Source organism: Diorhabda carinulata, chromosome 8, assembly GCF_026250575.1.
Source record: "Diorhabda carinulata isolate Delta chromosome 8, icDioCari1.1, whole genome shotgun sequence".
NCBI classification, from domain to species: Eukaryota; Metazoa; Arthropoda; class Insecta; order Coleoptera; family Chrysomelidae; genus Diorhabda; species Diorhabda carinulata.
This window is the reverse complement of record NC_079467.1, coordinates 6,468,921-6,939,987: the sequence shown is the minus strand read 5'-3', so window position 1 is coordinate 6,939,987 and position 471,067 is coordinate 6,468,921. Positions and strand designations below refer to the sequence as shown.

General features: G+C 32.5%; 8 protein-coding genes and 1 non-coding gene across 22 annotated transcripts; 5 read left to right on the top strand and 4 right to left on the bottom strand.

The window, feature by feature from the left end:
- Positions 1-5,706: 5,706 nt before the first annotated feature.
- Positions 5,707-39,722, bottom strand: LOC130897213 (zinc finger matrin-type protein CG9776). Of its 5 annotated transcripts, none has more exons than XM_057805959.1 (11): positions 39,431-39,722; positions 39,151-39,252; positions 35,108-35,201; positions 31,172-31,359; positions 20,138-20,555; positions 14,185-14,303; positions 13,426-13,911; positions 13,031-13,359; positions 9,681-9,915; positions 9,024-9,329; positions 5,707-6,007 (listed from the first exon to the last, which is right to left on the bottom strand). In XM_057805959.1, the coding sequence occupies exons 1-11, from the start codon at positions 39,443-39,445 to the stop codon at positions 5,765-5,767; spliced, it is 2,535 nt and encodes an 844-aa protein (XP_057661942.1). In that variant the 5' UTR covers positions 39,446-39,722; the 3' UTR covers positions 5,707-5,764. The 5 variants fall into 5 exon arrangements, with proteins under 5 accessions (XP_057661942.1, XP_057661941.1, XP_057661943.1 ...); XM_057805958.1 differs by having other exon boundaries at positions 35,108-35,225; positions 39,431-39,721; XM_057805960.1 differs by lacking the exons at positions 39,151-39,252; positions 39,431-39,722 and adding an exon at positions 31,463-31,506 and having other exon boundaries at positions 35,108-35,184.
- An 8,805-nt stretch (positions 39,723-48,527) lies between these two features.
- Positions 48,528-84,757, bottom strand: LOC130897289 (glycine receptor subunit alpha-2). The gene is made up of 10 exons (XM_057806062.1): positions 84,615-84,757; positions 79,598-79,678; positions 76,617-76,691; positions 71,001-71,145; positions 67,913-68,139; positions 66,693-66,775; positions 61,708-61,842; positions 59,133-59,233; positions 49,088-49,248; positions 48,528-49,034 (listed from the first exon to the last, which is right to left on the bottom strand). The coding sequence occupies exons 2-10, from the start codon at positions 79,660-79,662 to the stop codon at positions 48,755-48,757; spliced, it is 1,272 nt and encodes a 423-aa protein (XP_057662045.1). The 5' UTR covers positions 79,663-79,678; positions 84,615-84,757; the 3' UTR covers positions 48,528-48,754.
- Positions 84,758-107,598: 22,841 nt separating this feature from the next.
- LOC130897029 (head-specific guanylate cyclase) lies at positions 107,599-257,911 on the bottom strand. Of its 7 annotated transcripts, none has more exons than XM_057805509.1 (13): positions 257,736-257,911; positions 178,391-178,642; positions 174,518-174,594; positions 159,960-160,042; positions 150,676-151,036; positions 138,309-138,442; positions 130,686-130,897; positions 120,946-121,125; positions 120,640-120,778; positions 113,594-113,760; positions 113,351-113,494; positions 108,033-108,187; positions 107,599-107,975 (listed from the first exon to the last, which is right to left on the bottom strand). In XM_057805509.1, the coding sequence occupies exons 2-13, from the start codon at positions 178,574-178,576 to the stop codon at positions 107,774-107,776; spliced, it is 2,040 nt and encodes a 679-aa protein (XP_057661492.1). In that variant the 5' UTR covers positions 178,577-178,642; positions 257,736-257,911; the 3' UTR covers positions 107,599-107,773. The 7 variants fall into 7 exon arrangements, with proteins under 7 accessions (XP_057661492.1, XP_057661494.1, XP_057661491.1 ...); XM_057805511.1 differs by lacking the exon at positions 257,736-257,911 and adding an exon at positions 238,330-238,355; XM_057805508.1 differs by lacking the exon at positions 257,736-257,911 and adding an exon at positions 214,051-214,268.
- On the top strand, positions 144,330-144,401 carry Trnac-gca (transfer RNA cysteine (anticodon GCA)). Its single transcript has one exon. It is a non-coding gene; the product is annotated as a tRNA-Cys (tRNA).
- On the top strand, positions 169,342-170,991 carry LOC130897031 (uncharacterized). Its single transcript, XM_057805517.1, has 3 exons — positions 169,342-169,623; positions 169,805-170,057; positions 170,145-170,991. The coding sequence occupies exons 1-3, from the start codon at positions 169,429-169,431 to the stop codon at positions 170,678-170,680; spliced, it is 984 nt and encodes a 327-aa protein (XP_057661500.1). The 5' UTR covers positions 169,342-169,428; the 3' UTR covers positions 170,681-170,991.
- Positions 243,621-286,502, top strand: LOC130897030 (guanylate cyclase soluble subunit beta-1). 2 transcript variants are annotated; one of them, XM_057805514.1, is made up of 14 exons: positions 243,666-243,710; positions 250,878-250,975; positions 257,486-257,559; positions 259,864-259,964; positions 260,835-260,953; positions 261,015-261,170; positions 263,428-263,581; positions 265,039-265,193; positions 265,883-266,094; positions 276,096-276,266; positions 276,316-276,553; positions 284,394-284,531; positions 284,591-284,748; positions 284,803-286,502. In XM_057805514.1, the coding sequence occupies exons 2-14, from the start codon at positions 250,973-250,975 to the stop codon at positions 284,921-284,923; spliced, it is 1,800 nt and encodes a 599-aa protein (XP_057661497.1). In that variant the 5' UTR covers positions 243,666-243,710; positions 250,878-250,972; the 3' UTR covers positions 284,924-286,502. The 2 variants fall into 2 exon arrangements, with proteins under 2 accessions (XP_057661498.1, XP_057661497.1); XM_057805515.1 differs by lacking the exon at positions 250,878-250,975 and having other exon boundaries at positions 243,621-243,710; positions 284,803-286,442.
- Positions 286,503-288,930: 2,428 nt separating this feature from the next.
- Positions 288,931-293,505, bottom strand: LOC130897210 (tubulin polymerization-promoting protein homolog). Of its 3 annotated transcripts, XM_057805952.1 has the most exons (4): positions 293,330-293,500; positions 292,842-293,276; positions 289,151-289,553; positions 288,931-289,094 (listed from the first exon to the last, which is right to left on the bottom strand). In XM_057805952.1, the coding sequence occupies exons 2-4, from the start codon at positions 292,890-292,892 to the stop codon at positions 289,054-289,056; spliced, it is 495 nt and encodes a 164-aa protein (XP_057661935.1). In that variant the 5' UTR covers positions 292,893-293,276; positions 293,330-293,500; the 3' UTR covers positions 288,931-289,053. The 3 variants fall into 3 exon arrangements, with proteins under 3 accessions (XP_057661935.1, XP_057661937.1, XP_057661936.1); XM_057805954.1 differs by lacking the exon at positions 292,842-293,276 and having other exon boundaries at positions 293,330-293,505; XM_057805953.1 differs by lacking the exon at positions 292,842-293,276 and having other exon boundaries at positions 293,322-293,484.
- A 17,206-nt stretch (positions 293,506-310,711) lies between these two features.
- LOC130897136 (glutaredoxin domain-containing cysteine-rich protein CG31559-like) lies at positions 310,712-415,308 on the top strand. The gene is made up of 6 exons (XM_057805765.1): positions 310,712-310,940; positions 375,111-375,586; positions 403,659-404,131; positions 410,308-410,541; positions 414,272-414,337; positions 415,034-415,308. The coding sequence occupies exons 2-6, from the start codon at positions 375,124-375,126 to the stop codon at positions 415,208-415,210; spliced, it is 1,413 nt and encodes a 470-aa protein (XP_057661748.1). The 5' UTR covers positions 310,712-310,940; positions 375,111-375,123; the 3' UTR covers positions 415,211-415,308.
- Positions 415,309-424,432: 9,124 nt separating this feature from the next.
- LOC130897135 (synaptotagmin-C-like) lies at positions 424,433-451,828 on the top strand. Its single transcript, XM_057805764.1, has 8 exons — positions 424,433-424,639; positions 431,902-432,021; positions 435,084-435,203; positions 435,268-435,422; positions 437,410-437,578; positions 440,488-440,611; positions 449,943-450,114; positions 451,319-451,828. Exons 1-8 carry the CDS (start codon positions 424,568-424,570, stop codon positions 451,518-451,520), a joined length of 1,134 nt encoding a protein of 377 aa, XP_057661747.1. The 5' UTR covers positions 424,433-424,567; the 3' UTR covers positions 451,521-451,828.
- Positions 451,829-471,067: the final 19,239 nt, after the last annotated feature.

Genomic DNA, 471,067 nt, shown 5'->3' with positions numbered 1-471,067 from the left:
CAGAAGGGAGAAAGTGTTGGGTGATACCCTTATCTTTGTGTATAACTAATATAGAGAAAATAGAAAAACTATTTACTAGGATAGGAATCAAACTAAACATATAGAAATAGGATTAGAGCGATGAGCACATTTGAATACCTTGGAACAGAAATAAACTACGGGCAATTAAGGCGCAGAGATTGCCAAGAGAATTAAAAAAAGCCTTAAATACATATCACAGCATAAACAACTGCCTGATAAATAAAAGAGAACTTTCAAGAAATACAAAACTGAATGTCTATAAAGCAATTTAAGAGCCCATGATGACTTACGAATGTGAAACATGGATCCTAATGATAGACAAAAAAAGTATATTGCAAGCTGCATAGATGAAACGTCATAGGCATGTGAGAGGAGTCACAAAAAAGGATGGATTAACAAATAATCAAATACGACAAGATCATGTCACTCATGGAATTCATTGAGCAAAAACAGTTAAGTTGTTGTGGTAATTTACGAAGAATGGAGGATTCAAGACCAGTGAAGAGAATATGGGAAGCAAAATTAGGCAAAAAACGAGAGAGACCTAGGACAAAGTTATTGGTACGTGAGAAAAGAAACACTACATGGAGAGCATCAAAAATAACAGCACTTTCTAAACAAAATTTTTAAAGTAAGTGTAAATAGTGGTATAAACTTCGACCACACATCACTATACGGTAAATGTGGAGCCTATTATATATATGGCATCTTTAGAAGGTCAATAGGTGATCGACCTGAGCGCGAAGGATATTTATTCAAGTATCAAATCTCAATTTTTAAAACAATCAAACAACACTGTACCGTTTCCAATAATGTCTTAAGAATACGCGAATTTCATATTTATCACACTCCACACTATTTATATATACATATATAAAAACGTACTGCGACGCCAACAAGGAGAGAATAATTAAAAGACGGTAAAGCAATTTTAATCTTCATAGAAACAGAGATTAGATTTAGTGAATACGATATGTTTAAATTGTAGCGTAGGAATGGTCACTTTTGAGACACTCTGTAGAAAGTAACAGATTTCCTACGATTCTAGTTAATTTTTTCTTTAAGTTTCATTATTTTTGACACATTTGAATGATTCTGATAATTCATTATGAATTAGTAGACTGTATTATTCAATCGAATTAAGAATTGTGGCGATTGATTTCCGCTTTTATCAATGAAAAATCAGATAAAAGTTTGACAAAATTATTCCAATATCACCCTTCGTAATAGTCCCATATTTACACTACGATTCTAATATTGCTCTCACTATTTAAAGCACTAAACGTATTAAGTTAACCAGTTTAGAACAACGGTTACAATTCATTGACCTCCTCCACGCCACCATGATGAATTCCTTTAAGGTGTCACTTCATTCTACCAAATAACAAAAGATATGGAGGCAATATTGATATTTTAGGGTGAATGAGGTATTGTTGTAACATACTTTTAGCAAAATCCATAAAGATTGTGACTGTGCGTTATAGTGGTGAAAGATCCAGATTGTTTTAGCGTATATGAAAAAAGGGTTCCTTCGGCCGCTTTAAGACGCAAACTGATTAGTGGTATTGTTTGATCAAAAGGGAACAAATTTACAATAAAAAATACGGAAGATATCCAAACAAACATCAATATTCACTTGAATATCTTCGACTTTGTTGGTTCCCCACATATTTCTATCCACTACTGACTTTGTTGATGGGTTTCGAGGACATACTCAAATATCGAAGTTTAATCTCCCGTGATTCCTGAACACATCCAACATCTACAGTCGCTCCGTATGCGAATATTGAGAAACGCAGCAATGAATGTTGTTAGCTTAGTAATGATTGTAGCATAAGTCTTAAGTAATGCATATAATTCTAAAATGAAGAGAGAACAGTGTAAGTGATTGTAAATCACGCAACTATATCGTAATAAAGAAATATATAACGGGTCTAATTTGCTGACGAATCTTAAACTTCAAAAAGCCAATGGACATTTTCAAAATTTTTTTGCGTATGTCTTCTTCTTCTTATTCATATTTTTAAGATATCATGATATTTTAGTTTTGCAGGTTCCTCCGATCAGTTCCTGGGAGGTGGACTCCCAGCTGTCCATCCATCTCTTAAGTGGTCGTCCAGGTTCTCTCTTCTCTCCGGGTTTCCCCATTGGTTTCCCTCCAAGTACGATGCGTGGCAGTCTACTCTCTTCCATTCTTTTCATGTTGGCGTACCAGTATATTTTTCTTTGTCTCTCCCATCTTACGATGTTTTGCATCCCACATTGTTCCCTGATGTCAGTGTTCCTGATTCGATCTACTCTTGTTTTTCCCACTATAGTCCTGAGCGTTTTGTTGGTTTCCTCTCTTGTTTCTATTCCGTATGTCATGATTGGCCCAATACAAGTCATATAGATCCTAGCCTTGCTATCCATTCGCATGTATTCGTTCGCCCATATTATCTGCCTTAAGCAACCCGATATGGCAATCGCTTTGTTGATCTGGCTTCTTAGGCTCTTCACTGGGCTGTGAAAACTCGACAGGTCCATACCAAGGGATTTAAATTGTGAGACTTGTTCGATGATTTTGTTCTGAACTACCAGCTTACATCGTACGGGCAAAGGTTATACTTTTCGTTTTTTCTGTGGATATAGTCATGTTCATCACTTGGTTGACTTGGCAGAATTTGTGTTGTTGTCTCTGTAGGTCGTCCTGCGTTTCCGCGAAAATGGCTGCATTGTCGGAGTAGCATACCATGCTGATTCTTTTATTCTGACCCATTCGGTAACACATATTTAGTGATGATACTTCCTCTATAATGTATGTCATGCTTATGTCATCAACTAATTTTGTTCTGCTCCTCCATAAAATTAACAACAAAATAGACACCAAATTTAGAAATGCTATTCCTGTGAAAGAACAATTATCCATAACGTTACATTTTCTTGCTACTGGTGATTCCTATCCAAGAATGCATCTTTGTCAAGAAGAGACCGCATCCTTTCAAAAGCAAACAATTTTGAAATATAAATGTCTTCTCGACACAATATGTGATTCTTTTCGTATTCATCGATATGCAATACTAGCTCGTTGTTTTTCGATTTCATTTTTCCTCGCACAACTGTTTGCTTGAATAAACACTATACTAGTATACTATACTTGGCGTATAAGCACTTAGATGTTTGGAAAAAAAACCAACAAATCACGGATAAGGTTCGTGAACGCAAAAGCTTATAGGCACGAAACTTTCTCTTGGTACTCACTTGATCAATTTTACGTGCACAGCGTTCGTGTGCCTACGAATGTTCAGATCAGTGCGCAGCTGTACAGATCTCTATTCGCATTTTTTATTCATGGGTAAGAGCTTTTGGCGGCATATTTGTACAAATGATTTGCGTGTTCAAATCCTTGTGTAACATTTTGCGGACGATTTCGTGTTGATATTCGGTTCAAAAGACATTGCAAAAGTGGTTAGAAGTCGATCATATATCATCAGAGTACAAAAACAGTCGATAATCGTATCGGTGTGAGATTGAATCACGACACATTGTTTATTGTCAGTCATCATTTCAAAGATACTATTAAAACATTTTCATTAGAAAAATACGCACAAAACACAAACCAAAAGTGCTATTAACATCAAGCTTGAAGTAGAACTGAAAGAGGAAGAGATAGCCCCTTTGCTAGGTAGATAACATGATGTTTCCAGTTACCAAGTTATAACTAAGTTCCCGGAAAGTAATCACCTCACCTCGAATAATTACTAAGGTACTAGTTATGTTATGGAAAGGAAAGTAGAAGCTAATCGCACTTGTAATTCATGGTAATGGGTTGCGGAATTAACTACTAAGTCTTTAACAACTTCGAAACGAAATAACCAAATTAATGAAACATCTTTATGCGCAGATTGAGACTATTATCCCTTATGAATATCTTATAAGGATCGCAGTTCTCTTTCTGGATACATCAAGTGATGTTATACAATGCGGTCCATATGTATGAAATAAATTCAATTTTAGCATTATTATGCTGAAAATAACACGAGACAGGTCGATTTTTATTCTTGAATTGACAATTTACAGTTGAAAATATCATCCTCATCCCGTACTCCTTCTGAATTATAAGCACCCATTTAAAAATTTTGAATAAGAAAAAGGATCGTGTGGCACATGGTTGGAAAGGTATTTAAGTCCTCTGTTCAGCAATATGAAGTTTTTTGAATATGGTGCAATCTTTACTGAGAAAATTAATTTCTAAGATGTAAAAACTTGATAATGTCTCTATCACTAAACTTTACGTAGAATCATAATGATGTCGCATAATATTTATAATGTATTTTTCAATGTACCTTACAATTAAATTGAATGTTCAAAATGACCAACATTAACTTCTTGACCGAGGCGATTTTGGAATTCTCGTACATTTTGTATGATCTCAGGCATTACTTTGTTAATTTCTTCCGTTATCCCAACTTTTAAATCAGCAATATTGTCTGGTCTATTAAAATATAATTCAGATTTCAAACAGCCCCATAAGAAGTAATCGAGAGGATTCAAATCGGTGGATCTAGCCGGCCATTCGATCGTTCCACGTTTTTCAATCCACCTATCGAAAAATAACCTCGTTTAAATAGTTTCTAACTGTACGTGCAGAATGCGGTAGAGCTTCGTCTTGTTGGTAGTAAATGTATCTCATTTGGATGATTAACATCAGAAAAAGTCTTTGAAATGTAGGCACTAAGAAGGTAATAAAAAAATCTAGATAAACATCACCCTTAATTGTACCCTCGAAGAAATAAGTGCTAATAATTTTTGTTAATGATACCAGCCCAAACATTTACTTTTTTATGATATTGATTATGAGCCTCACACATCCAGTGAGGATTTTCTCTGCTCCAATATCTACGAGTACAGTTCTATTTGTTAACCGTTCCGTTTAAATGAAAGGTCGCTTCATCAGAAAAAACTATTTTGTTTATTATATACGAGGATATATTGAAAAATTCTTAGCCTACTATAGAACCAAACAGAACAATGTCAAAATATTTTATTATTCAACATATTCTCCTCTTAATTGATACATTTATTACAGCGAACCTGCAACGTCTCTAGACCTTTCAGAAAAAAATGTTTCTTCTTTCTCTGCAAACCAGACCTCCACAGCTTTTATTACCTCCTCGTTGGAAGAAAATTCACGACCTTTCCAACTTTTTTTCAGTTGAGGAAAGAGAATGATAGTCGAACGGAGTCAAATCTGGTGAAAAAGGGGTAGTAATTCAAACCCTAAATCACGAATTTTTTGCATGGCAACATGAGATTTGTGTGCAGGGGAGTTGCTCTGCAAAAACAAAACACCTTTGGATAGCTTTCCGCGTCTTTTCGCTTAAATTTTTTCCAGTAGAGTGGCCTATTTGATAGGTCACTGAAGCTTGCGTTTTCCATACTTATCAGTTACATAAAAAAAACAAATTGATATTAAACTAACTCAATAACCGCCAAATAGCCTAATAGGACTGTAGCAATATTTTATTTTGTCAAACTCGTAAACACTTTTTTCTAATAATTTTGTTACTTGATACGAGATAGATAGAGCTCGCCCTGAGTTTTAAAGTCTATTCCTGTAAATGCTTTTGAAAATTATTCATCACATTTAACATTATTTTTAAAAGCTATACAAGACATTTTTTATCGAAAATAAAACTACTTGGGTTTCCAAATATTACTTTTAATTAATTCGATACTTAATAGATATAAAAATAATTAAAATTTAAAACGATTGCGCTGCCATGTCATCAGCGCAAATTCCTAAAAGAGCAAGATCATCATCAGGTGGTAGAGGAGGAGGTTGCAAAGGCATCGAGTGAGAATGTGGCTCTGGTGGTGGTGGTGCCATTTCAGAAACAGGCATTTCATAAGAATACGAATTCATCGATTGGTAAGCGGTAGTTTCGAACTGTTGATAGTACTGACCCATCATACTTGGATTCACTCCTTCTGATCCATACAATACCTGAAAAAAATATTTTCGATATGCGGAGAGTGTTTCAAATTATAAAGACAAACGCGATTTTCACTGTAGTATTTGTTGGTCAATAGAATATAGAATAAAAAATTCTTGAGTTCCGAATAAATGGACGTGATTTCTATTGGTACTAACATTTTTAAATAAAATTTTGATATCAATCAATTTATTCATACATGTTAGTTTATGAACAAAATGTATATTGAAATAAAACTGTATCTTCCGAAAACTAAATTTTACAGATAATATATAAGACTAATTAGACAGCTCTAAATGTTGAGCATATGTTTCAATCTAAGTTCAAAATTCTAAATATTGAGTATTTCACAACATTTTGTTTATGTCAGACAGTTCTAACAAACATATTCCTATTCAGCTTTCATGAAGTTTAACAATATCTCCATATCAGTAGGTCAAAAAGATAGAGCACCACCCTGCATATAAAAAATTTTATACAGATGACTCAATGAAAATAGCTGTTTCTGAAATATTTTTTTATGCTTATTCTATACATATTTGTTTTCTAGATTTCGTACAATTTCATAATCTAATTTTTCCCGACCATATGTATTTTTTGAAGAAAAACAAAACACGTTTTTTCACACATCTACAATATAAATTTTGTTTGCAATATTAGAGATGTACATGAATTTTAAATTAATTAAAAAAAATCATGGAGGCCTTTTGAAGTATGTAAAATTAGATAAAATAGTAACGTAAAATTATTTTATTTGAGCTTTTGAACTTTCGTTTTTTTGATTTCCTGCACAACTCTTGGGTGCTTGGCAATCCCTCTTCCTCTGAGATTCCAGCAGTAGTCAGCCACCTACCTTGGTACCCTCTTCCCATTCTTTTTATGTCCTGGTAGAACCGTTCACCTTGCTCTGTAATCCTCTATGTTCTCAGGGAAATAGTCAAGGTGGGAATGTAGGAAGTGCACTTTCACGCTCATGTTGCATTCAAGATTTTTATAATGGCATTGTTCCTACTATAGTCTATTTCAGAAAGGTATAGAGTAATACGGGAGATTACCACGAGGACATGGATTCGGATGTTTTTGACGACTATTTTGGTGAAATGTTGAATATCTTCCAGCTGATTCAGTAGTAGTTATGGATAACGCAAGTTATCATTCTCGACGAATAGAGAAAACTCCAACTTGATCTTGGAGAAAACAAGAAATTATTGACTGGTTAATCACAAAAAGTATTGAATTTGAAGATAATTTGATAAAAAAAGAACTATTAGCTGTAGCAAATTTACACAAACATCGTTTTATGAAATATGCCGTGGAAGATATAGCAGAAAAACATAGTGTAAGTGTGCCGCTCACACCGCCATATCACTGCGAACTAAATCCTATAGAACTTATATGAGCACAAGTGAAAGGATTTGTAGCAAGACACAACACGACATTCAAAATGAAAGACGTTAACCTACTGTTTGATCAAGCCATTAAGGATGTGACACCAGAGAACTGGCAAAAAGCAGTCCAGCATGTCATTAAAGAAGAGGAGAAAATGTGGGATCTTGACTACTTGATTGTCTACCAGTTAATTATAACGTCAAGAGGATATGACAGTTTCTCAGATGACGAAGAATATTATGATTTTTTATTATTTAATTTCTGTACAATGTATTTTTTATAATGTTCAATAAAAAATAAGTGTACCTAATACTATGTACATAATGCCTAATTTTTATTCTGTTAAAATAAAATTCTTTCCTTTTTACAAGTATCCTACCGGCACGCCTTTGGAACATTATTTTCAGTGTTTGTGAATGGATAACAATAAGCTAAATGCATATATTGACCCCAACCCGGGTGGTTTAAATATTCGATAGGTCACTCTGTGGTCCCTTTGCATACCTTATGAAGTTTTCTTACTCTATACATTTCTGAAATAAACTATAGATATCTGTACTCGAGATCTTTCATTTTTTTTTCTAATTCGTACTTGTTTCGAAATTTGAATCTTCCATCAAAATTCAGATTTATAGACCTACGAAAATTCCCACCTTGATTTTTCTAAGGTAATGCGCGGAAATTTTTCTGAAAGAAACTAGAAGCAGGCGCCTTCTTTTAATAAAGAGGTCACAAATCGCTTCATCAATCAAGCTTTAGGTCAATCAACCGTTCATGCAGGATTTTTTTTCAAACCAGGTACAAAATTTTGTCGTTTAGGCCACAATTTTTGTTTTTTGTCATGAGCCCTACTGTCCCATTTATGGGTAAAAAGCATGACAATTTCAGATTCCTCTTTTGATAGGTTTAAATCTCTAACCTAATCATTTCATTCTGCTTGGGTAAGCAGCTGTGGTTCATTGCGTCTTACTGGCGTAAATTTATCCTCTGATGAATTGGCGTCACTTTCAGATTTAGTTGATACATGTATCAAAACGTCAGGTGGAATCGGTAGATCTGGCCCATGTGGTTCAGGTCGTATTGCTGACGAAATGTTGTAGTAAACAATACTCTTTTTATTTTTAGAACTGTATCCTCTGATCTTGGCCATTCAAAAATAGCACTCATATACATTATTCCACGGTTCTCGCCATACCATAGGATGCCAAACAGCATTTGCTTTTATCCTACCCTTCAAAGACGCACATTACACATGTGTGACACATTTTATGGGGAGCCCATGATTTGTCTTGATCTCCACGTATGTTGAAATAGGCCAAATACAGTTTCTCTACTAACCCATTTCTAAAATCCGCGTGAAAAACTGCTTAAAGAAGATCTATTTTTATTTCGTCACAAATTTTAATACAGGGTGGTGTAATTGGAATGTTGATTTTTAAATCATTATTAAATTGATCTTGCTCGAAGAACAACATATATAGTTTGTTCTGATAACTTCCGGGTGAAGAATCGGACTGTTTTTTTTTCAATTAATTTCAGCGCAGACAGCTTTTTCTCGAAATTTATCTTAGCAAATCGCAAATGGGAAATTTACCTATTATCTGTAGAGGATTACAAATAGATATTTGAAATTACTACCTCATCATCACTCAAATTGTGATTGTTTTCTTCCATTGCTTGATTACAGTCCAATTTTGGTGGTGGTGGTGCCTGAAGTTTTTCACTAAAATCACTAATTTTGGGTGGTTCTGGAATGGAAACTCTAGTTGTAATTGTTGGCGGAGGAGGTGGTATTGTTAAAGGTGGAATTGAAGAAAGTTTTGGGAAACATACAACATCCGGTTTTGGAATGAATGCTTTGGGGAGATTTCCAGGTTCGAATCGGGTTCTCCTCGCTGGTTCATAAGCTTGTTTCTTAATTTCTTTGGGTTGATCTTTTTCTTCCTGTGAAATAAAATTGTTGCATCATGAAAATATCACTATAGAAATTTGCTAAGACTTTATTTGACTTTATATAATTAGGCGCGCCACCAACAGTAGGTTCTATTGAATTTTACCAACTAAAAAGTTTTTTGTATTTCGGAAATAATATTTTTTGTAATATTTTAAAATATTAGATTATACTCAGTGAAGAGCTGAGCAATCGAAAATATTTCAAAGCACAATTTGGACCTATTTTATAAGAATATGTAAGTGAAGGGAATGTCGACCTATTAAATGATTAACCTTTAACTTATAAAAAGATCGTCAGTTTCAAAAATTTGTCAAGACTTTATTTAAAAAAATAATAATTACCTGTTGAGATTGCTTGGTTTTATTCTTGAATAACGGCATTCTACCTATAAAAGGTAATTTTTTGTAACTAGGTGGTCCTGGAGTTTTCTTTTTAGAAGATTCTGAGTCGTTTTCCTCACGAATTTGATCTGGACTTCGTTTATCTTGATTGTAATTACGTCTGTCATGGTCGTGACTTTTACTACGACTTCTTGAATTTCGATTTTTGTAGGATCCCTCTCGCTCGGAATTTCTCCTAAAATTTTAATTAACGTTATAATGGTTATTTTTTTATTGAATGATTTCGTCTTCCTTTCTAAGCTAGTAACCAGCAGTAAAATTGTAATTTATACAGGGTGCGTCATGAGGAACTTAACATACTTACTTATTATATATTCCTTCAGTGAGGATATCATGTGGCTTCTAAGAAGTGTCAACTCTTTATTAATTTATAAGTTTATTTGTAAAATTGACCATAAATTTCAATAGGCTATATTGTTTACACAGCTCATTTGAATTTTTTAAATTTTTTTCATGATGCTATCAAGCATTCGGCTGGTATTGGCTAAACTGAGAAATTTCATGAGCGTCTTTATATATATCAAACCTCAATTACTGGCTAATAACCCTACGTGGTTGATGCGTCAAAAGAAACAGCTTATTATCTGATACCTCATTATGGTTGTTCTATGTTTGTTAAGATTCGATTATTCACTAGAAATTGAATGAAAATGCGACAACCCTGTCGCATATGTCAGTTCCATTGGTTATTTATTCAGTTTTAAAATCACTTATTGTATTTAAAAATATATAATAAAGGTTGCAATAATCAATACGAATCGCTTAATTGATTTTTCCAAAGTCCTGGAACGTCTAAGTTTTATGTGTTTATACTACCCCTACATCAACATTCACTGCCTACAATAAAGAGATCAGAAAAGGAAAGTGGCCAAGTTTCAGAAAATTCTACTAGGATATTGACTCTACATCTGCAGCTGCAAAAGTTCAGAAGGTCTTGGCAAAGGATAAACTCTATACAACCATGGCACTGAAGAAGCCAGATGACAGGTTCACTGAAAGCGAGGACGACAAAGCAAGGCTCTTGCTGAAGACACACTTTCAGGGGAGCGGCAGTTTGGTCTCAGAAAAGAAAATTGGAAAACATAGCAAAACTTCGAGAGAAACTGTAGCAATGGCTAAGCACGTATACAGCAGTGAACGATAAAATGGGCTATAAACACCTTTCAACAGTTCAAGTCACCTGGAGTGGACGGAATCTTCTCAGCCCTTAAACAAAGAGGATCCTACCACATATGATTCGTCTCGGTAGAAGTAATGTAGAGCCTTGGAGAAGGAAAAAGTTACCTTCATACCATAAGTAGAAAAGAAAGACACCACAGATACAAAATCCTTCACACCAATCAGCCTCACATAATTTTTCTTCAAAGCGATAGATAAAGTTTTTGACAACTACATTAGAACATAGATACTGAAGTGGGAAGCCTTCCATTTTTGTTAATATGTATACTAAACAGGTACATCGACGAGGACTGCACTGCTATATTTGACAAACGGAATTCAGAATGCTCTGACGAATAAAGAAAACAAAGTATTTGCTTTCTTAGACATAGAAGGTGTTTCACATGAGGCTGTCAAAAGAGAGTTAGATGCGAGAGGAGTAGATAGGACAAACTCCAGATAGATGGGTTAACTACTATCTACTGAAACAGCAGAAATAAAAGTAGGGCAAGAGACCACTACTATTACTGCTAACAGGGGATGTCCATAGGTGAATCACCACGTATGTGGAACGTAGTAGTAGATGAACTTCAAGTGTCCATTGAGGCGACAGTGCACCGAAAGGACTGTTAATTAAGTTGAAATTTTCGGGACCGTTGGTGATATTCATACAACCACTACATCAACACTAACACTGACAAGGTAATCATACAGTCTCTAAAGACGATAACTTGGTTATTGGTTGTTTTACCGAAGACAATATCTGAGCATCTCATACGTGGTCTCTGTATTATCAAATACAAGAAATCCTGTAATCCGTAACGTCTTATCTAAACGCTTTAAAAATAAATTGGACGAAAGGACTGTTAATTAAGTTGAAATTTTCGGGACCGTTGGTGATATTCATACAACCACTACACCAACACTCACACTGACAAGGTAAACATACAGTCTAAAGACGATAACTTGGTTATCGAAAAGCGCGTCTGACAGTGTAATTGTGAGTGTTGGTGGAGTAATAGTGTAAAAAGTGTGTTTTCAGCATATCTATCACCAACAGTTCCAGAAATTCCAACTTAACTGTAATGTATAGATAATATAATATTTGATTTCTTAGGGTCTTCAGTTTTGTTTTTTAGTGTAGTGAATAGAGGTGATAATGTGTTGTGTGACTTATGACTTATTATATTGATGTTATGTTTCGATAAAATGTATTTCAATTTTTCTCATAGTTGGTTTGTATAGGGGAGTGCTAAATATGTATCTTCTTCTTTACTTGAATTTATTTGTGTAGTCGGATTTACATTGTTCTTATTTCCTGTAATTTATAGGTGCGTTATCAGATGATTCTATTAATTCGATTTTCTTTGACTTTGGAAAATCGATAGACCTGAGGTTTTTCTTAAATCAATTAGTATACTTTGAAGTACTTATAAAAAAATTAACCTTTTTGCTTATAATTTATTGTTATGGTGAAATATTGCCTCCACCGACTGGTCTAACCAACAGACCACTGGCAATGACCATAGAATAATCAGATATAAAGGAGTCTGGAAAATAACAAATTATACAAATTACGGGTAATGTAAAAACTAGAACCGGAAAAGTTCACAAAAGAGATCGAACTATAAAAAGAAATGCTGGCTTAAACTACTACCACTACGCTAGATATAGAGAAATCAGAGATTAGCATAGAACTAGATTACGGAAAGGCATGAAAGTATTGGTAGATCAAAATTAACATCTCACTAGGAGATGAAAAAAGTGCTGGCCCAAACTAGTACTAGATAGAATGAAACGGTGAGAAATAAAAGAAACATATTGATTTGCAGCATTCATCATTCCAACATATTTATGTACCAAACAATAACAGAAAAGTAGTCATAATGAATGCGGCATAAAATCATTATTGAAGAATAGAATCAATATTGGCTCAAGTGAAAAATGTAAGTGAAATAGAATTTTAATCACCCCCCCCCCACATAAAGCTGTAAAAATGATTGTTCCATGGATAATTGATGCAGTTCCTTTTTATCTATTCTCTTTGTCTCTACCAACGATTTTTTCTGATATTTTTTGTTTACTCCAATTTTGTGATTTTATGATTAAAATAATATTATTTTGATATTTACCTATTGTATTTTCCTATTTTATCCTCATCGTTATCCTCATTATCACTCTCAGAATGTGACCTTTTACTCCTACCATGACTATTAGTTTTAAATTTAATCTGATTTCGTTCTCTATCCTTCAGTTTTTGTATTTCTTCCATTTCTCTCTGTTTCTTCAGTCGATCCGCTTCTTCGACTCTATATTTTTCTTCACGTCTTTTTCGCTCTACGTGATCCTGTTCTTCCCGTTCCTTTTCTCGTTTTTTTTTGTCGATTTCCGCCATACGGGTACGTTCTATATCCAATTTATGACGCATTCGATTTCTCAGTGTGTCCAACATCAACTTTTCCTAGGAAATAATAATAAAAGTAATATTAAAACTTTCTCAAACTGCAAACATGATGCACAAGCTTACCTTTGCAGGTGGTTGTGGCACAGACATCCATTGGTTAATTAACGGATCATTTGAAGTTTCTGCTTCATTATTTGCTTTCAAAGTGTCTTCTTTATCTCGCACTTCTTTCTTTTTATGCTCCTCCACTAGCTTTTCTAAAACACTCCATTTTGCTGACAAATCTTCATCCATTATAGATTGTACTTTCTTCATATTTCTCATAGCTACTCTAATACTACGAGATTTGTCCTCATTATCATCAGAAGAACTATCAGATGACGAAGAACTTGAACTAGAATCTGAAGATTGCTTCTTTTTTCTTTTGGATTTCTTTTTCTTCTTTTTGTCTTTAAGGAGAAACGCATCACTGAGATGCTTATCTCTGCGTCTACGTTTTTTTTTGTCATCTTCAGAATCCGAGGAAGCTTGAGTTCCCTTTCTACTCATCGCTTTTTCACGGTCCTTAACCCATTCCGTTTCCCAACCCGGGTTTTGACCGATAAAATTCTATAAAAAAATCATGGAAAATGTTTCTAAATCCTCTTGATTTTATGTCTCTTCTGTTTCAAAATTATTTTTTTTTTATAATTTTTAATATTATTTGATGTTTTAGTCTTTATTAAAATATTAAATAAATAAAAGAAGTCGAAACGTCAAATTTTCATCTGTCTTTAAAAAATTAAAGAAACTAATTTTAAATCAGAAGAGACCTAAAATCAAGAACATTTACAAGCATAAACATAAAGACCTAAGAAATTGAAAAAAATATAGTTTATTTACCTCATAATTTTGATAATGAGTTTTTGATTTTAAATGTTGTGAAGCACAGTGCAAGTCACCTATCCAAACGTCGCATAGTTTGCAATACCAAGATGGAGCCGGAATGAAAAACTGCAAACCTACATAAAATAAACAGATATCAAAAATTGAGTTTTTTTTATAGTTTTAGTTATATAAAAATTTGTAAGAATAATTCTAACAGTAATTCTTATAGAGTATTTGTTTTCAAATAAATAATAGTAAATTTATACTTTAGTTGGCAAAATGACGTCGAATATAATGTAGAGCATTATTTTCTAATAATGTAGCATTTATCGCAAATTCTAGATGGATTGGGATCTCGATAACAGTAAAATGTAGAGTGTAACATGTCATCCTACGTTTCTGATTCCCATATTCATCATTTATATAAATACAAACCAGGATTTACTCCTACCTTTACAAATCACTTATTTTATTGTGGCTAACAGGACATATACTAAGTTAGGTTTAAATATTTGATTCATAACTATACTGTTATTATCTAATATAATCATAACTCCAATAGAGCCTTCCATTTTTTACAGAATCGGTGAAGATTTTTATTGTAATGTTCATAACAGTTACTGAAAACACGCATATTCAGGATATCTAGGAAAGGTAGACAATAAAAGTATTAAAAACCAGAACTTGGTATAGAATTTTTCACGATATAAGAAAGTTACTAGTTTCCAGTTAATATATGAGATGCAATAGAATAGACTCTACCTTTAAATTTATAGCTGACCCCAAAAGGGTAGGATTATGTATGGCCCCAACACATTTGTCTGTATCAGTTCATTTCGAGCCATGAAACAGTGTATATTATAAATGTATTATATTAAAATGGCTACTAAACAGCGCAAATATTTGCCCGTTGAGGCGAAAATGATAGTTAAAAGTGTTTACTTAGTAGAGCGGGGCCATAAAAAATACTTTTCTTTGAAAGAGACTTCAGCTTTAACGAACATCCTTTAAAGTACATTTTGAAAAATTTTGATTAATTCAATAGCTCCTAAAAGAAAGCACGAAAAGAGAATAGTGTACCAAAGTGCATTGTTTTCTTTCATAAAGACTTAATTCGCCGCAATCTTTATGGAATTTATGCAGAACAAAAAGTGCCTACGTTATTGTCACTTTAATAGAAACTGTTCCAGGAAACTGATAGTGAGATCAATTGTCCCACTACAACTTTTTGTGGCGTACTCTATGTCTATTGGGATTTTTATTTAAAAGAATGGACAAAAGTCCAGTTTAGTGGAGTCACAGCGCTTGTAAAATCTCGAAAAAATCAATACAGCTAGATCAGAAAATCGAACAATAATCTACCTAGCTGAGACTTGGTACAACACCCAGTAAAGGATGGGTTGATGCTACAAAAAAATATTACACGAAAGCCCCGTCTAATAAAAGTAAAAGAATAACTATTCTACATGTGAGGTCAGAAGAAGGATGGATACCAGATCTGTTTTCAACAGCCAAGAATATTTCGGATTCCAGCCTGGATTATCACCCCGATCAAACTGCGGTAGTTTTTGAAGATTGGTTTTATGATAAATTAATGCCGAATATACCACATAATAGCGGTGATGGATAATGTATCGTACTATAGTCGTCAAAAGAATAAGATACAAAGATCCAGTAATAGAAAATGTGAAATACAAGACTTTTTATGCGAACATGACATATATTTCCACCAAAGTTATAATTCATGTATTCACACGAGAAAAAAACAAATATAAATTGTTTAGAGCCTGTAAAAAACATAATGGTTTGCAAGAAAGTAAAGATAATATCTAGTAATAAATAAAATGTTATTTGTGTATTTATATATTGATATATTGTATATCATTTATAATCAATTGAAATTTTACAATTTAAGGACCGAATATTGCATTTTTTAGAGCACGTAATTTTATTTGTGGTACATGTGTGGGATGTGTGTCAACCTCAAGTTTGTGGGGTTGCCACCTTTGTCCCCCGGCCGCCATCTTACAAAAACACCTTTTTTGAGATATTTAGGAACTATGCGTCTTATAAAAAATTCATAGACATAATTTGTTACAAATTGTTTTGCCTACAAATATGTTGATATAACTTTTTGCTCCAAATTTAAAATCAAAAAAGTTGTAAGAAAATATTTTATAAATATTTTCTTTTATGTTCTATAACTTTTTTTATACATTTTACAAAATTACCAATATTGTAAATGATCTTTTGAGAAAAATTATTCTCTATAATTTTTTTAAATTTCAAAATTATCAATTTCAAAAGAAATACAATAGAAAGAAACTATCAGGAATAAGACGGAGACAGTAAAGTACCAAACTCCCCATGTCATTGACATAAGTGATATGAGAGTATAAAAAACAATGGATGAAATAGGGAAGAATTCTAAAGTTTTTTTAATCTGGGTTCTTATAATCAAAGTAAATAAAGAGACCAGCCTAGAAAAGAGAAAACTGAAAACCACCTTCCCAGACTGGTTAACTCCAAAACGTTCCTTTGACACTCTACTACCTACTGCATCCAAAAGGTTTTCAGATTTTGTTAAAAACAATCTACACCTTCTCATTAATTCCTTACGAGGCATGGTCGCCTCAGAAAGCACTTGATGACAATAGGTCTAGCAGAAACTTTCTACTGTTTAAATTTGACGGTAATAGTATTCACATACTTTATACAATTGTTTTATTGCTACCATTTTCAGATATGAGAATTTTATGAATGCACTTTACTCAAATTTTTCCATTGTACAAACTTACTAAGACGCTTTGACTTTAAACAACTGAGAATATACGAATGAGTTAACTGACCTACCTGAAAATTCACACGTATTTATAAGAAATTAGGAAAATTATAACGACTAATCTCTTATTGAACGAAAGAAGAAAAGCTTAAGTGGTAATCTTATATAGAAAGTAGTTTATTAGCAGCCTTTTCGGAAACTATGGTCTTGGAATAGATATATCATATTTTTTATCACAATTTCCGACCGTTGATTACAATTTTTGGTGGAAATTTTGACTTGGTATACAAAAACGTTTAATTTTCATTACTACTTTCGTGAATTCATCATTTCTTGATATTTATTAAGTTGAGTAATAGATTCTAAATGTTTAATATTTGTTACTGAGCAGTTATCAAAGTCATACTCAGTTTATGCTTAACATCAATAAGCTATTTTTATGTTGAAACGCCAAAAGATATAAAAAACAAAGCAATCTGTCAAATTGTTTTTCACTCACTTATATACTGGGATAGAAGGGATCCTAAATATATCCTAAATAACATCAGTGAACGTGTTCCCGATTATGTTCTCAACAACAGTGAATTTTGCTTAACCCGATCATAGTTTCCGATAAGGTCTTAAAATTTTGTTGTGAATTATTTTACTCGCGAAGTCACTCAAATAATTGTGTATTTTGTTTGAACATCTACAGCTTTCAGATAAAAAGCGACGTGACTTGGTCCTCAAAATATTTAAACTTCAATTCGTGTCATCCTATGTCACAAAAAAGATCAGTGATAATAAGTTTGGCTGATAGATCTATCCAACTATCAGATCCTGAATTTAGATGCTTAGCTATTTAAAAAAGCAAAAACTGCATTGAAAAAAAATAATTATCCGGAAAAAATGATAAACAACATATTCAAGAAAAGGATAAACAGATACTACAATCAATTTAAAAACAAAACTGAAACGAAACATCAAAACATAAAACATTTTTCCTTACCATATTTACAAGGACTTTCCTAACAATTATCGAATTATTTCAATAAATATGATATTGGTATAAGTCATAGAGGACATAATACATTATCCAAATATTTCACTAAATTAAAATCTAAAACACCAAAAAACAAAAAAAGTAATATTATATATCAAGTGCCTTGTACTAATTGTGACGCTGTCTACATAGGGCAAACATCTCAGTATTTAGAAAATAGACTAAGAGGTCATCAATACGATAAAAAAATAGAACTGCATTAACGAACCATGAAATATCAGAAAAACATAAATTCAAAATCAAATAAAGATTCAAAAATTCTTTAAACGGAATCTAATACATGAAAAAGAGAATTTTTAGAAATTAGAAAAAGCTATAAATGATAAAAAAGATCTAAACAATTTAAGTAAAATTTATAGCTCTATTTTGTAAATTCTAATAAGAAAGGAGATGTGGAAACCAAGGAAAAATGAATTTTTCTTATTGGAACAAAGTTCTAAGTTGATTTTATATTATATAAAGACTTAAAGAAAAGTCAGAACGTCAAAATTTATCTTTCTTTTAAAAACTATCAAAAAAAAAAACTAAGCAAGGATCTAGGGAAATGTTTTTATTTATCTCATTAGATATTTTAGATCAATTAATAAAAGATCTCATAAAAGCAGTCTATTTCCACAGCTCTTCCTGTGTGTAAGCTACAGAATATATCTAAATTTTAATGAAGAGTATTTTTTGCTAAAAGCTATAAGCAACTTTTACTGTGGTTGACATTTTTTTCTAAACGGAAACTTTCGATAATAATCTATTATCTATCTAATTTTGCTGTACGGAAAATGCATGCTAATCCACATTATGGATTTCATAAAGGGGTGCTCTTTGAACTCTCAGATATTTTAAATGATATGGGAGGAAAAGGGATCACCAGCATTTATTGTATCATTCCGATATTTAATGGTTATGTTGCAGAAGTATTTTAGCTATATTCAAGAAATGGAAAAATACTGTTCATAAAATGTCCATATGAAATACATCTAGGTAAGAAATTTATCTGAAGTAGATGTAATGGTGGTTGCAAATATTGAAGTAGAATTATTTGAAAAGCTTATTTAGAGCAACGAAGTTGAGAAGGTTCTGATGATATGCCTAAAATTCCAGCATGAAGTTAGTAACTAGTGGCTGATTTTTTGGTAAATTGTTTAGTTCATGTTTAAAACGTACTTAAATTTACTCCGATGGAATATCACCAATCATATTGAAGCGATGCGCAGATGAACTAACAATCCGTCATGCAAAATATTTTCTCTATCATACAAAAGAGGTCCGTTCCCTGTAGACTGCAAAGTTCTTCGAGTTCAAACTATACAAAAAAAAAAAGAAAAAAGACAAAAAATTTATCGTCCGATTGATTCAGTCCCAGCCATTGTCAAGGTCATGGAGAAAGTCGTTAACCAGCAAATCTCGAGTATGCTACCATCATCAGTGATCATCAATACGACTTTCTTAAACATAGATCAAGCGGGGATCTCCTCGTATGTCATCAACATATGGACAGAAGCTACAGAGAAATATGGGGAATCCACAGTATCGCACTGGACATATCGAAGGCTTTTGACAGGGTTTGACACGCCAAACTTTGCATAAGTTAACATGGTACAGTTTGTTTTCCTCACTAATTAAATGACTTAGTGGCTTTTACAAAGAAGACTGACACTGCAGCTTAGGATTTGATCCTTTAGGATGCTCGACTCAATACAGAAGAGAGCAAATCGACTTATAGACTATCGATAAGAAACCTAGAGAGCTTATAGCATAGAAGAAAGTTTGCCGATCACGACAGATGCCTTTCCGAGCTGTCCAACATAATCCCACCTAGAGCAGTATTTGACTCGACAGGCAGACGTAGCTCATTAACACAGAGTTCGCTTGCAGACGCCCAGAACGTCACTTTATCGGGACTCCTTTCTTTGGAGAAGTGCTAGCCTGTGGAATCATCTACCAAGGTACGTCTTCTCCAAACACAACCACCTACAAAACCTCAAGATCAATATCCACACATATATTTTGGATCGTCAGTCAAAAAGGTTAAGAATGAAATAATTTTAGAAGAAACCCAAATTATATATGGGCCAATAACATAATTCACATTCAGAAAAAAAAATGTTCACTATATAAAACTAAAATATAATCAAACATAGAACTAATACCTTTAATGGGAATTCTTTTTGTAGGTGCGTTTTCAGTAGTCGGCATTAATTGTTCTGGTGGCAATTTATGCCACGGTGTACTATCTATGTCATTATACTTCATCGTCTCTCGATGCTTCTTATCCTGCAGATGCAAAAGAAAATCTTTAGCAGTTTCCGGAAACTCGTCACACATTCTACACCAATGTAAACCAGTGTCGTAATGAACGTAATTATAATTCTCAGAAACGTTCTTCTTAGAATGGTCGGGCGTAGAAGATGTTTTCCAGTTAGTTGATGTTGGGGACTTCGATATTGATTGAGTTTCGTTTTTTGACAATGAAGCTTCTAAATCACTTATAGATTGACCGTCTTTTATAATACCAGAAAGCATTTCAATTACATTATGAATAGCTTTCATTTTTCCTTGAATTTCTTCCTGAAATAAAAAATACGAGTTTTAAAAAAATTATTCGTGGCATATATAGTACACAAAAGAAAATACATACTGGACATTGAGATAAAAGAAATGTGCGTCTTGATTGCTCCTTTCTAAAATGTAAATACTAGTAATTCGATTGTTTACTTATACTTCACTACACTTACATGGTTTATAATTTGTTTTTAAAAAAAATATTATAATAGACTCAATTCTTCTGTTAAGTTGAAAGAACAACTCCATTTAAATCCTGTTAAGGCATTCTGATGCCTAGAAAACACCATGGACAAAATTAAAAGAATAACTAGTTTCACAAAAGATATTGCTAAGACTAAAAAATATTTGGACTTTTTAACGTTAGTGTGAGACTTGATTCGATTTTTTTGCTCACGATGTAATTTCTTATGATATATTTTAATTATTAACTATGACTTTGATGGTTATAAACAATTCTTTCTTGTCGTTTGAAATACCAAAAATTATTGAAACATGTGTTTCAATGAAGAGAAAGTAAATAGAGAAATACTGTATTGATTCGTGGGTAGACATTTACACAAATTCAAACAAACCACCATGTACAAAACCTTCATCATTATTCATGATTATTAAAAAACAACCTTTCCCAATTGGAGGTAAATAAAAACCCATTCTAAAAAAGCTTGCGTAGTATTTTTAACCAAATGGACTTAACAGACTTTTTTAAAATTTTCAATTTATCCACTTTTTCTCAATTTTCTTATTTTCCTCATATTTTCATCTCAAGTAAATTATCTTCTCTCTACTAATGCTAATCCATGATACTGTTTTTTAACAAATCCTTTTTTATTTTCAATCTGTGAAATTTACAATTAGCAAATGGTTCAAAGTAATATATAAGTTGTCTTGGAGGAACATTGCTGTGGCAATTTCCTTTCACTTATAGTTTGATGGAGGGATAACTACACAACAAATCACTATGACACTAAAATCTATCAAACATATCACACGGAAGATACTTTCTAAGCTTTCGCTGGATGAGAGGTCTCATTAGAGGTTTAATGTGTTGGGATGGGAAACAATGCCTGAGAAACAATTCTGAGTAATTTTGACTGAAATATTTCTAGAATTGCTATATTTGAGTTGAAAGCAGTGCTCCATAATTGAATACCATAACACCAGATGGGCTTTAGTGACTTTGTATATTAGCAGTTTGTTGTTGATTGTTAGTTAGAATCTTCGACCTATTAACTAATACAGTTTACTGAGTTTTGAGTCGTCGGTCCAAGTGAATTCCACGGTATTTTGCACTCTCTTTTTGCTGCAGATGATGCCCGTTTAATATCACAGTTGGACAGGTCCCTCCCCGTTGGTTGTAAGTAACATGAATGGATTTATTTTCATTCACGTTTATTCTCCAAGTTTTTAACTACAAGGAAAAGTTTGTCTACAATATATGAGAGGCAATAACTGGACACTGATGAGATGCTAGCGCTGCAGTGTCAACTGCATATGTTGCAGTAGTTACGTTATTGTGTGGGAATATCAGATGTGTACATAAGATAAAGCATAGAGCTGAGTGCACTCTCCTGTGGAACGCCTGACATAATTTGGTGTAAAGTTGTGATGTGGTCTTGGATCTTTACTTGAAAGTGTCTGTCTAGTAGGTAGGATTGTAGGATTAGTAAAAGGTTCTGTAGGAGTTTAGATTATCTGTCGAATGCCTGGGCTATATCTAAAAAAGGCAGCTAAACATTATTCTTTATCGTCAAAATATTGTTGCACTTTTTTGTGACTCTTTGCACCTGTTCTATGATTAGGTCTACCCTGCAGGCTTTTAGAATCGGTTATCTTTTCTCTATCAGTATTTTTTCTAGAAGTTTTAAGATGACAGGTCTCAGGTTTCCCTGGCTTAAGGATTAGTATAATTTGGACTCCATTCCATAAAATTGGGAAATAAGCCGTTTTTAATAATGCATTATACAATTGTGTTAAGATGCTTTAACTCCTTATTCTATGGTTCCTTGAAAATTTTGACACTAATTAGGTTATATCTGGAAGATTTTTTGACCTGGTTTACGGTAAATTTTTGAAGGGAAGTTCAAGTTGATATGGTGATTCCAGAAAATCTTTTACTTCCGCCTCAATGTTTAAGTTGTTGTTGAGTTGGGCTTGAAGAATTGTTCTGTTTAGTAAAGTTTTTTGCCCATACACCTTCAGAAATGCGGATAAGATTGGTTTGTTGCTAGCTATTTAGTTTTTTCGTTGTTTTCCATAAGTCATAATCAGTTGCTTCTGTTGCTGTTAAGTTCCTGAGGTAATTCTGTATTAAATTTTTTTAAAGTAAATTATCTTTTCTTTATCATTGCTAATCCATGATACTGTTTCTCCCAAAAGAAATTTAATTTATTTAAAATTTTTCAAAATTGTTACATACTTTCAATTGTTGATATTTATTTAGTAGATAAAATTAATGTTGGTTTATATAAGTTTTCCCTAGTAGCTTCTTTGCCAGTTTGAATATTAAAACATATTTTATGTTACAAGTTTATAATTGTATTTTATTGAATTTTTGTCATATTAGCACATTTTAAAATTTTACTGCGAATGGTACTTGTTGGATTTTTATGCTCGAGTGCATGATACACATTTAATACAACTATTTTTATATATGTAGTTATAGTGGTACTTTCAAATTGAACTTGATTAAAACTTGTGGTTGATTCTATTACTACGTATTTTCGAAATCAATGGCTTCATTGTTTTTCAAAATATTCTACATGGAGATCAATACACTTTTCCATGCATTTGAGTATTAAAGTACCTCCAAAATATGTGTATAGAAAAACGTTGACCTGGAAATTTATTTTTTATCTGCGGGAATAAGAAGAAATCATTGGGTACCAAACAAGGACTGTACGAGGGATGGCCTATCAATTCGATGTTCTGACTGTTAAAAAAAGGTTTTTGTTTGAACTGATGTTTGAGAGCCCGCATTGCCGTGGTGGAGAATGATTCATGTTCTTCGATTGGTTTTTCTGATTTTTTCGAACACTTCTGGTAAACAAATACTGATGTACCATTCAGAATTGACCGTTCTACGTTGCTCTAATGGAAAGGTGGTGACATGTCAGGTTATTCCGGAAAAACAGGCTACCATTTGTTTCGAAGTACGAAGAATTTTTTTTTAGCATTTCTCTGCGCTAATGGACACGATCTTTTTTAATCGATTGTCCAATACGCGGTATCCAACGAGAACAAATATTTTTAACGGCCAAATGTTCATGTAATATTGAATGTATGCAAGTGGAACTAATTCCCAAGTATGTTTCAATCTCACGGTATGTCACATGATGATATTGCAATATTATTCTGTAGCGAAAAGCGATTACGATGGAATTCGGAAAACCGGCGAAACACCGTGGCTCGAGATGATGCTTCATCGTCCAAAGTCGAAGCGAGTTGATCGGCACACTGCTGTTGGTTTTATCATTTTATCATCATCATCGCACGAAAATGTTTGAGATTCATTTCCATTTTTTGACCAAGATGAATGTTTCAAGTATCTATAAACAACTCAAATAGCACTCCTATAACAACAAGTTCTGATTACGTTCACCAATAAAAATGTCAAATTTTATTATGACATTGTCAGATTTGGCATATTCAGATCAGTGCTGTCATATTTCGAAACTTAATTAGCAACCCTCGTACAGTAAAAGAATTATTTATTAATAATGTGCCCCACCTGACCATCACTGACACGTGGAAACTTATATTTAACATTTAATCAAAATTATAAATAATGCAGATAGAGTTTTTTATAATGGATCTTATACAGGGTGCTCCCGGACTTGTTTAAAAAAATTCTGAAGTGAGTAGATGACGTGAAAATAATGCAGTGACATAAAAAAATTCTCATAGGTTATAGGACTTAAAAGTTGAAAAATCAGAATTTACATTAAAGTATATTTTCCAAATTATACATTCGAATATTATGAATTTTTAAAGGATGATTACGTATGTCCATGTAGTGTGTTTGGCGGAATAGATAATTCTACACTATTATACGAAGGCCAGGGGCGGCTCAGTCAACAATCCGTAACTTTTACAGGGACAACCTGTACAATCTAAAGAAAGCAAAAAAGGTACTCATTGTTCACTCTATAAAATTTAAGATCTAGAAGATATGTAGATTTTTAGATCGTTGTACATGCCAAGGAAACAGTTCACCTTAAACAGACATTCTGAAGGAAATTATCCTAAATGGTAATTATTTATTGAAAATAACTATAGGAGGTATTAAAATGGAATCAAATCAAATTTCTTCAAGAGCTAATGATTAAATAAATAAACTTTTGTACTACAAACTAGAAGTAGAAAACATCCAACGATACTGACCTACGCTCGTTGGTTTCTATATAAACGAATTGATAATACATTTATTGGAAAAGTACTGTTTACTGATGAAGCTGGTACACACGAGAGGCTTTTATTAATTCCCATAATTTACACTTATGGACAGATGAAAATCCTCACGGTACAATGCAAACAAAGAATCCACATCGATATTGTGTTAAAGTGTGGGCAGGAGTAATGCGTAATAGTTTAGTACATCCATATTTTTTCACAATAACTCAGTGATACTTGGGGTCAAGGGCAGTAAAGCGCAAAACATAGCCTCTTCTGTCAATTCCTACTCGCTTGCTCCGCGCGCAGACCCTGGTAACTTAGTAGGATGATTCAACCGAGATCGGGTACCCAACCCCGGTGGAGGGAGATCGCTACTAAGGCTGAAGCGAGAGGGATATGTCTTAAGGCAAAGTAGCATGGGAAGTAAAACGGAAGAAATAGTACCCCAGGTGAGTACCGGCAACGGCAGTCTCACCACCGATTCCGATCGGGTAAAAGCCCCGGTGGTCGGTGCAGGCCCCACGGATTCTGGGGGGGGCCAGTCACATGCGAAAACGACAGGAGATGATAAGAAGTCCGGTGGATACGGCTGGAAGGAGAATACAGACCCTTCGGTGAGGAGATCGTCACTTGCGAGAACTCCACCCGCACGCAGAAAAGGATCCATAGGTGTTAACACTGGTGTCGTCTTAAATGAAGCTGCTACTGAAACAGTAACGAAAGGAGGCTCGTCGCCCACAACGAAGACAAAAGAGCCAGAGGTCTTCGAAGAGTTACCTCCCTGGATGACAGGATGGCAGGCTATGATGGCACTTTTGGAGGAACAGCAAAGAATACTTCTAACTCTGGACAAGGCAATCCAAACAATGAGTAACGCACTACCGAAGAATGCACCGATGGCAATCAAGGATTCCATGGCAAAGGCACTGGAATACATGGGTGGTCTAAAGTACAACGGAGGAGCCTTGAGAAAGTCTCAAGAAATTTTCAAGAAAGAGTTGTCCAAAGTAAACCAGCCGACGATGAGGACTCGACTGATGAGCAGTGAGTCACAGCAACGAACGCCGCAGAAAAAGAGGGGTGCCTCGGAGACTCCTGAAGGCGGTGCCTTTAAGCGAGGAAAGAGGAGAAGTGTTGCGCACGTTACGGACTCGGCGTTACCTGCGGGCGAAGCAACAGCCGACGAAGACTGGACTCTCGTCACAAGCAAAAGAAAGAAGACTCCACATAACGCAAAAGTGCAGGCAAAGGGCCCAAATAGAAGAAATACCGCAGTACTGATCAAGCCAACCGAAAGCATCACATACTCGGATGTGCTAAAAGCCCTCCGGACTACAGTCAAACAAGAAGAGAACGCAACGGAGGTCAAATGTATAAGAAAGACAGCAGATGGGCATGTACTGGTTGAACTGAGCCAAGGTACACAAGGCAGAAGCACGTTCCGAGAGAGAATCCAGGAAGTAATAGGAAAAGATCTCTCTGTTAGAGACCTGGTTCCGAAAACAACCGTTGAAGTCAGAGACCTCGATTCACTCACCACGATGGACGAAGTCAAAGATGCTGTAATTCGAGCAGTGGGGCAGACAGGCGAACTTAGAATACGTATATCCAAACCGAATCATAGAGAAATACGTACAGCCACAGTGGAATTGGACGAGGGAGCCGCTAATGCTCTACTTCACAAAGGAAGGTTGCTGGTGGGATGTGTATACTGCCAAGTAAAGCTGCACACGACCGTTGCACGGTGTTATAAATGCCAAGGGTATGGTCACACATCCAAAAACTGCAACGGCCCTGACAGAAGTGCTCTATGCTGGAGGTGCGGCAAGCCCGGGCACAAAGCAGCTAACTGTAAGGACCAGCTGGAATGCTGTCTTTGTAAAGAGTTAGGTACGACGGCCGATGGCTTAAGACACTCAACTGGATCCTACAAATGTAAAGTGTACCGAGATGCAGCAAAAAAGGCGAAAGAGAAGAAATCCCGGAATGCTTAAAGTAGTCCAAGGTAATTTGAACAGGAGCCGGCTAGCCCACGAACTGCTGCCACAAATAGTATCCGAACTACAAGCCAACGTCGTCATCATCAGCGAACCATTTCGCCGCAGGGAAAACTCCTTCTGGTTCCAGAACGATACCAATACAGCTGCCTTATGGGTACCGAACTCGAACGGCCTAAAAGTTGAACAACATGGTGAAGGCGAGGACCAAGTATGGGCAACTATAAATGATGTGACATATGTTAGTGTGTATTTGTCCCCCAACGTCGACGCACAAGAACTCCGTCAAAAACTGCAAAACCTCGAGGACGAACTCATAGCACTTCCGAACAAGGTCATAATGGCAGGAGACTTCAATGCCCGAGCAACCGAATGGGGAATGCCGCACACCAATACAAGGGGAAGGCTCATACTTGAGATGGCAGCGAGACTCAATCTCCTGGTGGTCAACACAGGATCTACAACCACATACAGAAGGCCCGGGTGGGGTGAATCCATTCCAGACATTACCTTTGCATCAGAGATGGTAGCTGGCAGAGTCCACGAATGGAAAGTCACGGAGGAACTTACGGGAAGCGATCACCAGTATATCGTCTTCGACGTAATGGCTAGTATAAGACGGAGGGTACTCACAGAAGAAAGCCCACGATGGAACGCCAGAAAATTAGATCGAGCCAAATTTGAGACAGCCCTAAGAAATGCCAATGCTCAGCCTGCCGATGTCCCAGCCGTCCAAAGCGAGAGAAAGAGAACAGAGGCCGTGGTTCATAGAACTATGAACATCATACAGACAGCATGCAATGCCTCAATGCCCCGAGTCAAAAGAAGACCCCCACGAAGATCTGTTTACTGGTGGAACGAGGAAATTGCCGAGCTACGAACAGCCTGTATCCGATCGAGACGAATCGCCCAGAGATCCCGCAATAGGGCAGACGCAGAAGCACTAACGGAGGAGTACAAAGCAGCAAAAAAGGACCTGCGAAAGGCCATCAGCAGCAGCAAACACAAATGCTGGAAAGAGCTTTGTCAAGAAGTGAACAATGACCCCTGGGGTACTGGTTACAAGATTGTAACAAAAAGACTGGGAACGGCGACCACAGCTCCAACCGACACGCACCTGATGGAGCGAATAGTAGAAGGCCTATTCCCAACACATCCACCAAGGGAAAAGCTAGAATACGCCATTGACCCAACAGAAGTAATCCCATTCAGCCAAGATGATCTAAAGAAAGCAGTAGCCCTTCTAAAACCAAACAAGGCTCCGGGACCAGACGGGATCCCCACCGAAGCTCTTAAAGCCGTCGCAAACTGCGAACCAGAAATGCTACTTCGCATGTACAATGAATGTCTAAGAACAGGAACATTCAGTGCCCGATGGAAGAAAGCAAAGCTGGTCCTGATCAGCAAAGGTAAAGGCGACCCTAACTCACCTTCAGCTTATAGACCCCTGAGTATGCTGGATACCGCAGGCAAGCTTATGGAGATGCTGATCAAGCCGAGAATCACCGAAGCCATAGAAGAAGCAGGTAACCTCTCCGATAGACAGTACGGCTTTAGACCCAAAAGATCGACTGTGGGGGCCATACAAGAGGTTATAAAAGCAGTAGAGGAGACAAGGATACCGTGTCACGCAGCCCGACCCCTTGCCTTGCTAGTTACCCTAGACGTGAAGAATGCTTTCAACTCAGCCAGATGGGAGGACATACTAAGCACACTGCGAAACACGTTTCAGATACCGAGGTACCTTTTGCGTTTGCTAGATGACTACTTTCAGGACAGACTCCTACTGTACACGACGGAAGAAGGGCAGAGAACAAAACGGCTGTCTGCTGGTGTGGCTCAAGGTTCGATATTGGGTCCTGATCTCTGGAACGCCCTTTACGACAGTCTTTTGAAGATTCAGATGCCGCAGAAGTCATTCCTGGTGGGGTACGCTGACGACATCGCCGCCGTCATCACTGCTCGCAACTTAGAGCTCGCCGAAATCAAGTTGAACGAGTTGATGCGACGAGTTAATGGGTGGATGCACGAACATGGCTTGGAGCTGGCACTGCCAAAGACGGAGATTGTCCTTCTAACGAGAAAGAGGATTCCCACATTAGTGACCATCCACGTCAACCAGGAGGAAATACAAACAAAAAGTACCGCCAAGTACCTCGGAGTTACCCTGGACACGAAGCTGTGTTACTGGGAACATATAAGAAGAGTCACCGACAAGGCAGCCGAAAGGACTAACTCGCTCGGTAGGTTGATGAGTAACTTGGGAGGACCCTCGTATGAAAGGCGAAAGTTGCTGATGGCCACGACCCACTCCATCCTCCTGTACGGAGCAGAGATATGGGCAGATGCACTCCTGGTGAAGAAGTACAGAAAGCGGATGGCCAGCGTCCAACGCAGGGGTGCCCTAAGGATATGTTCCTCATATTGCACGGTGTCAGAGGCAGCAGTGCTCGCAGTAGCTGGAGTAATCCCAATCGACCTTCTCGCTATCGAACGTAAGCGAGTGTACGAGAGGAGCGGCGAGGTGGGAAGAACACAGGCCGCCAAGGAGGAGAGAATCCGCACCATGGCAGCATGGCAGGAACGCTGGGACAATGAGCGAAATGGGAGGTGGACCCACAGGCTGATAGGGCAGGTCGCTCCCTGGATCGAACGAGCCCATGGTAATGTCGATTTCTACCTGACACAGTTTCTCACAGGGCACGGCTACTTCAGACGATACCTGTACCGAATGGGGAAGCTGGAGACGCCGAACTGCAAGTACTGCGGAGTTCCAGATGATGCAGAGCACACCTTCTTTGCTTGTGGGCGATTTGAGGAGGAAAGAGTGGCAGTAGTCAGGACACTGGGTCCAGTCACACCAGAAAACGTGATCCGGCTCATGCTCATGGGCACACAACAGTGGGGTGTCGTTGCTGCGTACACCACATCAGTACTGCAGCAAAAGAAGTCGGACGGCTGCCTGGAAAACGACTAACAACTGAATATCCGAACTCCTAATCTCTGTCTCAACAGAGGAAGGGAGAGGTAGGAAACAAGAAAAACGAGATGAAGAAAAGACGAAGATTATGTGTTAAACGGTTCCACGGTGGCAATAGGGCGGTTCAGGGGGGCCTCTTGTCCTAGTGCGTGCACTGGCTACGCCCCCGAGAAAAAAAAAAAAAAAAACTCAGTGATACTTAGAATTTTTCCAAAATTACTTCCCACCCATGTTATGTGACTCACATGTGGTATATGCACGATGGAGCCTTTCCCCATTTTCTAAATCTTGAATATCTTAAAAGCTTGGTATATGCAACAATGGTAAACACAAGGAACAAAATGATCAATATAATAAACTTCCATTGTGATGCTATAAGGCAGAATTTTCCAAGTTCACAGAAATATCCTCTGTAGACTCTGGAAGTGCAAAGTGTCCACTTCGAACATTTATTATAGTTTTTTATTTTATTTGATAAGTTGTATGCTAATCTACATTTTTCTACATTTAATTTTTAACCCTTATGTAAGTAACATGATGTTCGACAGCATTCAGTTCAATTAGAAATGTTTGATTGTTGTTATACCACCAAACACACATGGACATAAGTAATCATCCATTAAAAATTCATAACTCAAAAATAAGTAGTCGTATGAGAAATTTTTTTTTATACCACAGCTTTATTTTTACGTCATCTACTCACTCTCGAATTTGTTGCATTAAGTCCCGGATCACCCTGCATATTGAAAATTTCTACATCTTTAAAACCTTTTTGGAAAATCGGTTTCTATATATTAACCATCACTTTACAGGTTAATAAAGCTTTAGAATACTGTAAGGTAAAGAATTATTTTCACCAATTCAATAACACTATTCACTTAAAGAGTCACTGAAAGAAATATTTCAGAAATGGAGTTTTACGCAAATAAATTTATATACCAATTCTACATTTTTTTTTTCAAAGTATTTTCAATTGAAAGTTATCCATAAATACGAGTAAGTGCTTCAATAACATATTAACTAACACTAAGTATTTCACAAAATCCGGGGATCCCCCCAAATCATTCAGGATGAGAAGTTTATCACTACATTTGAAAATTGTCTGGTCTATTTATACTTCCAGATTTGAAATTAAATTTATCTGGTTCTAAAGTCAAAATTTCACCTAAAAAGCAATATTTTCTTCAAAAAAATATAATCCAACGGTGTTTGATTAGAACCACTAATTCATAAAGATTTTTTAAACAAACCTGCAATTTTGAATTCTGCTGTAAGATGCGGGAGAGATCCGAATCTGCCATTGGTTTGCTGCCCATCAGATCCTGTTTCTGTCCTTGTAATTGCTCCAATTCATGTTTCAATACAGTCGCCTTTCTAACATAATCTTCACGCTGTCTGACAAGTTGAGCTTTTTGTTGTTGCATCTCTTGCACTACAGCTACAAAATAAATATTTTAGTTGATATGTTTAAAGCGAATGCCTAAAAATAACAAACTGAATATTTGGAAAAAAAACTTATTCTGTGATTCGATTTCTTTAACCTTTTAAGTGGCTGAACTTCTCTCCTTTATTGAAGACCGTAACCCTACGAAAAAAGTTTATTAAAATGATAGAATTGAATATAATATCCATATAACACAGATACATTTTTTTCTAGGGTACAGTTATTAACTTATAAATTATTTGCATTCAGGATTGGCAATGTGTGTTAAAGAAAATCATGATCTATTTTTTCGTTGTCATATACTTCAAGTTTACTTTTAGTTCATTATTCAAACTATTGAAAGAGACAGATTTTATGACAACATTATTTGAGCAACAACTAAAAAACAAGTTGATCATTATATTTATGACAAAACAAATTGAGAAATAATAATAAAAATGTAAAAACTTTACTCAAATGTGCACTAAAAACTAAAAAAAAAATGGAAACTTAGGTCCTAGTAATGCTGATTGGTATTGGCGATAAAATTGAAGAAGAGCCAGAAAAAAAATTAAAAAGTACTGCAGTCTTGGTAACTCAAATCACTGCACAAGCTAAACCATTTCAACTCCAATGTAAAAGCTGCAACATTAAGAAGTGTAAAGACAACAGAAATCTTGTATGTATCACAACAGAAATATATTGTAACGAAAATGTAGTAGTAAATCAAAATTAAAACTTTAAGTGGATGTTATTTTCGACAATATATTGAGATTAAAATAAATCTTGGCTAAAGCAATATTAATAATTTTAAGTTACATACTTAATCCAGAGTAATTCACCGTCAATGAACATATAATTATTAAACCCTCTGAATATGTCAAGTTTTAAGAGATTTAAAAAGGCTATAAATTAAAATTGAAGTACTTACTGTACATTGTACATGAAAAAAAAATTATAACCAAAACAAACACAACACACAAAATACTTTAAAACCCTAACATATAGAAACAAGGGAATTTGGATTGAAAATATAAAAAAAAATTATTGTCATCAATTTTTTTCTTACTTCTTTCATTTACCTAATATATTTAGGTTTAGAAAAATAAATATTCTTGTAAGAAAACATCATGAAAATTATATCCCTATATACAAAGCTTGAAAGATATCTTTAGAAAACCATTTCTATCTACACAGTAGGCCAAAAGTTTAAGATCACCTTAATTGAAGCGGGAAAGTACTCAATAAAATATTGTTTAATTAAAATGTTGAATCATCCAAATGAATAACTTCAAAAGCAAAAAGAAATATAAACAATACATCTAAAAAAAGGCTATAGTAATCTAATCTGATTTTTCATAAAAAAATCCTCCTTTACATTCTAGGACTTTTTTCACACGTTTCGGCATACTGAACAGACTGTTTACACTATCACTACACTAACACTCACAACACCAAATTGACTTACCTATTTTATACTGAATTTTTCCACCAATAAACCTTATCCCGCGAAAAATTCCAGAGGGAAAACCACCTTGGCAGAAATCTTCACTTTTATTTCTTGACTATTCAACTATAGAGAGGGCTGTGAGGAATTGGCCCTAATTTAACCTAACCAATAATAAATTGTTGGATGCATTTTGAAACATTGAAATTGCTAAATGTGAGAAAAGCTTAAATAAGGACAAAATAGTACTGGGAAAATTCAGTATAAAACAGGTAAGTCAAGTTATTAGGTTTTAGTTTACCTTCAGTCTCAAACGATAACTTGGTTATTGAAACGCACGTCAGACAGTGTAATTGTGAGTGTTAGTGTAGTGGTGGTGTAAACAGTGTATTCAGTATGAATATCAACAACGGTTCCAGAACTTCCAACTTAGTTAAGTCTCGGCATACCGGTAATGAATTTGTTGATAGTGTATTGTGATATATTGCTCCAACCTTCGCATAAAGAATTCCACATTTATTCTCGCGAGAATAGACCACAATTATGGACGTTCAATGGGATTGAAATCTAAGGAATTAATGGCAAACCCGAAGTAAAAGCATTTAATGTTCTAACACAGTCTGGCATCATATTTTCTCGTGCACAGCGTCGTTTTGAACTGAATTGCTTAAACTTGGATCCAAAGAACTTCTTCAGTTTTCAGTCCAATCTCAAAAGACAAGGTCACCCTACATCCTTTTTCTCTTGTTTTGTGGTATTATCAAGGGTTTTCGAACAGTGACACAACCATACAACTTCGCATCTCTCAGTCGCCGTTTTACTGTAGTCATTGATAAAGGTTTAACTAGGGTTTTGTTCACTTCCACGCGGATTCCTGTTGCTGTTAAGCGTCTATTCGCTCACTGATAATAACAATGAAATTATCTTCATTTGACACAGGTATTCGATAATTGTAAAGAAATCTCACGTTAGGATTTGCCTTCAATATGTGAAACAACGATGGCAGAACGCACTTCACTGCTGATTTCGCACGCTTTTCCTATTTTATGAAGTCTTCTCTGCAGAAACCACAAGCTTAAACTAATTGAGATTATGAGTGAACAATTACATGTGACCTCAGGTAATAATAAGTCGGAAGCATGTGTTTTTAAAAGCTAAATAATCGTTATTATTGATGGATGGGAAACAAAAGCAAAGCAATTACTTATTAGCACATCATAATATTATTACGACTCTACCACCTGGCTTTAACGCAAAATGACTTCTTTAGATATACGATATTAACAATAGAACATGCAGTTTAGCAGTTCTTTTATTTATCTTTTGGAGTTTTGTTACAATTGATAGATAATTGTTGTCATAACATTTGGCCGGCAGTGTTTATATATCTTTGAAATTGAACACCAATATTTCAAGAGCCTTGTTATGTTTTTAAAGTTTCAACTTAGCTTTCATAAACTTCCCACCAGCCACCAGCTTAACTAGGGGTTTGCTTGAATTTTTTCCTTTTTGCTGCACATTTTAAGTAGTTTTAAAGTTTTTTTATAAAATATTTCAATTACAAACTTATTCATATTTGAGAAAAAAACTTTTGAAAAATTATAAGTCAAATTGTGTTTTGACTTATTGACTCTGAACAATTATATGCAAAATAATTCTTGAATATTGTGAATGAAATTCACAGAATTGCACGGTTGTTTTATAAAATTTAATGGTTCAAAATTAAATAATTGATCCATTTATTGTTAACCTATTGTGAAATTTCATCATGACAATCAAGTTGAGTTAACCAAAGTATTTGTAAATATCTGATTTGTGGAGGATTATGCCATTTATTTTTTATAACGAAAAAATAATTGGTAATAATGACTGATTTTTTTTGTTGCAAATCCTGATAACATCACAGTATAGTCTTAATATATATCATTAACAATTGAATATTAAATGAAAATATTTTATACAATGATATGGAGCAATTAACTACATTTAACATAATACATACAAAGATACAATATAATTATAAAATCCGATAAAGATATTGTCAATTGCAATACCTTCAAGTTACTGTAAAAAATTCCAAAATCTAATTATATCTTATACCATAAAGACCAATAATTAACATATTTTCAATAATATAAATTAAAGAATAAAGGTCCGCATCCTATTAATCAATATTTCTGCAACCTATTGGACAGAACAGTAAATAATAAATCTAATCATACAAATAATCCATGAAATTTATCTTAATTTATTACACTATAAAAAAACTGCAATTTTTTCCCTTGTATGGATCTTTAACAAATAAATAAGACTTACCATCATTTTGGTTAGGTTCCTGACTCATCCAATTAGTTACTGCAAAATTTCCCGATGTTCCAGATTGTGGTTGAGCAGGTTGAGACTGAATGGCCTGAGAATATAATAATATTTTGCCCTGTTTTACAAATATAAATTTTGTTATATTTCTTAATAAATATACAGGGTATTTCTCAGGTAATCTAAAATATTGTAGTGGACAATTCACTACTCCATTTTAAAACGAAAAGTTCCTATAAACATGTGTGATAAGTTTTGTAGTTGATAAGATACAGGGTATCGAATTATATTATTATAAGCAGCAGCAGATGTTAAACATAAAGGGAAAATAGTACATTACAGAGCATATGTTGAAATTGTGCACCAACATCCAAAATGATACCAGACTTGTATGATATAAGTATGAAGATCTCCTAAGTTTAATATCGGAGTTGTTTAAATGAGCACTTTTAGATATCCCCACACACAAAATCCAGAGGGTTGTGTCCAGGTGAGCTAGAGGAAGAGTGTGGAGATTTTCGTCCGATCGAATGGTCTGGGAAAAGGTTATTTAAAAACTCGCGTACAATCGCTGCACAATTTGGAGGAGCGCCGTCATACATTAACCACATGCGCCTTCTAATAATAAGAGGTACATCTTCTAAAAGCACTGGAAGTTAATTTTCCAGAAAATGAGGTTATGTCTGACCAATCAAATCTGCAACTATCTCTTTTAACATTGTCTCTATTAAATATCTTCTTTTGAATTGTTTATGAATTTTCCTTACTCCTTTAGGTGTTAGTATGCTGACTCTTGTTGCGCTCATAGTCATCTTGATTGATCTTTGTAATTTTGCATATATACCTTGTTCTTTTAGTGCTGCCAATTAATTGTTTCTTTTTATTGGGACAAAGGGCTGCTGAAAATCGATTTGATGCTCATCTGCTTTTTCAGATGACACTTGATAATCATGATAATCAGTTAACTTGTTAGTCCGACACACTCAGTAATCTGAAATCACGCCAATTGTGTCAAAATTCGGGAGTTTTTGTTTTTTCTTGGTTTTTATGTGTTTCTTTATTCTAGCTGTAAGTATATCAAATGATATTTTAACTCGACAAATAATTCAAATAAACGGAACGAAATAGGCGACATATCGACAGGTGTTAGTCTGTTATACCTAATTTCTTGTTATGTACTTCCAATAGCAAACATTTGCGTTTATTTAGTTTTGAGAAGTGTTTCACCTTGGTGGCAAACATAAAACCTAACTCTTCCTGAATAATAGGAAATAATTTAGAGATATGATATTGGTAAATACCTTACAACCATATATGAAATGTATTGCATTGGAAGAGCTACGGTTTACATTTTGAAAAATAGAGAAAACATCTGTTGAAAGCAAAAAAGATTGCCTCTATACATGGCTTCAACAACAGAAAATGAGACATGTCCCAATTTCTGGAGACATTCTAAAAGAAAAAGCCAAGTTTTTTTAACAACAAATTAAGAAAACAGATGATTTTTGCACAAGTTTTAGGTGGTTTGAAAATTTTTAGAAGAGCCATGGTATTCATTTCATACAGATGAGCGGTGAGAAATTATCTGATGATGAGTCAGATATTTTAAAATTTATTGCAAATCTAACAACAAAAATCACTGAACTGGGCCTTACACCTGAAAAAGGTACAATGCTGATGAAACTGGCTTGTATTGGCGTCAACTTCCAGGAAATACATTTGTAACATCAGATCAACAAAAGGTTTCTGGTCGAAAAATGCAAAAAGAAGCAAACACGTTAATGGTGTGCACAAATAGTGCTGGAAATTATATGCTAAAGCTGCTAGTTGTAAAAGCCCTTTTACTTCTTTATAACACTCCTGGACATTCAGATATGAATGACTTCAAAATTAAAACAAAAAATGGCTAAATAGAGGTAATTTTTTCTGAATGACAAGACTTTTTTTAATGGGATTATGTATTTACCGAAAAACCCAACGGCTCTGATCCAACCAATGGATCAGAATGTCATCAAGACATTGAAGGCACATTATAAAAAGGGTCTACTGATGGATATTATGTGCCAACTAGATGCAGACATCACGTCACTTTTTACGAAATTTAACATTAAAGAAGTTGTAAATGACACGCTCACACTTTGCGATTAAATTAACGCTCCTTCAGAACCTTTAGAAGATCTTCTGAGATGGATTGTAGAAGATAACTTGAACGCCAACTTTACAGACGAAGAGATAGTAAAAGAAGGGGCATAATGAAGATGAAACATTAGAGGAACTTCCGAACGCTAAGCATTCTGTCAGCTGTGACAAAGCTATATTGGCTGAAAATATTTTAATACACTGGTGCAACGAGTGGGAGCTAGATTGCAACAACGTGACTAGCATTCACCACAAAAAACAAAATTACAGACTTTTTTAATGCTTGAAATAAATGATAACTTTTATGTTAAAATTAATGCCTAAACTAATTAAGTGTGATGTCAATTTTTTATAGGCTAGGTTTTGATAATGAAAAGATTTTTCTTAAGTATGTATATGTGTGTACACTGATAAATTGGTCAAAGAAATATAATATTTGATAATCTGACGCTTTTGGTAATCCAACAACCAATCGGTCCCATAACTGTCAGATTATCGAGTGCCAACTGTATTTGTTTTTTTGGATGTATTGCATCTTTTGTTGACCTACCCTGCCTGAAGCTGAATTGATATTATCCCACTATTTCTTGAGATCTACTAGCTAGTCGTTTTTGGATTACTGTTGGAATCTTATATGCAATATCTAATATGGTAACCCCTTTCTAGTTACTGCACTGGTTTTGATCACTTTTCTCGTGTATAGTGATAATGTGTCCTATTTCCCATTATTTTGGCATCCTTTCCTCAAACTATATTTTCCTAATTAGTTGGTTTATTCTTTCTACACTTTATCAGCTACATGCCTATTTCATCTTTACCAAGTGCGTTTCCATTTCTCATTTATGTTTTCTTTAAGGAAGAGAAAATGGTCCTATTCAATAATATTTGATGATACCAGTCCAAACATTGACCGAAAAGGAGTGTTAAAACATGCTACAACTGTTGCATGTAGATTTACATCTACCTATGTGTGGTTTTTATGAAAATTCATAATGCCATTTCTTTAAAAGTTGGCTTTATCTGTAAAACGAATTATTGGCAGCAGAATTGGGATTGTTCATGATTTTATTTAATATTCATTAAGAGCAGATAGTCAATAGGTGCAAATGTTGAACACGTTCAATGTAACATGGATACAATAAATTATATTTTAGAATATTCCACAGTGTTGTTACTAACATTTACTTCATCAGAAATCTTTCTGATACTTGTTTTTGGATATTGGTCAATAACTTGTAGAATCTGGTTTTCCATTCGTAAAGTTCTCAAATTTCTGGGTCGTCCAATGATATTCCTATATTTAGCAAAAGTTTCAGTCTCTTATAAATCAATATATATCTTAGTAAACGTATCAGAACATAATAAATGATCACTTCGATAAAGCTAGACATACATACATCTAGCTTCTAAGGCATTACCATTCGATAATCCATACAAAAAGTGCATATTAGCCATTCTGTATCAGTAAATGCTGACATCCTTGTTCCAGCTTAATACAAGAAATCTGTATGACAAAAATTTCTCATTAATTTTTTGTTAATTTTTAGGTGTGACACAGTATTTGAGAATATTATGTCAAAGACCACTTAGAATAAGCAAGTTCTTTCATATTAGTTCTAGTAGTGTCACCAGGAAAAATAAATTTCATTCAATCAGAAATCATTTATAAGAAACAATTCAACTGTATCTCATCAACGACAAGACTTATCATACATGTTTATAGGAACGTTTTGTCTTAAAATGAAGTGACGAAGCACCCACTACAATAGTTTAGATTACTTAGAAAACATCCTGTATATGTTAGTTATTAGTATATATCAGTATCTATGGGTTTAAAAAAAATAACGCCTTTTTGTTACAAAATAAAAATAAATTCAGATTCAAATGAGTAAAAATCAAATTACCTGATTTCCATAACCAGTATATCCTTGGTAGTTATAATTCCCAGAATATTCTTGAGGATATGGAGGTTGAGCATATAAGAATTCTGAAGGAGGGTATTGAGGCTTAAATAAAATAATACATGTCAGTAAAAAAGTAATTGGAGCTGAACTTTCAATTAAAAAGCAGTATAGAATTGAACTACAAATAAACAATTATTTCATCACATTTCTAATACTTCTTATATTAATAATTTGTCTGAACAATTGGTACTTATTGTAAAAAATTGATGAAAATACCTACATTATTATTGTACATGGTGTCCTGTAAACGGTTTAAACAGAACCACTAGGGAAATCCTAAAACAAACTTTAATACCTTGATTCAAAGTTATTAATGAAAATTTATCAAAATGATAAAGAACAAAAATCCTAAATTCACAAAATTTGCAGTTCGAATAATAGAGAATATGTTATACTCATTCAAGTAATTATTGAATCACTAATTATGAAATGCGTCCCTCATAAATTTATATAGAACAAGATCGAACTTGACGCCATTTTTGATAGCTTGTGTCCACATTGTCACGTCAACTGTCATCATCAAGGAGGATATACATAGACAAAATATAATTATAGAGGTTCATTGGAAAGCCTAAGGGCAAATCGGAAACTAAGAGTACTTTTCTAAGACAATTCGCATGCGAGTTGGAAATACCACTCATACTTAGTATACGAGAAACAATGTTAGCTAAAAACCGTGCTGATCTGGTCCACAGAGACTGCAAGCTTCAAGACTTTGCATTTCGTGGCGTCCATAAACGACTTTTTAATTCCAAATAATCTGAAATAGTCTCTTTAGAGAAGAGATTCATTATTTATTTTCGTATAAATATTCAATCAAAAAACAGCTTAACAGAACTTGATCTTAAAAAACAAACAACTGGTGCAAAAGAGCATATGCAAGCACTGTTCGCAAAATGGTTGGTAAAGTTGATTATAAACGGGCCCATTTTACGTAGAAATACGCATATATGTAATATTCCTATATGGGCATTTGGTGTGGGAAAGAAAGGTCCCTACGTTACAGTGCCGACAATATTCATCTTCACTCTCGTTCGAGACACTTTATCTATACTGCGCATGGTTGAGAATGCACAGAACCGAGCTGAAACCTCAGAGGATCGTGAAATCGTTGTCATTCTGTCTTCCGTAGTCGGAACAGCTTCCACTGTCCATATAGAAGTATTACATATATGGTACTTTGAGTTCCTGGATAGATAGATCACCTATCAGCTGATTGGAGATCTTAATCCAGAACGAGATTTAAGTCACAGTTTCGGAACGTCGTATTCAATTTTCGGTGAAAATTTTCAATTTAAAACAGGAACAACAACTTTAATTCTTCCACGATATGCATTTTGATGTATAATAAACTCTAGGTCTAGATGTTCAACAGCTTTTATTATGCAGTTATCAACGATTAACATTTTCTACGGATTTTGCTCTAAGTTCAATATCAATGAATGAAAAAGAATGTCTGGTACACAAGCTCTATTTATTTTTATCAACTTTCGTTAATAATTCACTTTATAATACATATTACATTCGCAAACTTCAGCAACATTGCAAAAATATTGTCAAAAAGTCGCTTGCTCTTCGCTTATTTTTGAGTGTTTGAGCGTTCAATGCGACTGATAAAAGAAGGTTAGCGTGTCTTCATCGGTTTGTCACTTATTTCATAACACGAATTTATTCCGGACATTTTTATTGAATCATCACTTCAGAACATTTGGATTTACATGCACTTAGGTTCAAACGTATATGAAAAAGACGAAAACAGCGCAGCCAATAGGTTATTTCGTGCAATGAATTCTAACGGGTAAGCATAGAAAGCAATCCAGGACAACATATTAAAATTTAATTGTAATGTATTTACAATTCAAAATTGTAATTTTAACTTTTGTTTTATTCTCAGGTGCCGTGTTGAAGTACCTCAAGTATTTTATTTTGTATTTGATTTCAAATCAAATTTGATTCACAGTTTAATTTCCTTCAATTTACGCTCTATACATTTTTTCATTAGAGTTTTCGTCATGCAAGAATTTAACATTTTTTTTTCTAATTCTTCTAAAAGTTCTATCTACTATTCATGTAAGTCTTGCCTGTACCGGTTTTAAATTACATTAGGAAGGAGAATCTAATGAACTGGACGAAGTCAAAAAATGGGCTGGATAAGTTTCGAAAAATCCGAACTGAGAAGATGAAATTCACGGAGAATTTTGATGAATCCTTCAAAATCTTAGATTTAAATAAAAGAAGCCGTCGGCACACATTGTTGAGGCTGAAGCAGCGGTATGAGCAATCAATCCCCATCACCTCCTTGAAACACCAGGGATCTGGTTTCCTTGTTCTCGCTAAAGCTGCCAGTACTCGGAGATAGGTACAAACAATTTTATCTAGGTCTGCCTCGTGAAGGAGATGTCGGCGAGCCCGAATGCGATTTTGATAATTCTGACAACGAAAATCTATAATTTTTTTTATTATTTTGCTTCTGCTAATTTTTTATTTTTAACTTTGTAAATTTAATTAAATAATATCGTTTGATTTTATCGATTTTGATTTGTTGCTCGTAAAAAAATTGGTGTTTACTTTTGTAAGATATATTCGATTTACATCCATTGAAGCCGATTGAGGTCGATTGTCATTTTATGTTGATTGAAAATTTCCAAAATCTATTGACGCCGACTGAAGTCAAATCACATCAAATCTTATATTTTTGGGGGTATATTGGCGCTTAGTTTTGTCAGATATATTCGATTTACATCCATTCAAGCCGATTGTCACTGTATGTTGATTGAAAGTTTCTGATGTCTATTGAAGCCGATTGAAGTCGTAACACATAAATTCTTATATATTTGAGTGTATTGTCGTTTATTTTTGTTAGATATATTCGATTTACATACATATATTTGGGTGTATTTATATTAATATAAATTATTAACATTGTCAATAAAAACTTATAAATACTAAATAAACTATTCGTTTACTACCCTGCTTGCTAAATGTGTTTGAATTATTTAGTTTGTCTCTAACATTGTGCTATAAAGGCTTCCTAAATTAGATATGAAAAATCATTTATTAAAAACGACTTTGATCATTTGGTATGTAAGTACTCAATATTGAAAATATCCTTATTTCTAAAACTAGGTAATTGATCATTTTTAGGATACATTAAATTTCAAGGACCGTTTTTCGTCAATTCGCACAAAATTGTGGTCAAAACGAGACATAAATACTTCTAATTAAATATAATCCAGAAATGGTAGTAAAATAACTTTTAGTTTAGTCTCTACAATTTTCCAAAATCTTTGTAAAAGTTTAATTTTAGTAACCTAGTTGTAGTATGTATGTTTTGATTCAAGGATAAGTTCAACAAAATGATTGGTATTCCTCTGAAACTCGCAAGTTTTATGTTAAATTGTCGAAAAGCATAAAAACTGAAAACTTAAGAAGCCTATCAATAACACCGTTCATAAAAATTCATCGTACACAGCAATTTAATGTTGAAAAAAACATAAACAAATGAAACAAACCGTCAGATGTTTGCATTTATTCGCGGTCTAAGATCGAGTCGATCTTAATTTATTTTTTTTTGCTCTTCCCCACGTCTCTTGCCGTTACAAAGTCTTCATATTCGCGTTGGAACTCTTACGTATCTACTTGATTAAATAGAATTATTTTTACGAAAACATTCAGTTTTTAGTAAATAATAATAAATTACCACAAGTGTTTCGTTTTCTAGCTCTTTCAATCTGGACTCTAATCTGGACCTGTTCAACCTGCTGCTTGTTGCTGTCGGACTCTTCTTCTCTGTTTCTCTCCCTGAATGGCTGCCAACTTTCGTACGTAAGCTTTGAGAATAGCATTAGAGTTGATAGAGAAAACTGAAATTTTCCGGTTTCGATAGGGGTACAAATGAGGAATTTGTAGTTTACGAATAGAATTAAATAGAAGCCATTCGCTTGATTTTTTCCGTAAAAATCGAATATTTTCGTGCTAGAAACAAGATTTTCCACCACTCATGGGCAGAAGGTACGAAAGTATGAACGACTGAGTTGATCTGTGAAGATTTATTTTCTCCTAAATTTTACGAAGGGTCAATCTAATTTTTTCCTGCTAGGAGCGTAGATTTTACGTAGTACAAATTAGTACAAATTATTTGAATTTTATTTTCGGATAGTACCAATCAAATCAAAGCCTAACCATGTGCCGTTTATTTAGGAAATACTTTATTCACTTGCCAGGCTGGCTCCATCGGTCTACCAAATTAGAAACCACTTAGACCAGGAAAGAAGAATGGACGCGCACTATTATATTCTGCTACCAACTGGCTTTATTGATACTATGACTTCAATCATCTACTACCAGTAGTGGAATACAGGATAAATTGGAAGCTGCTCACTTTTAATTTTGATCAAAAATTGTCACATATAAATAAATGAATTTGAAAAATATTGCTAGAAATAATATTACTTAAGTTGTTGTAAGAGATAATTGTGGTGTTGGTGTCATTTTGGTGTTCGTCCTTTTTTTGTCAGATTCGAAAATACAGTTGAACGATAAATTCACTACAGACTACAGTTACGTAGTGCGGTTAATGAATTCTTAGTTCAACATCGATTTCCACACAATTTTCTGAACGTCCGATTAAAGATTCAATGCCATTGTAAAAATATTATGCACCTTAGAGTCGAAATGTTCGTACACCGTCTGTTTTTTTACACCGGGAAGAAAGTGGATAGAGGAAATAGTGGAGATAGGTGAAGGAAAAATTAAGAAGAAGGAAAGCAGAGTTGTGGATGCAGAATATAATATCAAAATAATAAAAATAAGACCGAGAAGGAGCTGATAGACGCAATAGGGAAGACAAGAAAAGGAGAAAATCTTAGATCAAACAGAAATATCAGCAAGAGACAGGACGAAATAGAAATATTGGGTACCAGAGGAGCCAGAATCCTCGTTAGTTGAAGAAGAATTCTTCGTTGATGTTCAACTTGGCTCCTAAGCAGTAATAGGCTTAAGTTCTCTTGAATTTCCTCTCTTCTATTTGTTTTTTTTTATATCCTTTTGAATTATCACTCCTGAATTCATGTGAATGACACCCTCAAATCTGTGAATCTTTATTTCTCTTTTTTCGTTTCTACACACATACGTAGTGCGGTCCATGAATACGCATAATAACAAAGAAAGAAAGGTCATAAGTAAAAAAACTGATTATTTTTCAGAATATTTCCCTTTATTTGCACATACTTTTTAAAACGTTTGACTGAAGCTTCAATGCCAATATAAATTTTTTACCACTTAACTCGGTTTTCAGCTTTGCGAACAAAAAATAGTCGGGCGGGTGGGTGTTCAATCTCTGTGAAGTCGTTCGTACACATTCGCGTAGAGTAGCCTTGAAAATGGAAGCAGTTTGGGCTGGAGCATTTTCATGAAGCAAGCATAACTGCCCTAGTAAGTCTAAGTGATATGGCGTGATCAAGATTGAACTTGATTCCTTAAAGTTCATCCCTCTAAATTCCAATATATTGTAACCATCATTTTTCTGGTGCTTTTCGTGACCTTTGCTCCTTTTGGCACAGGCTTTTGTTCCCAACGCCACTCCATGGAATCTCTTGTCGGATCAAAGTAAAAGACCTTCTCCTACAAAAAATAACTTCAGCGAGAAAACCTCTTCGGCGGGAATCTTCACATTTATTCGTTAACTACCAAACTAAAGAGTGGGGTGTAAGGAATAGACCCTCTGTCCCTATTTAAACTGTTTTTACATTTAACAATTTTAAGGCCTTCAAATGCATCGAACAATTTCTTATTGGATACATTTTTCAACAATTTTACTTTATTCATATTTATTTCATGATTATGACTGAGCGACAAAGTCAAAACTCGGTTTAGACATGAACAATTTAGCGCCGAGGCGACAGTCTACAAAAACTAAGCCCGAGCACATCAAGACAAGATCCAAGTAAAAGAAAAGAGAAGTTGTTTTTACGTTAAACTTCATCAATAGAATACTGGGCATGAAAGACTTTTTCGATCAATTGGAAAAGAGACCATTATGCTAACGAAAAGCGCAAAGGACTTAAAGCTTCCATACAACTACAGGCTTATCCATCTCCCCCATTTGATGGCAGTATAAGTGATCATGTTAGAAGAATAGTTCGGATTTAGGAAGCAACGAAGCGGCGAAGACCAAATCCTCGATATAGTAGAATACGCCACCTAAGTACCCAACAGACACCTGCACAGGGAGATTGGATGTCGGCAAAGTCTTTCATTCTATTTGGCACGGACACCTAGTATTCAGAATGCTGGACAGCTATCTGTATAACAGAATATTCTGCATAAACCTCAAGGGGACTGATATGTGTTATTGGTATATACTTTTCTCACGACTTAAAAAATAAAAATGATTACCCGCAAAATTCAGTTGTCGACTGTCAATATTGAAGTCGTGAACTGAAAAGTACACAGAGCCGCCGGGTTATCAAAAATGATAAGGAAGAGGGACAGTGTCATGACATCTCCTTACTACCTATTGATGAAAAAGGCGATGAAAGTAAGAGAATGATTGGAATTATTCATTGGAAGAAGATCCGAGCTAAAGCTGAAAACCAGTCTCTGCATCATCATTCTTCTCAAGCTCTGTACTGAAGGATAAAATGAAAAGTGCCGTAAAAGCCATAAGTCCAGCAGAACATCAGTCGCAGGCAAGCTGTGATCTTCTTTTGGTACATCAGGAATCACCATATTTGCGGTGTGTTGCACCAAAACAAGGTTAAAGAGATAATTGTCGTCTCCGCTAGTAGAACATTTGAAAAGCCGAGGACGTACCTCAATATCCGTATGAGAAAATTGGCGCATCACCCATGAAAAGAATACAAAAGGAATCCAAGGACAAGTAAACATATGGGTCATGGCCACCACGGAAGGACCAATGAAAAATTAAGCCAAATAAAGAAGAGGGGCCACCTAACGGAAAGTTTGTCAAATGAGCGAGATTTCCAAAAGCTTCAGAAATTGGTCGTCTTAAGCCAAGGCAGAACCCTAAAGAAAAGATTAGCAGGATACTTTTAACATTCTCATATAATGAGAAGGAGAATGAGCAACAGAAAACTGACGGCGTGATAGGGGTGGTGGAAATTCTTCCTAGAGTGTATGGTTCTTTGGGGAATTGATTTTTGAAGAGATATATTTGGTCTGTTGTAATCAATAAAATTCTAGGTCTGTTTTTTTTATTCTCAATATTAGGATCGCAAGACCAAGATTCATAAGTTCCAAACGTATGCACGACCAAGACCTAGTATTGCAATACTCACGCAAGTGTGTCTTGTGTGTTTGTTTCTGAAATATTTTTTTTTTCCAAATATTATTCTTAATTCTAAAGTTGAAATTTTCGAGTCGAAATATAAATTAAACGTTTGTGAAAAATTCATAGAAGAAAACATTATCCTGGGTTCTTCACATAGAAGACGTTCGAAAATAATAGGAATGTAGGTACCTATTTGGTATCTAAAAAAATGGTTAAATGGAAAAGGTATTCATTTGCCATTTTAATTCTATTTTAAGAATGAATTAAGAATAAATGTATAATTCACAATTTTTGACAATAATAAAATAAAAAAAAGTATTTGTAAACACTGTTGGTGTAACAGTTGTCCTTGTATTGTCCTACGCACCCACGCATTTCATTGATTTGAAAAAGTGTAGCTTCTTTCTCTTCTTTGCATAGCCCTGATGGAAGTTGATATAATTCGAGAAGGTGATTTGAAACTTGACAAATAAACTTACAAGCACATAAAGTAATTATGGTCACTACCTTACTATACTTAAAATCTAAAAAGTGGCCTATAATATTTTTATATTTTATATATCCAAAAACTCTGAAAATCAACTTATATGAGATGGTTTATTTGCATTTGCCTCTATTTAGGGTACTTTATATTTCTAGAATCTTTTCACTACACTTATACCAGCTAGTTATTTACTTTGGAAGCCCTTTACTTTCAAATTTTCTTTCAAAAATTGCCTTCTATGAAAATCTGATACCAATATTCTTGTTCTAGAGAGTCAGATAGATCCTTCTAGACCAAAACTACTCATTAGACTGCAAGACCAAGACCACATTATGCAATACTAGTTACCCTGGTGTTAGTCTTGTATTTACTCCTCATTCATTTCGAAGTAGTGTCCAGATATTCGAAAATTTTTAAAATAACAGTCCACAATGATATGCGATTCATAAATAAATTATATCTTCGTTGCGATGTTTCTGGTTCTGGAGAAAAAAATGTAGCTTACAAAAATGTTTTAGTGACAAATTTCATTCAATATATTAACGTCAATAATATTAAATACTCTAAGCAAGATTAAGAACATAGTGATCAAGAGAGAACAGAAAAAATAGAATGACCCCAAAAATCCTTGCTTGATGATATTAAGAAAGTAACAAGCCAACAATGGATGCAAACGATACAATAATGTGGAAAACATCAAGAGAGACCCTTGTCTAGGAGTGGATGAATAACGGTTGATGAAGAATTATAAGAAAAAATGGCAGCGATTGAGAGAAATATAAACCTGGGTGGTCGAACGATGAGTGAAACAACCAAATATGAACAAGTTAGAATCAATATGTAATTATATAAAAAAATTGTTTGTTTATCCAGTTTTTTGTGATTATAATAGCATTTTATTTTGGAGATGTAATGGATATCATATATGTTAACTTTCCACATGTAGCGGACGTCGGACAGAAGACTTGATACCTTACCCTAGTATTCGCACTATGGTCCTTGAATAACCTTGGCCTACCAAATAACTGCCCTCCATTCTTCTAGATGTTGTACTTTTCTCCGCTAGTTTCGGACGCCTAGTTCTTTTAGGTCTTGTTCTACGTCATTCTGGTAGTTTACGACCTTCCGGTTTTTGTCGTTTTGCAAGTTTGACCTCCTCGACCTTCCTGCATCCGTTCGACGAGACCAAGCCATTTTAGTGTAGCACTCTTGATCTCTGCTACCGAGCTGGGCTCTCCATACAGGGCGTAAGTCTCAGCGTTAGTACGGATGCGTCATTCTCCTTGATCTTGGATTGAGCCATAGATGCGCCGAAGCACTTTCCTCTCTGACGAGTTGAGTTTCAGTTCGTCTCTAGCACTCATTGCCTAGGTTTCAGAAGCATACATGACAACTGATCTTAGTACTTGGCAAATTTATATAAAATTTTGCCAAACTACATCAGAAACATTGTGAAAACTAACATATGGTCAGATTCTGAGAAATCACACTTTCATCAATTCACTCTCGGCAAGTATGGTGTTTTGCAATTAAAACAAATGGTTTTGTTATCATTTTTATTAATAAATACATATAAAAAAATCAAATACATTGCTTATACGAGTATAAAACAGAAAATAAAGGTTCTGAAGGTTTTGGGACAATGCAATGACTGAAACTGTACAAATATCACACTGTATGTACTACTTTGCAAAATTTTGTATGAATATTCTCAACAAGCAGAATGAGTGGAAACAACGATATTTGTTTTTATATTCGACCCTTATACATTAGATATACTCAGCAAATAATATCCAATACGTACAGTTCAGAATAGTAAATAATAATGGAAAGAAAACCCTAGAAAATCTATCGATATTTATAGCTCTATTTCTTTGTCTTTCGGCAATGTTGACAGTCGACTTTGTTTTACTTCCAGCAAAAGAATTCTCGCTAGTAGGTTTGTCTGAGACACCAGGAGGATTTTTTGGAGCCGGTTTCTTAGGAGCATCTGAATCTCCCAAGACGATATTCACTAGACAGTATTCCATAAGAGCCATAAACACAAATCTAAAATCAAAAATACAGAATTTTTTTACTTATAATTTTATCATAGTACTTACATAGTACAAACGGACATGAATCCATCTACAGCTTTTAAATAGGAAACTGGAGGAAGAGCTGCTTGACTTTTAGCATGTTGGGTCGACAATGTTAATAATGAAGTTACTCCTAAAGTAACTCTTGCTGGAGCTGCCTCTGGTTTTATCCAAAAGGATACCCACTACAAAACACATTGATTTTTTCTACCAACACATTATGGGAAAACCTTGGAATTCTAACAACAAGAATATTTTTCGAGAAATAAATTATTAATATTTAGTCAATAAAAGCACAAAGTTAGGTTAGGTTAAGTTAACAATATTACTGATTAATTGGTAGAGGTGGTGAAAAACGTCTTGAACGATGACCTTGAAAATAGATGCAGAACTAAATGGCAACGATACACAGAATTATTCAAGTGAGAGCTCACTTTTTGACAGTCACAATTCTTACTACAATCCGTCTTGCATTTACAAAAAATAGTATTAAGCAGTTTTTCTGGAGCAGGCGGGAGTGAAGTTTGAATCGGCTCCAAATTTCTGTCAATTTCCAACCCTATCTTTCTGGGTTCAACTCATTACCTAGCCACATTTGAACTAGATAATACACACGATAAAAGTGTAGAAAGGTTAGAAGATATATATATATATATATATATATATATATATATATATATATCCCCTTTTATAGCGTTATACGCCTTTGGGTTCCTAATCTCCAGGCCTGTCTATCTTGCCAGTCGTCGACTGCTAGGTTCCTTTCGGACATTGCTCTAGTGATTCCTTGTAGCCATGTTCTAGGTGGTCTTCCCCTCTTTCTTTTTTCTGTGGGGGTCCATTCTAATATTATTCTTGGTAGTCGTTCTCTTCCCATTCTCTTAACGTGTCCGTACCAAATCAACTGTTTCTTTTCTATATCTTCTACTAAAGTTCTTTCTACTTTCAATTGTCTTCTTATTTCCTCGTTTCTTATATGTTCCGTTCTAGATATTCTTGCTGCTCTCCTCCAGAAATCCATTTCCACTGCATTTAAGTTATTTTTTTGCTTTTCTGTAAGTTGCCAAACCTCGGAGCTATATGTAATTATTGGTTGTAAAATGGCGTTGTATATTCTCTTTTTTGTTTCTGGTCTAATATTCTTTTGCCACAGCACTGAGTTCAGGGCTCTTATTACTTTTCTTCCTTTGGTTATTCTGTCCCTAATTGTTTCCTCGTTTCGTCCTGTTGTTGTTAGTTTTACACCTAGGTATATGCATTCCTTACAGTTTTTAATTATTTTTCCCTCTAGATCTAAATCCCCAGGTGAATCTTCTGATCCTATACATATGTATTGTGTCTTCTCCGTGCTAACCTGTAGACCCCATTTTTGGTATTCTTCTATAAGTTTTCTAGACATGTACTCCAGATCTTCTTTTTCCTGTGCTACCACTACCTGGTCATCGGCATAGTGCAGTGTATACAAGGTGCTCTCCCCAATAGTTAGTCCCATTCCTTTACATTTTTTCTTCCAAACTCTTAGGGCTTCATCTATGTATATGTTGAACAGAGTTGGGGATAAACAACACCCTTGTCGCAAGCCTTTGGTTGTTTTGAAGCCGTCTGTCACCTTGTTACCTATTTTTATTTTTGCTGTTGTGTCTCTGTATAGTTCTTTTATAGCCTTTATTAGAGTGGTATTTATGCTCGTTCTTTCCAGAACCTCCCATAATTTTGAGACAGGTACTGTGTCATACGCTTTCTTCAAGTCTACCAATAGTAGGTGCACTTCTTGTGATCTTACGGTTCTCTTTTCGATTATTTGTGATAGACAGAAAATACTATCTATCGTCGATCGACCTGCTCTGAAGCCGTTTTGTTCCTCGGATTCGTATGGGTGATATTCTTCACAAATGATCTCCTTTATTATTTTTCCGTATAACCTACTGAGCGTACTAGTCACTGTAATGCCCCTATAATTATTGCAGTCTTCCTTATTTCCTTTCTTGTATATGGACGTGATCCATCCTTCTTTCCACGTTTGCGGTATTGGTTCTCCATTTAGATGTCTATTGATAATTTCTGTTAGGATATTAAACAGCCTATTTGTTCCTGCTTTTATTAATTCTGCAGGTATTCCCTCTGGACCAGGAGCGCGCCCATTTTTAAGTAGTGTTATAGCTTTCTTTGTTTTTTCTACGTTGATTTTTATTGGTTCACCTGTAATCCGTATGTCTTCAGCCGGCATGTTACTATATTCAGATCTCTGTTCTCTGAGTAATGAGCGGTAATAGTCTTGCCATTTATTTGGTGATATGGTGCCTATTGGGATATTTTCTTTTCTGCCAGATCTAACATTATCTATAAATCTCCACGATTCCCTGGATTGGCGTCCTCCTAAATAGGTATCCAATTCCTTGCATTTATTTTCCCAGCTGAGGTTTTTGGCCTCTATCGCAGCGGTTTTAAATTTTGATACAGCTTCCCTATATTGTTCCCTATGTTCTGCTTTTTTAGTGCTTAGCCAGGTATGATACAATCGTTGTTTTTGTTCTTTTAAATTTTGCAGTTGTTCAGTCCACCAATAATTTCGTGTTCTCTTTCTCATTTCTTTATATCCTAAGGCTTCTTTGGCTGCTTTGTGTATGCTGTCAATTACTACTTTGGTAAGATTGTCTGTTGGTTCTTGTTCGTACTCCTGTGGGAGGTTTTGGTCCAGTCTTTGTTGGTATAATAATTTTGTGCTCTCGTTCATAAGGCTTTCTATATTATAGTTTGGTATATCTATATCTGTTAAATCTTTACTGTTTTGCAGTTGATTCTTTTGTTTGTTGTCTTTGATTATTGGCATTATTAACTTAGCTTTTATCAGATGATGGTCACTTCCACATTCTGCGGATCGATATACTCTGACATTGTGCACTTTTATCTTCGTTTTTTGTTTCATTATAAGATAGTCGATTATTGATCTTAGATTTCTAGTTATTTGCGTCCATGTATATGTGTGTATTTCCTTATGTTTAAAATACCCATTCATTATTCTTAGTAAGTTATGTTGACAGACATCTATCAACCTGGAGCCATTATCATTCCTGGTATTTTCACCGTAGGGCCCTATTATCTCATGCTTCGTTTCTTTGCCAGTTCTAGCATTTAGGTCTCCCAGTATTATGATTTCTCGATCGTTACCTGTCTGAGATATTAGCTCATTTAGCGTTTCATAATACTTTTCTTTTTCATCTACCCGTGCGTCTTCATTAGGTCCATAAGTAGCAATTATTGTTATTTTGCAGCCTTTTAAATTGACATTAACTTTTATTGTTCTATCGCTTATTGCTTCCCAGCTGGAGACGTTCTTCTTATACTTCTCATGTATAAGGAGCGATATACCCCTTTTTGCATGTTCTTCTTTGTTAACGCCGCTGTATATGTGGATATATTCCCCGAGTGTTTGTGTACCTTGTCCTTTTTTCTTTGTTTCAGAGAGAGCAATAAAGTCCAGTTTATGTTTTTTAATTTCTTGTAAAATGTCATCTACCTTCGTTCTAATTCCCTGTATATTCCATGTTCCACAAATCATAGTCCGTTTTCGTTGCCATTGTCGTTTTCCATTTTGATCATCCATATTCCGAGGCCTAGTTTTCGGATTTTTAGCCAAAAGAAGTTTTTTCCAAGTGATAGGGGGCTGGCCTATCGACTTGACCCTCCTCCTTTACCCGGGCTTGGGACCGGCAGTTGTGTCCAGTGGGCTACCCAATCCACCACACCGAAACACACCAGGTTAGAAGATACTTGCACTTAAAAAAGGGAGTACTCTATCAGCGCGTTTTGATTTAATATTATTAAACGTTTGGCCAGTAATTTTGCTTATAGAAGCAAGTCCAACTGCACAAGCATTATGACAATTAATTTTATCATCGCCGACGACTCCGCTGGCAATAATTTTTAGAATTATAGGGAACGGACCATGAATAAGAGCCACTCCATAAGTTTATTAATATCTTCAATATATGTCTTTACACGAGAATCTCTCGCACCCACATGCTGGTCTGTTGTGTCCATTATAACATTAGCGAGATCTGCCTATCATTCACACACAAAATTCATCGTATGCCTGCCATAAACCCATTTACTAATGACACTTTCTTGCGGACTTAGCCCGCGAGCAACACCTCCATCCATAGACTTCGTCATTGATTGTTCAATCACCATATCCATCGAAGTTCCACAATTTAATTCATCACAACGTCTAATAATGAAAAATCCAATAAATCTTTAATAAATACTAGGATCCATCAAGTTATCTAATTGCATCATATCTTGTACATATAAAAGCGCAGATCTCCTGATGAATGAAGATAAGGAAGTTTTTCTTTAACGCAATTTAAATGAGCTCGCCAATCTCCCAATGAAAATTTTGTATCCCTAGTTTTGCTTAATGTCCTCGTTCTCTGTGCTCCTGTCATTAAACTGACAAAAAATGCTTCAGCTATTTAATCGCCTTGTTCAATATTATTATATGAAACAGTTTTTTTTGTTACAAGTTCAATTATATTTGTAAGGTTTTCCTTCACTATCGAGAACAAGTTCTTTGTATATTATTGAAGCTAGAGTAAGATGAAGCGAGGTATGGGCTCGAACAGCTCTCGCGTAAGCATGACCATTTTTTCTAATTAATTAGGGAAAATACTTCTTTAATACCACTTCCTTCCATAATATAACCAATCGCTCTAAAAAAAGACATAAGTAAATGAAAACCTCCAAGTCTTACTATGATCTTCGATAATTCAGATCCTTCAGGTGCTTCGGATACAAGCGCGGATCCAGGAGGGTCATGACCCTCCCCCCCCTAAATTCTAATCCTAATTCTGTCATGCTGTCAAAAACAACGTAATTAACTTATATTTTGAGGGTAAAACGCTTAAAATGCCATTTCTTTGGGAGAGGACTCGTTCTAATACTAATGACTCCCCATTTGTCAAGACCCTGGATCGGCCCTTGTGCGGATATGATTTCTCGAGCGTTTGCATACAATGGTAGATCAAAAGTAATAATACAATAATCGTGGCCATAACGTTTTACACCTTCTAAAGTAAAGTTGTGTATATGGTATTGTAGTTACTCGCTAGTTGATGAATGAATGGTGAAAATAAAATTAAAGATTCCGAAAAATTTATAATATCACTTGTTAAATATAACCATACCAACCAGGCAGTAATAAATTTTTCCATTTCCCATATAAACTTTTTCAAGTGAAAATGTATTATTTTCATAATCAAAATACTGCTAAAACTTTTTTGCTATATCCCACTACAAATCTGTTTGATAGACTTGTATTGGCACATGAGTTTTTTCTTCAAAATGTTGCGCTGAGGGAAGTATGTATGTTCATAATATGGGATGTTCTGCTGTAACTGAACTTTTTCGAGTAATAATTTTAATGATTCCCATGATGTGAAGCGTATTATGACCGTCTAAAGTAAGTACATTTATATCAGCGTTGTTTGCTACATACTGAATAACTGTACCAGTTTTTTGGTGGCAAAATATGCGGTAGACGATGCAGAACTGCTGCTGTCTCATACATTATAGTATCATTATATGAGGCATACAATACGAAAGACGAAAAAATCTGTATAAGACGTTTTGATCCAAATCGTCGATGAAAAAAAACTGATAAACTCAATTGCAATCTTAATTTGAAATACCTAGGCCGATCAGCAGTTATTATTAAGTGGCTGATAGTTGTACATATTAATTTCAAATGATCTTAATTTTAATCGTACGATTTTTTAAAATTACTTGTTTCAAAAAATAAGTCAAGGACTCCGGAATATCGCTGTCAATATTTTCAAACATTCGATTCGGCAGGGGAATATTATCATTATCCATCACTAGATTGAATATCCCCTCGAATAATTGCCGCGGCAGCTTTCAGTATTCTGAATCGTTCTTCGTTCATATTTTGTTTTTTTATTTTGATACCAAGCTTTATTAAGAATATATATATATATATATATATATATATATATATATATATATATATAAGAATTTTATCACCATACTCTAACTTTAATTTTCTTTTAATAGTTTTATTATCTATAGTTGGATTTTTGCCCATATTATTTTCAATTATTTTCAACCGACTTTATATCCGGTAAAAGGTCTCAGAAATAAATTATAACAATTGTGGTACTTAGTTTCACCAGCAACTAACTTAAATTCATGAAGTCTGAAGTCTGCTGATATATTAAAAAAAAGATTTAGTTCTAAAACTTCCAACACCAGTGTGTCTTAGTAAACGTAATTTGATTAGGTTTGATGTAGATTTTCCACATTAAGTGTTAAATGATATAGAAATCTGATAGTTTTCAACTATTTCCGATTTTAAGAATTTATGTTTTGATAAAATTACAAACTACAGTTTCCACACACCCTACTATACATACAATGTCTCCCCGGTTAGGTGAAACGACTCTTAAACGATAAAAAATCTTCGATTCCAATTTCCATTTATTCAGGTTTAGATCTGATTCATGAAGACTAATTCTTAACATAATTCAAGATTGGAAAAATCAAGTATGCGTCGGAAAAGACTTGTTTTTCCAAAGTAAAGTATCTTTTATGTACCAAAAATAAAAACAATGTTCAGGATTAACATCTAGGCGCAATTTATTTTGTTGGAAAATTCACTCTTGCCTCATTACCATTGGCTTGGCAGTGATTAGTGATAATTAAATAAAGTTAAAATCCTCATCTACTTCACCGCCTATATCTGGGCATATTTTATACGTTTTCAAAATTTTCCAAAACCTGCCTGTACTTGTTCTCAAATAATCAATCAAACTACTCAAGTTATTCGGTTTTGTGATATTTCACTGTCACAAAATATTTATTTCGCCTTTCCATATACACAAAAATCCATTTTTGTAAGGTCTGGGGATCTTGCAGGATAGCATGCTACACTCTCCAAAACCATTTATCATTAAACAGATTGTTTAGCCAATCAGTAATATTTTTTTGTATAATGATCAAAGCAAGTATCGTGTTGATTTAATGTTCGTTCATTAGAGGAAGGTTTCTAGCTTCTAGTTTCTAGTTTCAGCACATCGAACATGCACTTTCGCTCCAATTTCGATAGTTTTCTGATGACCTTTAATTTTTCCAGAAAAATATGTTAATTTATGATTTGTTTTTCTAATTATTTGCTTCCCTGAAGACAAACAGAACTGCAATCACCTCCTTGGTTAGTTTCTTCTGAATATTTACTTTGTATTGTTAAATTTTGTTTGCTTCATAAATTCTCTGAGTGATATTTTGGATCTGCATCTATTGAATGTAAGTCAAATAAAATACTTGCATCAGTTTCATGTCAAGGTTTTGTATCTTCCTCCTCATAATGAATATTTTCGGTTAAAAAAATTTATTCATCAATCGTCAAGCAGTACTTTTGTTTATTACAGCATACATATATTTCATTGAACAAAGCAATAACCTCATTTATCGATCTTTGGCCGGCTCCATTGAACCATTGAATTAAATAAATTTCCTTTATGACGTTATCATATTTAACAATAATTTGAGTTTAATAAAATTGTTTTGACATTTCATTCCAGCAGATTAATAATGTTATGAATTATGGTCTATATTACAAATATTAGTCTTAAATTTGGGGAATAAACTTAAAAAAATGATTTTGAAGTATACTTATACCAATAACTTTTTGTCAAATGTGCCACTTAATAGGCAATTTACTGTAGAGAAAATAGGTTTTTTAAAATTTTTAAATACTTCATTTCTTAAAACCAATATTATGCTAGAAATTAGTTTGTTACCAAGCAGGGCTGGATTCTAAGAAATGAAAACTTTAATGGGGAATTCCGCATCTTTTACAAGAGTCGTTTTACCCATTCGTGGACACAATGTAGAGTAATCCAATATTATGTAGAGGTAAGTGTTACAAGGGTTGAAAAATGAAAATGAAAATACTGACATTTAATTAAAAAAATGTAAAAAGGTAACAATTTGAAGCAATCTCCTCCAAAGTGCTGCTCTTGTTTAACAAATATTTTTGCTTTATCGTGGTCTTCTCGATGTCAACCGTGGCCCCCAAACGTTTTTCTTTTTATTGGTCCTCAATTTTTGGGAAGTGCTGTAAGTAACAAAGTGGTGAGTAATGCGCGTGTGGACAGATGAGACCTCTTTTCGCACATTATTCCGCAAACGTTCCAATACGCTAGCCACTTATTTGAATATTTTTTCCACCTTTGCACATTTCCAACTGTTTATGAGGTTAAAGGGTGTTCCGATTATCTATTGTCCTTAAATGACTCATTTTCACTTTCACATAGGTCAAGCGTCTTATAAATAGTCTTGAAAGTTACTATATCATTGTCATAATCACTTATTTAAGTTGAAATAAAAATTAATGTTTATCGCTCTTTAAAACCATGTTTCATGATGGACACTGTGAAAAGAATCTTAGTGAAGTTGTTATAGTAGCTCAATGACCACCGGAAACTGATTCAAATTCATCACTGATCATATAACTTATGAGGGTTCTAGTCATACCTAATAATTAAAATAGATGCAACACGATAGATTGCTGGTATAAATGTTATACCAACATCGTTCACAAGGATACTTGAAACTACGGATTCCTTGGATTTTGCCTCGTGTTGCTGGAAATAACCTGCTGTGTACGGCCGTTCAGAGCAGCGGTCAGTTTTTCGGTGACCACAGTAGTAGGAGACAATGTTATGATACTGAGTCGGTGCTGCCCTCCTGAGGTCGACCTCTTCTAGTTTTCCTTGTGACTGGGATGGGTTAATCGGAGCGTCCTCTGCATATCATAGTCGCGTAGGCTATCAACGAATTCCTAGATGCCCAAACATTCTATAATGTTCTCTGGTGCTGATAGATCAGCAAATCGGACAAGTCGGACAATATATACCTCGAACTCTTAAAAAGCTTCGTCACACTTTTGCCTTCAGCTGAGATTGGTTGAGGTGTTCTAAGAGTTCATGACCATATCACATATCCAACCTCTTCTTTTGCTGTTCGAAGTAATCGGTTTCTTCAAGAGGTATTATTTGGAGTATATCTAAAGCATCTCCTCGTAGTGCGATAGTTGAGTTCACTGCATGTTTTTATTGGACCAATTATTCACTCAAGCGGCTGCCTGAAACTGTTTAACGTATTTGGTCTGATACATTAAACGGTGGGGCTTTGACTCGAGAAAAACTGCCAATGTCTTTTGTCTTGAATTGTGCTTGTGAATTTTATGATAATACATGTTCACTCTCCTTTTTTCTGCTGGAGTGTCTGTTCTTAAATTTGCAATCTTTTTCTCTAACTCGTTTATCTGACTTGTTGTCATTTCATTCTCGAAATCTGATTCAATGGATGAGATTGTTTTCAATGTCAGCGGCAAAGTCAATATCGTTTTCAAATGTCGAAATCTTCTCGCCCATTTTAGTAGAAATATCATTCTTCATTTCAGAAATTGAAGAGATTAATTCACTCATCACTCTTCTTACTAGACATTTCAAGCTCGCGATTCTTTAGTTCTGCCTTTAATTCCATCACTTTCAGGTCACCAAGTCTCTTAGCCATGTTTATATCACTATTTATTCACAATATCCCACTTCTGACACCAATCTAATGTTTTTCTTATTTATTTGAGCTATTTCTAATGGTGAAGTGAGTTTATTACACTGTCTTTTACTTATTAAATTTATTTAAACGTCCACTTTAGATATTACAAAAATTAAATCTTTATGTTTACTTTAGACTATTTCGTTCCGTTGACTATGAGTTTGAATTAAATACTGACTCTCGCTGCTTAACAACTTATACTAGAGAGTAATTTTTAGCATTCCAGGAAGTAAACGAACAAACAAATAAATATAGAGGCCTTCCTAGAAATTGGTTCTAAAGACAATAAAAACCCGAAGAAAAATAATATCACACGATTTACGAGAAACGGCGTATTTGCCAAATTTTATACTCTTTCATCATAACCGGATAGGACCGGCATCACTGTCCATGTCGTGGCACTGCACTTGATGTTTAATCAATTATTACTTACCGACATGATAACTATCAAGCATGTAGGAATGTATGTATGAAACAGATAATATCCCAGTCGTCTTTTCAGAAGGAATACTACTTCTAGGCATGTGAAATTTCCTACAAATGAGTACAGTAAGTACAAGTAAGTTATACTATGAATATAGTGCGCAAACCGAACAGTTCTCTTCTCCCTCCTATATTTTGAACAGTAATGATAATTGGAGAGGGAAAATAAGTGATCGTAAAGTTCTATATCAATGATATAACAGATATAGATGTCGTCACATTGTTATTTTGATCATGAATTTAAGGCAATCTCTCCTTTGACTTCAACTCAATTACTATACAAAGAGGGCGATAGAAATAATTCTACTCCTATACTATACCTATACCAATATTTTGAGAAAATGATGAAACTGAATCCAAGGTAAGGACATTCAATTAAGGATCCCCTTCTCATCCATTACCCATTACCCAAGAATTCGATCAATCAGATGTTACCTTACAGGGATTATTTTCTAAGTACAATATCATTTTTGATGTTATCTGTGAGACGGGGATCAACAGTTTCCTCCAAAAGAAGATGGAGCTCCACCGCTCTATTTTCCAGTTGGATCAGTTGAAAAGAAGCTAAATAATTGATTTTTTGGCATATTAGTTAGTCAAAGAGGAGCAATGAAATATATATTTTATGTTTGTGAAGGTGATTACACAACCTTTAAAATAAGGTACTACTCAACCCTAATTTCTATATTAGAGGTTACTTCTGCTACCGCTACAGGGTTGAAGTAATTTAATTGAAAATAAGCCTACAAACGGTTCTCCTTAATAATAAAAGTTATGCGACTTTATATACTCGAAGATTTTTATGGGGCGACTCGTTTTCAAATTGACATAATATATTTTGGTATAATAGGAAGAAATTTCAATATAATAAAAAATACAGCCTGTGCTAGCTAGATTGATACCTTTTAATTCGAAATTTCATCATTTGTATTTCATGATAACCACAGAGACGAATAGAATTGAGAAATCAGGCATATTACGAAGTATACTGCAAATATAGATTAGATGACTTATACCTATTCAAGTGAATTAATATTTTATGCATCTAGTGTAACCCCAACTTAGGAATTGAAGGATGTTATCAAATCAACATAATAATTCTATTTCCCATTTGGATTCCCAAAATACTATGGTCTACATAGAGCAGATATCTCAGAAAATAGACTAAAAGGTTATCAATTCGATAAAAAAATAAAACTGCATTAACGAACCATGAAATATCAAAAAAATAGGATTCTAAAATTCTTAGAATGAAAAAGAGAATTTTTAGAAATGGTTCACATTCATGAGAACGAAAAAGCTATAAATGATAAAAAATATCTAAATAATTTAAGTAAAATTTATAGCACTATTTTGTAAATTCTCATAAAACTACAAATAAATTAATTGACTACTGCTACATATTTGAAATGTAAGAACTAAAGAACAAATTTCATAATATATCAATCGATCATCTACAACACGAATATAAAAGTGAAAATTATTTTCAATCATTCCATATAATTTTTCATTTTAAGATCCGGCCCTCATTGCAGGAAAATTCACTCGTGAGAAATATCTTCAAATATACCATAATATTTGAAACTTGGGTACACCATTACACACCAGAAATGAAAATAGGTCAAGGCCACAATGAGAATCCAAATGAGAAATAGGAATATTATGTTGATTTGATGAAATCTTTCGATTGCGAAAAAACTAGCGTAGTTTTTGAAGAAAAGTAGCCAATCTGCAATACGATTCTTTGGCTCTTCTAGCTTCCTCCAATCACCTTCTGTTCCCCATCTTAAAAAAATGGCTTGGTAGAAAGCGATATGAAACAAATGGAAAGATGATGGTAAAAATAAATGTAATGTAATAAACGTATTTTGTAGAACTTTCCAAAGATTATTTGAGGTGCATAGAATTAAAAGGAGATTATGTTAAGAAATTTGTTTGAGTAAAGTACCTTTTTACAAAAAAGCTAATTTTTCGTAAAACTGCCATCTTATATATTAAAAAAATTGACGATTTCCATTCCGAGTCCGTTCAGGCGTCCTACCCAATCGATTTGCTTAATTTTTTTAAATGAAAGGTATTGATGCACAGATCAGCCATCAACTATCGGATTTCATCTAATTTTCACCCTTCTCAAGTTATACTCAAATGCGATTTCCCCCTGTACATTACTTATGGGAGTTTTTCACATACACACGTTCTATCCCCAATATCTCAGGTTCTATTCAATATAGTTTTGGTTTAAGAACACTCGCTGAAACACTTTCTTTCTTTTGAGTTTTTGAACACTTAAATCGGTTGAGTTGGAGAGGAGCTAGGCGCGGGCATTCAATGCGGAGTTATGGATTTTTGTAGGTTTTTGGCAATTTTTCTACATTCAAAGATCTATATCTCAGGTTCTACTATAGCTACAGAGTTCGTTCTTTTCTATTATAATGATTTCTGATACTTATTTAATGGATTCGATGCGAGCGAAGCCGCGGGTAAAAGCTGGTTATATATTACTATCAATAATTTCGAAATCTTACCCGTTGAATATACCTGAGTACAATCAGCAGTATTATTTTTAACTAACGCTAATTGAGGAAGTTCGATGTTTTCATCCACTACCAAAGGAACATCAGGGTCCCATTCAAAAATCATATCGTCCGTTGTGTGAGATACTGAAAAAGGCATTGAAATATCAAAATTTGCGTATAATTTTTGTTAATAGATTTTTTTTCAAGCGTATAATAATATCTATATTATTTTCGGCAGCACAGTTCGTAGAAATAACCTATTCTTTAACTAGTACAGAATAATGAGAAACGATAGCAACATCTTATTATAGGTGTTGTAACAAAGTAGTCAGGAACTGTCATTTAATTTTTGATTATTTGAAATAGCTAATTCTACTATTGAAACACTAATTCCAAAGAAGTCATGAAAAGTGTATGATTTTGCTTATGAAAATTTATAAAATGGCGCAAAGAAAATATTGTACGAAGATACAAACATAACACAGGCCAACAAAAAAGTTTTTATTTTAATAGCTGATCTGTATAGATTTTTATGTGCTGAATCCAAATCTGGCCTTAATTTTTTTGTATCACCCATAGTTTCCAAGCAATATGTATTTTATTATAATCTAATACCCCTGTACGGTATATAGGGATATCAATGAAACACTATGTTACATCATAAAAATGGTTTATATTTACAGTATAGTAATGAAGTGTGATAATACAGGGTTTACTTGTCAACTGGAATTTGTCTATATTTTCCTTCCCTTTTTTCTTTGAAACTTATTGTGTAACTTTTTCTGCGATGATTCGCTTGCTGAACTTCCCGGTGAAGTGACCCAGTAATCCCCCATTATGTTGGTGTTCCAGCGGCCCTGGTAACGTTTTTCCATCACTTTAAAATCCCGGTGAAAACGCTCACCTTGCTCCTCACTAACATTTCCTAAATTGTTCGGGAAGTAATTCAGGCTCATCAAACATCCTAACTCTTCAAACTTTTTTAGCAAGTGGACAACAATAATAGACTTATATTCTGGGTCTTTTTCATTTCCCAAAAAACAACTTACTTGAAAGATACCCATGCTTCTTTTTCATTTGAGGTCATTGTGGATTCGAAGTTAACGTCAAACATAATTTTTCTAATATCAGGTCCGGTAAAGATGCCTTCTTTCAATTTAACTTCTGAAAGGTGTGGAAATTTCTGACAGAGATATTTGAACCAAGGTTCGTCTTTAGGCAAAGCCTTTACAAACTGTTTCATGAGGCCTAACTTAATATGTAGTGGTGGTAGGAGCACGTTTTCTGGGTCTACAAGGCTTTTGCGTAGAATGTTCTTTTCGTCAGGCTTTAAAGACTGTGTAGAAGGTGAGTTGTGTTGATTCCTAACTCTACTGTCCCATTCACACAGGAAACATTACTTTATGTTACTTTCAAATCACCACAAAACATCCAACTATGTGCAGAATAACCTATTTTATTTAACACTATTTCTAGATTTTCGTAGCTCTCTTTCATATGTTCAGAATGACCGACAGGTACAGAAGCATACACGTTACCGTTGTGTAGTAAAACAGTCTTCAAACTATTTTTGGATGAATCAATAAACAACCTTCAGTCTTCTTTTTTGTACTCAATTCCAAACTCACTCATTAGACCAAGAATGTCTGAGCAGTACACCAAATCACTCTCTTGTTCAAAATACTGTTCTCTCTTCCTATACAAATGGATGCTAGTTCCAGCCGCTAACAATTTCTTTTCTTGTAGCCTAGAGCCAAGCAGTTCAGCTTTCTTTCGTTAAGCCCAGATACCCAACTCGTTAAGCTCGACCTGAGTAAACAATTTAGGCTCTATATTTTCTGTAACACATTGAAATTCTTCATCGTGTTTGTCTAACTCCGACTGTACATCAGGTAATTCTTCTGTTACAATAGAATTTATGTCCTCTGGTGGTTTAGGGACCGGCAAATTTATACCGTGCCCTACTAGTCTGATAGCGAACGGAAGGTTAGGGTAGCTTATTACCTTCTTGTTTTTAGAATTATGACCAGTAATATCTACACTGCAAAAGTAAGAGTCATCCCTCCATATAATAGAAACAGCAAATTGGAAGTATTTTCATTCTTTTTTTGACCATTTTCTAAGATCTTCAACACATACTTAACAAATCTTATGCGACGCCCAAGATTTATCCTGATCTCCAAGTTCCAAAGTATGCTAGATAAACCTTTTTTACAAAGTCTGTAATATTTCTTTAGTGTTTTTTGAAAACAGACTCACCACAAATATAACAAAAACTGTCAGTAGAGTTTCTGAGCATATGTACATACAGGAAACGGAAACGTGAAACTGAGGTTTTCATTAAATACCCCTAGATAGGTATGGAATCCGTGTTGGTTCATTAGTCGTATTTTTTCGATTTTATTTTAACTTTAAAAAAGCTTGATTTCATAAATGTAACTATAAAATGTGAATAAATGGTGAGTGATACTGCTTTTTAAGCATCACATTAGGAATCAGCAGCCTAAAAAACATAAGAATAAAGTATTTTTTTCAGTAAAAAAGTTTTTTCATCGTTGGCCTGTGTAATGTAAAAATGGAAAATTATACCAAATTAGCTGCATTTTTATAGCGACAAGGAGAACATTTTACTCCGAAAAAATGAAAGACCAATTTGATAAATTGCTGCAGGATACACCGAATAGTGTTTATTTAGCAACAAAGGTGGGTTCTTTCTTTTTTTATTATTATTACCTTTATTAAATCGTTGATAATTATATCCTTTAGAAGATTAATTTTCAAATTGACAAAAATTAACGTATTTCGAACTTTAAACGTTTATACCACAATAGCTCATTTTTGGCTTTTGTGTTCTGTCTTGGAGGTCTGCGGTTCGATTCTCAGCGCCGACCGATTCTTTTATTACTTATTTCAACGTTTGTTTTTAGGTTATTTTAATTATATTAATATTTGAAGTCACAGGAGCCTTTAGATGCGATGAACTCGTTCGTTTGAAGAACAGCGAAATCCAAGATATAGGAAATTTAATTTTAGTAAATATCACAAACATATGAAACAACGGTAGTTTATTATACTTGACGATTATTATTTGAACTTGGTCAGACAGTATACGGCACTTCGTCCGTATGATATGGATCTGCATAAAAGTTTTTATTAAATATCAAAACAGTGAATGAAACCGTGTGGTAATCAGTATACATAAAATATCAAACGTTCCAAAGACATTGCAATGTTTTTTAAATTAACAAATCCTCAAGAATATACGGGACATTGCCTTCGTAGGACTTCAGCAACTATTTTAGTTGACAACGGAGGGGATATTACAGCTTTAAAACGACATCAGTGTTGTTGAAGGGTAGGTACTTACGAGGATGTATTGATATCTAGTTAGCCTAGACCAGTTCCATGCATAAACAAAATATTGCGTTACCATAGCAACGAACAATAACTTATTAGAAGTGTAAGTGTAACGTTTGATGTCAAAAAAGTGAACCAGAGTTACGCAATAAATTAAAAGAAAAAAGGTGTCCACTAAATTGTGAAAATAGAAAAATTGAAGTATCGAGCCATCATCAAGTACCTGTATTTAAAAGGATTAAGAGGTAAGCAGATTTACGAAGATATGCTTAATAGCCTTGGTGATCAATGTCCTTCCTATGCGACGTGAAAAATTGGACTGCAAGCTTCAAAAGAGGTAAATTTTCCATTGAAGATGATGATCGATTGGGAAGACCAGTTTCTGTGTCAGTCCCCGAAAATATCGATGCAGCTCATGACATGACTTTATCAGATCGTCGAATTGGGCTAAAACGGACATCTCAAGCACTGAATATCTCATACGAACGCGTTCATTATATAGTTCACGTCAATTTGTACATGAGAAAAATTGCTGCAAAATGGATCCCCAAATGTTTGAATGTTGACCAAAAGCGTGCAAGTGTAGAAGCATCGCGTTCGATTTGAAAACGATGTAGAGTTTTTAAACCGAATTGTTACTATTGATGATGAGGCTTGGGTACATTTCTACGAACCAGAAACAAAGCAGCAATCGATGGAATAGCGACACTCTAGTTCTCCAAGACCTAAGAAGTTTCGTGTTCAAAAAGGGTAGAACAATAACTGGAAATTACTATTTGACATTACTGACCATTTTACGATAAAAAATAAAGATAAAAGACGCGGAAAGCTATCCAAAGGAGTTTTCTTTTTGCAGGACAACGCCCCTGCACACAAATCTCATGTTGCCATGCAAAAAATTCGTGATTTAGGTTTGAATTTCTAGAACACCCCCTTATTCACCTGCTTTGGCTCTGTCCGACTATCATCTCTTTCCTCAACTAAAAAAAAGTTTAAAAGGTCATAAATTTTCTTCCAACGAGGAGGTAATAAAAGCTGTGGAGGTCTGGTTTGCAGAGCAAGAATAAACATTTTTTTTTAAAGGTCTAGAGACGTTGCAGATTCGCTGTAATAAATGTATCCAATTAAGAGGAGAAAATGTTGAGTAATAAAATATTTTGACATTGAAATTTTGTTTGGGTCTGTAGTAGGCTAAGAATTTTTCAATATATCCTAGTAGAAGATAAAAGAAGTACGAGTTTTGGAATCAAAAGAGATTTACATTCAGGAAACCTTTCAAATCAAAATATTTCTAGCATAATGAGTACAGACAAACATCTTACTAATTATAACATGTATACCAATGACAAGATTGTCAATGCCGAAGCCGAAAGTGGTGGCAGTGGTCTAAATTTAAATAACTGCATTGTACAAAACTGCACCTTTAATATTACAATTAATAAATAGGTAATGCTTATGCAATGTATTCAATTTTTTTCTACTTATAAATTGCATTATTGTTACGCTTGAAGAAAAAATATTATATCTTACTCTGACCAGGAGACATATTATATGTTTCGTACAGTTCAAGAATTTGGGCTCAGCAATAATGTTAGCCTTCTACAAATGGTAACATAATATACTATTATATAACTTACAACTTTCCATTTGCAGTTTACATTCTTGAGTATCATGCGGGTAAATCATAAAGTTCATAGCACAAGAGAGCCTCAATGTTAACCTAAAATTGATAAAGAAGATTTTTCAGTAATCAGCATTCATTCAATCATCAATCAATAACATCATGTTTGAGCTAGAATATTACGAATTAGAAAAAACTAACGACCCACTTCTGGTTTTCAAGTAATCCCATGGACATTCGTTTGCGTATAATATTCACTCAACTTCAATTGATTGGTCTTAATTTTAGAAAATTTACTACACAGCAAAGTTTATAATAGACTTTTTAACGGAGAGGAAGATTTAATTTGTTATTTGATTTTCAGTTGTACTTGAAATTATGAGCTGTTTCTAATGAAAAGAATATTTAAAAGTTTTTGTAGGTAAAGAAGCATATACAATCGTTTTAGTAGTTCGATAATAATTAATATAATCAAAGTTACGTACATCAAATACAGTATAATACGAGCTTACAATTACAAGTGTGTTTTCCACCTAGAAATTTTCTTAACATATTCAATATTTTAGTTCAGATAATGAAAAGTACAGTGCTTTTATTAGAAACTTTTTCCACGAGTGATGCCACTTTCGGATGAGGTCACTTTCAGAACTGACGGATCCATTATTTTCCATGATATGCTTTGAGTCGTTGCTGTCTTACTATAGGATATGACATCGCGGAACTTTTATGTGTCTTTATTTGATTAAAATCTGAGGGATGACGTTATTTTCCCATTTCGGGTTAAATCTATTGCCTATTAGAAGATTATTGCCCTTGCAATAACGGAAAAAGATTTCCTCACAACTAGACTGATATTCAGTATAATTTTAAATAAATGTGTGGAAATAATTGAATTCGAAACATTAGCAAAGGTGAATTAAACTAGGAAAATCATTTTCTTGCCAATCCCGACACCCAGAACTGGTCGGTATTTCATGGAGGATGATGATGGTAAACCTGTTACTGTTACCCAGAATGTTATAAGACCATGGTGGTGACACCATTTATACGGAATCTCAAGAGGATTTGTCATGTAAGGAATATTCGGATCAAAAACCAGTGGTTTCAAATGGATGGGGCGACTACTCACACAGCTCAACAATCGATAGGCAGTCACTTGTGCAATTGAGATTATCTTTATTGATTGACAAAATTAGAACCAAGATTGATTGACCAAAAATGTGAATACCTACTTACTTTACCATATAAAGTATGGTCTTGTCTTTATAGAGCCACATATAGTGATTCGGAATTGTCATTGTTTGGAAAGTAACAGATTTGGCATTTTTAAAAAACGAATCCGGCCTCCACATTTTTTTCAACCATTCCACTTCGAGTAGTCTATATTCCGTTGTCATGTTTTCGGGAAGTCTCAATCTGTGATCTTTCCAAGTTTGTGCAAAAAATATATCCGCTGCATATGTCTAAAATATAAAATTATGAATTACAAAAACAGAAAATGAGAAAATTATTACTCAGAATGCCACATACATACTGAGAATTATCGAATATGTTTTCTTTTATGCTGAAAATGAAAAGATTGGTATTTTTTTTTATTTATCAACAATAGGTATTGAATGATAATATGCCACTATCTTATTAATTTACAGATAACTGATTCATAATATAGATGTGTACAAAACCTTATGAAACAAACGTGAATAGTGTCAGCCAAATAACCTTAGGAAAAAAACTTTCAAAAATCATGCACTGCATTTATTCTATCATTCAAAGTATGAACTGCGTGAAATATTCAGTCTCCAAGATCATCCATTCAAGAATGTGACGGTAATTTGCAAATAGATCTGAAAAGGTCGTCGTGGAAAGTATCTGTACTACTAACCACGAATATTATTTTTCTTTTGTTTGTTAATTAATTATAACTATTGTTTTTCTGTAATTTGGATATGTTATTTAACACTTTTTCTATAATCACAATTTCATATTTTAACTTGGGTTTGTAAATAAATCATTCTGCATATATAAATATGAATAATAAATAAAAAAGTTCTTCAGATCAAAATAACATATTTCAAATCAAATTTAGAAATTTTCATTTTAAATTAACAACAACAAAAAACAGTTTTTATGCCTTTATAATAATTAAATAGAGAGGCAAGAATGGAATAATAAATTGAACAAATCCACAAAATAATCCTCTTTAAAAATAAATTAATTTTATAAAAAAGTATATTGGATTTATCTACGCTACACTACTGTCATTATTTTTGGTATTTTATGAAACAAAATTGGAACAAACAACTTTATTTGTCACTAAAGGTAGTAAACGTATGATTTGGCACCTTCAGTCCTAAAAAGGAGAGGCCTTTTGGACCGATGGTTCGTAATGCGGCCATTTTTTTTTCAGTATTTTTTTCATACCAGTTCATTTTGAATAATAATTTGGTTTCTTTATTTTATCTTGATTAGAATGTTTAATGTGTCGAAATCAAAAATAGTACAAGACGTTGAGTTTTCGATGAAAATACGCGAAATTTTCTACCGAGAAAATTCAGAGACTTATGCGACAAACAAGATCAATTTTTTCAAGTGAGTAGATGCTGTAGCAAACATTAATGGAATTTTCCTCCTAGCCTAAATATTTGAAGAAAAAAAAAATAAATATCAAAAGCAAAAGTTGAAAGGATACTTACCAAAAAGATTTACTGTTTTATTTAGAAAAAATGTTCAAACATTTATCATGCGGCAGAACTAAATTTATTACCACATATGTAGAAAATCATATTTTGTTGTAATGGTGCCTTGTTAGAAATTAGAGCTGACAAAAAAACAAATTTTCGGCATTGTTGATTTAGACGAAATTAAGAGGTTGAAACGTATAAGAGATTATATTTCTTTGCGGCCACATAGCTGCTCAGATAAAGTTTATTTTTAGCCTATAGATACTGTACTTTACAATCTATTGGAAAAACATATTTGGGAGAATTCCCTGTATTATTTCAATCTAGTTAGGTTTGAATAACTACGAAAAGTGCACTTGTCATTGTTAACGTCGAAAGTCAGAAACCGTTTCACCAGAAGCTGAAGCAAGTATATCTAAGCTTAAGCTCCATGGTGTATGGTTGCTGAAAGATATGGGACGAAATTATAATATCAGAAAATGAAGTTTCAAGGATGCTGGCAGACCTATCGTGTAGATTTCGCTTTGTCTTACAAAAATCATAATTTGATATTGTGTTAAAAATGCTAATTTGATCAAAAACTGTTTTTTGCCTTTTGCTCGCAGGGGGGCATAAACTAACCCATTGTGTTAATGGTATCTAGGTTATAAAAATACAAAAATTCTAGTATGAAATTCTTCAGTTAGATTTAAAGTGGTGAACTAAACCTTTAAGAAATGGATAAGCTAATAATTAAATTGTTAACATTGAATGTAAAGGATGCTTGTCTATTCGAAGTATATGGATTTTCTATCTCAAACTCAAACATAATATCCAATTTTATTCCAACTCAACTCCTTCTCTATTTGAAGAAAGGAATAAATTACGTTACAACGAAAACAATTAATAATATATCACAATCCAATTGCATTAAAAATATCAAAAAAGAACTTTTTAAATAAAAAACGTTAATCTTAGTACTGCAGAAATTTTTAATGCATTGGTGGCGTTGCTGTTAATTCTTAAAATTGTTACTTTCAACTCAGAAAGTGAGTACGCTTGAAAAACGTAAAATTATATTTTGAACTTCATATAAAAAAAAGGAGCGCGATAAAAAATTATATTTATTGACAAAACGGGGAGATGTATTGCATCTTCCAAGAGCTAAAGAACGTTCAAAAATGAATATTATGTTTTCCCACCGCATAGAGTATTAAAGAAAGAGCGGCATGTTAATTTAATTGTAATATTGGAAGAGAAAAAGAAGAATTTCTTCCAATCAGAATAGAGTAGAGAAAGATAGATAGTAGTATATCGATGTTCTTTCTCTCTATAACAGCAGCTCCCTCTATCTTTATTATTAACTCTATGCCCTAGCATCGGAAAATGAAATGCTACGTTTATTACAGCCATGAATTTAAATAGAATTGTATATTATTGAACAATATTAAATTGAGTTATGAAGTTTAGCTCTTTTGTAGATAAATTATCAAAGGCGAATATCGTTTGGTGAGTTGTGAACTAACTAAAGAAATAGCTCCAAACGTACATTTATCTATCTTTCGCCATATTTACTAATGCTTAAACCGATAGAAAAGGATTTTTGAGATAAAAAATTATTGTTTTGACCTGAAAAACCGGTAGTGACAATAATAATGTTATACCATCGAATTTTCGTCGATGCTGTCCAAACCCATGACAGTAACATGAAAATGAACTATGGTTGGATTACCATCACGTTTTGGTGGCCTCATTTTATCATATTTACTTGGATCGGTCGGGAGGATATCACGAATTGTCAAACCAGTACTAAAACATTATTAAAGAGGAAACTTTTAATACAAAATATCAGCACAAAACGTGTTTACGACCATTATTAGAAACTGCATCATCTTTTTAGTCTAATGCGAAATATTCTACTCACGTTCGTTCGCTGTTCTACCAATTTGTTGAGTAGATGTTGTTTTCATTGTGATTTTAAATATTTTGCCATTCGATTTTGAAACAACAAATTTATAGCTGTCATTTTAAGCCAATCAGCTGCCTTAACTATAACGGTTGCTATAAAAACAATTGTTTTCCATTATCATCGTTCTCAAAATCACTTAAAATAATATATCCTGTTAATCCTACTATATAAACAGTTCCTATACGTGGAAGGTGTTCCGATTAAGTGAAACAAATAGTATATCGCTCTCTCTCTTCTCCGAGCGCTTCAGTTAGTTCTGCGCATCTTGAAGCATGCGTAGTATAGATAAAGTGTCTCGAGGGAGAGAGAAAAAGAAAATTGTCGGCTCTGTAACGTAGGGACGTTTTTTCCCATACCAACTGTCAATATAGGAGTACTGGGACTAGTATTCTGAAAATTTGCTTGCATGGGTTTTTTGAAATGCTCGTCTCTGCTAAAATAATTTCAGTTTCCTGAAACTTCCAGTTATACTGGAAGTGGACACAAACTTCGTTATTTTAAACGAAATTCTATGGCTTTTATTAAATTTTTGGAATTTACGCGAAATTTCAAAATAACTTCATATAAGGCATCGTATGCCTAAAGTCCACCATTTTTTAATCATTTCACATTGTCGAAATTTTTGGACACATACAGCCCTACACTAAAAAAATTATATTTCTAAGTTTAAGCGAGGTCTAATATTTTTGGGATTTGGACAAATAACAATTACAGCTTTCAAAATCTGTGAAGACCTTGACAAAAATTTATAGAGAGTGTTCAAAAAATGGTGCCGAATTGCGCTATCTAAAAACTTCAAAAACTTAATTTTTTCAAATGACAATCTCCATTTTTCTCTTTATCATTGGATTTTACTCTTCAAATTAAGGGGATTCGTTAGTAAATTCATATATCTCAAATTAACAGTTTTGATAGAAACTGAAATGTTTATGGTTTTTAATTGTCGGTTGTCTGGAGAGACCAAGAAAAAACAAAAAAAAAGCTAACATACCAACAAACAAACAATGAAAATAGCTTGACGCTTAAGTGTTGCAAAAGTGTCCCGTTTAGGATTTATCAATTAAGATTATTTCAATTTGCTGGTAATATACGGGGAATGTGATAGGGTTATTAAACGAGCCTGCGATACTTTCCGTTTGCGGCAAAAACATTGAAATTCCAGTACCCTTGAAACTGTCTTTCACGCAATATGTGAGGATTACTTTCACTCCAATAATGGGAGTTACGCCGGTTAAATATCCCGTTCTTCTGAATTTCTTATCTGTCCAAATTAAGTTTTGTAAAAAATTTTCGTCTTCTTGAGTTTTAATTAATATAAATTCACAAAAAGCAATTTTTCTTTGATCGTCACCTGGCTTTAAATTTTCTACCAACGAGACTCAATACAGATGGAACTTTTGTTTTTTAAGGATCCTGTGGATACTTATCTCTGATATTCCCAAATCTCTTTCCGCATCGGTTAATGAATTTTCAGGATACGTACGCTCTGAAGTATCTCAAGACTATAATTTCATGGGCTTCATTGTCTACGACAGGTTTCAATTTGCAGCACGGTGCAACAAACTGACCGTGGGTTTTACGATTATGAATGAGCCGCGTAAGTGTATCAGGGGTGGGTCGTGGTCTATCCGGATATCGCAAACGGAAAGTATCGCAGGCTCCTTTAATAACCCTATCACATTCCCCGTATATTACCAGCAAACTGAAATAATCTTAGTTGATAAATCCTAAAATGGACACTTTTGCAACACTTAAACGTCAAGCTATTTTCATTTTTTCTCTGTTGGTGTGTCAGCTTTTTTTGTTTTTTGTTTGGTCTCTCCAGACAACCGATAATTAAAAACCATAAGCATTTCAGTTTTTTCAAGTTTCTATCAAAACCGTTAATTTGAGATATATGAATTTACTAACGAATCCCCTTAATTTAAAGAGTGAAATCCAATTGAAAAAATTAAGTTTTTGGAGTTTTTAGATAGCGAAATTCGGCATCATTTTCTAAACACCCGATATGAATTTTTGTCAAGGTTCTCACATATTTTGAAAGCAGTAAGTGTTATTTGTCCAAATCTCAAAAATATTAGACCTGACTCACATAAACTTAGAAATATAATTTTTTCAGTGGATGGTTGCATGTGTCCAAAAATTTAGGAAATGTGAAATAATTTCAAAAATGGTGAACTTTAGACATACAATGCCTTATATTAAGCTATATTGAAATTTTGCGTAAGTTCCAGAAATTTAATAAATAACGAGGATTGGAAGTTTCAGAAAACCGAAATTATTTTAGCTGAAACGAGCATTTCGGAAAACCCATGCAAGCAAATTTTTAGAACACCAATCCCAGTACTTTCCCTGAAATTTGGTGGTGATTATTGTTGATTCTCCCAAGAAATTTCAGAAAGTGTTAATCTGTCAGATATTACAGAAGTTTATGGTAAGGAATACTCGATGTTTAAATCAACACTGAATTTAAAAAATTACATATATACCGAAGAAGTCAAAAAACAAAGAGCATGTACAAGTTATTTCACAAACTTCTGACAACCTGTTTTTAGTAACAAAGATAAATTTAAAAAAGTTAACATTCTAATAAATCATTTTGTAGGTTGCCTTGATTTTCGGGGTATCTGAAGCATTGAGAGAAATGAATTATTAAAATTACGGACGGATCAAAATTTAGAATCGAAATGTCTTAAATAGTTGAATATCTAAAAAACGCACAAACAAGATATTTACCATAATACTTAATTACGAAGAAAACCTCATTTTAATTAAACGCCATACCTCATTGAGGCCAGTACATACCAAACACTAACGCTTTTATATTTCCTATAAGAATGGCAGCCAATTGGTGTAAAAACATTTTCGCATTTTGAAATTGAAGCAGCCGCATTTTTGTAAAACTGCAACGCAAGCTTGTCATACCATTCATTCTACCGACGTTGAAATACATTATGTGACAAATATCCAAAATAGGGAAGTAAACACTCACAAAACCATACAAACAAGATTCAATGTGTCTCCATCCAGTTTTAATAATTGTAATATTTCGTTTCAAATATTTTTCTCCACTTTAGAAAAATGGGCGGTCGATGGAAAAGTTGTATAACAACTCTTACATTAAAATGCAATTAATTATCTAGAACATTAGAGGTTGAAACCCAGTAGCGTCACGTCACGCTACGCCACGCCACCCCAGGCCATGTGACGTCAGCTCACATGGTACATTGTTGTGTATACATTTGTAACACTCCCCGTGACAAACTCATATTTTATTCTATAATATTCTGATCTCCATATTGTACAGAATGTATATTATATAAGAAATAATATTGCCGCACTTTTTCTATTAACAACACTTATTGCATTTCGAGTAAATATCTACTATAAACTCAATGTAATAGAACTTTTCCTCAGACTGGCATACAAAGGCAAGAGATGGGCACTCATACGTATAACACTCGTCGGCTACATCTGTGAATTTTAAATCGTCCCACGTGGGATGGTATGGTGTGAGGTGGTTGAATGTGTACGCAAACAATTCAATTAAATTGAAAAACATATCCACACATATTCGACATGTTTCTATCATTAATCACCTTCATTAATGTACTTGTTGGTTTAATTATACATCATTATATAAAACCTGCCAATATTCAAGAATTAAAAGATAGGATTATCACAGAGATTGGAGCAGTCAGGGATGTTGCAAAATGTGGATCTACTTCTAACATGACAAAATCGTAGCCATATAATTTACAATATTTATTGTAGCTTTGGTAACTACTATAACTCCAAAATTATGGCATTTGGATATAAAGAATATGAGGTGAAAAATTATTAGTATTTCTTAAGGATTTCTGAGGGCACTAAATTTAAAGGGTGATCCTTTGAAACAGCAAGGATCATTATTTTTCCGTTAAAAGGAAAGATCTGACAACAATGTAGATACCTTCATAATACCTGTATCACAAGACCCTTGTGCACAAAAATTTTAAAAAATTGCTCAAGCTGCTTCTGAGATAATTGAGGCATCCATACATAAAACTCTGTATAAATTTCTGTTACGTTTCTTTCAAATAATTCTGACCATTTGCATAAGAAAACTAGAATTACTTGTACATGATGCACCGTTACTTGAAAATAAATGGATAAACCTCCAAAAAGATGAAGTCTCTGAAATAGTTTGCAAAACTTATCCTTGATTAGAGAAGATAGTCCTTAAATCCTGTTTTACCGACAAAGCTACGTTTACCCACAGCCACCTTAACTTTCTAACAATTTTACGAAATATCTTCGAAAGTATTGATTTTAGAGAAAAAATTTTCAAGCAAAAACTGAAGCTCTTAAAATCTCTACAAAAAAGGCTTTATTCATTTCCCGCGTAAACCTACGTCTTAGCAGTTATGTGTAAATATATCAGCAGAAGAATTAACCTCAACTTACTTAACTCAACCTAACCTAATTTCCTCCTGTTATGATGATCTTTAGATAATTCTTGTATTATCTTTACTTTGCGACACAGATGAGTCTTACATAAAATCATGTTGTGAAAGATGTAGAGGTTTTCCTACAGAATGCTCTTTTGGTAGCCAGTTTCAGGGTAGTTAAGATCACAATCCTCCAAACTGGAATTTTGGTATATATATAAGAAATATATATTGTCTCTCATCACAAAAATTGGTTTTCTTTCTTGCTCCGTGAAGTTAGTTAAATTTTAGTATTCAATTACAATAAATACCTTTCTATAATGAAAATGAGAAACACTTATTGACACTTAGAGACAACCAATGACAGACAAACCTACTAATTTTTTAGTATGTAACTAGAAGATTATTATCTGGTGTTGACAGTTTTACTGGTAATTTAAAATATTATGAAACACCGTATAAAGGTTACTGTTTGAAGAAGACGCAATCGTATTTTGGAATAGCTAACTATATACTTCTAATCGACTTAAACCGATGGCAAGAATTATTTGTTATAACAAATATTCAACATTTTCTTTATAAAAAAATCGATAAATTATCAACTACCATTACTTTATAAAAATATTTCACATCATTTCTGTTCACTCTGGAAATATTATGTAAGTAAGAAGGGCTTGTAAATCAGAATAAAGATGTCGGGCAAAAATATGGTCATTGGATGATAATGTTACTTATATATAAAGCCCATCCAAATCGATATTTTACTAGAATTTGGAATTCTAAGATTCTTATTTGGTGGTGTAAAATGACAAACGACGTGCCTAAACTCTTGACGCAGTTGCTAATGATGGCTTAAATTTGCTCACTCCCAATATACTTACGCTAACTCTTCTTTGTCCTGTTCCATCCTCTCTCTATCCGGTATTTTTTGCGGATAAATATCAAGAGGACACAATCTAAAAAAAAGTAATAAATATGAATTCTGTACATTAGAACTATAGGAACGTAAGCCACAAATATTTCCAAAACCCTCAAAACTCCTTTTATTTCTGGAGCCATATCACAAATATACAACAATGTGAACAGGGTTTTTTTAATGGTTATTTCACTCACACTCATAGTCACACAATAACAACCTTGATATTGACTCAAAACTTTTTTTTCAGAACGTTTTTTTTTTAAATAATGAGAATTGAGGTTCTATTATCATAAATGGAGAAAATATTGATTTTCTTTCAAACCCTGAATACTTTCTACTGAAAAAGTCATGTGCATTATCAACATGCGGAATTAATTGAAACAGATTATCCCATCGGAGTAATATTCTGAAATATTTTTATTTATTACTACCAATTTCCTTCATTGCTGTTTGTGCGATAGGAATGTCCTTGGCATGGAAACGAACCCTTTTTGTGATTGTGATTGACATCCTCCGAATCCAAGTTGTCAGCCATCGTGGCCATGGTTGAGGGTCAGCACAGTAATTGCTGTCTCGAACGATTCCCCTGGTAGCGCAATGTGGCATTACATTGCATTCAAACCTTGATACAGCATGCAGGGCTTATCTGGAATGGACCAATGCTTCCCTCGCTACTCGTAGGAACAAGCAGTATTACAGGCAAAAAACTTAAGAAAAACGAAAAGCAGCGGGGGCGCAAAGCCTTAGAAGCTATCCACCTCTTTAGTGAGAATACCTCAAGAGAAAGAGAGAGATAAGCAATCTATCTCTTCCACAATGCGTAAGAAGAAGAAGAAGGCGTGGACTCAGTGGAGCAGGATGCTGATTGTATCGCTACCCCAGCAGAGGACGTACACCGGAAGAGACAAGAGCCAAGGGGCGAATTGGAGCTTAAATTCAAGTGTGGTGTAAACGAGCAGTCTGGGTCAAAGATAATCAACCTCTGAGGCCCCAATGGAAATTGAATGTACAAGTAATGAGGATGCCGCTAAAGAACAACACGTGAAACACACGTGTTGAATTTACGTTCCCTGACAAAAATTTCATCGTAGTTTTGATGCACGAACTACCGTTCTACAGGGAACAGGTCAGAGAACTCACCTGTAAAAACACCAATGTATAACACAAGATGATGTATCATGGTAGGAAACGACATAAATTATCTTTGTCTCTCGGAATTTCTGAAATAGTCTACTGCTACTTGGATGGAAACGAGCCTGTAGCGCTACCAAAACGAAAAGCAATGGTGCACTGTCAGAGGAGGAAGCTGCCAATACTCTAAAGAGAAAGCAATGAAATGGTAGAGGTGAGAAACTCTTAGAATATATATTCTAAATAATAAGTTTTACATACATAATGTAGGGAACACAGCAACATTCGTAACTAGGGTGAGGGAGGAAGTTTTATGCATAACATTGAGTACATCGAACCTTCAAGATCGCGTAAAAAACTAGAGGTTATCGAATGAGCCGTATCTCTCTGATCAAAGAATAATCATGTGCAGACTAGAGACCAATTACACTGATCCAGAACTCAGTAGAAATCCAAAGACAACTGATTGGGAAGCATACAACACCAATCTATAGTATAACTTGATGGCCATCCAGACCAGAACACCTATACACCAACTGAATCTGGAGTGAGATCTCAAAGAAGTAAGTGAAGCAATACTCTATGCATACAAATAGAGTTGCTCTATACAAAATCGCAAAAGAAACAGCAATGCTCTCTGGTGGAATGATCATCTATACACGTTAAGATCTGAGATACGGCACCTCTTCTACAAGTGTTTTGAGGACTGGCAGAGCTGCACCAGGAAACTCACTGCCTGCAATGGAGAAATCAAAAAAGCAAAGCGATCAAGTTTGATAAGATTCTGCAAGGCAAGATTTCACAAGGTCTTGGCAAAGGGTAAACTCTATAAAACCATGGCACAGATAGCTTCAAGGAAGGCGGGGAGAACAAAGCATGGCTCTTGTTAAGAACACAGTTTCAGGGGAGCAGCAGTTTGGCCGCAGAAAAAAAATGAGAAACAGCAAAAATACGAGAGAAACCTCTTTAAAGAGGACCGGAAGGAATCCACATATTAATCGCTTCAGTAGAAGCAATCTAGAGCCTTGGAGAAGGGCAAAGTACCTTCGTACCAAAAGTAGAAAAGAAAGATGTCTCACATAACAAATCTTTCACAACAATGAGCCTCACATCGTTTTTCTTCAAAGCAATGGATAAAGCTTTTGACAACTACTTTAAAACAGAGATTCTGAAGTGGAAACCCCTCCATCTTTGTCAATATGTACACTAAACAAGTAAATCGACGGAAACTGAACTGGTAAAATTGACGAACGGAATTCAGAATACTCTAACTAATAAATAAAACACAGTATTTGCTTTCTTAGAATTAGAAGGCGCCTTTGACAGTACTCCACATGAGCCTGTTAAGACGCGAGAGGAGTAAGTAGGACAACCTCCAGATATATGGCTTAACTACTATCTACTAGAACAGCAAAAATGAAAGTAGGGCAAGACAACATTTCTATTACTGGTAACAGGGGATGTCCATAATGGCGTGTTGCATCCCAACTTATGTGGAACTTAGTAGTAGATGAACTTCAAGTGTCTATTAAGGCGACAGTAAACCGACAGGACTGTTACTTAAGTTGAAATTTCTGGACCATTGTTGATATCCATACTAAACACACTGTTGAAACAACCACTACACGAACACTCACAATTACACTGTCTGACGCATTTTTCGATAACCAAGTTATCGTCTCCAAGGACTGAAGGTAAACATAAAAGCTTCTACGCGTTTCAATTATTTTCATTTGACGGAAACGGTTAACGCACTTGATAACAGCGATGACGAGTGGGCTGTTAGGTTTTTAAATGGGCCGTTATACTTACGATATATCAGCGTCGATGGAGTCGTGCATACTGAGAAGAAAAATAATTGCCGACAGACTTTTCATATTAGAATAAAGATTCCTGAAAAAAAAAACATTAACTGACACATTGTTTTTAAATGATTTTTTTTATTCTGAAAAACAAAGTTGAAATTGATGACTTTAATTGCAGTTACTATTTATTTATCAAAATTAATTTTCAATTCAATTTTTTATTCAATGAGTTTTATATCAGACATTCCGGAAATTCCTATATTTCACTTACTTAGGACTTGAAAATCTACAATGTTGAACCTCTCTATTACAAACGGTAAATAGTATATTATTCACTAGTGTATAAATTAGGTTATGATTCACGTGGTGAAGTACACATTTTGTTACATTATTAAAGAAATTATTATTTTATTCTAAAAAATATTCTATTCAATATATTATTTGATAATAATCAACACAAAAGTCTAAGTATTAGTTGTTTGATCAGACAACTTCAGCAGCTGGTAGTGTGTCATAAAATTTGACATGAAATATTAAAATACTGAGAATTCTAAGCATACAATAATACTAACAAGTTTGAGTGAAAAGGTTTTTCAAAGAATTTATAAAGACATTGTTTTAAAAACCATAGTTCGTTGAGAAAGACATATACGACAATCATTCTATATGTCTCTGATAGCTCAATATTAATGCTCTGTACATTATAACTGCAGAAAACTAGGGTTCAAGGCTGGTCTAGGAAAATTTACTTCTGATTTTTGTCTACAGAACTAAATTGAAAATATTTAGCAGCGTTTTAGATGTGAAAATTTAAAAAAATCAATTTTTGTAGCAAAACATTATACTCGTGATACAGCTAAATCAAGAAAGCATCTGACAGCAGTGATTGATGATTCATTAATCACGGCAGTGATTAATGAGTATTATTAAGGTCGAGCAAACCGACGTATAATGGGTACATTATACAATATTCGTTGATTAAATATATAATCCATCTGCCAAAGTCTTGATTCGAAATAGTTGAGTTTTCAGTAACTTAGTTGGAATATTGGAATGAGTGTAGGTAAGCTATTGCCCCATCACATGCTTTTGTCTACATGACACGCTGCCATTGAATATTTTGAGCGGTTCGTCAAAACCTACGAAGATATTGAAATTAAAGTAGCGCACGCCAATAGAGACAATGAAACTGGCCAAGTAGTAATTAAAACGTCAAATCTGTACAACATTTTTGATTTTTGTATCATGAAATAAATAACTGAACCCCAATGTGTTACTAATTGTATCAGGCATGAGTTTGTTTTTAAGAAAAAAGCAAGGTTGTCAAACAAGAAATGAACGTTTTTTAGGAAAAATACCTGCGAATATTCTATTAGGAAGTGAGATCAAGCTATGGAGACCTAGGTGTTTAACTAGTGTTCGGAAAAGTTTATGTCAAACACCTGTTGTGGTCCTGTTATGTTCTAATATAACGTTATAGTGGACTATGTGTTTGAAATTAATCATTTTTCTGGACTAGCAGATCAAAAGAGGTCTACTAGATCCATTTTTGCTGATTGAATTTCAATCGGTCAATCCATCGTGATTGTCTAGTACCAATGATTTCAAGATTGAAATTAAGCGGTAATCGGAATCCTGTTAGTAGTATACACTCAATACAGAGGAGCAAACTTTGCTTCGACGTTAGAGAGCTAATAATTTTTCCCTATATCTTGGTATTTGCCTATATGACTCAGCAGCTATTTGTTTAGAGTTTCCAATACATTGATATTTTTATAGTTCAAGTAGTGCGTATTATGGGATTTGAAATTCCTTCAATCTATGAAATTCAAAATTTTGGGAGGTTCATAATTTTCAAATCACTAGCTCATTTTCATATTTCAAATTTGTTTTAATAAACACAAAAAACAGAACGTATTGGATGAAGCAAAATACAATAAACGCGATGAAAGAGGTTACTATCAGACCAGATTGCAAAATATATAGTTAAGGGAAAGTCAACAGATTTTAGTACCTAAGGGTTACAATAGATGTCAAGAATGATAACTGCAGTTACAGGATTTTTTAATTGAAGTCGAAAGCAATTTATTGAAATCGAAAGTGCTTTTTATATAATAATAGTTAGACCAAAAGTCCTTTCTCGGTTACTAATCCTGATAAGTCACATAAAAAACTAAAAATATAATTGAAATATTGAAAAGGACGATATTTTGTAGAAAAAACATGGATATATATATGGGTCATGAGAAACTAACTAATAAAAAGTGAAAGCTTGAGTATGTTCAGATGTAATCTACCACCATATAAAGACACTAAGAAAAGAATAGGCGCTACAATCATAATGACAGTAGAGAGACATGTCCGTAGAACTCTTTTTAAACAGAAAAGAGGAAGGAGATAACTGATTAAAAGTTGCACTCACAACGAAAAAAAGCAGTAAAAGAACCTAGAAAGACAGTTACAGTGTGTCAAAGATTCGTAAATAATGAAAAAGAAACGCAAAAAAGTTTTGCCAAATTTTTACAGTAAAAATGATTATGAATAGTTTTTATGTAGATGTGTAATAATATAAATTAATATTACAAAGAAACAAAAAGTTTCACAATGTCATAGTGCCGACGACTGCTACGATCTGATATATCGTTGAAAGATTAGAAAAAGTTCTTTTTTTTATTATTTGCAACAATACAACCTTTGTTTACTTTTCGTTCATTTTTCATTACAGACCAGATTTATTTACAGAGAAGTTTAGACGGGCAAAAGCCCCAAATTAATCATATTTAATATTTCAAATCTACTTTATGTAAAAACGTCGGATATACCTAGCTTTATCTGGCTTAAAACTATAGATATTACATGGGAGCAAATAAAAAAAATATATATTAGTTGCACGAAATTCTACATACAATTCTTGGAAAAGGCAATAATACAGGGAAAACGGGAGGAAAATTATTGATAAATATCAACCCATATTAATTTCAGTCATACTAATAAAAAAAGAGAGAACATTGATTCCAAAAAAACCCATGTTCGTTGGAAAGTTGTGAATCTGAATAGTACCGTAAAAAGATGAACTATAAAAATATTTAAAAATAATTCCAAGTTTACGTGCAAGAAGTATTCTTGAGTAGACACTCAACCAAAACAAACTTCTTAAACTTATCTAGTCAAAAAGACACATACAGGGATCACTAAGAAAACTTCGTTCCATTGAGAATAATTTGCTGAAACAGCAATTATATGCTGCTATAAAAAATGTGGGTGAAAATGTGAGTCTAGTTTGACAGAAGAGTATATTTCAGATAAGAGTACGAAACTTATACGATAATTTTCTCAATGCTTTTCATCGTTCAATTCCCAACTCACTCAGGTCGTTTTTTACATCCCTAACCACATAGATCTAGGCATTTCCTTTCTTTTTCTTCTTTCTTGATCCCTCTGTAGAATCGATAAGGCTACTCTGTCCCTCACTCTTTCAAATTCATTTTTAACCGCAGTTCTTCTCCTTCTGCTCACATTTTTTTCAATTTACTTTCCATTATGTTTCTCCGTTGGTCCTTTATAGCCCTCGTCACCATTTTCCTATTGTTTGAATCGATTTAATCGACCATCTGCCTAATTGGCATTAATTATATTTTAACCATGCAAGAAACCTCACCAATTATCTAATTGATTGTTTCCTCTGTTAGTTCCTTCTCATTCTCTTCAGCTTCATTATTTTTAACTGTATATTCTATATCTTCCGTTTACTATTATTGGAAATGTTCTTTTCAGATATCTTCAACTTGGTTCTGTTCCTACATTGTTTTTACCGTCTTTGTTTTCACTTCTTCTTGGTATTCCTCATTATATAACTATGTTTTGGGTCACCTCTCGTCCTTTCCTTATTTTTTCTCGGCTTTCAGTAGATGGTCTTTAATATTTTCCAATTCTTTTTTCACACATCTATTTTCTTTATATCTATTCGCTTCCCTTATTCTTTCTTTTTGCTTTTATTTGATAGCTTTAATTTATATCATTTCATACGTTTTTTGCTTTGTGATATTATAATAAGAATCAGCGTTATCTCTCTTCTAATGTTAATACATCTTTTATCGTTGATTTTTCGCTCGTTTTGTGTTTTATTGTGTAAATCTCGTGCGGCTGCCAGGTTGTATAAATGTCCATTGTTATTAGTTTTATCATTGATAACGTGTTTACCTCTCAATTTGTGCGTTAGAGTTGTTCATCAACATTATTCTATCATTTTTTGCAATTAATATCAGCGCTCCTTCAATTTTTTTTCCTTTGACGGGACGGACTATGAGTATGAAAATGATCGATTTTGCTTAAATCCTTAGATAAGATAGTCTCTCTTTTATTGAATTAAATTATTCTATACTGTCCTTTTATTTGCATATTACTATAAATTTTATTCCATACTTTTCCCATCTCCAGCACCAGAGTAGTAGAAATGTAGAATTTTCTATTCAATTAAACCTTATTCCTTATCCCAATGGCTACATTATATTTTTTTGTTCATAGTATAATATATAAGTAGTTTTTCCTGGTATTTTATACACTGACTTATTTTATTTTGCCTGCCTTATTTAAGTGAGATAACGCAGAATGTTGTTTCTTTGATCAATTTATATATTTCATGTTTTATGAAATTCTATAGAAATGGATAATGGTCTGTAACTGAAAATTAGACTTTATTTTCATTCAATCACTTGAGTAGAGTATTTAGCCTTGTTGATTAGATCGATGCAACAAGAAAATTGGCACATCTCTCAATATAGAAGTTGACAATATAAAATGGATATTCAGATGTTACATATGTCTACAGAAAATTATGCGAAATTTCGAAAGTCCAATTCATTAATATGATATTAAAATCTTTTACAATAGATAATAAGACAAATGAATTTATTTGTCTAATTCAACTAACAGCATTTTCTTAATCTATACATGACTCAAGTTTATTAGAAAATTTTGGGAACACATCTTACTTCGTTAAAGTTTTATTAAAAACAATAACTTACCAAATCGTCCTTTTCCTTCACCAACGAACTCAATATAATATTTTTCGAACATTCAATTTTTAACGAGTATTGTTAAGGGTGCCAATAGTGCGCACTCTAGCGGATTATTCCTTTAACGAATATGTATGAACTGAATATTTGACATGCTTTAGGTCTACTTATACTTTTTTGTACCCAGAAGCTGAGAGTGGCGTGAATTGTACCTATATTAGCGCGCGCTCGTTTGTAAGAATTTTCTGAATTATGGGGATGATACAAAATAGGGATAAGGACTTTCTAGAGTTAAATTCATTAGAGAACTTACCATTATCATAAATTAAGCACGTTTCAAGATGCTCTATTTTTAAAATTTCATGTAATGTTCTTCAGATTTATGACTCATTTCAACATAATTGAAATTTTTGCAAACACAGGAAGCTATATTACTTTTTGTTTAAAACATTTGACATTCTTGTTTACATTTTTAATATATTAATGATTTCTTTATATTCTCGTATTTTGTATTCAGCTCTCAATCTAGACTGTATTTATCTAATAGGGAATGGAAAAATGGAAATGGAAAAAAATCATATTGCATGGTTTATATACATCTTTTATTATATATTTTTTCAATTTTTTGTTCGATATTTATAAAGAAAAAAAATATCGAAAAATTCTAAAAGGAGCGTTTTTATTAAGCTTTGATTAATCTCAAAAATGGTATATAAATCGTGTTTTGTACCTTCTTCTTAGCGTGCCGTATCAAGTTCCCTTAACATTGGCGATCAGCATGATAAAACTCACTCTATCTTGAGCTAGTCTAGAAAACTGTTCTTTTTCTCTGATCTCAGTCCATTCTCTAATATTATTCAACCAAGAGGTTTGTTTCCTTCCAATTCCTCTAAGACCTTCAACTTTACCCATCATAATCAATATTAAGGTGGCTCACACGCATTATATGTCTCAAATAAGCTATTTTCCTGCATTTAATGTTATCCAGCAACCGCATTTGCTCGGTTGAAGACTTGGAATGCATCTTTTGTTTACATAGCTGTCCACGGTATCTTTAGGATATGTAATATTTGATCATCCGTTTCCGGAGTTGAAATTTTAAGAGAGAGAGTGACCTCATTTTAAAAAATGTTGTACGAGCTACCTCAATCCTACATTTTATTTCCTTATCGGGATCCAGCTGCTCAGTAATGTAGCAATCAAGATATTTGAAACTGGACACTCTTTGAATCGTTTATCCTTTTACCTGTAGCTGTGTGCTATGGTACGGCAAGCTACTAAATCCCATTTATTTTGTTTTAGAACAGATAATGTTTAGATCCATCTCTCTTCTCACTCTGTCAATGGTGTCTAAAAGGCATTGCAGTCCATTCAAGCCGTCACACAAAACAATTGTATCATCTGATTGTATTTATAAATTTACTGTTAATTTTTACTCCACATGATAAGTTATGTCTAGCTTGCTTGAAGATGTTTTGTACCAGGATGTAAAAATATCACGACCAAAACACCTGATAAAGATTTTTTTATGATGTCAAGAAATTCGAATATATAACAAAAATGGTTTGAAAGTTTCGGTCGTTTTGACGATCCTACGAGATATAATTATTTTTGTGGCCAGGATCATTTTAATATAAGTCAGATTCAAATTCATTTAACTCCACTACGTGTGTACATAGAGAAGAAAGAAAACAATTGTTGTATAAAAGGGTAAATTTGTTAATTAATGAAAAGAATATACATATATAAATATATATTTATTCAATTTATTCATTTCATATACATTTATTATAACTAATCGACGAAATATTTTACATTAAACTTTTTACAATAGTCAATTTCAGATGTGCATAAATATATCATTAGGAATGTTGATAAATTATGTAATTATTATTATCAGACTATTATCATTTTTTTTAAATATTAATTAAATCAACATTGTCTGCATTATTAATTACAGTGACAAGTGGTTTATGGTAACTAAAATAAGATACATGGACGTTCGTAGATACGCGGTTCACGAATCTTGAAAATACCGCATCAATGGTTGTACCATACCTCGTTGTCCCCATTGCTCTATCAGAAACAATATCTAAATTCAGTTCAGATTTTAAAAATTTTATTAATGTCAATCCATCATCTTTGTTAAAATCGACATTAAAATCGCCACTCAGTACAGTTGTTAATATTTAAAAATTATTTATAAAATAAATCATAATAACGTGGAAGAATTTGTAAACATCGACAAAAAAATTAATTTTTGGTTAGGTTAGAAATTTTCTATTTTATGTGGATGCGCTCGATAATTCATATTGGGTTGATTATCTAATTTTATGTGTTGTTTTCAAATATATATTTATATGAACTACATCGATGATTATTAAAATATTTAATAAATACAAATTGCACATGCTCATACATATAATACATGAATTATAACGTACCTTGCAACCTCGTGTTTGTTAGATGTTCCTGCAATATCATCTACACCTCTTTCTGCCATAGTTATTTGAAAATATTTTCAGTTCACTTTAGCGGAACACAATGATAAAAATTGAAACTTCACAATAACAATATTAATTATTGACATTTATAATAAAAACAGCAATGACACTGACAAATTAGAAAGTTGCGCATTATAGGGTGCGCGCCAAAAACGTAACGAGGTCATTCATCGATAGATTTTACTCCTCACATTTTTCTCATACCGGGCCCCTTATATATGCAAATCGATTCTTAAGGAGTAAACTCCAAAAAAACAAAGATTCACATGAATTCAGAAGTGATAATTCACGTAGATATAATAGAACAAATAGAAATTAGGAAATTCAAGAGGAATTGAGTCTATTGCTGAACAAACCATGTTAAGTAGAACATCAACAAAGATGTTCTCTTCGACTTTTTTATACCAACAAAGATTCCGGCTCCTCTGGTACCCAATATTTCTATTTCGTCTTGTGCCTTGCTAATATTCCTGTTTGATCTAAGGTTTTCTCCTATCTTAATCTTCCTTATTGCGTCTTTGTACTTCCTTCTCGGTCTACCTTATGATATTATATTCTATTTCCACAACTCTCCTTTTCTGCTTCTTAATTTTTCTTGTCTTTATCCCTGCCTTGGTTCACATCTTCTTCTCTTTATAATACTTGTAAGTCTGTCTCTTTCTATTTTTTAAATGTGTCAATTCAATATTTTGTTTTTTTCCACTATATTTTCAAGGTGTATAATCTTAATTGTATTAATCTTGGCCTCATTCTTATTTCTCAATTCTCATTTGCAAGATTTTTTTATTTTCATATCCATATCTACATATCCTAATATCCTAGTAGGGTCTTATTCAACGTGTATTATCACAATTTCGTTGATTCATTCTTCTCATTTCTTATTTCTGTTTTCATTTTTTCATCTTCTGTCATTATAATTTCTAGATATCCATACAACTGTATTCACTTCCATTTTCATGTTTTCTAGTTCTGTAGTCCCCTAACTTCTGCATCTTATTTCTAATGTTTGCTAGCAATACAACATAATCTGAATATAGTATTAAAGCATAACTATCACATTGCGCCTGGTAGCTTTCTAATTTCACTAATAATTGGTATTATTATTTCCACAATCAATCAATATTCTTTATTTTTTCGCCTCTTTGCATATTTCATAAATCCATTTTTTCCTTATTGTACCAGCAATTCCATCATTTCTGAAGCCTACTAATTTCTTTCTACTTCTTCTCTGCTAATTTTAAGCTGTTCTAATTTTATGATCACCTTTTTACCTTGTGTTTGGGAATTAAATTAATCTAAGTTTTTATTTCTACCTTCCCTCTTCGTGATTGATTACTCATAGTTCCCACTGCTTCAATTTTTTTTCTCTCACTTTCTTTTAATATCTTCATTCATCATCTTAAGAACTTATATACATTACTTCAACTGCTATTCAAATATCATGATTCTTTTTCTCTTGTCTCATAGTATTTCAAACCTCAAGCTTCTCTTTCTATCATAATCATCTTTAGCTTCTTTTTCTTTATTTGGATGGGCTTATACCGCCATATTTTTATCATTTGGTTTCACCAGCTTATTCTTTTTAGGTATTTCCGAATGTTCTTTGTTCGTCTTTGCGGCTGTTAATATTTTTTCTTGCACTTAAACTTAAATAGAAAGTGAAATCATAATGAGATTAATTATAAAGCAGCGATGTGGAATATCTTCATGGGAATTATAAACTGGATCTCGATCGCACCTTTACAAATAGAAATATCCAGAAAAAGGTGAAAAGTTGCGACAGAAGACGATACAAAGAACTAACTGGAAATTAGAAATTAAAAACATAACAAACAGATAGAACACAGTACAATGTAAAGCATTAGCATTAGAATTAGTCATAATACGTCACGATTGAACGGCTTGATGGTGATCATGGAGATATCCGAAATATTTGTCCTTGGAAGTGGATGTCTACAATGAAGATATTGGAAGAGTCCTTGGAAACCGTGTGAAGATATTTAATGCGCAATTGGATCCATCTTCTTCTTCTTCCTGCTGTGTATAGGCATCATTGCCTGTTTTTCTTCACTTCATTGCCTCTGCTCAGTCAGCTGGGAGGCTGTCACTCCATCCTGTCCTAGGTCTTCCAAGGCTTCTTTGTCCTGCTGGTGATTTGTCCCTTGATATTTTCACAATTCGTTCTTCCGTCATGCGGTGCGGTCATGTGCTCATTCCATTTTATCTTTCTATCCAGTACCCAGTCATTGATGTTATCTATCCCGCATGTTCGTCTTATGTTTTCACTCCTTTCTCTATCCATTAGTGTTCTTCCCGCTATTCTTCGAACTATTTTCATTTCTGTAGTCTCCAATATCCGTTTCGTTTTAGAGGTCTCAGGTCGGGTCTCTGCTGCGTAGGATAATATAGGTCTGATTGCGGTCTTGTATATGCGGGCTTTTGCTTCAGCTCGAATGTATTTATTTCGCCAGATTGTGTCATTTAGGTATGCTGCTGCTCTTGAGGCTCTTGTAGCTTGGTTTCTTACTTCCGTCTTCACGTCCCTGTGTCCAGATAATTCGATCCATCTGAATTATATAAAAATATTTTGTAAACGTTTGCTAAAAGAAAAACATCCTTCATATGCCATGTATATATTACTAAACTAAAGGAATTTTAAGTCATAAAGAGATGGTAAGAAGGGATGTAATAGGAGCCAGAACCTTCCTGCGAAAACTGAGAATGTAAAAGCTGAGCTGTGGATGTCAGCTTACGTATATATTTACATATCAATTTCCTCATTAGTCAACATTTACTTCAATGTCTACTTCATAGAGAAATAATGTTTTAAAGAAAATAACTCCATTCCAAGCATTTATCTAACGTGAGTAATAGATATATGAAAAATTATTGATTCATTTTCTTGAAAACATGGAATTTGAATGCACTCATCTCAATATTGGATTCATAACTGGAAACATTTCTGGGAAGCTTTTTTCGGAATGATTTTCGTTTGTCGTGGGTAACCTTATCAATACCAGAAGATTCTCCTCGCTACATCTGGAAATAAACTTTTTCAATTGGACTAACCAAGCGATAGAAGGACTCAACAGTAAGACATTGGTAGCATGTATTTATTCCATATCTGTACCCCACAAGGAGGTTCGTCATTGTGTAGTAAGTGTGCCAATCGGAAGCAAATAACGTTTCTTTGATTCCTTCAAATGTATGCTGTGTTCTCTATTGGGGCCTTATTTAATGATATAAGGAATGTATTCCAATATTTGCTGAAGTTTTCCCATATGGTTCAAGTGATCGTATTACAATTGATACTATTCCAACTTTGACATTTTGATCATTTCTATATAGAAATGTTCTTTGAGACACTTTTAACTTTTTTAAAAAGTACTTTTATTTACAATAAACGATACAGAAAATAACTTTACAGACAAATCAATATTTTAACAATGAACCGTAACAAAACAATGAATGAATTCAATTTAATGCAATGAACTTATATTTATTTGATACGTATTTTGGAATCCGCTGACTATGTGAATATTGTTTATTGCACTTTGGAATCCGCTGGTCGTGTGGCAGTGTCGGGGACCTTACACATTTCTATATAGGTTCAGTTTCTCTGAATCCATTGTTATAAGAATACAATATTGGTTCTTTTGTACTTTATTACAACGTCTTGTTTTTTAGCACCGATAGTCTGTGTTAGTCTTCCTTCTTCTGATCGTGCTATTGTTATGATTTCTATTTACGAGTTTGGTTGTAGGTACCGGTGTTCATAGAGCATAGTTCTCGTTAGTCTGTTAGGTTCATCCAGATGTGGGGTGTTTGAGCACTATGACTCTAAATGAAAATGAGATTTGCTATAGCGATAGTGGTCATTGCTTCAAATTTATTTAGAGAATTGAGTAACTTTCAAGTATTAGTTTGATTTTATTATATTTCTGCTCTCTTTTGGTATTTGTGTGGTTGATTGTTGCATTCCTTTGAATATACATTTTATGAATCTTCAGGTACCATTTTCTCCAGCATTTTGCATTATGGATTCTAAACTTCATTTTTGTGTCTATGTTCACTGTGAACTCCTCTATAATTTTTAGCAGCGCTGTGTTCTATTAGTATCGAGGATTTTGTTTGTTCTCTAACCCATACTATGTACTGAATGAAATTTCTTAGTGATTTGTTACTGTTATTATTATCATTATTGTAATATATGAAACCAAGTTCTTGACCGGACTTTATCCAACTAAAATTACGGTTCTTTGTAAAATTTGTGCTTGATTAGTGGTAAAAGATATCCTTAAAATGAAGTCATAATGCGGAGAAATATTGTAGGAAGATAAAATTCCGCCAGCATGCCGTTTTTCACTTATTAGAAGGTACTCGAACACGTTTCTCTTTCGATAGCATTTTTTGAGCACTTTCGATTTGTTCTTAACGTTCTACTTTGCTCTATGGTCTGAATTTATAATGTGAACGAACCGATTCAACCGAGAAACAAGAGAAGCTTATTATATCTGCTTTTTCCAGGTAGATAGGAGTGTAGGCATAATTAAAAATAAAACAAAAGTGAATCGAGATCCGTGATCGTTACCCAGAAAATATTTTCAATGATTAAAAATACGCATTGAGGAATATTGATTATAATGCTATATTTACTGTGTTTACACTATTTTCATTTTCTTTGAAACATTGACAATTTTGACAGTACTTTCTACTGTAGATGATTATACCGATAATTCAGACGCGCTGAAGAAATATCGCAGTTGGTTGGGAAAACTTAGTAGACGTTTTTGCAAAAATGTTCTACATAGAAATCAGTTTTCGTTTTTTTACTGATTATTGTCATTTGCCCAAACTCTATCAAGCTATAACAACTTGAGTAATTTCCAGACTATAGCCATGCTTATAAGAGCTTAGGTCCTTTTATCGGAGCGAGCCACAAAAATGTAACTTCACTTAATACCCAACTTGGCAAACTCATAAAATCTTCGGAAGCTTTGGACTTTGAATGATATCATCTATAGCAACCCTAATGTGTATGCTATGGACGTGGGGATGGGATGACATCTTGCTTTTACTCAATGGTAGTTCAGAAGTTAAAGGAGTAGGTATGGTTATTCAAATGCAGTGGATAAAAACCGGAACATTAATATGGTGTTGATGTAGATTTGGTTCCTAAAAACAATTCGGACAAAATTATAGAACAGGCAAAAATTAAAAAAAAGAGCCAGAAGCCGTATTCATTTTTCACATCTAGCAATAGGGTGAATTTTATAGCTAACTATAAGAAGAAGCACCCATTCATCGTTACAAAAATTAGAGAACACCAGTTTGGAAGAGAATTTCAAATGTGTTGATCTTAATCGCACTACCACGACAGACTCATTCCCAAACCGCCAGTCATTTGACTTTCTTTCATGAAAATTTCGCAATTTTTTTATGAAAAAAGCAAGCACAAGGGTTTAAACTCTATCACACTCGAGTAGTTCGAGTGGAGATTCCTGAGAATATTGATTTTGAACTTCTCCAAAAAAATGAGTTCCGATAGAATGAAGTGCTGGGCATCTGCAGGTGATCTCGGTGTCCATGAGCCACGTGTGCCTGTCGAGTAGGCTTTGCAAATACTGATCTGGGTGGAATGTTGTTGGACAGCTAGGAAAAGCATTTGTCGTGGTCAGCAAACTTTCTTTTGTGCTCTAAATTGTCTAAGTTCCTGGTTAACTCTCGATCGTCGAATTACTCTCTTTTGTATTGAGTCGAGCATCCACAACCAATCAGGGCCTTGTACAGGGTCCTTCACGATGGACTGAATCGATATGCCTATGGGAGAGTACTGGGTCTAGTGTTCTCAAAATATTTTTGCATGGGTTTTCCGAAGTGCTCGTTTCATCTAAAATAATTTCAGTTTTCTGAAACTTCCGGTTATACACCACAATAACGGCCACTATTTTCCAATTTAAAGGAATTGTGGCGAATGCGAACAATTTGAATGAAACCATTTGAAAAGACCACAGTTCGTATCGTTTTATGTTTTTATTATGATTTCTTGAAAAAAGTGAGTTTGATGAGTTTTGAAGTTTCCAGTTGCGAAATAACCGACTAGAATAAGTTATCCTCTCATTACCTTTCTCATATGACGCATCTGCTGGAATATTGTTTTGCCTAATTTCACATTATTAATAAAAAGTTCTCACTCTGGAGCCCCAATCTGCGCACTCCTTGGAATTTTACCGAATAAATGAAAAGCGGGATCAAAAATATACAAAAATATGAAATTATTACAATAGAAAATAAAAATAATATGCTTACCATCAAGAACACTGTTGACACTAACACACTGACTGTTGGTCTTGAGCAAACTTAGCTTATTATTTTTATTTTCTATTTTAATTTTTTATCTAATATTTTTGTTTCAATTTTTCATTTCCTCGGTGAACTTCCAAGGAGTAAGCAGATTGAGGCCTTGGAATCAATCAGGCAAAAGGGATGATTCGTTTCGTGGAGTAGGCAGATTCAGGCCACGGAATCGGATCACTTCTTACCAATGAACGAATAACCACCTTATCCCCACCCTTCTCTTAATAATGGCTCCAAAGTTAGAGCCGAAACGTCGAGAATTTTTAAAATTCCAACGTAGTTCAACCCATTCTTTTGTTAATAATCCTGACCGCGGATACCAGGTTGGCAATGCAATAGATACCAGTAGTTCACTGTTCCTATCGTAAAACCTTCTAATTAATGGAAACAAATCAGCTGTAACTTCCATTCGTGGTTATTTCTTGTTTCGTCGCAAAATGGCTGTAAATTTTTATCGTACGTTTTCATGTAAAAATAATATAGAAAAATCGGTAATATGAATAAATTTGCATGTGAGTTCATTGATACTATAGAAAATCCGTTCGGCAAATTGTACTTGACAATTTTAACATGTTTGCCAAATTAATGCCCAAAATTCTCGCTATTGAATAACAAATAGTTCATAAAGGAAAGGATAATACGAAACCTGTTTTTTACGATCTTTGAATGACTCTAAAACCAATACAATGGAAGAGTTCATCTTTAAGGAGAATAAAAAAGTTCTATCAGCAAGTCAAAATTCAAAGCACAGATAATTATTTTCTATTCATAATATTGTGTATTTCTAAGGATTCCTGAAGGTCGAATTATTGGACGTGTGGATGTTCAATTTGGATTATTCACTAAAAATTATCATTTTAGAGAGCAAATACGTTTACTTTGTTATCGAGAATTTCAATAATTTTTTTTTCATTATTCGGACAGATCTATTTCATTTTAAAATTGCATTTATGCACTTTATACAATTCTAAATAGTATTAGTGACCTGATTAAAATAAGTACTAGACATCATGTATCATATATATACTTCAAACAATGAAAACTGATCTCACTTCTCACTTTTAATATAGGAATGTACAAGAATTTGAGATGATTTCTGAAAAGACTAAATATATTATTCATATAGAGCCTGGAGATAATTTTTCAAAAAAGTTCATGTCGAAAGCAGTTATGCTCATGACATAACTTCAATCAAGTTTAGTATAATACAAAATGTGTCATAACTGATCGTGAAAAATATTTTCCAGTGTACATCGAGATATAGGTGCAGTTTTAAAAGTAGGTCGTTGCTATTAACGCATTTTTATCGAGAAGAATTATACTTTTAAGTATTTGAGAGAACCTTGACGTCAGCTTACGATAAGTAGTGAGAATACAGCCAAAGCGGAACAAAAAATTGAGATTAGACATTTGAACTTGAAATAAAAAACTTTCTGGAACATTAAATAGTAAAAGTCAAGTTATATGCAGTTGGTTGGAGATTTTAGAGCAAGTTTCATTAAAAATGCTTCTCTATGATTCGTTAGAACTTCATACACTACACAAACAAAAATATTATACATAATTTATGTAAAAAATAGTACTATTTCAAATTTGTAGTAAGTATAAGTATTTTTCATTTATAGTTTACTTGCAATGATTACGGACGTACAATACGCTTCTACCACATCCGGTTCAAAATAGTGACAGTGGTACTGATAACAAAAATAGTGGTCTGTACGATCATAGATATTAAAACCATTCAGTTACAATTCAAAACCAGCAAATGAAAAATTCAAATATGCACGAGAGATAGATATAAGTACACAAATACTGATACCGATTGTCCCAAAATTGACAATATTATGCCAATACGTCAATACACCGTCTATATTAAAACATATTTTAAATTTATGTGAAATTTTAGTACGTATACCTACTTTTGACTAAAAACTTTTTTCATAAAATGCGTACTTTTTGAGTATTTTTTCACGAGGATACCCTTAAAGATATGAAAATGGTTTCTATTCTGTTGCTTCTAGCAAGGTCAGACGTATTTGAATCTGTATTGAGAAATTTCTAATTGTATACAGGGTGTGTATAAAAAGTGTTCAAAGTTTAACTTCATAAATATCCAATTTCTTCATTTTATTAAATATTAATGCATTCAGGGGTACAAAATAAGGCAAATACTTTTTTTAGAGATGCAGATGCAGGTCAATAACTGGTTTAATTCGAACTTTTGCTTCAAATGAACCGTATAGCTTAAAATTTTTGAGGATTCTATGCGAGTTTGGTCGTGGTCTATCTGGATATCTTGCAGCAAATAAAGTACATGTTCGTGTCACAACTTTGACACATTCACCATGTTTTAAAAGCAAATTTACATAATCCTCGTTATTAAATTGAGAACGAACCATTTCAAAAATTTTCAATATATATCAACAATTGACTAATGACAGTTAAATAAGTGCCATTAATTACAAAGTCTACTAAAAGTATACGTAAAAAATTAAAACTTGTTGAAAAATACAATAATAATTTAAAACCTCAAATATCTCGGAAACGACTGAAAGTTGGAATAGGATTAGTAAATAAAATTTGATTTGATTTTTCTACAGACCTTGACAAGATAAAGAGAAATACTTTTTTATTTCTGAGTGTTTGTATCAACGGGTCAAACTAAAATTTAGACTACACCTGCATCTCTAAAAATTTACATTCAATACCTGGATAACGGTAAGGCTTAGGTATAGAAAAGTATGTATGAATTTTCCTTATTTTCAACCCCTGAATGCATTAAAATAGGAAATAGGTGCTTCTATTTGAAAAAATGAAGAAATTTGATATTTATTTATCAAGTTAAACTTTGAACACTTTTTATACACACCTTGTAAAGAATGAAAAATTTTTCAACATAGATTCATATACGTCTGACCTTGTTTAAAGCAGTTGAATAGAAATCTTTTCCATATCTTCAAAGGTATTCTCGTAAAAAACTAATTTATAAGGGTCTGTAACGTTCAAATTTTCTTCCAAAATATTAAAAGCTCAAAAATTATGCATTTTTCGAGAAAAGTTTTCAGACAAAAGTATCCCAAAATTTTACGTAGACTTCAAAAATGTATTAATATACAGGGTGTTCTATTCAAAATAACAAAGTCGACAGTCGACTTCCGGTAACTTTGAAAATAGTTTACTTAAAAAGATCCTATCCGAAAACCCAAACGTGGGAATTTTCATGATTTCACTATAAGTATTTTGCCATAACGCATACATGATTTGCTACAAACCATTATAGAAGGGAAGTAGACACTGAATATCATGCATTCAGAACAAAGAGCTAGAAAAATTTAGATTTGTCCTACGAAGACTACAGCATGGAAGAGATACCAAAACCCTGCGTTACGATTTCCTATAACATGACCATGACGTCGTAAATGTTTATAACATAAAACACAGAATCACAGAGAAACCAATGTTTCATATGAACATAGAGCACAAAGAAAACAACATAGAGATGTGTAAAATAGAAAAACTTGGCAAGAACATAGTTAAATGCGAACCACGAGACGTCAAAAGGTCAATACCACAATGCTCTAGGTGCCAGGCATATGAAAATACTATGAGCTACTATCGAAAATCATTCACGTGCGTTGAATGTGCAGGCTTGCACGAAACAAACGAATGCACACGGAAAACTGTGGGAAAAATCACCCTCCAAAATATAGGGTTTGTGAAATACATAAGCAGTTATAGCAAAAACTATATCCAACCTCACAACAGGATGGGCATGTACCCCAGCAGGCACAACCTAAAATAAGTCAGCAAACACAATCAGGTATATTATATTCACGAACTGACAACAATATACCAAATATACGAGGATATATTGAAAAATTCTTGGCCTAATATAGAACCAAACAAAATTTCAATGTTAAAATATTTTATTACTCAACATATTCTCCTCTTAATTGGATACATTTATTACAGCGAACCTGCAACGTCTCTAGACCTTTAAAAAAACGTTTCTTCTTGCTCTTCAAATCAGACCTCCACAGCTTTTATTACTTCCTCGTTGGAAGAAAATTTACGACTGTTTGAACTTTTTTTCAGTTGAGGGAAGAGATGATAGTCGAACGGAGTCAAAACTGGTGAATAAGGATGGTGCTCTAGTAACTCAAACCCAAAATCACGATTTTTTTGCAAGGCAACATGAGATTTGTGTGCAGGAGCGTTGTCCTTCGAAAATAAAATACCTTTGGATAGCTTTCCGCGTCTTATCTCTAAAATTTTTTCCCGGAGAGTAGTCAGTAATGTCGAATAGTAACCACCAATTATTGCTCTACCCTTATCCAAAAAATCAATCATGATTACTCCATGACAATCATGGACATGAAATTTCTTAGGTGTTGGAGATTCAGAGAGTCGCCCTTCCATCGATTGTTGCTTTGTTTCTGGATCGTAGAAATGTACCCAAGTCTCATCCATAGTAACAATTCGGTTCAAGAAGTCTACATCGTTTTCAAATCGAGCACATATCGAACGCGATGCTTCTACCCTTGCACGCTTTTGGTCAACATTCAAACATTTGGGGATCCATTTTGCAGCAATGTTTCTCGTGTCCAAATTGACGTGAACTATATGATGAATGCGTTCGTATGAAATATTCAGTGCTTCAGCTATCCGTTTTAACCCAATTGGACGGGCTGATAAAATCATATCATGAACTGAATGGATATTTTCGGGGACTGACACAGAAACTGGCCTTCCCGATCGTTTATCTTCTTCAATGGAAAATTTACCTCTTTTGAAGCTTGCAGTCCGGTCGCTTACGAAGGACATTAATCACCAAGGGTATTAAGCATATCCGCTTAATTTAAATACAAATAGTTGATGATGGCTCGATATTCCAATTTTTTGATTTTCACAATTTCGGTGGACATCTTCTTTCTTTTAATTTATTGCGTAACTCTGGTTTACTTTTTTGACGTCAAACTTTACACTGACACTTCTAATAAGTTATTGTTCGTTGTTATGGTAACGCAATATTTTGTTAAAGCATGGAACTGGTCTAGGCTAACTAGATATCAATACATCCTCGTATATAACAAATACAAACAAACTAAAAACATTTATTCATAAGCAAAACATTTACATTATGTTAATCTCTGAGGCACACTTCATGGATGAACATTACTTGAGGATTCCAAAATATAAGAATCCATTAAATAAGTATCAGAAATCACTATAATAGAAAAGAACGAACTCTGTAGCTATATTAGAACATGAGATATAGATCTTTGAATGTAGAAAAATTGCCAAAAACCTACAAAAATCCATAACTCCACATTGAATGTCCGCGTCTAGCTCATCTTCAACTCAACCGATTTAAGTGTTCAAAAACTCAAAAGAAAGAGGGTGTTTCAGCGAGTGTTCTTAAACCAAAACAAAGACTCTATCTAGAATAGAACCTGAGATATTGGGGATAGAACGTGTTTATGTGAAAAACTCTCATAAGTAATGTACAGGGGGAAATCGCATTTGTGTATAACTTGAGAATGGTGAAAATTAGATGAAATCCGATGGTTGATGGCTGATCTGTGCATCAATATCTTTCATTGAAAAAAAAAATTAAGCAAATCGGTTGGGTAGAACGCCTGAACGGACTCGGAATGGAAATCATCAATTTTTTTAATATATAAGATATTTTCTAGCTACTATCGTGACCACTGATGCAGAAAAAAGCCGAGTAACGTTATCTGCCTGCTATCCTTTGTCCTCCCATACATAAAAACCCAAAAGAGAATATTTGGAAGGATTATTTAGTACATTAGGAAATAAATTGATCGTAGAAGGAGATTATAATGCCAAACATCCCATATGGGGATCAAGATTAACAACAACAAAAGGTAGAGAACATTATAAAACTACGTTGGCAAATCACTATCAACAATTATCCACTGAGGAGCTCACGTATTTGCCTTAAGACATAAACAAAATTCCTGATGCTATAGACCTTTGTGTTACTTTACGTATCGATACCATCTGACCACTCGAAATTAATCTTAATTGTATATCTACAGATTGTACATAAAAGAGGAAACATTGCCTTGATAACAACAAAGCTAATTGGAATGCATTTAGAAAATATCCAGACACATTGATATCACTAAACCTTCCCTTAAAATTTGAATTCGAGATAAAATCAGCAGTTAAACTAATAACCAAGAATAAGCAACAAGCAGCTTGGACCGCTACACCTATGTACTCTTCTCCTCGGGGATAAATAGAAATGTCATCTTATTGAAGGAAAAAATCGCAGAAAAAAGGCAACTGGGGAAAACATGACAGCGGACTAGAACACAAGAAAGTAAGAGAAAATTAAACAGAACAATTAAGATCTTTTGACAGGGTTTGGCATGCCAAACTTCTAAATAAGTTGAGATCGTAAGGTTTGTCATCATCACTCATCGTGTGGCCTAGTAGCTTTATCAAACACCGATCTATCTAGGTCGCTATCAATGGATAAACCTCAGAGGGGTTGAGGTCGACGCTAGTGTTCTCCAGGAATGCATATTATCACTCTCTTTTTCCTGTGCATCAACGATCTACTCGACAGAGCTACAAACCCAATGTATAGCTTTGCCATCAGTTGTGTCGTCGTTCAAATTAGTCGTATCAATAAACTCAGCTAACATCCTAATCCTTAGGCAGCAACAGATCACCACCATCAATACCCACCTTGAAAACATTCCTCAGTGGGGTGGAAACAATCTGATTGAGTTGAGCAAAGACTCATGCTGCTTTTTTTAGGAGGTGGCATTGTACTTCAGGATTTGGTTCTGTATGGACATAAAATATCACCGTCACCCAAATTCGCTTGTTGTGTGATGAGGTTGGGAGCAATATGTCCTTGCTTAGTTACATGGTGGAATAGCTAATGCCGTTTCACAAAAACTTGGAGCATTCTCGTAAGACTCAAAACCTACATACCTCATAATAGCTTCTGAACCTTCAAAATTCCCAGATTTGCTCATCTTTGGAGAATTGCTCGCACATTTGGAGCTCGGTTCCCAACCATATTCTTAGAATGTTCGACTCAATAGAGAAGAGAGTAATTCGACTTACAGGCGACCTAGAGTTGACCAGAAAATTGAACAGTTTAGAGCATTGGAGAGAAGTCGTTGACCTGTTTTATCGATACTATCACGGCGGATGCTCTTCTGAGCTGTCCAACAAAATTCCACGATGGAGTATCTTAGGGCCAATTCTTCACCTGATGTACAGAGAAGCCTTACCTACTTCAAGATCCACCTTCATAGCAGCATATGCTGATGACACCGTTGTGTTATTATACACTGATCCAACAATGGCATCCAACATCCTACAAGCTACCCTAAAAGAACAAGAGTTCTGGCATAAAACAAGGCGTATTGAAACCAATGAAGTACAATCAATAGGTGTGGTAGGAATGCACGCAAAATTTATTTTTCCTAAAAATTTTGCAATACGTCGCAGTATTAAGGCCAGTGTTAACCATGAATACGTGTTATTTTTTTTTAACATTACTATTCGGGTTTTAATTTCATATATCTTTTTTACGTAAGGATTTTGTTTTCCAGAGTATGGATCCTAAAACGAAGTAGTAGTGAAGAAGCAGTGGATTTGGATATTGATAATGACGAAGCTTCTTCAAATCATGTAAATTAAAATACCGATAATGAACAGTCAATAATGATTATAAGATGGAATGGCTACAACATGGGAGATGAAATTAAAAATAGCACAAACAAATATTATAACAAAATTTCTAGGAGTTCGGCCAATTGCTAAAAATTCCACCACGATATTAGATTGCTCGAAATTATTTTTCACCGATGATCTTAATGTTGATATAGTGATACAAATCAGAACCAAAAAAAGATGTAGTCATCTTATGAACACGAACGGGATCACCTTACCACATAGTATGATGAAATTAATGCATTTATTGATGTTCTGCATATGACAGGTGTCCTCAGAAGTCATCATTTACATACGTTCAACTTTTGAAGTAGTGGTGGAACTGCTCCTGAATTTTTCGCTGCTGTAATTTTCGAAAGACGATTTCACACTCTATTGTGAGCAATAATGTTTGATGATAGTGACATCAGAGAAGAAAGGACAAAAATTGATAATCTGGTTCCAATACGTAAATTATTTGAACATATCAATCAGCGGTATTCTGCTTGTTACATTGTCGAAATTTTTACGACGATTGATGAGATTCTGGAGAGATTCAGAGGTTAATGCAAGTTCAGACAATATATCGCGAACAAAACGGCCAAATATGGTATCAAAAATTATATTTCAGCGGATGCAAACACATGGAAATTTATACTGGGAAACAGCTGAATGGGTCCTATAATTTGCTAAATTATGCCACTAGTGTTGTAATGCGTCTCATTGCTCTAAAAAGCAGATCTGGTCACAATGGACAATTATTTCACTCCTGTGCCCCTTATAAGTTAACAGTAGCTAGAAGCGTGCGCAAAAACAAACTAAACATACTATCAGAACTACTTTCTGTCAAAAATCGACCAGTTTATAGTAGTTTCTTTCGTTTATGGAAAAGGGGAAAATAAATGTGTTTTGGTTTCATTCGTTCTCCTCATTCTCCTACTTATACTACAAAGGGAGGAGGTAACGTAGTAAATAGGATGAAATCAGAATATTGTGCTACCAGAAAGAATAACAGATGGCTTTTCACAATCTTTCGTGCATTATTTAACGTTACTATTATCAATTCACAGATAATCTATGCATTATATACCCAAACAATTGTAAGAAGAAGACAAAATATCGCCTAATTAGTCAAGCAACTAGCTAGACCCCAACTACAGAAAAGAGCCACCATTCTAACATTTTACATTCCATTACGTTACATAACCAATGTAATTGGTCGTGAAAATGTACATTTCTTAGTTGCGCCAACTGTTCTAGCCCAATATGCCTCTATAGCAAAATATACACAAAACAAAAGTGTGTCAAATAAGCCATAACTCATTTTAGTGCCAAATATAGTGAAAGAGATATAGTGAAAGAGTGTCAGGTCATCATAATGTGCTAGCCAAACAGTTGAATGTACTCCACAATAGTGGAGTGCGATGGTTGAAACACCTGCTGCTACCGAAACTATGAACACAGATAAATTTATATAAGATATATGGGAACAAAAAAACGAAACCTTAAAATAAATAAAACTTGAATTGAGATTTAGAAGAGGTTACTCGCTGCAGTAATTCTCATCAAGTCATCCATCCACTCATATCAAACGTTTATTACCTTTTAGGCAGATTGCATTTACTCTGAAAGTTTAAAGAAAATAAATGTTTTTACTATATTATTTTTCAAATCTAAGCGAATCATATTAGATCAGTGACCAGTGACCAGACCTATATGTGATGATTAGAATTATTGGTGTATCTACAAGATAGCTACTGGAAACAGTCGTTTGCTCAAAAGTAGTTTTAATGAATCAGTATTTCGGAAATTACTTTCAATTCATTAGAAATTATAGCAAAGAAAATAGTAGGAAGAGAATAAAATTATAATAAAGTTTTTATAGCCCTTGCCTACTGTTCCACTGACAGAACTAAACTTAAATGGTCGAGATGTAATGTGTCGAGGTATTATATATAAAGTAGTGCAATGGTACATGAATATCTAGAGCTGATATTGCAACTACAAATAAAGGTACTGATACATATAAATTCACTAAACGGAATAATGAACTCGATTCGCAGTAAATCTGTTAAATACTTTTAACGATAGAATTCATATTTAGATATTAGTACAATTTATTTCATATCACAACTTTCTAATCGGTTAGAACTTTTATTAATTATTTTTCTTCGTCATGTTTACCTTTTTTGTTCTTTTTGATCCTGCAGTTCAGAAATTGACAGTTGCCGGCTAGGTCCCCACAGGAAAAAGATAAAATTGCCGCTATATTACTGCTAGGTAACCGCAATACCACCGCTGAAAGCTGCAGTAGCCAAGACTTCTTCAGATAATTTATCAATTTCTAGTCTATATAACTATTAAGTTGGTGTTTTTTTATTATATTAATTAAATTAATTAATTAGTACGTAGTATTAATTAAATTCTGAGAAAATATTGAAACAAGTCAATTCTTTCTAGACACATTTTGCCATATAGAGATCAGTCTACTTCCTCCATTCCACTTTCCGAACCCTTATTTCAAATAGTAATATATACCATGTGAGTCAAATCATTAGAATAACGTTTAGAAGAAGTATTCAAACATAACGATCATCCACGATTTCTTTATTCTTCTTCTTCCTTTCATAATAGCTCTATTGCCTGCTTCTCATCCTGGCTTTAGATTGTCACTCCACCTCTTTTTCGTGGTCGACCTCTACTCCGTATTCCAATTAGAGATTTATCCCTTGATATCTTTACCAGACCATCGTCTTCCATTTATACGCTGGTTCCATGGTTTCTTTCACTGTGATACCCATTTGTTAATGTTATCTACGTCATATTATTATCTAATGTTTTCGCTTCTTTGTCAGTCTAATTGTGCTTTTCCCGATATCTGCTCGAAAATTTTCATTTTGTGGCCTTCAATAGTTTCGTTTTTGATGTTTCGGATGTGTTGACAATTGACTCTGAAGGCAAGTTATCATGTACGAGGATGTATTGATATCTAGTTAGCCTAGACCAGTTCCGTGCTTTAACAAAATGTTCCGTTAACATAGCAACGAACAATAACTTATTAGAAGTGTCAGTGTAAAGTTTGACGTTAGAAAAGTAAACCAGAGTTACGCAATAAATTAAAAGAAAAAAGATGTCCTCCTGTATTTAAAACGGCATATTTACGAAGATACTTAATACCCTTGGTGATCAATCTCCTTCGTATGCGACCGTAAAAAATTGAACTGCAAACTTCAAAAGAGGTCAATTTTCCATTGAAGATGATGACCGATCGGGAAGGCCAGTTTCTGTGTCAGTCCCCGAAAATATCGATGCAGTTCACGACATGATTTTATCAGACTGTTGAATTGGGCTAAGACGGATATCTGAAGCACTGAATATTTCATACGAACGCGTTCATCATATAGTTCACGTCAATTTGGACACGAGAAACATTGCTGCAAAATGGATTACCACATGTTTGAATGATGACCAAAAACGTGCAAGGGTAGAAGCATCGCGTTCGATCTGTGCTCGATTTGAAAACAATGTAAACTTCTTGAACCGAATTGTTACTATGGATGAGACTTGGGTACATTTCTACACTCCTGAAACAAAGCAACAATCGATGGAATGCGACACTCTGGCTCTCCAAGACCTAAGAAGTTTCGTGTCCAAAAATCTACTGGAAAAGTTCTTGCTTCATTTTTTCGTGATTGCCATGGAGTAATCATGATTGATATTTTGGATAAGGATAGAACAATAACTGGAGATTACTATTCGACATTACTGACCACTCTACGTGAAAAAATTAAAGAGAAAAGACGTGGAAAACTATCCAAAGGTGTTTTGTTTTTGCAGGACAACGCCCCTGCACACAAATCTCATGTTGCCATGCTAAAAATTCGGGATTTAGGGTTTGAATTACTAGAATTACTAGAATAGGGGGGGACCTTATTCACCAGATTTCACTCCTTCCGACTATCACGTCTTTCTTCGACTGAAAAAAAGTTTAAAAGGTCGTAAATTTTATTCCAACGAGGAGGTAATAAAAGCTGTGGAGTCCTGGTTTGAAGAGCAAGAAGAAACATTGCAGATTCGCTGTAATAAATGTATCCAATTAAGAGGAGAATATGTTAAGTAATAAAATATTTTGATTTTGAAGAATTTTTCAATATATCCTCGTAATTTATACAAACATATATTGACATACCTACATGTCTTTTTACCCCCTTATTCAGCTATTTAGTGATATATATAAATTTCGTTTAATTGTGCTCTGTCTATCTACACTTAAACTATGTATTCAAGTGTTTCCGATAATAGTTTTCTAAAAATTGAGGATATTGAGTTGGTCTTATTTTCATACATTGGAATTGGCGGTCCAAATGTGTGGAACGAGTTTTAATAAATCATAAAGAAGCTCCCTGTAGATAATTGCCTGATTTATTATGATCCTGTAGAAGGTGCTTATAAGATGCGTATTGTGTATTCAAAAGTATTCTACTTATATCCTCATAAGAATTGTTTTGGAAGTATTGTGAATGTTTGAACAGGTTTTCTAGGCGAGCACATAAACCGCCAATTTTATTGATGGAAAATTGACTAGAAACATTTATATCTGGAATTATCTATTAACTCAAATAGTGGCATATGAAGTGAGTTTATTTTTCAATGAAATCGAATAACCGATTTATTTTTTAAATTTTTTGTGCTGCTACTTTAAATCTCATCTCAATGGTCTCAATGGTATAATACTTTTACAAAAAATAGTGACAAAATTCTATTAATTTACACCAAAAATATTGCGTAAAATTTTCTAATCTAATAACTACATTTACTTTACTAGTAAGTTACATGATAAATTATTTGCAAATGGAAAAAACGGAAGAAGAAAACTTAACTATGAAGCTAGTTGAAGCTGTCGAGAAATATCCATGTATATAAATCTGGCCTTGTCCAAGATAGTGAAATAAGTCAAAGACACAGGTAATCATATTTGTATTGTTGGGGAAAAAGGGACAATGAGAGTCAGGGGGCAATGGTGGTCAGCGTTCCAGTTCCTAGACGAAAGTGGCCAAACAAACGAATATGGTGAATAAAGACTAATTAACGAGCAGGTCGAGGCTCTCCGCATACCCGTTCAGTACGTCTCCATCATTTGTACAAAAAGACCGACGCACATTTTTGCGTGAATTTGATGTAATGTAACGGGTCCACAAAATTATATTCAAAAAAATATTTCTCAATAATTTCTTTTCCAGAAATGCCGATAATATGTTACAGACCCACAAACAAGGCTCAGTGGTCATCTGAAAGTATATGGGCGCTCTCATAATTCTATAAGATGTGCTACTGAAACCATGAATATACCTTTTACAACCTCTCAAAAGTGGTTAAAGAAGAACAATTCATGGGAACCACGCCTCGGAAGACTTTCTGTATTCATAGCATATGTAGAATGGTTTCGCCAGTCTGGGTAAAATACTAATCTCCTATTTTTTAGAGTCACAGCGATTCAAAAAAGGGAACCAGTATACCAGTACGCAGAAGAGCATAAAAAGCAATGGCATCTCTGTTTCGAAACCTTAGTACCAATTTCTTTTTGCTAAAAGTAACAGTATGATCTAAAATTACCTGTTAAATGTCTGACTACATAACCAAAATTTTATTTAGAATCTAAAGAGGAGACAAAAAGCAGTGACGGAGTAAAAAGTCATTCACCAATTGTCAGATGTCATAGTTACCTTTCGAATGATACGTCAAACGTCATTAACAATAAATATTTTAATCTTTTAGACTTATTTACAACGTCCTTTGTGTCAAGTTTTAGGATTTACTGTGTTTGTCTATATACATCTGATGACTCATGGATGTTCGGTATTATTTGACAAACCACTTTATTTCAGTCATTATTCAGGTCGCGTTAGATTATTTAATTTTTACTGAATAAGATCCTGTTGCACAGAATCTTGAAAGAGATCTCAGATTTGTTTTGACTTTTGGCGATGCTTATTGAATACTATGTTCTGGGTCTATTATTGTGTACATAAATAATGTAAAAAATCCCATACGTTGTCGTCACCTCCTCTTGCACTGATCGCATCAGGTTTTTTTTTCGATTGTCGATGTTCTACTTAAAGTACGTGTGCCAAATTTAATGTATGGTTGGATTCGAGCAGTTCATGATCAACAATACTATTCTAATCCCACCAAACACCCAGCATTACCTTCCTTCGTGTCAATACCGGCTTTACAACTTTACGTGAAACTTCAACCGCGATTTCTTCACGGATTCAATGAATGTCAATTCATCTAGAGCTAATTCTGGTATCCAGGTTCACGTGTCCAAGAATTTTCTTGTATTTCGAATTGATTTGACAAATTGTTTGCCTGCTTCTGTACACATTATCTATTTATTTCAATAAGGAGACTAAACTAAAAACAAATACTGTGTTTCGAGTGTATATTTTTTCTTGGAAATAAATTATTATTACATAGTATATAATACCAAAAAGTAGTGAGGTATAAGTAGGAGAAAAAGCTTAAAAATAATTTTTCATTATTATTATTTCCACACTGTAAAAATTTGCTATTGCAGTTTTTATTGCTAGTTCTTAACCAGTCTTAAGAAGTGTGATCCCATTTTAAACCGATATCCAGTAGTCCAGCTTCGATATGTTCAGCCATAGTGGCATTTTCGTCAACATCCTGATGCTTATAACCAGTAAGGAAGTGACAAGTACCGGGTATGTGAGAAGGAAACCCTTTAGGGAGACAAGTTACGTCACGTTCTTCAGTTATAAAACCACCAGCTCTAATCAATCGTCTGAAAAAGAAATTGAAAATATACAAAACAATATCGTAAAAAAATAGAATTCCATACACGAACGTTGTAGGACTGATATTAATCTTGAGAGGTTCGCTGGTCGATTCGAATTTATTTGCTATAGTAACATTATGTCCAAACATACAATAACGAGGCATTTTCACTCCTACAACACCAGCTAGAACTGGAGCTGTATGAATTCCAATCCGCATCTGAAAAGTTAGATGGGAATTAATACTTGAAAAAAAAATATTTCTCAATTTTCAGATGACTTAGATTTTATTTATTTTTCTCATGTTATTTATATCAGTATTTGCGTGAAAAGAATATAAAATTCAATGAAAATCCACTTCTTTGTGGAGTAATTAATGAATAAATGAGAGAGCTGGAGACAGGAATTTGCTTTTTATCATCGATATCGTTTATAGGCCAAGCAAATTAACTCTGCTTGGAAATAATTGGTGGAGTTCAGGAAACTATTTCAATAATCTATTTAGACCTTCAATATGAGTAGTTTGAGTTTTGGCTCAATTTCCCAGTGGAAATATAGCAAATATAGCAATTTTTTTTTACTATGAAACGTAACATATCTATGAACTTTAGAAGGAAATGTCATAGAACGAAAGTTGTTAATCATCAAATTGTCATAGAAACGTACTTTCCCACCAGAAATTAAATTCGTGCAGTAGCTCATTTTTCAGTTTTTCAAATATTGTCTAATTATTTTTCAATTATTTTTCTCCAACAGCGGTCGCCGATTACAGACTTTGACTTCAGAGGTAGCCATACATTTGAATGAAAAAATATAATTAAAAACCAGTCGCCAAACCAAGTTTGTGGAACTGACGAGCTGGATCTAAATTATGATGACTACCTGCATGAAGGAAATAGAGAAGACCTTAATCATGATTTGAATATAGAAGGGATAGAAGAATAAGACTAACAACTTCCTCGCGCGTAGTATTATTGTTTTATTGATAATAAATCAACCTAATAGATTTCCAACGTAAAGTTGCAGTGTTTGGACATTTGGGGGAAGTTGGTAGAGTTAGTCTTCTCTATTTGTTGTAACTGGCATGGTAAAAGCAGTGTCATCGTGAAATTAGAACAGTAGTAATAAGATGATACCGCGCCTGCGTGGTTTGTAGTGACTTTTTTATTATTTCACTTTTTTCTAGTTATTTAACCATGCGTCAGTTAACAAAAATCACTGTCAATAAAATCAGTGTTTATCCAATTTCACTATTGTGTTTGACAAGACCTTAATAGTGGCGACGAGATAAACATTGCGCCACGAATGCCGATCAACTCGCACAGTTTCTAGCAGCGTTAAAAGAGGAACAGAAGAAGCTACTGGACACAGTGATTCAACAATCTACTGCCGGTTCGACTACCACCGTTCAAGCTGCTATTTCTGGTGACGATTCTCGTCCTTCAGGTCAGTTCAATTTTACTCTAATTAAATCCTTCAAACATTTCGACTCAAAGAAGGAATCCTTCAAAATCTATCTCAAGAGATTCGAAAATAACACGAAAATGAAGAATATTTCAACCAAGCCTGAAATGTGTGCAAAGTTGCTTCTGAATTCTGAAGGTTCTTCGACTTATGACCTTTTCAACTCTCAAATTTCGCCAAAAAAATTTGCTGATCTTGACTATACGTCATTGGTCAAAGAATTCGAGAAATTTTTGTGCCCCAAGAAAAGTATGGTGGTTTCTCAACATGTTTTTGTCTCAACTTACCAGCGAGATGAGCCTATCGCTGAGTATGTAACCAAATTGCGCCGACTTGTAATTGACTGTCAATTTCAATCAACATGTGAATGCACCCACGTCACTCCAATATCTCCGTGCTCAATTTATCAGGGGAATCAAAGACAATTCCATTAGGGAGCTGCTTTTGCAGTCGGCAAATGTTTGATGATATTGTTGCTAAAGCACGGGCATTAGAAGCTTCAAAATTAGGTAGTCGAGAGATGTCAACCTCAAAGAACGGGTAAACTGAAGGAGTGCACAAGGTTTCTAACTACCACACTATCTCAGCGAAACCAGTCAAAATCACGCTTGTATCTGGCAAAATGAGTGATCGCTACTAGAGACAATCACTCTACCAGCGAATGTCGTACCGAAAAATCTAGCTCTAAATGTTCGGGATGTAGCCATAAAGGTCGCATTGTCAAAGTTTGCATTCAAACATTTCTCAAAAATTAGAAACATGATTCCAAATCCAAAGACTACAAATTTCGTTGAGGATTATGACTTCAATGACCCCCTCGAAGTTCAAGTAGAATACTAAGGGAAGTGTTCCACGGGAGAACTCTACGTGATTCCAGAGGAATCCGACGCTCTTCTCGGTCGAACCTGGATCCGTCATTTGCAAATCAACTTCAACGACCTTGACAAACACAAGTCTTGACTGGACTGGACAGTCGACCACGATTTTGATATAAAGTACCTTCGAATTTTCTATCAACGTATTGACTTGTTCCTGATATCAAGGTATCACTGCACTTACGGGAAAACGCCAAACCAACATTTTTCAAGTCACGAGATGTGGTGGATGCTTTAGAAGCTCAAGGTATAATATCGAAAGTTGACACAAGTGTTTGGGGTTCACCTTTGGTGGTGACACCAAAGCCAGATGGAAATGTACGACTTTGTGTTGATTACAAAATGGCCGTCAACCAACAACTTGTCAATTCGAATTACCCCATTCGCCGAGTTGAGCAAGTACCAGAAACTCAAAATATTTTTGCAGGCTAGACCTTCACAAAGCTTACTTGCATGTTCAAGTCGATGACAAATCAAATCGCATTCAAACGATTTCAGCCCATAGAGGAACCTATCTCATGAAACGTCTGAGTCTTGGGATCAAAGTCGCTCCTATTCAATTCAACCCCATGATTGATCAAATTCTACAAGGCCTAGCCAATACTATATCGTATTTTGACATTGTGTACCATGGCTCCACCAAAGAAGAGTGCATTAAAAATCTTGAACTCTCCCTCCAACGTTTACAAAAATTCGATCTGCATTTAAACAAACAAAAATGCATCCTATTCCAGGAAAAAATCGAATACCTTGGGTACGTTGTTGATCACAACAAGATTTCTAAAAGCCCTGAAAAGGTTCGGGCTATAGCTGATATGCCTAGACCTGCTTCCAAAGACGATGTTCAAACATTTCTAGGCATGATCACATATTATGTTCGTTTTATACCTAATCACTCGACTAACCTAACCTAACCTTCCCTCTACGTCACCTTTTGAAGAAAAATGTTAAATTCTTTTGGACTGCTGAATGCATTCATCAAGTTGAAAAACGAATTGGCTAGCGACCGAGTACAAAAAAACTTATTTTTTAATAAGTGTGAATATTTGCCATATTTCGGCGTATGATTTCTATAGAATTACATAATCCAAATATAATGTTATGGTATTTTTTAAAAGCAGAATTTAATACTGAACACATTCCAAAATAACAAAGCTTTCGATGCATACCTTAATAGGTATTAGAGAACAACCTAAAACGGTAACTTACGCCCCATTGCTTATGCCTCAAGGGCACTAACCCAGCAGCGCAGAATTACCCTCAAATACACAGAGAAGCTCTTGCTGTCGTTTTTGCAGTTGGCCATTATTTCAACTACTTATTTGGTAGAAATTTCAAAATCGAAACTGACAACAAACCATTGAGCAAAATCATCAAGCCTAATGCTAAACCTCCTAATATGACTTCCGATAGACTTTTGAGGTATGCAACATACCTTTCTGCGTTCAACTACAACGTACTATTCAAGAGCGGTCGTCTATATGCCGACGCAGATTGTTTTTCCAGATCTCCGGTTCAACAGGTGACAATTTCAGCCGACGCCGCCCTCAATCTTGAAATCTCTCACATTTGCATGGCTGACGTCAATCAATTTCATCTCAAATTTTGAATGCCGAAACCATCAAAATGCTTCATTTTCTGATAGTGAAATTCAAAAAATAATTGCTGAAAACGGAATCGTCCCAACCTTGACATGTTAATACACTGTTAAAGATGGTATATTGTTCAGAGGAAATCGAATTGTCGTTCCGAAATCTCTACAACAGGCAATCTTGGACGAAATTCATCGGACTCGTTTAGGCACAACTAAAATTGAACAATTAGCCCGTCGACATGTGTACTGACAAGGAACTGACAAGGTCATTGACCGTCTTTCACGAATTTGCGAGTCTTGCGCCAAGTTTGCAGAATTTCTCGTGATGACCAGAAACGGCATGAAACTGGTGGAACGATCTAGTAATATTTGTATTTTGTTTCTTAGTTTTTTACAAGCTTTTGTTTACAGTTTGTAAACAATTTTCTGACATTAAAGCATTCCCCTCTCTCTCTATGATGACACCAAGTAATGCTAAGTTACAAAGCAAAGCTGGATCACAAATTTGAGGTAATAATTTCTCTATTGTTTCCATAAAATCGTTTATTCCGAAGGAAGGTTAAGAATATTTCTTGCATTTTCCCTGTACTTAGCCATTTCACTTCACAATATTATGTCATATCATTATGTTTTGGAGAGAGTTCATCTATATATGCTTCAAACTGACATCCATAACATTCTTGAATCGATTGAATTATAGCAAAAGTTTTGTAGGTGGATGCAATGCAGACCGATCTTTAACTCTTAACATAACTACTACTTAATCATCACTCAGGTAAACCGTTAATCTTTAGTCTCTGAAGACGATGACACGTCAAACAGTATAATTGTTAGTGTGAACAATGTATTCAGTTTGAATATTACCAATGGCTCCAGAAATTCCAATCTAGATGCATTGCGGAATTAATAAATCACCTTTGTAGCGGCTGGAATTCTCTTCGGAATCCGCAGTGATAATCATAGACCTACTGTTCCTCATAATAGTCTAGAGTTCTCTCAATAAATGTGTAGAAAAAATTGTTTGTGCAGAGTAATTTATCTGTAATAGTATTGAGTTTTCTCTATACATTGATACAATAATGATTTTTGGGCATATTTTTCTTCTGTCATATTTTCATTCTCCATTATGGTTCGTAGATTACATAGTTTTTATCCATTCTTATTATTTTTCAGTTAATTGATTAATTCTGGTATTTCTTCTTTCACGGGTGTGGCTATATGCTAATTACTTTCTTCGAGTACATTCTCGATATGGTTAATAAAATTCTCATGTCGACTTATTTTAACTTGGCCGTTCAATGTACTTTCAAAATACAATTTCCGCCGATTTCCACATCCATTTCAATGCCTCTGAACTTCCTATTAGTGAAGAGTAAACTTGAGGAAAAATGATGATGTCAAGAAAACTGAAACAGACAAATTATTGGAAAGAGTATTGTGAATAATTTACCTTAATTGGTTGGCCCTGGTGAGTTTGATGCAAAGAACAAACCTCTATCATCTTTAGAGCCATCCAAGCAATCTGTTGAGCATGGGTGTTGGTTTCCTTGTGTAGCCCACCAGCAACACAATATGCGTCGCCAATAGTTTCTACCTAAAATAAGAAAAACTAACTTCGAAATGATTTCTAACAATGTTTATCTGATAGGTGACATTAAAACAAAACAATTATAGCTAAAAGATATATTTGTACCTTGTACACATCAATTTGTCCACAAAAAATGTCGAATTTATTATACAGGTTTTGGAGCATGTTGATAACCATCATCGGTGTCGCTGTGGAACAAATTGAAGTAAACCCAACTATATCGCTGAATAACATTGTGACATCTTCGTAAGTTTTCGCTTCAATTGTTTCACCTGTAACAGATACAGTAGAAGTGAATTGTGAGGAATAACTCAATAAGAGGTATGGCTATGAAGTGTCAAGACTAACGGTTCTATATAAATGAGGACAATTATTACAGTGCAGTGTCTCTGGTATAGCCGCAACCTTCATATGCGTCAGAGTTGTTCTTTGTTTAGTCGAAAAAATTTTTTACGTGAGGAACCGGTGTTGGAACTAATTCATTGAAAAACTTTTATAGTAATAGTAAATATTTATTTGTGTGCACATGTTTTAGAGTGTTTGGAAAAGTTCTATACGATTATTAGACCACCATTATACGCTATAAACGCAATACAATATCAATTAAAATCGGTAATTTGAATCTATCCGAGTATTCATGCTATTGAAGAAATTGTAGTAATTGATAAGGAATCCGTATAGCACATGCTGTGTATAACTTTACATTGCTAAAAGTGTGTGCCAAATTGCTACCCGAACGTCTCAGGCACCAAAATGTTTGTACTGACAGGCGTGTGATGAATTACGGCATTTCATTTATTATCCTGGAGCTAGGTGCCAATGAAGGAGCTGACCGTCATCGAGACCCAAAGCAACTTCAAAGAACAAATCAAAGACACACCAATTGAAATATTCTTGAGTGTACCTTCACTAGATTCGTGAAAAAAATGCATTGTTTTCCAAAAGGTTTCTATCTAAATGCAGCATCCCAGTGTTAGGCTGATCGTCTAATTCGCTTGATCTTCCGTTGTTTGATTTCTATCAGTTTCTTAAGAGATAATAATTTGATTCCATTGAAGCTGTCGAAGAGATAGTGACAGACGTTCTGGATGGGCTAAAGCGTATAGCGATTGAGAAGGGGTATGAATTTAAAAGCAATGATAATGTTTCTCGTAATTCAACAACTATATTTAAAATACTAATAGAAATACTCAGGCTTTTGCAAACTGTATTGTACGTATAGTTAAAAGCGGCCGCGTGTGAAAATTGATCGGAATCAAAGATAAAAGTTTTTGTTTCTTCTTAATACCTTTTGATGTTTTATAACTTCGTATGATCACGGAAAATTTTTTCTTTAATACTCTTGGTATCTATGTTCTTCTTTTTATTTTTCTTCATTACAATGTTCCCATTTCAAAAATGTAGATATTATGAATTTTTATAGTGTAATTTTTAAGGAAAAATTTTGCCTAAAGTTTCACCGTGAATATTTAAAAATGAAGATAATTGAAGAAATCCAATCAAAATATTATAAAAAGTACACGTTTTGTCTATTGAATGATGTCATAAAGACATCGATATCTTTTGGAGTATTGGATCTATTGAATTTTTTATTCAAGCATGTCAGAAAATTTTTTAAAATTTCAAAGTTGTCACTAGAAAATTAAAAATATGGGTATATAGTGAAGGTACATAAAAAGTCATATGATGTCATGTATTTTCCGTTGCAGATTTCGAAAATTATATCAGAATAAGAGGTATAGCTTTCCGGGTAATCCAATTTTCATGTATTTTACGTATTTTTCCTTGTTATAAACGTTTCTTCTGAAAACTGATATCTTTTTCGTAATACCTATATCAAAAAACCCCTGTGTGAAAGTTGGTAGAAATCGGAGAGAAAAGTTTTTTTCAATTCTCAAGCCTTTGAAACGTTGAATTTCGATCAAAACTTATTTAATCACGAAAAAGAAGTTGTAATTTTTGTATGATCCGATTTTCCCATATTACAACGTTTCCAAAACTGTAGATACTATGAATTCTTATAGTGTTATTTTTGAGAAAAAATTTTGCTCCAAGTTAATTTCTACAAACGATGTATTGAAGGAAACCAATATAGATAGTTATTTACATGTATCTCTTCTTTACTTGAAATCATTGGAATTACTTTCCTACCTCTTTTCAGTCACTCGTTATGTTTATTTGAAAACACCTATGCAATGAATTTTCATAATTGATTTTCAATAAAATATGAATTGTTATTATACTAAATTCATTTTTCAATTTTTTTTTTATTTTATTTTCAAATATATAATAGTAATGGCATATTTTTTTCAGTGGGTATCAACGTTCAGCTTTCGTATCCTGTACATTCTGACATCAATATTCCATAAATGTGCAACATATAATTTTTTAAGATATATTTACCAGAAAATTTATAAATCTAATTTAAATGAAATTTAAGTATTCCGCATATTAGATGGAAAAAAATGGAGAGATAAGAATTTTTATGAGAGAATATCCATTTTGAAGTTAGTTTGTCGGCATTTTCATAATTAGGAAGGGGATATTTTCTAACAATTCTCCAACGTTCTTTAGAAACCATGTTGGTAGAAAGCGACGATGATTTGCTCTCTCTGAAAAGACATGGAGCATGGCGTTATTTCAACGTAGCAGAAGGATACATAGAAGAATCTGTACAAAAAAATAGAAGTATCACAAAAATTGTTCAACCCTTTACACTTGGAAAATATCGAAATTCCATCAGGAAAATCCAAGCATCTGCGAGCCGTCTGCCTCAACATCTTTAGTACTAAAGGATGAAATACCGAAGAGACTAAACTTCTGCTATAATACAAATTGTACGATAAACGGTACTATTACTTCCAACGATTCCGAAATATATTAATCATGTTGTTGTTATTTTTAGAAAAATTCTATAAATAAATAATTGTTTTCTCTCATCAATAATTTCAATTGTATTTTTTTAATTCAACACGCGGGAAAAAATCGGAGATCGGAAAAATGTTCTGTGCGCTGTTATGAAAATTCCACCTTCAAGTCTCTCTAAAAACAGATTAAAGCAAAGTGTTTTTATGTAAGTATAATATAAACCATATTGCAAAATTTGAGGTGATGTTGTAACTTTCAGTATACCTGTCATTATCTAAAACATTTGTTCAATATTTCCAGTTATTTTTCATCCTATATTGAGAACCAGTGGCATTTATACGTCAAAATAGCATTAAGAATTTCATTCTTCTGCTCTGTTCTTCTTAATATAGGTGATGAATATTTTCTAGTATTCGGAAGCGATCAATCAATTTATAAAAAACTGTAGCAGTTAGATACTGCCTAACAGGATACTCGATCACAACGTTTCAAAATAATACATAAGTTGGAGGAAGAAAACATAATTAATTGCACTCAATTTCTTGTGAGGACATTATGCAAGATTCATGCCCTCACATCATTGCTAACCAAAGGTAACTTTCCTGTATAGATGCCAACGCTCCAAAAGTAAAAATAGAAAGCAAGAAAAATTACGAATCAACACAAGTTAGGCTTCCGTTTCAAAATATATACGACTACCCTAGCCGTACTGTGCGGACTATTACGCCGAGTAATGATTGTAAATATTCAAAATTTCTCTTTCACAACAAACGTGCAGCATCTCATCATCATTAGGACCTATAGATGAGTCAAGTTGAGTTTCAAAATAATATGACAAATTATTGTAATAAAATAACCATAATAAAATAAGTTGTTGTCCAGTAAGACTTCTACAGAAACTAATAATGAAAAAGAACATAAATATTAAAACCGGACTCATTGACCAAGGGTTCCGTATAAATTTGTGATTTTCCCCACAATTCAGTTTTCATAATCTAAAATTGTGGATATACTCGAAGTTAATACCTAAATTGGTATAGACCTATAGAAAGTTGCTTTTTTTTCTCTAATACATCAAAAATATCAATCAAGATTATGTGATTAGTAACTGAGAAAAAGAAAGTATATAATCGCATTGTAGATAAACGTTTTACATAAAGGTTTTATTTTTATCATTTGTTATAAATTGAAAAATATATATCATGAAAAAAATAAAAATTTGGGCCAATATAGCTATTTAATATTATATCCTACCGGAAACGGTTGACTCCAACAAAATTTAGAGAGCCTTTTCTTGTTTGAAGACTTGTTTGTGATTAAATTCACAATAAATTGGTATGGTGTGAATGCAAAACATCATTACCACTTACTAGGGGACTAGAATGAATTTTGGAAAAAAGAAAAATTTATAGCTAAAAATGGGGAAGTTGGTATCAGTGCCTCGATGGATCACCTAATTTAACTGATATTAGAAATGGAACCGAGCCGATGAAGTTAAATTTGTGGAACTTGTAGAAATAAATTAGTTGAGCTTGATTTTCGTATACTTGGGTTAGAAACATCACGATTTGCCTAGTTCCGTGCGTGTCAAATGACAATAGCAGAAAAATACGCAACGTTCTAATAATTATACTCTTAAACACACAAACACCTAATAGAATAGCTTGAAAACACAGAAACTTGACATTCCAACATTCAAACAATAAATTATTCATACTCTTGAATAAAAAAACCCTCAAAAATCTATACATACAAACACTCAAACTCTCAAAACTCAGTATCCAATTTTCAAACACTTAAACACTATAGCGATCAATCATTCAAATATCAAGTACTCATGAACTTAAAAACCTAAGCACTTGTTGTTTGTCAATTGTTGAGTATTTGAATATTTGCCTGTGATGAAATTTTGAGTGTATGATTTTGCCATGTTTTACACAGAAGTTGGGTGTTCGATTGTTTGTATTTTTAGGTATTGATGGGTAAGTGTTCAAGTGATAGATGTATTTTAGTGTGTTTGGAATTGAAACAATCAATATTTCACACCAGCATACCAACAATTGAACAATGAAACACTCAAAAAACCGAAAATATATAGTATTATATTATATTAAGTACACAAACAACGAAACAAATCAATACATAAGAAGAAAACCCTTCAAATATCATACCCAAAAACAGTCAAAAACTCGAGCACTCAATTCTTTGAAAATCCTCAAAAATCTATTAAATGAAACACTTCAATATAAAAAACAAACACTCAAACTTCTAAAAATATAAAACAGTTAAACCCTCCAATTGTCAAACGCCCAAACACTCAAATACATATATCTATTTAAGCATTCCAATCATCAAACACCCATATATACAAACACCAAAGACTCAACATTCAATACTCAGAGGTATAAAAACTGAAACAATGGTAGGCTCAAGCATAGAAACACCCAAACACCCTAACCAACTCTCAATCATTGAAATATACAATCACTAAAACGCCCGTACACCCACACAATTAAACATCCAACAACCAATATTTAACACTCCAAGAAAAACACCTAAACCCTTGATCACGTATAAAATTTTTTTCATTCCTTTATTTGAACAGTCAATTTCACATAAAATCAAACTTACAAACCCATACACATAAACACCCAAAATTCATCATTCAACAATTTCAATTTTTTAATTAAGTTTAATTTTCAAATAAAGTGAAAAAATGGAGTATGTAGCCAAAGAAGCGATAAATTACTGTAGAATTGAACTTCAAAATCTCTTTTAGGAATATCATTAACCATTGTAAGGAGAAATGAAGAAAAACTATTATTTGTATACTATTTGTATATATTTTTCATGGGTCGAAAGTATCCAAATTCGAGATTTTACGAACCTTTAAAAATTCATTTCTCTAAAAATATTAATTTTATCATGAAAAGTCATAGAAGATAAAAAATAAAAAAAAACTGTCCGGTTGAAAAATAACAATTCCTTCGAGGTGGAAAAGTTTTCGGTACTCATGCTTTGATACCTCTTAGACAAGTAAGGAACGATTAGATATTCGAAGTTCTCCCGATAGCTGCACAGCAGATTGGTTTGGTCATTCAACTAACGCCAGCGCCACTTTTTCCATATTTTCGTTAGTTGTTACAGATACCGGTCGTCCAGAACACATCGCGTTGGCAACAGAGCCCCGTTTTTAAGAATTTCTGGGAAATCTTCTACACTGTTGAACGATTCGGAAATTGTTGAAATTAGGTGAACATAGCTTCTTAATTTGCGTTTGTACGCAGATCCGACGTAACAAAAAAAACTCTTTCTTGAAGCGTTTACCTTGTGCCGATTATTCATTCTGAAAACGCGTCTACTCGACGAACACGTGCTATGACACATACACAACTGTCTGAAGTACGAACATGCTTCGTTTTAATATTTTCCAACAGCGTTGCAGGACTTATGAGCGTTGCCACACTCATGTCGATTTCTCGAGAGTGTTGCCTGACTTATGCAGACCTCTGTGTCTGTCTTTTAGCATTATATATGCAACTGCTGGAGTTAATCGAAACCAACTAATCGTTTACACATGACCCGTGACATTAGAAAATCGATAGTGAGAAAATAATAGATTTTTTTGAAGTCCGTATCCGTCCAGCGCTTAAGACGAGATTGAAGTTTGGTGAATTTTGCGGATAACAAATTGGAAATTGGAAAAAGTTTGTTTGCTTAGCTATTTCTGTCGCTATGTTTTCTATGAAACACATTTTGAAGCACTCTAATTCCGTAAAACCGAGTTATCCCTTGTAGGACCAGAATGTATATCATTGAAATTATGTATTTTGGGAGTTAACGGTTTTGTGTCCTTCCATTTATACTTGTTCCTTGTTACTCATTCAAAGTCTTCACCTATTTTATCAAATTCATGTAAATATTCACTTATAACATCTAGCTGAATCGATTTTGGTGATAACACGATCACTGATGTTTAACCTTAAATACTTAGGGAATATAGTCGTGTTGAAAAATAAACTAAATAAATACAAGACGCGAAAATACTCGGTTAGAGCGTAGGGAGAACATTTTTTTGGATGAACATATACATCCCGAGCAGTCAAAGGGATAGTTTGTAAAAAGAACGATAATTAGGATTCAATAATAACAAGTATATTGTAACTATTCCTAAAGATACATGATTGATTGGATTTTCAATCACTTTCACTAATATTTTATGTTTATGATTAATTAAAAAAAAAACATATAAGTATATTGAAATTATTGTGAATAATCTTTACCTAACCAAAGTCGCTTCGCAATATCTGGTGGAAATATTAAATGTAACAAACTGACGTTCTTTTCTCTCTCTTTATCAACAGCTCTATTGGCTTCTTCAATAGAGCTTTTCAGTTTATCCATTCTTCTTCTCAAACCATCCTAAAAATATGAGACAAGAAAATATATATAATGGATTTTTTTGTATCATATTACTTAAAAAAAATGGTTATTCGACAATAATTAGTTAGACAGGAAACAATCGGAACGAGAGTTTTCTTGAAAAACAATATTTTGTAAATCACTTATTGTCATTTGATTCATTTTACCTGCGCTCTTGCTTGCTCCCCTACTAAAATTACATCTCGAGTAGCATCGTGCAGTGGAATGTCGGAGATGAAAAGTCCACTTCCTGTAAGACCCTCAAGTCCATCGATGAAGGGAGAACCGATAAATAAAATTGAATTTGATTCCGGACAAAACACCATTTGCCCTTTAAGTTTTAGATCCTGAAACAATAAAAGCCGGTTTTTCTCTTTAATCAAATGGGTAATAAGATATTCAGGAAAAGCTTTATATATATATATATATATATATATATATATATATATATATATATATATATATATATATATATATATATATCAATGAACTCGAACGAAGACTTTGTCAATTTATATGAGCGAATTTCTTAGTGGGAATATGGCAAAATTGAAAATTACACAACAAGTGTAGTATCTACTACTATCTGTATATTTTCAAGCAACTGAAAAATTAAATATTCATCGTCGTCAAGAAATTATTAACGTGTGGATTGGTGTCGAATTTGCTTACTAACGCGAAATTTGTTATCCGAGAGATGCATTTTTAGCATAATGGGATATATCTCACTTTTAACTGCTGGACTTGAATAATGAGTGTGTTAGTGTCAATAGTGTTCTTGATGGTAAGCATATTATGTTTATTTTGATCCTGCTATTCAGATATTTCTGTTCCAGCTTTTCATTTCCTCGGTGAAATTCCAAGGAGTAGGCAGATTGAGGCATTAGAATCAACTAAGAAAATTATTATTTTATATTTTAAATTATATTTCTAAATGTTCTTAATTTTAGGTCTCTTCTGTTTTAAAATTAGTTTTTTCTGATAAATTTTGACGTTTCGACTTTTCTTTAAGTCTTTATCAAAATATGATATTGGCACTGACAATTTGCTTATTTATATTGATCAATAGATCACCTTAATCATGAATATCAAAATAAGAATAAAATCAAACTAGAACTTTGTTCTAATAAGAAAAATTAATTTTCCCTAGTCCTTATATCTCAAAATATAGCAGTAGCCATATGAATTATTTTTAATTTTATTAGAATTTACAAAATATATCTATAAATTTTACTTAAATTATTTTGGTGTTTTTTAGCATTTATAGCTTTTCGTTCTTATGAATGTGGACCATTTCTAAAAATTCTCTTTTTTGTGTATTAGATTCCGTTTCAAAAATTTTTGAATCTTTATAATTGAATTTATGATTTTTCAATATTACATGGTTCGTTAATGCAGTTTTTTTATCGTATTGATGACCTTTTAGTCTATTCTATAAATATTGAGATGTCTGCCCTATGCAGACAGCGTCACAATTAGTACAAGCTACTTGATATATAACTTCTTTTGTTTTTTGGTGTTTTATCATGTCCTTCATGACTTATACTAATAACATATTTATTGAAATAATTCGATAATTGTAGGGAAAGTCCTTGTACATATGATAAGGAAAAATGTTTTATGTTTTGTTTTTTAATTGATTGTAGTATTTGTTTATCGTTTTCTTGAATATGTTATTTATCATTTTTTTCCGGATAATTATTTTCTTTCAATGCAGTTTTTGCAGAAAAAAAATGGTAAGAAAATTGATAACCTAATATTAAAACAACAACCTATTGCTGAAAATACAAATGAAATAAAATCAAATGGGATCGAAAATTTTAACTGATATTGTCATACCAGATGAAGTGAAAGAAGTTTTATCCTCCTTGATTTTAGGTCCTAGTGACCTAAAATCAAGATTTCGAAACATAAACATATCAGAAGGTCTATATATAATTTTTCATACAAAGTAAACATGAAAGTGTTATTTGTTTTCCATCTATAAGTTTAAAACTGAACAGCCAAGCGTTATATATATATATATATATATATATATATATATATATATATATATATATATATATATATATATATATATATATATATAACACCTATCAATGCAATATATATATATATATATATATATATATATATATATATATATATATATATATATATATATATTGCATTGATAGGTGTTATATATATATATATATATATATATATATATATATATATATATATATATATATAACGCTTGGCTGTTCAGTTTTAAACTTATAGATGGAAAACAAATAACACTTTCATGTTTACTTTGTATGAAAAATTATATCGCATTCAATAAATAAACCTAAGTCACACTTTTTACACATAGTTGTTTATAATTCCTCTCAGGATCTTAATTCTTTAAAATAGCCATCTTCAATCTCGTTAATATTATCCTTGGCCCCAGTTTTATCTAGCAAGAATTATGGAGCTTTATTATATTTGTGTTAGTAGTTGTACTTTCTTAGAATTGCTGGGACCTGCCTAAATTGTGTCTTCATAATCATAGGAAGAAATGCGTTGTTCATTTAAAAACTTCATTTCAAGTTAAGATTGAAGTTGACGGCCACTCAGATTATACAATTTCCTACCTCGGTCCTCGGCAGTAAGGACGTTTGGATCTGGTTGCTGTATGAATATCAATGTACGCCATTTCGAAGACCTCTTTTAACGCTAGAGAGCCGCTAAAAAAGAGACAAAAAAATATGTTTTTAAAAATTTTTCTATCAACTATAGTTTCTAAGCCTAGCGTTACTTATATGTAACCCTCGAAAGAAGCCGTTTCAAGGTAATTTTCACTAATCTTTGTATTAGAAATAAGATTTACTAATAAAAGATAGATACTATAGAAAAAGACTACGGAAATAAATTTAAGTTAAGACGGAAATGTTTCGTAATACTTACAGAAAATGATTGCCCAGTTCTTCGTCAATGTTTATAATTATTTCAGCACTCTTTAGCAAACAAACAACCATATGAAATATCTGCGTTTGCAGAAAGAAACCGTTAACATAATAGTTCAAGATTACACTAGTAACACCATCTAGTCACAAAAAGCTGAAGTATAAAACTTATTTGATTTTAAACTGAAAGCTGTAAACGTTACTTATATGAACGCTAGGTGCTCATGGGTTAAATTATTTTTATTTTGTTGCAATTACTGTATCTTTTCAGTTTTTATTAATTCCTTTTAACTACATAATTTCAGTTATTGTTTTAAAATTGTTCCTTGTTATTGGCTACTGTTTATTTGTTATTTGGTGTTTGTAAGTATTGTAAATAACTAAAATACAGTTCATCATCTTAGTTAGAATACTCGATTATAGTTGCTCTATGTTTTTTAAAATCATAGAAAAATGCATGGAATTTTACAGAGTTAAAGCAAAGAAATTCAATGTTAAGTACCAGGTAGTACTTAAATATAAAAGGCTTTGGGTTCTAGCTAGAACTTTCCAACAGTGTTATTTTGGATTCTAGTACATATATGTGTTAAATTTTACGTCCGATATGGATATTTTTATGTATATATATATATATATATATATATTGCTCTGAGGAAGGTAATATATTTACCGAAACGTCGCTTTTCAAGCTGCTTAGGAATCTTCTATTCACGACCTATAGCCTATACATAGGAACGTTCTAATATGAATTAGTTCATAAAGTGTAATTTTACTTTAGTTAAGAGGTCACCCAGTTGGTAGACCAAGTACTACGTCACTTTTGTGAACTATATTAATATGTCAAACTGCAAAAAATCAGCTCTCCAGTAATAAACCAGCATGGCTAATATTAATTTTGGATTTTGTAACACATAGTATATTGATATTTTTATCAAAAGAGTTCTGCTAAATATGTCGATGTTTAGCATATAAATAAAATCCAAGCAATTGAAAAAGTTTAATTTCTTTTCTAATTACCAATTCGTAAAAGGCCGAACTTTGGAATATTAGTCATAATAATTATTTCTAGTGAGTTTTCAAAAATTTTGATTTAATTCAGATGAATATGGTGCTATTGGTACCACTATTTAACTAACTCGGAATTTCGGAATGAAACTAGTTAGTATACACGTATATATACTATTCCTCAATAACTTTTCATTTCACAAGTTAACTCTTTCTCTCGAATGAAAATTCATAATTTCAATAGACCCGGTAGTCTCGAACCCTCTTGTTCAATTCCAATTGACAACAAAGAAAAAATTGTCATAATGACAAGAAAGTAAAAAAAATCACCCTAGCAACGATCATACTCGTATTATTCATTAAATAAGAGGCGGTCCAGTTCAACAATTACAACGATCAAAATGATTTCGGGCGTTTTGTGCTAGAAGAACTGAAGAAGAAAACTTTGAACTTGAGAAAGACAATTCTTCAACATCACCTCTACTTGCATGCGAAGTTCGAACCCTCTAGTTAAACTTTTTCTGGTCAAAAAATAAGAAAATATAACAAAAATGACCATAAAATGGAGAGGAGTGGAGATGGAAAGTTTCGACCTTAGACAGGAAATCATCTCGCAACTAATTGAACCTACATATGAATTTTCATTTTTCAGTCGCTTTTCGTTTGACCTGCAGAGGTGACCAAAGGTCAAAAACCACTTTTTTTGCACTGCGACCCTCGAAATATTCATTTGTTTTCAACCAAACTCTAATAATATCAATCCGCCGCCAAAAAAGCCATGTATGCTAATTTTAAACCAAATCGGATCCGCAGTAATTGCTCGAGAGACGAAAATAAGAATTGTAGCTTAAACAGATATATATATATATATATATATATATATATATATATATATATATATATATATATATATATATATATATATATATATATATATATATGTAAACTACAGACATTTGAAAAACCATCATAATCGTGTTCAGGAAGTCTCAAAACATGGGAAAAATGATATGCTCCCCATTTTTCTTCTAGTCATGCCTACCGTAATAGTCTAATTTTTCCTTGAAAAATTCGACTAAAAAAATTTTGACAAAATAACAAATGTCTTTTGGCAGGTGCAGTACTGTCCGTTTATATGAGAATCGGGAAATTCATATAGTCACGAACTTATTGATCCGCCCTCGATATACTAGAACATGGGTTATTTGGAATAAATCCTGTAGGAGACAAGGGACCTCGTAAATTCTGTTCGAACAAGAAATAAAAATTTTATATAAAATTATGAAGTGTTATTGTATCTTTTGGAGATGCGTGTATAACACCAACTTTTTAATCGGAAAAACCATAGATTTTGGAATTTATAAAGTATAGCTATAAGTGTAAAATACGTGAAAAACTATCAGTATATTATCTATCTAATTATGGTTGAGTAGGATACTATATTCTTTCCCCGACCAGAAAGTATGACTCAAAATTCAATTGAATTAGAATAAAACAAGCTATATATTGATATATTTATATTAGACCAGTTGTTTGAAAATAAATCGCACTTTATAATATTAAAATAAAAAATTAGAGGAAAGTAAGTCAAACAGTTTCAATTATAAATTTACCAACGTTCAATACGTACAACGCAAAACTATACACCATATGCGAACTCTTGCCAAACGTTGATCAATGTCTCTCTAGTAGTTGTGGCAATATCTGCTTCAATCCTTTTTGCAGATTCGGGAATGTCAGCATATACTCGGTATAGTTTATGAGCCATCAAAACTAGAAATCGGAAGATAATTGAGTTGCCGTGGAGGTTATAGTAAACACTCCCTGTCATTAGACGGTTAACGCCCAATCCAGCAGTTGGATGCAGTGATGTTCAGACAATCGCGAACTTCGTTATATCAAAGAAGCGGCGCGCTATTACGCTAAAATGATGGTCTCTTGTTCATTTCGTTTCAATTAAGAGAGATCCATAGCTATAGAATATCAAAATTAACAGTACTTGTTACGCATTCTTCTCCAATGAAGAAAGGCCCACAAATTTTTCTCCGAAATATTGTACAAAAACTTGTATAATTCCGTGATGCCATGCGCTCCAGATTTTGGAGCCCAAAATAACTGCCAACTATAGAGGTGTAGCGGTGAACGTCGCCTTAAAACTCTCAAAAGAATCGTTACAGGAATTGTTAATTGCGAAGGAATTCCCTTAGGCTGTACGTGTTTTACTTTCGCTCAACGCTTCTTCTCATTTCTTATACAAAAGAAACAGCTTTCTGAACTTAGTGCAAAAGGACAGTTACCACATATTCCGTCTTTGCTAACAAGAATAAACGAGAATCTAAGTCTGGTCGCTTGTCGATGGTGTATGACGTGCAAATGCGCTTTCACGTTGTCGTTTGTGTAATGGATTGTAGCTATCGTAAGACTAACTGTCGTAACACGTAACAGCTCCCAACTTCTTCCGACCAGCAACAGTTATAAAAAGTTTTACAAACGTTTCCGGAACGAACACTTCTCAAATATGCATATAAGTGAAATAATTATTACTTTGGTACGTGAAAAGGAATATCTTTAAGTCAAAATCCAGATCATGAACATGTGGTGGGAAATCGATGTTTCTTACAGTCAATCAGTGAAAAATTGAGACCTGAGAGTGATATTTAAAGAGAGAACATGTTCATTATCCTTTGAAACAATCCAAAATACTGACGCACTGCGTTTACACAAACAAATATGTTTCTATTTCGTATGATGTATTATTAATAACCATAGTTTAATTAAATTGTATGTCTCATATTCATATCACAGCAAACAGTAATCCATTTTTCAAACTGTCTGAACTGAATATTCCAAGATATTTACCAAAAAGGAAGGACGAAGCAAATGTCGACTACAGGATTCACAGAATATTTTTCCATTGATTTAAGCAAGCTTGTGATACTCTCTTATCCAAAAATTAAGCAAGCTCGAATTTTCTTTCGACATTTTGCACTTTCACCGAAAAACTAAACGTTCACATTTATCGACTAACGGTCACCGATGAAGTTGTAAAGTCATGAATTAATGATTGAACAAAATCACAAACATGAACTCCACCACATCTATCGAGAAAATAATTAGAAATCCTTAATAAACTCCATGGAATACTCCACTCTGTAATCCGGAAAGGGACGCCAACTAAACCGTAATGAGTCGCATTAGGACAACCACATAGTATGAAGAATTGAGAAATGTAGGTTAACCTTCAGTAACAAATTTTAATGACCCAACACCAACACCAAGAAAAATCAAATAAATTTGTGTCTCTAGTAAATAATCGTCGAATCATCACATATTATTCAAGAGTCCGAATAAGAGGAAGCTATAATTTTCAGATTTCATTCCACGTATATTTTTGCAAGTATAGTAGCGACAAGAGAATGAATAAAATTTCATTAGACCACTCCATCATGGCATTATCCATTTCCATATTGAATAAACAGAACAGGCAAATAAGAGGAAACCATAATTTCCATGCTTATATAATACGTCGCTTATCTCTTGTTTTCTCAGCCATTAAATTGAAAGTGACTACCTCTTATATGGCATCATAAGCTTATAGTCTGGTGCTTCAAAATTGTATTTTGAAACGTTCACTGCCTAGATCAGTTTTAAGCTTTGTGATAATTGTAGGACATTACAAGTAATTGTTCAAAGAGGTACTTTACATCAATGTTGTCTGTGGACGCAGATTGAATAATTAGTTTCTTTTTGTAACATGTTCAAGGAACTTAACAAAATGCATTTTTCAATTTAAGAAAATCGCGAGAGAGAATATTAAGTTTTGAATCAAAAATGAACTATATATAGAGCTAGTCAAGAATTTTAAGAAATCCAATAGTTATTAACTACTCATTCGGTCGAATATCAAATTATTTTGTAAGTATTTCAGATGTAAGATCGAGATTTCAATGTCATAATACAATTTTATCCATTATAGTTCCTTTATAATTGAAATCAGAGTAAAAATGAATTTACAGATACTACGAGGATTGCTAATTAAGTTTGAGATATGGCAACACTGCGTTGGATATGTCGAATCTGACATTGCCATAATGAATTTCAACATTTTTAATGGTGAACGTACTCAGAACGAGTTGTCAAAAAATTAAATTAAATCACGAACTATTTTTATAAATTCTCAGGACAGCTCATCTATGCATATAAACCCGAAACTAAACAACAATCGACTATATAGATCTTTAAAGACGTGCACAAATCTAAAAGTTGCTTGAGCACCAAGCACTTCGAAGCAAATGGTCGCCTGTATTTTGGAATAATTTGCATGTTGCCATCGTTCCATTAGAGCAGCGTGGAATGGTTAATCCTGAATGATACATCAGCATTTGTTCGCTAGAAGTGTTCCAAAAAATGAAGGAAACCAATTGCAGAAGAAGAATTATTCTCCACCATGACAATACAAGCTCTCACACATCAATTCAAACAAGTAACAACTCTCGTAAGAAGCTTACGAAGAGATAACGTGGTGCTATATTTCTAATAATTTCCTTTTGACATTTCGACAAATTAGTTCATAATGGACACCAACATTGAGTGTTGGTATACTAAATCATGTTGTACTTGAAAATATGAAATATATGTTCATTTGATATAAAGCCATGATAATGGAATATAACCTATATCTTTATAATCAGAATAGTATAATTATCTGTTATCACCATCAGCTCGTTTCAGTTAAGTCAGAATAAGAAAGTTTTGAATACTTTAAGGACAGTGATGATTCTGTTCCAGAATTTCATACCAACCGACAAAGGACCAAAAAACGATTTTTACTTCCTAGAAGCTGCGTAGAAAAATATGTTGAAACTGGAAATAATTTTAAATATTTGCACATTTTGAATATGAAGGAGTATTTTGATTTTTCTTACAGGATCATTCTACCATGATTTCTGCGGAAGACAATTTGCAGCACAGTAAACGGAAAAGAAAATCAGAGACATGGAGAAGGATGGCATAATCCAAATAGAAGAAATATAAAAATTTTTGTTGCGAAACTTTTATGTAATAGAAAAGTGAGTTCCAAAGTTAGAGAAAAAATGCTAAATTGCATTTTTATGCTAAGAGCAGAGGATATGAAAACTACATAAACAAACCTGCGAGGAATTATCAGGCGAGAAGTATATATAAATATATTATTTTCACGTAGAAAATATAAAAATTCACGCATATAAAATATTCTTTTGGACCCTACTGGATATTAGTCAGTAACGAGTTAACTATTGTCATAAATAAAAGAAAGATAAAGTTACAGGAATTCCAAAACAATCGGCCTGGAAATACTGCTTCAAATTAATGATAAAAAGTTTATGCGATAAGCCAATTGCGACACTAATACTTCTAGCAAGAATATCAAAGATGGTACTCTATTGATTTTTCGAAAAATGATTATTCTATAACTTGATTACCTAAAGTCCCTGCCAGAACATCCACTTTTTCTGAGAAGTGAGACTTGTGTTTCATCATCATCTCAATATAAATTCACCTCACCATTCAACATAAACGTAGATTCATCAGAAAATGAAGCTCCTACAAGAATATTATTCGTGTTGATCCATAATTTGTTCATAAATCTGCTATCAATCCGAAAGACCGGTCAAATTCCATGTATATATGTAGCCAGGCTCAAAAAATTTATGATTAATCTTTTTGAGATAGAGAATTTCGACCGAAAACATAAAGAATTGACTAATGCTTTTGGTTTTATTTTAATTCCCGAAAGAATCGCTCTATGTTACCAATCGCTTAATATGTGTACACTCAGAAGCCATATTCTCAAATGAAACAAACATATATTACAAGCTTTGTTGGGTATTCAGTCGTAAATGCAAAAGTTAGTCCACAGTTGTCATAAATAAAAAACTTGAATTGTAATCAGATTTTTATTTAATAAGATATCTATAACTTTCATTACTTACCTCGGCCGTGAAATCCCCTTTGGTAGATAATTTCTTAATACTTAATAGGAACGGCGTATTTGCTCTTTTTACAATTTCGTTGAAAGACAAAGTAATATTACGAGGTCGTTGAAATTCGAAGTATGTAGATACCGACGCACCACAAGTGTTCAAAAACTGGCCAAAAAGACGCATGAATCCGCTACCCAATTGCACAAATTCCAGACGATGATCTGCAACAATTGAAAAACTTTAGAAATACAGTCTCTCATCTTATATTTGAATTTCAGAAAATATTTCTCTACTTTTTTATTTAATGTAGATACCACAACTAATGCCATATGTCCGTCAAGCGGACAGCACAAAAACAAAACACAAACCATCTATTTTAACAAAAATTCCGAACAGTTTTGTTTTGAAAATGTTTCATCACTGTTGCGTCTTCAACAGACTGTGTGTTTACAGCTACGAGTAGAAATTAATGAAAACTGTTTTGCTTAAGTTTTATTCAGTTTACATAGAGACACCGGACGTGAGAATGTGACGCGCAGCAAATTTAAGAAAACAAGGGGAAGAGGATTTAGTTTCCTAGGTGTTGCATATTTCATGATAAATAAGATGAAAACTGTCTGTTTTGTAGTATTTAAAGGTGCATCACGCCTTCTAGGCCCATAGCATGGGAGTGATTCCCTTCCACTCAATCCTATTTTTTCGTTTTTCAGTCCTAAATTCCTCTTTGTCTCTCTCTCTCTTAGATCTTCTATCACCCCTGCGTACCATGTTTTCCTTGGTCTTCCTTGTATCTTCTTGTTCTACGCTCATTTTTTTTGCTGCTCTAGAATCTGGCAATCTCTGTATGTGACCCAGCCACTCTATTTTTTTGGATCTTATTATTATGCTTATTTCTACTTCTCCAAATAGATTCCTTATTTCATTATTTGTTCTCCTTGGCCATATATCTCCCTCCTTTTTACCGCATAGTATCCTTCTAGGATAATTATTTTTCTTTCCCATATATCTAACTTCTCTTGCTCTGCTTTGTTAAGAATCCACGTTTCGCCTCCGTAGCTTACTGTAGCTTCGCTTTTCTGAAGATTTTTTGAAATCTTATTATCGCGTTCAGTGTTCCCAACTGTTTACTTCCCCTCATTATCCTCGCTTCCAGATTTTCTCCCTATTCACCTTCGTTCTTGATAACCACCCCAAGATATACATAACTTTGAACTTGTTCTAAGATCATTGCCTTTTCTTCGTTCAGTTGTATTGACAAATTCCTCAATGCTCTTTTCCTTTGTGGTGTTGTCATTATCATGAACTTCGATTTATCTTTGTTGACTTGTAGATTCACGGCTTCTGCCATTTCTATGAAGGCTCAACAGGTTGCCTTAAGCTGTTTGTAATAGGACTTCTTTAGGGCAAAATGTGATTCTGAACTATTGCAAGATCCTAGAGATGATATAAGAATTGGAGGTGAAATTCGATCAAGCTTCAAACACTTCTTAAGAAAGTCAAGTATAGATTTTGAAAATCTGATATTTTGAATTGGTCCTACCATAAGCAAGAACAACACTAACAACAGAGATTCTATACAACAACAGGAACGTTTTCCCATCATAATTGTTTTGTGCGAAAAGAAGAAGCTGCTCCAGACTTTTTATATTTTTTATAATTACGTTTCCTCGTCGGTACTGCAAATTTTTGTTTTTTTCCTTAATGTTGTTTTTGTAATCGGCGTGTTTGGCACCCCTTTAAGCATTCATAATTTCTATAGCTCTAATTTAGTTTTGAGGTATCTTCCATTGTCCATGATTTTTTAGAAGTACTTTTACCCCTTTGTTGATGTAATAAAATAAGTACTTACATCAGACATTGCGACTTGTTCCCTTCATGCACCAAATTTAAAGGACGTTTATACCAAACTAACAAACATCCCTAGAATACTTGGACCCATCGAAGTTACCTATATTCACCGGGACACTGTGTTCGTAAAAATCTTTTTGCAGACTAACAAGATTAGAAAATGATCCAAAAAATCGATAACAGTTTGGGGACTGTCACAAACGGACAGAGTTCGTGTTTTATTTTTGTCCTGTGTGCTTGGAGAAAGCCCGATATAATGATACATACGTTTTGAACGGCATGAGTTTTAGAAAAATTAATCGATAAAATTCATATCACAAAATTCAAAAACAAAATAAAGATATAAAAATAATAAGTAATACACTAGAAATTTACGAGTTGCCCTTCCACTTCCAACGCATGTGATGGTAATAAAAGTGAAGGTTTATACTGAATAATATATCACTATATTGCAATTGCATATTGAGTTTAAAATTCTTAAGCAGCGGTTTTTTTTTGAGATATAATTGAAGAACTGCAAAGAGCTCACTGAGAAGAAACTTTCGGATGAAAGAGATTTAGATTAGATGGCGACAAAACCACATCTAGCATTCAAACTTTGCTTTTGTCAGGATAATTTCTCACCATCTTGTATAACTTCTTATTAGTTCACAAAACAAAAATTTATACATACATATAAGTTATTTTGGGATGACGATGTTCATCTACTTCCAATCGATCTATGCAGATGGCTCGTATTATTCGAAAAAAATGTGGTTCTTACCTTTATTTTCATATAACCTGCCCTAGATCGATAATATAGAACTTAAATATCTGATTATTTTTTCATATTTTCTAGCTTTTGATGTAATTTTACACATCACTCATAAAATTTATTTTCAATATTTTCTCATTTCTGAAGTCTCTTGTTGCCTTCACTTTCACAATCTTTTGTTTCCCTAGTTTCTGTTAAGAATTAATTGCTCTTTTCTTTGCCCTCCCTTTTTTGATCTTCTTCAATTTTATTATAGCTTCTAACTTTTAATTCCACAATTCCTATCCCTTCCTCGTCTTTGTACCCAGCAGACCATGCTGTTGATCGAATATCATTTTCGAAATTCCATTACAATCTTCAATGCATAAAATTTTATCTATATTTCCATATATCTGTTTTCCTAATCAGAATTTGTGTATAGACCTCTTATCAATGTTTACAGGAATAAACTTTAATGCAACATATATTTTTATAAACCATTCCATTTGATTGATAACAGAATTATTGAGTGTCGATTAATTCATTGAATATTTTTGTTCCATTACGTGCTCCTAGTGGTTCTTCAAATATTTACTTTTGTTGTAATTGAAATTGAGTTACGAAATTGAAGAGAAATAATCTATAGAAATTTTAAATTTAAACAAATTTGTTATTTTAATATGGTGCAATTTCATGCTCAATGTTGGTTTCAAACGTCTAATTCGGTCACATAATACGATTAGGCTAGATGGAGTATGGAATAGAGAATAGCGTCAAATATCATAGTATATTATTCACGAGGATATAATGTCGGTTATTATTCACAAGGTGAATTTTACTACACTAGCAAGTGGCATAATCACTGAATGAATAATAACACATTATACGCGTGGCTAATACTACACTTTATCCACTTTTTTTATTTTATACAATATATTATTTTTCATTTGAACACAGTACATTATAAATTATAATAATCAATACAAAAATAGTTCAACAAATATTGGATATATAAGGTTTCGGGAGGATTTATTTATAGTTATTTTGTCACTTCAAAATTCATATGCCATATTATATACTTTCTTCGACTTTTCCGGCAATTAATTTGAGGCATCTTCAGCAGCTACTCTAGTTTCTGGTTTTATTAAAGAAAAGTCACTTTCATTTTCTATATTCTTTTTGGTTGGGTTTTTATTATAATTTGAAATAAAATATCGAAACACAGAGAAATCTAATCTTACAATGATGGTGACAGGCTTGAGTCAAATTTATATTGTTTCAAAATATACCTCAATTTATAAGTTGTTTCTAAAATCATGATACGTTAAGAAACACATATACGGCAATCACATTCAAAGGCTCTGATAGCTCAGTGTTAATGCTCCGTACATTAAAACAGCAGGTCACGTGCTCAAGTCTGGTCCAGGAAAATTCACCTTTAAAATGTTTTTCATGCATACAGAACTGAATTGAACATATTTGATAGTATTTTACATGCTAAAGATATAAAAACAGTTTTTTTTTGTAACAAAACAAAATGATGCAGCTAAATCAAGAAAACATCTGATAGCAGTGATTAATGAGTATTATTGAGGTCGACCAAGCAGACGTATTATGGATGCATTATACAAAAGTCGTCTATGAAGATTGTGTCTTTTGTAAAACTTTTTCTTTTTCTTAAGTTTGAATTTGGACCTTGATTTTGAATTCATAACCGCTACTTGACCATAAGTTCTTGAAGTGTTTTGAAAGTATCCCATATAAGTACATGAATTGGAACAACGTCTTTGCCAACTAGTTTATGAGTGTTTTAGTGTTTTATTTGCTGAAAATCACCTATAACTTTCAACTACAACTTCCGCGGTTTTTCAGGTCATTGAAACTGGAAATCCAACCTTATGGAAGTTGAAGTGAAACATACCCAATGTGTCCAGTGGCCATAAATCAGACGTAAACACAGATGAGAAAATGGAAGAATGAACTGTGAGTGCCCATTCAAAATTTCTCTGACGACATTGAGAACTGTCAATCCATCATTTTCTACCCCGGTTAGTGAGAATTTGGTGTTTTTTTTTTGAGCAGACCGCTTTTGTTATCTACATAATGGTGCAGTGAAAACTTGTCGAAAAAATAAGTCATTAGCTGCGAAAAGTCGATATTACTCTGTATTAACTAGATTTTATCTATTAAGATTTGCCGGGAACAATTTACAGAATATTTGGATTCAACAATCAGGTAAAACTAAAAACAATTGGGTTTGTTAAAGTAACAAAATTATCCCTTCTGTACATTTCTTAGAAGATTTCCTCAAGAGATTTAATGTACCATCATTAAACAATTATTGGGGATAATTCCTTTACAGATATTTCAATGAATGTTTCAGAAGTAACATCACATTATCTTCCTGTACTGCAGGTCCAAGTTTTCAAATGGCTGTTGAATTGCAGAAGCTAAAACGCAAACTTGAAAATCTAAATTGAAACGTTTGAAAAGTTTTATATTGAATTAACCCTAATTCCATTTTCCGTTATACAATAATTAGTGCTGAAAGCAATGGAAAAAAAGGAAGGAACGAAATCCAGATTATCAAGTCAATCCACAGAACACAAAAACTAATGATAATTTTTAATCATCAATAGACAGATGAAAGTAATTTTTAAAAATGTATCCATGAAAGTGTTTTCAATATGTGTAGTATTTCTTTCACTGTCACTGCTTCAAACCAAATATTCAAACAATTGAAATTTCTTAGCATATTACTATAAGCATTTCAATAACTCCTCATTTATAATTATAATTATCTTTATTTTAGTTACAAGAATTACTTTTCAATTAAATCCTTATTACATTTTTAAATAAATACAGTTTTCTTTTCAATAATTGTGATAGAAAGAGAGATTTGCGTGTTTTCTATGAAAAAATCATAAATTTAAAAGTTCCTAACCTCGCCTAAAGTTTTTATTTCGTTTTAAAAGTTCATTATGTGATACGTGAATTCTTATTACTTTTCGTTACTTTGTAAGTACTGATGATAATTTGTACGAAGTTGGTTTGAACATACTAAAATGACATTTCATGTTACTCTTATGAAAATGAATTATTCATTTCAATTAAATCAATTCATATGATCTAAGATTCTCAAGTTCCCAATATTTAGGAAATCATTTTGTTGAATGGTTAAATATGTTGAATGATTTTATACTTATTTTACTTTTTTATAGACATTCCATTCCTACGAATGAAAACGTTTGCAGAATTTGGTTGCAAAGAATAAATAACCCCAAGTTAATGCTTGCAGATACAGTATTATCATCACTTAAAATATGTGATATTTGATGTTCATTTTGAACCAATTTGTAGAAACCCCAATGGCAGGTTAAAAAAGTGTCACTGCCAACTCTACATTTACATGGTAAATACTTATATTTACTGTAACAATAAACCTCTTATGAATCCTAGTGAAAAGTTATGCAGAGAAAAAAATTGCTATTTTTGTTTGTAGGTTACGAAAAAGATGAAAACGATATTTTTGGGTACAGGAGCAGCCATCTTCATTTTCAACTCCAAAAAAGCTGATAGGTAGGTATGAATTGTAATATATTATTTCAACAAAAATCTGCCTGTTAATTCTTCTAGTCATGTAATCAAGATGCTAAATTGTTTGAATCATTGTACATTTTGGGTATAGGTATGACTCAACCATTTATGGCAGTTATAAGCAGGTGTTTTCAAAAACAGAGAGAAATGGATTGATGTGTTTAACATCTGGGGAACAGGCTTCATGTTTTTATTTCATATTAATAACCTAAAGGATTTTCAATAATAAATTAGGTGAAAGATAAATGTCATTATATATTTTCTGCTGCAAGATAGACAACAGTAAGCATTAATTATCCATGGTTATAAAATCAGTTTTTTATATACCATTGTATGTACCATGTACAAACAAAAACATTTTTATAACACGCCAACATCTCACTGTTGACAGTCCTAAGCCTGCTAAAGTGTGGAGGAAAATTTTTTCTTTGTGGATATAGTTATAAACCGTCAGAAACAAAATAAAAATTATAATAATCATCCCGTGTTTCAATATTCCATCTACCTATACCTTATATAAACTAAATTGTGAAATTTAGATGGTCGAACCTGGTTGTCACATAAATTGTAAATGAAACCAAAATATTTTACAAAATACTTCATTTAAACAGCATTTTAATTTCAGATATTGATATTTTCTTGTAAACAACACTATTTGAATTTACAATGTTAGCAAAATGAAAGTATTTTACATAATACTTTTGTTTCATTCACAATTTGATGCCACAACTAGCTTCGAGCATTTAAAATTTCTCGAGTTATTTTCAAATTTCCCGCGAAATTGTGAACCAATTTTCAAATATCCCGCGCAAGCCAATTTTCAAACTTTCGCGCATCTACAGCGTTAGCATGGATATGAACCTTAGATCAAATCTTTGATTATAGAAATCATTTTTTCTATCAATTGAATAACTGGTACGGACCAGTCGGAGAGATGTCGCTAGGATCGAACTTTGTCGTCAAATTTTTATACAGAGTGGCAGATTTATCCGTGTATATAATCTTTGGATTGTACTGAGTAGAAAAATACAAAGTAGCGACGGATATGTTTCCCAAACATTTGTTTATAATAGAGATCTGTGAGAGAAGTTATTTTAAAAGCAGGATTTTTTACACTCTACACCTAATATATAAAAGACGATATGGAACTACTTTATCGACGCAATAATTGTACCAAGGTGGCCTGTTGTTTGAACAAAGACAAATATTTTAACATGATTTTCCAAAATATGATAATTTCCTTTTGATAACAATATAAACTGGATGAATGGACAATGAATTGTCCAGTATGCTTAGGAACTATTTAACAGTATTGTGATATCATTACAACTGGCCAATGTATTGTTGTTTCTTTCAGACAATAGGACAAGAGTAGGGTAATGGGTAATTTCATTCAAAATTACGAGTATCACCTACTAACTACATCTAATCAATCTTTTATAGTTCGAACTCACCTAAAACGAAGTGCCACGGGAAAGCTTTGCAAAACGTACTCACGCCCATCTGCAATTTGCTGCTTGAATAATCTGGAGCAGGTTTATCCGAAATTAATGCTCTTGTTGCCGGTGATTTCAAACTGATTTTGAATCTGGAAATTTAAAAAATATAGTCATTTTCAAAAGTGTCCTTAATTTTGGAGCGATTATACATAAATTATTGAAAATATTAAGGATTTTAAGATAGATTACGTATTCGTCAATGAAGACGTTACTAGATCTTTATGACCGATAATTTCAAATGCCAAGTAGCACACCTCTTTTTAAAGGCATTGAACAAACCTATCCAATGATTTTTTCTTGTTTGTGTTTATTTACACTGATTGGAATTTATATTTTAATGTTTGAGAGTGAACTATCCTAATTTGAAAGTATACTATTCCAAATTTGTTTGTGGATAGCTATACATCCTGGGACAATACGTTGTTTCAAAACTTAAATATTTCCGTATACACACACAGAATAAAAATCAAAAGCGATGAAGCCAGGAGAACGATCTTTCCATTCCATTAAACCTCGTCTTCTAATGGATCATTCCTGTTCCAAACACCGTCTTACTAAACCGTGATAGTGTGAAATGGCACTATCCTGTTGGGATGCTATTTCCCAATTATCGATTCTGAAATTTCAAGGAATAACGGCTCTTTTGCATTCTGCGTCATTTTGCATATTATTATGACGTTTAAAAAGAGAAAAGTATTAGGGTGTAGTAAAATGAACAAGCTTTTCATTGATTACAGAAGATTATTTAGAGAAGGAACTTTTCTTATAAAGTTTCGTTGCCCCCCAGCCTCTTCCAAAAATATTGATCTTAGAGAAAGAAGTTTCAAACAAAAAATAAAGTTCGTAAAAAGCTCCACAAAATAAATTGTATACATTTGTTACATAAACCTATTCTTTTGGTTGTTATGATCCAAAATATTTCAGTAGGAGTGTAATTGATTTTTTTTTTGTGTGTAGAGCGGCGCTCTCGCTACCGCTCGCTTGGACACTTTGAGAATATAAGGTTAGATTAGGTAAATTCAGTCAATCTGACTTTTGAGCTATAACAGCCAAAAAAAAGGTTTAAATAAGTAATGTTTAGGTATAGATTTCTTTGTAGAGCTTTTTATGAACAATCTAGTACAATTGTTATAGCTTTGAAAGTGACTACGTGATAAAAGAAGGTTTGTAGGTAAAATCATTTGGAGGATTATCTTTTATAATAAAGGAGCGTTAAGAATAATTTTGGTAAAACTTCTACATATGTATTTTTTTAACGTGATGTGGCGAAGTTTTCGAAATTATTACAAAATATATGAACGAAGAAATTTCATGTGACTGCACCACGCCCACGTATTTAGTATTGTTGCAGCTGTTCGATCAGATTTCATATTCTGGCAGTAGAAAGCATTGAACGTTGGTATTTTCTTTTCAGATATCATTGAAAGATTCTTGAAATTATTTATTCATCAATTTTCCTGTCATATAAACAAGTTTTTTAATAATATTAATTCATTCTTCTTCCGTTTCCTATGATAAATTTACACCTTTTTGGTAGCTTCTTTCGAGCATCACTTCAAAGTTGTTTAACATATTTGTAAACAGAATAGTACATCAATATAAAAATTCGATTTTCCTAAAGGAATGATTTATTTATTCCTTCTTTTCATTTTCACTGTTTCGTTCACTTAAAAACCAATAACTGCCCCTACAAACTACTTCCTCAATGATCCACAAAATATTTTTTTATGACTTCATTATTTGTATATTTGATACAAATTTTCATTTCTTGTTATATGTGAGGATTTGCGTCATTCCTTCAGTTCACATTTTGTGTATTTAGATTTCCGTTCAAATAGTCATTTTGATTTAAGACAAATTGGTATGACATAGTCTGACTGTTGGTTGATTTTAGATGCTATATTTTCACGAAATTCCAATTTTTGATCATGGTCGTGGTCTGAGAGTTGACAAATTCTTCCTAATGTATAAGTGTCAACTTTATTTATCACTCTTTTACTGTGCTTCAAGTTCACAAATAGATGTAACTTAAGTTGTTGAAGAAGTATAATTTACTCTACAATTCTGCCAGTATATTAGGAATTTCTGGTCTGCCATATCGTTTTATATCATTTTTATCAACTGTTGTTGCCATGACGACCCTCGAATAAATCTTTGAAATGGTGCGATGGAGAAATCTCTCATTGGAAACACGTTCTGTTTTTTGTTCTAAAATCTCAGTAATGCTATAAACTAAAATTTTTTTTAATTTTTGTACACTCGCAAAGACCTAACCATGGGTATTTTTTCAATATTCCTGATACATTATATAACGATTAAATTAGCAGCCCTTGCTTTATTTCTTATCAAAATTTTTTTTCAAGATGAATTTTTATGGAATAAAATTATAACTTGAAGTCCTTGTTTTATTCCAAAATATTTTTTATTTTTAACTTTTCTTAAAACCAATAGCTGAAGAGGAAGTAAAAAGGAAAGACCGTAATTTATAATTTTCTGAATAAATTGAGTGGAATACAATAAATATATAAAATGTAATTCGATCGATAATAAATGCTGGAAATAACCACCTCTAGCCAAAATACATGAACGTAGCCTACGTGTCGTAGATTGGCGTACATGTTCAAATATTAGAGTTGACACATTTCTTATTGTGTCCAGGCTATTTGAATACGATTTTCCAAATCGTCTTTAACAAATATGGGTATGTTGTAGTCTAATATTCTAAGGTAGCCCCACAAGGATTTAACTCAGGAAATCGAGGAGGCCAATGTTGGGGCCCTCCTCGACCAATCCAACGGTAGGGATATGTTGCATCTAAATGCTGTCTAGCGGTCCTATTGAAGTGTACTGGAGCACCATAGTGCATGAACCGCATATTTTGTTTGATATTGAGTGCGATGCTTTCAAGTAGTTAGGGAAATCATTTTCGAGAAAAATGTAAAAAATTCCATTTATTCCAATTAATTTATCCAGTATAATCCATACGTTCACAGAAAAAACATGAAAATGTTGCCCTATAATCTCATGGGGATTCTCATCTGCCATACATGAATATTGTGAAAATTTATTTAAAATTAAAAAAAAAATAAAAACTCAAATCTAGTCACCATTTCTTAAGGGCCATATCTCGGAAAGAGGTGGGCTAAGGAAATCAACTTATGAATTTTGTCGAATGAATTCAGAAGCACCCTGAATGTAGAAAAGTTTCAGAATTATCAAATGCTACTAAAACAGTTAAATGTACGATAAGCATTGTAGAAGACACGTAACTTACGAAGATGGAGAATCACAAAAACGTCAAATCAGAGAAACGGAACTTTAGATAGTTTCCAGAGACGGTGCCCGAATTTTAGTACTAATTTAACTAATAACAGGTTTTCGCTTTTGCAGCTAGTTGCCAAAATAATCGTGAAATTTGTTACATTTAGTACTCTTTCCACGGTGCTCTGAGGTGAACTAAATTATTCACGAATAGTTATATAAAATAAATCGTTATACGAGTTTCTCATGGTTCACATTCTTTAATAACAGTGGTAGCTTAAATCAGTGTTATACTAAATCTATTATCAAAAAGAGGAATTGTCCGAGATCAATTATTCACTTTTCGTTTGATCTTGAAATTCAAATTGAGAATTGAACTGTGATTTTGTTTTATCATTTTTCGCTTGCTTAATCCTTGTCCTCTGAAAACTCTTACATAATTGAATAGGTTTCCTTGTCATAGGGTTTCATTTAAAATTATTTATCATAAGAAACTTATAACTTCATATTTGACTAGTAGACGTAATATTTAGTTCACATTTGAGTAGATTATATATGAGTACCACATAAAATAAGTACTCAAGCTGGGTAGGATTTAAAAACAATTTCTTCTCTAAACATAGAGATCCCAAATATCAAATAATGTGCGCTTGATCCAATTACTTTTAAATCGATGAGAAGAGGAATACAAAGTTGTATGGATGAGAAAGTTAAGACACAATGGACGCAGTAACTAATACCAGTAAGAGTTGAGTGGAAACTACACTTACCACTAATCATGGAAGTTTTATCAAAAATAAGAAGAGAAATAGAGAAAAAACGTAACAAATATACTACCAACAACCAACTTAGTGATGATACCGACAACACGTAACATATGATGATAGATTATACAAAATTTAACGAGATAATCGAAAGTGAAAGTCCGCAAAAACGCATCAACGGCACTGGGAACGTGTTACTGTTTTTTCTTCACATTTTCACATCCAATGAATAAAAAAATGTACACCTAAAACTTTCAAAAATAACTGTTAATTGTTCGGAATAAGTTGATTAACCATCTAGTAAAACGATGTGAAGTACAATTTTTTGTTTATATGAAAAAAAATTAGTGTATTTCTTAAAAAATTTCAAATAAAATTAATACTTATAGCATTAATTAAATGAAAAATACGGTGAAAAGTTTTATAAAATTATATTTATTTTGATTTACTTACTTTCTTAAAAATTCTTGTCGAATATGACTTCATGGCGAGTTCTTGGTATTAATGCCAATAAAGGAAATTGAATAAAATTATGCTATCTTGATTTAAAAATAGTAGTTTATGTAACAAGTCCCGAAAGTGGTCTTTTACTGGACGAGTGGGCAAATTGCCAGCCTGCGAGTCCAGTAAAAGAGCACTTTCGGGACGTATTATGTACAATATTTTTTTTAAATACAAATATAAACATTATTTTTGAATAGTTATATTAAACGTACAATTATTAGCATTATTTATCTGTATTTCAAAATTATTCGTTGACGTGAGATTTTTTCAATTGCTTACATTATAATGAGTTTCTGAGACAATTTCGTGTTTGAGTTACCTGCTTTTTGAATTTTGTTAGCTATATCAATCTTATTCTGAACTGGATCCTCAATGTAGCCTTCGACAACTTAAGATGAACTCCAACCACCATGTCGTTTTCAGTTTATGATGTCAGCACCTTCGTTAGCTAGCAAAGTCGCCGAACTACGCATAAAGCAATACCCTGTGTATTCCTTTGGGTTTGGCAATTTCAAAAATGTAGCTATTTTGGAGGATGCATTACCTTCAGTATGTATGCCTACAGGTTGTTTATTAAATTTTCCTTTATTGTAATTAATAAAGAGACGTTGATGAAGAACGTTGGTTGGGCGTAGCGCTACATACTTCCTGTACAAATTTAGCTCATTTTCCCCATTAAGAATAAAATGATGTTGATTTGTTTGTTTTGTTGTTTGAAATCTTAACCAAAAGTATAGTTTGTTTGTCTTTTATGTCGTCAATTAATATATTAGTGATTTTTTCCCGTCGACATGCACCAGTATAACCCATAATCAACAGCACGTTGGTCATTAGATATTGTTCGTCTGAAGCTTCTACCAAAAACTTATCGATATCCTCTTTATTAAGTAGTTTCTTTGCTTTATACCTTACGGATTTTTTCTTCATAAACGCTGTTAATTTAAAATATTTGCTTATGTCGATATTTCTTCTGGTACGTAGCCTTCAGCATCGAATATAAACTCCACAACGAAAAAGATTTCAGCGTTTCTGATTTTTCTGACAAATACGCCAATAACACATCCTCACAAATATTCATTACCTTCTATTCCAGGCACATCTTTTCAAAAATTTGGTATGTTTGTTCATATCGTGTCCGGGACTTCGACGGTAATAAATCAAACGTTGCTTGGGTGGCCGTCTTAACAATTTCATCTGGTATAATTTCAGCTTCCATTGATTCACAATCATCATCATCATTTTGAATATCCATTTTATAATAAATGTCAACTATTTTATGATTTTTTTCATTAAAGATAGGCCAGAAAATAAATAAAACTGAGTCCGGTAAAAGCTTTTATCGGACTATCAATAATTTTCTGGCTCGGTTCGACAAATTGAGATTTTCTGACCTAAAAATAAACCGGAAAGTACTAATTTCTAGCCCGTTTTAAAACAACCTATTTATGGGGATATAGCTCAGTGGTAGAGCATTCGACTGCAGATCGAGAGGTCCCCGGTTCAAACCCGGGTGTCCCCTTATTTTACATAAGGACGGAAATTTATTTTTAATTGGTATATACATTTTTTCCTTGTTTACTTATTGCTTATTTTGAGTAAAGTAATAAACAATCTAGCTACATTATTTTGATTTGAATTCTAGATTTGATTGAGTCAAACAACAGATTGCATGTTTTTAATCCTGATATTGATAATGAATATTTTTTATACAAATACATATAAGTACTTTGAAGCTTAAAATTGAGCCCTTCACACTTGACACTCATTATATATTATATATTTAGAATCAATTCAACCTTTTTTTTTCATAAATTCAATTAATTTCACTGGTGGAGAAAAAATTGTATTATCTCAAGAATGAATAGCATATCGTGATAAAATTGACCTATACAAATACGAAAATATGAGAAAAATAATTGTAACACGACAGGTTTTTATGTTACATTTATAAAACCATATTCATTGGTAAATTATTTAAATATTTATTAAAAAAATAATTTCACGTTTTTAAAATCGTATATATTGACAATATTGATAGTTTACATCTCATAAACATGCCTCACATTTATTAAAAACAAAAACCGTTAAATCACTTTAAATATCAAATAGCTCCACTTTTTCCTTGGATCCATATCGTTACCCAAAAATCCCCTCACTACATTAACAAATTCCTTCCATGCTCCAAGTTTCTGTCTGGTGAGCTTTTTTGCAAAATTGTCATCGTCCAACAATTTTCTTATTTGTGGCCCAATAAAAATACCTTCCTTTAATTTGGCAATACTCAACTGGGGAAAGACTTCCCTTGAATCCATCACCCTCTTTATCCATATCCTTTACAAAGTTTTTCATCAATCCAAGTTTAATGTGAAGAGGGGGAGAAGGACATTTTTGGGAACTACAAGGGATATAAACTCAACATTTTGAGCTACTGGTTGAAACTCACTTCTTGCTTGCCAATTTTTTTACATAGTGGCGAGCTACTGCCCGACTGTCCAATTGACAAAGAAAAGCAATGTTTCGTAAGCCCTCCCTGAAATCCCATTAAAATTCCAATCACCTTCAGGTCAACACATATCTGCCACTTATACTGGTAGATAATTTTGTCTGAAAGCAAGAAAATATTTCCATAAGTTTCTTTCATCTTCATCACAGAATGAGCAACTGGTATAGACGGTTTTAAATTTTCACTGTGTAATAACACTGCTTTTAAACTGTGTTTAGACGAGTCGATAAATAGGCGCCACTCACTGGGATTATGCTCAATATCGAGTTCCTTCATTAGACCATCAATATACGTACACACACACAACGAATTTTCCATACTGTAGAATTTTTCTAAAGGTCCTAATTTTTGTCTCTTCGGCTAACAAGTTGCATTCCTTAAGACGGGAAGCAAGAAGTTCAGATTGTTGCTTCGATTACTCCAAATCGCGAGCTAAATCATTCAACACACTTTAAAAAATCAAATGTGACTCGCCGGAACTGGTACTTGGAGTAAAAATAGGGTCGGTGCATTGTCCTGTTGATACTTTGACTCCAGTATCTTCTAAAACAATATTTTGCGGATCTAAAGGCACAATCAGTACTGGTAAATCTTCGTTATTGGGAACAGGTCGTCTAGCAGACGGCAAATTTGGATACTCGATCTTGTGCTTTTCTTTTTTAGAATAGCCTTCAGTCTTTGTTAGACAAAAATATCAGTCATCAAAATGGTTTAGTAGGCTCCCGCAATACCAATGGAATTGCAAAAGACATGCTTTTTTTCTTCCCATTCATCCACTGCACTAATGACACGCTATAACTAACACAGCACACGTGGGGGACCCAATGCTCCAATGAGAGTACAAAAATAATTGAAATAAACTTTTTTCACATTTTAGGAAAATGGCCTGGACTGCGATTTCACCATAAATTCTCCACAAATATAGTAAAATTTGTCAGGAGAAGTTTTGCAACTGCGGCGCGTCTGACTCGACATCTTCGTCTTTATAATAACTTTTTGCACTATAAACAAAGAACCGCTTACTATGAAACTCAACAGAGTACCAATTTTTAATGTTATTTTTATGTTTCTTATTCTGAATAATACAGTTGAGGTATTTTTTTGGTCATAAAATTTACCTACCTGTTAATGTAAACAAGGATAATTAACCTATTGAAAAATGGTACGTGTTAGGGCTTGATAAATATTTTCTCTATTATTGGACGGGTATTTCCATTTAAAAAATAAAGGTCTCGCATGTGTTACGAAAATCTTGTCGGCCAGTGTTTTCTTTTGGCTACAAAAAACTATTTCACAATAATCAAACAATGACTATCAAAAATGGTGTAAGTTTTTGCTGTCTTTTTAAATAACCTCCGGTCAATATCATTAAATTAAAATTCAGTTTATGAAGAAGAGAATAATTATTTTTATATGTACTGAGTCTGCAAGCACATAGCACTTGTATAACCAAAAATGATCCGTTCGAGAAACTTTGATTAGATACTGGCGTCAATAACCTCAATTCTATATAGAATGAGGAATTATGGTGTATGTAATAGAAACTTAATTTCTTCACAGTAATTTTATTTAACTATACAGAAAACTCAATATTTTTTTTAACAATATAAAAGGGAGAAATCAGTTTTATAAGGTGTTATTTTAATGCAATTTTATTCACACAAGTCAACTGCTAGATATGCTAACAGCCTATTCATGCCAAACTTTTCTGTTTAACAGGAAATACTCATGATATAGAAACACATACCGAGTGGTGACTCGATCTTAGAGCTATAGAATTCAAACTAAGGGAAATGGAAAAAATCTAAATATTCTTGCCCCAGCAAATGAGAAAATGATAATATTTTTGTATGAAAGTGGAGTATAGCATTTCGGACAATATCTAGAAGATAATCACTCTGTAAAAGAAAATAAAGCCGTGAGCAGCAGAGCTCCATCACGAAAGTCGAATTTTTCGTCGAATGAAGAATTTAACTAATACACAAACAAATCTTTCCATAAAATGAATTTCTTGGAAATGATATCAATTCTCAATCTTATTTCTTTATATGGAAAATTTGCTATTCCTCAATAACTTTTCATTTCACAAGTTAACTCTCTCTCTCTCTCTCGAATGAAAATTCATAATTTCAATAGACCCGATGGTCTCGAACCCTCTTGTCCTCTTCGAAAATGGGAAGTAAAAAAAATCACCCTAGCAACGATAATACTCGTATTATTCATTAAATAGGAGGTGGTCCAGTTCAACAATTACAACGATCAAAATGATTGCATGCTAAGTTCGAACCCTCTAGTTAAACTTTTTCTGACCAAAAAATAAGAAAATATAACAAAAATGACCATTAAATGGAGAGGGGTGGAGATGGAAAGTTTCGACCTTAGACAGGAAATCATCTCGCAACTAATTGAACCTACATGTGAAATTTCATTTTTCAGTCGCTTTTCGTTTGACCTGCAGAGGTGAGCAAAGGTCAAAAACCACTTTTTTGCACTGCGACCCCTCGAAATATTCATTTGTTCTCAACCAAACTCTAATAACATCAATCCGCCGCCAAAAAAGCCACGTATGCTAATTTTGAACCAAATCGGACCCATAGCAATTGCTCGAGAGACGAAAATAAGAATTGTAGCTTAAACAGATATATATATATATATATATATATATATATATATATATATATATATATATATATATATATACAGACATTTGAAAAACCATCATAATCGTGTTCAGGAGGTCTCAAAACAAAGGAAAAATGATGTGCCCCCCATTTTTCTTCTAGTCATGCCTACCGTAATAGTCTAATTTTTCCTTGAAAAATTCGACTAATAAGTTGGTAAAAAATAGCAGAGAATATTGAAAAAAATACAAAATAAAAATGTTTGTGTCGGTAGGTTATAGCGCAGTGAAGAATTTTTTATTAAAAGAATTTTTGTCCTTCACTTTTTTATGAGACAAATAATTTTTATAATTAATAGACTAAGGTCGATTATTTTTCAAACTAAAAAAATGAAGTGGGATGAAACCATTTCAGGAAGGAATAAAATATAACAAAAAAGAAAAAAGTACAGGTGGTGAGTTTTTGCACACAAAAATGGTTTATCTTGATTTGCGCTAAGCCTACAAGACCCACTGAAAAAAGTTGGATGACAAAGTTGCACCTGGTGAAAATTCTATAGCTACACTTGTTCCATATAACCTCAATATTAATGTGAAAAATTCAAATAACCAATTTGTTGGTTTTTCATTATTATCTCTGAAAAAAAAATTTTTGTACGAAATTCTGTATTTCTGTGGAAACTTACCTTTTTATGTCCTAATCATACATGTAATGTGTTTTATTTTGAATTTTTATTTTTTTATTTTATTTTGACTTAATATCGAAAAGGTACCCTAATTTTCAATTGAAAATTTTCATGTCCAAATATCGACTTTTTAGAAAAAAACCTGTAGGCTTGCTGTTGAAACCTATACTTTCTGATGGGGCAAAAAAAATATTTTCTTTTGGTAAATGTTTTCAGAAAATGCAGAAATCCTCGAATTCGAAAATTAGTCTTGAATTATTTTTAGCTAATTATTTATCAATATTTTACACTTTAGTTACTTATGTTTATCAATGTAACATGGAATCCCACTTTTCCTGACTAAAAAAAGTGCAAAATAATAATAAAATGCTGAGGAATTTGCATTTTTATTTCAGAAAAAATTTTTTGGATTCCAGATTTTTCGCATTTTCTGAGAAAATTTATCATAGTAATCATTTTTTACACCATCAGAAAGTAGAGATTCCAATCAACAAAATGTTCGCTGACTTTTTTTAAACAAATATAATATATTTATTTGAGAATTTTCAATTCAAAATTTTTCGAAAAAAAGATTTATAAGATGGAAATAAACAACCTACAGGTTATTTGAATTTTCCACATGAATTCTGAGGTTATGTGAGAAAAGTGTAAATGATAAATTTGAAGAATTTTTTATTACCTAAAATGTTGCCAAATAGTTTTTCTTGAGAATTGTAGTTTCCCCACAAATAGAGATATACCTTTTGTTACCCTAAAATACACTTCCGTAAATAATTTTTTTCCCCATTTTCACCACATTCTCTCCTTTCGCCAATAGGTTTCAAACAAATGAAAATAATTAAATATTCACTCAAAACCGAATAGTAAAGGATCAATAATTGATTAATTTTATTAATGCTACATAAGGAAGAAACTGAACATGTTCTTCCGAAATGCTAATGAAAACAAAAGCAGCTCTGACAGAGGTCCACAGAGTGTTTGCACCTCCTCTTCTTAGTCCCAGGGATCGATGTTACTTTATATGCAAATAAGGGATTCCTACCTCAGATTCAGGCTCTGCCAGCAGTTGAGTATCCTCTATGACGAGAGAATAAGAGCAACGCTACTGTCCTTCCGCTAACCATCTCATTGGTTGATGATTTGTAGCATTCCAGAAGAAGCTTGTTGTTGTCATTCCTTGCAATAACATCGGTGCCACTGCGCTGTATATGCGAATCTGTTTGAACCACTGTAGTTGTTTTTTAGCAGCAAGGTAATCATTAGCTACATTACAGCTACATTAGTCTACATAACAAAAGCGTACTTTCCTTGAGATAGAATGTCTCCTTCACCCCCTTTGCGCTTGTATACTCCTGATCTGTCAGATCGCCTCTTTTGGATTCATCCATGAATTAGATGTCATAATCTGAAGACAATCTAAGCTTTGCAGATGCTCTCAGCTTTAGGCTAGCTGTTGCGGTATTGACCTTGCCGCCTCTGTTCACTCCCTCAATCAGAATATTATAATAACTAACTCAGTCCTCAAGATAAGTAAACTTTCATTTATCCTAAATCAGTGTTTGTTAATTTAATAGATAAAAGTGTCCAACATATCAGTTCGTGAATTCAGATGGATACATAATAAAAAAATCAGAAACTTGATTGAGAGAGAATAATAATTATGATGATAATAAATTCAAAATTAGAATAAATGGATGTTATAATCAATTCTAAACCAAAACATCAAAAAGTTAATCAAATAAAGTAAAGTGGGGAGAGTGCAGACTGGTTTTTACAAAGTTTATTTTTTAATTAATGGAATTTTCATTTGTTTTTCAAATTTTAGCATTATTTCCATAAAACTTAGACTTGTTCATAAATTAATAAAGGGAATCACAAAAATTTTGTTGAAAGTGATAAGCTCAAGCTGCATGTAACTATTATTATTTTTTATACTCATATCATTCACCGTATTTCTTATTTCTTAGTATTTTAAAACTGTTACCTGAAATGTCGTTTATCTACTATGTCTTGGTTGAGTACAATCTCTATTTGAGTATTATATAGTATCCTTCCAATTGCTTTCAAACATCCTACAAAAAGGTAAGCTACTGCTGGTTTTTCCGTTGTGAAGTCCAATTGTAAATTGTCGGCATCGATAACTGTACAAACAAACGCTTCGGCTTCATGTCCGTTTTCGCGACCGTTTTCTTGATACTTCAAAACATCATAGACACCATCCAAAGTTGTGAGAAATTCTTTGAGATTACCACCAAGACACATAAAAGCCCGTTCAGTACGACCGGTGAGTGAAGACATTATTAATTCTTGTCCAAGAGAATCGAAAAATAAGCTTACATCTATATCTGAAAGAGAAAATATAGGCTAAAACATAAATAATGTTGGTTGCTCAATAACGTTTACCATTTAATTAGACTTATTATGTTTATCGTTTCTGTTTTCGACCAATTGTTTATGAATAGATGTCGTGTAGATCACTTAACTCATTCATATGTTCTTAATTGTTCAAAGCTAATCAGTCTCAGTCTTGTTGTACAATTCAAAAGTGGCCAACTGAATATTAAAGATGATCCTCGTGAATAACTTCCGAACAGTTTATCAATGCCAGAAAACAAAATACAAGAGATAATTATGCACAATCCTCGATTAACAGAAAATTTTTGTCACACACGCACGCTATCCAGCAGTTGTCGGTTTTTCAACGAACGTTAAAGGATTTACGGCACATAATGATGTGGACATACTAACTCCCGTCACGCTAATTCATGAAGAAAATTTATTATTTGTGTCGCATAGGATTTCCAAGTTTGGTCGTTCTTGCTCTGTATTGTATTTCTTTTTGTGTTTTCAGTACTACCTAAGTGCAGTTTTCATTATTATTAATCATCTCATTACCAAAAAGAAGGCCAAACAGAGGTTGAAGAATCTGTATGTAAATAGAAAGGAATAGCATTTACTAAATATATTATCCCTGGATGACAATACTTGGTCATTTTCGAAATTTTTTGCTCATGTCTTTTGCAGACTTTTAGACCCTAATATTTTTGATTGTACCACAAACAGCGAAGCAAGACACGTACGAGGATATATTGAAAAATTTTTTGCCTACTATAGAACCAAATAAAATTTCAATGTCAAAATATTTTATTGCTCAACATATTCTCCTTTTAATTGGATACATTTATTACAGCGAACCTGCAACGTCTCTAGACCTTTCAAAAAAATGTTTCTTCTTGCTCTGCAAACCAGACCTCCACAGCCTTTATTACCTCCTCGTTGAAAGAAAATTTACGACCTTTCTAATATCTTTCCAGTTGAGGAATGAGATGATAGTCGGACTGAGTCAAATCTGGTGAATAAGGAGGGTGTTCTAGTAATTCAAACCCTAAATCACGAATTTTTTGCATGGCAACATGAGATTTGTGAGCAGAAGCGTTGTCCTGCAATAACAAAATACCTTTGGATAGCTTTCCGCGTCTTTTCTCTGTAATTTTTTCCCGGAGAGTAATCAGTAATGTTGAATAGTAACCTCCAGTTATTGTTCCACCCTTATCCAAAAAATCAATCATGATTACTCCAGCACTGAATATTTCATACGAACGCATTCATCATACTGTTCACGTCAATTTGTACATGAGAAAAATTGCTGGTAAATAGATCCCCAAATGTTTGAATGTTGACCAAAAGCGTGCAAGGGTAGAAGCATCGCGTTCGATTTGTGCTCGATTTGAAAATGATGTAGACTTCTTAAGCCAAATTGTTAGTATGGATGAGACTTGGATACATTTCTACGATCCAGAAACAAAGCAACAATCGATGGAATGGCGACACTCTGGTTCTCCAAGACCTAAGAAGTTTCGTGTTCAAAAATCTGCTGGAAAAGTTCTTGCTTCAGTTTTTTGGGATTGCCATGAAGTAATCATGTTTGATTTTTTAGATAAGGGTATTCAAAGGTGTTTTGTTTTTGCAGGACAACGACCCTGCACACAAATCTCGTATTGCTCGTAAATACTGTAACTGGGAAGTGAGCTGAAGATGGTCTTCTACAGAAGCAGTTCTAATGGAGGGATACAATGTAATATTATTCCCTGCATAATTTTCAATATTCTTGATGTAAAATAAACAATAATATAAAATCAGATTTTCATAAAAACTAACTTCTTCCTCAAGATATTTAAACCTCAATTCATTTAGTTGGTATAAAGAAGAAACTCAAGAGAAAACAATAATTATTATATTCCTAAAAGTGTATGATGTATCATATTTTGGCTGAAGTAGTTTTGTTTCGGAAAGAACTCTGTAAAATAGATGCCGCATTCGTTAGCACAGGAATGGAACACACTCATATGCGAAAAAGTAATAGGCTAAGGAGAGGTACGAACTATTAGTTTTTTGACGAATAAAATTTTGTGAATTATTTCCTGGCTGGTAATACAATGAATATATATTATTATCCAATTTTTTGGATCAACTGGACTGTAAATTAGAGAACGCAAATTTTTACTTCAGAAACTTTATAAATTAGAACTTCTCTGAAATAAGAGGATTGAAGGGAAAGTATATTCAATAATCTTTCAAACAGCAAATCGTGTTTTATTTATCCAACGATGAAATTAATTAAACAGTTTTTTTATTGAATGTGAACAAATTCAGCCAAAAATAAGTTCGAATTAGTATTGCTAGCTTTCACTACTTTGTGTACCATTTGGATTAAAATTACAACGACATTCATATTTTTATGAGGCTATCAATAATGCTATAAACTAAGTTTATTAGATGTAAGGAAGATTAAAAGTTATAATTTGATAATGTTTGGTCTGCTATAATAAATGAATGAACTGACATTTATTCTCCTTTATTGCATAGTATCTATGGTATAGTTTTCAAATAGTAGGCATTAAACTCTTAGAAATTATGGTCACATTTTATCGTTGTTCGGGCTCTCCTTGTGTCGAATGTGAACTTTTATAAAAGTTTGAAACGGAACTTACTCCTATCGAAATAATTGAAAATAGTTATTTTTTCACTCGTTTATGTTATACAGAGTGTTGAACATATAGAAATATGATAACTAAAGCTCAGAGAAGTGCTCTACTTAGGGTAATAGATGCATATAGAACAACATCCATAAAATCGGCTCAAGTAATTGCCGGTTTCCCCCCAATAGACCTCATGATCGAGGAAAGATGTTTTCTATTAAAATAGGAGGCTGATTGGCGGGAAACAGAAGGATAACAAGGCAGAGAACCCTTAAAAGATGGCAGGAAAGATGGGAAAAACAAACAAACAAGGCCCAATGGACAAAAAGGCTTATACCAGATATTAAAAAATGGATGAATTTTAAACACAAAACAACCAACTATTTTGTCACGCATATTCTTATAGGACATGGGTCGTTCAGCACCTTTACTAAAAGAATTAAAAAAACAAACAGGAACATAAGTGATACCTGTGAGCAAAGGGACGACTCATGTCTTGTATGAATGTGCGAGATGGAATTAATAGAGAAGAGAAATAGAACAGAAGATTAACAAAACATTGTCGAGAGAAGATGAGTTAATCGAATTCATGATAAGCTCCGAAATAAATTGGAAAAATGTAACAGAATTCATTACGGCAATAACGATGAAGGAGGAAAAGGAAGACAGAGAGACGAAAGGGAGAAATAGAAAGTAGAAATATAGTGATTTAGGAAGGTGTACTGAAGTCTCTGCCCTACCGGTACACAGTTACTTCCAAGGACGTTCTAAAATGGAGAGTGGTTTAGTGAGGTGAAAGCCCCACACGAGCTCTCAGTATTGCACAGCCCGCTGAAAGGATGGCATTACCTTCCTATATTACCTACCCTACCACTAGGTCAAAATAAAAGTTTAGATTAGGTTATGTTATGTTAGGTACCGTCTTAATACCTGCAAATGTGCGCTCGATGCTCATATATAATCTGTGCGCTCGAACCACAGTACCCTCGATGCACGCATTCACGAAAAATTGCCTTCAGGCACATCTAAAGCCCTTTTTAAGCAAAAGTAGCAAGTACTAGGTTCACACATTTCTTCTTCTTCAATGAATCCATCCATCTTTTTGGAGGTTTTCCTAAGGGTCCCTAGTTTAGCGTCTCGTGCGATCATTGCTAATCTTTCTCTGGTCATTTTGTCCACGTGTTCGTTCCAAGCTCTTCTATGTTTACGTCCCCATCTGATTATGTCTTCCACCTCACATTCGTGTCTTATGTTTGTGTTTCTCTTTCTGTCTCTTTGTGTGTACCCGCATATGTTTCTGAGTATTTTCATTTCTGTTGTTCGAATTATGTTTTTAGCTCTTTTGTTGTCCGCTCTTGAATCGATAGCATATGTCAATATGGGTCTAGCGTATGTTTTAAATTTTACCCTTTTGTTCATACTGGTATTATTCCAGATAATGTCCCTGAGTACGCCTGATAAATGACTGGTTTTGTTTGATTGCCCTTTTACTTCATTTATTCTGATCTGGTCTGCGCTTATTTGTGTGTATAGGTAGTCAAATGACCTGTTTTATGGTTTTATTTTCTGGGGTGAGTTTGCACCTCATAGGTTCTTTGAAGATGACAAGGGTTTTAGTTTTTGCGGTGGATACTTGCATGTTAAAGGTTTTGGCTTTTACGTAGAATGAATATAGGAGCTGTTGTAAGCCTTTTTCGCTCTTTGCCACAATTACAGCGTCATCAGCATAACAGATTAATTTTATTGCGCCCGTTGTGAGTGAATATCCTCTTGCTGTATTCTTGGCATGATTTATTATTTCGTCCATTATCAGGTTGAACAGTTGCGGGCTTAAGGAGTCTCCCTGTCGGATAACAGTTGGTATTTTTATTTCCTCTGCAAGGTTTCGCATAGGTCATGTTCCATTTCGGAAGTAAAGTTTTCCCAGAAGCTTTGTTTTATGTTTCACACATATAAATTTAAGAAACTTAGTTGTTGACAAATACACAGATGTGTAGATATGTAACTAAAATAATATGTGAGGTTATAAATATATTGAAGGTTATATTATTATACATAATAGATTATGTATAAAAAATTGTCTACATATCGCGAGAAGTGGCAATTCCTGTTCTACAACTCAGAGACTGACGACTTCTCGGTAGATAATATACACACAATGACTCTTCGGAAACTATAACTTGCTAATACTAATCCAGAACGAGATTCAAATCATAATTTCTGAACGTTGATCAATTTTCGGTGGAAATTTCAAATTTACAACATGATAATCAAGAACTTTTGATTATTGGTACTTTTTGAGCGTTAATTATTCCATAATATTTATTTTGTTGTATAATAGATTCTAGATGTTTGATAATTGTTATTGAGCAGCTATTTTTATGCTGAAATGCCGAAAAGTATAAAATATTTTATTATTTTCAATACGAAGTATTCTGGTCATGAGAATTAATAGTAGTCAGCCATTTAGGAAGATAAATAATTTTTAATGTTCAAGAAACCATATGCAAATATAGCAACCTGCAGCTGATCTTATTTACCCACCGATCTACCAGAGTAGAAAGTATCCTAGCATATGCACTAGCACTTTAACTAACCTAAAGAAATGAAAACATGACAAAAAAGTGATAAACAGCATACAACAGATACGAATTCTTTCAATATAAACTGGATTATACTGGCAACTTTAATTTTTCATCCGAAACACGTAGCATTCACGCACAAAAGGACCAAAAATGTTAGTTCCAACTTAGTTCCAATGTCGGGTACTTTTTTGACGCGGTTCAATAAAACTGACTTTCCATGGCCAAAGTTTTAATGTCAAAAGGGGAAGCAAAACATTTGTCGAAAGACATGCGCACTACGACCACACGATATGTCCAATCAAACCAGCGTCCAGCGTTGGAAGCATTGAACGTATCTTGTGGTACCGGATTTAGTTCTCGAAAATTCATCATGATCGAATTAATTAACCAGATCATAGTTGTAGAAAAGTTCTCTATTGTATTATAATGTAGGTTAATGCGATCAGCTGACGGGTTGTTTCGTTTACTTTTGTTTTTTTTTTGAACCTAAAATAATATAATATATCTTCGATCTTGCGATTTTTCTACTGTTTGTATGATATTTTCATAAAATACATGTATGTCTGTGAATAGCTGATAACAATTCTAACATAAAATGTATTAGACACAGTGGCGAATTTACAGATTGGCAGCCTGTAAGTTATGATCTTCTACTGCCTGTACTGGGTTCAAGTAAGATTCTTGATTATTTTCACAGCAAAGAACTGTTAAAAGACATGATTTGAAGCTAAGATCAATCATATAATACTTTAATAAGGTAAGGTATGTTTTGAAAATATTCAAGTATTCAACACTTATATAATATAAATAAAGAGAAACGTTGATACATATTTTTTTTACTATACTCACAGTTCAACAACAAAATTATTAAATATATTGATGTACAAAAACTTGTTCATTAGTTCTAAGCTAAAGCGTTAGGCATTTCTTGGTTTTGAATCGATAGTAAATAGTTCTCTACTTTTTTCAAGCAATAAAAGCTTCTACAATTTTACAATGGTGTAAACAGAGCAATACGAAGTAAAAAGTGTACGTAGTCCTGAACTAATTCTATTTCTTGATCATTAGGATGAAAATTTTTCAGAAAACTACCATTTCTGTCAGAATCGATGATATCAACTCATTCTATTCTGTAAGAAAATTTCAAGCTAAATCCATTATAGTACTCTTGCCGTTTTGATATTACGGATATAACACAACTAGAAACATGTTAACTCCAAGTAATCACTTGCAGCCATTCCAATATCTTCATCAGGTGTTTCATCAAACATTCTTATTTGTTGCTTTCTCCATTTCTCTAGTATATTCTTTCTACACGCTTAGTTCCATCGCCATTTCTTTGAAAAACTTGAAACTCTCTTGTTCGCCTAATCAAAACTTCTTAGTGTGAATAATATTTTTATTTCCATTTTGTGAATGGAAATAAAAAATTGCTGGACAAATTCTGCCGCCCGACAATTGAATTGGAGTCTAAGAAAAACTATTAAAAAGTTATAAATTAGACCACTGAATAATCAAAATAAAAGGTTTTTGTAGGTTAAGTTGTAAATTTGAAATTGTCACTTAAAACAGAACGCAACCATCTGAACCTTTGATCAAAATCTCATTCTAGGTTAAAATCCACAATCAGCTGATAGGGAAGTTTCCTGATTCCAGATAATAGTTCGGTATAGCCCTTTTCTACCAACAATTACGACAGAAGGAACGTTGTCGTATAGAGGCAGAATATTGTAGAACTTATTTTCATTGCGAAAACCGCCGTCTATTTTACTATGACGTGTAAATGACTAAGCAATATATAATAGAATAAAATAATTTCATAATCTGACAACAATGTCATTTTTATGAAATTTATTGCACACTATTTAGATACAGAACACAAATATTTATAAAAATTTAGTTTCATTGTGTCGATTCCTGAAGATGTACATGAACTTGGTTGTGGAGATATCTGTTCAAAACACATTTCCATAAATTTCATTGGAATAGAAAAAAATTATCCAATAAAATATAAGTTAAAATAGATGGAGATATTGGAGAAGTTTATGAACACACTGAAAACGCTTTTAGAAAAATGGAATTTGAATCACTTCATGTTATAGAGTAGTTACTAGTACAGAAACCTATTGACTAGATAAAATTCAATTGATGTCAATGAACTAAATTAAAAATAGTACGTACAAAAATAGTAAGGAAGATAAACAATATAATTGCATCACCTCTCAAAATTTGCAAGAGTACTTGAGCCAGGGTTGTATACTTCCCAATGGTAGTTAAGCCAGAATCCCTGTCTACTTTGATAGTTATTACGGCTCAAGAAATAAGTTCCCCTTCTGTCGATCCTAAGACTAACAACTAAGAGAACACAAAGCCTACGTACAAGGGGTAAAATTTCTTTCTGTGAACATTTAAACGTGTTATAATAATTTATTTATAGTGGTCTCTAAGCGGAGGTACTTGTTGGATGGTATATATAGATTAAGCTTTTAGTGTAAAATAGTCGATTAAGGGATGGGACGTAAACCACAACGATAGAAACTCGTTAAGCATCGCCGCTTGCACTCGCAATAGTAGTCCAGTTGTAGTTCCTTCAAGTAGAAAGAAATACAATGTCAGAGTCCAACTCTACAAATACTACGTTACTTATATTCTTCTGACAGTTGTACTCTACATGTAGGATAGACTTATCACAACAAGATATTTTAAAACAAACTAGGAAGGTCACTATTTTCATTATTCATTACAGGAACACCTGCAGCGATCTCTGCAACTCAAATTTTTTCAATTCGCAATCCTCTTGCAACTGTAATCACCTCAGAGGTGCATTTGTAGCGCATAAATACAGCACGAGCTATAACTATGACTGAGAGGTTTCTCAATATATGCTTGGAACTACATCTGAGCCTAGTTCGCCACTTTTATGCCGGGTCCATGCAACTTTGCGTTGAGTATATTCGCTTCTGGAAATAACTTTATGTGTGATTACCATAGAAGATCCTGATACTCGTATTATGTAGACTACTTGATGTTCCTAACATGTTGTACATTGCAATAATATAATTGATCAGGTGGGCTCTAGCGTCAGCGACTCGTCCCTTGCAGATGTAAGGGAAGCCTTGCACTTGACTCTTCATAGCACTGCGTAGCGTTGAGCGATTTTCTCCTCCCCATCATGTTGACATTCCCTGTTAATTCATGAATATTCCCTCCGCAATAAAGGATTTACTAGTAGTATTTTGTTTTTCTTTGAATTTTGGGTAGCCTTCAGGGCGATGGTTGATAATATGATGGATCGTGTCAAAATATTCTGATAAATGTGTTTCTCACTGAATCGACCCTATGAATTAGACAATTCTTCGCGGGTGCCTTCACATGTGATTATCTCGTGACTTCCACTCTGTGTAGTAATCGTGCGAAAGCGGAATCACGAAATGGAAGATTGTGGCCAAAAAAAAACGAGAATTGAGGTCTCCATTTATAATATTATGTCGTTAGAATGTTCAAATGCATTTACTGGATGAATTTTACAATTTTATTTTACTTCTCAATACACTACGAGTGCACTTTTCAGTTGAGATTGGAAAATATTTTGTTTCATAGTGTTTTTTAAAAATATACCCAAACTATGTTACAAATGATGAACTTATCATAGTCATATATTCAGTGATTGAAATAATATTTCGACATTAAGCAAATAAACTTACCGTTTTCACATTTAACAACATCATAAAGATCATCTAAATAAGCGTAGTGAGAGCAAGTTTTCACATTTTGCGGTAACCTATCTCTGAAACAAAAAAGTCCATTGAAATACTTTGTGTGGATTCAACAACTAAAATACATCTAATATTGTCGTAAAAATTATCTATAGAAAATTCATCAAGACGTTCGTATACTTTGTTAAAAGTTAGTTGAAAAAAAGCGTTTCTGTACGAAAAGTCTTTATTTCTAGCATTTCCGTTTATTGTTTAATTGTTTAAAATACTATCAACATTAGTTAAATGAACAAATCCTTATGTTTCGTCGACATCAATGTATTATTCACTTTGCTTATTTTCGAACTTAATAAACATTCACTGGAGAGATTTGATGTGTAGGTGCCTAAATCATTTTGAAGAGTAAGATACCTGCGCCCTGTTTCTAAGGTGGCCCACATTAAAATTTCCCAAATTTTTAAGTTCGAAGGAACTTAAATTTGAGTTGATGCCTTATGGCCCCTCCACACTCTCGCGAGAATCTCGTGGAGAACGTAGTGAGAATTTCTGTTTGGTACACAGTTCTCCGCTGAAGTGACTGCGGCAAGTTTATTGTTATGCGCATTTGCATATTATACTATTTCTTATACCCTCTGTAGATTGCAAATAATAAGTTTTTTGTTTTTTAATTCATCAAGAGGTACTTCCATCAATCAATCAATAGACGATTCCACGCATCATGGGTTTTTAGTTTATTTGCAGTCTTTTTTATTCCATAAAACCGGTTCCGCTTGAAAATATTCTAAAAACTTCAAGTTAGTTTGTCAAAGTTACGCTCCATATTGATGCCTTGCGGTCCACAACACAATCATTCAAATCGACGCGGCAACTAACTCGTTACTTAGAAACATGCGAGTGTGGAGTCAATAAACCTTCTCCCCTGTTCTCACGTTCTCGCGCTGTTCTCCATCTTTGCGTGAAAACGCGGGAGAACAGCGCGAGAACTTGAGAAAAATACGCGAATCGCTTCCACATTCGCATTTCTCACATGTTTCTTGCGTTGGTGTGGAGGGGCCTTCAGAAAGAACTGTAACTTTACTTCGATACCAGTCCATTTTTATAGTGGTTGACAGTTTGTCGTCAGCTACGTAGGAGTTTATAACCTCTTAGTCATAACCTTATTAGTAATTTCAAGGGAAACCTTACCGTTCCCGTAGATTTTTGTTAAAATGAATATACTAAGAGAAAAGGATATTTCCAAAAAGTGAGTTTTGTTTTTATTTTTTGTTCATTTCCATTCAAAGAAGAAAGTTCTTGTTGTCAGTAAAAGTCCTTAAAAAGGCCCACTGCGTGAGTTCATGAGATGGTCCGGGCCTTGAGAGTATATTGGGCTAACCAAAAAAGATTTTTTCTATCCACAGGCCTCTTAAGAATTATTGCACTTTTGCAAGTTGCGTGTTGAAAGTAATTTATGTTAATACTTTAGTATTCATCATCTTTTTCTACATATACTACTAATAAGGCTTATCAATTTTGGGAAGAAAAAGAGATTTTATAAAGAGTTTTTCTAGTTTTTTTCTGAAATAATTGTTAATAATAATAATAATTATGCAGGAATATGTTTATTGTTTTAATAGCGTTCAGAAATTTAGAATTGAAAAAGGCCCACTTTTAGGTCTTTTTAAAATTATAATTAAAAAAAAATAATCAACACGTTGATTTATAGGTTAGTTTTATACATAAATAAATAAGAAAAATTATGATAACGTCTGTTTTCACAAAGTATATTTGACTTGACCTTATTTCTCTATAAACAACATTTGTGCTGGTGTCATGGTCAGTGTCATAAAGATCTCTATAGAATATTTTTATAGTCTTTTTCAGAAAGGTATAGAGCAATAACATGGGGAATTCCGTCCAGTTCGGCTCAATTTTGGTGTCGGCCATAGGTGTAGGTCTTGAAATATTGTGTACGGATTACTTAGGTAGTAAATTCTACAGTTACATTTTGCGTTTAACAGGTACCGTTTAACCTTCTATTAGTGCCTCTGGCTAATTTCAACCCTATTTCAGATTCGGCTTAATCATGCGTCGTAATGGCAATGGTGCCTTACCCAAAATTTTTGAACCTTTATAAGTATATTTGTTTAGTTAAATGCATCAGTAATTGCTGTTAAGCCGTAAATAGTGTTCACAGTATTATGAGATTAGTAATAAAATGGCAACATTTACACCAACGAAAAGATGTTCCAATAATTCTCCACTATCAGTTAATGAAAAACATTATTTTAAATGTACACGAAAGATAGCAGGCCATGTGGAACCTTCTAAAAAAAGTCCAGGCAGACCATTTTAAAAAAGAAATACCCACTCTAGATAAGATTTTAATGGAGCTTGGCCAGGATGACAGTATTCCGTTGATAACTAAAAAACTTTTATGGACCACTTTGAGAAATATGGATTTTGCCTGGGAAAAGCATAACCGTAAAGCACTTTTACTGAAAAGCGATGAAATTGTTTGCTGGCGACGAAAATACTTAAGAAGTATAAAGCAGTACAGAACAGAGCAGAAAAAAACCTTTTATTTTGATGAGACGTAGATTAATGTAGGTTATACAGTACCAAAAATGTGGCAAGACAAAAAAATAACCAGTGCTCGTCAAGCTTCATAGAAGGCCTGTCAACGGGTATTAAGGTGCCTTCAGGTATAGGGAAAAGACTAATAATCGTCCATATTGGAAGCGAAGAGGGATTTTTAAAAGAAGGTTTGCTAACCTTTCAGTCGTGCCATGGACATTACCCCGAGGACATGGAATCGGATGTTTTTGGAGAGTATTTTGGTGAAATGATAAAATATCATCCGGCTGATTCAGTAGTAGTTATGGATAACGCAAGTTATCATTCTCGACGCATAGAAAAGACTCCAACTTCATCTTGGAGAAAACAAGAAATTATTGACTGGTTAACCACCAAAAGTGTTGAATTTGGAAATAATTTTATAAAAAAAGAACTATTAGCTATAGCAAATTTAGACAAACATCGTTTTATTAAATACGTCGGGGAAGATATAGCAGAAAAACATAATGTAACTGTGCTGCGCACACCGCCATATCATTGCGAACTAAATCCTATAGAACTTATATGGGCGCAAGTGAAAGGATTTGTAGCAAGTCACAACACGACATTCAAAATGAAAGACGTTAAGCTACTGTTTGATCAAGCCATTAAGGAGGTGACACCAGTGAACTGGCGAAAAGCAGTCCAGCATGTCATTAGAGAAGAATAGGAAATGGTGGCATCTTGACTACTTGATTGATCGGACCGTCGACCCGTTAATTATAACGTCAAGAGGAGATGACAGTTCCTCAGATGACGAAGAATATTATGATTTTTTATAATTTAATTTCTGTATAATGTTCGATAAAAAATAAGCGTACCTAATAGTATGTACATAATGCCTAATTTTTATTCTGTTAAAATAAAATTCTTTCCTGTTTACGAGTATCCTACCGGCTCGCCTTTGGCACACTATTTTCAGTGTTTGTGAATGGATAACAATAGGCTAAACCCATATATTTACCGCAACCCGGGTAGTACTACCCGCACTTGATAAAAAATATGAAATAAATGCTAAATGTGGTCCCTTTGCATACCTAATGCACCTTTCTGAAATGAACTATAGTTGTTTCAATTCAACTAAATCAGTTTTTTTAATAGTAGATTGTCCATCTGGAGAAATTGAAGTTGCAAATAAAGAACAAGCACTCAACGAATAATGGACTCAGAATACTTGAAATAGCATTTCGTAACTTTCGCAAAGCCTACCGACAATAGGAAAGCTTTTTTACTACTATACACTAGTCAAAGAACTCTAGAAGCCATTACTTTTGTTCGCAAAAACAACATAATCACATCAGTCATCGTTTACAACTATTCCATTGTAGTATTTATACTTCATTAAAATGTTAGCTTGGCCGAGAGTGGGATTTATAGCTAACAAATCATCCCTATCAAAGGATTACAATCTAAGAGCCTTTAAAAGGATTGCAAATCTAGAGGAAGGCTATTAAGGGGTTCCACGTTACTGGGATTAGTCCGTTTGATCCAGATTTTTTTCTGAATAAAACTATATGCCTTTTCAAGTCACTGAAGTAGCTGAGCCTTCGACAAACTCACCATTTTGTTCCATAGCCCAATTATAAATAATTTGTTAGGTGAAATTGTTGAAGAAGAGAATATAGAGACCACAACAATAAATTCACAGTCAAATACATACACAAAAACAGAGTTTTTTACGATGACCCTCAACCTTCAATAAGTGTCAATCAATTTCACCAACACTTATCATCCGTCGTTCTCAAAAAACTACTAAACGAAAATAAAAAACTCAGCATTCAAAAGAATCATGGTGCTCATCTTTGAAGAAATTTGAAGAAAGCTGAAGAAGAAGAAGAAAAATGACGTAAAGAGTTACTAGTGGTCTACCTAATAAAAAAATTATGCAAGAATTTGACGAAAAATAGAAAAGGTGAAAAAAAATGAAGAGAGACAGGGCAAAAACAACATTTAAAACAAAAGAAGGAACATTGAGTAGAATATAATAGCAATGATTCTGAAAATATTACAGACAATAATTTTCATTGCATTCTCTGCGCAGAAACATTCTTCCAATCTAAATCTAACGAAGGATGGGTTCAGTGTAAAGTAAGTAAAAATTGTATACTATTATATTATATATAATATTGTTTTCATAAATTGGGAATAATTGAACTTCTCTTAAATTACAAAACTACTATTTTTTAATAAAAAAAAATTTTTTTTACACAAAATTACTTTTAAATTAATTTTTTTATGTAACTCTTCTAATAAATATGTTGTCTTTAAATTGAATTTATTTTAGATTGTATATTATTCCATAGCGACAAAGTCCCCTGTGCCCCAAAGACGGGTCACCGTATTTCGTTACATTAAATTTTATTTGAATAATACAAATTTGTAGTTATGCAACTAAATATTCGTACTTCGACTTCAAATGATCAGAGTATGGATAATATGAAATGAATATTCAATGAAGTCTATCAAGCTGCTTGAGGAAATTCGAATTTAATTTGTAAAAAAAGCGAATATTCAATACTTCCGAAAATATTCCCTGAAGTTGTTGATTTGTATTAATCTTCTTCCATCGTTTCTTTTTTCATACAACTCTCATATCACGTTTCAAGATTTGGAGCTAATTATTTTGATGAGTATGTGGGTGATTCCGTTCTAACTGTGATTTTTTGTATTCAAAATTTCAAGATTTTAAAATTTAACTTTTCTAACTTTTTTATGCATATTATTCATCTATTTTACTGTAAAAATAAAACTCTAAGAGGAATTTACTACAACTTCAAAGTATCACGAGCAAGACACAAATGTCGGATTTTGAGTTCCACGGTACTGACTCATTTATCCACGGTACTGACATGGTAACTTAAGATATTAAACAACAAGTGCATCAATTTTCCTCAGTTTGATCATAAACATTAGAATTTATAAGGTAATTAGTTTAAATCATTTGTTACGACAAAAAAAATTAATAATTTATCGGTAAATTCTAGGAATGGACATGACACGGTACTGACATGGTAACTTAAGATATTAAACAACAAGTGCATCAATTTTCCTCAGTTTGATCATAAACATTAGAATTTATAAGGTAATTAGTTTAAATCATTTGTTACGACAAAAAAAATTAATAATTTATCGGTAAATTCTAGGAATGGACATGACACGGTACTGACATTCAAGTGATGTAGTATAAGTTTTCTTTAAGTGGCAAGTTATATTGTATAAAAATAATGTTTAAATATCTTAAGAATTATTCAATTAACACAAAATTTTTATTAATTGATTATTAATTAATGACTAGTACAAAAAAACAATACAGGACATTGAATATCACAGTTATAATGGAATCACCCATGTTTTCATTTGTTTCTCTTTTTCACGTACATAATATTTTTAATTGGAATATGAATAAATTCTGAAAATTGGATAGGAAGAATTAATGAAAAATTTTTATTCAGTTGAATAACTTTTAATGTACTAACTTTTTGACATCTGAACTTAGCGAAAGAAATATGCTTTGATTTCTCTATTTAAATTTTAAAGTTTTGCCAACGACTTTGTTCTGTTAAAGAGATCCTAGAAAATCTAAAATACATTCGCACATTTGAGTACGTTACTGATCCACCCAGCACCTTACAATATAAAGGATTTTTTTATTCTTTCTTTTACTTTCTTCAACTAACTTTGAACCAGCTATACAACTTTTATACGAGTCAGAATTTATCTTATTTCCTATATATTAAAATAGAAAAGTTTTCCGATATCGCTCAGAAATTTCTACTTCCTTGGCGCAAGGTCGAACCCCAGAGCTCGCTATATATGAGAGATATTCGGAAGTGCGGAACATTTTTGTATGGAGTCAATAAGCGTACGTACGTACGAAACCTAAAATTTATGAGAATATATATAGAAGCAAAGTAATGAATGCAAGTTTCGATCAATAAAGTTGCATTCAGCTTAAAAATTGGCGGAAGAACGTTCAGTTTGGAGTGAAGAGATGGCACTCGAGCATTTTTACTGACGAACTGCTAGATAAGTTGATGAAAAAATTCGTTGAAACCGGTATTTAATAATAACAGAGCTTTCACTTAGTTTCATGAACTCGTAAATTGTCAGATGATAAAAAACTATTGAGTGAAAATTGCTTACACACCACCATAAATGAAAACGAATGGCGATAGATTTGACGTTTCTGGACACCAAATATGGTGATTTATCACAGAATCGAATCGTAACTTGTAACGAGGTGAGGGTTAGATACATGAATTGCGAATGTAAAGTCGTTGAAGTAGAGGCGCACAAATTATTCCCAAAAGAGTGAGAAAATATGTGCAAACTTCGTCAGAAAAATAAATTTTTCTATGGCTCTTTTCGTTTTAAACTTGGGGGAGTGGGGTAAAAGTCAAAAATAAAATTTATGAAATTTAAAAGCGTTTGTTTGCATGAACAAGGCCAAATAGAAATTTGGCCCTGTCCATGCATACTCTACATAAAACAAATTATTTTAACAGTGATCTGAGAGATTCTCCAATTGATTTGAACGCGGAAATATTCTATAAACATGTGTGATATGTTTAATGATTTGTTGACAATTCCTCATTATTCAGACGTAGATATTATAGTCATTTCTGCACCTACCTACCTAGAACATATTTTGTACAAGACTGTGTATTTACTCCCAAGCTCTTAACTCTACGCCTCCGAGTTATCTAAGCCTTTCCATGGGCAGGACATTCGCAAAGTAAATTTTCTGATCTCTCTATGGTATCTAACGATGCGGTGACCACCTGTCAGTTTAATATCATATCACGAGAAGTTCCTCAGGTGATATGTTTATCATATTTTTGACTTTGTCTTAAGCCTGGATTGTTTCTTTAGTCAAACTCCATCTGAATCTCCAGCAGAAGTGCACTGGTCCAAAATATAAGTGAATGCCCATGTTCGACAAGGCTATCTGCTTCCTTATGCCCAGTATACCCTAGTGGCACGGTAGCTGCATTTATGTTAGTTTGTTTGTGTTAATAAGTGCTTTAATACCTGTTTTGCACTTTCATGGTATTTTTATTCAAATACTCGTAAACACATATGTTTATCGCTAAGAACTCTACTTGAAAAATAGTAAGTGATTTTCCCAGCGTATGAAAAGCCTACATTTTGGTCGAGAAATGCCAACGCCACGCTTTTGCGCTACCATAAAGATGCATTTCGATCTTGCAGAGGCTCTTTATTGACCCATAATTGTATTAAGTGCAAATAAAGTAAAAAATAATCGGTGGTTTACAAATGATCAATATTTGTCTTCAATTATACATGTAAAAGAATCAAAGAACAAGATTACTTAGAAAACTCCTGAAGATTACCAGCAGCTGACAAAATACGATATCGTCAAAATTAGAACAAAAAAAAAACTAATAATACCGTGGGAAAACGAAGGTGACCCCATTATGCACTATGCTCATTTAGAAGAAACTTTTAAAATAATACACGAATGTCATATTAGCATTGGACATAGTGGTAGTCAGAATAATGAAAGTGTTAAAATTAAAATATAAAAATGGAACTACTGAACTCGTCACAGTTTATGTGAATCTCTATGAATCTTTTTTTAAAAAAAATTATCAGTAAAGATTATCAGTAAAGAGCTTGATTCAATACGCCAAGCTAATCTAATTTCCATACAGTCACAAGCTAATGGTGACTATAAATTCATTATAGTGTTCCAAGATCACTTAATAAAGTTTGTGCAGCTGCGGTCTTTAAATAGCTAGCGGACAGTAGAGGTAGCGTATCATTTACTAGACATTTTTACTACAATCGGAGCGCCTAGTATTTTGCAAAAATATCGTATATAGAAAGCCCCGACAGTCGCAATCACAAGTGTCTGCTGAAAAGGCCATCCAAGACGCAGAGACGTTGCTTTGTACTTAACTGGATGACGTTTTATTGAATTTATTGAAAATAGAGCTTATCCGAGGATAAATCGTAGACCTTACGAAACGGTGTTTGGCTGTATGGCTAAAGTTGGAATAAATAGTCTTCCTGAAGACGTGCCAGTTGAACTATCTACAGAAGTAGAGCTGGAATCTACATTAAATGAAGACGAAAACCAGTTAATTCAGGGTAGAGAAATTGCGCCCGATATTCCCGAATCTATGATCAATGGAGAGGCAAAAAGGAAGCGATATTAAAATTTCAAATACTGATTCGCAAAATTAAAGGCCAAATAAACTGACAACTACGGAAATACTGCAGATCCATGAAATATAACATGAAGTAATAAAAAATAGTAATTGTTTTCGATAAACAGAAAAAAGATATCGGAGACAACCGAAAATTAGTTGTCCAATATCTAAAAAAGTAAGCAGATAATGTAATAGTCAAGTTTCTTGATGTTCTTGAGTACCAAAGCCGATTATAGAAACATTGTTGGCTGTTGTAAGTACTCAGAAGATAGGAATAATGTATAAGATATGCACTAAGCATGGGATTTCTATATCAATTTTATGCAAGATATCAGTTCACTTTATGCAAAGAAACGTTATTACAGTTGATATAAGAGAATTTACAAGAAAAGTCATATTTTATAGGTCGAGAATAGGTTGACAAAATTTGGAAATTAAATTAAAACTATAGCTTAGCATCTATTTCACCCTAAAAATATATTATTTTGAGAAAAATAGGTCACCTTCTACAACTAGTAAAGAAGCTCACGATAGTTCCTTTTTTACGTTAGTATTATGAGATTTTAGAAATGAACTTGAAATTGATCGCGAAAAAGGACAAGACTGTCATTGCCCCTTGAATTGCGTCACACCTCGTGAAACAGCTGTGCTGGTTTATGACATTCAATCGTGTTTTTTAATAAATAATGAATTCCTCGTATTATAAATACTGTATAGTGCCCCAATGTAAAAGTACAACGATAAAAACGCCAGACAAATTATTCATATACGTTCCAAACAATAAAAAAATTCGAAGAATGTGGTTAAAAATGGCAAGGAGGAAAGATGCTCTTACCTTATCAACTAATTCCACAATTTATTTCTGTGAAGATCATTTTGATGTAAGTATTAAATACAACTTGATATATCTATTTATAATAGTATAGTAAAAGAAATGAATTTAGCAAATATAATATACCACACATAACCTATAAAATGTTATGACTTGAATAGGGTTTTATGAGTTAAAATATTATTTTCGTTTTATAAAATGTAATAATTCATACTCTTCTTATTTTTTAGTTGCCAAACGATATGATTAATTATACAGAGTATCATATTATGGGTAAAGTCTCTAAAGTGCGCATGAAACCAGGTTGTATACCAAGGAAGTTCGAATGCCAAGAAGATAGAAGGAAACGGACGTGCAGGTATAAGGAACGACCATATATGTTGAAAAAACAAAGAATGTCAATAATCGCAGAGTGTATGAATGAACCAGAACAAAGTAGTACCTTAAGTTCATCTGCCCGGGATACTTCTAAAACAAGTTCAGGTAGGTGACAAACAAAACAAACGGATTAGAGTTTGAAACGAGTATACAGTTATTATTATTATCAGCACAATACTGTTTATTTTTCAGATTTTAAATTAGTTGGAGAGAATGTACCCGAAACACATGAAACTTTATGTGAACTAACAGCGAATAAATCTGTTCAATCATTAATAACACACAAATTCAGAAGTAAACCTATCCAGACTACAATTAAATCAACAGAAAATGCACTATCACAGTTGAAACCACCAAAAATATCTACCTCCACATCCCCGTTCAAATCGGAAACTATTATAAATTCAAGTCCTTCTATGTCCGGTCTCAGCAAAACTACAAGAAATATGTCTAATGAAGCAGAACAGTCAGATAGTGACATTTCTTTATATGTACTATCTACATCTACCACCAGCTGCTCGCCTGTTCATTCTATGAAAGTAGAATCCTCTTATGACTGTAGTGAATTTATTGAAGAAGATGAAAAGGTAGAAACAAAAGAGGCCATATGGAATGTGATTGAAAAAATTGAGAAAAGGCCTCGACTGTACATTGATGTTCCAAGCAAGTGTTACTATTTGATTGATATAATAAAAGATGAAGTAAATATTCCTGAACATCATTTCTAATAGTTGACAATATAAGAATAATGATTATGACTCGGTTATTTTCAAATATTATTACTGTCTTCAATTTATGTTAGCTGATTTAAAATATTTTATTATATTAGTCTTTAAAGTCATACCAAATATTTATTTTAATCTTTTTTTATGGCTAGTGAGCTTTAAATTTACTTTATAAGGTTAAATTACTTTATACGACAATGTTAATTAAAGTGAAAATTTTGTCTAAAACAATGTTATATTGATTCTTATAAGAAACGTTATAATCATTAGAGCATAAAGGCAGATTGAATAAAATTTCATACTATTTACCTCCACCTATATGTTTATTAATTTTTGGTCCTACAATACTTTGTCTAAATTGAGTAGATATTATAAATAGTGGCTGGATATTTTGTACCATCTGATTTATTACTTTGGCTGTAACAATAAATGTATCTTAAAACAATGTCAGATTTATATTTTTCAATGATTGGTCATTTTGCAATTTTTAAAAGTGGAATATTTTTATTCCGACCTTGTTACTTCTTGCAACGCACCAATCACTTCAAGTAATTCACTTGTATACGTCATAACAGGATCGACATTACGATATTTTGTTTTAATACCATCCTATGTTGTCGTGTCATGGTTCATTATAAATATTGTCTTGCACCAAAATATACCAACACCACTATTACTACACCAAATAACGTATTTTTAAGTATCTCCAAGGAAGAAAAATTATGAAAATAAAGGTGTAATACAATAAAAAGGGAGAGTAAAAGAAATACTCTTTTACCCTGATACTCCAAAATTATATTGAAAAAAATAGATTTTTATAGCAAAATGAGCCATTTTTGATAACTTTCATCACTCTGTGATGAATACATGAATAATTTGATGTTTTTCATAAAGAATTTGGCTGTTTCTCATTATTTATAAAATAAAAAAAATATTTAATGGAAGTTTGAAGATTTAATCAGTAATTTAATGTAAAAATATCCTCTTTCGAGAAAAAAGGTACGTTCTGAATTCTATGAAAAGTTATTTATTTTGGTTTGTTTTATAATTGAAAAGCCAGAATACTGTAGAATTTCATAATTAATTTGGCATCATTTATGATATTTTTAACAACAAAATCAACCGAATTAGAAAAATGACTAAAAATCTACCCACTCCGAATGAATCTGCCCCTAATCTCCCCTTTCCAAATTTACCCGTTCCCCGCGGCCTGTGGCTTTTGGGCAGACCAGCGTCCAGAGGCGGAGCCCCTGGTGGTGTCGAGGGGCCGAAGCCTTCATAAGAAAAAAAATAATAAAATAAAACTAAAATAATCCTCATGCGAAAAAAATTTTTAGACAATTTTGGCTATAAAAAATTCACGAGTTTTGAACTTTTTGCACACAAAGTGCACCACGAGAAGGTTAGGTTGGATCAGGTTAGGTTGATATATACAAATATTAAATAAAAATAAATTTTTCCAAGTATCAATATCTCGAATATGAAGCGAGATATCGATAAATTTTATGCTTCATTTTCGACTTATTTTGGGTCGATTTACAAAATGGCATAGTCGAATTCAGGCGCCGCAGAAATCGTACTCGTGCCAACATTTTAGTTATGAAGAACATAGGTGGGTGAGTACTTTCATTTTTAAAACAGCCTATTTAACTTTAAACTTAAGGTACAGGGTAGCTTAACGTATTATTGTAACAATAATGTAGTTTTAAGTTTTTTGTTTTTATTTTGTTTTATTTTGTTTTTCATTGGCTTGGCGTTTGTACGGGATCTAACCTGAATAGTGTTAAAGAAAAAAGACGCACTGCAGGTTTTTCAGAACTAATAATTTTTCAAATTCGCGTTTAAAACGAAACAAAGTTAACCCCTAGAGTATTTTTTGAGTGAAATATAAAATCGGTCTGATTTTCATGACGAAATCGTTAAAATGGGGTACTGACATATTATTTTTTTATAACAACTTTTATAAAGCTACATTTTTCATGTGAGTTGGTTGACACCTTTTGTTAGTTATCAGGTATTAGTTGTCTTCTTCTTCTTCTTCTTCTTCTTCTTCTTATTTTAAGACTATGTCTTGTGTTTTCAAAGAGGCAGCCTAAGTTGTGACTCCGAGGACCAGCTTTCATACCAGCGCTTTGGTGGTCTTCCAGGCTGTCTACTTGTATTGGGTCTCTCTTCCTTTGCGATTTTCGCCAGTCGATCGTCGTCTATTCTATTGACATGATCTCTCCATGCTCTTCTTCTAGTTCTGGCCCATCTCACTATATCCGGAACGTCACACATTCTTCTAATTTCATTGCTCCTTATTCTGTCTCTTAGTGTTTTCCCTGTGATTGAGCGTAATGTCTTCATCTCGGTCGTTCTGAGAATCCGCTTAGTAGTTGCAGTTTCCGTCCTCGTTTCTATGGCGTATGTTATTACTGGTCTGACACAAGTTTTATATATCCGTGTTTAGCTTTCGATACTTAAAAATTTATTCCTCCATATCACGGTTCGAAGGAATCCCGATATCCTAGATGCTGCTGTTGTTTGCGTTTTGACTTCTTGTTTCAAGTTCCTATTGCTCGTGATGTTAACCCCTAAATATTTAAAGGACATAGCCTGCTCTACACTTTTATTATAAATTGCCAGTTTGCATCTTCTTGGTTCTCTCGCTATTGTCAAGGATTGTGTCTTTTGTGTCGATATGATCATATTGAATTTTCCTGCAACTGTTTCAAATCTGTGTAGCAGTTTTTGCAGATTATCCTCATCTTCGGATATCACAACAGGTATTAGTTGAATTGAATTAATAAAATCTAGGGGTACTATAACTTTTAGAAAACTATAGTATTTCCCTATTCTATTATTTTCCGATAAAAATAAGTAGAGAAATACTTTTTCACTCGAACTCCATAAGTCCAACAAAATCTTCAAATTAAATGTAATATATTTATTTAAACTTCAACTTTTGAAATCACAAAATTGAGAGGTTCTATGGACATAAAACTTTGTTGTTTTTGCATCATGAATAAATCATTCTATCGATCTGCCGGTTCATCTGGATCATGCCGTGAATTTTACAGTGAAAGAATCGTTATTTGTGGCAAAATAACAAGCAAATGCAAAGAAATCTATTTGGAGCAACTTGTCTGGAGAACCTCTAAAAAAGCCTTGCAATTTTTATCAACAAATCAACTTTTTGTCGTCAAAATAGTGACTAGTCACTCTAGCTAGTAGCATTTTGTCACACAAGCCTGCCGATCTCCTACAAAATCGGCGCTGATGGCGTAATATCTATTCGGATCGGATCTCTGGCAGTGTAAAATATATCTAGACTTCAGGTCGTTAATACTAATCCTATCGACCTAAAATAAGCACAACCATTTTTGTGAAATTAAGTTCTATTTATTTTTGTTGAAAAAGAAATAAACTTTTCTCAAATTTTCCAAGCCCATTTGTTCAGCCCGCATTTTGTTGCTATGAAGATGTACAATTCTATGTTTTCAGAAGTTGATTGTGACATAATTTTGTCAATAAGTTGATCTTCTATTTGTGAAGTGTTCGTTTTTGTTAGTTAGTTGATCTTGCAAAAGTACCCGTTTCTTATAAACAGAGTTATAGATTGGTATACGTCTCAGAACAAAATAAATAATTATTTGAACAACATTGTGCATACGTAGGCTTCAAAAGTATTACCATTCGTTAATCTATACAAAATATTAATTTCAACACACAATTAGAACAAAAGAATGGTCTAAACAACAAATATTTATAGAAGCTTTCTGTCGTAGAATTGACTATTAAACTAACAATTACTTTGGAAAAATGCTGTACTATATATTTACAGAAAAATATACTTACAGGCAGCGATACCTATAACGATTTGCCGGTGATTGTTTCACAATTAAAGAAGCAAGACCTTGTTGGACAGCTTCGTTCTGTAAAAAAAATCGATACCTTTATTCTGAATATCCAAACCTTTTATATAAATATATAAAAAACATGCCCTCACTGTTTTTCAATAACCACAAAGTTTTACTTCTAAGGGTATTATACACGGGATGGAAATTTGTATGAGTGGGTCAATTCTGAAGTAAGGATCTTCCAAAGTTGTGTTTAGGATACAAATTAGAAAATAATTAACACGTATATTAGTATTCTTGATTTAACCCCAATACTAAAACAGATTGTGGTTGGTAGAAAGGAGAACATAATGATCGAATCAAGAAAATATAGAAAATATAAGATAGGAAAAGTTCATGAATTCGAATACCTGGAAGCAACACTGTCAAATAAAAACGAAGAACGTACTGAAAAACATAAAAGACTAGTGAATAGGAGTAAAATCGTGGGAGGATCATTAAAATAATAAGATCACTGGAGTTATCTAGAGCAACAAAAATATGGGTTTTAGCATAGCAAAAGAAACAATACTTGATATAAGGGAAAGGAAGGTTTGAGGAAAATTATTTGGGAATAAAAAAGAAATGAAGGACTTTGGAAAAAAATAGCTAACCAAGAACTGAAGGATATGTAAAAATACCCCTCGATAACAATATAAAAGCTCAAAGAGTCTTTGGAATTCTAAGAGGTTTCCGGAAAAGAGATTTGCAAAATGGTCCAATGAAGAAGAAGGCGGTACAAGAACAAGAGTTCAAAAAAGAAATTGTTGGATGCAGAGTTGAGGATATTAGAGAAGTAGAATCTAATTAGGGTGCAAAAGTCTGTGGAGAAGAATTTTGAAATCAGTTGGAGAACAAAAGTCATGGACCATAAAGGCTTGTAGTACTGTGAATATATATAAGAGGTGAAGAGGACATGAAGTTGTGTATGAAAGGTCTTTCAATCTTAATTAAAAAATCACATAATTCATTAAATGGTCTTACCATTATTATTTACGTCTGTATTCTTTATGAGGTATGCAGAGCATCGACGGCTTACTTAAAAGCGTCATCACCACTACAATAAGGCCAGGGACCTGACTTAGCCTTGAAGGTCAAAAACTTGAGAAAGTAGTAAGAAATTTACAAAAACATTCTCTCAACACCATAAGTACATTCTTAGAAATGATTTAAAATAATTGAACCCCTATTTGTACAAAATGAGCGCTGAACATCATATGTTTTCCAAAAAATGACACGATCAAGGATGCAAACCTATCGAACAACAGGAACAGATATAAACCACAAAACACGAAGCTAACCTGACAAAAAAGAGCGATACAACATACGCAAATTTGGTAAAATCTGTTGAAGAATCATCCAAGCAAAATGGCTGTTGACATACATGGTGTCAGTCAAACAAGAATGGAGATCTTCTCGCAATTTCTCGCAGACAAGATTGGGTGGATACGGTGTTATGTAGTGGAGAGACAAGGAGACAATATTTGTCTAAGGTGTTGGCAGTACGCGCATCCAAAAGAAGAATAGAGAGCCAAATAGAGAAACTTAATGCATGAAGTGCACAAAAGATGGTCACAAAGCAGCTCAGTGTAAGAGCCCACTATAGTGTATTATCTGTACTAAATAAGGATAATCAAACTGGCAGTGCAAAATGTCTCAACCCAAGGAAACGACAAAATAAGAATTAAAATATTAAAAATTAATACGAATAGAAGCTATCCGGCACTCGGCATGGCTTATGTTACTGCAAATAATAAATAAATGCAGATATCTTCATTATATCCAGATCTAACCGTCAGGTAATACAAAACAGGGAAGATATAGGATACAAATTGATACAGACATTAGCGTCGTAAGCTATAACATAACGGTAGCGGTCGAGGTTTCTATCACATACAAACACAAGCCTATCCAATATATGGTTGCTATGCCTCACCAAATAAGGGGCCAGAGAACTTGAAGAAAATTCTCAAAAATATTGACGAACAGATTAGAAGCCAAAAAGACAAAAGTTATTCTAGGAGGTAACTTCATTGTGAAATCAACACAATGTGGATAGCTCAAAACGACCTAATCTGCCATAATAAGGGTACCACACAAACCTTTCGTAGAAATAAAAGCTCCTCTATAATAGATATCACATTATCGCATGATAGCGTTAAGGTAAATAACTGGGAAGTCAGCGAAATGTAAGATATGATAAGATAAGGAATATGGACAAACAAGAACTTTGTTCCGCAGCATCGAAAATAAAAGACAATAACGACTTAAGTGCCGAATGTATATCTAACAGAAAACCAGCCTATTGGTGGACAGAAGAAATATCACTAATGCACAGAGAATGCGTGAGAAGAAGAAGGCTATACACAAGAGGAATTGAAAAGGGGCGAACCGGAATCGAGCCATGTCCTTCTGGAAGAATATGAAACACTCAAAAAATCTCTAACAAGATCGACAAAAACCGCAAAAAGAAGGTAATGGACTGAAGTCTGTAAGGAACTAAATCAAGATATCTAGGGGGATGGCCATTGAATTGTCATGAGAAAAATGGACGGTTACCCCCCTCATACACATTTATCAATGACCACGGTGAAGAGCGTAGTAGCCAAACTGTTCCCACTCCATACAAAATTTGACTTTCGAATAAATAATGGAGGAAAGTTTAAAAGCATCACCTATAGAAGCATGCGATAGCAGCTGCGAAACTTAAGAAAATAAGGGTCTTCTTTAGCCTAGCAAACCGAATAAACTATCTCAAGACTCAACATCCTATACCCTAATCTGTCTTTTACGCGTAGAAGGTAAGCTCTACGAACACCTAGTCCTAATAAGGCTTGAGCAAGCCAAACAATACGGTTTTCCAGAACCTAGACACTATTAAATATGTCACGCAATTAGCTGATCGAACGTCAGATTTAAGAACACCACATAAAAAGCTCTGTGCAGTGGTAATAATTGATGTGAAAAACGCATTTAACTGCACATCATGGCAACTAATATTGGACAAGCTCAGAAAACGAAATTCTTATCACTCCAACAGAAAAATCATACTGAAAGCCGAAGGTATTTCAGAAGTAATAACGATAAGGACCGGAGTACCGCATGGTTCAATTTTTGGACCAACGCTTCTATACGACGATCTGCTACGGTGATAATTACTTAACAGAATAACATTGATATGCTTTGCCCATGATGTTGCGATGGTAGTCACAGAAAAATATGAAGCTATCTTAATGTAAAACGTCGATTTAGGCCTCTTAGTTATACTCATTAGATGGAGGAAAGCAACTGGTGTCTGTCACCTGAAAAGATGTGTGCAGTTGTCTTAACAAAAAGAAGGAGGATTGATCCCATACATTTTAATCCTCTAGGAGTAGTAATCAACGCAAATACAATCATTAAATACATTGGTGTCTGGATTGACAAGAAGGACTGCAGCTGAAGTAGAAACAACAATTACAGTTCTTTCGTGTTTAACGCCGAATCTCGAAGGACTAAGAGGTTCAAAAAGGAGAATCCTAGCCAGTGTAACGCATTCTCAATTTTTTTACGCTGCTCCGATCTAATACGCGATTACAGAAAATGGATCATTCGTAAAAGAATTGCACTAAACATAAATAATTGAGACCATGGATCACTTCTTACCAATAACCAACCACCCTTGCCCCACCCCTGGCTCCAAAGTGGAAGCCGAAAATCCCAACACGGTTCAACTCGTTAATTTAAATCGAAACGGTTATAATTGTAAGTGATGGTAGTAAACAGTATTTTTACTTAAGAAATTACAACTAAATTAGAATTGCGGGATAGTAGTTTGAATCGTATTGCCTACCGTTGGACAAGTAAGTATCAATATTGCTTCGTTTAAATGCTTTAAGTTGAGAGTATTTCTATCTTCTTCGAATTGGTCGTCATTTATTTGAATCGAGTTTTGTTTAGTAGTGAAGCTTCGTTTGAGAGCCGCACCACCATTTTGAACATTTGATGTTCCGAAGGGACGTTGAAAAGGACAGGACATGTTGATCCTATTGGTAAGGCTGTTAAGGGTGATGAGATGTCTGAGTTATGGTTGTTGTAGTTACATCTGAAACAAAAAATATGAAATTTTCGTTGTGTATAAAAATAGAGGGCGAAAGAAAATATGGAAGGGAGGTAAAATTTTCTTTTAATAACTCTATTTTGACTGGTAACAGTATTGAAAATAACTTTTTGTTTTTCGTTTAAACCTTTATTTACATTAAAACATTTAATTCTTCATGGTGAGCCTCCCGTGCGATATTATTGTTTACGTTTTTGAGATAATTAGAAATTTGAGTAATTAGCGCATTTGCTGTATCTTGAATCCATTATACCAGAACTGTGTCAACGAAAATGTGACTTTGACAGATTCACCGTCCTTTCGCAATGATGATTAGGCTGTTTCAAATATAGAAGAAAAATATAAAGTATTGATTAATCATAATTTTGTAAAAAATTGTTTGAAAGAACAGTTAAATTATTTAATGTAAAGTTACGTAAATATCCAGTTCTTTGTCGCATGGAATGATTTGTAAATTGTTTCTTTGCTTTTAAAAGTTGTCATATGAACTCTTATACTTAGCTTGAAAGTTCGTGAGATACCTAAAGAAGTAAATATTTCAATCGAATGAGTATGCAGGATTTCACATGAGACGTTACATATAAGAAATATAAATGCAAGTGCCGTGATTGATTACTTCTTATCAAAAGCTTGATCGCAAAAAAAAATAAAACAAATATCTGAACCGATAACTTTTTTTCATCGATATAACACAGTAGAAAATACTTGGTTATACCATTATATCTCAGGAATAAAAATATTTTCGAAACAATGGACTTCATCCAACAGTTTCCGAAGACAGCAAAAACTAATAAGATCATGATCTCAGTGTTTATGAATTCCAAAGTTGTAATATTTCTTGATTATTCATGATTAGAGAAAACAATGATTAAACAATATTATTCTGATTCACTTATACGTTTTCATGCCGAAATTTGTTGAAAAAAAAGTCATGCCATTGTCCAGTTTTGTTGCCGAATTATGTGTCAATTTTTGATTACTTTCTATCCGCAAACTTGAAAATATGGTTTGATGAATAACAATTCCAGATGAATGAAGATGTAACGGCATAAACAAACGTATATATTTTGTTAAATTGAGTTGTATAGCTGAAAGGTGATTATGTGAAAAGATAAAACTGAAAAATATTCTTCAATCCTCGTACATCGGTATACATTTTTCTGATACCCCCATTTTAATTAATAAAATAAAAATCGTGTCCGGATTCTGTTATATAAAGATTTCAAGTTAATATATGTATGAATGAAAATGGACCGAATTTTCTAATATTTTTTGTGACTAAAAATTAATTACTTTGAGAAGATTTAAGGATAATATTAAATCAATGAGAAATGTCCATGACTAATAAATGTGAAGTTGCTGTTGTACTGAGGACGTTTATCCGTCATATCTTTTCTTTTTGCATCATCTTTCATATCAATAGCTGAAGCAACTTCTGCCACAGTATTCGAATCCTCTAAGATTTTGTTCACTTTACAAGATGAAGACGGGTAAAGTATCTGGGCTTTTAATTGCAATCGGATAATCTACTTTCTTGTAGGTAGCTGGTAAACTTGGTCGAATCGACCTTTTATTTCATATTCTTCAATTTAGAACATCACGGCATTAGAACCAATTCATAATGAAATTCTAAATCAAAATTAATGAACATTGCATACTTTCCACTGAGACCTAATAAACAAAGCAATTCAAAATCGTTATTTTGGAAATATATCTTATTAATCGCTTAAACATTTAATGAACATTTCATGTAATTAATTTCAAGCCACCCACCGGCATTTCTCATGAAACATACGAGCGATGAGTATCTTGTGAAGGCAGTGAAAGCAGAGGAACAAGATTGTTTGAGGTCCTATCAATTCATTACCCTGTATTTTATTGCAAACACTAAAAACAAATCGATACTCATGATATTTGAACTATGTTAGTACGAATCACAAACTAACTTTCCAACCGACTGGATTGAATGGAAATATGGATGAGAAAATAGAAAACAATTGATTCGTGAAATTAATTAATTATTATATTCATCACATTCTTTGGACGGGAATATTTATCGCGTTGTCAGCTAAGAAAGTAGGTGTTTTTTCATTGGAAAAATGGCAGATCATATTTTAGAATGATTAAAAACTCTCAACAATATTTGAGGCAGTTAATATATTCTGATATATTTGACGCAACTCGAATAACAACTAATTTTTAGTATATTATTAATTATTAAGGCTTGATTTCACCTGATGATTCGGAATTAGAAATAAAATGTCTCCAGCAGACGTTTTGCTATACGAATAAAATAGCAGCGCTTGTTGGTATTGTCTTTTATTTGGAAAAGAACAGAGTATCACATTGCTTTTATGAAATGCGATAAAATACTAAAGTTCACTCTTTTTAATATATATTCCAAACTTTCGAATATGTACTCGTCTTCGGGGATTGAAATTACAATATCTCAAAACTTTTGAACGGCATTTCGTAATAAAGAGATAACTTAATAAGACTATTTATGTCAGTGATGAATTATGGAAGTTGAATTCTCTGTTTAATTCTCTTCCCAATTGTAAAAACAAATGAAAAAGTCGTCGCACTCTCAATGCGAGAGACTATAGTGCATATTTTAGAAATGAGTGTTGAATATGTTATATGATGCATTCAAAAAATTTCCAAATTCAATGGTCTTGAGAAATTTTTCATGAGAAAAATCACATTTTGGTTAGGTTAGGTTAGGTTTGCAAATAATAACCAAAATTTCTATCGTTTCAGCACATCTACAGGATACAGAAATTAAATGCAAAAAATCAGAGCTCTCTAATTGCTATCCCTGCTATAGACAGATGGATAGACGGACTGATGGTAAAAACACTAATTAAACCGTTAAATACGAGCATGTACCCGACCCGTTCCATACGATAATAAACACAATAACAAATTGAAGTTTACTCAATTTTACACTATTTTGTCATGTTTACGAAAATAGTTAGGATGGATAGCTTTTGGCAAGTTAAGTAATACCTTGAAATCAGACTTACCAATAAGCCTAAAGAGAAAAGTATATGAGCAGTGTGTTATACCTGTGATGTCCTATGGGGCAGAGACGCTTACCCTCACGAGACAAACTGCAGGAAAGATGAGAGTGGCGCAACGGGCAATGGAAAGGGCAATGTTGGGAATTACGAGAAGGGATAGAATTACAAATGAGGACATAAGAAGAAGAACAAACGTTAAGGACATTATTGAAATTATAGCCCAAAAGAAATGGAAATGGGCAGGCCATGTAGCCCGAATGACGGATAATAGATGGACGAAAAGAATATTGGAGTAGAGGCCAAGAATGGATAAGAGAAGTAGAGGCAGGCCGCCAAAAAGATGGAGTGACGATGTAAAGAAACTTGTAGGAAATTGGATACATACAGCTCAAGATAGAGATAGATGGTTTAAACTAGAGGAGGCCTATATCCAGCAGTGGATGGAAGATGGCTGATAGATGATGATGATGACGAAAATACTTGTTGAGATAATATTTTGTACGAATAGGTCCATTAGTATATTCGCTGCGCGGTTTCTTCTGAATAATTTAACATATCTAATTAAACAGTATTCATTCAAATTATTCTTTATTTATTAAATTATAAACTCAACCGTGTCGATCAAAATTAATTATAAAAAACTATTTAATAAATATTTACTGAACAGGAAATAATTTTTGGAGTGTTTGCGTTGATCGTAAAAGAACTTACGATGAGGTAATTCACAAAGTCAACGATACGAATCAAAACCTAACTCAAACTTACCAAAATGCACATTTTTGAGGTCTAAAAATCTAAACAACTAAAAATCACTCTAAAAAAAGTCGGCCGAAGAGGTTAGTCTAAGTATTGAAGACAATCCTGGTATATGGAAAAGTTTTATCCTTATAATGTAACGCTAATACCATGATAATTTTAAATAGTTCAGTCCATTACTGCAATTGTAGATATTATAATGACTAACCCTAAATGAATGTGGGAACATAAAACACAAAACTCTTCGAAAGTTAATGGGCAGGTATTACCGCTACCACTGTTATTGGAACATTCTTCATTGGCTATGCCTGAATTACGTAAGATAGTTTGGCGTAAGGGGTAATCACTAAGTAAGTCTGGTGTGCAGTATCAAGGCAGTTTTTTAAGCTACCATTATACTAGGATGCTAGCATCTGGGATGCTGGCATCCGGGATGCTAGCATCCCATTTTGAGTCGAATTTGTGTTGGGTTGCTAGCATCCCGGACTGCTATTTTATTTTAATTTTTTGCCAGTCGTCAATATGGCCTCAACGAATGAAGAAATGTTGTTGCTGATGTTACTAATCAAGAAAAGAAGGCGTCGTGCAAAAAGGAAGTTTAGTGTGGACCCCTTTTTAGCCGTTCGTCGTGTTAAAAGCCTGTATTTTACATTGTTTGATGAACTGTGTAATAGTGAAACAAGATTTCTTAATTACTCTAGAAAGTCACTTCAATCTTTCAAAGAGCTTCTAGGCTACATCCAAAGCGAGATACAAGATCCCTCAGACCAATTTCACCCGAAGAGAAAATAGTCATAACTCTTATCAAACTGCGTGCGCGCGCATATGTCAAATAGAGCGCCTGCTCGGATGCTAGCAGCCTAGTATAATGCGCCGCATTTGAACCAACGCCCACAACCGATTTTGTGCATCCCGGGATGCAAAAAGCGACCGGCTGCTCCCATTTCAGCATCCCAGCCGGGATGCACAAAATAGAGCTTCCGGAGGATATTTTAGCATCTGATGCTGGCATCTCAAGTCTAATCGCTCCCATTTGTTTTAATGCCCCGCCAATCTCCCAGATGCCAACATCCCGAATGCTAGCATCCTAGTATAATGGTAGCCTTACAAGTCCGTTAAAGTCATGAAATAGAGAGAAGGTGTATTGAAATAATAAGGAATGCCATGGAAATGCGTTGATGTATCAAAAGTTCTGAATCAGACTTCTCTCAAAGTTTGTTAATGTCTGTGAATGAATAACAGTATGCATATTGAGAGAGTATTTTGTATGTTTTAGCTGGTGATTTTATAATTGTCAAAGATAAAAATTGTTGAACGTAAGTGGATCCGCCTTAAGAATTATTTTTATTTTGTTTAATTAGTTAATTAAACATGACATTCACATTATTGAGAGTTACCAATTTTAGTAATAAATACATTTCACATAGAGTTGACAGAAAACAAATGAAAAATGATACAATTAATGAATTAAGTGACATATTTTCTAGAGAAGATGAAAAGAGCAAATGTTCTAACGGAGAAAAGAACGTGAGTCGAATGCATAATCTTCATAGAATATATAAAGGACTTCTTTGAAAGTATTACAAAAGATGTTCTTATACACTTCCTACTGCTTGTTATAACGTGAGAAACCGAAAAAAATTGAGAAGAACTTGAAAAGTTAATGGAATGGAATTTGAATTCCTCAATCAATTTGCCTTTCCTAAACGAAAAGGCTGATGTTTTTATCAGAAATTATGGGCTTGCTGATGATTCTGATGAAGATATTGATAATACTCTGCTTATTTTTAAAAAAGATATCAATGCTATATAAAATAATATAAATTTCCAAAAAACTTACAAAAAAGTTGAAGAACGGTGAAGTAAATAGTTGAATAAAATATTGGAGATAAACTTGTCCTAAAGGGACTCTCTAAAAATATCAGTATTAAAAGTGACGTTATGGAAAATCTTCTGTTAATAAAAAAAATACTTTGCTGACAAGGACATAAAAGAGTAGTCGAAATAAAAACAATCGTGAAACCCGTCGTATTATAAGAACTCGTTTAAGAAGAGCTTATTCAAGAAGATCAAAAAGGACTGTTTGCAACAAAAACCGACTCTTATTAAATATCCTTAGATAGAGTACTAAATTCTTGTAACATAGAACAAGAGAGGTCTAAGTCCGCCTTAGTGGTTCATTAGAACTATACCAAGAAGAAATCTGTACTTCGAATACAAGCAACAGATTGTACAGACTTGGAGAGCTAGATGACCAAATAAATAATTGCAAATATATAGAAGGCCAATGGATTTATATTATTACCAATAAGAAATATTAGTATACGTTTGTCAATTTTGTTGGAGTATTTCAATAAAAGTTAGTGACGATGAATGAACACCCAAGAAAAATGCAACTAACGTCTAATTCGTTCGTGAAATTAGTATTAACTGTTGTTGTGATAACTAGAAATGATAGTTGTTTGATAATTACTTCAAACACTGATCTTTCAGATCTTACAAATTTTTAAAAGCTTTTAGTTTAACAGTATCAATTTGTTTTTCATTTTTGATCTATCTTTATCAGAAAAATAGAGGAATGATTTTTTAAACCCATCATTACACTATTACTTCAGTTTACCAACTATTTGACTGACTAAATCTCTGACCGTTTAAATAAAATCAATCAATTTAAAGATTCTGTAGACCGTAAAACTTTATTACTATTAGCAAATTCTATTAACTCAAACAATATAGTTATTGGATATAATATATAATGTTAATAAAGTTTTGGACTTTAAAGAGAGAACCCTTTTACGGCAGAACCCCAGATGGGCCGGGCATATCGGAGATGCGAATCAATAAAGGCATAATAAACTGTTATAGAGGTGCTTAAAATCAGGAAACTCATCTTAGCGCAAAACAGAAAGTACTAAATTTTTTAGATAAAGCGGCAATATGTAACTTCAAAGAATTTTCTACAACAAGCCCTAAGAATTTGACAGATTCAACGACATAAATGATGGTATTGATAATACAAAAAACTGCAATACATTTTTATATGATGGAAGATTAGTTTTAAAGACAATGAGACACAAATTATAATCGCACCATGATTTGAGGGTTATTAGGTCAGTAGATATGGTCCTATGAAGTGCCGTGACATCAGGATTGCTTCAAGAGAAACTAGTATGGTTTGCCTTGAGGCACTCCACATTATATTGGCTTGCAAGAAGACATCGTTGTATCAACCCTTACAAGCTGTCTTCTGTTGGTAAGGTATGACTTAGTTTTCTGAACTGAATTCCTGATACTGTAGTACTGCAAATTGTTGATTAACACAATCGAAAGCCTTAGAAAAATCTCAAAAAGTTGTTGCACCGGAATTATGATTGCTTAGCATCATTTGTGCAGTTGATACTTAAAAACGCTAATTGATGGGTTGTACGTATTTTGAAGTGAAACAGGAATATTAGAATCCTCTTTTCAACTCTTTGTAGATAACGTGGAATAAAGTGTAGTTGGGTGATGGTTTGATCGTTATCTTCTTCCTTATGCAGTATAATTCTTGCTGTCTTAAGGCAATTTGGAAAAGTACCATTATGGAATGTTTATTAAAGTGATAAGGTGATTTAAGTGCATTCGGGCAGGAAAAGTCCATCAGTACCAGATAAGGATATATGTTTGATATCATTAATGGTACTACGAAGCTCTGTTAAACTACGGGCTTAAAGAAGAAACTGTGTGAATTCGCATTAGTAACAGGGATATACGAAAACGGATCGTGAGAAGGAGTTATAGAGTTATATTTGACTAAATCCACAAAGTAATTATTAAGGTAATCGGGTGCAGTAGAGATTATGCTCGACAAAGTATTTCTTAGATCATTTACAATAAACCATGTTTCTTTAGCAACATTAAGAAAATTGGCGAGACTCCTATTATAATAAATATCCTTGGCGGCTGTATGGTCCTACAATAAATTTTTCTATTCACTTTCACATAATTTTTGAAGAAGATACTAAACGAGAATTTCCTTGGGAGAGATAAAGATCGCATGTTCTTTGCAGATATACGTAAACCTTTAGTGGACCAGTCTTTAGATAAGTCTTAGTGAATAGTTTAGTATGATTAGTTTTAATGTATAAATTAGCTTTTACCCGCGGCTTCGCTCGCATCGAATCCATTGAATAAGTATCAGAAATCATTATAATAGAAAAGAAAGAACTCTGTAGCTATATTAGAACCTGAGATATAGATCTTTAATTGAATGTAGAAAAATTGCCAAAAACCTACAAAAATCCATAACTCCACATTGAATGTCCGCGCCTAGCTCCTCTCCAACTCAACCGATTTAAGTGGTCAAAAACTCAAAAGAAAGAGGGTGTTTCAGCAAGTGTTCTTAAACTAAAACGAAGTCTCTATCTTGAATAGAACCTGAGATATTGAGGATAGAACGTGTGTATGTGAAAAACTCCCATAAGTATTGTACAGGGAGAAATCGCATTTAAGTATAACTTGAGAATGGTGAAAATTAGATGAAATCCGATGGCTGATGGCTGATCTGTGCATCAATACCTTTCATTGAAAAAAAAAAAAAATAAACAAATCAGTTGGGTAGAACGCCTGAACGGACTCGGAATGGAAATCATCAATTTTTTTAATATATAAGATAAAGTAAGAAAGTAACGAGTGTGTATAAATCTATCCCACCTTATGAGAATAAATTAGAAGAAAAACATTACAGTAATTTAAGTACAGCAACTTGAACGTACCAGAGTATAAGATGTATTGAGAAATCAAATAGTTGAATGTTTTCACAGATACAATAATAAAAAATATATATTTACGAAAATATATTAAAAGTTAGTTTCAAGTAACTCCCTGTATACTTATAATTGAGTTATACATAAAACAATGAAAAAACTTTACATCAACTTTTTTTTAAAGCTAACAGAAATTGAAATATTAGCAAGTTACATTATTTTATGAGTACACTATATAGGGTGTCCCACGACGAGTTAAACATATCTGTATATGGCAAAATACTTATAGTAAAATCTTGAAAATTTGTACGTTTGGGTTTTCGGATACGATCTTTTCAACTTAAATATTTTCAAAAATGCTCGACTTCCGGTTCTACTGTAACTTTGTTATTTTAAACAGAACATGCAGTATATTAATATATTTTTGAAATCTTGAAAGCTTTTTTCGAAAATGTATACTTTTTGAGTTATTAAGTTTTTTGTAAAAAATTTGACCAGTTGCAGACCCTTATAAACTATTTTTTTACGAGAATACCCTTAAAGATATGAAAAGGTTTCTATTCGGTTGCTTTTAGCATGGTCTGACGTGTTTGAATCTATGTTGAAAAAATTTTTATGTTATACAGGGTGTGTATAAAAAGTATTCAAAATTTAACTTCTTAATTCTCAAATTTCTCCATTTTTTTGAATGGAACAACCCAGTTTTTTCTATTTTAAAGCATTCATGGGTAAAAAGTCAGGCAAATTTATGTATACTTTCCTATACCTAAACCTCACCGTTATCCAGATAAACTGCGTGATTCTATTTAAACACTTAAAGAAATTAGATATTTATGAAGTTAAACTTTGAACACTCTTTATACACACCCTATATAAAATGTGAAATTTTTCAGCTAAAAGAAACAGAATAAAAACCATTTTCATATCTTTAAGGGTATCCTTGTAAAAAAATAATTTACAAAAAAATTAATAACTCAAAAAGTACGCATTTTTTGAAAAAAGTTTCAAGAAAAAAATATACTAAAATTTCACGTAGATTTCAAAAATGTATTAATATATAGGGAGTTCTATTTAATACAACAAAGTTATAATCGACTGGTCGACCATCTGAAAATATTTTAGTTAAAAAGATCGTATCCGAAAATCCAAACATAGAAATTTTCATGATTTTACTATAAGTATTTTGCCATATACAGATAGTTTTAACTCGTCGAGAAACACGTATATTATTTCAAATTATTGGCATGTTTTAAATGAATGCTATTTGTTTCCAACAACACTCGTTGATTGTGTTTGTTTGTCTCCACGCTCATCAATCATTTTAAATAGCTACCGGCAGATATTAGTGATGTTATGTTTAATTTCGAATTTTGTATGTATGTGAAAATCCATCATTTCCATCAGTTCAGACTCTTTCACATAGATACGGAAATATTTCTCTCTGAAGATAAAATTTATGATTTTTAAAGTATGCAAATCATGTGAATCCATCATTTTAAATTCTCCCTATGTTCCCTATCTTCCCTATGTATAGATGAAGAATTGAACGATGATAAATTAAGCTTGTAGCCTATGAAACAATACGTGGGAAATGTGTTTTCCTTCTTAATATAATTTTCTTTGATATAAAGTTGTTTAATGGTAGAGGCACAATAGTCGATAAAGGTCTGACGAAAACCAGCATTTAAGGGAGGGGTAAGGTTCTAAAAGCGAAAAAAGTATATTTTTGTAATTTCTTTGCAAATTATTGATAATAAGCCGGTAACGATGAATCTTTGAAGGCGAAAGTGGTTTTGTGGTGAACATTATACCTCTTTTTTTATTTGGTTTTATTTGCACTTGGGAATGAAAAACGTAATTTGTACTCAAAAATGTTCGAATTCAAAAGAATCGGTTCAGTAAATTTTGAGTTGTAATGTTCACGAATTTCACATAAGACGTTTACGGAAAAATAGATTTTTATACGTGAAAATTCATGAATTTTCATACTTACATAGAGTCATCAATGCCACCAACACAGAGACAGAGAAAAGAATTTGGGAAAACAAAGGAAATTGCAGCTGCTTTCTACTAGGGGTAACGAGCGTCACGGGGCAGGTATAAAAATCAGGTATCAAGGTAGTTTAAAACGTTCTACCTCCTATAGCTCTACTCGGACTCACTTGTACACAATATTCTCGACATACTGTTCATTTAGAAACAAAAATAAAAAAATACAAAAAAAATTTTTGAAACTTTTAATAAAACCTTTAATAAAAGAGCATCATACTCAGACATACGAAGTTATTTAGTTGATGTAAATTATGGGAGGCAGATATCTAGAAATATTCGAAAATTGAGTTTATGCTATGCTCTAGTGGTATGTATCATACGTGGTACTAACAAGATTACGCTCCTCCACATTTTAACCGAGTAAGAATTTTAAATCGCACGTTTTCAAACCGTTTGGAAGAATATCCCTGTGTCCTACACTACATGATCTACTCCATTGACTTTTTGAGTCAATGCGAAATTGCAATACTAAAATATATTGTTTTGATTATTGTTATTTCTTTTTTCCATGTTTCTACCTCTTTCAAAATTTGTGTTCGAATGATAATGTAGCAAAGGCGTAATTAACATAAAATTGGTATATGTATTCTTGTTTTTATTTGTTCTAATCAATATCTATAATCCAAGTAATTACGGCTACGGTGCCCATTGATCTCTTAGCCCAGGAAAGAACATCCAAGTACAAATCGCTACAGAATAGCAACGAAGCTAGAGAAAGTTCCCTCACAACATGGCAAACTAGATGGGAAGGTGAGACAGTAAAGGCCCAATGGACCAAAAGGTTAATACCAGACATCAAGCCGTGGGTTAAGTGCGAGCACCGCCAGGTAGACTACTACCTGACACAGGTCCTAACAGGACATGGCGTCTTTCGATGCTATGCTAAACGGTTCAGAAAAGACACCACGGATAGATGTATATACTGTGCCGCCGTAGACACCGCCGAACATACCATCTTCGTATGCTACAAGTGGAGAGAGGTCAGAGACAGGACTTACAGACAGCTGGAATGCGAGCTCACTCCAGACAACATTGTAGAGAAGATGCTTGACAGCACAGAGAATTGGAAATTGGTGCAGAACTTGGCTAAGAGTATTCTCAGCAACAAGGAAAAAGATGAAAGGCAAAGACAGCAGAGAGAAAGGAACCCGAACTCCTAATCCCGAGAGGGGAAGGGAGACGTAGGGTAAAAGGAAACCACTGATAGCCCGTCACTCATGAAGTATGTTCCAGGAACGATGCCATAAGTGACAAAAGGGGCCGTAGACGACTAGAAGGACACTCCAACCGTCCGAGCCTCTCTGCAAAGCAGGACTCCGCAGAGGTGGTGAATGTTTCCCAGCAAATTGCTGAGGAAGTGTGACAAGTCGTTATAAAAAAAAAAAAAAAAAAATCAATATCTATAAAGAAAACAATTTTGATTAATCATTCCAAATAAATCAAAGTAATTATGATTTTACGAAAAAAAAAAAACGAAAAAGGAATAAAAAGTGTCTGAACATTTTATGACGGTAAGGCTGTTCGCACCAATTTCATTTAAATAAGAAAAGTTCTGCTTGAATTTTATATGTACTTCTATCTCAAAACATTAGAAACATATTTTATTAATATTCTGTTGTCGAATTTATTTCATACACTTTTCATAAACTAATGATTGTTTAGATTTCTATGAAGTTAACGAAACAAATGTTGAATTATAGTTTTCCTGAGCAATTCAGCCTATTTGTCAGGGTGCACCATATTCAAAAGATCGAGGGAAACCTTCATCTGCAAGAAACTAAAACGTCAACACAATGCAAAGTTCGGATTGTCGGATGATAATCAGAGATCAATTCCATTTATGTTACTCCACCGTTCATGGATTTTAATTAGCGAATGTCTCGTAGCACTTTCAATAGATGAGTTCTTGGCCAATAAATACATTCCCGTGGCTCCTCAAGTTATTCTAACTTTTTCCTCCTTTAAATTAAAATAAAATAAAATTTAAATAAGGGACGTTGTTTTGGGACATGAGAAAACGGTTGTTATCGAACAGCTAAAGGCTATCACTAGTTTTGGCACTGCTATAAGAAGTGGAAGAACCTTTTCCAATGATGCATCATTTTATCTTTATAACAATGACATTTAACTTTACTCATACTTAAATACTGATAGTAGCATGATTTACGCGAAAATTTCCATTTTGCAAAGTGTTTTATATAGAGTGTAGTTTTTAGAAAGAAGTTCTTTTTCTTGGAAATCACTTGAAAGCAGTTTTCCAAGATACGTGCATTGGAAGGAGAGATATAATAGAGAGGTGAGCCAGATCTTCTAATTTATAGTAATAATATGATAATTAGGATAAACTGAGTAAGATTCATTTTAGCCTCTGCCTGGTTCTTTGAGCTGTAGCCTAGACGACACTTGCTTTATCCATGTACTGTTTCAGTAACTTCCAATTGTTTTTCTTCAAAAACTGTCGCCTGGACAAATTCAGCTCCTTTGGCTTATTTGGCACTTCCTACAAACATAATGTCATATCTACCGATTGTCTTCCGTTCTTTCAGTTAATTGAACTCATTCTCACCGACCACCCAATAGTTCAAAACATATTTGATTTCTTTCAAACTTTCTTTGCTCGTGATTTGCAGTTGCTCTAATCTAACTTCATCGCAGACTGGGTCACTAGAAATACATATGCAGGTTATTATGGTACAGCAGCCGTTTACAACCCATCAAAAATCCCAGTTCAGAATACGATTGTTATCAAGCTCTATACAAGATTCTTGGCGTGAGCTATAGAGCAACAGTAAGACAGCACTCCACAATATCCATTCATCTACGTCCCACCACTCTTTAGATTTTTTAAGTAAGATGGAAGCTGTGACAATAAAGAGATGCCTTCAGAGAGTTGTTTTGTATAATTGTCACGTTATTTTGATAAAAAATTATATACTCACTTAATGCAGAAAAACCCAATAACATACCATACCTTAAGTAAACACTCAAATACCTCAAGAAAGTTTTAGTTTTTCAAAGACACCTACTTATACCACGAAATATAATTATGTATAGTGACACGTTTGTAATAGTTCTTTATTAAATTTATCAATTAATTTTCATATGTTTGTTTTTATGCCAATGACAAGCGTCGTCGAAGCAAGTAAGCAAAAAGTAAATGACTCTTGGCATAAAATTACTCATGAGAAAGTTAATGTGTATGACATTTTTAAACTAACGTTGTGTAACCAATCTAAGTGTTATTCCCAGTCCGTGAACTGTTGAATGATTTGAGTGAAATCACCCCACTCTTTTATAATAATGACTTTAATTCTCTTATCGGTAATTTTATTCTTATGCCAACTCTAAAAAAGTGTTACATAGTGTTTTAAAACTATTTTATTTAGTTTGATTATAGCTAGAAGCATGTTTCTGATGATATTTTTATACTGTATTTGATATTGTCTTCTATATTGTCACGTTATTCCAATTACTGTTACAAATTCAAATACTCTTAAATTACGATTTGAATATAACGACAAAATCTTCAATCAACCAAATTGATTATTCACAAGATACAACTTCATGTCCAATTGAGACTTTCTAGTTTTCAACTAACTTTTCGTTATGATCGCATCGCTTTATATCTCTGGCTATTTGTCTCGTTCTTTCCACTGACTTCTAAAATACTGAAAATAATACTTCGCTTTATTTTTGCGCGTAATTAACTTCGCTAATATTCGGTACACTGTCCTCCCGTCTGTTCGTCCCGAACAGGTTCAGTATTATTTTTCCCATAAGGACCTAGTCGCTGGACAACTTAAAATCATTCATTCTAGTTATCACTTTTCTTGATTATTTGTTTGTTGTCAGTTGGATTGAGTATACGCAGAGGTATTTTATTTTTGTTGGACTATACGAGCGTTTTTTCAACGACGATATCGTTTCTTGGACTACTTCAGTGTCCCATATTTGGTAAGGTTCGCAATCCCTATTCATTCTTGCCCATAGGATGGATTTCGAATTCGGTAGCAGAGTCTCCTGTTGTTCGGCAACTATTTCATCTATCTCGGTCTTCTCGCCTCAACCTAGGCTAAGTGGAAGTTCGACATTTGGGAACCTGAATATTCCCTTGTGTAGATCAAGTGTCAACCCATGTTTTCCTATGAAGTCAATTGTCAGGATTACTTCGTCTATAATATTAGCAACAATGATCTCATTCTAGAACGATGTCAAACCCAAGATTATTTTAAACTTCGTTTTGCCTTTTACCTTTACATTCTGGTCCGTTGCTGTACGAAGACTCACACCTGGCTTAGGTTCCGCTTTCTATCGCTCCAGTGTCCAATTACCATTACCAACAATTACCATCCACTATTCCATCTGTTGTAAGACTACTGTTTTTCTCCTCAATTCTAGAAATAGATATACTGGAGCTACTGGGTACAGAAGTCAGTTCACGCTGAACTGACACTTTTTAGTTTACCGACGAGTGATTTTCGGTCTTATTTCGATCAACAGGTGCTGATTTTTCTCTTCCTTATGTTGGTGAGGTAGATTTGGATCTTGACATTCACACGATTTCTACATTCGTGTGCCATGTGGCCAACTCTTCCGCATACAAAGCTTTTTCCATTATTTTTGTGTCTTCTCAAGTCAAAAGATGGTTTTGAGGGCTTCAAAAAGAGCAGTAAAATTATTTTTGCACCATCTCCAACTGCATCCGCTCGGCGCACTTTTAGATTAGGCCTATAAAGGGCTTTTGCGGCTTCATTTGTCAGGGCGAAACTAATTGTCTATGCTAAAGTTACTTTTGGAGATACCAATACAGTCATCTTCGTTTCCAGATATTGAATTCCACCGATAAAAGTACGTATTCTGAATAATTCTACTGCTTCCATTGATTCCTTCGGATTGGCCAATTGGACTAAGACTAACACATCCGCGGCAGATTCTTGCAAAGTTTCGTCGGGATTCGGGCTTCCAATTCAATGTAAAACATGTCTCTCTTATGACTGTGATCAATAATTAAATCCAACGCATTCATTAGTCAGCCATAATTTTGTCGATTATACTCCGGAACTAATTGTAAGATGTCCTCTGCGTCACTTTTTAAAGCCATAACTAGCGCAGCTCATTTATCGGTTTCACTCCAATTATTATTGGTTGCTCTAGTTTCAAATTGCAACTTGAAAATGTTTAGCACTATAATGCCGTAGTAAGTTGGTGGCTTTAATTTAATGACAATTGGTCCTGTAGCTATAGGACCCCTTTGCAGATTTTCGAGTGGGCTTTTAAAGTCATCGACTTCTTTTGAAATGTTTTTCACTTGTGTTTCAACATAGCTGAATATACTTTGTAAACTAACCCAAAAGCTTCTCTTCCTACTGCGCAATTAAACTTAACTGTTGTTCTTGTTTTCTAGAAAGCTCTGTTCTCCTTTGTCTATTTTGTTATTTTCTCGAACGCATTAGCCTGCTTGTTCTTTTTATCTTCCTTTCTTCCGAACATTTCTTTAATCAAATTTGATAGATTCGCATTGCTGATAGATTACTCGACTGTGCTTGGTGCATCTTTTTCCTTGAGTTCTCGCATAACAACCCAATCTCTATCACCAATTTGTTACGTTATTCCAATTAATGTTACGGAATTTTAAAATTAATGGTTAGGTCACTGGATTTTTGCACTACAAATCTGAATACTCTTTAATTCTTTAATTCTTTAATAAACCAAATTGACCATTTTCAAGATACACTTTTATATCGAAGTGACACTTGCATTTCTAGTTTTGAACTCACTGCTTGTTCTGATCGTATCGCCTTATATCTCTCGCTATTTCTTTCATTCTTTCTACAGACTTTTTGCGCGTAGTTAACTTGAATAATATTCGCTACAATATGTACAGATGTGCTCTCTCGGTAGCCGTCGAAAAAACTGGAAATATCAAGTATTGTCTATGCTGTATGTATTTTAAGAAAAATTAGTTAATATCAAATGAGTTTTCTATGAAACATTTTTTGAATCTCGATTAGATAAAAAACTATCGGGGTCACATCGTAGCGGAAAACCCGGTATATTTACATCCAATTTTCGAATTGTGGGTTTCCAAAAAATCTCACGAATAAATTAAACAATTATAACCAACTTATACAATTTGAAAATACGACTTAAAATGGGCAAGAAATCACCCTAGACATCAATCAGAATAAATCAATAACAAAAAGAAAACCATACAATGAAATTCCATTTCCTGTTGAATGGTGACCCACCTTTCCATTCAATGGAAGAACATATATCCAATTAATCCTCTTTTTTACGAGATTACATTTTTTATGGGTCATAAAACATTTTGATTTTGAGAATAACATTTTTTATGTTTTGATTTACTGGGGTTTCATTCGAGGTCCTAGATAGGTCAGTGGGCTTGACATGTATTAGCTTAAAAATATTTTGTGGACAATATGAGTTTATTTCTCACTTTAGTAGAGAAAGCAAATTAAATAAATACATCAAATAAATCATTAATAATAATGAAATTAACAATATGATATATAAAAGTATGAAAAAATCCAATTTAGATTGTAATTCATGAAATCGTTCGAAGTTAGTAATTTTCAGAACGTCAGCTCCTTAATAAATATCATTGAACATTAAAAGCTAAATATAATTTCATCTTATTTCATAAATACCAAATTAAGAAATGTAAAATAATGTTTACTCCCCATATAAAATTCAGTTAATATCTTATAAACTATCAGATCACATGGACTCTGTTTACCAATGAAAACATCGAATCGTAAACATAAGTGCATTTCTATTGACTAAAGCTGTATGTACACGATACAATTTCTTTGAATTCTATCCCCGCCAGACATTAGCGTCGCTTGATAAAATTTATTTAATTCATAAATTTCTTTAAATAAATAATAATATGGCGTTTTTTAGACCATGGGCGATGAAGACAATAAAATTGCACAGTGTAGTGAGAATAAAGACTTACCTATGAATTTAATAATAAAGATTTAGATTTACAAAGACAGCCAGTTATTTTAAATATATTCGAATGTTTAAAAAAGGAAAATATTTTGCAATCTGATAATGCAATCATAATGAGAATTGCTGAATTAACTAGAGTAAATAAATTTTCTATTTATCGAGTAGTCACGAAAGGGATTGCTGTGGATTATTCACAGAACCGAAAAGCATGTAAAGAAAAACAGAAATCAGTTAACAAAGCTACTCAAGATTTTATACGTGGTTTGTATAAGGAGAACAGGAAGTAATACAACAAAAGGTAGCAGATTATCCAGAATACAATTATACCAGCTTAGAAACATTGCGTCAAGTTTTGTCAGCATGTGGCTTTAAACACAAAACAATAACCGAATCGTCAAGGATAGTTCGGTGGCAACAAGATTACTTGCGACAGATTAAAGACTACCGAAGTTCTAATAGACACATAATTTATCTAGATGAAATATGGTTTGACAGTCACGGTTTAGAAAATTTTGGTAGGGTTGACAATAGTAAAAGAGCTTTATAACAATTGTGTTGAACATATTATGAAAGAAGAAGATGGGTATGTGGTATCACCCTCTTTACCACTTATCATAATTCAATTAAATGATGACTCTAGTTCAGACGATTCTGACTACCATTATTATTTATAAAGATACTTTGGAATTGATTTTTTTTGTTTTATTAGCAAAGAATTCATTTTCATTTATGGTTTTTGCTTTGAAATTTCGTCTTTCAGAAAAAAAGGAAGGGGTATAAAAAGGGTTCCTGTCTGGTACACTGTTTAAACCAAACTTCCTTACAGACAGGCACATTTTACTCGTCTGTTCACGTTTTATGATTTAATATTCAGTTATAGCTAGTTAACGAGGTATAATAATAATTTTTTTCCAAGTTTCAAGTAGGACTACAATTAAGTACATTTTTCTAAATAAGGGCGTATAACGCCTTCAAATTTATAATTATTCGATTGCCATTTAACGAATATTTTCTCGTATATTATATATATATATATATATATATATATATATATATATATATATATATATATATATTATATTTAAAAGTATTTAAAAAAATAATAAATTTAAAAAATGAGTTATCTACGCCCATGGTAGGTGAAACAAAATTGATGACAAGGGTTTCCATAATCTGCAACTGATATTGGCAGAAATATACTGCTCGTGAGACTATGGATAATATATGTTGAAACACCATAAAAACGTGCTACTTAATAAACTGGGTTCTTCAAAAAAGCAGACTTTGTCGACGTTAGACAATTTCTTTTATGCATACAAGATTATTATATCTTTGTTGCCATTATGAAAGATTTAAAATTTTATAAATCTGAAGTAGGAATTTGTAAAAACAAATATAGTCTAAATTTTTTGTAAGGTTTTTATAAATTGGTCTTACTCGTATAATTGAATCCTGAAGAGATACGATTCAAAAATAAACAAATCATTAAAATTAAAAATTTTGTATAGAAATTTGAATTTCGCAATGTGTTTTTCTGTTTAAACCTATGGATGTTTTGCTCTTTTTTGTAAATTGAAAATATATCGAAATACAAAAATCTTAGAGCACATAGAATAAATGAAATTCAAATGAAGAAAAGTAAGTTATTAAGGCGATGGAGAAATTTTCTGTGCATTTACATAGTATACAAAGAATACATTTTAGGTTAAAATGTCATGATGTGGATTCCATTTCCGAAAGTCCTGAATGTAAGACATAAAACCTTAACCGATTTAATAGCTTCAATTAGGATCTTATTGAAACGAGTTGTAACTCTTTAGGACATAACTACAGACTTGTTACGATTCTAACAAAGTCTATTAGATTGTAAGAATATCATATCTGAGTTACTCCAAGTGAAGCTCGTCCCATCAGTAATTTTTCATTTGATCTCTAATTCGATGATATCACTAATAAATACTTTATAAATACCATATAATTGATCCTTAAAGGATAACACAATTGATTAATAGGTAGATTCGTTGATGTATTTTCGTAAGATCTGACATGGTGCTGTGTAGTAACGAGGTGAGATTTAAACCTCCAAACAATACCATAAAACTGTAGGTTTTCATTTTTTGAATTATACAATCAGAAACTTCCGAATAATTATATGAGGTTTATTATTTATGGTTAAATGAAGAATATACTTCTTTATAAGTGACGTGATTAGTTATTCATTAGATAAGAAGCCAAATTATTATGTCATATTTTCATTAGACTCTTAACAAATTTTGATAAGGATGGTAGTAACGCAACTGGTCTATAATTGCAGGCTTATTTATCGCCATTCTTTTGAAGTGGAATTATTATGGCCTCTCTGAGCAAATTAATAAAGAGTGGTATCAAACGATTCATCAATTTTTAGTAATGCTGAATTGTTAATCACTAGATAGGCATTAGAATATTTTCATAGATAATTATTCCATAAAATTAAAGTTCAAATGTATCGACCGGAAAAAGGCTGTAAAAAAAGAGGAGATTTCTATATCAGAGGTATTTGCTTATGTTCACAAACTAATTATTTATTGAATCGTGATCAAGTGTAATATTCTCTTACTTTGATTTATTTTCACAATAATTTACAATAAAACAGGTTCATATAGAGGTGTTTTTTCCGTTTCAGATTAGTAGTAAGGCCAAAGTTGGTCAACTTGTTGAGCAATTGCAAATATAAAAAATCTATATTCCCAACAAGAAGGTTCTAGCCAACAATCAGACGAAAATTTGGAAAAGTTAATCAATGTTCTTTAGGAAATTTTTCTGAATTGATGATGCTTTCTTAGAGAGTTCTCTGGTATAGTATATTTGTCAAAACTTGCTCATGGGTTTATAAACCTCAAATAACCATCTATTACTTCGGTATAAGTCAGAGTATATATGATGTTTGCCAAATTCACCTGCATATTAAACCGGTCTTACACCAAAGTAACAATTGGCAATTATAGTCTATTTTTATGCCTAAGAGAGTAACAAAATGGTAAAACATTCGTAATTCTAACAGGTTAAAACTTTGTTCTATTGTCCTGTACAGCTACAAATAAAAGCTCGAACCTCAGGTTCAGGTACATTTATTTCTGTTTTGTACTAGTAAAAAGATTTTATTTCTCTTTCATACATAAAAATACACTATAGTGCATGCAGCAGTTTTCTGGAGAGTGGCAAGTCACACAAACAAGTTTATTAAGTAGCATGTGATGAATCATTTTATATCAACTAAATTGAATTGCCTGTAATTGTCCAAAAAGTAAAAAAAAAACGAAAAACGCTGTTGTGTTCACAGTGGAACTTATTTTTTTCCTTAAAGTTGCAATATTGCTTCTCAGTTTTAAAAATACTTTCTTGGTGTTATTTTTGAAATACAAAAATTACAGTTGTTTCGTTTGACCATTCCATTATTATATCAACAGTAGTCAAAAATATAAAGGGAAACGTTTGTGATGGCCCGAATAGTTCTGGATCGGCAGCAACAGTTTGGAACCGCCAAAATTCTATGGAGTGGTCGGATGCGTCAATAGAAATACTTGGTGGCATGTGGTACGCGATAAAGTCGTATGCTACATTTTATCGATTGTTTCCTTAGTGTAAGATCAGCTTTATGACCAGATGATTTGAAAATATTTACCAAAGACATTTGATTGGATAAACATTAGCAGAATCAACAGCGCAAGTAAGATTGAACTAATAATTTTTCCATTAATATAATATCATAATAGTTTCAATATATTCGATTTCTTTTAATTTTTAATGAGGTTACTATGGCAACAAACATTGTATTGTTTTTTAACCACATAGCCAAACTTATTGGCCATTACTATTTTCACCGAAATTATTTCCAAATTGTTTTTATATAACTCAAGCATAATGGAACCTTGAATATTTTATGAGCAAAATAAATAACCCAATTTCCGCTATGGCCCTATAGACTGTTCACCAGGAAATTGTGTTACTTAATAAAATTATTCCTGTTAACATAATTTTAGACGAGAAACAATAGAAAGTATTTGAAAATTATAGCAAATACTATTAAGAAGCAGTTTTGAATATTTTCAGGCAAAAAAGTCTGCCAGTTGTCTCTAATATAGCATTAGTTATCATGAGATCTGATAAACGAGAAGGACATTATTTCAATTAAATACTGACGATGTACTTGCTCTACAGTTCCCTGCTTTATCTTGTAATATTAATTCATACGTGTTACAGTTACAAATTCACAGCATTTAATTCGCACACTGATAATATGAAATACGACCTAACTGGAAAAAACCTCACAATAATTTTTCTTTTAAAATTACATATCTGTAATTTTGTGATTGCAGCTTGCTTAAAATCGAGAACACACAACGCATTTTTCAATTGCACTAACTTCCAAAGAACTAGTTCTTATAAAATATGATACATAAACCAAACCATTTTGCCAAGGGGACAAGTTTATAGCAGAGCTGTTCTAGGCATAGTTTAATTTGAAATTATAATTTTCCAAATAACTTAAGCACAGCAGCGTAACCAAAAGGATAAAAGCTTTTTTAACATAAGTTCAATTTTAAGTTTCGATTTTCCTATTAACTTGAGCGTAACCACTATCGTATTAGTGGTATCAATGATACGAGGTACCCAAACTACAGGATCCCCGAAAGTATGTGACCAAAAATTCTAAAATTTTATGCATAATATTTATAGATTGATTGTAGATTCAAGAACTGCCGAACCCACAATATTTAAATTCTTCAAGGGAACTGATATACAGTAATTCATCATTAAAGAACCTACGATGGTCGAACCCTTGAAACAACAGATAACTGTAACAAATTATCAGAAAAAATTTGAACAAAACACAAATTAACAAAAGAACTGAAGATAAGTTAACTAGATAGCTCTACTGAATTCTATATAAACCAAAAATTAATTCATGGTTTTATATTTAAACAGATCCGATAATTATATAAAAATAACTAGAAAGATTAAGTTAAAAAAACAAATCGAAAATAGAGTCCTAAAAATTCCGAATCCAATACTACATGAAAAAAACCTAAAAATATTGTACAGACTTTTGAAAACTCATATCTTTTGCAACGAATTCTACTTAATACTCCGGACAGTGGATTTGACATTCGACTAAGCTAAGAATCTACTGATACCAAGTCTAACAACAATATATTCTTTATGTATACTTCATTACCATATATAAAATCAGTTATTTGTATCTTTCCGGAATCTTCAAATAGCATAATATGAGAAAAGATATCTAAAAACAAATTGAAATCCATTCTATTTTCAGTAAAATCAAAAATAGAACACCAACTAATGAATGAATTGGCCAATATAGTTTATTAAATTCCATGGAACAAAAAATAGATTGGTCGATCTGAAAATTATACCATTATAGATGTACTCTAGCTGAGCACTTGTTTTATGAACACCATTATATATATTATAGATTTGCAAAAATATTAACAGCAAATAACTACGAAAAGTGCCTTTTTCTACAGACAACATATATTACTTAAGACGACCAGAATTTTATTCAACAAACCGTTCTATATAATCTGTGCATATCTTTTAGGTATTGAAAAAAAGAAATTCTATAAAAACTTAACGGCATTCGAAACAACCTAACCTCGACAAACCTCTAAAAATTAACTTCATTTCCAACGACCTAACCTAATCTAATTTGTAAATATTTAACGTAATTTATAACGACTGAACGTAACCCTAAATTGGACGCATTTTATCAACAATTACATTCATATATCTTTACATTCATTTAAAAGGAAGTTTGTGCCACAACATGGTTGCCCAAATTAGCAACATAACGATGCGCGACCAGAGATACTTATAGAGGCATTCCTTCCTCATCTGAGTAACAGTATTTAACTTCCAAATGCACCGTTTTGAGTCAAATCTAGTCAAATCTTAACCCTAACTATCTAACCTTACTTAGCTGAATCATTTTCATTATAATGCATCATTAAGGGTCGAAGTAATGTAAAGTGGTGTACATCTTTAAGTTATTTATCGAAATTGGAAAAAGAGGTTTGCAAAAGGAATTCTCATGAACGAGAATACTAGATTTCCAAGTTTATCATCAAATTGTAGATATAATGCCCTTGAGGGGCCTTTATAGATATTCTCGCTGTCCTCAACTATGCAGTTCGATAAAAACAAACATGAACATGCCGTAGTAACAAGGTATTTTAAAAAAATACGGCGAAAGAACTACACTCCCTTACACTGCATATAGTCCAACTAAATTTTAAGCCTAAATGTTCCAGTTTGTCAGTAGGTACTCCAATAACAGCTCTGTACGAACAATTGCACGTCAGAAAATTGATTTTCTCAAAAACTTATGGATCTGGTAGTGACAAAATTGAATAGCTTTTCATCCGGTTAATTAGTGCCAATTTTGTCATCATTGCTTATAGAGGTAGAAAATCTAGAGAAACTGAAACCATTTACTGCTATGGACGAATTGATGAACAAGTTATCCGAAAAAACTTAGCCCCTAGGCGTGTGTGTGAGTGTGTGTGTGTGAAAGAAAATGGCTTGGAAGTAAGTCCATCAGCGACAGAATTATTCGATGATACTATTTAAAGCTATCCACACTCAAAAGGTGTGTGAGATTCAGAAGTAGGAAGTAGTTTTGTTTAACAAGTAACTGCAACAAATTATTTGTTTTATGAATGTGATTGCTGCATCCGAAAAAAAATTTGATTGAGATCAGCACAAGAATTATCATCGCAGGTACAGACTGATGATTGTATAATACCTAGCATGGCAAGATGGGCGGGATATCTCCCATGACCAGTCATCATTCTAAGGATACTTGCTGAGTAAAATTTCGAATTTGTGTATTTAAATAGATAGTTCGGGGGTGAGGGTAAAATAGGATAAATTTGAAAATAGGTGTTATTTGAGGATCGTGAGGCAGTATCCCATTGTTTCTGCCAGGATACGTACATTTTATCTTTTATTGAATTGATCGCATCTCTTCCTGTATATACGTTACAAGAAACTCCATTTAGTACTGAATCTTTTGCTAATCTATCAGCTATTTTATTACCACGTATTCCAATATGTCCTTTAACCCAAATGAAGGTAATACTCAAATTTAATAATATTGTTTTGATGTCACATAAACTAGGACATTTCATTCTTTCAAGATAGGTTTCTTTTATAGCACACTGTGCTGATCTAGAGTCAGATAAAATCACACCCCCATCTTTTTTATTTGATTTCAACCAGGAAAGACCCTATAAGATAGCATAGAGCTCCGCAGTATATATGCTAGAAATATCGGGTAATTTGATTCGTATAAATTGTTTTGTTACGCCTAATACGCCTAGGGGCCTACATTTAAATCTGATTTCATAGGTGGTTCTACTCTTCTAGTGTATTGATCCTGGACTCTAGCTTTTGCCTTCTTATGTTGCTTGTTAAATCACCAGATATATGTAGTTTTCCCCGTCTTCCATTAACTGTACAATATCTCCCTTGGGTAGTTGCATATCTCCGTTCATAATAATGCGTTTCTCGGTGTGTTGGGTCTTGCAGTTAGACAGTCCAACCTTCATATGTATAAAAGTAGAGAATCGATGTGTTATATCAAAAAGCTTATCGATTTGAGGCTCATTTGGTGCTTATAGTTTTATATCATCCATGTAGAAAAGATGGTAGATGGTATATTTAGAGTTTCTGTTAGCTCTAATGTTAAAACCGTACTTTGTATCATTGAGCATGGTAGATAGGGGAATCCATGCAAAGCAGAATCACGGAGTCATCCTGGTATATACCCTGGGAATGGTAATACGTCTGAATAACTGATGGAGTTCGGACCGATTTGCAGATGTAGGTTTGTTCGCCATCCCTACATCGTTGTTGAAACGATCTTACAATAGTTGGGTGGAATTTATAAATCTGCAAGACCTCCACAAGCCAGGATTTGAGTACACTGTCAAACGCTTCTTTTTTGGATCTACGAAAGCCGTATATATAGTCGGTAATCTTTCTGTGCCTGCCGAAGTATCACAGAGTCTATAACAATTTGTTCTTTGTACCGTTGGTGATCTCTTCTGCAACCCTTCGGTTACTTAGCTAAGATGTTATTTTTTTCTAAGTGCCTATAAATTCTGTTAGTGATTCGAGCTAGGAGTAAGGATGTCATCTAGGTTGTATAGGAGATGGATCAATTATTTCGCCAACTCTTATGTACGCTTGGGAATTACTTATACCAGAAGCTTTGATTTCCTGTAGTGTGAAATAATCAATCTGCATCGGAACAATTCTTAACCGTATTTGTTCAGCGGTTATCCAGTCGGTGTTTCTCTTGTGGTTTTTGTGGGTATTAAACATATTGTTTGATCTGTTGCTTCTGCATGCACTCAATGTATCTCGATAAACGCTTATATTTCGTTTCAAACTTCTGTTGAAGCAGATGAATATACTCACGCAGAAGTTGTTGATGTTTTGGATGTTGTGTGTGAGTACCTATTTTAAATATTTTTTTATGCGTTTTCTCAAGTATTTTGAGGCTTGCGTACATTTCTTATACTCCGTTAGACGTCCGAGCTCGCTCTTAATAGTATTGATGGAACGTTTTAGGCGCCATTACCACTAGTGTTTTTTGTTTTTTATTGGTACTTGCCTTTGTTACGCATATATGCTGATCGTGTAGACAGAGTACTGCAACAGTTCCTTAATAAATTAGTGAATACAGTCGTTCAAGCGTATTGTATTCATTGGAGAGGCTTCCCATTAATCAGTCTACTCCTGCAATGATATTATTAGAATTTTTGTTGGTCTTCAATTTGGGTAATTTTAGACGACATATTGGGTTTGTACCCTCAAATTCTACTAATGCCTTTTGCATTTCGGGTGGCACAGCATCAATGCTATTTGGTTGTGTATACTTGTTAATATTAGTATTACTATTAAATCCAAATTGATATGGAAACTGCAACAGCAGCTTATATATTTATGGATACGTTAGTTGAAAGATAAATAAAGATAGAAAAATATGGTGGCAGCAAGAAGTCTATGTACAAAGAATTGCTTATGGCGGAAATCGATCAGTAGTGGATTCAAAATTCCCAAGTACTAGAGGATTGTATCAAAAATTTCGTGTTTTATTTATTGCATTATCTCAATCGACTTGGAAATAATTAGAAAGACACAAAGTAGAGAAAAAGTATTTTTGTCCATGAAAGACTAGAAGTTACAATCCGATTCGTGGCTAAGTTGTTTCATTCTACCAATTAATTTTATACTTATTCGCAAAATTTTTGCATTTCTCTTCTTAAATAAATCTTATGTACTCCTCAATACATTTGTTTCAAAGAGATATTAGTCCAAGTTGTAATATCACAATATAGTTATTTTGCATTACACAGTTCAATAAGTTGAATTAAACAAAAAAACAAAAGTGCCAAAACACTCAAATACTCGACTCCACTTGCAACAAATCAGCAACAATCAATTGAACGCCGTGATGTAGTGATGTTCGGTTCGCTGTTTTGATGCAAGAGATAACGCTTCTTTAGACTTCTCTGTTATAGCATATTTTCGGATATTTGTCTTATTTGTTTCACACCACTCTTCGAATTATTAAAACCCATTTTCTCCGCTACAAGATTCGAAATAATAGAATTATCTGTATCTATTAACCCTTTGCACTCAATTGTCGCTGTAGTTGCGATATTAGAATGCAGACATTAAATCTACTAGCGCGGCTTAGGCGACACAGTTGTTTTACTAATTCGGCGCTCTTAACAGTTAGCTAAGCATGTGTTTATATTATATTGTTTATGATAAGTTTATTATGTTTACCTTATAATAAGTGCTATATTTAATTTCTTCTCCTAATAATTATAACGTTGAATCCTTTCGTGTGGTGAAGATGGGAGGAGAAAATTTTGATGTTAGTGTTTTAAAATTAGTGTTGTGGAAGATGATCTTGATTTTGCATTACTTGGCGACTATTTAAGTGGAATAGTAGTTAGGATAGGAAGTTAGAAAAAAATGAAGAATTATAATCATTGAATCTGATTCAGAGAACAAAGATATACAACCTCTAAACTGCGTCGCATGGAGTGATATCACGAGAAGTGACATTCCCTAACAAAAAATCAATTTTTCACTAGGTAATAAAGTATTCAACATCAAGGAAGCACTACAATTTTTTAAGCTAAGTTCGGTCCTGACTGTTATTGGGTGACTACCTGATATCTATCAGCTCTCAAGTGTATAGCAAATTTTGCGAGTACAAAATTGAATAAATTCAATTGAAAGTCATAATCTACCTAAACTAATTACAACTAATACAATACGTAAGTACTATTAACATTACAACTGATTCTATATAGTATTTATAAGTAATAAGACGAAATTCCATCAACAAACGGGTACCATCGTGATCACTTATCAAAAGGAATCCACTTTTTATTTCTGACTTTGTCTCAGTAGACAAGGTCGGACCTACAAACGTTAGTGTTGAAGCAGAAAATTGTATCAACAGATACTTAATATCAAAAATTATTATGAATAACAGTAATTCACAACAAATAATGCAAACCCATGGAATATCATATTCGAGCCTACTAGTATAAAATCAACAACCAAATCACCCACCAAAAGAACAAGCTATTATTTTTCCGTCAGTTAATGGAATCAAAAACCAAGAGTATTTGTATAAAGTTGGTCTTATCTCACCAAGAAATATATTATATGCTTCACGCATGGCCAACGACAGAATTTGCATATATTTATCATCGAAACAGATGGTAACAAATTTTTGAAAGACCACGGAGCGGAATTAACTAATAACGGCCAAAAAATCAAAGCACCAAGAATGATCCTTCCAGCAGAAAGACTTATAATTTCAAATGATTACCTTTCAATCCCTAACGAAATTATCCAGGCAGCTTTAGAAAATATTTGAATAAACTAATTACTAATTCCTAAGAATTGGTGTTACTGATCCTGCTTACAGCCATATGCAAGCGTATATTAACCCACCAAATAAAGTTATTCTACCAGAAAGTCTCTTTATACAATTCGAAAAAACCAGTTTGGATGGTCAGGGTTGCTATAAATACAAACAAACAGGTCACACTGCATACAACTGTTCTTCCAATCTAATATAAGAAGCAGTACCACGTACAACTCAACTTAAATTGAAACAGACCAAAATATCGCAATAAATAATGATCACACAGAAACTCAAAAAGAAAAATCAACGAAATTGAAAGCCCCCAATACAAGATAAACTTACTGAATGAGAAACAACTTTTAAAACACACAAAGAGTTCAATGTAAAAAAACCAAGAAAATTGGACAAGAAGAAACAATGAAAATGTTGAAGCCCGAGAACAATTTTATTCAGGAGGACAAAGATGAGAAAATATTGAATTATGATTAACTGACAGATTTGATCACCAATATTCATCGTTCAAGTGATCCAATCAGTACAATTAGAAATTATACCGCAGATTTTGAGTCTCTTGTTGATATGCTGGAAAGAGTGTTTCCTCAAATCACGAACAAATCCCTGAAAATTCGCATAACCGAGATAAAAAAAACGATTAAGAGGATACATATCAGAAGGCCCCATTGATTCTAGTAGGAAGTCGTCAGAGCCATGATATTAGAAGTGTATCTACTGCAATGAAATTTGAATGGTTTATTTACATTATGAAATGTTTGTACAAACCAAACATTATGTGTTTACAGATTTTACAGGAAAGTAGTGTACATAACCGGAGAAACTATAACATATACTATAAAAATTGATCCACTGGAGAGAGGAGTTGGGGAGGTGTTGCCACATACTTCGGAAATAATATTCAATCGAATAAAATTGATATAAACACAGATCTAGAAGTTGTTGTGGTAACTGTTTTCTATCCATCTAAAATAAATATTTGTAATATTCATATACCCTCCAATATTTGTCTGAATAAAAATTATTTGGAGAATTTAATTCAACAAATACCTCAACATCGCATAATTATCGGAGATTTCAACTCATACAATGGGACATCGTCTGCTATAGACTTAGCAATATGTGATCCTCCTTTCTTTAACTGGGAAGTAGTATCATACTTCCATGATAGCGATCATTTCCCAATAATAATCTCTGACATTAGAACTAGCGCAAAAAATACTAAGCCTTTACCAAAATGGCGTCTCTAAAATGCAGAATGGAATCTGTTTTTCGAGAATTTGGAAACATTACGTACTCAATACAAAATAACAGATGATATCGATGAAACGGTTAACAAATTTACCAACATAATCAAACAAGCCGCAAATAACGGTATTGGAATGACGGAGACCATAAAAGGTCACAATCCAGTACCTTGGTGAAACAACGATGTCGACGAACCATAAAAGTCTACATCAACATCTAACAAGTTTCAAAAACCTAAGAGCTAATGCGAGGTACATAATTAAAAAGAGTACAAGGGAATTATGGACGGCATACGTACAAAATATAAATATCTCAACCAATATTAGTACTACTTGGAAAAAAATTAGGCAAATATCCAGTTACAAATCATATCAGAAAACTGCGACCTTAGAAGATGACGGACAAATTACTAGTAACCCTAAACACTTTCACAGAAAGTTTTCTGGAAAATAATAAAAACAGTCTTCATAACTTTCACATCAACAATATAGAGTGGGATATCAACAAACCCCTTCTAAAGACTGAGCTTGACGAAACCCTTATTTCTTTTGACGATTCTGGCCCAGTGACAGACGATATACATATACAGCTAAAGCTACACTGCTGGAATTATTTAATCAAATATGGACAAAACATACATTTCCAAAAAAATGGTTGAAAGGGACTCTTATACCCATACAGAAGATAGGAAAAAAGAAGTTATCAATTAATTCCTGCAGAACTATATCCTTGACCTATACAATGTGTGAATTATTAGAAAAAATAATGATTAACGGACTTGTTTGGCAACTAGACCGAAGAAAACTGTTAACACCAGAACAGAAGGTTTTAGAAAACATAAAAGCACAATCGAGGACATTAGAGATCTAGGCTTTAGCAAACAATCAGAAATCCATGCGAGTAGCTGTATTTTTTGACATAAACATAGTAGAAACCTTGAAAGAATGGAACATAGATAGACACATGCTGGCTTTCATTCACAATTTTCTGAATAATACAAGTTTTCAAGTTAGAATAAATGGTTCTATATCTCACCTCAAAACACTAAAGCATGGAACAACGCATGGTTCAGTAATTAGCCCAATCAATTTTACAATTACACATAGATATACTTATACATAAATGGTCTAGAGACTCCGATTTCCGCTTCTCTGCAGCGAAAACCAAATGCATAATGTCGTCAAATGTCAGAATAGACTAAACCTATTAAAAGTTCTCTAAAATAGAGAGTGGGAATATGACAAAGAAACTCCGAGCATGGACACAAGTTTCAATATGTTTAACTAGGCTGAAACACCAGCCTCCATAATATATCAGAACTTTCACTCGAAACTCTCCATGTATTCTAACTTCCATAAACTATACACTGCCGCATCCAACACCCCCAATGGAGTTGCGCCTGCTGTTATCACCTCTCATAAACCTCACTTGAAATATAAATTACCTCACGTAAGTAAGCTCTGTATATTCAGCAGAAATATATACTTTTCTACAAGCTTTGGTGGAAATTCAATCATCAAACCTACAAAAATGTTTAATTATAACAGAATCCTTGAATGCCTTTAGCTCCTTAAAAATATCTATACTAACAACCCAACTCAAATCAAGAAATAATTGCAACTAATACAAAAAAACAACTTAGATGTCGGATTTTTGTGGGTGCCTTCTCAACAATGAAAACAAGAAAATGAAGATGCTGACAAAAACGCAAAAGACTCTACGATTTGCAGTGATGTACATACAATGAATAGTGCGGTATATAATGACGTGAAAGCATATATCAAAATGAAAATTATTCTTAAGTGGAAATCTGAGTGGCAAAGATCATTTCAAAACCTAAAACAAATAAAGGAAAATGTTGAACAGTGGCCGCGAATATGCAGTAATCGCTCGAAACAAGTAATAGAACTATACTAAGAAATATGCACTTTAAAATTACGCATTAATATTTACTTTGTAAAAGTAACAAACCTATGTGAACAAATTGTAACAGAGAATTTACTGCAAGACATACTTTTAGAATGTACATTATACGTGTCGCCAAGAGAACAATTTGTTTAACAGTTAGTGTACAATTTCATTCTAATGTGTTCACTAGATGAAGATTGAACTAATTATATTGAATGTTATATTTGGAAACAGTAAATCAGCTAAAAAAAGATATCAGAACAAGGATTCAACAAATCAGTACGTCAAGAACAAACTGAGAAATAAAATTCTTTTCAATGATTCTATACGGCGTACATGGAGCGACACAGATAAGGAGGAATTTTGGAACTTTATCGGTGTAATTTTGAATATGGGAACTATGGTTTTGCCAAATACGCAGGATTATTGGTCTACTAGTGCAAATACCAAAATACCATTTTTTTGTTCACTAGAAGAAGATTCAACTAATTATTTTGGATGTTACATTTGAAAACAGTAAATCAACAACAAATATACTTCGGTAATAAAATTCAAAGGTAAAATTAGTTTCATAACCTCCAACCCGAATAAACCTACAGAATGTCGCATACGCATGTACGTTTTGGGTGACTCAGAAATTAGGTATGTGTAAAATATCCTCCCATATTATGTTAATATTACCTCCGATAATCTTATAAAGTCTAATTTACCTAGCGGTACAAGAATTCCATTGCGTCTATAACACAAATTATTGTCGAACGTACCAAATGCTCAAGGTTACCATAGCATTGTATTAACGGAGGAGTTACTATAAATGAAATACGCATCACCATAGTGTTTCCTAAGAAAATCTCTTGAGTGGGGGATGGAAATGTCTACATTAATTGCATTCATTTTATATATATGTGTAAAAAAAATCAAGAACGAAAAACTAGGGTCTTATTTGGATCAACTCATAGGTGAGTTCTCCAGAGATCGATTAAGACCTTCCACTCCAGCACATGAAACAAGACTGGACAAAAGATTGCACATAATAATAAATTAGAAATGAGATTTTCTTGTGTGTCTCTTAAACTTATGTTCTTCTTCTATAATATGAGTTAGAATATGTTTCTTCATAACATAGCTGAGAAATAAAGGTTTTGTTTCATTGCAACAACTCCAATTTTCTTCTACATCACAGGTAGGACTCGTAACTAATATGCTGGAGTTATTAATATCCTCTATTAGTAGGTTATTAGGCTGGAGTGCAAAGGTTTAAATTATGTGGGGTACTGCTTATTTCATCGCTGCTTGAAAGCTTTGATGTTTCACACATGAATAAATCAGGCAAACTTAATAAAAAAGTCATTGTTGACAGTACCATTTTATTTCCCTAGTTGTCGCAAATAGTAGAAGGATTTTGAGCCACTTTTAAAATAATCGTACATACCTTATTTGAATGTGTACAAAAAATTTTGTTTATCACTCGTGTGCGAAAAATTGTACCAACAAAACAACCAAAGAAGCAGTTCCCGATAATCAAAAATAACTATTCTAGTACACTACTTAGCACACGCAAACCATTTTTGTCTTATGTAAATTGACTGTGAAACTGCTAAAATTGAAATGAGTAACAAAATATTAATTAATTGATATTGAGCTTTTTAATTTCATGTATGGATTATTTCAAATACATTTATTTTTTGTTAATTAACTTGAAATTATTATTTGAAATATATCTGCTTTTTTGTTTACTGTTGTTTCTTTGATCCCCGTTTAAAACAATTTTGTATACGTTTTTAGATATGAGCACAAAATTAGTATGCAAATGATATTTATCGACTTTAAACAAGCATCGACAGTCTGAAAAAGAGGAAAATTATAAAGAGCATGGAAAAACTACAAATACCCTAAAAGTTTAAACGATTGGTGGAAATTACTATGCTAAATTCTATGGCAAAGGTAACAACAGGAAACGGACCATCTGAGAAATTTGAAATAAATGCAGCTGTGTTTTGACGATAAATTAGAAAAAATTTTCAAAAAGACAGGAATGAGAGGATTGAACATAAATCATAAAAAGACAAAATATATGGATATTGCAAGAAAGAAGTTCACAAACAAAAAACAGTAAAGATAAATGATCTCATCTTCTAAGTAGTTGACACCTTCAAGTACGTGGGAACAATGATAAGCAACAAAAATGACACAAAGAATGAGACAAGACAAGGAATTCATGCGGAATAAAGGGGACATAATTATAATTCAAAGCAATATGCCGAGCAACCAAAATAAGAGTGTACAAGACTGCGATAAAACCAGTAGTTACATCGCCGAAACTATGAGACTAACAAATATTGGCCAAGAACAACTAAGGATATATGAGAGGAGAATAACTAAGAAAGCTAGTGAAAGTTGGAAATAATGAGAGAAGAGGACTTCTGATCTATCAAATTAAGAATATATTAGAAAATGAAGATATAATAGATACAATTAAAGCAAAAAGAAGTATGTGACTGGAACAAACTGATGTAGGACAGAAGGAAGTGGAGAACAATAGTCGATGATGCTTAAAATCTGATAAGCTGTGGGCCACCTACAAAAATTCAGGGGTCGGCATGAATCTAAATGCTCTTGTTTTTAGGTCTCTTCTGTTTTGAAATTAGTTTTTGGAAAAAAGATAAAATTTGACGTTTCGACTCTCGAAATCTTTATCAAAATATGATATTGACACCGACAATTAGCGTATTTAAATTGATCAATAGATCACCTACATCATGAACATCAATAAGAAAAATTAATTTTTCCTTAGTCCTTACATTTCAAATATCCTTTTTTCCGGATAATTATTTTCTTTAAATGCAGTTTTTGCTTTTTGAATAGCTCTTATTGAAAAAAACTGATTTTAAAACAGAAGAGACGTAAAATCAAGACGATCCAGAAACATAAAAAACTCGTGTGCGAAATAATTTGGTAATATGTACTTATAAACGAAAAAGTACTAGTCACTTTTCATATTTCTTTTCGAATACAAAATATCTATATTAAACTATAAAAATGTAGATGAAAATGTGAAATATTCGAAGGAAGCTCTGAAGTAAATAAGATCAAATGATATTAATATAAATAAAGAGTATTTCTAAATTAATGCGGCAAAATATGCTCAGCCCATCTTTTCATAGACAATATTCCTACAATTGCTGGTTTTTTTCTCAAAATTTAGGAAAGATTAATAACTAATATTTCACAAATTCCTTACAATGGTAAAAACATCTAACCACCTGTATTTGTTTAACGTTATAAGAGTTAAATTAGTCTTTCTCCTATTTGTTATGTTCTGATAATCAGTTTTATAAAATAAAAATGCTACTTGAAATACCTGTTCATTAGAAAACATTTCTTAATCTTGATATTTTTGTTAGAACTCATAGATTCGGAGATAACAAGGTTGTAGTTATTTCAAATTTGATTCTCAATCGACAACTTTTAACAATCAAGGTAAAAATTGTTAAGAAACCGAAATTCTCATGAAGATAAAATGTGATTGTCGGAGATAATAAAATTGATGTTATTCGAAACGAGCTTGAGGTTTTTCAAATATAATCATTTAAATGCATTCCGACGAACATATTTTGGGAGACAACAAATGCCTGCCGTCACAATAATGAAATTATGCACATAAAAAACAACAATAACCAAATAATTTGTATTGTTAAATTGTATAAATACCTTTACAAAAGAGAATGTAACTTCTACGCCCCACAGGATCAATTAGTCGTCGTTATTACATAGACAAAGAGTGATTCAATTTTGAATAGCTAAACAGGAAAAATTATTGCGTTTTGTTATGAAAATTCGTATGATCCCGACAACTGACATCTAGAAATGAACAGTCAGTTTCACTGGTATGTTGCAACTAATATAGGCGTCGTTGAAACTCGACGTTCATTCTAACCAGCCGACGCTGGCGCAGTTTTAGGTCGTCGTGATCACACAGCGCGATAGAAAATACAATTTTTTCAGTTGATTCGTTTTATAATATTTAGGGTGATAGCGATGTGGTTTGTATATAAATTGATCGTTAATGTTAAAAGTGAAGAAAAAATAGTGTACAAAAATGTAGAAATTCTATTGCTTATGTTTGCTTCACAATAAACGCAGAATATGATGAAATTTCTTGCAAGCTTATACATTTGATGGATTTTGCTAATATCACGCAAAATTTTTGCTATCACTGCCTCTAATGAAAAACAGCCTTCTTTTCTGTGCTCCTGCTAAAATGTTATCACTTAAAAACTAAATAATATAATCAATAAATAATCGGCCGCTTAATTAGAGATGGCCCTATTAGATTCATCCTTTCAGCTTTCGCAAAGTTGCATTACGTCTTTATAAATAGTGTGAACTGAAGTGGATCTGTCAACTCATTCGTATATTCATAATCTGGAAGGTGTAGCATACAAGGTGGCCCATTAGTGTGTGGAAGTGCAATAACTTACTTAAGATGAAATTTACAAAAAAAATGTTCAAATAAAAGTTGTTATATTTGCACAGATACACATTTGTAAAATATTTTGAGGTATACAGGGTGTTCAGTCGAAGCGTTACAATATGAAGTAAAGTTTTTTTAAACAGAACACCCTGTATATTTGTTCACCATCGAATTTAGCGTAAAATTATGCATCTAGCCCTCTCTTATCTTTTCTCATAAATTGTGACGTTGCCAAGTTGGAGCGAAAAATAAGAAAATTTGCAATCTGTAAAATTTGAAATAATCAAACGGTTGATAGCAATAGATAAATAAAATTGCCCATCGACAATTCCCTTTCACTCAAATAATAAAGTATGATTGAGGGATAACTACACAACACATACACCATGAGACTAAAATCTGTCAGGCAAATGACACGAATTGCAACCATCGCTGGGTGGCAGATCTCATTAGAGGTTGAGCCAATGTGTTGGGGGGATTTTAGTGCGGAGACCATGTTTCTGGGAGAAGTGAGATATTTTTCTCACCCTCTCTTACTTACTACATTTGTAGGCCACCAATAATACTCTTCTTGGAGACACCTGGGAGCATTTATAAGAATTCTGAGTACTTTTGAATAAAATCATTCTAGAATTGCTGTGATTGACTAGGAAGAGTGCCCCATAGTTCAATACCATAACTACAGAGGAGTTTCAGTGTGGCTTTGTATAGTAGCAACCGGTTGTTAATTCTAAGTTGGGATTTTCTACCTATTAAAAATTTACTGAGTTTAAGACCCAATAATTTTTTTATTTTGGTAAGTATGAGTCAGGTAATTAAGGTGACTGAAAGTTATTTTGAATACACGAATAATTAGAATTGTTAACAACAAAAACAATAATGTGATAAAAGGAAAGAAGAGAAGAAGGTGATGGGATGGAATTTTAGTAGAAACTGAAATGTCTGTAAATGTCGACAAAAGAAAAAAAAGATTTACAGTCCCTGTTCCAATACATTTTAAGAATTCATCATTCATTTTGAAATAATTTAAGTGCACTATGAGAGTGCTATAAACTTTTTTTAATATGAGGGTCTCAAACCACATTATATTTTGATGATTGATATTCATTAACCTTTTGTCCACGTTTATTTTAGTATCACTCTTGAGTAGCTTAGGCCGTTATTCTGTTGAGCCACTCATTTAACAGGCACAGACATTTGATTTGAAGTGGTAATCAACAACCGCCAGTCATGGATCAATAAAATGGGTCAAGAGTAAAGCTTTAAATGCATCTCTATAAGTTTACAGATGGTTCTAATCTAGCGCAAGAAGCTGGAGTGGTTTTGTTTTAAACAATCCATACCCCTATGAAAATCAATATTTTTTTAGTTATGTTGCTAGCAATAATCATATATGCTCAGGAGTGTTTGGATAGAAATGTCTCTAGGAAGTACATTCACATTCTTTCCGATAGTTTAGTGGTATTGAAGGCGCTAACAACTATTGAGTATTCCCTAGTGTGCCCCATCAATATCTTATTGAACATAACTCTGTCAGCTAAAGAAGTTTCAGAAATTTCTCGTCGAAACAACATCAAACTGGTGGTCGGACTTGCCATAGGTAAGTGCCTCGTCAAATATCATCTTAAGACGATAGTTATGGCAGAGAACAGCAGATTCTGCTAGCAAGCTACAAAGACAGCAAAACATCTACTTTGCGAATGCCTTGCCCATTTCTTTATAACGCTAGAGTAACTAGAAACAAGGACATAAAAACCCCAGTCAGAAGTCCCCGTATTTTAGTAGCAAAGTATCTTCAAAGCTTAAGTTCAGGATAGCTGGAAATCAAGAGCAAACTCCCAAGCAATATACAATAATTTACCAAGAAGTAAAGGTCTTCACATACACTGGAACTTTTGTCCGCGCTGCTATCACATTCCAGCTACAACCAACTTTTTGATTACTTAGTGTTAAATGATTCAATATGTAAATTAATAATGCTACATCTGTAGAAACTCTGCTTCTGTATGAAAAACTGGAATGAATGAAAATGAATACCACATTTCCTCTACTTCACAGTATTGCTCACTCGGGTTCAGTGCTGATCAAATTACCTTCACCGTGGCGTCGTACCAAACAAACACAACAAAGAGGCATCAAAAACAGAAACGAATCGGTTACTTTGTCGTGTGCTTAAATAGCTTCACTATTCGAATATCTTATCTATGTCTCTAATAAGAAATACGTATGACATTTGGTATTATTTGAATTGAATGATTTTTTCAATAAGGTAATAGTGATGTACACGACGGTAGACTGTAACTAAATATTTAATGTACTTCTATACTAGTTAATCTCAAATGGATACTTAAGTTGAGGAATGAGTATATGAATTTAAAAGCGTATATAGTTATAAGGCTTCTTGCTGTTACAAAATTCAGATTAACACACATACTTCTTAGCAATACAACAAAAAGAATACAGTTGTACAATGTGTAGCTTTATAGCTAATCCAAATCGGGATCTGCTTTTCCACTTTTCCGACTTTAATTCTAACTTACGATCACTGTAATAGGAAATACTATATTCGATTTTGTCAAAAATTTCTTTTTAAATCGATTTGCCATGTTGTTTAAGTCGATCTAGCGGTCTAGCGTTCTCAAATAAACTGATAAAAACTTTTATGTACCTTAATTTCCATTGATAACTAAGGATCCGAACATATCAGCTATTCTATGAGAAAAAAAATATTATTTACACTTGAATGTTGATCTATATAGATGAAAAATTTATGTTAAGTCTATGGTATTTGAAGGAACAATTTTTTAAATTAATGAGGTCTATATTTGGTTCTACCCAGACCTTATTATTCTGTGGCAGAATTCTTCAATTCAAAAGTATTAGATTGAATATATATACAAATAAATAAATAAATAAATATTTATATATATATATATATATATATATATATATATATATATATATTCCTTCAATTTCTTTTAGACCTTTTGATATATTAATTAATATAGTCCCCATTAATTTAAAAAAATGTTTCAAATACCATAGATTTAACATAAATTTTTTATCGATATAGATCAAAATTCAAGTGTAAATAATCTTTTATATAAATATATATATATATATATATATATATATATATATATATATATTTCCATATGTTTATGTTTCTAAATGTTCTTGATTTTAAGTCTCTAGTTTTTTCAATAATTTTTAAAAGACAGATAAAAATTGACGTTTCGACTTTTTTTTAAGTTATTATCAATATAAATTCTATGAGTTTAAAAATATTTACAAGCATTAATAATATCAAAAATCACCGGAATTCTTAATTATTTCCCTGACGATGAATACATAATTATTCGAAAGCTCGTTTATATTTATGTTTCTAAATTTCTTGATTTTGGGACTCTGTTTCAAAATTAATTTTTTTAATAAATTTTAAAAGATAGATATATAGATAGATAAAAATATTTTAATAATAACTTGAAGAAAAGTAAAAACGTCAATTTTTATATATCTTTTACAAATATATATATATATATATATATATATATATATATATATATATATATATATATATTAACAAAATAACTAGGTTCGCGGGTTGAACCGCGTTGGAATTTTAAAAAAATCTGGACGTTTCTGCTCCCACTTTGGAGCCATTATCACGCAAGTTAGTTAGTTAGCTCAAGACCAGCAGTTAGTTTGTTAGTGTCAACAGTGTTCTTGATGGTAAGCATATTATTTTTTTTTTCTATTTTAATAATTTTATGTTTTTGTTTAAGCTTTTCATTTCCTCGGTGAAATTCCAAGAAGTAGGCAGGTTGGGGTAATTCGTTACGTGGAGTAGGCAGATTGAGACCACGGAATCGGATCACATCTCATAAATGATTGAATAACAACATTATCCCCACCCTTCTCTTGATAATGGCTCCAAAGTGGGAGCCGAAACGTCGGTGAGTCCTTTCCGAACACATATTTTATGATAATTGGTTTTTTTATTATTTAATAGTTTGTAAAAGGTAGATAAAAATTGACGTTTCCACTTTTCTTTAAGTCTTTATCAAAATATGATATTGACACTGACATATACATATACAGCGGTTTTTTATTGGGAACGTGGCAACGAAACTGTACTAACTTTAATATATTTTCAGAGCTTTCGAATACTCGTGAAATTAGCCTATTGAAATTTAATGTTATTCATAAATTTACCAATCAATATTGAACATCCTTCACTACAACTTATCCTTACCCAACCTATAAAAATTCAACGTCATTCATAATCTAACCAATTTAATTTTAATGAAAATTTCTATAGTAACCAGAATCAATATTTCAATTAATCGATATTTCTATCAACGTCAATTTGAATATTGAATTTTGAATTCTACGAGTTTAAAAAATTATAGCATTAATACTAGTCCACTTTGGTGTTTCGTTTCCACGTTCCCAATAAGAAACCGCTTATATATATACTCACAACTATAATCATATTTCACACACAAACGAAACAAGCTGCACAATTTATAATAAATGTTTTAACTAACGCATATAATTTGAATAATGATTATTTTGTAAAGGATTCCTTTGATATTTCAAATCAATTCAATAGCATAAAACTTCCAGAAAACTATGTGTTGGCTGGCCTAGATGTCGATTACTTTGAGTAATGTATATTTAGAAGCTTGCCTAAGATCTATTAACAAAAATTGGGAAAAAATCAGTACCCATTGCATTATAAATAAGAATTTATTTTTAGAATTTATATCATTTCATCTTAATGACAGATATTTTTCTTTTAATAATAAATTTTATAAAGAAACTTTTGGTACATCGGTGGGTGCCTCGATGTCACCTATTCTAGCATCCTATGTCATAGTCGATGTGTTGGACATGGTTATTCCTGTACTTTTCTTCAAACCCTTGTTAATTAGAAAATATGTTAATGATATTAACGTCTCTGAACCCAGTAATAGCGACATCTTGAATAATTTCAATAGCTAAGACCCACACATCCAATTGACAATAGAAATGGAACACACCAACCATTCCATACCATTTCTTGATACGAGATTTATTTGTAGATTGGATAATTCTATCGTAATAGATTGGTACAGGAAACCTTGTAGCCCAGGAAGATACTTGAATTACCACTCGTACCATAAACATTCTATAAAAGTGAATTTGGTAGAACAAATAAACATTTTTCATAACAAAAACCTGAATATCCTTCTAAACCTCTTCCTAGAAAACTCATACCTCGAATCTTTATTATTTAATACATCTTCATCCATAAACGAACATACCATTAATATCACAAATTCTAAAATCATAACAAATAACACGACTGTGGTCTCAATATCATATAATTCACACATATTTACCATGAGAAAGACCCTATATATGAGGATAGGGTAAACAACCTCCACTTATTCTAGATTACAAGAATTTTGTACACAAGTTTCGACTCAATCTCCTGAATTTTCTTAGCACTTATTTACTTCGATTGCGATACCTCTAAAACCCAAGTAAGTTTTGGTGCCGAAAATCGTTGGTTATGAGAAAATTTATGTAGTTTTTGTAGAATCCAACAAAAACAAATATTTTTTTGCAGTCAAATGTCGATTAAATATTTCAATAATGCTCAATATAGTATCATAACCTAATTAATCAGTTCGCTCATAACATCGATGTTCTGACACAATTCTAATTTGAGGTATTGAGTCATGATCGAACGAAAACTGTCAGTAAATTCATCATACCAGCTATTTACAGTGCTGCAAATTGGGACTTGTTAATTATATAATCACGTGTTGAACCGCGATAGAATTTTGAAAATTTTCGACGTTTCGGCTCCCACTATGAAGCCATTATCAAGAGAGAAATGAGTGTAAGGTGGTTATTCGTTAATTAGTAAGAAGTGATCCGATTTCGTAGTCTCATTCTGCCTACTCCACGCAGCAATTCACCTCCTTTCATTGGTTGATTCCAAAGTCTCAATCTGCCTTCTCCTTAGAATTTCACCGAGAAAGTGTGAAGCAGTAACAAAAAATATAGAATAATTAAAATAGAAATAAAAGTGATATACTCACCAACGAGGCTACTAACATTAACAAAACGCTCGAAGACAAGTTATTTCATATCAATGTTTAAGAAGCTGTAGAATTCCTTTGTAAATATTGATTCATGAGATTCATGATAGATGATATTTTTGATATCTATTGAAACAATGTTGAAAAGACTACTCCTTGAGACAAAAAGTGATACAACAAACAAAATAGTAACCAGAGTCATTAACATCAAACTAAAATGTTTTATAAAGGACATTGTTATAACTACATACTAGTAAGGGTGAAGACGTGCACCTAAATGGAAAAGAACTCAATTGTTCCGAATACATATTGTAAGTAAACTTAGAATTAAACATAAGTCGAATTGCTTTTGTATTCCTCATAATATTTGGTAAATTACTAGATAAAAATAAATTTGCATAAAATAAATTTGAAACAAACTACAAGCATGTTCGAATTATTTATAAACATGATTATTAATATGGATAATATAATGCTTTTAATGGCAATATAGTTTGAAGGATTAATTCTCATCAATTTGTCAGAAAATGGAGATACTAGGTGAAAAAAATAATATGTGTGAGAAATATTTTTCAAATCTTAAAACTTAGTTCACAGTGAACGTTTTCATTGGTAAGGGAACCAATATTCCATTTGCGAGTATATAATATTGCCTATACTATCAGAAATACGATTCGTTCTACAATTTAACTGTTATTAATTCTCCGTACAAGATGGCAATAGAAGCAAGTAAACTTGACATTAATGCATATAGGTAATTCGAATAAATCTATTACCTACGAACCTGAGTTTAGGACTTACACACAAAGATTTTTCATAAACTGACCTATCTTAAACTATAAGTAATATAATAACAAATATTATTGCCTTGTCACAAAATTAATAAAAAAGCTTTGAATACTATCAATCCTGTTTTTTCAGATATCTTGCTACATGTGTTTCGTTCAAAACGATTTTCTTCAGCTACCGGATGGGACACACAACTGTTCAGTCAATAGTGACCGAAATACATGTAGTGCAACAGTTTAAGGTTTGATGAGTGAAGTAATGCCTGAACCATCAGAAGACGATTGGAAAAGAATCTCACAGGATTTCGAAGACTATTCTAATTTCCCAAATTGTATCGGGGCTGTAGACAGCAAACATGTCAGCATACAGGCACAACCAAAAAGTGTATCCCAATTTTTTAATAACAAGAATATTTTTCAGTTGTGCTGCTTGGCGCAATCGAAGTAAGTATAGGAAATCACGATGTAAACGAAATATGGAAATCGTACTACGACATCTTAAGAGCACAAACATTGAGTTATAAAAACAAGAAACTACAAAAACGAAGGTCAAAATAACAGAAAAAAATATTTGAAAAATCAATTACTAAACATACGAGATATGTCTACAGAAAAGACGTGCTAGAGAAACGTGACTTAAACAATAAAGAAGGATAAAATTAAAGGAGAAATCAGGAAAAATAAATTCGAATAGAAAACACATAAAACAAAGATAGTAGGGTTTTTTGAATTATATAAACAATAAATGTTGATCCAATTGACATATAAATCAACGAAAATGAACGTGAAATGCAACAGATAATTGTTGCCATAAATTTTTTGCAAAAACGGTAAATCAGAAGGCAGAAATAAAACATCTTTTTCAACAATATTGTTCCATCTACTCCTCAATAGCATCTGGAATGGTGGAAGAATCCTAAAATATTGGAACGGAGTACCATTTATCAAATTTCCAAAAGAATATAACTATGGAATTGTAGGAAATAAGATCATATCTAGAAATATTCTGGAAAGAAGAAGACAACCAGTAAACGACAATCTATGCAAAAGCCAAGCAGGGTTCAGAAGAGGTAACTTTTGTATTGACCAAATTGTTTCAGTGAGAATGATACTGGGGTAAACAAAAGCATTTGACTCGAAAAACAGAGAAATAATGTGGAAAATCTCAGAAGCGTCCGGACTATTAGATAAATACATCAGAATGATACTACGTATTTATAATTATTACCCAGCCAGGATACAACACGATGGACAATTATTACAGCAAATCAAAATGAGTGAGACAGGGATGACATACAGCAGAAAACCACAATAAGTAACAAAATTATAGGTAATAGTAATAGGTAATAATTAATATATAGATCGATAGCAAACTTAAAACAGTATGCCCGGAATTAAATATTATTATTAGAATAGAAGTCGTTTATAGAGTGGAAGGCACAGATGATATCGATTTGATTTCAGTTGGCAAGTGATTGGGCTTTTTTTAGAATTGTAAAATATTGAGCCCTTAACTAATTCTGAACGTGGAGTAGGTAGGTAAAGGTCGTATCCCGCTTTCCTAAGTGGATAGCCGTGCAATGACCTTCTTGAAATTGGAGAAGCGTGAAGTCATGGTTGCTCCAAGAGAAACTAGTGTCATCTGCAAATAGATATATTTTACCTTTTCCTTGAAATCGTAGTACTGCAATTGATTAATTAAAATATTGTCATTAACATAATCGAGCTACTAAAAGAACGAGGCGTAAACCAAAGGACAATAGACATCATTCGGGACATTATCAACGGAAATAGCACATATGTAAGAGTAAACAACGAACTCTCCAGTAAAATGCCAGTATCAACAGGGATCAGACAAGGAGATAGTCACAGCCCAATACTCTTCAACATTATAATGGACGAAATCATAAAAGAAGTCAAAACGACAGGCAGAGAATACAGAATGGGAAAATATGAATTTAAGATAGTTTGCTACGCTGATAACGCGGTTGTAATATCCGAAGATGAGGATAATCTGCAAAAACTGCTACACAGATTTGAAACAGTTGCAGGAAAATTTAATATGATCATATCGACACAAAAGACACAATCCTTGACAATAGCGAGAGAACCAAGAAGATGCAAACTGGCAATTTATAATAAAAGTGTAGAGCAGGTTATGTCCTTTAAATATTTAGGGGTTAACATCACGAGCAATAGGAACTTGAAACAAGAAGTCAAAACGCAAACAACAGCAGCATCTAGGATATCGGGATTCCTTCGAACCGTGATATGGAGGAATAAATTTTTAAGTATCGAAAGCAAAACACTGATATATAAAACTTGTGTCAGACCAGTAATGACTTACGCCATAGAAACGAGGCAACGAAACCTGCAACTACTAAGCGGATTCTCAGAACGACCGAGATGAAGACATTACGCTCAATCACAGGGAAAACACTAAGAGACAGAATAAGGAGCAATGAAATTAGAAGAATGTGTGACGTTCCGGATATAGTGAGATGGGCCAGAACTAGAAGAAGAGCATGGAGAGATCATGTTAATAGAATGGACGACGATCGACTGGCGAAAATCGCAAAGGAAGAGAGACCCAATACAAGTAGACCGCCTGGAAGACCACCAACGCGCTGGTATGAAAGCTGGTCCTCGGAGTCACAACTTAGGCTGCCTCTTTGAAAACACAAGACACACAGTCTTAAAATAAGAAGAAGAAGAAGAAGACATAATCGAAAGCCTTAGAAAAATCACAAAAAGTTGTTGCAGTGGAGTAATGGCTGTTTAGGCTAGGGTAGACATTGTTTAGGAGGGAGAATACAGCATCATTTGTGCATTTGTTACTTAAAAATCCAAATTGATGGTAGTAAGTATTTTATGCAAATTCATAATTATAGCCGTCTTAAGGCAATTGGGAAAAGTGCCAGACGATAAAAGGTCTGGAATCAACTTGAACATATTCGATAACCCGGAAAACCATAAGTTCGAAGATGATATATGATTATTAACAACAAATAGAAATCACTTGCAAGAGAAATCAAACACACTAGATGAAAACTTAACGCCAGCTGGACTAAACATATATAGCAAAAAAACATAGATATAGAAAAACCAATACCAAATTTGCACTTATACTTAGGAGGAAAAGAAATAGAGCAATTCGAACAATTTTGCTATTTTGGCAGTATAATAAGTAGATAGGTTGGGACTGAAACTGAAATCCAAAGAAGAATAGGTGGCGCAAAATGCCGGACATATAAAATAGGGTCTCAAGAACAACAAAACTAACAATGTTTCAGACCAATGTAAAATCTGTTGGGTTATATGGAGCCGAAATTTGTATATTCAAAAGAAAGTTGATCTAGAAAATTAAAACGTTTATCAATAGGTGCCTACGAATGATCAGCAAAAATTTTTTACCAAATATGATAAATAATAAACACCTTTGGAACATAACGGAAGAAGATACAATATAGATAGATACGGAACCAGCATCAAGCATAACCAGATAAACATGTAATTTTAGTACAACACGCAAAAGGAAAAGTAACAGGTCTGTACAAACACGGAGAAGAATTATAGAGAAAGAACTAGATAAACTCATCATGGGATGGGAGAGAAATAGCCAAAAACAGAAGGAAATGGAGAGCACTCGTCATCGAAATTGGACGAAACACACAAAATAATGCATGAGAATAGAGACCTCATTTTAGCACACCAACTGGAACACCGACAGATGCCCTTTGCCTCCACTGGTATGACGATGATGATCACATCCCCAAAAGTCCTATTTATAGGCTGGTTTATTTTTGGTTATTGACTATTCTCTTTATTTTCTTGAAAATTTAGCTTTAAAAAACCTATCATTTAGATGTGAATATAAAAAATATGGACTTCACAGGATATTTTGGAAGAACGAATATTAAACGTATGTTGTGTTTCCCATCATATGAGACAACTGTATGAAATTTACATCTTGTGATCTTGCAATAAACATATAGGTACAGTGCCATATTGAGATAGTGTAGAGTAGAGTTTAAAAGTAAACTAGAAATGGACGACACTTCTAAATTTGAAATAAAAAATACTGTATATTTTATTGTTGCTGATAACAAAAATGTATAACCGTATATCAAAATGAAATGTTTCTAGCTCTCTAATTAATATCATGAGTTACACCTATAAACTTTGTATCCAAAACTTGATTGTTTTATTCACCTCTTAATTCTCACTAACACACAACTCGTACGCACAGTTCATATATTTTTTCTAAAAACTGTCTCTCTTTCACACACCACACAGACTGTAGTTTTTTATCTGCCTTGTTTGTTTGAGTTGGCTAAACGTTCAACATTATAAAATAATAATTTTTCTTTTTTGTGTATACTGAAATTCACTACATACTACTTTATAGATGTAGCTAGAGTCCTGAACGAACTTCATTAATTTCTGGCATTTTTACTAGTGAAAATTGTATTTACACATACCCTTCTTATTGAAGGGTATTGTTCAAGGTTCAATTTTCTCCAGCTGTCTAAATATTGATTCTATCAACTCTAGGTTATTAAAATTTCCATCAAACTGTGGACTCAAGAAATAACACATAATTAAGAGAAAAGACAATGTAATAAGTCAACGCCACAAGGGAATTTCAACTTACCTTAGACTCATTTTTAGATGTAATTGAGTCCTATCAAGTTCGCAAATAATGCAATTACTTTTTTTTCTCAAGAAATCGAATGGACTTACAATGTTCTAATCGTATACTGTGAAAAAGTTTCTGGAATTTTCTCAACATGTGAAATATGGGCATCAATCATTTTTATTTACAACCATTCTTCTTGTATTTAAAGTAGATGTGTATCAAATAGCTAAAAAAGTTGAACAATATCAAATTCAATTCAAACGCTAATATTTTTTTCAATATAACATTGATGTGGGTGTGATTTTTGAAATCAAGTAGCTTAGATGGGGCTATCGTACTATCTCAACCGAGGCTGCAAGAGTACTTGCACGAATAATACCTATAGATCTTCTAGTTGAAGAGAGATCGAGAGCGATAGGAATGACAGCAGGTGAGAAAAAGGCTCTTCGAAAAGAAACGGTACAGAAATGGAAAAATAGATGGAACGCCAGCGACAAGGACGTGTGGCCTCACAAACTGCTACCAGATATTACGCCGTGGTATGAGAGATCCTGTGGTGAAATTGGATACTATTTGACCCAAACAATGACAGCCCATGGCTCCTTCCAAAGTTATGTTAGGAGAATAGGTAAAGCTGAAAATGACCTCTGCCTATACTGTAGCTCGGAGATAGAGAGCACACAATTTTCAGATGTCCTGCGTAGGCGGATATTAGAAACTTGTCTGAAATAACAGTAAGAGCTGAGTTACGACCAGAAAATATAGTGCAGATCATGATGGAAGCAGATTTTAAATGAAAAGCTGTTGAGAGTATGGTGGAAAAAATTCTAAAAAGAAAGGAACAGGACAGTAGACAAAGAGGTCCAAACACACAGCAACATTAGAAGATAATAGATAGACCCGAACTCCTCATCCCTGCATGAAGCAGGGGAAGGGAGACGTAGGGAGCAAAACAGAAAAGAAGGAATCACAAGAAAGGCAGCTCATCACTATGAAGAAATATTTGTTAATGGTGCCATAATGACTAATGAGCGGAGTTCAGATAAAAGCGACTAACAGAGGACATACAATCCGTCCGAGCCCCACCGCGACGCAGGAACCCGCAGTGGAGGTGAAAGTTTCCCAGCAAAACTATTTGCTGTGGAAGTGCGATAAGTCGTTTTTTTTTAAAAAAAAAGTAGCTTTGATGATCTTGCTTTGTGGTCTCATAATTCTCTGTTTTCTTTTATGCATTTCGGTGAATAAATGTCAAATGTGCTACTTCCAAATTAGAACTTCAATATCATATACTAGCATTGCTAGTTCCATTTTTAAGCAACTTTAAGCACTTAGTATTCTCAAAATTTCTGACTCGTCCACTTTAATGTCCTCTAAGCAACCGCGTCCTTTGTAAGTATATATCTCTGTACCGTTCATATTGAACGATGAAACTGAAATAACTTGTCGTAATTCATTACACGAAAGACAGAGAAACTAATTTGATTCAGTGTTCTAGAAATGGACAGAGGCAGTGTAAACTACAAATAGGTCAATTTACGACGCCACGTTATTTTAGATGTTGTAAATAAATTTGTAATGAAATTGAAATATCGATTCTTATACTGAGAACACTGTTCACACTACCACTACACCAACATTCACAATTACATTGTATGACGCGCGTGTCAATAGCCAAGTTATGGTCTTCAGAGACTGAAGGTAAACAGTATAAATTAGTTATGAAAACGCCCGTCAGACAGTATAATTGTGAGTGTTGGTGTAGTGGTAGCTTAAATAGTGTGTTCAGCATGAATATCACCAACGGCACCAAAAATTCCAACCTAGATTGATTACTATATTAAGTACTGTTAATGACTCTATTGAAAACTGTGTGTATAATTTTTTAAATTACAATTACAGAAACTGTTTTTATAATGAGCAATTTAAAACTCGTTCAGCTTACACGACCCCATAAGTAAAGAAACAAAAAATGATGTTAACTACTCTTATACATTGAAAAGAAACAGTCGACGTGGACTGGATTTCCGTGCGTCAAAATGTAAAACCTTTAGTCAATCAATTGACACTTATTAATAAGTTCAAACGCATTGTCAAGTCAAGAGGCGTATCTAGCTTTTTTCCGTTAAAAACTTCTATTGTCACAGGTATAGACAGTGTATATATGCCGAATGATACACGAGGTTTGTCTGAAAAGTTTCCACCCAATAAAGAAACAAGTTTTTTTCGACAATCATTTTTTTTCAACATATTTTATACATTTTTTCATGCTCTAACTTATTCAACCCTTTCAAATAATAATAGACGTTTACGTTTGCGATACAATCCTCGTTTAATGAACATTTCTCTTCTGTCTGTGAAACTTTGAGGTTAGGACACAAAGGGTCAAATATAGTGAATGTGGATAGTGTTCCATCAATTTGAAGTTTAATAAGGGCATTTATCAATGGCGATCACCAAAATGTGAGGAGGTCTGTTCTCTTGATGACAAAGCACTCTAGTTTTGTTGATACCTTCTATAAGCAAAGGCAAAAATAGTCAGAAGTGCAAGAACTGTCGTAACACGCTAAAAATTGACACTTTATTGATAAGGATGCATTTGGACAAAAAATTGTTTGGTGAAATAGGGGTGGTGGAAGAGAAATTTTAAATTTAAATTGAAAAAATTAAATTTTACCAATAAAAATGATTTCTTGACTTTTTTACACACGACTAACCAGTCGCGATTGAAGCCGGGATGCCTTCTTATCTTCCCGCAACTGCGGAATTGTTGCAGTAGAGAAAAACAAACAATATTTTGTTGCAACTCATCGTAGAGGCAACCATCAAAATATGATGTTGTGTTTCTCAAGACATCCAGTCTTTTTTTTAAACGCCACCGAATAACTAATTTTTTGTGAAGAAAAAAAAGTAGGGGACCAGAAAAGAGCTCTAAAAGAATTGTATTCATCTTGTATCTAGTGAATCTTTCGACATAATCATGGATGAGAAATAAAAATTCATATTTCCGACAATGTCCTTGGAATTTTGAAAATACTCCAAGAAAAGACAAAATTTTGATTGAATTGCAAACAACGAAGAGTTGATCCATTTACTATTCATGTGAAATGCATGTTAAAGATTATTTTCTAATTTATCTGCGGAACTCCGGAAAATTCGTTCGAGTCAAAACATAGGGATCAGTCGCGGCAACACAAATAGTAACAGTAGGAAACCCAAAATGATTGCATAAATATCTAAACACTATGTACCTAATTCATATATTCATAATCGAGAAAGAGACCCAAAAGGAAAAAACTGGCTTAGTATTGAAAACATATCATTTTAACGAACCGACCAAAGAACAAGGTAACACCTATCTAAGACTACCTCCGTATTATTGTATATTCAGCCCTATGCAGTTAATATGTGCAAACTTTGAATCAAAATTATGAAAATATAATCAAACTCCAAAATTAAGTGGGAACGTTGTACAAAATGCACAAAAAGTTATGACAGGAGACCACCATAAGAGAAATATTGTGTCGTACTTGTTATTGAGAAGCCACATGATGATTCTATGGGGGACCAATAAGTAATATCGTTCCTGCACATGTCTATATTTCATTATCATACGTAAGCTCATTGTCGACTTTGAAGTCATTTTGAGGTTATTGTTCACTTCTAAATACATAAAATATCCGACATTATAATGCTTCTTGAGTTAAGTTGAGTGAGAGAAAGAGAGAAATGCTTTATTGTCAAAGAATTGTTACAATTTATAAACAAAAGCTTGTAAAAATTCAAAAACGAACATAAAAATAACTAAATAAAGAAACAAATGAAATAAAATTCCAATAAACAGATTAAAACCATAATGAGTAACTAATTTATAGGTAATAGTATTAAGTAATAATTAGTAAATAAGCCCATAGCAAAAATTAAAGCAGTATGCAGCATGTCCAGAATTAGACAACGACAGGCTTAAGGGCAGAAACAGGAGCGGATCTATGTTAGACAACTGAGGAGCACGTAAACACACTCAACGAGTCATTTAAGTAATGTACTGCGACGAAAAAATAAGCAGAGTAGGTATTTGCGCACCCCATAATCCCCCATAATCTTTCTTTAGAGAAAAAAGCCAACCTTTACATCAAATGCAACGTATTGCTTCACGACACTTTACAGAACCGTTTTGTGATTGTTTTACAATTTGTTACAACAAAAATAGGCCCTATATGATAATACAAAATGCAAAAAGCAGTGGTACTTTCCAAATGAATCAATATGAGGTACTCCGAAGTCAGGTTTACGATTCTTTGTGCTTGATAGAATATATGCGGAATTGTTCATTTTCGAGTGCTGAAACCTGGACAAAGTATTAATGCTTATCTTTATTTTAAACATTTAGAACGAATGAACCGAAAAGTATACAGCGATTGTCAACAGAAAAGTCGTTATTTTGCAAGACAACAATGCAATACCGCACGTTGCAAGACGATCTTGGAAAAAATTTATGAATGGTAGGTGGGAGGAAATGGCTTACCCTCCACACTCGCTCAATACCTAGCATAGCCCAATAAGACATTCTCCCATTTTCATTTACTCCAATGAAAACAAAATTTAATAATTTCCAAATTGCTATCTGGATATATGAGTTTTTCCATTTGTGCCAAGACTGTACAATCTTTTTATTGCGACAAGGAAAGGAGTCCATTATTATTAATATTAGTTCTTTTAGTAATTGATAAGATAATTGAAGGAATAAAGACGAAACTAAACAATTGGCTACAAAAATCTAAAACCTGTAAAAATAAATTCACTACTATATGTAGATAAAATGAAGCAAACAGGATGATTGATTGGTATAATGAAGTTCACAACCTCCTTTTCTTTTGAGGTATCAATTCAAGGGAGAATGGCTATCATTAGTATTAATATTTTAAAATTATTTACAATCTTACAGGATGTTTCAAAATTCTGTGCCATATCAAAGTTACATATTTATAGAAAAAACACCTTCAGTTCAATACCCTGTACAATGTAAGATAAGTTCAAAAATGTGGATCTGTTGCGTTCAAAGCATTCATAGTAGTGATAATTCTGGAAAATTATCTATTTCGTTGATATTAATCAAATTTAATACAGGTTGTAGTAAAATACTTATACATTATTTTCTTGATTTTTGAAATAAATCACCCTGTATTTTATGTGAGTATCGAAAAGTACCAACATACTTTTTTATCGAGTATTGCCTACGCGTAAAATTATATGTTGAGATATTTTAATTTTTCTGTGCAAAGCGATGATTATGTAGCATTTTTATAAAAACATTCCAAAATTCATTCCGTATTCTCTCATCATGTCATCCCTTGTTTTTGTAGGTATTGTATAGACTTCATACCTAATGTGACCCCAGAAAATTGAGTCCATTTTATAGAAATGTGGTGACCTCAGTGGCCACTGTACTGGACCATTTCTTCAGATCCATTTTCCAGGAAATAGTTTATTCAGTTCACTATTTATTAATGGAAAAGCGTAAGCCATCGTATCATCATAAAAAACCACATCCTTTGACGTGTACGAACTTTTAATCAGTTGAGGAAAGATATGATAGTTGGACGGAGACAAATCTGGTGAATAAGGGGGATGTTCTAGTAATTCAAACCCTAAATTACGAATTCTTTGCATGGCAACATGAGATTTGTGTGCAGGGGCGTTGTCCTGTAAAAACAAAACACCTTTGGATAGCTTTCCGCGTCTTTTCCCGTAGAGTGGTCAGTGACGTCGAATAATAATCTCCAGTCATTGTTCTACCCTTATCCAAAAAATCTATCATGATTATTCCATGGCAATCCCAAAAAACTGAGGCAAGAACTTTTCCAGAATATTTTTGGACATGAAACTTCTTAGGTCTTGGAGAATCAGAGTGTCGCCATTCCATCGATTGTTGCTTTGTTTCTGGATAGTAGAAATATACCCAAGTCTCATCCATAGTAACAATTCGGTTTAAGAAGTCTACATCGCTTTCAAATCGAGCACAGATTGAACGCGATGCTTCTACCCTCGCACGCTTATTGCTATGGTAACGCAATATTTTGTTTATGCATGGAACTGGTCTAGGCTAACTAGATATCAATACATCCTCGTATATTAGGTAATATAAATGCTTCGTAGTATTAAAATGTTACTCAAAAAACATGGTTCTAGTACATATTCACCAACAATACCTCCCACACATCTAACGACCTAGTTTGACGGTGAATCTCTATGGATTTGTTTATAAATAATAGAGAAAGTTTAGCCTGTTTACACAACCATTTTTGTTAAAAGTAGGTTTATTCTCAAATAGAAAATAGTTGAAAACATCTCTCTGTCGATTAACTTTTCGTAAAATCCACCTACGAAATGCTATTTTTTTTCAAAATCAACTTCAATTAATTCCTTTGCAAGTAAATGTAGTAAGGGTGCATTTTTTTTGGCAAGAATAATTTGGACACCGTAGTAGCTCAGTTATTGTTCGTTGGAAATACTCTTTACACTAAACTTGTGTGTGGGTTTTCAGTAGGCTGGCCAGCCAAATATTAATTTTCTTCTGTCACAGAAGTTTATAATCGATGATGCTCTTCATAATTAACTCAACTCGAGTTATTTAACTGCTGTATCTCTTCTAAGTTTGATTACAAAGGTTGCCGCTTTTTAAGAAAATATTCATGGTATACTCCTGCTAATACTAAGAGGTTATATTCTCCCAATATCAAACATATCACCAATAGGGAAATTCATTTTTGTCCAAATTCTCCAAAACACCAGAAAATGTACCAAACCGCTTAAACAAAAAACAATAATATACTTATTGTCATGTCATGTCGTTGTCAAATATGAGTTTTTGACAAATAAATTATAGCCAATCCAGAATCAATTATTAAATTATTAGGTATAGGCACAAAAAATATTTTTACTCCTATCAGAATACTTTGACCCAGATTTTCATTCTTAAATGTCTCTTACATTGTACAGGGTATGGCACTAATAATTTTTATAAAAAATTAGTTATAACTTTACCCCGTATATTAGTGTAATGGGAACGTCAAGTTAATTCTAAATATGTAATAAAATGTAGGGAGTTTATTAAAAAAAATGTGGCGCAGCATTCTGGAACACTGTGAAGATTAATGATGGCTATAATCCCTCAAATTATCAAATTGATGTCTCGAGGCACAAATGTACTAAGAGAATAAAAAACAAAAAAATAGAAGTAAAATCCGTAAAACCGAAGTGATAATAATGAATTATGAACAATAGGATAAAAGAAACTGGGACCCGGGAAGGAGTAACAATATTTGAATATCTAGGAACTACGTAGTTCCATGAGTTCTTGGCCCCACAAAAATATTTATGCACGTGTCAGTGACAATTCTCAAGTCCTACACAAAGTTTTTTGCTTGCTGCTACGATCAATTTTATTATGAGAGAGATGGAACAACCACTCAGTTAAGTTGTTTGGAAAAATATCTCAAATTGAGCTTCGCGCTGTTAAAAACATTTTTGACTAAAGAAAGATTAATACCAATACAAATCAAAAACTCAATGGGGGCTGTTTACGGTAACTTGTGTCCATCATTAAAAGATGACCTACGCACGGGAGGTCCTGTGACGGTGACTACACCAGAAAACATTAAATTAGACGAAGAAATTATTTTAAGCGACTGGAGCTTAAAAACAAAAGGAGTTGCATTCCCAAAACAAGTGTTCTAATCATTTTAGATGAACATTTAAATATGAAAAAAAACAAAAGCAGCGTCGAGTAAGGTTGTGATCGATCTTTAGAATTTTGTCGCGAAGACTAAAAAAGTGTAATCCAATCAATTGTGGTGGGTGATGAAATTATTGTCCGACATCTTAAAGAGATTCCATACAGTGGCAACGGTAAGGAGAGCCCGTGCCAAAATAACAAATGTCACGAAATGGATTAATACAATATTATGGGAGTACGAGGGGATTCTGTCAATTGAGTTCAAGGAATAAAATACAACTTTGACAGCAACATATCACTCTGATTTACTAAGGTAGTTGCGTCAAAAAATTATCGAAATCAGCCTAGGAGTGCTCTTCCTTCATAATAATGCTCTAGTCCACACTGCTTCGCGTTTGAAGGCTACTGTACACGAATATCACTTCACGGATTGAAAATTCACCATATAGCACTGATTTGGTCCCGTTTAAGATGCATCATATTTTTATAGTGGCATAGAAGTATTAGTCGGACACTGAAAAAGAAATTTGAAGCTGAGATCGATACATCTGAAATGGAACATATGAGAAATAGCGGAGGAAACGAAGTGGTAGAAACATATATAATGAAGAGATGGGGCAAATAACAAAACAAGAGTCAATAATTTGTAAAATAAAGATAAAACAGCTAAATTGGTATTGACAAATTCTTAGAAAAACAGTGATGGCAGTAGGGAATTCAAGAGAAATGGGGAAGTTAGATGGAGACAGAAAAGATGAATATTCAAAATATTCGATTTCTTTTATACTTACCTGTAGGACAAAGTTATATAATGGGAAAAATACAGAAGGTTTTGAAAGAAAATTTAATGTATAACGCTTTCTACACTGACTAAACTTGCTTGACGTATTTTCTCAAGTTTTAATGCTTGAATAAAATATATAATCTCCGTGCATGCTGATTTATGCAGGCTTTTAGCTTCTGCTATTGTGAAGAAGAAAACCATATATTATTATTATCAGTGCAAATAGACCAAATGGAGAGTGAATGATAAGATTAAACATTTGATCCATATAATTTAGTTATAAATTGAGAAAAAGATTTCCAAATCGCACTATGTACGTTCATCATTTTTCAACCTATTAATGCAGTATTTTGAATTTGGTAATGAAGAAAATTAGAAGATAATTAGAATAATATTAGGTAATTAGATAATTAGAATAATTAGAAAGAAAGAAAGACTTAACCAAGATTAAGGATCCAGGTATATAACAAGAAAAAAATTGCACTGGAGAATGAAGCTAAGAAATTGAACATACCCAATTAAGAGATGGAAATTGACAATACAAAAGATTCAAATAAATTTCCAACAATATACTGAAGAACAAATGTAAGCAGGATAGACAAGAAAAGAAAAGGCATGGATGACTGACGAGATTTTAGATCTCATAGATGCGCGACGAAAAAATAAAAATGTTAACGAACCCAAATATAAACAACTAAATGCAGAGATAGGACGTAAAATAAGACAAGCTAAATCTGACTGGTTTTCCAAGTGACTACACAGAGATTGAAGAATTGGATAAAAGGCACGACATATTCCATCTTCATCAAAGAAACCATAGACTAAGTACATGATCATCAGCAAAAATCCAGTAAACGATGGTGACCTTATTGTTGACAATGAAGCATTAAATAAATTGTCGCATTGAGAAAGTGAGAGCAGGATTCCTTAGACTAAAAAACATCATGGGTAGTCACGATCTAAGTTTACAGCTTCGCGTCAGGGTATTTTTTTTTGTATTCTTTTGTATGGTGTGGCAGCATGGACACTGACGGAAGCAGCTCTTAAAAAACTTGAAGCTTTTGAAATGTGGACATATAGGCGTATGCTCCGAATCAGTTGGTAGGATAGAGTGCGTAATGACGATGTTATCGTGCAAATGAGAAATGTGAGATTGTAAGATCTGTTAAGACCAGAAACTTTTCTTACTTCGCACATGTAATACGCAATCCTGACACGAATAGTATATTGCATCTTATCATCCAGGGAAAAATAGATGAAAAACGGAGTCGTAGAAGAAAAAGAACATCATGGCTGAAAAATTCACGTCAGTGGTTCGGTCAGATAACTAGTTCACTCTTCCGAGCTGCGGTGAGAAGAAGAATGAAGAAAAAGCCCAACTTACTATTTCTCCTATCCAAACCGAAAAAAAAAATGAATTGAATAACCGTTGGACTAAGTGTATAGAGACTACGTTGAGAAATAAAATGTCCAAAAATCTGTGTTTCATTCAGAAGTTATTTAATTATTACCTCGTAGTTCCAGCTTTCGTAATGGATCGTTCTAGATTTTGGCTTTTAACATGTATGTTTATGAAATGTATTACTATTTTTTTCTTGTTTGTCCAACTTTTTTTCTGTGTTAATTCTGTAATATATTTTCTCGGAATGAATGTTATTAGAATAAATATCCATTCTTAAACCAATAAAACGGTGAACCAGTAACTGCGTAACAACTATTTCGAAAATCAACTAGTTCATTTATAATTTAACGCAAGATAACCATATTATTGTTACATCAGTATCGTTATTTAAAATTTACAAAAAATAAACCACCGACAAATATATAATAACAGTTTATGGATTGATATATTATATGTAATTTTATATAATTATCCGAAATAACGGGTATTGTTATGTACAGGAAATATTGATTCTGTAAATAGTCTTTAGAAAATAATTGTGGAATGTTTCAACTGAATAAGACGGAACAAAAGATTGGAAACAATATTGTTTTGGTTAAATCAATAAAGCTAAGCTATATTACTACATAAATCTAGTTTAGAACTTTTTCTCCTTTCTCTTCTAGCTGTACTTCACAATCAACACACTATGGTTTCAATTACCTCCTGTTTCTTCTTAAATGGAAAATTTATGTATTCTTTTGTTTGATAATAGGGGTAGTAATAAGGTAAAGTGGGGTGAGATGGCTACTGTTTTGCGTAGTATGCCCCTCTATGTTTTCTTTAATAGTGGATCATGATATATTTTTTTATAGCAGCTCAACTATCATCTCATAAACTGGTGAAGAAATAGGATAAAAATATTATTGGATTTTTTTTTGTTATTCATAAAAATAAGTTGTATGTGTTAATCTATCCCAGTTTAGTGTAACTAGTTAGCTAATGTAATAGGGAAATATTACGAAAGTAAAAATAACATGAGTAGAGGTTGGGGCACTTGAGACGCCCCCCACCACTCCGCCGCTCACTGCTGATGCGTTAGCGATCCCTTGATAACCAAACGTTTATAAATTATGATATAAACTGAAATAATTTCTTTATCACAAAACTGCACACAATACTTTAAAATAGTATAGTAAAAATTAGTAAATTAAATAGTTAAAATTGTAAAACAAAAAAATTCCAATCATCATTTTAAATATAAAAGTTGATAAATTGTTGCAATTGAATGTATTAGTTCATCTAAGAAGATCGATAACAATATATAACATATATATAACAATAGTATAAGAGGATTCGGTTTTGTCAAACGTCAAAAACTACGCATAAAACGGTATATGTCACACGTCAAAAAAATAGTCACGTAATACGTAACACATCGTGAACGACGCATTAAACGTCAAAAATGACACACAAAACGTCAAAAACCACGCATCAATAATGCATTAAACTAATTGATTACAAACGAAAATTAAATGTTTTTTATTTAAATATAAATAATACGGTATAACGTACTAGTGATCCCCAGATTGATAACAATATTTAGTTATTATCAGGAATCTAGGGTGACGTAATCACTCAATTATTTGTTATTTCTTAATCTGTTTGGCTAATAAACCAAAGAATATTTTCATATCGGGCGCCTAACCGCAGCATCGTCTTAAAAATATGTGACTTGTGTCGACGTAAGGCGATAACGGCAAAATTGAAATACGGAGTTGAAAAAAATCGAGGTGATAACGGCCTATGTACGTGTTTCGTAAGACTATAACGGCGATGTGTAAAGTGATAACGGCGTATCGTAGGTCAGGGCAGGGCAGGGCATATGGTTTTGTTGATAAACGAACAAATGGCATGAGAGCATTGACATAAAGTTAATAACGGCCAACTACAGACGACAACATTGAAGTATCAGGGGTGTGTTAAAAAAAGTGAGGTATGGCGATATCGATGTCAAATCACGATCTCACGTAACCACTGGGAAGTAGAGGCATTTTAGAAGTTAGATGATATTGTTGTAAAGTAGATGATACATACCTTTATACACACACATTAGGGCGACACCGGAGCACAAATTAGAATTAAAACTTTAAACAACGACAACAAACCTTGACTCTAACCGCAAAAATCGATAATCGGAGCTGCTTACGTCATTTAATATTAATCGCGATACATATAAATTCACCAAAATCATAGCCATCATATACCAAACGTTCCAAAAATCATTTTCTCGTATATAATAATAAATCAAAGTGCTACGACTGGTCCAGGCCAACTGATATTGCGATCAAAACACACAAATATTTCTCTAGCGTTATGCAGATGCTGTATGCCAACCTGTCTGTCTTTTATACATTCCTGACGAGAGAAAACAATAAAATATGGAAAACATTTCTTACTTCATTATAAAAGCTTCATATTTTAGCTTGGAGGGTCTTAAAGGTGGGTCCAATTCACAAACAAAATGGGTCCTTTAACAAAAACCATAACCGCATTAGATGCATATTACCAAATTTATGTACTCGTACTCGAATTGGTTTGGTAGTATATTCCATCAACATACTCTTTGCGGTTTTTTTCATATTTCGGGTTGTTACTCCTCTCAATAATGAAGATGGTATTGAACCAGTTCTTTCTCTCACTCGTTTCTTTTCGTTTTACAATACTGGTCGAATAATGCAATTATATTTGCCTTTGATATCATCTGAAAAATTCTAATTGGAAGATCAGGGTTATTTTCACGACAATTTGCACTTGTCTTTTTGATAATATTCACGTAATTCATGACATCATCGTTTTTGAAGGATAAGGGCGATATTTTGAACAGTATCTCATACAAACCAGGTGTCCCAGGATAGGTAACCCCCTTAATATTGATGTTAGGACCAGCAACCTCCCCTCCATTTTGTTTTATAGGTTTGAAAGTAATTTGTTAATAACCAACATAAATTCTTTCTTCTGTTGGGTTGTGAAAAATATCTAAAACGTGATCGTAAACACCATCAGTATCTCTTATTATCCCTTCAATATACTCCCTAGGAAGCTATGACGCATATTGTTCAAAATACTCTTGTAGTACTTTCGGATCATTTAATGGTTTGTTGAAAATCACCTATTGTATCATCTATGTATTCATTCACTCTAGTACGATCCGGTAAGTCATCGCCATCATTTCTAGTTTTATAAGTATCTTCATTTCTTGAAAAACCAGGCCGCTCCATAAGTGTATTGCTAAGCTGCTCACCGGGACATATGCTAGTCTATAGGTTGAGCCTGGTGATGCAAACATATCTGGCTGTTTAGGAAATTGCGTTCTGATTTGACAGGTTCCTGCTTAATAGGCCTTTCTATTGTCGTGAGTAATTGCTTAAGAGGTTCAGTTATTGCTTGATAAGTTTTTTCTAGTTGTGTTTGTGACTGGGCAATATTGATTTTAAGACTCTTGTAATTTTTTGTAATAGCCTGCCTAGATTTAACTAACTGTGCAGTTAATTGATTATTCATTGTGACTGATGGATATGGAATATCTCTTCGTTATATATATTCATCAAATCCTTTTCGATATCTACCAGAATGTAGGTGGCAGTCTTTATCCATCGTCTATAGATTTGAAGATAAAAAACGTCATGATCAGGCGATTAGGGGCAAAGGAAGGGGATTATATTTGAGACTATACAGAGGATACGGTATACAACCAAAAAACTTAAGATGCCCAATCGAGCGTTAACTGACAAAAATTTGCGATAATATGTTGAACTATTAAGAATTCCAAATTTTAAAGGAGTATTTATGAGCGATACTTTACCCAAAAAAATCAACAGAAACGAGTGTGGGATATACTAAACACCGATTTACAAATAGGGCAGGACACTCACTGGACTGCTTATGTAAACACTGGAACTCAAATTAACTACATCGACAGTTATGGCAATGTACTGCCGCCAACTGAATAAATTATTTCAAAAATATCGTGATTGTACAGATATTATACAATTATGATAGAATCCAAAAAACTTACTATAAATGCGGATATCACTCACTAGATTTCTTATATAAATTTTACAACGAAGTGAATATTTTCATTCTTAGTCTTACCTTCATCACACAAATATGTCTTTCAGTTTCACTCTTTGCGGTAATTCATCAGAACAAAGCTACAAGCTACAAGCTTATCAATTCCAGTACGTACAATTCTATACCAAATATCGATGAAACGAATTGTGGGGAATACTAGGGAAACAATTTTTCCTCTATAATATACCTCTTGGCGCATATGAATTGAAAGATATAGCTAAAGTCTTGAACAATCACATGAAAAGCATATATTGAAATAAAACCGGATATGAATACTTCAAAATTATGAGGATGTATTGATATCTAGTAAGCCTAGACTAGTCCCATGCATAAACAAACTATTGCGTTACCATAGCAACGAACAATAACTTATTAGGAGTGTCAGTGCAAAGTTTGACGTCAAAAAAGTAAACCAGAGTTACGCCATAAATTAAAAGAAAAAAGATGTTCACCGAAATTGTGAAAATCAAAAAATTGGTGTATCGAGCCATCATCAAGTACCTCTATTTAAAAGGGTTGAGAGGTAAGCAGATTCACGAAGATATGCTTAATACCCTTGGTGATCAATTTCCTTCGTATGCGACCGTGAAAATTGGACTGCAAACTTCAAAAGAGGTAAATTTTCCATTGAAGATGATGACCGATCGGGAAGGCCAGTTTCTGTGTCAGTCCCCGAAAATATCGATGCAGCTCTTGACATGATTTTATCCGACCGTCGAATTGGGCTAAAACGGATATCTGAAGCACTGAATATTCTATACGAACGCGTTCATCATATAGTTCACGTCAGTTTGGACATGAGAAAAATTGCTGCAAAATGGATCCCCAAATGTTTGAATGTTGACCGAAAGCGTGCAAGGGTAGAAGCATCGCGTTCGATCTGTGCTCGATTTGAAAACGATATTGACTTCTTAAGCCAAATTGTTACTATGGATGAGACTTGGGTACATTTCTACGATCCAGAAACAAAGCAACAATCGATGGAATGGCGACACTCTGGTTCTCCAAGACCTAAGAAGTTTCGTGTCCAAAAATTTACTGGAAAAGTTTCAGTTTTTTGGGATAGCCATGGTGTAATTATGATTGATTTTTTTGATAAGGTTAGAACAATAACTGGAGATTACTATACGACATCACTGACCACTCTACGGGAAAAAATTAAAGAGAAAAGACGCGGAAAGTTATCCAAAGGTGTTTTTTTTGCAGTATAACGCCCCTGCACACAAACCTCATGTTGCCATGCAAAAAAGTTCGTGATTTAGGGTTTGAATTACTAGAACCCCCCCCCTTATTCACCATATTTGGCTCCGTCCGACTATTATCTCTTTCCTTAAGTGAAAAAAAATTTAAAGGGTCGTAAATTGTCTTCCAACGAGAAGGTAATAAAAGCTGTGGAGAAATGGTTTGCAGAGCAAGAATAAACATTTTTTTAAAGGTTGAGAGACGTTGCAGGTTCGCTGTAATAAATGTATCCAATTAAGAGGGGAATATGTTGAGTAATAAAATATTTTGACATTGAAAGTTTGTTTGGTTTTATAGTAGGCTAAGAATTTTTCAATATATCCTTGTGTCTGTGCAGAGCAATTACTACATATTATTTCAATCAGACAACACCATACGTTCTTTGCTTGGTTTCTCAAAAGTTACTCTTGAACCAAACGTTATAAAATAGTAGATTCACCGCAAAATATCTTGTATTACTCCGTCAGTGTTAAGACGATCAACAACGTCAAAGTAAAAATCATTGATCAATTGGGAAATCTCATCAATTTTCAAGGTGAAGAACTTGCTGTTACTGTACACATCAGAAAAGAATGGTCATAAAATTATTCACATTGCACTAAAAACTATAAGGGACCCTCCATTTCTGGTAGGGGCATCAGTTTGATCAAAGCAAATACACTTCTCACAACCAAAAATAAACAATTTTTAGATTTTCTTGGATTCAAAGTACTAATATAATGAAGATCCTAGAAGAAGATTGAGCAATTCCAGTTTCACACATATCAGCCCTTCATACCTGGTAAATCGAACTATAATGATGAGATTCGAATGCCCATGCCCGAAAGCTGCAAACTTCTACAGGCACTATACCAACTTAGTTGAAGTTTATCAATAACGATATCGCATTCTTATTTCGTGAGCTTAGATATGAGCCGATCGGACTCGTAATATATTCTACAACTACGTCTGAATAAGATAATACAAAGTAATAAAGATTTGCCGATCCAATTTCGCTCCTGGCAAATTGTGGAATATTCTTCACTAAATCATTCTACAAAGCATACTTAAGCTGTCATAATTAGAAAAGATATGAGTAAATTTGATCATTGCAAACTGAAAAACTTGCGTATATTTCTCAATATATCACGATCTCAATTTAGATTTAAATACAAATAGATTTGCGTCCTTGTATGAGATGTTTGCCAATTTTCAAGAGTCCTATTACCATCCTCAAATCAACTAACCTATTTTTACTCCACAAGAATTTGAGAATAATGCTCCTTTGGTGCACATTTATTGTTCAAAACGGAAAGAAGTTATCCAATCTGGTAGCATTGTTTTGAGAATAGAATTTGTGACGTGACTGATGAAGCAACATCAAGTGACGTTTCAGCTTACTGTCTTATATTACATGAAAAAGAATTTTTCTATAAACCTCTCTCGAAGACTGTAAGACAGTATTAATGCGCATTTTCAGACTGCATAAACTATTGCAACCAACCAAATTGTCATCGATTGGCGTAACTCAACCAAGATCGCGCGACACCTCTACGAGTACATAAATTTGGTAATATCTAATGCGGATATGGTTTATGTTAAAGGACGTGAAAACATTTGTGAAATGGACCTACCTTTAAGACATCAGAAAAACAATGTTTGTGTTTGTGCACCATCAAATGTATTATTTTTATATGATGCTATTATAAAGAAATAAAAAATATTTTCAATATTTTATTGTTTTCTTTCGTCAGGAATATATAGAAGGCAGACAGAATGGCAACTCCCTCGTTTGTGATTCCTTTAACACAGCATCCCCATAACGCTTGATAAGTATTTGTGTGTTTTGATCGCAATATCAGTTGGCATGGACCAATCGTAGCACTTTGATTTATTATTATATACGAGAAAATGATTTTTGGAACGTTTGGTATATGATGGCTATGATTTTGGTGGATTTATATTTTTTATCTCAATTAATATTGAATAACGTAAGCAGCTCCGATTATCGCTTTTTGCGGTTAGAGTCGTGACAAGTGTGTTGTCGTTGTTTTAAGTTTTAATTCCAATTTGTGCACCGTTGTCGCCCTGCTGCGTGTGAGTGTGTGTGTTTGTGTGTGAAGGTATGTATCATCTACTTTACAAAAATATCATTTAACTTCTCAAGTGTCTCTAATTCCCACGGGTTACGTGGGCTCGTGATTTGACATCTTTCTGACATCGATATCGCCATACCTCACTTTTTTTAACACATCCCTGATACTTCAATGTTGTCGTCTGCAGTTGGCGCTGTTATTATCTTTATGTCAATGCCCTTATGTCATTTGTTCGTTTATCAACAACACATAATATGCCCTGCTATTATTAACAAAACACATACGACTCACCCCGTATAGACGATACTTCGATGTTGTCGTTATCGCCTAATGTCATATCACTCGTTCGCTTATCAAAAAAACGATATGCCCTGCCCTGTCCTGACCTACGTTACACCGTTATCACCTTACACGTCGCTGTTATATCGCTGTTATAGTCTTACGAATCACGTACCGTTATCAACTCGATTTTTTTTAATGGAATAACGCATTTTTGTGTTTTTTTTTAATATGTGGCTCTAACTTATTTTCATTTGTCATTCTCACCATTTTACCAATCATGGAAACAATATTATTCATTTTCCTTTTAAGAGTCTTTTTAGGAATTAGCGATTACATAAAAAATCCGTTTCTAACTGTTTAGTTCATAAATACCTGTGTTGTGTCCACACTATGTCTATCGACATTGTCGATTGACTTTCGGCCTTTCCATATTGGCCAGTACATGTGGACGTGCCGACCGATATCCACCTCATAGTTTAGTAAAGGGATTTCAATTCTCTCATAATTAAAAAAATGAGTGATGAAGAAGATGCTGTGACTGCTGCTAGTGCAATTATCATGCCACAGCTGGTAACCAGCTGGATCGTCGCCGCTGCCCAAAAGGACCTAGCCTTGTTCGAGAAAGAAGAAGGTATAGCACTGAGGAGTTCATTGAATATTTATTACTGGATGATATAGACGAGCTCAATATGGAATACATATGTGATTCAGGACTCAAACGACACTGCTATTTCCAATTTCATAACTTTTATTTTTATAGTACAGATTACAATAGATATGAGGAAATGTAACAACTCCTTCGTCACTACCTTTTATCCAGATCGACCTGATTAGAGTTTGGTTCGTCTTGACAGGGTATAGTTCGATAAATTCGGACGACACGTCCACACTTGTTCGACATAGTCAATTAACAAAGTTGAATGGTAGCTATCGACCCAGCTTATATGTTAAAATTTCCGCTAAATTTATTTCTACACATTCACACTTGTGGGTATAATGAAAAGATTAATTAATTTTGCAATTATAACAAATACTTTATTTTCTGATTGCTTAAGTATCCTTGACGTGACAAAAAACAGGAACTTATACCAGGTATCCCAATAAGAATGGCTCTCGGCCATATCTCGGGAACCGTTTATAGTACAGCTTCCGGAAAAACAAATTTATAACAAAAGTGACCTCGAGAAAAACCTGAAAATTATTTACAGAGTTCAGTTACGCCAGAGGGCGTAATTAAATACCAAAAATTATAAAATTAATAATTTACAAATTTTGCCTAATTCAGTGTATATTTGATTTTACAAGTTTTAGTCTATCTCTTCAAATAAGAGGTGGAGGGAAGCGTGAACTTTATTATGAAAAAATGCCTGTAGTCCAGTTCTACTTAACCTATCTATGCAAACTTAGTCTTTTTGAAGAGAGATCCTTTCTTGTAAATTTTAAGCATTTTCCTTTAAACATAAATTACTCCGGGTTCACTGAACGGATTTCAACATTTTTTGACTCCTCAAAATTGTCTTTCCTTGCTCTATTTCTATGAATAATAGTTCCAATTATTATGTCAATATTATTTATGCTGTCATCGGGAAACTGCGTTATGGAAGTTAAAATGGAAATATAACTTAAGGTACCTCGCTAGTGACGACCTAAATGTTCAAATTGTCGCCATCATTTTCGATACAAGCGTTCATTCTTTGAAGAGTAGATTGAACAGCAGTCTCAATTTCTGCTCTCGAAATACTCTGAATGGCGTTTCGTATTCTCTCGATCATGTTATCTCTAGTAGTGGGTCTAATTGCACTAACAAGGTCTTTAATCCGGCCCCAGAGATAGAAATCTAGGACGGTTAAGTCTGGTGAAATGGCTGGCCAAAAAAATAGGCCTCCACGTCCTATCTACCTATCAGTCATTATCTAAAAATTCTCTAACTTGTCTGGAGAAATGCGCTGGACAGCCATCGTGCTGAAACAACATAGACCTACGAGTTGTTAGTGATATATCTTCTAGAAGAAGTGGTAATTCATCCCTTATAAAATTTAGGTAGCGTTCCCCGTTAATTACACAATACCACACCATACATTCACCGACCATCGCCCCTGATACTGAACTTCTTCCATCCAGAACAGATTATTCTGTGACCAATAGTGCATATTATGCCGGTTGACCATACCATCACTACTAAATGTAGCTTCGTCTGACCACAAAATACGTGACAGTGATTGAGGGTCGTCATATACCATATGTAGTAACCAGTTGCAATAATCCAACCTTCTGTCGTAATCACGATCAACCAATTGTTGATGCAGTACTATATGATATGGATGAAATCTAAAAGAAATATAATGTCCTATTAAATATATGGGTGATTCCGTTCTAACTGTGATTTTTTGTATTCAAAATTTCAAGATTTTAAAATTTAACTTTTCTAACTTTTTTATGCATATTATTCATCTATTTTACTGTAAAAATAAAACTCTAAGAGGAATTTACTACAACTTCAAAGTATCACGAGCAAGACACAAATGTCGGATTTTGAGTTCCACGGTACTGACTCATTTATCCACGGTACTGACATGGTAACTTAAGATATTAAACAACAAGTGCATCAATTTTCCTCAGTTTGATCATAAACATTAGAATTTATAAGGTAATTAGTTTAAATCATTTGTTACGACAAAAAAAATTAATAATTTATCGGTAAATTCTAGGAATGGACATGACACGGTACTGACATGGTAACTTAAGATATTAAACAACAAGTGCATCAATTTTCCTCAGTTTGATCATAAACATTAGAATTTATAAGGTAATTAGTTTAAATCATTTGTTACGACAAAAAAAAATTAATAATTTATCGGTAAATTCTAGGAATGGACATGACACGGTACTGACATTCAAGTGATGTAGTATAAGTTTTCTTTAAGTGGCAAGTTATATTGTATAAAAATAATGTTTAAATATCTTAAGAATTATTCAATTAACACAAAATTTTTATTAATTGATTATTAATTAATGACTAGTACAAAAAAACAATACAGGACATTGAATATCACAGTTATAATGGAATCACCCATATTTCCGAAATGATAAATAAATTATGTTAACATATAACCATGCCCACAAATAATATTATGCGGGTATATTTTGTTTAAGAAATATATCTTTTTACATCATAATTTACCTGTGTTCTGTCAAAATACGTTGAACGGTGGTTCTGCATATTCCCAAGTCTCTACTTATTGCTCTAATACTTAAATGCGGGTTAAATTGCAGATATGCCAAAACATTTATTGTGTTTTCCTCTGAACGACCTCTGCCGCGTCTTCTAAATACATGAAAATTTACATTTCCAGTCGTTCTTAAACGGTGTATGAGTCGACGAAAATCTCTGCTACCGGAATGACGTCTTTGGGGATATTGTATGGCATATACCCTAGCCGCATTTCTCATACATTCAAAGTAAATGCCTATCATATCACATGCTTCTTCGTTTGTAAGAATAATATAATATTATTTGAAGAGATAGACTAAAAGTTGTAAAATCAAATATACACTGAATTTCTTGAAGAATACGATAATCATAGTTTGAATGCATCTTAATTTGGCAAAATTTGTAAATTATTAATTTTATAATTTTTGGTATTTAATTACGCTCCTTTCGGAATATGAATATGCAATTTATTTCTAGAAATACGTCTTTATACGATGAATAATAATATCCCTTAACCGGTGTGGTCCGAAATTTTAACACTTAATGCGTTGCGGAGTCCGGGGGACTCCAAAATATAAATAGTGTATTTCCTATTGGATACTGAAACATTGTTTATTTTCAACCAATTTAGTAACAAAGCAGTTAAAAAAATCTAAAACTAAAGATATTAATATTTTAACAAAAATAAACATAGTATTCCTTTTATATTTATTTTGAAAGAAAAAACTGAAAAATAAAAACTTTTTGTATTGAAAACATATTTAGGAAGGTCCAAACTAAAAAAAACAAAAATATATTCACTTTTACAGTAAGCTGTAAAATATTGACAATGATCCTAACAAGTATATCAAAAAAAATATAATATTTCCTCCCAATTTTCAATTCATTAAACACACAATTTTCTCGAACATTGCAAGCAAATTGGTTTTATGCATTCAACACATAGAAAGACAGTTTTTCTTTTTAATTTTGGTTCCCATATAAAACAATACTTCCTCTGATTTCTAGGCAAAACATATTGATCATCAGCTGGGGTTTCAAGTGCCATCTTTCACGAAGAAGTGGGTCGTATAGTTGTTTGACCAGTAATTTCAAAAAATCTAGTCTCTCCAGCTGATCTGCGTTGGAGCAAGATTGATGAATGATATAAACATTCAATAAAGACATACGCACAATTCTGTGAAACAGAATACAAAATATTTAGTGGTTTAGTGCGTCTACAGCATCCACTCCAGATTATGTGTTATCATAATATGCATTAATTTCAGGCAAGTCGCATCATCCTGTTTGCAGTGATGCGTCGAAGAAATAAGGTTAAAAGCTTCATTTTTCTTTGTTACTCTGAAAATTAACGTTTTATTACTTGTAAAACCATATAATGTAGATCCCATCTGTCTTAGTTTGGAGGGTAGAAATTCTTTAGGTATTTCTCGTTTGTTTTTCTTCATAGTTCCAACGTAAGTAAGCTTATTTTGCAAAAGATAATCAGTGAGCTGTATTGAAGAGTACCAGTAATATTTCGGTTGCTTCCAAATAGTGGTTTGGAGAGGCGAACAATAGCTTGCGTTGGAATAGCAAACCGTTTTTCTTCATCTCTAATATCTTTTAGGGAGTCAGTACCCTTGCCACAATAAATATATGTATTGTATATATAGTGGGTCCGGGCATCAACAAGGCATTGGACATTCAGGCCATATTATACGGGTTTGTTAGGTAAATACATTTTAAATTTGCACCTACCTCTAAAGCCGACCAGCACTTCATTGACAGTTGCATTGGCTCCTAAAGCGTAACTTGATTGAGAGTTTTGGTTAAATTTTCCAAATATATGTAATATCGCTGCAGCCGGGTCAGTTTTTACTCTTAGGATTCTCTCTTCATAGTCTCAAACCTCAGATAAGCTAATAAAACAGCAAACCTTTTTGCTGACATTACCAGTCGAAAAATTTCACGACCAGTCCCGTCTGTTGAAAAGATTGATTCAATGGCTTCATCATTAGATGGCAGCAGTTAATAGCAGAAGTCCAAGAAAACCACTTATTTCAATGGAATTTGTTTCTAGGTACTCTGTGCGATTCTGATTGCTTGGTTTATTACGAAATTCCTGAATTTTTAAATTTGTGTATTGCACAACAATATCTAGGATATCTTGTGAGAATATTTGCCTCCATTCTTCCAGCGGTGCAATTTCTGATACAACATTTTTATTCCCTGCCAACTTGAATATGTTTTGCGCTGCTGTTCTCATTTTTCGGGTTGGTTCAGTGGCCGCCCATTTGTATCTGTTTTTTCTGTAAAAATATTTTTTTCTTGAAATACTTTCACTTTCGGTAACCTGTACCTATTCCATCTTCATCGTCAGAATCACTCTCTGTATCGTGATCGCTTGTAAGAGCATTTTCGATAGTAGTGTTGCTTTCGGGTTCGCAATCTTGGTCTGAACCTTCTGTATCACATTCCTCAAACCATCTTAGCACGCATTGCTCAAAGTTAGAGTCTGTAGGTTCAACTGTTTCTGGATTCCTTTTTTCTAATTAATTTTGGTAATTTAATTATTTAATTTGATGATGAATACAGTATCACAAGCTAATTATTCTAAAAAGAAGTTAGAAATTGACGTTTTGATTTTCTATCAGAAATTTGGTTCTGTAAAAATGAAATGATGATTTTAGTGTTTTAGTACTTCTTCTTTTCTCCTTATACTTTTACAGTTATCTGATGAGGCTTCTGGTCTTTTTTGTAATCATCCTGTGATTGCTCTCTTACTATCTTAATCTTATCAGTTCCTCCAAATTTTACCCCCTATTCTCTCTTGTTCCTTTATCTGTTACACTCATTTCTTTCTTAATCCCTCTTTTAGCCTATATTATTCCACTATTTACCTGTTTTCTTGCTTACGATTTGTCCATACCAAAGCAACTATTTGTATCTTATTCAATATATGTAGAATAATAATAATAATAATAATAATGTTACTTTTCTAAAATCTTCATTTTTATTGTATACTTAACAGTTTTACCGTTTTATTTTTTTTTAATTGTCAAATGCGTGCGAATTACATGGTTGTTATTTGTTTTCATTTTGACATTTTTCTGTCCTAGTACTTTTTTATTCAATTTTTCCTATTTGCTACCGTTTCATTTTTTGCCCATCTCCCCTCGGTGTACTTCCAAGATGACGATACTTTCTCTATATTATTGACATCTATTATCGTTTCGATTTTCATTTATTACTGTGACTTGTGCTTTATTTGTATTCATTATGATATCAAATTGTCTTCTTTCTGCTGAATAAATGCTCATTAACTCATCAAATTCTGCTTTCGTATGTCGCTACCAAAACCACATTTTCGGCATATATGTTGGATTATTTTTTGAAAAATTTCCTATTTCATTATCCAATAACTTTTTTTGTATTTTTTTGACTATTTTGGTCGGATAGGTTTAAGTGATAGTTATCCCTTGCTTATATTTTTTTGAAATCCTGTATTATAAGCGAGTGAAATAAATTTATAAATACTAATAACCCATGAATATTCTCAAAAAATACATCTGGATGAACAATAACAAAATTTTATGCAAGTACAAATATAAAATTGATAAAGTACAAAATTAGTTTGTCTAAAATGGTGAATTATGACCACGCGGCGCAGGACTGTTACATCGAATCGATCACGGTATCCTGAAAATAATGTTTTTCAGGATCTAGATGCCTGAGTTTCTTCAGAGTTTGTTTTACCGTTGGCAGCTCTGTATGTGTGTGACATTTTGCCGGATTAGTAAACAACTTCGGAAAAATGGTGAGTAAATATTTATCAAGGGTATCACGGAAGGTATATTAAGTATATTTGAAATATCGTGATTTGAAAAACTAAAAATAACACAAGCATATATCGAATTTATTTTATAAAAGAGTTGAATTTATAGAAACCTTACAAAGTATTATACAGTTTGTCATTCCGTAATTCCTTTTCCACGTGCTACAGTTTTCATAAGATATTGCGAGAGAATGTTTTTACATAGTGTGTCAAATTGTTGAGAGATTGCGTATTTTTATCTTTCGTTCCATATACATCGTCATGACATTCTTGAAAATGTTCTCAATAGTACAAAAGGTTCTAGTTCTCTATGTTTTGGAAATTATAAGGTCATAATTCGATCGAAATCAAGTCAATTTTTAATTATAATTGAATGTTGACAAATCTAGATAAATCTAACATTCACTAATGTTTTCCTTCTCCTCTCCTTTCCTTTAGATTCTTTTTATGAAATTGATGTTAGTTGTACCCAGAAAGTAGTTAAATCTTGAAGTTTCGTGTTATCAATTTTATGTAAAAATAAGATGTGTGTAATTCAGTTTCGGGAAATTAGCCATAATTTGGTAACTTATAGCACCACGTTACTTTATAGTAGAGAGATTCTTCCATTTAATTTTGCTTCAGCCTGCAATTATGTTAAAAATAAGCGTGTATGAATAGGCGAAGTTATTAAAAAAAAAGTGTGAATCAGTAGACAAGCCTGCACCTGTAGTTAGTAAAAGCGAAGAGCTTAGTTTTGAATTTATTTCATACACTTCGTATCGTTGGTATAGTCTCGACAAAAATTGAGAATATTTTAGTTTGCATGTTATTCAAAAGTGATTTGGCCAAACAATATTTTCGAAAGTAATCCAATCAAAATCAATTTATAAACAAAGTCCAAATTTTCTAATTAAATCAAAAAGCAGAAGCTGGAACTTCCATAATAAGCATATCTAAGGTATATTCTGTTTCCCAGTATAGTTTTAAGCCCTTTATTAACCTCATTAACGCCACTGGTGTGATTCATTCAGGAAATCAAAATTGAAATCAACAAGGGTAATATTGAAAATTTCATTTTGTCCTTGATGAATATGATTGTGCTCTTTTCGCAGAACAACCATAAGTTTTCAGGCTAAAGAAAAGTGCATACGTAAAGTCAATCCATAGGAAACATAGAGAAGAAATGGGCTATACGAGAAGTGAAGGGCCATCAAGAAAAGATATTAATAAGAAAGGGATCCGTTGGCATAAAATGAAAAATAATCGTCCAAACTCAATGCGCCGGTAACCCATTCGAAAAGTAAGAATATAATTTCTAAGACCAGTGTAGTTATATAGAGTAGAAAAGACTCCTATTGTTTAAGTGTATGAAACTGAAATTCATTTTTCTTACACCAATGCAAAACGATGGAGTGATTTAACCAATGATGGACAAAAAACTATTTCCAAAGGCGCTCGTCTTAAAATAGTTGATATTACAGCTCTGTACCCAATTTATATATTATGAATTTTGATTAGTTACAAAAAATAAGTGACTGAAAAATCGATACCTGATTAACCAACCGAAAGGATAGTTGTTATTGTTCATGTACCCTATCTCAACAAAATAAAGACATTACCAACCTTCGCTATAAGAAAAAAAATAATTGAATGATTAAGGTTCCGACACATTTCACGTGAAAAGATTAAAACACGCCCTCGTGAAAATACATATACCTAAGTACAGGGCTTATGAAATTAATGATCATTTCAGCTCTAAGAACTACAGCGTGTTAAAATTGATCCTGTACCATCCCGATTTGATTGATTCGAAAAAAAGTTATGAAAGCGGGAATTATCCACAAAAATTTATGGAAATTGGACTAATGATTGGGAATAATGCTAAAGAGTTGATTACAGAGTATAGAGCAATTTTCCGACGAAAATAAGAAAATGAACTATCTACAGGTAAAGGAAGAACTTAACTGAAATATGATTTTCTTGAACTTGTAGTTTGGTTCTATCACCTGTGGGCTCTGGTTAGTAAATAATTTTTCTCAACATTTTAAAATTAGCAAAATGCTCGGAAGAGAATTCAAATTGATAGTAAAATAAAAAGAGAATATTGAAATTAGTTATAATTTTTTTGGGTTGGGCCCTATTGATTGTTTGTTGCTTTTATATCACAGAATATTAGTTTACCTTACTATTACATCTACAAAAGAAATCATAAACTTATTCTACAAATAATGAAATTTGATATGAAAATTTAGATTAGCAACGGAATCGGTTTGATTACCTGATTAATTCCCTCATTCAATTGTTTAAAACTTTTTGAAACACACTGTATAGTTAGACTCATTTAAAATAACTGCTCTACAGTGTATTTATAAAGTAACTTGTTAATATTTGGATTTCAGCTGGGTTTAGATCAAAAACTGTTTAAAAAAATAAGTTGAATCCTTCGCATGTAGGTTAGAAGTATACAGTATGCATTGAATTTTCAAACAACTCGTCCAGTAGTTATCCGCAGTTTCTCATTATCTACTGAGTTATATTCTACATTCAATCATTCCGAAGTGACGTTTGAAAGTAAAATCATTAAAAAGTTGTGTATTTCTGTTACTTATTGTGTATGCATATAAAGAAATTTTTCTTCATCATCATTAGCAAAAGGAACTAAAATATATCTATATTTTTCGAACAGAATACAAATCTTAAGATGGAATGGACAGGTAACGGATATCTTAAAAGAATATATGTTGACGTGGCTTCCAATCAAAATTATTCAAAGAAATAGGTTCAGCTAAAAATCGGAGTAGCACTTGCCAACAACAACAAAGGCCGTAACTAATGATACGAAATCCATGGCCGTTATACAAAGTTTGGTTGAAAATCCTTTGACATACATCCCGATCCATCTATAACATGATTAAGAAGAATAAGTTTCATTCTTATAAAGTAACCATAGTACAAGAATTACCTAGAGATGATTTTACCGCAGAATGAATTTTTTAGAAACCAAAATATAAACTCTCATTTTCCATTGAAGACTTGTTTATGTTAAACGCTACAGTTAATCGCCACAATTGTGAATATTGGAGTGATTCTAATTCTAAATGGATGCTTAAAACGACTACGAAGGTTATTTTTTATAAAAGACAATTCGAGTTGACCAAATCATTTAAATATATGGACAAATAAAATTGTCTCTGGAATAATATATGCTGTTGAAAACAACTTATATTTGGTTTCCATTTGAATTTGCAGCCCTACACTTTGGTCCTGCTATTAGAAAATACTTAAAAGAAGTTTTTCATGACAGATGAATTGGAAGATGGAGCACAATAGACTGGCCAACCATAACTCCCGATTAGAAATAAATTACTAAAATCCGGTTAAATAACAATTAATCAAGAGCGTTCTTCTGTATTCGTTTTTTATAATAGACTTGGATACTGTGAAATAGAGAAAGAATAGAAAGAATTGAACAACATTAACATCAAGTTATTTGTTCCCATGAATGTCTTTCGTACGAATAACTGAATCATTAATAAAGTTATAGAGCGGTCTATAAATTAACTTTTCGAGTTTAATGGATTATGAAAACTTGAAAGTTTATAGAGCGATTATACACAGAAATATGTATATATATACTTACATTTTGTTAATTGATACAGTGAAGATGTAGTTTAGTATCTTGTGTATTATTATTATCATTTAAAGATAAATAATTGCATCCTACACTGATTTTCATATATATAATTCTCATATTTGGTGTAGCAAAATTGATCATTATATTATTTGTAATATAAATATTTAAAAAACATGGTACGTCTTAGCGAAGTACCAAATTTTTTCGTTGCCTGAGAACTCTCTTTCTTTGACTTACCTAAATTGTATAAAATTAACATGTATTTAAATACAAAGTGAACGCACGTGTAAATTCTCATACATTTGAATTTCTTAACAATGTTTTAAAAAGGTAACGAAGAGCTTAGAGGTTGAGACGTTATTATAATTGTAAATCTTATCTCGTGATCACTCTGTTATGTAGACGAAAGCGAAGATTCAATCGATATTTTTTTAAATACATGAGATCATTAAAGTATTACACTCAACTAAAATTTTTGGAGAGGAAAATTTGGAAATGACCTAATTGGATAATATTTTTCGGTCAAATTCATTTTTGTACATTCCTGATATATATTTCTTACAATAGTAGTCTCTGAAGTCTCGGAAAGGGGTGGCTAGAGGAAATTTTGTTATAGAAAAGACCCATTTCAATTTCATACCAGCAATCACCACCTGAATTTTGTCGCATGAAATTAAAAGCACATCAGTGACCATTCACCTTCAGCAAAATCAATGACAACTGTAGAGAAACGCTATAAACTAACCATTTGGTACCAAACATATAATGCTATCTCTATAATAAACATTAGGGTTGAAAAGTATGGAACTGTAATTGTCATTGCCGTGTAGATAATGGTAAAAGTAGGCTACTTGAAAATTTACTGTGTAATTCAGTAATTGTCTGAAAACATTTGCAAACATCATCATTAATGCAAAAGTTGTTTGCTCTTTATTTATTATTCAGTATTTAATGAGATTGCTGAAATTACATATTCAATTAAAATCCTATTTCTATCTGTGATCATTCTCTGAATTTGTTCGACGCAAGGTCTTGAATTTAATTCTCTATAAATTCCAATATTTATATTAATTGCATTTATATTTATATTCATTGCATTTTTTTCAAAAATATATATAATACAAAATCCATTAATGAATTTCGAGAATTTTTCAATTCATCGAGTTTTATTTTGTAGCAAGTATAAAGACATAAATTCATGTTGTTGTTAGAATAATACTTCAATATTTTCATCACCGTACCAGCGGGCCAGATAAGAATGCAAAATGCCCTATCTTCGAAACAATTAGTCGTAGAGAAGTAGAAAAAAATTCACTCAAAGCATACTGTGAGAAATTTTTTCAGAAAACTAAAATGTTTTGATATCGCCTCCTAAACTTTTACTTTTGTTAAATGTAACCCACTATGAAAATTTATATTTTAATGTTTTTTTATATATTTAAACAGTATCAACGATGGGTTGAATACACGGTGTAACTTACGTAATTTATACATACTAACACTAAATACGCTAAACAAGTAACTATTTATTAAACCATCTATAAACACTTATTATGCACTAAATTATGCACTAACTTATTACTAAACACGCATATGATTTATTTAAATTATTTGGTTGAATTTTTACTGTTCCAATTGGTTTGCTATGACATCCATTTATTTACTGACTATGGGTGCTAGCTCTTATTTACATACAACAGGTCTAGAATTTCAAAAAAAAGAGGCTTTGGTCTCTATAAAACCAGTCACCACCCGTTGTAAGTATCCTATAAAAACTATACAAAGAAATTGTATCCGTCGCGTCCACCAAACTTCATATTCTATTAACATAATCGAACAGGTTTTACGGTCTATATCAGTTGAGTTCGTGCCAAAATGCTCATTCCAGTAATTTTTACGCAATCGACGTATCTATTAAGATGAAGTGGTTTTAATAATTTGACATTTTTTTTTGGTAACACAACTGTAACTCTTAAACGACTGTAGCATTAAAGCAAACATCGTTCCATCGTGATATATCTAATTCTCATTGTTACATCGATTTGATAATAGAAAATTGAAGAAAAATTTAATGATGTAAATGAAAATACCCTACTGAAAAACTATTCATACATATCCAAGTATATATTTGTATCGATATGTCATAGTTGGTGAAACTACCTCAAAATAAAAACAGAGTCGAAACAGTGGATGGACATCACAACAAGCTTCCAAGAAAGAAAAAATGGTTTTTTCGGACAATAAAGTTATGGCGACACTATTTTAGTATTCCAAGGATGTAATTTTTACTGGTTATTTAGAATGGAAAAGGAAAATGATAACTAGTCAATATTGTGCTGTTTGCTGACACATTTCATTGCCAAAGTTAAGAAAAAAGGACTACATTTGCTTTGATCCCTCAGGACAATGCGCTTGCCATTTCGTCTACTACTGTTGCCGAAATATTAGCCATTACTATTTATTGTTATATTCTTTTGATCGAGCTCCTTCCGATTACTTTGTACTCAAACTTTAAAAACACCTTGGTGGGTAGAGATGTCCCAAAATTGCTTGATAGAAAGCGATTTTAGGAGAACAATGATGAGGGGAGGGCAGAGACAAATACGTATAACGAGAGTTTGAAAAAACTATAATTCCCTGGACTGCATTTGTAGATTTGGAAAGAAAAAGGTTTTATTGAAAAATGAAATATTTCTCGCTGTAATGTAAGTTGTTTGTAGCTCTCACATAAAACCGCTCTCGTTATGTAAGAAAAAGTAGTATAAATTTGATGCTTGTATAAAGATTAATATTGATAAATTTGTTTACAAATGATATATAGAACGAAATTTTAGTGTGGAATTGTCAAATAACTTGAATTAACTTTTGTTTTTTAGTATGGTTTTGTGAACTACGCTCTTGAAGTTTTAGTTGTGAAGAATTTTGGAGAAGAAATATGGGAAAGAATAAAGTGAGTGATTGTTTGGACATCACAATATATGAAAACCTCTCAATTTTTATTTGGTCGTTTTCTAAAAATGTACCTGTCATATTTCATTGTTTCGAAAATACTTGCAACAAAAGAGCTTTAATCATAATCTATTTATAACAGATGAGTAATAACCAACAATCATAAGTTGCACTTACGCAAAGGGTATAACAATTTTTTCTGTATATTGGAATAAATATATTATACTCAGTTCTAGATGAATTTTTTTACGTGTCTTCGTATTAATTTTGCACAAATACACATGACTTGAATTATATAATAACTAACTAACGAACTGATTGGAGATTCTGGAACCGTTAATAATATTCATACTAAACAAACTATTAACTATTTTCACTTAATACACCAACATATAAAATTTACCTTTGCACTCTAAATACGATACTTGGGTTATCATTGTGTGTGTAATTGATAGTAATAAGTAATGTTTTCAGTACTAACATTCAGAAGGCAATGCCATTAATTACATTTCCCTAAATAGAATTTCAACCGGAAATTAACAACAATCCAAGAGAATGTACTATACGAGGAAGTCCCACAAGAATCTGGTCTGACCTAGAGCTATACAGCGTATATTTCAAGTTTGAAGGTACCACGTTATTTAGTATTTGTTTGGCAGCCATCAATAGTGAACATTGTTAGTGAATTGGAAAAAATTGGTCATTGTTACAATACTTCTATTTGAAAGGCGGTAGCTCAACCAATTTAAACGCTGAGCTAGATGTTACTCTGGATGAGACTGCTCCTTTGTTATCAACAGTTAAATATTGGGTAGCAGAGTTTAAACGAGGCCGTATAAGCTGCAAAAACCAGCATCGCTGTGGTTGACCAAATGAAGTGACGACTCCAGAAATGTTGGAGAAAATCTACAACGTGGTACTGAATCATCGTCGACTAGAAGTGCGTGAGCTAGTAGACTTAGTAGGCCTTTCAAAAAGTGAGGTACGTATTAACTGAAAATTTGGACATAATAAAGCTGTGCGCAAGATAGGTGCCGTGTTTGCTCACAATGGAACAAAAACAGCGTCATGAAGATGTTTCCATTAAGTTATAGGCAATGAAATTAAGCCGCATTTTCGCGCCCTTTATAATCATGAATGAAACGTGATTTCATCACGAAACAAAATAACAATCAAAATAATGAGCTGAAAAGGATGATCTTTTCAAAAGAAGGCAAAGACCGTTCCATCTGCAGGCAAGGTCATACCGTCGGTTTTTTAGGATGCGCTTGAGATAGTTTTCATCGCCTATCTTAGAAAAAACTTTCAACGGCCAGTATTACATGAACTCATTGAAAAGTTTGAGCGGAAAACCAAGCAAAAATGGCCTCATTTGGCTAAGAAGAAACTGTTTCATCAATACATTGCACATCTTATACATCTGTTTTTACAATGGCCTAAAATAATGAACTAAAGTTTAAATTGCTACCTCAAGCGTCCTATTCGCCAGATTAAGTCCCCTCAGATTATTTTCTGTTCTCATACTTAAAAAACTGGCTCAGTGGTCAAAAATTTTCCAACAATGAAGAGCTGATCTTGGCAGTTAATGGCTATTTTGAGGAGCTTCACGATTTTTATTATAAAAAGGTTATCGAACTCATTGAACATTGCTGGAATTCTGTACTTATTGCATATCTTGATAATATTATGTCTAATAATTTTGTACAATACTTCAGTTAACATTGACTAATTGTCACAGTAATACATCGAATATAAATAATACCGAAATCACTGAAGAAAATAATATAAATAAAAAATAATCGTTGTGGCGATTTCAAATGAATGTGTATTCAATGCAAATAAATATTTGTTTCTCACCCTTACAAACTTGTTGATTAATTGGCTTCTATCATCGTTATCTTCTATTGCCTCGCTTTTTACTTCTTCAAATATATAATATCGTATTTTTTCGTTTCCTTTGTGAATTTCTCTCTTTATTGTCAGCTTCTTGAATGTACTTATCATTATGTTTCTCCTTTTTGTAATCAGAACTATTTCGTATGCGTATGTTATCATTTGAGCTCTGTTGCACTTTAGCAGCCAAGTTGCACAAACATTTTCTATGGTTATTACCCATGTGTTTTATCATTTATAAAAGAAACTACTTTAACAAACGGAAAAGAAATATTTTTTTACATATAATACCCATTCCATTCTTTTTGACTATGCTTTCAATTTATTTTGCCGATTTATCTTGATAATGAATAAACAAATTGTCTATCAAGTTATAAACGTACAATACACATTTGCAACTTCTTTTTCTCAGGAAAAAGGCGGACTTTCAGATGGAAGGACATTTTTTAGTTAGACAAATTTATGAAGATGAACTAACATATAATCTCATAGGAGCAGCAGTAGAAGTACTAGGTAAATAATGGTAGTAAACGCATTCTTATGTATACACATAATACTATATCAAATGAATATGTATATATTATTAGAAATACCATTTTTTGTCATTATCAGTTTCATGAGAAATATATCACTAAATCTTCTACATGAAATTATAAAGAGAACCTCAAACATTCTGTGCCGAACACGCGCAGCTGATATTTAGTATCATTATGTAAATATAATTACCTATTTACTCTTGGGCACTTTAGAAATGAATAATCTATAAAAAACGGATATAAATCCAATGTAATCAAAAATAGGCGATCTAAATTCAATATGAAAATTGGTTTCTTTAGACCTAACTCAATAAAAAATTGGTTCACTTTGGTTAAAATTGACTTGACTCAGACAGTTTTCTCCACTTTAATTTGGGATAGATCCACTTGAGTTGTGTTTGATTCAACATTGACTTTCCGTAGCTCAACTTGTTAAGTTTGCTAAACAGTGTGATGGAAAATTGGCTTTTCCATAATTAATGCTAATGTTATCATGAACAAAAATTGATAAAATAATCTTGATCGATTCCATGTAGGAACTCACTATTCTATAAATAACTTTCGCCGATAAAACAGGTTCCTAAAGTTGTCCTAAAATTATCCTACCTCATTTTAATTTGGTACAGTTGAGTTGAGTTCTCTTCTTCTTTTACTCTGAAAGTAAAAGGTCTTCAAATAGCGAGATTGAAGCACGAAATTCCGTTCAAATATTTATTTAAATATAAATACGTATGTATAGTAATACTTTTTATAACTGTATGCTATATTTTTTGTCCTACTAATAAATAACTAACGTCATATACCAGTTTGTACACGTTTGTTAGATCCATTTTATAATTTTTTGCAGAAATTCCAGCCAATGACATTTTAGAGCTATTTGGCAAAACTTTTTTTGAATTTTGTCAAGATTCGGGTTATGATAAAATATTGCAAGTATTGGGGGCTACGCCAAGGGACTTTTTAACGGTAAATAATAACAAAGAATTTTATTCCGAATTCTGAGAACTTGGTTATATGTATTTTGCAGAATTTAGACGCGCTACATGATCATTTGGGTACTCTATATCCTGGAATGAAAGCCCCTTCATTCCGTTGCACTGAAAGACCAGAAGATGGTGCTCTTATTCTACATTATTACTCAGATAGAGCAGGATTGGAACATATTGTTATCGGCATCGTTAAAGTACGTCTTATATTCGAATTTTGATAAAATAATTTACCAATTAGAAGGTTCTTTGTAATTAATATTTGAGGACTATACCGAAAATATGAAACTGATAAATATTATGTTAGGTTAGTACATTCAAACTCGTTCTAGATGGGACGTCGCTCACTTCTTGGAAACTTAGTTAACTAGCTAACTATCATTATATATTTGTCCCCTTCATAGATTTTTTCAAGCATTGGCAATCCAGATTGAGGCTTTTTATTTTTTCTATTTCCAATTCTGCTACATTTTCGAGGCAATTTTTTGTGTCGTTCGCAGCATTCGACATCGTTTCTTCATCAAAACCTTTTTACCATTTCTGTGTCGACAGTACCATTTTCAGTAATCACTGTAATGGTTTCAGGTTTGGATTTTTCGTGAATCTTATTTTCTATTATCCTCATTGATCCTTGGATAAAGCGCTCTAGATATTGTGTAGCTTCACCATATATCCCAGAATTTGCCCCTTCTTTTTGTTCCAATATCAGCTTTTGACAATTTCATCGGTAGTAGAATTGTTACTAGCTCTCTTCGGCATTCTTTCCTTTCGTCCTATCTTTAACAACTTATCTGTCCTAGAGTTCCCTACCACTTCATAGTGTCCAAATAGCCAGCACAGGCTTACTATAGTGTACCGAATCCAGGAGGGTGCCTCGGGATGATAAGTATTGAATATATTGTATTGAACTGAAATAGATCTTGGTATTATTGGTAAGTCGAAACAAAAAGTGTCTATTAATCTGTAAGAGGGTAAACAATCTTCCAAAATAAATTATTAGTTATTTTGACAAACTTTACTACACACTTGCATGGGTAAAACTGCTGTTGCATTGTTCTTTGCAGTGCGCCCCAGAAGATTTATAAAAAAAAACTCATATCACATTCAACTTAAAAAAAATTATAACTAGTAAAAAAGTATTCATGCTCTGAAAAACAATACTCAAGTAATACGAATCCAAAGCAATTTACAGGAAAAACAAAAAGGGATTACGTTGACTGAAAAGTAGAGTAGTTTGAATTTAGATACGAGGGTTGCTACTTAAGTTTTGTGATATGGAAGCTATATGAATATGACATTGCCAATGATGAACGTCTTGTCACATGAGTGCTATTTGAATTGTTTACAAATACTTGAAACATTCGTCTTGTACAAAAAATGTAATTAGTTCGCAAACATTTTCGGGCGATCATTTTCTATTACATTCTATGAGGATTAAACTAATGGCAGTGTGCTGATTCGCTGATTTTCCGAATTCAATCGTTGTGGCATAGAATGAATTTCGTGGAGGTCGTCCAAAATCGGCTGTTTTACAGAAAATATCGATGCTGTGCGGAAGCTGATATTGCAAAATCGTCATGTGACATACGGTGATATTGAAGCATGCTTGGGTTGATTGGTGCGAAGAAATGCTGAAAAAACTTAATCGTGGCACTTCAAAAGACTTCTATGGGATCGCGATAGGCCACGAAACATGAATCTATTCATTTGAACCCGAAACTAACCAATAGTTGACTGTGTAGATTTTGTTGTAAGTGCAGGAAGTCATTCGAAGTAAATGGTCGCCTGTTTTTAATTAGAAAAGTCGCCACCATTCTATTAGAGCAACGTAGAGAGGTCAATTCTGAATAGTATACAATCATCAGGCGATGTTTGCCACCCATAATTTCTTCTTAGTTTCGCAGATCGAAAATAAATTGCAAGGTAAATGTTTTTCTCCGCCCGAATAAGCGGTTAATGGGTTCAAATCACATGTTTTGGAGGAACCTCAATTGGATTGGAATAAATGTTTCGACAATTGATTCAAACGCATACAAAAGTGTGATCATCCTAATTGAGAATATTTTGAAAAATATCAAAGCCACGTCCAATTATAAATATTTGTTTTTATTTGTCTATGTTAAAACATAAGTACCAATCCTCGTACAGATCAAAGTGATAATCAACAATCAAATTGTTTCAGAAAACGATAAATTTCATAGTTTTTTTAAATGTGAAATGAGTCATTACCGTAGTCGACGTAAAGAAAAAAGTCATTGAAATTATTATCAGCTGGTTGAAAAAATGAAACGTAATTATGACAAACTCGATCTTAATGATGTTTTACTTCAGTTCTTGAAATTCCCAATTTATATTTAAATATGAAGAATAAGTTTGAAAATGCCAAATACAAAGAACGTACAAATCGAACAAATTTGAAATATAATCTAACAAACAATTTTATCATAATTTTAGACAGTGGCTAGTAGATTGCATAATACAGAGGTCGAAGTGGAAGTTATTCAAACCAAAGACGAAAGTGATCATGTACAGTTTTTAATAACGGAAAAGTTTGCACCCAAAAAATCACAATTGAAAGAAATCGACGAAATAGAAACACTTTCATTAGGTAAATTCATGTTTAAAACTAATTATAAATGTAGACTCGTCAAGAGATGAAACTTTGGGATAATTATTATATCGTTGTTGCTATTTGTAAGTCTGAGTGTAGTGTAGAACCAATTAATACCGATACCAGGCAACTTAGGTCCTTAATTAAATATAACAGAAACTGTTTGAAACGCGACGCGTGGGGGTGAAACAACTCGAGAGTAATTTAGCTAATGCAATAGCATGACATTGAGAAATAGACACTCCAAAATATTAAATTTACTTCAATATTATAAATATACTTCACATTTTTACGAATCCCACTCTCTAATTATTGCGAGGTTTGCAACTTAAGTTTTGAGATATGAGAACACTGATGTGAATATGTTAAATTTGACACTGCCATCATATAGATTGATATTTTTAATGGTGAACGTACTTAGAAAGTGTTGTCATACGAGTGATATATGAAGTGATCACAAATACTTGAAATTTTAATCCTGGTCAAAAAAGGAATTACATCGTAAACATTTGCCTACATTCAATATTGCATGAACATTATAAACATTTGGCTGTAAAAAAATATGTTCGCGTTGGATATCGCATAATTTGAACTCGTTTAAAAAAGTTCGTGTCGATTGGTGCAAAGAATGCTGGAAAAATTCAATCGCGGTGCTATAAAAGACGTCTATAACATAGGTCTTCCAAGACGAGCCAAATTCAACAGAAGTTGTACGCGCTCGAAGCACTTCAAAGAAAATGATCGCTTTTTTTTTCGAAATAACTGAACATATCGCTACCGTTTCATAGAGCACCGTAGAAAGATAAATGGTACACCAGTATTTGTTTCGAAAAAATCATGGAAACCAATCGCAGAAGACGAATCATTCTCCACGACAATGCAAGCTCTCACACATCAGTTAAAAAAAAAACGTTTTTGAACAGTCTAAACATCGAATTGATGGGTCATCCTCCGTAAAGTCCGTGTTTGGCACCCAATGATTTCTTCTTATTTCCGCAGACCAAAAATAAATTGCGAAGTCAACGTTTTTTTACACCTGAAGGAGCGTTCAAGTCATATGTTTTGGATGTACTTCAATCGACAAATGGTTCAAACGCATGCATGTATTGATCTCATTGGATAACGTTTTGAAAAACAATGGAGCCAAATCCAATTATAAATATTTGTCTATCTCAAAACTAAAGTAACAGCCCTCGTATATTATATCAACTAAGTGTATATGATGATTCTCAATTATTTTGAAAATGACTTGCACAATTTGAATTCGTGATTTGAGCTGTAACCAATAATATTTTATTTTCTTATAGAAAAAACAAAACTAATAGGATCCTCCCACCTTTTTTACTGCGTATTTTAGCAAGGTTATTTTTAAACAAATATTGAGGCGTGCAGATTCCCTCTATATATAGAAACATGAAATGAGCATATTTTCATAATGTGGTTCTTATTTTCAGAGCCTAAAGTGAGTCCTGCAACATTCTGTAGACTGTTTCCATTTCATATAATGTTTGATCCGGAAATGAAGATTGTGCAAACAGGGTTTTCTGTAGCTAGGATTATTCCAAAAGTGAATTCTGTTGGAAGTAAAATAACTGACATTTTAGATCCGGTAAGCTGAAATTGCAAGATTTTTATATAAAACTAATCAGGTGGTATATGTCCGTTACATTAAATAAATATTCCGGGATCATATACTTCATCATAACATGTAAAGCTATCCGCAAAGAGTTTCAACTTTTGTTTCCATTACTGTTCGGATGATGGGAAGGGCGCGTAGTCCTAGTACAAAAACGCAGTCCTTGAGAATGCCTCACTGGAAGAAATCACAGGGTGTCAGGACACATGACCGGGCAACTCAACGAATCCTCGTCAGCCCATCAACTTCCCAATAAGAACATTAAGGTACTCCCGCACATATAACGCGTAGTGCGGCGAGGCTCCATCCAATGATGGATGTTCGCGAGTGTAGGATCGTTGTCCACACATACACACACAAACACACACACACACACACACAGACACGTCTGGTCGTTCCAGTACACGGAGTTATGTGCATTGACCGTGCCGTTCAGCTTGTTTTATCCTCGTGAAGTGTGTGGATATAAATCTGGCGTATCCACCAAATTTGACATTTTACTTGTAGTTGAAATTTGTAAAATGTAAAACAAAGACCAGTCCCTGTTAACAGGATAAAAATTGAAATTCATCTTAGTTGCAAATTTAGATCGAGCTTTTTATATAAGTGAATGAATACTTTACAACGAAAGTATATATTATCACAGAATGTTTGATTTTTAGGTTAGGCCTCACTTGGATCTAACATTTGAAAATATTTTGTCTCACATTAATACAATTTACGTTCTGAAAACAAGAGCAGGTGTGATGAAAGTGAATGCTCCTCCAGAATATCGAAATCTCAGGCTGAAGGGACAAATGCTGTACGTACCGGAAACCGATCTCATAGTGTTTCTTTGTTATCCTAGTGTAGTCAGCTTAGATGACTTAACCAGGTAAATAGTTTTATTTTGCTTACTGTAGAATGACTATCAAAAAGTCTACTCAAATCGGAATCGTTATTTCAACCAATTATTTATTTCTTAGCAAACCAATACTAATAGTAAATTGTACAACCATATGAAAATGTGAGTAATTAATATAATATAATAGTACGATTTCTATTGAGTATGCATAAAAATAGTCTACTCTATTCATTTTCTTAATATAATATGATATTGTTCTTCTTATTTTTTCAAATAGTTTTTTGTCACAAAACGGTCAGGTGAACTTATACACACGGTATATCATATTTATGTAATTCATTTACATTCTAATTCTAAATTCACTAAACTATCCACTAACACTTATCACTAAACTATTCACTAATATTTATACGGTCAACTATCACTATTATCAATAGTTAACACAGTAATTTATTCAAATACACCGTCTGATTTACTTTTAACTATCCCACTATGACATCAAATCTTACAACTGCTCAATTGTATTATCACATTCCCGATTTCTCGATTACCTACTGAAAATCTCTAGTTCACCGCAAACAACCAAAAGGTCTTTCATAAATTGTCTTTATGAAAACGACCACAATATAATGTAAACAGGTTGCAAAAACAATACAAAGAAAATACTCACTATATAGAAAATATAATGTAAATAGGGAAAAAGAAGGCTTATTCTCCAAACTCTCCATTGACATAATAGAACAGAACCGGTTTATATCAGTGGAAAAATTTTTGACAACATACAGAAATTACGGAGAGCGTACAGAAAGTAGATAGGTAGGCAATGTTTCAGCTATTTTCACCATAGCCATCACAACAATTGAGACACTTGTATAGTGGCATCAACATTTTGATCACTCTATCGTAGAGCAAGAATACGCAAAATTAAGATCAGGAATATAAGGAGGATGATAGAATAGTTCCAGTGCATCGATCTGTATATGTACGGTACGCTCAATGTCGCGTGGGAGCAAACACCTACAGTAAGCATTCCAAGCTTCTTATTTGGAATGATTCATGGTAGTATTTCACGCAATGCGTAGTGTATATAAGAGCTTTATCACTAACCGAACCTCTCAGGTGGTGATAGAAGAAGTTAAAACTTCCATTTCAGATCACTCCTACTACGCTACTGGCACAAGGCGGGTCCTGTCCGTTGAGCATATCATTGATATCTCATTGGTACCACAACTAGTCTCATTTACGAAAGAATGAAGACGCACCCACACTAAATGTAGCTCAACTGATACTTTTGAATGAAATAAAGTATCCAAGAGTCACTCTGAATGAAATACCGACTTGGAACAATCATCTAGACCAGGGGTGCACAGACTTATCTAGAACAGGGGCTACTTGAAGGATTAAGATCCAAAGTGTGTGTTTTCTTTTCGTATTGTTTTTCTTCTGGGATCCCATTGGCTTGTAGCTGTAATGATCCCAGAATGATCTTTCTTTTTTTTGTATTAATAGAAATAATAATATTGCTGTCATAGGGTGTATAGTGAATAAAAACAGCTGGATAATATTTAATTTCAGATAATATAATTCCAAAACTAACTGAATATAAATTATATTAAAAATTAAATATAACTATATAATATCAAAAACAATCAATTAAACTTATAAAACTAAACTTAATTGTTATGTAACTAAAAGTTCACTTTGTTGCATGACACTGTATAGATTTCACATAAAATTACGTCCAAACTCTCATTGGCTAGGCGGTTCCTATTTTTCATTTTGTTGAGATTCATGAGAGAAAACGTTTGTTCACATATATAAGTTGAACCGAATAGGCTGCTGCATTTTAGTGCGTTTTATCGCAATTCTTTGTAATTGTTTTTATGAAGGCAACTGTAGAAGTTGAGTAAAATTCCTTCATTAAATTTTTTTTAAATTCGCATCATTTTGAATGTCTATTAATTCCAGCTGCATTGACTCGGGTGCATTCTCAGGGGAAATGTTAAAAGGGTTGCTGAAAATGTCTAACAGTGGTTCAACTTTTTTGAAATCAGTAAAACGATCTTCGAAAGTTCGCATCAAAATATCTATTTTCTCAACATAAAAGACGTTCATGTCCATTTTGTGAAATTTCTCTGCAAATTTTTTATAGGTTGAGAAATGGGCGTAATTAGCTGAATTTATTTGGGACCTGAAAAAACTCAACTTGCATTTGAAAGACGAAACATGAGCGTACAGTTCAGAAATCAGTTGATCCTTGCCCCGGAGACGCGTGTTTAAGACATTCAAATGACTTGTGTTATCGATTAGAAAAGCTACGTCACACAACCAGTCAGGATTGACGAGTTCAGGAACGTCCTTTTTCTTTTCCGCCAGAAATATTTTGATTTCTTCTATAAAATTGAAAAACCTCTCCAGTGTCAATCCAAGACTTACCCACCTTACTTCAGTATAAAAAAACTCACAGTTTTTAGATTTTATATCTTACTGCTGTTCTATATCAGTCGATAAAGCCGTGATCCTTCTTTGAACGGTCATCCGATTGAGTTGAATTTTCTCAAACTTTTTAGCCATTTCCGGACAAATTTTATATGCAGTGATATCTAAACAATCTTTAACAAATTCGCCATCTTTAAAGGACAATTTTTGCTATTAATCGAGAAATTTCAAAGCTCACTTCAGAAGCAGTCTCAGAATCTTGAACGGGTTTCGTAAACATAGCTTGCTGACCAATTAGTTCCCGTTTCAATGAAGAAATTTTTTGCATCCGTAACTCGCCGGTTAAGTTAGCAAAAGCAGTATGTTGTATCTCATAGTGTTGTTTCACGTTATATTCTTTTAAAATAGAAACCTAATTCTTGCATATTAAACAAACGATGTTGTTATGGGACAACAAAAAACTATTTCTCCCTCCAAATGTCTTGAAACTGTCGATTTTAATCCTTAACCTTGCGTTTTTCACTAGGTCCTGGCTTGTCCATATCGAATTTGATATAATACTCTGGAACGACGAGTGAGTTTCGTTGTATACTTGAACAAAAAAAAAACAGTAGGTACTTAATACGTTATTAAATTCTTAACTAATAATGACAAATGTAGAATGAAAAGTAATACATATTGATATTTACCACTATTTAGATTTCACTCAGTATACTATGAACAGTTTTTAGTCATGTTTATGAAAACTACGTAATAACATTGCACGCAAATTAGCAAATCCAATTATTCAACTACGCACTACTCAAACACCCGCGTCACTTCTTCACGACAGACACAAAACTTACACAAAACACCACTGAGACCTGAGAGGCGTGCGTGCACGTTGCTGTTTCGTCTACATCACCTCAACCACACCGATTTCGCCCGAATTCACTCTAGTACTAACCGAACAGTTCCGAGCGCAGTTAATACAATCTCTGGCAACCTCACACGCAGCGCATTAGGTTGATTCACATTAATTTGTCAATAATCTATGTTTTCGGTTTTTGTGTTGCATATTTTTGGCAAAAAACTTGAAAATATTTTTTTTTGTTTCGGAATTATTTATGCATCGTGCATCGCTGATCTAGATTGAGGAGCTTTGGACCGTAATGCAGGTTCTCCGTAACAGATATGACTCCTAGCAACTTTTTCCTGTATAAACCGTGGAATTTCAAAGGAAAATGAAGGAAAATCTAAATCGTGTGAATATTGACGGTCTAACAGCAAAAACATTTATGAATATTATCAATAATACATGCGATGAAGCTCTTAAGAAGAAATTTGCACTCGAGGAAAATAGGACGTCTGTATACAAACTACCATATTGCTGAAGACAGAAAGGAGTATCTTATGGCAAGAAGGACTATGACTTGCATCCATGGAAGCAGAACAGCAAGGAATAAAGAACTTGTAAAAACAAAATGCAAAAAAAAGTGGAATGTATTTATGAAAGAAATACACAAAGCAAAATTAGAAGCATGGAAGGAGGTCCTAGAACACGTTAAGGCAGATATTTGGGGTATGAGATATAAAATAGCAAAGAAGGCTCTCAACATGAAACTAACGAAACCAATACCGCAGGAAACTATAATGAGAGTGGCTACAAAGTTATTTCCACAATATCCAATTATATACTGGAATTTAATTGAAATGTATCAAAATTATATACCGTTTTATAGTCTAGGAGAGCAGTATATCATATCAGAGAGTGATGCTTAAGTAGAATGAAACCCCAAGACCAGACATGATTTCCCCGGAAATAATTCCTTGCGTTGAAAAAACCATACCGGAAATATGTCTAACAGTATTGAATCGTCAGCTACAACTAGGAGAGTTCCCGAGCATTTGGAAAAGAGGCAGACTAGTGCTTCTAGAAAAATCAAAAATGATATACAGGGAACGATTTCGTATCGATCCTTATGTATTCTAGATTATATGCGTAAGCAGCTTAAGCACTTTCTGAAAAGCAGATTATTGGGAGATAAAGAAAGCAATGGGGGACTTACTAATACCCAGTATAATTTTACCAAAGGAAAATCTACGATTGACACGATTCCTATGTCTACTAGTCACGTTGAACTTAAAAATTGCGTGCAACTCTGCACCCTAGCAGGGCGTCTTAAACGCTCTCTTGGTACAAAATACACCCCATTATCTAATTCGGATGCTCCCAAGCTATGAATCGGACAGAAAGATTATAATTGGAGATCAACAGGTTATGGATGGTAGGTGCGGGGTTCACATTTCGTATTGATATGCTAAAAAATATTTTCCTCCTGGGATAAGCAGATGACATTGCGGTAGTTATAGAGTTACAACATATCCATATTAGAACACAAGAAAAACTAAAATATCTCGGTGTAATTTTTGAGAAAGGAGCGAAAATGAGAAAACACATTCTATAATGATCTATGCAGCATCTATTTGGCATGAAACTTGAGCCTTTAAATACAAAGAGTGACGACAATTTGTGAGTACAGTATGCTTAGAACTTTATATATTAAAACTGTCAAGCATAATACCTATCGAAAAACAGGCTCAAGAAAGAGCTCGATGCATGTGAAGAAGGCAGAGAAGGAACAATTAAGTATGTAGTAAAGACGCTGGTCTGATATCAATGGATTAAAAGGTTCATCCCTAGCATGAATTTATTTATAACAAGAATACATGGCGAATTGAAATATCATTTGACACAAATGCTAAGCGGACATGGATGCTTTCAACAGTATTTTTTCGGTTTAATATTTCCGACACATCACATCGCACCATATGTAGCAGGCAAATAGAGGATGTTTACCACACCTTTTTTGGGTGTTCCCAGTGGGAGTCCGAAACAAGACGACGAAAGGCAGAAGGGAATTAGGAAATGCAGGAATGTTGAAGTAATAATAATAAGAATTATTTTATTTTGATACCTTCCTTCTCCATTGTATTTAGATATTTGCGAACACGCAACGAAGCTGACTGTTAATTTTCATACAGAATACATTTAGTTTGTATGTAATTGCATAGTTATCACCTAATATTTTAGTTTGGATAGGAGATTAATTCCTGGAATAGTAATTCTATTCATACTATATTCAGAATTATTGTGTTTAATGATACAGAATCATCAATAAATCTTCTATTAATGTAAAAGGCGGATTTAAATCATTTAACTGAAGTTTTAAAAAAAAATTATGTTGTTATTATGTTATATGAGCCGTATCTGTTCGAACAATTCATTATTAAATGGTTTGCAAGAATGTGAAAATTATTAAAAGAAATTTGGTAGTCAAATTGTTTTACGATTTATAGAATTCACTTTTTAATTTGGACATAAATGGGTTTTCTAGTAAATATCTTTAGAATACCTAAAAGTAGCTACATTCTAATCATTTTGTTGAGTGTTTCAAACGAAAGTTATACCACTATTGATTTATAATGATAAAACAATTTGTTAAGGCGTTTTGAACACAGAAATTGTTTAATGTACTATTAATTGACGCTATTTAATGAGAACACTGACTTGGTTCTTACTTTCGTGTTATCTAGACCTAAACGGAAAAGATTTGAGGATAATGTGGAGGATTATTTTCTCTCTAGTTTTGTCATTGAACGACACATGACAAACCTTTATGAACCGTTGAAAAAATGGTTGTACTTATCATTCCGACTAATCATCACATTAAAGGAAGGCAATTGATACGTTAAATTTCAGAATATCCTATAAAGTATAAGGTGACTGTATATGACATTGATTCACAACTTTTTTATCACTATTATTTAAATTCCGAAATATGCTGTAAATATAATGTGATGTTGTAAATTACCCCAAAAAGTTATCAACAAAAATAGAAGGCTACCACATACTTATATGGAAGATGTGCCGATTTCGACTAGGGTTCTAAGCTGTCTTTGCCAACTAAGTTTTAAATAAGATTGACGTGGGGTTGTGGCAATGAAATACCAAAATATAATATTTTCAATATATATTACGAGCTTTCAAATAATTATGTATTTATCATCAGGAAATTCATTGATCAAGAATTGTAATATTTTAATTTTGTAATGAAATATTGAATTATTGTTATTCAAAATAAACATACAAAATAGCAAAAGAGTTTTCAATAAATGTATATCAATAACTAGTGAATAAATGATTATTCATTTAGCATTGTTAGTAGACAGATATTGTCAGAGTATCGTTGATCATCTATATACAGAGAAAGCTGAAAAGTAAAAACACGATTTTGTTACATTTTTCAATGATTCTGCATACATTTTAAATTTTTCTATGAATGGAATTCAGTATATACTTTGATTGTTATGAAATATTTTCTTACCTATATTTATATTTTTAAGCTACCTCATGTTTTAGTAATATTTCGTCACAAACAAATATTATCATCTAATAAACATAAATCCTGAATTCTAAACTTATGATAGAAGAGGTTACCGAAGTAGGAGTAAGTAATATAAATATGAACCCTAAAAATTGTCAATGAAAACAACACTTTTAAAAAATTCCTTTATCGAGTCTTTTATTCCATTTGTTGTTGTGGCTGGCTTGTGGTACGCTTGTTATTCATACAGCCTCTTCCCATTATTTCATCTTAAATCTTGTTGATCTAGATTCTAGCTGGACACGAAGTAAATATACATTAAACAAAAACTAATATTGAAATAGTTGAGAATAAGAGACGTGTGATGGTATATAGCTTCGATCACTCAATAGTCAAATAAATATAGCCCAATTACCACCTATTTTTACTTTGAGCGGCTTTTACTATATTTCGATACGGGTTTGTTGTAAGGCCAGTCACAAAAAACTAGCATGCAAAGGTAATAATCACCTTGTCTCAATTTTTGTAGTAATTAATATGAATCAAGCGCATTCTATTTTTGTAGAAGCTGATTTTTGATTAATGCCGTGTTGGCGTAATATTTCACGAGCACTAATGTGGGACGGTTTTTGTTTCTTCTTGTTTTTTATATACTACAGATCAACACGATACATTTACTAGTTAATCACACAGAAAATGTTGGTTTTATAACGATTTTGATATAAACATGGTCATATCTGAATGTGCCAAATCCGACATGCCATCATAAAGTTTCACATTTTTAATGATGAACGTACTCGGAACGTGTTGTCACACTCGTAGTTGTTGTTTACTTCTTCTTCTTGGCATGCCTTATCAAGTCCCCTTGACGTTGGCGATCAGCATGGCAAAACTCTCACTATTTTGAGCTAGTCTAAATAACTGTCTTGCTTCTCTTATCCCAGTCAATTCTCTAATATTCTTCATACAAAAGGTTTGTTTTCTTCCAATTCCTCTACGACCTTCAACTTTACCCATCATAATAAACCGAAGGATATTAAACCGGCTGCCACGCATTATGTGTCCCAAATAAGTTAATTTCCTGCATTTAATGTTATCCACCAACTCACGGACCGCCTTTGATCTGTTAAGGACTGCTCCGTTCGTTTGCATAGCTGTCCACAGTATCTTGAGCATGCGTCTATATAATCACGTTTCAAAAGCCTCTAAACTATTGATAGGAGATATTTTTCAGGTCCGTGCTTCGACACCATATAATAGAACTGACCGTATGTAACATTTGATCATCCGTTTCCGTAGTTGCTTTAAAAAATGTTGTACGAGCTAACTCAATTCTAAATTTTATTTCCTTATCGGGATCCAGTTGCTCAGTAATGTAGCAACCAAGATATTTGAAACTGGACACCCTTTGAATCGTTTGTCCGTTTACCTGTAGCTGTGTGTTATGGTACAGCAAGCGACTGAATGCGATATATTTTGTTTTAGAACAGTTAAATTTTAGACCCATCTCATTCCCACTCTATCATTGGCGTTTAAAAGGCATTGCCCTCTATTCAAGTCGTCACACTGTATCGTCTTCGTATCTGATTGTATTTATAAGTTTACTTTTAATTTTTACACCATATGTTAAGTTGTGTCTAGCTTTCTTAAAGATCTTATATGAACACAAATTAAACAAAAGTGGGTTTGTCGTTGATTAGAACTCCCGCTCTTTGGCGCCAATATAATTTTTCGATGATTGTTACGTCGAAAATATCAACTCCTTTTTCCCTTAATATATTTATTAACTTGTCGTGTAGTACTCGATTGAATACCTTTTCGTAATCAATAAAGACTGCAAATATATATTTCCGTTGGTCCCGACATTTTTGTAGTAATGTATTCAGTGCAAAAAGTACTTCTTGTGTTCCCAACCCATTTCTGAAGCCGAATTGTGTTTCGTCTTGATTTTCTTCGCACTTATTTCTGATTCTAGCGTGGATGATTCTTAAGAATATTTTTATAGTGTGACTTATCAGTCTATAGTCGCTACAGTGCTTTGGAGTTGTTTTTTACAGAAACTTGAAACAATTATCTTGGTCAAAAAATGGAATTAAATCGGGAAAATCTTCGTGTGATAATTTTCTATGACTTTTGACGTGGATTAAACCAACAGCAGCTTGACGATCAACGCCCTTCGATTTTTGGTTATGAAGCTCCATCTCGAGCAACCGTGTTGGTTTTCCGATTTTAATCGTGGTTACACTTCACTACAGGGTGAATTTCGTGAAGGTCGCCCAAAATCGGCTATTGTACCAGAAAATATCGATGCTGTGCGTAAACTGATATTGCAAGATCGGCATGTGACATACCGTGAGATTGAGGCATACTTGGGCAATAGTTCCACTCCCATACATTCAATATTGCCTGACAATTTGGCTCTAAAAATAATTGTTCGCGTTGAATACCACATTATTTGACAATGGCTCAATCCAACAAAAGTTGTTCGCGAATGAAGAACTTGGAATCGAATGGTTGCCTGTTTTTTCGGAATAACTGGACATTTCGCAGCTATTTTATTGGAATAACGTAGAATGGTTAATTCTGAATAATATACTAGCATTTGTTTGCTAAAAGTAATAAAAAAAATCAGAAAAACCAATCGCAGAAGACGGATCATTCTACACCACGGCAATGCGATCTCCACATATCAGTTGAAATAAAAATGTTTTTGATTAGTAACATCAAGTTGATGGGTCTTTGTTTGGTACCCAACAATATCTTCTTATTCCCGCAAATCACAAGTAAATAACGAGGTCAACGTTCTTCTATACATGAAGGAGCGGTTGATGCGTTCAAATCACATGTTTTGGAGGTAGCTTAATCGGAATGGAGAAAATGCTGGGACAATTCATTCAAACTCAAAAACAATTTTGCTATCTCAAAACTTAAGTAGTAACTCTATAAATAGATATAAGCATATCTTTAAGATAAGGTGTATGTTGTTGCCTACAATTTTTTGGGTGATTTTTCGAGTAATTCGCTCTCAACATACAGTAAATGTATAAAGAGTTCATCCCATTCAAAGTTTCGACACTCATAGAAAAGGAAACAGTTCAAATATTCTACTGTTCTATCCACTGTATTAAATAAGTTGAGAACAAGGTTATAAATATAAAATATGACTTTTATTATTCCAATTGTACTGGAACTTATTTAGTCTTATAACAAACTTGTATTTTTCAGGCGAGGACTTTATATAAGCGACATCCCCTTACATGACGCTACCAGAGATCTAGTATTAATGTCAGAGCAATTCGAAGCAGACTACAAGTTAACCAGAAATTTAGAATTTTTGACAGACAAATTACAACAAACTTACAGAGAACTCGATACGGAAAAAATTAAAACTGATAGGTATTCGTAATGCTTTCTCATTCTTAATTAACAACAAATTCATTTTCAGATTATTATATTCAGTACTACCTATCACTGTCGCGAACGAATTAAGACATAAAAGACCAGTACCTGCTAAACGCTATGAATTCGCGACAATTTTATTTTCTGGAATCGTTGCATTTTCCGACTATTGTGCCAGAAATTCTGATTCGAAAGGTGCTATGAAAATAGTGAGACTGTTAAATGAGCTGTACACAAAATTTGATGACTTAACTGATCCTAAAGTGAATCCAAATATTTATAAGGTAACTTTATAAGGATATAGTTCAGGAAAAAGGTGCTTTGTTATATTAAGTGTTATTGTGAAATATTCCCATTTTTATTAGGCGATCAAAAATATATCACCGTAATCACTCATCATAAGAATAGTTATTCTTCCCTGTATAGAAATTTTTAAAAGTTCCTCATTTCAATAAACCTCTTTCAATGATCATAAATATATATATATATATATATATATATATATATATATATATATATATATAATTTTCCAGGATAGCTCTGTCTTTCACATTTTATACAATTCCTTCTTTCCAGGTCCTTAAGGTTCTTCTCGTCGCTTCTATTATGCGGTTGATACATCAATGATTTCTTCGGCCACCTGTTCTGCTCCATCCTAATCACTTGTCCGTACCAGAGCAGTTGCTTAGTTTGTATTTTCTCTGAAGTCGTGTATACTCGATTTGTTCTTCTTCGTATATCTTCATTCTGTATATGCTTTGTTCTAGATATCCTGCACACACATCCTCTATATTTTTCTCCTGTTTATCTGTTAGTTGCCAGCACTCACATCCATATATGTTAAAATAGGTTCCACAATGACTTTGTGTATTGTCATTTTTGTGCTTAGATCAATTTTTTCTGACCACAGCAATGAGTTGAGAATTAATGTAGCTTTTTTTTCTTGTTGCACTCTATTTCTTATATTGTCTTTTTTGTTTTCTCTTCCGAAATTAGGCTTCCTAGGTATTTGAATTTTTTACATCGTCTAACCCTATTTATTTGCAGGTCGGAGTCTCGCGTGCTTCCTACCGGAATATATTTTGTTTTTGACATAATCATATTCTAACTTTCTCAGCATATGACCTGCATCGTCCTCATCGCCAGCTATAACTAACAAAAATTAAAGTTGTTAAGTACTTATGTTCCATCTCAATTTCCATTTTAACAATTTTAGTCCTCCAACTACTCAGAGCTTCTTGAATGTGTATTTTAAATAATATTGGTGATAAACTGCACCTTTATCTCAAAGCTTTCAAATGCGAAAATGGTTTTGATATTTATCAGCTTGACTTTCTTTTATAACATTCTTAATGTTCTAATAGGATCCAGTTAACTTAATACTCACTGATATACCTGGTAGCACGTTTTATAAGCAACCAGCATAGCGACATACTTCTACCTTTCACATAATTTCATGACACCTTCTCCTAGTAAATGAACTCAAGCAAGACATTGGATCGAATCAAGTTCACTCTTTCTCGGGACAGCGAAACAAGCAGATATCGAAGTCCTAGAGCGGAGAGAAGAACGACTGTAACTTTGGAACAAAAATCTCAATTTTTTTGGTGTTTATATATGAATATCATAATAGATTATGAAAAATGAAATATTCATAGGGTGAACTCTTATGTATGCAGGGTCCACAATGTCCATAAAAACAATAAAAGCTTGCCCTTCAACTCCATTTGCCTTACTTATTGAAGTACGTTGTTTTAAGCTTTAAATAGAATATCATCGATTCTATTATATTTTCCGTTGTATTTTTTTGAGCCAAGTCTTTTGAAATTTGTATTCCTTACATCTAAATGGAACCACTTTTGAGATATTTCATTATCATAGCTGAAATAAACAACACTTAATTATTTCAACATTAGCCAAGAATAGACAAAGATTTACATTATTTAATGTGATATTTTCTGAATAGTGAAAATTAATCAATAGCATGGAAAGATTATTAATTTTGGATTGGCAAACCGTTTACCATCAAACATACCATAAAGATGCTGAACAAAACGCCCAAATTTATGAGGTGATACTCCATCTTGCTGACATGAAGCCAGTCGTATGGATTTTTCTAAAATGTGACAATATCTTTCACCAAAAAATTTAAAGCCCCATTATCTTGAAAATAACGTTCTCTGCTGTCATATCTGTCAATGGATTGAATAATCCATTTTTGCTAAACTTCACTTCATAATATTATTTGTGAAGTTTTCATATCCTTCTTCATTAAAACCATTAACAGAATTCTATCCTCCAAGGAAGATCATCTAATTTTAAGTGATATGAAGGTGGTTTCTTTTTGTGTCTGTTTTTTTTTAATTGCGGTTAATTGTTCTAGTTGACAAATTATAATCTCTCACAATCTATAGTGGAGGCTTTTGAAAAGGCCGTGAAATAACCAAAATATAACCAAACTTCGTTTACATCACTGTCCTCTAGTGGTTTAATTTTGTTGTTGTTTGTCTTGAATTGACCAAACTGACGGAAGTGATTGCACAATCTTCATAACCTGCATTTAGTCGACTAGGATATCTTTCTGCGAAAATATGGCAAGTTTCTCAACAATTCTATGACACTCGCCCTAAATTACAATAAGATTTCAAAAAACTTTACTAGTGAGTCCTACATTCATTAATATTCACTGTGAAATACAAACGGGTAGAGAAAACTGTCAAAATAATATGTATATATGGTTTTATTGTATCCTCCTTTCTTCCTGCGACACTGGAGAACCCAGTGTTTACATCTAATCCATAAATCCCACTCCTTTTAAAAAGTCTGTAAAATGGGGTGGCTTTAATTGCCAGAGATGTTAGTCTTCTATTTCCTACGCTTCCAGGTGCAGGGCTCCGGAGTTCCTTAGTGTTTCTCACGTCGAGGGAATGTGGATAGAGCTTTCGTCCTCTGTGCAACAATATCTGCACGCTGCATTATCTGCTAGGTCTAGCGTCTTCAGGTGTTTGTTGAGGCGACAGTGCTTCGATAGAACTCCTGTTAGTATTCGTAGATTGTTCTTACTTAGGTTGATACATTCAGCAGATCTACTCTAGTTAAAGTTTCCCAGAAGAGTCTCTATCTGACTCAGTCCCTGTAGGTTGTCCCAATAATTGGTTTTGCTTCTGGCAACCTTCTTTTCCAGTGTTTTCCATTGTTCTGTAGCTGATACCACAGACGACAGGAGGGTTCCATACAACGTCCTGATGTATGTCGCAGGATTGGTAATTATTTAGGAACGGTGTTTCTTTGATTATTTCATCTTTGAACATTCTGATGATGTGATGTTTTCTCTATTTGGTACTAGTTGGAGAGGTGGGAGATTTAGGATCACTTTTAGTGCAGCTATCTTTGTACTTTTGAGAGATTGTTGCTCGTGGTATTCAGACTAGTACTTGAAAGCTCTGCCCCATATGTGATGATGATGATTCTAACTATCAAATCTTTGATAGCTGGGGCTTATCCTTTACTAATGTCGAATAAATTATGTATTGTTTATTTTAAGATAATGAAATATCCAAAATTGGTTGGATTTAGTTATAAAGAATACTAATACTAAACGAGTTGGCTTAAAAAAATATAGCGGAAAATGTCATAAAATACAAGGTGTGAAGTAAGCATCTTATAAACGATATAAATTGTTAGTTGAAAAAAAAAAAGATAAAAACACCCTATATTGTAAACTTCTTTCTTGGATAGCCAGAATAAATTAAAAAAAAAAACTTTTTCTAAATGATCTTTATTTTTATTATGTTTACATCTGTCGGACCCAAGTCTCGATCAGTGTTACCAACCTAACCTCCAAATTCCTTTTCTAGAGCGCGAAATTCGAATTAAAATATAAAAATGCTTACAATATAAATTGGATATACGGAGAGAGGGAGAGAGAAAGAGAGATTCGTTGGATAGAGTTTGGTGAGATGAAAATTTTGAAAGGAGAAGGGTTTATTGGAGTGAGCCCTGATATAGCAATTTCAATAAGGATTTTTATGTCAGTTGAAAGGTCGTAGGGAGTTTGGGGTTTTTCCATGGTGTGGATACATGGAGTTAAGAGGCAAGCGCTTATTGTTCATTGGTTACAATTTCATATCACTAATTTCGTTCATAATGAAGATTATTTATTCTTTTTGTACTGGGATTTTTTCCAAATTTTGAAAAAAAAACAAAATATGTCAAATATACTTTCATGTAGAATCCGAGAATAAAATAAAAAATGTTAGATTCTATTCAAAGTAACAACGTTTACTTTCGATGTAACTGAAAGTACCACATTGTATTGTTTTTAAACATAATTTCAGTCCCAGACGATGGATACATAAGTATTCGAAAGCTCGGAAAATATATTGAAGTCAGTCCACTTTGGTTGATGGCACAACCATCAATTTGTTTGTATATTTCGTTTTCATATTTGAAATATGTTGTTGTGTGTGAGTTTTATAGTTTCGAAAAAGAGAATTTTTAGAAATGGTTCACATTCATAAGAACGAGGAAGCTATAAATGATAAAAAAGATCTAAATAATTTAAGTAAAATTTATAGGTCTACTTTGTAAATTCTAAAAAAACTACAAATAATTTTATTGATTACTGCTATATATTTGATATATATGGACCAAGGAAAAATTAATTTTTCTCATTTTGATATTCATTCATTATTTTGATACTCATGATGAAGGTGATCTATAAATCAATTTAAATTATTAATGAGTCAATATCATATTTTGATTAAGACTTGAGAAAAGGTCCAATATATATATATATATATATATATATATAGGGTGATTCATTAAGAATGTCCAATCTCTGAACTGTAGATTCTAGACCTCAAAACATGATGATTCTGCTCAACATGCCTTATGCAAATATTGCTAGTTTCCGAGATACGGGTTGTTCAAAGTTTAAATTTTGATTTTCGCAATAATTTTTTGTTTTCACAATTTCTCTTTGAAAATTGGCAATTTTACGTTTTTTGGCACGAGGAATCATAATTGCACTCTAATTTAACATTGCTAGTAGAGGGCGCTAGTTACACTTGTTTGTGTTGATTAAATCAAAGTAAACTTTTTAGGGCTAAACTTACAACTAAAATAATAAAAAAAAACATTAAAAAGCGTTAAATTCTACAAAAAAAAGTTACTCTTTTTTGATTCGTGTAACTCAATCGGTTATCGAGTTATTTGCTTATAAAACATTCAATAAATTTTAATTTTTTCATAAAAAAATTTTATTATTCCTTAAATATGTAACAATAACTAATTTGTAAACAAAAATAAAAAACTTCAAAGCAAATGCTCAAAATGCCCACCATTTACTGCAATACACTTTATGATCAGCTTTCGTAAAGATCTCTGAATATCAAATAATTCTTGTCTATTATTTTTAATTAAATCCGCGGCTTCTTCTATTTTCCGTCGTAGTTGTGGAAGAGAAGTAATTTTGCGACCAAACTGAAAAATCTAAAGGATTTAAATCAGGGACTCTTGGTGGCCAAGCAAACTCACTTCCATCGATGCGGAAACTATTCGTTTAAGTATTGACGAATTTGTAAAGAATAATGTGGTGGTGCTCCGTCGTGCAAAAACCACATATTTTATCTTAAAGCGAGAGGTATATCCTCTAGTAATTCGTGTAAATGTTCTTGAAGAAAATCTAAATAAAGAGGTCCATTTAAATTGGTTGGCAGTTCAAAAGGACCTATTAAATACCCACGTATTACACCACACCAAATGTTAACCTTAAACTCGTGCTGAAAATGTAATTCCCTCATAGCATGTGAATTTTCAGAATCCCACAAATGATTATTTTTATAATTAAATATTCCTCGTCTGGTAAATGTTACATCATCAGTAAAAAGAATTGTATCCAGAAAATCTGGGTTAACATTTTGTTTATCTTGCAAAAAATGGGCAAATTGTAGACGCTTATAGAAGCAAATAACTCGATATCGGATTGAGTTACACGAATCAAAGAAGTGTAACTTTTTTTGTAGAATTTAACGCTCTTTAATATTTTTTTATTACTTTAGTTGTAAGTTTAGCCCAAAAAAAGTTTACTTTGATTTAATTAACACAAACAAGTGTAACTAGCGCCCTCTATTAGCAATGTTAAATTAGAGTGCAAATTATGATTCCTCGTGTCAAAAAAAGTTAAAATTGCCATGTTATCGTTTTAGAGATCGTTTTCTAGATTGATAAAAATGTCTGTGTTTTGCAATTTTTAGAAGGATCACGAATTGTCAAGGTGCCGAACTTGTCATATCGTTAGTAAAAATAATAGTTTCACATCTCATCAAGAGATGGCGCCAGATACCTCAATCGTATATGTAATTTGTAATATCCACTTATCGTTAATATTTTATCCGAAACGTAGGCGTCCATCACTAAGACATTATCTGACTCGTCTACGAGCAAAATATTAGGTACATATCACGAAAGATATACCTGCTACCGATAAGAATAGTACCCATCTAAAAGGTACTTTGTTTGTATATTTTCAGTTGTTGTTCTAACCATAATTTTAATGTTTTGTTATTCAAATAAATTACTTTGCACAAAATCAGCTAGATTTGATTACCATAGCCGATAAATAAATAGTATTTCTAGACCCACTTATACTTTTGTGTTTAATGATAAAAGGTCAATATATTTTCCTCATTGGTCCAATATTCTCACGCAATTTAGTTATTTTCATAAAATATCTGTGATATTTTGGTAACCTCCACTTCTTCAACATTTGTTCTCAATTAAGAAAAACTCGTTTTTAACTTTCTCGACGATCAGCTAATAATTATAAACAGATATTTGTATTTTATCTATCGATAGAAGCATGAATGGTTTTATTTTTGTTTTGTTTTTTCTTATAAATGAAATATAATTAGTGAAACAATGTTATATGGGCCACTGTAAAAAAGTATGATAAGGGTGTGGGGACAAAACTCCATATATTTTTAAGCAGCTTAGCACGTAAAGTTGGTGTTGACTGAGAATGTGATTGTTTCTAATAATTTGACAGTTGTCAAATGTCCAAATGTAAACATTACGTTTCTGATAAAAGCTTAGTTTCAAGTATGGAAGATCTAATAAGACTAAACGAACGACGTAAAATAATAGTCAAGTTTCATTAACAAAATCAAAATTGAAGAAATCTTTAATGATTAAGGCTAGAGTTCAGTATTATGAGAATGGGCCTGAAATATTCATATTTTTAAGCGTATTTCGAAATTTGAAAGGGGGGTCCCACTTTACATATCATCTATCCGTTTAGTTGCATAGCGCTGCGAGAACTTTTTTAAATGCTTTTGTTTTCGCTTGATTAATTCGAATTTTTTAAAGATATTATCCATTTTCCGGTAACATTTTAACTCCTCCTGTGCAACTTTTAGACCAGAAGAAACAGCTCATTGATAGCGCTACGAGGCTGTATTTTTTGATTTTCCTATAATGTTTCAGAACTTATAAAAATCAGTTGTAGGCAACTAATGAGGCAATCCCAGTTTTAGGTAGAATTGGTACAATTATTTATGAGGGGTATGTTGATTCATCAATTTTGCGGCCCTTTTAATTGTATTAATTCATGCAATAAAATAATATATTGTCGTTTTGTTATATGAAATGTACCTTAAATTTTAAACATGTAATTGTGATTTGATTTTAATTCTCCAGAATCCTTGATTGTTAGATATTTTACATTATTTTCTATAGCTTCGTAATGTCCGGTGCAACAATACAAAACTTCACGAATCTTCTTCCTTGAATACATATGACTTTTTGGCTATGTCTTTCTTAATATGAATTAATTATTAAGCCCCTTTGTTCAACCTTAACATAATTTGCATTTCAAATGACTAGCCCATTTAGTAGAAGACTTGTACTGCTCCGATATATTCAAAAGTTCATCACTTTCTATTCTTCTATATTTTCGTATTCATAAAAACTAAAAGAAGGCGAAACCTCAAATTTTTATCTGTGCTCAAAAAATTATGAAAAAACAAATCTTAAATCAGTAGAGGCCTAAAATCAAGAACATTTAGAAGCATAACGTAAACGTTTCAATCTTTTATTTCCTGAACTCACTTACAGTTCTTTCAGGTAGAAACAGTTGGTGACAAATACATGGCTGTAAGTGGTATACCAGAGCCTTGTGGTACACATGCTAAAAATATAGCAAAACTAGCTTTAGATATGATGGATCGAAGTGAAACCGTCTTTTTTGACGATGAAGTGGTGGTAAATTTAAGATTTTGTTCAGAGCTCATAAACTCGAAAAAAATCACTTTTATTTTTAGCGAATTACAATTGGAATACATTGCGGTGAGGTTGTAACTGGTGTCATAGGTCAAAGAATGCCGAGATTTTGTCTATATGGAAATACGGTTAATCTAACGAGTCGAACCGAAACAACAGGAGAACCTGGAAAAATAAATGTGACCAAAGATGTTTATGAGTAAGTCATTATCAGAAATATTGAAAGTTTCATTTACATTTAAACGTATTTCAGTATTCTCTGCCAGGAAGAGAATTTTGATGAACAATTCCAATTTAAATATAGAGGACCTGTTACAATGAAAGGAAAGTCTGAACCAATGGATGTATATATTTTATCTCGAGCGAGCTCGTAAATAATTTAATTATTTGTGTTATCGAATATAACAATCTATTTAAGCAATAAATATGTCAGTCATCTCCAATTTCCATTAATTTGAACAAAAACAAGTGATAGATTCATTACAATTAGGGCGGGGATTGGATGGGAAGAGACTTTCTAAGTGGCCAGTATTTCAAAACTATCCGACGCGACGTATCCTTATCAGCAATTTTAATTTTTAGTATAAACTGTGAAAAAAAAGTACGAACTCACTTTTGGGTTTCTTATCGAATGAAAAATAAGAACAACCGCGGAAGTATATTCTCAAATTCTCCAAATTCTCACTTTAGGAATGAAATCTATATAACCCCACTGGAACAAGTACACTGAAGTTCAAATAAAGTTTATTTAACAATAAAATCTCGTACAACCCAAATCGTGCTTTTCTTATCGAAATAGGTACAGAAATTTTTTTGATTAAACGGCCCAGTCAAAAGATATTCACAAAAACACATAATACGAGGGTGGTACAAATATAAGCGGGAATTTTTGAATAAACGCGCGAGTCGTATAGAGACAATTACATAAGTCAATATAATTGAGTGATAACAGTGCAGTTCATACACTTTATTTTCTTATAACGAAACTTGATCATAATTTTCTAACGTTATCAGCAAACATGTGTAGAAACATCCTGTTAACAAATATCTACTATTTCTTTTATATTTAATTGTATTCAGTATTTCTAGTTTTCTCATAAAACCTGAGAATATTTCTAACGTTATCAGCAGACATATGTAGACATCCTGTAATTATAATACAATCATTTTGTTACACTTTACTGTATTCAGCATTTTTCAATTTTATTTAATGTTTGTTAATTCATTGATACAGTTAGTCTTCATTCTATCACCTATTGTTATAATCATAGAGTTAATAAAGTTTTTTTAAAAAAGTAAATCTTTACATTTAAAATATTACTCGCGAAAAATGTAATGTCGTAAGAGTGGATGATAAACTCATCTGTTACAAAGCATAAAGAACTTATAGCCATGAGTAAGAAGGATGTACCAATTTCTGTTGCGTACCGCATCATTATTCGTTTTTTTTGTCAGAGATAATGTTAAATCCGCGGAATTTTATTAAAATTTTTCGAAAAGACCAATAATTGGTGGCAAACTTGAGAGGTGAGAACTTCAACACTGTAGAAAAACTCATTTTAGGAGACCGACGCAGTACTGTACGCGATATGGCTAAAAAAAGTATTAAGCGTATAATTCATGAATGGTCACTGCAAAATTTCACCCAAATAGATGACAAGACTTCTGAATTTAGAGTAGAAATTCAACTCTGGGAAGTTTGGACACGTCTCCTGCAGTGGTATGAAGAGAAAGGATTTAATATTCGCCACACTATGTTCCGGAGAACAAACGCGTGTCTATAGAGTGGAGGAAGAAAGACGAAGGCGCGCCAGTTGAAGCGAAGGTAACATTGTCACTGGGGAAGGTGTTGTGTACCGTATTTTTGGACATGAGCGATATTCCAATTTGTAGTGCGACTATCTATAAAAAAATTTAGCTCTGTAACTTAAAAATAAATGTTTTATATCAAAATTTCTGTTTATATTTGACCCACCCTCGTAGTTAATACTCCTGATTGGATCCCGTTATATAAGGATCAGAATAGAGGAGCTGATCAAATGTAGCTTGATATCATAGAGTTGGTAATCGGGGTAAAAATTGTTAGACGTCAATTTATACATCAATTTTGAATGTCGTCTTAAGTAATACGTTGTTTTTTTATAAGCAATTCTCAGGTCCGGCAAGAAAACCGTTACCCATACTCTTTCACTGATGATTTATTGAAAGTACACACAACTATACAGTAACTGATTGTAATAGCTTTGTTTTGCTAGTCACTTATCAACATAAAAGCAAATAAAAATAGGTAAAATCTGAACATTCATAGAAGATGTTCTCTTGGAATTATCTTACCGATTTAATTTTTTTAATTGTGATTGGATTTCTCGAAATATGAACAGTATTGTTCATATGTAGTCCTCCGTCACTTCGTTTTTTATTGAATACATAGCTTGAAAGACTGATATTTTATTTAGAACACTGTGCAGTGAATCGTTGCTAGAAGAGGATGTTGAAGATTCAGATGTTACCACATCTTTTCGGATATCAGAATTTTTAAAGAAATTGCAATACTTTATATAGTTCCAGTATCTATTTAAACTAATATTGAGAGACATGTGATTCTCATTCAACTACAGTTAATACATAACAGTATTTGACAGATACTCGTTCTCTTATGACCCAATTCAATCGTTTTCTCATGCTCAAGATAACAATATCAGTAATCTGATGAGGAACATCATCTTCAATCTCGATAAGGGCAACTACCAACTGCAACGGATTTTTCATTGCATAGAACCTGTTCCTTGGCCTTTTACCAAATAAGTCCGAAATATTTTCAGTTGGATTTAGGTTTAAAGAAAATGCTCGTCAAAACATTGCATTTATGTGACATTCACGAAAGAATATTTAGACGTGAGGGCGAGCATGGTAGGAGATCATAACTGAACCTCCACCAAAAGAGACAGTGGGAATAAAGTTGATTTGCTTGCTCTGTTCTCCTCATGGACGATATATATATAAAAAATTAATAAAGTCGAATCTCATCTGTTTTCTTAAAGGCATTATTTCAGTTGACGAACTTCGCTATGATATTGAGAATCTTCTTTCTTTCAGTATTTTGCTAACGATTTCATTATTTATACGACTTAGTCTATGACCCTATCCCTAAAAGTTGCAACACAATATATCAATTATGCCGAGCCATGACAGATAAATTCTCTTCCTCCTCTTTTTATTATAAAGCTAACCGTTTGTCTCCAATGCTGCAACGTACGTGTTTCATTCCATTTTCAATAGGTTCTATATCAATCATTTTTGTAATGTCAACTTGACATAATTTCGTTATTGTCCCACTTAGACAGGATTACACGAATCCGTCTGCCGCAAACGATTGGATATGTTGAAGGTTACATGACTGGCCCCGTATTGCTGCCTGTTTCCTCCAAACAGTAATCTGAAAATCATGTCTCAATATGAACTGACTTCTAAGAAGATAGGTTAAACACGTTGATTTTGCGTTCTATTGAAAGTCTAAATAAATGATACAAGCTTGTCCACGACATGGACCCTGAAGCCGGTTATGTCCGGTTTTACTGGAAGTCTAACGTTTTGCGTATGCGGTGTCTTTCATACGTCTTTGTATGTTCAATTTTCGTATCCTTTGTTCTTGAATCTGTCATATTTTCCTTCATTTTCTATCGTTGTCATTTTATTCTCGATATCCGATTGTAACTTCTCATTCATCGTTGTCATCATGTCTTCGATATCCGATCAATGGATGAAATTCTATTCTCGACGTCAGCTACAATGTCACTTTTAGTGATAGAATATCCGCAGAAATATGGTTGAAACCTTCTTGTCCATATTGGTAGAAATATCGTTTTTCAAAATCGAAACATCGTCCTTCATGAACTTTGAATACTAGATCAAAGCCTTTCTTACCAGCGCCACTTTGAGTGTTTCTACTAATTCACTGTTCTTTTCGGACGTTTCATTTGCGATTCTTCAGTTCTGCTTGTAGTTCCGACACTTCAGAGTCATTTTTAGGAAGCGAACAAATAAATGCAAAGACCTTCCTGGAAATTATTCAAAATAATATAAATAATTCGCCGCTGTTTATAAAAAATATATGAAAGAAGCCGCATTCGTCAAACTTTAGATTTCCATTATAACCGGATACAACGGCCTTACGGTCCATATCGTGGACGAGTTCGTAACATAAACTTACATACATCTCAAATTTCCTTTTAAATTGTCAATAAATATGATTTCAATCAACATGTACCCTTTACTTTATGACCCATCGTATTTCCTAATAATATAGTGGTGGATGGTATCCAAAGTACACTTACATGATAATTCAAATCATAGTTTCCAGCGCTAATGAGGAAAAGAAAAGTAATCTAGAAACAGGCTACTTTATGAATTTGATATGAAAACCAATAAATATAAAAAAATTGTCACTACACATAAAAAATTTAGACAAAAATAGGTTGCTTTACGTTGAACAATCCTAGATTCTTTAAGCGTTAGTTGGTGTAGCTTTGGCAGTTTTCGAAATACCTGTGAATAATTCAAAAATATATTAGCATCGAAAAAACAAAAAGCAAAACAAATACCTGGTAAGCCGCACGATTGAAGTTTCATTTTCATATCATCCAATTCAATTTCCTTTGCCTTACACAAATCTTCTAACATATCTAAGAAATCCATATAACTTATCCCCTTCACTAGAAATTTGGAATATGCTAAACCCGTATCAGTCATTGTTATTTCTTTATTGAAAATACCGGCTTGCTTGAACCAAAAATCTATTTGCTTTAAATAAATAGTTTTTGTAAGTAAATCCATTCTATCAAACGGTTTCAAAGCTTCCGCTTTCGATTTGGCGTCACTTGGTGGTGGAGTACCAACTAAATCTGGTTGAAAGTTGCAGAAATTTACGAATTGCTGATCAAGACCTATGATTTCCAGTTGCGCATCAGGTCCAGCACTTGGACCTACTTGCGCCATATTTGTTACCTGAAGAAAAATGAGGTAAGTAAATTAGGTATAAGAGATTAAAGGGTTGTTGAACATGATCATTCTTATTTTTCAACATATTTTAGTCTATACACTTAATCCAACGATGCTCTAGCTTAACCTCTCCACATAGTAGTTGCCGTCTTTCAATGTGATAACGTCGTCTCTGATGAATATATCTCTTCTGAAAGTGAAACTTCAAGGATGGGAAACGGGATTGGAGGTCAGATCAAGGGAATACGGTGGGTAGGCAATCAATTCGAAGTGCAAGACGTGAATTTTAGTCATGGCGATCACCAAAAAGTGAGAAGTTACGTTGTTCTAATGGAAAAGCACTTCCTTTTTCCAAATGCAGTCGCTTTTTTGCAGGTTCTACCTTTACCCACTGTCTTAATTTTTTTTTGTTTTTTTTTAGTTTAAGAAGTGTAGTAGTGAATCCAGGTTTCATCTACAGTTATGATTCGACGCAAATATGTGACTCATTTTGCTTGAACCGCGTTAATAAAGCCTTGTAAATGTTCATTCGAATACGCTTTTGGTCCAAAGTAAATAGCCTTTTCTATCTATCCAATCTTAATCCGAGGATCGTACAGTTTCATTTCGTGAACTTTTTCGATGATATCACTAATTGGCTTTGTGATTTTTGACCACCCCAAACGTAGTTAGCAGTCAAGCTGATACGGATACGTTTGATTTAACGGCCCATAATTATACGGTCATAAATGATTGTCCGTAGACAGTATCTAACATCTCTTTCCATTGCTTGGGCTTACTACCTTCAAGAAGAAAATATTTAATGACAGTTCGATACTCAATTTTCTTCATTTTCAGAAAAATCCTCCCAAAGACTCACTTATACGGTTGTCAAACAGAAAATAAGCGTTCAAATGGCTAATATTTTAGTGAGAATCCCTCAATGAATACGCAAATATATATCACAACTTACATTGATCAGTGCTAACATCTACTGGTTGAGGTCGGAAATTTTTCAGACTTATTTTTAATTATTTTATGCGATTAACTAATTATCAATATTTTTTACTATAATCCATTTGTTACCTATATGACAAGAATATCAAGTGGTCTTATATATAATCTGGCAATTTCATATACCGTTACATGTCGCTCTGTTATTTTCATACAGTCAAGTTCTTCTTATACCGTTTCATGACTGTTTGCGAATAAATGCTACTATATAAGTTTATTCGCCAACATAAATTCGGGAGCTTATATAAGCGACAAATCAATTGTACAGCATTGCATATTGTGATTGTCGAGTCCCATCTCAAAATAACAACTTTTAATCGTTGAATGTTTGTATTAATTTCACTCCATCTTTCGGCAGTAAATATCAATTAAGTGAATACTTTATTTATGTCACCAGTATAGTAGACTGCTCTTAGACCGCGTCTCCAGAAGAAAATTGTGGATTCTGATGATCCTGATAATAAACTAAATTAGTGTTTTGTCAATTATCTATGAGTGGACTCAAGGACTCAGTTACATTATATATAAATATATATATATATATATATATATATATATATATATATTTCTTTAATTTCTTATTTCTTAGACCTTTTTATATATTAATGCATCTAAATGTTCTTGATTTCAGGTCTCTTCTGTTTTAAAATTAGTTTTTTTTTTGATAATTTTTATAAGAAAGATAAGTTTTGACATTTCGACTTTTCTTTGAGTCTTTATCAAAATATGATATTGACACTGACAATTTGCTTATTTATAATGATTTATAGATTACCTTCATCATGAATATCAAAATAAGGATGAAATCAACTTAGAACTTTGTTCTAATAAGAAATAGACTAAGAGGTCATCAATACGATAAAAAAAGTAGAACTGTATTAACGAACCATGAAATATCAAAAAAACATAAATTCAATTATAAAGATTCAAAAATTCTTGAAACGGAATCTAATACACTATACACTATACACAATAATAAAAAAGCTATAAATGATAAAAAAGATCTAAATAATTTGAGTAAAATTTATAGTTCTATTTTGTAAATTCTAATGAAAGTACAAATATTTCAATTGATTACTACTATATATTTAAGATATAGGGACCAAGGAAAAATTAATTTTTCTTGATAGAACAAAGTTCTAAGTTGATTTCATCCTTATTTTGATATTCATGATGAAGGTGATCTATATATGAATATAAATAAGCAAATTATCAATTATCAGTATCAATATCATATTTTGATAAAGACTTAAAGAAAAGTCGAAACGTCAAAATTTTTGTTTCTTTTAAAAATTATTCTGAAAAACTAATTTTAAGAAGAAAAGACCTAAAATCCAGAACATTTAGATGCATTAATATATCAAAAGGTCTAAGAAATAATTCAATACTCAATCATCAAGTGTTGAGACAAGCAGTGGCAAGTTTGATCCTGTCGTTTCAGTGAGATCCTGGAGATCCTGTTAAAAGTATCTGTCAATGAATCAAATGAAATATTAAAATCTTGCTATGGTGCTAGAGTAGCAATTTTGAAGATATTTACAAACGGTTTCAGCGACTTCAATCCGGAAATTAGTCAATTTCGACTTCATAAATAAGCAAACATGTATAAAAAAAACATCTTCCGAATAAGCGATTAGGATACTACATTGTTCGCATGTGATTTTTGAAAATAAAAATATGAGGCCAAATATTTCCAGTCGTGGATGAGATAATTATATTACTAGCTAAGAGCAGTACTTTCAAGGAAATTATTACACGTTTAATGTTACTTCTATCCTTGATAAAATACTTAACGTATTTATTTTGAAACTGCAACTTGGCAAAATATGGTCATCAATATTTATCATACTGTGACAATTATAAGAATAGCAAAATATCGATGATTTAAAGTGATTTAGCCTAACTAGATATCTTCATTCCAATATTTTATGAAAATGTCAATCTGAAATATTTATTAGTCTCCAATTATAAAAATATGAATTATCTCACTTCCGACAAAAAGGTTCAAGACAAGAATTGTTGAAAATTGTCGTAAAGAATTTGCTTACATGTCTTCTGTTCATAGTATGTATAATTACATGTATTGGGGTATCATATAAACCGCAATGCAGGATGTTATTTTCAAAATTCGATCTAAAAAAGGACGAATCACTTTGTTACAACAAAAGTGAATGAAGATGAAGATATAACTGATTTGTGAATTAACGTATAAGTATTTAGGCATTATTAACAAATTAATTAGATATTTTTTCATTTCAATGGATAGTAATAAATAGAATCAAAGTAAATGTTTTCTCTTACCATCTTTACCTTGCTCTTTCTAGCCAAGCTTTTTTTTGTCGCAGTATTCATAATAACTACCACTTAAGTATAGAAAATGTTCTTTCGCACTAATTTAATCAATTTTTCAAATTTTTAATTTTCGACATGGTATAGTTCAAAAGTTTTTTCGAATTCTGTAGCTTAACTACTATATATACTATAACTGGGAGTTTCTCTTATAATACTATACCGAACACTTTATGACTGCATAGACATCCAACGATATATCAAGCGAATTTTTCCAATAATGAAAAACTTTTCAAACTAGTGAATGCCATGTTTTTCTTCTTTTCGTTTTTCTAATCAAGTATTTGTTCTAAATTATTTCATTATCAATTATAAAATATTTCGACATTCTACGGTATCACTGTTTATCCAAATTTAGGACTAGCAGTAAGACAAACTGAACCTTATCTATAATTAAAGTATTTCATTCACAAAAAATTATGGTTAACTTACGTTCTTACTTTTTGAAAATATATTTTTTGATAAAATTTCTATCCTTTCATCGGAATATTGGTATTTGTGCTAGGACATGTAACTCCATAATATATTTGTGATTTTGCTTGATATAAAGGCAATGGTTTCGAATGTAAAATAAAACGACGAGAATCCCCTAATATATAATTGTCAAAATTTTGACGTATTTCGGAACAGATTAACATATAACAAGGAACAACTAGGAACGGGAGCGATAGCTTCTATACAGCCAATAGTATATAACAGAGGTGGGGAACCTTTTTACCATTAGAGGCCACATTTAATAATGTAGTAATAAGAGAGGCCGCATAAGCTGATTGACCTAAGAAAAGTGACTTTTGTGAAATTATTATAGTTTTTTTGTAGATTTTACAATTTATTGCATTATATAGAAAAAATAGAATATAATACTACAAAATTTTAAATATAATATATATGTATATATATCTAATATATAAAATTCTCGTGTCACAGTTTTCGTTGCCATACTCCTCCGAAACAGCTTGACCGATTTTGATGAAATTTTTTGTGCTTATCCGGTATCTATGAGAATCGGCCAACGTCTATTTTTCATCCCCCTAAATGTTAGGGGTAGTCCACCCCTAAATTATTATTTTTTATTTTTTAGACAAAATTTTTAATTTCTATTTTTTTATTATACAACATACAAAAATACATACAATCCTCAATTTTCACCCTTCTACGATCAACCCTTATTTTTTAATAGCCATTTTAGTAATTTAATCATTTTTCCTCTCCGGTCGAAAACTGATCAATCGTCATTTAATTAGTTATCCCCGCCAGATTCGCAAGATACTCTCATTGAACAAATATTTCCCGATGTACACACACAGTACATAAATCATGAGTGGCTTGCAGAAAGAGCGATTTTAGCGGCAAAAAATGTAGACGTTGATAATTTAAATCTGAAGATACAAATGTTGTTGCCAGGGAACTTGGTATCATATAAATCTATTGATACAGCGACAGCGAAGCAGTAAATTTTCCCACAGAGTTTTTGAACTCTCTGGATTTGCCAGGCATGCCATCGCATAATTTAGAATTAAAGGTTGGATCTCCAATTATCTTGCTTCGTAATTTGAACCCGCCCCGGCTGTGCAACGGTACGCGATTAGTCATTCAAAAATTAATGAAAAACGTGATCGAAGTCAGGATTTTAAATGACAAGTTCAGAGGTGAAAATATACTCATACCACGGATTCCTATTATACCTACATATGTGCCAATTTAATTCAAACGTATTCAGTTTCCGATTAGATTGGCATTTGCAATGACTATCAACAAATTCCAAGGTCAAACGATGTCTGTTTGTGGATTAGATTTGAGAACACCATGTTTTTCACGCGGACAATTATACGTGGCATGCTCTCGAGTGGGTAAACCATCCAGTTTGTTTGTGTTAGCTAAAGATGGACTAACAAAAAATATTGTTCACGCTATAGCATTAAGAGATTGATATTGTTTAATAGTGTTACTTGTCGTAATTGTTTAATTAATGATATATAATTTTAAGGAATAAATTAATTATAATAACTTAAAAATAATGTTTGCCTTTTGTTATTTTTATATTCCCTCATCGTTCACAGCGCTCCATGCTTATTTCACGCATATACCACATTCTTACATACATACAATATACACCAATATACACATTCTAACATACATACATACTTACAATAAGTAAGGTATTTTTTGTCTACACTATAAATTACTAGGAAATTATTTATATGGCAAAACAACGTTTGCCGGGTCATCTAGTATATATAAAAATATTATAAAAAATATAATAAAAAATATTTTTTTATTCACTCTATCTTCTTATCTCTTATCCTCTAAATGTGCATCTGTAATTTGCGCTCTTAAATTTGTTTTTATTTTTGACATGAAAGAAAATGTTGTCTCGCAACAGTAGGTACTTCCAAAGCAGGAAAGTAAACGGCGAGCATGTTCTCGAAGCCATGGATATTCAACAGCATTTTTCCAGATTTCTATGGGATCCTTTTTAGCGTTAAAACGGGATTTGATGATACTATCTTCCCCTAAATCAATTATTTGTAGTTATGCAGGAGCCTCGGATATATCTATTAAATGTGGTTCAAATGCCAGTTTCATAGCAGGAGTCGCTCGTCAAAATCAAAAAATCTATTAGTATATCTTTATTTTCACAGTTCTGTTCATTTAACATTTTAGCTAGCTCCGGAAAGTGTTGTGCAGATATTTCCGATCGACAAAGCAATGTTTTGAAAAATGTTAATTTTTTTCTAAACGCTTGGATCTTTTACCACATTTCATAAATATACCTCGTTTTACCTTGCAAGCAAATATTTAAATTGTTTTGTTTTGTCATCATATCAGACAAAAATGAAAGGTTTCTGAGAAATACTTCATCTGATAGATCACATTGTTTTCCTTGTTCTTGATAAAAGTTTAAAATTTGTCGTCGTAAAGACAAAACTTTTATCAAAACCTGACCTGTTGATAGCCAGCGAACCTTGCAGTAGTATGGTAGGTCAACACTAAACGTTTCCTCATCTAAAGAGAGCATCTGCCGAAATTCAAGATGACTAATTGCATTTAAGCGAATATAGTTGACAATGACAATGGTTCTATCCAGAGTGTCTTGCAAAATGGTAGATTTTGCGCAAAGATTTTGCTGATGCAAATGCAGTGAAATAATATAAATTTTTTCAAGTTTAAGTTTTCCTTTTTTAACAAAGTAACGAATCCTTCTTTTTTGCCTCTCATGAAAGGTGCTCCATCGATGCAGACACTGTCTAAATTACTGACATTCAATTGTAATTTATTACATACTTCTTTGAAGTTTTCGAAAATATCGGCTCCGCGAGTTCTTCCAGTTAATGTACCCAACGCAAGTAGTTCTTCGTAACATTGAAAATCTTTAGTTATAGCACGAATAAAATATAAAACTTGTGCCGAATCTGTTTTATCAGTGCTTTCATCTAAAGCAATTGAAAAATAACAATCTTCATTTTGTATAATTGTATGAAGCTGCTCTGTTACATTTTGCGCTAACTCTTGCTGTCGATCTGTTACAGTTCTTCTTGAAAGAGGTAATTGTTTGTATTTGTCGACATTTCTTGGATCTAGCATACTCACTGTTTCAATAATACATTCTTTAATTATTTCAATGGCACTAAATGGTTTGCTTCTTTTTCCAAGTATATGTACTATTTTATACGAAACAACAACTGCAGCGGAATTTTGATTTACAAAGGCACTAAAAGATGCCTGCTGATGATGCTTCTCATTTTTTAACTTTTGAAGTGCAGCTTTTCGTGATTCACCTTCTAAAGCGAAATATTTATGTTCTTTATGAGTCAAGTAGTGTTTATTTGCATTCGCTTTTTTAAAGTACTTAAAACTGCACAACAAACACTTTATCTTTTATCTTTCTCAGCAGTAAAGAGTAAAGAAAAAATCTCCCTTTCTACATTAAATGTTCTGTTTTTATCACCTAATTTTCTTCTCTTACTTTTTGACATGATGATGATATTCTCTAGTAATTGATCGAACTCCGAGAATTATTCTGTTTTTCAATATTTCACTGTCATTTGGAATTTGTCTTGCGAGACTATTTATTTTACCTTTCCCATTCGAAAAAATCATTATTTCTAGGGATCAAGCAGGCCAACATGTCACAATTATTCTCACACTCCAACCATTTTGCATAAAACCGAATTCTACCCTTGAACCCAGTCTAACAAAGCGGGGCTGTTTTAAGTTTAATCGTTGTGTGTTTTTCTTGAAATAATTTATAAAATTTAACAATGTAAAAATCTTTTTACATCTGAAAACTAATAGAAAATGGAAATGCTCTCTTTAACTGTCAATAAAAATTATACTACTTTTTATGTTTGAACGGCGACACCCTGGTCCTCTCGATGTTGCCAGCATTTGTGCGTTTTCTGTTGATTACTACAATTTCATAACAAGAACATTTATCGTATTGAAATTTCTTCCCCATTGTTCCGCGTGCTCTGAGATCTCAACTAGTGAGTGTTGTATTGCTAGCATTGAAAAGCCATGCCCTGTTATATTTCCATTGTTATTTATCTTTCTCTATGTAGTATTTTGTAAGCACACATAGTCACGTGAGAATTGAATTATTTTACATTAAGACGACACTCTGTTCCAGTACAGTTAACGGTATCATCTATTTATCGCATAAATGTTCAGTAGTTATGTAGATAGTTTTCATATCTTATCGTAGGCATGTTTAGCATTTCATTATATTTTTCCAAATATAATTTTTTTTCATTTTTTCCTTGTTACATTATTGGTATATTTCTTCCAATATCAATTGCAGATTATAAAAATCCTTACCGACAATTATATTTGATGTACCATACGCGTAGATACCTCATTTTATAAAGTTATTATTTTTATAAATACTTTACACTTAATTGTAGTCCTACTTGGAACTTAGAAAAAGTCATTATTATACCTCGTTAACTTGCTACAACTGAATTAATTACATTATAAAACGTGAATAGACGAGTAAAATCCACCTGCCTGTAAGGGATTTTGTTTAAATAGGGTACCAGACGTGAACTGAGCATTTTTTGAACCCCATTCGTTTTTGTTCTGGAGAACAAAATTTCAAAGCAGAAACCAGAAAAGAGAAATAAATTCATTGCAAATAAAACAAAAGAAAAAAAACACCTCCAATTCCTTCATAATTAATAATGATCGTCAGAATCGTCTGACTTAAAGTCATCATTTGAAGGGTTGTGAAGAGGGTAACACCACAGACTTATCTTCTTCTTTGATAACATGTTCAACACAGTTTTTCTAAAGCTCTTGGCGATCTGACTGTGGTGGAATGTTAGGTAAAAGCTATTCATTAAACCATTGTTCAAACAATTCTGGTTTCATATCTTCATGATAATTAGCTGCACAGTTTTTAATTTTTTAGCAGATATTAATAAAGTATTAGGCACGAAACCGACTTTTCTTCTAGCGTGTACTATTATAATGCGTTTTCCTTTAGAACATGGCCCATTCGAACAGCAATTTTTACTATTGTCGAACCAACCGAAATTTATTATATCGTGACTGTCAATCAATGTTTCATCTAGATAAATTAAGTGTCTATTAGAAGTTCGGTAGTCTTTCATCTGACGCGAATAATCTTGTTGCCATCAAACGATCCTTGACGCTTCGGTTATTGGCATCCGTTTATATTCATCATTTATAGTTTGGTTTTTTGTGTTTAAAACCACATGCTGACAAAATTTGACGTTATGTTTCTAAGCTGCTGGATAATCTGCTACCTTTTGCTGCAATAAAATAACTAGCTGTGTCTAAATCTTTATTATAAAATTCATACATGTCTTTATTTCCACTACACTGTTCAATTTCATTGTTTTCATGCGCCCATGGTCTAAAGAACGCCATATTTCTATTCATTTAAAGAAATTTATGGATTAAATGAATCTCACCAAGTGACGTGACTGCTTATCGCAGGCTGTCAGGCAGGAATATTTCAAAGAAATTGTGTACGAGTACACCTTCCGACAGCTTCGACTAATAGAAATGCATTTATGTTTACGATTCGATGTTTTCATTAGTAAACAGTGATGAGTCCACGTGGACTGACGGTTTGTTAGATGTTTACCGAATTTTATACTGGTAGTAAACGTTATTTTTCACTTCTTAATTTGGTATGAGTACCGTGCGTATACACTATATAAATAAACTCTATTATAAATATTTTAATACGATTCACATCGTTTTGCTGTTGATTTGGAATATTATTATATCGATAATTTTAAAGTTGTAGCTTTAATTTATCCTGCTCTTTTCCACCTATTCTTCCGTACTTTTTTGTTCTGGTGCACCGGCTAAATCCTTTGTGGAACTCTGGACAATAAAAAAAGTGTGTGCAACAGATAACTTTATTGAAAAAATAAAAATTCACATCAACTGCGTATCCAAAAGAGCACAATGAATAAAAGGCAGTTATAAATTACAATTAACTCATACTTATATTTATATTAGAAATGAGACTAGAACTTATCTATGGAAATCCAGGATGGTTGCAGTCCTCAACTGTAACTGGAAGGAACACAGATGGAAATTACTAGAGAAAGAACGAGTAGGTAGAACAGATTTGCATAAAAAGGAAAAAAGGAACTCATACTCATACAACAAAGTACAAAAAAATAAAAATTAATATATATATATATATATATATATATATATATATATATATATATATATATATATATATATATATATATATATATATATATATATATATATATATATATATAGCCAAACAGGAATCTGTCCTAGTTTATTCGTACGGTTCCCCAAATACATAGAAAATACGAAAACTATTATATAAACTTTGCTTGAAATAACAATAAAGTAATGAAGATAATTGAAATTTTGTGAGTACTTACATACAAGAAGCAAAATTGAAAATATATTTAAGAAACTTACCAGTGAATACAAAAGATAATATCACCGAAAGTTTTACTGAAGTATATTTGTTGTAGAATGTAGACAGGACGATTTTAAATACATACCGAGGTTTCATTGAATTCCTGGAGTGGAATAACAAATTACTTTCTTCAAAAACTCCAATGTTGAAATTCAAATAGAAGTAACTACAGAGCCACAATACGTGTAAAAAGGAATATTCAAAATAGTTGAAAAAAAACGTAAGAAGTGGAATGCTCTTGCTTTTTTGTCATTAGTTTATCAAGAAGTTTCATTGAACATCGACTCATTATAGTTGTGTTGAAAATGAAAATAGGTATATTGTATTCTACGAGTGGGTGTAGCATTATTTTCAGTTTCATTTTGAAAATAGTTAAGCATGTCACTCCTTTATTTCCATTTCAAGTCCTACAAAAGTAGGAGTAGAAAATTATTATTTGTAATCCGTGTATATTGATTTCATGTATTCTACTTTGTTCATAATTAGTTTAATAAACCCTCATGTACGAGGCGTTTATGTCTAGTATTTCCTCTCAATGTTTACAATATAATCAAAGTTACTGTAAAGAACAAAAATATTTTCGCTAATTCTTATACTTTTCGTCGATATTTAGCTATAAACTCAATTCATTTTTCATTCTTGTTATTGTGAAATCACCTTGAACACTTGTTTGAGCGATTGGAGATGTCGACACAAATAAATTTTTACTGGTATTTCCGTGTAAACAACACATATGTTTGTGTGAATAATAAAATGTCTAAAAATGTTTAATTATAATAATAGCATATTTAAGACCTTTTAAAAACACCTAAGTTTTGAAAAGAAAAGCTCAACGACTTGACGAAATTTTATAAATATAAATTTTGCATATTTTCCATTGTCTTTTTATATTACAACGGTCATAACGTGTTCCCAGATTTTGTGCTAATTAATAATAAAAAATATGACATTTTTGTCCATAAACCCATACCATCAGTGCTTTCCTGAAAATTTTTACAAAATACCAGAAAATGAGAAAACTATTGGAAAGCGGCGCTGATTCGCTTATTATGAAAAGACACGGAGTATGACGTTCTTTCAACGTAGCAGAAGAATCGATAAAAAGAAAAAGAAAATTATCCCAAAAATGGTTTGACCCCTCTCACTTGAAAAATACGAGCTCTGCGACATTCCATCAGGAAAATCAAAATATCTGCGAATCATATTCTCAGACATATTTAAATCCAAAGAATGAAACACCGAAGGGACTAAACTTCTTCAATAATACAATCTATCAATACCAACGATTTATAAATATACCAATTATGTTGTTACTTTCAAACAAGTGTTAAAAATAAATAGTTATTTTCCTTCTTAATTAATTTCAATTGAATTTTTTTGGAAAAAAATCCGAGATCTGGAAAAGCCTTCCGTAGAATGGTCTGGAAAGGGTACCTTTACGTCTTTGTTAAAACAGATGAAAACAAGGTGACGTCTTCAGGTTCAGGTCGCGGAAACTTTTTGGACAACCATCGTGGTATTTTCCATTTCAGCTGTTACTACAGATTTTATCCAAATCATACATCAATATGTACATCGAATATATTGTGATTAAATTTTCTTCACATTACAATTTTAACACTTTCTCATTACCATAGTTTGACATTTTACCATTTAAAGTGAACCCGTTTGTAGTTACTCAACTTTCATAACATCATTTTGGCTACTTTTTCTGACCAACAAAAAACAAATTTTTAATTTCAGTATACACCAATATTATTTCATAAACATTACAACATGATGTGTACGATTTTTATATACAGTTCAGTGGATGTCAGAATATTTTGAAATTATTTGTGGCTAAGCTCGAAGCAGTTTTCCACACATTTACCAAATCAATAAATAATTCAAGTATGTACCTGTTAATGATATGAAATACCCTAAGGGTACAGTTTCGTAACTATATTTAACCAATGTGCGATGCAGTTATGTAAGTTTGATTTAAAAGAAATTGATTTTAAATATAATAATGCGTGAGAATGTGCACTTACATAACAAGTAAACAGAAAGTTCGCACATTTCAGACATAGATATGACAAATTTTCTCCATTAGACTAATTGATTCATGCAATGGGCATGAATTTATTTTTATAAACTTGTCCTATAATTTTCAGAAACCTAAACATAAAAATATTGATAACGATGTATGTATGCATGTTCAAAGGAGTCATATAAAATATTTATTGTGTCCTCTTGTAGTGCAATGTACCTTCCTCATATGGTTATTTTATTGACATAATAAGTATTGACCTAGTAGTATTCATTTGTTTATAGAGGAATACTGCGTCAGCTCTATTGTACTTAAACAATCGAATTATAGTCGTTACCAATTAATAACAGGGACGATGACAAAGTGAAATTATGGGGAAAAGTAATCAAAATTCTTCGATAAAGGCCTGGAAAATTCGAATTGGGCTGGGCAGAAATCACTTGCAGTACCGCACAATGTCCAGGCCGCATTCCATTTTGCAGATGTAATTTTTGGAAAGCTAGCTAAAGAAGGTGCTCAGAGAATACCATTTCCAAAAGCATGGCTCTAAAAGCACACCTAGATGTTATTCAGCAATTATTTCTGCATTATGTGTATTCATTAACGAAAAATGTACCGCCTGTAAGCAGCTTGTAAATTAGCAGGGACTGTACCAATAGTGACTTCAGGGGCGCGTGAGACATAAAGATCCCGCAACACGCCTATGGAAAAAATTTCCGTCAATCTGATTTCATAATGGATATTCACATATTTTAGATTCCTTAACAAATGTCTCAATGGACGCAAAGCTCTAATACTCATCTCAGGTAGTAGAGCAAAAAGTATATTGCATTGGTACTGACTTCAACGGGCCTTATCTTGGGAGCTTTTGAGTTTGCTCAGGACCTCAAGTTAAATGTTCCTGTAGTCTTTCGTCTTTTTCTTCTCACTTACATTATGAAAAAAAAAGCTTCTCAAATTTTGAAAATGAAAAACATAAAATTATTTGTACATATTTCGTTTTTCCAAATTGGAAAAGGTGAATATTATTAAACAGTAATAGCTGATATTTAATATTTATTTAAGTCATCCAATTGGAGAAACTTTGTGATAAGCTTTTAAATCTGAAGCAAATAATTATAATTGAGGCAAAACAAATTTTAAAAACATATAGTACAGATTCAAAAGTAATTTATACAGGTTTCGAAAGGGCAGAAAATAGATGTAGAATCCTTTGTTGTACAAACAAAACAAATGAACAGTAATGGGCAATTGCCTCTAACTGTTTATGGCTGAACTGTTCATGAATCATTTTTGGAAGCAAATCAGTATTTTCGCAGGGTCATTTTGGAACTCAATTTACAATATTCGTCCATAAAATTCACTTCTGAAATTGAAAATAATGAACAGTTGTCATTTCTAGATACTTAAGTAATTAAGAATAGTTATAGGCTAGAATTTGATGTAAAATTCATAAAAAATGTATCCAAAAATGAATTTTTGGATGCATTTGAAAGCATTTAAATCGCAAAATGTAAGAACAGCTTTAATAGGGACAAAGGGCCAATACCTTACAGCCCACTCTATAGTTTAGTAGCTAAGAAATAAATGCAAAATTTCCCGCCGAGGAGGTTTTCCCGCTGGAATTGATTTTCGCGGGAGAAGGTGCATTGGTGGGAAAATTTAGTATAAAACAAGTAAGTCAAGATAATAGGTTTTAGTTTATCTTCAGTCTCTGAATACGATAGATTAATTTTTGAGATGTAGATAGAAGTCAAATATTACAACTTATGAAGAATTTTAGAATAGGAAGGCCAAAGTACTTTGAGATTGCCACCATTGCAATTTTAATCCCATTGAATTTTGAAATTTTAGCATTTCTCAAACAATGCTCTGCAAACTCGAATGGGATAAATATTTTCTCAAATTGATATCAGCTAGAGATGTAGCAATAGATCAAACTATTATTGTTTGTTTAAATGATGCTAAACGGTTTGAAGAAAACCTTTTTTTCATATAGTGGAGGATAAAGCATGACATGTGAAAAGGCTTTTCACATCTTGTACAATCTCAGCTACAAATATCAGATATTTTATAAAATAATGAGTAAATGTAAATCTGTTTCTTCATTACAAACAAAAAATTTTAACAACCACGTACTCTGAGACAAGGCTAGACTAATAGATACCAGGTCTTGCTTATCAAATTTTCAAAATATATGGTTAGAAAATAACTCTATTCATATATCTTATTTTAAAGGTTTTGTTTGGAACATATCGCATTAACTTATAGTCAGTTTCCGTTCTTTCTTTGTTCATCTCACAAATTGAAATTAGACAAATTGCACTAGCTTATTATTGAATTGAATGCCCTTTCTAACGCCTTTTCAGTATACATACAATTGTTGCGTCAAAAAGAAAATGAAACCCAAAAAAGATACGTAGATATTATCCTGTAAATTCCGTGTTATTAGTTAGTTATACTCTTCTTTCAAAATATATACATACAACTTATGTTGACTTTCTGGCACCGTGATTAAATGTAACTATTCTAGAAATTAAAAAGATTAAAATTCGTGCAGTTGTACTTAGCTATCTTCAAATAAAAGTAAGTAAGATAGCTGAGTAAATATTTAATCCGACAATATTTTTCAAAAATAATTATGCATATATTGTATTATATCCCAAAACCAAAAAAAAGTCGAACAAACGCATCCAAGAAATGTGCGCCCAATAGAGTTTTGGGTTTCTGAAAAGTTATTAATTATTTAAAATGGATAGATACATTTTGCTGGTTTTATGATAAATTTTGAAAAACGTTCGAAAAGAATTTTATTCCGTTACAATACTCTAAATTATCTGATATCTTAAAAAATAAAAAGTTACTTTTCTATTTAACCTCCTTCGTACATTCCTGGTTCAACTAATTTCACACATTATTTTTAGTGTTACTATACATAAAACTGAATATCATTCAATTTTATTGTTCTCATTCCACATATGTTTCATGTTTTGCATAGATTTCTCTAATATTCTTGCTTTTCATTGAGCCCAAACTGGGAGTAAGTATTTTCTGATGTAATATTGTCGTATTCTAGAGCTCCAAACATTTTGCTCCAATAAAAATAATGTGATTTACTCCGAATTACACATTTACTGGGGTTTTTACATTCTTTGTTTCTTTTTTGTTGTTTTTCTTTTTCATCCAATAGTTCAAAATGTTCGCACCAGCTCATAATAATTTGGTGGTCCTGTGTATTTTTCGTTAAACATTCTCTTCAAGATTATCATTCGCGGTAAACCATAAAACAGTATTTAACAATCATTATTATTATATTTTTAATTACAACTTTAATCATAGTAATTGTTTTAGTTACTCAACTTGATCAAAAGAAAGTACCTGTTTTCTTACAACTGTTATTTCTTCGAAAACAACAACTGACTTTATTGTGTATTTTAATCTGGTTACTTACTTCGCAATCTAAAAAACCTATTTTCATTGAAAGTAAATAGCGAAATTATCTATTAGTCATTAAAAAAGTGATTAATAACATTATTTTATTTGTAAAACAAACTTTCTATTGTTGTTACTAAAATAGCTGATAAAGTAACACTACAAAAACTGCGACTAAGTAAAATTCGAAAAAATTGATTATTCAAACTTGTTTCAATATCCATTAAGTAGACTCGGTTCATTAATTTCCTATTTTTCATTATCTCATTGTTAATTTTGTGTAATTTCTTCATTTTCACTGAAATTTGGGTTATAGTGGCCATCAGAGACTTAATACGATTAGAGAGTGTGTGAGACACCTGAATATATCTCTAGAAAGCCAACGAGACGTTTTCGTAGACCTACCTTCGACCACCAATAGTCCACTAGAACTATAATGCTTCTTCATATTAATAGTAACTACTTAACAAAGCTGGAAATATTGTCGTCTATTATACAAAATTATAAAAACGATTACAGTACAGTATGTGAAAAATATTTTAGATATTACTACCTGGTTTTAGTTTGCTTGGATATATGGAAGAATAATGTAATATTGTCCGACAGATACGCCAAAATCTGATATTCAAGACTGACAAAAATCAAATAGACCTATTTATCAACAGTATCAATAGCCCAAGGACATTGATAATTGTTCAAAAAAATTTTATATCCGATTTCAAAAGCTTGTTGCATGGAAATAAACGTCGTAGGCGGAGGTCTGCTGCCTATAAGCAAGAGACTTCAGAAAATTATTTTAAAATTTTTGAGCATAGTATCAATGTTTGAGGGTTATTCGGATAGATAATTTGTTACTAATTAAAGAAGAAATACGAGGCAAATACAATTTATTTAAAGGGGCAATTAACAAAGCAACAACTTGAAAAGTTTAATGAAGATCCAGACGTGTTAGTTTCTATAACTGATAAATATGTAATTCCAATACGTATGCTATTAATAATTTGATTATGAAGAGTTTTCTTAAGCTAAAATTGTTGTAATCCGTAATTTTTTTAAGCTCTTGCTGTTGTACACCACTTTTGGTCAATTGACTAGCCGGAGTCGATTGGAGTAATTAGTATTTTTTTCCTTGCACGCCAATCGCTCTGGCAGACAATTTTGTCCAATTTTGAATCGTATTTCTTCCAATGGGCATATTATCATATCAGTAATCATTGTCGGATTTCCAGTGACGATTTATTGTTAAGAATAATCTGTTGATTTTAATATTTGGGCCCCTTTCTAGCTTAATAATCTGACAGGACAAACGTTGCTGTCATTGCTTTCAGTACACATTCTTGAACCACCTTGGCAAGTCTTGCTGAATACTGGGCTATATTTAAGTTAATATGTTACAAAACCATTGTTGTTTGATTCGATACTACAAAAACCAGTCAAGCAAGCAGCAGCTTCCTCAAATACAACACTTTTGAATGGATTAATAACAACTTTAATTTCTTTATAATATTTTTCTTGTACCGACTTAGCTTACTTGTTAGATTCCAGATGATTTTGACCGTAGTTTCCTCAAACTCTGTACCATCTGTTCTTCTCACGTTCACAGCCAAATCCTTCAAAGTCAACTCCATCCGCCGATTTCCATCTAATTGATACTTTCTATCAAAAGTCCATAAATGCTTTCTATATAAATATTTTACTGTAACCGATATTTTTTTTATATGTTTGATTTTATTATTTCAATAATATTTTTGTCAGTATTATAACCAAATGGTAATATTTTACAATATCAAATCGAAATGAAACAATATGAAATGTTATAAAGTGAAAACAGCCTATGGGATTTGTTTTCAGTATAATGTTGTACTGATTGGTTGTTTTCAATCAGACGACTTCAAATTAACTAATTTCATTGGATTTCTACTGGAGAAAATCTTTTTCAATAAAATAATCACAACAATAAATTATAAGTGAAATAATAGTTCTTGATTTACTCCAAACACCAAACGATCTTTTAGCCTGAACTACGGTAGGTAAGAAAATATTGGTGAAGCAATACATATCTTACGAATAAAATTCGTCATATTAAGGACCACGAGGTTGTTGAGAAGTTTCATTAATTTTACCGGTATATGTGAGAAGTTTCATGTTTCCCAATATATAATTTACTTAATAAAATCTCTGATCCTATCTGATTCATACATCCAGAAAATCTCAACCAGCTGTCTGAGATATTGCTCTCGTCCATTTCAGTGATGGTTTTCTTTCAAAGCTATGCACCGTTAGGTTTACCACCAAAACATCAATTATTTTATAGAACACTTCTATTTTGTAACGTTCTTACATTTTGTGGGGGACAAATTCATCAATACATCTTCTGATGGTATTTCATTATGAAAATTCTTCACTTTACTTTCACGAGAAGCTAAAACTGATGGTTAAACGTCATATACATTCGCAGCATGCTTAACTGAAGCACTTATACATACTCAACCATCCCTCTGTGCGGTCCCACATGGAATGCCTTTTCATTAACTCTATGCAATGTAATAATCCCCTACACGTTTCCTTTCACAATTATGCAGTATGCCTTCTGGTAATATATAATTTCATAAATTAAATAATACCGTAAGCAAATTCACTAATGATGAAAGAACCCGGAAATTTTGACCCCCGGCTCCCCCTCTGTTTGGGCTAGCCAGTACAAATGTTAAAGCAAGTTTCGAAACGAAAATAATAGAGAATGTGAAGCAAAAACCAAGAACTCCTCATGTGACAAACGAATTAATGGATTAAATGGATGGTGAAAATACGGATTAAAGTTTTAAGAAATTATAACATAATAAAAAAAACTCAAAAACACGCTTCATAGTTATTCAAAATAGAAAAGAATTCTTAATAAAAGAATATGGTTGATAAGAAAATGAACGTAGAAAGCATCTCACACTTTTCGAACATTAATTTTCTTATATGGAGGATCATTTTTCACTATTTTGAGTTTGGATAACATTAAAAGGGTGTTTTTCGTCTCCCAATCTATTCATTTCATCTAAAACTTTATTGTTACATAGGACTTTTCCTTTAATTACAAGCAATCAATATTTCCTATTCGTCCAAGGACCGTACCTGGCTATGTTCGACCAGAGGCAAACAGCCGTAAAACTAAATAAACGACAACATGATCAACCATAGTGCCTTTAATCTAGTGGTCAGTCAATACCCAGATTAAATTGACGAATTCCTGTAAAATGGTACAAAAGGTAATTGCAATGAAACGTTAGTTGTATACTAGAACCTAGTAAGCATTGAAAGATAAAGGACAATATAAGGATACATTTACTAAATCAATCAAAGAAATATGCGGAAATAAATTCCTGGGTGATGTTCAAGTAGTGAAAGATCATCTAAAACTGCTACTTGGGTATTGGCCAATTTTTCAATAAAACATTCGAAACTAGAACGATACTATAAGACTAGATATTATTTATAATGTAGTAGGTACCCAAACAAGATCACAATCTAGACGTTTTAGAAGGAAATTATTCATGTACTACTTCGATTACAAAAAAGGTTTTGAATACACTTGATATGGAAAACTGAAATGAAATTTACACATAAATAATTATACAAAGAAGTAAGGTGAATTCAGGAAATTGGTAGAGTCACAATAACAGCTTAAAACAAAAGTGCTGAAATGGATTTAAACATTAACGATGCTAAAATAAAAATGATTTCCAACAAAAATCCATGAGATAATATAAATTTAAATAGTAAACCAACTAGAAACCAGACAACAGTACACAGCCCAGGCCACTTGCGGAATAGACAAATGTATCAAATTAGATAGGGCAGATTTTCTCATTGAACTAAAGCTTTTGTGTCACTGAAAATTTAACCAGGATATGGCACTCAAAAATTGCGTTTTGTTTCTACAGATGAAGAACAAATGGATGTAGCGTCGGTGCTTACGACCATTAATAGTGAAATATGAAAGCTCATGCACATATTATATGAACATAGAACATTATTTCCTCAATAAATAAACCTTTTTTTTAATAGATTATCACAGTCTCAAATACAGGGTACTTCCATGCCGCAAAATTCAGGAGGGAAGTGCTCGTATGAAATTAAGATGTGTTTTTTCTGACACAAAATTACCTCAGCCCTCCCCTTTACGAGATATCACCCTTAAAAGGTGGTGTCTAAAAGTGAGTTTCTATTTTTTTTTCTAAAATTTCTGCAAAGCTATAAACTTGAAATTCTGTAATTTTCGTGCTCTCGCAAAGAAGACGACTTTCATCTATTTTGAGTAGAGGCAGCATTTATTATGAATCGTCTTACATTTCACAATTTTACTATTTTCCACTCAATTTATTTAAAAATTATAAATTATGTTACTTTTTTTCTTGCAGCTAAAAATTGGAGAATACCAAATATTTTTAAATAAAACAGGGATATAGAATTATATTATTTTTCATCTTTAAAAAAAGTTTTGATATGAAATAAAGTAAGGGTTGTTAATTTCACCCCCATATAATGTAACAGGAATATTGAAAAGATATCCGTTGTTAGTCGTTTGCGAGTGCACTAATTTCAAGTTTCCAGCATTACTTACTGAAATTTTAGGGAAGAAAATGAGAACTTAATTCTAGTCATCACCTTTTAAGGGTAATATCACGGAAAAAGATGGGCTGACGAAATTTTTTTATAGAAGTCTCATCTCAATCTCATACGAGCAATCACTTCCTGAATTTTGTCATATGAATTTAAAAACACCCTGTATAATTCACTTATCAGTACTTAAACTGACTCATATGCTAAATGTTGAATAAATTAAATTGATTTGAGGTTTCCCTTTTGCACATGTATTCAATATCGGCAGAAAATAATGCAAACGAGACGTTTAATTTTTTCTGACAGATGACTTTGACTATATATACATCTACATCTATAAATGATTGGACTCATGGATGTCAGTTCATTAGAAATATGCTTCTTATGTATGGACCAATTTAAGTAATTATTAATTATTGAACCAGACAATTTAAACTTCGGTCAGAATAGATAGACAAAATCTATATTTTCTTTTACTGAAAGCCAGTTTAAATAAGTTCACATTGATGCATATTAACCAACTTTTTCCCTGCACAGGCTAAAACCGTGTCCCTTGTTAGCTAATAAATAACAACAAAAAAGGTTTCGAAGAGACAATATTTTGACATCGTACCTAAAACGTAATAATTTAAAAATATATAAAAAAATCATTGTTTCTTGTAGAACTGAACAATATAATTTTTTAGTTTCATACAAAATTAACTTCAGCTACTTTTAATTTAGTTCATAGATACAAGTCACAAAGTCTACTATAATTCTAGCGGACTACCATCTCGAAGTTGGTACGGCAAGTGGGACACCATCAACCAGCAAACGGACAGTTGCCAGTCAACCTTCAACTGCTCTGTCGGACATTATAATTTTTTCCCGTATCCATCGAGTATGTTAATCGAAGGAGTCGAAGAACAACTTTGGATTTTTAACGATATACCCGCTTAGCAGATGGTTTTAACGTGACTCTAGTGCTAGTGCTAATAATGTTTGACTTGTTATTGTGAAGTTATTTGAGTTTTATTGATATTAGTAGTGAATAAAAGTAAGTATTTCAAATGAATGTTGAAGAATTGAGTTTAATTTATGCTTTGAATGTCAATGTTTTTAATGATTTGGCGGTCAATGATAGGAATAATATTATACATTTGATAAAACTGTATTAAATCTAATACTATTTTTATTGGTTTTGGTTTTATATACAAATTATGATGAGAATAACGAGTATATTTAAAAATTATTGCAACTATGTTGAAAATGTATTTTGAGTTATTTGATTTAATATCATGATAACTTTATTGTTACCTATTTTATTTTTTTCTGTCACCTATTGTATTTTGAATGATCCAAAGCTTCAACAACAGTAATTTCTCATAATTATACTTATAACCTCTTCTGTGTAGTATCTCTTTAAAAATTTTGTATGGGATCTGTTTGTTGAAGCTGAAAAAATGTGTACTGCGCCATGAAAACAAATGGAATTGATACAATCCCAGATGTTATTAATCAAAATAAAATTATATTATTGTGTGAACTGCATCCTCATAGTTCTGATAGTAAATTTCAAAAAAAAATGGAAAGATAATCACGGACTATTTTGCTCTTTTGCAATTTTTAACTTTTGAATCACGAGAACATATTGAATGAATGAATGTACTAAAGTTCTATTGGTGTAAATTCTTTTTGTTACTACTCTAGTACGATTTAATACTGTCATAACAAAAACAAATACGTATGAGTGGTACAATGCAGCAAGAAGAGATCGAGATGTGATGAATGAAAAATTTGCCTTGAATCAACAATCATCGGTATTGTCAAGTAAACTTTATCAATGGAATCCATCATTTGAATATGTCCAAGAAAATGAATTGTAAGTCTCACGAATCAATTTGTAGATACTATTTAAAACGAATGTTTACGATGTTATAGGACTTTGCTTAACTTATCTTCAGTAAACTCAAATTATCGCTGTGAAATTTGCGATGAGTACTCGAAATGTATTCGAAAACATTGGTCATACTAGTATAGTATTTTTGTCAAGGAAAAATACAAGCTTCGAAAAATATTTTGAGATTTTATAGTCCGTTGACCGGTATTAGGTTATTTCACTTATTTTTGAATTAAATTTCAACTAGAAGATACTTTTGGCAGATACTACATCTCCTCAATAAGTTTTTAACCACTGAAAATAATGCTATAAGCAACAGAGTTTGAAAACGCACCACTCCTATCTTTCGGCCCATATATAAAATTCAAAAATATGTCAAAGAGCATAGTTTGTAGGCTGGTTTTTCAATAAATCACATCCACCTTTAAATCTCAATAATACGTTATTAAGAAGGTCTTTTAAGTAGCTTATCAAAAATAGCAAATTTTCCTTTAAAATGGTTTGTACCTCACCTTGGATACAGAAAACAACTGGTACGAGCTATTTGACAGTGGGATATTTCAGGGTTCAGTTTTAGGTCCAATCTTACTTTTGGTATCCATTAATGATGCCACAGTCTCACGAATTAGTAGTAAATTCACTTTATTTGCGGATGAAACCAGTTTAACTTGGAGTAGTCCAGCTTTATATTCTACACATCAGAAAAAATCGCATTGCTATTAGGTTTGACGCGAACGGGCTCTGTTCAAACACTGAAAAATATTTAGTTTTATCCTACAAGGGAGTTCTATCTCTAAAATTGAAAAAAATGACTAAATTCGATCAAGTTTCTTCGTCTATATATTGACGGTGTTCTTCAATAGTATGTACATGTGGAGACCTTGGCGAAAAAATTATCCTCCGCTTGTTTTGTCATTAAATCTGTGTCTCAAAAGCTCGATTCTTGTACTGCTTTAATAACTTATTACTTATTGATCGAATCGCATCTTTGCTATGGTTTATCTGGAAGTCTTGTTGTTTGGTCCTCTTCGAATATATCTTCAAATTACAAAAAAGAGCTATTCGTTACATTTATAGTTTAAGTAGCAGAACGCATTGCGATTTTTATTTCAAAAAATACAAAATTATAATTCTCCACGCTCTTTTCATTTTAGCATCCGTTTGTTTGATTCGCAAACACTTTCACTGATCAACTGAGAGACCCATTCATAGTTACCTTAATAGAAGAAAACATTTCGTTAGATATTAACCTAAAAATCTCTGATCTGGTAAAGAAATCCATCATCTTCAATGCCAAAAAATGATTCAATCAGCTACCTTCAGAATTAAAAATGGCAAATACATTTATACGTTCCGGAGATTGACAAAGGCATTTCTGATTGAGAGACCTTATTATTCTGTAGCAGCATTCTAATTTCTACCATATACTGTCGTCAATGTTTGGTATTGAGCAAGATATTAATATTGTATTATAATTATCATTAAGCCAAATTGTTATTTTATATTATCTAATTTAAAATTGTGTCGTTTTGTCCATATAATTGTAAAATGATCTTATGTCAATAAAGCTTCTATTTCTCTTGGATTTCTTTCTTAGTATTTTTGGAGAAATGAAATTAAACTGTGAAAATTTTTCATTTATATTGTGTTTTCTAAGGAAATTTTCGGAATGTCTAAAACCTTTTCTCTTAGATTTTAGAAAGCTCTCTACACGTATCTATATCTCTTTAATCTTGAGGATGTGGTTTATAAACGATCTAGAGGCGTTAAATCGATCGGTTAGGGAGGACATTTTATTGCTCCTCTTCTACCAATCCATCTACGAGAAAGTCTATAATTCAGTCACTGTCTATTCGGAAGACAGTATAGTAATAGAGCTCTATATTGTTAAAAGTGAGTAAAGCTATGTTGCGGACCTCATGAATTCTATTTTCGGAACTAATTGTTATTAAATGGTCCATTATTTCTTGAAGCAAATTTACATAGAGCTAACCAATAAATCTATCAGATATTCAACGGTAAATACTGTTCAGTAGAATAACAGCTAAAACATTCACATTCTCAATCTAACAAGACTAAGATTTTCGTCAATGGACTACCGAAAATTTCACTTCTTAATATGTTCATTGACAAACACATCAATAGAACAAATATTGTTGCAAAAAATTCAATCATTCAGTCGAAATCATCGTGAAAAAGATGTTGGAGAGATTGCATTGCATATGGATGAGATTCACTTAACTGCAGTCTTTTCCTTATTGGTTCAGAAGGATTCTACTTGGCGTGCCATCCCGAGAAATGATGTGGATAGTAAAAATGCCTAAAACCTATTTTTGCTGCTTTGTTTCAAATAACTCTTTTTTGTGAGAAACGAAGCCATTACCACATAACTAAACATATAATTCTTCAAACTTGAAACTGTATATTGTACTACTTCATTATATTTTTGAAATATTGAAAGTTAAAATACAGTTTCCTTCATTCCAATTCATCAATATGCCTAAGTGTTTTTGGTACCCAAAGCTGTTCAGACTGTTTACAGTTTTTACCAGTTATTTCGCGAACTGTTAAAAGAGAGGTCAAGTAAATGGTATTTTTGTAAGTAAACCACTTTCAAAATGAAATATCCGTCAAATATCCCTTTAATTTAAAATTTGAGGGGTTGTGTCTGTCCCTACAAGCGATTTGAGTCAGACAATATTAAAAATAAATAAGACATATCTAAATTTTCTATAGGCGCCGAAATGAGAGTGGTATGTTTTTTAAATTGATACCTGTATGTCTATTAATGAATAATTATGTTTAAGCGTCTAAGTAGACTGATCTTATCGGTTAGCATAAAATTTGACTTCTTCCATTTGAGATTTAAAATGAATATTTAGGTATACCACGAATAATATATATCGGAAATTATTGAAAAGTGCTTTAGATCAGATTGGACAATCGAAACAAATAAAACACAAACAGAAATTTGTCAATGAATCTATCTTCTTGCAAGTAACATCAACCACGTAGCCATTAAATTCCAAAAATGATTATATTTCATTATTATTCCATGGTGAAAAATAGAAAATTGTGTTTTAATAAAACAAAAATTATGGTTTATGATATTATCTGATAGATAATCACAATTTATATGTTTAATTCTTATATTTCGATTGAATATTCGTGAATGAGAACAACGTAGAAACCCTATAGATATTGTTTAATAACCTCAAAATATGTTGTGAGCATAAAATAATATTCAATATCACCTTCACATAAAATAATTTACTTAAAAATATATAGGTACATAACATTGATTTGTTAAATATTAATTAATAGGTATGAATAAAGAACTTTTCTATTCTATTGACGCGGTATAAATAATTACCACTTTTTCATCAACACACAGGGTGTTTCAAAAAAAGGTAATTCCGCCTCTAGAATAGGTAGAAAATTGTTGTTTACTTGATTAAAAACTGATATTCTCATTTATTTGTTTTCATATGTGACTTCCATAGAGGGCGCTAGTTACACGGTTTGTTGCATGTAGTTTTGAACATAACTTTTTTAGAGATGGATTCAATAATCAAAATGGAAATTGAGCTTAAACATCATTTAATTTGACATAAAAAGTACTCTTGGTATTATTATTATTAACTAATATACATTATGTGAGTTGAAACTTTTTTCGCTTAAATAAGACCTCATCTACGAAAAGGATACATACTAAAAAATTAGTATTGAAGGCTTTTCTTTGTTGTAACGTTTCCCAAAAATCAATTAATCGGTATATCTTGATTTTCTCTGTATTTGCCTTGGAAAACTGTCTTATTAATAGTTATGACGATCACTAAATACTAATTAGATTTTTGATGCTTGTTATTTATCAAATTGGATATTGTTATCAAAATAGAATCAATTGTTGAATGTATCGACATGTTAGTAACCTTGACGAATGTTTAGGAAACTCTAGTGCAGCTGTTACGCGTTATACTGAAAAGTTTCCTTGAAGAAATTCACCTAATAGAAATACATTTAACGTTGTCAAAAAGCTAGAAATGAGAGGCCAATAAAATTCTAGCAGGCCAAGAAGGATAAGAACCATTAATGAAAGAAATATTTTAAATTTAATTTATTTATATCCAATAGCGTAATATCTTCAAGTACTCGGAAGATATTTAACAGCAGCAGCTACATCTTCATCATTACAGAGTCCAAGAGCTCTTGCCAGATGATTTACCGGTTAAAGTGGATTTTTCTCAAAAATTACAAAAAAGGAAAGCCCAAAATCAAATTTTTCAACATGTATCCGTTTTATCGAAAAGATCTTATTTATTGTAGAAACAATATTCAATTTCCATAATGCACACTGATTGATAATTTTATTATTACTTTATCCCAGTATTACTTCATAATTTTCAAATAAAAATAATCTGAAAACGATACAAAATATCCAATTTTATCATGTGTACCTTTTTGGTAGAAAATTAAATGATGGTTGAGTTCATTTAAAATTTTGATTGATATATGGAACCTTAAAAATGTTAGTTGGTACAAACCATATAACTATTGCCATCTGCAGATTAGATATAAAATTAAATTCATGATATGTATCAGCTTCCAATACATAATTGGATAAAATTTCATTACAATGTTGTCGGTAGTTTTGGGCAAAATCATAAAAAATGTGTATAGTGTTTTTGTTCTTTAACAATCTTGACTACGGATAGCGCTACGAAATTTTTTTCTTAGCAAATTCCAATTATTTTCCAATTTTTTACTTATCCTATAGACAGGGTAAAATATTTTTTGAAACACTCTGTATGACAATTGTTTTGAGTTTAAATTAAATATATCATTTTTAACAGTTAATCTTTCAAAATTCAATGCGCAATATATTTAGAGGACATTTTGAAATATGTATAAATTTTTAAAGATTTTGTAGATCTCTTCTTGGGAACCTTAAAACCAAGTAAAACAAACAATTAGTTTTAGGTGAATCATTGATCCGTAATATTGGAAATTACTTGTAAAACTTTTACTATAGGTAAATAATACCAACAACAGAATTTAAAAAACTAGTACCTGATCGCAGTTGGAATTCAGAGAAAGTGGTACGATGTATCAGGTACACGGAATACCTAATATTTTAGAAAATACGGAAATGTTTGTCCTACAATTTTATTGAATGGAATACAAAATGTAATAAATTAACAATAGATATACAAAAATTTCAGTTTAGTTTTTCATAAGTGTACACCATCATGGTAGACTTTTTTATAACCAACTGTCTCACTTACTACGTTGTCAGTTTGAATTGTGAGATTGATCATCATCAATAAATTGTAACGCAACAAAGATTTTATTAGAACAGGCGCCGGCGTCATAAAAAACTTAATCATACAGGCGTATTTCCAACGAGGCGACATATAGTATTACTTAAATTAGATAATGGCGCATTCTTTTATAGCATAGTTTATAGATAGGGCTTTAAAAATATTCGCTAAAATCGTACATCAATACCCAAATCAATAAAGAAAACGTCTTCAGAAGCGTATAATTTTTTATTAAAATCATTTATTTTTATTTCCGTATTTCTAAAGTACGCTAATAAATCTCATAGATAGCGCCTTGATATGGTTCGCATAAATTTGAAAGATTAGTCTTTCATTTGATATCTGACATTCATAAGCGTCAATAAATAATCTTAAGTCTTTACACAAAAACCAAAATTGTTATCAATTCAATGAACGTATGTTTATTAATAGTTACCGTTTACTATACAATGTGTACAAATATACAAGTAATCTTCGAACTGTTTGGGAATCTATTACCAATTGGGAGTCTATTCTCCCAATTGGTAACTGTCAAGTCAATTTTTCGCTATTAGTAGCAGATAAAATGTATCGATTTGAGACTATTATCGATGATTTATTTCTAAATGTGAGTTTATTGATGAATTCCAAGAAAACATTAATGAAATGAACATATCTCTTAAAAAATGTGTAGTTCAATCAAAGAGTCCACTTCTTCCAGTATGTATCGCTATCATTACTAGCTGATTTTCTATATGACTGTCCCATAAATTGCGTGGTACGTAATTCTGATCCCACACCTGAAGGTAGTGAAACAGATTCCTCATATAAAAATAATGACCATCAAGCTGAAGCTTCGTGAAAATCATCCCTTTCATGAGACTAAAGAATTCATTTCACTTCATTTATTCTTTTATGTATAGAAAGAATTCCCACTGCACAACTGATATATTAAAGAAACGTATTCGCTCGACAAAAGTAGTGAATTTCAATAATTTACGTATTCTTGCCAAAGAACACGTGGGTTCATATTAAAACATCCGACTGATTATTTCACAGTAGCCGCCCCATAACTGCAATAAAAAAATATTTTGTGTGGATTCGACTGTTGACAGTAACTGTTTGCAGTGTTGTATTTAATGCATGTTATAGTTGTTTTAATTTGTTTTTCGTTTATTTTTTATTATTATGAACTATTTAAATTCATTGAGGGTGATAACTTTTTGATTACCATTTGAAGTAGACGATAATGTGTCGAATAGTGAAGAATCAAGAGTTTGGACATAAAGATTAACGTGTCCAATATCAAAGTTTCATTTTCCATATGTTTGAGTGACTAAGAAAAAAACAAGGAAATCAATAAGAAATTGCTATAATTAAACGAGTTGTACAATTAATTTTGGAGTGAAAGAAATGAAACTTTCCAACCAGATAGTCTGAAACAAAAAGTTAATTTTCCGCCATCCGTTATGGTTTGCTTATATAAATTGTATTTCCGATGCCAATAAATATTTATCTATATAAAAAAATGTTTGATATCCTTTGGGATCGCCCGGGGACAATGGCGATGAACAAAATTATATTTAATGCATGTTATAATTATTTTAATTTGTTTTTGTTTTTAGTTTGCGATTTTTGTATTTAGTTTTAACGTTTTTTTATTATTAACAATTTGAAATGAAGCTGATGGCTTTTTGGTAACCATTTGGAGTAAATCATTTGGATTAGAGGATAAACTCTGCTTCAAATTATAAAAACTTTTAATTTGCGAAACTTGTACGTTATTGATACAATTAGAGCTCATGTGCATACTTTATTAAAATTACCCCCGTATTATTGTTTAATCCCATGAACATGGTTCGGAGAACATTAAAATCAAATTATCCAGTTCCGAATGTCTTGCATTTCATATTAATATGTTGGTAATTTTTCTAAAATATTTGGTAGAGATTCACATAATAATTAATGATATTGTGGAGAAGAAATGATAAATACGAAACCAATGCGTGAGAAGTTATGTTCTATGAACCTACCAGGTAATTTGGAAGCAATGAAGTGATAATCTAAAGTTGCTTTATTTATTGGTTGTAATGCGTCAAATGAAACGTTAATGCCATTAATTTGAATTCTTCATTAGCTCTTTAACAAAGGTTGTTGATGGCGAAAAAAATGTAAATCAAAATTCCAGCCAGTTATGAAAACTCTTGAACAATTTCATCACTTTATGACCAAAGCGAGTTATAGAGAGAAAATAATTCTTATTTTATATTAACAAAGTAATTTTTGGAAAATTTTTATAATCTATATAGGGTGTCCTACGACGAGTTAAAACTATCGGTATATGGCAAAATACTTATAGTAAAATCATGAGAATTTCTACGTTTCTACTTTTGTCAAAAAACTATATTAAAAAAATGCATTCTTTTTGAGTTATTAATTTTTTTGTAAAAAATTTAATCATTGCTGACCCTTGTCAATTATTTTTTTACGAAGATACCCTTAAAGATATGAAAAAGGTTTCTGTTCGATTGCTTTTAGCAGGATCAGACGTATTTGAATCTATGTTGAAAAATTTCACATTTTATACTGAGTGTGTATAAAAAATGTTCAAAGTTTACCTTCATAAATATCAAATTTCTTTATTTTTTTAAATAGAACTACCCGGTTTTTTCTATTTTAATGTATTCAGGGGTAAATAATAAGGCAATAAGGCAATACAATTCATGTATACTTTCCTATACCTAAACCTTACCGTTATCCAGATATTAAATGTTTTCTGTATATTTTTAGAGATGCAGGTGTGGTCTAAATTTTATTTATTCGTTATTAAATTGAGAACGGGTCATTTTAACGATTTTCGAAAGTATCAACAATTGACTAATGACAGTTAAATAAGTGTCATTTATTACAAATCCTACTTAAAGTACACATAAAAAATTTAAAAATACAATAATAATTTAAAACCTCAAATATCTCGGAAACGACTAAAAGTTGGAATAGGATTAGTAAATTAAATTTGATTTTTTTTAAAGACCTTGACAAGGTAAAGAAAAATATACTTTTTTATTTCTTAGTGTTTGTATCAACGGGTCAAAATAAAATTTAGACCACACCTGCATCTCTAAAAATGTACAGAAAACATTTAATATCTGGATGACGGTAAGGTTTAGGTACGCATTGAAATAGAAAAAAACGGGTGGCTCTATTTAAAAAAATGATGAACACTTTTTAAACACATCCTGTTTAAAATGAAAATTTTCTGTAAACTGTTTTCATCTTTTCTTACTTGCAGCATATCTCACAGATTAAATCTCGGTGCTCCTCGCTGAAATTTCCATTCTCGGATCTCACTAATAATAAAAATAATGGCACAAACATCTATGTATATGTAACTGAATACCACCCTGTATATTCGACAAGAAAACCACCAAAAGAAGCTGCTGTGAAATATTTCATCACATTCATTGTATAAAACAAAAAATAATTATGTGCAATGCGTTAGTTTTGTATTTTTTGACGTAATCCCATCTCACATATAAATTTCTGCCGCATAGTTTGTACATGAGTAAATATTTATTATTTGTTTCATGACTTTCACAGCGCAAATTAAATTATGAATTTATTGTATACTCACTCTTCTCGTCACGTTACATAAGATGTTGTAAAATATTTGAAAAATGGTTTGAAATAATTTTTGAGAGTTTCTAAAATCAGTAATTATTAAAAATTAACGCATTTAAATAAGTTTTTATCATTTATTGGCATTGATATTTAAATCCAAAGTGCGAATTTAAGATAAGTAGAAAGGTTTTGTTTATATTTAAGCATGTACGGATGTTCCTTATACTATTTACTATAAATTATAGTCATTCTATCAGATAATAAGGTAATGAAACATATCTTCGTTTGTTTTTCACTAATTGGAATACATTTTTTGAAAATTACACTGAAGAGAAACAAATAATTTCGGACTTTCTATCCATGACGTGAATATCCTATGATTGAAGGCAACTAACAATGTCACATGCAAGTGAATATGGATTCCTCGATATATTTTTGTTTGTGTTTTATGTTGAGTATTACTTTCGATCTTTGAGTTACATCTGGACCACTTTTCGTACAATCTCTTGATAAATCTCGGAACTAGTGGCTTATATATTTGTTTAGAATCTCCATATGGAATCAAATTTAGTGTTAACCACACTTGATAGGTGTATAAGTATATTATAAGATTTGTTATCAATATTTAAAAAATTTAAATACTTTTTTGTATCATAATTATCGTCTTTCGAGTTTCAAGAGCAGGTTCAATAGAGTCTTCACAAATTCATTACTTTTCTTTTTAAAAAACACTTCAGAACACAGAAAGGTATCTTGTGCTGTTGATGACCATTTTATACTTCATATAGTTCATTATATTATCCCATTAGCAATCCATAATATCGTAAATATAAGTGAAATATCTGTGACAAAAAGAAAGATGAGAATTAGCCTCATGATAAAAAGAAGACATTTATATTGCTACAAAGCGTGTATTTTTCTGTTTCACTGTAGGCTCAAAACCATAATATTATCTTATTCTGCAAAAATAAGACATATACGAATTTATCAATAAAAGGATTTATTCTGTTGTAGCAATCTGTCATTTTTTTCTACTATATACTATATAATTTATTTCAATATTACAGTACCCTTCAAGCTAATAATTTTAACCACATTTTTTTCTTTTGGATCCGTTGAAATAAACAAAAAAGCTTATTAGGACTGCTTATGAAGGAAGTTATACACTATAGTACTATACACAATTATATCCAATAAATTTGAAAAAAGTGAAAAAATTAACTTCAAAAGCGTTTTTTGTTATGTCTATGTAAGCTTCTTCAATAACATTATGACGGTTCAATTGGAACTTACCCAGTGCCATCAAAGAAATATATTTTTTGGCGCAATTTCGAAAATTCTAACTTTAACTTTGATTTTCACTGATAACACAAAATATCATCTTAAACCTCAAAGTAATATATACACCACACAAAAATTATCGCTCCACTGTTATTTTAGGATATTTTTAATATTTAATTTTAGTTTCTTGGGACAATCTGTATACGTATCAACTTAATAGATATTTCTGGTTTCTTATCATGGACAAAAAAATTTCACAATTTCTTACAAATTTTTTTGGAAGCAAAAGTGCTCGAGTAAATCATTTCTGTCTTGGAGAATGCATTGAGATCGAGAATTTTCTAAGCAAATTTTGTTATTGTGTAGTGAAAATTTAAATTTATTTTGTTAATAATGGATGTTCCTCAACGTTAAACAAGACATGTGACGAATGAAGAACCCGCTAGAATCATCGCGCTCATACAAGATGGCCGCAGTCCAAGATACGTCGCCGGAGTAATTGGAGTTCAACAAAGCACCATATCCAGAGTTGTTATTCGCTACCAAGAAACAGGGCAGCTAACCAGAAGACCCGGACACGGCCGCGGAAAGGTAACTTCAGTAGTAGATGATCGTTATTTGAGGTTAATGGCGTTAAGAATTAGGCATACCACCGCTCGAAGGCTGCAAACAGATCTGTTGACTGCTCCTAATGGCCGAATAAGCCTACAAACAGTACTAAATAGGCTGATAGAAGCAGGTATACGAGCCAGAGTGCCGGCTAGAGTTCCACGTCTTACCAGGGAACATCGAGTCCAATATTTTATTCACGGATGAATCAAGATTTTGTCTGTATTCATCAGATAGGCGTGTACCAGTATATAGGCGACGTGGTGAACGGCACGATCAGGTTAATTTTTGTCAAACTGAAAGCTTTGCTATGCCTCATATTGGCCTGCATTCGAACCTTAATCCAATAGAGCATGTCTGGGACCGACTAGGATGGCAAATTCAGCAACATCCGGTACCAATAAAAACACTAGATGATCTTCAAAATGTTCTTTTTAACTTATGTGAAAACATGCCGCAAGGATACGTCCAGAACCTGTTTAGAAGAAGAAGAACCAGAATGGAAGCTGTAATTAGAGCGAAGGGCAGCAACACACACTATTAGAAATTTATTGGCTGTTTTTACTTAAAGCACTGTTCATTTTTGTATAGATGTTTTGTACAATTTTTTTGATATTTTCTATGTTTCGGTAAATCAAACTTTTTGTCCTCTGTGGATTAAACTGATATAAAATAAATGTTGCAAAAGGCGTATCTATTGTGGTGTTCTAATTCGTAATAATAATAAAAATCGAAAACAGTCAACACATTTAAAATATTAAAAAAATAATGAGTGATGCGATAATTTTTCTGGGGTGTATATTTATTATATGATAGAGAATATTTTTAATAATTCAGAAAAATTTCAAGTACCTAAGAAAACAACCTATTATGTTTCTAACAAAAAGGATGATATATTCAAAAAATTCAAATTAAAAAGAAATTGAAAAATGTTGAGAAATATCAAAAATAAATCAATGCAATCTTAAAGGAAGTAGGGATGGATTAGGCTAGAAGATAGATCAAATTAAGCAAAAAACCAAAAATTGTTTTTAATAGTTCATTGGTAAACTTTTATTGCACTTCTTTATACATATACAACACCTTATTTTTCTTACATATGTTTGATTAATATGGAAAAATGAATATGTTTGAAAATGTCGAATTTAATAAAACCGCATCCAAATTATATCTAGGATGCTGATAAAAACTTTCTCCTGATAATTTATAGATCTCTTGTTGGCTCTAAGCTATGCTATATTTGCCAATAAATCGGATTTAAAGTACATTGTTCCACAGAATGCTTCTACAATGAAGCAAATTAACCTCCTCCCTGGATCGAAAGAAAATTATTTCGTTCTTCATTTACAGCCACGATCTGCTAAAATTAGTGTAATCTTCTATATGCATTAATTAGATCGACATCCCTTATTCCAAATTTACCTCGAATCATTTTTCTCGCAGCCGCATCCACTTTAAACTGACAACTTGCTTTTCTCTATGGATTAAAATTTTCCCTCACTCTAAGACATTCCTTTGTAAATTAAAATGACTAAAATTAAACGAAATAAACTTGACCTTTTATTATTCTTTTTGTTCTGATAGATAATAATAGATTTGATACATTTCCATTCACTGTTGCCTCAAAAAAAAAAACTGGAATTGGTTATTTATATACCAAATCTTCAGAAACCATCGATTCCTCTTAGATTTCCGCTTCCAGCAGTATTCATACAGGTCAATTTTATGTTATTCTCTACACCTTCAAGCATGTCTATACAGCCACATTCTACATATATAACTTTGTCAGAAACTTATGACAGGAGCATTGGATCAAAAACTTCTGTGTGGCTGTAATGGGAATAATGACGATCGGCTACACTTGGTCCACTTGGTCAAATCACAGTCCACAATTTCGCATCAAAAAACGCCATCATTGCCACACCCATTAACAAGTTAAACACATAATTTAGGAATGCTCACTATTCGCTACCCAAAAACGTATTTTTTTCTAAATTCAAACCTGAGAGACGTGCTTAATTATTAGATTGTTCACTCGTAAACCGAGTTATCCACTTAAAGATGTACCGTTAATTATAAATCTAATACTGAGCTCTAAAAAACTGTTATTTATTGTTCCACCTCATATAATGTGACCAACAATAATTATCAATCATTATTGTATCAATAACAGTAATTTGTGCCATAGTTGTCACATGCACGTAAATGAGGTATTGCATGACATCCATTTCTATTAAAAGAAAATCAACGTCACTACATCTTTACCAGTGACGTACACTATAACAAAAAATGAATTTTATATCATAGTTTGGTAATTATACACTTTCACGGTCACCTGGTTTTTTGGCTCTAGAAAAATGGATGGATTTTAATGATCTTGGTCTCAAAATGTTCCATTTTACGGCGGATTTATAAAAAAAATTAGTAGAAATAGCTGGAATGAAAATTTCTCATAGTTTTACTGTTTTAAATCGTAAAAAAAAACGGTTTTGCAAAATAATCCTTTACAAAAAATTATCTCATTATCAGATAAAGTTCTTATATTTTTTTTGTATTCTACATAAATTAAAAAACAATTGAAAAAAATCCAAAAAGAATGATTTTTTCAGTTTTTATAGCTTAAAATGAAATCGATGAAAAACAATCAATTTTCGTGAATAGTTTCGTACTATATTCTTCAATGTTAATAGTTTTTGGACCATTAAAAATCGAAAAATAGATAAATTTCATAATTTTGGTCTCAAAATGTTCCATTTTACGACGAATTTATGAAAAACACGGGGGTAGTGGCTGAATTTGCGGTTTTTAATAGTTTTAAACCTTAAATAGTAGAAAAACTTTTTTTTTCAAAATATTCATTTTTTTATGTAAATTGCGAAAAAAAATATACGAACTTGATTCCACGACGTCAGAAACAGTTACGAAGGATTATATGTAGAAAGTCATTTTTTTTGCATTTAAAGTCATGAAATTGTAAAAAATATTTATTTTTTTTAATTTTCGTATTTTTTTATAAATCCGCCGTAAAATGGAGCATTTTGGGACCAAGGTCATTAAAATCCATCCATTTTTCGATTTGCTAGAGCCAACCTAACCTAACCTAACCTAACCTAACCTAACCTAACCTAACCAAAAAACCAGGTGACCGCGAAATTGTATAATTACCATAATTTTTTGTAAAGGATTATTTTGCAAAACCGTTTTTTTTACGATTTAAAACAGTAAAACTATGAGAAATGTTCATTCCAGCTATTTCTACTAATTTTTTTTATAAATCCGCCGTAAAATGGAACATTTTGAGACCAAGATCATTAAAATCCATCCATTTTTCTAGAGCCAAAAAACCAGGTGACCGTGAAAGTGTATAATTACCCATAGTTTTCTAATTTTCGCAAAAATGATTCCGTTTCAAAAATTTTATCTATTCTACAATCTAACCGTTCCCTGTATAACATTACGAGTATTTTCAGAATTGAAAAAAAAAATGGAAGACGTTGTTTATCGTCCTCCAAATGACCTCCGAGTCTGAACGTTATAACGGCTAAATATATTCTCTGCCAACAATCCCAAGTCCAAAAGAAACTGGAAATTCCAGTATAATAGACTATACTAATCGTTATAAAACTACAATGTCAAGGTGGTTATCAAAACCCAATAAATAGTACAAAGTGTATTAGCAGCTTTTATGATTTTTGTTTTCAACTTATCTAATCTATCTTATATAAATTAAAAAAACTAGATTTATTAGTGTTGATTAAATATATATAACATATCTGCACATAATTTAAGAAACATGTTTAATTCAATTAGAATTCAAATATAAAAGTAGTAACCATGAAAAAAGTAAACGCTTTCGTAATTAATATGTATCTAACAACGTATCTTCCAGCCGTGTTTCAACAACTTTTTTATAGAAAAATTCCAGATAAGTTGAGGCGAGATTTTATCTCTGCATAATAAACAATTATAGTGTTCAATAATTATAGTTTTAATAACTTCACTGCAATGATAAAAGTGCGCGACAACATAAAACATGTTCGTTATAATTAAAATGATATGTTCTACCTTTCATCATATCATTATTAGTCGTTGTCTGAGTTATCATTTCAACGTCAAAGTTATAAAAGCCAGTACTTACTCATCACCTTTTAAATTATAAGGTTTATATTCCTTCTCATCAATTTCAGTCTTCTGTTAATTCATAACATATTTTCAAATTTTCCCTCATCTAGATAATTCTCTTATCAAAATAGTTACATACTTTGTTTGGTGATGAGTTTGCGCCACATTTTTTTGTCATTGAAGATGTACTAGGTGTACAAATAAGAATAGCTCTTATTTATACAGGGTGTTCCGGGAATAGATGCAAAAAATTCGGAAGTGAGTAGATGACGTGAAAATAAAACTATGAAAAAAAAGTTTTCTCATACGAGCCCTAGTTTCTGAGTTATCGGCCTTTAAAGTTGCGAAACTAGAACTTATATTTAAGTATATTTTGTAAATAGAGTGTTTGACGGAGTAAATAATTCTGCACTACTATCTGAAGGTCATGGTCGGCTCATGTCCAATGGTTAACAATCCGTAACTTTTACAAGGACAATCAAAAGATAGTACTAAATTTTTCGATCAATTTTTCAACAAAAAAGTTTTCTTTGCTTAACTTGATAAAATTTTAATTCAAGAGATATGTATATCTTTAGACCATTGTATATGCTAAGGAAACCGTTCGCCATAGAGGAAGATTCTGAAAAAAATTATCATAAATTGAAATGTAGAAAAATAGTTTTTTAGCCTACAAATCAAATAAAAACAAAAACTATAATAAATGTTCGAAGTTAGCAGCTTGCACTTCTATACACTTTGGAACCTACTGAGAATATTTCTTTGAATTCAAAATCTTCGCTATCTTTAGATTGTACAGTTTGTCCCTGTAAAAGTTACGGATTGTTAACTATTGGGCATGAGCCGCCCCTAGTCTTCTCATAGTAGGGTAGAATTATTTATTCCGTCAAATACACTACATGGACATACGTAATCATCTATTAAAAATTAATAATGCTTGATTGTATAATTTAAGAATTAGACTTAAATATAAGTTCTGTTTCATATCAAAGCATTATTTTCACATCATCTATTCACTTCCGAGTTATTTGCATTAAGTCCCGGAACATTCTGTAAAATCTTTGTATAGGATTATTGCATTCACAGATTTATAACAAAATCAGCCTCGACAAAAAAATCATTATTAATTATATGATAGAAGAAGATTTATCAAAATTTAAACCATTATGGTTGCTAAGGCACTCCTTAACTGGTTAATTTCCATTTTGTGGCTCATGTTTTTAGCATTTTTACGTTGAGACATTCTTTATTTTAATGTATTATTTTATTGATAGCTGCTTTTTTATTAACCATCAAATGGCAAATAATCTTGGCTTCAATTAAATATTTTCAATACTTCGTTATACTTTCCTCATAAAAATGAATGAACAGGTAAAACATATTATTTATTTATTTCGTCCTAATTCCAAACATATAATTCCGTAACGTAATTATGAATAAGAAAACCACAACATACGCACATTATATATGTATATATTCATTTTGCTTAAGGTGTGGTAGCCACAGATTTATTTAAGTTTCTTTTTCCTTTTTTTTCCAATTGATTTCAATGAATCAATTCTCATTGTTCTACTTACACAAATTCCTTAGAGGATTCTTGATTAGGTGTTTTATACTTTTGTATCCATAATCAGAATGAGAAAAAACTGATGTAGGTTATGCCATACGGCATTTATACATCCATTTAAATTGTGCACAATCCATATGCTTGCTTCTAGCAGAAATTGATGTGATGGGAAACAAGTTTTGCGATTGGAATTCAAGGTAATTTAAAGGTGTATAATGGTTCAAGATTCGCAGCTATAAAGGCTAAAGTTTGGATGTCCTTGAAAGTATTGGATGGATCATAACGCTATGACTTATTGGCTCACTAATGTCAATTTGCTGACTTTTGACGTTGAGCTAGGTGCAGGGCAGTACTGTGGTGTGAAAATCAGCTATTGAGGACTGAAGAATTGAAAAAGTATACAGTCAGTCTCACTCTCATATATGTGAAACGCCAACAGAACCGTAAAGCAATTAAAATCTCTTACAGGTATTGAAAAAACTTATTCAATCCATTATTGTTTGTGTTTAGGGTAGTTTTGATGGATTAAATCGGAGAAAAGTAAAATTCAAATGTGCATCCAACGAGTTTAGAATTTGAGGTACGCCTCTGGATAGTTCACTTAAAAAAGTTTTTGTAATTCTCCTAAAATATGTTCTATATAATCAAATGTAGAAACCATCAGAACGAACGACCTCCCTCAATGTCGTTAAGCTGATCCTTATTTAATGATACTTCTGCAAATCGCAACCAATCCCGAAGCCGCAGTTTGGAGGATTGTAAAAAACTGGCCGACCAAAGATTTTAACGATGAAAAAACCTTGGAAGTTATACAAAGTTTGGTAGAAGAACATTACCCATTAATTTGAAAAAATACATTACATGATGCTGATGAAAAATTATCAAGAAAAAGAAGCTTAACCCATATCATAAGCAACGCTATATAAACATTGTACATGATCAGATTTGCTTATGAAAAACCATTTTATGAGTAATATACAATTAATTGTGAAATTGGAGGGATATGAATCCTATATATATATATATATGGAGGAACAAAGAACAAGTGTCTTTGAAAGTTTTGGCAGATATTATCATCATCACTTTTTAAACATTCATTGTAGAAGAAGAAATTTGCAAATAATTCCTGCAATAAGAAAAGCAGTTGATAACTGCAGTTAGTGTTGCCATTCGAAGTTACTCAGATGACGTTTTCCCAGAAATAAGTGGTCACTCAGATATACCGATTTATTGTCTTACAATTATTTTGTCTGAGGACATCTAAAATTAATCGTGTAGAAGAAAAGAACCTGATGCAGCAATTGCGTAATTCCATAAAACCTTATTAGAATAAACTTGGATATATATATATATATATATATATATATATATATATATATATATATATATATATATATATATATATATATAGTATACTTTTAAAACAATTTTTAAAGAAAACTTTTATTTTAAATTATCTTGTAAACCAAATCAAAATCGTTATATCAGCAAGTTACGTTAGCTGCTTGTTGGAATTATTCCAATGAAGGATTATCAAGTCCCATAACAAAAGGCAAAGTCCAATATTATTCATGATGAAAGCGGTCGTGTTCCACGATACTATTTTATCTGATTAACGCCGTAGATTGATAAAAATAATGATAATTGACTGGCAGCTAACACTAGTCCATTGAAATGTGAGAGGACGCAATTTTTTTTTGGACATGTAGGAGGGTTATTATAAGTCTCCCGGCCGCTATCTTGGAAAAAGGGGTGAAAACACAGAAACTCGGAAACTATCAATCTCTCAAATTTCGTAGCAAATTGCTTTTTCCACAATTATGTTCATGTGACAGTGAAAGTGAAAAAATTTCATCAACAATTCCCTTTTAGCATAATAACTTTTTTCTATTGATTTTACCAAAAAATTATTTTAGAACAATTTTGTGAAGTATCTCTTCGCGAAGTTTTTTCTCTATCAATTTTTTAAATTTCAATCATTTAAATCGCTATTACAGCGTTCCATTGTTGACCGGGTTTGTCAATGCCAGTTAAAACAACATGTATATATTACTTTTATGTTCTTTTTTATTGTAATCCTACATTAGATAATTTTTTTCCAATCCCTACAATTTTACTTATTTAGTACTAACTCTTTTCCTTGCTACAGAAATTAAACACATATTGCTTTTGTGTTGACCAGGCTGAATCAGATGCAGATACAGTCATCGTCTCTACTGCACTTGCTGCGTCCCAATCCTGGGATGGGCGTACATTTGACCAATTGTATAACCCTTCAACCTTTATGTATGGAGATGTATGAAGCGGAAAATTTACTCTCCATGCTTTTTCAGGATGTGACACAACATCAGCCGCATTAATATGAGCGAACAAAAATTCATAAAAATTCTGTTTTTCGTTGCTTTGTACGGTGGCATCAAGGACGATTCTCTAGATACTATGGAACGACTCTCCAAGACAGTATCAAAAAATTAATTCAGTTTATCATTGCTTCCTCCAACACAGGATGCAGCCTATTTTCACAGTCCCCGAGTGTATCACCATGTATCATGGCTTGGAAAATACTATAATCCTGAAGATTGGAGCTGGAAGAAGCATGAAAACATTTTGATGCCAATCCAAACTTCAAAGCCTCCTCCACCCCGATATTATGCAACTAATTTTCTGAAGATGTACAGGAAATTGTGGAAGCATGTGTGGTTGCAGAAAAGCAGGCTTCAAATTCTCCGCAGAGTGTCTCCATTGTTCTGGAGTAACCTGTACCAACCTTATGGAAATAAATAAATTAATGAAAGAAAATGAATTTAAAGAAGAATTGCCAACGATGATTCTAACTTTAACCCCTCTCATTCCCCAAATCTTCGCATTCGACGTTGAATTAGATTCTGAGCCACAGCCTGGACCATGGCTAGCTAATAACTGATTGATAATATAATTATGTCAAAGATTACCTCATCAGCAATTTGTCTGTGGAATAGGCCTACTGGGGATACCACGTAATAAACGCTTCTTCACCTCATAGGTGGCGATGAAAAGAGTAATACATAAGTGAAATTGTAATGAAATTTTTACACTTTGTTGCTCATAACTTCTTAAATTTTGGATTTATGACAAAAAGTCACATAAACATAATTGTAAGAAAAGCGATTTACTACAAAATATGTCTTCACAAATTTTTTGTGAGATTGATTGTTTCCGAGATACCACGATATATGTGTTTTCACCCCTTTGTGACTTGAATTATTGATTTGATATACCTATTGAAAGAGTTGTGAAGAGTATCAGATCAATTTATCAACAGGAAGAGGGTAAAATTCCAGCCACTGACACAAACAAATAAATAAATGAGCAAACAGGAAACGCTAATATAAAACTTAATTTGCTGAATGTTCAGCTAAGAGTAAAATTAATAAATATCTTTGTGACAACTGTGAAATCGTCAAAATCATACCAACAATGGAATAACTAATGTTACTAATCAAAGTATGACCGTTGAAATAGTTTCGTAATGTCGTCTAATCGGTATTAGCAACGCTTTTAAAATTGTTACCAAAACAATTATTCACGGAATCGAAGGAAAATATCGCATCGAATTTTTTTATAATAATTATATAAATTAAGTTATGTCACTTGTAAACTTTAATTTACACGGTATCATTTATTATTTGACACAGATTACTTACAGTTTCTCAGCAATTACACAAAATAGTTCTTAAATTCTCCTTCCTTCTGATATTTCGACACCTTCATATTATAAAAGATTGAAAGATGGGCATTAAAAGTTCATTGCCACATAAAATTCATCCTTGAACTACTTTATTTTCAAGCTATGCTAAAGGTACAGGGACACAATTATAGTTTCTGTTTCCATAGATATAAAATTGAAAAATATTTGGGGTTTACTCAGTAAAAATTTTCGTAACTCCATCCGTATTCAAGATTAAGGGCGTTGAAGAAAAAAAAATAGATTTATTAAAGAAAATTAAGTGAACTTAAACATCATGTAATTTTGCACCAAAAAGGTAGCCTTGATAAAACTGGACACTGTGTACCGTTTTCAAAATGTTTTGATTTGAATTATGAAGTAATAACCGATGCTCATATACAGTTTTGATAAAGTTATTAATTATCATTATTATTATTAATTAGTGAGCAATATGTGGATTGAAAGTTTTTTTTGAAAAAATGAGACCTCATCGATAAAACGGATATATTTAAAAAAATTGGGACGAAGGGTTTCGTTTCTTGTAACGTTCCACAAAAATCCAGTTTAATCAATATAGGATCTCGTTGTTTAAAGTTAAATAAGTATGAGTACTGAGCTATTGGAGGCCTTAGTATGAAACAAACAACTGTTTGATGATGTATTGCGGTTCTGGAACTCAAACTGTTGTTGGTTTCATACTAAGGCCCCCAATAGCTTAGTACCCATAATTAACTTTGAATTTTACACGGAAATAGCATTTTCTCTGAGTTTGCTATGAAAAATGATAGTTATGACGTTGAGTCAATAATAATTACATTTCTGAAACATTGTTATTTGTTAAATTAGATATTTTTAATCAAAATGTACAAAAATTTTTACAACTCTAGTGCAACTGTTACGAGTTATGCAGAAAAGTTTCCTCGATGAAACTTACAAAGTAAAAATACATTCAAAACCATTAAACATTACAAGAAAGGACAGCCCTCCATCCAAATTTTTTAAAATGTATTACGGACGAGGAAACCTTTACGTGACAAGGTATGCTTAACTCTCACAATGCACACTACTGGTGTGATGAGGATCCACATGTCAAAAGGTTATCACATTACCAACACTCAAAGGTTAATGTTTGGGCAGCAACTTTAGGTAACAATAGGTTATCACATTCTAGCTGGAAATTTGAAAAGTGATATGTACCTGGATTTTTCAGCACTTTTTTATGCACGATGATGCTCCACCATACTTCGATAGAAGGTGTCATCATTGGTTGAGTAACTATTTTCCGAATCGATTGATTGGTAGTTGAACAGAAGCTCCGATTCATTGGCCTCCTCAGTCATGCGATTTTAATCCCTTGGATTACACAGTTCGGTCGTATATTAAGAGCATTTTCTTATTGGGAACGTGGAAGTGAAACAACAAACTTTAATATATTTTTCGAGCTTACGAATGAATATTTATGTATTCCTCGTCTGCGAAAAAGTTTATTGAGATTTAAGGTGGCTTCAAGTTGTATAAATTCTCTCTAGAAAAATTTTAATTCATAGGATTTAATATTCAAAGTGACGAAGGAAGCAGGAACGTCAGAAAAAATGCCACAAGAATGGGAGGAAAATTTGCTAGTTACAATCCGCAAGTAACTGGGAGAAAAACCAACAGCATTTAGAAAAGGAAGACAAACATTAGACAATATTTTCATACTAAGAAATATTATAGAAAGAGGAGATATTCTCCACTTAACGTTCATAGACCTGAAACAACGTGTATATATATAGGAGAGTAAACGTGAAGTACAAATGAGTGGACCAAAATCAGAAGGCTTTATAATGGAAAAGGGGATGAAACAAGGGGACAGTCTAAGCAAACTAATACTAACAATGGATAGAATACTAAAAAATGAAAAAAAAAAACGATGAGATACCTACAAACGAACGTGGGATACCTCCACATGATCTCAATAACTTTGGAAGGTTTACTATAAACAGACGACATCGTAATTTTGGCCGAAAATAACAAAAAGATGGAAGCAATAACAAAAATTCGGATAGAAGAGATAGAAAAACTTCAAATGGAAATTAACATAGAAAAATGCGAAACAATGATAATAAATCATTAAGAATAAACAATTATAGCATGAGAACAAAAAGAAAAAGTCACAACTTTTGATTATTTTGAAATAGTAATAACAGAAGACGGCATATAGAAGCGGAGGTTATAAACGGAATAAACAATAATAATAATAATAATAATAATAATAATAATAATAATAATAATAATAAAAATAATAATAATAATAATAATAATAATAATAATAATAATAAAAATAATAATAATAATAATATTAATAATAATAATAATAATAATAATAATAATAATAAATAGGTAAATTAAATGATTGAATTTAAAAATACATAATAAATAAACTATATTATGATTTAGAAAACTAAAACGTATATTTGCCGTTCAATAATAACAACTGAATAATAATAATTAATAATTTAAAAAAACTATCCAATTCATTGTCACTATAATCGATTTTTTCTCAACTTTCCTATTCAAAATCGTCGCCCAAGTAGATAATTCAGCAGGATATAATTAATTTCATTCCACTATACATAAAGTTCTAGCAAATTAAGTATCTTCAATATAACATTCGTATTCTACTGTGAATGAAAATTAATATCAATAAAAGAATCAAATAAAAAAGTAAATTTTTCCATCCGACGGTTGTTTATCTTATCGTCAAAGTATCATCAATAGAAGACAGTTTTATTTATAATCCTATTAATAACTTGTGGAAAGGATCTTGAATTTGAAAAAATCAACCTTGATTACTAAGTAAAACGTATAAGGGGTCCCAATAAAAATATACGATTCAATTTAAAAATAAGACACATGTTTTTGAAAGAATGATTATATTTCTATACTTTGTATAGTAGATGTGAGTTTTTGGACCTTAAGGGGCACACCTAGTGTGAAATTTTCAAAATTTCTTTTTCATATTTAGATAGGTTATACCTTTAAAAATAACATAATAAAATTGTAAATCGATATCTTAAATAGTTTTTGAGTTACAGCCATTTAAAAGAGTAGCCGCTGGGCATACCATCATTTTATCTTTAAACGCGTTTTTCTTGTATTTTAACGAATTTGCTGGAGTGATTACTCGGAGACAAATGGTCCGATCGCTATCAAATTTTTTATGCATCTTCTCTATGTAGTTCTCCAAACGATGACCCTCCAGTTTTTTGATCTGATTTTATTTCAAAAATTTTACTGTGTATTCTCAAAACATGTATAAATATACCCTCATAATTTTAAAATGATTGAATCACTAGTTATTTTTTAATTCCCAAAAATTTCCGTTTTTTAGGCTGTCACACTAGGTGTGCCCCTTAAAGCACAGACATTGTCTCATGTAAATTTCGATGGAAATGTCCGCTTCTTTCTCACTTAAGATATTTTGAACTCAAGAATAATATAAATGTTATTTCAACGGACTTGAGTTTTGAAAATAGTCATAAACTTTTTCAATTATTTAAAGACAATTGACATCAATATTTCGGATTATTCGTTATGAAAATCGTTACTCCAATGAGTAGAAAATAACCCACTCGATGTGTCATATCTTTCAGATTCATATCATCCAGTTTGGGCCACCGAACTCCTCCATTCCATTAGAATGTTTCTGTATCAAACTGACAGTCAATGTATTTCCCACCTAAGTTTGAACAAAGTAAGACACGTCCGCCTGAAAAAAATTACGACCATACATTGCTCAGTATGGGTGGGCTTTGTTGTTTAACATTGCTCGGAGATTTTCTAAATTCCACTTAATATGAAAAAAGACAATGTACAATACAATACAAGACGTAATGTCCTTATAAAAAACATCCATCAAATCACCAATCAGATCTGCCGATTTATTGAAGCATTTTATTGAAACTTTTTCGTTTTCTGTCATAAATCTAACATTGTTGCATTGAAATTTGTTTTCATTTATTTTTTGGTTAGTGATGACCAAAATATAATGACAACAGCTCCGTAGAATGTCAAATCAAATACAAGACTCATCGTTTCGTATTTTAATCTTGTGAAAAGAAGCTGTAATTTATTGCAATGGTTTTGCTCTGTGTCAAGCCATTTCAACATCTAACTGGGGTTTTAATAAGAGCGCAAGGTTTCACTGTTTACTAAAACGTGGTTTTCTGTAGCAAACTATTGAAATATCTATTAATTTACGAGATATACAGTTTGGAATTATGTATGAAACGGCTTTGCTGATATATGCGTACCCTTGTTACGAAAAATTCAATAAAGTTATTGAATATATGTGGTGGCAGGCTTATTGGAATGTGACTTCAGATAACCCCACAGTCAGAAATATAAAGGCGTTAAACCGCGAGAGCGTATAAGCCAGCTTTGGTCATCAAATCGGGAAATGACACAACCAGGAGCAATCTCTTGCAATATCGTCCATTTTTCATGGGTGGTATCACACATGGCACCTTTTTGCTAAAAGCAGATGTCGTCAATCTAAATGAGGTACAAGAAACTGTTTCATAGCACGATAAAGTTCGCCATTTACCGTTACTGTATTACCTTCTTCATTTTCAAAGAAAAATGCTCTAATTATACCCATTGTGGATGAATTCGTGAATTTTCTAAGCTTCAAATGCGACCGATTTTCCTATAAAAGTTTATAAATCTACCTTTGTTAAATTTCTGGTTCTTATAGATTTTTTTAGTGGTATTACCAAACTAGCTTTGACATATTTCCCAACACTCAAGTCAAGTTATTTCAAATGGACCAACAAATGTAACTAAATTTTGATAGTGTTGTTTGTGACAAATACCTATAGTTTATGAACAACTTTATTGCCAGCCACTGTGCTCAGGCACAAAATCGTTATCGATTAGTGAATGTTACTCACAATCTTAGTGGTATAAATAACTATTATAAGGCATAAATTATCACCTCTCAAAGGTGGTAAATTGACTTTTAGTCCCTCGTTAAAGGAAATCGTTATCTTTTAGGCAAGAATTCCTTAAAATAGTATCAAAAAACGTTGTTCACCATATAGGGAGGAGAAAAATATGATTTTTACAACCGTCTCGTTGCTATTGGATATGTTAGTGAAAGTACTTTTACTTTCACTTAATAGCATCAGTAAAATCAACAGGAATAAACCTGATTATATAATCCATGATAGAGTTAGCTAATGGAAATTACCAATTAATCATAGTTACGACATATAGATAAGCGATTCTTTGCTTGTTTACGTTGTCTAATCACATCGGTTTTCCTTTTGAAGTTTCTTAAAAAATCGAACAACGTCGTAAAATCGCAATGAGTTGCTTCTAGACAGCTTCAAATTAAATTTAGAACTAAGCGAAGCTATTGGATATTAACACCTCTGAATACTCTGCAGAACTCCTCTCGAAACTGTTTCCGCCAGAAAAATTTTCTATTAGGGGGGAGTGTTATCAATAATCGAAAAATTGAAATATATTTCACTCTTTCACAAAAAGGTGGAGTGGTATGACAATAAGTATTAAAAGAATCCATATTTCACTTAATCAACCTGCTAGCGAATGAATCGAACCTAGCTTTAGAAAGGGCACTATATTCGCTGGAACAGCTGATAGTGTCCACAATCTGAATGTTACCAAGCATACACCAGGTTAACTTTTACTCTTGAAAATGAAAACAAAATAACAATCATACTGATCACCGACAATAAAAATGAAATAATCTTTACACTGTTAGTCACAAGTTATACTATATAGGTATTTTGAAATTTTATCCGAATATACTGGGTGTGGAAAAGAAAATGCTTGTGTGATCTGCAAGATTGTGTAAAACTGTGATAAAAACTTACCATTTGCCTTACAAAAAAAGTTCTATCAAATGTCTGCCGTGGATTTGACGGGGTGTTGCAACAAAATAACCTTATTCCTAGTAGATGTTTTCTAAAACGAAGAATGCACATGCTGTGAGGAATACAACAATATATTCTTAAAAACAAGATGGAAAAATTCCTATCGCTGCATCTCAATGTTTAACATCGAATACGGAATGTAAAGACAAGTATCTTACAGAAAATATTAAAAAATCATATATCATATATCAAATTGATCGTTCTCAACTCCAAATAAAAATTGAAAAGAAACAGGAATTTGGATAAAAAATTGTCCAGTAATTTCAATCAACTCAGTGAATGGATAACTCTTATCTGACTGATAAAAAGAGGAAAACTAACATTGAAGAAATTCATTTCAACTAATATTGTCAATTAGTATAGATACCACTTCCTTGGTGTGATATACTGCGTTTATTGCTTTCAACTTACGTTTTATTTTGAAGTATACAACAAATTCAGTAGTTTTGAAAAATAATTTAACGTTTTCACTGCCTTTTATATTTTTTATGCATTATGTAGTCAAAAAATTGCGATTCCCTTTCTCAGCAATCTTAACGCTACAAATTCTCAATCAACGATAAATTTTTTTTATTTGGTAATTCTATACTTTCACGGTCCCCTCGTTTTTTTACTCTTGAAAATAGAAACATCATCCGATTTCGATAATTTTTTTAAATCTTCGTTTATTCGGCGGATTTTCGAAAAAAATTATGGGAATAAAAAAAATGAAAACTTATATTGGTTAAGTTGGGTTTAGTTAGGTTAGGTTGGGTTAGGTTAGGTTGGGTTAGGTTGGGTTAGGTTGGGTTAGGTTGGGTTAGGTTGGGTTAGGTTGGGTTAGGTCGGGTTAGGTTGGGTTAGGTTAGGTTAGGTCAGGTTAGGTTAGGTTAGGTTAGGTTAGGTTAGGTTAAGTTAGGTTAGGATAGGGGGGGGGTGCTAAAAATTTAGAAAAAATGTTTACATTTGGTCTGCTTCTCAAACACACCTTCCCCCCGCCTCTCGCCCCAATCACAATTCTCTTTAACAGTCAACCTTAGTGAGATACCATTTTTTTAATGGTGAAAATTTTCAATTTTTCAAAGTCCACTTTTAATATTGTACACTTGATTGTAATAAGTGTTTTTAAGAATGTAATAAAAAAGGTACAAACGATTATATGTGAGAAAAGGAAAATTTTAAGAGAAATTGTTATTATTTTTAATTGTAAAAACATGATAAATCAACATTTTTGTATAAACTTTTTTTCAAATTTCTCGTTTGTTTTGTAAGATTATGAAAAAAAAAATTATCAATTTCATTTGTTTATTTGGAAATAAGTTAACAACAATTATATGTGAATGACTGTATTTTCATCAACATTTAAAGCCCTGAAACCAATATAAGTTTTCATTTTTTTTTATTCCCATAATTTTTTTCTAGTAACTTTTAGTTTAAATAGTGTACTCCATTGTAATCACATTTTTTGTTTTTGTACAAAATGTTTTTTATTAAAATTCCTTTTTTCGAGCTTATTGTTTAGCAAAGTTCAAATTTCGCTCCACGGAATCTTCAATGGATAGAATAGCTAAGTTGCGTAACCTTTCTTGTTCCATAGAATTTCTTAAATAAGTTTTTATCAAGGTCAGTTTTGGAAATGATCGTTTTGGACTAACCGTAGTCATAGGAATGGTTAAAAATCACATAAAACTGATAAATTTTACTAAATGTTCTAAGAATAATGTCCGTGGCATTTTGCCGGTCCTGCCACCCTATTGTTACGCCACTGGTAGTTAAGATCACCATTGACAAGTGTTATACCTGAGGAGTATTATTTTTAGTGTCTGAAAAATATTGAAACTATCGTTTCTCTTTCAAACATTCTCGTTAATTTGTGGTAAATAAAAATACTTTTACTGCCTGGAGACGTAAAAGTAATATTATATTTAATCAATTAAATTCCATTTTTTATGAAATTTTATTGCCTGTAAAGATAATTAAAATTGTTTAAATGTATATAATATATCGTGATACAATACTACTTTTTATGGAAATTTATAAACAATGAATAAAATACACACAGTTTTAGTCAAAAATACAGATACTGATTGAAGTTTCTAAAGAAAAGGGGAAAAGAAGAAAAATATATTTCTAAAGGGGACAATAGTAATAAATATTTTGATATAGACTTAAATGATTTTTTGCTATTCTACAACACGCAAGAGAAACGCAGTCTTTGCAAACTAGTTTGTGTAGGTTTTCGTAGAGGGAGTGAGGCAAAATTAAACACCAAAATATACTCGGTTTAATGTATAATGTATTCATTATCGAGGACTGAAATTATGTTCAAAGTATATGACGTATTGAAATTTATTCTGTTTTTCACAAAATTATCAAAATCACAAACTTCAATATTCAAATTGACTCATGACATAAATATGAAATCTATTCATTCTAGTTGCAATTCAAATTGCTGTGAATTTTTATTAGTTGGATTATGAATGACATCGAATTTTTATAGCTTAGAATACATTAGGCCGCTATGAATGAAGTTGAATTTTATAGGTTAGGTAAGGTTAGTTGGTTACTAATGGTGTTGAATTTCTTCTTTCATAGTTTGCTTCTACAAAATCTAAAAGATATGGATGTATTACACAATATATGTTGTTTCTAGAAATAGGCGTTTTTTTATAGCTATTGTCAGTTGTCAGTTGTCAGTTGTCAGTTTGGCAGATTCATAATGCATATAATGATGTGCATAGAAAACGTGTGATGCTGAAGACCATCTACCAAGATATAATTTGCTATCATTTCTTAAATAGGAAATTTCATGAATCATGTCAGTCAATTTATTGGTAATTTTATCTTCTATTTTAGTAAAACTAGATTGAATATTAAGAATTTGACTGCACGCTTAATACGCTTAATATTATGTTGTTTAAAGATTCCGAAAAGTTTTTATATATGGTGACAGTGAATACATAAATAAGATAGAGCTGTCGGAATAGAATATAGAAGTTGTTATACCTTAAAATAAGTAGTACCGTTCAATCGAATTATTTATAGTTGCATTGAAATTCATAAAATAGAATTGTAATAACTGTGACGCTATTTACATAGGACAGATATCTCAGTATTGGAAATAAACGATTAAAATACCTGGTTTTACAAAACTTAACCAAGCCTTTATTATACTTGTTCAAAGTTCAAAGAACAAACATTTTTGTCCACATATTTTTACTTGATATTTAGACAGGGACGGATTAAGAATTACAAGGACCGGGTCTAAAATAATGACGGGGCCCACTTTTGTATAAAAAATTAAAAAAATAATATCAATACGTTAGATTTGTGGTATCAACACATCAAAAAATACAGAATGATTTCCAAATGATGGAGCACTCTTTGACCTGGGGCCCGGGGCTATAGACGGCCCTGTATTTAGCTATTGAGTAAATCTATTATTCACTTTTCTATTGTCAAATCGTCGTGAATACTTGATTGAGCGATTAGAGATGTTGACATATATTCACATTCTTAAAGGTATTTCTGTGTAAACACGTGTGTTTGTATGAACATCAGTGCCGCTGAGTATAATTATACATTTAATGGTACCTTACGGGTACCATTTATCTACTGTGAGTTTAAAAATGTAAAAATAGCATTACAGGCAGTACCATTTATACCTGATTAAGGTATCTCGTTTATCAAAAAGATATATAGTTCTGTATGAGTGGGTGAATGACTCAAAGAAATGTAGTCTTCAAGGCCTATGTTAAAGTTAAGCGCCTAATAATAGTGTATGCAGGTAGCGAGAATGGTTTTGTTGTGGGTGTACTGAAGGTATCAGCTAAACAAATATAAAAAAGCTCGGCCGATTACCACGAGAACATTAATGTTTAATTATTTTGAAAATGGTTTCGTGATCAACTCCTACCTATTTTTTTTTGCTAATTCTGTCATTGTTTTTGATTATACGTCAAACTATTCACGATATATGGTGAAAATACCCAAGAATCAAACCAAAAAGACTGAGATATTAATATTTAAGATTTCTTATAATTCAGATACGTATTCAAAAGCGATTAATAAAATGTTGCTAGAAGTCAATGACCTTGCAATTATTGTGACGCTGTGTATATAGTGTTTGATAGTGTTTAGAAAATAGACTAAAAGGTCAAAAATACAATAAAAAATTAAACGACATTAAGGAACCACGAAATATCAAATATCAAATACATTCAATTATAGAGAAAAAAAATTCTTGAGACGGATCAAAAACATGAATAAATATAGTTTAAATCAACTAAAAAACAAGCTTTTAAAGCACATCAAACTAAAAAGTTTGCTCGTTGTACGAGAAATATACAAACGTCCCACGTTTTTTTCCCAATAATACCATTATTTTTCATTCATTATAGTTTTAAGCTTATTTTAATTACTATGTTAAACTTTTTAGTTTGATGCCTGTTTTTTCGTTTTTTTAAATTATATATTTCCACTTTTTAGTTATAGTAGATTTACTGTTCAATATTTTCTTTAAGATCTAGTATTAGTATTGTAAATCTCCAGCAGAGATAATAAAGTTTAAGGTGTTGAATTCTAAAGAAATACTGATACATGTAGAATAGGAAATTTCCAACAAAGGACAGACAATTGTAAATATTTTTTTTACAGCGTAAAAGGGATTTGAACTCACGGCTGGTGAATCCGAAAGTTGACGCCTCAGCCCGCTCGGCTAACAACCGCAAATAAAGTGGTGGGATACACTAACAGTAATAAGCCAAAAAGGAGATAATAGTTACAAGATTTAAAAAAAACTCACAAACAAGAGAAACCGGGGCGAAGCTGATAAAAGCGTGTTTAAAAAGAGATTTTTTAGGAATGGGTCACATACACAGGAATGAGAAAACTATCAATGATGAAAAATATTTGAGTAAAATTTATAGTTCTAAATATAATTGTGGAAAGAGCATATATAGAACAAGAAGTTGTGGTTTAGTACATCATCGATGGTATACAAGACTATTCTTCGAGGCTTTAAGGTGCAAAAGACTTCAACGAATTCAAAGAAAAACTAAAACTTTATGAACAAATAAAGAAGAGAATGGTTATGGACAAACTTTTAGAACAAAGAAAGAGTCATCTAAGAACATGATCGATGAAGATTCTAACGAGAAGAAAAAGTGCAAAACTTTAGAAAGGAAAATAGTTTCACGTATTTCTACAGTGGAGCTCGAGGACATAAATCCAAACTTTGCTCGGATAAGTCAAATGGTATGAAGTGAGCTGTAATAAATATGATCATGTGTCCGAATAAGAATGTTGCAAAATCAACTGTTGGAAATTCTAGCGTGAATATAACATTTGATACTGGTAGCGATGTTGTACGATAAGAAAATATTTTTATAATACCCATTTTCGAAATTTAGTATTGATGCCTGACAATACAATGTTGAAAGGCCTCGGCGAAAATACCAGAGTGAAACAACTTGGATCATTCAGTATTCAGGCTAAAATTAATGATTGAACCCTCGATCTGAAATTCCATGTTATCCCGTGGCTATATCCCAACATGCTATAATTTGAAACAATTTTTGAAGCAAGCGAGTGTTCAAATCAGGGACGATGGTATAGTTATATAAATAAAGACGGAAGAAATCTCAGTAATGCACATTATGGTTGTAGAGAAAAATGAATGTGAAGTAGATGTATCAAACATAAAAAACCCAAGAGATAGGAATGAAGTTAAAACATTGATAAAAAGAAATAAAATAAATATTTTATTCTACCATCCATAACACCAATAATAATTCATATTAATGATTCCAGCTCCGAAATTTTCTTTTCTTCTCTTTTAACACGTTGACTGCCGACTACGAGATAACTCGTAGGTAGCGATCTTTTCAAGGACGCCAACTACGAGTTATCTCGTACTGTATTCACTTGCCATTCTTGTGTTGCTACGATTAAATTCGTAATATATCAGTGCTAATATCGATAGATGGCTTCTTGGGAAAGAACAAAAAATCAATGTTGGCTTGCATAAAAGACAATTTATTTGAAAAGGAACATAAAAAATGTAAGTGTAAGAATTAAGTCAAAGTACAGAAGTATAATGATATTTACTGTTTGTGGAACTTTTTAAAACAACCTTCCACACACAGAGCTGGCTTTTCACTACATACTGGACAGTAATAACGCGTTTCTCGGCGTTTTTTTCCTTGGTTACATATGCGACATGGTTTCGTTGGACGCTGTTTTTTTTTCGGTAGGCGGTAAACTCTCTAAATAATGGATACTTTGCAATTTACTCTTTTTCGTAACGTGTTGAATTTCTTGTCCAATCAATGTGAGCACGAATTCCTCTCTGAAGCGACAAGTCAGTGCAGGTGTGCCTACGAATAAACTCGTAATTGGCTTCCGAGAAGAGATTACTGTTTCCGACGCCAACTACGAGATAATTCGTACAACATTTTTTTTTTTTAGGAAAATACGTTTTTACTCTTTTATTTTATAACTATGCTCTAGATTTAGACTTTTTAATAATATAATGTAATAAAATAAAATTTCATTTTTGGCCAGAAATCTGAAAATTACTGTGGCAGTCAACGTGTTAATATATCTACTACATTGCATTGTAGAATAATACACATGAAACTAATGCGTAATAAGTCATATTTAATTAACCTTCGAAGTGGATATGAAGTAATGAATATCTACAGTCGCTTTATTGATAAATGTGTGGAAGCGGGGTCCACCCTATTATAGTTCGTAAAAAACCGAAAATTTGATTTTTTTTTTCATTTTGTTCATGTTTTGGTCGCATTTAACATCAAAATGGAATCTAAGTTCGAAAACAAGAATTAATTTGAATAAAAATATTATAATTTAAGCAATTCTCACAAATTATTAAAATTTAGCGAAATACAAGCAACGTTGCTAAGAAAGCATGGGTTAGGTTAGGTTAGGTCATGCTTTCTTCGTTACGAGAATTTCACACTAATTTACCTAATTAGTGTAAAAAAATTTGTTTCTTATTAATAAAAGTAATGAGCAAAACTTTTTATAATTTGTAAAAATTATTTATATAATGATATTAATAGTTTATTTTAATTGTTAGTTCCTGTATGTACTTCTAAAAAATACAATATTCTTAAAATAAGTATCAGTGTTACCTTTCTATCTCTTTGTTTTTCTACACTCTCTTTCAAATTTTCGTATATATGTTTTAGTTTATTATTATGGGTTTCGGTAATATTCGAATAATGTGCAGCGGGAATAAAAATTTCTTTCGGATTTCGTGTATGAGGTTTATTCGAATAGACTCCAACTACGGACCCGGTTTCCGAACATAAAGGGCGGGGAAATTTGAAAAGTATAAGGCCTAGCCACGAATAATCCAAGTTTTGGGAGACAAACCGGGAAATTTATGGATTTGGATTTTTTATTGGCCAAAAAAGTGTTAAAATTTTGGTTTTCAAACTTCAGCATGATATGGAAAAAAATTATTGAAAGTATTATTTTACGATTTTTTATATGACAAAAAATAGGGTTAACTTCACTTCCAAACATAAACATTCCGTTGTTTAAAGTCAATGTAAATCATTCGAATGAAATGTTGCTTCAGTCCGGGTAACTGTCGTCTACTTTTAGGTGATTTTCTGATTCAAGGATTAGCCTCCTGCCATTATGAGACATTTATGGAACCGATAGTTTGAAAGTCTGAATAAAACCAGTGAGTGTTTAAGAAAAATAAGATAGTAACATAAAGATAAACTTGCATTATGTTTTGCATCTAATTAAGGATTCCTCAGCAATGAAAAGTAAAACTCAAACTTTATTCGCATTGTTGACAAAAAAAATTCAATGCAAAGAAGATTAAATGAAACGACTGAAAACAATAAAGAAATATGATAATGAAACCCCATTCTCAACGGATAATGAAGTAATATTACGGAGAAGAGATAAAGTGAAAATTGAAATGTTCAATAAACTTTGTTTCTGTATTAAAAGAATAGATAAGGAAAAAGATTGATGGATTATATACCTTATGGTTCCAGAAGCCAATGTTTATGTCGAGAGATCCTTTAGTACTTTGCAGAGGATAAAAGACTACCTTCGCACAACAGACAACAAGTATGTCAGACTGATATACATTTTCGCAACTCAAAAATCCAGAAATAATGTATTTAGATTTCCCTCTACAGAAGATGAATATTAAGAATACGATACAGATATTTACAAGTTTGTTATCATTAAGTTATAACTGCTATTACAGGAGGGGCCCCTAAAAGCAAAGGTGTGACGGGCCACTTGTTTATAATGAATAGTAAAGTATACAGAATGAGTGAAATAATGAAGGGGTTCAAGCAGAAACATATGCAATTATGTGACATCAAATTAAACTTCTAATTACAACTAGATTTTAAGCAAATTTCAGAAATATTCCACTTCCTTTTCACACTTCACCGGAAATTACATAATCGTGGTATTCCTCACGTTTTTTTTTCAATTTCAGTCTGTGTGTTGTTAATTTGGAAATCTATTCAGAACAAAAGAACAATGCAATCTAATGGGTTTAATTACCTGTATATATCTTAGAAAAATACATAGAGTTCTTTTCGTGTATTGTTTTCCAAATCAAATTATAATTTGTTTTTATTTATCATTCGCATTTGCTTTGTTTCTCAATGTTTTCCAATGTATAATTATCGAAAATAAACATTTTTTAATATGGTCATCATAAACACGCAAACAAGTTTATATAAGTTCCATTGTAATGAGTCATCTCGGAAACTATTGATTGAAAATGATTTTCAACTCAGTCCATCGCCAGAGGGCTTAATTCATAATAATATCAAAAACGTCATTTTCCATAATAAACGTGATCGTGATTGAATTATTTGTAAACGTTTTGAATTTGCTTTAGTACGTTTCCTTCATCTTGTGAAAACTGGTAGAGATGAGTGAGAAAGTTCAATAGAGAGTTATATCTTTCTGATATTTTCTAGATTAAAGGAAACTTGGCATCATTTGATGAGAAGTTGAACACTCACTCAATATCATCAACTTACAGTTTTATACACAGATTACTGGAGGCGTTGTTTGAAAAATTGCTATTTTTTCAATCCATAAAACTATTTTATTGAGTTGAATTTCCCATTCATACTTAGCAGTTATTTTACAAAAAAAAGAAAAAAAAGTACTATGGGGGCCTCACGTAAAATGATAAATGATTACGAATATTTACATATTTGGTACTATCATTATTTCAATTTCGTTGGCGCGTTTTTCTTCTAGTTATATGACCACTGAAAATCTTTCATTTTCATGTTTGTATTGTTTCCGGATACTTTCCAATATTAACCATCTAGTTTTCTAAGGAAACTATCTAATACTTGTGGAAAAATTATTCAAAATACCAAAGTAGTAAGCTTCTAAATCTTATCCTAGTCATTGTGCGTGCAACTGAACAGATGCCCTGTAAAACATTCTCCTCAAAGAAATAAGTAATAAGAAACTGATCGCGGTAACAAATAATATCTCCCAAACCTTAGAGTGGTTCTTTTGCAATAAGATCTGTCGCCTAGATCATCCGGAGCCAGGAGTCTAAAAAAAGAAAGGAATAACATTGTATAAAATTGTTTTTTTTATTTACGTATTTTTCCCTCTTTCGATAGTAAAGTAACAATCATTTTGGTATATACTTGAAGAATAATATTTACATATACCTAGTCGAGCATGAAAACCTAGACATTTCTGCATGTTTTGTTTTCTCCAATGAGGCGTCTGCTTAGATGTTGTTATTGCAAATAATGAATTTAGTACATTGATAATTAGAATAATAATTAAATAACAACACGATTCGAAAAACTAAAGACGATGATTAGGAAAAATGATATAAAAGAGCCCAAATAATTCGTACTAGAGAAACCTTCGAATATAGCTCTCCATGTTTCAAGTATGTGTGAAAAACTTTTTCGTTCCAATTTTGAATGTTTGCCTAAAATGGATGGGAATTATATTAGAAATGTTTTGACCAAAGAATACAAATGATCTAAGAATAAAATGGATAGTGTTTTATGTAATCAGTGATAAGTTAATTATTTAATCGGGTGTTTTTGAAGTTTAATTTTTAGTCCAACTTTTAACACGTTGCCATATATACATACTCACTTGCCTCTATTTTATCCATCCAAAATATATTTACCGAACATCCTAGTGTCCAATCAATACACGATTCCTACCAGATTATCTCATCCCAAGGAAGAGCGGTTACTTTAATTTGGTTACCTTCCTACATTGGCATCGAAGGCAACGAACTTGCAGACCAACAGGCAAAAATTGCATACATCTACCGTCACCGACAATTTAATTATTGGAAAGGATTCAAAATCACAGTTCATAAGAAAATCCAGAGTTACATGGCAGCAGCATTGGGACACTATTGAATCATCCCTACGTCAAATATAGCGCTCAATTGGTAACCAACCTATTATCTTCGCTGGTCTCTCAAGGCAAGATTTAACTGCGATAAGAAGAGTAAGAATCGGCCATTCAAGACTTACTCATGGATACCTAATGACCACTACTCCCAGACCGTTTTGCTCCAGCCGCAACTCGTATCTAACCATGAAGCACATTTTGACCGAGTGTCGCAAATATACCGTCAAAAGACAACAGTTTCAGCTTAGTCTAAACTACTCGTACAATGAAGTCCTTAACAACTCGGAACAAATTACCTCTCTACTTCAATTTCTCAAATATGTACAACTGTTACTGTGTATTCATATTGTATACTTGTATCAATGAACCATTTCATATTTAATGTATTGTAACCGCTCCCGTGCAAATGGCCATAGTAGCCGAGCACGTTAATTTTAAATAAAAAAAAAGTTTAATTTCTCTTCGTGATTTGATATTCGTATTATGCATTGGTAAGCAAAGAGTTTATTTGCTTGATCATAAATTTTTTTAGTCCAGAATAGCCTTTCTTTTTTGATTATTATTTTCATAATATCCTGTGTTGTTTCTAGAATTTTTATGGTAGTTTCAAATACTGCTACCAAAGGTTTTTTTTTTTCAAATAATATCACCGAGAATATAAAATTTATGCATTAAAGCTCTTAGTCTATTGCTGTAATGGATAATAATATGTTGTGACCAACGAAACGTAGTAATTGGTCAAGTATAACACCCAGATATTTGTGACAATTAAGAACTATTTTTTGACAATCGTTTGAAAATCGTTTTATCCAAAAAATCGGCCACTTCATTTTCAATACTTATGTTTTTTATAAAACCTGTTTTAACATTACGATCATAAAAATGTCAATTAACCTACTTATCCTAAAAAATCGTGTTAGGTTATTCTTTCTATTTCCATTTACTCTTTTTCCCTCTCTAGGCTGTCGGAAATGTATTTATTATTCATTTACCTATTTCCTCCATCTTTTGTCTTTTGCTTTTGTTTTCCTATATTTGCTCCATGTTTTTCTTTTTCTGTCCATTCTCCTTCTTCCTATAGTTCTTGCTTTCCATATTCGTTTTGTTAATCTATCTTGTTCCATCCTTGTTAAATGTACAAACCAGTTTCAGATTCTCTGATTTATTTTTTCTTTGATTGTTTCTGGTTTAAGTTGTTTCCATCTATCCAAGTTTTCCTTCTATTTATCGTAGGTATTTCATTTCAATTGCGTTTACGTTTCACTGTCAGTGTTGGAACTGTTATTGTATTGTGAACGCTCAGTTTTACTTTCCTTGGTCTCCTGTTTATTGAACACTCTTTCATTCAATGCATAGTGTATATTTTTTTTGTTTTTTTTATTCTGTTTGTAACCTCCACTTCTATTTTGCCGTCATCTGTTATTACTGTTTCAAAATAATCAAAAGTTGTGAGTTTTTATTTTTGTTCTCCTTCTGCTGTATTTGTGACTTTGTTCACATTTTTCTCGTTTATTATCATTTTTTTGCATTTTTCGATGTTAATTTTCATTTGCAGTTCTTCTACCTATTCTATCCAAATTTTTGTTAAGGCTTCTATCTTTCTGTGATTACGATGTTATCTGCATATAGTAAACCTTCCAAGTTTATTGGAATCATGTTAAGATATCCTAAGTTCTTTTGTAAGAGTCTCGTCCGTTTTTTTATATTTTATATATATAATTGGTTAATTCGCCAGGATTGCCCGATTTTTACACTGACTTGTCTTGACCAGAAGCGGATTTATTATTTAGTTTACTTGGTACAATTTTCTGTCCAATTAAAAAAATACATAGTATTCAATTGTATCTTTTTTGAGAAAATTATCTGGTAGCATTCCTTTATATATCTATTTTTTCACCAAGGCTTATGAGAAAATTATTAAATATATCAGCTTCTACTTCGTTATTGTTAAAATATTCATAACTTCTTACTTATATATATTTTCAATTTGTTTCCTTTAATTTGTGCTATCTATTATGTCTTCTATCTATAACTTTTGTATTGATTTTCAAACTGAAAATAATTCTCGTTTAATATTCATTTATTCATTATTTCAGAAAATATATTGAACCTGTAGTTATACATGGTTTTAGTTTGGTTCTTTTAATGTTATTTCTAGTTTTAGATTTAGTTTTTTGTTTCAGTACAGTTATGAATGCTTCCATTTATTTTTTCTACGTTCATGCAATAAACATAACTTTTTGAATTATATTCACTGGAAAAAGTGGATTGAACTAGTGCAATAAATATTTATTGCACTCATCTGCAATTAGAGTGTAGAGGTTTGTGATCAAGACAAACATAAACATTCAAATGAGCGAAATATTCAGTCGTTTTCCTGTGAGATTGTAATTCGTTTCAAAGAATTGCGGATTTTATTTTATTATCAATCATATTCATTATGTACTGGAACTAGGAAATAAAGTTTTTTCTAAAATGCCTTATGGTTACAATTTATAAACACAAACCTCAAGCCTTAAAGATACGCGATCACGACTACTATAATTTGGATAAAGTAACTGCAGCCAAATTAATTTTAACAATTGAACAAACTTTGAAAATGAGTAATATTATCGGAAAAATAGATTATGGTGATGAAGACGAATTTGCTGGGACCCCATCAGAAGTTAGTGAAATAGCGAATACAGCGTTATTAAACTTATTACCTAGTAAATCAAGAAAACTATATGAAATTCGTTCTTATCATTCTAAAGAGTGGTGCTTCGATAAAAAAAAGTTGTAAATCTTACAGAAAATATGCTTCTTGCATATTTTTCGAAAAGATCTAAAGATATCAAATCCTCATCACTTTGGGTTGAGTACTCAATGGCCTTTCTACAAAAGATATTAATATTAAAAAATTATAAAAAACTAATGGCATTTTGAAGCAGAATCCCGATCAAAAAAGTCAAAAGTATTTAATAGGGGACACATTTATCAGTTTCTAAAACATTAAATTTGATCGATATATACTGTAAATACACGAAATTACGTCGCAATAATTCAATAAGAAATATTAATATAGAAAATTGCAATAACTGTACATTTACTTATAATATGAATGGTACAAATAATGTTCAAGTCAAATTATTCCTAATTACTAGTTCCTAACTTTCTCAATGTTTTATTTTTCCAAACATAAATAAAACATATTTTTTCATGAACGTAGGAAAAATATTGTATGCAACTCGTTAAAAAATGTTTATTCCACTCGAGTTGTTGTCAAACTCGGTCTATCAGCCACGTTATACAAATTCACGTTGCGTGCAATAAACAACTACTTTTTGCAATTGTTGCATAGATAACTATTATTAAAAAATATGTCGTATTATGGTTGTGATACGGAATAGTAAGTTTTTGTTATTATTGATGTACAATTTTCAATAAAAAAATGATAATGCAAAGGGGGGATTATTGATACGTTTTATTTCTATTGAAACTCCTATATAAACAAAGATAAATGGTATTGTCAAAATTAATGACAAACAGGCAATTAATAACTAATCATACGGTGTTATTCTGTAATCTTGTTTATCTCAAGTAGCTAAAATAACGATTCAAGCTGTCAACTTTTATAATCATATTTGTTACGAAATACCGAGATATTGTATGTAAAGTTCATTTCTTTCCTAGGAAGTTGGTAGTAAAAGTATTTGATCATTTTTTTCTTATAAAAATGGAAAAATTATCTGTAAACAGTTGATTACGGTAATCGTGTCGATTAATCAGCAATAAGGAAGTAAAGCAAATTTATTATTCATATTTTTCCAGTGAATTTGTGAGAAATTGAAGAATAAAGGTATGTATCTATATTCAATAACTCTACGTTTATTTAAAATGAATAAGTATAATTGGCTCTGAAAAGTTTAACTTCAACGTAACGGTATTTTGTAGTAATTAATACTTACAAACAATAAACAAAACTTTTTGGAAACTATAATGCTGGATCGGGCGTATTTTTATTTCTTAACAAGGTCGCCTTTTGTATCTATAGGCTTTTTCAAGCGATGCTCTAACCTTTTTGTGTCTTACAAGTGAAACTTTAACGTTAGGAAATAGAAAAAAGTCGCTGGGGGCATTATTTGGTCAACAGAGTTTGCGATCCACAAATTCGAAGTGCCATTCGTGAATTCTAGCCATGGAGATGACGAAGTGTGATAAGGTGCGTTGTACTGTTATCACTCACTGTTATTGTTCTACATTTCTGATAGTCGATGAAAACAATTCAATGACTGATTGCATTTACCCACTGATATACTGGGAAGTCATCCTATCATATGGCTATGACCCATTCAGTGGACTTGTTATAGATCACTGACAAACATTTATAACATGATCGTAGTTTCTGATAAGTCCTGATAACTAATGATAATTAAAATGAGCATTTTATTTTATTTCTTGACTCGACCCAACAGTTTGCATGGAGGAAAAATATACCCATGGTAAACAATTGCAAGCTGTGTAAAAATCAATTTTGATATTCATACTGAACACACTGGTTACTACTACAACAAGAAAAGTCGGTTGAGATTGACTCGTATTATTTCTAATATACTGCATTTTATATTATCAGAAAATTAAATTATCAGAAAATTTCAAAAGTTCGTAACAATTGAATTGGTTTCCATAATGACCAGACAACATGCAGCTAAATGATTAAAACAAGTTGGGAAATAGGCAGGAAAAGGTCGGCCAAGCTCTTCAACAATAGAAATCAAAATGACTCGAAACCACACCCTATTAATACACACCGAACTGTCACTAAACACTTATAGTAAATCAGAGTACGTACGCGGTTTGTTCTGAATCAGTTTATGAAGATCATAACTCGTTTATCGACATCTTTAGTTATATCATCAACTTTTGTTAGTTTTTGGTTAACTTTGTTTCGTTTTAGTGTATGATCTATAACATCCACAACTTAGACAACGTAATAGATGGAAGAATATAATATTTTAATGGATTGGTGATTCTAGCGGACTTGTTCTTTTGCGGCACATTGATCTCGTACCGCGGCTCTAAGAATATGTAAATTAGAAAATTTCTCGTGACTTTTGTCGTGTGAATGGGTATAATGAACAAACTGGCCCCCAGTTTCACGATAGAAACTACTTTGATACTTTTTATAGTCTTTAAACTAAGAATAATATACCTTTTTAATGTCTTTTTAGTCAAATTTTTCAAGGAAAAATTAGACTATTACGGTTGGTTCAAGCTACAATTTTTATTTTCGTCTCTCGAGCAATTGCTATGGGTCCGATTTGGTTCAAAATTAGCATACTTGGCTTTTTTGGCGGCGGATTGATGTTATTAGAGTTTGGTTGAAAACAAATGAATATTTCGAGGGGTCGCAGTGCAAAAAAAGTGGTTTTTGACCTTTGCTCACCTTTGCAGGTCAAACGAAAAGCGACTGAAAAATGAAATTTCACATGTAGGTTCAATTAGTTGCGAGATGATTTCCTGTCTAAGGTCGAAACTTTCCACCTCCACCCCTCTCCATTTTATGGTCATTTTTGTTATATTTTCTTATTTTTTGGCCAGAAAAAGTTTAACTAGAGGGTTCGAACTTCGCATGCAAGTAGAGGTGATGTTGAAGAATTGTCTTTCTCAAGTTCAAAGTTTTCTTCTTCAGTTCTTCTAGCACAAAATGCCCGAAATCATTTTGATCGTTGTAATTGTTGAACTGGACCGCCTCCTATTTAATGAATAATACGACTATGATCGTTGCTAGGGTGATTTTTTTACTTCCCATTTTCGAAATTTCTTGTCATTATGACAATTTTTTCTTTGTTGTCAATTGGAATTGAACAAGAGGGTTCGAGACCACCGGGTCTATTGAAATTATGAATTTTCATTCGAGAGAGAGAGTTAACTTGTGAAATGAAAAGTTATTGAGGAATAGCAAATTTTCCATATAAGATTGAGAATTGATATCATTTCCAAGAAATTCATTTTATGGAAAGATTTGTTTGTGTATTAGTTAAACTCTTCATTCGACGAAAAATTCGACTTTCGTGATGGAGCTCTGCTGCTCACGGCTTTTTTTTATTTTTTCGAAATTGGCAATAAAATGAAACATTAATGTCGATTGGTCGATAGAAATCGGCACTAATATTGCTTTTTAGCCTAGGCACTTATGTAACTAAACTTTCCGTGCGCTTCATGTTAGACAGCAGTCGATTACACGTCAACCAACTTACAATCTTTCAACATTACGAATAATTCAAACTATTCTATTACCATTAATATAAATAAATTAAACGAAACGAGATTTGCCTGCCGATTTTCAAAAAAATTATCATATTATTTTGCTGTGTAACTAAACACGACACTATTCTGCTCGCCCCAATTCCAAATATTTACACAAGTATTTCCGAATCTGGGCGATTTCTATTATGTTAAAAGGTTGTAAGCTGGTTGACGTGTAATCGACTGCTGTCGAACATGAAGCACACGGACAGTGCAGTTACTTAAGTGCCTAGGCTAAAAAGAAATTTCACTTCCGATTTCTATCGATCTATGGCATTAATGTTTCATTTTACTGAAATATTTTTTCAAATTTTTTGATTACTCGTCGTATATTGTACAAACTTGTACATCTCCTGAGATCAACTGAAATTGCTTTCAAATCTCATCTCTAACTATATCATTTTTATTAAAGCCACAAAACTTGTTGCGAAGTCATCTACGAACTGAACTAATCCGGAATAACCGAATAATATTATAACCTTGTATGTTTTCTCATTTGTCCGCTTTGATTGTACATTTCGATAAAAACTCATTGTGCTAATTTGACCATGAAGTTGAACACATTTTTTCCAATTTACTTTCTTTTTTGTTACCATTTGCATATTTTTATAGGAGAGTCTTAATCATTGTTATACAAAATTGACTGATGGTATATGTAATTTTCAACCTAAAAGCGACTAAAACATTAAAAAAATGAAGTTAACTACTGACCCACCTTTCACTACTCTAAATTTGAATATTATATCATGTATATTTAATGAAAATTGTGAAAATAATAAAAATGATTAAAAAATTCTTAATATTGTACAGAAAATTTATGCTATACGAGGGCTGCTAATCAAGTTTTGAGATAAACTATTAAAAGCAAAAATTTATTATTGCTTTTCAAAATATTCTCCATAAAGATCAATACACTTTTGAATACGTTTGAACCCATTATCGAAGCAATTTTCCCATTCCGATTGAAGTACCTTCAAATCAGGTGATTTGAACGCCTCAACCGCTACTTCAGGTGTAGAAAAACGTTGACCTCGCAATTTATTATTGATCTGCGTGGATAAGAAGAAATATTTGGGTGCCAAATAAGGGCTGTACGGCGGATGACCCATCAATTCGATGTTTTGACTGTAAAAAACGTTTTTGTTTGAACTGATGTATGAGAGCTCGCATTGACGTGATGGAGAATGATGAATATCCGTTTACGCATAGCAACGATGTTTTTCTGACACAATAGCAAATTTTGGACGACCTTCACGAAATTCATCCTGTAGCGAAGTGCGACTACAATTCGAAGCGAGTTGATCAGCACACTGCTGTTGGTTTAATCCAGTCATAGCAAATCATTGCACGAAAATATTTGTAATTCATTTCCATTTTTAGACCAAGATGAATGTTTCAAGTATCTGTAAACAACTCAAATATCACTCGTATGAAAACACGTTGTGAGTACCTTCACCATAAGAAATGTCAAACTTTATGATGTCAGATTTGACATATTCATTCAAGTCTTTCTATACCTCAAAACTTAAATAGTAACCCTCGTACATCAAAAAAATTGATAGATATAACAAAAGTAGTATTGATTGATTCGAAAAAGTATTAATATCTCATGCAAACGATAGATTACTTTGTATCCTTTTTACATAATTGTTTATAATTTAAAAGTGGAGTGAGTCTTATTGAAAATTAAGTTTAAATGTTTGCGGAACACGGAGACGTTGATTTCCATCGCGAATGTAGACGTGCACAAAAAGTATAAATATTACATTTCAATCACACAGTTATCCGTGTTCCGCATAGAAATTTTTATGCATTATTCGTAATGAATTCCATCAAAGATGCAACAACTATTTTAATATTAGTACAGTGAACCAAGCAAATCACCTCGCAATTTTAAAGACCTTCATGGATTAGTTTGAAATTTTGACAGAAGCTCAAAAATGATACAAATAACAAACCTGATTTAATGCCAATGTATGCTTCTACCCCAGGGGTGAATGCCACTCTTACTCGGGGATGGAGATTTAAAATTTCAAAATAACACAGGGAATCGATATAGAATTGAATTTTATGAAGTTATTCGCGATTGATAATTAAAAAAACAACACGTTTTTCAACATTTTTTCACGAAAAACTCGAAAATTACGCATTTTCTGGAAAAAATTTAATCAGTTTAAATTAAATTTTTTAAATACGAGTAATATTCAGCAACTTATGGAAGCCCATTTTTTCTTTTTCGTAAATTTTTGCAGAGGTTCGACCTCAAATAACGGAAAAACAATCAGTTTTTCATAAAAAGTTGTGATACACATTTTTTAAATACTTTCTCAGACCTTCAAAATGAGCTTTTATAAAACCGTGTAGCATGAAAATTAAGCGAGTTACGGCAAAAATAAGTTAAGTAAATCGAATTTGAAAAAAAAAATATCGGTAAGTTTGACTCCATGTGTGACAAAATTAAAATTATTCGTAGCCCATGAAAAATTATCTTTGTTTAAGCCCTATCAACACGTTCCAAAAGTTTGATTGGTTTGGAACAAGTATATTTTGAAAAAAGTTGTTTAATGTGAGTTTTTTTTATTAAAAAAAAACGTTATTTTTTCAAAATATCTCAAAAACTATTGGATCAACGAAAGAATTTTTTTGTAAATCAAATTTAGCCTTTATTTTACTGAACATTTTGCTTTTTTTTTTAAACTCACCTAGCTTGAAAATTAAACGAGATATAAACGTTTAAATTATTGATTTCAATGCTAAGAGAGAGTCTTTTTTACCCTTTATCATCAAAATTCTCTGAAAAAAAGGGCCTAGAAGGATTGCAAATCTCATGGTTTTGTAGCTTATGAAATTCCCTACAAAATGATGTATGGATGAATGCAAAAAGCTTAAAGGGAAGTAGAGTTATTATTAAAAAACCGAATACATTTTTCTAGAGATAATGCTGGAAAAAAATTTTTCCCTAATTTTCGTGATAATGGGTAGTTCTTAGGAGTTGAATTAAATAAAAACTATATCAGGTTTGTTATATTCGAATTATATATATTTTTTCTACTCAAAATGGGAAATAGAATGTTTTCATACTTTCAGCCATTTTTTAAATATTTGTATTTGTATTAGGGTAGTTTTTTATATAAAAAATAGAAATATTACTTACATTGTAAAAAACAACAATCATTTCACATGTTTGATCATAATGAGCCCTATAACTGCTTCCATTTAGTAATTGGCAATTTTTTATATTCTGAGGGGTTGTTTTTGATGGTTCCATTATTAAAAATATTGAGGGTCAGATTTCTCATACTTGAAGAAAAAAAATTTTCCTATTACGATCCAAAATAAAAAAAATTTCATGTTTTTTACCACATTTTTTAAATAATCTTTGTATGAAGGGTTGTTTTAATACCGCTCTAATTAATTAGTTCTCAATTTATTGGAGTAAGGGGTGATTTTCACCCCTGAAAAATAAAAGGCATACTTTGTGACCAAGTCAAGTTTGAAGAGGAGTGTAAGATGAACTTAATTCCAAATTTTCAAGAAGATCGATGAAGGTCTTTAAAATTGCGAGGTTTCAGTCGATTTTAAGCTTGAATGGCTGTACTATATGAGTGATGTAGTGATAAAGAAAAGGAATATACGATTTACATAACTGACAATAGTGAAACAATCTGAACTGATACACTAGGCGCCATAAAATCAATTCCACAGATACAAACAAGCAGTCCTTTAGTAATAAAAATTCACAAATTTTCTCCCATTTTAGGCATGCTTGACAAATCCAAAGGTTTCAAAAATCTATTGGATAATTTACAGCTTGGTTGGCATCACAAACTGTTTTGACATATTACAGCCATCTTGCATCTCTATTGATGATCTCTGAATGAATAGGACAAAAATAAAACCGCTATTGAAAACAGAGGTTGATAATAGAATGAAGAAAATTTTGGGTTATATATATTTTTCTTAATTCATATTAAAATGAGATGAAAATATATGACCCTCGTTACTTATGGATTTGAAAAATGACTGACTCTCATGAGAATCGGTCTTGTCATTTTAGAAAAGTTTGTCAGAATTTTTTAAAAATAACTAAAAATAGAAAAATTCAAAATTTCACTCAAGAAAGTACCACAAAAACCTCCGCTGACCTCCATACAATCATACAACCTATTTCCAAAGGCTTTCCTTATAAAAATTTGCAGAAACTCCGGTGTCAGCAGTTGTCACTATCCTCAGTCGCAATTCTCTAACTTGGCGTATAGTATTATGAAAATATATAACGACATATAAGGGTGAGAGATCCCATTATATACCTGGCCAATTCCAATCCCTGGAAAGCGTTGGTTTAAAAATTCCTTTCTTATCATAATGTTAGGGTCTTCTGAAAAATTATTATCATGATGCAATTTGTTAATATTTATTGTGTCAAGAACGTCTTCTTGGAATAAATAATACCATTAAGATTTCTGTCAATAAATAATGATCCTTGAAATGCAAACACACACATGGAACTTTTGAGATGTTTGTGTATGTGTCCTTATGAATAAATGAAGGTCGCTATCACCTTAATAAAGACAATCATGTCTATTAACTTCGCCATTTAACATGAAGGTAACACAAAATTTATTGTACAATTGGCTGACGATAAGGATGATCTTAGTTTAATTCACGCACTAATCTTATTTTATTTGGGTGAAATTTATAGGATTTTTAGGACTGGTAAACCTAATTTTTCATCTCCAATGGATTACTTACGTTTTTCCTGGGTAGTTGTTATTAAACTTTCTTAAACTAGCCTTAGCCCACTGATTATTTCCATAATATATCCCTATTCATTTATCAGTAGAATCATTTTCGTGAACGTTGACAAAAACCTATGTAATCAATCGTTGTTAATTTTCGAATCGAAAGTTTACTCATTTTAGCACTTGGCTTCGTAATCTTGTTATATAGTGTGTGAATTTTCATAAAATTTTTGTATTTTTAATTTATTGGCAGGTCACTGTATGTAGATCAGCGGAAATCATTTCGAACATCTCGACTAGAATTCTCTTATCATTTCCTTGAAACATCATAATGACTTATCAGTTACAAGGTTAACCTTATTAGGGAAAACCTTGAGGTCCACGCTAGGAGCCCATCAGGATAACCCCATTCAAAATAAATTGATTTGTCAACAGGTTTCTCTGATCATGTAAATATAAGGAACCTCTCAGGATCACCTTATTGAAAAGAAAAGTATTTCTTCTCTACTGACTAGGTCCACACTAGGATCACATTAGGTTGATCCGTTTGAAAATAAACTCATTTTTCTTCAGACCTTTCTGGAATAAAGACTATTTCTTATCAGGTTATCATGACGAGGTCCACACTAGGGTCATGTTAGGTTGACTCTATAAAAATAAATTATTTTTCATCGGGTCGTTCTGATCATGTCCATACAAGGAATTTCTCAGGTTTACCTTAATGGAAAAAAATATTTTTTCAACAAATTTTGATAAATAAATTCCTCCCGAATATTTCTAATATCAAATCACTCATTCTAAACCATCTAATTGGAACCTCCTTTGAATTTCAATAGCACAACTCTTCCATTTTACATTTAGAGATTGTTTATTTATTGGGCTGCTGGTTTGGATATCAAACTAAAATGTAAACTACTAAATAAAGGCAGTTCGCCAATAATATAAGAAGAAGTTGATATCAATATAAACCATATCTAAACCTTTGCGTGACTAAAAATTTATTAATATGGTTAACATCATATATCGCTTCTATTATTTCATCAGTGTTTATATTGGAAGCATTCGGATAGTGGCGGGCTAAGGCTAAAGTGGGCCCAAGGCAACATGGTAATTTCGGGTCTATTTATGTTTGGTAGTTTGTCTTAAAAGCATATAGTATGTAATTCTATATAATTATCGGATTCCAAGAAAAAAAATTTAAATTAGAAATAGCTTTGACATTATTTCATAAATTAAATTTAGAATTACAGTGTTGTCTAGATCTTTCTATTGATTTACCACTTTACTATACTCGTTTTTAAAAAAATGGGATTAATGTGGGCTCGCAAAGGAATGTATTTTGGATATGAATCTTTTACCAGAATTTGACATGCTTTTTTTGAGAGAAAACTGTCGGTTACTGAGTTTTCGGTGGATCATTGCATACATTGGAAGAAGTTATTGAAATCTAGAGTGAATCAAGCGTCTGAATATAAACTAGAGCAATATAGAGTACACAAATTGCAATAGGAAAAAAAATATCAAATATTATATTGAAGGATTGCCTTCCAAGATTAAATCTATCGAACATTTTTTCGTAGAAAAAATAATAATTTAGATTGTTCCAACGCTCTCTTAATATATCATCTTGATGTTCAACCAGACTAATAATCCATTGTACCACTCGTATTAATCCGGTAAACTGAACATTTTAATGGCATTCTAAATATAAAATTCAAGATATTATACAAAAATGCAATTTAAAAATGGTAAATATAGATTCAAGAATGCACTATCAGCTTGATTTCTAAATTTTGTCGAAGGCTTAGCATATTGAATACACGTCCTCTACAATATGAAGTTTTTGCAGACAGAGTCACGAGATTCACGGGAGTCGGGCTGTTTAGATTAGAAATTTAAATTAGACATTCAGGATATTTATACGTCTCATCATTATCAGTTCGCCTGCCGGTTGTTAGTCGCGATTTTCTCAACTTATTTCATGTTGTTGCGATTTTTAGTAATGGTTACTTCTACCATTCTTTTTATTGTTATAAGAATGAGAACCCAATTGTTCATATATTGAAATTCGTCTCAAACCTAACATCTGAAAAGTGTCTACTTCTGGTGCCCATTTATTGACATGTCATAATATTTAGTGGTGGATTTTCATGTATTCTGCTCAAGTGTCCAGCCTAAGTTGTCTTGCTTCAATGGTTCTACTACTTGCTATTACATGGATTTCAAAGTTATATCTATGGCGTCTTCACTCACTGTCAGAGATGGTCTCAAAATCTCGCACAGAATATTTTATACAAAGTCGATGGCAGTTTTTAATTAATTCTGCTTGCTGTACAGGTTTCCGGTCCATATCTTAGGAATGGAATTATTAGTGTTTTTTAAACACATGAACAATTTAATTTTATGCGAAAACTTTGGAGGTACCTACTGATTTTAATTTGTAACCCTTCATTTCTAAAATACGTGATCAGATATCTTTAATATACATTAATACTCACTATTATATTATCTGAAGCGTGTTTCGATAACTAAGTTGTCGTCTCCAGTGATAAAAGACAAATCAAGTAATTGTTATCCTGAGGATTATAAGGAATATGTCCTTTATCTTTGTTCAAACTACTGTAATATATAACAATTGTTTCACGGTGATAGGCAATTCTCTTAGGTATTTCTTCATATCATTAAGAAAACTAGTTTTTATACTGTAACTAGTTTACAGTTATCTGTAAACAACATGGAATTTTCTAGATGTATGACATTCAATGAGGTGTGTTAATCGATAAACGAGTATGTTGAAAAGCTACAAAAAGTTAAACGATTAAATTTCTTAAAAAATTATTAGACAAATAGATTGGGGTCAAAAGGTAAGGTACTTAAATTGAAAATTAGTTGCAATTCGCACAATGAAACGTTGATTAAAGTTTTAAATTGACTTAACAGTTGACTAATTCGATCAATTTTTTAGTAAAATAATTTAGCCACTCTTATTGAACTTTGATTACCGATTACGTACAGCTAGTTCATTATTATTTTTACATTCTAAATGAGACCATTGTATCTATTTAAAGTGAACAGCAAATACCACAAGAAAATAATTACGTCCATTATATTTCCTATTTTAATTATGGGTATTTCTTCCGTAAAATATGACTGTTAAAAACGTGTAATAAACCTTGTGACTTTAGTTAGACTGGGAAAAAGTAATGAAATAAATTATCCTTTAAGAAACTGTGGGAAAATGACCGCGATTTTTTCTATTTTCATTTTTTTTTGCTAAATATAATGAGCTCTCCTATTTCGTAAGCGTCTGTTTCACTCAAATAATTACCAATCCAACTAAATTCATATGTAAAATATGGTTTATCGATAGCAATGCCATACATACGATAAACAAGATCAACCTTGAATCCTTAAGGCCGCTTGACATGCAATGCAAGACTTCATGATCATGCGCAGATGAAGTTCATCTGATTGTTTTATGCAAGATCTTGAAATTATCGGTTTTGTGCCATTTTTATTGCATGCAAGTTGCAATCTAGTTACTTCTGGCTTAACAGATTAACTGACTTTCGTAAAACTCAGCTTCGTTATTTTCATTGTTAAACTGTGTACAAAATATTAGATAAAATTTGAGGCTAGGAATTTGTGTACTTTTACTGTTTACAGATTTGCATGCAATTTCTTGCACGTTGTATTGCATCATGTCAAGCGGCCTTTATGTATTTGGAGCTATTTCTAATGAAAGGATAATCAATTAGGTGTGTGTTCAATTACTCCAAACAGCTGGAAGTTTATAATTGTCATTATTATGCTCATAATAGAAAAGGAAACCTGTCTTCGTGAAAACTGGATATAAATTGTCATTAGTAGTGATTTTAGTCTTACAAGATAGAGCAAAGAAGATAAAACTTGTGGTTTATTGCAACCTACATAAGCCGGACTACTTATTCCCCAAGAAAAATTGACTACCCTTATGTTTATTATAGGACGGAAAATATGATCCTGGGTCAGATAGATCACCGAGATTTTAGTCACAGTTTCCAAACGTTGCTCTCAATTCTCGGTAAAAATATCAATTTTAAAATATTCGATTATCATTACCTTCTCGAGCGTTAATTTGTCTATGATATTTTTTCCTTCATATGATTGATTTCAGATATTTATAATTGTTATTGAACATATACCAAAAAGTATAAAAACGGAAGTCTCAGTAACCTATCAATAACGCTACTTATCATAATTAATCATAGACAACCATATAAGAGGAATCAAGAATATTTAAATTCCAAAGAAGCTTGAAAAACAAAATAACCCATCATCTGATCGCATTTATTCACTTATTTATAAACAGGGATAGAAACGATCCTATCATATGGTTTTGACCCAATTACTTCGCTCACTTTTTTAATTTACAGTGAACGTAGTTCGCAGTACCTTCCGAACATTCATTATCGAAGTTATCCGATCATGTTTCCGAAAACCTCTTATGTAGTCAACAAAAGTTAGTACGAGGATGTATTGATATCTAATTAGCCTAGACCAGTTCCATGCATAAACAAAATATTGCGTTACCATAGCAACGAATAATAACTTATTAGAAGTGTCAGTGTAAAGATTGGCGTCAAAAAAGTAAACCAGAGTTACGCAATAAATTGAAAGAAAAAAGATGTCCACCGAAATTGTGAAAATCGAAAAATTGAAGTATCGAGCCATCATCAAGTACCTGTATTTAAAAGGGTTAATAGGTGAGCAGATTTACAAAGATATGCTTAATACCCTTGGTGATCAATGTTCTTCGTATCCGACCGTGAAAAATTGGACTTCAAGTTTCGAAAGGGGTAAATTTTCCTTTGAAGATGATGACCGATCGGAAGGTCAGTTTCTGTGTCAGTTCCCGAAAATATCGTTGCAGTTCATGATATGATTTTATCAAACCCTCGAATTGGGCTAAAACGGATATCTGAAGAACTGAATCTTTCATACGAACGCGTTCATCATATAGTTCACGTTAATTTGGACATGAGAAAAGTTGCTGCAAAATGGATCCCCATATGTTTGAATGTTGACCAAAAGCGTGCAAGGGTAGAAGCATCGCGTTCGATCTGTGCTCGATTTGACAAAGATGTAGACTTCTTAAACCGAATTGTTACTATGAATGAGACTTGGGTACGTTTCTACGATCCAGAAACAAAGCAACAATCGATGGAATGGCAACATTCTGGTTCTCCAAGATCTAAGAAGTTTCGTGTCCAAAAATCTGCTGGGAAAGTTCTTGTTTCAGTTTTTTAGGATTGCCATGGAGTAATCATGATTGATTTTTTGGATAAGGGTAGAACATTACTGGAGATTACTAATCGACATAACTGACCACTCTACAGTAAAAAATTAAAGAGAAAAAACGCGGAAAGCTATCCAAAGGTGTTTTTTTTGAAGGACGACGCCCCTGCACAAAAATCTCATGCTGCCATGCAAAAAAATCGTAATTTAGGGTTTGAATTACTAGAACACCCCCCTTATTCACCAGATTAAGCTCCGTCCTACTATCATCTCTCTCCTCAACTGAAAAAAAGTTTAAAAGGTAGTAAATTTTCTTCCAACGAGGAGGTAATAAAAGCTGTGGAGTTCTGGTTTGCAGAGCAAGAAGAAACATTTTATTTGAAAGGTCTAGAAACGTTGCAGATTCGCTGTAATAAATGTATCCAATTAAGAGGAGAATATGTTGAGTAATAAAATATTTTGATATTGGAATTAACGCAAGATTTAAATGAAATCGGAAACACAGTTTTTTGTTATTGATGGTAATTTTTTTCTTGACTCATAAGTGCATAGGATAGGACTATTGATGGAATAACACATCGGATAAATATGGTCTCGACGGCTTTGCATACACATACGCAGTTATTTGTCGAAATTTTCCAAGATTATTCTGTATAGATGTGGCTTAATTTATAGAAACACAAATCTCTTGGTGTTAAATTATACGATCTAGGGGGCCAATTCTGATCACCGAAACAAGAGAGTACATGATCTAAAAATGTGTGTTGTTGAAACCACAAATTGACCACATCAACATCATCCAATTTCGGCAAAAAGAACTGTGTTATCATGTCGCGATATCGAACACCAGTAACAGTAACTTTTTGACCTGCTTCATCTTCAAAAAAGTATGGTCCGATTATGCCTCCAGCGCAAGATGTGCACCAAACAGTGACACGTTCTAGATGCATTTGTTTGCCGACAATCATAGGTGGGTTCTCAGAACCTCAAAAGCAAAAACTTTGGGGATGAACTAACCAATCAATGTGAAAATGTGCTTCATAGCTTAGGATAAATTTGCTCCAAAAATTAGCATCCATTTGTTGATTCGTAACAAACCTTATCGCTCTGCATGCTTCTTAGGCTTCTGTTGTTGTTTAATTGAATTTGTAAGCATGGAGTCGCCGATCTTCAGTAAGTCTACGCTGTAGAGAGGCAATTCTTGTCCACGACGCCGAGTTGGGATTCCTGGATTGGTACCGACACTCTCACGAACTACTTCATTATTGACATTTGAACGACCACTGTGTTGGGTATCTCTAACGGATTCTGTCTCCCGAAGTTGTTTCATTAATATATTCTCCGACCATATTTTGTATAAAATTTTCGAACTGAAGCCGCCTAGCTTTCATTATTTTTAAAATATTGTTCAAAAATGGAGATACGTTATTTCATTATGTAACACTCTATTTTGTAACCCTAAACTGTCAGCTATCGATTTGGTTTTTTTTTGGTTGTGAACACTTTACTGTATAAATGGCGGCAAATTTAAACCTTGCGTTAATTTTGGAACATCCTTGATTTGTTCAACTAATTTGACCATTCTTTCACTCATTACAAATAATGAATTTCACATTCCAATGCAGTTCATTAATAAATATTTATTATATTACGTATTTACGAGGTCTGGCTATTAAATAACGAGACTAGTTACGAAAAAAGGCTTTATTATCAAAATTATTTAACGTTCGAATGCTCCCCTTCAATATACCCCCCTCTCCTCGTCCATACGTTTTTTCCATTGATCGAAGCAGTTCTGGAAGTCTACTTCGGTAAGTGCCTTTAGGAGTTCTGCCGTTTTCTACTTTACCGCTTCCATCGACTCAAATCGGGTTCCTTTCAAAACAGGTTTATCTTAGGAAACAAAAAAAGTCGTATGGTGCCAAATCTGGTGAGTACGGCGGGTGTTCGAGCACTGGAGTGCGCTTAGTGGCCAAATACTGTTACAAAAATAGCGCGTTATAGGCAAGTGCGTTGTCCTGGTGCAAAATCCACGAGTTCTTCTTCCACAACTCGGGCTGTTTTTTAAGAACTCGTTCGAATTTTGATTCGAGGTCTCGGCACACACTAAAGCGCTTGAACCACTCAAAAACACGCGCACGAGATAGAGAATTGTCCCCATAGGCCTCTTACAGCAATTTATATATAGCATAGATAACTAGATACCCAACGCACTACTTGTTTTTTACCCGATCCGTAATTTAATAGCTAGACCTCGTATATGGTAACTATGCCAGTAACAAATATTATTTTTCAAATCTCTTTCTAAAATTTTTCAAATCACTATAATTATTTAAAATATGTTTTCAAGCTACGAAATGTTTTCCTTTACTACTGTCTATCACATTATAACTTTTAAATAAAAATTTAAATTATTATCAAAAACCACACTGAACTATAGTATAGAATATCTAGAATCAACTTGAAGCATAAAAAATCATAATTGTCAGTTATATTCTCTAAAAGTGATGAGCCCACTTGAAAATATCATTTTCTGAATATCAAACTAAAGTTTAAACTATGGAGTTATCTCTAGTTCAAACCGTGAATAAAAAAGTTAGCACATTTTATAGGTCACAGTTGAAACCAAATTTTTTTGTCAGTACCAATATAACCCAACCTTTCTGAAAAAAAAACTGTTTCTATTGGTTTTCAATTTCAATTATTCAAGAAATGTTTAAAAATAGAAATGATGGAAACGAAAGGATCCTGCAACTTATTTGATGATGAATTAGAATGAATTTAAGCTTTTGGTCAATATTTTCGAAAACAAGGAGCTACTACAATTAAGCTTGAGTAAATTTACTGTTTACTATTTTCCTGCTAATACTACTAGCGTTAAGTAAATGGACAATTTTTTCATCATCGTCGAGTTCATCAAATACCATAACCGTAGGTAATATCGTAAATATTTGATCAATTTGAAGAAGTTACATAAGAATTCTCAAATTTTATATTAGACTAAAATGTAACTGATATTTCCAGGTTCACACATCACTTGTACAATTGTGCCTAAGATATTTGTTAGTTCGTGACCTTCTTATGAAGGTTAGCTTGAAAATATTGTAATTAATAATGAATTATTCAATTTACAATTATTTAGATATGAGGTTACTAAATTACTGGAACAATAACAACATATAAAAACAAATTTCTAAACATTATTGTCTTTCAATAGGCTAGTTAAATAAATTAAATTCGCCTTTCAGATTGTCAAACAATTCATTGATGATTCTGTAATATCATTCAAAATAATTCGAGTCTTGAAATAAAAAAATTACTGTTAAAGGAATTAATCTTTTATTCAAACAACTGAAATATCAAGTAATCAATTTGTCATTACTTACAACTTATGCTCATTCTACATACTAATTATAAACATGCTTTGTTTCGTTCGCGTAGTGAAAAAATTGAACAGAGTGCTGAAGAATAGTATCTAAGTAAAACTAGTCCTAAGTATATGACAAGTATCAAATGTAGAAGTCTTATCAGAGTACTTAGGTATTTTTGCAAATATGTTTATTTTTATGTGGAAATTATAGTGTACATTTGTATACAATTTGTGTACAATAAATTATGATCGTTGAATTTTTTATCAAAATAGAATATAAGTAACCAGAAATACATCCACTTTAAGCTATTTAAGTACCTCTAGTCCATTGAACAACAGTTTTTATTTAAGATTTCCATCAATACGCATCGATTTGCTTGAAATTCTAACAGTATATACGAGTAGTAAATACCTTGTGAAGAAATATATCTACCCTATGCCGATATGTGCTTTTACTCTGGCAGTCCCAACTGTGTTTTCCTCTTGAATAAGTGGAAAATAGTCAATTTCGTGAAAAAAAATGTAGAATCTTTTATAAAGAAGTCAAGTATAAAGTCAAAAAAAAACTATTATTTTTTTGTAATACATAATAAGAGAGTTATGACGAAAATAAGATAGAATCCCTTAATTTCATAAGAAAAAACCTCATTTCTACCCATGATATTGCTACCCTAATTGAAATAAAATATTATAAATCTGCAAATTACTTCTCACTTAATAGGATCAATAGGTTTTATTGGCTTAGATGGTTTGATTATGAGAAAAATTATGGTTACAATGGAGGAAGCATTTTTTAATTCTTTAAAAAAATTGTCTTAAAAATATAAAAGATACGTTAAAATTGCTTGAAAACAAAAAGCTAGTTTTTTTAACAAATTTGTTCCTTTTTAATTTTTTTCTCAACTTCAGAATTAACTTATCGTCTTCAGAGACTGAAGGAATAAACCTTCTCCCGCGAAAACTAATTCCAGCGGGAAAATCTCTTTGGTGAGAATCTTCACATTAATTCCTTGACTAATCATCTATAGAGTGGGCTATAAGAAATTGGCCCTTTGTCCCTATTTAAGCTATTCTCACATTTAACAACTTCAATGCTACCAAATGCATTTAACAATCTATTATTGGATACATTTTTCAACAATTTTTCATTATTAATATTTATATCAAGATTATGACTGGCAGCGTGATCGGCAGTACTCGATTTTCCGATCAGTCAATATTTTAAATGAGTAAACCTGACAATAACGGATCTCTTAGTCTGCCCAATATACTTCCTGTCACAATCAACACAGCTAATTTCATACATACCACTCTCTTCCAAATCCTTAGGATTGCCCAACAATTGTTTTACTGTATTTTGTATTTATAAACCAATTTAAAACCCACTCTGTTAAATAATTCTTCCAATCCTTTTGTATAAACAGTATTGAAAGGTATCAGAGCAAATTTTTCTTGTTTGTTCCAAAATACTTTTGCCTTCTTCGTATTGATTAAGGAGAAAATATCATCCACATAGCTGTACCATACCCTGGGAAAATACTTAAACTTAAAAATATTCTTCTAATACATTAGCTCCCAAATTATTACATCTGGGTAATTCCTCAAGGTACACCAAGGTCTGCGGGATCGGCACACTGGGAAATAATAAGGAGATTAGAATTTCCCCATCTTCAATTTCTGTAGTCTCCACTTTGTTGATAAACTCTAAAGAATTCTTCATCGAAAAACTCGCAGGTTTGATAGGTAGGTTTTCAAAATCCTTCTTTAACCACGTGGAAATATTATAACTAGAGCGATATATATGAAATTAGCTATGATAATTTTAACGGGAAGTATATTGTTGTAGGTAAGGGGATAAAGGGCCATCTCCTTACATACCACTACATATTTTATTAGTCAAGGAATAAATGTGAAGATTCTCCGAATTTCTCGGGAGAAGGTTGATTAGTGGTAAAATTTAGTATAAAAGAGGTAAATCAAATAATTAGGTTTTAGTTTACCTTCAGTCTCTGGAAACGATAACTTAGTTATCGAAACACCCGTCAGACAGTGTAATCGTGAGTGTTGGTGTAGTGTTGATGTAAACAGTGTGTTATTTTCGAACAGTTGATTCGTTACTTTGGTGAAACTTGAATTGTTATTATTGATATTCAGCAAATGAACTAGCTAAATGCAAAATATCATCAAAGTTATTCCATAACTGGAATCAAAATTACAATGTTTTTTAGGAAGATAACTTGCCTTTCAAAATGTGTTTCACTTGAACAAAAGGGATTGTTTGGTGAAAGTAAATCAAGTCTACTCATTCCGTAAATTTCTAGATTGAAACACTTCGTCGATACATATAGTTAATGCGTGTTTGGTTCATAAACCTGAAAAAAAGAAATCCATGGACGTTTCTACCATCCATGATGCAAGTATTTCATTCAACTTTAAACCATTTTTTGTTTATTTTTGATGCAATGTGTTTTATTTAAATTATTGAAAACTTATGCACTACCACCTAAAAATAGTAATAATTGACAAAACACTGACATAGTTTTTACTACCTGTCAAAATCCAATCAAAGTTTACATTTGGCAACTTCGTTTTCATATTCGCCATTCAATTGGCGGTGGTTTTGGATCTCAAACATACTTAAAATATATGATTTCTAACTTGATTGGCATTTATATCAGTATAACGATCTAAACTTACGAAATAGATTGAAATGACAAACAGATGTTGCCAAATCGACTGGAGCTAAAGTTTATATTGGAAACTGAAACAAACTATAGATGTTTAAACTGCCCCTGAGTATTGACGAATATGAAGTGGATAGTATTTGAATATTTTATCAATTATGATTTACAGTTCTCTTGGAATAATAATGCCGTTAGAAGCAGTTCATTTTTCAACATATCTCACGATATGAATGAACTAAAATTGACAATAAAAAATCTAAGAATAAAAACCGGAATATCATCAAGCAATTCAATCGCTAAACTTTTTCAATTAATATATCAGAAAAGGAAGCAAAAACGCAACAAATATTGATTGTTTGTTGAGTTTTATAATAAATCAGAGTTCTGGCATCTCGTGTAAAGTAAAATTTTATTACCTGTAAATGTTTCTCAATATTCATCTACGTTTTTAACAATAGATTTACCGGAATCTGAAACATAGTACAGTTACATAATAATTGTTGAGAATTGTTCTAGACGTTATTTTCTGTTACTTCAGCCTATTTAGTGAAGCATATTATTGAGATGTGAAAATTTCTATTTCTAGAAAACATAATTGTTACTCATTTTGCTTATTTGAACTAAAGAGCGTATGTGAATTCATATTTTTAAAACGCAAATGGCAATATCAACAAACCAAGAAACGTAAATCTTATTCCAAATATCAACATTTAGAATGATTGAAGAAAACTCGGTTTGTAATTGAATTATGGGGCCGTAATTACCAATACTGCTTCATAAAACGCACATAACTATGGAAAACAGAAAAACTTCGACCATTTACTGTTTTACAATCCCTAGCTTTTCTGACTTATCTGTTTACCTTGGTAGTCCTAATTTTGGTTTTTTACTGTAGCTTGGAGGACTACCTAATAAAATGACGAAAACCTGAAATATTTCCAAATTTTAAAGCAATAAATCGCCAAATTTCCTCCCGAGAAACGCTCAATAGCTACCGAAATCAAAAAATATATTGAACACAAGATTGTCAATTGATATTTTTGGTCATTAAGATAATGTTTATCTGTTGTCACTCTAGTTTATTCATTATATTTAGCACTTAATTGATATTCTAGATGCATAACTTGAACTCGACTATCTTCTACTGAATTCTTGACTATATTATACAGGGGCTACTACTTAAATTTCGAGATATGGCAACACTGAGGTGATTATGTCAAATCTGACACTCCTATCTCAAAGTCAGACATTTTTAATGGTGAATATGAACGTGTTGTCATACGAGTACTATTTGAGTTGTTTACGGATACTTGAAACATACATCTTAGTCAAAAAATGTAGATGAATCGCGAACATTTTCGTGTGATGATTTTTTATGACTTGACTTGGACTAAACCAGCAGCAGTGTGCTGATCAACTCGCTTCGATTCTTGGTGGTGAAGCATCATCTCAAGCCGCCGTGTTTCCCTGATTTTCCGAATTCAATCGTGGTCGCACTTCACTACAGGATGAATTTCGTGAAGGTCGTCCTAAATCAGTTGTTGTGCCAGAAAACAATACCCAAGTAAGCCTTAATCGTATGATATTGCATGAAAATGTGGCTGTCAAAAAATTTGTTCGCGTTGGATTTGATAATCACTTGAAAAAGTTTGTGTCGATTAGTCCAAAGAAATGCTGGAAAAATTCAATCGGAGTGCTTCAACAACGTAAAACAGTAAATTCTGAATGGTATACTAGCATTTGTTTGCGAGAAATGTTGGAAAAAATCAACAATATGAACGTTTTTGAACAGTCAAAACATGGAATTTGTAGGTACAGCCCTTGTTTTGCAATGATTTCTTCTTATACCCGCAGATTAAAAATAAATTGTGAGGTCGACGTCGTTCTACATCCGAAGAAGCGTTTCATGTGTTCAAATCCCATGTTTTGGAGATACCTCTATCGGAATAGAAAAAATGCTTCTACAACTGTTCAAACGAATTCAAAAGTGAATTGATCTTAATGGGGAATATCTTGTGATGTGATGTGATTTTCAAGTATCTTCTGCATTATAAATTAACTATGTTAACTTTAAATGTCTGAGTACTATACACTTGAATGCTTCTTACTAATTACTGTATACTAGTATTGATCATCTTTGAAATTATAGTACTAACATTTTATCAAAACTATATATTTGTTGAATACATTGACGTAGCGATTCTTGAAAAGATCAAAATAATTTATAATAATAATTAGAATAAACTAATTCAAAACATCTGTCATACCCCCACGATAGTCAGATTCAGTGTTTCCAGGTATTCAGCAAAACAAATTTAAACTTTCTTCTGGGAAGCTTGGAAAAATCTATATACCAGGCATGTTTCTTTTGCGGGACCTCTTAGAATATATAATCTATATATAAGTCATGTTTTGTTAGTAAATAAACAAAGTTACCCCCCAATGAGTTACGTGACACACTTGAGTGGAGGGAAAATAGCAGATCGACTTGCTGAAGTAGGGACGGATAAACTATTAGTATCTACCTTAGTATCTACTTCAGTCCTTTCATGGCATATGATCCAAGATATTATTGAAAACACTAGAAGAGAAGGTAGAAAGGGGACAAAGCTACTGAAACAATCTACAAGGGTGAAGACAGGCAAAGATCCTCCTGGCAAGCTATATCCAAAGATCTATTGAATGTGTCAACCTAAGTAAGAACAATCTACGCATATTAAGAGGAATCTTGTTGGGATATACCCACCTCAATAGATCCTTGAAGATTCTAGGCTTTGCAAAGACAGCAATGTACAGATGTATATGAAATAGAAGATGAAGATATTTCGAGTCACATCCTTAACATTCCATCAGAAGTGGAGCTGATAGATCAGTTGACTCCAAAGTACGATCTGTTATTCGTTTTCTCTATTCTGGAGGCCTAAAAGCGACCGATATACATTGGGGATCTATTTATGGTACAAAGGAAACATTATAATTGATGGAGTAGTTTGAAACTGGATTAGGGTGCTGAATTGCAACCCTTCTGTTTTGTGGAAAACATTCCAAACCAGACTCTTTATCAGTTCATCAAATTTCTGTAGGAAAATTTGATACAACGCTTAAGCTATCAGAGGCTGGGATCATGTTGGGTGCTAAAAATACTTATTACGGTACACAAAATCAATATACCGACAACCGACCTACCGCCCAGTGACTACTACTTGTTCCATCATTTGTAGAGACACCTGGACGGTGAGCACCACGACAGCCACGACGCCGACGATGTTAAAATAGATGTGTTGAAGTTTTCATTTAGATGTGCAAAAAACTTTTGCTTGAACATTATATAACAAGGGCCTTAATATTGGAGGAATTCATGTTGAAAATATATTTAAGGACAGACTTTCATGTATAATAATAATAAAATTACTAAAAAATATTTGCTAGTTTTTTTTCTAAGACTATTTTGACTATCAAATACATATCTTTCGGAGTATTTAGTAGATTAAATTACAGGCTTTCTTGTATAGATAAAATGAAAAGTCGCAGCATCCTTTTTTTGTTTAAACCGGTGTTTGTAATTGAGAAACATGCCTCCTATTAGCATTTTTACATCAATATCTTTTGATTATTAGAGTTTAATGTAATTACCTCCTAGATTCTTTTTCAATAATTAAAATCATTTTCTAGACTATTTTCTTGGTTATTGTCGTTTCATAGACACTTTTTTCAGTAATTATCTTGTTCAACACACTATTTTAATGATTATAATCACTTTTTAAACTGTTTCCTTGATTATTGTAGTTTTTGAGATCCTTTTTTTCGCCATTATATTGTCATAGATTATTTTTCAGTGATTAAAGTCACTTTCTAGACTATTTTCTTGATTTTTGTAGTTTCACAGACACTTTTTTTAAGGACTATGATCACTTCTCACACTCTTTTCTTGATTATTCTAGTTCTTGAGATCATTTTATTAGTGATTATCTTGACTTAGATTTTTTTTCAATAATTATAATCATTTTCTAGACTATTTTCTTGATTAATGTCGTTTTACAGACACTTTTTTTAGTAATTATCTTGTTCTAGACACTTTTTTGAAGACTATAATTATTTTTTAGATTGTTTCCTTGATTATTGTAGTTTTTGAGTTCCTTTTCCTATCCATATCTTGTCCTAGATTCTTTTTCAATAATTAAAATCTCTTTCTAGACCATTTTTTATTATTGTTGTTTCACATACAGTTTTATCAGTAATTCTCATAAATCTAATATACATATATGTTATTAAAACCTGAATTCTATATAGTGTTAATAAATAAAATTCGAGATATATAAATTGTAATCGTTATGGGAACGTTACCGTTCAATGAATATTGAAGGTATATAAATGACCTTTGCCTAATTAATGCGTACCATCTGTTTTGCAGATATACTATTAACATGTCTCAAACGATGATACCGCCGCCGCTGCCGCCGAAGACGAAACCTCATCTTCTACAAGAATCCGCATCCGCAACGGTATTACAGAACGGTACCACTGCAGTATCGTTTGTAGACGTGTTCAGTACCCAGAAAGAATCCAAGAATCATGTCGTTAAAATACTTATCAGTCCGCAAAATAATGGTACTACAACAAAAACTTTCGTAAATTGCAGCGACGAAAAACAAAGTGAAATAATTAGTGACACAGAGCCCTGTATTAGAATCAATTTGAATTCTGATCTGGCTCAGAATAACGATATGTCGAGAAACTATTTTTATTATAACGGGTACAGTTATGGGATGTCGAGTGGACAAGTTTCACCTAGTGAGACAATGGATTCCGGTACTTGTAGTGATGTAGATGGAACTTCACCTACTGTTGCTGTGAAAAGTAAAAATGGAGTTTCCGTTACACTTATTGGTAAGTTTTAATTACATCATATAATGTAATACTGAAAATTTGTTGAATACACATGATTGTCTACAATGTTAAAAATGTTCATACGTCTTCTTATAATTCTAATAAACAAAAAAAAAAACTATAACTTATAACAGAAAAATTTTTAAAGATGAGATTTTGAATATGTACGCTCATTTTTTTATCTTGAATCTCTGTAAATAGCATGTCACTATTTACGCACCGCATTGAGAGTAGATCATATTATGCCCATCGTAGGGCGCATCAGCATGAGACAATACGTCAACACTATGTTTAATAATGCTTACACTACATGTGTTATAGTCTATTTCAGAAAGGTATAGAGTAATAAAATGGAGAATTTCGTCCAGTTCGGCTCAATTTTGGTGTCGGCCATAGGTCTTGAAATAGTATTGTTTGTAATATTAAAATTTCAAGTAATTGCGTAAAATAATTAGGAAAAGTATGTTTTCTGGCCTGAAGTGTCAATATCGAAATATTGTGTAGGGATTAGGTAGTAGATTATACAGTTATGTTTTGCATTACGTACCGTTTAACCTTCTATTAGTGCCTCTGCCTAATTCCAACCCTATTTCAGATTCGGCTTTAATTTTACCGGTACGCCTTGGGCACACTATTTTCAGTGTTTGTGAATCGATAACAATAGGCTAAACTCATAAATTGTCCCCAACCTGGGTGGTACTCCCAGCACTTAATAAAAATAAAAAGAATTTTACAATGAAATCAATGCCAAACTATGAAAGTGGCTTAAATATATACTCTATACCTTTCTGAAATAAACTATAATGTATTTTATTAAATATATGTAGATATTGTAAACAAAAGTAATGAAAATAAAACAGAATTGCATCGAGAGACAATAATTACTTTGAAAATATGATAAATAACATAATCATGAAATAAGATAAACAAATATAATCAATTAACAAACCAAACAAATCTTAAACATCAAAATGTAAAACAACTCTCCTCTCCATATGAATATGAAATTAGAACAAATCATCGAAGACCCATTTAGTTATACGGATTATGATATTGAATAAATTAGTTATATGAAATATAAAACAGTAGAAAATATAAAAAAGATATAAATGAGATTCCTGATTAGAATTGTATTTAGTAAGGACAGATATTATGTTTGGACAATATATTAAGAAATCATCTACATAATATAAGAAATAAAGCTACATTAACAAACCATGTAATAGCAAAAACACAAACGTTTAATTATAATTTTAAAAATCCAATTAACTCGATCTATTAGCTAATTGAACATTTACCTGTTCTAACAGGTATGAGAGCGTGATCGGATTGTCTTGATGAGGAATGAATCTCTTTTTTTTGACTCCAATGACATCTGGCAACCAAATGTTTGTTCAAATTTTATCGCCTTATATTGTTCTAACGCCACTGCTGCCACCTTTTGAATTTGACTTTGGATTACCAAAGACACTTTCAGCAAATTTTTATGCACCGACTGATGCGGCATGTCCCTTGAGTATTTGGCAGATTATGCGAAATCTAATAGAGAATTATGGACAAAAATACTTCATTCTCATGTTGTATCAGCTGACCATCTTGAACAAATATATTTTGAAATGACTTAACGTATTTCGTCGTAGAGTAAACATCGGCTACATTCCAATTTATTATATCGGTTTTCGCAGTATTAGTAGTAGAATTGCGAGTCACACAGGCATTTCAGCTTAATTAACTCATATTGGAATCAAAAGTTTATTAATAGTGAGATAGTATTACGAAAGTCAACAGGCTCAATAAAGTTGGACGAGTGTTAAACAATTTTGATCTAAATGTGTATTCAGGTCGTTCAATAATTTGTTGAGTGATTCTTTGTATAATAGAAAAAATTACAAAAATCTTCAGTAGCAGATATAACGGTGGATTACACGTCAGCAGCCGATATACACCTAATTTGAAAAGAAATTTTTTTTTTTTCATTAACGAACAAAGCTGAGTATCCATTCAATATTAGCATTGCTTTAATTAACTCTATTACTAATTTAAATGGCCTTAATTTGATTCTATTAGTAAAATTATCATCTGTCTTAAGGCATATTAGATCTCGAGGGATTGATCCAGTGATTTTCCGCAATTTTCTGATTCCCGACTTCTGGAATACTAGAAAGTACGTACGATTCCTGGAAAAATCCTTATGTTCCTAATGACATTTTCCTGGAAACATGAGCCGCATTTTTCTGATTCCTGCCATGTTTATTGAACGATAGCTTATATCAATCTACATATTCTTTGACAAGGTCTTTTTCGGAAAATTAAAAACAAATCTTTGAAACGAGGAGACTTTTACGAATGTTTATACATATTTTATTAGGTATTTTGGATGCCAAAAAAATTTTGATAACAAAATCGATGATACACTATCGTTCTATAAACATGGTAGGAATCGGGAAATTGTGGCAGGACACACTTTTTTGGAGAATCTAATTTTCCCAGGAAAATGTCAATGGGAACTCAAAAAGTTTTCCGCGAGTCGTAACTATTTTCTATACCCTTTCAGTACTCCTGAAGACAGGAATCAGAAAATCGTTTCGGTCCAATCCCCCTTGGTCCATATAGAAGTTGAATGAGCTTCTCGAGATAACTGAAAGTTATTCCATACCCAAATATTCTGCTAACTTATTTCATCATTACATTTAAATTATTCTCGTGAGACGACTGACAACTATTCTATTCCTAAAATTTCTAGTGCCCGTTTTTAAATAAATCATTACTATCTTAATTATTAATCTTAGATGGCTTGAATTTGATTTTTTGATTTGATTTAGTTAATCACCGTCAAACTATTTGAAACCATGTTCATTTTCCTTCTGATCTCATTCATAATAATATGCTAGGAGCTGTTAAAGCATGAATCCAGAGGTGAACAACGTATGAGGAACGCAATACTTGGTGTAATTTTGACTTACACAAAAAAACCTCGTGTTATAAATTGTGTTTTTGAATATATTCTTAAATTCATCTTGTATACTTGTGGACATGTCCATGAAATAGCTTCTGTATAAGATGTGGAATTTTTTATTATTTTGTACGGAAGTTTTTGCATCGTCGATAAATTGCCGTCTTGAAATAAAATTCAGTGAAAACTGTTTGGTAAATATAACACGATTCATAATTATTGTAAATGAATGAACACATTTTATTATTTTCCCAATTCTTGAAGAAAAACTGAACTATTGCAACTTGATGTTGACGTTTTTCAATGCTTTAATAAAATTTAGTGATCGAACTCGATCACGTTTTTACATTAAAATGTTCACATGATACTACACATCTTATTAATTTTTACTTATCCTCTATTATTGGATAAAAATTAGTCTCATTTATATAATATTGTGGCCTATTAGTGCCATTAGTAATAATAGTGGGTAATTTTCTTGAAATATTGTCAAATATTATTGGGATATCAGTCATAGAGTGTAGGATGTTTATTGGCTGTTGTCGTAGTATAATCCACCGTACTCATGCTGTTGATAATTTTTTTTAATATTTTCTATTATGGAAACAATTACACAACATTTTTTTTTTTCATTTTTTTGTTTTAACATAATTGAATTTTTTCATTCCACCCCCATCCAAATTGAATTTGCCGGCTAAACCATTATTCAATTTTCTTCACCTAAATTATTAATAAAATATAAAATTGATCAGCTGGAAATTCTCATGAATATGCAATGTTTCTTCCAATATATACTCTGGCAATGTGATCAACTGTATCATTTAAGATAAACAAACATAAAATGATGGTCTACCCGCGTGAAGTTATCCACGAATTTTGTTACAAAATAAATTGAATAAGCTACATAATTTTACTACCAAAAATTGAAAATTAAATGGAGAAAATATTTTTTAACACGCGTTTTTGTACAAATTCTGATTCTGAACCTAATAAGAAAACAAATAACCATAAATTGTGATGTAAGTAATTTTTATAACGCTAAATATTCACAAAGTTTAGCGTTGAGGCGCATCATTCCTTTTGAAATAGAAGCTCCAAAATATTTTTTAGACCTCATTGAAAATACTTACATCACAATTTCCTTAGTTGAAGAGAATTTGAAAAATCTTTGGGGCTTCAATTTCAAAACAAACGATGTACATTAGCGCTGAATCGAAAACTATGATTTTTTTTAGACCAGTTACCAGCCGATTTCCCGTGGAATATTGATAATCAAGGTCGATTATCGTGACAATTGGTACAAAGGTGGTATTTATAACCTTCTTCAAAATCTTTTGGAAAAAAACTTTATTCTACAAAGTTTTTTTTTCCAAATTTGGTGCTTTTAGAGTTATTAACGATTAAAATCGTTCATTTTTCATTGAAAAAACGTATATTTTTTACCGTTTTTCGTGAATAACTTGAAAAGTTCTCATTTTATCAACATAATTATTAAGAACAAAAATGTAGCTAATAAAAAAAAGAGATTTGTTTTTTAACTCTGTAAACTCTGTAAATTCAATAATAACTGAGTTATTGCTTGTTGAAGGATGACTATTTTGGGGAAACCCCGAAATTAAAAACATTTAACCTCAAATAACTTGAAATTGATGAAACTTTTGGTAAAAACTGAATAGATCTTTTTCAAAGCTCATAGAAACATCTTAAAAATGAACCCTGTCAAAAGTGTTTTGCATAAGAGGTGACTGATTTATCAGGTTTCTTCTTCTTTCTTCTTCTTTTGAAAAAAGGTAATAATTATACCCTCGCCATTACCACCCTAATTGAAATTAATCGTAATCCACTTACAATTAACTTTATTCATGTATTATTTATATGATCTATGTGATTTCACCGGTTATGAATGATTATTTAAAAAAAATAATTGATTGAATTAAACACTGCATTTCCGTAATCTTGAAAAAATGATTTTTTCTTAAATGGACCAAAAACTATTCATTTTATGAGAAAATGTTTCAAGTATTAATTGTAGTTTTTTTGCTAAAAATTTGAGCAATTCAAAATCTATGGCTCATAAAAATTTAAGGAGATACATTACTTCAAAGTTTGCATTCGCGTACCAAATGTGGCTTATACAACCTCTTTGAGAACCTTTTTCAAAACCGGGGGTTGAAAAACATCTCAATTGATATGACGTTGAAGTACTTGAAATCGCCTACAAAACGCTTTTTTGAAAAAGTTTCTAGCTTGAAAATTGAGCGAGTTATTGTCGACAAGTCAACTGGTCAACTGCTTTTTTTCAAAATTTCGGAGCATTGGAAAAAGAGAAACGTGGAGTGTATAATCGAGCAACAGCTAGACGAACGAGAAGAAGATGAAGATATTAATGATGGTGAAATATAATTATTCAAAATGGTTTTTCATATTATTTTCTCAATAAAAACTTTTATTAAATTAAAAAAAAAATTAGCTGCAATTTTGAAATTTCTGGTCATTAAAGTTTCGTAAGAGTTGAAATATTTAAAAAGCAATTTTTTCTTAAAAATACTGACGAAATAATCTCAATTCAATATAAATACACTTTCGAATAATTTTTAATTATAAAAAAATCGTAGAGATTATTTTTTAATTTTTCATATGATTAGGGGATGATTTGGAGGGGTTGCATGAATTTGATTGATCATAAACGTGTTTAAGAATTCAACATATTTACGAATAATACATTTAAACTTCATTTTACCCAAAACATGCATCAAATCTGAGATTTTAAATTCTTTGCGATAAAAGTAGTTTACACCTCCAAAAATGTAAAAAGCCAGGTTTGGCACAAGGAAGATTCCGTAGAAGAGGGTAAGTAGAGCTTATTTCAAATTTCCATAAAAATCGAGATTATAATAACCGTTTTCAAAAAAGGCTTTCATTTAAATTGTATTTCACTCAAATATATACTAAAATTTTCAAATTTTTCACGATAAGGAGTAGGTTTCACCCCTAAAAAATAGAAAGAAGTATCCTTTGGCACAGGGTAGATTTTAAATAATGGGGTAAATAGAGCTAAAATCCAAATTTTCATAAAAATCGACGTTGATTAAAAAAATCCACAGTTTTAACGTTTTTTTCCGCTGGTTCCTGGTGTATTGTTGGCGTTATAGAAAATACTTACATCACAATTTTTGGTAACTTGTTTTCTAATTAGATTATCTTTATAATAGTTAAATATTTTAATATTTTTAAGGAGTGAGCGCAGCGAAATGTTCGAGATCATTAATCGCATTTCAATATTAGTTAATACTTTTCCATCGACCGTATATTTTTCTAAATTGGAGAAAAACAACTTTCATTTTATTTATTAATCATCATTTTTATATTTATAATTTATATTTATAATTATATACATTTATTAAAACTAAATAAAGACACATTAGAATTTGTATGGTCTTGTTAGTGTAAGATTGTTATTCACAAAGAATTGTTTTAAATATATCAACTTTATTTTTTAAAGACTTCTCAATATATTTTTCTTGCCATAGCAGTCGATTTCTAACTTTCAAGTCGTTTACTAGAAGGGTTTTTTGTTAATTCTTTACTATGGTAAATACCCTATTTCTGTGTGTTTCAGATGCCTTAACTGTTACAAGATATTTTGATCCTAAATATTGAACGTCATCCGTTTGTAATTTCGATAATGGATCTTTTCGAATTGCTCCAAATACTCAAGGCAACCTACAAAATGATTTATTACCCAATAATTGACACTTTAACTTACTTAAATTTACCTTTCTCACTAAAAATAGGTTGTTAGAAGCATCAGAAATAAATGCTAGTACAGAAGAAGAAGTAGAAGCTAATGTCTATGTTATTTTTTAAATTCAGTGTCGATATGAGGCAAGCACTGAGTATTTTGGCCATAAACTTTCAATTAGGCCGTTTCTTTGTAATATGCCACAAAACCGTCTCTGAATAATACTTTACTAATTCGGCATACGTTTTTTTCATTCTTCGATTCTTTCCTGGTAGTAACTTAATGATGCTGAATTAAGAATTTCTGTCAGCTCCGGCAGTTAATGTGAAATTTTCGTCCACCTCCATTCCTTGGGAGAATTCAACAGTAATAACCACTAAATTTCACAATTATAAACACATTAAAATCGTTCATTACCAGAAAATCATGCATTGATAGGGGTCATTAATATATGATTTTGAGTGATTTTGAGAAATCTATCAACGGATGTAAATGTACGGTCGACGGAAAAATTATTTATTCTCCATAAATAGCTGTTTACAATTAATTTACATGAGCAGCATGATCGAAAGGCTACTGTGGTTTGCGTTTTTCACACTTTTCTGCATTTCAATATAAAAATAGCTTATTGGTATTCAACTTTAGTGTAGATTCCGTGTAAGTGGGTAAATCATTGATAACTGCTCAATAAAATTATTGAGCATCTAGAATCTATTACGCAGGGTGTCCCATGACGAGTTTAAACTATCTGTATATGGCAAAATACTTGAAGTAAAATCATAAAAATTTCTACATTTGGGTTTTCGGATCTTTTCAATTAAAATATTTTCAAACATGGCCGACTTCCGGTTTTACCGGAAGTCGACGGTAACTTTGGTACGGAACACCCTGTATATTGATACATTTTTGAAATTTACGTACAATTTTAGTATACTTTTCTCTAGAACTTTGTTCGAAAAAGACATACTTTTTGAGTTATTAATTTTTTGGTAAAAAATTTGATCGTTGCAGATCTTTATAATTTATTTTTTCACGAGGATACCCTTACAGATATGAAAATGGTTTCTATTCGGTTGCTTTTATCAAGATCAGACGTATTTGAATGTTGGAAAATTTTTTATTTCATCCTGAGTGTGTATAAAAAGTGTTCAAAGTTTCAGGTATTAAATGTTTTCTGTAAATTTTTAGAGATGCAGGTGTGGTCTAAATTTTATTTATTCGTTATTAAATTGAGTCATTTTAACTACTTTCGGAAGTATCAACAATTGACTGATGACAGTTAAATAAGAGTCATTTATTATAAAGCCTACTAAAAGTATACATACTTGTTAAAAAATACAATAATAATTAAAAACCTCAAATATCTTGGAAACGACTAAAAGTTGGAATAGGATTAGTAAATACAATTTGATTTGATTTTTTTCACAGACCTTGACAAGATAAAGAAAAATACTTTTTTATTTCTTAGTGCTTGTATCAACGGGTCAAAATAAAATTTAGACTACACCTGCATTTCTAAAAATGTACAGAAAACATTTAATATCTGGATAACGGTGAGGTTTAGGTATAGGAAAGTATACATGAATTTGCCTTATTTTTCATCCCTGAATGAATTAAAATAAAAAAAAACGGGTGGTTCTATTCAAGAAAATAAATAAATTTGATATTTATAAAGTTAAATTTTGAACATTTTTTATACACACCCTGTATAAAATGAAAAATTTTTAGCATTGATTCAAACACATCTGACATTACTAAAAGCAACCGAACAGAAACCATTTTCATGTCTTTAAGGGTATCCTTTGAAAAAAATAATTTATAAGGGACTGCAAAGTTCGAATTTTTTACAAAAAAATTAATAACTCAAAAAGAATGCAAATTTACCGTCGGCTTCCGGTTCCACCGGAAGTCGGCCATATTTGAAAATATTTTAGTTGAAAAGATCGTATCCGAAAACCCAAACGTAGAAATTTTCATGATTTCAATATAAGTATTTTGCCATATACAGAGAGTTTTAACTCGTCGTGGGACACCCTGTATAGGCATTTTTCATGGTGTTACAAACAGTAGACTATTTCTTATCTTTAAGGGTGTCCTCGTAAAAAAATAATTTATTAGGCACTGCAACGGTAAAATTTCTTACAAAAAAATTAATAACTCAAAAAGTATGCATTTTTCAAAAAAAGTCTTAGACAAAAGTAATTAAATTATACTCGACTTCCGGTAGAACCGGAAGTTGGCCATCTTTGTAAATATTTTAGTTAAAAAGATCGTATCCGAAAACCCAAACGTAGAAATTTTCATGATTTCAAAATAAGTATTTTGTTATATACAGATAGTTTTAACTCGTCGTGGGACACCCTGTATAACTGAATAAATATCATGGAAGAATTAACACACAAAAAAATCATTAAAATCAAAAGTTCTCGTAGATCATGTTTAAAATTTGAATTTTCTACCGATAATTGAACGCGACGGAAAATGTGATCTAAATCTCGTTCTGGGTTAGAATCCGCAATCAGCTAATAAGTGATCTACCTGAACAGAGGTTATAGTTTCCGAAAAAGTTTTCTATCTACTAGTGTTAACTGCCTGAAAATTTTTTAGTTTAACGCAAACAGACAGACGAAGTAGATGTCTTTTTGATAATTACATTTTGGTAAATTCAACTTTTTGTAGCTAAAAGGACTGATTGAAAATGAACAAAATCTTTAAATGAAGGATTTCCATATCATTTACAACCAATTTACAGGAAAGTGCAATTTATATATTTAAATATTCAACATAAATCACTTTGTTTCAAGTTTTTTTTTCATGTCAGTAATATGATCTTCGATAGTATGTAGTACAAATTTATTTATTTATTCATTAGTTCTACAAGAAATCTTTGGTTGTTTTTCAATACCTTCTATAAGTATTTTCAATAAATAATTACAATATATGATCATTTTCTTCAGATGTCGCTAACGGTTTCCTTGACACGTACAACGATCTAAAAATCTACACAAACCATAAATTTTATGGAGTTGAACAAAGATTATCTTTTTTTTAAATCGATGTAAAAATTCATTCTTGCTTTTTCAAGATTGTACTATAAAAGTTGTAGTCTAGAATTATTTATTCCGTCAAACATACTACATAGACATACATAATTATCCATTAAAAATTTATAAGGTTCGAATGTATAATTTAGGAGATATACTTAAATATAAGTTCTGATTTCGCCACTTTTTATGCACACTAGGGGTCGTATGAGAAGTTTTTTATGTCACAGTATTTTATTTTCAAGTCATCTTTTCACTCCCGAATGTTTTCCATCAAGCCCTGGAACACCATGTATATTTATTTGTTTAGATATTTTCAATTGATTCAGGCCTGATTGACTTTAGATTAATATAAAATAGTTTAATGATGGAATTTATTATTTCTATGAATCAAAAGTCAACAAAAATTATTAGTTTTCGCTATTCACGAACGTAAGTTTACGTAAAAGAACCTTGCTGAATCAATTCTAATAATAAACAGTCAAAATTTTGTGGTTTGAAAATTTATCCTTGTACTAATACATTTCGAATATTATTGCAACAAGCTGTCATTAAATTACAGTTTTTATATAATTTCATTTAGTATGAAATAATAATAACGAAATTGATTTTAAGTGCCCATAAATTTCATCATTTCAGCGTTGGGCATTTTAGATTTTCTTAAACTGTATATAACAGTTTCGTTGTGTGATAGAACACCCTGTACAGTTCCGCCAAATTCCGCTCCATTTAAAACGAACATTTTAATTGGCATTGCCAACATTTATCACATTTAATTGAACAAAAAATTCTAAATTGCACTTTTTTGTTCGAATTGGAGGTCGTAATAGCTGCACTTTTACTTGACAACAAAAGCGAATAGTCACGAACTAAATAAATTGCACTTTAATTATTCTTTTTACATCTAAATCGTTTATAATACGTTATTAAATTGTTTGAAAACTAAGATCAGCAGAGAAGATATGAATTTGTTTCTTTGTGCAAAATTACATTTTCAATTAAATACTCACACACACAGTTTCCTTCAATTTATTAAGTTCTAACAATCACCAATAAAACAATAAAAGTATTTCATATTTGTTATTTTCTATTTCTATTTTGATTGTACAGCAAACATAAATACTAAACACCTAAAATCTAGTCTTTATTTAACCTTTGGAAACAAATTAAACTCAAATTTATTACAATGGGTAGTAAAAGAAATTCAGATTCAAAAATTCCACAAATAAGAGAATTTTGTGGCAATTTAATCACCTTTCCGGACGCTAATAAACTCCACACAGAAAACATATGTTTTGTTTTCAACAGCTCTATGATATAGTCTATGAATCTCTAACCTCATTTCTTTAGCTGCAGATAATCTCAATTTTCAGCAAAGTATATTGAGTCGCGTTATAATTTGTACACAGAAGCTTGCAAAAACTAGAAAACAAACATAAAAATAACTAAATAGAGATAGAACAAATAAAATTTCAATATACAGAGGAAAACCACAATGAGTAACAAAATTATAGTTAATAGTAATAGGTAATAATTAGTATATAAGTCGTATAATAGTCAATAGCAAAAATTAAACCAGTGTGCAGTATGCCAGGAATTAAATATTATTATTAGAATAGAAGTCGTCGTTTACAGAGTAAAAGCCCTCAAATTATTGCGGAATGCGGGAAAACATGATATCGATTTGATTTTAATTGGCAAGTGATTGTGCATTTATTGCATTGTAAAATATTGAGCCCTCAACTAATTCTGAATTTGGAGTAGGTAGGTAAAAGTCCTAAGTGGATATCCATCCAACGTCCTTTCTGAAATTTGAGAATCGTGCTTACGAATCAGGCAAACGGATTCAAAGATGAATGAGGAGGGAAGAGTCAGAATTTTTAATCTTTTAAAGAAGTCCCTGCAGTGAGCCTTGCTGTGTTTAATCCGAGTAAATACCTTAACACTCTCTTTTGTAGTTTGAAGATTCGCTCAAATTAAGTCGCACCACATGTATCCCAGAAGGAGACTCGATTAGGGCATAATAGACTGTTAAGGAGATGGATTAGTACAGTTCCTTGGTAACTGATCTTAGTGCAAAACAGGAGGAACTCAATTTATTATTTTTTTAGATATGGCGGCAGTGTGTAACTCCCATTTCAAGGAATTGTTCACAACAAGCTCTAAGAGTTTTACAGATTCAACGACGTCAATGGTAGTGTTATTAAAATTATTATTAAAAAAGGCTGCAATGTATTTTTTACGATAAAACTTTGGTTTTAGAAACGTTGCAACATGTAGGACATTACTATCCATTTGACTATAAAATAACAGGTTTTCTCAAATTTCTTTTTCTTTTGATGAATTTGTTTCAGATGAGTACAGGAGCTCACTTAATAGAGAGTGTGAATTTTCTTGTAGACCAATTAATTTCTCCTCCTAATAACCCAATCAAGACTTTACTAGCATACATTGTTCTTTTCTTTTTTAAACGAAAAAAATTTTTGATAAGAATTTATTTTTGATTTTGACAAAACAAAAAAAAATTATTCTGAAGACTGCTAGCGTGTGATCGGAGGAGCGGAGGGTGATCAACCAATTCATGAATTTTAGCTATGGCAATCATCGGAATGTACAAAGGTTCATTGTCTTGGTGGAGAAGTACTTTTTTTTCTTCAATACGGTCGCTTTTTGGAAACTCTTATTTCACCTTATCAAGCGAAGATGCGTAATACTCTTTTGTTAATGATTTTCTTTTTTAAGAAGATGGATGAATACAATCCCACGAGTATTCCTTGTCTTCCTTTTTTCGGCATATGAAACAGCATTTGCTTTATTTGAAGTAGGTTCAACTGCAGGTATGAATCGACTCTTAAATCTCACTCATTTTGCTAAAACTAAGTCAATAAGGCTTGGAAAATGTTCATTTGAATGCAATTTTCGTACAAAGGAAACAAACGAGGTTCCCTACGCAGGATAGCTTGCGCATGCATAATTCTTTAGTCAGTATATGGCAAATTCGTTGTTTTGATATGCCGGTAGCCTCTTCTATCTCTGTAACTTTAATCTGACGGTAATTTTTTTTTGTCTCCCAACTTATTTGATTAGTTCTGAAATCTTCAGGTTGAAGTCGGAAATTTTTTAGATAAACCTGGTATCTGGGTGATTCCGTTCTAACTGTGATTTTTTGTATTCAAAATTTCAAGATTTTAAAATTTAACTTTTCTAACTTTTTTATACATATTATTCATCTATTTTACTGTAAAAATAAAACTCTAAGAGGAATTTACTACAACTTCAAAGTATCACGAGCAAGACACAAATGTCGGATATTGAGTTCCACGGTACTGACTCATTTATCCACGGTACTGACATGGTAACTTAAGATATTAAACAACAAGTGCATCAATTTTCCTCAGTTTGATCATAAACATTAGAATTTATAAGGTAATTAGTTTAAATCATTTGTTACGACAAAAAAAATTAATAATTTATCGGTAAATTCTAGGAATGGACATGACACGGTACTGACATGGTAACTTAAGATATTAAACAACAAGTGCATCAATTTTCCTCAGTTTGATCATAAACATTAGAATTTATAAGGTAATTAGTTTAAATCATTTGTTACGACAAAAAAAATTAATAATTTATCGGTAAATTCTAGGAATGGACATGACACGGTACTGACATTCAAGTGATGTAGTATAAGTTTTCTTTAAGTGGCAAGTTATATTGTATAAAAATAATGTTTAAATATCTTAAGAATTATTCAATTAACACAAAATTTTTATTAATTGATTATTAATTAATGACTAGTACAAAAAAACAATACAGGACATTGAATATCACAGTTAGAACGGAATCACCCATCTATCTATTCTATTTCGATATCTCTCTTTTTTAAACACGCTTTTAATAGCTTCACCTGTATGTTTATGAGCTTGTTTGTAACTCTCCTTTGTGCCTTATTACTGCTAGAGTGTTAGTATGTCTCATTACTTTGATTGCGTTTAATATTTTAGCTTAAATTGCAAAAATAAATTAACAATAGGCTTGATTCCATTAAGAATAAATCGGATGGCTTTGAGTTTCTAATGATTAACCATGATAATTAGTAAATAAAAAAACAACTTGTCTACAAAAATAATATTTGTAAAGATTAATAATATTTTTGGAGAATAAAATCAAAAAAATGTGGCGTTTAATCACATTAAACACCAATAAGAAACGCGTGACGTCACACCTCGCGAAACGCTATGTTATAGCTGTCATTTTTATATAAAGTGACCAGATGATTTCGAGTTTTCAGCAATTATTGTTAAATTAATAAAGTTCGTTTTCAGTTTAATCTTGAAAGACAGGTATAATTTGCCATGGAATCAGGATTTAACAAAACAAACTGCAGTAATTTGCCCAAAATTGACGCCGTTATGCTTGACATATTTTTTGCAACGAACACCTACTTTTGTATATCGGAAGTCCGCAGTGTTAAAACTTATATGTTAGTATTTATGTGAGGAATAAAAAAAAGTCTTATTTAATTAGCAGTTACCAGTCAGAGAGTCGCATTTACCCACCGTGGAATGAAAATACTTAACTGATTAAGAGGTTAGCGAATACAAAGTTTCAATAACTTTAACTTAATCAAGTCACAACATTTTGTATGTTATGTGTGGTATATTATGGTAGATATTGCAAAATTCATTCCTTTTACTATACATTTATAAATAGATACATCAAGTTTTGTTTGATACTTACATCAAAATGATCTTCACGGAAATAATTTGTGGAATTGTTGATAAAGTAAGAGCATCTTACTTCGTGTCATTTTTAACCATTTTCTTCGTATTTCTTTGTTGTTTGGAACATATATGAATAATTTGTCTGGCGTTTTTATCGTTGTACTTTTACATTGGGGCACTATACAGTATTTATAACATGAGGAATTCATTATTTATTAAAAAACACAATTGACTGTCATAAACAAACACAGCTGTTTGGCGAGGTGTAACGTCATTAAAGACGCCATGACAGTCTTGGCCTTTTTCGCGGTCAATTTCAAGTTCATTTCTTAAAACTCAAAATACTAACGTAAGAAAACCTATTTTTCTTAAAATAATATATTTTTGGGGTGAAATAAATGCTAAGCTATAGTTTTAAATTAATTTATAAATTTTGTCAACTAGCCTATACTAGTAGTATTGTGAAAAAAAGCGTGGGGCTCTTGGTTCCATATTTCTGATGCATCGAGTACACCAGGCTTATTTGAAAAATTATTTTTAACTTTCTGTTTGATGTGCTTTAAAAACTTGTTTTTAGTTTTTTAAAACTAAATTTATTTGGTTCTCTGTTTGGTGCCTTATCAATTATACATTTTTTGTTTTAACAAACACTTAATACTAATCAGCTTATTAGTATTAAATACATCTACATCAAAAAAATAAGTTGGACCTACTAACTGATAAAATTGTTCTAATTACTGACATGAATATTTTCAACATTAATAATAATAAATGCAGAGCGAATGTACACAGTCTAGTTCAACACACTTTTCTACTTATTATTATAACTGTACATATTTAGTCACGTACGAAATATGAGTTTGATTAGGAAGTTCATAATAGCGCGTCGAGTAATCATTTATTTTTAAATAATATTTTAACAAAAGATCATTACAAAAATATAAAGCATTCCTTTAACAGGTATGACACGTAAATTAAACGATTACAATGTTTTTATAGGAAAGTAATGTCTGTGTAGGTCTGATGAATTCATATTTCATTACATTTTTAGTTTTCCTTACAAAACGTCATTTCCTAAATTATGTAGTTAATGGAATAAGTCGACTCTTTTTCTTAGAATCTGCTTCACTTATATTCACAGTCTTTAAACAATGTTTTTGATTTTTAAGGTTGGTTTTGAAACAGCTGAAGTAATCAACGTTGTATTTTCCATAAGAAATATATTACCCCAGGAGTAAGTGATAAATGAAGAATTTCAAAGCTAAGAAAATTAGCTAACAGCCCCATCTAAAGTTTATCACTGCTTCATATTTGAACAATTTGATATCGTATTCCAAGCAAACACAACAATAGTTAATCTGATATATTTAGGGCTCGTTTCTTCACGTTACAGTAAAGTGCCAAAAAATTATGAGCCTCATAACTTTTAATTGCCATATAAATCTTTACCGTTTCCTCACCCTAGTTGGCTTAAATCCAAACTCCAAACTAACTAATAAGTTATTCGTCATTTTATTATGTACTTAACAAATAGTCTACTGTTTGTAATATCATGAAAGATGCCTATACGACGAGTTAAAACTATCTGTATATGGCAAAATACTTATATTGAATCCATGAAAATTTTTACTTTGTCATGTTAAATATAACAATCTATATATTAATACATTTTTGAAATTTTAGTATATTTTTGTCTGAAAACTTTTTGCGAGAAATGCATACTTTTTGTAAAAAATTTGATCATTGCAGACCCTTATAAATTATTTGTTTACGAGGTTACCCTTAAAGATATGGAAATGGTTTCTATTCGGTTGCTTTTAGCAAGGTTGGACGTATTTGAATTCTATGCTCATTTTATACAGGGTGTTTATGAAAAGTGTTCAAAGTTTAACTTCATAAATATCAAATTTCTTTATTTTTTAAATATAACCACTAAGTTTTTTCTATTTCAATGCATTCGGGGGTAAAAACTAAGGCAAATTCATGTATACTTTCCTACACCTAAACCTTACTGTTATCCAGATATTAACTGTTTTATGTAAATTTTTAGAGATGCAGGTGTGTTATAAATTTTATTTATTCCTTATTAAATTGAGAACGAACCAATTTAACGATTTTCTAAGGTATCGACAATTGACTAATGACAGTTAAATAAGTGTCATTTATTATAAAGCCTACTAAAAGTACACATAAAAAATTAAAAACTTTAAAACTTAAAAAAGACATAATAATTTGAAACCTCAAATATCTCGGAAACGACTAAAATTTTGAATAGAATTAGTCAATACAATTTGATTTGATTTTTTTACAGACCTTGACAAGATAAAGAAAAATACTTTTTTATTCCATAGTACTTGTATCAACGGGTCAAAATAAAATTTAGACCACACTAGCATCTCTAAAAATGTACAGAAAATATTTTAGATGTGGATAACGGTAAGGTTCAAGTATAGGAAAGTGCATTATTTATTACCCCTGAATGCATTAAAATAGAAAACAGCGGGTGGTTCTATTTAAAAAAAAATAAAGAAATTTGATATTTATGAAGTTAAGTTTTTTATACATTTTTTATACACACCCTGTATAAAATGAAAATATTTAAGCATAGATTCAAATATATCTGACATTGCTAAAAGCAACCGAATAGAAACCATTTTAATATCTTTAAGGGTGTACTCGTAAAAAAAATATGTAAGGGTGTGCAACAGTAAAATTTTTTACAAAAAAATCAATAGCTCAAAAAGTATGCATTTTTCGAACAAAGTTTTTAACAAAAGTATACAAAAATTTTAATTACATTTCAAAAATGTATTAATATACAGGGTGCTCTATTCAAAGTACCAAACTTACAGTCGACTTCCGCTACAGATAGTTTTTCTACTGACGGTTGCTTATGATCTGTTTTGTGACGATCTGTAATTAATTTTATTTGCACGTGTTAAAGTTGAAGTAGTTGGGTTGGTTTAAAAATTATAGTTTATATTGAAAATAATGGATACGAATGAAAAAGAAAACGGTCACAAAATTTTGAAAATTCTGAAATTAACATTCTCATGGAAATTGTGGTGGAGTTTATGAATACATTAGAACAAAAACTACAGATTCTCAGACTTGCTATTGTAAGAATGGAAATGTTACATTTAGAAGAGAAGCAAGCTTTAGAAAGGCAGAGCATAGAAGAAGGATATAAAAAGAAGATATTTTATATGAAAAACAAATAGAACTTGTAAAGTAAGAATTGAAAAAAGTAATTAAAGGTTACGCAAATATTATTTTATCTGTTTTTATAATTTATTTATTGTTGCCATATTATGTCACATTATGAATTTCATTATTATCTTGGATTATCCCATGGTTTTTCTCTTCAATCTCTGGAATTTCATTTTCCTCATATATATCATTGACATTTGACATATATTGTCTAAAATGGCGCAAGCAGTAATAATGTTCACTTCTTAATTAATGTTGTCTTGTTCTTATTTGTGATTCATTATACCAATTTTCCCACTCTCCAGGTGGATTGGAAAATGTAATTAAAAAGGTAAGGGTGATAAGGATATCCACTACTTTCAAGAAATATACCCATTTCGCTAACTTGACACGTCAATTTTATTTGTGATTCATCAAAAATGTATATATATAAATATATAAATCGTTACTGTATCCTGGCCATCTTGCTACAATAATTGCAACTTTAAGCTTAGTATAATAGATAACTTAAGTGTTAATTGGAAAGATAAATTTTCTGTTTCTATACAGCTCAAAATGTTTTCCTCCTAAAAAGTAGTATAAATTAACAAAAAAAAGACATGTATATAGTTTCATACCCAGACCTATAGTTTATTTCAGAAAGGTATAGAGTAATAAAACCTCATTAGATAAGCAAAGGAACCACAGAGTGACCCTATGAATATTTAAGCTACTTTCATAGTTTGGCATTGATTTCATTGTAAAATTCTTTCTTTTTATCAAATACCAACCGGGTTGGGGTCAATATATGGGTTTAGCCTATTGTTATCCATTCATAAACACTAAAAATAGTGTGCCCAAGGCGTGCCGGTAGTATACTTGTAAACAGGAAAAAATTTTATTTTAACAGAATAAAAATTAGGCATTATGTACATAGTATTAGGTCCACTTATTTTTTATTGAACATTATACAAAAAATACATTGTACAGAAATTAAATTATAATAAATCATAATATTCTTCGTCATCTGAGGAACTGTAATCTCCTCTTGACGTTATAATTAATGGGTCGACGATCCGATCGATCAAGTAGTAAAGATCCCACATTTCCACCTCTTCTTTAATGACATGCTGGACTGCTTTTCGCCAGTTCTCTGGTGTCACCCCTTACTGGCTTGATCAAACAGTAGCTTAACGTCTTTCATTTTGACTGTCGTGTTGTGTCTTGCTACAAATCCTTTCACTTGCGCCCATATATGCCTAGTGTTTCTACAAGCTTAAGTACTTCCAGTCGACGATAATCCAGTACCGCTTGGTAGATTTTTTTCCACACATCTGGAGTCGCCACCTCATTTCGTTGACCACGCCTTCGAAGGTCGTACGGCCTCGTTTAAACTCTGCTACCCAATATTTTACTGTTGATAACGAAGTAGCAGTCTCACCCAGAGTAGAATCTAGTTCAGTTTTTATATTTATATTAATTTTTTCCTTTATTTACAAATTCACTGAAAACGTTCATTATTGTTGGCTGCCAAACAAATACTAAACAACGTGGCGTCTCAAACTAGAAACATATGCTGTATAGATTATGTACTTTCTAAATCAGAGGTATTTTCCAAGCAACTATCGCCATCTCTACGTCAGGTCAGATACTTCTGGGACCATCCTCGTAAAGCCGCCCCCTGTCCGCTAAGTCCCTTTGCGTAGTGCTTCCCAGGCATTCTGTATATTATGTTCCCCCTGTAATGGATTCCAATCAACATATTCACGAACAAAACTAAACCTTTGTCACTTATACTCTCCAGTCAATATTGGATATATACTTTTCAAAGACGCAAATCATTTTTAAGAATTCTTTTCTTTTCCGAATTTTGGCTATAACAATACAAAAATTCGTTTTGTAGAGCAGTACTGCTAGCAAACCTTTGCTTCAGTGTACGTAGTATCAATTTAGATCGGGAGTTCTATGGGTCCTGTTCAGTTGCTCCCATTGACAGTAAAACGTCTTAGAACTCATGAAATGGTTTATTCTATGACCTTAAACCCCTTTAACGAAATCAACGTGGATGAATTCTTCTTCGTGAAAAACAAGGAGACAACTGGGGAAGGAGAATATAGTGAGATACATAAAAGCACAAAGGCTCAACTGGGCCGGGCACATAATGAGAAAAAAATCAATTGAAATGATCAAAAGAATAACGCAATGGTCCCCATTGTGGCCAAAGAAAAGGGGCAGGCCGAGAAAAACTTGGAGAAACGAAATAGAGGAGGATATAAGAGCACTCAATATAGAAAACTGGAGAGCAAAATGCCGGAACCGAAAAGAATGGAAAATAATAACAAAAGCAGCCAAAACAAACGACAAACTATAAAGAAAATAAAAATTAGAAAGCGAGGAGTAATCCACCTCAAAAAAAAAGAATTTAAAGCGCCAAAAGCTATAGCCATAATCCACATGGGATTGAAAGACTGATGATGATGATGATGACGTAGTGCTTTTAAGACTTCTCGTTGATTAATTGCTGAACATCATTTTGTCCCAATCTTCATAATTGTGAACAATTTCAATCTTTGTCTACCAGACTCTCCTATTATAAATTGGTGGGTGTCTTTCCAGGATCCAAATCATCTCCTTATCGTATAGCCTTATGGAAAATAAGTTTTTGATAATTTTATCGTGTAATAGTATCCATGGCAATGAATTACAGAAATTATTGGAAAGTATTAGCTCCTATACGACCAACTTTTCTTCATATTTTATGTATCTAATGTATGTCGCAATAGTTTTGTTATATTAATACAATATCAAAATGGATTTGTCAACAAGGAATTGTTGTTGTTTACTTCCTCATCATTTGTTTGATAAAACTTTTTTATATCAGCTGCATTACAATGTCTTATAAGGAAATTAATTCATAACTTGATTGGACAGATCCCCAAGCCTGACATAGTTCGATTTCTTAAAACTAAAGTATCTTACTCAGAAGCATTTACCGTACTATAGCTGAATGTGGAGAAGGAATACAATTTCTTAACCTTACAAAAAGTACATATCCAAGGATAAGTACGCAGATGAGCAAAAGACAGAGTTGGGGTTTCCGCAAGAAAATAAGCATATGAATAATAAGAGTACTGTAACGTGGAAAATGACTATAAATGGTCAAAAAAGTGTTCTAATTATACCCCAAACCAATTGTTAGTTATTGTTATGGATGATAATACTTCACACTTGCTATTTGAGAAATCAAAAGAAACTATTTATATAGACAATATAAAAGAGTGCCCTACCAATTTATGTTATGAAGAAAAAGCAGAATTCGTTGATAAAGTTGTGGTTTATTGGGCGATTTCGACAAGAGGGTATCCAGATCTTAGTTGGGTCGAGTAAGAGTGAAGTTGTAGATTCTGAAAAGTATATCAACAACTGCATCACTAAATTAGTTGATTTTGTACGTCAACATTATGTTAGAGACGATATAATATTTTGACCGGACTTAGTGTCCCGTCATAATGTAAGGGCAAGTCAAAATTGTCTAGATCAAAATAATATATGTATCTTTTGTACCAAAACAAGATAACCCCCCTAATTTACCTCAGACCTTTCCAATTGAAGATTTTTGGGTAATGTTATCTCGCAAAGTGATAATGGAGGGTGGCAAGCCGAAGACGAGGCGTATATTTTTAGAAAGAAAGTTGTCCAGAATCTAATAAGAGATATTCACAGAAAATTCTGCGTATTTGAAGATCATGGACCCCCAATAATTTTACGTTAACTTTGTTAGATACTAAGCCATTGATTATGGCATTGAAGAACCCTATTACAAAAATATATGGTTAAATTTTTCAATTTTCAGATTTGTCATTCTCTGCATTTATTATTATATCACCCGTAAAGACTGATAATAATAAAAAATGTATTAAGAAGTAGAATGCGATTTAAAAGAAATCCACTTAATATTTTCCATATAAGACAGAAAATGATGAAAACTAATCAGTTTTTTTATTCGCGTCCCTAATAATAAACCTGCTAACCGTAGATTAGAGTCGCGTTTATTAATCATTGATATATCGGGCTATTTCACATTTTAATCCCCATTCGTCTTTGGGCTCATATAATGATTTATTTCACAATAGGTAAATCGTAACAAAATTTGTTGAAACAAATTAACTTTATTAAGAATACTTTTTTCGTAGTCACAAAAATACAAAATAGAACATTATGTTTTGTATGATAATTCAATTAATTAATCAACTGGTGTTCTGGAATAGATCACAATTTTTAATTGATTCATGTATTGTCCTAGAAACTGATAAAAATGCGTAAAAGTTTCAGCAATTAAAAGTTGGAAAATTCTATTCTAACAGACAAACGAACAAATTTAATTTAAACTAACAGATTAAGTTAAATAAAGTGTGGTAAAAAGGTTGTAAGCGAGAGCATAGATATGAAATTTAATCAAACAAATTTCTTTAAGAAAAATGAAATAGATATTCAATATTTAATATAAAGTTTAAATTATAATTTAATTATGAAACACTTATCGAAATACAGATAAATAAAGAATGAATCTTTATTACAACAAGATAACATATACACAAAATCGGATATCGTGTGAAGCTTCGAATTGTGTAATATAATTTGTATGAATCAAAAAATTGACATGCTAACACAATTTCTCTTTTATAATCATTAATATACTATATATTCAAATTATAAAACCTAGAACAAGTGTTTTATGCAATTCCATTAAAATATTTCTCAAGGTGTGTTAACTGTTGTTTTTATTATTATTATTATTATATATTCAATCGCTAAAAACAGTTTTTATGATAAAATATTCAGTCACGTAGCTCAACTCACGTGACTTGGCAAACGAATTCTACTAAAAATATTAAGTATGCAGTAGAAAACCTTTCACTTGACCTTTGATTGTGAAGATAAAACAAACTGCTAATAATCACAATTTTATTGGTTTATAAATAAAAAGGTTGTTGTGAATTATTTACTCAATGATAAAGAAGCACCCAAGCACCCAGTGAAAATTATTTTATTCTGGCATACAAATAATGAGTTTTAGCTTACCAGAATTATTAATGAGTATTTCCATAATATTTATCAATTTTCTGGTGGAGCCTGGTGGAGATATTTCAGAATTCGACTTATCGTTTTCTTTCTGAACAATTGGGTTTTGAAATGAAGGAGGAGTGAAGGTTCATGAAGTTAACCTTAAGCAATACGCAATGCCACTCGTTACAACGATCGCCTCAATTCCTTCTCACCCTTGGTCTCGACTATCGTCCACATCTATGTAGAACCGAGATTCATCACTGAAACAATAGCGCTCCACTTTTGATTTCATGGTAGTCGTTTTTGACATAACTGAAGTCGATGTCTTCGATATTGTAATATCCACTAAGACCTGTGAGAAGAAAGTCCAAAACTATTTGTCCATGTATAAATCCTTCCCATTGGAAGAACCCCTGTGAAATTCTACAAACCACTGAGTTGCTATTATTCTATTGATAGTTACCAATTTACGGTAACCTTTTTTAGTCATTCATCGAAATCCCGACAAGATTGCGTTCATGAACATAATATCCAGTACACTAATTCCATAGTAGATTAGAAAGAATCTCTTAGAGCTATCAACATTCTCTGTTTTTCTGCTCAATCGTACCTCTCGTTATTCCAGTTCGACCCCCTTACTATCAGTATCCGCTTAGTCTACCTACAAATTTGTATTCTGATATCAAAATGAGCCAATTAGTCTTATAGAAAAGATTTGTTAGGTAAAAAAAGTAAAAAAGAAATAAGCTGTATATCTTTGACGTATAAAGCTAGTGTATATCAGTGTCTGTATTCCAATCTAATCAATTTCAATAAGAGTTATGAGGGCTTGTGTCTATAATATTTAATAATAACTAACCCTACTGTAAGTAGGCCATGAAACTAGTTTAACGATAATAGTTGTCATTTTAAGACCTAATAACATGTCTTTGTTGTTGAAGAGTGCATCAAAAAACAAAGAAGAAATTTATCAATGAAGAAAGATGTGCGAACATCGATTCATTGAAATTCAGGATAATCAATGAGACACGTTGCTATCAGCATTAGTCCTTTACTCGTAGTGAGACAATGTACGTTATTTTACATTGGAAAACCAAGCTAGAAAACGTTATAACAGACTTACTTGCAATTTAATAAATAATGTTTTAGAAGATGAATTACAGAGGCATAAACCTACTGAGTACAACATTAAAACTAACAACAAAAATAATAACAAACAAAATAAATAGTATTACATCTCTGTCGGATGAACAACAAGGATTTAGAACGGGAAGATCATGCACTGATGCAGAGAAGTCGATCGAATACAACAAACCAGCCTACATGTGTTTTTCATAGATCTGCGAAAAGCATTTGACCGGTTTCAGCTAGAGGATGTTGTACATTTACTCTACGACAGACAAGTACCCCATACCTTAATCAAAGTCATAGGGAATCTATACAGCGCGAACAAAATTCAGACCAAGATCGACGGAGAGCTCACCGAACCAATCCCCGTGGAAAGAGGAATACGAAAGGGCGACTCACTGAGTCCACTCCTCAACATAATTATAGATGAAATAATAAAGCAAGTACGCAGATTGAACGGATATAAAATGGGTGGCCGCAATATTACAATCCTGTGCTATGCTGACGATGCTGTGCTGGTTGCAGAAAACGAGGACAACCTCCAAAGGCTGCTATATCGCTTTAATTACACAGCAAAATCTCTATACATGATGGTTTCTGCCTCCAAAACAAAAAGCCTGATAACATCAAAAATACTTCTTGAAATTCAAATATCTGGGTATAGAACTATCCGGATATGGTGATATTGAGACAGAAGTAAGGCAGCACACAATAAAAGCAGCAAGAGCAGTCGGATGTCTGAAGACACTATATGGAAAAACAAATACATAAGTATTGAGACCAAATCAAGAACCTACAAAACTGTAATCAGACCCATAATGACGTACACTGCAGAAACTCGGCCTGATACAGCTTGTTTCCTGGAAACAAGCGAAATGAAATTCCTACGAAAAATTACTAGAAAAACGCTCCTAGATAGTGAACGTAACGACGACATAAGGCAAAAATGCAGAGTGGAAAATATTCACGAATGGGTACTGAGCGGAAAGCGCGAATGGGACGAATACATAAGTAGAATGAGCGAGGAAAGAATAGTAAGAATAGCACGAGACAACTCACCACTGGGGAGAAGAAGTATGGGAAGGCCACGAAAAAGATAATAAAGAAGAAAAAGAGTGATAATCTTACCATCAATTGAAGGAATAGGCATGATGCGAAGAATGAACAGGCAATCTGCCTAAAATGGAGTATGAAGAAGAAGAAGAAGATGATGGAAATATTCTATACACTATATCGTCTCTAACCATTGAAAGGCAGGATTGAGTAACAAAATATCGGTTAAAAAACATTTACTTACAAGAGATCATAAAATTCATAGATTGCATTTTACCATAATACATCAGAACTGAATTATGAATGTGAAGCTAAAATTAGCCTTACCTAAATAACCGTACAACGTGCCTAATATTACACGTAATGCCTTTTGCTGCGTTCGTTGTTTTTAACTTTGGAATCGTTCAAGGTATTGTTCATTCTCACGTGATTTGACAAGTTTCTGGCTTCTTAAATACTCTTAACACGTTGAGCGTCAACCAAACTTGATAAACTTTCCCTGGGCCTCAAAAAGTTTTTGCGTTTACACACTCCATATGGGAAGTTTACGGCTAAAACTTTCCCCAGGGCCCAGAGGAGTCCTATGGATCGTACATAAAAAAATCGTACTTTGAACTTTTTATTCGAAATAAATCTTTTCATCATATTTCTTTGAAAGTATACCCTACTTGCAACTTGGAAAAACAATTTTTTTTGCTTTTTTATCTTTTGAACGATGATTTATGCCTTCATGTGAAGTGTACATAAATCTGCGATGTGTTTTGAAAAATATTATATGAGATCAAGACTACGTGAAGGTAACACATATAAAAAATTGTAACCAAATATTATTCAAATTATGTTAAAAAAAAAACAAAAAAAATTGAGATTTTTGGTTTACAATAGGGTTGAAGATCATACAAAAAAATCAAATGGACCGACTGTGGGGTAATGTTTCAAGGACCCAGGATGCTTCCATTCCTATCGGTCATTCCGTATAATTCCAGGTAACCTACAGGAACTTGGAATTGTCTTCTTCTTTCTTTAATAATGGCGTCTTCATTCTTCGATATATTTCTTTATTCTGGCTCTAGGTTGTCACTCCACCTCTTGACTGGTCGACATCTACTCGATTAACCAACTGGAGATTTATTTGCTGTTTTCACCAGTCATTCAAATTATATGTTGGCTCAATTTTTTTGCGCTATGACACACATTTATTTATGTTTTCTGCGTCACATAATCGTCTTTCTCGGACTATTAATGTTATTTCCCAGATCAGCCAGAGAAATCGTTTCTGATGTATCCGTCATTGGTCAACCAAATTCACTGACTTGTTGTGTCTATGTGATTTCTAAGGGAGCTAAAAGCTGATGGCTGAAAACAATAAATATAATTACCAAATTTACTGGCTTTTTGTATGTATGTGATAGTGAATTACTAGACCACAAAGTGTTGATTTCTAAGGGAGCTAAAAGCTGATGGCTGAAAACAATAAATATAATTACCAAATTTACTGGCTTTTTGTATGTATGTGATAGTAAATCTCTAGACCAAAAACTATTGATCTCCGAGGGAGCTTAAAGTTGGTGGAAAGAACGTTCTGAATAAACCTTTATTCCTCTTCACAAAGTTCTTTTACCATCACGTCGCAATACATCACACACATGACAGATCCTTATAGAGAAGGGTGGGAGGTCGTAGAGAATTTCTTCGGCAGAAACAAAGACTACTCGGCTACTCTCCGGAAAATTCAGGAGATGTGAGTGAAAACCAAGGTAAGCGATTTCGTCGAGGTATCATGAAAAAGGAAAAAAATACAAGAGAATATGGAGCATCTTAATGATAGCTGACTACTGTTTTCGCATCAAAAATACATTCCGGGTGCTTCCTACAAGAGAAAATGTACCAAAAGTAGTATCTCTGAGGGAAAGAAGAATATATTTTAGATTGAAATTTTGTTGCGCAATTAAAGAAATCAACGAGAAATATAAATATAATTTCTTCAATTTCTTATTTCTTAGACCTAATGATATATTGATGCTTCTAAATGTTCTTGATTTTAGGTCTCTTCTGTTTATAATTAGTTTTTTTTTAATAATTTTTTAGAGATTGATGACTTCGACTTAACTTCAGTCTTTATCAAAATGTATATTTTGTCGTTTCGACTTACCTTTAGTCTTTATCAATCCACAAAGCAACAAACAGATCTATAATGACCGATACATCAGAAACGGAAATTCTTAGGATGATCTCGAGAATAACATTAATGGTCCGAGAAAGACGATTATGTGATGCAGATAACATTAATAAATGGGTGTCAGAGCGCAAAAAAAATTGAACCAAAATATAAGGTGAATGACTAGTGAAAATAGCAAATAAATCTCCAGTTGGAACACCGAGTAGATGTCGACCAGTCAAAGAAAGAAGAAGACAATTCCAAGTTCTTGTAGGTTACCTGGAATTGTACGGAATGACCGATAGGAATGGAAGCATAGAAACTGCCATGGTGATGCTGTAAGGCTTATTTTGGAAGAATTTATGCTGGTGGGTATGAGAACTCAAATTTATCCATGTATCTTTAAATATTGGTGCAATAAGACAACTCGTTCTTTTGGGTCAAGTAGGAAGTGAACTGAGGCAGATACTCTTGGCAAATGTTCCTACTTCTGAGCCTCGGCCCAGCAACTCAGCAGTGTTTTTATGAAGATTCAATATATATTTTGATAAAGGCTGAAGTTAAGTTTTCATCAATCTCTTAAAAATTATTAAAAAAAACTAATTTTAAAACAGAAGAGACCTAAAATCAAGAACATTTAAAAGCATTGAATATATATTTTTATATTAAGTTATGTTTCACCAATTTTGTTTGCTTAAAACAAAAATAATGATAGTGATAGCGAAGAGGAATTCAATGCATTTGTCATAAAGTTTGGTTCCACAAGTTTTCATTCGTTTTCTTAGTTTGAAATGAAAAAATGTAATTTAGAAATAGAAAAATTAAAAATTATTATTTAAACCTAATCTATATCTAATTGTGGGAATATCGAATGCAAAAACTCTAATAGAAATAAAATAATCTTCCAATTGATAACGTATTTAGTTTTTTTCATAAATAAACCGTTACCTAATCCATAATCTCAACACTAATTAATGATTTCTAAACACTATTTTGTATAATGTATGTTTCTAGGTTCGCACAAGAGAGCTCCTAGTTCAAGCAGCGGTGCTGAAGTAGACAGCGATGATACCGAAAGCAGCGTCAGTTGCGATTCCTTAAACTGTGGCAAAATATCCCCAATAAATCCACCGCCTGCACCCAAATCGACCCACCTCCCATCATCTCTACTTCACGACATCAGACAACGACTCCCAAAGACCATCAATGTAGAAGAAAAAACGTATGAAGAAAGAAAAAATGAAAATGGAGAAGTAAAAGATGTGATAAGTACGGATATGTTTTACAACTTTCATATAAACGAGAATGTAAACAGTTTAGTATCGGAAATCGATTCAGTGATAGACACAGAAACGTTCGCGGGATATAAAAATATTTTAGACGATGGTTCTACGACTATACGGAGTGCTAAAGGTACGGTGAGAGGTGTTAAGAATAGAGTTCGAGCTGGAATCGCCACCTTTCTGCAGATAAATTCAACAACGAAGGTAATCATATATATCAAGTACTAATGAGTGATATAATTCCTAACAAAAATAATATAAAGACAAAATAATTCGGTTTCAAGCGATCAAAGATATACTGAATGTATCAATATAACTAAGAACAATTGATGAATATTGCCAGGAATCTTGTTACGGCATTGCCGCTTCAATGGGTACTTTAAGATCTAAGTTTAGCTCCAGAGCATAACACCGGGGAGTACGAAAATGAGAATATTTGACAGCTCACATCCTAAACTTGTATGTACGTATGTATAGATTTGGGGTCTCGTATACACTGCACACCCAAAGGATCTTTTGTGTCCCCCTTTCTTGCTGCGATACTGGAGAACCCAGTGTTTACAGCTGATACATCCTAAAATTACTCAAGGAAGTGGAATTAATAGATCATAGGTGAATACTGAGCATTCCAACATCGCAGCAAGAAAAGAGGATACAATCGATCCTTTGAGTCGCAGCGAATATGACACCCCTCGAATACATCGATTTTAATCATCAATGTGATCTCCTGCAAGAGCAATACAATCATTCCAATGCTTCGTTAACAACATAAAGTATGTTTTTGGTGATTTGCAACAATATTTTACCATATTTTAAATTATTTTTATTCTTGGGACCATGGTCCTATCCACTGCTTTTCCAAGCCTCTTTTTTTGGAAACCAAAGTATTTAATACCTGTTTCTTTAGCATTACGCATTATGGATAATAGAAAGTATAAAATTTTGAAAGACAATAATAACAATTAGGTCAACTCTATGATAGCCACTGAACACAAAAAAATATCACAAACAAATACCCAGTGAATACGTATAACTACAACCTAATCTTAATGGCCAAGAAAAGGCGTGTCAAATTTAAGCTGACAATTCTTCATTCCGGTGTATGTGTATCAAGAACCAGATTTGAACTCGGGATATTGAAGTTTGAAGATACGGCTTATATTCACTGAGCCATCAGTGGCTTGAAATAATCATGTCGTATATCTGATACATACCATGTTTTTCGCAACAATTGAAAAATCGAAATAGCTTTTGAAACAAAATAAATTTTACTCAAACCTGTCAACATTATTATTTGTCTCTAGAAATTTCTCTTTGTTTTTATATTTACTTTAAAAAATCATAATGAATGTAGAAACTGAAAATCAATTTTTTTCAACACCACCAGAAATTAGAGAAGCTGCTGGGTTGCCTCATTAAACTATTTCATTTTCTGAATCGACCTTGTTAGTATACTTTAATGAATTATCGACAAAAAATAAATTTTCAATGATATAGACCTATTATTCAATGCTTATAAGTACGATAACCATATATCAAGGTATAAATCTAGAAAATTGTAAAAAACTACGAGCATTATTGAAACGAAAAGAAGGTTTTTAGCCTAACACGGTAAGTGCTTTTTCTAGCGAAGTTATTAATAACTTTTCAACCAAAAAATCTGATGATAAATACTTAGCAGCAATGGTTGCGTTAATAATGGAGGTAATGGTTGCATGTAGAAGTTATGAGTTGTATGAAATGAAAATAACCCGTTTACAAGATCTTGGATCAGCTTTTTTGGTTAATGTGACAAATACCAAGGCAAAAATTTACTGTTACGGATAACTTTTACAGACTATTCAAAACATATATAAATCTTCGCCCAAGCCATGTAACCAATAACAATTTTTTTTTAAATTACCAATATAGTAAATGTCCAACTCAAAGAATGGGAATAAGCAAATTCACAGTAATGGGAAAGGATATCGCTGCTTTCCTGAAATTACCGAAACCAGAACAATATTTCGGGCACAAATTCTGCAGATCTTCTGCAACAATACTGGTTTATGCAGGCGAGGATATTACTACCCTTGAAAGACACAGTGGATGGGAGTCTACCGCCGTTGAAGAAGGCTTCATAGACGACTCCGTCAAAAATATAACCGATACGGTTAACAAAATATCATCTTCAAATCAAACAAAAGTAAACAAAACGAATGAATGTACATATAATTCAAAAGTTTCGACAAGTCACTTGATAACTTCACCAATTATTCAAATATTACAATTCTTAATAACTATTATCGAAAACCACCATCTTCTAAGATTAAATACGTGATATTTTCAAGCTGAAAACATAGATTTTTGTAAGTTGGAATTTCTGGAATCTTTAGCTATATTCATACTGAATATACTGTTTACACCACCACTACACCAACACTAACATTGTCTGACGCGCGTTTCGATAACCAAGTTATCGTCTTCAGAGACTGAAGGTAAACTGTTACTGTTTCAGTATAAATTTTTGTGGTAATTATTATGATACACTGTATGAAATATTTAATACAATAAAATAATATTGTTTCTAATAATGCAACAAAATTTTCCAAAAAAAAAACTTCAACAAAAATATTTAGTAGTCGTGCATAATATATTCTACTCGCTTATAATGAGTTACTACTCACTCGATGATCCTCGTGAATAATAACCTGCATTATACACTATAAATATATACATTATAAAAATATACCATTAATTCCTAAGTCAAACAGCAAGTAATGATAACTGTTACTGTGATCTTTGTAATTCATCCGATTCTATAACTATCGGGAAAAAAATATATTATTGTCAATATGATAATTATAATTAATAGTATTACTACAGTTATTAGAAGTTACAGGTGGATTATCTTCACCCGTCATATTATAAATAGTACTTCATGTGGTAGCTATAATATTGTTAGCATTTTGTGCGGTACAGTTATTCTTGTTAATAGCTTTTCTTCCTCATTCTAACTTGTTTTTTATGTTGTCGTCGTCATCTGCCGCTCTATCACAGCTCACAGAACGATGAACGATGAAATTAATTACCTTGTCCAGGCTTAGAAATATGCCATTTTGTTTGTATATAGCAATCAACTTATTGTATAGTGCATTTACCATTCAAAATAAAGACTTTCATGTGACTTGTGATAGTCGCAGTGGAGAATATTTTCTTCAAATAAGAACTCCGTTGTAATCTCACACACACACACACGTGCGCGTGAGAAAACCCGTGCCTCTAAGCATCCACCCCTGGATAAATCCACGGATGGGTGCGAAGAAGAACATTCCACCACCCCCTGTCTTTTCATCAGGTCCTCATCTTCATTCGCCTTGCAGTTTCGCACGTAGACTCCTTTCTCCTCCCTGAGTTCTATGGGAGATTCTGGGATGTCTTATGTTTTCATTAAGAGATTAGCCTGTTGGTTATACACTCTTGGCTTCTTGTTCTGGACGTCTTAATGTGTGTGTGTGTTTCGCTGCCTCGGGTTAACCTTTTCCAACCTTCTTCGGTAAGAAGAGATTTCAACCGAGTGGGCCTTCTCTATAGATATCCCCTATGTATAACTTTGCACTTGCTTATGAAATGCGGAGTTACCCTGTCCTCTTGTGGGCTCTGACTCAGTGAATATAGAATTAACTTAACCTAATGATCCTGTTTTCCTCCGTTTTACTTTACCTATTGGGCGATGAGTGTTGGCATGAGTGTTGGCTTGAGTGTCTGCATGCAGCACACTCAGTATCTCGGGCGTTCCTTGTCCTGTCGTTTTCTTAGCATCTAGTGCCTAGTTGCGTGTGTGGAGCTCGTGTCTGGTTTGTTTACCGTCTTCTTTGGGTGTTTCGGGCAACCCTTGTAGTTTGCTCTCCTCCACAATTTGGTTTTTCCGTCCTGTTTAGTGCACGTCGATGTTGCACGTTCTTTGTCCGTGGTGAAATCCTTGACATCTCTAACATTGTGCAGGTCCGTCATGACTTTTTTGTTCTACCATACTTATTTTGGTGAGGCATAGGTATCTCAGCTTCTTGTATGCTTGTTCCTCTGCGGGCTCTGTTACTACCATGTATATCGGTAGTAATTTTCGGATGTTGTTATCGTTTTTTTGAGTACGGCTCGTTAGTTTTTGGTCTTAGTCCATTTTCCCTCAGATCTGTCTCTACTTCCGACGAGGAGGTGTTTGCAGTCAATCCTTTTACGACTAGCTTTCTTTCTTTTTCTTCGGTTGGTACGTATACCACTGAATCTCCTCATACTCGCTTAGGAGCATCTTCATTCTGTTGAAATCCTCTTTTGTCTACGTACGTCGTTATCTTGTGTGTATTCCCATTTTACACTGGGCATCGATTTTCATTTGCACTAGTTGCTTTCGTAGTGCTGTCCACATTAGTGGGGACTTTAGTATTGTCTAAGGTGGCTTTCTCTCCGATTTTGTCTGTTTTTTATGTTCTTCTCTCCTTATCTTTTCTAGTTCTTCTAGAACTTATTTGCCCGTTGCGTCTTCTTCCTCGGAGCAATGCCTCTCTGGTTTATTCCTTTATTTTTTGTTTTTTACTTCTATATCATCTCCTTCCATAGAGTGGTCTTCAGTTTGTTTTTCTTCGTTTACTCTGGGTTGAATTTTTAGCTCCTCTACTTCTACTGTACTAGAATTTGCGTTTCTGTTTTCCATGGCTTCCATTTTTCCCAAATATGTCTAATTTGGCATTCGTCCTTTGATTGAATTCTTCCAACCTTTGATTTATGTCTTTCGGTCGTCGTTTCTTTATCATAGGGTTTCTCCCTAATTTGAAGTTTTCGGGCTCCATGCCCGTTACTCTTTGTTTTGGGCTTTCTATCTTTGCTAAATACCTAGAAAGTACTGAGAAGTAAGGCTATTTTGAAAAACGGATAAATAACGCATAATCAAATCTCTGTTAACTAAATAAAAGGCTGTGACCAAGCACAGCTACCTGTAAAAAAAGTTTTATCGGGGTCTTATCTGACTACCAAGTCCACTTTCACTGCAACACTTGTTCACTCGGAGTCTTTACTTCATGCCGGCTGCATGAGAGAGAGAAAGAGATTCGTTGGTTAAAGTTTGGTAGGATAGGAGGATTTTTGTAAGGAATTTGGTTTGTTTGAGTAGGTCCTGATATAGGAATTGCTCCTCTGCAGGGCTGGCCGTCTTCATACTCCGGCCTCCATTTATACACGTTCGCCCTTGTGGGAAACGCACAAGCCTGACAACACCGGCAAAATGCTACATAAAGAAGCGTACCAATCATCGAACAATGAAAAAACCAAAGTTCTAGAAACATTTCATATTAAAACAATTTTTATTTCTTGTCGTCATGTGTTCCTGTTCCGGTTCATCAGTGCTATTATAAATTCAAGATGAAAAAGATGCCAAATAAGGGAATGACATTTTATAACTGTTTACGGACGATGAGAGCGATTTAGAAATGAAAATGAAATTATTATGGATAAGGACGGACTAAGACGTGGAAAAAGTGGAAAATCATATCACATAGGCGATTATAGTAGTGGACCGTTTCCGAAACGATGAATACAAAAAACACCTAATAATGAGCCTTTAGTTTCTTTCTTCATCATGAAAACCAGCCGTTCAACAAGTTTTCTTTTGATTCGCGAGTTTTTGATCAATGAAAGTCCACATCAGCCTCACTCACCAATTATAGCAGCTTGTGACTCCTGGATATTTTTAATTATACCTCGTATCACGTTATCCCAATTTAATAATGTTAGACAAAGGTACCTAAAGCGTTCCATTATACTCATTGTTTATTTGTAAATTATAGATTTCTTGTGTCCACTTATTTATAGTATCATTGGAAGTTTCAATAGGAAATATTTTTCTTTCCTCGCATGTTGTGAAAACTTTGCAATATTTTCATTAGTCGATATTATGGACTCTTTGTGACTCAAGAATCCGAGCTAAACTTAATCTTGTAAACATTTTTTGGTTAAGAAAGAGTTTCGTAATAATAAGTAATAATAATTTCATAAACTTATACTTCCTTGATTGTTGTTCAAATTAGGCTAAACATACTTTTTTGTGTCCATTTTATAATTGAGGATTTCTCATATACGATTCTAAACTTTCCAGCCGTTAATTTAATAATATAATTGGCTAAATTTACAATTTCTGGGTGTAAATAATTTATTTTGAATAAATTTAATTTTGACTAGCAAACCATTCATCTGTTTATAATTATTATGGCACACGTCTCATTATCAGAAACAGATAACATCTATTATCGTCCTTTTAACATAAATACGTAGTTTGACATTTGAAGGAACATTTATAGATCACACATTCATCTAACTCGTAATTAAATGTACTTTCGTTACTGTTCCAGAATTATAAAGAAAAGGAATTAGGCAAAGTTGTAGTATATACGACAACAATGGGCATATTGAGAGATACCTATCAAGCCTGCATGAAAGTTAAGCAGATTTTAAGGCTTTTGATGGTGAAATTTGAAGAACGGGATGTATTTATGAGTTCAGAATATCAAGCAGAAATTCAGGAACGTATGCGCTGCAATCAGATACTTGTTCCGCAAGTATTCGTTGATGGAGTTCACATAGGTGTAAGTAAAAACTAATAACATTATTTTCTATAACCTTTGTCTTAATCCATTGAAATGTTACAATGGACCTTGCGTTTTTCTGAGGACGCAATTTGATTTTATCGATTTATGGAGGGTCAAGGAAAGCTTAACCCCATGTTTGTGGGATTCCATACCTTGTCCCTCGGACACCATCTTAAATAAAGGGGTGAAAAGCTATTTTTAACGATAGCTTGCTAACTATTATACCTACAAAAAATTCGTGGAGTCGTAAATGATGGCAAATCGTTTTGCCTTCAATTTTGTCTATGACACTTTTTATCATTAATCGCAAATTTAAAAAGTTATGAGCAAAAAAGTGCAAAAATTTTGTCTACATTTTCTTTTTCTTTCAATAACTTTTTATTTTATAATGTTTCATTAAAATCTTCTAAGTTGTTCTTTGATGATTAAATTTATATGTTAATTTGTTGAATTCCCAGCACCCCAAAAGTGCCGGGACGCGTCTATGCTCACCACATTGTGCCAAAAACAAAATATTTTTGTGGGGGCCAATAGTTCGAGAGATATCGTCAAAAATAGCTTTTCATCCTTTTATTTAAGATGACGGCCGGGGGACAAGGGGTGGTACCCCACAAACTTGGGGTTAAGCTTTCCTTGACTCCCCCATACATCGGTAAAATAAAATTGCGTCCTTAGTAAAACGCAGGGTAAGGGTACTAAAATTGTAGCACTTTAAAGGACTATATCCGCCAATATATACTTAACAAAAACTTTTGCTGCTTTATCTTCATTACGATGATCAGACAATAACTATATTTCGTTGTTTTGTCTTCATTGCATTCTTAACACATTCTTAAGTTACACATTCCCAACAATTTTTTAGAAGGGATGGTGAATCCATAATATGCTGGTTGTAATACATGTGGAAATCGCGTGCTTAGCTCACTAAATATTGTAATAAATAAAATATGATTTGAGTTTAACTTAACTTTATATTGAGTTATTTTTTAGATCTAGCGGATCAAACATAGAGATAATTGGCACATTCGTGTTCTGATGTAGCGATTTCGATTCAAATATAGAAATAATTAGCACATTATTTTGTACATAAAAAAAATATTTCCTCAATATTTGATTAATAAAAATATATAAGTTCTGTATAATTGCAATGTACGTGAAACACTGTTATCTGCAAGGTAATCGCAAGGCTCAGCTATATCATCTTCCATAATGTTGATTGGTTGCCTTTCTAGAAGATCATTGTATAAACTTAAGTTCACATCATTCTTCCAATCGTTTCCAAAATGTTTTGTTAATAGATTTTCCAACTATTTGTTATGCATATTTAACAAGCAAGTATTCTTTTTTTCATATCTGATTGGAGTAAACCTTTAGTATATGGTTTAATCCCTTTCAAATAATAGAAATATATGCCTTCTAAGGTATTTCTCTACGCGCTCTACGCTTGATCAGCTGGTAAAAAAAAGTATGTTATTACAGTTTCTGCTGGAACATGTGCATCTTTGAATTTCCATCAATAATTAACCACAATCATTGAAGAATAATCTGTGAGTACGAATGAGACAGTGTAAGGCTATTCAAGTAATGGAATAAGGAATCCAATTTCTTTACTGTGAATTATGGGGGTAATTGCACCTTTCTTCATAATTTGGGAGAGGGTGAACTAAAAGCCTTTCTTTGACACAAGAATGTTGAATCATTATTTTCTACTGGTTGTTTAGTTAGGCCAATTTTCCGTGCCACAATCTCAAACGAACGGCTCCTATTTTTGCTCACAGCAATTATATTTGACAATCCTTCTATACAAGAAGACAAAAAATGGTAACGTACTATCAGTTTAATGCTTTTATATTTAACCGTATAGCAAACTACTCCTTTTCCGAATATTTTATCATAGACGAAACGCTGGTTAGGTTTAGCAGCAAATTCCTTTTTAGAATGTATATGAAAGCTAAAACGGTTACTAATAATGTGCAAACTCGCCCTAGACAATAAAACCATAGGTAATGTCATTTGACTACCTAGGCACACAAATCAACGCAGACCAGAACAGAAGTAAAAGGACAAGCAAACTAAACCAGCCGAATATCAGGCGCACTTTGGGAATTAATCTGGATTAATACCAGTATGAACAAAAGGGCAAAAGTTAAAATATACAAAGTCCTGCGTTAGACCCATATTGACATATGCTATAGAAACAAGAGCGGACACCAAAAGAGCTAAAAACATAATTCGAACAACAGAAATGAAAATACTCAGAAACATATGCGGGGGTACACACAAAGAGACAGAAAGAGAAACACAGACATAAGACACGAATGTGAGATGGAAGACATAGTCAGATGGGGACCTAAACGTAGAAGAGCTTGGAACAAACACGTAGACGGGATGACCAAAGAAAGATTAGCAAAGTTCGCACGAGACGGTAAACACCAGGGACACGACGATCTTTAGAAAGACCTCCAAAAAGATAAATGAATTCATGGACATCAAAATCTCAAGGATGACAAGTTGGAAACTACAGGCCTAATGCCCAAAATACGTTGAGGAAGAAGATGAAAGCTGAACCGGTTAAGGATGGCATCAAGATAATGTCCCTATGAAATGTTATGTTAAGACACATTATTTGGCAAATGCTTTCGTGTATACAGATGAAACGAATGAGGTGAATCCTTCTAAGCTGTCCATACCTACTAGATCGATCAGTTCTTAGATTAATAGAGCTCTAACTGAAATGTCACTGGTGACAATTAGTTTACCTCACTAGTGTTGGTTAATGAGCTGAAGAAACTTGGATTTGGACGTATGTGGAAACTATGCTCTGAACTATGCCCTGAACAAAAATATGCCACTTATCGTTCAGGAAAATGGATGTTCCTATAATAAACGCTCAGATTTTATGGATTAAGTCTTATCAAAGAGCATTTACAAAATATACTTGGAATACAAAACTTGTCGATGGAGTAGCGTTCAATAATTTTAAAAGCATTAAGAACAGAAATGACGCCTGAAGAACAACCAAGGCCAAAAGGACCTATGGTAAGGCATAGATGCTACTTGTGTCCAAAGATAAAAGATTCCAAACATTCCTCCATTTGCTCAAAATGTCATGAGAAAATCTGCATAACCCATATAACACAATAAATCGCCCGTACTTCATGCAAAGAATGGGTTAGTACAATATTTTTTGATTTTGAAATCACTGTAATGTGGCTACAAATATGGCCGTTATTTTTTTTGTCATGTAGTTTGAAATCCATTTTTTTGTTATAGGTGAAGGTGATAGCGTTAATGACCGCATTAACAAGAAGACATTTTCTTTTTTACCAGACTTAAAATCTAGTTTATTAGCTATATTTCTTTAATATAAAATCGAAGCAGAGTTATTTTTGTTTCCTAGTATCATAACTTATCAAAAATATTTGCTTTAAACTAAATATGTGTGTTCTATAAACCCATACAAATATTCAAGTTGCAAAAAAATGTTAAATTACTTCAGATTTTCTAAAAAAAAATTGTTATTTGTGACCTCATGATAGTACTTATGTTAGTGTGAATAAACGATAGTATTGGAGGGTGAAAGATCTAGCTACCCGTGATTTACAGCAAAGGATGATTGTAATGTTATTTGCAAACATTTCTATTTGGAGGATTTTGGTAGTCCTCAAATTTTGAGTTTTTATCTATTTACGAGTATATTATTTCACATTTATTCATCATTTTTTAGGATGCTGAAACAATTGAAAGATTGAACGAGACTGGCGAACTAAGACGGATACTTAAACCATACAAAGTGAGTTAATACCATAAATCACCATATAGATTGAATCGCATCTATATTGATTAATTTTTAATAAACCATTAGTGACATTTTGTTTACTTTTGTACAATTCAGCAAATTATCTCAAATCAATTGTGTCGACGGCGTAAGTTTCAGTGAAGTACCTACATTTTTGCTAGAATAATCGAGTCAAGTTTATACATATACCCCCAATCTAATCAATGATTATTATTATATTATATTTTTTTGTATTTCCGACCTAACAAAGTAAAACGTATGGGTTTACAATTCGCTTATCTGCCCTATAGTCCCGATTTTGCATAAAGTAGTTTTCTATAGACTTGTTTTCAAGAATTTAAAAATGCCTAGCAACATTAATCACGAAAATAGAGCTGCAGGTCAGGTCAGAATTTTATAACGAAGGAAGTTCGATACTCGTCTGCTATGATAAAAAATCAATAGCGGAATCTATTCAAAATTTATATAATAGTTCATTAAATTCTGAAAAAAAAAGTACCAGCCTGCATAATTTTTGTTGTTGATAAAATTCTTCAGCCTCCTAAATCAATTGGGATTTGAGAATATCTGTGTCTCTCAACATTCGTCCATTTCTGGTTTCTGTTTATTTTTTTGATCAACGACACATCAAAAACCTTGATTACCCATTTCATATCTCCCCATACAATTGAAGATATGTTTTTTTTTTAGAGTTTCGACGTTTGTTCAACCTGTCAAACTTGCGGAGGCTACAGATTACTTCCATGTCAAATATGCAAAGGCAGCAAGAAATCTGTGCATAGGAATCACTTCACGGCAGAGTTCGTAGCTCTAAAATGTATGAACTGTGACGAAGTAGGTTTAGTGAAATGTAGATCATGCTCATAATTTAGGTACTTTTAATAGGATTTTTAATTTACACAGCTCAATTTTAAATTTTGTACAGTGTATCCGTAGTTGTAAGAATAAAATATATCAAAAATTAATTTTTCATGTTTTATTTCATTTCCCTTCATACTAAGATTTGGATTAAAAATGATATCATAATCCAGATAGAAGGTTGTGCTACAGTGTCCTTCTTGTCCAAAATAAGACAATCCTACTGAAACATGACAAGACACTCCAGATACCCTCTCAATAGTCCAGTGAACAATGGTAAAAATAAAGCATCACCTCAGAATTCCATCAGGAAGCATGGATTTACGTGAAATTTTGGAATTAAGTTCTATTCGTCCTTTACTTCCTTTACTATGCTAATTTGTGCAAATTATTCTAAGAGGCGAAAAGTACCCATTTATGTAAAATTTCAGTTAAAGAATTTAGAAAGTTGAAAAAAGCATTTGTAGAAATGAAATAGGGACCGCATGATATTTTAGAATTCAATTTATGGTTTTAGGCCCATAATCAATGTATTTTAACCCTCAAAAACAAAACCTCTCTTATTTAATTTATACTAGAAGTGTTCTTTTTATTGTATTCAACGCAAATGTTTCTTTATCAGAAATTTTTCACCCTTAAAAATAATCCCTTAATGTAAAAATAAGATCCTTTTTATAAAATTAAAAATATTGATATTTTTTCTAGTGTTTTATTTGAGCTAGGTAGTCGATTGAAAAACCGTTTTGTAGGAAAATTTATAATACATTATGCTAAAAAGGTAACAGTCACACGCTATTGTGAACTTTGGAAGGTTATATCTCGGTTAATTGTGAAGAAAAAACCAAATTTTAATAAAAAAACAACTTCTTGTTCTCTGGCAGTTTTAACTCAACTCTCATATTTTTAAGTTATTTTTAATAATAAGCAAGTGTTTACAACATTTTTTTCAAAATATTCAATAAATCATGACTTCATTCGTAGGAAGTTTATAACCACAAAAAAACATTCTTTTTATTTTTTTAAAAGCTATATTTAACTTCCTCACAGTTCTTTCGATAAAATCTCTAGTTTTTGAATTATTTGTAATGGATTAAAAATATGCTTTTTTTGTAACAAAAATCAAAATTTAAATCACGAATAAGTTGAAAAGTATTCATTTTTGAAAAATCCTCCATAGAATAATTTATACTTAGATCGGCATATTTGTAGATACTGGTCTCGTAACAATCCTCGTTGGATGCGTGAATCCCACACCCAATATCCCGAAAAACCAAATGTATGGGCTGGAATAATGGGCGACAAAATAATTGGTCCCTTTTTCATTAATGGCAACTTAAATTGTCCGGCGTATTTAGATTCATTGGAAAATAGTATTATTTCTGAGTTGGCAATAATATTTAAAATAACTTCAATATTAGAAATTTTCAGACAATAACAAGATAATGCCCCACCTCACTATGCGTGTTTCCCAGAAGATGGATTGGAAAGCGTGGTTTTATCGAATGGCCCCCGCGATTAGCCGACATGAATCCTTTAGACTATTTCCTGTAGGGTCACTTTGAAAATTTCGTTTTTAAAACAAAACATGCCAATATTCAGAAATTAAAAGATAGGATTACCACAGAGATAAGAATTGAGTATTCAGGGATGTTGCAAATGTATTGCAAAGTTTTAAAAATCGTATGGCTTGTTGTATTGAAGTAAATGGACAAAATTTTGGGCTTGAACTTTTTACTAACTTACTGACACTAGACATTGTTACGAGATTAGTATTAGCACATAAATTATTAGAAAATATTCAAATTAAACAAGTTTATTCAATCGTAGCAATCTAAATGTACAATATTTATTTTAACTTTGGTGGAGATACTGTAAATGTAGCTATAACTCCGAAATTATGGCATTTAGGTATAGAGAATATTACATGAAAAATATTTCTTAAGGATTTCCAAAAACACATTATTTTTTCGGGAAAAGGAAAGATCTGACAACAATGAAGATAACATCATAATACCGTACGTATTACAAGACTCTTGTGCACAAAAATTTATAAAAATCTTACTAGCCGTTACCCTGATAATTGAGGCTTTTCATACATAAAACTCTCCGATTTTTCCAATAATTGGTAAATTTAGTATTCTTCTTGAATTCACGAACAAAATTAAGGGTTATTCTTTTTGTATCAATAATGTAAAGACTATAGGTACTTTAAAACCTAAACCTAACCGAACTTTAAATAATAACGCCCAGCGCTGATTATTAATGGTAATATTGTTTCCGATAATCAGAAAATCGCGAATTCAATAGCTCTCATTTAAGAGAAATACAGATCAAAGAACCATAATAATAAAAAAACCATAACCAACGTGACGAGCCTCCATTCCCCATCTCCTCAACTGTCATATCAGACATTTAATTCTGAATTCTGAATCTACCATTCTCATTCGAAGAACTAACCTAGTTCTTTCTTGGTGTAACACTTGGTGCCGACAATATACCATTAATTTTTATAAAATATCTAACACTGATCCCTTCAACTAAACTACTGGAATTATACAGGTTGCTTCGGAATAGCACTCCAATCTCTCGGGAAATGATTCTATAGTAAAAAGTTGGTATAACAAAACTTCCAAAAACACTTCGTAAGCGAGTTATAGTGAGCTATAGATTTCGCCCGGATTCCTGATCCACCAATAATAGGTAGCCATATTGAATGTCTCGGCTCTAAAATTGTGATGCAAATTTATTTGTTTGGTCCACACGTATTTTGACCCGAAAAATTGAATAAAATACGTCTCAGATCTGTAACTGTAATAGATTTTACGTTAACTGACGTAAAATACAAAACTCCAAAATACACTTTTCGTTAAATACCTAATAAATGCATTAAACTTTCAAATAAAACTTACAGAAAATTTAATTCTGAAGAGAATGATGTTTACAACCTCAATAAAAAGTAAATGCAAGTAAAAAAACTAAAATAATGTAGGCATGTGTTACGTTCTGGATAATATTAAGAAAATAATTTGTTTTCATTTTATGAATTGTAATAATATTTTAACTTTAAGCTATATTTTTAATTATTGACGATTTCAGATCAAAGACGTTCAATATGGCTTCCTATTATTGGTGGATCAGGAATCCGGGCGAAATCTATCGCTCACTATAACTTGCTTACGAAGCGTTTTTGGAAGTTTTGTTATACCAACTTTTTTCCTTATATTTACCTATAGAATAATTTCCTATGAGAAACACTCTGATAACACTATCTGGACTAAACATCAACTCCCAACGTAATGGCGAGACTCTATTAATTCCCGTGGTAAAAACAAACATACCATCAACAGATCTCAACTCATATCGTCCCATCTATCTTACATGTACAATGTTTAAACTAATGGAAAAGATTATTAATAATAGAAAAACATAAAATAATCAATCCAGCTCAGTCGGGATACAGACCACACCGCACTACTATAGACAATTTTGCCCATCTACAGACATTCATTGCGGACTCTCTCCTCAAAAAACAGGTTGTAGCTATTGCACTCGATATAGAAAGTGCCTATGCTACTCTGTCAAAATCAACAATACTTAACCAGTACAACTTTCAAGGTGGCATTTTAGCTTTCATACAACATTTCCTAACTGATAGAACATTCCAGGTATCTTTAACGGCCAAACTTTCTCGAAACACTACCGAGATAACGGCATGTCAAAAGAATCAGTCTAGAATCTAATGCTCTTCATAATAGCCATAAATGATATGATATGGTCTTCAGATCTCTGCATATGTAGACGATCTGAAGATAATCACCTTTTGCAGTGGTAAAAAAAACCGGAAGCAGTGAATCAACTTAGCCAGAATCCTTTTAAACTCGTTGTCACTTCTCAGCCGCCAATTCAAAAATCATTAAATTCAATAAAATATCAAGATTCAACATACTTCTTGGAATACAGTTGAACAATGAATATCTTCCAGTGTATAACTCTATATAAATTTTGGGTCTTATCTTTGATAGTAACTTAACCTGGAAGGATGACATCAAAGAAATAACAAAAAATTGTGCGGTACGGTCAAACATTTTAATAACTTTGATCCACTGCTACACGTCTACAAATCTCTCGTTCTTTCTAAATTAGATTATGGAAGCTTTATTCACACGTCAACAAGCAAATCTGATTCAAAAACTCTCAATTCTGTTCAGAATACAGCTCTAAGAATTTGCCTTGGAGCTTTTAAGTCGAGTCCGTCTAAAAGCATCTAACGTGAATCCGACAATCCTCCTCTTTGGTTAAGACTACAACTATTTTTCATGTTATAATGTGCAAAAGTTTCAACAAAACCTGATAATCCAGTTTATTCTCTGATAAATTGTTCATCTGGCACCAATAATTTTGCTTCTAAAATCCAATCACTTTCAGCAATTCTATCATCCAATATCAATATCCACCTATTTCAAATAGTCCCATTGTATCCTTCTTGAAAAGGCAACAACCAAAATTTAATACATATTCCTAAACATGAAACACATAGACATATACTGAAACAAATATTTCAAAATATTATCAATTCCACCCACTATAATAATATTCTGTATACTAATGCATCCAAATCTGAGGTCGGCGTAGGTTGTGCCGTAGCCAATTCACATCAAATAATAAAGCGAAATTGTCTACCATCTTTTGTTAGCGTCTACACTGGAGAATTATATGCAATCCTCCAAGCCTTGAACTCCTCATCTCCTGATGAAAACAATCAGCTATATGCACATCGGCTCGATACAAATCCACAATGATGTCATAGCTAGCCTAAGACGTTCTATACGCGACCGATAGGCAAACCATTGGACAATCTGCAACACTAAGCTATATGAAATTCAACGGTCCAGCGACTTCAGAAACCTACCTCCCATGAGTCGTAGAGACTCAGTTATTATACGCATACTCAACTGACTCACGGATATTTATTGGCCGCTTCCAATCCTCCTTCCGATGTCAGCACTGCAAAATACCAATGACTGTCAACCACATACTAACAAGTTGTCCACAATACTCCAATAAGCGCTAGGAAGTTCACTCCTAGTAAGTTTAAATAACGTGAAACAATTACCACGCCTGATCCAATATTTGAAAAACATTGACCTATGCGGTAAAATATAAATTCTTAATGTTTGTAATCCAAACAGTTTGTTCATGTTAATGTTAAGGTGTCGTAGTTACAGCTAATAATTGTATCATAACTGTACCATATGTCAATTATCTTAGTTGTCGAGACATGTTAATTAAAATAATAATAATAATAATAATAATAACGATTCTTTTGATAAAAGAAATCAAAATATTCTATTTGTATTTTTTATTTTCCTGCGAAATTAGGTCAAGTAGTCAAGTCTATCGTAATCCGGTTTTAACGCACAAATATATTGGGAGACAATACAATAAGAATCCACATATGGGACGTTCTACTTTTCTACCGACAATCTCAGTGATAAGTTTTTTGATTAAAAAAAAAATAAATGTGTATTTCTTTTATAAAATGTATTTTTAAATCATTGTCCAGTTATCGAATTTTTCAGAAACGTATAATGTATCAAAGTTTTATTTCATACCTTTTATTTACTTTATATTTTATCGGAAAAAATGAACACCTCAGTCACAAAAAAGATATATTTCTTAGCTATTAGGTAAAATCAAATTTTCACTTTTTCTTATCATTATCTTATTATTGGTAATTATACACTTTCACGGTCACCTGGTTTTTTGGCTCTAGAAAATCGAAAAATGGATGGATTTTAATGATCTTGGTCTCAAAATGTTCCATTTTACGGCGGATTTATAAAAAAAATTAGTAGAAATAGCTGGAATGAAAATTTCTCATAGTTTTACTGTTTTAAATCGTAAAAAAACGGTTTTGCAAAATAACATTTTGAGACCAAGATCATTAAAATCCATCCATTTTTCGATTTTCTAGAGCCATAAAACCAGGTGACCGTGAAAGTGTATAATTACCTTATTATTATCTAACTCGATTTATAAGAATTTTATTATAAATACTAGCGGACCCGACAGACGTTGTCCTGTCCCACGCCTTAAATGTAAACTTTTGGAAATTAGCTGTAAAAATTAGACCGTTTTGATGAAAATTTTTATCAGAAACTTATTACAATACCTAACGTCATTCTCATATATATTTATCACAATTCAACCAATCGATTACGTATGAGTATGTGTATTAGTATGCTTTCAGAGATGTTGAATGTAGAAGCTGTATTGAACAAAAACTTGTCGTGTTAATTGAAGGTGAAAAGGTTGAATCTTAAACTATTCTATAACGGTTATTTATTCTTAGAGTTAATTATCTACAAATACTGAAATTATCGTAATGCCATTGGATGTAAAATATTTTTGGTTAATCCTTGAGAGGTATAAACAAATAAATTCGACGGTTTTCCCACTCTCTTTCTCACTTTTACGCAAAAACAACTTTGATTGAGATGTGTTTCCAGCTAATAGCATTTGCAAAGGTTCTGGTGTCGGATTTAGTGATGGCAGTGACATTCTTTGTCCATTCTACCATCATGATTACCGAATGTGATGAATAGTCTATTTCAGGGTCATATTCAAACATAAGGCGATTAAACGATGCTCGTGCCAGTGCTCGTTGATTTTGCACCCGCTGTCGCTCATTTAGCCTGTGAGCGTCGGTCACTCATTGAGGCGCCTCTCGTTGCCTTAATGTATTAGCACGAAGACGTTGATGGCGTTGCTGTGAATTCTTATTTGCTCGTGAGTTTGCTATTTGTTCCCTTACATTGACATTATTTGTTAAGTGTTCTTCTACTGTTCTTTTCAGTCGGTGGATATGGACCAATTGCGCATTATGAGAACATCGACCAATATTTCTTACTCTTCCGCGAAAACGTGGCATTTGTATGTAGAAATAAAATACTATGAAAAATACACAACAACCAATGTAAGTAACTTTACAGGGCTAAACAAATATTGTAATTATAATTTCAATTCTTACTTTTGTATATTCACTATTTCCAAAACAGTATAAATAGTTTTAAGTAATATCCGTAAGAAGAATGTAATGGATGTACCAAAAAGAAACAAATGTATTCAGCCGAACTGTCAGATATGTATCTTATAGAGTAGTATAGCAGTATGAATGTTTAGACACTATACCCATACACATGAAGTTTATAATCTCCATAGTTTAGACTATACTTATGCTAACTTAGAATCTGATCTCAGCGCCATCTACTAGGCGTAACTGAAGCTCAAATATACTTTTGAATATCTGACACGACTGCAGCGTAGTCTGCCGTAATTCTATGGAAAACGTTCTAACATCAACAACAATTTAAAAAATTTATAAAAGATATAAAAAATGATATTTAATTCCACTCTGTCACATTTTTACTCGTTAAGATAACAAATTTTGGAATATTTTACAAATAATTGAAATAAACATAATTGACATTCTGTTAATACCTTGTATGGTCAATATGATACGTTATTTTAGTATATATTTTTTCAATAAACTGAATCATATGCTACATTGACGTTTAATTACAAGAGAAACAAAATTGTAACAGAATGTGGTAGATATTAATAAGCTAGCATTTGATCTTAATCTTTTAACATTTTTTAAGTTTTTCAAAATGAAAACAAAACATAATGCTTCTCTTGGTAGAATCATTCTTTGATACATGTAAAATCAGACTGATTTTCTCTTTTCTCTTATTCTACTTTTCAAATACTTCTATTGGTTTATCAAGTTCATTATAAACACGCTTTCCTCTTTTGACTTATCTAGGACTTGGAATTATTTTTATCAAGTTTTCAAACATCACATCTGATACATCTTATATTACTAATTTAAATATTTTTCAAGTGTCATCTACAGTTTTATAAAACATCACCGGAACATCTCCATCTTCATCTACACAACTTTTTGCAACTCCTAAGTAGGTGTACTCGATTTTGCTTTTACTGGGTACTTTTACTAACATATGTACCATTTTTTATTAATAATGGGTGGATGTTGTCAACAGACAGGTCATATGAAGTACCCGATTTTACATGCACAGTTTTTTTCTGATTAACAAAAGGCCGATCATCTTCATCTTCTGAACTAGAAGTATAAACAGTCTCATAAAATCTCTTTGTAAGAGTTCTAATTATGTTGGTTATATCAGCCAGTGGTTCTTTCAAATCTGAGGTTGGGCTGTCGTTAATTTCATCTCATGTTCAGACAAGTCTTCAAATTGTGAGAATCACAATATTTGTGGCAAAAACAAATCAATGTTCAGTAACTCAGCACTCCAGGTTACTGAGCAAGCAGTTGGTGGACGTTCATAGTACCTTTCAGCGGAATAATTTTACTTGGAATTTCCATTAAAATTTGGGCAATGTTATCTTTGCCAACAAGAAAAAGCTTTATCTTACTGCAGTCTTTAAGTTCTTCATAAAATTGTAAAGCGTTGATAATGTGGTGTCCACTGGCGACGAAATGGTCAGTTAAACGTTTAATAAACCCTCCTATATCGTCAGCTGCTCCCTTGCCGTGAACTTTCAAATCTGTATAGTTTAAAAAATCTTGTTGCAAAAAGATAAAACTCATTTTTTTCTTGTACTGTGTTGCTGGTCCATCAGAAAAAAAAAATTAACTGTCTTAATATGGGGTTATTCTTTATGAACCCAATCAAGTATCGGATGTAGGTGGGCCCAAATAGCAGCAAGGCCATGATTAAGATCAGAAGACACAGTACAAAAAGAAGTGATATGTTTGTCCTTTGGGGAAGTCCTGTAATACATTACTGCGGTATGCAAAGTCACTTGGTTTCGTGATCCACCGGAATGCACTGATTGAATTTCTTCGTGGTACTTATAGTCAATTCATTTATAGATTGACGTTATGATTTATATTGATTTCTAATATTAAATATATCTATTAGATACTACTACAAAATATTTCTCGTGTAAAAATTTATACTGAGAAAAGTTGAGGTTAACTCGTATTTAACTAAATATGAGTTCTAGTTAAACCTTTCCTAATACACTGTATAATAAAATTATATAAATTCATATCTAATAATAGCAGTGTTTGATTCGATTATAATCAAATAAACAAAGGTTCCTAGGTACACTAAGTATATTTTCTACAATTTACTATCAAACTAATTTCCGACGCCTACGCTTGATCTTAACCACAGTACAAATCAAAAATGTAGTCATACTTTTTACCAAACTTGTGCAAAACGTGAGTAAACATTAATTTAGTAGTATGTGATTAATATTTAAGCAACTTTCAACTCAAAACGTTTGGAATATCATATTATTTTAAAAGTGTTCAGCATGTTGAGGGCACCACAACAGGAATCCTACTTCACTAAAATGAAAAGGATGGTGATAGATTTTATTCTGTTAGTAAGTATCTTTATCAGTCAAAATGAATTTGAAGAACCGAAAATTGTTTATATGATTAAATTTTTGATATAGATACGCAGCTCTTAGGAATTCAATTTATAATTTTCAAGCTTCATTTATTATGTAATACATTCATAAATTATTTTCTGTTCACTTACCAGGTATCCAAGGTTACAAGGAAAATGTGAAACCGATCCTGTTCGATTATAATGGAAGTCTAATTCTTGACGAATGCGGCGTCTTTGATTTTGTTTTGTTTACATGTTTTTATCACAGCAGCCATTTGATTATATTGAATCAATTTCTTTCTTTCTATTTATTTGTTTGTTTATTTTCTAGAATTCTAGAAATTCCTTTCTGGTATAAATTTGTGCTTGTTTAGCAGCGAGAGTCAGTTTATAATTTGAAATCATAGTGAACGGAACGAAATAGTAAAAAGTAACTGGTGAATTTAACTAAATTATAAAAATAGAGAATATTTAATATATAAGTAGTGATAAGTTAATTATTATAGTGTCTGGTGTAAGTGTTACCATTAGAAACGGTTCAAATAAACAAGAAAAACATTATAGTGGTGTCTACCGATGTTTTAGCATCAAAGATTGACACTTACGCTGACATCCAAAATCAAATTTCTTATTTACAAATTGAGGAGCTAAAAAGAAAGATTGCAAGTTCAGAAACAGACATTCCAAGACGCCTTAGATGTACTCTAGACGATACCTCTGGGAGAAACTCGACTTCGAACAGCTGAAGAAGAGATAGGATGTGCGATATAGCCACGAGTACTTGGAACACCTGTATAAATCTCAGGTGAAAAACTGAAGGCAGAAACGTGATGAAAAGCAGGAAAATAATCCTCAGCAAAAAATGATTCAGCAATGTAAGGAAGAAAAATGGCGACCTACTTGTCAAGAAATGTGATGATTTTCACCGGCACCAGAAGCATATTGGGCTCAGTAGGACTCCCTTGTCCTAAAAGAAGTTCTTTTAAAAAGAATCTTTGAGAACGATGATGGTTCCAAGAAGAGAAGACAGCTCAAGTTATCCCGAGAACGAGAGTAGCCGAGATACTGAAGAAGTCACTTGACAGTCCATCAAGGGGTAATCTGGAGGTGAAGAAAACTCTGAATTCATGAATGAAACAGTATAATGCTGGAAGCCATTTCTAAAGGATTGCTTTAGATATCGCACAACCATTTCCGGCGAAATCGGTGATAAATACTTATATTTTATAAAATGGGTAGAAATTTACACGATCCCGAATCAATAGCGCAATACACCATTTCTCTTTGAAAATTGGCAATTTTACGTTTTTTGGCATGAGGAATCATAATTTGCACTTTAATTTAACATTGATAATAGAGGGCGCTAGTTACACTTGTTTGTGTTAATTAAATCAAAGTAAACTTTTTTGGACTAAACTTACAATTAAAATAATACAAAAATATTAAAAAGCGTTAAATTCTACAAAAAAAATGATACTCTTCTTTGATTCGTGTAAGTCAATCAGTTATCGAGTTATTTGCTTCTAAAAAGTTCAATAAATTTTAATTTTTTCATAAAAAAATTTTATTATTCCTTAAATATATAACAGTAACAAATTTGTAAACAAAAATAGAAAACTTCAAAGCAAATGCTCAAAATGCCCACCATTTACTTCAATACACTTTATGATCCGCTTTCGTAAAGATCTCTTAATATCAAAATTTTTCGTTTTCTTTTCAAGTAGGCTTATGTCGCTATTAGACAGTTTGTGTAGAAGCAAAAATTGGATAAAATAAGAATAAGTAATACATTAGTATACCATTTATTAACAATTTAGTAATTAACAAGTGTAATAGTTATTTATCAAATAATGTCTAGCCATAACGATTTTTCCAATAATGAGAAACGGGGTCTTTACGCTCTAAAACTGAGCACGGTGCTACAAAAAAATTCACTTCCGATGAAGAAGATGAAAATTAATTTGTGTTACGGAGAATCCAGATATCGGTACTCGCCGATTAAGTCTGCAAACAGGTATAAGCCAATCATCTATTTTTATAATACTGAAGAGGGAAAAATTGCATCCATATCATTACACTCCTGTTCAGAATTTATTACCTCAAGATTTACCTAAGCGTCTACAATTTGCCCATTTTTGCAAGATAAACAAAATGTTAACCCACATTTTCAGCACGAGTTAAGGTTAACATTTGGTGTGATGTAATACGTGGGTATTTAATAGGTCCTTTTGAACTGCCAACCAATTTAAATGGACCTCTTTATTTAGCACCACCACATTATTCTTTAGTTCGTCTATACTTAAACGAACAGTTTCCGCATCGATGGATTGGTCATGGAAGTGAGTTTGCTTGGGCACCAAGAGGCCCTGATTCAAATCCTTTTTGGATTTTTCAATTTGGTCGCAAATGAAGGCATTAGTTTACAAAGAAAAAATTCTCTTCCACAACTGCGATGGAAAATAGAAGAAGCCGCGGATGTAATTAAAAATAATATAAAATGCCTGGGAATTATTTGATAAAGAATTATTACACTTGTTAATTACTAAATTGTTAATAAATGGTATACTAATATATTACTTATTCTTATTTTATCCAATTTTTGCTTCTACACAAACTGTCTAATAGCGACATGAGCCTACTTGAAAAGAAAACGAAAAATTAAACCACGGCTCAATTCACGGAAGTGATTTTGATATTAAGAGATCTTTACGAAAGCGGATCATAAAGTGTATTGAAGCAAATGGTGGGCATTTTGAGCATTTTCTTTGAAGTTTTCCATTTTTGTTCACAAATTTGTTACTGTTATATATTTAAGGAATAATAAAATTTTTTTATGAAAAAATTAAAATTTATTGAACTTTTTAGAAGCAAATAACTCGATAACCGATTGAGTTACACGAATCAAAGAAGAGTAACTTTTTTTTGTAGAATTTAACGCTTTTTAATATTTTTGTATTGTTTTAATTGTTAAGTTTAGCCCAAAAAATGTTTACTTTGATTTAATTAACATAAACAAGTGTAACTAGCGCCCTCTATTAGCAATGTTAAATTAGAGTGCAAATTATGATTCCTCGTGCCAAAAAACGTAAAATTGCCAATTTTCAAAAAGAAATTGTGAAAACATAAAAAATTATTGCGAAAATCAACATTTAAATTTAAACTTTGAGCACCTCGTATGTCGGAAACTAGAAATATTTGCACAAGACATGTTGAGCAGAATATTTTGAGGTCTAAAATCTACAGTTCAGAGATTGGACATTCTTTATGAATCACCTTTTATATATAATATAGAAATATACATGAAATCGATTAGTAAATACTTCAATACATACGTTTTCGTTGCCTCACAACAATTTGACACACCCATTTCAGTTATCAAAATAACTCTCTATAAATAAATAAAGAGAAATGTTCTGTACGACTGAACACGTACAACAAATTGTTGGTAGCTATCAACCATATTATGTTCATGCTGTTCTGTGATTGGCTGAAAGCCACAGCACTTAGTGCCGCCTAGCGTCAAATCTATGATCTTCATTGAGGTATTAGTTGTGCTAATCTACTCAGAGAACGCGCTACATTTTATTTACCCCCCACTGCACCAGCGAATTGTCATACCCTGTCCTAGCATAAGAAAATCGCGGATCGTAAAATTTACGATATTGTAGTATGCTGGTTTAAGCTTGCTATATTTTGCTACAAGTCTTCAATCATGGGACTGAACTTCGAAAACGTATATATCGGTAATTTCCCTAAAACCATTCAGCAAGTTCTGTTTGTTTCTAGTTTTTAATGAAAGATTAGAAAACTGAAAATAAAATTTATTTTTATATATTAGTTACATTTTCCACTTTCTTAATCTTTCACAATACTAAGATTTAATTTAGGGTAACCTCTTTCGTTAAACTGTTACCAGATTCCATATGTTCAAGTATCTTATATAGAATAATCAGTTTTTTCTTTGGTTTGGGGTGGAGCTATCCCAAATATACAGGGTGATTGATTAGTGTAATCATGTTTAATACCTCATTTGTTATTTGATGGTTTATAGCCATCATTAGCTTTCATATTTCAAAAGCATTTGCAATCTTACAAGTTGTTCCAGAATGCTAAGCCATATCAAACTTACATTTTTTTAAACTTCTTCTTTTAATGCTTATCCATTAATGGATGTTCGCGACCACATTTTTCATGGCTTCTCTATCTCTAGCGGTATGGATAGCGGTATGTCTTAATATCTTGTATACCCGTCCACTGCCTCACGTTCCGTAACCATGACATCCTCTTCCGTCCCAATCCTCTCTTACTTTCAATCTTGCCCTCGACTATCAGCTGAAGGAATTGATATTTATGGCCTCGCATTATATAGCCAAGATATGCAATCTTTCGTTTCTTCACGATGTTAAAGAGTTCACGGTCTTTATTGATACGCCTGAGAATATCCTCATTCCTCACTTTGGCAGTCCATGGTATCTTCAGGATTCTACGATATACCCACATTTCGAATGCCTCTAATTTGTTGATGTTTTTTACCTTAAGGGTCCAACCCTCCATCCCGTAACGAAGCACTGACCAAACGTAGCACCGCACAAGTCTCAGTTTAAGATCAAGATTAAAGTAAATACATTTTTAAATTTTATGAATGTACTTCGAGCTTGTTCAATTCGGCATTTTATTTCACCGTCCGACGACCATTCTTCATAGAGCCATGTTTCTAGATATTTAAATTTTTCTACCCGTTCTATAGGTTTTCCATTATATGTTACTCTAGATTTTCTAAACGTATTCGCTTCCCTAGTGATAATCATGAATTTAGTTTTTTTGATGTTGATGTTTAATCCCATGTTTTGGCTATGTCCGCCTAATATATTAAGTAGTTGTTGTAGGTCATCTATATTATCTGTAATCAGCACTGTGTGATCGGCGTAACGTTGTTGTTGACCCAGACTCCATTGACTTTGATCCCAATGTCTCTATTTTCAAGTGACTCTCGAAAGATGGCTTCAGAGTATATATTAAACAGGAGCGGCGACAATATACAACCTTGACGTACTCCTCTGCGTATCTGAACTTGCTCAGTTAGACCATGATTTACTTTGACTTGCGCTTTTTGGTGCCAGTACAGATTTTCGATACAACGAATGTCCTTTTCGTCCAAATCCAATTTTTTAAGGAGCTGCATAAGTTTGTGATGTTGAACTTTATCCAAGGCCGGATTAAGCTAGAGGCTTGGGGTGGCTATAGCCCCGGGCCCCAGGTCCAAGAGGGCCTCATCATTTGGAAATCATTCTGTATTTTTTGATGTGTTGATACCACAAATCTAACGTATTGATATTATTTTGTGAATTTTTCCGGGTTTTCGAATTCCTTAAGGGGGCCCCGTCATTATTTTAGCTCCGGGCCTTATAAATCTTAATCCGACCCTGACTTTATCGAAAGCTTTTTCGTAGTCTATGAAGCATAGACAAACATTTTTTCTTTGGTCATAGCAGCTCTGTACAAGACCTGTGTTGCGACTATTGCCTCTCTTGTACCTAACCCCTGTCTAAATCCAAATTGCGAGTAGCTTATATTATTATCATATTTTCTACATAATCTCTGATGTATTATTCTTAGGAATATTTTTAGGGAGTGGCTCATAAGGCTAATTAGCCTATGATCTTCACACTTTCTTGCGTTCTATTTTTTTTGGGATAGCAATAAAAACTGAAGATAGCCACTGTTCAGGGTAATGACCAGTATCATATATCTTGTTAAACAGCTTGTGAAGCACTCTACTGCCCCTTTCGTCCAGTAGTTTCAGTATTTCTGATGGTATTTCATCTGGACCAGCTGCTTTATTGTTTTTAGCGACTAGTACAGCCTTTTCTACCTCTTATTTTTCTTCTTTTTTTTTAAACGAAACACCTTATATATTCATTGAATCAGATAAAGGATGAATAAAAATTCTCGTACATTATTTCCTCGGTTTTTTCAAATGAATAATCCTGTATTTTATGCGAGAATCGAAAAGTACTATTAACATACATTTTTTATCAAGCTTTTTGTATACCTAAAATTATTAATCCTTTGAATATTTTTTGATTTTTTTGTGGAAAAGTATGATTGTGTACCTATATCCATTCATTCAACAATTAATTATGAGTTACTATGATTTATTTGTCAAATCCTGAAATTTTATCATTGCTGTTTGGTACTGTTTGGTGTGGAGGTTGAAGTGCAAATACAAAGAAAAAACGAGTACGATTACAAATAAATTACAGGAACACAACAATGAAAAACTATCCTATTTACTACAGTATACGTATAAGTCTTCATTATCACTATGAGGTATATGTTCGAAATGACCTCCAAAGACATCTATGCATGCGAATCATCCTAGAAATGAAATCAATAATTTCCGTAATTCACATGTTTGGGCAAAATAAAACCCCCATGCTATTCGAGAATGTCGTTTGCAGTTAAGGTTTACGGTTAACTTGTGGATAATTGACCAATTGTTAGGTCCTCACTTTTTTGATAGTCCTTTAAGAGAATAGGTGAAAATATTTTGCAGAATTTGTTTACCAACGTGAATTTTGTTATCCGAGGGATGTATTTTCGGCATCTCTCACTTTTTACTAGCAGTGAGACAACATCTAAATGATGTTTATGACAACAGGAGGATAGGACATGGCCTTCGAGATCCCCTGATTTCAATTCCATTGTTTACCATATTTAGGGACGATTGAAGCAACTAGCTTCCACAGAAAATATAGATAATCGACAACAATTAATTGATAGAATTATACTTTTTTCTATTTGAAACGATCTCCAGAGTATCCGTGATAATATACGGATATTATAAATACAATACAATTAGGCAACAAGAATGTGTAGAGGCTACTGGGCTCCATTTCGAGAATCTACTTTAAATTATTTTTATTTTCTTGCAATTATTGTATTTTTTTTTTCTATTCTTATTTATACGCAACACATCTTTCCATATTTATGTCTTTCTTGGAAAGTTAAAAAAATGTATTTACAAAAACAATGTTTTCATGTTAGTACCAATAACCTAACCTAACCATTTAGTTACTATTATAGAATATTGCCATTGAATAATAAACTACGCAAAGTAAGTGCACCATTAGTTTTTCTTTTTGGTTATTATCAGAGGAGCAGGTAATCCCGTCGACGAGTTTACCATCGCTCCTAAATTTTCGAATTTTCAATAATTTCACAGACAGATAAAAGTTACTTTTCGTTTTTCAGTTATTTTGCAGAAGTCAGAGCACTTTATCTCATGGACGTCTGAAATATTTATACCAAGATATCAAATTTGTTCCTATCAATCTAAATAAATACCCAAGAAACTATTTAGGAAAAATTCAGGTAATTTTAATTTAAATCTTTCTACAGTTTTGTTAAGTTAGACCCTTCATTGAGCACTTTGGACCAGATTGACAGCTAATGTTTCGAAATTCTACAATGTCTTGATATATTCAATTCATAAAAATTGAAGATGAGTCCAGGTTCGGTCTGAGTAACTGCGATTGACATACCTCGGTTTGGAGGGCAGGAGGCCATAGGTATAATAAACAATTCAGGACACCGATCACCGCTTTTTACGGAGGTCCTATCAACTTTTGGACTGGAATTAGTTTTAATACACGTCAGACTTGAATCAATACCATAACGACAACAATCAGAGATATAGACATAATTATTGAAAAAATTATGTCGACATTTGATATGTGCACGTCTTCACCGTGCACGCGCTGTGATAGAAAGATTAAAGCTTCAAGATATTAACCGAATGGAGAGGAGTACTCGGTCACCAGACATCACTGCATAGAGAGACCGCAAAGTTTAGACAATGGAGGATTTTGAAGTTTAACTTCGAACTATACTTAAATAGAGTGAAAAGCCTCATTCGTGCTAGAGGACGAAAGGATAATAAATTTATCTTTGTAAATTATTGTAATTTTTCTATTATTATACATTACTTATAATATGGTAAACTTTTGTTATTTGGAAGTATTTTATTCGTTCAAATGTCTTTGACAGACTGTGATTGTTTCTATTTTGGAGAAATAGGTAATGAACTGACTACACAGAAAAGGAAAAAATTGAAACAGGGTTATTCGAAAAGTTTCAAAAAATACTCCTTAGTAAGTGTATATAGTATATAAATGACTAGTAAATTAATAGAGAGTGACGATTAAGGTGTGCTAAGAATGAACTTATATTTTTGTCATTTTTTTTAAATATTTCGGCCAATATTCCATTTGATATGTATTTAAATGTCGAATGTTACAGTTTCCTTCGATCTTATTTTTTGTTTCAAAGTATTTGTTATAAAACAAATCTAGTTCTTCGATTTTCAAATGAATTTTTCAAAATTTTGCATTTCATTTATTATTTTTGGTTGAGCACACGATTTTCATATACCCCCACATATAAATTTTTTATATTCTCGGGGATCGAGTTGGTCACGAAGTTGATCCTGTAATGAAATAAAAACCCGTCAAAAAATAACTTTCTTCTCAGAACTCTAAAAGGAATATCAACGATTCCATACCAAACATGGATAGACTATTTTGATTTAAGATTTTGAACACCCTATATCTCAGCAACTAGGCTCCATAAGGGTCGAATATAGAAACACCCTGCATCTCTTGTATGTGCGATTAACAAATATACAAATTATTGCCGCCAAATTTTCGCTATTATTTTCTTGGTCTTATTCCGACATCTGCATTAAAACATCTCTATTATTTGTCTTATGAGTCTCTAAATTCTATCGGTAACATTTTTATTTTTGACTTTGATACAAAGAACATTTTAATTCTTATCCCGTTAGCAACGAAACGCTGACAATTATAACAAGATTGAAAAAACAATTTAATTTGAAAAACAATATTTATTATTCAAAATGAATTGGTAATACATAAAAGTTTGTATGCACAGGTACTAATAGATATATACCCTCGGGTGACTTAGGAGCCCAGCCCTGACAATCTTAGAGCATAATCATCTAGTTATGGCCATTTTCTTCATGAAATAGTTAAACCTTAGTTATGTATCTTGGCAGGTAAATAAATTCTAGATTTAAAATCGAATGGATATGTTCAAAAGTTCCAAGGGTGAACTGCTAGTTACGAAGTATTAGTAAGTATATACTTCATTGAAAAAACTTGGAAATAACTGAGGGTTCATTTCTTAAACTTGAGTTATTTGGAGAATAACGTTAACCAAAGAGTGAAGAAAACGGCTATTAGTACAGATGATACATCAATAACCCTGTTAGCCTAAAAACATTCATATTGTTATGATGGTTTTCTCAATATTTGAAACTGAAATTCCGTATTTAATTTCAAGCTTCATTCTAATCACCCGCCATATTAATTTCTCAATCGCTGACGGCTTTGGAGAATTAAGCAATATAAGGAATTGTCAAAATTAGCTAATTCCCATTTGAAACAAACTATCGTGGGGTAAGCATATGCGTTTACCGTAAGTTTTTACGTCGTTTGTGAACTTATTTGGTTGATTTTAAGCCAGTTTTATTGCGAAATTGCTTCTTAAAGAGCTGCTACGAGATAAAGTGAGAAATTTCTTCTGGGAAAGTGACTATGCCGATTCTTTTCCACTATTCAGTGCTGTGCACAGTGTAGGCAAGCGGTAAATATAATCTGAAGTATATTGGACACTCGTGAGAAATGACTAGGATTCTGAATAAACCTCTTTTGATCAAATGAAAAATAGTTAACTCCACCTATAGCTTACGTTTGTCCTAGTATATTTCAGCTAATGGTTGATAAACTTGAACGCAACAGTCGAAATGATTGTCAAGGAAACTACAAGTGTCCTAAAATATGCAAAAGCTCACTTGCAGAATAATTTGAAAAAAATAATGCAAAAATACTGTTTCATTTGTATTAGTTTCACTGAAATAATCTAAAAGGTATATACAGGGTGAGTTGGAAGGAGCGCACCAAACTCTAGGAGTGTATTATACACGTGAAAATAATGTAAAAAACCCATATGCTCTTATCCGATTTTCATTTGTTTTGAAGTTATAGCATATTAACAAATAAACCAATTATCACATAAAAATGTTCTTAATCATAGCGTTCTTTCGAAAAATACCGACATTTTCTGCTAGAGTTTGGTGCGCTCCTCCCGACTCACCCTGTATAAAGTCCTCTTATACCAACAAAATACAAAACAACTCTCACTACTGGAAAATCGAAAAAAACTAACACGGGTACATACGAAAAAATCAATTGTTCACCCCACGGCCACCAATTTGACTTAGATCAACTATTTTCTTAGATTAGTTAAAATTAATTTTGAAAATAACTTTATAATAAATCAAATTTAAATGATAATGACCAACCACTATAATGCAATTCTCAGATCTTTATATTGTTCTAATTCATATTTTTCAGCCTGAACTATATAGAGCTGGAATAATTAAACATACTAACGATGATGGTGAGGAAAAAACATGTGGAAAAGTCCATTTCTCTCTTAATTACGAGGATGAATTAGAAAATCTAGTTATAAAAGTGAGTTCAATTCCAGTTTTTTATATACGCAATGTTTTAATTCACTCGTCTCATATCATTTCAGTTATTTAGGGTCAACGATTTACCCGCAAGAGACATATATGGATTTTGTGATCCTTACGTTAAAATTTTTCTGCCTCCAAACAAGAAAAAAAAATTGCATTCAAAAGTTAAATCGAAAACTAGGAACCCAGTATTTAATGAAACCTTTACATTTAAGTAAGTTCATAATAATTATTGTATGACTACACCAACATTGTATAATGCCGGTCAGCAAATAGCGAAAACGTTGTCACTTTATAAAACCACAATCGGCTTACCAAGGTAGATAAGGAACCCATCATTAAGAATTGTACAGAGGTATATTTAATATTACAAGCGAAGATAATTTCAGTAAAATTAAATACAAATATAAATTTATTGCTTCAAAGTATTATTTGTAACTCAAAAACTAGATTAAAAGTTAGATAACTCTTTTTAATGAAAGTTTTTAATAGAGCTAACAAATCTCTGGCAGAAAAAATTGTTAAGACCACTGTCTTTACATAATATACATACAATACAAAATTGTGTCTTATTAAGCTTTTCTCCAGTTGTCTTCATTTATAATATATATACTACAATACAATAATCCTAAATCACTAGCATCATATTCATCTTCCTTAGAATCACTGACGTTTAAATCAATTTCAAGTCTATTTAAAACTGGTACAAGTTGTATATATTGGTTTTCAATTTTTTTTTTTACTTTATTTATAGCATTTCTTCAATTCTCGATGCTAATGTTTAAACATTTTTTCATTATCAGTTCCACACAGAGGAGGAATTTTTATCTGAAGTGTTAAAATATCTTTTGGCAATTATTATCGTTTCTAAAACCTCTGTGAGCTACTTCTCGTAGAATTCTCTGCAAAATATAAATTCTGTTCAAGTAGAAACTCCTGATTGTCTGCTTTGGAAGAATATTTAATTGGAATTTTACGAATGTGTCTTGAAAGAAAGGATTTATCCAACACAATTTCTCTGATTGCATGTAGTGCTGGTCCCAGCTTTTGTTTGAAAAAGCTTCAATATCCTGGTGATAATCTAAAGAACTATCCTTAACATGTTCCGAACTTGATAATAATTAATCATTCACCCAACAGGGTGCTTCCGTTTTAAATTTCCAGTTACCTTTAGTCCAGGATTTACGAAGAGTATGAGGCTGTCAAACCATATTTCATCCAAGTCATAGATTTGTCTTCCTTCATTTCGATACTCCCGAATTTTTTTTATATATTCGTTTCTTCACGACTACTTTCCATTACTGTTTGCCTTTTATTTACTGTTTTATATCTGAAACCATGTTTTTTTAATTTTCCCAGTTTTCCTTGAAGATTTGGCATTATGTTTGAAACTAACATACTGTAAATTATTTAGCATATAGGAGTTAATCGATTAGATTTGATTTTTTTAAAATTTCCGGAAACATTCCTTTTTCGTCTCATTGCCTCACCTTGATTTGCAATTTTGTGTAGCCTGAGAAGTATTTATCAAAAATGTTACTACTTCCTGGATAGCATCTTTTCTGGATATTCCTCGACTACAATGTTAAACACAGTTGAAATCCGTTAGAAGTTGCCGTCTCTTCACAAATTTTTGGCCTCTCTCTGTGCTAGACTCTAATAGGACGTTTACCGGATTTGCAAATCGACTGGTTGATCTTGAAGCTCTGGTTGCCACATATTTTATTGCTTACAAAACTTTTATTTAAGAATAATTTGACCTTTGATACATCTCACACTTAACAATTAACTACTAACCGGAAACTCTACTAAAATTACCTACCTGTTATTACCTATTTACGTTTATTATTTTCTCAGTATTATTCGATTTAGTCACTAGTGTTATTTATGAATTTCAAGGGATTACTTTTTTGTGTAATGTTGTTGTTTATCTATACTCTTAAATGATCCAATGATTCTAAAAATTAATTATTGTAATGGACAAGTTGTTTACTATTCAGGACGTAATGGGGCCTCTCTTACCTCTTTTTGTAAAGATAAGATTTTTACTATTTGATGACAGGTATTATACTGCCTGATGCACGTTATAATAATAATGACATCTTCAGATATTTATATTATTATATTAGCGTGGTCATGGTAAGCATTGTATCCAGTAGATACAACACCAAGTCACATGTGACATCGTCTATTCTTTTTAGTGTCAAACGTGACGAAATTCGATCAAAATCGGTGGAGTTTTTATTCTACGATTATTATTATTTTTCAAAAAATCGACTCATAGGATATGCCACATTTAATCGTATTTATGAAGTAGTTGATTTAAAACATGAAATTGGATATACATTAGACATCATAAGTATTAATAAAGTAAGTTACTTTTCGCGTTTCTGTTCAACATGTTCAATATTTCTAAAAGTCTACTATTTAGCTTTTTAAGTACTTATGCCTAGTAAATCAGCAGCAAACTACTAGACTACTAGAAAGGGAATTAAACACAAATATTGATAGAGAAGGGTTTATTATAAAAAGAACAGAGTGTGAAGATAAAAAATCCGTACAAACTGTTTGTTTTAATTTAATTATTTGAATTTCACATTCGAATTTTTTATTTATGAACTGCATTAATGATGATTCTTTTTCATATATTTTGGCGGTTACAGAATTTCCAGAAGGTTAGATGTATGCTGAAGAACGACCAAGAGAAGATATCGCCAACCATATCGACACTTTCGAGTTGAACTTTTTTTGTCTTTTGAAATACATTTCTCAATTTACTTTTTAGTCTTTCTGACAATAATGAGTCGTATTATTTGCCGTTTCACTCCAGTCAAAAGTAAAATACGTCGTTAATAATGATTTCCACACCTTTAGCGGGCGGAAACTCGTCACTGAGACTCCTACATTTGATTTTTGTTCCTTTTATTGCTTCTCAGAATATTTGGGTGTCCATTTTCTTAATTTTTGAACTACATTCTGCTCTATTAAAAAGTTGTTTACGTATTTCTTATCGACTTTCAATTTTCTGCCTAATTTTCGCAAGCTGACTCCCAGTTTTCCGTAAGCTGCTTCAACCAAAGCTTTTCTCTTTGTTTTGGCTTTTTTTACTTTCCTACCTGATCCTTAGTGATTTTGTTTATAAAACTTGGCAACTATTTTACATCGTTCGTTTTTTAGACTCAAAATGTACGGATTTTTCATCCCCACACACTTATCAGTTTATTCGAAAAGGTGTTAATGGTATATTGAGTATATAAGTTGACTTAACTTGATGCACATGTTATAGGTGAACAGTGAAGTTGCATTTCTACGGGGAAAGTTTGTTCACTTCAAAAATTATAATTATCTGAAAAGGAGAGAAAAAATATAATTTTTCGCTCAAGAGAAGTTTAAAATAAATCATGATCTGATCGTATCTCGGTTAATTGGTTAGATCGTTTCCGAGGTAAAAATTTCGTTCAGAGAGATCTGCTCCGCTCCGGCTCACATCTCACTGGTAAAGCCGATGAAATTATCGAGATTGAAACTATTAAGACGTTGCTGATGCTCTATGCATCAATTTTTAAACAGTTTGACATCATTTCAAAAGGACTGGATTTACTATAAACCCGATATTTGCGTTAACTCACAAAATGTAATCAACTGCATCGAAATCTGTGATACTTTCCTAAAATCTAATGAAATGCAGCCATTTCTCACGAAATTCATAGAGAATGATAAACAATGAATTAAATATAAGAACGTTGAAGGAAAACATTCGAGATTGAGGCTTGATAAAGTGACACGATAATCAGCAATGCCTCAATTGACAACTCTTTAAGTAATTTCGTGTATATGTCGCAGGTATATTGTCAAAGCCGTGACATTTCAATTCCAATAGTGATTTATAATTAAACGTTAGATTGTCAATCAACTTCATTTTTATAAATTGAAGTTTTCGATTTAGAATCATTGGAATATCACGGGAACATTATGGTGAAACTTTAACGTAATTATATTTTGACAATTTTTTTAGTTGTTAGATCCTGTGGCTCTCTCTGATTGACCTAACCCAATCTAACCTTGACAAATCAAAGTGCTCGACATCAACTACCAACATCACTCAAAATATAACTATATTTGTCATAATTTCAACATGACATTTCAATGACAATCAACCTAGGCCATTAAATTCTAAAATATGAAGTCAATTGAGAATCCACCGTTTAATTATAATATCACTAGTGGAATTGTGATGTCAAGGCTTTGTAAATACATCTACAGCATATATAGTGGAAGTGGAAAGGAATTATATACTATAGAATTTTGAAACCTAATAAAAAGATCGATTCAGAACTAGACTGTTAGCAATTGACTAGATTACAGAAGAAAGCGGAAGGCGCACTTGGAGTTGGATTTGTGTTCCGCCTTGATTGTAGACTTGCCACGAATTGACTGAAGGTGGTTAAAACGTGTTAATTCTCCCAATATGTAGCCGGAATATTGCACAGCCAACTATCATTTATTTAAGGTCTTTGTCAAAAAGATATTGTCAAGTTTTTTACTATAGAAAGTCTGTACCGATGTAATTATTAAACTAACCGAAATATAAATTACGTGAGAATCTAAAAATACTTTTAAAATGATTATTATTTCATATAACATAGGGATAAGATCCCTTATCAATTTCGTGTATTTTATAATAGTGTTATATCTTTGATGAATACTCTACTAAGCGAAATTTTACAGGTGGTTTACTATTACCTTACGATGCGTTATGTGTCGTTTTTCAGTTTTTTATGCTGTCCGGATTCAAAATGAGATCATTTTAATCATTAGAGACATAACACCAGCTAAACCACCCTATACATTCTATTTTTGTAGGTAGTCAGCCCACATTTTATCCCTGTTTAATTACAGTTTATCACACATATTTTTGAAGCATCGGCTATTGTTCCTAACCTAACCATTTCTTTCTGTTCTGCAACTGTTTGTTCCAGTCATGTACTCCCAAATTCTGCATATCTTGTACAATTTGATTTTCTCATCTATTTTTTGATCTACCAGGCAATCTTTTCTTGTTCGGTCTCATTCTGTAATTTTCCTTGTTTCTTGCCGCTTTCCATTTTTTCAATGTATCCGTACCATTGTATTCGTTTTGCTTTAATTGTGTTACCACGATCTATACTGTTTCTTAACTAGAATATATAACCATAACATTTTTTTCTATTCTAAAATTGAGACTTCAGACATTTGTGATAACGTTAACCATATTATGTAATATAAAAATGTAATTACAGGACAAGGCGGAAGATAATGGCAGAATAAATATATGTTTGTGTTATCTTCCAATAGCAGATAGACTAATAATGACGATTTTTAGATGTCACAAACTAAAAGCATCAGCTTTAACAGGAAAATCAGGTACTTATCTAGATATTCGAAATAAATTTTTCAAATGAAACATTCAATTCAAATTTAGTTCGTAGTATTTATCTGAAATACTGTATACTGAAAATATATGATAGATTTATAAGTGACAAGTATTTAAGGACCAAAATGTGTCTCACTAAGAAAGAAGGAAAAAACCTTGGAATATTCGAAATTAAACTACTCAAAAGAATATTATTGTTCGGTCAATTTAGACATAAAAAAGTGGTCAAATAACAAAAATTGGCGGAAAGCCAAATACTGCTGGAGAGCTGGGGTTTACCATTACACATAAAGTTATAAGAATTCTTATCAATCCTATGTCCTATGTCAATCCCCGAATAACCTACAAAGGTTATTCGGGGTCAAAGGTCGAAATTTGAAGTATTTTGGATTTTTCTAGTAAACAGAAAAGTTTTATAAAAAAAAACCTCAAACTAAAGCTGTGGATCTTAAAACTCTCTACAATAATAGTTTCTATAATTTTGTTTCTATTTTATTGTACGTAGGTCTAGTTCATATATAGTTCCTCCAATATCAACTGCAAATTGTAAAAACCCTTGCCGACAATTTTGTTTGAAATACCATAGGCGTAGATACCGTAGACGTAGATTTTATAAAGTTATTATTTTTATAAATACTTTTTAAAATATGTATACATCTTATGCGAGAACGTATTCATTAAAAGGTGTTGTTATTACGTGAAAATCAAACTATTCTTGTCTTGATGATATATTTATATTATATATTTTACATCGTAGCTCATACAATACATTCTACTACATACACGTGCATTTTTCTTCAACTTAACCTCTTACAATCTTCTTCTTCTTTTTCTTAAGTATAAGGGAAGCATTACATTTAAGTATCACAACACCCTCTCTTAATGCTGACCTTATTCTTAAACATTTATAAATATGTATTAAATGGTTGGAAATCGGCAAACTATCAGAAATGAATACTAAATCAATACCCTCTCTTTTCTAAAAGATTATACAAATAAAAATTTTATCCCACATTTACCAACAAAATAATCATCCTAAATCTACATACAAAACTTTGCAATTCCTATCTTAATTAACCAATCCTAATCTTAATTTATTCAAACAAAATTGGTCCTTGTTTTGGGCCTTTGTTAAAATATCTGCCAATTGGTTTTTGCTATTAATATACTCCAATGTCATATGCCTTTTATTAACAACATCACATACAAAATTGTATTTGAGATCTATATGTTTCAATCGCTTGTTGTTCTCAGGATTTTTTATTAATGATATACAACCCAAGTTATCCTCGTATACCTTGAAACTGTCAGTAACTACATTAAAATCTATTAATAGTCTTTTAAAATATAAGCAATCCCGAACTGCATCACATAAAGCAATTAATTCTGCCTCAGAGCTGGAAAGTGAAACGCAGTTCTGTTTTCTAGTTACCCATGCAACTACATTCCCGAATACTTTAATAACAAACCCTGTGATTGACTTCCTATCCAAAATATCTCCTCCCCAATCTGAATAGTACCCTTTAGGTATCTCAACAATCTCTTCAGTCCAATCCAAGTTTCATTAATATTTTTATCTTGATATATTAGACATCCAATTAAAGGTTTTACAGGTTTAGTATCTAATTCATCATTTTCACATGTGCTAATTTTAAATTTTGCTTCCATTGGAGTTCCGCATGGTTTACAATTGTCAAAATTAAAACGCTTCAGAATTCCCTTCACATATTTTTCTTGACTCAACTTTAAAATGCCCTTTTCCATGTTGTAGTCAATTTCAAGCCCTAAAAAATATTTCAAGTCTCCTTTGTCTTTCATGTCAAATTCTTTCATAAACATATTTTTATATATTTTCAAGGTCTGCAAGTCCGGTCCTGTGAACATAATATCATCTACATATATTAATAGATATAATAAATTGTTACCATCCTCTTTTGTATAAAGGCAATAGTCAACTTCTGATCTTTTGAATCCCAAATTTATTAAATAATTATTGATTTTTTGATTCCAGCACTTGCTTGCCTGCCTTAAACCATAAAGTGCCTTGTTCAACTTGAAAACATTATTCTTCTCGCATTTTACGCCCTCGGGTGGTGTATAAATGTCTTCTTTTAACTCACCATTCACAAAAGGTGTTTTAACATCAAATTGCTTAATAAAGTAATGGTTTTGATTAGCAATGGATAATAGGGTTCTAATAGTAAACATCTTAGCAACTGGTGAATATATTTCATCATAAATAAATGTGTTCTTTTGTACAAACCCACGCACAACTAACCTTGCCTTATATTTGTCTTGCATTTTCTCTTCTAGTGGCTTTTTTGTAAATACCCATTTTGTGTTCAATATTTCTGCATCTACTGGTGCTTTGACCATTTTCCATGTTTCATTCTTATTTATTGAGTCCAGTTCTCTCTGCATTGCCTCTATCCACATTTGTTTGTCATGTCTTTCGTTTATTTCTTCAACACTCTGCGGAGCGTTTTCTATGTACGATATAGCATCAAATGCCATGAACATTTCAAAGTCTGAATACTTCTCTGGCAATTTTATTCTCCTTTTTTCCTTTACATTACTATTATTTCCATCTACATCCAGATCTAGTTCTGCTTCTCCATTTTTCTTCATATTATATTCCTCATCGAAGTCTTCAACATCTTTTCTATTTTCTTCATCATCAATGCAGATACTTATATGTTTGGTTTTAAAATAGAACTCATTTTCATTAAACTCTACATTTCTTGATACAATGATTTTCTCTTTTTCTATGTTCCACAAACGATATCCAGTGTTGGTATATCCCATCATTATACACTTTTCTGCTTTGCCATCAAATTTATCTCTAAACTGTTCCGGAATATGGGAGAATGCTGTGCATCCAAATACTCTCATATTTTTAATGTTCGGTTTTATACCGTTCCAAACCTCAGCTGGAGTTTTATTGTTTAAATTACTGTGTGGACTCCGATTTAATACATAGGCTGCCACTCTAACTGCCTCATTCCAAAATCGTTTTGATAAACCAGCTTCTTCTAATAAAGCTCTAGCTTTTTCTACTAGACTTCTATTATATCTTTCACTTTTCCCGTTCTGTTGAGGAGAATATGGCGTAGAATAATCTATCACTGTTCCATTTTCACGACAAAAATCATTAAATTCACCTGAAATATACTCACGACCATTATCGCATCTTAACACTGACAATTTTAAGTTAAACTTAGCCTGTACAGCATTAACAAATTCCTTAAAACATTTAAAAACTTCATGTTTACCTTTAATCATAAAAACTTGAACAAAATTAGAATAGTCATCTATAAATGTTACAAAATACTTTTCTCCCTCATGACTAATGGGTGTTATTGGACCTACCACATCTGAATGTATTATGCCTAATATCCTAGTTGCTCTGATCCTGGTGTTATAAGTTAACCTCGTCATCTTACCCTGTATACAAGATTCACAAAAATTGATTTTATTGATTTTCAAATGTTCTAAGCCATTGACCATATTTCCTTTAATTAGTTTTTCCAAATTTCCATTACAGATATGTGCTAATCTCTTGTGCCATAGTTTTAATTCATTATTTTCTATTTCAGTGTTTAAGCATTCATTAAAATTTACCTCAAAACTAATTTCATATAATTTGTTTCGTTTTCCAATCCCTACTAATTCTTCATTACTATATAAAAATACTTTACCCCTTTCAAAAACTACTTTGATGTTGCCAAGTTCCAACTGTTTTACGGACATCAAATTTTGTCTAAGATTTGGTACATAAAATACATTTTTAATAGTACATTCAATTCTTTTATCATATACATTACTAAATACTTTAATATTTCCTACACCTATTGCTTCAATAAAATTATTACTTTTGGCAACAGCTATCTTAATAGGGTTATTCAAAATCATATAATCAGAAAAATAGTCCTTGCTGTTCACTAAGTGATTTGTACAACCGCTATCGATATAAAATAAAATGTTTCTGTTACTTACAGATTTGTCTTCTTCAGTATTATTTTGAGTCATGAAACATATACCTGTGTCAATGTGTTTTTCATGTTCAGCTAAATTACCTCTAGGCTCTTCTGTTTCTCTTATATTGCCATATCCTGCTCTGTTACCTCTAGTACTTCTTGATCCATTTCCATAGTTATTAAAATTTCCTCTTTGGTTATTAAAGCTTCCTCTATAATGTCCCCTTTTATTGATCGAAAACCCTCTGTATCTACCTCTTCCTCTGTATACATTACTTCCATTATTATTTCTTCCACAATCTCTTTTATAATGCCCTTTTTCTCCGCAGGTGTAACATACTCCTGTGTTTGCCATAAATGCTGCTGGCTTTACATATTCTTTTCCATTTTTGTTCAATTCTGTATCACTACTTGCTTTTCTTCTTTCTATTTCAGTACGTAATTTTGTTTTTACTAAATCTAATTTTAAGTCTTCAGGTGGTATATTTTCTAAAATGGTGATTACTGTTTCCAATGTATGGGGCATTGCCATTAATAGGGTACAAACTAAATCTTCTTCCTTCAAATCTGCTCCTGTAACTTTCAACTGACGCACTGTTTCATCAAATTCCGTTAGAAATATTTCTAGATTACTTGGTTCTTTTAATTTCATACCCATGAGTTTCCTTCTTAATACCATTTGGCCTGGTATACCTTTTTTCTCATATCTCATCTCTAAAGTGGCCCACATCTTATAAGCAGTATTCTGTTCTCGAATCAATTCAATTTGTGCATCGTTCATGCATTGTACAATATAAGATTTACATCTATTGTCTCGTTTTCTGGCTTCTTCCTTTTGTTGAACATTTGTGTAATTATTAGGGTTATATTCTGTAGTTATACAATCTAAAACTTCTTTTTCCATAAATAATGTCTGCATCCTAAATTTCCATGTGTGAAAGTTATTGCTGTTCAGTGGTTCAATATTAAAACTATTCTTGAATGTTCCATTGTCTGCCATTTTTTACCCTTCTCCTTTTTTTTTTCTTACAAAATTTAGTATTAACTTACTGGATGCCTGGGCCCATAACCTGTTGTTATTACGTGAAAATCAAACTATTCTTGTCTTGATGATATATTTATATTATATATTTTACATCGTAGCTCATACAATACATTCTACTACATACACGTGCATTTTTCTTCAACTTAACCTCTTACAATCTTCTTCTTCTTTTTCTTAAGTATAAGGGAAGCATTACATTTAAGTATCACAACAAAAGGCAAACAGATGCACTTAATTCCAGTCCTACTTGAAATATAGAAAAAAATCATTATTATACCTCGTTAACTTGCTACAACTGAGTATTAAATTATAAAACGAAAATTGGCGAGTAAAATGAACCTGCCTGTAAGGAAGTTTCGTTTAAATAGGGTACCAGACGTGAACTGAACCCATTTTGTACCCCATTCATTTTTTTTTCTGGAAAACGAAATTTCAAAGCAAAAACCATAAAGGAAAATAAATTCTTCGCATATAAAACAAAAGAAAAAAACATTTCAATTCCAAAGTATCTTTATAAATAATAATGGTAGTCAGAATCATCTGAACTACAGATATCATTTGATTATATTATAAATTATAAAGGGTTGTAATGAGGGTGATACCACATACTCATCTTCTTCTTTGATAACATGTTCAACACAGTTTTACTAAAGCTGTTAGCGATCTGATGCTAGAACTTTCTATACGAGTTCTACAACCTCTTTACTCAGTTCTGGAGACTGATTTCATTTACGTAATTCTAATTTTACGTTTGCCCTTATTATAGGGTTAAATATGCAATAGTAGGGAAGTATTCTGAGAAGAATATGACCGTGTTCTTTCTTCTTCTCAACAGCTTGTCAATATAATAAAGTGCCTCTAGCTTTAGACCTTTAACAACAGTAAGCAATTCTTTGTTTGTTGGGCCTTTTTTGACGAAAGCTGACAGGAATAGGAATATTTTCTGGAGATGCCGCGAGTGATAGGATGCGTTGTATATAACGAATACTGACTGTGGTGGAATGTTAGGTAAAAGCTGTTCATTAAACTCCTTTTCAAAAAATTCTGCTGTCATATCTTCATGATAACCAGCTGCACAGTTTTTAATTTTTTTAGCAGATATTAATAAAGCATTAAGCACGAAACCGTCTTTGCTTCCAGAGTGTACTATTTTTCCCTTTAGAGCATGGCCTATTCAAACAGCAATTTTTACTATTGTCAACCCAACCGAAATTTGCTACATCGTGACTATCAAACCATGTTTCATCTAGATAAATTATATGTCTATTAGAATTTTGGTCATTTATCTGACGCAAATAATCTTGTCGCCATCGAACGATCCTTGACGATTCGGTTATTGCCATCCATGCTGACAAAACTTGACGCAATGTTTCTAAACTGGTATAACTTCTATTTTGGATAAACCTTTTGCTGTATTACTGTATATCAATTGTCCTACGTATAAAATCTTGAGTAGCTTTGGCAACTTATTTCAGTTTTTTTTACATGTGTTTCGGTTCTGTTTATAATCCACAGCAATCCCTTTCGTGACTACTCGATAAATGGAAAATTGCATTATCAGATTACTCTATATTTTCTTTTTTTAAACATTCGAATATATTTAAAATAACTTGCAGAGTTTGTTTGTTTTCATTGTCTTCATTCGCCCATGGTCTAAAGAACGCCATATTTCTATTTATTTATAAAAATTTATGAATTAAATGAACGTCACTGCGTATCGCAGGCTGTCTGGCAGGAATATTTCAAAGAAATTGTGTACATACGCCTTCCGACAGTTGCATGCATTTATGTTTACGATTCGATGTTTTCATTGGTAAACAGTGAAGACGATGAGTTCATGTGAACTGACGGTTTGTTGGATGTTTGCCGAATTTTATACGGGTAGTAAACATTATTTTCCATTTTTCAATTTGGTATGAGTGCCGTGCATATTCATGAAATATTGATTGTTCCTCCTATAACTGTCTTCTGCAATTGGTATTGGAAGAGCTATATCTATTTCTTTGAGTACTAATGGTTAAGTTCAAGTGAATATACGTACTTATTAGAAGCGTCTACCATTTAAGATATTTGTGCTATTTTATAGCTCGAAGAAGTGTAACTGTACAAAAGGCGGGTTGTTGTGTTCTCCAGCGTGCACTAATTACTAAGGTCAGTCTTGCTCAAATGTCCAGTTGAGTACAATAGAGGAAGATTTTAATGAAGAGACCAATGACTCAACCACAGAGGAAGAAGAAAAAGAAATCGAAGAAGACATGACTGTTGAAGTGGAATTTCAAGAATATGAATCTGATTAACATTTCTAAAGAAATCAACTCAATAGTTAACGCAATAATCAATAGTAATATCAACAATAAGATAATATCTAGAACTTCACGGATATTGTTCCCTTAAATTATCCTAAAATTGTCATGACAGTTAGTAGAGTAGGCCTACAGTACACTACGTCACATGTGGAAATGTGTGCGTATCCTGTATAATGTGACTCTTAGAATCGCGGTATCTCAGAAATGGTAATTCTTAGGAAAAAATTATCGCAATAATTTTTGTAGAGAATTTTAAGATCTATAGCTTTGGTTTGAAGTTATTTTGATAAAACTTGCCGTTTTCGAGAAAAATCCAAAAAACCTCAAATGTTGATCTTTGACCACGAATAACTTTTGTAACACAAAGGATCGATGGGGATTTTTAAAACTTCATTTGTAATGGTAAACTCCAGCTCTCCACCAATATTTGGTTTTCCGGAAATTTTTGTTATTCTAAATGTCTATATTGACCGGACTATTAGGACCACAGAATTGATATACAGTCCCTGGCCAAATTACTAGATATACTGCGAGATTAATATTTTTATATTAATTGTACCGTTTTATTGTTTTACTTTTTTTATTAGAAAATCAAATGTTCATTAAATTATACAGAAAAGTGAGAATAATGTAAGTAAAAGTCAATATTTAGTTGAGCCACCTTCAGCCGCTATGAAAGCTTTAATTCTGAGCGGCATGCTATCAATGCATGACTGTACTTTCTCCTGTACTTGAGGATGATGATTCCACACATGAATAATCTTTTCTAAAAGCTGAGTTTTGTTGGTAATCACATCCTTAGCTACTTCTCTTTTCAATAGCTCCCACACATTTTCAATCGGACTCATATCGGGACTATTACCCGGCCAATCCAACAGAGGGATATTTTCTTCTACCAAAAAAGATTAGACAGATCGATGATTCTCCATTTGGAAACCATTCTCTGAGCTGTGATTTAAAAAATACAGTGCGTCTAATAATTTGGCCAGGGACTGTATATATAAAGATTGAATAAGAAACTTGAAAGATATAATGGAAGAACAAGACAAAGTTTAATTTATAAAATCCGGATTCTGTAATAGAAAAAAATTGAAAATGCAACACCAAATGAGAAAATACATTGAAAAAATGAATATTCTAAATTATAAGCAACCATATGCAGTCCTACCCCACAATAAAATAATCGAAGAGCACTAAAGAACGACTTAATTCAATTGTTGGAATACTTTTTTTTGAAAATTGTCCGCATTCGTCAATTAATATCTCCAATTGCGTAGTATGATGATAATCCAACTTACGCTCATCAATAAATAAGATGGTTTAGAACACATGAACATAACTTAAAACCAGATTTTTTTGAAAAGCTACAATAGCGGCTCATAGCTCATGAATAAAAAAGAAACAGCAAAAATAAAGTGAAAACCACCATATTAATAAAGAATGAACCAAAACTGAAGTGAATTATACAATTGGGAAACTAGGTGATACCTATATATAAACACGCAAATTTTCCCTATGAATTAATTTAGTTGTTTCTCTGCAAAACTTCAGACTCTCTCTGCATACGAGTAACTAAAAAATCAACATCACTCTAGGAAAAAGCTTATAAAGTTCAAATCAAAAAACTAACTGGTAAACTGGTAAACAGAGCAAAAGATCGAAAATAAGGGGGTCGTAAATAATTTTTTACAATCTATTGTATCGGTATAATCAAATCTAATACTTCGTCATCATCACCGATTTCTAAAAATTGCAAACAACTATCTAGTGGATCAATAGAAAACTATTGTTCTACATGTCACCACAGCTATAACTAATAACACTTTCTATTCCCACGAGATCTACCTACACCAAATATGAAGTGGATCATGGATAGGATAAAAGGTATCCTATAAGTGACAGATTTTGGTAAACCAATCATCATCTAAATTAGTTCAAAAATTTTCACGTGATACAAACCCTACATTTGTAATAATTTGTCAAATATTTTTAGATCCTTACGTGAAGATATACATGTTTTTGCAAGACAAAATGATCAAACGCAAGAAAACAAAAATAAAAAAAGATACTTTAAATCCTGTATTCAATCAAGCATTTATCTTTGAAATTAGTAAACAACAAATCAATGACGTTACATTTGTTTTAAGGATTCTAGATCATGACAGGTGGGTTTCAAAAAGTATTTTATCTGTACTGACTAAAAATGTTGTAGTTAATCGAATTCAGTATACGGAATTGCCCAACAAAATATATTTTCAGTATATTTAATGGGACACCCTAAATACTTTGTAGTTTTGAGTAGCCCTGTAAATGTACGAGGGATGTTCAACAGAAGAGAGACTTTTATGATATGATATCACTTTCGTTGCGTTTATTAGTTTTCTCCATGTCTTTGATCTCATATTTTATAATTTATATAATTCTGCTCCGTCTCATAAAACGTGTTAGTGGTTCTCTGCTTTCAAAAGTGGCCATATGAATGCGGTCACGACCGTAACTATTTCAGAAATGGGAATTAGTGATTGTAGAATAAACGAACGCAAGATAGTTACGTGCCACAATCGCTGTTCTAAAGCTCGCTTGCATTAAAAAGTCAATCGAATGTTTGAATATCTTCAAATTTATTCTAAATAATTTTTTCCGTATGTCACAGTAGATGAAACTTGGCTACACAAATCTATACCAAAAATAAAAATATATTCGAAACAACGAACTGCAACCAAGTACGCACTCCCAAGAAAACAAAAAGCAATTTTCCGGCCAATAAGATCAAAGCTACAATGTTTGGGATGCCAAAAGTGTAATATTTTTTGATTATTTGGTAAAAAGGGAAACGATAATTGGCCCATATTAAGTCAATTCTTCCCTATTGTTGCAAAAGAATTAGGCTAACGACGTTAAGATCATTGCTTCAATCACCATCTTCACATGATCTAGCTATCTGCGTTATTTTCTGTTCCAATACTTAAAAATGGTTTAGAGGAAATTAAGAAGTTATGGCAGAGAAATACGCATATTTTCAGAAATTATAAAATATCATTTTTGTATTTGTTTGGAAAAATTGAAAAGTCGCTAAACTAAGTTTTTAACCACTTCTGTATTATCGAAATATTTTTACACATCCTACTATGTGTGAGCTATTAGAGCAATAAGTCATTGAGGAATGGAATAAATGCTGTATAACGTTATCAGAATATACAGGCTACTCAAACATACGAAAATATACAAGGTGTCCCATTAAAGATGTTGAATTCTACTACATTTTTAGTGGATAATAATGTAATTCCGGAAATTTTAATGTTTCCATAACAAATGATGATAGTTTGGGGTTAAAACATAATAAGTAAAATTGTACATTCTTTTGTTTAGAGTGAGTAAACATGACGTGATGGGTTACGTTGTAACTGGTCCTAAATATATTATTAGCAAAAACCACTGGATGGAAATCTTGAAGAAACCAAGACAAAATATATCTCAGTGGTACCGATTGACAGAATTTCTACCAATCAGTATTCCCACGCCCAAAGATAAAACTTCTAAGCGACCTAGATGGTTAAAGAAACTACTTTAATCAAACTCAGATCGCTTACTATCGACATTCACTCATGGGAACCGTTTTTTGAAGAGAAATCTATATGGAAAGATTATTTGGTAAAACTCCGAGAAACTGTTCATAATTTTTGTACTGTTTTATACAGAAGTTTACAGCCGATTCCTTTTTAAATTTGAATGAAATGTCGTTAATTATAAGAACAATAACCTGTTCCAAGAACATAGAATGTTGCCACCGGACATGTCAAATAGTAAAAACAAGAATTTGAAAACAAATATGTCCTTTATTTATTTATAAACTTAACTAAATAAAAAAATCACCTACGATGTTGATATATTTTACTTTGATATTTGATTCCCTTCAATTTAGGATTTTATCCTTCAATTTTTGTTTAATAAAAGGATTTTTAGAATAAATATACAACTCATTTGATCTCTTAACCCTTGAGCGGCTATTTGTGGCGCTGAGTGTTCCTAATTGCAATAATACTGGATTCGCAGAACTCCAAACTCCTGCTGCTGCTAAAAGTGCGATTCCAGCCAAAGGCAACAATATCTTTTTCAATGTTAATTTCTGAAACAAAAATTAGATAATCATTTTTTACTAATAGAGTAGCTTTGTATAACCATCAACAATGAAAGTAAACATCAACATTAATTCTATTTTTTTCTCTAGTTCTTTTGTAATGAAAAGTTGTAAAGCAATTGGTTATTGTAAACATCTCTGTAACATTGTACAAAGAATACACGGGGTTTTTTAGAAATCCAATTTTCTACCCTAGGGGCCATTAATAAATTACATCACACGTTAAGGGGGACATTGAGTGACAAGAGAGTGGGAGTGGTCCTAAATTTCGTGACATCTTATTTCAAAATCTAATATAATCTAAATGTTAAAACACAAACTTTTAAACTATTACTTTACGAAAATCTCAAAAACATAAACTATATCTGTATAAATATAAGATAAAAATTGTTTTGTCAACCACTGACTTTCGCAGCGTCGTTCTTAGATCTGTTATTCTGTGATTTTTTACTTACGGAACAAGTTTAAAATGAAAGAAAAAGTAATTTAGGTATTTTTTGAAAAAAAAACTATATTCTGCATCATACAAAGCCACTAATTAACACGAACCAATTACCTAAGTAGTCTATAGACTCAAGATTATTAAATTTATATCTTAATATAATTAATCGTTCTTCGTTTTGTTAATTGTTTGATTTGATGTTGTATTAATAAATAATTTAAATAGAAATAAAACTGATTTTGAAACTGGGACAAAGACGAGGGGATGAGCAAAAAATCTTGAAATTCGTGTGACGTAATTTATGGATGACCCCCCAGAAATCCAAAAAACCAAAAAGCTAGAGCTCGAAACACAACAGTGAAAATAAATTAGCGTGGTAAGATATACATAAATTGGAGATAAGGAAATATATCATCCGTTTAAATTTATCCCATCAAGTAATTTACAATTTTATTCTTAATATGACCGAATAGAATTATTTTCTTGAAGGTAAAACTCAGTAAAACGCGCTTTTTGGGATATAGGAGCAGGTATTCAAGCATTTCCCCTCCGAATTCTTTAATGCAGCACCGATTTATTTGAAATTTTAACAAATGATAGGTGTGTATCCAAAAAGCGAGATCTACATGGTGCCACCCTTTTCGGGGGTGGAAAATTTTTCAGTAACCCCACAAATCGAAAGAACAGCAAATCAGCAAATTTAAATTAAAAAATGTCAGTTTTTTCGTCAGATTAATAATTTTTGAGTTATTCGCAATTGAAAAGTACGACTTTTCGTCAAAGAAAACGCATTTTTCAATAGTTTTTTACGTATAACTCTGTAATGATGCACTTTATCGAAAAAAGTGTAATGGACAAAAATGAAGCTTATATAAAAACAAAGAAATTAAGATCTTAATGTTGTACCTAAAGCAAGTTATAGATACTTGAATAGCTTTTGTTTTACGTAATTGAGCATTTAACCTCAAATAACGGGAAAAAGTAAATTTTTCAACAAAAAGTCGTAAAATGCTTTTCAAAGACCTTAAAAAGATCTTTCAAATGACCACTGATAAAATTGAAATTTCAGTGAGATATGATGTGAAATAGTTAAAACTAAAAAAAATTGCACAAAAACTAATGCCATTTCTTTGAAAATCAAAATTAAACTTATTCCTTGTACCAAATACTTTCTTTGGATGTTATTTACGACAACTGAAAGTTTGGCTGATTAGAAATGCATAATTTTGAAAAAAATGAGCATTAAATAATACTTTCTTTTGATTTTTCAAAAAAAATTTTTGGCTCATTTTTTTTCCATAATTATAAGAGATACAAAAACAAGTAAACAGTCAAACTGAAGTATTTTTTATGAACATTATATCGCTTTATTTATTTTTTTTATAGCATGAAAATTGATGGAGTTATAACCAAATTAATCCGTCACTAGTGCGAGGATTGCTTATCCACAGCCCTTTGGCCCTTTATTAATAAAATATGAAGGGTCTCAAGCCCTTCTAGCATACATATGCTTGTATCCCTGAAAACTACCTTTAAAATGGTTTTTTGTAGGATGTGATAGCTTGAAAATTAATGGAGTTACATAAAAAATAAGAATTTGAAATTTTTTTTGTGAATTATAGGATATGAAAATGTTCCAAATTTTGGCGCACGGATTTTTTCTGTTAATTCTAAGTTGCCTCTAGGTACATTTGAGAGTACCAAGAGATGATATACATACATATATATATATATATATATATATATATATATATATATATATATATATATATATATATGCATCTGAATGTTCTTGATTTTAGGTCTCTTCTGTTCTAAAATTAGTTTTTTTTTGATAGTTTTTAAAAGAAAGATAAATATATATCATATTTTGATAAAGACTTGAAGAAAAGTCGAAAAAGTCAAAACGACAGTAATTAAAAAAATAATTTTAAAATAGAAAAGACCTAAAATCAAGGACATTTAGGTACATCAGCATAAAGCAGCTAGAAACGAGATTTTTAAAAAGTGGAAATCTCGAAGAACATCAGTTAACCATCATTCCATGTATATGAATATATTTTATTTATTTTTTATTAAAGAGAATAGGCAATTAAAAATTACTTCAAGTAGAGACAAGAAACTTTAATACCAAAAAGAATGCAAAATCTAAAAGTTGGCAGCCATTAGATTTATTTTTATGTCATTCTCTGCAAAGGGGTAGTTTTTAAGGGTTGAATAATAAAAATTAATAACCAATTGAATTTTATTGAAATATTATGAATTTTTCACAGTAAAAATGAAATTGCAATGTTTTAAATCGTTAAAAGATTTTTTCCCATATTATTTCCATCAGAAGGATAGCTTTTAGAGATTTTTAAGGGTTGATACTTCAAAATATATAAATTTTTTACTATACAATATGTTAAGATACTTATGCTGCATAAACAAAAAACATTTAAATTGAAAAAAAGTAGAAAAAACTCTAATATTCCTATTTTTCGATAAAGGGTGGTTTTCACCCCTTAAAAACAAATTGCACACCTTGCGACCATATAGATCTTGATATGGAGGGAAAGATGAGCTTAATTCTAAATTTTCAGGAAAATCGGAGCTGCATTAAAGAATTCGGAGGACACCATTTTGAGCTTATGCCTGCACTAATAGCAAAGTAAAATCAATCAATAAACTGTTCATATTTACTATATTATATTATGGAGTATATAAGACTCTGATTCATTAACAACATTATTATTCAGCTGGTATCCCCTGAAAGTACTCGTACTTAGCTGATTAGAATCAATTTCATTAACTTCAGTAACTCCCTTAATTTAGTTCGAATTTTTTCGCTTTTTTGCTAGAGTTTGCTGCACATTCTTCAGCGATATTTGTAGACTTTCAACCTCCATGTTGCTTTGAAGCAAAAAGTCTTCTCCAGAATTTACAACTAAACTTGCCAAGATTCTTCAGTAGCTATACTCGGTACAATTCATGGCATTAGGTGGTTTTAAAAATTCTGCAATTTTTTCAGGAATTTTAGCAATAGTATTTTTTCCTTGGATATACTACTTATCAGAGCTATTTAAAAGAGAAGGTTATACTAAGAAAACCAAAATACTGTTCATAAGTAATAACGTAGAAGTCACCATTCAAGAAGTTGACCAAGCCCTGATGACCTCTAAAAAAAGGAAATCTCCAGGACAGGATGAAGTCCGTAATGAACTACTAAAATAAGGTGGCCAACATCTCACACAAAAGCTTCCCATTCTTACCCGAAAAATTCTACAACATTGTAAAATACCAGACAGATGGCGAACCAGTACAATTATTATCATGCTCGAAAAAAGAGATAAACAAGATCCGGCTAACTACAGGGGGATAAATTTGCTAGATACTACATTGAAACTCGTTACAAAAATTATCACCAACAAAATTAATTCGATCATAACACTAGAAGACGAACAGCAAGGATTCAGATCAGAAAGATCTTGCGTAGATACAGTATTTATACTGCGACAAGTAGTTGAGAAATCCATAGAATATAACAAACCAGCATTCTTATGCTTCGTTGACCTCACAAAAGCCTTTGATCATATTAAAGATGTTACTCACCTATTGCATAATAGGAAAAACGTATGTCTCAATATAATTCAGACCATAGAAAACATACTCAAGTTCAGGTTTGCATTAATGGTCAACAAATAAAACCATACCAGTCAATAGCGGTATCAGACAAGGAGATTAGCTAAGTCCCAAATTTTCATGCGGAGGCTAAAAACATTATTAGACCGAGAAAAAGCGAAAACAGAGGATTATGTGACGTAGATAGCATTAACCAATGGATATCACAGCGTAAAAGACAATGGAACCAACATATAAATCGAATGACATACGATAGACTGGTAGAAATACCAAGGGATAAATTTCTAATTGGAACAAGTCGACCATGAGAAGTATTTTTCCAACAATTTGGTTGATACATTTTCCTGCCCTACAGGGGGGGGGGTCCAACGACGAGTTAAACCTATCTGTATATGGCAAAATACAGTCGACTGTAACTGTATTATTTTAAATTTAACACTCTATATATCAATACATGTTTGAAATCTACGTGAAATTTTAGTATATTTTTGTCTGAAAACTTTTTGCAAAAAATGCATACTTTTTGTAAAAAATTTTACCATTGCAGACCCTTATAAATTATTTTTTTGGGAAGATACCCTTAAAGATATGAAAATGATTTCTGTTCTGTTGATTTTAGCAAGGTCTGACGTGTTTGAATCTATGTTGAAAAATTTCTCATTTTATACAGGGTGTGTATAAAAAATGTTCAAAGTTTAACTAATTTTTTAAATAGAGCCACCCGGTTTTTTCTAGTTTAATGCATTCAGGGGTAAAAACTAAAGCAAATCATTGTATACTTCTCTATACCTAAACCTTACCGTTATCCAGATATTAAATGTTTTCTGTAAATTTTTAGAGATGCAGGTCTGGTCTAAGCTTTATTTTGACCCGTTGATACAAGCACTAAGAAATAAAAAAGTATTTTTCTTTATCTTGTCAAGGTCTTTAAAAAAATCAAATCAAATTATATTTACTAATCCTATTCCAACTTTTAGTTATTTCCTAGATATTTGAGATTTCAAATTATTATTGTATTTTTTAACATGTTTTAATTTTTAATGCATACTTTTAGTAGGCTTTATAATAAATGACACTTATTTAACTGTCATTAGTCAATTGTTGATACTTTCGAAAATCGTTAAAATGACACGTTCTCAATTTAATAACGAATAAATAAAATTTAGACCACACCTGCATCTCTAAAAATTTACAGAAAACATTTAATATCTGGATAACGGTAAGTAAGGTTTAGGTATAGGAAAGTATACATGAATTGTATTGCCTTATTGCCTTATTATTTACCCCTGAATACATTAAAATAGAAAAAATCGGGTAGTTCTATTTTAAAAAATAAAGAAATTTGATATTTATGAAGTTAAAATTTGAACATTTTTTATGCACACCCTGTATAAAATGTGAAATTTTTCAAAATAGATTCAAACACGTCAGACCTTGCTAAAAGTAACCGAATAGAAACCATTTTCATATCTTTAAGGGTATCCTCGTAAAAAACTAATTTAGGTATAAATGTCTGCAACGGTCAAATTTTTTACAAAAAAATTAATAACTCAAAAAGTATGCATTCTTCGCGAAAAGTTTTAAGAAAAAATTTCACGTATATTTCAGAAATGTATTAGTACACAGGATATTCCATTTAAAACAAAAAAGTTACAGTCTACTTCCGGTAGAACCGGAAGTTGGTTATCTTTGAAAATATTTTAGTTAAAAAGATCGTATCCGAAAACCCAAACTTGGAAATTTTCATGATAGTACTATAAGTATTTTGCCATATACAGATAGTTTTAATTCGTCGTGGGACACCCTGTCTAGTAGACAAATTAACGTGCCTGATCTATTTTAGGGCGTAGCGATATATATTTTCTATAATTGTCACTATAATTAGAGCCATTCCATTAGGATGGAAAAGTAAGACTTTGATCCCTACAATGAGGCCTTCAAATGTATACTTTGGATAGAGGTGGGCGGAAAAATATTTTACAATGTCAGTGTCGTTATTTGATAGTCATACCTCGTACTTTAATTGAATGAAAGCATACCTTTTTGATATAGTTACCGATTCCGGTTACTCCGTATTCACCTCCTTCGTAATAATCAACGTGATGGTTGCTGTTATCCAAAGAATTTACTAATTCTGGATGATGTCCATGCGCCAAGCTACTACTGTACTCATGTTGATGTGCTAAATCACCACCATATCCATAACTATGGGGTAAATTGAAATGGTATCTGTAAGCCTGTGCTAGCTCAGCATTATCCTCATAAACGTGTGGTGTGTTACCAGAGTAACCATGTAAATTATTCAAAAGGGCTGGGTCGTGACCAAGAGTTGCATGGCCTCCTTCGTGCACAGAATAGCCGGTTCCCGGATATCCGCTAGCGTATCCATTAAAATCTTTAAGAAAATCAAATTAGTAGCAGATAAAATTAGGAAGGAACCTAACCTTTTTAAAACAATTTTGTCATTCCTTCAAATAAAATGTTATAATTTATGTCATATTTTTTGAGATATGATATCGTCGAGTAATATTTTGAATGCATCATGCATTTACTTATACTTTAGGGAGTCTCTAACTTGCGGATTACGGTTTAACAACATCTAATTCAATGGTAAGGTTAAAGATTTGTTCAATAAAGAAAAATAATTAAAAATTCAACATTCATTTATATTAGTTGATCAAATTGAAAGTCTTCGGCTGTCTGACAGTATCCTAATCTGTCAATAAATAAGCGAGTTTTATGTCATTTCAGACGTTATACTGATTTAATATTTTAGTCATTGAAAAGAAAATAATTCAGTGTAGAAAAATCCGGTTACCTTGCCGGTCATTCAGTAGTATTTAAGCATTGGCTAACTTTAGCAAAAGTAGGAGGTACAATACTGAAACCAAATTTCATATGATAACTGGAAATTATTAGTACGATCAGGAAGCAAACGATTCATTTTCCATAACATGTTCCAGCATACTTCTCAGCACTCTATTTGACATTCCGTCTATTCCCTGAGCTTTTCTTGCTGATGCGAACTTTAGTAGTTCTTTCAGTTCGGTGCTGAGAATCTTAGGGTTTCTTCATCCTACACGTCTAGGTATTCGTTGATGTTTTCTTCTATCCTGTCTGAAAAATCTATGTCTCCATAGGGATGTTCATTCAGTGTAAACTGAAGTTCCATAATTTTTTTCGGCTCTTCTGCCTTTTTTCCCTTTTTGCCGTTGCTTCCTTGTATCGGGGGCATTGGTTTCTTTTCTTCTCATAGGACTTTCGATATATTCTATATGCCGGATTTTCGCAGGTCTAATTAATTTATCCTTCTGTTCCATGCTACGCTCCTGTGCTCCTGGATTTTCTATCCAATTTCCCTAACTCCAATTTTTTCCGGGGTATGTGCCCCTATTCGATTTTTCCCTTAATAAAATTTTTTAGATTGTCACTCATATTTTTGAATCTGCCGTATTTGTCTGGTGTGGATATTTTTTATGACCTTCTTTCATCAAATATGGATTGTTATATATACTGTTTATTGGCATAAAAAATACATTTTATAATTAATTACATTGATTTGAAATATTTAAATATACATGTACTTCAATAAACACATAAATAACCACAGAAACTATCAGTACGATAGTTTGTACGTGGAGGAATATTTCATTAAATAAAAACCAAATAAATACATTTGAGCAATTTAGTAATTACTTTTAAACTTATCTAAGTTAACTGTTACATATAAAGAATGAAATTAAACAAAAAAATGGAGTAAAAAGTTTTTCATAAATATGGATTAACAAACAATGTACGTTCTCAGTTTCTGTTAGATCAAGAACTGTCAATTAATTCATGAATATCTTTTCTTGGTCTATTCTATATATAAATTTTTAGTGCAGTTTTGAATATTTTTTTTTGGTTATTTTCTTTTTTTGTATCATCTGGTAGGTTGTTATATAATACAGTCCCCAAGTACCAGATATATTCTAATATATTTGATTAGTTTTCCCTTTATATTCGTTTGTATGCCCATTCTATATGACTTTCAGGGTGAATAGAAGGTATCTTGTAGTTAAAAAATCTGATGTGATAGAGAAAAACTGCAAATTTATTTCCATTTAAAGACCAACATTTTTTTAAAAAAATAAGTCACAGGTCCAAGACACCAAAATTGCTGTTCTCCACTGTTATTCAACTACTCTGAGAATAGTTCGAAATCATTTATTCAGTATTTTTCAACTATTTAACCTGTAAGATCATCTCCTGGTAATTAAGTGATAGTTGCATACCCTTTTTCACCAGAGCTGTCTCTTATTCACGTTAGAAATATTGAAGAACCCTGACTCTACGGTTATTTTTGTAGAGACTTCTTCTTCTTCTTGTAGTAGGACGAGGTCCTGTCAAGTATGTCATCTGCCCTCTTATGACGCCGATGTCCAGCTATCGTACCAGCGTTTTGGGGGCCTACCGATTGTGCGTCTTGTGTCTGGTTTCTGTGTTTTGGCCCATTTGGCAATCCGTTCTGGAGCCATTCGTTCTACATGGTCTCTCCATTGTCGGCGTCTTGCTCTTACCCATCTAACGACATCTTGTACTCCCAGTTCTCTTAAGGTATCTGTGTTGGGTATTTTATCGTGGAATGTGGTACCCTTTATTGTTCGTAATATCTTCATCTCTGCTGTTCTCATTTTTCTCTTTGTTTGTGTTGTGTCTGCCCTTGTTTCTGCGGCATAGGTTAGTATGGGTCTGATACAGGTCTTGTAGATTCGCGTCTAACTTTCTATGCTCATATATTTATTTCTCCATATAATGTCCCGTAAATATCCCGATATTCTAGTTGCTTTCTTGATCTGCTTATCTACCTCGTCCGTTATGTTTCTGCTGCTCGTTGTTTCTACGCCCAAGTAGTTGAAATTCATTACTTGCTCTATAATGCGCTCATTTACTACCAACTTGCATCTTATTGGGTCTTTGGATATTACCATGCTTTGTGTTTTCTCGCATGAGATTTGCATGTTAAGTCTCTGTGCCGTCAGGTTAAATTTATGAAGGAGGCGTTGTAGATCGTCTTCATTTTCAGCTATAAGTATAGCGTCATCTGCGTAGCAAAGAATTCTCAGGCGACGGTTATTCATTTCGAATCCTGCATTAACTTCGTTTACGCTCTCAATTATTTGGTCCATTATTACGTTGAAAAGGCATGGGCTGAGGCTATCTCCCTGTCTTATGCCGGATGAGACTTTGAGTTCTCTTGTTAGCCCACAGTCTGTTTTTATTCTTGTTTTGGTGTTGATGTTAAGTTGCCTTACTAGATTTGTATAATGCTTCTTGACGCCTTTTTGGTTTAGTCGGTGGATTACATCGTTGAATTTTACTCTATCGAATGCTTGCTTTAGATCTACGAAATATGTGTACATGGGTTTATTGTATTCTATGGATTTCTCTATCAACTGGCGTAATATAAATATTGCGTCTATAGTGGATCTGTTTGGGCGGAAGCCTTGTTGTTCTTCTGAGATGCCTACCTTAGCAGTTATCTTATTTGCAAGTATCTTGGTAAATAACTTTAACACACTACTAAGTAGCGTTATGCCTCTGTAATTCTTCGGATCTGATTTTAAACCTTTCTTGTATATAGGTATAGTTATACTAGTTCTCCATTCTTCGGGTATTACTCCAGTTCTTTCTATTTTATTGTACAGTTTTATTAATTCTTTTTCGATTTCTGGGCCCCCGTTCTTCAGTAGTTCATTTGGGATATTGTCTGTACCTGGTGATTTTCTATTCTTTAGTTTCTTTATGGTTGTTTGTACTTCTTCTAATGTGATGGTTTCTTCCTGTTCGTTTGGGGATGGCGGGTTTGCGACTTCTTCTTCGTCCCTGCTTCCGTTGTTATCATATAGGATCTCAAAATGTGCTGTCCATGTTTCCCGATTTATAACATTTATCACTACCTCCTCGTTGATTGGTTTCTTCCTTTTTCGTATCATGTTTTGTAGAGACTATCTGCGTAAACTGCGGCTTTTTTGTTCTGAGTGGTTAGCGACCCTACTTGTATCGTTCTGTACTGTCACCTTGACTTACGTCAAGTAATTAAGTTCGGTAAAACCATAAATCGTGTCGATCTGAGTTTGTTTAGATTTATAGTACAGCCATTCAAGCTTAAAATCGACCGAAACCTCGCAATTTTAAAGACCTTCATCGTTCTTCTGGAAAATTTGGAATTAAGTTCATCTTACCCTCCTCTTCAAACCTGACTTGACCACAAAGTATGCTTTTTATTTTTTAAGGGGTGAAAATCACCCCTTACTCCAATAAATTGAGAACTAATTAATTAAAGCGGTAATGGGCTATAGTTATGTTCAAATATAATAAATATTAATTATTTTGTATCATGACTTTAATATTTTGATATTTTACAGCTCACCTACCCTTAAAAACAACCCCTCATACAAAGATTATTTAAAAAATTTGGTAAAAAACATTAAATTTTTTTTATTTTGGATCGTAATAGGAGAATTTTTTTCTTCAAGTATAAGAAATCTGACCCTCAATATTTTTAATAATGCCATCACCAAAAACCACCCCTCAGAATGGAAAAAATTGCAAATTACTAAATGGAAGCAGTTATAGGGCTCATTATGATTAAACATGTGAAATGATTTTTACAATGTAAGTAATATTTTCATTTTTTGTATGTAACTACCCTTAAAAACTACCCTAATACAAATACAAATATTTAAAAAACAGCTGAAAGCATGAAATCATTTTATTTTCGATTTTGAGTAGAAAAAATATATATAATTTGAATATAACAAACTTGATACATTAGTTTTTAATTTAATTCAACCCCTAAGAACTACCCCTTATCACAAAAATTATATCTAGAAAAATGTATTCGGTTTTTTAATAATAACTCGACTTCCCTTTAAGCTTTTTGCATTCATCCATACATCATTTTGTAGGGAATTTCATAAGCTACAAAACCATGAGATTTGCAACCCTTCTAGGCCCTTTTCTTTAGAGAATTTTGATGTCAAAGGGTATAAAAGACTCTCCCTTAGCATTGAAATCGATACTTTAAACGTTTATATCTCGTGTAATTTTCAAGCTACGTGAGTTTAAAAAAAAGCAAAATGTTCAGTAAAATAAAAGCTAAATTTTAGTTTACAAAAATTCTTTCGTTGATCCAATAGTTTTTGAGATATTTTGAAAAAATAAAGTTTTTTTTTAAATCGAAAAAAACATTTCACATTAAACAACTTTTTTCAAAATATACGTGTTCCAAACCATTCAAACTTTTGGAACGTGTTGTTAGGGGTTAAACAAAGATAATTTTACATGGGCTACGATTAATTTTAATTTTGTCGCATATGGTGTCAAACTTACCGACATTTTTTTTTTCAAATTCGATTTACTTAACCTATTTTTGCCATAACTCGCTTAATTTTCATACTAGACGGTTTTGTAAGAGCTCATTTTGAAAGTCTGAAAAAGTACTTTAAAAATGTTTTTCACAATTTTTTATGAAAAATTGATCGTTTTTCCGTTATTTGAGCCCAAACCTCTGCATAAATTTACGAAAAAAAAATGCTTTCAGTGACTCATAAGTTGCTGAATATTATTTAAAAAATTTAATTTAATCTGACTAATTTTCAAGTTTTTCGCGAAAAAATGTTGAAAAACGTATTTTTTTAATTTCAATGGCGAATTATTTAGTTAAATAAAAAACTTCATTCTACCCCGAGTAAGTGTGGCATTTACCCCTGGGGTAGAAGCATACATTGGCATCAAATCAAGTTTGTTATTTGCATCATTTTTGAGCTTCTGTCAAAATTTCAAAGGTCTTTAAAATTGCGAGGTGATTTGCTTGGTTCACTGTACTATGAGAACTGATAATCAGATCAAGACACATTTGACCACATGCGAAAGTTCCTGATATTGCTTTTGACCTAACGTAGAATGACTGTAAATCTTTATCTTGATCTTTTTAACATAAATATTTATTAAAAATACTGGTCATTGTGAAATCGAGAATTTCAAAAATGGAAAAAAGATAGATGCACTTTCCATAAATAATTCACTTTTTAAAATCGATTTGCACTCACCAAGACTTTTATACTGTGTTTGCGAGTCTACTCTTAATTGATCATTATTTTTCGAACTTATTAAATCTCCAGCTCCTCTGTGAAATTCTTCATCTAATAATATCTGAAATATAAAAAAAAACTTAATATTCGACAATAAATAAAAATCCTGTGATCTTGTATAAAACCGTACGTAGCCCCTGAAAAACTTGTAGTGAAATATATCCCAGGAAGCACTTCCCTCCGTCATGAATATTTAATATGAAGCTCTGAAAAAATACTTAAAATATTGCTTACCTCTTTTTTGGTAGATATTCCAAACGTGGTATGAAACATTACTAACAGTGAAATTAGATAAACAGCAATTACAGCTTTCATTTTTCTAAAGATTCACTTCTCTGTGCTTCGACAATCAAAAGATAAACTGTCGCTAAGAAAAAGTAAACCATTTTTACTCGTAAGTGGTTCGGATATGCTTAGCTGAATTTTACTGGAAATAATAAGTGTAGTCGCTAATTCTATTATCGCTAAAAATTTCTCGAGTATTTCATTTTCATCCACCGTGTCAAGAAATACAATGTGTCCCACTCTAGAAGGCTCCATATGAGTATTGATTTTATGTACGAATATTATCGGTTCCTTGTGATACTTCTCACTAAAATGTCCCTTTAGAATACGCTAGTTTCCCTTCACGGAATCATTCGATTCAGCACAACAACTGAGAAAATATTCATAATTAGTAGTAACTAGTATTTTAAACCAAATCATCATTAGCACGTCTACATTTTTCTATTTGTAATTTGTTGTTTTTGACACTCATTGTAACCTAAGATCTTGTTGCTCACTTAATTGGTTTTATAAGTGTCCCTTTGTATATTCTCCCTATAGACAGCACCACCTCAGCATAGGTGGTATTGGTTTCATGCTTTAATATTGTTTCATGTGCTTGCTTAGTATCTGTTACCAAATTAAAAGGAACGCCATTTTTCAGGAGCCAATATTTTTATTGTAACGTGTGTTTATTTTTGTCTTCTTTTTCTTCTTCCCCTTTCAGTAGGACCAGGTCCTGTTCAATCCTGTACGTTTGGCCCTCTTCCTGGATCTTCCTGAGAAGCTGAACTCCAGCTCTCGTACCGCCTCTTTGGTGGTCTGCCTACAGGTCTGTGTGTGTTCGGTCTCTGAGTTTTAGCCCACTTTGGTCATCTGTCTCCTGGCATTCTTTCTACTTGATCCATATAGAATCTTTTTCGTGCCCCGACCCATCTCACCACATCCTGTACGCCCAATTCTTCTCTTATGGCATCACTCCTTATTCGGCCCCTGAGGGTGAGTCCGTTGATGGTTCGCAGTATTTTCATCTCTGTAGTTCTCATTATTCTTTTTGTTGTTGATGTCTCGGCTCTGGTTTTATATATTCTGGTCTTGCTCTGTGAGCTCATCGCTTTGTTTCTCCACACTATATCTCTACGACAGTCGCTGACTTTTGATGCTTTCATCGCTTGTATTCGTGTCAGGTTTCTTTCACTAGATATTAAATTTTTAGCCAGAAAATTTTCATATAGTGTAAGTCGTCTTCATTTTCTGCTACGGCAACACTATCGTCTGCATAAAACAATACCTTTAGGGAGCGGTGACCCATTCTGTATCTTGCATTGACTTTGTTGACTTCCTCGATAATTTGATCCATTATGATGTTGAATAGGGTTGGGCTAAGACTGTCTCCCTGCCGAACACCAGTACTAATTTGAACTTCTTCAGAGAGTCCAACCTTAGTTTTAATTCTTGTTCTGGTTCCGGTATAAAGTTCTTTGATGACTCGTTGGTACTTATAGTCTATGTTGTTTTTCTCAAGACTCCTAATCACGTCATCCAGGTGTATTCTATCAAATGCTATGGTGAAGTCAACAAAACAGACAAATGTGGGTTTATTAAATTCTATCGACTTTTCCAGCAACTGACGAACTATGAGTATTGCGTCCACTGTCTATTAGATCTGAATCCTTGTTGTTCTTCGGAAATTTGTACCTTAATCCTTATTCTATTTGCCAATGTATTAGTAAAAAGTTCAAGAGCCGAACAGAGCAAAGTTATATTCCTAAAATTATTCGGATCTCTTTTTTCTCCTTTTTTGTGTATTGGTAGGGATATACTCGATTTCCATTTATCTGGGATAGTGAGAGGTTATAATCTTCTGGAATAGTCACGTGAGTTCTTTTTGTAACTCTGTTTATTTGTTTATTTTTGTGATCATATTAATTTAAATAGATGTAAGTAACATTTACTAGTAAATATACTTACATCCATTGAAGTAAAAGATTTTTTTCTCTCGCAGAATTTATTCTAGGATTCTTATTAATTTAAAGCACAAATGCCCATTTTCCATCGAAAAAGATATTTGTTGAGACAGTTAGTATGTACAATCCTTTGTATCCCATTAAACAGGAAAAGTGCCAGTACTGTCCAAAATCAGGCAGTCAGATGAGAATGCAAAAGAGAAGGAAAGGTACCGGAAAGCCGTCGCGTTAAATTGTTAGATAAAAGCGCAGTAGTTTGATTTGGATTTGCAGTATAAACCATATTGCATCATCACAAATGCCAGGTAATACCACAAGCTTGTTATCAATACCAATAATATTCGTACCTACATTAAAGTCATTCCGAGTTGTTCTATCATATTAATTTAAGTAGAACTTATTTTAAACTTGTTAAGTTTGTATAAAATAATGCAGTGTTTTGCTTATTGTTGAAAGAACAGAAATTATATAAAAACTACCATAATTATCGTTTTACAGATTAGAAAAGCTTAGTAATAAATGTGCTTCATTATAAAATAAACGAAATACAGTACAAATTTGTCTTGTCTATTCTGAGATTTTAATTCACAATCTTTCAAAAATCTTAGTAAAACCACTGTCTCAATTTTATTTATTTATTTTTTTTTGTTTCTTGGAACTAAATTTGTTATTTTTTAATGTAAAAAGCAAGCACTCGACTAGTTCGATTGGTTACTACTGTGTGAAGATGCCAATGGATATTGATCTTAAAATTCTCTAGGTTGCAAAGCTCAGGAAAGAAGGGCTTGGTGTCTTGCACTTCTCCAAAGGAAGAAGTTCCAATAAATTGACGTTCTGGGCGTCTGCAAACGAGCTCAGTGCTCATGAGCCACGTCTACTTGTCGAGTAGGTCTTACAAATACTGCTGTGAGTTGTTTAAGTTTCGGCTCAACTCTGGATCGCCTATAAGTCGAATTGCTTTCTTCTCTATTGGCTATAAGTCGGGAACCGAGCTATAAATGTTCGAGCAATATTTATAAAAGAAGTTTGGACTGGATTGTTTGATTCTACGCTGAGGTAATTAATTATTTTTGGTTAAACTTGTAAAGGGGATGTAAAGTAGCTCCTGTCCTTGTTGGTGTTAAAATGAAGAAATAAATATTTTGCTCTAAAACTATTTATTATTTATTAAAAAAAAAAGCTGGAAAGCTCAAAATTCTTGAAATGCAACAAGGAACGTCGTGTTCATACCTGACACACAATCAATTTCAATAGTACCAAAATTATCGACCCACTCCGCTCCTTCAAATCCGGGATTATTCGAAAAGCCATCGAAATAGAGAAACGTTCAAACTGTCTGAACATAAGGGATGATAGATACTTCCCACGGATGCCTAAAGCCCAAAACCCGCCAATATGTCTTCTATAATCATAAGATCCAGGCGGCTAGCCCACCAGGTAGCTCAAAATGAACTATTCTTTAATTTTGAGTCAGTCAAATTTCACAATTGAGTCTTCTGTGTGCAGTTGGAAACCATTTGGTGAATTCGGTGACTTTTGAGTTTAGTTTCTTTTCAGTTACTCAATGTCTATTGGGCCTTCTACTTATAAAGTAAATACCATGAGCGTAGTTAACTCACGTGATATTTCCATTGGCAATATGTTAAACATTGTTTCTTACGCTGATGAAAACATGATTTTATATAGCTTTTTATATAGTCTACTAGCTGACCCGGCAAACTTTGCTCTGCCTTATAAATTATATCTACGAAATCTTTTTCTAGTTCAATAAAAATAACTAACCTACTATAAGTATATAGGGATGTACTGATAATCGAAAGGAATGTATAAACAATGGAAGTAAGCTTTATTTAGGTTAATAAAGTATTCTTTATCAAAGTAACGAATATATTTCAAATTAAAATTCTTGATAGCTATCCAGACATCAAAAATAATTATTCATATTTTTACTATAAATTGGGCGACAGTTGCCACATATAGTTGTCCAATAACCACTTTGGAATGAGCCTAATATTCTACATCAGGCTCATACTGGAATGCTATTCGAAAAAATAAATCTGATGTGAATGCTCGGAGAACTTCGTCAATTTATCTAAATCTGTTTATTATGAATTTGTGGATTTCGTCATCTCGTGCCTCTTGTCATTGTGGTTGACATAACTGCGTCGTGCTCAAACGCACATATACATTGTTTTGTTCGCTTGATGTTCGTGCTCTTATATGCATGAGATTTAATTGTTACACGACTCAAATCGGTCCCTTTAAGTCTTGCTGGCATTGTTGAATGTACATATAATCTGTAAATAAATCAAGTTAAAATACTTATTTGTGAGAAACAGTGACTCAATATTGTATTTGTTTGCTTATTATTTGACTTACCTTTCACAATAAGAGAACACGTATACGTTTCTGTTTTGATTTAAAACTACTTGCAAAAAATGTTAAGTACAATATGTACAGGTACGATAATGGCCATTGTTAGTGGGAGCTCACAACACGTGTTTGTTTACATGAGAGTAAAAACCGTCTTTTCAGATATTAATAAATAATTATTGCACTGGAACTTAATGATAAATTTACGATGAGTGTAAAATAAACATAAGAGCACAGACAAATCAAAATGATACGTATAACAGTCACTGCTTTGATCGATACAAAAAGGAAATTGAAATTATAAATAAGAATTCATCGTACTATAATTATTATATTCCATTGCCATCTTGCAATCCTATTGTGGATCTGTGGTTAAAATAAAAAAATAGAAAAATGGAAAAATTGATCGTAAAGGGGTCGTAGAGGGGTGAAAAATTCAGAGTAAAATAATATTTTTTATTCTAAGTCGTGACAAAAAAAATTCAAGTTTATAATTAACAAATAAAAAATAGGGGTTGACGTAGAGGGTTGAAGATTTAGAGTTGTATGTATTTTTCAATGGTGTATCATAAAAAAATAAGAACAAAAAATTTTATCTAGAAAATTAAAAAAAATAGGCATAGACTACACTTAACATTTAGGGGGATGAAAAATAGATGTTCGATACTCAGACCTAACCGATATGCATACAAAATTTCATGATAATCCGCCGATTCGAAGGAGTTCAATTACAAACACCGTGACACGAGAATTTTATATACGAGGATGTATTGATATCTAGTTGGTGCATAAACAAAATATTGCGTTACCATAGAAACGAACAATTACTTATTAAAAGTGTCAGTGTAAAGTTTGACGTCAAAAAAATAAACCTGAGTTACGCAATAAATTAAAAGAAAAAAGATGTCCACCGAATTGGACTGCAAGCTTCAAAAGAGATAAATTTTCCATTGAAGATGATGACCGATCGGGAAGACCAGTTTCTGTGTCAATCCCCGAAAATATCGATGCAGTTCATGACATGATTTTATCGCACCGTCGAATTGGGCAAAAACGGATATCTGGAGCACTGAATATTTCATACGAACGTGTTCATCATATAGTTCACGTCAATTTGGACATGAGAAAAATTGCTGCAAAATTGATCCACAAATGTTTGAATGTTGATCGAAAGCGTGCAAGGGTAGAAGCATCGCGTTCGATCTGTGCTCGATTTGAAAACGATGTAGACTTCTTAAACCGAATTGTTACTATGAATGAGACTTGGGTACATTTCTACGATCCTGAAACAAAGCAACAATCGATGGAATGGCGACACTCTGGTTCTCCAAGACCTAGAACTTGACGGGTATTTTTCCTTTAAATTATACTAAAATTGTCATGACAGTTAGTGGAGTAGGCCTACAGGTAAAAAAAACGCGCTGAGTACACTACCTCACAGGTGGCATGGAAATGTTTGCATATATTGTACAATGTAGCCTCTCAGAATCGAGATCTCAGGAATGGAAACTCTTAGAAAAAAATCTTGGAGGCCATTTATATAGAGAATTTCGAGATCTACAACTTTGACTTGAGGTTTTTTTGATAAAACTTAGCATTTTTGAGAAATATTCAAAAAAACTAAAATTTTGACCTTTGATCCCGAATAACTTTTGTGTGGCAAGCTCGTGGAAAGGAAGATGAGAAAATCGTAGCTGACAGAAAAAAAAGAAAATCCAAAGCAAATTTAAAACTGATATGGGATTGGTAGTCGATAAACCAAAACCTGGGTATGGAAGCAGTAATGATTGGAATACGGTTAGGAGATTTTTCAGCAGCCCAGAGATTGCAGCAAAGATTACTGGGTTTGTTATTGAAGTTATCTAATAGTTGAAAATGGTATTACAAACAATAGCTGGGACATATGAAATGAATGTGAACAAATTCCAAAAATATGCTATGGATACTGCAAGACTGTTTGTGGAATAAAATAATTGGTAAATTAAGTGAAGCGCAGAAGGCATGAAATAAAGAATTTAAAAATACAGAGAAAACATCTCTCGAAAGATATTGCGTGTCAAAACTAACAAAGATATTTTGAACTGTCTTTCAATTTCTCCGAACCCATTAATAACAAGTCTGTGAAACTGTCTCAAAAACGTGTAAATAATATTGATAAGAAAATTCTTGAAATATTGA

Coding starts and splice junctions, on each gene's coding strand:
- LOC130897135 (XM_057805764.1), top strand. CDS start 424,568: ATGTTGAGGGCACCACAACAGGAATCCTACTTCACTAAAATGAAAAGG. Junction 424,640..431,901: donor TGATAGATTTTATTCTGTTA/GTAAGTATCTTT, acceptor TTCGTTTTTCAG/TTATTTTGCAGAAGTCAGAG. Junction 435,423..437,409: donor AATGAAACCTTTACATTTAA/GTAAGTTCATAA, acceptor TATTCTTTTTAG/TGTCAAACGTGACGAAATTC.
- LOC130897031 (XM_057805517.1), top strand. CDS start 169,429: ATGAATTCCTCGTATTATAAATACTGTATAGTGCCCCAATGTAAAAGT. Junction 169,624..169,804: donor TCTGTGAAGATCATTTTGAT/GTAAGTATTAAA, acceptor CTTATTTTTTAG/TTGCCAAACGATATGATTAA. Junction 170,058..170,144: donor TACTTCTAAAACAAGTTCAG/GTAGGTGACAAA, acceptor TTTATTTTTCAG/ATTTTAAATTAGTTGGAGAG.
- LOC130897029 (XM_057805507.1), bottom strand. CDS start 178,576: ATGTCCTGTCCTTTTCAACGTCCCTTCGGAACATCAAATGTTCAAAAT. Junction 121,126..130,685: donor AAGGGGATTTCACGGCCGAG/GTAAGTAATGAA, acceptor TTATTGTTTCAG/GATCTAAAACTTAAAGGGCA. Junction 113,495..113,593: donor GACAAATTGATGTGTACAAG/GTACAAATATAT, acceptor TTCTTATTTTAG/GTAGAAACTATTGGCGACGC.
- LOC130897210 (XM_057805952.1), bottom strand. CDS start 292,892: ATGAATACTGCGACAAAAAAAAGCTTGGCTAGAAAGAGCAAGGTAAAG. Junction 289,554..292,841: donor GAAAGAGCAAGGTAAAGATG/GTAAGAGAAAAC, acceptor ATTTTTCTTCAG/GTAACAAATATGGCGCAAGT. Junction 289,095..289,150: donor TCAATCGTGCGGCTTACCAG/GTATTTGTTTTG, acceptor AATTATTCACAG/GTATTTCGAAAACTGCCAAA.
- LOC130897289 (XM_057806062.1), bottom strand. CDS start 79,662: ATGAAAAGTCTGTCGGCAATTATTTTTCTTCTCAGTATGCACGACTCC. Junction 76,692..79,597: donor TCCATCGACGCTGATATATC/GTAAGTATAACG, acceptor ACTTTTTTTTAG/ATTGTGTCCTCTTGATATTT. Junction 49,249..59,132: donor GCTTGATAGTTATCATGTCG/GTAAGTAATAAT, acceptor TGTGTTTTGTAG/TGGGTATCCTTTTGGATAAA.
- LOC130897213 (XM_057805958.1), bottom strand. Junction 20,556..31,171: donor AGCAGAATTCAAAATTGCAG/GTTTGTTTAAAA, acceptor TTTTTATTTCAG/GAAGAAATTCAAGGAAAAAT. Junction 9,330..9,680: donor AAACCAAGCAATCTCAACAG/GTAATTATTATT, acceptor TTTATTTCACAG/GAAGAAAAAGATCAACCCAA.
- LOC130897030 (XM_057805514.1), top strand. Junction 266,095..276,095: donor AGCTTAGATGACTTAACCAG/GTAAATAGTTTT, acceptor TGTATTTTTCAG/GCGAGGACTTTATATAAGCG. Junction 284,532..284,590: donor TTTTTGACGATGAAGTGGTG/GTAAATTTAAGA, acceptor TTTTATTTTTAG/CGAATTACAATTGGAATACA.
- LOC130897136 (XM_057805765.1), top strand. CDS start 375,124: ATGTCTCAAACGATGATACCGCCGCCGCTGCCGCCGAAGACGAAACCT. Junction 375,587..403,658: donor AGTTTCCGTTACACTTATTG/GTAAGTTTTAAT, acceptor GTATGTTTCTAG/GTTCGCACAAGAGAGCTCCT. Junction 410,542..414,271: donor TTGATGGAGTTCACATAGGT/GTAAGTAAAAAC, acceptor ATCATTTTTTAG/GATGCTGAAACAATTGAAAG.